The sequence below is a fragment of the Phocoena sinus genome, chromosome 18 (assembly GCF_008692025.1).
Source record: "Phocoena sinus isolate mPhoSin1 chromosome 18, mPhoSin1.pri, whole genome shotgun sequence".
Classification (NCBI taxonomy): domain Eukaryota; kingdom Metazoa; phylum Chordata; class Mammalia; order Artiodactyla; family Phocoenidae; genus Phocoena; species Phocoena sinus.
Window position 1 is genome coordinate 36,046,730 of NC_045780.1, and position 576,716 is coordinate 36,623,445.

General features: G+C 34.8%; 1 protein-coding gene and 1 pseudogene across 2 annotated transcripts; one reads left to right on the forward strand and one right to left on the reverse strand.

The window, feature by feature from the left end:
* The first annotated feature begins 41,761 nt into the window (after positions 1–41,761).
* KLHL1 (kelch like family member 1) lies at positions 41,762–434,067 on the forward strand. 2 transcript variants are annotated; one of them, XM_032611317.1, is made up of 11 exons: positions 41,803–43,067; positions 194,332–194,514; positions 206,928–207,064; positions 235,439–235,635; positions 288,103–288,315; positions 333,840–334,026; positions 362,340–362,564; positions 396,624–396,786; positions 412,762–412,974; positions 421,906–422,077; positions 432,929–434,060. In XM_032611317.1, exons 1-11 carry the CDS (start codon positions 42,565–42,567, stop codon positions 432,986–432,988), a joined length of 2,253 nt encoding a protein of 750 aa, XP_032467208.1. In that variant the 5' UTR covers positions 41,803–42,564; the 3' UTR covers positions 432,989–434,060. The 2 variants fall into 2 exon arrangements, with proteins under 2 accessions (XP_032467209.1, XP_032467208.1); XM_032611318.1 differs by lacking the exon at positions 194,332–194,514 and having other exon boundaries at positions 41,762–43,067; positions 432,929–434,067.
* Positions 434,068–554,222: 120,155 nt separating this feature from the next.
* LOC116743224 lies at positions 554,223–555,226 on the reverse strand (annotated as a pseudogene).
* Between the last annotated feature and the right edge of the window lie 21,490 nt (positions 555,227–576,716).

A 576,716-nucleotide genomic window follows, 5' to 3' on the forward strand; every position in this document is an offset into this window, starting at 1 on the left:
TTTAAATTCTCCCTAAAATTGTTGCAACCAAAATGATACGAAGGGAATGACCCACCCATCCAACTACATTATCTTCAATTTACTTCTTTAGATCAGAGAAAAGGACTTTATTTAAGATAGAAGTCAAAAGATTTTTAGATTCTAGATTTAGAGTCCTTTGTCTTTGGAATGTTTTTCTTTCCCTCTATGTACATAGTTTCATTTAGCCAAGGGGAGAAACCTTAAAAACAAAACAAAACAAAACAAAAAAAGTTCCTTTTGGGCTCTGAATATCAGCTTTCAATTTGGGCAAATGATCATAGAGCTACTTAAAAAAAAAAAATCATTTTAAATATCTTAGTTTTCAGCCAGGGCAAACAGTAAATCTTCCCGTCAGTATTGGAGAACCCCATGACACAAAAGATACCCCCAAATAGGGTGCAAATATACTCCCCTCCCAAAATTCATAACCACTTCCAAAGATTGTCAAAAAAAAGAAAGACTTAGACAATTTCCCTGAGAGCTGGCAATCATTGATAGGACCCTAGCTGCAAATGGAGCACAACACACATTTTTGTCTAGCCTTATCTAACCACAAATGGGATGCAACTCACATTTCTGTCAGCCACACTTTGGGACCTTCAATTGGACAGTAGTGCTGTCTGCATACACAAGAACTGACAATCCGCATGCTTCAGGCAGGAAGAAAGCAACGCTGAGTTCTCAAGACACAAAAGGACAAGACAAACAAGAAGACAATAGCTGTCCTTGGGAGAGAAAAAGATCAGCAACCAGTAAGCAGCAACATAAACTTTTACTTCCTCTCTTGACTGAGCACTGCAAAGATCCAGGAGAGCTGACTCTGAGAAGAATTCTCATCCTTTGCTGGAGTCTGCCAGTTTTCCTAAAATTCCATCTGCAGGCTTCAGAGCAAGTGGTGTTTAGAGAGTGTAGCTCTGGCATCTACCAACATTTTCCATTAATTTTAATTTTAGCTTTCCCTCGGCTGTTTAAGGGACCTGGTAGCAGTTTACCAGAGAATCCCTCAGAGCCCCGTCAACCTTAGGGACAAGGCTCTCCTTTGAGGGTGGATATGGGGACATTCCAGCTGGTGGGAAAGGATTTGACAAAACCTTTGAAAACAATCTTTTCCAGTGTCCTGGTTGATGGCAAATGAGACAACTGATTTGTGGACGAGTATTTTGATGATGGACTCCCTGGGAGGGTGGAACCAGGGAGGCTCATGTGTTGTCTTAAGTTTCTGGCTTTGGAGGCATTGCAGTTGTAAAGCCAATAACTTGGTGGACTTTTTAATGGTCTGTGGTCTCTTCAGAGTAGAAAGGCAATTCAGATACAGAATAAGTAGATGAGAGTAAAGTAAAGGAGGACAAAGGGGAGTAGTAAGAGTCAGTCTTAGAGTCTTTTGCTTTAGGTACCTCTTGTGTCTTTAATTTTTCATTAGCCTTTCGCAATGAATCTTTCAATAAAACTATATTGGAACCTCGAAGACTTTTGGAGTATTCTGCATACCAATTAAAATAAATAAGCTATTCTGTTTGTTTGATTTGGGAACCCTTGCTTTCAAGTGTATGTCTTAAATGGATGATCTTGTCTTATTAGAACATTCCCCATAATGGCCATTGTAATTCTAGTTTCTCTCACTAAGATTTTGCTATTTATGTAGATATCTACAACTTCCAGGACCAAGTTCTTAGACATAAAATAAGCAGGTGTGCCAAAATGTGGTGGACTTAATTCTTTGAAACCTGAGGATTCCATTTTTTTTTAGCTAAGCCTTGTGTGTCTCAGAGCAAAATTAATACCAAAGAGGGATATGCCTCCAGGTTAATGGTTTTGTGGTATTTTAGTGTACCTCATTGCATGAAAACTTTCTTGAGATTGGCAGGTGACCTAGTGTCAACCTAACACATGCTATAACCAATTTATTCTAACCTAGGAGTCTTAGAGTTAGGTAGCAAGCAATCTAACAGCCTTAAGTGCTCGACTCATACCCACCAATTTTTTGGCTTTGGCTTCTGAGATTCCCATTAACAATAGATCTATTAATCCTTTTAGGAGAAGATTTCTTTATAGTGGCAGACACCTAATGGTTTTTAATAGTCCCGTTTATGCCTGCTTAGATTTTGATGTGCCATTGATCAAAGCAGTATGAATTTCTTGTCTTAATTTAGTTTCCTAAATCACCCAGGAGTTTATGCTATAGATTTACATTCAGGCTTTGTGAGTCCCCCTAATGGCCACCACCCATTGTGAACTTCAATATAACTATCCCAGAACATTTGGGGACCCGAGAACATTTCCGTGAAAAAAAAAAAAAATATATATATATATATATATACATATATATATATATTTTTTTTAAATAAAGTTTCCTTGGATTGGAAAGCTGCATGCAAAGGAGTGGAGCTCAGATCTGAGAGTGACTTATTTACAGCCCTCGGTAATGAAAGAAGACGGAGCTCAAAGGATTAGCAGGTGCATTGCCTGCCCATCTTTTTGTCCTCCAGGCCATAGCAGTCAGCTTTGGTGATTCCTCATCACCAAAAACTTTTAAAAATGATTAAAGAGGACAGTTTAGGTGGTACAAACAAACTTTATTTAGCACTTCAAGAAGCAGATAATTTCTGTTTTCAGGGGTCCAGAGAACTGCAAAAAGGGGCAGAAGGCAGAAAGCTTTTACTGGGTAGAGAGTGAAAAAAAAGGAAGATAAAGAGAAAATATCTGATTGGCTAAGGCCATGTAGTCAACCTTGTTTGGGGTGAGAAGGAAGAAGAAAATAAGTGTAGATCCCAGAGCTGACTCCAGGTTTAGGAACTGGCTGACTGGATAGACTGTGTTTCTGGTCAAGCGAAACATTTACAAGGACAGAAAGTTATCTAAGTTTCAGATTGCTGATGTGGCATCCCCGGCAGGAGCAGCTCCATCTTGGGCCTAGGAAGTAATTTCAACAAATATGAACACACATGTGCTCACATAGCCTGCTTTTGAAAGAGGAATAAAAGAGTAAGTGAAGAGTTGAGTGTTAATTACAGTCAATAAGAAATATATTTTTTTATATTACATGGATCAAGCTATATATCAGGAAAATATAGAAAACCAAAGATTTGCTTTCTATGTATAAAGTTAGGAAAATCAATTCAATATTTTTAGTTAAAATATGACAATATGATCTGAAAGCATGTAACCTACATATTGCATGACAGGGATAATCAAACTCATATGACAAGCAGATATAGAGCAAGGCTCAAAACAGAATTTGAAATAACATATATAGGTATTTATGTAAGAGAAACAGGGAAATAGGGCACAGTGAAAACTGACAGGTGATTTTTTTTTCCTGGTAACACAATATACAACAGTTAAAATCAGATTTTTCTTTTCAATCTCAGTTTTGACTAATGCTCCAAAAGTCAAGGAAAATTTAATAAATTCAAAGTACCCTCAGATTCTAAACTAAAGTGGTGCTCCACCTACTAAAGGCATATTTAGTGGTGAAATGGGTTCTGCTGCCTCTGGTCTGCATATGAACTGAAAGTTGAAAAATCCATCTGGGAGAGAGGATTTCGGATTCCTGGCTTCAGTACTCTTTTCGGAATGGAGAAAGGTATTTCTCCCTTTTCTTAAAAAAATGTAGGAAAGTTTTAAGACATCACTTGACAGCTTGCTATGTGTTTCCTGAAGTTCAAGAGACACTAAGATACTATTTGACTCCTGACTGGAGAAGTCTTAGTATGAAAGTTGTATATGGGGTTGCCATTTTCTGGCAATGTAGGGAAGAAAAACAGTATGGGGAAGTTATGTCTGCATTCTATAACAAGTGTATTTCTTATGAACCATAGAGAATTGAGCAAGAGAATTTCTCTAGGATCAGTCTAAGGGAGATCTAAAGGACTGCCTAGAGGTTTAAAGAGGGAGAGATTTCTGGAAGTCTGAGGGCTGAGGAGAGAGCAGAAAGTTGCCAGCCACAGGGAACATTGTAATATCATGGAAAATGCAATTCTATCAGAAGTTGAAAAGCACAGCTACAACATTTGCTGTGAAGAGGGTACAAACACCAAAAGACATCTCCTGTCATTCAGATAAGAACTGTTTAGCCTCTTATTGTTCCTCCGTCTCCCTATCCCCATGTTTCAACCCAGAGGGGCCCAAAATAGCAAATGTAGAATAGGATAGGAAAATATGGAAAGAAGGAAAAAGAAACAGCTTTTCCCACATGTAAGCTTTCTGACCCGAAGCAGCACTGAATTGGAATTAGGAAGAAAATTTAAACTGAATTTTAAAATAAAGTTCTAATATTAGAATAAAAGGATTATTTAATAAGTTACTAAAATGAAATTCTACTTGTGATTGACATGAGCTAGAAAAGCAATGATACCTGATCAAAATTTTATTTAAGGGCCCAAGAGAAAAACGTCTAGAACATGGTTTTAAAAGATCTTTAAAAAGTAAAAATAAAATTACTCATGCTTAACTATGCCCCACTTATTCAATATGATTAAAAATGTAATACCCAGGATGTCACAGTGAGACCCTAGGGACATTCTGGGTATGACACTGAAGAAAGATAGGGGACAATTAGAAGAGCAATCCATGTAAATTGACAACACGTTATGTGAATTCCCATATTTTGAATAGAAATAGTCTTTAATATGAGTTCAAGTTTTATCTCACTCATGACAAGAAACAAGCTAAACATGCTAATACTTGCTGACTCCTTTGACTATCTAGTTATTCATTTCCTGTAGTCTTCTTCTCTCACTGGTGTATGAAACCACTTGAATATTACCAAAGAGTGTCCTACTCTCTCATCCCCCACTGCTATTCATATGCCTTCTAATATTCTCCCAAAGTATATATTTTTTTCTGATTCATTTACTAACTCTCCTTCCTTTCTTCTTCATGACATTTTCTTAGGACCCCCCATCTTACTTTATAAATGTGGGTATGAGTTAGCTTCTTCTTTTCACTCTTTAAATGATCTTAGTAATATAGTAATCACTTCAACTCCATATACAATGGGCTAACATTCTGGGAAAGATTACAGATAGATAAATAGATGATACATAGATAGATAGATAGATAGATAGATAGATAGATAGGTGCAATAGATAGGCTAATGAACCTCTGAATCTTTTTGACAACTTCATTGTAAATAATATTTCTTTTATGGAGACTAACCTGAGCATACTTGAAACAGAGAGATAATTTCTACTGCTAAATTAAAAGACGTTGGAGAGTTTCTCCATCTCATTAATTTATTAAAATGTATTATTGATTACTTTCTTTGTGCCAAATACTGCACTAGGCATAGGGGCTACATGTATGATACATTAAATGTATAAAACCCATTCATTAATGGTGTTATAGGAGGAAAAGGAGGCCCAAATAACCTCTATAAAACAACTAAACACACACACACTGCACCATAGTGATAACAGCTATAAATGAAACATCATGGTGCTATGGACAGGATACCCAGAAGACCCAGGAGAGTCTCCTTTGAGGAAGGATGGTTTCTGTTGAAACCTGAAGTATATATAAGAGTTAGACATGTCAATAGAAATAGGAACATTCCAAGAGAATTTATTGTATATGTGAAATCACTTAGAGAAAAGAACCAGAAACTTTAGAAAACTTATGAGGAAATTATTATGGACGAAGCAAGTGTAGAAGGGGTGGAGAAAGTAACACAAGATGATGGGAGATAAAAATGTAAGAAAGGGTCAAATCATTAAGGATTTTGTAGGTCAAGGTAAAGATTCTGAAATTTATGCTGAGTGCAGTGGATGACAACCATTGAAGGGTGCTGAGTGAAATGATCAATCAATGTCACATTTACTGATTTTAATTCAATAGTATCTCTCAGAGTTGTTCTATATTCTTGCTTCCCGTGGCCACTACTTCCATAGTTCTAATAAATCCACTAATCCCAGAACTTATTACTTCTCACCTGAACTATTATGGGAGACTTTTAAAAGACCTCTCAAATTTAGATTCTTGTTAAATTACAACTTTGATCATCTGTATTTCCTATTCAGTGACCCTTTATTAGCTAAAGGATATTTTACCCTATTCCTTAGCTTAGCATTCAAAGCTCTCTCTTTTTGTCTCCTCTTATTTTCCATCACAACTTAGTTAGCAATCGACTTGAACTCCTGCACATTTGCTGTACATTCTTGCAACTTTTGCTTCCTGTCCTTTTCCTCAAGCAGTTTCCTGTGCCCTTACTCTATTCTTCTTCGTTATTGGGTCAAATTCTCTCTATGCACAAAAATGTAACCCTAATACCCCTTCTAGTGTCCACAAAATTTTCTTTGACCCACTCAAGCCAGATGTTGTGTCCTTCCCTCTCCTTGTGTTACAACTTAATCAATTAATCAGACAAATATGCATACAGAGCTGTCATATGTAAAGCCTTCTGCTAGGCATTCCTTTTTTTTTTTTAAAGTAGAACAAATATAACAAGTTTTCTGGCACTGAGAAACAGAACTTTTCACGCAACTGAAATGTGTATCATGCAATGCAATTTGATAACCCCTGCAGTAGAATTTTGTACTATCAACATGAGTTCACAAAGCAAACACTAAGTACTTCCTAGAGGGGTCAGAAATGGCTTTACAAAGAAGGTATGCCTAGGCTTTGAAGAAGACAAGAGATTTTAGAACAAATAGGGTCCAGGGCATTCCAGAGAGGAGGAATGTCTGTTTATGCCTTAGCACTTGTGGGATATATACACCCAGACAGTGGAAGCTGGGTCTACCTCTTTATATATTCAGTTTCCCAGGGTTCTGCCTTGCACAGAGTAAACAGTAATATCTTTCCTGTCCAACTCCTTCAACTATAGGCACTGAAGACTGGAAAGCTCACAGAGCCTTCCCTGCCATGACCTATTACACAACCTTAGGCAATTCTCGCCATCATGGTTCAAAACAAGGTTCATCACTGTCCTCATACAACCACCCCAAACACACACCTTCCCCAAACAGACAAGATATTGGGGGAAACACTTCCTCTCCTCCTGATATTTTTCTCATGAGCAGGGCCACTCATTAACATTGAAGTTCTGGCCCCTGTCTGTCACCTCCTTTACTCACTTCATAGGAGGAGTAATTTACTAAAGCTGAGTTTGGGAAAAGAAATGAGGCAAGTATAACTTTGCCCTTTCATCTCTTCTTTTTCTTGGGAGCTTAGCTAAGCAGTGGAAGGGTTAATTCTTCTCTGTTCCTACATATCAGGGGAAGACAAATGATTAATGCTACAGCAGTCCTAGAAAGCTGCCTGTGAGTGGATGAGAAAGTCTATCTGATTCTGTAATTCTGTATTAAGAAGGATATTTCTTTCTTTCTCATTTCCTTTCTTCCTTCCTTCCTTCCTTCCTCCCTTCCTTCCTTCCTTCCTTCTTTCCTTCCTTCCTTCCACCCTCCCTCCCTTCCTCCCTTTCTTCCTTCCTTCCTTTTTTCTTTCTTTTTTTCACTGATGTAAGCAATATGCTCCAAAAGGCAAAAAAAGGTTTTTGTTTTTAACGAGTCCTAAACCCTCACCGATACATACAGTGATTGTTTTCATTGAAATAAATAACCATTTCCGTGTGCCAAATTTTAGTAAGATAATATCCCTTGGCCCCAGCAGCAGAAAGTTCCAGCCTTTTCCCCAGCGGCATGCTGTTGTGATCCCAGAATGCCTATGTATAATGCATTGTGGGTCATGACAATAGTGCTATTCAGTAAATATTTACGTGAATGTCTCCTGGCTGTAGGCTATATTTATGATAATTTTATAAAATCAATATTCTTATAGATATTGTCTTATTGTGTGTGTAAACAGAAGATGCCAGGAAACAATTTCTTTTGTGATCTTGCTCTATTAATTTTAGTGTTTATGTTTAAAATTAACTAAATATCAATGTCTAGCTAAACACAATTTAATTATGAACAATTTCACTAAATTTGTATTTAATGTAAAGAATATGTACATAATTTAATGTTACCACAATACCTATATTTTCATGTAAAATGTAATAATTTAAAAAATTTTAAAGTTGTTACAAAACAATTAATGTTAAATTCCTCTGAATTATTCACACAGTGCCATTGACATTAAGTGAAATGTCTCTATTTCAGATGTAGAAATAGTGTGAGGAATTTTTGAATTTTTGAAGAAAAGTATCTGATGAAAATGTATTCCTTTTTATTTTTTTATTAGTTGAGATGAACATTTTACATTTTATGTTGTGCTCCTGTCACAAACAAGATTCCAACCTGTGTGATTCTGAGACAGAAATTCTAGAACTGTACCCTACCACATCTTCAACAAAATCAGTTCTGCTTAACGTTAAATTTAACTTTTTTTAAGTTAAATTTAAAAAATCAATTTTAATACATCTTGAGAATTTAAACTGTGCAAAATTAAAGCATGATAAATGTTTCTAAAGTCTCATAAACAGTCCAACTTCTTTGGTGTAATAAAAGTTAATCATTTTAGATTTATCTTTTCTCTTTTTATAAATTTTCTACACATGTAGATAATACATATGTACCTGGTATTATTTACTTAAAGATACCCCCATGTTAATATATTTATATAGGCACTTGAGAAAATAATGTATTTTCTGTCACTTTTTTTTTTTTTTTTTTTTTGCGGTACGCGGGCCTCTCACCACTGTGGCCTCTCCCGTTGCGGAGCACAGGCTCTGGACACGCAGGCCCAGCGGCCATGGCTCATGGGGCCAGCCGCTCCGCGGCATGCGGGATCCTCCCAGACCGGGGCACGAACCCATGTCCCCCGCACCGGCAGGCGGACTCTCAACCACTGCGCCACCAGGGAAGCCCTCTGTCACTTTTTTAAATAATAAAAATAGGTACAAATTCTTGCTGGAGATTGAAACTACTTGTCTAATTCTCCTAAAATGTCAAATTTAACTTTCAAAATCTTGATTATAAAAATTTAAATTATAAAACAAAAGAAAAAAAATTAAAGCAAAAAAGAAAGAAGGAAAATAATCAGTCATTAATTTCACTGAAATGTAATACGTTCCTATATTTAAAATCAGGATCAGTGACATCTCTGTGTTTGAAACATAAGGAAGAATAAATAAGTGATTCAGTTTTATTCAGATATGTGGACACTGTATATACAGCTACTTCTTTTCTCCTGACTTGAAAGTCATTCAGCCCAATTTTGATCACTCCTGAGCTGTGAGACAGGAATGGCAAGAAGAAAACATTGGGGAAAGTGGCATACGTTCTGTCTATATCAGGAACACCAGCTAAGCCAGTAAATGGGGGACAATTATATTTTCCAACGGATTCAAAATCCCTCACACTTTACCCAGATGTAGAACTAGAAAAAAAATTTAAAAATCCAATTAGTCACAGTCATTTCAAATTATACTTCTTTTCTCTAACATTTTGGCATTTCTTAATTTCTTGTCACTTGGAGTTTAATTAGTAAACTCATATTAGTTTTAAAACACTGAATAATATTTTTTTCTAGACATAAAATTTTTTTGGAAAACAGGTATCAGTATAACCTCCACATTATTTTGATCCGTTCATTTTCACTCTCTTGGACTCCTTTTGTAGGTACAAAGTAATTCAATTTTATTTGGTAAATCACTGGAAAGACTATGTTTCAGAATTAATAAATATGTCTTACTAATATTAAGATAAATCATGTTTATTACTTTTTTTCACAAGGTGTGGCACTTTGACATAGAAAGAATTAGATTAGACAAAAACGTGTGCTTGTGGTTTTAATTTGTTTTGTTTTACAAATGTACCTAATAAGAAACAAAACAAAACAAAATATATATACTCTATAATAGACTGGCACATTGGTTTTGTGGTTTTTTTATTCTCCACAGTTTTTCAGAAAAACAAAAGGAAATTTGTAGGTTATACTAAGATTTACAATGTAATTCTTTATAAAATACAGTTATTTGAAGACTACATGATAATATAGTTATTCTAAGACTACATGATTAAAAATAAGTATACTTACTTTAAGGAAATGACACTAATTTTAATTCAGGAGAAATAGAAATATGTTTGAGATCACTTTGCAAAGACTGTCTAACCACCACCTTCCAAATGATTGTGTTGTACTTGGGTTACTTGTCATAATGCGTTATTTTCTTTGTAGACCAGAGAGTAATAATGCAATTTCCCACTAGTAGACATATTTCTTCCAAAATTGTTTTTGTATCTACTAAAGGAATTTCACTGAATATTAAGGATATATTTATTTGTATATATACAAAACAAATAATATTTTTGAAACTCATTGTTACATTTGGACCATTTGAAAATAAATGTAAAAATTCTAAGAAGTAATGTCAAATGTCCAGAAGTCAATAGTTAATGAAGACTTGGTTCTAAAGACACAATAATAAAAGGTTTCAGATACTATATAATTCAGAAAACTTACTCTTAACCATTTATTTCTCAAGGCCAGGCATTCTTCGGCACCAGCATATATTTTGTAATTCAGTATTTATATTTAAGTACATGAAATGAAAAAGAAGACGTTGCCTATTATATAATTGGAGTGGGATGGATGGGGCAAGAAAATTCATCTGTTTGTATGTAACTATAAAGTACTAAACAGAAAATACTTTCCCTCAGCCAGTCAACCAACTCATTTCATCCTCACATCAGCTTTATACATGAAGCTATTATTTATTATTATCATCATCATCATCATCATCATCTGTAATTTATGAATGAGAAAACAGATGAACAGTTTGCTGGGTAATTTGTTGTGGGTCACTAAGTACCTCCCAGGACTGAGACATGAATCCAGACTGTCTGAATCTATTGTCTATGGCCTTGACCATCACATTACATTGACTGTGAAGTTTCACTGAAAAACATTGAGCAGTTTGACAATAATCAAGTTTTAACTGAAGCATTTTTTTAAAGGAAACCCATTCTAATCAAATACTAAAAATAAGAAGTTGACATTTAATACTTGAATACATTATAAATCATGTCAGAGAGAGATCAAAAATTGTTTTAAGGTCATTTATCATTTCTGAGAACAGTCTCCTTTCAATTCCCTTACTTAGAAATATTTTTTTTTCAAATCTATATAAAATGTTTCATGTGTTACTTATACAATATATTGTATTTTAGGTGAAATATGCAGACACGAGAATGTGACTGCAAACAAGGGGTTAAGAAAGAATCTTAAATGTGGTATGAATATATATATATGGATATTTTCATAATTTGAATATCTTGAAGCATATCAGACTATACTGTCTGTCTAACCTTTGTTAAAGACGTTGAAGTCATATAAATTATACTTTCATTATCTGTAAATGTAGCTTCAGATATCTATGCATTTATTTGGGGTTTCTAACTAGGACCAACAGCCTCCCAGTTTACCCGAGACCCTCCTAATTTTAGCACTGAAAGACCTATTACCCAGTAACCTCTAATTCAGACAAACCAGAATAGTTGGTTATCCTTTTTGTTTGATAAAATTATAAAATAGAATTTGGAAAAAAATAATGCAGAACTCTAGTAGCTTTCCCATTTAAATCAAATCAGTTACCTCTACATCAACAATCACTTTGACTTTAATATGTGGAAAGATTCTAATTGTACACATGCTGCAACCATTGGTTTTCTTCAATAATTGCCCATTATGAGAACATTACATTTCAGACTCTACATCAGGTTATTGAGGATGAAAATAAGTATATATATTGAATCCTCTACTCAGGAGAGAAAAATAAGAAAAATGTTCAACTAGATTGTTATGACACAAAACACAAGCCTTACCTACAATGTTATAGAAGTTCACATACACAAAAAAAATGATGATATTCAGAGTCACATTAAGGACCACACAAAGAGAGTGGATTCCTCGGTGACCAATGGACATAAAATAGAATGTAGCCACTGGAAAAGAAACCAGATAGTGAAAATTGTACTTCCTAAAGAGTAGTATAAATGTAAGCCACTTTAACAATGGAAAGGGGAAAAGTGAACAGGATAATAAACCAAAGAAATATTTCTGGGTAATAAAAATATGAATACTAAATACTAACATTTACCAAGTTCTTATTTTTGCCAGGGACTGTATTATGTACTTCACCTGAAAAGCCCCATTTTATCTCCACAGTACCACTCTGGGCCTATTTTATTTCCTTATGAAAACCTGTGAAGGCATAGAATCAAATGACCTAATCTTTTAATTTACATCAAAATTTGCTATACATAAAGACAGAATTTGGGAACAAGAATTATTTTAATCTTTCAATATATCATTAAGTTTAAAAGGCAACTATTATGTATTCATGTCAACATACTATGTAAAGTAACTAATTTTAAGTACTATCAAATTTGATCAGAAGGCTTCTTATACCTAAACATATTTTTAGACATACCAAACAGTTAAAAATAATTTCTGCCATGAAGAATCTTCATAGAATCCCAGACATATATGTATGACATAGATTTACTGCAATACACATTCCAAAGCGTGTGTGCCTAGAAGAAAGAAGACAGATATGATGTACTGCAAAGCTCTACCCAAATTCTCTATGACTGGATGTATGTATACATTGGAACTGAGAGGAGGAAATGGGCCACACTTATCCACAAACTCAGTTTAAATTTTCAGGAAGCATACAGCATGAACATTGAAAAATAAAAATAATTCTTAATTTTCATTTGGCTTAAACACAGAACACTGAGATAAGAGAAAAAAGTTTACCATTATCAATTGAAATAAATTCACGACCTAAGCTGTTTCATTTTTATTGCTGATGATTCAAATTCGAAAAGAACATCAAGAGCAATAGGCAAAATCCTCTGGGTGATACCTGAGAGCTGCAACTATTCTAGAGAGAGGGAGAAAGAGGGAGGGAGAGAGAGTGAGAGAGAGAGGGATCATGTTAGAAACTTTAGATTAAGACAAGGAACATTAAAAACAAGCATGTAAATAGGAAACCAGCATTTAATCTTTCAAATATAAATTATTTTAATTATTTTTTCCCAAATTGGTAAATTATCTTTTAAGAGTTAATTAGATATAGTAACACGAAAAACACTCTACATACCCAAAATTACCATACAAATTTATTTGTATTGCAGTCTAGTATCTATTCATTTAGTATTTATTCCCTTTAAAAATGATATCACTCTCTTTTAAAAAGCATAAATTGGAGAGAAAATCTGGTCCAAAGTGTGAATGGACCTTTTCTCCTAAGAGCTTGCTATCTAATTAGTCAACAGAACTGCCTAATGATGATTACCATTACCATGCAAACATAAAGTCATGAAAGTACAAACAAGGTTTGAGGCACACTTTGCCGATTAACTCATGTAAAGTAATAAAAACACCTTTCCATGCAATGGCTAAAGCATGACTCTAATGAGGACATAACAAAGAAAATCTTCCAGATCCTTCTCCCTGAAGGACAGATTTTGAATTCAACAGTATAGAAAATTATGACCTTAACCTCCCCTTTAAAGATAAATAACACTGTTAAATGGAAATTTAATGATAAGAACTGTGTAAGAGAAGGTTTTAGCCCAAAGCCCAGTGGACACTCAGCCCCAAGTTATAAACAAATTAATTTACCATAAGATTTTGTCAGATTTCTCCTGCACACACACATACATACTATAAACACACAATCACCTATACTCTGTAGATGGTAAAATACATTTTAAAAAAAAGCAATAATACTGCCAAGGTTTTCACTATACGTACACTCTGAAATATTCTATTCGTATACAATGTAATATTTAATAACCAATATTTCCCATAAAAAGAAATCCTTTCCATGAGACTTCTTAACTCCAAGACTTCTGAGCTTCTCTAGTCTCAGTTTAGAGAGTATCTCCTGACAGCGAACTCCTGGAACTGCCCAATCCAAATTAAAAAAATTGGGAGTACTTCTTATCATAATAAGTAAGTGTAAAAAACAAGTGTAATTGTTTTTACACTTACCACACTGTGAAATTATTTTAACTTTTTCAAATTTTTTTTCTTCCACTAGATTATAATCTTCATGAGAGAGGAGTGTTTGCCTAATATTTTTATTACTGTATTTCCAACATCTACAGGAATCCTTGGAACATAATAGGATCTATTTTGGTGAATGAATGAATACATGATAACCACTTTTGTATTTGGGGTAGAGTGGGGCAGAGAATAGCAAAACAATATTAAAAGTTAAAAGAGCAATATATACATATGTATAATGATGTATATATATTATAATGTATATATTGTAACATATTATATATAAAGGTATACTATATAAATAAATATATATATATATATCTATATATATATATATAATTTTTTCCAGAATTGGTTAAGACACTATAGTTTTCTTTTTTTTTTTTTTAAGGAACATCACATCCTCTTGTATTTTGCAAAGAATAAGTTCTATACAGTTAAAATAATAGTGTTTCAAAAATAAATTTGAAAGATTAAAATATTTTGCAGTTAAAAATACTTTTCTTGGGCTTCCCTGGTGGCGCAGTGGTTGAGAGCCCGCCTGCCGATGCAGGGGACATGGGTTCGTGCCCCGGTCCGGGAAGATCCCACATGCCGCGGAGCGGCTAGGCCCTTGAGCCATGGCCGCTGAGCCTGCACGTCCGGAGCCTGTGCTCTGCAATGGGAGAGACCACAACAGTGAGAGGCCCGTGTACCGCAAAAAAAAAAAAAAACAAAAAATGTCCATTTAGCTTTGACAAACTAAAAGGACCCATATGAATGAAAAAAATATCTTTAAAAATATACCAGGGATTTCATAACAAATAATAGCATTGAGTACAATTAATGTACTGGAATAAGCTGAACTAATAAGAGATGTTTCATACAGACACACTGTGGCTTCTCATGCAATATCTAGTCATGATTGTGGCACTTGACCCTGGAAATACATAAGTATTAAGCTAGATATTAAAAATGCATCTGCTGAACATTTTAATTGCATTAGGAGAGATCCACTGAATTCCAAATATTTTTGATCAAATTTTTAAAGAAATTGGCCAGTGAATACTAAATATTAATGTTTTATACTGACTGACATTTGCTAGTTATTATGTGGGAAATGTTCTGAGTATTCTAAATTTATAAGAACTGCAAGTTTTTCTTGATGAATTCTTCAAGCTACGAGGAACTATGCATGATTGACAGTGGATTTGCAGATTAGCAGATCTCTCTAATATATTGTACCTTTTTTGACAATGACCACATCTCAAATGGGATCCTGCTTCTAGCTGACATCATTAATAGACGCTAAGATCCTCTTAGTGATATGGAACAACATCCTTGTCTTAATCAGAGCAAAATCTAGTCAAATAATCTTGTGGTTCTGATTTTTAAAATAGTTCTATTGCCCTCACAGACACATATTTGTACGTTGTTGTAAATTTAAATGATTCTATTTTGTTACCTTGACTTGAATAATTGGTTTGTTTTAGTTAAGCATAGTTTGAAACACTGCTTAACATTAAGGTTGGTTGCAAGTAAAAGAAACACTCAAAATAACTGTGGTTTGAGAAAAATAAAACTATCTCTTCCTGACAATAGAAGTCTATAGGTAGAAGGTCTAGGGCTGCAAGGACTCTTGTCTGTGGTCTTAATGATTCCTTAATATGAAGAGATTAGGGAAAAGAAAGAACTAGAATGATAACGTTTGTCTTAGGAAAATGAGTGGCATGAATGCTTTTAAGTGAAAGAGTAAAGAAATAATGGGTTGAAATTTGGATATGATGTGGTGAAGCTACAGATATAAAGAATTTAAAATTTGTATCTGGGTGCTGGAAGACTGTTTTTAAAAGAAATGTAATATTTGAGAGTCATCTGTTTATCCTTTGTAGTTTTGTTTGCTTTGTTTTGCTTTTCAGATAATTGATTCAATTTTGTCTTGTATTATATATCTAGGTAGTCACTGTAAATTTATTATAAAAATATAAGTGGCAGAAAAGTCTTAACAGTAGGACACCCATGAGAATAACCAAGATGATTTTGTCCTGGATTATGCATCACGTAATTTTTACATAGTAGTGCATATAAAAATCATGGTAATTAAAATATTGGTTGACACTGGGAATAGAGTTGTAGACATTATCACAATTTATCTGGAAATTAAGCCATGGGAATGAACAGTTTTATGCAAAAAGGGGGTGTAGAGTAAGAAGCTGAAATCACAAGGAGAGAACCATTTAAGTAAAAGACACAGTAATTAATGAGAAGAACATTAACCATATAGCCAGTAAGATAGGAAGAAGACTCTGGTGTCATAGAAACAAAATTAAGGGTTTATAAAAGAAGTAGGGAAATAGTATTGGCAAACCTGAAACAAAGACCTGATGTGTTACATAGGATCATGGAAAGGGAGTGCCAAGTGCTTCCCTCTGGACCCTTGCAACTTCTACTGAAGCACTGATTTATGTTGAATTTCCGAGTACTCAAAAGAGAATAAAGGAGAGATCAGACAAAGGAAAGGAGAATGCGCAAGAGTGGATTGTGTGGACCTGCAGCCTCTGTTTGTTCCCTAGTCTATGCTCCTTTCTATAAAGACCAGCTGTTGGCCACAAAGAGACGTGTGCCCAATTCTGTACCTGCCTGTGAGAGTCCGGACCTTCAAAGATCATCTTCCCTATGGGGCTGAGACATCAGTATTCCCTTCTTTGATCAGCTGGCTATCACTCCTGAACACACATATCTTTTTTTTTTTAATGTGTTACCCAGTTTTCCTCCACATAAGAAAAATATTGAGGTTGCTTTTCTTTTATGAAAGGTGAGAAAAAATGACATTTCTTAACTATACTTTGTTCAGTAATTTCAAATAGAACAAAGGTTTAAAAAGTAATTAAAGGGATTAGAAGTTCACTGGTTTCCTAAATGAACGAAGATTTAACACATGGTTTGTAAAGAAACCAGATTGCAATGCTTTGGGGAGTAAATTTTATTACTGAAAGTTACCTAACAAATGTGGAGTTTCGGAAGACATTAGGTACAAAAGTAAGGAAAAAATAGTACATTCACTTAAACAACAAGTAAAACTGAGGAGTATTATTTATTATTGAGATGATAAACAGAGGGAAAGAAAAGGCTATACTGGGAGAGATTGAAACAAGAGAAGGGAACACTACTAGAGTATTTTCTGTGAAGTAAGATGTGGAGTTGCCCTAATATAGTAAGGAAGACAGACTATGTGGCTATAAAGAAATAGTTACCATGAAGAGATTTTTCAATCCTTAATTTCTCCTTTGACCCCTAACTATATCTTCTACGTTTTACAGAATGCACATAGTCAGGTAATCTGGATAGCTGACAGCCACGAATTACTCATATGTTGCTCCTTTCTAATGTATAAGTTTTGTTATTAAATTGTACGCCCAGGGCTTCCCTGGTGGCGTAGTGGTTGAGAGTTCGCCTGCCGATGCAGGAGAGAGGGGTTCGTGCCCCGGTCCAGGAAGATCCCACATGCCGTGCCATGGCCGCGGAGCCTGCGCATCTGGAACCTGTGCTCCGCAACGGGAGAGGCCACAACAGTGAGAGGCCTGCGTACCGCAAAAAAAAAAAAAAAAAAAATTGTACTCCCAAATGGAAATAATTCTGGTACTTAGTTCATTCTCTTCTCTTTTTAAATGTCAGACAAAAGAAAAACGTTGTTGTTGCTATTCTGCAAATATCTAGAACAGTGAAAAAATCAGCCAGATTTACCCTGAGTCCAATGAATAAAATGTGATCTCACCTCAAACCCTAATTTGTTTTATTTTAAAAGAGATATTATTAACTTTCAACTTTGTTCTTTGCTTCTCTTTAACAAAAATCTCTATTAGGCCTGACATACAAAGCACCACAAACTGGGTGGCTTAAAAATGATAATTTTATTATCTTTTAGTTATGGAGGCTAGCCGCCCAGAATCAAAGTGTTAGCATGGCCATGCTTCTTCCTAAAACTCTAGGTGAGGAAACTTCCTTGCCTCTTCCAGCTTCTGATAGTTTAGATGTCCCTTGGTTTATGGCAGCATCACTTAAATCTCTGCCTCCATTTTCAGATGGCCATCTTCCCTCCCCGTATGTGTCTATCTTTCCATGGCTCTCTATCTTTCCATGGCTTTCTCTTTCTTGTGTCTCTGTTTTCTCTTCTCATAAGGTCACCAGTCATATTGGACTGGGACTTACCCTAATTCCATATGACATCACCTTAACTTGATTATCTGCAAAGACCCTATTTCCAAGTAATGTCACATTCCCAGGTACTGAGGGTTAGGACTTCAATGTATCTTTTTGGGAGACACAATTTAAACTATAACATCTATAACAAAATATCCAAGACTTACAATTTTGCAACTTATACTCCTTCCTCCTATTTCTAAAACGTCCTTAAACTACATATCCCATCTCTTTTGGAGTGAGGCACAGCTAGGCGACTGAGTGAGCCTCAGCTAGTTCAGTGGAATGATAGTCAAAGAGCTAAATACCAATCCCAGCCCTGGCTGTGGAGATTTTAGAGGTCATACTCTGAATATGTGGCTTCCACACAAGGGATTCCACTTGGGTTACTGAGTCACATTTAGGAGAGAGCTTCCACAAATCTCAACACTGGAATGTGCACACATAAGAAACAAACTTTTATTGTTAAGCAGATGATATGCAGAGAGACTACCTTAACTAATATGTACATATATATTAAGAAAACGTTCTACTTTCAAATGTTATTATTGAATCCTTTAATATTATGTCTAAAAATAAAGGACAAAAATATATAATGTGTGTTAAAACCTCTTAATCCACAATGTAATGTTTGTGTTATATTCATACAGTTAAATTTCTCTCAAGATTTAGTATACACTATCGATCTCATTGGACAATATTTTTAAGATGAAAAGACTCATGATTAATGATTATGCCCCAATTATTTTCAATGCACTATTAAAGTGACCTAATTTACAGATTTCTTAAGATGAATGATATTTAAATATCCAAAAAATAAAAACATTACAAGACATTGTTTCTGACAATGGTCAATTATCACTCTACATCTTATTAGTTAGGAACTCTTATGTATATACGTGTTGTAGAAACATGTTTAGACCAGTGTACCTGTATTCACTTGTTCATTCATTTATGCATTCACACAATGATTTGGTGCCTATGTTTAATACTCTCTGCTTGGAGTTAGGTGTAGCATAGTGAAGCAAATAGGCAGGTTTCAGCTTGCACTGGGTTTACAGAAGATGGGAGTGACAGGAAATAATAAATGATGATACAGTTGTATGATTACACACTGCCAAAGTATTATGGATGAAATGCAGAGGCAGATATAAAAACATAGAGTAAGGAATGTGATCTAGCCTGCATTGAGCTGAGAATGTGTCCATAAGAAAGTGATATTTTTCACTGAGCATCTAATGCTGAAAAAGAATTAACTGAACCAAGAGGTGACAGGTGGAAAGCGGTTTATGCAGAGAAAATAGGTAGTCCAAAAAAATAACAGGATTAATTCTAGGAGTATAGAGAGTTGGTGAAAAATGTGTGAAATGAGACTGAAGAAAAGTAGGACCAGAAGTGGCAGGAAGCTGCAGGCCATGTTAGGGATTTTGTTCTCTATACTAAAAAGGATAAATAATGTAGTCATATTTGCAATTTGAAAATATAATTCCGCCTGCAATTTGAAGAGGGAAAAATTGATCCAGGAAAATAATTTGGGAAATTACACTGTAATACTACTACTACACTGTAGTATTTCAGGTTAGAAATGTTTGTATCTTAGACTAAGGGGTTTGGAAAATGACAGAAGTAAATAACTTGAGAAACATTTAGGATGTGCAATATGCATACCATATGATATAGACATACAAAAACATTTCACTATTTCCTATACTATATATTGCCTTTCCTTAGAACACTATGCCTGCTTGTTGCATATCTATACCTGTGCAAACTTTTACACATGTATTGGGAGAGCAAGGAATGATACAGATGAGAGATAAGACAAAACTTGCCAATGACAAAAGTTTTTTGCCAATGACTAAACCTCCGTGTCACATCCAAATTATTTGGTGGATATTCAGTCAATTCAATGTTAAACGCCCAATAAATGCTATTTCTCCTCTGTCAGTATGCATTCTCTTCCCTTCCTCTCTCCATATTTGAAATGCAAAGTCTAGATCCACCCTCTCTGGTGGAGGAAGGACCATTTGTGCGCATTGCTGTCTTCTCTATGCCTTCAATTAAGTTGTCCTTCACTCTGCCCGGTCACTGAAATCCCAAGACTGTATGCTGAGGTGAAGTCTGTTCTACTATTGGGGAAGTAGAACACTTGCTGTCAGTAGTCTTAGGTTATCCCAGATCTATCTAGACCTTTTCCCTCCCTACACCCTCTGAGGTTTGGATTGCAAATAGGAAGCCAGAATTCTTATTCTTAAGCATTTTTGCTTCTATATATCAGTTGCCCATCTCTCCCCCAACTCACACCTATCCTCAGTATCTCAATAATCTTTCCTATTTTTTGTGAGAAGGGACTTTCCCTGCATCATACCATGCATTTCTATATTATACATCAATACTGCAAAAGGCTTTATCAGAATAAAGTTTATACTTTTTTCCTCCAAGAATACTTTATTCTCCCCAAGTCTTATTCTTGGTATGTAAATAAAAACTTTTGCTACTCAAAGGTCTTTGCTTATTTCTGTAAAATCTGGATTTCAACATTAACATTTCGACATACACACAAACTAAATTCTAATTTAAAAGTCAAAGTTGAGCAAAGACCTATTTGTTCCTGATTTTATCTGCCCCATATGGTATGTAATGACTCAAAGCTAGGAAAAGTGGGAGTCTATTATAGAGTTAGAATTACATGTGATAAAAAAAGGAAACATATTTAGTATCTTGGCATTCACATCTGGTTGTATCCTTTTCCCTTTAAGAATATCTTTGTCTTTCTTCACAAAATGGTATCTGGGTACTTAGTGAAGTTTAGATATCTTCAGGTAAACTGGGAGGAAATCCATGGTCCATACAGAGAACTTAAGTGCTTACTTATTTAAATGTACCCTTTCAACCTTCTAGATCTAATCACTGCTCATGAGTCAATGAATATGTGGTTAATCCATTGTATCTTCCTTTTTTTTTTTCATCAAGCAGGCACTAATGATCTTGCACCTTGCCATTATACATGAGCATGATATCTTGATGTTCTTACTTTGTTCCAAGCTTGATTCTGACCCACTCTATTCTCAGCACTTCAATATACAATATACACACTAGTGTGTATACAATATACACACTAGTCTGGGAATTTTGGCACTGATGGGTGGTTGCAAAAGTACCATGATTAAAGTGGAAATAAAGTTCCAGGAAAGACATAGAGGGACACATAGAAAATATTTTGTCAATCTAAATATATGGTTAAAGTAATTCTAATAATTAGAACATTCTAAATGTAGTATCAAACACCTTTAGATGCTATTAACTTATAAAATATTACATATAATTATAGATTTTCCTCAGGTAAAGGAATTTGAAAAAGTTAAATCCTATCAATTAAAAAATTATATTCCATTAATTTATATTAGATACACTTGGTAAAAGAAATTATCATCTTGGGTATATATATAGAGAGGAAATAGTATCAGAAAGAAAAATCCTACTGTACCCAAGAGAGAAACATTGGCAAGTTTCCTGGTTTAGTGAAAGTAAACTGCACACACACACACACACACACACAGCCGTTCATACGCACAGAGTAAATCACAAGCATTAATTTTATTTATTTATTTATTTAGGTTTTTTTTTTTTTTTTTTTTGCAGTACTCGGGCCTCTCACTGTTGTGGCCTCTCCTGTTGTGGAACACAGGCTCCAGACGCGCAGGCTCAGCGACCATGGCTCAGCTCTAATACATTTTAAATAAATAACTATAATACATGGCAATTATATTGGCATATCCATTACATTAGGCTTTCTAAAACATAATGTCCTGATTCAGGGAAAAGAATAATCTAAATATGTCTAAGAAGTGTTTTAGGGAGGAAAATCTACCATTTTAGAGCAATATTTCATACATAAATACCTTAGATATGTGAATATATATGTGTATATATATATATATATATATATAAACATAAGGACATAAAGGGCATTGGGAAAGAAAATCTTAATAGTACGGTGAAGGAACAATACTCACAAGAGTGACCTTTTGCGTCATGGAAAATTATATACCACTGGGTAACATTTGTTATATTGTATAAATATTAGCCCTTTGAGTTATAAATTACTATTGAATAAATAGCTCTGAAATTTATTACTAACATTCGTTTTTTTTTTAATATTCAAGTTAATACAGACTCAATGGGCCCAATAAATCTTAATGTTACTTCTAAAGTGAGTTGTTTCTCCTCCCTACAACTACCAGCTACACTATCCTCCTTAGTATAAACAGTCAGTATAAAGCTTAAGCCTTTTTATTCCTTCAACAGAGTCAAGTGAAAGAAGCAAGTGAATTACATCGTAAAAGACAGTTATGGAGCACTAATGTTCAGAGAAAACAGTGGGTGTGAACGCCGTGTAGCTTTCCAACTGCTAAAAAGAATCTTGATAAAGTGGACCCCAGCTGTGTTATTCCAGATGTCGGTGTTCACTTAATGACCATTAGAACAGGCAGCAAAGCAATTAATAGATCTATCTATTGAAAGAAAAACTGTCAGGTAAATCAACTTTTAAATATTGTGTTTGCTAGGTGATATAAATAAAAATAGGATAAAAGGCAATTTCTCAATTAATATAAATCTTATGTAAACATTTTTAATACAAACTTTCCTCTAGCATAATTTATATGAAATTTCATAAATTATAACCCTATAAAAGCAAAGTCTTAAAGCAGGAAGGGCTATTAATGATAACTACCATATATCTTCTTAAATCAAGAATTCTATCTACAATTACACAAAAACAGGTAACTATTTAGACTCCACTTGGATAATTCTAAAAACCAAAATTCACACAATAAAAAACATTTCCTTATTAAACTGAGTTTTATTTATTTTTTAAATTAAAAATATTTTATTGGAGTAAAGTTGCTTTACAATGTTGTGTTAGTTTCTGCTATACAGCAAAGTGAATCAGTTATACGTATACATATATCCCCTCTTTTTGGATTTCTTTCCCATTTAGGTCACTACAGAGCACTGAGTAGCGTACCCCATGCTTTACAGTAGATTCTCATTAGTTATCTATTTTATACATAGTAGTGTATATATGTCAATCCCAATCTCCCAGATCATCCCACCACCCCTGCCCTCCTTGATATCCATAAGTTTGTTCTCTACATCTGTGTCTTTCTTTCTCCTTTGCAAATAAGTTCATTTGTACCATTTTTCTAGATTCCACATATAAGTGATATTATACAATATTTGTTTTTCTCTTTCTGACTTACTTCACTCCGTATTGTTTTTTAATAAGTTCTTGTTATTAATGACTTGAGGTATGCACTCTTTAAACACTTCCACAAAAATTTAACTTACTCTTTGAGGCAGGGCAAAATTTACATTGATTTTTATATGGCAGGATTTAGATATTTAGTGCAAGCATGTGTTTGGGGGAGATGACATCAGAGCTTTCTCTTTTTCATCTGTTTGCTAATTCAATAATTTCAGTGTCTTTAAAGCATTCCTTTTATGAAATGATTATAGAAATCACGCTCATAAATCTTAATGTCCATATACTTCTGTTTGTAAGTTTATTTCCAGAATGCAAAGCTAATTTATTTTGAATATTTACACTCATAATTCTATGTACTTTTGTCCATTATATTTAATAATTAAGACTGGATTGAAGGATAATATCGATATTTTACCATGACCTGAAACTTTCACATTGAGTTTAGTTTTGACCTCACTTATTAAAGAGCAGCTAGCAATCCTCTCACTTAAATGACAAAGTTAATAGAATCTATATCTCCTACCTTGAACAATTTTTGTCTCATTAGATCATCACTATTTTAAGGGTTGATACATATCTAATTGATAGAAAGAATTAAATGATATAAAAGGAAGTAAATGATTAAATTATTATTCAATTTAAATTAATTTTTCTTTCTAATTTCAGTTTTGAATCTTAAACTTGCTTTCTCTATAGATATAGATTATAGATATTTAGATTATATAGATGTGTATTTATATATTTAGTGTAACAATACAGTTTAAGATTGGAAATATAAGAGCAATGTATTGAATTAACAGATCAGATTAAACACTCTGTCTACCTTTGGTCCTACCAAGAGTAGGAAGGAATGTATGTGTGTAGCCTTTCTCTTGTGCCATAAGAGAGTAATAAAAATTATCTATGTAGATAATATATAGATTTCTCTTGTGTCATAAGAAAATGATAGAAAATTATTTGTGTATATAGCTCTGAAACATGTCTCCATATCTATGTATGCATATCTATTACTGTGCTTACAAAGTATCGTGGACAGTAAATAAACTAGAAATTCTCAAAAAAAAAAAAAAAGAGGGAAGATGTTGAGCTTACAATGACCAGAGAAATTCAGATCTCAACACTTGTAGGAGTGTAGAGTTGTTGTCATAGGGGTACCTCTGGGCATTCTCTAAGAACAAATTCAAAGAAAAAAATAAAACCAAGGAAGTCTTTCAAGTAATTATCAAAATGACTGATTATGAACCTGCACTCATAGAACCAGGTGATTTGACCCTTCTTTCTTCCTTTTACACCACTTGTCCTCATGTTTAAAAAAGCAGCCATATCTATACCTCCTCTCCCTCCACCACCATACCCTCTCCCAAAAGTGGGATTTGGGAGCAGGAGAAGCAGGGAAAGAATCTCAGTTATGAGTAATGTCTAAGAGGAATGTGGAGACCTGAAATTCACAAGACAGATCACTTGCACACCGTGAAAACAGCACGCTCCACCTGATGCCACATCAGTGGAGGTATCTCTGGAGTCAATACCTGCAAGTGATTGACAGAGAGACAAACAGGGATTCTCACACCAAATATGAGCAGAGAACCAGACATCACCAAACATTTCAGAAAAATCAACACCACTTAAAAGAAAAAAATAATTCAACCAACGAACAATCTTTTCAGGAAACAGGATCAGAAAAAAGAGTAGTAAATAAAAGTATTTAATGTCCAACTCTTTTGTAAAATAAGGACTTTAGGAATTTGAAATATGAGCATAAATATTTAAAACTTAATATGGGGTTTCTCTGGTGGCGCAGTGGTTGAGAGTCCGCCTGCCGATGCAGGGGACACATGTTCGTGTCCCAGTCTGGGAAGATCCCACATGCCGCGGAGCAGCTGGGCCTGTGAGCCATGGCCGCTGAGCCTGGGCGTCCGGAGCCTGTGCTCCGCAACAGGAGAGGCCACAACAGTGAGAGGCCCGTGTACCAAAAAAAAAAAAAAAAAAAAAACAAAAACTTAATATGGTATGGATCTTACTTGAGTGTCAATTCAAACAAACAAACAAAATCTAGAGACGTATGAGTTGATTGGGGAAATTTGAATACTCATTGAAAACTTGCTGATATTGTGGAATTACCGTTTTGGTTTTTTTGCTTGATAATGGTATTGTGTTCACTTCTTAAATAAAATAGTCTTATTCTTTAGGTGTATGTTAATATATTTGTACATGAAATGATAAAATATCTGGGGTTTGCTTCAAAAAAATCCACAGGAGTAGGTGGATGATGTGGATGGAAGTGGAGATGAAAAAAGATTCATTAATTGGTCACGAAATTCGGGTGATAGGTACGTGAAACCTTAGTTTTGTATCTACTTTAATCAGAAGAAAAGCAGAGGACAATAAGTTAAGGAACAATTTAATGAGTTAGAAAGACAGTTTGAGAAAATTAGGGTAATTTGGCACTTTATCCCTAACAGTTTAGTTGTGAATGAAGCATCCATAATTTACGCCTTTCTCTAATTGATGTTCAAGCAGAAGGGAATAAAATATATGTGAAAACAAATATAGCACAGTGCTGAAGAAAAACTCAAAATTTCAGAACAGTTGAATGTAAATGTAAAATGAATGCAAAAAAAAAAAAGCCTGAAAAATCCAATTATTCCATTGTGGATGAATATTACATCGCAGAGCATAAATAAGAAAGTAAAAAATATTTTAAAGGAAATGAAATAGATTATCAGCTGTGAAAATAAAAATGTGTGTGTGTGTGTGTGTGTATAAATATATGAGCTTGTTTTATCATCAACCGCACTGCATGGTAAAAGCAGAGTAACACGAACTTAAGTCAACATTGTTTTAAAGTTCGACCATCATTAGCATAGGATGGTAAATGGCAACTATATAGTTTCAACCCAACAACGGTATTAAAGCCTGAATGAGATAGTGAGGCTTGGAGAGAGGTAAATTTAGGGGGAAAACAACAACAACAACAAAAACAAACAAACCAAAAACCAAGGACACTGAGTGTTGCTGAGATTTTCTATCACTTGGGGCAACAGTTAATTGAGTCATCAATTTAATTATTCTGCCCCATTTATTGTTGCTCTAACATGCCAAACATATGCTCCAGAGCCATTTCACTTTTTCTCTGTGCCAATGACTATTGTCCTGGTAACTGCAAGACTCCCTTTCACCCTCCCACTGCTTTATTCATGGCTCCTCTCAAATGTCATTTTATCAGAGAGACTTTCTCTAACCATATTATCTAAAATAATTGTTGTAGCTCCCTCAGAATTCTCTAGTTCTTCACTTGCTTCATTTTTTTACATGATAATTAAATCCCCAAGACATTATTTACGTATTTAATTTCTTGTTTGTCTTTTCCACTAGGATGTAAGCGCCACTGAAGCATCTAGAACAGAGTTTGACACTAGTATGAAACAAGAAACATTATTAATTATTTAATGTCTTGGAAAGGCAAGAGCTGAGACACCCCACCAACACTTCTTTGGGAAATGATGGTCACTTGCTAATGTGCAAAAGCAGAAAATCATACAAGAAAAATATGTTACTTATATCTTCTCTAAATGCTAAAGGAAGAATATGAACAAAAATGACATATGAAATTCAATAACAAAAGCTTTCCACTGGATTTAACATTGTGTCTCTAAATATAATTCTTATAAACTAAATTAACAAAATAAATTCCATTCTGTTTGTATTTTTATCAAAGGAAATCTCATTTTCAAAAAGCCTACATCTTGTCTTTAACATACTCAGATGATATTTCAGCAATTTAACCATAAATTATAAATAACACAAATTAAATATCCTTTATATATTATGATCTTAAATAAATACAAGAATTCAATAAAGTGACATCTTTGGTGACACCCTGAGGCACTGAGTAAATATTTATTGTGAGAAGGATTTTCTGAGTGCAAATAACTCCTTTCTCTGTCGGTTCCTTTTTTGATATATATTCCCCATTACTTAATGATAAATTCTTATTGGTTTAACATACTATATTTGAAATCTTTTCCATTACCCAGTGGTTGCCATTTGCTTCCTGATGACAGACCTTGGGGATAGTACCAATCAGTGACATCTTTAGACTTCCCCTAGTATGAGAAAGTGACATTCGTATGAGGCTTCACAATCAGGCCACTGCCTTCCCTGGGTGATTCTATATGGTCTGGTCATGTAAACGGAATATAAGGCTGCTTCATTAAAAATTGATAATATGTTTAATGGTAAATGGAACTTTGAATATTCCTCACAATCACTCTCAAGACTCACTCTGTTAGCTATGATCAGTGAATGAAAAATTTGATAACATAAATCTCGTCACACTTCACCATTAATCAATGTAATAATCTGAAATTGCTATCAAAGAACTTACTGTTGAAGTACATGGTTATCTTTTAAAGTCAACTTCAAAGAGTCATATTTTTTTCCTTTCCAATTTATGGGCATCAATGCATTATTTTAATATTTAAACATCAGTAATGTTTTCTACCTATAATATCTTATTTTCATAACATTTATTAACTAAAAGTTCCATAATTTGCATACTAATAGTGCATTTATCATAAACCATTTCAATTTAGAGACAGGATATAGAAAGACAGAGATCAGTATATGTTGAGTTGGGGCTTCCCTGGTGGCTCAGTGGTTAAGAATCTGCCTGCCAATGCAGGGAACACAGGTTCGAGCCCTGGTCCGGGAGGATCCCACATGCCACGGAGCAACTAAGCCTGTGTGCCACAACTACTGATCCTGCGTTCTAGAGCCCACGATCCACAACTACTGAGCCCACGTGCCACAGCTACTGAAGCCCATGCGCCTAGATCCCATGCTCCACAACAAGAGAAGCCACCGCAATAAGAAACCCACTCACCGCAACAAAGAGTAGCCCCGCTCACCGCAACTAGAGAAAGCCCACGCACAGCAACAAAGACCCAAAGCAGCTATAAATAAGTAAATAAATAAATATTATATATATATATATATTAACTTCTATATGCTGGCCCCTATGATGAAAGATATAATTAATTTATTTTCCTCAAAACCTTTTGAAACATTATTGCCTCTGTTTTATGGATTAGCAAACAAAGTCTCTGAGAAGTTTTGAAAATATTTCAAGTTAACACAGTTAATTACGAGAGCTAGAATTCAAAACCAAGTTGTAGTGCCAAGAGTAAGCCTTACCTATATCATTTTAAAATTTTGGTAGATTTTGATAATGCTCCTCTCATTTAGTCAAGATTGAAGACTCATCAATACAATTCTCCTCTTGATGCCTCTCCTTTCTTTTTTATTGTTTCAGTTTCTTCTTTCTGTACTTTCTACACAATTCTTTCTTTCAATTCTATTATTTTTTTCTATATATTATTTCTAAAGAATCTCAAATCATAGATACCACAGTTCTATAAAAATGTACAAGTATATTTTTTTCATTATGCACATTAAATATGTCATTTTTGACTTACAGACCATTTCTATTTCTTTATGAATTCTTTTTCTTTTAGATAATATTGAGGTAGATCCCTAAGAAAAGGAGTAGAGAGCAGATGACAATAGACGTTTTATTCAGTTAATTTTCAAGAATCCGTGGGTATTTACAATCATGTTTTACTCAGAACTAACTCTCTGAAGTTAAATCATAGAATAAAATGGACTACTAAGACTTCAGTGTTAGAAAAATTGAAACTGCACTCAGGAAGTTCAAATTGCAGGCTAAATGCAGAATACTAAATGATCAGAAGATAAGAAAATTGAGTTAATCTTTAAAGTAATTGGAGATAGACTGGAGGAAGACTAAAATTTAGAGATTATCCAGATGAAATTTCTGGGCTGTATGTCAATTGACAACATACATTGAAAATGCAGGTTAAAATATGCAAATTTACTTGGGATATGGTATTGTTGGTTATAAACATTTTACATCAATGTTTGCAGGAAGGGATCAGTGTGGTATGGTACTTACAGAAGATCTAGATCAATAATTCTGAAAATGCTGAAAAGTAATAAAAAATTTATATGGTTTACATCATTGTTTTGATCTTTAGGTTAATAATATAGAAAAGAATAATAACAACCTCTCCTGTTTTTCAAAATTATTTCTTCCCACAATATTCATTACACCAAGCTCTTTCCTGACCCAGGGTCTTTGCACATAACATTTCTTTTTTCTTCTTGCTTTTCCCATGGCTTGCTTCTCCTCATCCACCAGGATTCTGCTTTGCTATCAGTCTGCAGAGTCCTGATTTCCTCTTGAGAATCAAAACAATTTATAAAGCGAGATAACATATAGCAAAGTGCTTTAAAAAATACAAACTTAGCACTGTAATTTATACCCATTTACTAAATGTCAATTCTGATGTTAAATTCTTAAATTAAATTAAGATAACACCTCTATATGAAAGCAAGTATTAATACTACTCAGCTTATTTCTGAAACTTATTATGGAATGATCCTTGGCTATATTATCGAGTTTTCTGATGGAGAAAAAAATATTCCTGATGATGTATTTCTTTCTTTGGCCCTTGCAATTTTCCAATCTAATCAAGCTAACTTTTAAAAAAATCTTCACTGTTTCATTATTTCACTACTTAAACCTTTCACTAATTTTCCAATTTAGGTACAATTTTAAAAAAGAACTCTCTGGCTTCCCTGGTGATGCAGAGGCTAAGAATCTGCCTGCCAGTGCAGGGGATACAGGTTTGGGCCCTGGTCCAGGAAGATCCCACATGCCACGGAACAACTAAGCCCGTGTGCCACAAATTCTGAAGCCTGCGCACTACAACTACTGAAGTCTGTGCACCTAGAGCCCGGGCTCTGCAACAAGAGAAGCCACGCAATGAGAAGCCCGTGTGCCGTAACGAGGAGTAGCCCCACTCGGCGTAACTGGAGAAAGCTTGCGCACAGCAATGAAGAACGAACACAGCCAAAAATAAATACATTAATATAAATAAATTAAAAAAACAAACAAAAAACTCCGTACTGTGAATTATAGGGTAACGTCATCTCAGCCTTCTCCACCTTACGTGCTCAATAAGAGTGACTTTTATATTCTTCCAATGTCTTATGCTCTTGGCTAAGTGGCTTTCAGCTGCTATTCTCTCCCTGGTTTTCTCTTTCTCCTGCTCTTGTGTTGATTGGGTTTTCTATCTTTTGCATTTTATCTTTCTTCTGATCTCTTCATCCATTATATATATATATATATATTATATAAAATATAGGTATATATTATATATATATATATACACATATATATACACACACATATGTATATTTCTATCATTCAGATGGGTTCTAAGGTCAACTTTATAGCAACACTTCCCTAAGGATTCTACATAAAATAGAGAACTGTCTGTGCAATGTCTTTTGTTATTTTACCCTCTTGATCACTTCATAACACTTACCAAAATGTTTGGGTTTGTTTTTTTTTGTTTAGTTGTTTATAGCTTTTCTCTCCAAATAAAGTGTAAGTTCTGTGTGGACAACGAGAAGCCCCCTTCACTATGCACGTTATAGGCACATAACTAGTGCTCAATAGATATTTGTTCCCTGACTGAATGGATTCCAACAGTTTGATGACACTAAGTCCAATAGTTAATCATTTCTACCTAACAGCCTAAATTATTATTAGGAAGTTAGATATTTCAGTATTGGACAGTCTTTGTCTACCTGAATGGCAGATTAGTCAAGTCACTTATTTTATTGAAGATCATGAGTAGATCTTTCCTTATCGATAAATTCATTTTCTTAACTCTAATTCTCCTGGACCTTCTGACATCATTGAAACTGGCTGCCACCATCATCTTAAAATTTCCTTCTCCACTGTCTTCTCTTGGAATACCTTATTGAAAGGGGACATAGTAGAGGTTGCATGTGTCAATGACACACCCCAAAATGTCACACTCTCAGTAGCAATAATAAAACAATGACAATTAAATTATTACAGCTGTGCAGAATTCAGTACCTTCTGTGAACTGACTCCATTTAAAGTTTTGAAACAGTTTTTTTAATATCTAGCAAATGGTATCTACCCCATAAGCTGACCTAATCTCTGTCAAAAAGAAATAAATGTCAAATTATTTGTTTCTACTTTCATGTTGTTGGCTATATTGTTCTTTATGATTTGATTCCCTTTCAAACTTTGTGTGTGCACGCACCTATAAATTTACATATACACACATATGTATACAAATGTGTCTGAATAGAAAATAATAAATTCACACTGTGATAACTGCTTTACTCTATGGCTTTATTGGAGGACAATACCCCCAGCAAAGGAAAAGAGGCTTTCAAATGTATTATGAAACACAATCTTTTGTAAAGGAAGTAGACAATATTAGAAGTTACGTTCCATACGAAAATTAAAATTTTACAATTCTCGATTACCTATAAAATTCTCTTGTTAACCAAAGAAATAGACTCAGCAGTGGCTGATTAGAGTCTGTAGTACTTTGTGATTATTAATTTGGCTTCTCCATGCTTTATATTTGCATGTTTGGGAAACAGGCATGTGAAATAATTATGAAAAATAAGCTGCAAAACTGTATGTACATTATAAGAATTAGAAAACTATACGAAACATCATATGTTGTGAGTTAGTCATAATTTAAAATCTTTGTGTGTGTGTGTGTTTTCTACCAAAATGGGTCCCAATTTCCTTCATATCACAGGACTAAGGACACAGCCAATTCTCAATACTAATTGATTGATTTATTAAAATCTCCTGTGGTTTCAATTAGCTCTGCATGGCTAGACATTTTTGTGAGTCAGAAATCCATAGTCTGGGTTTTCAATGCTTATATGGAAGTATAGATTTGTAGCAGTAGGTCCAAAATGATGAATGAATCTTCTAGTAAGCTTGTTCTATTGGATGTAAGTGTCAATCTTAGATTCTCCAGTCAGTAATCTAGAAAGTCAGAAAATTTAAAGTCTATCCTGTGATATAAATTGTTGTAGTAGTCTATTATATTCACAAAAACAGCATTAGTAAATGAAGAAATATTCAATTGTTGAAAGTTTGTTTCTTCAAAGCAAATTAAATTTTTTAAGGAAATATAGCTAACATTCCTATGCAAAACCAGCAGTTTGACTAGCAAACACACTTGACTAAATTTTTACTACAAATAAAAACACAATGATGCCTTTTAATACATCATATCTGGTGGTTAATATACATAAATTCTGTTTCCTCAGTAAAATTGTTTCACTCACACTATTAGGAATTCATGTATTGCACCAGAATTCCCCTTAATTCATCACAGTCCAATGCCTATAATATTTTTGTAATCTCTAAATCACTTTATTCATTAACTTCTCACCATCTTTCCCACTCATGTGAGAGTAAAATTAACTTAAGTAATTTGTCAACTGAAACAAGTATTTTTAGTACATTTTTCCAACTTGATTTTAGATTATAACATTTATACAGACATTTATGATACTGGCTATTCTTACAATAAAATTATGTAAAAAAGAAAAAAGATTTTCAATTGCTGTCATTCACTTGCAAAACCCCTAGGTCACCGAGAAAAGCAATGTTGTGATTAATCAGGAATCCATATATTGTGAATACTCAAGTGTACAGTAAGTTCTATTTTTTACAAAATATTTGTGAATGTTACAAGACCAAATTATTGAAAGTTTTATTTCCAAAATTCTGTCTACACCAAGATGGTTTATTAAATTCACACATAACTTCAAAATAAATATAGATAGGTACAATTACCTAAGCACCAGCAAAGTTCTAGTTGGTTGGTAGGTTTCATTTTCTTTGATCCACATAAAAATCTAATGAGGTAGCCCTCCCTTAACATCCATTTTGCAGATGAGGAAGCTGAGACTCAAAGAAGTTAAGAGCGTTACTCAAAGCCATACAGCTAATAAGTAGCAGAGAAGCCTTTGGATCATAGTTTGATTTCAAACCTGTGAAGTTTCCAATCTGCAATTTCTTCTTAATCAAAATGCAAACAGGAGGAATAGTGCACATAGGATCATAGTTTGATTTCAAACCTGTGAAGTTTCCAATCTGCAATTTCTTCTTAATCAAAATGCAAACAGGAGGAATAGTGCACATAAACCTTTGCAAGTATTTTATAAAACTGTAATAAATTTCTTGCTAGATATCCTATTTTCTCAATCAATAATATACTTATGCTCCCATGGCATACTGCATATGGCTGTATTATGCTATTAATATTATTATTTATTATATTATTATTATTTTGTTATTGATTATTGTAATACTTAATGGTTTAGAAGCATTCTCTTACAATTCTATCTCTTTATTAGGCTATATGTATTCATATTTGTATCTTCATTACCTGCCACTGTACTGCCATTTTAACAGTGCTCAATAAGCATTTATCAATGGATGAAATATAGAATAACAAAACTGACTTTCAATTTTTTTAAAATTAAACTTCCTTTTCCTTTAGAATCTAAATAATAAACTCTTCAGAAACCATCCTTCAAAAGGGTATGGTGCAAAATTTAATATGTGTTAGTCCTATGCCCTTAGGATAAACTTAATCATATACACAATAACCTATGTGTAGTAACATTGGGTAACGTGGTGAAAGGGATTAAAAAAGTATAGAAAAGGACCCATTCACTCAGAAATAATCCATATTTTGTTCTGCCAACATACCTGTAATTTTCTAAATTACGTTCAACCTGAGAGTATGATAGTAGTTTAAAAAAAAAATTAACAGTAGAAGCTCTTCAGATATCTAAACTCATGCAGAACCCTATTTATAAAACAGATAAAAGCAAGATTGTCTTTATTTAAACTGCAGAGCCCACCCTAGGCTGTGACAGCTTGTGCTGCCCCTAATATTTCTAGCAATCCCTAAAGAATGATAAAGAATTTTGAGTATCTCTTGGGTCAAATTTTTAAAACCTGGGGAAAAGCATGGTTATTTACTAAATCTTGATGAAATACAAATTATTTTATCTGGTTGAAACTGCTCGTTAATACCTGAGGATGACCTTAGTTATGTGAGCATCCAACATCAATGAACAAGACCAGAAAAAATGGAGGAAGAGATTATCTTTGGGCAGCAAAAATAGGATTAGACATTATAAAACAGAATCTAGAAGAAAAAAAAAGGACTGTGAGCTTTTAGAAAACTCTATGTCCTAGAAATGCAAGACGTTCCAAGAACTCCTGGTGCACACTTCTATCCTCTCTTATCTCCTTTATTGCCATAGCATCCTAATGTCTCTTTTCCCTACTTTGCTTTCTTCTGTTTATTCTAAACATGGCTGCCAGGGTGTTCTTAGGAAATAAAAGCCAGATGCCATCACACCAATGCTCCACATCTTCCAATGGCTTCCCATCTCTTTCAGAATAAAAACGAACCTTCCTGGACTGGCCTGTAAGATCCTACAAGCAACCTGGTGCTTGCTGCCTCCATGAGCTCATCTCCAACTTGGTTCCCCTTTGCTGACTCAGCTCCAGGTTGTATGGTCCCTCAAATATTCCAAATGTACTGTATCTCAGGGCTCTGGCTTTTCTATTCCCTTTGCCTAGGGTACTGTCCAATGTACATGAACAACATCTGCTTTCACTTCCTTCTGGACACTGCTGAAGTGTTCACCCTCCAGTGGGGTTTGGCCTTTCAGACTACTTAAATTTCAACCCCCCTCACTTTAAAACTTATTACGTCCCTTGTGTGATACTATCTTCATAGATGTCTTCATCATCTGATATACTTATTTACTTATTGAATTTTAATTTATATCCCTCACTTCAAAAATTTAAGTTAACTGGCGGCACGGATTTTAGTTTACCTTTTTATTTTAGTTGTCACATCCCTATCACTTTGAATAGGGCCTGGCACATAGTAGATGCTCAATTTAAAAAAATATATATGTTTGTAAATGAAGCAATGCACGGGTGGATGATTTTTTTGTTTCTAATGTAACTAAAGTTTATAAATTTAAATGTAAAGACTTTTAAAATAAATTTTAATAATTACAATGAAAATTTGTCTAAATATATTGCACATTGCCCTGCCACTTTCTTAAAATGAATATGCAGAATATATGCTGAAATAGTTTAGTATTTTAGAAGCATTTAGTAATATGCCTGATATTCCAGAAAACACTCTTTTTTTTTTACTGTGGTACACGGGCCTCTCACTGTTGTGGCCTCTCCCGTTGTGGAGCACAGGCTCCGGACGCGCAGGCTCAGCGGCCATGGCTCACGGGCCCAGCTGCTCCGTGGCATGTGGGATCCTCCCAGACTGGGGCACGAACCCGTGTCCCCTGCATCTCTCCCCTGTTGAGAGGTGGACTCTCAACCACTGCACCACCAGGGAAGCCCCAGAAACCACTCTTATAATTCTATTTGCTCTTACATTAAATAACTCCAGACACAATTTTATAGTACCTTTGTTTAAATATGTTTTTTTCTCTCTCCTGCACTAGTGCTATTTTTTCCCCATTCCCCAAATTTGTCATTATTATTAATTCAAAAAGTGTATATTAATTTCCCATGCCATGATTGGCACTGTGTTAGGTACTGTGAATTCAATATTAAATAAGATATGTTCTCTGCACTCTAGAACCATTCTAGTCTAGTAAAATAATCTCTATTTTTCCAGAAATTATTGTCTCAAAGGAGACATTATTTTTGTTTTCCAGTCTAGACACACACACACATACACACTAGTATTAAAAAGTTCACCTTTGAGAATGCTAGAAATTTCTCTTTTATTAGAGCAGAGCAAATGTATAATTATGAACCTCCAAACTCTGAATCACACAATTCCTGAAAGGATATTGAGAATACCAACCCATAATGAGTGTATCCTTTTTTAAAATGTATTCTTGTACATAACAGGAAGAAGTATATATAGCTCTGGAAAAGTGTCTGAGATAGATAATAAAAGAAAATACCTGTGACAAGTAAAGTTTTAAATTTATTTTTCTTATATTAAGTCTTTTATAATGCCTACCTAATACGATTTTTATAAGGATTAAATGAAAAAGTTGTCTGGCATTTAATAAAATGTTACAAAATTACAGTTCTCATCTTAGTTTCCCAGATCATTATTTAAGAAGAAAATAATGATAACATTAAAAATTCTATATTTTTATCAATTTGAGAAAATATTCAATATTTAATCTGAGTCTATCTAGAATGAATAGATTTAAAGAATCTAGTATAATCTACAATTGTATCTTTTGTTTTCTCACTGTCATCTTTATAATTTTGTCCTAAAAGTATACACAAAAACTTAATTAGACTCTATGTAGTATTATGAGTTCCAGATTTATCTAACCTAATATTTTTCAGGCTTTACAGTATGCCTATATTCAACACATGTCATATTTCCCCCATTCTATAAGAAAGTGAGATTTTCCATCTTTCATGATGGCTAACAACCAGTGTAGCATAGGAAGAGAGAGGTCCCTGTAGACACAGGAGATAGATTCTAGGGCAGGGATCCCTTGGTTCGCTCCCTACAAGGTTGACAAGTAATGTTCTTTTGGACTGGGGACCAAAAGACATCTTGATTGGTAGTAAGAGTCATGAAAATATACCAAATATTTAGTGTTGTGATATTCAAATTAGAAACTTATTTACTCGTAGTTAATGTTCAGAAGGAATCTGATTTCTCAGAATAAACTTCTTGAATCTCTTTGAATATGTAATTTACTTGAAATAAAGTCACAGTATTATTTCTAAAACAGAGTTTGCATAAAATGTTGTTCTCAGCTGTTACACGTTCACATGTTACTCCTGGGAAAAGGAGCATTTGTAAACTATGTGTAATTTATGTTGTATACCTACTCAAAACTGTGATAAGGCATATGGAATCTCAGTTTCTTAAGCCATGCTTTTTTGACCCTAGATTTTTAAAAGATCTGGTAATAATGCAGATGAAAGCAAATATAAAAGTTTGGCAGATGTGTCTCCAGATAGAAAGAGAGACTGAAGTATAGACACCCGACATAAGAAAATCTTTTACAGTTTTCAAAAACCCATGTCCAAATGAGACATGAGACAATAAAATATCATCCACAAAGTTCATTCAGGATTGGCTTAAAAGAAGAGGGCATTTTCAGGTCTCCTAACCAGGAAAAAAATAATTGCAACTGTGTTGAAACTAATATTTAATTTTTTTGGTTATTTTATTCATTTTTACATGGACATGATAAAGTCTATAACTTTCAAGTTTGTATTGTATACACTATAGTCTTACTATTTTATTTTGTTCTTAATAGTTAAAACTTCAGAGGTCACTCAGACTACCTCACAATGATAATGGAAAATTTAAATAAAACATGCAAAATAATGAAATTACTTTATACTATGTAAATAACACTTTTGGAAATATAAAGTATTAGTTAAGCAGTTTTCTCTTTAAAAGATTTCAGTTTTATACAAAATGAGTATTATGATATCCCCAAATGTTTTTTACAGTAGAAAACATTCTTGAAAAATAATTACATGTATTAAACATTTCTATTTCTATATTAAATATACCTATCTTTACCTATATATTTATATTTATATAGTTGTAGAAATATTTCCATAAAAGAAGTAGACTTTCTTTAATCAAAGCATATTGCCCTGAGCAGTGCAATTAACCAGAGGACCTAGTTCAAATGTCAAAATAGTGAATTTTCACTTTTGATATTCTGCACACAATTTTGGGAATAAAAAGATACTTAAATGAAACCTGGGTCATCATTAATATGAATGCATCCTTTTAGTGCCATTTTGAATTCCAACATTCAAGCAATTAACTCAGAAATTTATGTATGAGAAGTTCTCAAGTATATACATTTAGTACCTGATTCAAATCAAAAGGTCAAATAAGCCAAAGAGGTAGAGTGGATTAAAATGGTCCCTGAGGATCAATTAACACCTACGAATGTTTAGTAAGCAGTCACTTAATTGCTACTGAACTAAACTATACACACAGTAATGAAGATTAATAGACTTTGAACAGGTTACGTTTATTTGCTTTAAGAAGTAGAAGTTCTTGATATTATACATTGATATTAGACATGAGCTCACTTAATATTAGTGCTATATGGTATTGTTTCATTCATTTTCAGAAAGAAAGTGTCATTAAAGAACTACCTTAATTTCCACATCCACAACCACTCATTTTAAATTTATTTATTTATCTATTTATTTTTGGCTACATTGGGTCTTTGTACGTGCTTTTCTCTCTAGTTGCAGCAGGGGCCACTCTTCGTTGCAGTGCTCGGGCTTCTCACCGTGGTGGCTTCTCCTGTTGCAGAGCACGGGCTCCAGGCGCACGGGCTCAGCAGTTGTGGCCCACGGGCCCAGCCGCTCCACGGCATGTGGGATCCTCCCGGACCGGGGCTCGAACCCGTGTCCCCTGCACTGGCAGGCAAGTTCCCAAACACTGTGCCACCAGGGAAGCCGCCCCACAACCACTCATTTTAAATAATATTTTCTAGTAATGTACATAGAAATGTTTCACTAAAATAGAACAAAGATGAACAAAAAGAATCAAAAATACAGGAGACTTTAAGGCCTGAACTTTCTAATTGGATAATACTTAGCCATTCGAATGTTTTTGTTGAGTATTATTATGTAGAGGCAACTTACTAGACATTGTAGAAGTACTGTCAAGATTTAGGAGGATCACAATTTACTTTACCTGGGGTAAACACACATCTAATTGAGTGTGTTTAGAAAATGATTGGTAAAAGAGAAAATTTTCCACCAAGAAAATGCTTGAATCCACATCCAATTTTGTTTATTGGTTAAATGCTTGAGTTGTAGGAACTTTCAGTTCCTACAGTTTCATATTTAACATTCATGTTGAATTTAATTATGTGAAGAGTTTTATCTATGTGTATAGTAGTAAATGTTTGAGCATCCTCTGGATTTTCAGGATCCTGATTAATCTTTTTTGATAAGATTTTGTCAGGAAACTATGGCAATTAGGGTCATTTGAAAGACCCTAATTGACTGAAATGACAGTTCAATTTAATTAAACAGGATTAGAAAAATTGAATTGATTTTGTCTTTAAAGGAAAGTGTAATGTGATTGTTAGAATACTTAAAAAGTGAAATTTATTTTGTCTATACCCTGTTCCTTATAATCTTGGTTATCTTAAATCATAATTTAATCGACTCAGAAGTAGATTACAAATTATAACTGGCTAAAATATCATCCTTTGTTAGCTCTTACAGCCAGCTGCAAGGAACCTAATTCTTCCATATTTGCTAATACTTGGCATTAGACCTAATGTGCTGTAAGTGCTAAGTTAAAATTTTTTAGTTTGAGTAGTGGATAAATAAATGAATGAGTGCAATATCTGACAAGGTATATTTTTTTCAAGGAGCTTTCTAACAATATGTAAATATTAGTCATGCTACCTTAGTAAATTATTTTTTCTTTTCCTTCCTTCCTCCTTCTCTCTCTCTCTTTCTTTCTCCTTCATTTTCCTTCCTTTCCTCCTTCCTTCCTTTATTACTTCATCTTTCCTTCCTTCCTTCCTTCCATCTCAATAATAGAATATAACACTAAAATTAAAAAATATATATATAATCAATATATAATCACCATCTGTTAAAAAATGACAATATTTTAATTCATGTTCCTTTATACTAAAACTCAATATTACATTTCTTTTGGGTCATAGAAGTTACTGACCTTTGAACAGATAACTTTTAAACTGTATGATAATAATATCAGAATTGCAAAGTAAAAGGGAATACAAAATGGAATTTTAGAATAACAACAAAAATGAATTTTATATTACAGTTTTTAAAGTTATAGGTACTAATTAAGGAAGAAACTATAGATATAACAGACATATCACTTATGCTATATTATATTATATTTATAAAATATAAATATATTTGTATTATACATTTTATATTACTTAAGTTAAATTACATCAATTTAGAAAATCCATGAAGCCTCAATTTCTACAAAAGTCAGTTAATTATATACACTTCATATTTCTATATTACCTCTGATGGAAAGTTTTCTCTGTCCTGCTTGTGATGTGTAATTTCATACACTGTTTTCTTCCCTAAGGGAAATACTTACTTGATTCAGTTCTTGGATAAAAATGATCTGTCACCATTGTTTGCTTTAAAGGGCTTTTTGCTTTTTTTTATTTAAACACTGAATACTGAAAGAAAAAAAACAAGGCACAGGGGATTGCAGTCCAGCTCTTGTGGCATAAATCAATATTTAAAATGCACAATAGTGATTTTTCTTCCTCTAAAGTAGGGATTTTGTGTGCTTAATTTCTTGTTTTATTAAAATGTCCAACTTTGTCTAGGAAGGACTTAAAATTTAGCTTCAGTTTCTGTTTAAATTTACTGCTCAACAATGGGGTAACAGAACAGGAATATAACTGCACTTTAGTCTTTGATTTCTGTCTTTCCGTGCCCTGTTGGGGGTTGCTGAAGCTTTGGATTTCATAAATTTCTGTGAATTTCATTTCATTAAACAACCATATTCCTTGTTGAGTTAAGGAAACTACTATTTCTTTGACCCCAGTTTAGCTTTAGCAAAAGTGCCTGGGTTCTATTTTAATTGCTCATTAAAGGAAAAGCTGAAAAATTTCTAAGTAGTCATAGCTAGAAAGGGATCATAATCCTCATCATTCTAAATATAAGGAAAAACACATCTTTCCTTCTTCAAACAAGAGATTTTTGCAGAATAGTAGCCTTTGGATATACTCATTTATTGCCTAAATTCTTCCATACATTTTATATCATGATTTATGTACTAGAAGGTTATGCCTTGAAAATTTATTACACTTCTTGGTTTACAGAACAGCTTTCATTCTAAGGCAACGCACCAAATACACTGATTTTGCAATAGTCGTCCCCTGCGCTAATATGCCCATCTTCAGATTTCTACTGCGTGCCTCTGGCCCCCAGGGTGAAGCACTGCCTGAGTGCATTAATGGCAGAATCACAATGTAATTGTCAGAATGGTGGCATCATCACACTTTGACGCCAACATCCTCCTTTCTTTCTTCTCACTACAGAGAAACTAAGGCTAAAGGTTAAAGCATGTGGCTTATTAAATAATTCAAGCCATTAACCTGCAACCTGAAAACCGATGGCAGCCTGTTAAGTTTACGCTGCCATGATTCATGTTTGGTGTCTACTGATGCTAAAGCATATTGCCTGTTTGCTTTACTTTTATTGCTACATAGTAATGTAGTGAGAAAAGAGAATGAACAAAGGTGACAGGACACACGCAAGGGGACAATAAGAGCAGCAGACACACTTGCATAAAGAAGATTGAAGCCTTCCCTCCCTCCCTCCATCTCTCCGTATAGGCCCCAGTGCACATCTGCGTCACTGACGCTGGAGGAGGAGGCGCTGAGGCAGAGAGAAAATTGTACTGTGAGGACCTTGACAGCTTTACCGGCGCGGGCTTTTCTTTTTGCCTTCCTATGTTTTCTGGAATAGATTTTTTTTTTCTCTTTTACAAACTGACTAGATAAAACCACCCCTTCTCGCCTTTCAGAAGGCATTTGACTTTCTCAGAGGTACCCGCAAGCTCTCAGAGCATCCTCCGAGAGACCAGTGACAGGAGAGCAGGTGCAACGAGAAGGCGGAGGGGAGGAGGGTGCGCTTCTTCGCGACTTGGGGATCTTTCTCTCTGCACTCCCCAGGAACTGAACTCTAAGCTGCAAGGATAGGGGAGCCGACAGCTTCTCCACTGAGGCTCTGCCACCGGTGCTTGCCAGGGAGGTGTATCCAGCTGTCGCTGCCTCCGAAGCTTCGGAGCGCGCAGACCTCTCTCCCTCGCCCATCTCCAGCATCAGGGTCGTACCTCCCCGCGCGGTAACCACGGGGACCCCGCAAGGAGATCGGGGATTCTCAGCCCTCTGCATCCAGCTCCTTCCTCTGCTCCCGGCCGTTGAGCTCACCACGCGCGGGTCCTGCGGACCTGACCGCCGCTGAGCCGCGCGGCTCTGCTGTCCGCGCTCCGCTCGTTGCCTGGCAGGGCGCGCAGCCGCCTGGTCCCGTCTGTTGCCAGGGTGCAGAGGGCGCCTCCCTCCCCCTCCTCCAACCCCAGGCTCCGTTGGCCTCCCCCACCCACTGACTCGTCTACTCCTGCATCCGCTGAAGCCCCTTTGCCTTCCTTGCGTCAAGCATGTCAGGCTCTGGGCGAAAAGATTTTGATGTGAAGCATATCCTGCGACTCCGCTGGAAACTCTTCAGCCACCCGTCGCAGTCCCCCGGCGCTCCGGCCGGGGGCAGCTGCCTGCAAGAAGACGGCAGCAGCAGCTTCGAGCACTGGGGACCCAGCCAGAGCCGCCCGCTCAAAAGCCAAGAGAAGGGCAGCGTGAGCACTTTCTGGAAGAAGCCTTCCTCTTCTTCCTCCTCTTCTTCTTCTGCCTCCCCGTCCTCTTCCTCCTCTTCCTTCAACCCACTGAATGGCACCCTACTGCCAGTGGCCACGAGGCTGCAGCAAGGGGCGCCCGGGCAGGGCACCCACCAGCCGGCCAGGACTCTCTTCTACGTGGAGTCCCTAGAAGAGGAGGAGGTGCCAGGCATGGACTTTCCTGGACCACACGAAAAAGGGCTTGTCTTGCAAGAGCTCAAAGTGGAACCGGCCAACTCGAGCCAGGCAACAGGTGAAGGATGTGGACACAGGTATAGTAAGTCCCCATGGGACATCCAAGCATTCCTCAATTTCCACTCGTTTCCCCCCACCCTGTGCGCTCTGGGTAGTTACTAAGTCTCAAACGTTCCAAGTTGAAAATTTTGGTTAAGAGATGCCAACCCGGTTTTTATTACTCAAGTTGCAACCTCATTAAAAGTTTCCTCCTTAGTTTCTATTGGCTCATGCATATTGCTTTTCTTTCCCCAAGTTTTCGGAGCTTAATCACATATTGAATATATATGCATTTTGATAACTCTCCATGTAGAGTGGTTCTCATATTTCTGAGGTTGTAGTATTCTTCTGTCATTAAATTACATACATCAGTCTCCCAGTTATTTGATATGAGGAGGAACTTCCTTTAAACACCATTCAAATACATCTCACATACTGGCCTAGAAACTGACTTGGCAGGTTACCTAGGATCCCTGTGGCTTGAATCTATATTCCAGGAGTAATGAGGTGGACAGTAGGCCACCAGACAGCAAGATTATCTTCTCTCTTTTTTTTCTCCATGAAGGACAGTGTTACTATTCTCTATCCTAACTTCCCTTTTTATCCTACTTTATGAACACCTTTGCTTTATTTAAAGTCTTAGAATTAAACTCTTGCTAATGCCCTTTGCACTTTTCTGTCCTGATTCATTGTCTCGGTATGGAACTGTGTATTCTTAGTGAGCAGGTCAACATTTATTTCTTGTTTATATCTAATATTACACTTCTTTGAGCACAGTTCTTCTACTTTCAAGACTTATAGAAAACCTTCGCACACATAACCTCCTTCTGAGTTTGACATTTTCAAAGAATTGATTCATTCTACACTAGATCATTACTACTTTTGGCGTATAGTGATGATACAAAAAGATTTGCATTTAAATTCATATATATCAGAATATATTATTGAAGAAGAAATACAGGAGAGATATAGGAAAATAATAATGAAATTTTAATAAAATTTACCTTTCAGTAAAAATAAAAATTAGAAACAGAAACAATGTTTTAAACTTTTGCTCGATTGAATCAACTTTTTATAAAGTTAAGTCACAAAAAGAACACATAAAACAAAATAATACCATAGGTGGTCTTCAATTATGTTGACAAATGTGAAGTTAAAGATACAAAAATTATCCTTAAAAAATTTCAATTATATGGATTATGTGGATTTGAATTTTAAGAGCCTTGAACATAATCTAATATGTGATGACAATATGTAACATTATGATTTTAAAGACAAAGAAATTTAATTTGCAATTTTCGAGTATGAGAAAGTTTTTTCCATATATAGGCGATTAAATATAAATTTATCTATTATTCAATCAATTAAGATAATTTACCAAAATGGTTATAATTTTGGGTACTATCAATACTATGAAGTTATTTGATTTATGTATTCACTAGTGACCTATAGTTTTAGATCATTTTTAAAAATAAAATATGTTGGGCTTTAACTCCTTTAGTTGAGGAAATGTAATTTTTTAGTTTTAGGAAATCATTCATAAACATTTAGCAATTCACCTTATACATTTAAAAGAAAACCAGTTAGGTTAAACATTTACTAATTACTATTTTATTGAAATTGATATTTTTGTGTCTCAGACAGTTCAGGGAATAAATAGATTTGTTTTTCAGTCTTGAGTCTTTTTTTTTCAGTTTCAGTTTTAGTTTCAGTTTTGAGTCTTTTTCTTTCAGTTTTGAGTCTTCAAATCAGCTCAAATATCTGACTTTCTGGGAATATTAATGTTTAATAATGTTTAATAATTTAAAATTTTTTCTTTATAAAAATACAGTTTTAAGTAAATAAGGCATACTTGGCATGAGTAATTTCAGAAGACTTTCATGTAAATTGGACAATTTGGACATAGAAAATATAATAAATTAAAAAATAAAACTAATAACTAATAACCTCAGTTAGGGATGAAACATCCATCAGATTTAACTTCCAATCCCTTACTTTTGAATATACATCAGTGTTTATACACACAAAGGGTTGTAAATGGAAAGAATTCTGAAAATAAGCCAAGTGCCACCCCAAATCATATTTACTTTTGGAATGAGGATTTCCAATGAGGGCTTACATGTGTAAAATATTGAAAATCAGGTCTAATTTTATTTTAAAATTCTTATTCATGCTTAAATCCTTTAGTTAAATTTTAATTTCTCACTGGACAAATCAGTCAACACTGATAGTATTCTCATGGACTTTATATGTTCCTAAACATTCATAGACTACTGGTTCTGTGCTCATGATTGATTGACAACATGCTACTAAACTAAGCAATAAGCTATTATCAATATATATTATTATAATACGCAGTAAGAATAATGTTCATTTCCCAGAAAGGACAGCATTTCCAAAGTTAAGTATGGAATGGAAAACAATATGTAAAATATTTCAGTAATGTGGATTTACTTTGGTTTCTATCATAATCCATGCAGGAAATCTACATATTGTTCATAATGACCAATGAACACATGAAGTATATAAACCTGCATGATCATTTTGATTACTTGGGTCATTACTCTATCACCATTCTGTGATATCACATTTGATATTTAACATTTTGTTTCATCAATTCTGACCATTATGCTAAATTAATCTTCACGTATAAAAAGGAGTTGGCTCTTTTTCTCTTCCTTCATTTTCTGATCTTCTCTTTATTCATTTGGTCTCATACTAGTTAAGAACATTGTTTTAGATAAGCATAAGTAGCTCAGTTGGTTTTATTTGTTGTTCAAACAGCAGCTGGAAGTTGCTCAGCAGAAAGCTGCTCTTAATCTCAGAATTCTGGAAAGGTCAAATTATCATGGAGTTGAAACATAAAGGTAGCAATAAGACAGTAGTAAACTGAATTACTGCTGAAACCCAGCCTTTATCTTATCCTACTCCACCAGACACACATAAACAAATCTCAGTATTCTACTACCTTAACCACGACACCATTAAGAATCCTAACTCTAACAGTAATAGGCTCTTGCCCTATGCTATTAATCATTTATTTTTTCTACTTTACTGTCTGAATGTAATTTTTGGAGAGTGTATCATTTCCTAGCCATTCAGATCACTATATATTTTTGATATGCATATTTTTTGTCTAAAATTCTATATGTAGTAAAATAAGAAACCAAAGAGAAATATTTCTATTCTTGCAGTTTATAGTGATGTGAGTAGGAGAAAAGATGTCGTGTTTAACTACTTGCTTTTTTAGTTTTCTCAGTTCTCACAGAGTGCAGGCATCTATTTCCATGGTTTCAGTTACCACCCATAAACTGTATTTTAGAGCTGCATCTCAAAACCTAGACTCTGCCTCCCCACACCCACAACCCCCTCTCCCCCCACCTCCCCCATGAACTCAGGTTTCACACATCCACTTGACCTTTCTGGTAGATATCACAGATACAATATAAATACAGCACACAAAAAATTGAGCTCATAATCTCCCTTCTCTCTTGCTCAATTTTCTTCTTCTCTACCTCAGAGAATAGCTCGCCATATATTAGGTTGTGCAAGCCAGAAATCCAGGATCATATTTACCAGAATTCTCTTTCCCCTGATTTTCAATATTCCACCAAGCCCTGTCACTTTTCCTTCAAAAATGTCCTCCCCTATGTCTGTCTCACATCTCTCCATATCCATTGTCCACACCTACTTTTAAAATACTGTCATCTTTCAACTCAACTTCTGCAACTGCCATCTGCATCCTCTTTCCTCATTGATTTTGCCACCTGTAATCCTTTCTCCACACCAGAGTCAATGAAAATTTATAAGATAAAAATCTAAAGTTTTCCCCCATATCCTGGCTCTCCTTTTATTTTTCAAAGCATTTCCACCACTCTGACCACACTCTATCTCCTGGTCAGTTAGGCCCTGAAAGAGCTGACCCTTGTCTGCCATCCAGGCCCTTCACTCATCACAACCCCACCATTCTCCCCTGTCTTCCACAGGCAACGTTCTTCTTTACCATTTTTCTCTGCCTTTGGGCCTCACAAAATTAATTCCTTTCCTTATTACATAGTGGTTCTCCTTCCCTCAATCCACCCTTTTCTGTATTCATTCTTATTCATTACTGAGATGTCTTGAATAAAAATTCTGTATCTTTCTTAAAGAAGTGTTCATTGATCCCCCAGGAAAAATCATTTAAAAAAATTAAAATTTATTTTATCCCCTTATTTTATGTTCTTAGAGTAAGTGTTCTCTGTCTTCAATTTCTTATTGAAGCCATATATTAATATCCATGCTTCCTTTTTTGTTTGTCTTTAACTACAATTGCCCAGTGGACAAGATGTTTCTGTTTTGCTCATCATTTTATCCCTATCATAGAGCATGTAGTTACTCAATAAATATCACTGAGTGAATACATATTTGTCATAATCATAATGAGTGACATTGATTAAGAGTTTGCTGTCTTCCAGATATCAAGCTGAATATTTATATTGTGGGATTTAATATTCAGAACAGCCCTATGATTCTGGTACAATTATGGATCCCTTTGTTAAAATGATTACATAATCATTTTATGATTATGAGAAAACTGAGATATAGACAGGTAATTAAGTTGTCCCAAACCACAGGACTGTAAGTAGTACAGCTAGATTTTTAATCCTTACACTCTGACTCCTGACACCATATTCCAGGTGATTTTGCCAACTCTTCTTTACCTCTGTTTAAAGAAACAAAACAGAAGAAAAGAGGCTCCAACCAAGATTATGCTGAAGCAGTTCTCTTGTTCCTCTGGTGGAAATTATGCTTGTGTCTGAATGTTTAAATACATTCTTTAAAATGATAGTGATGGACAATGCCTGAGAAGGATCAGTCAAGGAGGACTTGGCTCAAGTTAAAAAACATTCAGTTATATCCTGAATTATGGTTCATTCAGTGTATTTTAATTTTTAATTAAACAAAAGTATGAGGAAATAACCTAGATAGGGAAAAATTATTTAAATTTGGAATCCAAAAGAAAGCATAATGATAGAAACTCTCCTTCTGAAGTTCAGAACAATTGATAAAGAGAAGTGTCACAGACAGAGAGCATATACCATTAGAATCACATGGTCATATTTGTTTAGAATAAAAAGAAAGCAGCCTTGCTTCAGTCAAAAGAAAAATTTAAAAAATGGCAAAGGGCTATTTCTTCAGGAAAGTAGTTCTCAAACTATTCTTCTATGGACACTAAATTAAAATAATGTTCATATTTTCCCTATGACCTCAATTTCTTAGTGAAAAAGTGTATAGCATGATTTTACTCAATTTTATGTCTTCCTTACTAATTTATTCTAGGCTTGGGTATTATACAGCCTATTAGCATTTAAGTCAGAACTAGCAAAAGACAATAGCTTGTTTGGGGAAAGTTTTTTTTTTTTTTTTTTTTTTTACTTAATTTAGGATGGGTTTACCAATATTATATATTGTTTGCAAAGAGGTCCACAATTTCCAGGTGCCCTCCCCTCTGAGCAAATTTGCTTCAGGAAAACTAAGAAGATCATAAAAGAAAAGGTAATAAGATCACTAGGTTGGATTTTCAGGTACACAAAACTCCACAGCTATCTGAGATAAAGATGTGAGTATATTGGGTTAGCCAAGAAGTTCATTCTAGTTTTTCTGTAACATCTTGTGGAAAAACCCAAACAGACCTTTTGGCCAACCCAATAAATGCAAGATTAAATAAATAGAACTCTTAATTATAACAATAAAACCTCTACACTAATTGAAGAACCACATTCTGGCTTTCTTTGATAAATTGCTAATGAATACTTTGTAAACTATATCATTAACCACTTTAAGGTACTACTTTAAATAATTTAAAAATATTAAAGAAATCCTCCCTATCCAACATTTGGTTAATATAGAATATACTATTGATCAGATATTTATTTCATTGGTTTATTTTTCCTAAGTCTCAAAAGATCATTTGTGTATCTGGAGGATGATATGCTTCTAACAAGTACATGTTAATTCAAATTTCATTGTTTTTGACCAAGAGCTCTTATAAAATTTACAGAAAATTTAGACCTGCAGGGTATTTTAGAGTTATGTCAAGTTTCTGAACATGAAAATGACAACATTTTAAACAGAGTCTCATAGTAATGAGTCTCTTTTGATTTATTTTAACATCCAAAATAACTGTAGGTATTTTTGTAGTAGCTGTAAAAACAAATGCTCTGGAATTTACATATTAGTTTAGACCAGATAATAATTAATTTACCTTTCTGCATTTAAGATAAGGTTATTCAAAACTTTGAAGAAAACATCCTATATAGACACAGATAATCTGAGCAGAATTAAACTATTTCAAAATCTTATGTCAAGTATAGATTGAAAAAAGAAGGGCTTCCCTGGTGGTGCAGTGGATGAGAGTCCACCTGCTGATGCAGGGGACACGGGTTTGTGCCCCGGTCCAGGAAGATCACACATGTCGCAGAGCGCCGGTGAGCCATGGCTGCTGAGCCTGCATGTGCGGAGCCTGTGCTCCACAACGGGAGAGGCCACAACAGTGAGAGGCCCGCGTACAGCAAAAAAAAAGAAAAGAAAAGAAAATCTATTGAACAATATAGGTTTGATGCTAACTACCTTTGCTGACTTTTCTGGCCAGGACTTGAAAACAGATTGATCTAAGTACTTATGAAAGCATTACAAAGTTTAACTTGACTAGAGAAAATGTGTACTATGATTTTAGAATCCCAGGAAAATGTCATTTTGAATAGTAAGCAAATGAGACAGATCATTTTGGCTGAAGATCATGTCACAGAAATGGTACTTAAAAGTAATCTGAGAGTCATCAATAATAGTAAAGAGTGGAATCAGTTGATATTAATTCTAAATTCAGCTTTTCCCATCGCCTAGGCAGCCTTAGTCCAACTCTGATAATTTCTCATAGAAAATCATTCAGTTTAATTTCCTATCATACTTGTTTGTGACACTGTATCTTGGTAGATCATTTGGACTCCTTTTTTCTTACTGATATTGCTAGATGTTTACCCATGTAAATCAGCATTTTCATCTTGGCCGAAATATGATAGAAAAACTTTAAAAATAGGATCAGAAAATTGCGAGAGTTTATACTACAAAGGAAGGGAGAATACAATACAACTATTTTATAGTTCTTCAAGAGGTGAATGCCAAAATCGATTTGTATCTACAATAAAGTATGTGATTTGGTTTGGTTATTTCTTTAGTAGATTCTGATTATACTGAGCTCGGCCCACCAGAGCAACACCCAGCTCTACCCACCACCAATGCCTCCAATTAGGAAGCTTGCACAAGCCTCTTAGATAGCTTCAACCACCAGAGACCAGACAGCAGAAGCAAGAAAAACTACAATCCTGCAGCCTGTAGAATGAAAACCACATTCACAGAACGATAGATAAAATGAAAAGGCAAAGAACTATGTACCAGATGAAGGAACAAGATAAACCCCAGAAAAGCAATTAAATGAATTGGAGATAGGCAACCATCCAGAAAAAGAATTCAGAATAATGCTAGTGAAGATGATCCAGGACCTCAGAGAAAGAATGGAGACAAAGATCAAGAAGATGCAAGAAATGTTTAACAAAGACCTAGAAGAATTACAGAACAAAAAAACTGAGATGAACAATACAGTAACTGTAAAGAAAAATACTCTAGAAGGAATCAATAGCAGAATAACTGAGGCAGAAGGATGGATAACAGACCTGGAAAGCAGAAAGGTGGAATTCACTGCTGCAGAACAGAATAAAGAAAAAAAGAATGAAAACAAAGGAAGAGAGCTTAAGAGACCACTGGGACAACATTAAACACAACACCATTCACCTTATAGGGGTCCCAGAAGGAGAAGAGAGAGAGAAAGGACCTGAGAAAATATTTGAAGAGATTATAGTCAAAAACTTCCCTAACATGGGAAAGGAAATTGCTACCTAAGTCCAGGAAGTGCAGAGAGTCCCAGGCAGGATAAACCCAAGGATAAAAATGCTGAGACACATAGTAATCAAACTGACAAAAATTAAAGAAAAAATATTAAAAGCAACAAGGGAAAAATGACAAATAACATACAAGGTAACTCCCATAAGGTTAACAGCTGATTTCTCAGCAGAAACTCTACAAGCCAGAAGGGAGTGACATGATATATTTAACTTGATGAAAGGGAAGAACCTGTAACCAAGATTACTCTACCCAGCAAGGATCTCATTCAGATTAGATGGAGAAATCAACAGCTTTACAGACCAGGAAAAGCTAAGAGAATTCAGCACCACCAAACCAGCTCTACAACAAAGACGAAAGGAACTTCTCTAAGTGGAAAACACAAGAGAAGAAAAGGACCTACAAAAACAAACACAAAATAATATAAGAAAATTGTAATAGGAACATACATATTGATAATCACCTTAAATGTGAATGGATTAAATGCTCCAACCAAAAGACCCAGGCTCATTGAATGGATACAAAAACAAGACCCGTATATATGCTGTCTACAAGAAACCCACTTCAGACCTAGGGACACATACAGACTGAAAGTGAGGGGATGGAAAAAGTTATTCCATGCAAATTCAAATCAAAAGAAAGCTGGAGTAGCAATTCTCACATCAGATAATATAGACCTTAAAATAAAGATTATTACAGGAGACAAAGAGGACAGGGATTCTTCAATATGTACAAATCAATCAATGTGATACACCATATTAACAAACTGAAGGATAAAAACCATATGATAGTCTCAATAGATGCAGAAAAAGCTTTAGACAAAATTCTACATCCATTTTTGATGAAAACTCTCCAGAAAGTGGGCATAGAGGGAACCTACCTCAACATAATAAAGGCCATATACAACAAACCCAGAGCAAACATCATTCTCAATGGTGAAAAACTGAAACCATTTCCTCTAAGATCAGGAACAAGACAAGGATGTCCACTCTTGCCATTCTTATTCAACATGGTTCTGGAAGTCCTAGCCACTGGATTCAGAGAAGAAAAAGAAACAAAATGAATACAAATTGGAAAAGAAGAAGTAAAACTGTCACTGTTTGCAGATGACATGATACTATACAGAGAGAGTCCTAACGATGCCACCAGAAAATTACTAGAGCTAATCAATGAATTTGGTAAAGTTGCAGGATACAAAACTAATGCACAGAAATCTCTTGCATTCCTATACACTAACAATGAAAGATCAGAAGGAAAAATTAGTTAAACAATCCCATTCACCATTGCAACACAAAGAATAAAATACCTAGGAATAAACCTACCTAAGGAGGTAAAAGGCCTGTACTCAGAAAACTATAAAACTATAAAACACTGATGAAAGAAATCAAAGATGACACAAACAGATGGAGAGATATAGCATGGTCTTGGATTGGAAAAGTCAATATTGTGAAAATGACTATACTAGCCAAAGCAGTCTACAGATTCAATGCAATCCCTATCAAATTACCAATGGCATTTTTTGCAGAACTAGAACAAAAAAATCTTAAACTTTGTATGGAGACACAAAAGACCCCAGAAAGCCAAACAATCTTGATGGAAAAAAAAAAAAAAATGGAGCTGGAGGAATCAGCCCCCTGACTTTAGACTACAGTACAAAGCTACAGTAATCAAGAAAATATGGTACTGGCACAAAAACAGAAATATAGATCAATGGAACTGGATAGAAAGCCCAGAGATAAACCCATGCACGTATGGTCAACTAATATATGACAAAAGAGGCAAGGATATACATTGGAGAAAAGACAGTCTTTTCAATAAGTGGTGCTGGGAAAACTGGACAGCTACCTGTAAAAGAATGAAATTAGAACACTCCCTAACACCATACACAAAAATAAACTCAAATGGATTAAAGACCTAAAGCTATGACCACACACTATAAAACTCTTCGAGGAAAATATTGGAAGAACACCCTTTGACATAAATCACAGCAAGGTCTTTTTTGATCCACCTCCTAGAGTAATGGAAATAAAAACAAAAATAAACAAATGGGACCTATAGAAACTTAAAAGCTTTTGCACAGCAAAAGGAACTATAAACAAGATAAAAAGACAACACTCAGAGTGGGAGAAAATATTTGCAAATAAGTCAACAGACAAAGGGTTAATCTCCAAAATATATAAACCACTCATGCAGCTCAATATTAAAACAACAAGCAACCCAATCAAAAAATGGGCTGAAGACCTAAATAGACATTTCTCCAAAGAAGATATACAGATGACCAAGAGGCACATGAAAAGATGCTCAACATCACTAATATTAGAGAAATGCAAATCAAAACTACAATGAGGTATCATCTCATACCTGTTAGAATGGGCATCATCAGAAAATCTACAAACAACAAACGCTGGGGATGGTGTGGAGAAAAGGGAACCCTCTTGCACTGTTGGTGGGAATGTAAATTGATACAGTCACTATGGAGAACAGTATGGAGTTTCCTTAAGAAGCTAGAAATAGAATTACTATATTACCCAGCAATCTCGCTACTGGGCATATACCCAGAGAAAACCATAATTCAAAAAGACACATGCCCCCCAATGTTCACTGCAGCACTATTTACAATAGCCAGGTCATGGAGGCATCTAAATTCCCATCAACAGACGAATGGATAAAGAAGGTGTGGTATATATATTCAATGGAATATTTTTCAGCCATAAAAAGAAACGAAATTAGGTCATTTGTAGAGACGTGGATGGACCTAGAGACTGTCATGCAGAGTGGAGTAAGTCAGAAAGAGAAAACAAATATCGTATACTAACTCATATATGTGGAATCTAGAAAAATGGTACAGATGAACAAGTTTGCAGCGGAAATATAGACACAGAGGTAGAGAAAAAATATATGGACACCGAGGGGGGGAAGTGGGGGGAGGGGTGGTGGTGATGGGATGAATTGGGAGATTGGGATGGACATATATACACTCATATGTATAAAATAGATAACTGATAAGAACCTGCCATGTAAAAAATTAAATTAAATTAAAAAAGAAATAATGGCAGAAAGGTTTCAAATTTTATGAAAAGTATAAACCCATAGATTCAATAATCTTAATGAATTCTAAACACAAGAAACATGAAAACTACCATAAGTCACATTTTAATCAAATTCTCAAAATGAACGATAAATATAAAAAATATCAGTTTCCAGAGAAAACACATGTTATGCAGAGAGGGATAAAAATAAGAATAATGGATCATTTTTCATTGAAAAAGATGCAAGTGATAGGTGGAACAACATCTTTTTAGCACTATAAAAAAACACTGCCCATATGAAGTCCTATATATACCCAAAATGTTTTTCAAAGTGAGAGTGATATTACAATTTTTTTCTGGCATAGAATAGTTGCAACAATTCGTCAGCAGGAGACATGCTCTATAAGAAATTTTAAAGTCCTTCAGGCACAAGGAAAATGACACCAGTTGGCAGAAAGGAATGAAAACCACCTGAAATGGTAACTACATGTGTAAACATTTAAGGTTATTCTTGATTATATAACTCTGAAACATTTGGAAGACAAATGGTGGTTAAACAAACAAACAAAAAACACTATAATTTGAGGTTTTTATCACATGCATAAGATATACGCATGCCTCCTACAGCATTAAGACTCAAGGGAAGAAATGAAAGTATCGTTTTTCAAGGTTCTTATACTAAATGTGAAGTGGTATATCATTTGAAGGTAGTCTCAGAAGTATGTTAGAAATCCTAAAGCAACCACTAAATTAACAAAACAATGATAAGTAGCTAGTAATACAACAAAAATTAAATGCTATCATAAAAAATATTCAATTAATCTCAAAAAAAAGAAAACAGGAGCAAAGATGGGACAAATAGAAAACGCACAGCACAATTATAATCTGAAACCTTACTATATCAAGAATTATATTAAAGTAGAAGCTCTATACATCCATAATTTAAAGACAAAGATTATCAACTTGTATAAAAAGCCAGACCCAAGTATATTTTGCTTACAATAAATACTTTAAAAAATGGTTAAAAAGAAAAAGATGGAAAAGATACATAGCATGCTAAGACTAAACAAAAGAAAGCTGAATGGATGTATCAATATTAGATAAAGTATATCTCAGAGAAAAGAATATATATCTGATAAAGAGAACCTATAAAAAACCTAGAGCCAACATCATAATGTTGAAAGATTAAATGTGTTTCCTCTAAGATCTGGAACAAAATAAGGATGTCTTCTCTCACCACTTTTGTTCAACATGGTATTGGAGATGCCAGTCAGTTCAATAGAAGAAAACAAAAAGAAAAGGCATCTATATTGGAAAGGAAAAAGAAAAGTTTTCATTTGTACAGGAATTGATCATCTATATAGAAATAAACAATATGGTTTTTGTTTGCAGACAGAATTGTTTATTAGAAAAAAATTATGGAATCTATAAAAAAGATAGAGTTTTTCACAATGCAGGATATAGAATCAATATACAATATTCAATTGTATTTTTATATACCATCAAGGAACAATTAATAATTGAAATAAAAAAAATAATGTATTCATAGTAACATCAATAAAGTATGAAATACTTATGAATACCTATGACAAAAGATGTGAAAAACTCATAAGCTCAAAACAATAAAATCAGGCTGATGGTAATTAAAGAATTAAATAATGGAAAGACATATTATGTTCATGGGTCAGAAAACTTACTATTATTGAGATGTCAGTTCTTCCCAAATTGATCTATAGATAGTACACATCCTCCAAGAAAATATATGTATGCTTTTTTTTTGTACAAATTGACAGGCTCATTCTAAAATCCATTAAAAAATTCAAAGGAACTAGAAAGAGACAAAACAACTTTGAGAAAAGCTAAGAAATTTGAGTACTAACACTTACTGATTCCAGATGTATTATGAAGCTACTTTAATCAAAATAGTGTGCTATCAAGGTCACAATATATAGATTAATGGGAAATAGATAAAACATTTTTACAATAGCCATATTGAGTAATACTTTATGTCATAAAAAAGGAATAAACAACTGGTCATTGAATACTTATGACTGAATGAAAAAATATGTTATGATGAGTCAAAGAAACTCAACTGTATGGCATATTTCTTTTTAACATTTAAGTACTATAAGTCAGATAAACATCCATTTTGTTGATTATTCATATTTTGAATAGAAATTTGCTTCTAATTTGCCTTGAATCATGTATTGGAGTAACACACCTCTTGAATTTGATACGTGGTTCAAGGAATCATCTATTGATATTTGCCTTGCAGAACATGATAATGAAATATTCACATTAAGTTTTTTGCTGTCTTCTTCTTAGCAGCAGATGAGAAACCTGAATAATTTTTGTTTGTTTGTTTGCGGTACACGGGCCTCTCACTGTTGTGGCCTCTCCCGTTGCGGAGCACAGGCTCTGGATGCACAGGCTCAGCAGCCATGGCTCACGGGCCTAGCCGCTCCACGGCATGTGGGATCCTCCCTGACCGGGGCACAAACTCGCGTCCCCTGCATCGGCAGGCAGACTCTCAACCACTGTGCCACCAGGGAAGCCCAGAGAAACCTGAATAGTTTTATACAAGCGTTTCTGCAAAGAAAGCTCAGAAGTTCTTGCTGTGTGACCACAAGGACTTTTATCTTGAGACAGTGGGAACCATCTCCATTGTTAATACTAGAGGAGAAGCAGTACAATTCACAGCTTTACCTTAAGGACACAGAAAGGAAATGCTATGCTGTTCTCATCTCTGATTCTTCTTTGTATTTTACCAGATGGCTTGGAAGCACCACTAAACATATTCTCCCACAGAGAAAAGAGAGCTCATTCTTCACTTTATTTCTTGTCCTAACATACATAAAATATTTACCTGTAATTATTCTCCTTAATAATGGCCTGTGACTTTTAAATATATTTCTTATTAGAAGAATACTTTTTCAATTGTAAAATTAAATATGTATTATTAAAGAGCCTATCAAAGAGCACAACTTAAAATTATTTCTTTTTTTAAATTGAAGTGTAGTTGATTTACAATGTTGTGTCAACTTCTGCTCTACAGCAAAGTGATTCACTTATACACACACACATGCACACATACACACACATATATGTATATTCTTTTTTATATTTTTTATTATGATTTATCACAGGATATTGAATATAGTTCCCTGTGTTATAGAGTAGGACCTTGTTGTTTATCCATTCCATATATAGCAGTTTGCATGTGCTAACCCCAAACCCCCACTCAATCCCTCCCCTACCCATCTCCCCCTTGGCAACCGCAAGTCTGTTCTCTATGTCTGTGAGTCTGTTTCTGTTTCATAGATAGTTTCATTTGTGTCATATTTTAGATTCCACATATAAGTGGTATCATATGATATTTGTCTTTCTCTTTCTGACTTACTTCCCTTAGTATGATAATCTCTAGTTACATCCCATGCTGCTGCAAATGGCATTATTTCATTCTTTTTTATTGCTGAGTAATATTCCATTGTATATATCTACCACACCTTTATTGATTCCTCTCTCAATGGACATCTAGGTTGTTTCCATGTCTTGGCTATTGTGAATGGTGCTACTATGAACATAGAGGTGCATGTATCTTTTTGAATTATAAGTTTGTCTGGATATATGTCCAACAGTGTGATTGCTGGATCATATGGTAGCTCTATTTTTAGTTTTGTGGGGAACCTCCATACTGTTTTCCATAGTGGCTACACCAAATTACATTCCCACCAACAGTGTACAAGTGTTCCCTTTTCTCCACTCCCTCTCCAGCATTTGTTATTTGTATATTTTTAATCATAACCATTCTGACTGGCGTGAGGTGATACATCATTGTAATTGTGATTTGCATTTCTCTAATAATTAGTGATGTTAAACATATTTTTACATGTCTTTTGGCCATCTGTATTTCTTTTTTTGGAGAAATGTCTATTTAGATCTTCTGCCCATTATTCAATTGCACTGTTTTTTTGTTGTTGTTGTTGAGTTGTGTGTTTGTATATTTTGGAAATTAAGCCCTTGTCAGTTATATGGTTTGCAAATATTTTCTCCCAGTCTGTAGGTTGTCTTTTTGTTTCTTTTATGGTTTCCTTTGCTGTGTAAACACTTGTAATTTTGATTAAGTCCCATTTGTTTATTTTTATTTTTATTTCTATTGCCTTGGGACACTGACCTAATAAAACATTAGTACAATTTCAGAGAATATTTTGCCCATGATCTCTTCTGTGTTCTCTTCCATGTTTTCGTTTATGGTGTCATGTCTTATGTTTAAGTATTTAAGCTATTTCAAGTTTATTTTTATGTATAGTGTGAGGGTGTGTTCGAACTTCATTGATTTACTTGTGGCTGTGCAACTTTTCTGACACCACTTGATGAAGAGACTGTCTTTTCACCATTGTATATTCTTGCCTTCTTTTTCAAAGATTAATTGACCACAGGTGTGTGGGCTTATTTCTGGGCTTTCTATTCTGTACCATTGATTCATATGTCTGTTTTTGTGCCAATACCTTACCATATAGATTACTGTAGCTTTGTAGTAATGTCTGAAGTCTAGGAGGTTATGCCTTCTGCTTTGTTCTTTTTCCTCAGGATTGCTTTGGCAATTCTGGGTCTTTTATGGTTCCATATAAATTTTAGGATTATTTGTTCTAGTTCTGTGAAAAATGTCATGGGTAGTTTAAAATTTTTTCTGAATGTAATTTTTTCTTTCTTAAAATTGACACATCTGTTTGAAATCTTATCTAAAGTTGAAGACTCACTTGTATATGTTCTTACTCCTGTATTTTCACATTTTATTTGCCTCATACCAAATTTTCTCCAAGTATGGTAAACATTTGGATTCTTATTCATGAATGAACTCCAGAAAAAATTTTGGCCTTTATAATGCTACATACTGAAAATATGTATGATCTATAAATACTGATAATTTTGTACAGCATGTATTTCTCTAAATTAATATTGTTTGCCTTATTCTAATATGTTGACACCCACAGTTTCATGTTACAGTGGGAAGAAAACTGGATTCGGCATTTGAAAACTTAAGTTCTAGAGTAAACTACAGAAAAATGTCACCATTGTCACTTAAATTGCTGCTTATCTCATTTTTTCATTGGAATATGATTAGAGAGGGCAAGAAATACATTATATCTAAAGTCATCTAGCCTCTCTTCCATAAGACAACAGATCTTAACCTATAGTTGACTCAGCTTGACCCCAAGCAGCAATGTGAATTAGGCTTCCCTTAAGGTATAAATTAATCTCTATTTTGAACACTTAAGGTATATACTCTGAGCCAAATGTACCTTAAGAAGAAACTAAATAGTCTCTCACTCAATGAAGACTATTTTGAATTAGTTATTCTTTTCCAGAAGAGATGCCATCTTCTTGATACACAAAGATGTATAGAAAACTCCTTTTTTCCACAGAGTAAAAACTAGTAATAAAAAATTAACAGATAAGTAATTATAGAAATTTAACTAGTGCTATACTAAATATATATATTAAAAAGGATTTTTAAAGGTACAGAAAAAGAAAGCTTCAAAAGGGTTTTAATGTAAGTTCAGACCAGCATCAGTGTGTACAATTGTTAATTAGAAGAAAAAAATATCAAGTAAATTAGCATGACTATGCCTGAGTAGACTGGTCAGGTGATCTGGCCAGAGCTATAGACCATGACCAGACAGCCAAAATTCTTCTAGATTATATTAAAAACTTTGGATTTAACTTATGGTGACTTTGAAGCAATGAATCTAGCTGACAAGATTCAAACTTTAGAAAATTTTTCTGTTACAGTATGTAAGATAGATTAGAGAAAAGGTGGATGAAGCTAAAAATAGATAACCATCTTAAAAGGCTAAAACAATAGTTCTACTGAGGAACTATTACTAAGAAAAGGGGCAGAAGGAAAGAAAGCACATGGAAAATAAAATGTCAGAATTGTCCATTAATTGAAGTTTTTAATTGTAAAAGAGAGAGAGGCAAGAAGATTCCTACAATTCTGGGTGGGCAAATGAATGGATTTTTTTGTTGTTCTACAAAGTGGACAATGCAGGAGACTAGAGGGAAGAAAATAATTTTTGTTTTGAACAATCTGAGTCCAATAAGTAGCTGTCATAAATATTTTAATTATTTTTTAGTCCTTTTGGAAGAGTTGTAGTGAGGTAAAGGAATTATAAGAATTAAAATTTAGAAAATTTTAGTTGAAGAATATGTTGGGACTTCAGATTTCACATGAAGCATAGACCTGGATAGTGACAACATGAAATATGTGGCCATGAGAATAATTTAGTAACTTGGATGAAGATGTGGAATTCAAGGCAGGAGCTACATTGCTTGATGAATCATCTATGGAAGACTGAATATGTCCAGGAATAAAGTTGGATTTGAGGGATCTCAATGTTGTCAATGAATAGAGGGCATAAGAAAATCAGTATGAGGTATATTAATGGAAACAACTCACTCAAGTCTATATATATCAATAAATCATTTTTGGTGAAACATTAATATTGTAATTATTTAATTTATAGATAAATTTATGAGTATATACATTACATGTAAAATTTAGATATAAACTTTAATTTATAGATAAATTAACTAATTTATATATTTACATATAAATGTATATGTAATATGTATATAACTTAATATATATAAGATGTATATAAATTAACTAATTTATACATTTATATATAAATTAGTACATTTTTATATAAATACATATGGCCATATATAATATAAAATAAAATTTATAAGTAATCATATATAAATGGACAAATACTAAAATGTTTCTTTTTTAATTTATTAATTTAAGGTGGTAAATAACTTCTCCAAAGAGTACAATGCTTCTGAAATACCCAACACATTATTTCATTTGAGAGAAAAGCTATTGGAACCAAAGAGATAATACCAAATGCTTGGGTTTCCCGGAATTTAAAACAACTTCAAAAGTTTTTCAATATTCACACACATGCCTATAATTTTCTATGTTAAATTCAATGAATAAAAATTCTATTTCTCTGTTGAGTTTTTATGAATAAAAATAATTCCTACACTCTTTAGGAAAATGAAGTTATGAGCAGCTTTATATTTCACACAGCTTTATCCAATATTCTACAAGGTGGGAGAATTGCATTGGTCCAGGAATCAGCACAAAGAGACATGTACCAGAGTGAGCTGATGCAATATCAACAACCTATACACATAAGGATGTCAAAGTAATACAATCACTTCTGAAAAATCAGTAATTGCCACAATCTCAAGAAACATCCTTATTATTATTTCTTATTGACTAAAATTATCTTACAGTATGATGTTAAATATAACTCCTCTTTTTTAATATTATATTTTATTTAAAAGTGCAGATACATTTAATTTAGTGTATGAAAGTAAATTGGCAATTATTTTGGACTTTGCTTTCTTTAGATAGAGAAACTTTGACAGTTAAAAATTTAGAAAGAAGGAAGGATGCTGCACTTGAAATTAAAAATTACAATTCCTTGAAATTATAATTATGGAAACTTTATGATGAAATAGGTTAATCTTTTTCAAATAACAAATATATCTGAAGTAGAAATTATATTATAATTCTCAAGTCACTATTAAACAAGTAAATGGCTTAAATTTATATACTTGTGATATACAGGTTAGAAATAATCAGAAATATTTTATTGCTGGTGGGAATGTAATTTGCTGTATTTTTTGGGGGTGTAGAGAGCAATGGGACAATATTTATTGGTGACAAAAACATAAAAGCCTTTTTTTCAGTAATACAAATTTTGAGAATATATCCTTCAGAAATAAAAGCACTAGAAGTTAAGGAAGACCCATATCCCACACTTGCTCATTGATAGAAAAATGACAAGAAATAATTTTGTATCCTTCATGTAAAATATACCATATAAAATATATCATGTAAATATATGTCAAAATATGTCATTAAAATATATAGAATTTGAAAAAGAATAAATAAATTTAGAATGTCTTGGAAAACATGAGTATTTGGTGCACAGAGCAATTTGTAAAACTTTGTGTGAGATGTGTGTAAAAATAACATGTGAGATATGATCACATTATATTAAACCTAAAAACAAAACATCCCCACATGCATGTTTATATGTGTAAATGCCTTTGTAAGAGAGAATAGCATGGTAAGTCAAATGCCACATTTTTACATTTGTTTCCTGAAGATTATAAGATTCTTTTCTATGTTCTTGATGTGATACATTGAGCTTGATTACAATTATATTTTTAAATTAATAAGATAAGAAAGGTTGCAAAAAATTTAATTTATTAAATATTTACTTTAAGAATAACGCATATTATTATTGCATATTATAATACATATTATAATATGCATATTATTATTACCCAAGCAGTTAAAACTATAGATATATAATGTAGCTGATAAATAAGGACATTAAAATATTCTAAGATACCAAAACATTCACCAAAGGATTATTTTTTTCCTATTCATTATATTTAGTTTTCACTATACTATCAGGGTGGTACTGGCCTCATAGAATGAATTTGGGTGTGTTCTCTCCCCTTTATTTTTTGATGGTTTCTTTATCTTTGTTGGATTTCTCATTTTCTTCATACACTGCTTTACTAATTTAGTTTAGTTGTCTATTTATATGCTGTTACAGTTTACTGAACTCCTTTTAAAATAATTATTCTGATTTCTTTGTCAGACAGTTCAAAGATCTCCATTTCTTTAAGGCCAGTTATTGAAACTTTATTAGTTTCCTTTGGTGGTGTCACGTTTATCTGCTCCTTGTATCTTTGTGTTGGCATCTTCATTTGAGTAAATGATCTCCTCTTTCAGACTTTACACATTCCCTTTGGCAGAGAAAGACCATCACTAGTCCAACCAGCTTGGGCACTGAACCAATCAGCTGGTATTACTTGCAGACAGGCAGGGCTTACTATCAAGGATCTTAGTTGGGCAAGACCATTGCCAATGCTCTGAGGTTGGGAGTGAGGGGTCCCCAGCAGAGCTCCAAAATTGGGTTAGCCTAGTGGTTGGGATCTGCATTCAAGTGGAGCTGCTGGGAGGCCTCCTGGTTTGTTGGGGCTGCTGACTGTACTCAGTGGTCAAGTGGGGTCACTAGCTGGGCTCTGTAGTCACCTCTGGATGGGTGAGGTTGCAGGTTATGTTCACTGACAGATGAGGCTACTAATTAGGCTCTGCAATTACATAAGTCTGCAGGCTGGGATCCATAATTGCTCCTGATCAGGTGGCGGTGCCACTGGCTATGCCCTAAAATTGGGCAGGTCCACAGGCTGGGCTTGAAGATTGGGTAAGCCACTGGCTATGCTCCTCTGTTGTGTGAGGTCACCGTCTGGGCTCTCTGTTTGGCTAGGGCCTCCAGCTATTGGATGCACTTGTGTGGGACTGCTGACTGTGTCTCATGATGCGGCAGGGTCACTGTCTGTGCTCTGGGCTCCTGGCTGTGTGGGGCCGCAGTCTGTGTTCTACGATATAGTGGGGCCACTAGCTGGCTCCCTGCTTGGGCAAGGCCACTGTCTGTGTTCAACAATTGAACGGGGCCATAGGCTGGGCAGTGTTGCTGGGTGGGTTGTAGGCTAGGTGGCACTGTTGGCTGGGCTCTGAGGCTGCCCAGAGTCACTGTTCAGGCTCCCTGTCTATGCTCAAGAGTTGGGCTTCTGGCTTGTTTCCCTGCCCAAGCAGGTCTGTAGGGTGGCTCCAGGCCTGCCTGGATTCTCTGGCCAGGCTTCTTGATGGGGTGGGACTAGAGCCTATGTTCAGTAGTTGGCGGGACTGCAAATTTGTTCTTCTACCCTGGTGGGCTATGGAATGCTTTATCAATTAGGTAGAGCTTTGAGCTTGCTTACCTGTCCAGTGGGGCCATAAAATGGCTTTAAGTCCAGTATAGCCTGTTGGCTGGGGACTCAAATCTGCCAACTGAGCTCCCTGACCAGTGGGGCCACCGACTCAGCTCTGAAGATGGGCAGATCCATTGGCTGGATCCTTGTTTGGGAACTGCTGTAAGCAGGAACTCAGTCAGCCAAGATCTGATCACTGGTTGCTGGTAGCCCTGCCCCCTTCTCTATCTGATCCCCAGTGGTTGAACCTGCAGATTTCCCCTTGTGACCCTTGGGAAGGCAGATGTGGATATCTACCTTGGCCTTCCTTTTCCCACTGGAGAATCCATAATCCCAGGGGGGCCCTCCTGGTGAGCTGCTATGCCAGCCTTGGGGAGAAATGATGCTATCAAAGTGAAACTGCTCCCTTACCCATCTAAGGAGGTCCTTCTCAGTCCTTGTGATTCAGGAAGATGCATCAGCCTTACCCCCAGTTTCTGGGATTTTCACAATGGTGTCTTTCTATGGAAAGTTGATAGTTGGTCTTCTTGTTATGGGGACTAAATTTGGGAACAACATATGTCACCATCTTGATGAGCTCACTCTCCAACTTTTCAAATACTATCAAAATTTACTTAGATTTATTTTCCAAAATAATGGAAAGAGAATTAAGTGTGCCTACTTCATAAACTATAACAATTTCAACTATTTAATATTATATATAACATTAAAAGAGTATTATCTAAATTTCAGGTGAAATTTTCTATTTTAAAATGACAACACTTTCAAATCATACAAGCCAAATTTATGGAGTCTAGATTATTAGAATTAAAAAATAGCTGGCTACCCTAAGTCTCTGTCTTCCTGAGTTACATGAGGTTTCCACATCTGCCTTATCCACCTCACATGCATATTTATTGAGGAAATCACAGCCGAGCATCTAAAAGCACTTGGAGACTAACACATTACTTACATCATGGCGGTTGAGCTAGCAATGTCGGTAGTGGGGTCCATAGTACCAGAGTTAATGAAACTAGATTGAAAATACTTGCAGTGTGTCACTTTTTCCCATGAGACAGAGCTTTATCTAGGCTTTAATATTGTCATATGTAATTTGCTAGAGAATGTTTATATAGAACTTCATTAGTAAAGCATGTAACCTTGCACTAAATATTATATAATAACCTGACAATGTTGTCCACAATGATTCATTGGCTATTATTTTTTAAAAAGAGAGAAGGAAGGAAGGGAGGAAGGGAGGAAAAGAAAAACAACCCAAACAGCACACAAAGAGTAGTTCCTCTTTAATTCTGTGAATGTTTCTCCGAGTTTTTGAAATACATTATCAGGACAATGCTTCAGTCTTTCTCTTTCAGAGAAGCAACATGTTTGCAAGTCTAACTCTGGCTGTCTTTCAAAATGTCATCTTGTCCTGAAGCTAGTAATTACAACCAGTGTATTCTCATTTAGCTAACTGTTGCTTTAATAATTTGAATTGCAACTGATTCTCTTTATCCCACTTCCTTGAGAAGAGACTCTATCCTGGTAAGTCTACTCTGCTAATCACATCTGTCTCCTACCTGGAATGTGAGGTCAAGTTATATTACACAAAGCAAGGAACTTTTCTTCTGATTTGAAGTTTTGCTTCTGTTGTTTTGTTTTTGCTTTCAAGTCTATTCTCATAGCAATTACTTTTCAGGGCCCATATTTGGAAATATAAACCCTTGTTTCTATTTGTTAAATAGAAACCCTTACCAATTCCCCAAATGGAGTTGTTCTGAGGTCTTTTTGAATTTTCTCCTAAGGACACTGGTAGAAAGTTCTCAAAATTCCCATAATGTGTGTTAATTACACTAGAACTGAATCACCGCATTGGGAGTGTCTTTAAAGTTCCCACCTTGGGATTACAGAAGAGTATCCCTTCCCCCCTCCCCAATAAAAAGCATGGCATTGGAATCAGGGACTTTTTGTATACAGCATTAAGACAAATAACCATTTAAAATATTCCTGATAGAGCCAACTTCATGGCATGCAATCTTCCCAGTCTCACAAGGCTGTGCCTAGAAGGATCCCATGGTTGGTTTAATGCTCTGCTGTCTCTCTCTTGAAACTCCTAATAATTTTGTGTGAGGGACCCTACACCTTCATTTTGCATCGAGTTGCACAATTATGTCATTAGTTCTTGATAATCCTGAGAATGCAAGTAGAACAAGTCCTTCTCTTTCTTGGGTCCTACATACCTTTAACTTTCCACTGGACAAATCTGCCAATCACTGTAAAACTTTTTATTTTAAGATTATTGCAATAAGCTTTCTCAAAAAGAGTCCCAAAGTCCCAGGACTTTACCAAATTTCGCTTAGATCCTATCACTGATACCACTGATTATGTTGAGTAGATCAATGACTGAAGCAATACTTATTATTTGGAAGAAAAATTAGGTTTTTAATCACTCTCTGAACTGCCCATATCAATGCTATATCAAGGTCAGTGAAACAGAAGCTTGAAAAGCAAGATATCTAGGCCTAGACAAAAAGAGGAGACTATTTTTAGTAGCAGTGGGGATTAGGTAGAGGGCATGGTCCTTGAGATTTATTCAACTCTTCCCACATCTCTTATCATTAATTCTCTTGGCTGGGTCAGAATTCAAGGGAGATAAACACAGATATAATTCCTTACCTTGTTTATTTGGAGCAGTATGAGAGGAAACCAAGTAGGCAGGTAGAAAAAAGTTGGCAGTTGTGGGTTTGCAATGGAGAAAGCAGAGGAAGGAGTAATAGGGATCAAAAGGATGTCCTCAACTTACCTGCCCAACTAAGGAAGCCACTCAAGTTTCTATGTAAAAATGGCAATTCTCTAGTGATTTCCCAGATAAGTCAAAATACACTTGGAGTAAAATGGCCCCTTCTGCTTTAGACAGAGAACTGAAATATAGTGTCTTACAACTTAATTCTAAACCTTTCTAAACACAATCTACTCAAAAGTTTTCTGACATGAAAGAATGGGAATTTTCTATTTTAGTCTACATGAGTCTAATAATTGTACCAGGTGAACTTTTGCCTTTTTTCCAAGAAGCTCCATTTTCCCAAATTCAATCCAGTCAGCAATAATTAATATATTCTTACATTAAAAAATTTTAGAGGAATGCTTTATATTTTTTTTTACATAAATCTTAGAGAAGTTTCTAGATGCTCTTTGGCAACCTTTCAGCTTCCAGTAAGAGGGCTCATTTCCACAAAATATCTTGCTTAAAGAATCCAATTTTCTCATATTAAAAAGAACCATGGGTAATTTAAAATAAAATTAGTTCTAATGACTGGTACAATTGAATATAGCCTTTTACCATGTTTTAGTAAAATATATAATTCCATAATCAGATATGAATGTTAGACACAAATAATGTCACAAGAGAAATTCTGTTTATTTAGTTAATTACTCAAGCATATTAAATACCTTTATACATATAAATATGATCTTGATAAAATGTATATGTCAGTTTGCAGTATGAACTGCAGTTCTGATTGTCACTTAGCTTTTATAACTTAGCCTTCATGCTCCACTCTTTGATCGCCCAAATATGATCAATTCATTTGTGGCAAAGCTCTTTGTGTATGATATAATTGATTCAAAATTCCATGAGAAAACAAATACTTTGTCAAAATCAGACTAATGCCAAGTACAAACTTCAATTTGGAAATTAAAAAATTATTTTAAAATCTACCAAAGTAAATAATACCTTCCTACACACACTTTCTGTGTGAAAATATTTTTCTTACAATGAGGCAGATAGTTTGGGAGAAAAAATTAGAAAAGTAGGATATTGCTGCTCTATTTGGGGGGATACAACTATAGTGCTTAGGGATACCTAGATTCTACGCCTCCCCCATTTCATTATCTATCTGAAGGTAAGAGCCTTTGGTTATCAAATTGATTTAGGACTTCAGAGCCAGTCTACTTCACTTGCTCTTTGGAGATATGGTGGCAGAGGATGTGTTCAGTCTTGTGGATGAGCCTCTCTGAGGCTGACAGACAGAATTTATTTACTCCATCACAATTATGGGATCAGAAGTGTCCTCTGTTACTCCCTACCTCTTTCCCTTCCTTCATCTCTCCCTCGCTGCCTACTCTCTGTTGACTCTCTGTCTGTATTTCTTCCTCTCTATTTCCCCAATCTTATTTTCAACTCATCTAAGATATTCAATTCTAGATAATGATAAAATTCTTTAAAAGAAATATCATATAGTTTATTTTCATTTTATTCTACTATACAGCTTTCTTGGAGGCACATGCAACTTGATACAACTTTCTTAAGAAGTTCCTATGAGGAAAAACATTTATAGTGTTGTCCTATAAGGGGATTTTCCTAATTTTATCCAATGGCACTGAAAAATAAAATCATATTTCATGATTTCAAAATTATATTTAAAATGTATTAATGTATTTTGGGTATAAAGTCTCATAACTATTGTTCTACAGTATAGAACTTCCGTAATGATGAAACGGATGCACAGTCCAATACTACAGATGTACAGTCCAATACTATAGACACTATCTACATGTGATAACTGAGCACTTAAAATGTGGTTAGTCTAACTGAAAAACTGATTTAAAAAACTGATTAAAGTTATTTAATTTGAATTATTCTAAATATAAGCAATCACATATAGCTAGTTGCTACCGAATTGGACTAGTGCCGTCTTATAATGAACAATATGAGCAACTTCTCTATATTTTTAGTGTGCTACAATACCATGGTGGAATTAAGAAAGGGATAATTCAGCACATAAAAATAAAGTTGTTATTGTAAAGTTTTGTATTTATAATCCATTGGATGCTTTACATTCCACAAGTCATTATTTTAATTACTAATACTACTTTTCATTAATTAAAACTAAAATTATATAAGCTGTATGGTACAAAATATAAGCAAAATTGCTCATTATTTTATGAAATACATGCTTACAGTTTTGACTATTATGCATAAATAAAGATAAGAATGGGGCTTCCCTGGTGGCGCAGTGGTTGAGAGTCTACCTGTCGATGCAGGGGATGCGGGTTCGAGCACCGGTCTGGGAGGATCCCACATGCCGCGGGGCAGCTGGGCCCGTGAGCCATGGCCGCTGAGCCTGCGCCATCTGGGGCCTGTGCTCCTCAGTGGGAAAGGCCACAACAGTGAGAGGCCCGCGTACCGCAAAAAATAAATAAGTAAAATAAAGATAAGAATTGTTACTATTTCATCTTAAATAGGAAGTAAGGTTTTAGGCAAATATATGGTGGGTAAGCAAAGATTCTAAATACAGGAAACAATCTGAACTAAGTCATATAGGTAGAATTAAGTGTAGAAGTAATAAATGATAGTTGATCAGAAAAATAACAGATTTGGACTGAAGAATAAATTAGAAAGTTGCATTCATTTTTGATTTGTTTTTATTTCTTTGTAACCAGTTACCACAAAATTAGTGGCTTGAAACAACAAATAATTATTATCTCTATTTCCATGAATGAGGAGTGGGGGTATGACTTAGTTGTATCCTCCATTGAGCCTCATAAGCCTGAAATCAAAGTGCCAGCTGGGATTCATTCTCATCCAGAGGTTTGACTGGGGAAGACTGTTCCCAGGCTCACTCGGGTTATTGTCACAATTCTTTTTGTTGTGGCTGTATGACTGAGGGTCCTGGCTTCTTATTGGCTGTCAGCTGGAAGCTGCCCTCAGGTTCTCAAGGACACCCACTGTTCCCTACCACACTGCCTTCTCCATAGGCAGTTCACACATTGGCTATTGGCTTCTTCAAGGCCAGAAGAAAAGTTTATCTCTGCAGACTCATGCAATGGAGTCTCATATAATGTAAATTAAGATAGTTGCATCCTATCACCTAAGCCACATTCTACTGGTTAAAAGTAAATCACAGATTCCACCTGCACTGAAGGGAAGGAGATTATATTAGGATATGAGATCTCATTAAGGATCACCTTAGGTTGAGTCAAGAACAAAAAGCTATTTGGGATTTAATTGTGGAGTGTATAGATTTACCATTTGAACATCATACATTTTTGAGTAGATATACATTTAAAAGAAGTGCTTTGAAGGCTGAAGTTGCAGTGTACAATGGAGAATGACAAGTCATTTAGATAAAGTCTTCATTTACTTGAGGAAATAAAATCAGAGGTTTTTTTGTTTGTTTGTTTTGCTTTGTTTTGTTTTGTTTTGATAGAACTAAAGTCAAAGGATCAATTTTTTAAAACACCTTGCATTATTCTAGACAGTTATCAGGTAGTAAAGCCCTATATTTGAGTGGCAACTTCTGTAGTATAAGAAAGCCAATGCAGTAATTAAGGAAACTAAGGAGAATTAAGTGCTGATTCCATCTTCCCTAGAAGTGTGATCAGGAGCACAAGTGTCAGGCATGTCAACCACACATCTGTAACTGGAGAGAGAAAAGTAAATTTAACAAAGAAAACAGGAGTAACAAAGAAAATGAGGGCTTCCCTGGTGGCGCAGTTGTTGAGAGTCTGCCTGCCGATGCACGGGACATGGGTTTGTGCCCCGGTCAGGGAAGATCCCACATGCCGTGGAGTGGCTGGGCCCGTGAGCCGTGGCCGCTGAGCCTGCGCGTCTGGAGACTGTGCTCCGCAACAGGAGAGGCCATACCAGTGAGAGGCCCGCGTACCGCAAAAAAAAAAAAAAAAAAAAAATGAGAAGGAATGTATTCCCTGAGGTAATAGGTGAAAATACCTATGATGCAATATCCTTCAAGATTAAAATTTTTTTAAAGAGGAAATTTTATCAATAGTTCCAAGTGTCTAAAAGTAAGAAACAGAATAGTGATTACCTAGATCTGGGGGTTTGAGGAGAATGGGGAATGATTGCTAATGGGTACAGGGTTTCTTTTGAGGGTGATAAAAATTTTCAAAACCTGAATGTGGTGATATTTGAACAACTTTGAATACAAAGAAAAACACTTATTTTTACTCTTTAAGTAGGTAAATTGTATGGTATGTGATTTATATCTTAAACTATTGTGTAAAAATTAAGAAACTGTTTTTAATGAAAGATAATTGTTATTTGTAAAATCTTCTCATGTATAGATATTTTGAATATTCCTGAAATTTTAGGTATAAGGATGTTTGGACATAATGAAAGAATATATTGAAGCCTAGAATATATAATTACAAGTTTTTCAGTATAATAGTCAATTTATAGTAGTAGATGGAATAGGAGATAAAATTGTATTGATCCTGTATGTCCAATTCACAAGAGCAACTGTTTAAAACTACATAGGACAAAAACCAAGGAAAGACTGTAAAGCCATATTAAAATCAACAATAAAAAGTACTGTAGGCCAGGCCTGGGTATGTCCCACATGCACACATCCTGGGAAGGTGCCCCCTTAGCAGTCATTTTGCCTTATGGACTCTTCTGTAGAGGAGGTTTTTCTACCTGAGTGGTGGATGTAGAACTTGGCAGTTGTATTGCCAACATTTTCTTTGGCAGGTAGCAGGACAGGGAGTAGCAACCGCCCAAAGAAAATATCATAATTTCAACCATGCAATTGTTGTTTGAGTTAATGGGCTGGTACCAAAACCTGGCCCCAGAAAATAAGCACAACTATGTGCAGTAGGACCACAAGAGAATTTGTAAATATTTTCTCTGTAGTGTTTGACCTGTGGAATTGTGCACAAATACTCTTTCTGATCTTGCTGTAGGTGGAAGAGGAGATATAATTTCAGATGTCAACAAATTTTTGAAAGATAATAAGTGGATGGAGGAGTAGCAGTAAACTCAATGAACAAGTGAAACACCTGCTCTAAGAGCCTGCAGATGGGGATACTAAAGAGAATTGAGTGTTTGATGAGTAGAACTCAGGACAGGCTCAGGATTTGGAGGTGCCAGAAAGATACAGCTAGATTTCTTTTTCTTCCCAGACAGAAGACTTTTCTCTAGAGAAAATGATTTTCAGGGAAGTAATCTATAAGTACATGTGAGAAAAATTTATGATGAGAAGCCACAAAAATAGTATGAGTCCTCATTTTATGAAAGTTGGTTGTAAGAGATTTTTTTGCAATACTTACAGAGTTCTCTTGTAGAAGTGTCCTGTAGAATTAGATAAGGCCATATTTGTTTGGCCTTCTCTCAAAATCAGTGGTCCTCTGAAGCAACTGGTTCTATAGGCAAATTTTTTTAAAAAATTAAAAATTCATGTTCTAACAAAAATAATTGATGTACTCCCAGAGCAGATTGAATAATTAGGATCTGAAAACAAGGTAAAGGAATCCTAAGGAAATGTGAAATTATACAGTTAAAAGAAGAGAAGAGCTGCTTATATCTACAACATTGATGATTTAAATCTTTGCTGCCCAGTTTAAACAATTGGAAGTTTGTGAAGTGGGTGGAGCTCTTTTGATAGTAGAAGATGCTCAGTCTGGACAGATGACCATTTTGTGAGAAAACAACATACGGACTCTGAAAATATTAAATCTCTTGTGGATTTTTTTTAATGAATGAAAGAAAAGGAACTTAAGAGTCTGATCATAATGAGTGATTGAAAAGAGGGAAGCAAGAACAAGGAGAAAGAAAATGAATGGGTGAGAAAAAATAAAGAAAGAGTATAGAAAGGAAGATAAGAGGAAGAAAGAGAAAAATAAAGGGCTTGTGGTGGAGAAATAAGAAAGATAAGTTGCTTACAAAATATGCACACAAGCTGAACTTATGAATGAAGATACAGACGATCTCAGAATCACAAAAGTCATGAAGTGGAGGAGAATGAAAATGAAGCAGATAGTGGAAGAAGCAGCCACCAGGATAGTTGGGAAAAAATAAATATAGATCTTGTAGTCATGATTAAAGAAGATCAACAAGCCAATATAGTCATGTAAGCACAGAAGTAAAAGTTGGAACAGAAAGCAAGATATAAAGCCCAAGGATAAAGAAAAGAAGAGATCTGATGATTTAAAAAAAAAAAAGAAAAGAAAAGAAAACTAAATTAAACTGTGCATTTGGGATTCAATGAGTTGAAGGAAAGTGATACTAAGAATGAGGTCAATGGGACTAGTGAAGACATTAAATCTGAAGGTGACGCTCAATCCAGTGAAAACTAATATGGTAAGACCTCAGACCAAACTGAGGATTATTGTTTGAAGATTTTTAGAATACTACTGAAAATGGCATAAAATGAAGAATGACATTAAAATGAGATGAAAGAAAGCTATAGTGGAATAGAAAAAGTATAAAGCTCAGTTAATTAATTTTAGTTAGCAATTAATTCAGGACTGATGACACCTACCAGATTTCAGAAAATGTGTTAATAGCATATATGCCACTGATATCATTGGTCTTGTGTCAAATATTTTTTTTAGGTTTTTAAAGAAATATTACCTAAATATGTGGCTTGCTCTCTAATTGCAAGTTTTCTTTCTTGAACTTTGAGAGGAGAATTAAACATTAGTATTCATGTGAATAAGATTAAGTGGGATTCCATTTTTACAACTCTTCTATTCTTAACCTTTGGCTTTCTGTTATCAAGAAAAAAAGTAACTTTATATTGAATTCAATTGGTTTCACTAGTGGTGGAAGAAACCACATGGCCTATATTTTCCAATTTTTATATTTTTTAAATTTTGAATTGGAAGTAGGATATATTTGTACTAGTCAGTGTTCTTGCTCATATGCCCTGTTATAATTAGACATTACCAAAAATTATAACTCAATCACATATGGTCTGTAATAAAAATAGGTATAATATGTCAAATGCTCACCATATGCCAGACACTATACCAAGCATTTTATATGTATCATTTTATTTGATCCTCAACTAACCTCTATGGGAATAGATAATATTGTTATTTTCATTTTTCAGATGAGAAAATAGAGGGACAGCTATATCACAAAGCCTAATATTGGCACAGATAAGATTATAAATCATATATTCACATTAGTATATATATATATATATTTGTATAACTATTTAACTTAACAAATTTTTGCTTTCCACTTTATTATAACACAAGAGAATTTATATATCCAATCAATGATAACCTTTTGAATTTTGGCTTATTGAGAAAATAGCCCCAGTCACAATTTGGTGAGTGAAGAATGAATAGATAATCTATCTCCTTTAAATGCATCAGCAGTCTGAGCAATACATATTTCTAAGAAAAAAAGGAAAAGGGACCATCTGGGAAAGCTATTGAACTTACTGTATTTCTAAATTTCCCTCTCTAAGTAGGTCTTTCTATACTTGCTTATACTCGTTGACCAGGTAGAATGTAGCCACATGAGTAGCTCTTAGAGATTCTGAATTCTTTATGAATTATAGCAAGTATTGAATCTTACAGGACCTAACTGAAAACAGAATCAAAAGATCTGGGTTCCAATTCTGTCTTTATCATTCTATATAATTTAAATTAATCAGGATCAGGATGGCAGAGTAGAAAGGCCCAGAGCTCATCGCCTCCAACAGTAAAACCAAAATTACAACTACATATAGAAACATTCTCTTTGAGAAAGACCTAAAGACTACCACAATAGCTCCTCTGCAACTAAGTATATAAAGAAAAGCATATTCCATCAAGGTGGAATGGAGGGACAGAGATATGACCTAGTCAGGAACTACACCTCTGGAGGGCAAACCAAAAATGGAATGGTATATCACAAACTCCAAGGTCCTTGCAAAAGGGGCAAGGGGTTTGAGTCCTACATTAGGCACCCCAGCCCTGGATATTGGCACAAGGTAGTTGAACCCCCTTAATGGATTTAAAAACCAACAGGGCACAAGACCAGAAGTGCTGAAGGATTGTAGGAAACCAAGATTCCACTGTTAAAGGGCACATATACAAACTTACTCCCTTTGAGTTCCAGAGCAGAGCTAGCAAATTAAAATACTCCAGGCCCTTTAGCCAGACTGCCAAGACTGCCCCAACACACCACCTCAAGCCAGTGCCAGGCTCTGGCCTCAGACTCTCACTTGACCAAGGTGGTAACACTTGGCAAGCCCCAGGAGAAGCCAGGGGTGGGATTTGGCTACAGATCCACCCACCAAGGCAGTGGACCTCAGTCTATCCTGGGAGAAGCTGTGAGCTGCACCAGGCTGTGGCACCAGCCAGCCTTGCCAAGGCAGTGGTCCCTGGTCCACCCTGGCAAAAGCCCCAACCCAGGCCAACTTTGACTCCAGTCCTCCTGTCACAGCCACTAGGCACAGACAGCCTGATTTGCTTATATAAAAGGACACACTTTCAAGATTGGGAGAAGTAACTGTTTTGCCTAATTCATAGAGACCAACACAGAAAGTAAAACAACATAATATGACAGAGAAATATGGTCCAAATTAAAGAACAACATGAAACCCCAGGGAAAAAACTAATCAAATGGAGATAAGTAATTTATCCTATAAAGAATTCAAAGTAACAGTCATAAAATTCTCACTGAACTTGGGAAGAGAAGAGGAATAAAATGTGAACCTCAACAAAGAACTAGAAAGTGTACAAAAGAAATAGAGCTGAAGAATACAATGACTGAAATGAAGAATATACTCACTACAAGGATTCAATAGCAGATTAGGTGATACAGAAGAATGCATAAGTGACTTGAAAGACAGAATAGTGGAAATCACCCTATCAGAACAGCAAAACAAAAAGAATATTAAAATATGAACATAGTTATCATAAGATAATACTATGAACATCAACAAATTGGACAACCTGGAAGAAATGGGTAAATTCCTAGAAACATATAATTGTCCAAGACTGAATCAAGAATAAATGGAAAATCGGAACATAATAATTACTGGTAATGAAATTGAATCAGTAACAAAAAAGTCCCACAGATAAAAGCCCAAGACCATAAGGCTTCACAGGGGAGGTCTACCAAATATTTTTTTTAAATAGTTATTATCTATTCTTCTCAAACTATTCCAAGAATTTAAAGAAAAGGGACTGCTTCCAAACTCATTCTACAAGGCCAGCATTACTGTGATGCCAAAACCAGGCAAAGACAACACACACAAATAAAATTACAGGCCAATATCACTAATGAGCATAAATGCAAAAATCCTCAACAAAATACTAACAAACTGAATTCAATAATAAATTAAAGGGATCATATATCATGATGAAGTGGGATATATTCCAAGGATGCAAGGATGCTTCAATATCCACAAATCAATCAATGTGATACACTACATTAACAAAACAAAGTACAAAAAAATCACATGATCATATCAATAGATGCAGAAAAACATTTGACAAAATTCATCATTTATTTGTGATAACAATTCCCAACAAAGTGGATATGGAGGGAACATACCTAAAAAAAAATAAGGTCATTTATTTTTAAAAATAAGGACAAACCCACAGCTAACATCATACTTGATGGTGAATAACTGAAAGCTTTTCTTCTAAGATCAGGAATAAGAAAAGGATGACCGCTCTCACCACTTCTATTCAACATAGTATTGGAAATCCTAGAAAAACGTAATAAGACAAGAAAAAGAAATAAAATGAATCCAAATTAAAAAGCAAGAAGTAAAACAGTCACTATTTATAGATGACATGATACTATATATAGAAAACCCTAAAGACTACATCAGAAAACTTTTACAACTAATGAGTAAAGTTGTGGGATACAAAATTAATATATAGAAATTTGTTGTGTTTCTAAATACTAATAATGAATTATCAGAGAAATCAAGAAAAAAGTCCCATTTACAATTATAACAAAAAGAATAAAATATCCAGCATAAGTTTGACCAAGGAGGAGAAAGAGTATGCTCTTAAATCTATAACACATTCATGAAAGAAACTGAAGATGACACATAAAATGGAAAGATATACTGTGCTCATGGGGAGGATGAATAATATTTTTAAAATGTCTATATGCTACCTAAAGCAATCTACAGATTCAGTGCAATTCCTATTAAAATACACATGGCATTTTTCATATCACCAGAACAAATAATCCTCAAATATGTATGGAACCACAAAAGACCCTGAATAGCCAAAGCAATCTTGAGAAAAAAAGAACAAAGCTGAAGGTATCATGCTCTCTGACTTCAAATTATATTACAAAGCTATGGTAATCAGAATGGTATGGTACCTACACAAAAATAGATACACAGATCAGTGGAGCAGAATGGAGATCTCAGAGATAAACTCATGCACATACAGTCAATTAATCTACAACAAAGGAGAAAAGACTATAAAATGGGGGAAAAAACCACCTCTTCAACAAGTGCTATTGGGAAACTGGATAAGCTACATGTAAAAAATAAAACGACCATTTTCTCACACTATATACAAAAATAAACTCAAAGTGGATTAAAAACTTAAATGTAAGACCTGAAGCCATGAAAGTTGTAAAAGAAAAAATAGGCAGTATATTCTTTGATATTAGCAATATTTTTTGAATATTTCTTCAGGCAAAGGCAACAAAAGCGAAAATAAATAAATGGGACCAAATCAAACTAGAAACCGTTTTCATAGCCAAGGAAACTATCAACAAAACAAAACAGCAGACTATTGAATATGAGAGGATATTTGCAAATTATATCTCCAATAAGGGGTTAATATCCAAAGTATATGAAGAAATCCTACAACTCAATATCAATGCCAAATAAATAAATAAATAAATAAACAAAAAATTCAGTTAAAAATGGGCAGGAGGAGATGAAAGACATTTTTCCAAATAAGATAAATAGATGGCCAACAGGCACATGAAACAAAGTTCAACATCGCTAATCATCAGGGAAATTCAAATTGAAACAACAATGAGCTATCACCTCATACCTGTCAGAATGACTATCACCAAAAAGACAAGGAATAACAAGTGTTGGCAAGGATGTGAAGAAAAGGGAACTCTTGTAAACTTTTGAAGGAATGTAAATTGGTACAGCCAGTATGGAAAATAGTATTGAGGTTCTTCAAAAAATTAAAAATAAAAGTACCAGACGGTTCAGCAATTCCACTCTTGGATATTTATCTAAAGAAAATGAAAACACAAATTTGAAAAGGTATGTGAACCTCAATATTCATTGCAGAATTATTAGCAATAACCAAGATATGGAAGCTACCTGTCTATCAACAAGTGAATGGATAAGGAAGATGTGGTATGTATATACACACAGGTATGTATGTATGTATGTATGTGTGTGTGTGTGTATGTATGTATATATATATATATATATATATATATATGGAATATTACTCAGCCATAAAAAAGAATTAAATTTTGTCATTTGTGAAAACATGAATGGACCTAGAGAAGATTATGCTAAGTCAAATAAGGCAGGCAGAAAAAGACAAATACTGTATATTTTCACATATATGCAAGATCTAAAAAAAAAAATAAATGAACAAATATAACAAACAGAAATAGACTCATAGATACAGAGAACAAACTAGTGTTTGGCAGAGGGGAGGTGGTGAGAGGATGGACAAAATAGATGAAGGGAATTAAGAGGTGCAAACTATCAGTTATAAAATAAGTATGTCTCAGAGGCATAAAGTACAGCACATAAAATATTGTCAATAATATTATAATAATTTTGTATGGTACATAATCTATAAAAATATCAAGTTGCCATGGTATACACCTAAAACTCATATAATATTGTAAGCCAACTATACTTCAATTTAAAAAACCCAGAAATTTATGTTTTGGAAATCATGAGCTGAATCTGTAAATGTTCAATTTATGTGAACACTTTAGCATAATTGATAGAGCTATACACTTAGATTTTATATATGTATAAAATATATATTATAATGTATATTATATATGATTTTATATATTTTTATTCACTATATTTTATGAAGAATAAATAAAATGCAAATTTAACTTAGAACTGTTTTATCCAAGGAGGTCAAGCTATTTTAATAACCAGGAGGTATGTATTTTATGTCTTTGCCAATAAGATCAAAGTCAAATTGGATGGGTTGGTAGAGCAGTTAGTCAACATTATTTAAGTTTTATATTTCTCTTATAAACTTTTTCTCAGATATGTTTTCTTGTCTTAATATGCTGTGTGTTCTGTGAAGAACTTCTGGTGATACATTAAAAATAACAAAGCAATAACAAAAAGAAAACTACTGACAATAGCAACAGCAAAACCACTGTCACTTAAGTAGAGCATCCAGAATTAGTATTAGAATATGAGCATAGCTAAAATTCAAGAAGCAATTCTGGCCAAAAAGTTCAGGACAAACAGGGTGTAATAGCAGCAGGCAGGCAGGATTAAGGAGATAGACTACAGTATTGCCATAAACCAGTGATTCTTTTGTACTTTCCATTTTCTCCTTTTTTGAGCAGGAATGTATATAACTGCTCTCCTATGCTTGTCCCACTATTAAATGCAGGGAAATTTTGTGGCAGATATTTTGTCTCTACTTGCACAGATCCACAGATGAAAAGGAATACTGCAGTAGTAGCTGTACTTAATGGACTACACACTGGAGTCTCATATACACATGAACTTAATTTAAATGATGGTATTTTGGGACTTTGAAGTGACAGTATAACAGGTTGAGACTCTGGGGAATTTGGGGAGAGGAGTAAATGTATTTTGAATCGGAAGGGACACGAGTCACGGGGGTCAAAAGTTGGGCTGTTACAGATAGACCTTAGAACATGGCCATTGATGTCCACACCCTTTATAATATCCTTTGCTTGAGCGTGAATGAAGCATGTGACTTTCTTCTAACAGAATACGTCAAAGATGATGGTATTTCACCCCCATGATTAAGTTACTTTATACTTCAAAGGAAATAAGATGATAGTTCTTGATCTAGAGCTGACTATATCCGCAGCATACACAAAACTCTCAAGGGCTTCCCTGGTGGCGCAGTGGTTGAGAATCTGCCTGCCGATGCAGGGGAAAATGGGTTCGTGCCCCGGTCTGGGAAGATCCCACATGCCACGGAGCGGCTGGGCCCGTGAGCCATGGCCGCTGAGCCTGCGCATCCGGAGCCTGTGCTCCGCAACGGGAGAGGCCACAACAGTGAGAGGCCCGCGTACCGCAAAACAAACAAACGAAAAACTCTCAAGACTCTCTCCTTGCTGGCTTAGAGGAAGTGAGATGCTTTGTTGTGAAAGGACCTGTAGAGAAATCCACATGGCACGCATCTGCTGAAAGACTTTAGCAGTAAGGAGATGAATTCAGCCAACCGCTAGAATAAGTTTGGAAGCACATTCTTCACCAATCTTAGCCTCCAGCTGAAAAAGCAGCCCAGATAACACTTTGATTGCAGGCTGTGAGTTCTCCATCATGACCCAAGAAAATTGAGAGATAATAAATATGTGTATAGTTTTAAGCTGTTAAATATGTGGTGATATGTAACACAGCAATAGAAACTTAATATACCACTGTGGCAGTTACCCAGAACTGAAGTACTTCCCAGAATATGGGAATTTCAATTTTAAATCTGAGACGTCCTTGGGCAAACTGGGGTAAATTGGTTATCTTAAATATTCCTTCCTTTTTTGTTGGGTCTGGTGTGCATTTTAAAATATACTTGGTAATTTTTGCAAAATTTCTATACAAATAATTATTTTTTCATGATATGTACTTTGTGATATTTCTGGAAAAGGAAGCCCCTGGTTAAATTAAAATAAGTGTGCTATATTCCTAAAAATAATATTAAAACCAGGCAATAATCTTTTAGGATAGTTGAACATTTAAAAATTTAATGAAATCAATTTAAAAATCAATTGTATTTCCACATACTAGTAACAAGCAACTGGAAAGTGAAAATTTAAAACAATACAATTTACAATGGAATAATAAATCATCAAGTACTTAAGAGTAACCCTAATGAGATATGTGCAAGTCTTCCACAATGAAACATACAAAGCGTTGCTGAGAAAATTTCGTTAAGATCTAAAGAAATGGAGACATAACATTTTTATAAATTGGAAGACTTACCATTGTTAGTTTGTCCATTGTATTAGAATTTATCTACAGATTTAATCTACAGATTTAATACAATTGGAATCCAAACCCCAGATAGTTCTGTGGACAAAACTGACAAGCTGATTTTAAAATATGTGTGGAAGTGCAAAGGATCTAGAATAACCATAACAATTTTGAAAAATATGAATAGTTTTAGGATCTAAACTTTCTGATTTCAGGGCTTATCATAAAACTATAGTAATCAGAACATTATGGTGGTAGTGTACAAAATAGAGCAAATACACCAATAGAATAGAGAATCCAGAAATAAACTGTCACATGTTTATGATCAATCAGTAGCCAATCAAGATTCAAAGTCAATTCAATGAAGAAAGAAAAGATGTTTTTAACAAATTGTTCTTAGAGTAACCAAAACTTTGTACAGGGCAAATCAAACCTCAAATTCTACCACACTCTGTATACAAAAATTAATTTCACATGGATCACAGGCCTAAACATAAATACTAGAATCACAAATCTTTTAGAAGAAAATGTAGTAAAATATTTTGGTAACATTAATGCAGGCAAATATGTTTTTAGGCAGGAAGCAAAAAGCACTGAATTTGAAAGAAGAAAAGTGATAAATTAGAGTTAACCAAAACTTAAAATATCTGCTAATCAAAAGACACTATTAAGAAATGAAAATATAAGCCACAGAATGGAAAAATTATTTGTTAAAGGACTATTTTGGTTAATAGAAATGTTCTCTATTTCATATTGGGATATGAGTTATACTATATACAACTGTCAAAAGAAAAATAATCTACCAGTGGGAAATATATTAATTAAGACATGAAACTCAGAAGAAGATAGACATATTTGACTAAATGAAATATACACTTTAGTAGTCAAAAATATCTCATCAACATATTTAACTAAATGAAATATAAAACATTTTAGTGGCCAAAAATATCCCATCAAAAGGCAACTGAAAACAATGATCTGTAAAAATCATTTGAAATGATGATAATTGTAGAAAAACAGGCATGTAGTATACAGGTATATAATAATAACAGGTAAATTAAAATGGTGTTCAAGTAAGAATTTTGCTCAAACTTTGTAGCAATTTATGAAAACAAAAAGAAATCTCATTCACACCCATCAACCTGGCAAAAAAAGAGCTGTCACACAGATTAGGATTGGAACTTTGAAAAAAGTAACAAAAGGATTACTCTTTAATATTTTTGGCAGAATCATGAATGTTATATCATTGGGGGAATATTCTGAAGACAGCTATAAATATTAAAAATACAGATATTTTTTAAATGAGAGCTTCTCAGTCTTGGCACAGTTGATGTTCTGGCCAGACCTTTGTAAGAGAATGTGTCCTGTGCACTGTAGGATATTTACAGCATCCCTGGCCTGCACCCACCCTCCTCAGTGTGACAACTTAAATTGTCTCTGGATGTTGTTCAAGGTCCTCTGAAGGACAAAAATGCCTCTGATTAGAACCACAGTTTTAAGTTAACCTCTCAAAAGATTTTTGTTGCGTTGTTATAGTAGCAATTTTGATAAAGAATATGAAAGACCATCAAAAGCATAAATAGCCTGGTGACACTGTGGAATATTACAAGGCCACCGATATAATGAGTTAGCAATATATTGGTTGATTAGAGGGACTTCCATAAGATACTATTGAGTAGGAAGAAAAAAATGGAAACAACCTAGAGAAAAAGGTTGTTCCAAAATATAAAGAGTATTTATGATTTTCAAAGGATTCTATTCGTACATTTGAATTAAACTTGTGTCACTATGCACATAATAAAATAAATAAAATGGTTGAACATTAAAAAACTAAATTTTAACATGGTTGTGACAGTCTGTCAGCATATTTATAAAAATATGAGCAGATGTTCTAGTGAGAAGAGGAGATACAACAAGGTAAAGAAGTAATATTAGTCTCTAGGTTTATGTGGAAGATACAGAATGACTTTAACAATGTATTATAAATGATTTAATTTAAAAACCCTTTCATCCAATTATCATACCTCTTTCTGCATTTATGATTTCCTTTTGAGAAGTAAAAATGATTCTGTGGTCACTTAATTGTTGCAGTCTTGGAGCCCTTGCCAAGTGTTGATGGGTGTTTGAAATAAGAGCCAAGCTGTGTTGGCACACCCCTCAGATTCATTCCCTGGTCCAATCAGACAGCACTCAGACTAGCAGACACACAAAGGGAGTCTGAGACCCATGCCAACATGTGTCCTTTCAGACTATGCCAGACTTTGACCAGGCTGCATGTTGAGTAATGAACAGCCTACCATATTAGTGGCAGTATCTTGGTACCTGTCCACAAATCCCTTTTTTCACCTACTGAGCCAGAGATAGAATGATGAACTATCAAGAATTATGGAATACACCATCATGTCCTGCTGTGTACGTGCACTGGAGATCTGCTATGGAACCATTCTAAAAACATTCTAAAAGAGTAAAATAAAGTAACCATATAGGGTATAAATTAAGAGTTCAATATCCTGAGTTCAAATCCCAGTTCTAACACTTACCTAGAGGTGCAACCATGGACATATTACTTAGCTTCTCTAAGCCTTTTTTCTTCTCTAAACCATTTGTAAAATGAGAAATAATATTACCTACCCCATTGTGTTGTTATAAAGAGTTAATAATATTCTTAAAGCAGTTAGAACAGCACTTATATAATAATTATATAAATGGTTGTTATTACTATTATTCCACTGTTGAAAATATTGACACTATAAGGTATGTAAGTCATCATAAAATGTATTTCTCTGTTCTTACTGTGCTGATGAAACTAAAATAAGAGATTTTGTGCTGATCCTTGATTAGGTGGGATATTAACAAAGTGAAGTAATTTTTTAGACATGATGAAGTAAGAGTGAAATAGCACAGGTTACACAGACAACAGAAGAGAGTTAGAAAGCTATGGTCTTGGTACTTTACTGAGTATCTAACATAGCATATATGAAATGGACCGTAAACATCAGTGTACCTGGGAGTCTTTGAACAATAGACATTGTTAAGCTCCACCCATCCTGGGAGATTCTGATTCAGTGAATGTGGTATGGGTTCTGGTTATAGGAATAGTTAAGAAGATTATAAGTGGTTATTAAAGTCAACTGGCATGGATACCACAGATACAGAACAGATTTAGCGAAGTGATTGACCCTGCCTTGCCCCAGGTCTAGATTCTACGAAGCCTTGGAGAGCCTCTATCAACTGTAATATGTATGGCATGGTTAATAACTGCCAAGTTTGTATTTCTATCATATGCTCACGAGCATTCTGTCTTTAATTATTTGGGTTGAATATCAAAAAACTGTTCCATTTCCCTGCTGGCCATCAAACTGTGCATCTTGTCAAGTGGAAGAGCTGACATCTTGATGCTAATGAGAAAACCAATGTGCGTATTTTGAGATAGGTCATTTTAGAGAATTGATTGTTTAAATTGATTCATTTCCACATAAATGTGTTTCATGAGTTTGATATTTAATGAAGTATGTTATTTTGCATACATATGTATTTATTTTTATTTTTGGTGAAATCATCCTGGTTGAAATGCATTTATAATTTCAAAAAGCACATTTGTACCAATACACTGAATAGAGTGGTGAACTTAAAAGAACCATAGAACTGGCAGTGATCTTGATAAGCTGGACTCACATTCTCATTTTATAAATGAGAAGGCAAGGAGGCTAAGGCTCTCAAATATTAATTGACCTTTACAAGGTCTCAGATCTCATTAGTGGCTTTCCAAGTTCTAGAAGACTATTTGTCTGACTTCAAAGCCAATATCCTTCACTAAGCTTTCTGGCTTTCAAATCTGAGTTTACATTTTTGTTTTTGTCGTCACATTTTTATTAATATTTGGGGAGAAGATTTGGAAGTTATACAAATGAAACTTTTCTATGATTAATTTGTTATTAAAAACTTAATGGGGTATTTAAATAACTCTTCAAACGTCATTAATTTGCTAATCCCAAACACTTTTTTGTCTATGTATGAGGAGGCTATTTAATATAACCTTTTAAATATAAGCAGATGAAATTGAATCCTTTCCTCACTGTGAATGTGGTAGCAATAAGATGTTGGCTGGTGCTTAAGTGGTCTAAAAATCTTCTGTGATACTTTTTTCTCCTTTACCCAGATTGAGTTAATTCACTTCACTAGAGCATGCTCGGCAAACATACAGAGCTGAGCTGTGCCAGCTCTGTAAATCTTTCCCATCTCAGTTTAGACCAGGCAGAGCAGATGCAGACTCTGCTAGGTAAAGAATGGTCCCCTAGAAGGGCACCTGTAAAGAACAGATTAATAGAATCTTTTCCAGTACAGGATTTTTAAAAGAATAATAAATATGGGCTAAATTCTGCTTGACCTTTTATTTAATGAGAGGAAAGTCTTTGAAAAAAACACACAAAACCTATCAAGGTAAATATCACAGAAAGGGCACTGAACATGTGCAGAGGTTTTGCATGGCTTCTATTTCATTGGATACAATACTATTTTCCCTTAACATTTGATGCTTATAATGTAGTTCCTAATATTTTTAGCTTAATATAATTTTTAATTATTGAATTTATTTTAGAGCAGTTTAAGTTTTATAGGAAAATTGAGCATGAAGTACAGAGACTTCCCATAAACTTCCCTCTGCCTACCCGCCCCCCATTTTCCCTATTATTAACAGCTTGCGTCAGTGAGGAACATTTGATACAACTGATGAACAAACGTTGATACATTATTTTTAACAAAAGTCCATTGTTTACATTAGGATACACTCTTTTTGTTCTTTGGTTCTATGGATTTTGCCAAATGTATAAAGCTATACACGTACCCCATTCTAATACTGTACAAAATATTTTCACTACCCTGAAAATTCCCTGTCTTCCACATAGTTATTTCCACCAGTAAACCTTTAAAAATTAATTTTTTTAGTCTCTGTAGTTTTCACTTTTTCAGAATGTCATATAGCTGGAATCTTACAATGTGTAGCCTTTTCAGATTGGTTTCATTCACCTAGTAATGTGCATTTAAAGTTCTTCCATACCTTCCTGTAACTTGATAGTTGTTTTTTCTAATTGCTGAACAATATTTCATTTTATGGATGTACATGCCACTGTTTGTTTATCCATTCAACTATTGAAGGACATCTTGGTTGCTTCTATTTTTGGAAATTATGAATAAAGTTTCTATAAATATTCATGTGCAGGATATTGTGTGCACATAAGTTTTCAGTACATTTGGTTAAAGACCTAGGAGCACAATTGTTGTATTACATGGTAAGAATATGGTTAGCTTTTTAAAAAACTGCTGCACCATTTTGTACTCCAACCAACAATGAATGATGGTACCTGTTTCTCCACATCTCCACCAGTATTTTGTGTTGTCAGTATTTTGGATTTTGGCATTTCTAATAGGTGTGCAGTGGTATATCATTATTATTTTAATATGCAATTTCTTAATGACATGTTATTGACATCTTTTTCTATGTTTGTTTGACATATGTATATACATATATATATATATATATATATATATATATATATATATATATATATTTTAGGGAGGTGACGGTTCAAAGCTTTAGCCTGTTTTTTTTTTCTTATTTTTGAATTTTGAGTGTTCTTGTATATTTTGAATACTGTTTTTCTATTAGCTATGTGTTTTGCAAAATTTTCTCCCAGTCTCTGACTTGTGTTTTCATTCCCTTAAGAGAAAATTTTGCAGAGCAGAAGTGTTTAATTTTAATGAAGTTCAACTTATGAATTTTTTCTTTCATGGATCAGGCTTTTGGTGTTAGTCTAAAAAATCATTGTCAATCCTGAGGTCACATAGATTTTCTTCTCTGTTATCTTCTTAAAGTTTTATACTTTCATATTTTACTTTAGGTGTATGGTCCATTTTGGTTATTTTTTGTAGAAGTATAAGGTCAATATCTAAATATGTTGGGTTTTTATTTTGTATGTGGCAAGTTGTTCCAGCATCACTTTTTGAAAAGGCTATTCTGTCTCTATTGGATTGCCTTTGCCCCTCGTGAAAGATTGACTATATTCATGTGGGTCTATTTCTGACTTTATTATGTTTCATTGATCTATGTGCCTATTCTTTCACTAATATCACACTATCGTGATTACTGTAGCTTTATAACCAGTCTTGAAGTAGGTAGTGTCAGTCCTCTGATTTTGCTCTTCTTTAATATTACATTGGCTATTCTGGGTCTTTTGAATTTCTTTATAAACTTTAGAGTTTGTTTGCCAATTTCCACAAAGTAACTTGCTGAGATTTTTGGTTGGGATTGCATTGATTCTATAGATCAATTTGGGAAGAACTGACATTTTAACAATATTACATCTTCTTATCTATGAATATAGACTATCTCTGCCTTTATTTAGAGCTTTGATTTCTTTCATCAGGTTTTATAGTTTTCCTCATATAGACCTCATATACATTTTGTTAGATTTTTACCTAAGCATTTTTTGATGCTAATGTAAATGGTGTTGTGCTTTAAACTTCAGATTTCAATTGTTCATTGCTGGTATACAGGAAATGCATTGACCAGTGAAAACATCTGGACATTGTGCTTTCTGTTTTGGAATGTTATTTATTTGATTCAATATCTTTAAAGTTTATGCAGATTATCTGCTTCTCCTTGCATGAGTTTTGATAGATTGTGTCTTTCAACAAATTGATTCATTTCATCTGTTACCAAATTTGTGAGCATATAGTTGTTCATAATATTCCTCTTTTATTTTCAATATTAGTAATTTGTGTCTTCTCTCTTTTTTTCTTGGTTAGTCCAAGTAGGGGTTTATCAATCTTTTCAAAGAATCAGATTTTGATTTCTTAGATTTTCTCTATTTTTTTCTTCATTTTAATTATATTTATTTCTGTTCTGATTTTTATTATCTTTTTTCTTTTGCTTACTTTGGAATGAATTTGCTCTTATTTCTTAGTTTCTGAGGGCAGAAGCATAGATTATTAATTTTAGATCTCTTCTAATAAATGCTTTCAAAGCTATTTATTTCACTGTACTGTTTTTGATGCATCCCACATACATTGATAGGTTGTGGTTTCATTTTCATTTATTTTAAACTATTTTAAAATTTCTCTTGAAACCTATAATTGATCTACGTATTATTGAGAAGTCTCAAAATCTGAAAATATTTTGGAATTTTCCAGGTGTCCTTCTATTATTGATTTCTAGTTTAATTCCACTGTGGTCTAAGAGCATACTTTATATGATGTCTGTACTTTCAAATGTATTAAGGTGAGTTTTATGACCCAGAATGTCATGCACCTTGGTGAATGTACCATGTGAGCTTGAGAAGAATGTGTATTCTGCTGTTGTTTGATGAAGTATTCTATAAATGTGAATTAGATCCAGTTGACTGATTGTTCCGTTTAGTTCAGCCACATTCTTACTGATTTTCTGCCTCCTGTATGTGTCCACTACTGATAGAGGAGTGTTGAACTCTCCAAATGTAATAGTAGATTTATCTAGTTCTCTCTGCAATTCTATCAGTTTTGCCTCACATATTTTGACACTCTGTTATTAGGCACATAGATATTAAGGAATGTTATATCTTCTTGAAAAATTGATCCTTTTACCTTTATGTCATGCATCTTTTTATAATTCTTATTGCTCTGAAGTCGGCTCTGCCTGAAAGTAATATAGCTATTCCCATTTTCTTTTGAAGAATGTTAGTCTGACATATATTTCTCTGTCTTTATATTTAAAGTGGGTTTCTTCTAGACAACATATAGATGAGTCTTTTTCTTTTTTCTGCTCTGAGATTCTCTGTTTTTTAATTGTTTTATTTAGACTATTCACATTTAAAGTGATTATTAATAGTTGCTATTATATCTCCTATACTTTAACTGTTTTTCTATGTGTTGCCTTTGTTCTTTGTTTCTTTTTTATCTCCCACTCTTTCTACTTTCTTTGGTTTTGAGAAATTTATATGATTCAATATTCTTTCCTCTCTTAGCATATCAGTTATGTTTCTTTTAAGGTGCTTAGTGATTGCCTTTGAGTTTTAAATATATGAGTAATACGAATCCCCTTCTAAATAACACTACAGCTTTATAGGTACCTTATAAGAGTACCTTATAAACGTAACTTATAACAGAGTATTTTCAATTCCTCTCTCCACTTGCTTTTCATATGACTATCATTTATTTCAATTATCCACAAGCTATAACCACCAAATACATCATTGCTATTGTTTTGAACAAATTGTTAAATTAAGAAAAGAAAATTTTATATATTACCTTTGTTTATTCCATCCCCAATATTCTTCCTTTCTTTATGTAGATCCAAGTTTCTGACCTATATAGTTTTCCTTCTCTTCGAATAACTTCTTTAACCTTTCTTACAAGGTAAGCCTATTTGTGGTAAAGTCTATTTTTCTTGTCTGAGAGGGTCTTTATTTCTCCTTCATGTTTGAGGAGTAATTTCACTCTAAATAGAATTTTAGCTTGGTGTTTTCTTGCTTTTTTTCTTTCAACACTTTAAATATTTACTCCACTCTTCTTGCTTGCATAGAGGAAATATTTCAGAAGATAAGTTTGATGTAATTCTCATCTTGCTCCTCTATAGGCATGGTGTTTCCCTCTTCCCCCTGGATTATTTCAAGATTTTCTCTTTGCCTTTGATTTTCTTCAGTGTAAATATAATACACCTAAATAATTTTTGGTATTTATCCTGTTTAGTGTTATCTGAAAATTCTGGATCTGCAGTCTGGTGTCTGTCATTAGTTTTGGAAAATTCTCAGCCACTATTATTACCTCAATTATTTTCTCTGTTTCTTTTTCCCATTCTTCTCCTTCTGGTATGTCCATTACACATAAGACTACACATTTTGCAATTGACCTACAGTTCTTGGATATTCTGTTTCATAGTTTTTTTTTTTTCTCTTTGCATTTTAGTTTTGGAAGTTTTTATTGACATATCTTCAAACTCACTGATTATTTTCTCAACTGTGTGTGGTCTACTGATGAGCTCATCAAAGTCATTCATTTCTGTTAGAGTGTTTTTGAATTCTAGCATTTCCTTTTGCTTCTTTCTCAGAGTTTCTACATCTTTGCTTATATTTCTATCTGTTTTTGCATGTTGTCTACTTTTCCTATTAGAGCCTTTAACATGCTGTATTTAACATATTACTTTTCCCATTATAGTCCTTAGCAAAGTTATTTCAAATTCCCAATTTGAAAATTTCAAAATATATGCCATATCTGAGTCTGGTTCTGATGCTTGATCTGTTTCTTCAGACTATATATTTTACTCCTTTAGCAAGCCTTAAAATTTTTTTGTTGAAAGCCATACATGATGTATCAGGCAAAAAGAACCTGAGGCTTTATGGTTGTCTGGCTAGAAGTTAGACTTTGTTTATGTTTTGCTAAAGTTGTGATGTCAGAGGCTAAACTTTGCTCTGGTCTTCTTATTTGTGCCCCCTGTGTTTTATCTGGTTATCCCTAAACACTCTTTAAAAAGCATTGGAGTCTTTCAGTTCTTTTAGTATAATCCCCTTGTATTATACAGGAGAATTATTGATGTGATGGTAGAGGTGGGTTTGTGGAAGCACTGTATAGTGTCCTATGATTAGGTCACAGTCCTTTTTTTTAAAACTTTTTATTTTATATTGGAGTATAGCCAATTAACAATGTTGTGATAATTTCAGGTGCACAGCAGAGCAACTCAGTCATACATATACATGTATACTTTCTCCCCCAAGCTCCCCTCCTATCCAGGCTGCCACATAACATTAAGCAGAGATCCCTGTGCTATACAGCAGGTCGTTGTTTGTTACCCATTTGAAATATAGCAGTGTGTACATGTCACTCCCAAACTCCCTAACTATCCGTTTCCCCCACCCTTTCCCCCTCATAACCATAAGTTCATTCTATAAGTCTGTGAGTCTGTTTCTGTTTTGTAAATAAGTTCATTTGTATCATTTCTTTTTAGGTTCCACATATAAGGGATATCATACAATATTTCTCTTTCTCTGTCTGACTTACTTCACTCAGTATGACAATCTCTAGGTCCATCTATGTTGCTACAAATGGCATTATTTCATTCTTTTTAATGGCTGAGTAATATTCCATTGTATATATGTACCATATCTTCTTTATCCATTCCTCTGTCACAGGACATTTAGGTTGCTTCCATGTCTTGGCTAAACATTGGGAATATTTCCAGAGAAAAACATGGCCCAAAAGGATACATGCACCCCAATGGTCAGTCTTTTAGTGAGCCTGAGTTGGCTATTTCCTTTCTCTCAGATGGATTAAGTTTTGATAAAATTCCAATAGGTTACATTCTGGTATGACAGTGTAATAGATCCCTTGAGGTTAGGTGTTATTAAAGAGAACAGAGAACCCTGAGGGTATTTCAAAAGAATTTCATCTTTTTCCCTTCTCCTACTCGAAATAAGAAAGGATTTTTCTCAGATCTTCACATTAAGACTCTGGTAGAAGGCCGCTGGAATTAAAACTCACAAAAAACATGAACCTCTCTCCCCTAAAACTGGGCCTCTGGAACATTTAACTCTTGGACTAACTTCCTCATAGTTTTAACTGAATTTTAGTTATTTTTATAGGAAGAAAAAAACTGATATTACTAAAAATTAATCTATTCAACTATTTACATAAATTTATTATCAAACTTTTACATCAAAATTTACATTAAGCTATAACTATTTAGTTATTTCATAGGTGAGCAAATACATCTTCTTTATTTCTACTCACAAAATAGGCACATTTTTGTACACTACAGCATATGCATACCCACTGTATGTAATAACTTTAAATACAATATTGGAAGCTGCTTGTAAGTGAGGTGACATTTGTGAAACTTAACCTGGTGTCCAAAACACAGATATATATCCCTGTATAAAAGATAAAATATTTAAAAACAATTAGCAACATCCAATGCAATATACCTTGCTCTGGAAGACCTTAAAGTTCTTAATAAAATCATCATAATTTAATGATTTTATGTCAATGTAAAGAAAATGAAAAATAATGTTACTTTCATTTACACTTTTGATGGGTCTAATGGTCAAAACTTTAGTGAAGAACATATGGTTTACCATGACTAAAGAAAACTTTGAAAATTAACAGCATATTCTGTTGAAGGTATAGCTCTGTGACAGATATAGTTTGTCAATACAAAGTACATACAAAAGTTATTTATACTTTATGTGTTGTATTAACTTTAGAAAAATTGATACTCATTTCTGCTACTCTTAAAACAAATTCTAATGTTAATCAAAGTAATGTTAACTAAATAAATACTTAGAAACACATATTATTCTCATAAATAATAACTAACAAAGTATCAATGACGATATTTAACATAAGTAAAACAAGCCAGAGAGAGAAAGACAAACACTGCATAGTACCATTTAAATGCAGAATCTAAGAAAAAAAAATCAAACTCACAGAAACAGAGAGTAGAAAAGTGGTTGCTAAGGGCTAGATGGTGGGAGAAATAGGGAGGGGTAAAGATACAAACTTTCAGCTATAAGATGAATAAGGTCTGAGGATCTAATTTAAAATATGGTGACTATAGTTGATAGCACTATATTACAATAATTGAAATTTGATAATATAGTAGAACTTAAATGTTCTCACCAAAAAAAGAGATAAATATGTGGAATTTTTACTAACTAGATTTGGGGAATCCTTTCACAGTGTATACATATATCAAATCACCACAACATACAACTTAAATATGCTACAATTTTATTTGCTAATTATATCTTAATAAAGCTGAAAAATATTAAAAAGAGAAAAAAGAAATAACATGTAAAAGCCATGTGGAGTAAAATAAATTTGTATCTATATAAAAAAATTAAATTAAAATTAATTTTAAATTACCTTGGTTTTCATATGACAATTGGGTATCTTCACATATACCCAATTATCCTTAGGGAAACAAACCCAAGCATTTTTATTTACACTAAAAATAGTCTTTGGAGTTAACAGAGTAATTAAATCATCTCCCACTTCCCCAAAAAGGTCAATGGAGGGTGTTGATCAATGTGTCTGAGATGGTCTGAATATTCAAGAGGATTTGTATATTTGGAATAGTCACTATCAAGCTTGTCAGTCAGTATTTCTGCAGTTTTCTTTCTTACCAGATGTCTTGGGGTGGCAATTGTAGCTTTCTATTTCTTCTATACCACCTTCTAGTTTTGGAAAAAATTTTGCTCCACTGGTTGGTAGAACCATTACCTGAGGACAGCAATGGTTATGGCAGAGGTAATGATGAAGGATGGTGGGTCTCAGTGACTCATATGGCCATAGATTCCATGCTCCTTGAAAAGTCCCACTGTTTGCATATTTCAGCAACCAGAGCCTCCCCAAAAACATTTGTGCAGGACTCTGTCATTCCTATTGCCTGCACTAGCACTGTCCCTCCTTTTCAATCCTGTAAAAAGGAGTTCCATTTGAATGACTTGCCCATGTTGGACCACAGCCTGAGCAGCAGGTGGTCTGAATGGCAGTTTATCCCAAACAGTGTTTAAGTCCCTGGGTAACCACTTGGTGGCTGTGTGACATTGAGCAAGTCTGTCACCTTCTTAAAGTCATAATATTCTACCAAAAAGTAGAGAGTAAGTTAAAATAAACATAATGTAGGAATGGGAAAAAATGATACCTACCTCACAGGGTGTTTTGAAAATCAAATGAGATAATTCTATTACTTCAGTGTATTACAATATTACATTGTATTATTACAATGTTATAATAGAATAACATTGAAAAGAGGACACTTTTTACATACTACTTATTTCTTTCTAAAGTATAATATGAAAATGCTTAGGTATTACCAGGTTTGATTAGTGCATTTTTTTTTTTTTTTTGGCGGTACGCAGGCCTCTCACTGTTGTGGCCTCTCCCGTTGCGGAGCACAGGCTCCGGACGCACAGGCTCACAGGCCCAGCCACTCCGCGGCATGTGGGATCTTCCCGGACAGGGTCACGAACCCATGTCCCCTGCATCGGCAGGCGGACTCTCAACCACTGCGCCACCAGGGAAGCCCCTGATTAGTGTATTTTTTATGGAGATTTTGAGTACTTATTCAGTCACTGTTTGGAACATCATGCCATGACAGTTTCTCCAGTTGAGCCAAATTATAAAGCTGCATTGTGGAAACCAGGGTGTGAGAACTATGAAGGCAGAGACTTGGTTTCTTGTATTCTATATCCCCAGTGCTCTGTTTAGTGCCTAGAAAGTGATCAATAAATATTATTATATATATTAAATACTGAAAAGCATACTTTTGGAATGATAAAGAAACATGACTCTGAACAAGGAGAAATGTGCTTAGGTAGGTGGGTAGCTAGATTAGTATCTAAGAGCAACTATATAAAATAATTGTTTTTCATTCTGTTATAATGTAATCTTTCCACTTTCAGCAGAAGTATAATATGCACTGTGGTTACAAATAGGAATCTAAGAACTTAGCACAGACCATCATATGCCATGCAAATTATTCATTATAATTCCAGCCCTGACAGGGACAAGGACTCTTTTGCAGCTGAGTTGTGAGGCCTATCTCTAATGACAAAAAGAAGCAAATAAAACCTGCCCAGCATTATCAGGCTCTAGAATAAATTTTTCTCACTACCCAGGAAGGATTAGAAATCTGAGGCCAAAATCGAGGTAGTACATTAAGTTTCTTTTTCCCAAACCTATTTTTTTTTCCCAAACCTATTTTTAATGTAGCTCTAAAGAGGAATTTTGCTCATTTCCCTAATTTACTAAGTCATTAACCTGGAGTTAAATTTTCATCAAAATGTTTTTGGTAATGCTTCTATATTGTTTTATACTATTTACACCCTTAATGTCTTATTTAAGTCTATATCCTCATGCTTCACACAACTGTCATGGAGAGGGTGTCCAATAAAGGCTTGCTAATCTTGCTTCATAAAGATCTTTATAAAAAATAAATCTCTCATTTCCAGATGATTTAGACTGACTAAATTGACTGACTACCCTTACTTAATATGCTTCTAAAACATGCTTAAATTTTCTACCACCTCTTGAGAACACAAAGCTTGAGTATAAATTCACAGAACAGACAGTAAAAAGCACAGCTGGTAAACCACAATGCAAATTTGCAAACCCTTGTGTTGCTTGATTTAGTTCAGTTAATTACTGTTTATTTTGAATAATTATGCTATAGTCTGTAGTTTAAAAAACATTTTTGTCTGAGTAAATTGATAGAAATATTTGTCAATGTCTCTAGTTAATGCTTTAATTTCCCCCGGATAATCACTGTGGAATGCAAAATTTATCACACTGGTCTTCATAATAGGAGCTGATATATGCTTAGCCTTCTCTTTTAAATATTTTTTGCTTTATCTTGGTTTTGATGAAGTGATGAATATTAGTGGTAAACCTGGGAATTCAGACTACCATCTGTTTGATCCACCTGCTAAACCCTTACGTCAACTGATGCTTAGGTGCCATTGAATAAACAAAGGCATTGCTTCTGGCATTAATGTAAATCTAAAAAAAGTTCTGGTTATAATGGGTTTACATTACTTGCCTTTGCACAGTTTATTTCCCCCCAAACACATAGGTTTAAAGAATAAAATCCAAGGGAAAATGTTATGGTCTCTAAAACCTTCCACTGTTCTTAAAGTTTTATTTTAAACAGTAGTTGCTGCTGGAAAGTGTATTTGTTTCCCAGTGTTAATGAACAATAACTTAAATAAAAGATGTCTGCTTTCTTTTTACTGACTGTGGTAGGAATAGGCAAGCACCTCAGCATTCAGCCTTTCATTCTTAATCAGATACTTCCTACTTATTCCCAATCTATTATTCTCTCCTTAATATGGTTCAAGGTATAGGGAAAGTTGGCTAGCATGCCATAGTCTGGTGAGATTTGACCACAAAGCTGGTGCTGGCAATGGTCATCTCTTACAAGCAAAGTGCTTGGCCTGAATAACCCAAGGACGTGAAATCCTGCATAAAAGTACCAACGAATTTTAATAACTTGAGTGGTATTTAATTTGTCCTGGACTTATAGTCAATAAACAGCATTAAAGTATCAAGTCAACATCATTTGATCATGACTTAGGTGTTTGCCAAAATCACCCTCTCCATCCTTTTAAACCTTGATTCATTTTTCTAAAATGTAATTTTCCTAACTGTAATTAAATAAGAGCTGTGCTTTAGTTTTTAAATAATATCTATATTGTAGAACATAAATCTCTTACAGGTAAGAAACGTGAAGTCATAGAAAATCCTGTCTCAGATTTTTAGTACTTTTGAAACAATATTAAATAAGCTAATGATAATTTTAAAGAAATATCAGAAGTGAAGCAATAAAGAAATTGTAATCAATGCTTATTTTCTCCTTACTTTCCCTAATTTGCTTCCTTGTTCCCTCATAACATATTTGTGTTAAGGGAGTGTTTCTACTTTAGAATGAAGAACTGATATAGTGAGAATTGATGCTGGGCCAGGAATTGACAATTGAGCCGGTGAGCAGACAGTGCCCCAAGACAATTTGTGATGTGTTTTAGAACAAAAGAAGCAAACAGGGTCAACAGCTTTCATTTATTTGGGGCCAACTGTCTTTGAGAATAAAAATTATGAACTATTTTGCCCTATCTCCTTTGCATATAGGCACATACAGGAAAATTTTCAGAGATTCAGACATTAATGACAACATAAATTTGATAACTTGTGGTTAAAATTCAAAGGGATATAAACTAGAATCAGGAAACCAGCAAATTTATTCAAAATAGTTAAAATCTGGAAATAATCCAACAAGGAAATAAATATTTTTTTAAAAAATTAGGATATATTTATGCAATGGAATACTACTGAGCTATTAAAAAAGGTGAATCTCAATAAATTTCTGAGCATAAGAAGTTGGTTACAAAGAGTATGTACTTTATAATCCTATTCATGTGAAATCCTATGACAGGCCAAAGTTATCCATGGTGATAAAAATTAGATGTCTTGGCCTGATCAAAATGTTTGATGGGGATTTGACTGCCCAGGGTTATAATGAAACTTTCCTGAATGAGGGAAATAAAATGTAATTAAGATGGGATCGTGCTTTCATACATGTACATGTTGGTGAAAACCAAACAAACTGTATACTTCATATGTGTGCATTTTGTAGTACTGAAATTACATCTCAAAATTAATTAAAAGAAAATAGATAATCAAGGGACTTGAAGAGCTGAAAGCTCCAGGTAACAATGTTAAGGAGACCATGCATGGGAGTCAGTTTCTCTCACCCTGCTTTAGACTTAAGTCTAGGATAGTGGCACAAGTCTGTTGTGCACTAGCATTGGCAGGTGACCAGGTTATTTATTATATTTCTTCATTTCTTCCAGATATCTCAACTCATCAACACAGTATTAGGCACTACATATACAATGGTGGGCAATGGTCACTAACCTTGTAAGCTTACAGTTAAGAGAATATTAACCAAACAACTGAAAATATGAAACAAGACAGTCATGGCAAGGACTCTCACAACAGATGTGTGGACAAAGGCTGAGCATCAGCTTCTGAATGACAAGTTATAACACCCCCGTACATATTAACATGAAACACAGTATAGCATTCCTATGTATTTAATGTACATCTAGCAAATTTTGGGTGCCAACTGACCAAAGTAAATATTGCTGCTTTGTTCATTCTCTTTGCATGCTGATTAACTAGTTCTCATAAATAACTGTTGCTTTGTTCAGTATGTACTCATGTCCTTTAGTCTTCTACCTAGAGCTTGATAGTCAATCAGTTCTCAGGATAGGCATTTTTATAACCTGAGATTATCCAATTAATATTTTGATGGATATTTTCCTGAGGAAAACAACATTTCATAGTTGATGTTCTGGTAGATTTTTTTTTTGTTTGTTTGTTTTTTTTAATTAAGAATTATTTCTCTTTCTTTTTTTAAATTTATTTATTTCTGGCTCTTTTGGGTCTTTGTTTCTGTGCGAGGGCTTTCTCTAGTTGTGGCAAGTGGGGGCCACTCTTCATCGCAGTGCTCGGGTCTCTCACTATCGCAGCCTCTCTTGTTGCGGAGCACAGGCTCCAGATGCACAGGCTCAGTAACTGTGGCTCACGGGCCTAGTTGCTCCGTGGCACGTGGGATCTTCCCAGATCAGGGCTCGAACCCAGGTCCCCTGCATTGGCAGGCAGATTCTCAACCACTGTGCCACAAGGGAAGCCCAATGTTCTGGTAGTTTTGAGTTAACCCTGCTGAGTTTAAGAATTACTCAGACTCTAGGTAGAAAAAGAAACCATAGAGTTACATAAGCCCACCTATAAATAAAATCTAAGCCAAAACACAATATTTTCAAAATTTATTCTCCAAGGCAGAACATCTCATATACAAGAGAGCAAGGCATTCATACAAAACAGGCAATTGTAAGGTAGCTTGCCAGGCTGTGTTACTAGCAACAGAGAAGTGAATATTTTCATATTCTTTTTTTTTTCCAAAATTAAATGTATTCAAAAATATCTCAATAGTTGTCCTCTTTCTTATTTTGGATTTTTTTGGAGTGAAAAGATGAGGTTACATTTTTTAAAATAAGGAATTTTACAAAGCCCAAATCCTATTTTACTTACATTGAAGTTTCTGATTAAGTATGCTATTAAGTGGATGGAATATCATCATGCTTGTTAGGTTGTGATTTTGTGTTTTCTTTTCCTTTCACACTTATATTTTCTTTTTTAATTAAATTTTATCAATGGATAAATTTTTAATGACAAAATGGCACGGGGAAATGAGAGCATGAGTGAAAGTGACAATATAAACATTACTGTACATAACAGTTCATTAGTTATAAAGATAAAATCAGAAATCATTTCATGATGCCAGTGAAGTGTTACTAAATACATTACATGTTTAAATCCATAAAAGCTATGACTGTGGCTTTAAAAAAGACTGTATCCTTCTTAGATTTAAAACCTGTGCACTTATTATTAATGCTGTCTGTGGAGTGGCTGCTTCAAAAAATAAAACCTTGATTCTTAGAAAAATATAATATTGGAATAAAGAAGACACTTGTATCTCTCAAGGGCTTTATGTATCTCACTGACAAAAGTCTACATAAAGAAAAGCAACCAGAGATGGACCTGGATGCTTAGAGTTTTAGGTGAAAGCTTGGAATGAATGATGAATTACAACTGAGTTGTCTTCAGAGGCAACTGAATTGCCATTAAGAAAGATTAGAATCTGTGGCCTAATTTAACAATACTAAGTATGTCCAGGAAGCAACCATGATGTGATTGGGAACGCTAAAATGAAAAAGAAGTTTTAGAAGAGAAAATAAAATTCTTTATTAAGGTAAAAAGATCAAGGACAATATCACATACCTTTGAACAGAAGAAAAAATTGATAACTGAGAATGTACATTCATTTAATTTTTTTCAAATTCATTTTATTTTTTAAGTTCTTTTTTCTTTCTAGTAAACTTTGTGCTTGTATAACTAGATTATAATTCTGTTATGCAAATGTGAATGGGGATGAAATTACTGAACTAATAAGAATAGTATGTTTTTCACAAATGCAAGTTCAAAACATTAAAAAAATAAACTAAACAAATAAAAGTAACTATAAGACAAGCATGGATAGATGCTATATTCACTTACTCATCAATTAATTTACTTATACTCAATTTAATGAGTATTTTTATGTTGCACTGATTTAAGGTGAACTAATTCAGTTTTACTTAAACAGAATAGGGAAAAAAGTTATCTTACACTGAGAAGTTTTGATCTAGATTTCTATTTCAATATCTTCATGCACCCTAAATAATTAATTTAAGGTTCATGGAATACAAATATATTTAGAAAGCACGCCTTTTACTTTTACATCTAAATGATTCAAATGGTTTATATTGATAACTTTTGGTGAATAAATCTCAAATTTAAATTGTTCATTTGTACCTCAAAATTTCTCATCAGTTCAAATAGATAGTTTTATATGGATATGGATTTTCTGCTTCTCATATTTATTATATTTAAAAGAACACAAGGTTTATACTTCTGGCTGTGTCACAGACAACAATTAGATACTCCTGCTGAGAATTTTAAAAAGTGGATTAAAAATAAATAAACACACAAACAAAAACAGCAGGCAGCAAGGATTTGGGAATGCAAAATCTTGATATACAGAGAAGGGAATTGGGACAAACCCTGTATTTGCAGCTACTTTTACCTTCAAAACCCTTGCCAATTCACAGGGCAGGTTATGGACGCTATGCAAAAAGCCATGTAATATGTATTTCCAAAAATGAACCAACTTTAAAAAAAAATAACCAAATTTTTAAAAAAAGAAAACTTGAACTGGCCACTTTACAAAAGCAGGCACCCAAATGGGTACCATTACATTGTAAATTAAAAACACAGTGAAATGGAAGTAAGTACCAATCAGAAGGGCTAAGCTTTTTAAAAAGAAAAGAATATTCAATATCCACTCTTTTCAAAGAATCAGTACAAGTACTGGTGTGAGTGTAAATTTGTCAACTGGAATTGAAAAATGTTTGGCAATATAATGCTAAAAATGAACACACATATTTTATGAACCACTAATTCCACTCCTAAATATGCACACCTTCCATGTATAAACCCAAACATATGTAAACATATTTACAAATGTGAATATTACATTATTTGTAATAACTCAAACTGGAAACAACCAAATATCCATCAACAATACAGTTTATAAAATGTGGCATATTCATACATTGGACTATTTTATTTTTATTTTTTTAGTGAATACTACTTATTTTAATTGGAGTAAGATGCACATTAAATTTTACATTGGACTATTTTAAAGCAATAGAAATTGACCTATTGCAACATACCATAGTGTGAATCCCACAGACATAACTTTGAGAAAAATACAAAATAACACATATTGTACAACTGCATCATTAAAATTCAAAGCAAACATGGATTTAATTTGCAGAATTCTATTTTTATCAGTTAAAGTTGTACAATGATAGGTAAATTACTTTCCCTGACATGCTTTTTCTTCTACAAAAAAATGGAGAGATAATAATGTCTATCTCATTACTTTCTCACAGAAAGTGACATGATGTGTGTAGAGTACCTAGTACAGTTTGTGGCATATAGTAAATAAATGTCAATAAAAGCTTTTTCCCAACTCTTTCACTTGAACATGCTCAAAACCAGCCCATTTCCCAGGTATCTTGTATTTTAGAATAGAAACTTTAGAGGTATCTTTATTCAGTTCCCTTTTTCTGTCTTTCATACTAAATTAATCATTAATCCCTTTTATCCCTCAAATATGTCTCCACTTTTTTTCTTCTTTTCTCCATTGCATCTATTTTAAGTACACTTTCACAATAGTATCATAATTAATTTCCCTGTCTTTAACCTCTTTCCTGCTAATGTGCACCCTTCACAAAATTCTCTGAATTAAACTTCTAGAAAACGTATTGTCACTTTCTCACAGAGCTTTCTGTGTCTCCCATTGCTTATACCATAAAGAATAAAATTAGTGCTGAGTATAATGCACTCCCAAATCTGGCCCTCATCTAACTTTTACATCTTCTAGTACCCTTAGATATTTCAGTCACCACCATTCTAACTGTGACACCTCCGGGAAAAGTCTTGTAGTTAATTATCTGTCTATATTTTATTCATAGAACTTGCAATACTTTTTATCCTTTTGATTTCATATCGTAGTTTTTGAAATTCTATATTTTTCTTCAAGACTACAGTCAAATTTCATCGTTTACATATAGATTTTCTGTCTTCTCAATCTAACAGTCTATTTTTTTTGTGTACTCATAACAGTTTGTTTACTATATTTATTGCAATAATCACTTTCTGCCATTCTGCTCTGTATTTGTTTCTGTAAACTGTGTACTTTTGTTTTTATCACTCAAGCATATGTCCATGAAGATCAAGCAGCATGTGTAATTCATTGTTTTATTTCTCCATATTCAAGAACAGGACCTAACGCTCAACTTGTTCCTCCCCCCGACCCCAATGATTGAACTGAATTTAAGGTATGTGCATGGAAGAGAGAGGAGAGCCTGTTTCAGAGGAAACAGAAAAATGCAAGTTAGATTTTGTTTTTCTTTTTTAAAGGGAAATACAAAAATAAGTTTTTAATAACTCTTTTAATAGTTTATGTTACTCAATATTGGTACAAAATTAGTTATTAAAAAATATTGAAGAATAACATATCAAAATATGTTATGTCTAGGATGCTTATTTTTGGCAAAAATATTTTTATTAAATTCAAATTTTAAGTACTGGCTTCAAATATGGAAAAGCCTCTGTTAGATAATGCCTTCTAAATTTGGGAGGTAAAAGATATTAAGTTTTTTTTGTTTTTTTTTTACAGTTTAGCTACCATCACAGAAAAGATCTCTTTATTTAGAATATAGCTACATCAGAATATTTCTCACAATTACTAGAGAAGTGTGAGAAATAATGTAAACATTCTTCAGCACTGTTCCATACCTTTCTCACAAGTTCCCATAGAGCAAGGTACTGATTTTGTTTTTATGTCTCCTGGTTAATGGGATAATATGTAGCCTTAAAAGAGTGATACTAAATATACTACATTAAAAAAAGGCATAAATCCTATTTCTTTATGGCTTCATTAACTTTGAATTCCACTGCTGACTGAGCAAACACATTTTCTGTGCATCAAAATTTTTGCTACTTACTGGGAATTTGGATTGCAGTATGAACTGAATTGAATTCAATGCCCTATGCAGCTGCTAAGAAAGTAGAGATCAATGATAAATAATATAAAATCTGTGTCTGAAATGTTGGAAATATTTGTCATATTTAAGAATAAAAATTAATCTACAAAAATGTAGCTTAATAAAATTTGACAAATCAAAATAACTCTCGATAAAACCAAAACTAAAAAAAATACCTTTATTTACATTCTTTAAGTTAGGATTTTTATTTTGGAATCCACAAAAAAAACAGATGTAGATTTTCTTAGCAATTTATCTCCATCTCTGAAATGTTAGTAGAACTGGTGGATAATTAATAATGTTGGCAAGGGCAGATAGAATCATAAATCACAGGTGGAAAGGACCCATAAAAATCAGTGATATATCCCCTAATCTAGTCCAAGAAACTCTTTAACAATATCTTTATCAGGTGCCTCATTGCTGTACATTTAAATGTTGTCGGTGTTGGAATTTCTTCCATTTATTGAGTTAAATTTGATTCATGGAGTGTCTGCATAAAATACTTGCCTTTTAAAGGAAATGTCTATGTGTTCTTTCCAGTGACTGTCAAGTATCTGCTGCACTGGTTTTTCCCAAAGTAAACAGTAATGGCTAATTCTACATAGAAAGAACTCTAGGCTAATGTTAATATTTTATAACCAAAAGTAAAACCTGATGAGCTGAAGGCAACTATCAATAAAGGATGTAACCATCTGTTATTCATTTTCATTTGCTAAATAAGGGCAGAAGTCTTCAGATGCTCATCTTGTGAGATTTTGATTTTAGGAGCATGGTATTGCTAATTAAATAAATGCTATAAAATTTCTACATGACATAGTTATACAATATTAATAAAAACTTCTTAAGCCCAAGATTCTCACATGAGAAAATATCTTAATGATTATTTTATAGGACACCCTAACACACCATGCCACACATCTATTTTTAAAGAAATCTGTGACCTAGACCCGTCTAATATCTTTCCCAATAACATGTTATATTCCTACTAAACTTGAGAGTATAACGAACCTCCTTATACTAACCAGTATTGATTTCCATTTAAAATTCTATTCTAAGTATAATGTTAGACAAAGATTTATTTATCTGCTTTCACTAGCTATTGAAAATACAAGATTCCTTTTCCTAGGGATAATAATTATTACCACAAAACTAGTTAATGTATATAAAAACATTTTCAAAATGGTAAAATGACACAAAGATGTTGATGATAATATGTTGAAGATTATTATGAAATTGCTCTCATAAAAAAAGCTATGTTTAGGGCTTGATATTTATCAACTACCAGGTTAATGTTTGTGTTTTGTCATGATTAAATATTTTTATAATGTTCCATAGGCTGGAGAAATAGAAGTTTGTATCACCAACTAAATAAACTCAGAAGAAAAAATAAATTAGTAATTCAAATCAGTGTAGTAACTGGCCTGGTTAATATTTATTTTAACTGAGCCTTAGAATACAAGTTATGACACATAAAAGGGGAATCAATCAATCACCATTGTCCTTTAGGGAATTTCTGAAGTGCACTGCATTTCAGTTTCTATGCTCTTTATAAAGAAAAGATTAAGAGTTTAAAAAAAAAAAAGCCAAAGCTCACTTGCTTTAGCTGAATATATCAGAACCTCAACTTTCATTTTAATATTTTATAATCTTAAACCCTATGAAATTTTAACTCTCTAGATAAAAATTTAAGACAGAGGTAGAGGCTGGCTTCTGAAGAAGAATTTTATGGAAAGGTTTCATTTTTTTATATATATAAATTTACTTATTTATTTATTTATTTTTGGCTGCATTGGGTCTTCATTGCTGTGCGCGGCCTTTCTCTAGCTGTGGCGAGCAGGGACTACTCTTCATTGCAGTGTGCGGGCTTCTCATTGTGGTGGCTTCTCTTGTTGCAGAGCACAGGCTCTAGGCGCATGGGCTTCATTAGTTGTGACACGTGGGCTCGGTAGTTGTGGCTTGCAGGCTCTAGAGCGCAGCTTCAGTAGTTGTGGCCCACAGGTTTTGTTGCTCTGTGACATGTGGGATCTTCCCGGACCAGGGCTCAAACCCATGTTTCCTGCCCTGGTAGGCAGATTCTTAATCACTGTGCCACCAGGGAAGCCCTGGAAAGGTTTCTTAAGAAAGAAAAAGGCTCCAGAATCATGTGTGAATATTTCATGTAATGCAAGTCAGTTTGCATCAAAAGGCTTCCTTTTGATGACATACAGAGCATCAAAAAATGATTTTCAAACTTTAGATGGATTCTGTTACTAATACTAAAGTAATAAAATTACAATTTTTAATAATTTCACCTGATCCATCCATTTAAATGATCAATTAAAGGAAGCAGTATATTCACAGTAAAGAGTTAAGGCAGGAAATGATCATCTACAGTTTTATATTTCACACTCTGAAAAAGTATTTGTTAAACTGTCACTCTCAAAAAAATTATCTATTAGTCTGCTTTATTCTTAATTTTTTTCTCCCATTTTGATGTTTTGCAGTTTTAGACACTTTGATTTGTTGTCAGTATTAATGTTGTATCAGAAGACAACAGGTAAAATAATTTTGTTTTGTTCTGGGGTTAGCCAGAACAGATTTGAACAATACTAAATTTGTATTTCTAACTCTGTATTTTGGGAAAACATAATTTATCTTGGCCTCATTTTCCTTATATATAAAAATACCTTCTTTTCTCACTTTGAAGTTTGTTATGAAGTTAACATGAGATAATATACTGTATATAAAAGCACATTGTAAATCATAATATCCCATGTAAATAAACTATTAAACTATTAAAAGTTTACAGACCTTAAATTAGTGCCATTGGTGTGTAATAAATTACAAATGCTTATGTTGATGGCAACGGATGATGACACTCCAGCAGATGGTGAGAGCACAAGTGGAGAAGCTGCATTTCATTTGTGTGCTGATTTAGGAACTCATTAAGGTTTTCATTAGTAATTCAGACCAAGGTCAAGTAGTGATTGCTAGAAGAACTTTGAAATCTGATAAACTGTTGCCTAAGTATTTCAAAATGTAGATAGAGGAATTTTAAAAAGGAAAAATGTAGCTTTTTCAAGAACTAATAATATTTCTTCAACTTAGTTTTTTTTTTTTAAAGGAAACAGCATTTTTGTTTTTATTTGTTTGTTTGTTTTATTTTTTTGCCATGCTGCACTGCTTGTGGGATCTTAGTTCCCTGACCAGGGATTGAACCCAGGCCCCCTGCATTGGGAGTGTGGAGTCTTAGCCACTGGACCACCAGTGAAGTCCCTTCAACTTAGATTTAGAGACAAAAAGAAATAAAAGAATGGAATTCAGTTATAGATAGGAGAGTTGGTTTTGTCACTTAGCTCTACAACAGATCCTCATCTAAACTATTGAATATTTCGGCCTCTATTTTCCACATCTATAAACTGGGTTTTAGTATTCCCCTGCTGGAAAAAAATATTACAGAAAATATAAAATTAAATAATGAGTACTTCCTAAACTATAAATTGCTAATCAAACATTTATTAGTATTACCAAAGATATTGCATTCAATAAAACATGTCCAAGTGGTAACAAATGAATTTCTATTTAAGAGAAAGTGTATTTACCCCAAAAATATAGGCCAATTTTAAAATGAAAGTAGATAAAATGATTTTTATAACCTTACCTTTACACATGGATTTATTTTTTCAATGTTTTCCCCCTTTTAAATACCATCCTTAGGTTTCAAAATCTTTCTAGTTGGTTGCCTTGCCATATAAAGTTGATGTAATAATATCCACCTATAGTTATTTAATAACCTCCTTGCTTACCAAAGAATGTGAATTGAAGCAATCTGTCTTTTATCATTCAAATATAGTTAAAGATAAATCTAGATAATCACAAAATTAAAACTGAACCTTAAATTGTATTCTGAAATATACACAGAATTTAGGTAATTATTCATTCTAAGTAACAACATTTGCGATAGGAAGATAATCACACATCATGAAGTTCTGAGTTTTCGAAGTGCCTATTTCTTGTCAGGCCAGTCAGCCTTACTGAAACTCTCGGGAGTATATATTTTTCTAAATTCCTGGAAAATGTAATTGTGCAGTAGTCTCATTTTTCTTTTCCTAAGGTCTTCCTCGAGACAGTGTGCCAAATTGCGGAGCGATGTATGCCAGTGATAAAAGAGCTGAAGTGTCCCTGCATAAAGGAATGAAAACTTGTCTAAGACTCTAAAGAGAGCTCATCAATAATTTATTTGAGCACTTCCATTATGATCTTGTGGAGGGAGCTCTAGTCCAGAGATACAAAGGGCCGTGTCTAAGGTTTTAAAACTGGTCACTGAAACCACCAAGACTGGCTCCCAGCTTCACATTAGGTGTTTTTTCATGCTCCTTTTGAATATTGTTCTGCTTCTGCCTGGAAATCTAGAAGCAGCCGTAGAAGAAGTAGGATATAGTTATAAAACCCATGGGAGATGAAACCTTACATTTTGAAGATAAGAATTTAATTTTGTTTCTAATATATTTCAATTCATATATTTAGCTTTTTTTTTTTTTTTTTTTTTATCTTTTTCTTTTGCTGTACACGGGCCTCTCACTGCTGTGGCCTCTCACGTTGTGGAGCACAGGCTCTGGACGCGCAGGCTCAGCGGCCATGGCCCACGGGCCCAGCCGCTCCGCAGCATGTGGGATCCTCCCGGACCGGGGCACGACCCCGCATCCCCTGCATCAGCAGGCGGACTCTCAACCACTGTGCCACCAGGGGAGCCCTTTAGCTTTGTTTTTAAAGCAGTGTGTCCAGAATTTATTTTGCTAAATTGAAATCACTAAAACATGACATGCAGACTACTGCCTAGAGGTTAGAAGAATTTTCCTTTTCAATAGATCAGATTTTTATGTTTAATGAATGAATTCTCTGTATTATTATTCAGAAACAATGAATGGTGAAATAATCTGTCTCTAATGAACATGGCCTTCATAAACTCTACTACATGGAGGCAAATTAGTTCCTGTATGATTATATATACATTAGATACATATAATATATATACTATACTATATATGTACTATATATTATATATATATATACTAATTTCCTTTTTAAGCTAATTTGTGTAATATGGATATTTGTGCACAATGAACTAATCTCTAGATTGGAATATAATCTTCATTTTCTAAGTTAATCAAACCTTTGTCATCATTTTTTTCTTCTTTTAAAATCAAACTGGTCAATCTATGTGTTTTATTATTTTTTCTTATGTTTTATATCTATGATACTGCATTTTTTGAAAAGATTTACTGTTGCACAAGCATCTCAGATCCTGAGCTATTCCTGTTTTCTGCACTGGTCAGTCCACATAGATACTCTTGTGTACATGTTTAGATGGTTTGGTTGCAAGCTCCATAAGAAGATAAGTATTTACTGACTGAACTATTCATAATCTCTAACACAGGATAACTATTCGTTGAATGAGTTTATTAAAAGCAGTCAATGTAACCTAAGTTTGTAACTATGAAGGGAAAACCTAATGTTAATAATCTGTAGAAAAACAAATGCCTTAATACATTGGATGAGAGAAGATAAAGATAATCAAGAATTGTTGCTTCAATGCTTGCTGTGGTAAGCTAGAAAAACATGGACTGTGAAGACAGATGAACCTGGGTCCAAGTCTAGAAACTGTCACTCTATACCTGTGGGATCTTAGTGTGTGATTTATTTTCTCTGAGAGCCATGTTCTTTGTTTGTAAAATGGGGACAATTTTCCATACTTTCCAAAAGTTGCGCAAGGATTAAATGTAATAATTAATGTAAAACATCTCTCAAAGTCTGCCACTGTGTCCTCCTGACTGTGTTTCCCACCTTATTCTTTGTTACCTTTTCTCTCACACTCAAGCTCCCAGTGACAAAAACAAGAAATATTTTCAGTCCTTTGTATGTCTTTTCATTGGCTGTCTCCTCTGTCTAGAATCTTCCAGTCTGCTGGCTTGTTGGCCAAATCAAATCTTTCTATAGCACGCTTGCTCTGCTACCAAAAAGAGATTCAACATAGGTCACCTCTTCATCTTAAACAAAGAGAGCAGAAAAAGTACAAAAGGACAACTTAACTAGAAAATATTTCCTTAAAGAGGTCAGTTGAAGGTTTGATTGAACGAAAGAAAGCTTTACTGGGATGAGGCAGTTTTCAGAGAAAGGGTTTAAATTTGATTAAAAGTTTTGACAAAACTAGTATAGGAAAATCTCTCTGCTAATCTGGAAACTAAACATCAGCTCTTGTCCTTATGAATGAGTGCAGGTAGAGCAGCACCACCTGACTTGATAGAACTAACATGAAGCATTTTATTTTGCCAAATAAGGAGATATGTTATGGGCTGTCCAATTGTCATTTAGAGAAAATATTTTCTTTAACCCAGATCTGTATTTATAAGAGAAAATCCAAAAATATTTCAAAACATTTAAACATATATTGTGCTCAGTTACCTTTAGAAGTCTAAAGGGGATTTCTTGTGTTCTGTTTTTTGGTTTTTAACTTTTTAATGGAGTTCAAGTTATTATATTTCTTAATTAGCTCTTTTCCCCACTCTATTGCTTGCCAAGTATAAGACAGTCATGTATGTACACCCCCACTTCTTGCAATTTATCTAACAGATGGTAAATATTCCACAAATGTGTCATCAATTAAATGTGGTTTTGCTTTTAGAACACAATAAGAAAAAACACTATTTTTAGAGTATATTTGCTAAAGGTTAAGAGAATGCTTGCAATTGAGGAATTGTAACTGACAAAGCTAAGGATTTGAAAATAAAGATAAAGCATAAAAGGGCATTTGTGTGTTTGTTTTATTAGATTTATTTTGCTCCTGATTGCAATATATTTGATTTAATGATTTTAGAAAGTAATCCAAGTTTTCTTGTGGAAAGATCACCTTAGAGAAAGAACTCCCAGACTTTTAGATGATGGATTGAGGAATCAAGGCTTCATTCTTTGAGTTGTGTATTGACTTTGGGATTGTAGTTAAAATAGCAATTTGTGCTCTGTGTGTGTAAAAATCATCAAAATGATTTCAAATATGAATTGCTGTACATAACACTCATGAGAGTTAAGTGTTGCTGTTTCTTTTTTATACCAACAAAACCTGGTCTCAGAAGGTTATATGACTTTCTCAAGGTTCCTCAATGAGTCATAATCAAGACTGGAAATAGAGCCCAGGATGCCAGTTCAGTTCTGTGACTCCTGTATCCTGACTATTTGAAAATTGACAAATTGACTATGCTGTCTAGAGGCTCAGAGATTTAGTAACATTTCTTTCTAAATTATTAGAAAGGTAAAATGTCTACATTAGAGGTAAAGTGTCTACTCTTCCTTTAATCCTCAAATAAGATTCCAGATTGAGAATTAAGTGAAGTTTTATAATTTTTAAAATAATACCAACAATCTCATTTAAATTAGTGTATTGAAGGGACTTAGATATTTTTCCATGCAGACCAATCCAAAGATGATGATTTATACATTTGGAAATGTGAATGCTATTTGTTAAAAAGGAAAATAATGTAGCTTACACCTAGTCATATATCTTGCTACCAGGTATTTAAAAATAAATTTATATATATATATATATATATATATATATATATATATATATAATTATTTAAATTGATAGACAAATTCACAATAAAAAACATAAATCTAGATTTTACATATATATTTATATATTTACAAAGATCTAGATTTATGTTTTTTATTGTGAATTTGTCTATTTATTCAATATAAATAATTTAATTTAATTCAACTAATATTTATTTCAGACCTACTATTATATCATATATATATATATATATATATATATTTTTTTTTTTTTTTTTTTCAGTACGCAGGCCTCTCACTGCTGTGGTCTCTCCTGTCGCAGAGCACAGTCTCCAGACGTGCAGGCTCAGAGGCCATGGCTCACAGGCCCAGCCACTCTGCGGCATGTGGGATCTTCCCAGACCGGGGCACGAACCTGTGTCTTCTGCATCGGCAGGTGGACTCTCAACCACTGTGCCACCAGGGAAGTCCTATTATAACATTTTTATTTTAAAAAATTAAAGAAGGTAAAAAGGCAGGAAGTGACCAACATGATGGTAGTATTCTAGACAGACTGATAAGAAGCCTCTCCAGAACATTTCATCTGAGCACGATCTGAATGCAATGAGGGAATGAATGAACCCTCTCAACAACTGAGGTAGTTGTACTGTAGGGCAGAGAAGAGCAAGTGAAATGTTCTTAGGAGGGAGCAAATGTGGAATGTCCTAGGAATATAAACAGACTCCAAAATACCAATGAGTAACTGAGCCCTGGGGAAAAGTTGTAAGAGGAGAAATAAGTGGGGAAGAAGAGAGTATACTACACAGAGATTTATGGGTCATAGTAAGGAATTAGAATTTAGGTCTGAGTATAATGGGAAGCTGCTGGAGAGTGTTGCACAGATGATGTCAAGGACTTACTTTTTATAGATTGCTGCTGCTATAAGACAAGTACATATATGAGGGTGAGTAAGAATTGCAGAAAGATACCAACTAGCAAGCAGTTGCAGAAGTGCAGGTGAGAGATGATGGATCAGGGCGGAATTGGTAGAGGCACTGAGAAACTCATTGTATTTTAAGACTTTTGCTTTTAGGAAGATGGAGTAGACGGACTCTTCCCAATTCCTCTGGCTAAGTAAATGATATATATAAGTAAAAAATAGATATAAGTAAAAGAGATATAGATATGGATATCTTGGGATTTTCATTTACTTAGCCAGAGAAATGGGGTATATACATATATATATATATATATATATATATATATATATATATATATACACACACACACACACACACATACACACATGACATACATAAGAAGATAGAACGTATAGAGAAGAAGTCATACTGTTTAGGTACCCAAGGAATGACAGAGTGGTGAGTTCTTCTGGTTTTATTTTCATCTTATATAGCCCAGTTTGAATTATGGAGAAGTCAGCAACCTGGAAATACCAATAGAAAGAGAAAAAAGTCCTAAGAAAATCTGCTGTTTAGGCAAATACTAGGAATGGGAAGTCTAAAATGATAGAAGGTTTTAGACAGTAATCTTTTAGATAACATACTATCTACTTCAGCAAGATACAAGAAAAAAAAAAAAAAAACAAACTACAACTTCATCCTCACTCCCACCAGCGTATGCTGACTAGGGAACCCAGACATCCACCCTGGCCAGGGCATAAGGAGGGCCCACTGTAGTGATCTCAGAGAAGGTTCAACATGGAAATAATGAGGCAGTGCTCCCTGCACTCATCAGAGCAGTGTCAGAGAAGATGTGCTGAAGCACAAGATTTAAATACCATCCAGAGTCTGGTGTTTTATCCTCACATGGCAATAAAAAGGCCCTCTTCCCAACCCCTCTCTCCAACTGCATCAGTAGAGACCATATGGGGACCCTGGATTTCTAGCCCTACTAATTGGTTACAAGACACTTCTCCTCCCCACTAGGATGGTGTTAGAGGAGGGGAGGAGTACTAGTGAGGAGAGGAGTACTAGTAGACTCAGGGTTTTCACCATCACTCATTATCACCAAGGCCACTTCTCCACAGTGTCAGTGGAAACCAAGTGGGAAGCAGTAATAATGTGTTTCTACCCCTCCCAGTCAGGGTGATGTCAGTAGAAACCTAATGCGGAGCCTGACCTCCCACTTCACCCCTACACAGTAGTAACTGAGAGCATTTTGTAGCCCCAACCCACAGAAGCTAAGTAGAGAGCTTAGACTTAAATATCAACATGTAAGTGATGAGGCTGTGCCCCACTTCACTATCAGAGCAGTGTCAGAAAAGACATGCTAAAGCACAAGATTTAAATAAGACCCATAATACTATAATAGAAAATCCAAAATGTCCAGTTACAATTGACAATCTGTCATTATACTCCAATCAGGAGGATCCAAATAGAATGTAAAAAGGCAACAACAAAGGCCAACACTGAGATGACTCAGGGGTTAGGTTATTTCCCAAGGATTTTAAAGCAGCCAACATAAAAAATATTTCAAGGAGCATTATAATCATGCTGGGTACAAGTAAAAAATAGAAAGCTTCAGCAAATTCACAGAAGATATAATGAAGAACCAGGTGGAAATTACAGAACTAAAGAAATATAATGATTAAAATAAAACTCAATTGGTGACTTCCATAACAGAATGAAGAGGAAGTCAGAGGAAAGAATTTTTTAACTTGAGGATAGATTCATAGAAATTCCTCAAACTAAACAATGAGAAAAAAGACTGAAAAAAAAAAAAAAGAACATAGTTTCAGGGACATGTGAACTACAACAAAATATCAATTATTTGTGTCCTTAGAGTTCCATAAAGAAAGGAAAAGAGGGTGAGACTTAAATGTATTCACAGAAATAATGGCTGAAAACTCCCTGAATCTGACAGACAAAACAAAACAAAAAGTGACAATACCATATGTAAACTCACAGACTGGAGATGAATGAACCTAAAACAGAATGAACCCCCCCAAAATCCATATCACATCATAATGAAATTTTGAAAACTAAAGACAAATAAAAAATTTTGGAAACTGAGAAAAACAAAGCATTTCCTATAAGGGAAAAATAATTTGAATGACCGTGAATTGCTCATCAAGAATCATGGAGGTCAGAAGGAAGTGGTGCAGTATTTTTTAAGTGCTGAAAGAAAAGAACTGTCAACCAAGGACTCTATATTGAGTGAAAATATTCTTCAGAAATAAAGAGAAAACCAAGGCATTCTCAGATAAAGGAAAGTGAATTAGTCACCAGCAGACCCAGAGAAGTCAAGTGAATTAGACACTCTAAAATAAAACTAATTGGGGTTCTTTAAACATGTGAGAAATGATAAAAGAAGGAACTTTGAATATCAGGAAGAAAAAAAGAGAGCAAAAAGAGTAAAATTATTGGTAAATACAACAGGCATTCTTTTGACTCTTGAGTTTTCTAATTATGTTTGATAGTTAAGACAAAAATTATAACACTGTCCAATGTGTGTAGTAAATGCAGGAGGGTAAAGGAATATGAAGTGATGTTTTGACACTTTAATCCAACTGATAAAATTTTGCCACATATAGAATTTAAGTTATGTATATATAATGGAACATTTGGGCAACCGCTAAAAAAAAAGTATACAAAGAGATACTATAAAAACACTAAATAAAAATAAAAATAAAATTTTTTTAATTGTTTAAGAAACCCAAACAAAAGCAGTAAAAACAAAACAAAACAAAAAATCAGAGAAAAACATAAAAAATAAATAAAATGGCAACTAAAAACTTTTGCTTATAGACAGGTGTTATTAAAAAGATGAAAAATAAAACAAACCAAATGTGGGATAAAATCTTTATTAACAACATATCTGACAAAAGATTCATATCTAGAATATTTAAATAATTTCAAAACTCGATCATAAAAATACTCAAACAATCCAATTAGAAAACATGCAAAGAAATGAAGTAATATTTAACATAATATACTAATGGCAATCACATGAAAATATGTTCAACCTCACTATCCATTAGAGAAATAGAAATTAAGACCATAATGAGATATCACTACACATTATTAAAACAACCCACATTAACAAAAAAAGATAGTATTAAATAAACTAGCAAGGATGTAGAGAAACTAGATCTCTCCTACACTGCAGGTTTGTAAAATCGTACAACCACTATAGAAATTAATTTGGAAGTTTCACTAAAAAACAAAACAAACAGAAACCACAAAATCCAGTATGACACAAAAATTTTACTCTTGGGCATTTATTGAAGACAAATGAATATGCATTGCCTCACAAAAATCTATACAAGAGTTTTCATAGCCAGGTTGTTTGTAATAGCTAAAAACTGAGAAGAATCCAAATAGCTTTCAACAGATTAATGGTTATGCAAAGTGTGGAACATCCACACCATGGACTACTATTCAGCAGTAAAAAAGAAGAAACTATTGACATATGCACAATTTGGATGGATCTCAAGGGCATAAAAATGAAAAAAAAGTTACTGCATGATTAAATTTATCTAACATCCTCAAAAATAGCATAATTATAAAGATGGAAAACACATTAGTGTTTGTCATGGGTTAGTTATGGAGGGGAGGGGGAGAAAGGCAGGTGTGACTATAAATAGGTAGCACAAGGAAACTTTTTGTAATAAAATGGAGGTACAGTGAAATTAAACTCACATGACAGTTCTTAGAATGATCACATGAAATATATAAAATGTATGTTCAAAATATCTAAAGAAATAAAATGGGATTGTTAATACAATGAATAAGAGTCCATCAAAAAAGATCAAACATGTTGACAAAAACAAAATAGAATTATAAGAAGTGAAGAAAATAGTGAATGAATTTAGAAAACCCAATTACTGCGTTAAATAGCATTTAGTAATGAAGAGAAAACTCATGAACCGGAAATAGTTATAAATCTATTACATGGATCATAGCACGGGAAGACAGACAATATTAAAGAAACACTAAAGAAAGGTTAAGATAATGAGAAAGGAGGGATAAGTTCTAACTTTATATTGAATTGACATATCAGAAAGAAAAAGGAGAATAAGGGGATGATACAAAGATTTACATGTAAAGAATTATTTAGAAATAATAAAAGACACATTCTTAGCTTTTAGACACTAAATTACAAATAATATACATAAAAAGAAACCCAAACAAAGCATAGTTATATGGCAGAACACCAAAGACAGAGAAAATCCAAATTTATACAACAGAATTGCAACAGTGATACTGAATTCTCAAAAACAACAGTAAAATCCAAAACACTGTGGAGTTACATCTTCAAAGTGCTTGTTGGATAGAGAAATAAATACATCTAGGGGTATATCCAGTGATACTATCTTTCAAGAAAGATGATAAAAATAAAGCCCTTTTTATAAATTTCCTACATCCACCTAGATACAACTTGTATATTCACAGTCAGTTCAGTGCATTATTCCCAGATAAAGTAAAAATTATAAAACAAAATAAACGGCAACTGTAACTATTTTAGAAACATGACTAGTATTTCCGAATGTAAGAACCTTTGTAATCACTGGAATTATTCAATACATTGATATTCATTTTTGAAACATTTATGCTTTGAAGCATTATTAAATGATATTTTATTGCATAATTGCTAAAGCAGTAACATTATAAAATTAACTATTTCATGAATCTTTCTTCTTGACATATTTTTTCTCTGTGCTCTAATCTACAGACTATAACTGGTCCTAGTTAATATATTAGACACATTTATTCCTGTAGCATTATCCATCATTTAATTCCATACCAGACTTGATAAAGTTCTTATCACCTCACTTGATTCCCCTAAAATGATGATTTAACATCAGAGTTTTTGCCCTTCCTTCACTAAACTCAGGTTGCTCATGAGCTCCTGCTTTCTAGATTCCCAAAACTGTATCAACCTCCTTTTCCTAATTTTATAAATCTCCCATTTGATTTAGAGGGAAACAGTGGCTAGGCCTCAGTCTCCAAATCTTCATAAACAGACCTGCTTGTAAACAAAGGACTATTCTCTTAATATTTACCAAGACTGATTCTTTTTAATGACTTATTGATAAAGTGATTTTTTTCTTTGTATAATGTGTAATCTTAAATTAATATCACCAACAAATGTTATTTTACTTAGTTACTATGCTATTTTAAGGAAATACACCTATACATTATTTTTCTGGTAAAGACGACTGCAAAATTTTACTCTCATATGTTCCTGTTTCTGACAAGGGAACTTTTTTCTGTCCTGCTCCTGATCCCATACAAGCAGAGATGCATAGAAATGCAGTTTCCATGACAACTCTTCCACAAACTTAAGGCAAACCCATATCATACTATCTGCCAAGTCCCTGTTTAACAGACAGATGGAGATCCTAGGTTCATACCATTCATTTTTTCTGACTCTCCTGATCTGAAGAATCCGTTTTAGCACAGAGAACAGAGATTTTTTTCTTTTTAAACTCAAAGTCAGTAGTAGATTGCTTTCTCTATTCAACATTCTTTAGCCTCTTATGTGTGAAAGATTTTGTAATAAAGCATTTGTTCAAATGTTCAATAAGATAGCAACAATAACTCATTTAGAATCCATGTATATTCATGACAGAACATGTATATTCATTACTGACAGAACAGTAAAATTATGCATGATTTAAAAATTAACAATACATAAGTTCTAGAAAGTTTTCTAAAACAAGTTGCATATATTATTGGAGCACTTGAGGTGATTCTTAATTCTTAAATAACTAAAGCACTGTTATTTTTTGCCTGTCTTTTAAGGAAGTGCTATGGTTCTCAAAAATGCCCTAGGATGTATCTGAGTAAGGAGAAAATGAATGAGAGCAGAATTTCATCCCCAAAACATTTCTCTGTGGCATATAGATTATTTTAGGATGATTATTTTTAAAAGACAGTAAACATAAGAAAAGCTCTGAAAATCAAGTAGAAGTTATTCTTTTGTAAAAGAAATTTACATTTATAATGGAAATCTTCATTTCTAAGCATGTCTCCCTTGCTATATCAGGAAGATGAGGATGATTAAATCTCTAGAAACTCTTATCAAAGGAAAAGGCAGCAGGCTTAAATCTGCATAACAACCATCCCCTTTTTTGTGCTTTGCCTGATAACCTCCCATAACTTCCCCTCCTCCCCCATTATCTTTTGTCTTTAACTGGAGATGGTATTTAAGGTGAGAGCTTGGGCCATTTCAGGGAGTTACTCAGCTTTCCTGGGTCTCTCTCATGAGTACAGGAAATATATATGATATTAAACTTCTATTTTTCTCCCGTTAATCAGTCTTTTATTTTAGGGGGCTTTCAGCCACAAAACCTAGAAGGGTAGAGAAAAAATTATTTTCCTCCCCTATAAAAGTATACCTGAGCATTTGATATTTAGTCTGTATTAGGACTTAATGGTTGGGTTTTAATTAAGGAACATTCATTAGTAGTTTAAGAGCAGCCCCTATATGGGGTTTAAGAGTGGCTTTTCCCTCATCACTTACTTAGTTAAAGTGAGTAAAACTTTTTCTTCCAACACAGGTCAGTGGAAAACAGAGTGACTCAAGGAATGCAAAAAAATATGTAAACAATTAGTTCAAAAGGAAAATATTGGAGGAAAAATGAAGATAATTAAAATATAGTGAAGTATGCATTTTAATACATATCAGGTTACAAAATTACATTTGTAGATTCAGATTGAGAAGTACTAATAGAAAGCAACCTCATTGAACTCCAGAGGTAGTATCTATGCTGAAAAACTAAAAGCTACAAAAGATAATTAAGGAAATTAAAGGTTCTCATGGCATTTAATGATCATAAAAAAGAAATACTAGTTACCTGAAAAAAAAATCTAAAATTTAAATTATATTTGAAAAATGATACATTTTACTCAGTGTTGTTTTAGTGGAATTCACCTCAACATAGATTATTTTTTATATGCATGTTTGATGCATACCCAAATGCATATAAACAATATTTAAGAACTATTCTTAAACTCATTTAATCTTTTGAAGAATTTTTGAAAACTATGTTTTTAAAATGAAAAACACACTCAACTATTTAATGGTCATGGAGCTTTAAGATTTTTAAAAATTTAAGCTATATATAAGAACAAGGTATTGAAATTTCACAGGGCAATGTTATATAAGTTATTTGGCCCAGAAACATACAATTTTGCATGGCATTATACTTGCTTCATTTCTATGAAATTGGAGCCCACTATATTTATTTCTTTAAGTTCCTCTGTCATTGTATTTTCTACCATTTTTTACTGAAATAAGATATAATAAAATGTTATCAGATTCTATTAGTTAATACTTAAGCACATTGGATTCAATCTTTTTTCCTTTGGTAGTGAAGTAATCACTTATCCTACTCATGGTTTCACACTTTAGAAATCTTGTATATTTTGCAAGTCATTATGGCAATTACTACTTTCTCCCATCCATCCCTTTCTTACCTTCTTGCCCCACTCTGCCACTACATAATCATAGCATCTATTAGTATGCTACATCCTATGCATAGCACTAGACATGTGATTCATTGACAAATGTTTACAATAAACCTTTAGGTAAGCATACATAGCTACACTTTATAGACTGTGATATTGAATTTCACATGGATTAAATTCATTTTCCCAAAGTCTATATTATATGTTAGTGGTATAATCAGGATTCTAGCCTGGTCTTTCATATTCTAAATCTTGTCCTCTGCCTCTCTACCCCATATCTTTCTGTCCTTTGAAATTCTGTGGTACTTTTGACTCTTCTAGTTTCACTTAACATTTTCCATCTTATTGTTGTCATTCATATTTATTTGTGTTTCACTAACACATTCTAGATGGTACAGGAGAACATTCATATCTATTTATTTTTATTTTTTTCATTGCCTAGGGTCATACCTTTCCTGTACTATAGTATCCTAACACTCTAGAAAAACTGAAGAATATATAGCTTCTAGGTAAATAGTCTTGTATTCTTTCCTCTCTGGGAGGATGTGGGTGGTGGTTAGTATCTGCTATTCAGAGCAGCCAGTTCATATCTAGCTCAGGATCCTGATTGATCATCCACCATCAATTTGCAAAAAGTGCAGAGGACTACAACCTTTCTATAGCTGATATTCAGGAACCAGTATGTTCGATGTCATTTATTGTTTAACAGTGTCTTAGACCACGTCTAAGGGAAAGAGAAAAGAGTATTTTTTTCTAGGCACTTTGGTTATATATGAATTAACTTCTGCAACTAATTTTGAGTAACAGACAACCCCCAAATACCAGTTCCTTTCATACTTTTTTTTTTTTTTTCTCATCCAGAGACCCAGGCGCCTGGTAAAACTGGTTCTGTCCCAGGATGTAGGTTAGGTTCAGGTCAGCTCCATGTGTCTTCAGGTTCTGGATTCCAAGCTTAAAGAGCACATTCTACCTAACTTGCGATGTACTCCTGGTTGGAGGGCAACAGCTTAGGAGAGCTGGATCATATTTATAATGCTTCTTAAAGCTCTTTGCATAGAATTTCAACACTGTCACTTGTGCTTTCATTCTATAGGCAAAATAAATTTACTGGATAAACCCAACATCTAAAATTTCAAGTACTGGGCTTTATTCCATCAAATTGGGGTATAAAGTAGAGAGACAACATTTGCTGCTTAATAATATATTTCACTATGGTCTGATTTTTTGGTTACAGAAAGTCACTATTTATATCCCTTTCTTCTGCACACAGCATATATTCAGCCCTCCCCAAGGAAGACACCCTGAAATTCTCATCCCAACATGGTGTCAGGATCAAAACACAAGACCTCATGATAGTATCCAGATCAGTCCAGATTTGCGTTATCAGCAGCCCTCTTCTCTTACACATATTCAAACATAAAACATATAATAGTGACAGAAAGACAAAATAATGGCAGTAAACACTCCCATTCAAAAAGGGCAGGAATGGGTGATTCATACCATTGCTTATCATGGCAATCCTAAAATACTGTTCATCAAATATTGCAAGGACCCCCACCCAAGATGGCAGAGTTCCTTGATTAGGTCCATTATTGCTCCCAGGAAGTTGTTTCTTCAACTATGATTCTTGAAACCCGGTGGGACCCTGTGGGGCTGCTGGGCACAGAAGCCTTTCTGTGTCCGCAGTTTCTTGTTTGTAGGGAATAGACAACACCCTCCATGACCTTCCCTGAGTTCCAAAGGGCAGATTTGAATAGTTTCTAATCAGGGAAGGGAGGGGATGCAGAGACTACCTGAGGCCACATTAAAGGAACCACAGAAACTCAATCAGGAGACCACCTGAGGACACATTAAAGAAGTGCACACCCTGATCCTTATCAGCAATCCTGCCCTTGAACCATTGTAAAACTCCTCACCAAATCCCCAGAGTTGGGAGACACAGTTCTTGAGGCACTAGCCTGCTGTGTCCCCCTTTGCCTGGCAAAACTATAAAGCTATTCTTTTCTACTTTACGTAAAACTCTGTCTCAGATTTGATTTAACACCAGTGCACAGAGGCCAAATTTTCAGCATCATCTTTGCCCATCTTTAATTATAGAACTGGGAAATATGCATTTCTTTTCACCTGAACAGAGTGCTCAGACTGCTTCCTTCCCATAAAATGTTAAGAAACATTTTACATTTTGAATTGTCATTGTCTCCTTTAATTCAGATTTCCTCCCAAAAGGGAAAAAATGAAAAGTAAATAATCCAATCCAGTCAGTTCCATGTGCTCATAATCATACCATTTTTTTTCAAGAACTGTATTTCTATTTATAAGCTCAATCACAAGTACTTTGAGGTTATCAATCTTCCATGGACCTCATCCTTGTCCCTTTTTATTGAATTGTTTGGTCCAACTGAAAGGATTTGCTGGGCCCATTAATCCAATCAGGATTCTTAACAAATATCTTATGATGGTTTATGACTCAAAGTATATCTGAATTTTACCATTGACTGGTAAGATGGGCAATGGTTTCCTTTCATATCAGTCCAAATCCTGTATTCTTTCCTTCCCTTTTCACAAATTTCACTGGGATAATTTGTTTTTCTGACCTCACCTACTCTTTGTAGTACCTTATCCAATGCAGTTAATAAAACACAAGTCCTTCTAGTAACTTTCTTCTAGGAATTTCTTTGGCCAGAGACATAAATTCATTAAGTATATGTTCTGCCTCTCAAATATTCTTGGTCAGTAGGTTTACCAAATGTTTCACCACTATTATAACAGGTCACTATTCCAATCTCTATAAAAAGATTCCTCACTGTCTGCCACCTGACTCCAAAACCAATCCCAAATACTTTAATTATCTTTAGTCAGCTGTTGTAGTGATAAAGCTATTTAACAACATAAAAAACTTTTTATGTTGTGCACTTTGAAAATGTTCCCTCTTAGGCAACATTAAGGGGCCTTTGAGAGGGTAGTAACTGTCATGGTAGAATTGCAATATTGCTTTTTAGTATAGTTTCCCCCCTTCCTGCTCTATGAAATGCAATCACTTCAGACTGCTACAGTAGAGAACTTATATTTGTATTCATATCTTGCCTTGGTTTTGTAACTGCAAAGTTCTATCCTGAAGAAATGTGGGCTTTGTTGGGAGCCATGGAGGAAAAGAAAAGAGCAACATTTACTTTGAACTGATTCTAAGAGGGATTTATGCTCCATTATTCTCCTTAGGCTTTTTTATTTTTTTTGTCACTGAAGCAGTCCCTGTATCTCTGTGCCTTCTTACTTTGTCTCTGTTTTTCCAGATCAGATTTCAGGCATATAAGGTTTGTAAATGAGAAGTAATTTTATTTTTTATTTTACCTTTTAAAAACATTATATTTTTATAAATAGTCAAAATGCTACAGTAGTCTTTTTAAATGTAAACAAGCATCCTATGCCACGTGGTTCTCTTTCTCCATTTAATCTTTCATATTCACTCTTGTATTTGAGAATATTCTTTCATTACAATCACTCTAAGCTACCAGTTTTATTCACATTATGAGGTACTTGATACATGCACAACCAACAGCATGAACTCAATAATGATTGTTATTTAGATCTCTTTTAAGCATAAAATTGAAGGGGATAGCACATTTTATAATATTGATAAATTTAGTCCAAGTACATGATTTTCCAACAACGCCACATTCTAATTCTCCCATATCTTTATGTTTTCTTTTTAAATTTGTAGTTTACTTCCTTCTTTTTAATAACTAATCCCTCAATGCACAACTCACATGGTGTTTCATTCTCATCATTTGTGCTCTCTCTCTCTCTCTCTCTCTCTCTCACACACACACACACACACACACACTCTAAGTTCTTAAATGATAGCAACTCTTTTAAAATCATCTTTAAATTTCTATCAACTGCACAATTCTTGAGCTGTATTAGGTGCCTTATATATATGTGTTGTATTATTTTTATCCATGGAAAAAAAGGCACTCAACCTGGCTAAGTGACTTTTCAATATGATAGTCAACAATCAGCAATAGTAGGATAAGAATCCAAATACACTAACTCTCAATTTAATGTTCCTTTAAATGTAATATACATGAATAACTATAGTACATATTATATAAATTAGAACATTGTAAACTCTGTATTTCTGGATCCCTAAAACTGAATTTCTGAAAAAAATGCTCTACCTTTTAAAACTTAGCTATATGTAGTACAATTTTATTGTTCAAATAGTCATGTCTAGAAACAATCTATACAATTCTGTCAACTTTACATCATCCAGGGAGGGTTTTTTTTGTTGTTGTTGTTGTTTTAGTTTCAGCTATACATGTATCTCATAACATGTTCAAACAATAATGAGTTGTGTCTATCTTAAATTATGTGTAACTTCTTTTTGTGACTATCAAATATTCATTTATCTAGATTGTTTATTTATTTCTGATCCTGTTGTGCTTTAACAAAGGAGTTCTTTTAACATAAAAATAACAGCCAAAAGGATATCCTTTTTCCTCTAACTTCAGGATGTTCCTGCAGTGAGCAGGTCCTTTTTGGATGACTTCAAGAGGAAGGTCAATGTGAGGAGACTTCGCTGACTTTCTCTCTTTGCTGAACTTCCAAAATGTTTTACCTGAGTCAGTGCTTTTGAGACTGATACTTTATTAGCTTTAGAGCTTCTGCTGAGAATGTTCTGTCTCTGTTATTTTAACATACCTGGCAGTCTGTGGCTAGCATGAAGACGATCAGAGACAGTTTACATATGTAAGGCATTTAAGCACTCTAAAATACTTTGATTAAAAAAAGTAAAAAAAAATCTTTAAAATACTTTGGGAAGTGTACATGTTTATAATGGGGTTGTTGATCTGAATTCAAATGGCATCTTTCCAGTCTATGCTTTCTTAACATATACATATACAGGAGTTGGCTGTTCAGATATAGTGTGGGTAACTTTCTCAAGATACATAATCATTTACTACAGAGCCTACTACTTAAATATCCCATGCATGTTCTTTTCCAGATGTTCTGTTCGGTAGTAAGATCATTAAAAAATAAGAAACAAAAGAAGACTAAAGTCCACTACACAGCATGTACTAGAATTCTTAAAGATAAGAAATAAATGATATATCAACTTGAGCATATATATTGATGCATAAAATAATTCCACCTCACAATAAACTAAAGAAGGTAACCACTCAGAGTCATGATACATTCTTTGAATAAGTAAATAGTGGTCTAGATCCTCATTAGCACATCATACTCATAGATTATATTTAAAATATCAATGAAAACATCTTTGTTTACCATTGTATAATATTCTAGGCATTGTTTAGGAAAATAGTCAAAAGATCTTGACTATGATTTATGTGAGCGGCAGCTTAATTAGTGGAGATATGGAAATTTTGGTGCCACCTGGCCTGGTTAGTTTCCTGCAGGGTCACATGAAATTCAGGTGTATGCAAATATCAAATGCTACAGTAGAATATGTAGCTTTCTTCATGGGACTATCGTGAGGTTTATAAATAAAATATTGTAAGGGTCTGGCCAATATTAGGAACTTATAAACTATTACCTACTATAATATTATCCCTGTGATTGTCCTTTAGACTAGAGGTTTTCACACTGTAATATACATACTTTTAGGGGCACACAAAGACTCTTTCAGAACTAAAAGGGTTAGACTATGGTTAAGGAAATCAACTTGCATATCCTCAACTTTTATAAGCACCCCTTCCTAAACTCTATCCTTATAAGAGAACTGGAATAGCCAATGGTGTAAATCCCTGTCTGAGATGATATGTCCCAAATCAGCTGTGAGGCAGAGAAAATAGGCAGCTTCAGTCATTTGTTCTAGTCAGCTCTTCATCTGATTGGATAATGCTTACCCACGATAGTGAGATAGATTTACTTTTCTTAATCTAAGAGTTCAAATGCTAATCCCATCCAGAAACACCCTCACAACACGTAGAAATAATGACTAATCTTGGCACTCAATGGTCAGTCAAGTTTAAACAAACAAATTAAATATTTTGAAAGATTTCAACAATGTCTAAAGAGTTAGGTCATGTATTCTTTGCAACTAATTAAACTTATGAAAAACATTTTTGATTATCAAAATAAAAATGTGTGGCAGGTTAACTCCAGAGGGAAAATATGTACTTTTATAATGGTGGCATCTGGTAATCACATTCTAAGCAGTTATCAAACTCACTGTAACAAAGAACAGACAATGTGACATATTGTGGTATCTTATTGAGACAAGGCAACACCTATACTTGCCACAAATGTTTAACTTTTAAACCTAAATTTCCATTTACTGGCAACATAAAGGGTACATAAATAAGTTGGACAACACTATGAGAAAGCAATTAAACAAAGTCATATTGTGAGTTTCTCTATGGAGAATTGTTCTGGTTGCTTCAGCAAAGTTAATGTCATGAAAAGAAAAAAAAAAGAAAGAAAGAAATTTTGGAAGATATAAAGTAGCTCTAGGTTAAATGTTTGCAAACAAACACAACAAATGCAATCTGTGGACTTGACTGGATCCTAGATTAAAATAATAACACAGTGAAAGATATTTAGGGCAATTAAGGAAATATGAATATAAACTAAAATGATGTTATGGAATTATTGCTAATTTTCTAGGTCATGACATGGTATTAAATTTTTTACAGAATGCCTTTATTCTTATGAAATTCATACTTAAGTATTTTGGGGTGAAGTGTATTGATGTTCTCGATACACTATCAAATGTTTCAGGGAATTACAAGTGTGTGTGTGTGTGTGTGTGTGTGTGTGTGTGTGCGTGCGTGCGCACTGAGGGTGAGGGCACACAGCACATGTGTATAGGAGAGCTGTAGAGTGACAGCCTATGTGAAAGAATTTTAACAATAAATCTGATGAAGGGTATATGGGTATAACTTTTCAACTTTTTGATAGGCTTGATAGATCTGATAGGTTTGACAATTTCCTAAATAAAAAGGTGGCTAAAATGTTATATGTAACCCTTCTAACATTCTAAAGGTATAGTGAGCAAAGATATGTAAACAAAAATCATTGATGAGCACTCTTTAAACAAAGGGACCCTTTAAGAAGACATAGATGTATATCCATATGGAAAACATAATCCAAACTTCAACATAAACAAACCATCATGTAGTTCTGGGCTTTGTGATGTATTTTTATTCAGTATAGATTTTATCTTACTTGAGAACTCAATACAGTTACAGTTTGCCAGATTGCTTGCTTTGTAAACTATGCATCAAGGAAAGCATGAAAGTAAAGCATAAAAAGGCTTAAGCTTCAACATATGCTCAGAGAATAACTTCACATCTGTCCACTTCAGATGGTACCATATAAAATAACTAGATCTGTGTTTTTCTAAATTCATCTAACCTCACTGTCTAGTCCACTAATTTGCATACATAAAAATGAAGGATTTTTGCTTCTATTCATTACCTGTATTATACCCTAAAATCAGGTAAATACTAATTTTAAGATAAATATAAAAACTATTTTATAGTTTTTATATGAATTTTTTCATAATATGTCTGCTTTTCCATGATACTTTATTAGAGATAAATTCCTTTCCTTTTTTTTTTTTTGTGTGTGTGGGCCTCTCACTGTTGTGGCCTCTCCCTTTGCGGAGCACAGGCTCTGGATGCGCAGGCTCAGCAGCCATGGCTCACAGGCCCAGCTGCTCCGCGGCATGTGGGATCTTCCCGGACCGGGGCAGGAACCCATGTCCCCTGCATCGGCAGGCGGACTCTCAACCACTGCGCCACCAAGGAAGCCCCCTTTCATTTTTTTAACTTGAGTAATATTGGGGGTGCAATAAAGACAATGACACAGAATATTTTGATGTGTTTTGTGTATGAAACTACAGTTTTGACCCCATCCCAATAAGCAGGTGTCATTAGTCATAGTGGTGACAAGAAAAAAAAAAATATATATATATATATATAGGAATAAGATCAATAGAACAGAATAGAGGGCCCAAAAATAAACCTACATAAATATAGTCAGCTGATCTTTGAGAAAGCAGCAAAGACAGTCCAATGGGAAAAAGATAATATTTCAACAAATGATGCTGGAACAACTAGACAACCACATGTCAAAAGAATCAATCAAGACACAACTTTACCTTTCATGAAAATTAACTCAGATTGGATCACAAACCTAAATGTAAAATGCAAAACTATAAAACTCCTAGAAGAAAACCTAGGAGAAAAATCTAGGTGACCTTTGGTATGGAGATGACTTTTTAGATACAGCACTATAGGCATGGTCTTAAAAGAAAGAATTGATAAGCTGGACTTCATTAAAATCAAACATTCCTGTTCTGCTAATGATACTGCCAAGAAAATGAAAAGACAAGCCACACGTTGGGAGTATATACTTGCAAATGACATATCCAGTAAAGGACTATTATCTAAAATATATAGAGAACTTTTAAAACTCAACAATAAGGAAACAAACAACACAAGCTTAAAAAAAAAAGAAAAAAGGCCAAAGATACCTTAACAGATATCTTAACAGATACCTCACCAAAGAGAATACACAGATGGCAAATAAGCCTATGAAAAGATGCTCTACAACATACGTCATCATAGAAATGCAAATTTCCCCAGAGCACAGCAAGAGGCATCAGACCCAGGAGTTAGGACTTTCTGTGAAGGAGGCCTATTAGCTAATCATCATGACTGCAGCCTGAGATGCAGGCTTCTAATTAAACATGCATCTAAAGGCTGACTGTAATTCTTTCCAGAGACATCTGGGGCATTCTTCTTCTTCTGTGCTCCAGAACATGAGTGCCTTCTGGAGGGGAGCATTACAGGTGGCTGGTGTCCTGGTTTTTATACCTGGTGCTGCAGTTTTTGAAGCTGCCACCCAGATGATACCATTGATTACCTGACTCTTGTGGTGTGGAAGGCTCACATTCCTGGGTCCCATAGCACAGCAGCAATCAGGGAGACCATTCTTGGCAGGCTGCCACCAACAGGGCACTGTCCAGACAGCAGATTGAGGTACACTCCCAGTCTTCCTGTAAAGGAGGCCTCTTGCCTTATTCTGGAGCTTCAGACTAAGGGATAGGCTTCAGGTTTGGCACACATTGAGTGGACTATGAATTTGTTCTCAAAAAGGTAGGCTGTAGACACCATCTTGGGACTCCATCCCTCTGTCTTGTTCCAGCTTGCCAGTGTCTCCCATACAAGAGCTTATACACTTGTTTGGAGCTTTCATTTTTATGATTGCCACACAGGGAACACTACCAGATTACCTGGAGGGGTGGTGGTATGCTTGTAGTCCCAAGGATCAGTATATATTTGCATACATTTTTTTGAATTTTATTTTATTTATTTATTTTTATACAGCAGGTTCTTAGTAGTTTTCTATTTTATACATACGGGTGTATATATGTCAATCCCAATCTCCCAATTCATCCCACCATCACCACTCCCCACCCCTGACTTTCCCCCCTTGGTGTCCATACATCTGTTCTCTGCATCTGTGTCTCTATTTCTGCCTTGCAAACAGGTTCATCTGTACCATTTTTCTAGATTCCACATATATGCATTAATATATGATATTTGCATACTTTTAAAAGCTACTGCCTGAGGGTCTGGCTTCCAAACAGCCTGAATTTAGGTGCTGAGATACTCCTATGAGTGACACTGACCAGTCTTGGCACATCCTCAATTATTGGGAATCTGCCAAAAGTATAATAGGTTGCTTGGAAAGCAAAAATGTTTGAGAGATACCAGAGAGTTGGGGCCGGGTTGGACTACAAGTTTTATCTCTTAAACGAGGCCACTCCTTCAAGACTGGGAGAGGTGGTTATTTTATCTACTGTATAGATAAATCAACACAGAGAGTCAAGCAAAATGAAAACAAACAAACAAACAGAGGAATACATTACAAATGAAAGAACAAAGTAAAACCTTAGAGAAAAACCTTAATGAAATGGAGAGATGTAATTTACCTGATAAAGAGTCCAAAGTAATGGTCATAATCATGTTCATCAAGCTGGGATGAACACAGTGAGAACTTTAACAAAAAGATAGAAAATATAAGAAAGTACCAAATAAACATCGCAGAGCTGAAGAATTTAATAACTGAACTGAAAAAAATACATGAGAGGGGTTCAAAAATGTACTAGGTGAAGCAAGGAAAGGATCCATCAATTCAAAGACAAGGGAGTGGAACTCACCCTATCAGAGCAGCTAAAAGAAAAATGAATTAAAAAGAAAAGTGAAAAAAAGCTTAAGGGGCTTATAAGACAACATCGAATGAAGTAACATTCATTTATAGGGATTGCAGAAGGAGAAGAGGGAGAAAAGGAGGAAGAAATACTGTTTGAAGTAATGGCTGAAAATGTCTTTAACCTGGGGAAAGAAACAGACACCCAGAAACAGAAAGCCCAGAGAGTGGCAAATAAGATGAACACAAAGCAACTCACACTAAGATACATTGTAATTAAAATGTCAAAATTTAAAGACAAGGAGCAACAAGAGAAAAACAACTTGTTATGGACAAGGGAACTATCAGCATATGACTCTCAGCAGATTTTTCAGCAGGAAATTTGCAGGCCTGAAAGGAGTGGCACAATATGGTCAAAGTGCTGAAAGAAAAAAATTCAAACCAAGAATATTCTACCTGACAAAGTTATCATTTAGAATTGAAGAAGAGTTTAAAGAGGTTTCCAGACAAAGAAAAGCTAAAAGAGTTCATCACCACTAAACTAGCCTTATAAAGAAATATTAAAGGGACTTGTTTAAGCTGAAAAGAAAGGGTGCTAATTAGAAACAAGAAAACATGAGCGAATACATCTCACTGGAAAGGTAAATATATAGTAAAAGTATTGGATTAATCAGTTATAAAGCTAGTATGAAGGTTAAAAGACAAAAGTTAGTAAAAATAACTGTGATTGCAATATTTAGTTAAGGGACACACAAGTGAAGTGTGACATCAAAAATAAAATGTGAAGGGGGAAGACTAGAAGTGTTAAACTTTAGAATATGATTGCTTAAGTTGTTATCAACTTAAAATACACTCTTATAGATATAAGTTGTTATATATAAACCTCACTGAAATCAAAAAGCAAAAACCTATAGTAAATATACAAAAGATAAAGAATTCTAAGTGAAGAACTACAAAACAGCCAAAAAACAATTAACAAAATGGAACAAGTACATACCTATCATAATTTAAATGTAAATGAGCTAAGTCTCCAATCAAAAGACACAGAGTAGCTGAATGGATTAAAAAAAAAAAAAAAAAAGACTCATCTATCTGCTGCCTACAAAAGATCCACTTTAGATGTAGGGATACAGGCAAGTTACAAGTGAAAAAATGGAAAAAGGATATTCCATGCAAATGAAAAGCAAAAGAAAGCTGGAGTAGCTATACTTACATCTGACAAAATAGACTTTAAGACAAAGACTGTAATATGAGACAAAGATGGGTTTTACATAAATAAAAATAGGCCAATCCAAGGAGAGGATGTAAACATTGTAATTTTTATGCACCCAACATAGGACCACTTAATTATATAAAGCAAATGCTAACAGATGTAAAGGGAAAAATAGACAGAAATACAGTATTAGTAGGGAATTTTAATACCCCATCTACATCAATGGATAGAGCATCCAGAGAGAAAAATCAAAAAGGACACATTGGCCTTAAATATCAATTAGATCAAATGAACTTAAGAGGCATATACAGAATAATACATCAAAAAGCAAAAGAATACACGTTCCTGTCCTCAAATGCACAGCGACATTTTTGAGGCTAGACCATGTTAGGTCACAAAACAAGTCTCAATGAATTTAAGAGGACAGAAATCATATCAAGCATCTTTTTTGACCACAATGGTATAAAACTAGAAATTAATTACATGAAGTAAACTGGAAAATTCACAAATACTGGAGATTAAACCACATGTTATGAAACAACCAATGGGTCAAAGAAGAAATCAAAAGAGAAATTAAAAATTACATCAAAACAAATGAAAATGGAAATGTAACATACCAAAATTTGTGGGATGCAGCAAAATCAGTTATAAGAGGGAAGTTCATAGCCAAAATATCTACCTCAACAAACAAGAAAAGTCTCAAATAAATAACCTAACTTTACACCTCGAGGAACAAAAAAAGAATGCACAAAGCCCAAAATTAGTAGAAGGAAGGAAATAGCAAAGATTAGAGGAGAAATAAATGAAAAAGAGATTAAAAAGACAATAGAGAAGATCAATGAAATTAAGTGATTGTTTTTGAAAAGATAAACAAAATTAATAAGACTTTAGTTATATTCACCAAGGAAAAAAAAAGAGTGAGGTTTCAAATAAATAAAATTAGAAATAAAAAAGGAGATCTTACAATTGTACCCACAGAAATTAAAAGGACCATAAATGACTACTCTGAACAATTACACACCAAAAAACTGGACAAGCTAGAAGAAATGGATAAATTCCTAGAAACATACAACATACCAAGATTAAATCATGATGAAATAGAAAATATCAACAGAATGATTACTAGTAAGGAGATTGAATTAGTAGTCAAAAACTTCCAACAAATAAAAGGCCAGGACCAGACAGATTCACTGATAAATTCTACCAAACATTCAAGGAAGAATTAATACCAATCCTTTTCAAACTCTTCCAAGAAAATAGGGAAGGGTACCTTCAGAACTCATTTTATGTTGCCAAAATTATCCTGATATAAAAACCAGACAAAGATGCCAAAAGAAAAGAAAATTACAGGCCAATATCTCTGATAAATAAATATGCAAAAATCCTCAATAAAATATTACCAAGTAGAATGCAAAAATACATCAAAAGAATAATACACCATGATCAAGTGGAATTTACTCCAGGGATACCAGGCTGGTTCAACATCCACAAGTTTGTCAATGTGATACACCACATTAACAAATTGAACAGTAAAAATTATATGATCATCTCAATAGGTACAGAAAAAGCATTTGATAAAATTTAAAATCCATTTGGGATAAAAACCCTCAACAAAGTGGATATAGAGAAAATGTACCTCAAATTAATATAAGTCATATATGATAAACCCACTGCTAACATTATACTCAATGTGAAAAACTGAAAGCCTTTCCTCTAAGATCAGTAACAAAAAAAGAATGGCCAGGCTTGCCACTTCTATTCAAAATAGTATTAGAAGTCCTAGTCAGAGCAGTTAGGCAACAAATAGAAACAAAAGGAATCTAAACTGGAAAGGGAGAAGTAAAACTGTCACTATTTGCAGGTGAAATGATATATTATATAGAAAACCCTTAAGACTCCAGTGAAAACTGCTATAACTAATAAACAAATTCAGTAGAGTTACAGAATACAAAATCAATACACAAAGATATGTTACAAGGACAAAGTAAAAGAAGATAAATTAATAAAAATATTCATTTAAAATTGCATCTAAAATAATAAAATATCTAGAAATAAATTTAACCAAAGTGGTGAAAGATCTGTGTATAAAAACCTACAAGACATCAGTGAAAGAAATTGAAGCAGACATAATTAAATGGAAAGATATTCGGTTTTCATGGATTGGAAGAATGAATACTGTTAAAAGTGTTCATACTACCTAAAGCAATCTACAGATTCAATACAATTCCTATCAAACTTCTATCACATTTTTCAAAGAAATAGAACAAAAAATTTTAAAGTTTGTTTGGAACCACACACACACACAAAATAGCCAAAACAATCTTAAGAAAGAAGAACAAAGCTGGAGGCATCACAGTCCCTGGTTTCAAGCTATATTACAAAACTATAATAATTAAAACAGTGTGGCATTGACACTGAACACATTGATCAAAAAAACAGAACCCTCCCCCACCAAAACACACCTATATTGTCAATTCACTTATGACAAAGAAGCTAATGCAGAAAACTCAGTCTCTTCAATAAATGATGTTGGGAAAACTAGGCAGTCACATGCAAAAGAATGAAACTTGACCACTGTCTTTTACCATAGACAAAAATTAACTCAAAATGGACTAAAAACTTGATCATAAACCTGAAAACATAAAACTCCTAGAGGAAAACCAAGGAAAGAAGATCCTTGACATTGGTGTTGGTAATGATTTTTTTTTTAATATGACACCAAAAGCACAAACAATAAAACCAAAAATAAATAAGTGGAACTACATTATACTAAAAAGCTTCTGCACAGCAAAGAAAACTATCAACAAAATAAAAAAGCTACCTACCAAGTGGGAGAAAATATTTGCATATCATTTATTGGATAAGGGGTTCATATCCAAAATATATAAAGAGCTCATACAACTCAACAGCAAAAAAAAAAAAAAAAAAAAAAATTATATTAAAAAATGGGCAGGAGACCTGAATAGAGATTGTCCCAAAAAAGACATGGCCAATAGGTACATGAAAAGATTCTCAACTTCACTAATCAGCAAGAAATACAATTCAAAACCACAGTGAGATACCACCTCACACCTGTGAGAATAGCTGGTATCAAAAAGACAAGAAATAATGTGTCAGTGAGGATGCAGAGAAAGGGAATACCTAGTACACTGTTAGCAGAAATATAAATTGGTTGCAGCCTCTGTGAAAAAACAGTATGGAGGTTCCTAAAAAATTACATATAGAACTACCACATGATCCAGCTATTCCACTTTTGGAAATTTAACTGAAGAAAATAAAAACACTAACTTGAAAAGATATATGCACCCCTATGTTTGTTGCTGCATTATTTACAATAGCCAAGATATGAAACTACATGTGTCCATGGAAGGATGAGTGGATAAAAAAGTGACATATATATATATATATATATATATATATATATATATATAAAACGGAATATTATTCGCCCACACAAAAAGAATGAAATCTTGCCATTTACAGCAACATGTATGGATCTTGAGGGTATTATGTTAAGTGAAATAAGTCAGAGAAAGACAAATACCATATGATCTCTCTTATATGTGGAATCTAAAAATTAAACAAAAACAGAAACAAAACCAAGCCCATACATACAGAGAACAGATTTGTGGTTGCCAGAGACAGGGTGTAGGGGGTGGGAAAAGTGGTGAAGAGTGTATAAAAAGAAAAAAATAGAGAATAAATGGAAATTAAAACAGTAAGATACCACTACACATCTATTAGAATGGCCAAAAATAGGAACATTGACAACACCACATGCTGTTGGGAATATGGAGCATCAGGAACTCTGATTCATTGTTGATAGGCGTGAAAGATGATACAGTCACTTTGGAAGACAGTTGGCAGTTTCTTACAAAACTAAACATATTCTTAGATATGATCCAGCAATTATGCTACTTGGTATTTACCCAAAGGATTTCAACAAGGATGCCTGCTCAAAAACCTGCACACAGATGTTTATAGCAGTTTTATTCATAATTGCCAAAACTTGGAAGCAACTAAGAATACTTAGGAGGTGATGTTATTCAGCAGGTGAATAGATAAACAAACTGTGGTACATCCAGACAATGGAATATTATTCAGTATTAAAAAGAAATGAGCTTTCAAGCCAATAAGAGACCTGGAGGATACTTAAGTGCATATTACTAAGTGAAAGAAGCCAATATAAAAAGGCTATGTACTTATATGATTCCAAATATATGACATCCTGAAAAAGACCAAACTATGGAAAGAGTAAAAAGATCAGTGGTTGCCAGGAGCTGGGGAGAGGGAGGATTGAATAGGCAGAGCACAGAGGTGTTTTTTAGGTTAGTGAAACTACTCTGCATGTTACTGTAGTGGCGGATATATGTCATTATGCATTTATCCAAACACACAGAATGTACACCAGCAAGAGTGTACATTAATTAAGAGTCCTTAATGTAATTAAGAGTCCTTAATGTAAAGGATGGAATTTGAGTGATGATGATATATCAATGTAGATTTATCAGTTGACACAAATGTACCACTCTTGGTGGGGGATGTTGATAATGGAGGAGACTATGTATGTATGGGGGCAGGAGTATACAGGAAATCTTTGTACCTTCAGTTCAATTTTGCTGTGAACCTAAAACTGTTGTAAAAACAAAGTCAATTAATATACATATATAGATAGATGCACAGATAGATAGAGATGATAGATAGGTAGATATATGATAGATAAATAGATGATAGATATAGATGATAGACAGTAGATAGACAGGAAGATAGATGATAGATAGATAAATAGATGGTATATACATGATAGATAAATAGATGATAGATAGATAGATAGATGATAGAGACAGAGAGAGATGAATCACCTTAATCCATTATCATGATAAAACAATAACAAAATATAAAAATAAATGCTTTTAACTAATAGTCTGTTGATGTATCAATAACATCATTTTAGTATATATATATATATATATATATATATATATATATACTCCCACTTAATGCATTCAGCAGACTTGTGTCTTGTGTTGAGTGCCATTTTGTAACTTGATTAGTTCTGCACTAGAATCCATAGATAAAAGGTACAGCTCCTGCTCTCCAGGTAGTCTCAGGATAGAGTGGAAACAGTTAAGTCAGCCAAAGATGAGAACACAGGTAAGTATGATAAATACATCCATGGTTCTACACTAAGAAAAATGCTTAATCTTTAATTTAAGGGCAAGGCAAGCGGGATCACAAAAAAAGCAGTGTGGTTGTGTGAGTTTTGAAGGACTAAAGTGAAAACACTGAAGTAGAGGAAGAAAGGCAGAAAAAACTGGTGTTCCTTTAAGCCACCTCAGCTAGTGAAGCATTCTGGAGAAGTCACACCATTTTGCATATTGGTGCCATTACAGTTATTTGTCTTATACCTTAGTTTAGCTACTGATGGTGCTGAGAAATAATTTGTTTTCCTTAAACAGCTCTTTTTCTCCATTTAAATTATTAAAGAATTTTAATATTCAATAGACAGTATAATATAATAGTTGAAGACAGGAGGTCAAATTGCCCAGATTCACTCCAGCATCATATACAAACTGTTTATCTTTGGGCAAGTTATTTATCTCTCTGTCTCAATTCCATCATTTGTAAAACAGAAGTAATAATAGCACCTACTTCTGAAAATAGTTGTGAAATTTAAAAACATAATATTTGTAAAATATTTAGCACATCATATAACATGGAGTTAGTAGTCAATGTATTAATTTATTATTGTTCTTTCATCAAATCCAATGCCCCTCCACTAGTCCCTGCTCCTTGAACTTAACAGTACCTGTTACTTCACTGAGATAAGTGAAGCCAGCAGGTAAGGAAATTCTCTTCTTACATCCTAGGTGCTAAATGCCTGAGTTTGGATCCTTCTTTAACTCTCAATGGCATCCTTAATTCTGTGAACCTCTTTCCTTCAGGGTTCTGGATACCATGTCTTCCTTTGTGTTCCTGTCTCCAACCTTACTCCATTTTTTCTTTTTAGATTTTCAACATGTTCCTTTCCTACTGGTTCTCTTCTATGGACTTTTAAACACCTCTTGTTTCTTCTGTCTCAAAACACTAAAACGAATAACCTTCCCTGGATTTGATGCTTCTCTCTGGCTAGCCCTCAGGGCATTTCTTCATGGTTAAAGTTAAGCAGGAATTGTTCATTCTCAAATATCATTTTATGGAATCGGATTTCAGGTCATCACATTCCATTGACAAATTGCCTTTAATCTATTAATGACATAAAACATTCTAGTGAATATTTTATTTTCAAGTGTTCCATCAACTTTTATAGCATTTAACCAACTGTTATCTTCATTTTTTTATCTTTTGAAATTCTCTCACCCATTTGCTTTAGTAGCACCAATCTCTTCTGTTTCCCTCCTGTCTTTCTGGATTCAATGCTTTCTCATCCTTTTATTATTGGTGACCCCAAAGTCCTTCCTTTTTTTTCACTTTACAATATATCCTGACATGACCATATTCTAACTATTCATTTCAACTCCTAACTGTGTACTACTGAGTCTTAAGTATCTATTTTTCTATTCAGACCTCCCTTTAAATCATCAGAAACTTTATTCTGTTTGAATTACCTATATGTACCTCCAACTCCACAATTCAACAACTGAACTAAGTGTATTTTTCCAATCTGCTTCTTTTTCCTTTCTTCCAGTTTCATGAAATGGCACAGTCATCCCACAAGTCACCTAAGTTCCAAACTTCAAAATCACTTGAAAATTCTCTGTCACTCTCTAAAATTTGACACTAATCCCCATAGAGTTCACTTCTCCATCTGCTTAGATGAAGTCTTCATTACTTTTGGTTTGTACTGCTGCAGCAGCTACTTAATTAGTCTTGAGAAATAGGACATGTCACAGTCTCTATATCCCCACCGTCTGAGTTCAACTCTTGCCTCTTCCACTTTATAGCTGTGTGACATTGGCAATTTATTTATCTCCCATTCCTCAACCTCTGAATTTATAAAGTGGGGATAGTCATAACATCTATATCCTGGGGTTATTGTGATAATTATATTAACATGTGCAAACATGACATAAAGTAAATGCAGTATCAGGGTTAGTTGCTATGTTAGCTCCCCATAAAATGTTTACTCATAGCTTTCAAGACAAATTTTAAACGTTTAAAAAACTTTGCACATAAATAACTTTATGATTTCAGCCCCACCTTTAATTTATTACAGTTATCTCTTGCCCCTCCCCAGAAAGCACTCTGAGATTCAGCCACAATGTTATACTTCAACCTTACATAATGTTGTTTTTTATTTCCATACTTTTAATCCTGTTTACTTTGTTTTTTTAACATTAGGATTTAGTAGTCATAGGTGTGTGTGTGTGTGTGTGTGTGTGTGTGTGTGTGTGTGTGTGTTGTCATAGATGGCTAGAGTAATTTCAGAGGACTGTAAGAGATTTTTCTGGGGTGAAGTTGTACAGCACTTTTAGAAGACAGAGAAGTGTCAGTACTGACCTGCATTTTTTAGGGTGTTCTTACTTGTATAAAGGTCAGTGCATTTCCTTAGAAAAGTTTTGAGTTCTGAAACTAATATCTTCATCAAAACATGCAAGAAATCATTTAACATTTCTGTACCATATTTTTATTCATCTCTAAGATTAAAGCATTTAACACTTAAGGGTCTGCCAAACAGGGGTGACATAAAAGTGAAATGATGCCATGTGTGAGATAGAGTTTTTTCAAGGAATAAAAATATTTTCAAGAAGGTTATGGTAATATTATATTTCATTTCTATAATAAATATATAATATGTGTATATGTATATATGTTTGTATGCATATACCCTACTGCTTCCAGTTCAATGATGAATTTGGATCATGTTTGTGAATCACTTCTTATTAGTGTAATTAGTATAAATTACTTTAAACTAAATTTTTAAAAATATTTTTTGTTTTTCTTAATTGTTTATGAGTAATTCAGTATGTATTATAATACTGTGTATATTGCTCTAAAATTGTTTAAAATACTGTGAAACAACAATACATACTTCTAGAAAACTACTCCAAATAAAGGGGAAAATAAGCTAAAATGTCATGTTTACCAGCATATTTTTTCCCATGAAAATGAATGTTTTGACTATCTGTTCATTTTCTTTAGCCCTTCTATATTTTAGCCCTGCAAGCTAGCTGAAAATTCATAAATACCCAACATTATCATTATTCATACTACATTTTTGTAAGTCTTCATAATGTTTTAAACACACTGTTATTTATAAAGGTTCCATAGTAATTGGAATAACATTTTGAATCTTAGAGATTCTCATTATAAATGCATGAATGATGCTATAAAAACTATGAAAAACACCTAGACTTTATTTTACATTTCCTTCTCTGACTTTATTTTACATTTTCTTCTCTCTTTCACTAGCTTTCAATTTGACAGAACCAGCGATGATTTTCTTAGCTGTCATTCTCAAAATATAACATTTCTATACTTTTCCTCTTAACCATTTTTTTTTTTTTTTTTTTTTTTGCGGTACGCGGGCCTCTCACTGTTGTGGCCTCTCCCATTGTGGAGCACAGGCTCCGGATGCGCAGGCTCAGCGGCCATGGCTCACGGGCCCAGCCACTCTGCGGCATGTGGGCTCTTCCCGGAGCGGGGCACGAACCTGTGTCTCCTGCATCGGTAGGTGGACCCTCAACCACTGCGCCACCAGGGAAGCCCTCCTCTTAACCCTTTATCATCTAATAAATGCTATTAGAATTCTTATTAGGACTGCACCAGAGTATTCTGACATTCTTCAAACAAAAAACAATGAATATTAGGACTTCCCTGGTGGTGCAGTGGTTAAGAATCTGCCTGCCAATGCAGGGAACACAGGTTTGATCCCTGGTCCGCGAAGATCCCACATGCCGCAGAGCAACTAAGCCTGTGCACCACAACTACTGAGCTTGCACTCTAGAGCCCATAGGCTACAACTAATGAGCCAACGTACTACAACTACTGAAGCCTGCGTGCCTAGAGCCCATGCTCCCCAAGAAAGACAAACCACAGAAATGAGAAGCCTGCACACCTCAAGGAAGAGTATCCCCTGCTCACCACAGCTAGAGAAAGCCCGTGTGCAGTAACAAAGACCCAACACAGCCAAAAATAAATAAATACATTTATTTTTAAAAAAGACAATGAATATTACAGCAACATACAATGATCGATTTTTTATAAAGTTGCTCATTCATTTTAACTTCAGTATTCACTCTCCTTTTTCCTCATAGAGTTTTTTTATTAACTTTGATTATTATGAAACTGGATTATATCCTATTATTTAAACAGAAAATTAATATTAACACTAGAAATATCAATCCTTTTCAGCTCATTTTTTGTCTCAGTTCTTCAGGATAAAATCATTAATTTTTCTCATTCAAACATATGAATTCACATAAGCATCCGAAAAATGAAGGCATATTTTATTATTTGATATTCTTTACCAATACTTTTTATTAGCATTTTACTTTTGGAATATATATCCCTAGAGACAACCTAATATTTACTATATTTTCTCTCCTCAAATTTGATTTCTAGCTCTCCATATGTTAGCCACCAAGTAAATGCAAGCTATTATGCAGAGAATTGTTTTGTTGCAGTTATAAACCTTAGGTTATATACCATAAACTAATTTTAAATCACCACTTTTGGTGTCTATAACAAGTAGAGATAAAATGGCTTGTTTTATTAAATCTGGAATTTACCACATGCAGAAGCCTATATTTTACAGGTATGGAATTTATTTTATATTTATAGTGCAAACTGCATTATAGGCATCTGTGATATAGCAAGCTTCTACCCTACTAGTGCAAAATTAATACATCCTAGAAATTTGTTATTTACCAGTTTTCAAATATTTTATAATATTATAATGCAAATATGATACTGAATTCCTATAGGAAACTATGTAACATGATGCATTTTGTATACCAATTTGGAAGAAAACCCAAATTATTAGAGACCAAAAAACAGATATAAGCTTTTCAAATGCAGAGAGCAATGCTTCCAATCCGTGAGGTAACTTACACTCTGATAAAATAAAGATGAGAATACTGTGCTATTTTTACACTACCATCTGACCCTTTCCCCAAGTTACCAACAAGGAAAACCTTGTGGTGGGATACCAAAGCTTTATTATGCCCCAGACTAATTAAAAGACTTGTGAGAAACCTCTCTACAGTCAAGCAGAATAACAATGTAACATGTAATCACAAGTGGCATTTTTGATGGGTTCTCCAACTTCCTTTCTTCTCTTTTTGTCAAAAAATATTTTTAAAATGTTTAGAATTCTTTTCAGTGTTGTACATTGAAGTGATATTTTGTCTTTAAGGAAGTTTTTGACTATTTATATTTATTCTTCATTTACTTACAAATTAATAGGACACCAGATTTTGGTGTTCTTGATCTTCATTTCCTAATATTTTTAAGTGTTATGTTTCCATATCCAGTCTAAGAATCATCATAGAAGTGAATTATAAACAATATACCAGAATTTACATGCAAATAATATTTAAATGAGGAATAAAAAGGCAAACAGTAAGTTGTCATATGTCAAAAATATAAAAAGTATGGTATACAGAGGAATTTTAAAAATCTCTAGGAGTTTCTAGCACAATCACAGCTTTCATAATACCTACTACCATACAAATTATATCTTTGTGCCTACCTTTCTCCTTCCAAAGGCCACCAAACCAGCCCTCTGAAATGACATTCCTGGAATTTATGGGCAGGAGAATGTTCTTAAGCAAAATCTGCCTTGAGAACCAACAAACTTAAATTTCTGTCAATAAATTAAAGTAGAAATCCATCAATATGTTAATAAAATGGAGAGTGAAAGATGTAGGTAACTACAATTTCAAGACTCCACTCTAAAAGGTAGACATTAGAGGGTGAAAATAGTTAAGAGAATATGAACTTAAAGCAATAAAAATGGAAAATAATGAAAATACAAACTGTTGGGAAAGAAGACAAATGCTAAACAGAAGCAAACTTTTTGCTCCTAAATGGCAAAGGAAAATGTGGGGAATTATACAAAATAGGACAGCTAAACACAAAATAAAACAAAATGTGGAAGGCTTCATAACCATTAAATTTTTCTGGAAAATGGGCTAATTATGAAAATTTCAAGTTTAATAGAATTTTTAAAATATAATTCTGGACCCAGTATTAATAAATTCATAGTGACTCTACCAGTATTACACATAGTATATGATTATTGAGAGCAAATATTTTCTCTCTACATTTGGAAGAATATAGACAGCCTTCAAAGAATGCTATAGACAATTTGAATAATAAAAAGTAACAAAATTTAGTTAAATTTTGCCTGAATAGAGTAACAAATATTTGAAGGGGAAAGTGAGTTCTAAGCCTGAACTTTTTCAAGGGCTGGATTATCTTACCTAAAAAGATTTATGCAACATTATTTATCTGATTTTCTCTCTCAAGTGGGGATCTGCACTTGTAAAAATAATAATCAGAACAGTGATATTTACAGCAAAACTCTCAAGGTAGGGCTTGACCCATCTCTTGGAACCACCAGCCAATGTTAATGACTGATGGCAGAAACCTAACTCCTCGTTTCCTCTTTTTTTTTTTTTTTCCTTCTTCGCTGTCAGAAAAGATGCTTTTCAAGATGGAAAAGGCAGAAAAGCCATTGGCTAGGGCAAATAAAATAACAGCAAGGAAGGAAAGTGTATAAACACTCAAAATATGTTTAGTATCTGGTTTAGACATTTTATACTAAAATTCTAAGTATTCAAATGAGGTTGTCTCCGTTTTTTTTGAAGCATATTAACAATCAGGAAAGAATCCATAAGGCTAGAGAAAAACAAATATGCTGCTTTCCAAAAGGGGGGAAAATGTTTTCAGACTATATTACAATAAGCTTGACATTAATGATGGAAAAGTGGAATAAATAATTTTAAGGTTTTGTGAACTCTAGGAATCAGTGGTCATTATTCATGATTTGCTAGATTAATTTGGACCAAATAAATGTTATAGAGCATGTATCTTTATTTCATGAAGGTATTTTATTTTTCCACCGAGATAAAGTAAAACAATAAGTGCATATGAAAGAATATTTGTTATTAGTTGAATAATTTTATAAAAAACTGTTGAAGAAGAGAATGATGGGAGGTCTTAAACTGTTCTTTTCTTGGGTTTGATTATTCAATAGTTTTATCTATTAGTTTGCCAAAGTTTAGAACTCACACTCATCAAGTTTGTGTAATTGCAAACTGGAAAATATTGCAAAATTTTATGTGACATAATCCAAAAGAATGCTGGCAGGCTGTATTGATCAAGGGGATGTTTAGTAAACACGTAAACTCTGCACTGGCTCCAAAAATAAATGAATGAAGAATACATGAGTGGTGTCTTCGTAGGGCTGTATGTTGTGCACAATTCAGGGTTTTAGTTGACAGTGGCAGTCCTGCCCTCTTTTTTTTACTGTCATTATCCAGATTTAGTTGTGGGCCTATGACTTTAGGATGAAAAATAGACAAACATTAATTCATTCTATGAGGACTACAGTTAAAGATGGTATAGCCAAGATAACAATTAATCAATGAGTACTTATCTATTAATGGAAAAACAAAGAAAAACATGACCTCAAAGTGTATTGCCTAGTTCAATGCTATCGTTGAGATATGTCATGTGCAAAGTTAAGAAAAATCATTTGACTCTCAATAGACAAGAATTTTCACAAATCATCTATATTTTCACTGCATGTAAGCGTCATCTAAGATACCATTTCTACTAGTTTAATAAAAAAAAGATAAATTATTTGGCACTCCAAACACATTTTGACTTAAAAGATTTATACAAAATTAACTTTTAAGTTAAGCTATATTCTAGGTAACATTTGACTTTTTTGTATTTCTATGCATATAGAAAATGATAGCCTAAAATAAATGTTTTGGTTTAATTTTACACTAAATGTTCAATTAAATCATCAGTATAGAGTGATGGAAACAAAAATGAACTCTATTTTCCAGTTATCCCTCCCCATTTTCTTCAATGAGTACATCAAATTTGAAAATAACTCTAAGATAAGAAAACTTGTTGATTTTACATTCATATGCTGTATATTTCAGCTGGATCCTACAGGAAAATAAGATAGTCTTAATTTTTTGGAAGGAAATAAATAGAACATGGAAAATTAACAAAAAGTGAAGAATTTTTATTTATTTCCAAAATGAATTTCAAATATTTTGGTTCATAAATATTTTAAAAGCCTAGAAATTAATGATATTACAATGTCTACAATTGGGTTAATTTCTGTCTTTAACTTTGAATTTTTCTGCATACTTAGCATAAATAATCTGTAAGTCTTCATTTTCTTTTGTAAGGACTGCTTTGCAACTCTGTCTGTAATTCCATTATGAGGATTTCAGTTGTATTTTTGTTTGCACATTATGGAATGCAGACTAGCCAGTGAAGGGATTACGGCAGAATATCTTTCGACACTCAGACTCATAGACACATTGCTGAAAAAATTACAACTTAATGAATATTTAAGACACATTGTTTAGTTTTCATACCTGTTGCTGAAAGGACTATAAATTAATAATATGAGAAGTATTTAAAAGTGAAACATAAAAAGAATAATTTAGAAATTTTGAGAAAAAAGCTTTTAACATTAGAAATTACCTATTTTTTTTGTCAATGAAGATGTCTCTGGGGAGTCAGTGTAAAAAGTAATAGAGACAGTGAAAAGAAAATTTTGACTGGAACTCACTATTGGGCATTTGCCTGAAGGAGTTCATTTTATTTATTTGTTTATTTGATGCATACAATCCAAAAATATTGCCAGATTCCATGGTGATGTCTCCATCCTTATCTTAATGGATCTATCAAATGTATTTAATGAACTTCATTTTATCAAACTTTCTTTCTTTGGCCCTTTGAGGCACCAATATCTCACAGTTGTTTTTGTTTGTTTGTTTTGTTTCTGTCTTTAACTTTTCTCTGGCAAGTTCTTCTTAGCTTCATTTGCTGGTTCTTCTCAGGACTCCGTCCTTGGACATTTTACCTTTGCTACATGTGTTCTCTATCTATGTGATCTGCCCCAGTGGCATGGTTTTAAATACTGTCAATAAAAATTATGGTACCCAAGTATATTACTCAAACTCTTAACTCCTCCAGAATTCAAGAATGTATATCCAATAGCCTAACTGACATTGCCACTTGGCTATATTCTGACACTGAACTCTTGTTTATATTCATTTCTCCTGTCTTTTTTTCAACTAGGTATGGTTCAAAATCATTCCACAAGTTGCTAAGGTCAAAAACCTTTAAATAATCCTGTATTCCTTTTTTTACCCTCATACTTCACATCCAATCTAACCACATACTCTCTCAGTAGTACGTTTGGAAAATATCCCAAACACTTCTTTGATACCACCCAAATTCAAACTGCTATTCTTACTTGTAGTGGTCTCTTGTAACAGGCTTCTAATTGGTCACCTTGATTCCACCTTTGTCCAAGGAATCTCTTCTACACATAGCAGCTAGTGAACTTTCTAAAGCATGAACTTGTAATAGCTTTCCATCTTACCAAAAATCTTACTAGGCCTACAGAACTTATGGAATCAAGATTCTTGCTATCTTTATGATTTTATCTCCCACAACAATCTCCCTTGTTCTTCCACTCCAGCTACACAGGCTTCCTTTTTATTTCTAAACCATCAAGCATTCTCCTGACTCATTTTTTTCTCTTCTGGGAAACCACTCTTCCCAGATATATACATACTCTGCTTACTCTCTTCCTTAAGTTACACTTAAATCACCAGTTTACCAGAAAATGGTAACTTTCTTTCTCTTTTCCAGCTTTATTCTTCTACTTGATATTTTTCCCAACTTGGCTTGTCTCCCTTTCATCTCAAAGGTAAGCAACATGAGAACAGGAACTTTACTTCTTTTGTTTACTGCTGTAAATACGTAAAATCACATAATGTGCATTTTCTGAATAAATAAATGAGTATCTGAAAAAATAAACAGCAACAAAATATGCATATTGATTTCACAGTACAGATGAGAAAATTGAAGTTCAGATGAAGAGAGGTTTAATAGATGACAATTACACTGTAGTAAGATGCAGCATCCCTGTCTCACCTTAGTTACCCTTCTCCAATGCTGGCTTACTACTCAACAGCTAGAGGCAGTCCATAGCCAAGTTGTTGGAAGGTAGTAGAATTTAGGTCATTATTTCAGTATTTTGAGCCCTTCATCTCCTGCCTTTCTATCACAAAAGCCACTTTCTTTTTTTTTTTTTTTTAAACATCTTTATTGGGGTATAATTGCTTTACAATGGTGTGTTAGTTTCTGCTTTATAACAAAGTGAATCAGCTATACATATACATATGTTCCCATATGTCTTCCCTCTTGCGTCTCCCTCCCTCCCACTCTCCCCATCCCACCCCTCCAGGCTGTCACAAAGCACCGAGCTAATATCCCTGTGCCTTGCGGCTGCTTCCCCCTAGCTATCTACCTTACTACGTTTGTTAGTGTGTATATGTCCATGACTCTCTCTCGCCCTGTCAAAACTCACCCTTCCCCATCCCCATATCCTCAAGTCCGTTCTCCAGTAGGTCTGCGTCTTTATTCCTGTCTTACCCCTAGGTTCTTCATGACATTTTTTTCCTTAAATTCCATATATATGTGTTAGCATATGGTATTTGTCTTTTTCTTTCTGACTTACTTCACTCTGTATGACAGACTCTAGGTCTATCCATCTCATTACAAATAGCTCAATTTCATTTCTTTTTAAGGCTGAGTAATGTTCCATTGTGTATATGTGACACATCTTCTTTATCCATTCATCCTACGATGGGCGCTTAGGTTGTTTGCATCTCCGGGCTATTGTAAATAGAGCTGCAATGAACATTTTGGTACATGACTCTTTTTGAATTTTGGTTTTCTCAGGGTATATGCCCAGTAGTGGGATTGCTGGGTCATATGGTAATTCTATTTGTAGTATTTTAAAGAACCTCCATACTGTTCTCCATAGTGGCTGAACCAATTCACATTCCCACCAGCAGTGCAAGAGTGTCCCCTTTTCTCCACACCCTCTCCAGCATTTATAGTTTCTAGATTTTTTGATGATGGCCATTCTGGCTGGTGTGAGATGATATCTTATTGTAGTTTTGATTTGCATTTCTCTAATGATTAATGATGTTGAGCATTCTTTCATGTGTTTGTTGGCATTCTGTATATCTTCTTTGGAGAAATGTCTATTTAGGTCTTCTGCCCATTTTTGGATGGGGTTTTTTGTTTTTTTGTTATTGAGCTGCATGAGCTGCTTGTAAATTTTGGAGATTAATCCTTTGTCAGTTGCTTCATTTGCAAATGTTTTCTCCCATTCTGAGGGTTGTCTTTTGGTCTTGATTATGGTTTCCTTTGCTGTGCAAAAGCTTTGAAGTTTCATTAGGTCCCATTTGTTTATTTTTGTTTTTATTTCCATTACTCTAGGAGGTGGGTCAGAAAGGATCTTGCTGTGATTTATGTCATAGAGTGTTCTTCCTATGTTTTCCTCTAAGAGTTTGATAGTTTCTGGCCTTACATTTAGGTCTTTAATCCATTTTGAGCTTATTTTTGTGTATGGTGTTAGGGAGTGATCTAATCTCATACTTTTACATGTACCTGTCCAGTTTTCCCAGCACCATTTATTGAAGAGGCTGTCCTTTCTCCACTGTACATTCCTGCCACCTTTATCAAAGATAAGGTGTCCATATGTGCATGGGTTTATCTCTGGGCTTTCTATCCTGTTCCACTGATCTATCTTTCTGTTTTTGTGCCAGTACCATACTGTCTTGATTACTGTTGCTTTGTAGTATAGTCTGAAGTCAGGGAGCCTGATTCCTCCAGCTCCTTTTTTCGTTCTCAAGATTGCTTTGGCTATTCGGGGTCTTTTGTGTTTCCATACAAATTGCGAAATTTTTTGTTCTAGTTCTGTGAAAACTGCCAGTGGTAGTTTGATAGGGATTGCATTGAATCTGTAGATTGCTTTGGGTAGTAGAGTCATTTTCACAATGTTGATTCTTCCCATCCAAGAACATGGTATATCTCTCCATCTATTTGTATCATCTTTAATTTCTGTCATCAGGGTCTTATAATTTTCTGCATACAGGTCTTTCGTCTCCTTAGGTAGGTTTATTCCTAGATATTTTATTCTTTTTGTTGCAATGGTAAATGGGAGTGTTTTCTTGATTTCACTTTCAGATTTTTCATCATTAGTATATAGGAATGCCAGAGATTTCTGTGCATTAATTTTGTATCCTGTTACTTTACCAAATTCATTGATTAGATCTAGTAGTTTTCTGGCAGCATCTTTAGGATTCTCTATGTATAGTATCATGTCATCTGCAAACAGTGACAGCTTTACTTCTTCTTTTCGATTTGGATTCCTTTTATTTCCTTTTCTTCTCTGATTGCTGTGGCTAAAACTTCCAAAACTATGTTGAATAAGAGTGGTGAGAGTGGGCAACCTTGTCTTGTTCCTGATCTTAGTGGAAATGCTTTCAGTTTTTCACCATTGAGGATGATGTTTGCTGTGGGCTTGTCATATATGGCCTTTATTATGTTGAGGAAAGTTCCCTCTATGCCTACTTTCTGGAGGGTTTTTATCATAAATGGGTGTTGAATTTTGTCGAAAGCTTTCTCTGCATCTATTGAGATGATCATATGGTTTTTCTCCTTCAATTTGTTAATATGGTTTATCCCATTGATAGATTTGCCTATATTGAAGAATCCTTGCATTCCTGGAATAAACCCAACTTGATCATGGTGTATGACCCTTTTAATGTGCTGTTGGATTCTGTTTGCTAATATTTTGTTGAGGATTTTTGCATCTATGTTCATCAGTGATATTGGCCTGTAGTTTTCTTTCTTTGTGACATCCTTGTCTGGTTTTGGTATCAAGGTGATGGTGGCCTCGTAGAAGGAATTTGGGAGTGTTCCTCTCTCTGCTATATTTTGGAAGAGTTTGAGAAGGATAGGTGTTAGCTCTTCTCTAAACGTTTGATAGAATTCACCTGTGAAGCCATCTGGTCCTGGGTTTTTGTTTGTTGGAAGATTTTTAATCACAGTTTCAATTTCAGTGCTTGTGATTGGTCTGTTCATATTTTCTATTTCTTCCTGATTCCGTCTTGGCAGGGTGTGCATTTCTAAGAATTTGTCCATTTCTACCAGATTGTCCATTTCATTGGCATAGAGTTGCTTGTAGTAATCTCTCATGATTTTTTTTATTTCTTCAGTGTCAGTTGTTATTTCTCCTTTTTCATTTCTAATTCTATTGATTTGAGTCTTCTCCCTTTTTTTCTTGATGAGCCTGGCTAGTGGTTTATCTATTTTGTTTATCTTCTCAAAGAACCAGCTTTTAGTTTTATTGATCTTTGCTATTGTTTCCTTCATTTCTTTTTCATTTATTTCTGATCTGATTTTTATGATTTCTTTCCTTCTGCTAGCTTTGGGGTTTCTTTGTTCTTCTTTCTCTAATTGTTTGAGGTGCATGGTTAGGTTGTTTATTCGAGATGTTTCCTGCTTCTTAAGGTGGGATTGTATTGCTATAAACTTCCCCCTTAGAACTGCTTTTGCTGCATCCCATAGGTTTTGGGTCGTTGTGTCTCCATTGTCATTTGTTTCTAGGTATTTTTTTATTTCCTCTTTGATTTCTTCAGTGATCACTTCATTATTAAGTAGTGTATTGTTTAGCCTCCATGTGTTTGTATTTTTTACAGATCTTTTCCTGTAATTGATATCTAGTCTCATGGCGTTGTGGTCAGAAAAGATACTTGATACAATTTCAGTTTTCTTAAATTTACCAAGGCTTGATTTGTGACCCAAGATATGATCTATCCTGGAGAATGTTCCATGAGCACTTGAGAAAAATGTGTATTCTGTTGTTTTTGGATGGAGTGTCCTATAAATATCAAGTACATCTTGTTTAATGTATCATTTAAAGCTTGTGCTTCCTTATTTATTTTCATTTTGGATGATCTGTCCATGGGTGAAAGTTGGGTGTTAAAGTCCCCTACTATGAATGTGTTACTGTCGATCTCCCCTTTTATGGCTGTTAGTATTTGCCTTATGTATTGAGGTGCTCCTATGTTGGGTGCATAAATATTTACAATTGTTATATCTTCTTCTTGGATCAATCCCTTGATCATTATGTAGTGTCCTTCTTTGTCCCTTTTAATAGTCCTTATTTTAAAGTCTATTTTGTCTGATATGAGAATTGCTACTCCAGCTTTCTTTTGGTTTCCATTTGCATGGAATATCTTTTTCCATCCCCTTACTTTCAGTCTGTATGTGTCTCTAGGTCTGAAGTGGGTCTCTTGTAGACAGCATATATAAGGGTCTTGTTTTTGTATCCATTCAACCAATCTGTGTCTTTTGGTGGGAGCATTTAGTCCATTTACATTTAAGGTAATTATCGATATGTATGTTCCTATTCCCATTTTCTATACTGTTTTGGGTTCGTTATTATAGGTCGTTTCCTTCTCTTGTGTTTCTTGCCTAGAGAAGTTCCTTTAGCATTTGTTGTAAAGCTGGTTTGGTGGTGCTGAACTCTCTCAGCTTTTGCTTGTCTGTATAGATTTTAATTTCTCCATCAAATCTGAATGAGATCCTTGCTGGGTAGAGTAGTCTTGGTTGCAGGTTTTTCTCCTTCATCACTTTCAGTATGTCCTGCCACTCCCTTCTGGCTTGTAGGGTTTCCGCTGAGAGATCAGCTGTTAACCTTATGGGGATTCCCTTGTGTGTTATTTGTTGTTTTTCCCTTGCTGCTTTTAATATGCTTTCTTTGTATTTAATTTTTGACAGTTTGATTAATATGTGTCTTGGCGTATTTCTCCTTGTATTTATCCTGTATGGGACTCTCTGTGCTTCCTGGACTTGATTAACTATTTCCTTTCCCATATTAGGGAAGTTTTCAACTATAATCTCTTCAAATGTTTTCTCAGTCCCTTTCTTTTTTTCTTCTTCTTCTGGAACCCCTATAATTCGAATGTTGGTGCGTTTAATGTTGTCCCAGAGGTCTCTGAGACTGTCCTCAGTTCTTTTCATTCTTTTTTCTTTATTCTGCTCTGCAGTAGTCATTTCCACTACTTTATCTTCCAGGTCACTTATCCGTTCTTCTGCCTCAGTTATTCTGCTATTGATCCTATCTAGAGTACTTTTAATTTCATTTATTGCGTTGTTCTTCGTTGCTTGCTTCATCTTTATTTCTTGTAGATCCTTGTTAACTGTGTCTTGCATTTTGTCCATTCTACTTCCAAGATTTCGGATCATCCTTACTATCATTATTCTGAATTCTTTTTCAGGTAGATTGCCTATTTCCTCTTCATTTGTTAGGTCTGGTGGGTTTTTATCTTGCTCCTTCATCTGCTGTGTGTTTTTCTGTCTTCTCATTTTGCTTATCTTACTGTGTTTGGGGTCTCCTTTTTGCAGGCTGCACGTTCGTAGTTCCCGTTGTTTTTGATGTCTGTCTCCAGTGGCTAAGGTTGTTTCAGTGGGTTGTGTAGGCTTCCTGGTGGAGGGGACTAGTGCCTGTGTTGTGCTGGATGAGGCTGGATCTTGTCTCTCTAGTGGGCAGGTTCACGTCTGATGGTGTGTTTTGGGGTGTCTGTGGCCTTATTATGATTTTAGGCAGCCTCTCTGCTAATGGGTGGGGTTGTGTTCCTGTTTTGCTAGTTGTTTGGCATAGGTTGTCCAGCACTGTGGCTTGCTGGTCGTTGAGTGAAGCTGGGTGCTGGTGTTAAGATGGAGGTCTCTGGGAGATTTCCACCGTTTAATAATATGTGGAGCTGGGAGGTCTCTTGTTGACCAGTGTCCTGAAGTTGGCTCTCCTACCTCAGAGACAGAGCCCTGACTCCTGGGCTGGAGCACCAAGAGCCTTTCATCCACACGGCTCAGAATAAAAGGGAGAAAATGTAGTGAGAATTAGTAGAAGTATGAGGAAAGAAAGAAGGAAAGGAAGGAAGGAAGAAAGAAGCAAAGAAGGAAAGAAAGGAGGGAGGGAGGGAGGAAGGAAGGAAGGAAGGAGGGAAAGAAGGAAAAAAGACAGAAAGAAAGAAGATACAGTAAAAATAAAATAAAGTATAATATACTTATTGAATTAAAAAATATTTAGAAAAAAAAAAAGGGACGGATAGAACCTTAGGACAAATGTTGGAAGCAAAGCTATACAGAGAAAATCTTACACAGAAGCATACACATACACGTTCACAAAAAGAGGTAAAGAGGGAAAAATCATAAATCTTGCTCTCAGAGACCACCTCCTCAATTTGGGGTGATTCGTTGTCTAAAGGAGGGAAGGAAGGAAGGAAAGAAAGAAAGAATGAAGGTAAAGTATAATAAAGTTATTACAATTAAAATTACTTATTAAGAAAAAGAATTTTTTAAACCATGGACGGATAGAGCCCTAGGACAAATGGTGGAAGCAAGAGTATACAGATAAGATCTCACACAGAAGCATACACGTACACATTCACAAAAAGAGGAAAAGGGAAAAAAATCATAGATCTCTCTCCTAAATTCCACCTCTTCAATTTGGGATCATTCCTTGTCTATTCAGGTATTCCACAGATGCAGGGTATATCAAGTTGATTGTGGAGCTTTAATCCGCTGCTTCTGTGGCTGCTGGGAGAGATTTCCCTTTCTCTTCTTTGTTCTCACAGCTCACAGGAGCTCAGCTTTGGATTTGGCCCTTCCTCTGCGTGTAGGTCGCTGGAGGGCGTCTGTTTTTTGCTCAGACAGGACGGGATTAAAGGAGCTGCTGATTCGGGGGCTCCGGCTCACTCAGGCCGGGGGTTGGGGGATGGGGGAAGGAGGGGCACTGCGTGCGGGGCGGGCCTGCGGCGGCAGAGGCAGCGTGACGTTGCAGCAGAGGCCGGCGTGATGTTGCACCAACCTGAGGCCCGCCGTGCGTACTCCCGGGGAAGTTGTCCCTGGATCCCGGGAACCTGGCAGTGGCGGGCTGCACCGGCTCCGCGGAAGAGGGGTGTGGAGAGTGACCTGTGCTCGCACACAGGCCCCTTGGTGGCGGCAGCAGCAGCTTTAGCGTCTCCCGCCTGTCTCTGGGGTCCGCGGTTTTAGCCGCGGCTCGCGCCCGTCTCTGGGGTTCGCGTTTTTAGCCGCGGCTCGCGCCCGTCTCTGGGGTTTGCGCTTTCAGCCGCGACTCGCGCCCGTCTCTGGGGTTCGCGCTTTCAGCCGCGGCTCGCGCCCGTCTCTGGAGTTCCTTTAAGCAGCGCTCTTAAACCCCTCTCCTCGCGCACCAGGAAACAAAGAGGGAAGAAAAAGTCTCTTGCCTCTTCGGCAGGTGCAGGCTTTTCCCCGAACTCCCTCCCGGCTAGTCGTGGTGCACTAACCTCTTCAGGCTATGTTCAAGCCGCCAACCCCAGTCCTCTCCCTGCGCTCCGTCCAAAACCGAAACCCGAGCCTCAGCTCGCAGCCCCCTGCCCCGGCGGGTGAGCAGACAAGCCTCTCGGGCTGGTGAGTGCCGGTCGGCACCGATCCTCTGTGCGGGAATCTCCCCGCTTTGCCCTCTGCACCCGTCGCTGTGCACCACTCCGCGGTCCCGAAGCTCCCCCCTCCGCCTCCCGCAGTCTCCGCCCGCGGAGGGGCTTCCTAGTGTGTGGAAACTTTTCCTCCGTCACAGCTCCCTCCCACTGGTGCAGGTGCCATCCTTATTCTTTTGTCTCTGTTTTTTCTTTTGCCCTGCCCAGGTACGTGGGGAGTTTCTTGCCTTTTGGGAGGTCTGAGGTCTTCTGCCAGCCTTCAGTAGGTGTTCTGTAGGAGTTGTTCCACGTGTAGATGTATTTCTGGTGTATCCGTGGGGAGGAAGGCGATCTCCGCGTCTTACTCTTCCGCCATCTTCAAGGTCCCCCCCACAAAAGCCACTTTCTTAAGTCAAAGGAAAATAATTCAGGTTCCCCCAATATTTCATCTAACTTCTGAGCTTTTAAATGTGATTTTCTTGTTGAGAAGCCTATCACATCACTTCCCTACCCTTTACTTATGCAACTCTTAGTGATTTCTTAAAACACGATTTATGAATCTTCTCTTCCATGAACCCTTGATTGATATTCCCTAATCCTCACCCCCAGAGACTGAATCAAATTAGATTCCACCCTTCTGATGTCATGGCACATTGTATATTTGTCATTAAAAGCACTGTTGCCTTGGATTATTTGTCTTCCCACCAACTTCTTAATGGTAGAAGCTGTATCTTGAATATATTTTTTAATGTTTTTATTTTCAGTATCTAAAATTTCACATGCTTATGGAATAAATAGATAGGATTTTTCAAAATCCTGAAAATAGGGTAAATTTAAGAAAGACAGTGAATGTTATCTCACTTTTTTTAGATAAAGCATCATATAATCATGAAAATTAATGACAAATTAAAAATCTAAGAGAGAGAAGTACATTGTACTGCGAGTGATTGTTATAACATTGATCCACTTTTGAGGCTGCTTTCTATTATAGGTATACAATTTTTTAAATCAACGAGGACTAATTAATTTGATTACATCAAAATGACAGACATACTAATGAAAAATTAAATTTCTATCTCTTTTGGCATATATATTTAGTGCAATTCAAATACTTGATAGAGTTTTTTCTTCAAGCCACTAAAATGATAAATAATCAATCGTTATTATCAACGTCTGTGTAAGAGAAAAGAGGAAAGTAGCATGAGGAGAATAATTGTCAATGTAAATGAGAGCCATACAATTATGGGTGAGAGAACTCTGGAAGACACTGGGGAGGTATTAGGATAAATGATAAAATTTTCTGTCCTCAGTAGATTTTTAATGTATATGGTTATGTACATGCTTATTTAAGTGAATAGTCAGCTGTGCACATGAGTGTACCCAAATATGGGAGCCGTATCATCAGACACAGAAAATATACACATACTTATATGTCCACAAAAATTACAAAAATCTTTAAGGCTTTGTAAAGATAGGACCCTAGGTGTGAAAGCTAACTATGAAACACAAGTGCATGTTCTCAAGTGAATTAAACATCTTGATGTTTCTCATAACCTTTATTCCTAAAAGGATGAGGATTCCCTCTATGAGTCAAAGAAGCCCCAAAATATTTATTTTTGAATAAACATTCAAAATGAAACCTATGAAACGATCGTGACTACCTGCCTTTCAATGCAATAAATTGAGAATATGATTAAGCTGTGTAATAGGCACTTCAGAAAATGATACCTAAAATAAATACTTCTGAAGACTTTGAAGTTGGAAAATTTAAAGCTAGAACTCTTACAAGAAGAGTACACCATGATACTCAGGAAAACAGAATAACAAAGCCCCCATATCAGAATAAACCAATATATATTAATGCCACACTACATTCATTTTCAACATGGAGTCATAAACATCATAAATTTTATATGTCATCTGACACTTCAGAAAATGATACTCTAAAATAAATACTTCTGAAGATTTTGAAGTTGGAAATGTGACAAGAAATACAGGAATTAGACGTCATGCCTCATTAAAAAAATTTTCTATGGTTCATTAACATTTTGTTTTAATGAGTGAAGAAAGTTGCAACTTGTATAGGGATAGGTTTTAAACTTAACTAGTAATGTAAACATTAAAAACTGTACCATTAAAAATATTTCAACACCTTTGTTGTTGAGGCTGTTCTTTTTCAACATCAGATTTCTTACCTAATCTGTAGTTAGGAGTCAGGTGGCATAAAAATATGTATCTTAGCTTATGTAAAATATTCTCTCACTGAGAGAAACATTTGGAACCGAGACCATGAGAGGGACCAGGATGTTTATTCCTGCCAACTCCTGCTCAGAGCTCGAGCATGCACTCTCTGAGTGGAAATCTACAATTGCTTGTTTTATTCAACTTTATTCAAATGAATAAAATTCAAAATTTTTTAATTTTTCCATCTTTCACACTCTTTTCTCTTATTCAGCTCATTATTTGAATTGCCACATGTTCAGAGTATAAGCTTTCTTTTTCATAGCTAGAAATACATTGTTATAGTTTATAAGCAGCTGAATAAACTAATAAGATGTTGCACTATATACAATAATAAAAATAAAATTTTTAAGGGAAGCAAAGATCTCTTCACTATCCTCGTGGTGAGTGGATACGTCTGTATCTGTGTTCTTTTTCTTGTTCTGTGTTCTAATAAATGATTATGGTCTGTAAATATTTATTTTTTAAAATTACTTTAATGTGTAAAGTTAAGAAGTACTAAACAAGTTGAGATTCTTTGCTATTTAATGGCTCATCAACAAAGTTTAAATAAATTACAGGCAAAAGCCGATCCTATTTCCACACTCCTAGCTGAATTATAAAAAGATGCAAGTGCCTATTTTTGGTATTTCCCTTCGTATTATTCAAAAATACTTCAACTTAAGTTCCATCATCATCTATTCTAGGTTATACTGTTTTTAAAGTAGATATTTCCCATATATATGTCAGAAACTCAGAATGTAGGATTCACTTAAATAATGTGTACTTACATAGATATATATGTGCCTCTGTGTGTGATTTCCAGGAAAAGTTATTTTTTGAGCAGAATAGTATTAGAAGAAACATAATGAAGTCTAACTTCTATAATTTTATTGTGAATCTTAGAAGTAGATATTTTTCAAATCAAATGCACATGCTTATTTACCACAATATGACAAGTTTCAAATATATTTTTTCCCATTCTAATTAATATCAGGGTTTTTTGATAGATGCTTATATTATTTATAGATTAAATTATCAGCAGCAACACCTATGAAATCTGAGAAAACACTGGATTCGTAATTGCAATCAGGTAATTTTCCTAAAACTACATTTTAACAATAGTGTCGTAGCTCTTATGCTTATCATTCATAATGCTATCAATTTTTATTAACCATAATCAAATATGGTAATGTATTCTGATTTAAGAGTAATAAGAGGAATTTGGGCATATGTAAGATTAACTTGAAAATATCTTATGAATGTTCAGATCATTCTAATTAAGAAAATAAATACAATTTATCTTCAATCACTTCTTACTTATAGTTCTAAATTTCATGATTATAAAAGATATTTTCTTCTAACAAATCTTTTAAGAGAATAATTTATTATTTTCCATTCAGAATTTCTGTCAGAATTTCTTATTTTTCTTCTAATTAATAAGAAATATGATGATTCAAATTATTGCAGAATCCTATAATATGAGCCTTTTATACAATAAACTATGTGAAATTTGGCAATATATGATAAATATTAACATTTGACTACATGTCAACTTTATTTGCAGAAAAATTTGTAATTTAAGCTACCTTATTTAATAATTACTGTTCTTTTGTTATAAACATAAATGTATATCAAAATTAAAAAAGGGTACAAATTATGTTTTAAAAAATTTAAGTATAGTGACCCTTTCATGGAACACCTGTTATTTTTCTTTAAAATAAATATATAATTTTATAAGAAACACTAAATTGTAGCTAACACATTCTAGGCCTAAGCAGCCAGGATCTTCTAAAACCCAAGTGATACACTATTTGAAACTAGATATTTATGCATTTATGTACTATTAAGCTATAAAAGTATCAAATTAGTAAATAACTATAGTTTATTACTGGTTATTAATCTAATTATTAATGTAAATAATTAATGAAACATAGAATAAGAAACATTTCTTAGGCATGGAATCTAGATTTTTTATATCTAAATTATTTGAAAATAATTTTTTGCTCTAATTACATTTTAAATATGAGCTTGTCAGTGTCTCAACTCTAACAAACCATAAGTAAGCAAAATTTTCCCTGGTATGTAGTGTAAAAGATATGGGGTTTTGTGTAGGATATATCAAAAATAATTAACATCCTCTACAGTATTGCTATAGAAATAGTACAATCATTTTCCAAAATACTGCCATTTAGAGTATCTCTTAGTAAAAACTAATACTGTAAACTTAAAATTCAATTTAATAAAATAAATATTGAGTGGAATGAAATAAATTAATTGAAACAGAATTTCCTACATATACATTATTCAATTAAAATGTTGCCAGTAAAAATATTGATTTATTCAAAATATTAAGCACAAGCTACATATTGTTTTCTTTGAATAACTAATTGCTCAGTGTACTATGATGAGTAAAAGGCAAACCTTGACTCTCAAAGTTGAAAAAGTCAGATCTAAAACAAATAAGTAAAATAAAATGTTACATGGTATTATTTATATCAATAAATTGAGAATATGAAGTAGAACCATGTAAATGGAACAACAGAAAGTGAATGCAAAAACAAAACTCAAAGTATTTTGCGGTTTCTGTTTTCTACACTTATGGCTCTTGAGCTACATGCACTGCAGAATGGGCAACAGATCCAGGACTCAGAATCCACTCATTGTCACAGAGTTCTCAGATATTTAGGATGGTTTTAAAATGAAAGTTGAAAGAGTTAAATTCTGGAATGGCTCAGGTTCATCCACAGAATAAATACAGAAGCAAACTAAAATTTTTCATGATTTGAACCCTGCTTATCTCTCAGAACTTACCACTTGCTTCTGTTTCCCATCAGTTAATTACAATTTCTCCTGCAGAATTTCATGGTATTAATACATCCTTGCTCCTGCTTATGGGTATTCCTTTCCCTGAAATAGCCCATCTTCCCATCCCTTCTATCATATACATTTGCATATCTTTTGAGCCTTAGTTCAAGGCTAATCATTTTCTTGAAGACTCTCCTGAATCTCCAAAACATTGTAGACTATGTCTTAGGTGTTTCGCCTAGATTATGTACAAACATCTAATATTGAACTTCAGTTATTTTGTTCACACATTTTAAGAAAATACAAGTTTTCATATGTTTAACACTGATCTAATTCTGGTATAAATGATGTTAAATCAAAGCTGACTCTCAAATTTTATGTTATTATAGCAAACTATTCTGTTTTTCTAACTTTTAATGTAAGCAATATGTTTGTCTTAATATCTAATGGCTGATAGTTTTATAGAGATGTGAGGTTGCACAATTAGAATTACATTTGAGATTGGAAATTATCCACACTAATTTTTACATTGCCACAGAATTTTAATATAGAAAATTCAGTGGAGACCAATAAGTCTTGATAATTCACAAGAGTGAGTGGAAGAAGCCACTAAGAAAGTTATTACATGTGGATGTAATTGATTTAATTTGATTTAATGTTTAACCTTGGAGAATACTAATGCATAAATAAATTTTTATTTAGTCAAGTTAATACTGCGTTTAAAGTATAATGAAAGAAATGGACATCTTGTAGATACATAATGATTGAAGGAATATTTATGCCTGTTAAGTAACTGAAAACAAAATTTATTATAGCCATAAAATCAAAGATGCTTTAGGAATATGTGATAAAAAATAATTTATTCTAATGTACTTAAATTTAATCCTTATCCATGTCAACAGTTTTCCATTTTTGTTCTCATAAATTTTCTTCAAATAAGATAAATGCCCACAAAATATTACAAATATGTTTATTTTACTTCATGTTAACTGACACATTGAATTCATCAATAAATTTAAAATATTTATTTTATAGCTAGTACCCATAAAAATGTTTTATTGAGAAATTAAAAAAATGAACACTTTTTTGTTATGACCAAAGATTAATTCATTTTAACCAAGAAAATTACATTTAATCATTGAGGAAATATTTATCAATAAAATATATGATACTGAAATTGTGACATCCTTGTCTTCAGATGTTTCATATACCCCTTCTCCCTCTATCTTATTTCTTGGCCCATATCCACACCCCAATACTATGAATACATTTGTTTAGTGTCTGTTGCCTTCACCACACTGTAAGTTCTAAGAATGTTCTAAGTTCTAAGAATGTATGTTCTTCTATAACCACAGAACATTTTAATGTAATTTGAATAAATAAAAATTGATTAAATGACTGGTAAGAATTTTTTAACGAACAATAATAATTTCATACTCTGCTGTGTCTTAAATGAGGTAGAGAGAAGTGGATAACATGTGTTTAGATTGGTATACCAGGTATTTAGCCCAATGTCCTGAAGTCTGTAAGAACTCCAGAAATGTTTGAATTAACCCAACCTGAAGAATGTCACATGTTTGCTCTACTTAATCAGGGGACACTGACCCTAACTACATTCATTAGTTTTAATGAATACCTTTATTGCTTTACCTTTTAATACTTCTATATTTGTAACTCTCCTCTGGAGATAGTGACTTTAGCCAGTCTCTCTATCTACATCTGTTTCTTGAGGTAGATGCTTTCTTGTCCCTTATCTCACCCTAAATAAGCCCTCATTGCCTGTTGTTGTTGGGGAAAGGGACTCTTTCCCTTCCTGGGTCAATTATTTTCCTGGAGGCTGAGCTGAATAGTGCAAGTAATTTTAAAAAAAGAATAATTCTATTCAAGGTTTGTAGTAGTGAAACTAAACAATATATATGGAATGAGTAGGTTTGATTTAGTTGCTTTTGTTTTAACTTACACTTTATGAGTATATGAACCTTAATGCCAAAGAATCAGGTTTTCAACCCGTTCAAGTTTAATAGGCTGGATAACAGCGTCTCAAGTGAGTGCCCTCTCCTCTCTTCTTCTTCTTCCCTTTTCTCACAACGACCCCACAAAGGACCCTCTGTCTTTTCAAAAACGTTTTTTTCTCCTGAAGTCCCAATCCATCTTGTTTTCTTGTCCCCTTATTCTCCTTTCAAATTTTAGCAAGTGCAAGTCTCTTCCTGTATCTTATCATTATTATTGCCTTTATTGTCACTTATGAGTAAAGATATTCCTCTCCTGCTTTCTCTGCTTCTGAGAAGAGAAGAACTGAAGATTTGTTTCTTTGATTGAAGTACAGGAGGAATCGGAATCCCTATTTAGGGAGGGGGGGTTAGGTTTATTACTATTGTTTTTTGCTTCCTTCTTCTATCCCTAAGTCTGTTATTTCTTTATATAACTGAAGACAAACGGAGAAAAAGGATAACTATATTCTGAATTTGACAGTCACCCTAAGCTTTCTGCCCCACTTCCAGTTTTGAACAAAAATCTTCTGCTGCCTTTAGCCAGCACAAATGCATTATTCATAATGGGAAAATTGAGATTCTATTGTTTAAAAAGAGGAGTAAAGATTCTAGAAAAAATGCTGAAGCTAGATCTTGGTGACTAGAGGTCAGGGAGTTAAAAGGATGTGTCTGGAAGAAGTGAGAAGGTTCACTATACTAAAGATTAAAAAAAAAATTCAAGTGAGACCATTCTCAAAGATTAAAAAATGTCTATAAGTGGATGGGTTAAATCTTGTCTTAAAGGTTAGATTGTGAAGTTCCATCTTTTATGTATTTACTTTTTAATATAATGCAACTTGTTTGCTTACTAAAAGTCCAACTATGCTAAAGTCTTTAAAACTTCTCCCCTTTGTAAAATAAATTTGGATTTATTAAATTAATTCTCTAGAGAAGAGATTGAAACTACCACATGATCCTCAATGGTTTTGCATATTAGTGTTTTGTTTGGGCTGCTCAAAGTGGTAATGAGCATACACATAGAATAGTAGTGCCTTATTCACCCACCGATGACAGATAATATTGTCCAGTCATATAAGCATTACTTGAACGTCATCCACCTGAAGACGACAGTCAAGCTAAGGGAATAATAAAGTTGATAGGCTTGCCAAGCTTTCCCTTTTCCAACAAGAGGAGAAACAGACTCTATGTATCATAATGGTAGAATTTTGGTATCTACCTGGACTTGTTAAAATAAGCACAGCTGCCAATCAAAGTTAAAATTAAATCATCAGGAAGGAATAAAGCATAACTTTACAATAAACACTTCCTCAGCCAGCTGGTCCTGGTTGATATCAAGAATAATGCCATGTTTTTGGTATTTACCTTTGATTTTATGTAACTTTACCTCTGTGATCTTTCTCCCCAAACGGATAATCCTAGTCTATCCATGAGAAAAGAATCAAATTCCAATATATGGCATCTTACGAAATACTTGAGGAGCACTCCTCAAAACTGTCAAGGCTATCCAAAACAAGGAAAGTCTTAAACACTGTCAACCAGAAGTAGCCTAAAAAGAAGTATTGACTAAATATGATGGGGTATCATGGATAGGATCCTGGAGCAGAAGAAGAACATTAGTAAAAAACTAAGTATATCTGAATAAAGTATGGACTTATTAGTATAATGTATTACTACTGGTTCATTAATTGTAACTAATAAATCAAAATATTGAGAGATATTAACAACAGGGAAAACTGGGTGTGGGATATATGGGAACTATTAAAATTATCTTTACAACTTTTTTTTTTTCCTGTCAGTCATAGAAATGTTTGATTTTAAACTTGCTGTTCTAACATTCAAATATAACACATGTGTCAAAGAAAGAACAGCTAACACACATCTGTCACAATTCTTTTTTTTTTTAGCACAGGGAACTATACTCAATATTATATATTAATCTATAATGGAAAATAATATGTATATATATATATATATATAACTGTATCACTAGAACAAGAACAAAAAACAAACAAAAAACAGCAAAAATTATGTCTTTGAATACATTTTCTGTATTATGTTAGATGTTAAAATTTATTTATTAAGTTATGGTATTCTCAAAGACAGCAATTCAGTCCTTCTGCTTTGAAAACAGAACCATTAGTGTTCTGAAATTGATTAAAACAATGCATAGAAATGATCTTCCTCTTTTGTGCTTTCAGTCTTGATGAAGATTTCCCAAATCCTAAATTGTTGATGTTGTTTTATCAATTTTTTTAAGTAATTTTTTTTTCTTTAAATTTAACTCATCAAGACACTATGAGTACCTTTCTTTAGGTCTTCCAGTTACTAGTCATTAGTGCCTGAGTAATTAATGTGTAATCCTTTTATTTCCCAATTTTCTAATATATTAGTAAATACTGGCATATATTTATGGATTTCTATTATTTCTTACTAACATATGTCAATACTATGTTGATTTCATAGTATTGAGAGACTATTCTGATACCAATAAAGCAATACCCCCTTAATTATTATTCTTTTGTATAAATTTCCTTGCTACTCTCAGGTATTTTTTCATATAAAATGTAAAATACTTTGATCAAATTATAATAAGCAAAATATTTGTTTTTAATCACTAAAACATATAATTTGTTTAAATTTTACATATGATTAATAGTAGACTAATAAACTTTTATCTAAATATTTTAAAGATATGTTAATTTTAATAAATTTAACTTTAGTAAAATAATCTCTGTACTTTTTATTATTGCTCATGCAAAGTCTCTAATTCTCAAATTCTCTTTAGAATTTGTACTTCTAAAATTAACCAAATCGGGCTTCCCTGGTGGTGCAGTGGTTGAGAGTCTGCCTGCCGATGCAGGGGACATGTGTTCGTGCCCCTGTCTGGGAAGATCCCACGTGCTGTGGAGCGGCTGGGCCCGTGAGCCATGGCTGCTGAGCCTGCGCGTCCAGACCCTCTGCTCTGCAACAGAAGAGGCCACAACAGTGAGAGGCTCGCATACCGCAAAGAAAAAAATTTTTAATAATAAAATAAAATTGACCAAATCATTTTGGTTATTTATTTTGGAAATAAATATTTACTTTGCCCTAAGTCTGTTTAGGAACCATCTAATTTAAATTTATATACATATGTAGATATAGATATAGAGAATATCGTTTATTTTGCACTATCTGGAGAATAGACACATACATTTTTTAATAATATAGACATTAACAATTTTATTTGCCATGTCTGAAAAAAAATGAGCTCAGTTGAATTTCTAGCTTCAGTTACCTAGTAAATTTGTATGTAGAATATTTCTCTGGATTTATTTTCTCAAAAACATTGAAAATATACATAGGACACCATATGATATATTGATTTAGTAATTAATTTTTTTTTTTTTTTTTTTTTTTTTTTTGCTGTACACGGGCCTCTCACCGTTGTGGCCTCTCCCGTTGCGGAGCACAGGCTCCGGACGCGCAGGCTCAGCGGCCATGGCTCACGGGCCCAGCCGCTCTGCGGCATGTGGGATCTTCCCGGACCGGGGTACGAACCCGTGTCCCCTGAATCAGCAGGCGGACTCTCAACCACTGCGCCACCAGGGAAGCCCAGTAATTAATTTTATGACTTCTTAAGGAAGAGATATTGCAGATACATTAAGGCATAGATATGCCTCTTAATTTCAAAGGCTTTTGCAATCACATTATCATTCTAAAAACCTGCATAACAGGAAATTATTTTCTAAGTAAGACATTACATTAACTGTCCTTTCTTCCCTACTTGAAAATATTTGAAATATGTATTGATGCAAAAGTAATGAAATAAAATGTATTTGCAGCAATTTTAATTATAAATGTAAGTATCAAAGTGATTATCAAATTTAGTGTTTCTTAGTTAACAGTATTTTTAGCTAATATACTAACTTTGATTTTGTTTACCCCAGCATATCATTTTATTTCATATAATAAAATTATTTGAGAAATGAAAAGTGGAAAACAATTATAACATTTGAATAGAGACATTATCACTATAATTTTTTTTTCTTTAAAAACAATTGGACAGTTTTGAATATGCCTCATAACGTCTTGGTGCACACAGAAATGTTATGCTGAAATAGATAGATAATATTAAAGTTATTAATTACATTAAATCACCAGAAAAGAGAATAATAAAATAAAGAAAACATGAACTTGACAAGAAGGTTGAAAAGCTAAAAACTAGTAGTTTTAATATCCTCAAATGAGGACACAATTACATACAGCCATGATGTAACCCTCTAAAAGCTTTTCTATGACCAAAGAGAGGTCCAGGACAAAACTTAAAGCAACATAATTTTGGATGTCTACCATTTCATGGGTTAATCAAAAGTTTTCATGTTGCCATTTGTCATGTGAGTTTTTATTTTCTGGTCCTACGTTTTCCTATCTGTCAGCTCTACACAGTAATAGTTTCACCATTCCTGTACTTTGGCTCTATTTCCAGCTTCTAACTTCTGGAATCCCATTTCCATTAACCAATCATTGAGTAATAAATTTCTATTTAGAATAATGGTTTAAAACTTATACACCACATATTGGCCATTATTCAAGCTTAAAGGTGGATCCCAGGTCAAAGTTATAATAAGTATATATGAACTAGTATCCATGTATAAAAGCTATTGAATATTATTTAATACCTAAAAATGGGTTTTCCCAAATGCATGTATTGACCTTCAGGTTTTGTAGGAGTTTACTTCCATTATATCTCCTCAATCCATGCCCTTTCTCTTAACACTCCCTGTCTTAAATCTTATCTAGTCCAGGTCTGTATAACTTTTCCCCTTGATTACTACAATAGTCTCCCTGTCTGCAATCTCCCCTCTTTCTAACCTATATATATACAATTATCTCACTCCCCAGATTTTAAATGGCTAATTATTTGAAATAGCTCTTTCCAAAATGTTCTGTGGTGCTCAAGTTCCATAAAATATTAATATGGCTTAACCTTTGTGCCACTCTCCTTCTTGAAAAATAAACAAATATAACAAAAATTAAATATTATCTCAAAGATAAATGTATTTGGGAGAATAGGGCTAAAAAAATTAAGCTCATTTTATTTCTTTTCATATCCTTTCTTATTTTTAAGTGTAATATGAATCTCTAAAGGGAGGCAGTGAATGCAGCATTGTCTTCAAATTGATCACCTCTATTTTGATCTCATGATAAAAGTATTTCATGAAACACATCTCATTAGATGCAGCTTAAAAGATAGTTTCTAATCTCTTTAATATGTCATTTGAAAGATTTTCAGCCTCTACTCTCAACATACTTCCATAGACATCTAAGTGCACTGGATCGCTTCCTTCTATCTGAACATAGCATCCACTTTTCTCTGACTCTTTCAATTTTTCTCCTTGAAATTTTATTAGTCCCCTTATTCATCAAAAAATGCTCATATCATGCTTCCAGGCAAAGCTTACATATTACTTGATTTTCAATACTTTAAAATGTTTCCAGTACTATGTATAAAACATTTTATTATAATTTTGGTGTTGATAATTGCTATTTCTCTTAGAGTTTATTTTCACATATATTTTCTATTTGTGATTTTTTTCTCTCTTGAATTGAATAAAAATATGTTTTGCCTATTTTTCTTTTTTATTGTTTTTTTAAGAAGTGCTTTGAAAATTGGTTAGCATTCCTTTGTATGTTATACAAGTTAAATAATTTCTCCAAGTGTGTGGCTAGTACTTAAATATGTTTATGGACTTTTCCCTCATAAAGATCATTAAAATATTTCTGTTGTCCTTTTCCCTTTAAGACATCTGGAACTCATGGCTTGCTTAAGAATGCAACCCCTCAAACCATATAAAAGTATATATATAAGTACATATATAGAAGTCCTCCACTAATTTTTCTTGTTAATAGTTTTGCTTTCATGCTTAGCATTTTAACGTATCTGAATTTTATGACATCAGGTAGTGACCTGAGTTATTTTATTTTTTTTTATTTTTTAATTTTTCAATACTTTTTTAAAATTAAAAAAATATTGAAGTATAGTTTATTTACAATATTACATTAGTTTCAGGTGTATAGCATAGTAATCAGTACTTTTACAGATTATACTCCATTAAAAGTTATTATAAGATAATGGCTATAAATCATGTACTATACAATATACTGAGTTATTTTTAATGTAAAGCAAGTTGTTCCAAGATTATTTGTTGAATAATCTGAACTTTTGTCACTGATTTGATGTGCCTACTTGGGATTTATTTTATATTTATCCTGCTTGGGGTTCATTGAGATAATTTGGATCTCTAGATTAAGTATTTGTCAAATTTGGGAACATTTTAACCACTGTTTCTTTAATTAGTTTCTCTGTATCATTCTCTCTCACATTGTCTTCTGAGATTCCAATTTCAGTAAAGTAGATTACTTGATATTTTCCTACATGTTATTGAGGCTCTCTTTAATTTTTCAAAATTATTTTCCTTTCTGATTGTCACTGATGCTTTCTTTTGCCAACTCCAATCACCTGCCTCACTTATTTTAGATATTATGCTTTTTATTTCTAGAATTTTTTTTCTGTTAGATTCCATTTCTCAAATCTCTTCATGCATTGAGATTATAATTTACTTTAATTCCCTAAACATATTATAATAGCTTATTTAAAGTCATCCTCTCCTGTTCAAACATCTGGGTCACTTTATAGCCCTTTTCTACTGACTGCTTTTTTTCATGACTTCTTAGCCTATTTTTCTTCTTTGCATATTTACAAATACTTAAATGTATGATGGACATTGTATTTGTATAATAAGGAGTATACATTATGTTGCCTTCTTTTAAAGAGTGTTCTGTCAATCAGTTATTTTACTGGTAGCCTGTCTTGGTATCATTGGGCGTAGAGTATCTCTTACTCTATTGTGGTTCTTACTCCTAAGATGTGATCTTTCTGGTGCCTCAGAGGAATGCCAGTTACTACAATCAATCCTGCTCTGGCTGAACCAAAACTCCAGTGGCAGTGCTCCCAGTCCTATGTGACCACAAGAATCTCTGCTCTTAGCCCTGAGGCAGCCACTCTCTGCTAGGCCTCCTGAAGTCTCACCCTGCTCATGTGCAGCCCAAACTTGAGCCAAGGGTCTATAGAGAATCATCCCACATACTTCTCAACACAACACTTCCCACCCAAACCTCTGGATTAAGCCCTCCTTTCCAGTGCCCTAGCCCATAAATTTTACTATTTTACTAGCCCAAACTCCAGTTTATATCCCCTCAGCTTAATGGGGCCAAAGTGCTTAAGCTCTACCTTAAACTTCACAGTTGAAAAATTATCTTTAGGCAGAGAGCTAGAGCACAGCTCATCTTGTATGTTTTCCTTCCAAAAGAGATTGCAGTCCAGCACTGTCTATTCTCCACATCTGAAAATAGTTACCTTGAGCATTTGGTCTGATTTTATACCTGTTTAAGAGGTCAAGTCTGATAACATCTCCTTTGCCCTGACTACAGACTGTCACTGATTTGAACAGCCAACTTATTATGATTGGGTTCACTTGTATACATAACTCCATCATTTTCTTTCTATTCTAGCTTCTTGTCTGACTATGTCTGGGAATATTTTAATTACTTTACTCTCGCAGCATTTTATACATATATTGGTGTATGTATCACTTTATTCTTTTTCAAAATTACCTTGGCTAACTTCAGATGAACTGGAAAATCAGCTTAACTCTATAATAAAGTATGGTGGAATACTGAAATTGACACCAGTATACTGTTAAACTTTTTATTCAGGAAAATGGTGTAATTCTCTTTATATTCAGTTATTCTCATAATTGTGTGTGTTGTTTGTGTGTGTATTTAAATATACATTTTTATATTTTTTAAGTAGGCTAATTCCTAATTATTTTATATATTTGTAGTATTTTAAGACCGTATTAATTATATTTTATTTTACCTTAAGAATTTAATTTTTGAATGTTTTGAATTGTCCATAACGTTGTCTAGACCAGGAACATTTGTGGGAAATAGTTTTGGAGAAAATATCTCTATACCTATTATGTAAATTGGTTTTCTAGGGTTAGCATTATCAAATTATATCATCCTTGAAAATTGTTATTTTCATCCAAGTTATCAGATATGTTTACCTAGAGTTAGTTAAAATTTTAATTTATGAGTGTTTTGATTTTCTGTGATTCTGCCGTTATTTCTGGCTTGTTATTTCTCTCAGATAGCACACGCCTTTCCTTTGTTGCTGACTTTAACTGTATTTTCAGATGTTTTTAAAACTTAAGTATAATGCATGCTCTAGTTTTCTGGTAGATATTAATTAAACAAATTTAATGAGTAGTGCATTTTATCAAATAGTTTTTGTTTTCAGGATCTACTTAGGTGGTTTTGTGATACATGTTTGTTTTAAAAATCTACCAATGTGATCTGTTACATATACGGACTTCCTAATGATTAAACATTCATGCAATCTTGTCTTAATCCAAACTTAGCATGATATATTCTTTTCCAAATACAAAGTTGCATAAATGAGATTTAGCTTACACTTGCCTTCTCTTGTTCTGTCCTTTGTAGTTGGAATCCAATCACATTAAACTCAAAATGAAATACAAGGTTTTCCATGTTTTTTTTCCTGAAACAGAAAAATTTGTATAACGTTTGACCTCTATGGTCCTTAAATGTTTGCAGAATTCATAAGTTAAATTACCTAGGATTGGTATGTTCATATAAGGTAAATAAGAAAATTTTTTCTTTTATTCAATTATTTTTTGATTAATTGGGTGTCCTTTTAAGTAATATTTCCTGCATACTAATTTCTTAGATTATTAGCCATTTTTATTAAACTTTAAAATTTATCTGAATTATTTCATATCTTTCTCCAAAATAAATGGCTAAACAAATGATTAAATATGCCTCTTCCCACTGGTCTTCATATAACATTTATTCTTTTTTCTCTTTTATGTTTTCTACTGCTATCTTCTCTGATAATATTTTTTTTTTCTTCACCATACTTGCCAATTATTTTTCTGTTTTTATCCATCTTATTAAGATACTGGCTTCTATTTTTTATTTTTATTTATTTATTTTTTTTGCACTATGCGGGCCTCTCACTGTTGTGACCTCCTGTTGCAGAGCACAGGCTCCAGATGCGCAGGCTCAGCAGCCATGACTCATGGGCCCAGCGGCCCCGCGGCATGTGGAATCCTCCTGGACAGGGATGCGAACCTGTGTCCCCTGCATCGGCAGGCAGACTCTCAACCACTGTGCCACCAGGGAAGCCCTACTGATTTTTAAAATTTGTTTCTGTAAGCTGTTTTTATCTTTACTGATTTTTTTTTTCAATTTTATTTTGTTTTATTTTCTCATTCTTTTTCCAATTATTTAATATTAGAACTTAAAATTTGTTAAAATTCACGATTATCATCATCTTATTTTTAATAAATATATGCAAGACTACATTTACCTCAAATTTTAAAGGTACATTTTCATTTACCTTTAAAATGTGTGAGATTTTAAATTCCATATATAAGCATTCTAAATGCAATTTATTTGTATTTATTTTTAAATAATTTTTACTGTCATCTTTGATTTCTTCTTAGTTCAATAATTATTTAAACTATACCTTTAAATTTTTTAGAGGATGAACATTTTAGCTATATTTTCTTCTTAATTTCTAGTGTTTTCACACTGTGATCAGAGAATGTGCTTAGTGTCATTTATTTGTTATGTAATACAAAGCAGCTCTTAATGAAATTGTAAACTTGAGTGAGAAGACATAATTTTGGTTGGCCCAAAGTTCTTTATATATTTATTAAATCAATCTCACTAAAGATATGATGCAACTTGTCTATATATTCTTTTTTCTTCTTATTTTATTAGTTTTGGGAGAAATATTTTTAAACATCCCACTTTGTGGTCTTAATGTTTTTAAAATTCTAGAAATTTTGGTGTTATCCATTTTAAATTATTTTAGCTGTTTTCATGTTTATGATTTTCCTGGAGAGATTGTTTTTATTCCTCTTTTTCTTCATTAATGGTTCTTGCCATAAATTCTTTGCATCTGATAGTAGAGATACTAGCATCTCTTTATTTTGTTACTATTTGCCTCATAAATGCTTTTCCATTTCTCTAATTTCAACTTTTTAATGTCCTTTTGTTTTACATGTATCTCAGTAACTACATTAATCAACAATTGGCATAGCCATGTGTTTGTGTATGTGTAGATATTTGTCTAGGTATAGATGTAGGTTAAGTTTTGGGTGTAGTTGCAAGTGTATGTCTAGTTCTATTTTTAGGTCTATGTCTATACCCATATTTGTTCTAATTAACTCTGTTGAATATAATATTTTTAATCATTCTTGACATTCTATTTTGTGTTTTGTATTTACCATGACTTTTGTAATTTAAAATAAAAATTTTCCTGCCTTCTGTTGAATGGATAAAATTCCTTTGTTTTTTTTTTTTTTGGTGTGGAATGGGAGAAGGCTAAGTTCTTTACTTGTTAGGAAGCTATATATATCTATTCTAGTGATTTTAGATTTAAGTTTAGCATTTCACCACATATCTTTAACTTTTTATATCATTGTATGCATTTATAATTTTTTATATTTTCTACCAAGATATGATAGCAATATTTGACTAATTTCATTTTTATTGTCCAAATTCAATTTCTAAGCCTTCCAAGGGATTTTATGTGCTATTATTTATTGTAAAAGGTATACTATTATTTAATATTTATTTATGTTGTCACAATTTATCATTTTTACTGGCATTTTGATGATCATTTTGTATAATCTTTTATAATCTAGGTTATTTAAACTTCTACTTGAGTACATCCTAGAGAAATTCTTTCAGAATGGGTCTCTCATATAGTTTTTGAAAGCTTTCATGTCTAACTCCTTGTATAAGATACTTTAGTTCTCTTTGTAGTAGTTTTCAAACCTATAGGATGGGAATAAAACAGTTGTAGATCAAATATGTAGATCACTTTAAAAAATACCTGGTACATTAGATATGCTTAATATAGGTTAGCTGTTATTATTATTACTATTTTAAAATTTTAATGATTATTACAAATATAGTCAGAGCCTGATAACTGGAGGAAAATTTTGTTTGGAAACATTTACCATTTAGAAAAAGAAAAAATATATATTCTGGGCTGAAATATTATCAATGGCTTTTATATTTTAGGAATAATTTTTCCTAAAACCTGAATATTTAAAGCATACTGAATTACCATTAAAGATTTAACTGTTATTTAAACATAAATTTCTTTTTTCTAGAAGAAGTTTCTCTTTGGAATTTCATACCATCATAAATAACATTGATCAATACGATTATATTTAGCTTAGTTATATATGCATTTTGATGTTTGATAAGGGCCAAAACAGAATTTGTTTCCAATCATTAATGATAAAGTGTGAATATCTTCAATGGGATCAATGTCCTACCAAACCTGTGACATACCTCACCATTGTATCTTCACAATGTCCTTACAAGGAAAGTGAAAGAAGGTGAATTCTGTAGCTGGTAAATGACCTAGTTTATTAATCCTAACTTCTTGTGTCTCCCCATCCATTCCATATACATCTTATATTCTGAATACCAATTTTGTCAGAGTTATTTACCTGGTGGTGTAAGCCAAAGCTTTGTTGCTGAAGGTTTTGTGTCCTTACTGCTCCTGTATTGAATGGGTTGTCACAATTCTCCACTGATCTCTTTCCTGGGTATAAGATTGCTAAGTGGCACCTCAGTCAGTCTCTTTGTTTCCAGAAATAGTTCTCGTTAGCCACATTTTACAAGCAACCCAGTTTTTCCTTAGTAACTGGGACTAACCATCCTGACCAATAGAGTAACCTCTTGCCTTTGGATTCAGTGGCATTAGAAGCCTTAATTGTTCAGGGGAAAATTTACATTTGAAAATAAGATTTCCAAACTTTTATTGTCCAAAGTTTTAATAATTGTAAGCAAAAATTCCACATATTATTAGCGTAATAAATGCAGAGACCACACATGTCAAACTCATCCATAAAACAGATCTATGATTTTACCTTTCCTGGCCATAGGCTCCTCCTCATGAGGTCTGTGGCACATATAGACTGAGACAATCATCAATGATCCCTGCCTTCTGATAACTATACTCTTGTATATCATCCTCCCCTTGAGTATGGAAATGACTTATGACTTGATTCTAACCAATACAATATAGCAAAGATTATGCAGTAACATTCCAGTATTTATGTTATGTTATATAAGATGCCATCTTCCCATTCGAATGTAGAGTTCTTCTGTGGTGTCTTGATGAAGAAAGCAGCCATAGTGAGGAGGTCCGTGTGGGAAAGAACTGAAATGACCTATAAAACTTGTGGGTGGCCTTTAAGAGTTGATGGTGTTCTCTAAGACTTGAGGACCTGGGAGATGAGGGCATCATCCAGATGAAAGTTACCAAGAAGCCACAGTTCTACAAACACATGGAAGTGAATTTTGGCAACACCCTGAGTGGGCTTGAATGCAGATTCTTCCCTAGTTGAGACTTGAGACAATAAGGTAGCCTGACCAACACCTTGACTACAATTTTCTAAGGCCCTGATCAGAGGACCCAAGCCATATCTTGACTCCTGATACGTGGGAATTGGATTGTTTAAAGCTTATATATTTGTGGTTGTTACTAGCAAAAGAAAATTAATATAAGGTCCTAGGTACTAGTTGAGGTAGAAGTGATAAAACAGTAGAAATAGTTACCAGGGAGTGTGAGCCACATGTGTATGCAATTTCCTTCTGAAACTACTGATTCCCATTCTCATATATACCATTTCTATATAATAATAGAATGTTAATAAACACACCACCCATTATGATTTTGTAAATCATAATGGGCTAGTAAGATCATAGTTGTCTCCTAGTCAGCATTCAGTCTCTTCTATGACCCAATAGTAAACCAGGTGATGATTCTCAAATAGAGAATATTTCTTGGAAGAAGAATTATGTTTTTGCTCACAAAGTATTTCTGGGCTATAATTCTCTGATTGTGCTGGCCACAGGCTCCCTGTAGTATTCCTATCAGCCACAGACACTTCTACCACTATTGGATCTTCTGAGTAATATGATTCTCAGAGCAGAACAGCTTGTTCAACAGCTTGAACCAGCAGCAGACCTCTCTCTTGCCCTGGGTTTCATCCAAAGCTGGTAAACTTGTGAGATTATTAGCAAATTCATGGGTAAAGAGCACTTAACTTTTGTGTTATATCTCCAACAAAAGGGAAAATCAAACTTTGTGCCTTTTTCTTAGTGATAGGTGGTACAAGGTAAATCACTAAAGGTCTTTCACTTTAAAGGTAATTTCTTAACATGCTCCAACTACTGTACCCCCATAGAATTTCATCAATGTGACATGCCCCTTAAATTTTGCAGGATTTTTCTCCTATCCTCTGGCAAGTAAGACATCTAGCACACTTACTATTATCTACCCACCCGATCCAATGACCATAATACCCCAGATGTTGTGGAAATGTGCAATGTTTTATGGGATATCAAGGTGATCAAAGTTCTTACAAACTGAAGGGAAGAGAATTGTCATTTGTCTGTAGTAAGACATTGAGGTGATGTTGATGCTTCTGTTAGGAGAAGGTAAACAAGTTCCGTTTTCCCTAATGATGTTCATTGAGAAAAAATGTTATGCCAAATTGATAGCTGCATACTAAGTGTCAGGAGCTTTGTTGGTTCTCCTTCTGTAAAAATATCACAACTGGAATGTCAGGTACAATTATCATCATTACCTGATTGCGTTGGTGGTCATCTAGTTATTATTCAAGATCCATCTGGAATTTGTACCTATCAAATGAATTAATTTGGGATATAATAGAATCTTTATCCTTTCATATTTTAAGTTTTTAATGTGACATTAATATCTTCAAATTCTTTCTCAATACAGTACAACCTTAGCTTTACTAAAATGGCAGGTGGGTGGTGGTAGTCCAGTTGACACATTCTTCCTTATAGACCTGACTTTGTGGGTCAGGAAACCAGTAGGAAAATTGTGAATTGGGACAGTTTCTGAATACAGCTTTTTCAATTATTCTTTCTGGGACTGAGGAAAAAACTGCAGGTTGAATCCATCAGCCCATTAAACACACCAGGATAGGGACTATGGCAAGTACACAATTTATTATCTGGTTTTCAGAGGCTTCCTTTGTTTCTCGTGGATATGGTAGTTTTTAAGTGTTGTGAGGTGTTTGCTTAAATTCAGAAAGAACATTTAAAAACTACTTAAATGTTTTGATATTTTTTATTTTCTAGTGTTTAGGGCCTAATGTCTGGGGAAAACATGGATAAAAATTTCCATTTCAGATTTGTAGCAGTTTTTCAGGGTCATTTCTAAAAAAAAGTCTTATAATCAGTGAAAAAGCTCTGAATGTGAAAAAATTTAAATAAAGTAACTTCAGGAGAGAGCATAAAAATCCCACCATGATGATTAAACTCAAATTGCTCACAAAAGAAATCACTCTTTCTGATTAAATAGACCAAATAATAACTTAGTGGACTATCTAATTCACACCTTATAATAAACTTGTTTCTTCCAGAGATGTTTTTAGGTAACTAAAATCTACTGATCACTCCTCCATTCCCATGATCATAATAGGGACCAGCAAATTTTTTGTATAAAGAGCAAGATAGTAAACATTTTTTTGGCTCCAGGAGGCAAAATACTCGACTTTGCTGTGGTGGCAAGAAAGTAGCCATAGACATACATAATCTAACAGGTGTGGCTGTGTTCCAATAAAACCTTATTTTCCAAAACAAGTGGCAAGCTTGATTGGACAACTGTCAGTGGTATATGACAATAGAACCATATTGTCTTGGATTCTTAGGTACCATCATCTAGTACACTATTGCCATTGACTTCAAAGAGCTCAATTTTTGTCATCAGAACCTATAGTTTACTTATCAGAGAATTTTAAAAGTATGCTATTTGTCTCCTTGTCAGTAAATTTCTTGATGGTGAAAAGAATGTTCCCTAGGTCATCCAATAGTTATGGTTAAACAGGTTGGCCATGATAGATAGGCTGTATCATTCCATATAAGCATTTATATGAAATGATATAAATAATATGGAATGATATATTCATAAGCAATTTTCTTTCTTCTACAATATGACTGGGAAATATTGGCATTACAGATTCTAGGATTTCTATTAATTTAGACTTCCATTAGCACATAATAGATGTTACAGCCACTCCTCTGAATCCTCTGAAACCACATAAATTCATTTTACCCAGGTCAACCTTAATCTGACACCTTCTGAATATTTTGCTACTGTTTTATTTCCTGGTACCTGTCTATAAAAATTAGTACATTATTGTAATATTTTTGGCATGTGGTATATCTTCTCAAAGCAGAACTTGCATTATTTAATCATTAATATGTCAATTTCCAACTGAATTTCATATTAGAAGCACTTTCAGAATTTTATAGCATTTTGTACTGCATAAATCTTTCTCTCTAAGTTGCCTTTCTTCCCAGATTTTCTCTTTTTTTTTGTTTTGAGGATTTTCAGGATCTAAATGTGGTTCATTTGTCAACCATTATCATCAAGACCTCAAACACAATTTTTCTTATTCTGAATTTAATGTTTTTTTAAAATTTTACTTTTGTCATTTTAAACATTTAAAAAATACTTTTAATTTAAAATAGATATATGTATGGATTAGGCATGTAAAATTTTAACAGGAAAACCACAAATGTATTATTTGTTTTGTTTATATTTTATATATCTATCTATTATTTAAAGTAGGTATACTTTTTCAAGCAACATGTTGCACTGTACTGATATGCATCTAGTTCATAAAAGTTCTCTTTTTATTTCACAAATACAAATGGTTACATTTCCACATTTAGTAATTTTTTTTGGAAATTTACTTAAAAAGCAAATTTAAATGTATGTTTTATTTATTTCCACAAACCATATTATGAGAAACTTTATTAATTGTAATTCTGTTTTACAGGGAAATTAATTGAGATTCAGGATTCACTGATGGATGGAGTCTTGAATATATATACTTTTCCCTTGGCTCATAATTTATTTCTCTTTTTTTATTGTTCTGTCTTACCAATGTGTGTGTGTGTGTGTGTGTGTGTGTGTGTGTGTGTGTGTGTGTGTTTCAATACTTCTGATAAAAAGCCTTACTTAAAATTCCAGTTACCTTATAAAAGAAAATTGTACCCAGAAGCAACATTAATAACTATATTCATTTCTTTTGTTTCTAAATAGTAGCATGTGGTTCTTGAACTTTATCCATTATGTTTCCTGCATCTGAGCCTCTCTTTTGCAGATAATTGGAAGATTTGAAAATTAGTGTGTTTAAAATAACCAGACATTTATTTTGAACACTAGTTTACTCTTTCATACCAATATATGATGATGATGTTTCATTCTCTAGTGTTATAATAATACAAAGTTGATTTTTAAAATTAATTAATTTATTTAAATGTTTTCCCTTTTCTTTTCTTTCTTTCTTTTTTTTTAAAGTAATAAAACATTAACTGTGAGTGGAGGACTTTTGAGATTAAATACATATGTAATATTGTATTTTATTTTCTGAGAATTTTTGGTCAGTTTTTGATCTTTGATATTGTTTGTAATAATGAATTTATGGTTTTAAAATTGAAATAAATGTGCTTCATGTAAAATATTTAAGTAATGTGCAAAAGGAGGAAAATAACAAATTTTTAAATTTTCACTAAGAAATATTTTTAAAAGTTAAAATAAATATTTCACTAATGAAAACATAATATAAAGTGATATACATTTTCTGCAGTGTATACTAAATTTGGAGGGCTAAAACAGTTTTTTTTTTTTTTTTCCACTTAAATAAAAGCATCTTTCACTACTTTCAGGTCTTGCCCAAGAACTATGCATAGGTAATTATTTCATTTGATATTGTAGAAATGTTTTTAAAATTATTCTCTCAAAACAAAAGCTAACTCATCTCTCAAGAGAAACAAAACATTTCTTGCAAATATATCTTGCCATTTTAGTTCTACTCTTAGTCACTGACATTAAAGAAGTAATAATAATGCTGGGATCTAGTCTTAGCAACCCTTGCTTGAAATAAATGTATCAAAATATCTGTTTAAAGTATTTTTAAAGTATTTACTGCAGTATATTTAGTTTACTCTTTAGTATTTTCACAATGTACATAAATGCACTGTGAGAGAATGCCTGAGAGTATCTATTCTGGTTATAATAGTTATGTATGCTTTTTTTCTCCTGAGCTCTGGAAGCTATTCAAAATTCAACAATAGCAAATCACAAACATTTACCAACTACCTTTTGTGTGCCAGGCACTCTCTTAGGTTTTGAGATATAAATTCCTTTACTAAAAATATATTCTTGTGTTCTGTGAAAAAAATTAAATTAAATTAAATTAACTAATTTATTCCACAAATAGTTATTGGACTCCTAAAATATTCTGTATGCCAGAGATACATTTAAATCATACTAGGGAGTTAACATATCAGGGTAAACCACAACCCTCCAAGCTATGAAGAGTAAAAGACATATTACTCTTCTTTAAATATCACTCAGAAGTGATATTTAAACTGATCTCTGAAGGAGTAAAGTTGTTCAAGAGAATGTCAATGTGTTGTGAAAGTTTCAGGTAAAGAAAAAATATGTATGTGAAAGCGTAGAAGAAAGAAGTGTGATATATTGTAGGATGTGGAATTAATTGGTATGCCTAGAATTAAAGATTGAGTTGAAGGGTATTAAAAGTTGAAGAAAGTATCAGATTAGATAGGAACTTATAACACATGATATGTTATTTGAACCAGGGGGGCAGTGAAGCCTGGGGGCTGGTTGGCAATGTGCACAATTTATGATGTAATAGCTTTGGATTGGCACATAGATAGGCATCTTAAAGTGAAAACAGATGGGTAACTTGGGGGGTTTTAGGTTTTTTAAAGTTAATTCACAGTCTAATCTTCCAGAAGTAACTATGTCCTAGTCCACGAGCTGTTATTTCTGCCCAATCCCAATATTGTTTACCACAAAAATAGGAAAATATGCTTTGTTTCAGGTTGTTTGGAACAGGGAAAGTAAATGATGTTTAGGCCAGAATTGTTTAGCACAGGGATAGGAATGCATGTTGGTCACTTCTCTGCAATTAAAAAATGAAAATGAAAGCTAAATAAATCCATAAGAAAAGACACCAATGCCTTGGCAAAAGCAGTTTCGTTAGATGGGTGGTTGGAGAAGTAAAACTGCAATGGATTGAGGAGCATTCGGGGTCAGGGATTAAGATGAGTTCAGACAATACCTTCAAGACATATGGTTGTGAAAAGAAGTAGAGAGGAATAGCTATGGCTTTAGTAATTCATGAGATTTTTAACTGAAAGGACCACAAACTCTAAAGAAGTAAAAAGGCAATTTATTTGGGGTCTTAGAATTGCAAATCGAGAATCACAGATTCTGGAGGGAAACAGAATAATGTACCACCACGGAGCACATCACCTGGGGGCAGTATTCCAACCACAAATAAAGACATAGCCAGGTGGAGCATAGGGAAAGGAGGTGTCAAAGGTGAAATTAAATCATGGGTCTGTTTTATTTGAGTAGCCTAGAAGATGTCCTTGTTGGAATACAAAAGGCTTATCATAAGAATATGTTTTGCTGTTACATAGTGAGGTAAAGGTAGGTGTTTGGAAGCTGAATCCAATGTTTCCAGGTAATTGCAGGGTCACGTTGGAACAAATATTTCTAGAGAATTGTTGCAAGGGTGGGGGATGGGTGTGTTTCTGGTTCTATTGATCAAACAAGTAAAGGAGGCTGTGTATTCGAGTAAATTAACAGGGTATGTTGGGAGAGCAGATGAATTCTGAATAAGCCATAGTGGAGGTATGCCAGCAAGATTGCAGACAGCCAAGGATCCCAGTATTCAGTGAGTGATCTTGGGTACTGATGGGGTATCCAACCATCTCTTAGATTTCCTCCAGTGACTAGACTTCAGGAAATGCAGAAAAAGGCATTATTTTTCCCAGGCATACGGGGTCTGGATGGATATTAAGAGAGATAATAATAACATAACTCTAGTGAAAGAACTATCCTAAGGAAATTCAGCCATTTTAATATAAAGGGTAGTAAGGATGGCTCCTGCCCTTCGTTAGTGAAATAATTCCAAACTGAACAGATCAATTAAATGGCCAAGAATTGGAGCCAGGGACTTATTCACAGGAGAGTTAAGGCAATATCAATGGTTTTCATAGAATTACCACCAAAATAGGATACACCACTGTATGTCGTAGGGCAAGGAGCATCAATAAACCTGTAGCTACAAGGAGGAGTCCCAAAACTTCAATTATCCAGTCTCTCATAGGTAAAATCAAAGGACTAAAAGACCAGAGTCACTTCCTCTAAACTTTCGTTCCAGGCATAAATCCATTCACAAAAATTTTCACTCTTTGAAAATTTTGTCTATGAAAAAGAGTATAAGAAGGAGAGTGGCAAGTTGATGTATCATCAGTTATTATATAATGAAGAAGATATAGCAGTTCCATGATGACAGCAATTAGAACAAACGTTATGAGAGAGATTTAATCAGTGGGGATCATGCAGAGTACTGGCCTGGTCCAGAGTCTTGGAAGAGCTGTCTGCATCAGGTGCCATCTGCTTCACTTCTTGCTCAAATTCAGCTTTAAGTCTCTAGCTGTTTCAGAGGCCCACTCAGGTAGGGAAGCCTTTATTTTAATGGGAAATGTCTAAGATGCAATTCTTTTATGTTTAACAGCACAGAGGTTGGTTGAAAGTACCTGATAAGGTCTCTTCCATCTGGGCTGTAAGGAGTCCTTTACAAGATATCTTTTCCAATACACATAGTCCCCGGGTTGTAAATTGTGGTGTTTTATACGAAGGTCTCCTGGGACCCCACTGTGGAAAGATTTTTCAGCCAAGTGCTCATTTTTCTTTACAGCCTTAATGAGAATTTAACAATAAAGTAAAGATCTCCATTGACTAAAAGGAGCTCATTTAACCCTCAGTCAAAAATCATGGGTTTCTAGTAATTTTTTTAAAGGTGACAGTTTGTTTTCCAAAGTGTGTAGATCTTAAACTTAATAGAACTATGAGTAGCAATTTAGGCCAAGAATGACTGAAGGCCTCAGAGAATTTTGCTAATTGAGTTTTGATAATGACATTGGTTCTTTCCACTAGACCAGAAGATTGAGGCTGATAGGCACAGTGGAAATGTTGTAGAATAGGCCAGATTTCACAAACAGCATTTGAAATTTGTCCAGTGAAATGGATACCTTTAACATTATGTAACTCCAAGGGAATTCCCCAAGTAGGGATAATCCTTTCCAACCATATTTTGGTCACTGCAAGGGCAGTGGCTCATCTTCAAGGAAAGGATTCTGGGAATACATGCAAACCATCATCAGAACATATTTGTATCCTTGAAAGGAAGACAGCTGGATAAAATCCAGTTTCCAGATAGCAAAGGGACCTGGAAGCCAAGGAAAGTGGCCTTGAGGAGAATGAATAAGTTTTCCTGGGTTATACTTAGGTCAGATCTGACACTTCTGACATATTTTGGCCATTACTGTGGGAGAAGGTTTCCAAAAGTATAGTTTTCCCCAGCTATCATTTTATCAGTACCCTCAATATGGTTTCTTGAGTGACTGCAGAAAGAGCAGAATGGCTCTTTTGTCCCTATGAAAACCTAATATCTTACCTTGGTTTGAACAATTGGAGCTTATCCCTTGAAACTTTATGTCTATTGTGTGCTAGTAAGTGAGGAGGTGTAGGCTATCCCTGAGGCATAACAAAAGTTTGTCAACATATTGGAGTAAAGTAGAGCTGTGGGCAAAATTTACATTGGCCAAGTCTTGTTTCAATATCTGTGAAAAATAAGTGGGGCTTTCCATGTGACCCTGAGGCATAAAGTAAAGTGACATCCTACTCCCATAAAGGCAAACAAGCAAATACTGATTATATGGATGTATAGAAATGCTGAAGAAAGTACTACATAAATGTTTGACTGTAAAGGACTATGTGTTTCGAGGGATTAACTTGAAAATGGTGTGACAGTTGGGGATCACAGGGAGAGGTGGTATGACTATATTGTTTATGGTTCAAAAATCTTGAACAAAATGCCAAACTTGATCATGAAGCTTGTGTACGGGAAGGACTGATGTGTTACAGGGACTGGGTCATGGAATTATGAGGCCCTTTTGGAGGTGTGCCTTGGCAACAGGACAAATTTCTTCTAGGGCCTCAGGTCTGAGAAGTGAGGCAAAGGTTTATTAGGATTCACCTGGATCTTAATTGGTGGGACTGAATAAATGTGTCTTATGTCATTTGAAAAGGTGAACCATAAGTTAGGAGGAACTGAATCTAGGAAATCCTTGTGATTAGGAATTGACAAGACAGCAGCAAGGATGAGGATCTCAATATTAGGACTAGATTTAGAAGTAGACCTGGAGGGGCCAAGGACTTGTAAGTGTATTTCCCCTTTTGGGGAAAAGGAAATAGTAGCTTGTAATATTTGCAGGAGGTCTCAGCCCAAAAAGTACAGAAAGAAAAAGAAGGAACTGGTGAGTTCCCTGAAAAGACCCTATCTCAGAAAGCAAAGAAGCTTTTCTTACCTTCATATCTGTGTTGGAAACTCCCACCATTTGTATGTTTTCTATACTCTGAGGAAGGGGGGGTCTTGAAGCTGGTGGGGTTCAAGACAGACAAAGTTACTCCTGTGTCTACAAGAGCAGTAATAGCATTGAGTCCTATAAAAAAAGTCCTATTCTTCCCATGGTGTTAGTGGGAGTATTGGTAAGAGCCCAATACTTTCCTCAGAGCATCCCTATTCATGAGTATGTATGAAAGGGAGACACTTTTCAGTGTTTCAGTGTCAGACACTTTTCAGATATCCTAAAAAGGGTCAGAACAAGGGGCTTTGGGCTGATGATAAGGCCTTCTTTTTAACTTTGGTTAATTCCTCTTCCTGGCAGCTTATAATAGTGGCAGGGACTTGGATCCTGGAAGGGCCCCTTGAGAATTTCAGTCTTTCCATTTGCTGCAGCTGTAAATCAATATTAGTGGTCTTAAGTTTTTCTGTACATTTGATTGTTATAGATAGCTGATTACCCAAATTGACCAGATCAGGAGAGGCCATTGTTTTCCAATTTAATTGTGCCCATTTCGTCAGCAATCCAAATTTCTCATCTAATCCCCCAACAAAGATTGAATTAAAGAGGATTTGAGCATTGTTTTCCCTAGCAAGTAGCAGAGTTTTCCCAGAGTACTATCTCTAGGCATGAGTGATAAGCACGAACAGTTTCCTCAGGTGTTTGTGTAGAGTCTGAATTTTTCCTCAGTCAATGGGATGAGAAAAGCCCAAGGAATTTCTTCATGAAGGGCTCAAGCTAACTAAGAAGCTTGTCTTACTGCACTGATATTCTTTCTGTGGATATCATCTAAAGGGTGAAACCAGGCAGCAATAGTTTGCCAGTGTCTGGCTTGGTTTTCTCTGATTAAAATGCTCAGTAGGTGATACAAGCCAGAGAATCCTGGATCATAGGTTTGTATCACAAGGTTAAGTCCTTCTGAAAAGCAGAAGGGGTCCTCAGTGGCCTTGGGAAATTCCTTAACTATGGCCCATAATTCTGCAGGAGATCAAGGCCTATATTCTACCAGATAGCCGGTACCATCAGGGTTCTAAGTAGTGAAAAAGTGAAAGGTTTTTCTGGAAAGTATAAGGTAGGGAGATTTTGGAGGAGGAAGAGGAGAATAAGAAAGATAAAATGGCATTGGGAATTCCCTGGCGGTCCAGTGGCTAAGACTCTGTGCTTCCACTGCAGGGGGCACGGGTTTGATCCCTGGTTGGTGAACTAAGTTCACGCATGCCGATTGGCACGGTCAAAAGAAAAAGGATAAAAGAAACATAAAATGGTAGCTTAGCAAGTTCTGGGTAAGTAGGGGCCCAAGGAGAAGGAAGGGAGGAAGTGGCCTCTTGACCCATTCCCAGGGTATCTAGATGAGAGCATAGATCGTTATTTGTAGTAATAAGCTTAGAAACAGTATCCTGAAGTGAAGCAGTTTTATGTATTTAATTTATTTTTTTTCTCATCTTTATTGGTGTATAATTGCTTTACAATGTTATGTTACTTTCTGCTGTACAACAAAGTGAATCAGCTATATGTATACATATATCCCCATATCTCCTCCCTCTTGAGCCTCCCTCCCACTCTCCCTATCCCACCCCTCTAGGTGGTCACAAAGCACAGAGCTGATCTCCCTGTGCAATGCAGCAGCTTCACACTAGCTATCCATTTGACATTTGGTACTGTATATATGTCAGTGCTACTCTCTCACATCGTCCAAGCTTCCCCTTCCCACCCTGTGCCCTCAAGTCCGTTCTCTACATCTGTGTCTTTATTCTTGCCTGGCCACTAGGTTCATCAGTACCATTTTTTTTAGATTCCATATATATGCGCTAGCATATGGTATATGTTTTTCTCTTTCTGACTTACTTCACAATGTATGACAGACTCTAGGTCCAACCACCTCACTATAAATAACTCAATTGTGTTACTTTTTATGGCTGAGTAATATTCCAATGTATATATGTGCCACTTCTTTATTCATTCATCAGTCAATGGACATTTAGGTTGCTTCCATGTCCTGGCTATTGTAAATAGTGCTGCAATGAACATTGTGGTACATGTATCTTTTTGAATTATGGTTTTCTCAGGGTATATGCCCAGTAGTGGGATTGCTCAGTCATATAGTAGCTCTATTTTTAGTTTTTTAAGGAACCTCCATACTGTTCTCTATAGTGGCATTCCCACCAACAGTGCAGGAGTGTTCCCTTTTCTCCAAACACTCTCCAGCATTTACTGTTTCTAGATTTTTTCATGATGGCCATTTTAACTGGTGTGAGCTGATACCTCATTGTGGTTTTGATTTGCATATCTCTAATGATTAATGATGTTGAGCATTTTTTCATGGGTTTGTTGGCAATCTGTATGTCTTCTTTGGTGAAATGTCTGTTTAGGTCTTCCACCCATTTTTATATTCAGTTGTTTGCTTTTTTGATATTGAGCTGCATGATCTGGTTGTATATTTTGGAGATTAATCTTTTGTCAGTTGCTTCATTTGCAAATATTTTCTCCCATTGTCTTTTCATCTTATGTTTTCCTTTGCTGTGCAAAAGCTTTTGTTTCATTTGATTATTTTTATTTCCATTACTCTAGGAAGTAGGTCAAAAAAGATCTTGCTGTGATTTATGTTAAAGAGTGTTCTGCCTATATTTTCCTGTGAGAGATTTACAGTGTCTGTCCTTATATTTACATCTTCAATGCATTTTGAGCATTTTGAGCTTACTTTTGTGTGTGGTGTTAGGAAGTGTTCTAATTTCATTCTTTTACATGTAGTTGTCCAGTTTTCCCAGCACCACTTATTGAAGAGGCTGTCTTTTCTCCACTGTATATTCTTGCCTCCTTTGTCAAAGATAAGGTACCCATATGTGCATCAGTTTACCTCTGGACTTTCTACGCTGTTCCACTGATCTGTATTTCTGTTTTTGTGCCAGTACCATACTACCTTGATTACTGTAGCTTTGTAGTATAGTCTGAAGTCAGGGAGCCTGATTCCTGAGCTCCAATTTTCTTTCTCAAGATTGTTTTGGCTACTTGGGGTCTTTTGTGTTTCCATACAAATTGTGAAATTTTTTGTTCTAGTTCTGTGAAAAATGCCATTGGTAGTTTGATAGGGATTGCAATGAATCTGTAGATTGCTTTGGGTAGTATAGTTATTTTCACAATGTTGATTCTTCCAATCCAAGAACATGGCACATCTCTCCATCTATTTCTATCGTCTTCAGTGTCTCATAGTTTTCTGCATACAGGTATTTTGCCTCCTTAAGTATGTTTATTCTTATGTATTTTATTCTTTTTGTTGCAATGGTACATGGGAATGTTTCCCTAATTTGTCTTTCAGATTTTTCATCATTAGTGTATAGGAATGCAAGAGATTTCTGTGCATTGATTTTGTAACTTGCTACTTTACCAAATTCATTGATTAGCCCTAATAGTATTCTGATGACATCTTCAGTACAGTATCATGTCATCTGCAAACAGTAACAGTTTAACTTCTTTTCCAAGTTGTATTCCTGTTATTTCTTTTTCTTCCCTGAGTGCCACTGCTAAAAATTCCAAAACTATGTTGAATAGTAGAGGTGAGAGTGGGCACCCTTGTCTTCCTGATCATAGAGGAAATGCTTTCAGTTTTTCACCATTGAGAATGATGTTGGCTATGTTTTGTTATATATGGCTTCTATTATGTTGAAATAACTTCCCTCTATGCCCACTTTCTGGAGAGTTTTTATCATAAATGCGTGTTGAATTTTGTCAAAACTTTTTTCTGCATCTATTGAAATGATCACATGATTTTTATCCTTCAATTTGTTAATATGGTGTATCACATTGATTGATTTGCTCTATTGAAGAATCCTTGCATTACTGAGATAAACCCCACTTGATCATGGTGTATGATCCTTTTAATGTGCTCTTGGATTCTGTTTGCTTGTATTTTGTTGAGGATTTTTGCATCTATGTTCATCAGTGATATTGGCCTGTAATTTTCTTTTTTTGAGACATCCTTTTCTGGTTTTGGTATCAGTATGATGGTGGCCTCATAGAATGAGTTTGAGAATGTTCCTCCCTCTGCTATATTTTGGAAGAGTTTGAGAGCGATAGGTGTTAGCTCTTCTGTAAGTGTTTGATAGAATTCACCTGTGATGCTATCTGACCCTGGGCTTTTGTTGGTTGAAGGATTTTTAATCACAGTTTCAATTTCAGTGTTTGTGGTTGGTCTGTTCATATTTTCTATTGTGTCCTGGTTCAGTCTTGGAAGGTTGTACTTTTCTAAGAATTTGTCCATTTCCTCCAGGTTGTCCATTTTATTGGCATATAGTTGCTTGTAGTAGTCTCTCACGATCCTTTGTATTTCTGCAGTGTCCGTTGTTACTTCTCCTTTTTCATGTCTAATTCTGTAGATTTGAGTATTCTTCCTTATTTTCTTGATGAATCTTGAAAATGGTTTTTCAATTTTGTTTATCTTCTAAAGAACGAGCTTTCAATTTTATTGATCTTTGCTATTGTTTTCTTCATTTGTTTTTCATTTATTTCTGATCTGATCTTTATGATTTCTTTCTTTCTGCTAATTTTTTTTTAATTCTTCTTTCTTTAATTGCTTTAAGTGTAAAGTTAGGCTGTTTATTTGAGATTTTTCTTGTTTTTTGAGGTAGTGTTGTATTGCTATAAACTTCCCTCTTAGAACTGCTTTTGCTGCAGCCCATAGATTTTGGGTCACTGTGTTTTCATTGTCACTTATTTCTAGGTAGTTTTTGATTTCCTCAGGGGTCTCTTGGTTGTTTAGTAGCACCTTGTTTAGCCTCCATGTGTTTGTATTTTTGACAGTTTTTTTTTCCTGTAATTGATATGTAGTTTCATAGCATTGTGGTCAGAAAAAATTCTTGATACCATTTCAGTTTTCTTGAACTTACCAAAACTTGATTTGTGATCCAAGATGTGATTTATTTTGGAGAATGTTCCATGGGCACTAGAGAGGAAAGTGTATTCTGTTGTTTTTGCATGGAATGTCCTGCAAATATCAATTAAGTTCATCTGTTCTAATGTTTAATTTAAGGCTTTTGTTTCTTTATATATTTTCAGTTTGGAGACCTGTCCTTTGGTGTAAATGGGGTGTTAAAATTCCCCACTATTTTTGTGTTACTGTCGATTTCCACTTTTATGGATGTTGGCATTTGCTTTATGTATTGAGGTGCTCCTATGTTGTGTGCCTAGTTATTTATAATTGTTATATATTCCTCTTGGATTGATCCCTTGCTTGTTATGTAGTGTCCTTCCTTGTCTTTTGCAATAGTCTTTATTTTAAAGTCTCTTTTGTCTTATATGAGTATTGCTACTCCAGCTTTCTTTTGGTTTCCATTTGCTTGGAATATCTTTTTCCATCCCCTCACTTTCAGTCTGTATGTGTTCCTAAGTCTGATGTGGGTCTCTTGAAAACAGCATATATCCGGGTCTTGTTTCTGTGTCAACCATTCTGTGTCTTTTGGTTGGAGCATTTACATTTAGGGTAATTATTGGCATGTATGTTGCTATTAACATTTTCTTAATTATTTTGGGTTTGTTTTTGTAGGTCTTTTACTTCTCTTGTGCTTCCTGCCTAGAGAAGTTCCCTTATCATTTGTTGTAAAGCTGATTTGGTGGTGTTGAATTCTCTTAACTTTTGCTTGTGTGTAAAGCTTTTGATTTCTCCATTAAATCTGAATAAGATTCTTGCTGGGTACAGTAATCTTCGGTGTAGATTTTTCCCTTTCATCACTTTAAATTTTTCCTGCCATTCTCTTCTGGCCTGCAGTGTTTCAGCTGAAATATCAGCTCTTAACCTTATAGGGATACACTTGTATGTTATTTGTTGCTTTTCCCTTGCTGTTTTTAATATTTTTTCTTTGTGTCTAATTTTTGTTAGTTTGATTAATATGTGTCTCTGTGTGTTTCTCCTTGGGATGCCTATAATTTGATTGTTGGTGCACTTATGTTGTCCCAGAGGTCTCTGAGACTGTCCTCCCTTCTTTTCATTCTTTTTTCTTTATTCTGCTATGCAGCAGTTATTTCCACCATTCTATTGTCCAGCTCACTTATCCGTTCTTCTGTCTCAGTTATTCTGCTATTGATTCCTTCTAGACTAGTTTTAATTTCAGTTATTATGTTGTTCATTACTGTTTTTCTGTTCTTCTAGTCCCTCATTAAACATTTCTTGTACTTTCTCTATTCTATTTTCAAGATGTTGGATCACCTTTACTATCATTACTCTGAAATCTTTCAAGCAGTTTGCCTATTTCCTCTTCATTTATTTGGTCTTGTGCATTTGTTTCTTACTCTTTTGCCTGAAAGATATTTCTCTGTCTTCTCATTTTGACTTATTTACAGTATTTTAGCTCTTTTTTTCCCTAGGCTGCAGAGTCATAGTTCCTCTTGCTTTTGTTCTCTGCCCCTGGTGGTGTGGTTTATCCAATGTCTTGTGTAGGCTTCCTGATTGGAGGAACTGGTTTCTGCATTCTGATGGGTGGAGCTGAGTCATTTCCTTCTGATGAGCAGGGCCATGTCATGTTGTGTGTTTTGGGGTGTCTGTGACCTTAGTATGACTTTATGTCGTCTGTGTCTTCATGGGTGGGTTTGTGTTCCTGTCTTGTTTGTTGTTTTGTGTGAGGCATCCAGCACTGGGAGTTGCAGGCAGTTGGGTGGAACCAGGTCTTAGATTCAGGTAGAGACCTCTGTGAGAGTTCTTGGTGATTAATCTTCCCTGTGGCCAGGAATTCTCTAGTGGTCCAGCGTCCTGGACTCTGTGCTCCCACTCCAGAGCCTCAGGTCCAACTTCTTGTCAAGGAACTAAGGCCCTGTAAGTTTCTCGTCCTGGCAATAAAGGAAATTAAAAAAAAAAAAAAAAAAAAAACTAACAAAACCCCAGACAAATGTTAAAAATAAAATCAAACAAACAAAAACAGAAACAGGGAAACACACACACACACAAGAAACAAAAACAAAAGCAAATGAAACAAAAAGCAAGAGAACAACAGACAAACAAAAGAACCCAAGAACGAAATCAAAGAATTAAAAAGAAAACTAACAAAAACACAAAACCCATAGAAACAAACTAAAGCAGAGTGCCAGCTGAAGAATGAAGCAAAGAAACAAAACAGATTGACAAAAATGATAGAAAAAAGAAAAGGAGAAAGGGGAAAAAAGACAGAACAACATAAAAGGAAAGTAGAAATATAAATGAATAAATATATATATATATATACACTAAAGAAGGAAAAAAAAGACAAAACTCCAGAGAAATGGTAAAGACAATATCAAACAAACAGGGACTTCCCTGGTGATGCAGTGGTTAAGTATCTTCCTGCCAATTCAGGGGACACATGTTTGAGCCCTGGTCTGGGAAGATCCCACATGTCTCAGAGCAATTAAGCCCATGCACCACAGCTACTGAGCCTTTGCTCTAGATCCCGTGAGCCACAACTACTGAGCCCTCATGCCACAACAACTGAAGCCTGCATGCCTAGAGCATGCGCTCTGCAACAAGAGAAACCACCCTAATGAGAAGCACACCACAAAGAAGAGTAGCCCCCACTCGCCACAACTAGAGAGCTTGCATGCTGCAATGAAGACCCAATGCAATGAAAAATAAATAAATAAAATTGATTTGAAAAGAAAAATCAATCAAACAAAAAAAGAAACAAGGAAACATGCACATACAAAAGAAACAAAAACAGAACCAAATAAAACAAAAAGCAAGAGAACAACCAGACAAACAGAAGAACCCAAAAGTGAAATCAGACAACTAGAATCAGAACTAAGAAAAACAGAAAACCTAAAAACAAACCAAAGCAGTGTGCCAACTGAAGAATAAAGCAAGGAAACAGAACAAACTGATAAAAATGACTAAATTAAATGGGAAAAGAAACAGAGCAACAGAAAAGTAAAGTAGAAATAGAAATATTAAAAAAATTTAAAATATATTAACGAAAAAGAAGAAGAAAAAAGATAAAGGAAAATAACACAGAACAACAGAAAAGCAAAGTAAAAATATAAATTAAAAAATAAATATATTATAAAACATGAAGATCCCAAAAGACTAAATAAAAGAAAAACTACTAAAACAACAAAAACAACAAACAAAAAATGCCAGAACCAAAAACAGAATGAGACAAAACATAATCAAATTAATAGTAATAATTATGTTTCCCTGGGTTCTCAGCTATAAGAGTTCTTGCACATGCCATGAGCCACAGCCCACCTCCACCTCGGCAAGAGGCCCTCTTCTGCCTCTGGGCTGGTCTCTGGACCTGCTGAGGGCCCTGTGGGCCCCACTCAGAGTCCAGTCATGCCCAATTCCTGCCTGAGCTTGTCCCCAAAGTCCACGGCTGCCAGACCTAGACCATTTTCATTTGTAGGAACATTCATTGTCTACTCAGATATTCCATAGATGCAGAGTCTACTTAACTGATCATGGGGATTTAATCCATAGCTTGTACAACTGATGTAAAGATTTTTGATCTTCTTCCTTAGTCACCCCATTCCTGGAGTTCAGCTTTGGTTTTATCCCCACCTCTGTGTGTGGTCTACCCATAGGAGTCTTGTCCTGAGGCTGACTTGGAGCTCTTGGGTCTGCCCCAGTGAAGACAGGGCACAGAGGTGGTATGACTGCTTGGATCGCTGGAGCCCCAGTGGTGCCAAATGCAGTGAAACAATTTTAGATTCACAGACCTTTTGGGTTTCATGAGTTCATTGGGAGATTTCAGTATTCCAATTGTAATAGGTTTCCCACTCTATTTGTTTAGTTTCAGACCTTTAGCCTCTAATTATGCACACACAGAAAATACCAAGTTTTGAATTTCAAAAGTTCCCTATTGTAGCCAGTTCAATTTTGTGTCATCTCTGTTATACCATTGCCATTTACCTAGGTAAGCACAAGAGGCAGCCCCATACTTTTTGTACCTGTACCCAGCAGGAGTCCCAGATAGGAGATAATCCTCCCTCATAACAGCCTTAGACTGTAAACGTCCCATTATAGTGCACTCACCAAAAGAGAGCAATCCCTCATGTGATCAATCAAATAAAAGACACCAAGAATAATGATCTAAATCTCAACCAAGGAAGGAGGTTCTGGACCAAGGGGACTTATGACCCAGGTCCAGAGCAACAAAGGATGTGACAGAGCACAAAAGACTCACACAGGTACCTTGCTCAGATCTACATCAGCTTCAGAGATGGGGGGAAGAGCATTTTGCATCCCACTTCTGACACCAAAAATGTCAGCTGAAAGGACCACAAACTATAAAAAGGCAAAGAGGTAGTTTATATGGGGGTCTTAGAATTGCAATTCAAGGATCAAAGTTTCTGGAGAAAATCAGAATGGTGTCCCATCAGAAGAAAATGGGTAAGGGTTTTTAATAAGAAAAAGTGGGAAGTTAATGCAGGCTTACACAAGTTGTTCACCAAGAATTTGGATTGGAGGGAAAATCTTTCTTTACATATGATTGATTTATGGAATGCAGTTCATTTGTTACTAGGGAAAGTTATGTTTTGTTAGGCTAGACAAAGTCTAGTTCTCAGCAATTACTTATCAGCTTTAATTTACAGGGTTCAGCAGAAGCCCCACATGAGCAGCAAATGTGCAGGTTCTCAGGTCACATCTCAGTCATCCTGACATAGTTCTTTTCACAAGGTCAAGAAAAATTTTTCTTTGTTTTACTGCTTTACATATCTTAGGTTGGGGAAATCTTTAGTATCTTTAAATTCTGATGGGAAGAAGTCATATTGGACTTTTAAAACTGTCTTTATTAAAACTAGAAGCTTTATATTGTTGGGTCACAATAAGGATAAAAGTTACAATGTCAGGGCTTCTCTGGTGGTGCAGTGGTTGAGAGTCCACCTGCCGATGCAGGGGACAAGGGTTCGTGCCCCGGTCCGGGAAGATCCCACATGCCATGGAGCAGCTGGGCCTGTGAGTCATGACTGCTGAGCCTGCATGTCTGGAGCCTGTGCTCCACAACAGGAGAGGCCACAATGGTGAGAGGCCCACATACCGCAAAAAAAAAAAAAGTTACAATGTCAGACCGAAACATCTGAGAGACTCTCAGATTGGAAAGAGACTATAAAGTTTATTTAAGCTGAAGAAATAAAAGTTAGACAATAACAAAAATAATCCAATGTCAGGTTCTTTCTTAATACTTATAGGAAACATTGTAAAGATATGATCTCTATTTCCTAAAATTTTAAACATTTGTTAAAATAATAAGCCTAGATATATGATGGGTCTTAATTACACAATGAACTTTAACTTTAAAATCATACACATCCTGAAACGCCTTTTTAGATCCTGAACAAAAGTTCAAGAGCAACAAACCCTACTCAGTTCTGAGATCAGGAAATGATTTATAAGGAAACATGTAAGCACTGTGACAGTGACTTTATAAGGAGAAAATAGAGACAAACCAACATAACTATTACTCTGGCAGATTAACTAACTTTCAAGAGAAGTGAATTGCTTTCATATATAATATGGAGAAACAAAACATGAGAAATTTCAGGAACAAAATCTAGGCATGAGCATGAACTCTAAAAAGAATTATTTTTGAGGCTAGTTTCCAGCTCTCTGTTCTTTTAAGACTTATTCTCAAATTATTTTCAAATTCTTCAGAAAAAGACCATGTCTATGTCATAATCAGGATTTGTTAATGTACCTAGATTATGTAAAAGAAGGCTATCTTGACAGCAATTAGCTTTTTGACTTTGAATAAATCCTGTCAAATTCTATGCCCTGTTTCATCTGATGTCTATGGTCTCACCAAGCTCTAAAACTGAAAGTGAAAGATATTCTATTTTTCACTATTTGCTCTAATACTGCACCCATCATAACTTGAGTGACTTGAAAATAAAGTATACTAAATTTTTTCCCAATAAAATTTCCCAAGCTACAAAATTCTTAATAAGGTATTTGGTTACTAATATTTTGCCTATGATTTTTATAAATATATTTAGGAGAGAAAATGGCCATTAATTTTCCTTCCTTGTAACATCCATTTTAGGTTTTGTATCAATGTTATATTTGCCTCATTAAAAGAATTGGGAGAATGATCACTTTTTCTGTTCTCTGGTGGAAGTCTTTTTATTTTCTTTTTAGTTTTTCATTGACTTTACTGTGGTGTGTAGTTTTTTTTGTTTTATCATGGGGTGTATAGTGAATCTTGAATCTGTGTCTTGATGTCTTTAACACATTTTCAAAAACTCTTGGCCATTATTTCTTCAGATGACCTTTGCCCCATCATGTCTCTCCCCTGCTTTTTAGACTACAATTGCATGAATCTTATAATTTCTTACCATGTTTCATTTGTTTTCCAAACTATTGTTTTTTATCTTTTTATCTCAATATTTTAGTTTAAATGTTTTCTACTTATTTTTCAAATCACTATGTTCTTCATTTGCATTCAATCTACCAGCTCAGTGCATTTACCAAAATCATTAATTCAATTTCCTTATTTATTTCCATTTTATCTTTATAGAGCCTAATATTCTGTGAAATCCTCCAGCTTGTCACATATATTAAAACATATTAATGACAATTATTTTTACATCTACTGAATAACCAAATGTGGATCCATCCATTTAAAGATATCTGAAGCACCTGGGAGCATGTTTCTAATATCTGCTTTTCTCCCTACGTCTTCTTTCTTTATAGGCATGCTATTTTTTTCTTTAATGTCAAGTATTTATATATATATATATATGAATGAAATAATAGAGTCTGGATGAGGTTAACTCTTTCTAAAGAGGGTTTATTTTGACTGCTGGCATTTACATTAGATCACTTTAATGCAATTAGAGATCTCATTGATTTAAATCTAGGTTTCACCCTTTGTATTATCTTGTCTATTTCCACTTTCCCTGATCTCTAGGATATAGTTCTTCAGGGAGTTCAGTTGAAAGCCCATTTTTATACCACAGTCCCCTGTCTTTGCTGGTCCTTAAATTCAAATTTTTATCTTTCAAACTCTGTTTAACTTCTCAACCTCACCTAAACTATTTTCTGCTTGTCTAACACGTTTAGGAATAAGCAGATACCACTAGGGGAAAAGTGGCACAAAATAGCGGCCTTACTTGAACTTTCCTTCTTTATGTCCCCTCATTTGCCCTCAAGTTCTGACTATATTTGAGGCCTATAATTCCAATATCCATTCCTCCCCCAAGCCCCATGGTACCACCAGAAGTTCATCTTAGTTGCCACATTATTAGCTTCTGAGCTTCTCAGACTATGCTGCTTACAGTTGGTAGAAACCTTGAGGAGGAAAGAAAAAGCTGTGTAGAATTTTGAGCTGACTTCCATGAGTTTAGCTTATTTCTGGGATCTTGTTCTTTCAGGTCCTTAGTAGCTATAAGTATATTCCAATAGTTATTTTGATATTATATGTAATTTTTTCTGGTGTCCTTGGTGAGGGGTTTAGTCAGCAGTATGTTATTGCATTGTAATTGGAAGCAAAATTCTCCATGTTACTACTTATCTTGAAATAAGTCATTTACTTAATTATTACTGTTATGTACTTAATACATTTTCATTTGTAAGTTGTTTTAAGGATTTATTATCAGAGCACTTGATTGGGTCTGCTGAGCCTATCATGCATCTAAGTATATTGAGAGTCTTCTCCTTGATATGAAATATGGTATCTTAAAGTCTTCATTGTGAAACAGTCTATGATATTAATATATGTAGTAGCCAAACTTAAGTATCATGGACATTGTGAAATCCTAAAGTTTTTTACATATATATACATATGTATATATATATATATATATATATATATATATAGATTAAGTATATATTAATACTGAGCTAATACATTCTGTATGTTTTTGTTTAATCAGTTGGATACAGAATATGAAACAACTTACTTTAAAATTTTTGTCAATCTTTTTTACAAACCATGTTTTATAATTCCTCACAATGAAAATTGCCTACTTCTGTAAGGCAACATTTACTACAACCTCACGAGAATAGTAATTTAGAATAGTATAATTAGATGGTCTACCTCAATGTCAAATTGATTAAATTAACATTTTATTAGTAATAAATTTTAGAATAGGCATGTTTGTAATTTACCATTTCTGTGATTTTTTTCAAGTTTACTAAATTACTGTCTTAATAAATACAAATAACCTAACTTTTAAATCTCTTTAGGATGAGAAAAAAATTACAATTCATTTACTGCTTCTTAGAACAAATCATTTAACACTGAATTCATTTTTCTGATATATTAATAATGATGAACATAAGGAGAGATGCATTGATTTTTCCTATAAAATTCTAAAATTCTGTATGTAGTTCTGGACAGTTGGTGGCACTTTCTAAACCTCTTCTTTTTGTGTATGGTTTTCAGGCTCTCAGCAACTAGCCATTCTCTGACACCTCAAAGTGATGTGGACTCCAGTGGCTCTGAAGAATTCTATCAGGCTGTGCATCATGCTGAGCAAACCTTCAAAAAAATGGAAAGTTACTTGAAACAACAGCAACTCTGTGATGTTATCCTGATTGTTGGGAACCGAAAGATACCTGCACATAGGTATAGTAATCTGTCTTTTTTGGAAATATGCATTCATATGTTTAGAATGATTGCCTGTTATGTAGATTGCAAAATATTCTGCAACTAGAAAATTAAGAATCCACATTTCTAAGAAAGCTTGGGTATTTTTCTTTTATTCTGTTTATTTCCTTTTGTGGAGAGTTATAATGCCATTTTAAGTCAACTTTTTAAGAAGTAAAGCAAATACAAATAATTCAAAAATAAAACTTCTAATAAGGGTTGAAAAATACTTCATTTTATTGATTCACAATCATACTAATTGGAAATCAATTTTAACTTAGGAGGATGTACCTAAAGTCTGAAATGAGATATGCTTTTCTGTCAAAATTGAAAGGAAGGCAGGTAATCTTGGGTATACATTATTTATTTCAAATAGGAAAGTCAGCCCATTTCATAGTGACATCTTTATTTTACATTGATTAAAAATTCTTTAATTTGTGACATACTAATATTATTCATAAGGCCCAATATATTTAAAGGTTAATACACTTTCAAACATCCCTTATGTATTTATGATTGATAATTCTAAGATACATGAACTAGACATCTGATTATTTTGTATCATATTGATATGATATCAGTTTACTTCTGAAACTTCATTAAGCTTGATGTTGATTTTTTATTCAGCTTTTCTATTTAATTTTTGAAATTTTAGGTAAAAAAATTTTAATTTAATTTTTTGATACTTATTATTTTAAATAGTTGAACATATGGGCAAATTACTTTAGACTACCTTGTTGTATGCCATTTAATTAATTGTATAACAAATGTTTTCAATGTACCCATTTCCCCTATATTTTTTTTTTTTTTTTTTTTTTTTTTATGCGTTACGCGGGCCTCTCACTGTTGTGGCCTCTCCCGTTGCGGAGGACAGGCTCCGGACGCGCAGGCCCAGCGGCCATGGCTCGCGGGCCCAGCCGCTCCGCGGCACGTGGGATCTTCCCAGACCGGGGCACGAACCCGCGTCCCCTGCATCGGCAGGCGGACTCTCAACCACTGCGCCACCAGGGAAGCCCTCCCCTATATTTTTTAAATTAAATTATATCATCTAGATAATATATATGGACCTAAATGTGGATTCTAGAAAATAAGGATTCCAGAAAAATAAGGCTATATTTTTATTATGATAGCAATTTAAAATGTGGACATTAACTTTGAAGCAATACACTAGAAATGCATAGGAAAGAACATTTGACATTAACTAACTCATGTAGGTCATATGGGGTTCAATCTGTCAGCTAACTATGGCAAAAATTCTAATGATATAGTATTTGCTCTTATTTTTCAAGCACTTCTGTGAAATTGCATTATCATTAGCAAGAGAGCAGTTACATTGTCATTATTACGGAGACAGTCAATATTGTAATATATATGGCAAATATGCAAATTATTCTGAGCTATCATCAAAATAGCATCTAGATAAAAATTCTATAGTAAGAGATATTTTAATTTGAGAATGTAGCTAAGTTTATTTCATTTAAATTGCACATTAGTTAAATAATTATATTTTATTTAACTTATATATAATTATATATTTGTTTAAGAAGATAGAGGGACTCAACTCAAAAGTATGTTAACACATCAAATGCTCATTAATTTTTTTTTTAAAGAACAAAACTTTATATAATTTGTATAATCTTATTTTATTGGCTTTATTGGTAATAACTTAGTATTTCTCATTTGAATTCCCCCATATTAATTATATTCTACATTGTTTATTACTCTTATCTAGATTGTTAATATTATTTTGTAAATAATGTATTTAATTATGTATTTATTTTGCAATGACCCATATGACTAAGACATAAATTTGTTTCTTGGTTTAGATTACTCTAATATACCTGAGCAATGTATTATTTATATACATATTATTCTAAACACTTAAATATTTTGTATATTTAGCAGATATTAAATTAAATATCATCAATTAAATATTAATCATGTTTTTCTTAATATAAGAAAAATTGTACTCTCCACTAAATTTATTTAAATAAGGATTCATATTTTCTTACCCCATGGTTTAAAACTTAAGTACTATCTTTTTAAACAAGTAATTACATACTTTTGTTTCTAAGTTAAACATATTTTAACAAATATGTGAGAAAATATTTATGGGACACCTGAAAAAAGCAAGCACTGTTTTCAATAATTGGAAGTATGTTGCACTTCCTTATTTACACTTTTGCAAAATGAAATAACTGTAATTAATGCAAAATTAGATCTTTGTTTTAAACAAATAATCATCTTAGTAATAGTAACGAATGGATTTTTAAGTCATGCTGTTACATTTTGATTAACACAGTTGAGTATCGTCCTTGGGCAAAATATATATGATGTTGCACTCATTAGCAGTGAAAAATATAGGACTGTTAAAATAAGTCCAAATAATGAAAAAAGAAATAATTTGCATTAAGATCTCCTGCTCTTCCAGTAAATACATTGCAAGCTAATGTCATAAACAGTCATTCATAAAGATCATGTATATTTATTTTCATATTAATTATCTTGTCATTTGAAACTCTCAAATCAATTCCTATTTAATTTAACAGATTATGACCATTAAAGGGCTCTCCATAAAGCCTTTAGTTTATGTGATGGCTATATTGTATATATATTTTTAACCTGATGTAGGTCACAACTATCAATTTATTTATGAAATGCCATTTCTGTATAAGTACCTTAAGTTATTATTAGGCATATTTTTAAGTAGGTTAATTCTGAAAGGCTAACAATACTTAAGATGACACATTAATACATTTTCACCATGAAAAATAATGAAACTTTTGATTTTATCTATGTTTCAGTTTCTCAGAGAAATTCGAAAATAAATATAGACTTCTCATAAATGGCCCAGAATAACTGATTAACAATAAGTGAACCAAAACACTTGAATATAAAACCATGAATACTAAATACAGGAATTTTGATAGGTAGGCTGCCTGTAATAAAGGATGTCAGATGCTGAAAATTAGACTGGCAAGATCAATATTAATAATTTGGACAGTCAAATCTTCAATAGTAAAAAATTAAGGAGTTTTCATGGCTTACTCTCTCATAATGCACAGATATATAATGAAACATGGTTAAGCTATTGAAAGTTTTTTCTCCCTTTAGCCATTATTAAGAGTAAGTGCAGTGGATAGAAATAAAAGAGAAAATCTCAAATAGCTAACATCCTCTGAGTTGGAAATAATGTTACTTATAATTTTATGTGCATAGAAACAGTGTAGAAGCATATACAACCTACAGTCAATAAAGTTTTTTTTTTTTTCCTGGGAGCAGGGTTGCTGGGCAGGATAAAAGAGGTGTTGGAATTATTTTTAATGTATAAACATATAAAGTCTTTGAACTTCTTATTATGAACATTTCATGATCAAATAAATACTTAATGAAAATTAAAATGATATGTGATGGGGACAAAACAGATTGTCTCTTTAGACCAAAATACTGGGCATTTCAGGAGGCATCATATTCCGTTTTCATTTTTGTGCATGTTTGACAATGAATTTAATTATTTCAAAATACATTTATTATTTTAATGTTCTTTACTGAGCACAAGTATCAAGGAAATAGGTGAGTCTAAAAGTGGGAATTGATGTATTTAGAAACATATTTAATAGAGTAAAAAGAAATTACTTTAGAAGTAACTTAGATGTTAATACTCAGGAGTAGGCAAGTAGTAGTGTTTCTCTCTACTGGTGGAAAGTTTATTTATAGATATTCTTTGATGGGAGAGGAATAATTCATTTTTCTATTATATTAAATCCAACATCCACCTAAATCTCTCAATCAGCTTCATAGTTTATAACTGTACAAGTTTCAGGAAAAAAAAAAAAAAAACATGTCCCAGTGCCTGTTGGTTTCAGTAACTCCAGGCAACTCCCACAGCTCCAGGCATCACCCATGGCACCAGGCTCCAGAAGGGCTCCTATGGACACAGGATGCCAATCTGCCCCTCACCCCAGATTACAAGGGGGTTCCTTGAACCTAGGCTTCTGGCTGGGCCCAACCAAGCCAACTACTAGAGACCCAGCCTTTGATCCATTCTAGTGTCAGGCCAGGCCCCATATCTCCACTTTCTCATTTCACCCCAGTTCCACACCTGCCCCTGTGGATCCAAAGTCTTGGTTGGTTCCCATGGATCCAGACTCTTTGCTTTCTCAGCACCAGACTTGCCTTGTCAGAACAAACCCTCAGACTGGCCCTCAAGTTCCCAGTTTACAGGCTGACTCTGGTGGTCTCTGTTCCAGGCTTACCCTAGTGCCAAGCCAGCCACAAGAATAATCTAATACTGTAATGTGGTGGTGTGTTAATCACTTTAGTACAGAGGTTAGAGGACAAAAGTGTTAAAAATAACAATAACTATAGTAATTTGTTAATGGATACACAGTATAGCAATAGGTAAATTGTGACATCAAATCAAAATACTGGGAGGAGTGGAAGTAAAAGGTCAAAGTTTTTGTATGCAATTGAAATTGTTATCAGCATAAAATAGACTTATTTTTATAGGATGTTTTATGTAAGTCTCATGGTAACCACAAAAGGAAAAAAGAGGGAAATCAAAGCATAACACTATAGAAAATTATCTGCTCCCAAAGAAAGGTAGCAAAACTGGAAGAAAGGAACAAGGGACCTGCAAAACAGCCAGAAAACAATAAGATGACATCACAAGTCCTTACCTATCGATAACTACTCTAAATGTAATTAGAATAAATTCTTCAATCAAAAGACATAGCGATGGCTGAACAGCTTAAAAAATAAGACCCAACTATATTCTGCCTACAAGAGACTCACTTTGGCTTTAAGGACACACATCATATCAAAGTGGAGGGATGGAAAAAGTTATTCCAAGCGAATGGAAACAAAAAGAGAGCAGGGGTAACTATAGTTATCTGAGAAAAAGTAAACTTTAAGTTAAAAATGGTAACAAGAGACAAACATGGTCATTATATAATATAAAACAATCAATCCATCAATAGGATATAACAATCATAAAAATATTGCTGTAATCATTTCACTATATATGTGTATCAAATTCACATGTTATGTGTTAATAATACCTCAATAGGGCTTCCCTGGTGGCGCAGTGGTTGAGAGTCCGCCTGCCGATGCAGGGGACGCGGGTTCGTGCCCCGGTCCGGGAGGATCCCGCGTGCCGCGGAGCGGCTGGGCCCGTGAGCCATGGCCGCTGAGCCTGCGCGTCCGGAGCCTGTCCTCCGCGGCGGGAGAGGCCACAGCAGTGAGAGGCCCGCGTAACGCATAAAAAAAAAAAAAAAATAATAATAATACCTCAATAAAACTGGGCTGGGGAGGAGAAAAGAGAATCTGAAATATTTTGCTTTGCTTTTTTCCCCATCAATTTGACATCATTTTAATATCCTCTTTATACCCACTATGAATATTCAGCAGTCATGAAGCATCTTTCCTTGCATTAATTAAAATAAATGCTTATAAAGCATATTGTAGCATTGGTCTATGCTCTATTGGTGATGCAAGAGGATTATAATGCATGATAATTTTCCTCATGAAGCTTCCAATTATCTTGAGGAGGAAAAAAGAACCCATAGGACAATTATGGAAATTATTATACTTGTAAGTAACTATAACTGAAATTTATAGTTTCATTCCAAGTGCAAGAGATAATCAAACAAGGAAACAAATAATATATGACAGAGTATTTTGAAAATATTTTTAGAGAAATTGTGTTTGAGTTCAACCTAGTGAAAAAGAACAAGTATACTATTTTAGATAGTAAGAATTGTATGGGAAAGAGAGAAATAAAGAATTTTTGGCTGTGGAAATTATAAGGTACCAGCTTAGTGAAAGTAGAGCAATTTGTATTGAAAATACTAGGAAATTAAGCCATAAAAGTAGGACAAAATTGGTTATGATAGATAGTGGTTGAAATCCCGTAGAGAAGTTTGTATTTGAAATGATGTGTACAATTAAAAGTTCATGTAGGTTCTTGGAGAGAGGAGTAACATAATCAATTCAATAGTAATAATAAAAATAATAATAATAGTAATAATACTAGTTAACACTCACTATGTTGACTATGTGCCAAGCCATGTTTGAAGTGTTTTGTGTATATTGATCCATTTTGTCCTGAAAAGGAATAAAATTGTTTCCCCCACTTTTTTCTTATAGAATACAATATGGAGAAATTAAGGCATTCACCCAAATTATACATTTAATAAGTGGTGGAAATAAATTCAAACCCAGGCAGTCTGGCTACAGAAGTAATGCATTAACAACTATGATAGACTGCTTGTCATAATTTACAAAGACAGCTCTGAAAAATGGTACAGCTTTAAAATGTACAAAAGTTGGGCACAGCAAAAACTAGTTAATGATCTAAGAAGCTGTTATAGTTAACCCAGGCATGAAATGAGAACTATATAAACATAGAAAAAGAGATGAACTGAGAAATATTTTGAACAGTGACATAAATCAGGATCCCTGGACATAGAGCTGGAGACCAGAGTTCAGGTATGCAGGATTTATTTAAAGAGTGTTTTCTGAAGAAGAGCAGGATAGGGCAGAGGAAGGAGCAAATCAAAGATGTGGTCTCAGCAGCAGCCTTGTTTTATCTTGAACTCCTGAGATGCTCTGGAGCAAGACTTGTTTCAGAGTTAGTCATACCCTGAGGAAAAGGGACAGTATTTTATACCTTGGTTCTATTAGTCATCGTCATTGGGCCCACCCACAGGTTGAGAGTAGGGGGAGGTTGTGGAAGCTGGGGGATGAGATAAGAGGATCAGGAAGCACATGAAGTGAGCTCTTGTTGGAGCAAGTGCAATTCTACAGAGAAGGGGCAACAGGGAGCAGTTAGGTGCCAACATCACTGGTGGTGGGGCCATTGGTGTGCCTCATAAAAGGGGTCTGGCCACCAGAACCACAAAGTCCAATAGAAAAGGAAAGATGGATTTTTTGTCATATTTGATATAGGCAACAAAGCAGAAGACATAAGTGATGACAATATCTCCTGTGAAAATTCAATATGTTGGTGATGCATCAATTAGAATCGGGAAGTAAAAATAAAAGAGACCTCACAGGGAAGACTTTGAGTTTAGTTGAGGGTATACTGGTATGCTCCTGAGCTATCTGGTCAGCAGTTTCTATAAGCATTTGAGATAAGATGTTAGATTAAAACCACCATAAAATTATAATTAAGACCATGCTCAAAGATGATTCTGATAGTGAGTGTTAAGGCAAAAATTTAGAGGCTGAGAAAAAAACCTGGAGGCAATGAAAGGGTCAATAAGTAAGATTGTGAGAGTCAAAGAATCCGAGGAGAGCCTGGGTATAAGAAAGTCTGCACTGCCTTAACTAAAATGGGATTTAAAGAAGGTGTGGGGGGCTTCCCTGGTGGTGCAGTGGTTGACGGTCCGCCTGCCAATGCAGAGGACATGGGTTCGTGCTGGTCCGGGAGGATCCCACGTGCCACGGAGCAGCTGGGCCCATGAGCCATGGCAGCTGAGCCTGCGTGTCCGGAGCCTGTGCTCCACAACGGGAGAGGCACAGCAGTGAGAAGCCCACGCACCGCTAAAAAAAAAAAAAAAAAAAAAAGGTGTGGGAAGCCCACAGGGTCAAACTCCACAACAACCTGGAGTAGGACTTAGAAAAGTTTAATAACTTTGAAAGGAAATAACTTTGTAGTGACCTTAATAAGAGATTTTTCCAGAGAAGTTGCACGCATTCACTTATTTATGCAGTTTTCACTCCTGCTTCTCTTGCATTAATAGAAGTTATATATAGGTACCTATAAAGATATTACTTTCTGTTATGCATTGCATCCCTCTTTTAACATCTAATTCAAATGCTGTGTCACTAAATCTAAAAGCAGTATAAACTCTTCTGTACTTCTCTTATTGAGTTAGCAGTATTTTGTATTTTATAGCCGATGGAGAAGATTTAATGTAATTATTTAAGATTGAATTCTATAGGTCTCATAATACTTTCCTCTACATGGATGTAACCTGGTTCTAAATAAAGCCCTTATATGATTAAAATTAAACTGGTTAACTTTATGTCAATATATTATTTCTTATGCTCTAAAAAAGATACATGTGTATATATATATACATATATATATATCTGGTTTATGATAGTTTACTTTCATATCATACAATGTTATATTCAGTTCTTTTGATAAAACTGATTTGACACTGATTTATCTAGTCAAAGATAAATTAAAGATACCTGTATCAATTATTTTGTCAAACTTTGAGAATATAAAGAGTTAACATGTTTAGGTACTAATTGTCCATTTAAATGTGTAGCAAACAAGTAATTTTGAATATTTCTAACATGTTATCACCCTAGGCATTAATAGTTAAAATCATGAATCCCATTCTTAAATTCATGAAGTATATACTGAGGGTTTTTTTTTTTTCAGTTAAAAAAGGATTGTCTCTCTTGGCTGAAGTTAACATTGAGCATGCCCTCTACTTATGTAGAAATAAAATATATAGCAGATAAAATTGCAAAATAAAATATAAAAATATTGACTTGAAAATTATGAAAACCATGCCTTGTATTGACCTTTCCTCCTCTTCTTTGCCTTACATTTTTCTTAGAAAGAAAAGTGCATCCAAAGTTTACTATTAAGTTGTTTAGCTTACAGATGTAAGCATCGCATTATTTCTTTTAATGTGTCTCTGTTATTTGAACATTTCCTTAAATTCTGGAACAGAAGATGGTCTAGGCTCATCTTATACTTCCTCAGTTCCAGATCTGTGGTTTGTTCTTTTTCCAAGGAACCTTAAATATACATACACATATACATACATATGCATATGCACAAAAAACACAAGTATTTCTATTTTTAAAAATATGAATCATAAACTTATACTGATACTTCTAATTTGAATCCACTTTAAGTAGAAAGAAGTTTCAGGATTAATTCAAACAACTGTTTAAAACACACCTCTTAACTACAGTTCAGTTTTTTTTTTTTTTACAATTCTCTATGTATTTAGAATAAGAACATATTGTCAAGTATTTCACTCATTCATTTTAAAGCATATTTCCACCTAGGATTTTAAAGTATATAAAAATCTTCACTGTCATTGAAACAACAATAAATCATAGAAAATTGAAATGCTTACACTTTTTTAAAGCTATCAAATAGCTGTGGCATAAAAAATAAAAATAACCAAAAACTAGAGTAATGCTCCCTTCTTAGTTTCTACTTTTTTGGGTGGCAGGGGTGGGTACAATGTCCATTTCACAACTGAAATTTACAATACATGGGAGATAGGCAGGAGAGTGTAATCCATGGTCAAGAGAAAAATCAGTCAATGAAAATCAACCTGGAAACAAGGCCATTAAAGCAACTATGAAAAATAATTTAAAATATCTATAGAAAAAGATGAATATAATAAATAAAGCAAGGGAAAATTAAGAGAGATTTGGAAAAATTCAACTCACTAGAAATCATCTGCAATAAAACACAGAGTAAAAGAAAAATTGAGTATAAATTGAACTCACTCTACAACCTGTAAGGCGCTCTCAATTATTGAAATACATATGTATTTAGTGTCCAAGAAAGAGTTAGAGAGTGAATTGGATGAAAAAATGAGGAATTATTTGCAGATAATTTTCTAATTTGATGAAAAAATCCATCCACCTCTCCAGAAAGCTCAGAAAATGGTAAGAAGAGTAAATACTAAGTAACCACATTTATGTAACTTAAGGCGTAATAGTCTAACTGCTAAAATCCTAAAATAAAGAGAAAAAAATAAAATAATTAGAGATAAAGGACATAGTAAATCAGGGAAACAATTATAAGAATGAAAACTGATTTCTATAAGAAACAATGGAGTCTTGACCATAATAGAATATTAGTTTTCTAGTTCCAAAAGAAAAAAGTTATCTTAATCTAAAATTCTCTATCAAGTGAAACTAACTTTATATTATCAATGTAGCTAAATAAAGACATTTTCAGGTAAATGAAAGCTGGGAGAGTTTATTGCCATCAGACCTGCACTACAAAAAATACTAAAGAAGTTTCTTCCTCTTGAAGGGTATTGATACTAGATTGATGCCTGCTTCTATAGAAATAAATAAAGAGCCTCATAAATGGTGAAGAAAGAGGTATATATAAAATAACTTTTTACTTGGTATATATAAAATAATTTTTTACTTTCACATGTATATTCTTTAAAAAGATTCTTGACTGAGCAAGAAGGAGTAAAAGAAATTATGCTGCTGTAAGGTTCTTACAGTGTTCACAAAGTAGGATAATTTTACTTGATGGTAGACTGTTACTAGTTAAAAATTAATGTTGTAATCTCTGGACAGAATTAGCAAGCTTCAGTGCAGGGGCCACATCTGGCATGCAGGTAGGTTTCGTAGGGACCATGAGCTAAAATTCCTTTTCACATTTTCCATTGACTGAATTTTCTTAAAAAGAAAACGTGATAGAGAGGATATGTATGACTCTTAATACCTAGAATACTTAATATCTGGCTCTTTATAGAAAACATTCTGGTCCCTACTTAAGAGCAACCACCTTAAAAAATGCAAACATACATGTAAGAAAAAGAGGTAGTTAAAATATAAATGAATGAGATGAAATAAAGACAATAAAACCAAAAGAATAAATGGAGCAGATAAAAAATATATAAATGAGTAGAATGACAGAATTAAACCTAAACATAATTTTATTAATAATAAACATTTAAAAATTTCAGAACATGGATCAAATGGGTTAATTCTTGAGAAATGTGAAGTGTAAACATTGATGAAGAAAAAGAGTATATAAACAAGCCTTTTGGCTTATTCAAAAATTGAAATTGGATTGATATGTCACCTTTTCCCAAAATAGCCCAACTAAGATTTTCTTCAAGTAAGCTCTAGAACGTCTTTAAGGAAAAACTATTTACTTTCTTCTGTAAGTTGTTATACAAAATTATAAAGAGTTTAAGCTGCCAGCTCATTTTATGAGACTAGTATAATCTTGATTAAAGAGACAACTAAGAAAATACAAGAAAAGAAAATAGCAGGTTCATTTCTCTTATGATTTAAATAGAAAAATCCTAAAGATAATTTTGATTCAGAAGAAAGGCATTTTATGAATTTTATCATCCACATGTTTTAATCTGTTTAGCAAAGCTAAAAATTAAAGAGGTCTTCCTGACTTGGTAAATCTTATATACCAATACTTTCAGCAAGCATACTGCTGAAAGGAGACCCTAGATGTGACTCGTTTAGGGTAGAGAATAACACAAATTTTCTCCCCTGGCACAGCTGCCATTTAACATAACACTGAGGCCCTGGATGAAGTTTAAAGAAAAGCAAAAGAAAAGGAGTTATAGAGAATTAACAGGAATTGGTCAAAATGAGATTGTTTGCAGATGATATAATAATCTACCTAGAGGACAAAGCAGTTGAATCAAAAGGACTAATAAGATAATTCAGTACATGTGCTAGATGAAAGATGGATACATGAAAGTTCCAGCTAATGAATTCTAAACCAACAAAAATCAACAAGTAAGAATTTTTTAAAAAGTTACTGTACATAATACCAACAAAATTCTAAAGTGAGTAAGAATCAAAAAAGAATAAACAAGACAATTTTAGAAAAAAAAGTTAAAATTTGAATAAAAAGCAGACAATATATTCTGAATATGTGGAGAGATATTTTATATTTTTGTATTGGATGACTTTATATAATAAATATACCAACTATCCTCAATTAAATCAGAAATTCAGTGTATTTTTAATTAAAATTCTACTTAATTTATTTGAAGAGCTTACTTTAAATTTCATATGAAGAATAAAACTCCACTAATAATTAAATGAAAAAAATAAAAAGGGAGGATTTGTTTAATTGGTTATAGACTATTTAGAATCATAGTATTACAAAAGTACTGTGTTGGCACAAGAATAGGCAAATAAGCAAAAAAAAAAAAAAGTCAGCAACAGATCACTGTACATTGAGGACTCAAATTTGCAATATAGTTGGCTCTATTAATTCACTGGGACAAATCAAATTCTTTAGTAGTTTCATGAAATATGGATGAGTATGTAGAGAGAAATAAAATTGGAATCCTATCCAAAAGGATGAAAGATCTAGATGTGAAAGAAAAAAATGTATTAAAAATTATAGAAGAAAATGTAAGACAATGCTCTGTGACCAAAAGTTGGAGCAGAATTTCCTAAATCAGATTTTAAAAGTGCAATTCATAAGGTGATAAACAGATAGATGGATAGAGGATACATATACACATAATGGATGATAGATAGATAGGTAGTTAGATAGATAGATAGATAGATAGATAGATGATAGATTGATTGATAGATAGATAGATAGATAGAGTCCTCTGCACTGCATTCTTGTTGACACTTACATTCGTGGCCTAAATTAGATCCTGTGACTCTTTCAGGCTTGTTCTGAGCTCAGTCTCCGACTATTTTGCTGCCATGTTTACAAGTGATGTTTGCGAAGCCAAGCAAGAGGAGATCAAGATGGAAGGCATAGACCCAAATGCTCTCTGGGACCTTGTTCAATTTGCATATACAGGTACAGTAAAAGAATTATAGCTTCATGTTAATGTCTTGTGAATGTTAGAATTTGAACACAGGTTTTAAAGCTTAAAAAAAAGCTGTTGAGCATGTACCTTTCATTTCTTTTAGTTGAGAAAAATCAGACTATCTTTTCATTTGTCACTGAAATCATCAATGTACATATGTATACATATGCTCTACACTCTTCCACAAAGAATTTAAACTGGCTTATAATAATAGTCAATGGAATGAGCTTGGGAGAGGAGAAGAGAGGTTATTAATTATTAACTATGAATTTGTTTATGGTCAAACTTAGAGCATTAAGAAAGAAAATTTTAATTTTCTTTCTTTAAGGAAATGATGGGTTCAAATAACTATTCTTTTTTTCTTGCAATCTGTTTATTTCAATATTAAATTCTTCACAAAATGGATTTGGCAAACTTAGTTAAAAAGGAAAATGAAGATAACTAGAGTTGTGAAAATGGCTATTTTGGAAGCTTTTTCTCCTGATCTACTATGCTCTTCTTTCTATTGGTCTTTGCACCATATTAGCACAAATTAGCACAAATAATTTTGCCAATTTAGCAAACATTTGTTGAATGTTGCTCAATGTGCAAGTATTAGCTGTATCTCTGGAGAATAAACTAGTGAATAAACCATGTCTGCCCTCCAGAAGCTCACAGTCCAAGTGGAGAAAACAGTTAGACAAGGGATAAAAATGATAGAATATGAAATGTTAAGAGGAAGTTAGAAGGAATAAAACCTGCTATTTAGAGCATTATTATGGCTCACATTCATTTAAAACATTTTAATAACTTTCCAGATTAATAACAGAAGGGGACATATTATACTAAATTCTTGTGACAGAAGCAAAGGCAAATAGTATGGATTGAAGTAATATTTTTTAGAAGTGGTATATAGTTCATTTTGCCTGAAATGAGGAAAGAAAGAGAAGCTAGAGCCTGATTACCAAAGTAGCAGGACCCTAATTTAAGGAGCTGTGTTTTTGCAGCATTTCTGGTTATGGGGAAATGAGAGATGTCATTGTGAAGATCAGCCACTAGAACCAAAATTTGTGGAACTAGTGGGAATCTGTCCTCTTGGAGGATTTAGCTTCTCACAGAGAGGAGTTTGCTACACTAATGTTACACTTAGTAAATGAAACCTCTGGAAAGAAAAATGTACATGTACTGGATGCTTGAATCACAAAGCAGCAATGTAATGGAAAGACTTAGACATTTTCCAGCCTCAGTAATTTTTAAATTATAGTTTGTCAAAGCAAATATTGCATGGACAAAGTTAAACAGGTAAGCAAGTTTTTCTTCAAGTCTGTTGCAATAGAGGAGAGAGACCAGAACTCAGTCTTTACCTAATAATGCTGAAACAAAGGTTGGGGGGCGGGATTTTTAAGTGCTGGGGTAAAAGAGAGAACACAGGCCATTGCTGATTGGCTTTACCTAAAGGAAAAGTAAACTTTGTCCCATCTTTTTGAAAGAAGGTAGTTTTACAAATTGAAGCAAAGTGCCCACTCAAATTATGCTCCCAACCACCCCCTCCAAAAAAAACCCTGAGAGATAGGAGTGCTATTTCCCTTGAGGCTGGCATTTCAAAGAGATGGCTTCCAGGTCCTTGATGAAAACATTCCTGGGTTGTAAAACTGGCAAGAGGCCAGTTTTTTGTTTGTTTTTTAATTTTTTAAATAATTTATATCTCAAAGAGGTAGAGAAAGGTTTATAATTACAAGTTTTCTAAAGTAAATGCTCTAAGAAAAGGGAGATCAAAGGCCTATAGTCAGGAAGTAGACTGTCTAAATTTTAGTAAAGCTGAGGGGACTTTAAGACCACCTTGTTCAATTTCAATTTGCATGTAACCTGAAATAATAGTATAAAAGATCATTGGCCTCCCAGGCAAGAGATAGAAAACATAACCACATTACTGTTTCCTGGAAAGAGAAGAATCACAAAGCTAACACTTTAGGAATCCTTCTAGCAACATAAAAGCATAGATCCAACACTTACAGCCTCCATGGCCTGGCAGCCTTGCATTTTTCAAGTGCAAAACTAGGTCAAAAGACACTTATCATCGTGTAGCAAAAAGTTGGAAGGTGTTTCAAAGCTCCCTGTTGAATGTAATGACCCAGATTTTTCTCTGCTTTGTAGAGGGCAGACCAGATACAAAGCTGCTGTTAAGTTACCACTGCCACTCTGGTCTTTGCTCCCATAACCATTCCTCCCTGGTAGTTGATAAATTTCCAATTGTTAGTTTATAGAAATGTGCTTGATGAGCAAATCATTTACATCATAATATGGGGGGGCTAGCCACAATATAAAATGTGTACCTTGTCTTTTGCTATATGCAATGTAAGAAATTATAACAATAGAAGAGATCAAGTGAACAATGGTATAGCAAGGGAAAAATAGGAAGTATCTCTATGTGTCTATTTAGCTCACCTGCTAGCTGATCTCTAAGCTTTCCTTTGTAGAAAGCTAAAAATAGATGCATCACAGAAAAGGGGAAAGAATGAATGAACAGTGAGCTCCTTAAAGGGTCATCCAATTGGGAATATTTTCTTGAATTCTGAAGTTTGAGAGGCCTTGGAGAAACTAAGGAGGCTTAACTATGTCAAGAATTGACAGTTAACTACTAGCTGTAGAAGTACTGCACCCATAGAGATGGGTAAGAGACCTTGAAATGATTTAAACAGATAAAATTTTCCATGAGATCTGGAATGTCTTTTAGGTTTGAAAGAATCATATGTAGCTAATTTTTATCTCAGAAATTAAAGAAAATAATGAATGGGTAAAATAGCTTGGAATAACTTGCTAACAGAGGTAAGCTTCAATGATTATAGAGTTTAATAATCTTTGATTTGAAGAAAGAGAAAGCATTCTTTAAAGACTTCATATGGTAAAATTTGTACATGTAAGATGTGGGAGACATTCTCTCTATTTCCCTTTCTTTTTTCCTACTCCATCAAAATAGAATGAGAAAGGATGGGACTAGGGGCCTTGCAGAGCTTCAATAAGAACCAAAGCAAATTTTTAGAATTTTTTTTTTCTGGTAATTGGGAAGAATGACCTGGGTAAAAAGGGGTGACTGCTGGGTAATAGCTCAAACAAAATTAGAATTTTTTCTAAAGGAAAATATATATAATAATAAACAGGTTAATACTAGCAACATGTAAGGTAGAATAAAGAAAACCAACAAGGTCTTTGTGTTGACAACATTAAAGAAAACATTCTTGACAGTATGGAGTTTAAAGATACAATTATAAAAATGATGACTAATTATCACAGTATCAAAACTACTTAAAATAAAAGGTACTATAAGGTCAATTTTTTCACACACTATAATAACTCAGGAATGAAAAGCAAATGAACATTTCCACTGGTGTTAGAAAGAATTGTATGTCTAACAGGAGAGTTCATATCACTTTTCTAAATTCTTGATTAACTTTAATTTCTTCTTTTTAAAACTTTCCATTGGGCTTTCTTTATAGTTTATTTATTAGGAAATCTGAGTGAGATCTTAGTCATTTATATGAACAAAGGACTATTTAGCAACTGTGTATGTTATAAAATAGTGTCCTTTTACCATTGATGTCTTAAATTTAAAGTTTGAATACTTAGTTTTAATCCAGAGAATATGTAATTATAAGATAGTATATCAGTTTTTCAAAATCAAACCATAATTTAATTAAAAAAAATGTGAGCACTTGTTGGGTGTCACACTAGGGATTACAAAATAAAATATAAATTGAAACAGATTAAAATGACATAAACCTTTAAACAAATTTGGTAATGAATAGACTTATTGGAGTGAAATGGCTCTTTACTTTTGTTTTCAAAACTGGTAAGATCTATGTATCAATATCCACTTAATGGCATTCTCAACTGTATAGAGTCAAACATACTTAAAAACAGCTTTTTAAACATTTTCCTACATGCAACGGTGTTTCAATTCTGTAATTGTACTCATCTAGAATAAAGATCTGGAGTATTATTTGTTTAATCTACAATAAAGCCTTTGGATTGGGATAATGAAGTCAAGGTTGTTCTGGAATTATTCTACAGAACATCTTCAGAAGGATGGAATCAGAGAAGAAAAGAAAAAATATGTTTACATTTTCTCATCATTCAACTTCCAAATTACTTAAAATGTTAGAGATGTATAGAACTTTAGAAATTCTATCCTGAGCATTATAAATGTTACAAATGAACATTTTTCTCTGGCTAAGTATGTGACACAAAGCAGAGGCATCAAAACTACTTTTTATTGAGAATTACATATTTGCTATCTCAGATAAGCATTGACAAAATCATCATAGCATAAATCAAAACTTTGCTGGTCTCCTTTGAATTAATATGAAGGGACAGATTTCTTTTTCAATGCTTAAGAGACTCAAGTTCTTGATGCAACGCATTCAGTGAGCTAAAGTAACCTGACAAAGATCAGTAGTAAGATCTATTACTATTACTAGAGTAATCTATTACTAGAGTAAAATGTCAGAGCACAAATTGAATGGTATTATCTCTACTGAATCAATGTCCTTTTGTAGAGTATTAGTTACAATGGAGTTCCTTGGAGTGGCTTATGACTATCTTGCCCTCATAACACTTTGGGTAGCTTAAATTGACTCCCCTATTGCTAGATAGTGGCTCACTGCAGGTTTGATTCATACTTCCTCTCAGTCTAGTGCTTCTAGTGGTTCTCTGCAGGAGCCAGTGATACCTGACAACCTCAGCACATGAATGCCTGATAGTTCTTGCTGAGTGATTACACTGAATGCCTCTCAAGTTTTACTGCATGCCCACTATGTGCCGGGCCCTATGATGGGCTCTGGAAGACAATATGCTGAATTATACACATCCTCTGCCTTCAAGAGACTTTGCAATACAGGGTTTCAAATAGTTAATTTTTGCTATCTTCTTTTGGTATAAACATCCTTTTAGATATACACAGACTAGTGTTTCCTCATTAGAGAATGTTGTAAAGCCAATTTTGAAGGCTACTATATTGATTGTGTGAATATCAATTCTAGCCAAAAATTGATTATCACATTGTGAAAATGAAACAAGAAGTTTAATATATTTGAAAAGGATGCTCTGGGATTCACTGTATTTTAAAGTTGCTTCAGGCTGATAGAAATTTCCTTCCAGTTTATCTCTTACATAGTCCCTATTATCCTGACATACTTAAAAATACACTGTGTTCATTGATGCATAAGGAAATAGAGTTTGAACAAAGATGGAAGATGGGATTGCAGGGTTAGTAGCAAAGTGTCAGGTCCTGTAGGGAATTGATAAGGACAAGGTTTAAATAAAGGAAGCTGTCCATCTAGCAGTGGTATTAAAAAGAGGGGTAGAAAATTAAACTGCCAAGTGGCAAAAAAAATCATACTGAAGAGTTAACGTCTTTAAAAAAAAAACAAAAAGGTTTATGTGCCACTGAAGTAAATTAAAGTCTTAGTACATGCTAAGGAATGGTAAAATACTTTCTACTTACTGCCAAACTTTTGAACAAAATAAATACACACACACGTGGAGCTGAGATATTTAATGTTCTCCTTTAATATTGAAAATTATACATCAATATGTTCTGCCTGGATTGAATACTCTAAATTCCCTCATAATTTTTATTGTAATTAAAAGTAAATTATCGTTTTATTTTTATTACTGGTTTAATTCAAGTGGCATGAATATGCAAGCACATTAGCAGAATATTAGTTTTAAACTTAGGGCTTTTACTAGATGAGAAAATTCTGTTCTCCATTTAAGAAATTGAGCCTTTAAAGATTGGTTTTACACATTACTGTTACCAAATAATTAAAAACATTGACTTAATAATTTTCACAGGATGTTGAAATAACCTATATTAATGAACAAGAAAAATAAAAATAATAAAACAAAATAAAATAACTTAGTTGTATATTGCCATTATTTTACCAGGGAACCTTGTGTGTGTGTGTGTGTGTGTGTGTGTGTGTGTGTGTGTGCATGCACAGCACTGAATAATATAAAATTAATTGAGGGAACATTATTTTGTAAAATAATTTAAAATTATGTATATTTTGTGAATATTGTGTAATTTTTGTTGTTATTATTGAACTGCAGTTTTGCTTTTTGCTATGGGATTCCATAGACAGACTGAAAATGAAATAGCTGTGTGAAACTTAATATTTAGTCACTATAGAGAAAAGGTTTCATCTCTTCTGCACTGTAACTCACATTTACTTTCTGAGTCTCCAAGTAAAGAAAATATCTCAAGTTTTGTCTTGTAATCAACTTTTCTTTAAAAATCTGCTTTTATTTGATTTTACTGATGTTCTCAATCTTATAATTGTTTACATTTTCCTCTGCTTTGGATACTAGGAAGGCATGAACTGAATCATAGGTCACTATACCAACTGGGCGGGGTCGATGCTATGTATTCTTATGCCATTAACATTATATTGGATTAAATTTTCTCAGGATTAGTTTATTTTCACTCTAATCCCAAAATATCTGTACACTTGATTCTGTTGTATTTGAAGGGGCATACCTATGTATAGTGTAGTGTGTTGAATTTAACATTGGAAATATCTGAGAGTTTCTTTGGCCAGAAGTAATTCAACCAGAATTCATCATGATGTAGGCAGCCCTATGTTCATTCTGATTGTTGGGCATTTATTCTAATCAGCGCTACCTATTTGTTACTTCTCATTAAGAATTTTGATTATAGCCCTTGGCCTCCCCCATTTTACAGTTTGGGATATTAGTTAAATTACTTAGCTTTATGAAGTTTTAAAATTACTCAACTATGAGAAAGGAAAAATGATAATGGCTGAGAGGACTCTTTTAAGGAGTAAATGAACTAATAAAATTAAATGGGTTTACCATAATACTTAGCATATTGTAAGCACTCAATTATAATGATTATTCATGATAGGTATTTTTATAAGTCTTTTCAAGTCCTTTGTATAGTCTGTTATAAAAACTGAATATAAAGACTGAGAACTGGGGAGAGAATAATCACTTTGTTCAACAAACATAACTTTTGAATCCAATTTATTATATTCTTCAGTATTACAATATGATTTCACATTCATATGTATGATTTGTGTACATTTTTAGTGGTACATGTTTTGTTTAAACCACCGACTTATAATTTTGCTACCTTATATGTTTGAGGTGCATTTTTATCATGTATAACTTTTATTATTTTGTCTTATCTTATCTCAGCTGATCCACACAGCAACATTCTGAGATGGATAGTTAAATCTTATTGTCAGATACAGAAATGAAAACACCCTAACACAGAGGTCAGCAAAGTAACATAGATGTGAAACCACAGTCTAGTTTTCCCAGTGACATATCAAGGTTCTTTCTACTAGCTGTAAAGGTACTCAACATTATGTCTGATTAATATGAAAGGGAATGCTGCTTATATGTACTTATGCTATGCCACACTGTGTGACAAATTTGGCCTTACATTGACCTAGTATCAACTGTCATCAAATATAATTTTTCTTTTATAATTAATTTCCTTTTACATAAAATCCTGTATAACCTGAGGAAAGTATGTAGATGTTACCCAAATGGAGAGTTGTTTGTGATTGTTTATAGCATTATTTAAAAAGTCCTCAGTCTTGGACATTCACAATTTCAGAATTTTGCAATTTTGTTTTATTATTTTAATCTAAATAAGAAGTTATAAAAAGAAAATACTACACATGTTTAATATTTGTATTTTAGCACGTTTCACACACATCTCAGTTATGCCTCACAATATTCAGCTTTATCTTGCAATTAGGAAAACTGAAGCACCAAATTCATATGTTTCTAAGTAATATGTACCTTTTAAAATACTCCTTTAGTTGAATTTTAACTACTTCTCAATACTTTTCATTTAAAATTTGATAGAGCTGATACTTTTTGTAGATTGTATCTAAATTCAACTAAACACAACTAAAAACAATAAAGAAACAAAAACAAGGAAACAAAACAACCTCAGTCACTACACCCCTCTTAAGATTTCCATAAATTATCCTTTGCCTGGTTTGCCATCTTTAGTGAGGAGTTACTTCCTCTTCATGTTTGAGAAAAGAATTTATAATGAGAACCCCAAACACTTTAATTTTAAATGCTTTCTCTCCCTCAGATAAAAGATGGTAAGGGCTACCCAACAAGGAAAGCAAGTTTCAGCCAGAAGTAGATTTCATGCTCAAGATATCTTAAAGGAATATCCTATCCCTGACCCTTTAGACTGTGTGCTTGAACACTGTTAGGCACATTGTAGCTATGACTGCACTTCCCTCATATTCCTCAACCAGAGAAAACACTACTCAAATGGCATTCATGCCAGTCTGATGTCTGATGCATGTTTCCCACCCCATTTTTTCTTCTTTGGAGAAATGTTTATAAGTAGGTAGAGAAGGGGATAATGCAGAATAAAAAAATCAATAAAGAAAATCTAGACTAGTAATGGAAATTCACTCCTGTGAGAAGAATTGTAAAAGTCACTTAACATGTATTTAATACATAACATTTTTATTCCTGTTACATTCATGTCTACAAAATGTACCAATACTTTGAAATATATGTCATTAATTATTGTCAAGAGTTTTCCTGGGTTATATAGTCTACTTTATGACAAATGGACAATTTTTATATAATATGATGTGTTTTAAATTTTTTGACAGATTTTTTTATTTATCAAATTAAGTTAAAGTTCTGTATTTAGACCTGAAGTACAAACTTCATTCTACATATTTGTTTAATTTAAATTTGCCATTTTACAAAATGGCTTCAAAATAAAATACATAAGTGAGACCATCTGTATGTCTTCTTTGGAGAAATGTCTATTTAGATCTTCCACCCATTATCTGACTGGGTTGTTTGTTTTTTTCATATTGAGCTGCAGAAGCTGTTTGTATATTTTAGATTAATCCCCTGTTGGTTGCTTTGTTTGCAAAGATTTTCTCCTGTTGTGAAGGTTGTCTTTTGTTTGTTTATGGTTTCCTTTGCTGTGCAAAAGCTTTTAAGTTTAATTAGATCCCTTTTGTTTATTTTTGTTTTTATTTTCATTACTGTATGAGGTATATCATAAAAGATCTTGCTTTGATTTATGTCAAAGAGTGTTCTGCCTATGTTTTCCTCTAAGAGTTTTATGGTGTCTGGCCTTACATTTAGGTCTTTAACCCATTTTGAGTTTATTTTTGTATATGGTGTTAGGGAGTGTTCTAATCTCATTCTTTTACATGTAGCCGTCCAGTTTTCCCAGCACCACTTATTGAAGAGACTGTCTTTTTTTTTTTTTTTAACTTTTTATTTTATATTGGAGTATAGTTGATTAACAATGCTGTGATAGTTTCAGGTGTATAGCAAAGTGATTTAGTTATACATAGATATTTATCTATTCTTTTTCAAATTCTTTATCCATTTAGGTTGTTACATAATATTGCACAGAGTTCCCTGTGCTATACAGTAGGTCCTTGTTTATTATCCATTTTAAATATAGCAGTGTGTACATGTCAACCCCAAACTCTCTAACTATCCCGTTCCCTCACCTTTCCCCCCGGTTACCATAAATTCATTCTCTAAGTCTGTGACTCTGTTTCTGCTTTGTAAATAAGTGCATTTGTATCATTTATTGTTAGATTCTGCATATAAGCGATATCTTATGATATTTATCTTTCTCTGTCTGACTTACTTCATTCAGTATGACAGTCTCTAAGTCCATCCATGTTGCTGCAAATGACATTATTTTATTCTTTTTAATGGCTGAATAATATTCTATTGTATAAATGTACCACAACTTCTTTATCCATTCCTCTGTTGATGGACATTTAGGTTGCTTCCATGTGTTAGCTATTGTAAACAGTACTGCAATGAACATTGGGGTGTATTTATCCTTTCAGACCATGATTTTCTCTGAATATATGTCCAGGAATGGGATTGCAGGATCATATGGTAGCTCTTTTTTTTAGTTTTTTAAGGAACCTCCATACTGTTCTCCAGAGTGGCTGTACCAGTTTACATTCCCACCAACAGTATAGAAGGGTTCCCTTCTCTGCACACCCTCTCCAGAATTTACTGTTTGTGGATTTTCTGATGATAGCCATTTTGACTGGTGTGAGATGATATCTCATTGTAGTTTTGATTTGCATTTCTCTAATAATTAGTAAGGTTGAACAAATTTTCTTGTGCCTCTTGGCAATCTGTATGTCTTCTTAGGAGAAATGTCTATTTAGATATTCTACCCATTTTTTGATTGGGTTGTTCGTTTTGATGATATTAAGCTGCATGTGCTGCTTGTAAATTTTGGAGACTACTCCCTTGTTGGTCACATCATTTGTAAATACTTTCTCCCAATCTGTGGGTTGTCTTTTTGTTTTGTTTATGGTTTCCTTTGCTGTGCAAAAGCTTGTGAGTCTCATTAGGTCTCATTTGTTTATTTTGGTTTTTACTTTCATTACTTTAGGAGGTGGGTCAAAAAGGATCTTGCTGTGCTTTGTGGCAAAGAGTGTTCTGCCTATGTTTTCCTCTAAGAGTTTTATAGTGTCTGGTCTTACATTTAGGTCTTTAATCCATTTTGAGTTTATTTTTGTGTGTGGTCTTAGGGAGTGCTGTAATTTCTTTCTTTTACATGTAGCTGTCCAGTTTTCTCAACACCATTTACTGAAGAGACTGTCTTTTCTCCATTGTATATTCTTGCCTCCTTTGTCATAGATTAGTTGACCACAGGTGCATGGGTTTATCTCTGGGCTTTCTATCCTGCTTCATTTATCTATATTTCTGTTTTCGTTCCAGTACCATACTGTCTTAATTACTGTAGCTTTGTAGTATAGTCTGGAGTTAGGGAGCCTGATTCCTCCAGCATCATTTTTCTTTCTTAAGGTTCCTTTGGCTGTTTGCTGTTTCTTGTGTTTCCATACAAATTGTGAAATTTTTTGTTCTAATTCTATGAAAAATGCATTGGTAATTTCATAGGGATTACACTGAATCTGTAGATTGCATTGGGTAGTATAGTCATTTTGACAATATTGATTCTTCCAATCCAAGAACATGGTATATCTTTCCATTTGTTTGTGTAGTCTTTGATTTCTTTCATTAGTACCTTATAGTTTTCTGAGTACAGTGCTTTTGCCTGCTTAGGTAGGTTTATTCCTAGGTATTTTATTCTTTTTGTTGCAATGGTAAATGGGATTGTTTCTTTAATTTCTCTCTCTGATCTTTCATTGTTAGTGTATAGAAATGCAGAAGATTTCTGTGCATTAATTTTGTCTCCTGCAACTTTACCAAATTCATCGATTAGCTCTAGTACTTTTCTGGTGGCATCTTTCAGGATTTTCTATGTATAGTATCATGTCATTTGCAAACAGTGACAATTTAATTTCTTCTTTTCCAATTTGGATTCCTTTTATTTATTTTAATTCTCTGATTGCTGTAGTAGGACTTCCAAAACTATGTTGAATAAAAGTGGAGAGAGTGGGCATCCTTGTCTTGTTCCTAATCTTAGAGGAAATGCTTTCAGCTTTTCACTGTTGAGTATGATGCTAGCTATAAGTTTGTTATATATGACCTTTGTTATGTTGAGGTATGTTCCCTCTATGTCCACTTTCTAGAGAGTTATTTTCATAAATCTGTGTTGAATTTTGTCAAAAGCTTTTTCTGCATATATTAAGATGATCATATGGTTTTTATTCTTCAATTTGTTGATGTGGTGTATCACACTGATTGATTTCTGGATATTGAAAAATCCTTGCATCCCTGGGATAAATCCCACTTGATCATGGTGTATGATCTTTTTGATGTATTATTGAGTTCAGATTGCTAGTATTTTGTTGAAGATTTTTACGTCTATGCTCATCAGTTGTTATTGGCCTGTAATTTTCTTTTTTTGTGGTATCTTTGTCTGGTTTTGGTATCAGGATAATGGGGCCTTATAAAATGAGTTTGGGAGTTTTCCTTCCTCTGCAATTTTTTGGATCAGTTTCAGAATGATAGGTGTTAGCTTTTCTCTAAATGTTTGATCAAATTCCCCTGTGAAGCCATCTGGTCCTGGACTTCTGTTTCTTGGAAGATTTTTATTCACAATTTCAATTTCATTACTTGTGATTTTTCTGTTCATACTTTCAGTTTCTTCCTGGTTCAGTCTTGGGAGATTGTATCTCTCTAAGAATTTGTCCATTTCTTCCAGGTTGTCCATTTTGTTGGCATACAGTTTCTTGTAGTAGTCTCTTATGATCCTTTGTATTTGTATGGTGTAAGTTGTAACTTCTCCTTTTTCATTTCTAATTTTATTGCTTTGAGTCCTCTCCCATTTTTTTCTTGATGAGTCTGACTAAAATTTATGAATTTTGTTTATCCTTCCAAAGAATCAGGTTTTAATTTCATTGATCTTTGCTACTGTTTTCTTTGTCTCTATTTCATATATTTTCTGCTCTGATCTTTATAATTTCTTTCCTTCCACTAACTTTTGGTTTTGTTTGTTCTTCTTTCTCTAGTTGCTTTAGGTGTAAGGTTAGGTTGTTTATTTGAGATTTTTTGTTTCCCAATGTAAGATTTTATTGGTATAGACTTCCCTCTTAGAACTGTTTTGCTGCATCCCATAGGTTTTGGATCATTGTGCTTTCATTTTCGTTTGTCTCTAGGTAATTTTTGATTTACTCTTTGATTTCTTCAGTGATCCATTGCTTGCTTAGTAGCATATTGTTTCGCCTCCACGTGTTTGTGTTTTTTACAGTTCTTTACTTGTAGTTTATTTCTAATCTCACAGAAAAGATTAAATTTAATTAAAAGATTAAATTTACGGAGTCTTGCTTTTTGGCCCAGCTTTTGGTCGCTCCTGCAGAATGTTCCGTGTGTACTTGAGAAGAATGTGTACATTGCTGCTTTTGGATGGCATACTCTATAAATATCAATTAAGTCCATCTGCACTAATGTGTCATTTAAGGCCTGTGTTTCCTTATTGATTTTCTCTCTGGATGATTTGTCCTTTGAAGAAAATGGGTTGTTAAAGTTCCCCACTATTATTGTCTTATTGTTGATTTCTCCCTTTATGGCTGTTAGTATTTGCCTTATATACTGAGGTGCTCCTATGATGGGTGCATATATATTTCCAATTATTATATCTTCTTCATGGATTGAGCCCTTGATCATTTTGCAGTATCCTTCTTTGTCACTTATAAGAGTCTTTATTTTAACATCTATTTTGACTGATATGAGCATTGCTACTCCAGCTTTCTTTTGATTTCTATTTGCATGGAATATCTTTTCTGATCCTCTCACTTTCAGACTGTTTGTGTCCCTAGGTCTGATGTGGGTCTCCTGTAGACAGAATATACATTGTCTTGTTTTTGTAACCATTCAGCCAGTCTATGTCTATTGGTTGGAACATTGAATCTATTTATCAGTAAATTTAAGGTAATTATCAATATGTACATTCTTATTGACTTTTTCTTAATAGTTTTGGTTTTGTTTTTATAGGTCTTTTTTCTTCCCTTCCTCTTTTGTTCTCTTCTCTTGTGGTTTGATGACCATCTTTAGTGTTTGTGTTTGGGTTGCTTTTTCTTTTTTGTGTGTGTATCTATTGTAGATTTTCGGTTTGCTGGTCTGGCAAGGTTTTGATATAGCAATCTATTTAAGTACAAGTTTGTTTTAAGTTTCTGGTCTCTTTCCCGCCTAGAGAAGTTTCTTAAGCATTTGTTGAAAACCTGGTCTTGTGGTGCTGAATTCTTAGCTTTTGCTTGTCTGTAAAGCTTTTGATTTCTCTGTCAAATCTGAATGAATGCCTTTCTGGGTAGAGTATTCTTGGTTGTAGGTTCTTCTCTTTCATCCCTTGCAATATATCATGCCAATCCCTTCTGTTCTGCAGATTTGCTGCTGAGAAATCAACTGATAACTTTATGGGAGTTCCCTTGCATGTTATTTTCCCTTGGTGCTTTAAATTATTTTTCTTTGTCTTTAAATTTTGTCAGTTTGATTACTATGTGTCTCAGCATGTTCCTCCTTGGGTTTATCCTACCTGGGACTCTCTGCACTTCCTGGACTAGTGGGGCTAACTTTTCCCATGTTAGGGAAGTTTACAGCTATTATCTTTTCAAATATTTTCTCAGGTGCTTTCTCTCTCTTCTCCTTCTCGGACCCCTGTAATGTGACTGTTGGTGGGTTTAATGTTGTCCAAAAATACTGTCTTCATTTCTTTTCATTCCTTTTTTCTTTATTTTGTTCCATGGCAGCGATTTCCACCATTCACTCTTTCACAACACTCACCTGTTCTTCTGCCTCAGTTATTCTGCTATTGATTCCTTCTAGTGTATTTTTTCATTTCAGTTATCAACGGTTCATTTCAGCTTGCTTTTTTTTTAGTTCTTCTAGGTTTTGTTAAACATTTCTTTCATCTTCTCGAACTCCATTATTTATCTGACATCCTAGATCATCTTCACTATCATTATTCTGAATTCTTTTTCTGGAATGTTGCCTATCTCCACTTCACTTAAGTGTTTTTCTGGGGTTTTATCTTGTTCCTTCACCTGGGACATAATCCTCTGCCATTTCATTTTGTCTAACTTTCTGTGATTGTGGTTTTCATTCTGTAGACTGTGGTTCTTCATACGGCTTCTGTCTACCCTCTGGTGGATGAGGCTATCTAAGAGGCTTGTGCATGTTTCCTGATGGGAGGGACTGGTGGTGGGCAGGTCAGTCCTCAGTAAAACTTTTATCCACTTGTCTGCTGATGGGTGGTGCCATGTTCTCTCCTTGTTTGACCTGAAGGGGACCTAGCACTGGAGTCTACAGTCTGTTTGGTGGGGCTAATGGCAGTCTCTGGGAAGGCTCACACCAATAAGTACTTCCCAGAACTGCCGCTGCCAATGTCTTTGTACCCTCAGTGAGCCACAGCAGCCTCTCACCTCTGCAGGAGACCCTCCAATACTAGCAGGTATGTCTGGCCCAGTCTCTTATGGGGTCACTGCTTTTTTCCCCTGGGCCCTGGTTTGCACAAGACTTGTGTGTACCCCCCAAAGGCATAATTTCTGTTTCCCTCAGTCCTGTGGAGGTCCTGCAATCAAATCTGCTGACCTTCAAAGCCAGATTCTCTGGGGATGCCTCCTCCCATTACTGGACCCACAGTCTGGGAAGCCTGATGTGAGGCTCAGAACTTTCATTCCAGTGGGAGAACTTCTGTCATACACTATGTCCCCTACATATGAATGGGTTCTGTGCTGAGACCGTGTCCATAAGTTCAATTTATTCATACATCCAGCAAAGTTAGCCTAGGTACCAACTAACAATCGGCTATATAGTACTGTACTGTAATAGGTTTATAATACTTTTCACACAAATAATGCATAAAAAAGCAAACACAAAAATAAAGAAAACATTTTTAATCTTACAGTACAGTACCTTGAAAAGTACAGTAGTACAGTACAACAACTGGCATACAGGTGCTGGCATCGAGTGAACAGGCAAGAAGAGTTACTGACTAAAGGAGGGAGAGGAGCTGGGAGATGGTAGAACTGAAGGATCATAAGCAATAGGAGATGGAGGGCAAGCTGCAATTTCACTCATGCCTGACACTGATGGCATAGGTTCTGGTTCTTTGCTGGATTCAATTCTATCTACCCTCTTGAAAAAACAATCCAGTGATGTCTTGGAAGTAGCTCTTTTTTTTCTTGTCATAGATGACATAGTATCACTGGACTGCATTCTAAATGGCTGCTGCAACCTTTGTGTTCCATGCTACATTCGGGTCCCATGCCTCAAAAACTAACAGTACCTCCTCAAATAAAGAAAATCCCCTTGCCATTTCCTGTATTGTGAATCTCTTCCATTCTTCAGTTACTTCTTTTTCCTCTGTCTCTCTTCATCCTTTCTCTGGGTCTCCAATTCCTGACTCTTCTTATCAGTAGCAGCTACATCACTGCTGCTTTTATGCTTGCTTCTGGACATCCTGGCCTTGAAATAAAGATACTGCACTACTGTATTCTATGAAGTACTGTGCAGCAAAGTACACAAAAGCACAACCACTTGCAGAGGATGCATGAACGTGACAATGTACTCCAGACATGTGAACTAACTTATGTGACTAGACATGTTAATGCACGTTTGCATCTTTGAAAGTTTGCCTCCTGACCTTTCATATATAGGATACTTACTCTACGATTGCTTTCCAGTTTGTGGGCTATCCACCTGGCATACATGGGATTTGATTTTATTGTGATTGTGCCCCTCCTACCATCTCATTTTGGCTTCTCATTTGTCTTTGGATGCAGGATATCTTTTTTGGTAGGTTCCAAGGTTTTTTGTCAATGGTGGTTCAGCAGTTAGTTGTGATTATGTTGTTCTCATAAGAAGGGGTGGGTGCACGTCCTTCTACTCCGCCATTTTAAGCTAGTTCAAATGACTGTATTTTCTCCATTGTATATTCTTGTCTTCTTTGTCATGGATTAGGTGATCATAGGTGCGTGGGTTTCTCTCTAGACTTTCTATCCTGTTCCATTGATCTATATTTCTGTTTTAGTGTCAGTACCATAGTGTTTTGATTACTGTAGCCTTGTAGTATAATCTGAAGTCAGGGAGCCTGATTCCTCCAGCTCCGTTTTTATTTCTCAAGATTGCTTTTACTATTCAGGGTCTTTTGCATTTCCATACAAATTGTAAAATTTTTTGCTCTAATTCTGTGAAAAAGGGCATTGGTAATTTGATAAGGATTGCATTGAATCTGTAGATTTCTTTGGGTAGTATAGTCATTTTCATAAGGAAAACATACAGATGGCTAAAAAGAAAAGGAAAAGATGCTCAACATCACTAATTATTAGAGAAATGCAAATCAAAGTACAATGAGGTATCACCTCACACAGGTCAGAATGGCCATCATCAAAAATCTACAAATGATAAATACTGGAGAAGGTGTGGAGAAAAGGGAACCCTCCTACATTGTTGGTGGGAATGTAACTTGGCATAACCACTATAGAGAACTCTATGGAGGTTCCTTAAAAAACTAAAAATAGAACCATTATATGACCCAGCAATCCCACTCCTAAGCATATACCCAGAGAAAAGTATAATTCAAAAAGATACATGTGCCCCAATGTTCATTGCAACACTATTTACAATAGCCAGGACTTGGAAGCAACCTAAGTGTCCATCAGCAGAGGAATGGATAAAAAAAATGTGGTACATATATACAATGGAATATTACTCAGCCATAAAAAAGAACAAAATAATGTCATTTGCAGCAGTATCTATGAGCCTCTACATTGTCATATTGGGTGAAGTAAGTCACACAAAGACAAATATCATATGATATCACTTATATGTAGAATCTAAAAATGGGTAGAAATGAAGTTATTTACAAAACAGAAGTAGAGTCACAGATGTATAAAACAAACTTAAGGTTACCAGGGAATTATAGGGGGAGGGATAAATTGGGAGATTGGGATTGGCATATACATACTACTATATATAAAACAGATAACTAATTAGGACCTACGGTATAGCACAAGGGACTCTACTCAATACTCTGTAATGACCAATACATGAAAAGAATGTAAAAAAAGAGTGGATGTATGTATATGGATAACTGATTCACTTTGCTGTACACCTGAAACTAACACAACATGTTAAATCAACTGTACTTCAACAAAAATTTTTTAAAAAATACATAAGTGGGGGAAATTAACATGTTAGTAATATATGGTAATGCTTTGGGAAAGGATTTCATGCTTATTTGAGAATCAACTGTGTACTTGCTGAGGAACACTTTGTAGCTATTGCACTTTTCATTCATTGGGCTAAGAAATATTGATTATGACTATGGATTGTTAGATGTGATGATTTAAAGAAAAACATGAATGCTTATAGTCAGAAAATGAAAATAGTAATATCTGAAACTGATCTATACTGATAACAAAAAGGGAATTACATAATAACATATTAAGCATATTTTGAGAGCCAAGATAGAACTCCAAAGAAAATTGTATGTTAAACAAACAAACAGAAATAATCTGGCAACTCAGAAGCCCAGGAGTGCAGAGGAAGTGGGTAGGATGGCCTCATGCACAAACAGGATGGTAGAACTCCCAATCTGGGCAGATGGTCAGAGAATAAAATATCAAAACTGCAGACTTTTTAATTTCCACTACACAGCCATCCATGTGAGTGCTTAAAATATTTACTCACCCAAGATGAAGCAACTTTGTAGTTAACTTCAGTTCAACCTTGTTGTTTGAGAACATACTGTAGCAACTTGTAAGTACTGTTGCTGCAAAATCTGTCTAATGAGAAGTTATATTCTCTTATACTTATCCCTTTCAATCTCCCCTCTATTTTCTTGATTGAAGTAGAGCAATAAAGGAAGAAAACAATCCAAAAGTCATTTACAGAAGCCACAGGATTATAACTCTCATCACAGTTTCATTCCTAAGTATCCATGGTGTATGACTTTGAAGTTCAAATACAAAAGACCTTAAAAAAAAAGGCAATCAAACTCAAATATGCAACACCAAGGTATGATTTGCATCCTAAGTGTCTTTTATTTTTGTATTCATAGAAATTATATATCAATCTTTTGTTTTAGCTTCTCAGTCACCAAGGCAAAGAAAGAAGCCTAACAGTTATGCTATAAAATAGAAACTAATATTTTCTCAAGTTAAGTACAGTTTACTGATATTAACATTTGAGAGGAATATTTTTGAGTATTTGAATACTTGTAAGACACAATGATGTACTTCAGACATCCTCACTAATGTACCAAAAGTAGATATAATAATGAACCACAGAACTCTTTCTTCTGTTGGCTGATTCAAGTTCAAAAGATAATGTCCAAAAACATGTTATTAATAATTTCACGTATTAAACAATAGAATAATAAAATCCTTGGATCAAACTCTTTTGGGTTCAGTGTACATTTAATTTGAAGAGATTGTTATCTATGCTGAACTCAAGAGTATATGCTCCATGTAAAGTTGTTCTAAAGTATTAAATTCTGTAGTGGCCAAATGAACATATTTGTGATAGGTCTGATATACAGGTTGCCAAATTATGTTACCTAGAGTAGATGTTTGGATAACTTGTATAACTATGAGTTCTTTTTGATTTTTTTTTTCTCATAACCAAAATTTGCTTGAGTATTGAGTGACAGTCTGCTTTAGATTAAACTCTATAGCAAGTACTGGAAGTGGGAAAAAATTCTATGTAGTTGATTAGGGATGGAATTACAAACTATGATACACTGAAAATAAGGGGTGACACTCTATCTTTAAAGTCAAGGAATTTAAACACCTGTGCATGGATGTGGGTCAAGGGAATATTCAGAAAAATTCAAGATTTTTACTCAGCAAACAATTCCTTGTTCTTCCAAATGATGGATATGTAAGGACAGTAGATTTAAAACAATTTAAGTAAATGCGAACTATTGACATTTTTGGTTCTGGCCTGACTCCCAGTGGACTTTCCTAAAGAAAATGAAGTACAGATATAATGGGAAAATGATGGTCTTTGCTTTCACAACTATTTTCTTACTGACCCACAGATATTTCCTTAACTTTTCTGACAATGAGCCTAAGAACTCTGAGGTATGTTTAGTACTCTAAAAGCATAATCAGTGCTTTTCTTGTGGCTAGAATACATGTAAGACATTGTTTATTAATTAATAAGCTCTAAGATTATAGAATTTCCCAAGTATATATTATTTTTTTCTAAAATTGGTTTGCTATAATTTTCACATGACAATCAGGATTTCCTTACAGATGAGAGTGAGAGAGAAAAGAGAGAGACAGACAGAGAGAGAGAAGGAGGATACCAGAGTGCCGGTAATGTGGTACATATTAGATTAAGGAATAATTTGATAGCAGCAAAAGTCTAAATTACAGTAAAAATCAATTTCTTTTGGTAATTGTTAGAAAGATATGTAAATATATTAAATTTAATAAAATGATGTAAACCAAAATTTCCTTAACTCTCCTGCCTTTTGTGAAGCACTGAAAAAACCCTAGGAATGTATTTATATAAATAAATTATTGAGGAAATAAATAAATTCCAAATCATTTATGTAATTAATCTGCTCTCAAAGAGAGCATAACTCCCTGCTCCTTAAGTGTGGCTGTTCATAGGGCCTTCCTTCCAGAGAGCATGGTATGGAAAATTGGGTGAAAGAGTTATTTTATAGTCAGAAACCTGACAAAAAATACTTTTACCAAGTAATCAAAATTGACATAAACAGTGATGTCATGCTGATAATTTGCACCCTTGATATGATGTGACGAGACCAAAAGCCCTTATTCCCAGTGTAATCATAATTAGACAAATCCCAGCTGGGGGCAGTCTACAAAATACTTAACTAATACTTTCAAAACTGTCAAAGTCGTTAAAAACAAGAAAAGTCTGAGAAAATGTCACAGCCAAGTGTCGCCTAAGGAGATATAATGACTAAATGAAATGTTGTATTCTACATGGGATCTCGGAACAGAAAAAAGAATAATAGGTAAAAAAGTAAGGGTATATGAGTAAAGTTTGAACTTTGGTTAATAATAATATAACAATGTTGGTTCATTAATTTAACATGTGGATCATACATTGTTAACTAAATATGAAAAATCTCTTGGCTATCTTTGCAGGTTTTCTGTAAATCTAAAGTATTTTATTTCAATCTTTTTATGTGCATATATATAAAACAGATGTGTATAAATAAATAATATTTTATAAAATTTTGATCATATTACCTATGTTTTATCTTTTTTAATACAGTGTGAACACTTTTCAACTTGAGTCAGTATTCTTTGAAAACATTTTTTTTTTCATAGAAAGGCATTTTATTTTAAATATAGCAGTGTGTACTTGTCAATATAATATACCAATATTTTAATAGTAGTTATACTAGGTGGTGACATTATAGGTAATTTAATTTCTCTTTTATACTTGTACCTAGTACTAAGCTAAGTGCTAGGGATTTAGAGTTGATCAAAACTCAATACCTGCTCTCCAAGTGCTCATGGTAAGAAGCAGTGTAGTAAGATACAGGTTTTGAAGCTAACTTTAGATTTGAGTTCTATGCTATCATTTACCAGCTCTTTAATTCTACAAGGGTCTCATTTTCTGTAAAATGGAGATTTTACACATTTAATATCATTTCAATAAACTCAATGTCACCAAATAAAATATTTTAAGAAAAAGTTTATTTTTAAACCCCTACAAATTACTAAAATATCAGTTTTTTACTTTGTTTTAATTCTAATGTATCATATTATTTCTCTTTATTTCCATTAAAGATAGAGATAGATAGGTAGGTAGACATAAATATATAAAGAGAATATTTAATTTACTTTATGGGTTTTATGGGCAGTTCTTGCACTTATCTGGTAAAATGCATTATCTTTTCAGTATAACTGAATTTATACATAAAATATGGTTATACAGCATAGTTGTTAATAGAATACAACTTATCTATTAAAACATGAACAGCACAGATTTATATTCTTCTATAATCTTTGTGATTTTCTTCCAATTATATTTTACATATTTTCATTCTAATATAGTGTAAATTTAACTATATTCTCTTGAAGGAAATCAGAGTTTGAGTCCACTGATACGTGTTTGGAATGCTCAGTAGCTTTGTCATTTACTTAAGGTGAGACTGCAGATAATGTAGCACACATTAGAGGTACCATATTCAAAAGTCAGTCTCTTCTTATTCCCCCAGTTAACTTAAGGGAGAGTGACTCATTTCTATCAATGTAATTCGTGTAAGGTCAAAATCAGTTATTGGGGTTTTACCCCATTGCTAATTATTGGGTTAAGGCATGTTCATGTCATAAATTTTTTTGCCAAGGCAACATAAAGAAAGAGTTCTGGGGAACTTTTAGTAAAGATTTCTTCACTGATGCAACAGAAATGTATCAATGCATTAAGGAATACTCTCTCTTCTGATGGGTGTTTTCCTGTCTGAATTTGAAGCTTGAAACTATGGCAACCATGAAGGAAACAGCAAGGCTCTTGAAAGGATGGCTGTTTCCTAAAGATGTGTTGAGCCCTTCAATTAATCAGTTCTGGGGACAACAAGCCTCATCCTCTGGACTTGTCAAGAAACATTATAAATATTTTCTTATTATTTTAGAAAAATTTCTCAGGGTTTTCTTTTACTATAGTCATAGCTCCTTAGTTATCTAAAATATCATTGGATATTTTAAAGCCAATTTTCAATGTCACCTAAAGTAAAATCATAGATTTTCCCTCTCGGTAAGTCTAAAGCCATTTGTGAATATTAATGCCTTGAAAGTTAGCTTTGAGTGGATGTATAGAATTACTGTATTTTTTCCATTAACAGTAGTCATATCTTTTTTTAGGATTATTTTAAGTCAAATACTTAGCAGATTTTTGCCTTTTTACCATATAAATCTGCCAGAGAAATAACCAGGTTATAGATACAAAGAATATATCATGCATGAGGTAGCTCAATTTGTGTGTATTCAAGCTCAACACTAACTAATATTCCATTTGTGCCTTCTGGCTTTTTACAAATGGATCCTTTCATTGGATATATTCCAAGTTGAAAAAAATAGCACAAACAATGCTCATATCCTCCAAATTCACATCCCAAATTACCACTAAGTAACTTTTAAAAATTAGTCAATAGATAACCTGTGAAAATTTAGTTTTTCTCTCTCTCTCTCTCTCTCTCTCTCTCTCTCTCTTTTTTTTTTTAACAGGAAAGGATGGTGAGATGCCCTGCTGACATTTTATCTAAATTATTATAAAGTACAATATTAGATCCAGTATTTGAATTTGGACTGAATAATTATTTGTTCTTATATATCCTATAGCTTATTTCACTGCATAATATATATGAATCATAATATCTATGAACCATTGCATAATATCTATGAATCACTTTGATTGGGAAAGTAAATATACTAACGTACACACACACACACACACACACACACACACACACACCATTTTACATGTTAGGTTTACACTTATAAGATTATTTTTAAAATACTTCGGTCAAGTGTTTTAAATTGATAATAGTATATATGAAGTTTCCATGACTATAATAATGTGTTCTGTACATTGTAAACTTAAGACAAAATGTACACATAACCACAATTTCTCTAAATTATAATATTCTATCTTTGTGATTTTGTTAGTAAAGCTTGAATTAAAGCCCTCAGAAAATATTTACAGGTACTAGTCAATTCAAATCATCTTTGTTAACATTTGAGTATTTTTTAAAAGCTTCATTGATGAATATTTACATTCGATGAGCTATACATATATAAGGTATACAATTTGATGTTTTAACATGTGTATACATACATAAAATCATTACCATAGTCAGGATAATGAATATATCTGTCATCTCTTTTTATGATCCATCTTGTTGCGTCTCCTCACCCCTAACACATGCTCAGGTACTGATGATCTGATTTATGTCACTCACAATAGATAAGTTTGGATGTTTAAGAATTTTAATTAAATTGGATGGTAGAGTTATCTTCATCTGATTTCTTACATTCAGCATAATTTTACACTCAGCATAAGTAACCATGATGTTGCACATATCAATAGTTCTTTCTAATTTATTCCAGTAAATGGATAGGCTACAAGTTTTTCATCCATTCACTTGCTGATGAATGGCTGGGTTGTTTTCAGGGTTTTGGTCATTACAAAATAAATCTGCTATAAGCATTCATGTAGAAGGATTTATATTGACACATTCTTTTATTTCTCTTGGGTAAATACTTAGGAGTGAAATGGCTGAGTCATTTGAAAAATGAAATTGTAAAAATGTTTTCCAAAATGGTTATACCATTTCACATTTCCACCAGCTGTTCTAATGTATATGTAGTGGTATATCATTGTGCTTTTTATCTTGCATTCTCCTAAACAGTAATGTTGTTGAGCACTTTACATTCATGTATCTTCTTTTGTGGAATGTCTGCTTAGATCACTTGCTCATTAAATTATTTTATTATTGAGTTTGAGTGTTCTTTATGTATTTTGGATACAAGTACTTTATCAGATATATGATTTTGCACACATTTTTTCCCATTCATGGTTCATCTTTTTGTTCCTTTACTATTGTCACTTGTAGTGATTTTTATAAAGTCCAATTTACCATGTTTTCTTGTGGATTATGCTTTTTGATGTTTTATCTAAGGAATCATTAACTAACTTAAAGTCACAGTATTTCTCCCATGTTTTCTTAGAGAAGATTTGTAGTTTTAAATTTAGGACTATGATCAATTTTGAGTAAATTTTATATATTTTGTGGGGTACAGATTAAAACACAAGTTTTTGTACATGCCTACCTGCTCGTACCCATTATTGAAAGACTACCTTTTCTCAGTTGAATTTTTTTGAGCCTTTGAAAATCTTTCTAGAATCTATCCTTTTCCATTGATCTATTGTCTATATTTAGACAAATAGCAATCAATTTTAATTACCATATCTTTGTAAAAAGTCTTAAAATCTGGTAGTGACATTACTCCCACTTTGTTCTTTCTCAAAATTGTTTTGGTTTTTCTAGGTCATTGCATTTACATAGGAACTTTAGGTCAGTTTTGCAATTTCTACAAAAAGTCTGCTGGGATTTTTAAATATGATTATAATAAATCTATAGATTAATTTGGGGTCAGTTGAAATCTTAGCAATGTTGTATCTTCCAGCCCATGAGCACAGTATATCTCAAACATCACCCATCACCCCAACTATTCTAATTAGAATGCTGTGTTGAGACATCCCCAAGACTAACCCTCCAGGTTGGATGATTCATGAGAGGGTGGCTCACAAGTCTCAGCATACAGACAAACCAATGGCTCTGATTTGTTATATCAAAAGGGTTCAAAGCATAATGAGGAAAGGGAAATGGTACACAGGGCATAGTCCTTGGGAAACCAGGAGCAACTTTCCAAGGTCAGCATTCCAAGTGGAATAGCACAGGAGGCAGTTAATTTCTTTGCAAAGAGTTGTGACGAAACCTGTGAGTTGCTGCCAACAGGGAGATTCATTAGAGACTAGGAGTCCCAGGTTTTTGTTGAGGACTAATCACATAGGCAACCTCTGCTTAGTATATACCAAAATTCAAGACTCCCAGAAGGAAAGCAGTTGTTAAGCACAAACCATAATGCTTACACAAACAGTTTAGGCACAGTGAGCCATTTATATTACTTAATGGTGGGAACCCTCTTGAAATCTAAGTTTTCAGGCACTAGTCAAGGGCAAATCTTGCAAGCAGGCCTTTTCAAGGAGAGCAGTTCAGGCCTGCTGTGTTAATTCTTTTCTGCACAGATGCTATTGAGAATAACTAATCGATTAAAATTAAAGAAAATCACTCTCCCACTGTTCTGAAATCACAACAAAAATGGAATCTATAAAAACCATACTAATTGAAACCATATCCTTTTTAAACTGATTTTCATATAATCTATGCTAAAAAGCATACAAATATCTTCTTGATAATCTTACTGAAAACTTTTAGGTAAAATTCCTCCAAAGGTCTAATATATATTATATACATATATAATTGTTATGCTTATAATCAATTATAAATAATAACAGATTTTATAGTATTCATGTTAGCTCCTCTATATTTTATATTTTTTATTTTTATAAGTATAGGTATACATTTTGTAAATCAGCTAAAGTTTACATAAAATATAGTTTTCCATAATTTGTAGAATACTTTATTTTGATGTTTACTATAATATTCATAAACTTTAACATATATATCTATAATTGCACTAATATAATTAGTCTTAAAATCATTTAAACTGGTATGAATCCTTCAACTGCAGATGAAGATTTTGTTTGACATTATTATTGAATGAAAAAGTTATTGATAATGCGAAACATAAACACCTCAGATAATTTTATTACTATTGGCAAATGTCTCCTCTGTCAAATTGATCATGATACTCAATGTTCTACTAGTTGATAATATCTGAACAGGGTCCTTGTGCATTTTTTAGAATCTTGAAAGTTTAATAACTTTTATTATTGATAGTGTCTCTCTTTTATACCAAACTAAACTTTAGATAGCTAATTTAATTGGAAATTTATATGTAATAAAAAGTTTTAATTTCCTTTCAATTTATTGCATCCACTTTACCTTTCTTTTTTCTTCATCACATCCCTTGTGATAGTTTGAAATATTAGATTCCTTTGCTCTCTTATTCTTCAATGAAACTCATAAATAAAACATAATGCTCTTCATCTGTTAAACATGTTAAGTTATGGGTGAAATGTCATGTTTGAAAGCAAAGTTGTCCCTCACCCAACAGATTACTTATTAAGTATAAATGGAAGAGTTTCTTTAAAATGAAGATAACTGGCAGACAGTATTTTAAACAAGGTACCAAATTTAACACCATCAACAGTGGGATATACTGACATTATGGACCTCTCTATATATAAGCACTGAAAAGGGTACAACATCACCTGTACAGTCTTCCTGTCAAAAAGTTTTCAGTTAAATCTAATCATGGGGAAAAAATATGACTAACCTAAATTGAGGAATTCTACAAATCATCTGGTCTGAACCCTTCAGTAATGTAAATGTGAATGACAAAATAGTTGGGAAACTGTTCTAGATTAAAGAAAACTAAAGGGACATAACAAGTTAATGTAATGAGACTTAATTAGATTCTGAATTTAAAAATAAAATCTTTAAAGCATCTTATTTGAACATTTGGGGAAATTTGCATTATAGCAAATACTATTGTATCAATTTTGTGAGTGTAAAGAATTACATTCATGAGTGGCTATGTAGGAGAAAGCTCTGTTCTTAGAGACACACTGAAGTATTCAGGGGTGAAATACAGGTTGATTAGAAGTACCATCAAATTATTCAGCAACTACAGCATAAACACACACACATATAGTTAAATATAGCAAAATGTTAACATTTAGTGAAATTAAGTGAAAGGTTTTTAAGTGCTTATTGTATTATTCTTGCAAATTATTGTAAGTTTTAAAAAATCCAGAACAAAAACTTTGGTGTGGGAAACAATAAAGGCATTCTGTTTATGAGACTTTTCTTAATAAATATTCTGTCCTTGAAAGTTGAATTTTTGAAAGTAGACAACTTCTCTTACATGTCATAAAAATAACTACTAATGATGGAAAAAGGAGAGATCTAAGAAAAAATTACAGTAGCATTACAAAGTTAGAAAATATATTTCAGCTGGCAAGAATATCCTTCTAAATTAGATGATAACATATTAATAATAAAAGTTAATCAATTATTTTTCCCTATGGTTTTGCACTTGAGTTTCAAACTTAGACACTTGGGACTGCATTCAAGTACATACACAAGTATAAACTGGAGTATATTTGGGTAGTATTATTAGTTTAAACATTGCATATTGCTGTTTGAAGCTCATAGCGCTGGGCATGGATTCAGAGCTCAGGCTCCTTGCTCCCCATGTAGCCTCTATCCACTAGGGTTTGTATTCTGTCTTCAGTTAGCTGGTAGAAGAGCAAGAGTAGGGATGAAGCATACTCACATCATAAATGCCTCAGTGTGGTAGCAACACACATCCACTGACATGTGTCATGGCAGTATGTGGCCTGACCCTGTGTTCAGGAAAAATGAGTGGAGATATTTCTAGTGAAGAGTAGCCATCTGTGTCACAAAAATTAAAATGTAATCAACCATTTCTGAGAATGTATGACCTAGAAAACCTCACCCAATAGTGATAGAAAATCTGAATGGAACTATACCTGTTAAAGATGTGTTGAATTGCTAAATGAAATATAACCTAAATAGTTCAGCCTAGAAGTTTTCACAGATGAGATTTATAAACAGTCCAAGAATAGCTCCATTATTTAATAAGTTATTCCAGTAGTTAGAAAAAAAGGGAAATTCTAAAGAGCTTAATTTTTGAAGTTAACTGACCAAAAAGAAAGAAAAATTATAGGAAATTATAATCATAGGCACAATGAGTTAAATACAATATTAGCAACATACAACACAGGTACTTATAGATACATATACATATGTTCATTATCCATACATATGTATTTCATATTCTTATACACATATATTGTCAGAAGATGGTAGTGCATCTTTGCTCTCCTAAGCTTGTAGTCATGTGTTGTGAAATATTTCTATTTTTTTTCTTTCCTAATCCACAACCAAAGGAACAACCATAATTCCTATTCAATAGGATACAGATATTTTAGTTGAAGCTGCATTTGTATGTACTACATGATTCTGAACATTACACAAACTAAGAAATGCAAGATGTTGAAAACAATTGCTGGCTTTTCATAAGTTATATTTATTTTGATTATCAATTTAGATTCAGATCATTTCTAGAAGATTGGACTAATGTTTTGAGTAATAGAATGGTACATGTTATTTCATGTTTTGAACAGTTTCATAATTATTTTCACTTAATGTTTAGGTTGCTTGGAATTAAAGGAAGAAACCATTGAAAACCTTCTTGCTGCAGCTTCCCTTCTTCAGCTTCCTCAAGTAGTAGAAGTGTGCTGCCATTTCCTCATGAAGCTCTTGCATCCATCTAACTGTTTAGGAATCCGAGCATTTGCAGATGCTCAAGGATGTATTGAATTAATGAAGGTGGCCCACAGCTACACAATGGTAAGGAAATTTAATTTTTAAATAAAAGAGACATAGCTGTATTATCAGAGGTTAAAATAATTACTGTTGTTGTGTTGAAAATCTTTTTAAAGTTTAAAATTAGTTTTGCATCTTTGGCACATTTTTATCATGGGACACAATGTACCATATAATATTTAATAATCTCAAAGTAAAAAATGACATCACACAATGGACTTTATTATTGTTATAGTTTTATTTACATTTTATAGGCAATATAGATATAGATATTGATACTTGGGATTTTAAATAGTGCTTAAAAGATTTTTTTCTTAATTGCTCCTGGCATATCTATCTTTTTGCATCCACTTCCACAGCTGCCTTATTTTTTCCCTTTTCTTTCTAGTTAAGAGCTAGAAGTTTATGCCACAAAAGTTTTTCTTTTGAATTTTTCTAACAACCTCTCTGCCATGGACTGAGTTCTATCAACCAAAATTCAATGTTGAAGTCCTACTACAAATGTGATGTTATTTGGAGATGGGGACTTTGGAGGTAATTAGGTTTAGGTGAAGTCATCATGGTTGACCCCTCATGATGAGATTAGTGCCCTTATAAGAGGAGACACTGGAGAGTCTGCTTCCTTTCTTCCACTACCATGTGAGGACACAGTGAGAAGATAGCCATCTGCCAGTTAAGAATAGAGCCTTCACCAGGGAACCTAATCAGCCTATACCTTAAATGTTGTACTTCTCAGCCTTCAGCACTATGAGAAATAAACTCCTGTTGTCTAAGCCACCCAGTCTATGGTATTTTGTTATGGCAGCTCCAGCTATTTAATACACTTTTTATCATAGCATGATATGTTAGGTATGGATTTGCCTGTATGATTTGTGGAGAAAAAAAATCATATCTACACTGTACATTTAAAGTATTTATTGTTATAGTGAATATTGGATTTCAGAACTCCTGAGAACTAGTATACTAAGGGAAAATATTTAGATATATAGATCAACTGATCTATTTTTTTTTAATTTGACTTTCTGTACCATTTTCATAAAGAGTTTAAACTGACTGAATATCAGTCAGCTAATAGTCCTAAAATACTATAAGCTTATTTTGTATTTTTCTGTTTATTTTTTTGCTATATATACACAACTATGTATATGTGTAGGTATTTTAACAGCTTTATAAGAGATATTAAAAGTCATTTGAATTTTAGACTTTAAGTATGTGTACTTCGTAGTGTGTTTCTTTTAATGTTATCTCCATTCTAGAATTGAGTAATCAGTTACAACAATTTCACACCCATCATTTCATACCCTAGAAATAATCATTCTAAAATCATTTAATACAGTGCCTGGAATGTAGCAATCTCTATATAAAATGTTAGCCATTTTTGCTATTGTTATTATTATTAACATTATTAGTGATTTGATTTTTATTATTGAAACAACCAATTGTAAAGTATAGAAATTTCTCGTTTCACCTCAAGGGAAGAATTTATATGAAATAAATCTCATTAAGCTTTATAGTTGCTATTTATTTAAAAGTTCTTATTTTGAGCTTTAACACCTTTTCAAATCACTAACGACAGTCAGCCATTTAAAAGTCTTCTCATTGTTATTCTTAGATAGAATCTCAATATTATTTTAATTTTCTTCTTTAATCTGTTAAGTAGATTAGTAAATTAAATGAAAATGTAGAAATTAAAGGAAGGAGATATATGCTTTGTAATTCTATTTTCAAATTCTTCAAAATATTCCATGACGGGGCACAGTACTACTATTGAAATTATATGAACCGTATAAAATCAATGTAAACAAATACTTCATCAACCAAAATATCAAAGTCTAACTGCAGTCATTTAATTATGCACATTTCATTACTCTTAGGAGTTCCTGGCTTAGCTAAGCCAAAGAACAATATGCCTGAATATCCAGAGGGATAGTGGTTCCTTCTGGTCTAGTTCAAAATTATTAATTTAGTAATAAAAAAAATTATTAATTTAGTAATAAAAATTAATTTAGTAATAAAAATTAATTTAGTAATAAAAATTAATTTAGTAATAAAAAATTTATTTTTTTCTTCTTCTTAACTACTTCAGTAACAAATCATCTCAGATTTCCTACTACCTCTGGTACTAAGTTAATTTACTTATTGCATCTAAATATGCATTCTTTGCTTATTTCATAAGTAACATTCTTTTCTAATTTTCAATTTCCTTGTCAAAATATTTTAGATATGAACTTGATCTTCAACATCCAGATCTTAACTTGCTGTCTGTATGCCTTTGCTTTTTATATGCTTTGCTATGTTTCCTTTGGAAATTTCACTTATTTATTTGGCTTCAGCTGTTGATTTTGTGTGATGATTCCAAAATTGATTCAGGGGAGGTGACCCTGCTTGGCAGTGGTTCATGTGCAAAATACTGGAAAATTCTGATTGCAAGCTCAATATTGCAGAAGTGTGAAATATATTTTAAAACATTAATTTAAACTTTGGCTGTGTGAATATACAGATAGCAACAAAATAATTGAAAGAAATAGTTCTCTATTAGTCAGAGTTCATTATGAGACCTGTTCTTAGTTCTGGACATCACATTTTAAAAATATTAGAGAGTGACAAACAGAAATAGATGAGAATAACAAGAATAATAAACATTTTATAACCATGTCATATGAAGAAAAGTTGAAACAAATTTGGTTCATGTGGCTGAATAATATCAGGGCATGAAAATACGTATCTTCATGTATTTGATAGAATGAGCTTTCATTTAAAACAGTAGTATTTAAGTGTTTTTTCATTCTGTTTTTCATTTTAGTAGTACAAACTTCTACTTCAGTCTTTTGATTTTTCTTTCTATGCTGGTTTATCTATTTCTACTGATCATCAGCCTTACTTCCTTCCAAGGTCAGCTTTACCTTTAGAGGAGACTCCTGGATCTTCATTTTTTAAGAAATCCTCTCTCCATACAGTTCTGGGTTAGAGTTTGCCATAAGAGGCATTCAGGTAAGGTATAGAAGGTGGAAGAGAGAAAGCCATTATTTCTCCACACGCAGATTCAGGCAGATATGTGGACAAGGGAAACTTGAAGTAACTTCTAAGTGAGCCCTTAAAAGCAATTGGCTTCACTGCTGTAGACTGAGACAGTTGATGGGAGACTGTAGACAATTGATGGAAGGTTCTTGAGGAACTCAGTGCTTTTCAGAACGTTTCACATTGAACAGAAGGTTGAGATCATTAGCAGAAAGTTCCCTGACCTTCACTTCCACGGCCCTTTCAAAGGCCATTTAGGTCTCAATTTCCCTATCCAAAATCTGTCTTACTTAGAACACAGAGTGGCTTGCTTTCCTAATTCAACAATGTCTTAAACATATACCCACAAATAGCAGGTTTAAACTCCATATTTTGATAGGCATGTTTCTGCACACCTAACTTCTGAACAACTACCTGGGCATTTTTTCTAAAAATGCATTGAATTAATTTCATCTCTTCTAAATATGTGCTGTAAATTCCCTTGTACTTTACTCACAATAGTTCGCTTGTCAGGAATCTCTGGTATCTAATTCTAAATAACCCCTCAGTTTCCAGGTAAGTTCATCCATGCCTAAGAAATATTTAAAAACTTTTCATGACATTCTCTCCTTCATTTAAATTCTTAGTGTTCCTTTTCTTAGGATTATATGATGTCACCATAAATTTTCTTATGCAGTTAATTATCTTATATGTCTTTATGGCTGGTCTTCACTCCTATATTGAAACTTTTGTAACAGAGAACAATTCTTTCCACTGAGATTCATTTTGTCCCAACAAATTATCAGCACCTGTTAATTATCACACCTATCAGAAATTAATATATTAACTAATTTCTTCAGTTCTCATAGATATTTAGAATTGTGATTCTCAGTACTCCTGAATTCAGTCATTCAATGAGACTACCCATGGTCTTTTTCTAACTTTTTTTCCAATCATATTTCCTATTATTGTTTTCCCTGTTCACACAATTCCAGCCACACTGATCTTCTTGCTGTTTTGTGACTATAACAAGCATAATATCACCAGATAACCTTTGTGCTGTTCTTTCTTCCTTCTGCCGGAAACAGTCTTCTACCAAATATTTATATCCTTTCTCTGCCTCATTCAGCTTTCTGCTCAAACATCACTTCCATAGAGATCTCATATCTGAATATTCTACTGAAAGTGACCTGGCCTTCAAAACTCACACTGTTTTATATCCTGTAGAGTACTTTAATTCCCACCTTTATACCATATATTTGTTGTTAAGTGTTGTTATTACCTACTTCCACCATTAATGTGGTAGCATTTGTTTAACTTTCTATAACCTGGAAACCTAGACAGATGTCTGTACATAGCATTCATTGTTGAAGGGGGTAGTGATTGCTTATTGCTAGGAGCTGTACCAGGAGCTGTAGAAGGTGGCCTGGAGATACAATGGTGACCAAAATAGGCATAAGTTTCCCTTACAGTCAAGATGAATATGTTGGAGCAAAGAAATTATAACGATGAATGATAATTATATGTATGGTAAATACTACAAAGGAAAATTATAGGATGCTATAGGAGAGTGAAACAGGGAAAGCCTCTTTAAATATGTGATGCAAAAACTGAGTTGTAAAGGATGAAGCAGATATTAGTCAAATGAAGAGTTAAAGAATATTCATGACATAGGTAAGTGCATGTACCAATGATCTGAGGTGGGAAGGTGCTTTGTTCTGTTTAAGGAAATTCAAGTGTGATGGGATAGTGGGAAAGGCAAAGAAGAGGTGGAGACAATGAGCTCAAGATTTTGGCAGAACAAAATTTTGCAGGGTTAAGGAGACTTTGTTATAGATTTGTGTTTTTATTTTAAAATAACGGTATAACATTGAAAGTTTTTGAGCAAGTATGAGCCAAGATTTAATTTTGACTAATCACCAGATTGGCATTAGAAGAAATCAAGAAGAAAGAATAAGAATAATGTTAGTACTTCATTAGAGGTCTACATGGATATTTACACACACATACTGGGTGAGTGAGAAAGAAAAAGAGAAAATGAGGTAACTTTAGCTTCTGCCATTTTGTTTGATGTCAATGCTTAGCACTACTGGTGCTGGTGATGCACAAGTTAAGTATATAGTATATATCAGGCATTGCTCTACATGTTAAACACACTTTTGAAATTTAATCCTTTCACAACTCCTGCAAGGTATGTTACATCCATTCTAAAAATGGCAAAGCTAAGGCTTAGGAAGTTAAATAATCTACTCAGGAGTAATAGATTGAACATGCTAGAATGGGGATTTAAGCCTGGTACTATCTTACCACAGATTTCAAGCTCTATCTAATATGCTAATAAATTTACATTTTACCCAGTATATCAAATTAGATTTCTGATATCCAGGATATTTCAAAACATGGATTACTTGAGACAAACAGACACTATAAACCTGAAACATAGATGAGACCAAAGAATTCCGTGAATATTTTGTTCCTCAGTTTTTTCATTCCCCTGTTCACTTCACCTTCACTTTCTGCTCAGTGCTACCAGCATGACTTGGAACATTCCACAGTGTTTGTACTAGAGTCAGAAGCAGTGGCAATAAGACTAATTAGAGTTTGCTATATTCAATCAGTAGCTTTGAAAAGTAGGCATTTCTGAGCTGGAGAATAAAGCCTTCCAGACTCAGGATAAGAGCAGTGACCCTTCCAGAGTCCAGACTCTAAAATCTCCTGTATATGGTTCACCTGTCCTTCATAGCCCTTAAAGCAATGCCAGAGAAAATGGACAAACTTTATTTATGTGGTTTCCGTTTATGGTTTTGAAATACCTGACATTTCTCATGGTTTCTAGCCAGCAGCATGGTTTTTAAAAAATCTTTACCAATAACCCTTCTAATAAGTCATAAATTAGAGTTTGCTTTGGTAGAACAAATGAAATTTAAATGTCTTTGCTTTTCTACATCGTCAAAATAAAGTTTACTTCATCCATATATTACTCAGGACTACTATGTGATATAGTAGTACTAAAAATTGCTTTGAATATTCTTTTTTTCCTTTCATTCATTACTTTGTGTTAGTCCTTTGAGTATCTCATATACATACATGGTGTGAGTAATGATTTTAAGTCAGTATATAAATATGTCATGTTGAAAATTAGCCAAATTTGATTTTCAGAATTTTTTTGTAAATTGATAAGAAATGAAGGTTCTGGGTGAGTACAATGAGTGGCTCGGAGGCCAACTACCACCAATGCTTAATCCTCACAAGCAGTAAGGAAGTATGTGGAGGCCTGCATAGAAAGGAATTTCCTCTTGTCCTGTTTTTGTGTATGATTTTCTTTACTTGTTTTGTTGCTAAATTAGACTGACAACTCTTCAAAGGCAGTTTTCATTTGTGTTCTAACTCACAAATGGTAAAATTGTGAGTTTTTTTGTGAATTGGTAAAATTCTAGTCTATTGTCTAAGATTGGAAGTTGATTTGAGTGGAGGAGTTTTTAAAAATTGGCAATTTAAAAATTGCCTTTAAATTGTTTAGTGTTGTACACAAAGAGGATATTCAGATTACACCAGATAAACTGATAGAGATGTATAATAAATAGTGATATTATAACAAGTAATTATTCACTCATGTAACTGCAGTTTGACTATATAGAACTTTGTAATTGTTAGGATTCTAGAAAATAACCACAATGAAATGTGCATTTATGACAGTTTTGAAGACTAATTAAGCATAATCACAGAGGATCCAATGAAAATTATAAGCTTTTTAAGGGATCATTTTAGGCACAGTCCATTTCTTCTATTCAGATGTTCTTCAAATATGTTTCCATTTTAGGCTTTCATACTCAAATCAAAGACAGTCTATTTTAAGAAATGCATCCTTCTGCTTTGTTGTTGTTGATAATGGTGAAGAAGATAGTATTCATCTACTTGAAAAACATTCCATTCATTGTAAGAATTCTTTCATTTTCATACTCTAATTTTATTTTTATTTCTTCTGCTGAGCTACTTCTAAAACACAAAGATTCAGCACACAGCTGTATTATAAAGTCACACCACACACACACACATGTACACAAAATCTACTATTAAAATTATTAAAAAAGTATTAGTTATTTTTTATTGTAGCAGATTTAAATTTTTATAGAATTGCTATATGTCTTGAATTGATTCTGCAGCAACAATATAACTAACAAAATTCCAAGAAGGAACAATAGTGTTAAAAAATATCCTATAAACCCACATCTAAAGGATTTTCATAGTAACTCATAAGTGTTCCTTAGTGTTTATTTCAATCATTTAATGTAAAGAATTTCCTTCTGTGATAAATAATATTTCTACTTCACCACCAGGGAAGTCCCAATATTTCTACTTTATTAAAATAGTTCAAAAAGGGCTTCCTAGGTGATGTCAGAAGAAGGAAAAACCAGAAATTTTTGGCTACAGTGTCTTTTCATTTTGCAAATCACAGTTCTTCAACAATGAAATCAATAATTTGCTTTTGTTCTGATTTTTTAAACGCCTGTGAAAAAGTCTGATTTTGTAGGTATATGAAAGTGTCACTTTATTACAAAAATTTGCACATCATGAACTAATCTTATAAAGTATTCATACTTATTTGCTGAGGTAATGAATCACATACCATGGAACTAATTTTTTTTTTATGCTTCCCTTTTCAGTTTTTCTCTCAGTGTCATTTCTGTTAAGGACTATACTTGTGCTTAAAGATCTTTAATAGTATTTTTTTAAAAGAGGAATAAAAGGAAGAGGGATCGATTACTGTTCACAAGAAATATGCTAAAATCAATCCTTGCCTAAGGGGAAGCCCAGTTTGCCCTTTGTACACAGGGCTGTATAGAGATGCGGCAGATCATTTCCTTAAAATTTTTTTTTCAGAAATGTATTGTACAGCTAAACACAATTCAAGGGAAAAAGTAACTTCTAATAGAGTATCAGATGTTCCTCCCAGATCCCAAGTTACTCTAATGTATTAAATTTTCTGCACAGAGCTAGACTGCATGTTCCATAAGTTCCACAAACTTCATCTTACTTGTTCACTGCTATACTCTTAGTTCTTAGGATAGCACCTTACTCATTGTAGACACATGATAAATGATATTTGAAAGAAAGAGTAAATGAATAGTTTTACACATTAATAATTTGAAATACTGTCAAAACTTTACCAACTTAAATGAAATTTTTTGAATATTAATAATTTAAAGTGATGTATATTATCTCTATTCTGTGATAATTAAAAATATTTATATGGTGCCTAAATTTACTTTTCATGCCTCTTTATTAAAATGTATGTACAAATAAATAAATACATACAGGATGTACCATGATCTTTAGAGTTCATTAGCTTTTTTTATCATCTATTTCAAAACTTTTTAACAATTAACATTATTCCACCTACTGTGTATGTATATTTTTAAATTAAGTTTTCACTGGACCTATTTCATATTCAAGGTCTATATTTAATATTTTTAGTATTTCTAATAAAAGCTATTCATATTTAAATTTCATTTTCTTTGAAGGTCACTATGCTATCCAGGAATAAATATTAAACCTGGTGGTTTAACAGAAAAGGCACATACTACAAAGAATTAATAGTGGGCCAATGTATCCTATTGTTGTATATGATTTCAGATTATATAAAATAACACATCATCATTAAAAATTTCTGGATAATAGCACATTATTGACCGGAGATGTATTAATACTTCTTTTGTTACCCAAACGTTATTGACCAGAGATGTATCAATACGTTTTTAGAGAGTGATACAATTAACATCACCTTGTGAAGTTGTTAGAGCTTAAAATTGATCAAGCGTTCATTATACAACTTATGATTGTCATTATCATTCACAGTTTGCTTCGTTAAGTTTTTGTTCCAATCTTATGTGTATTATAAATGTAAGATTTTCAAAAATGACGTGTTGTGAAATTTTGAGTGAAGAAGAATTTTTCAGTGAATTTTATGCAGATACTCTCTCTGATTGTCTGAGCAACATATATACTAGTGTCTCAGAAGATGATAGTTCTTCAGAATATAGTTCTGATTCAGACGATGTTAATATTAGACCAACAAAAAGACAAAAATACTTAGTGATTGATTCTGATAGGGAAAGTGAAAATGAAACTCACGGTGCAGGAGAATGTTCTTTTGCTTCTATAGAAGAGTGGATTCAAGACAACATTTCACAAAAATTAGAAGACTGTACAGGTGTGTCAGGTGTAACTATTGAATGTAATGACCCGCAAAGTGTTAGTGAAATAACAGAATTAATTTTTTTGGCTGGCCAAAATAAAAATCGCCAGCCACAGGCATTAGTTTCTGGAAAAATCCCCTGGTCAATAATGATATTGTAAGCAGAAATTGGCAAAGGTTTGATAAACGAAATTCAGATCCTGAGCTAAGTAAATTCAATAAATGGTACACTTAGGTGGTGGACTTTATTCCAATAAGTATTTATAATTATTCGTATTGTATTTTTTTATATAAGACAATCTTTACTTGAACAACATAAAAAATATATTTTAGTTTTGTTAGAGCTATATAATTTATAATTAGTAAAAGACGTTCTGGAAAACAATGAAGATTAAACATATTTTAAACAAAATGGACTATTTCATCAATAATAAATCTAAGTAGATTTATTTAAGACTGATATTATTCAAGCCAGATATACTACTATAAGCATTTGTTAAAGAAAATTTTCATTTTAATTGGTTCTACAGTTAAAGGAACATGAAGAGATTTGCAAATATATGGATAGAGATGGAATTCAGTTTCTTCTCCAATTCTATTTGAAAGGAGAATAACCTAATTATCAATTTATTAAATAGTGTTTCTATTTTTACTTCTGGTATATGGATAAGAATAAATAAAGATAAACAAGTGATGAAGAGACAGGATAACAGGAAATGTAGAAAAAGTACATTCTTTTCAAAAAAATGTATTGCAGTTGAACTAGAAGAAAATTGACGAAGTTAAAATTAGAGTTTATTATATGTAGTCACTGATTAAGACATATATGCATACATTTACATATACAAGTAGACATCTTTATCAGCATTGACTGCATATATTAATCAGAAGAAAGACTGTATTTTAAGTAGCAAACTCTGTAATAACCCTAGTTTACGTGGTTTCAAAAATTGACATTTTCCACATATGTATATTATGTTCATCATTATCATATTAACTTTTATATCATAAAAATTTACAAATTTGACACAGAACTAGAAAAAGCATAAAGAAAATATAGAAAACATTTAAGATATCATCTTCATTAGTTAAGTTTGCCTTGTCACATCTGTTTGCTAACAGATGTCATTTGAGGATGCAATAATGTACTTTCTTTTTCTTTGGACTAAGAATGTGGCAAGTTGTATATTCTTAGCTTTTCAGAAAGATTATAGCAAAAGATGTCATTAAATATAAAAAAAATTTGAAAATTTCAAGTGTTGTCAAAGACTCTAAAGCTTGGTTCATAGGTGGCCAACGATGTGGTATACATTTGAACAACTTGCTTCAATAGGTGAAAAGCCTTTAGTGATTTGTGATGGTTTAGTTGTCGGTAGATTGAAACATCACTTGGCATAGGAAAGAATATTATTTTACTAGAGCATTTAGAATAAAATATGGACAGTTTGATGAACTCACTTGAAATCCATCATAGTAAATTGACACTTTTTTTTTTACTTTTAAAATCATAAAATGCCCTGCCTTATTTCATTTCAAGAAGGCGGAAATATGAGTAATGTATTCCAGCTTAGTACAAATAAAACTTGGCAATAACCATAACTTAAGCTAAACAACACCAAAATCTGTAAGCTTCCAATAGTAAATTCATCCTTTGGGGGCCAAGGCCATAGAGATGGGAATTAATGAAGCTTCAGGTTCCAGGCCAAAATAAAAGAAATTTTCTGAAAGATCAACAGATGAAACACTTACTAACCTCAAGATTCAGTTTGGGTGAACAGTATAATATAGGTTAACCATCAACTCTTCATTCAATGGTATTCCTCTATATCAAAGATTAGTAGAAAATAGATGTATCCTATTGACCAAAAAACCAAAAACCACTATAGTAATCTAGAGTTCCCTTTATTAACTTTAAAAAGCCAATATAACTTATATCAGAATTAGATTATGAAACATACATAATTCTCTGCAAATATTAGTTTCTGTTGTTTTAACTCAAAACTACGACTAAGATTTTGTAAAAATAGGATAATATATATATTATATTCTTAACATTAACCATTGTAACTTAAAATTTTAATTAATAATGTCTTACAATGTGTGACATTCCTTGAAGTTTATTTTTTAAACTATTTGTGAAAGGATAGATTGAGATGTCAGGAACAAAGTGGTCAAATTCTTGGCATGGACACTGTGGAAGTAACTCCAACCAGGTGGATAAACTAGATATTTTCTCAAACCCTTCTTTAAAACATGACCTGAAAGTCTAGGCTGCTTTAATTTTGGCCAACAATCCCATACTTTTAACTAGCTTCAAAATTTTCTGTGATCACCTGATTGCTGACATTTGAGACATTTGAGAGTTTCAATACCTCTAGGGCAAAAAAAGGAGGTAAAGTACAGGAAAAAATTGCATTAAAAATTATAAGACTTAGTTTAAACTATGTTTAATGAAACTGTGTCTTTGAACAATCCACTGGAGAGCTCTCTCATTCACTGTAAAATGATAAAGTTTGTTTGAGACCATACTGATCCCTTGTAGTCTTTTGCAGCCTTATGACTTTCCAGATACCTTGTTAAATCTGAAATTCCATGAAATGTAAATGAATATCTAGATAATATAGATAAGTGCCATTTTTTGTGTGTGTGTGGTACGTGGGCCTCTCACTGTTGTGGCCTCTCCCGTTGCGGAGCACAGGCTCCGGACGCGCAGGCTCAGCGGCCATGGCTCACGTGCCCAGCGCTTCGCGGCATGTGGGATCCTCCCAGACCGGGTCACGAACCCGTGTTCCCTGCATTGCAGGCGGGCCCTCAACCACTGAGCCACCAGGGAAGCCCCTATAAGTGCCATTTTTATCATTAAGTATTTAAACCTTAATGTATCCTCAAGTAGAACATTATTTGATAATAGTATGGGATTAGTAAATGATTGTGGAAGAATGAAAAACTATTTTACTTTCTTGTTTCCAAATGTTTTATGTTTTATACAAAGAGCATTATTAATATATGATTCACCTACTAAATGATTCACCAATTTTAAGTGTGAATTCAATTCAACACTTTCTTGTATATTCCCAGAATTGTGTATCCATCACCAGAATCAGTTTTAGAACATCTCCATCCCTTCAAAAAGAAACTCCATGCCTATTAACAGTCATTTTCCAACCCCCACGCCAAACTTCCGAGTCTTAAGCAGCCAATAATCTACTTTCTGTCTATATTGATTTTCAAGTTACGGACATTTCATAGGAATTAAATTAAACAATACATTGTCTTTTAAGAGTGGCTTCCTTCACTTCACATAATGTTTTCAAGAATTGTTTATGTTATAGCACATGCCAGTACTTCATTTATTTTTGTTGCCAAATAGTATTGAATTGTATGGATCTACCTCATTTTACTTATCCATTCAACAGTATATGGAAATTTTGGTTGTTTACACATTAAGACCATTAACAATAATACTGCTATGAACATTCAAATACAAGTTTCTGTGTGGACATAATATTTTTATTTCTTTTGGGTTTTTAAGGAATGAAATGGTTATATGATAATTCTATGTTAGAGATTCTGAGATCCTGCCAGATTGTTTTTCAGATTAGCTGTACCATTTCACATTCCCTACAGGAGTGTGTAAGGGTTCCATTTTTCTATATCCTTGCCAATGATTTTTTATTAACTTTCTTATTGACTATAGCCATCCTAGTGAGAAATGATGTCTTGTGGTTTTGATTTGCATTTCCATAATGCCTAATGAAACTGAGAATATTTTCATGTACTTCTTGAATATTTGCATATCTTCTTTGAAGAAATATCTGTTCAGCTCTTTTGCCCATTTTTTTTTTCTTTTGCCCATTTTTAATTGCTATTTTTCTTTTACTTTTTGAGCTGTAAAAGTTTTTTTATGTACTCTAGATACAGGTCCCTTATCAACTATAGGATTTGCAAATATTTACTACCATTCTGTGGGTTGACTTTTCAATTTCTTAATGGTATTCTTTGAGGACAAAAGTTTTTCATTTTGACAATGTCCAGCTTATCTATTTTTTTCTTTTGTTGTTTGTGATCTTTTATCGTCTTTTGAGTCAAATACAGCATAATAATTAGTCTCTTGACAGCAGTATATATATATATAATATTTTAATACACACATGTGTATACAAGATTTTTAACATGATGCATTCAATAAAATTAGACATTTTCTTTAATTATATGCTTAATTTATATTTCTAGTATTCAACATCTTCAGCTGTTAATCTACCATGGAGAAAGGAAGTATTAAAACAATTTCTGAAATGCCAAGGACCAAACACAGAATAATGCTAGCTAAAAGTTCTTGAGGACACTCCCTGGATTTGGCATAAATGGTTTTACATACATTAGCACAACATCCCTGTGAAATAAGTAAAATTATTGTTCTTATTTTACAGATGAGAAAACCAAGACACAACAAGATTAAATGTCTTGCCCAAAGTCACCCAGCTAATGAATTGTAGACCTTGAATTCTGAATCTAGAAAATAAGTATGAACCGCTTTGTATCACTGCTCTAGATTATACTTATAAGACTATGGTCATAATATTACTTTGTTGAAAAAATGTATTATCCAAAGCTGAAGGTAACTTTTCAAAAGTTATTTTTTTAAAAAGGAATGGAGAAAGCAGATATTTGGGCCTTAGTTTAAGGATAAATAATATGGAACGATGCAATAAACGTCAAATATGAACCAAATATGTGAAGTACAAGGCTAATGAAAAGCATTATTATATTTTTATCAACACACCTAAGTTTATTTCTAAACTTGGAAGAATAGGTGTCCCTTCTACTGGTCAAGACTAATTCTTCCACTTGTCTTTTTAATCTCAACCATCCTCCAGCATTATGATTATTTTTTCTATTAAATGTCTTTTGCCTAAATTGTCATGTCTTTCTTTGTATTGTCACATTCTAACCAACATGTTATTCTCTCTCTTCACTTCTCTGTCTCCATCCACTCTACAGCACACTTTTCAGGTCACTGTAATGATTAACAATGAGAAAAGGCTGAAAGGAGATGGCTCAGCTTAGTTGTCTGGGAAGCCTTTTAATAGTGACATGAAGATGAAGTTTTCTTGGAGATTAACTTCCAAAGGATTTGGGGGTAATCAAGAATTAAGTAATATTTGTTTATTCTCTACCCACTTGCTCCACATTCTTCCTCCTCACCATGCACTCACAACTTAAGACATACTGTTTAATGAAGAACAGGCAGTCCACAAAATAAGCCCAAAAAGAAATTGAGTAAGCTTGTTTGATCTGAGTCTCAGCTGATATCTTCATTCAAAAATATCCTACCTGGAGGGAGGAAGACAAGCCTGTGCGGAGTCCAAAACAAAACCTTTGCTGCATATCACCAGTACTAAACAATTTCATAGTGGTAGAATTCCTTTTGATCTAAACTGAAAAAATGAGAGATCTCAAATTTTTCAATAGGCATAAAGAGGGGAGTAGGCTGCAGAATGATGTTGAAGTTTAGGGCACAGTAAATCCCCTAGGCCTTCATATTCTGGAATAAAATATAGAAGCAATGATTCCCTGATGGTCAAAGGACAACTTGACTGCTCTTAAGAGATTAGGAAATAAGCTTCCCAAACGTTATAATAATATGTCCATATCCAGAAAAGGATTGCCTAATTTCCAACACTACTAAATTTGTTATTGAGATTTATTTTATATTTGCATTTTTGGGGGTTATTATTTTTGCTTATTACTACTATACAAGATGGGAAAGTGCCAAAAATGACTTATAAATAATTAGGTATACATTTTGAAAAAGTTAAAACATGGCTTTAATATAGACAAAATAAAAACCATGACTCTGATAAATATATACTGAGCAAATGACAAAAAATGTATTTATCTCATGAATGAGAACATAAGCAGGTTGGTAAAACTAGTTTAAGGATGACAAAATCACTAAGAAAAGGAACACTGGAATAAATTTGCAGTGTTAAAGACAAACCTGATTAATGTCATACAAGGCAATAAAATGTTAAGCATTAAGGTTTATCTTTTCCATAAGGCAGAAATAATTTGGTCTATCATTAGTCTTCAAGTTAATATGTAATTTCACAGAGTTTAAGCCCTAATCAACTTAGAAATGGTAAGTCAAATGAAGGTATATTCTCCTAGTAAATTAAATAATTCTTCAATGGTGACTATTATATAATGTTCTGATATGACATTAAAATGATATACAGATATACATGAAACTTATTTTACAAGTAAAGCATAATATTCCTTAGCAATATAGAAAACAGAAAAGAAGTGCAAGGAATTAAAATTTCTTCACAATTTCACAAAAATAATATTAACAATCAGACGACTATAAGCTAGACAATGCTCTAAGTATATAACATATATTAACTATTTTAATCCTAACAATGCTATAAGATAGGTAGTATCTTTACAAAGAAACTGAGGCAAAGAAAATTTCATTAACTCACTGTACCTCTCTCAGTGAGTGATGGAGCCAGAATTCAAATTAGGGAGGTTAGTTTCAAAGTCTGTAATTTTAACTATTGCACTGTACTGTCTCTCACTAACACCCTTCCCTATATCTTGATTCTTCCTCAACTGTTTTAGTGCCATATGAGTGTCTTCCTTTTCATCAGCAACTCTTAAAATCACCTCAAAGAGTAGTATAATAGTAATAATAATTCTGATTGGCATTTTAAAAAATAATAAAATGTAAATAAGAGCATCTCAAGCATGTAATTTTTGATTGACTTGAAATAGACACTTAAAATTTCTCTACAATCACAACATCAGTACAAGAAATCTAGCACCTGTCCAAATCAGATCACCATCCCCACAATGTGGGATTTCTTGAATCCCTATTGCAGTATGGCTTCCTCAAAATCCTTTCTACCTGTTGTTCCCTCAGTGGTCAACACTGTCCTTTGAGAACAACAAGCATGTTGTGTTTAATACATGTGCTCTTTATAACATATTTACCACATATGTACATATCCCCAAAATTTACATTATTTATTTTGCTTGTTCTTTTTTGTGTGAGAATAGTAATTATAATTGACATTTTCTAAAAGAAAAGGCATATGTAATAGTACATAGTGGGGTAACAATTTAACTCGTCTTTTCTTTTCTTTTTTTTTGCTTTTTACTCAAAGCATAAAGCAGAGATAGTACTTTATACCAGGTTAACATGCAACTTAAAAAAAAAGGTAATATACATATTAAACATGGAAATTCACCAGTAAAATCATGTTTGTCATTCTTGAGCCTTATAAGAATTGTAATACATCATAGTTTACAGTGGAGGTAAAAAAGCATTTTATTATTTACCTTTCTTAAGTTAGGTGGTTAATTTTCTTAAATCTAAATCTGATTAAATCTGTGCCCAGCTAGATTCCTTAGTGGTTTCCCACAAACTACATTAAGTATAAACTATTAGCATACAGTGTTTTTATAATCTGGTATCTAACTAGCCTCTCCCAAACTTTTTTATTATTCTTTCATGTAACTTTGTTCTTAGATCTATTGCAGAACTTATTACATTTTGTGTGTATTGTTTATTCCTAATTTCCATTAGACATTAATTTTTAAAAACTAGAGTCTATTGGCCTACTTCACCTAAAACTTAATGTTGTTTTGATTAAATGATTGAACAAATGAATGAATAATAGAGTGAAAACATGAATGAAGGAAAAGGGGAAATAAAATTCCCACCCAATATTGAGGAAAGGAGAGAATGGGGACAAGGTTAGGACTTGAAAGCTTGTCTTCAAATTGAGTTTGAAATGACCAAGTTTCAACAAATAGGGAGGAAAGAAATTTAAGACAGTTTTGTCACATGGATTTGGAACACTGTAAAATAGTTTCAGAAATAATTATAAACCTGGATTTGTTAAACTATGCCAACTCTCAGTCCATATGCAGCAGCATTTATATAGAAAATTCTCACTTGAGACACCTAAGACATTGCAGTGCACGACTGAGATTAGCTGACTAGAAGTGCATTATTGCTCTCTCTTTGAAGGACAGGGATTACATCTGTATCAATAGAAACATGTATTACAAATCGTCTTGCAGACAACACAGGTGACTTATCCTGCTATGTACCTTACATTATCAGATTTCTAGTAAGATGTTTGATAAGGTTTCTTTTTATTGAAGAAAGAGGTTTTTAGTTTCTTCCAAAGAAAATGTTATTGCAATTGCAACCCTGTTTTAGTTCTTTATTGGCAAGATTATCTTATGGAAAAGAAATATACGTCCCTTTTTATTTGGTCAGTAAGATCATTTACATTTTAACATACAGAAGCTTTCTAGTTATCTGCCAAGTTAGTGCTGAAACAGCATTAGTCATTGATTGTTATGCAGAAATAGACTTTATGAATATGCTAAAATGAGATAGGGGTTAACACTTATGACTTTTTACATATTTGTATTTTTAGTGTTTCTGTTCATTTCCTGTACAACCTTTACTTTATGAGTGCATAGAGAGGAGAATTAATATTTGTGAGGTGTTTTGTGTCAGAGATAATATGTGAACAAACAAGTGTTTGCTGACCTCTCTCTTTTTCTCTTAAGAATATTTGAGAATGAAAAATTTAAACGAACAAGAATCTTTTACATTTATTGTTACCTTTTTTCTGTGACTAATTTTAGTATGAAACGGCATATCTCTATACATCTCCATAATATAAAGAGCTCAAGGTTGTCATAAATTTATGTAAAATCTAATATTTTTTCCTGTTTTTTTTTTTTTTTTTTTTTTTTGCAGTACACGGGCCTCTCACTGTTGTGGCCTCTCCCGTTGTGGAGCACAGGCTCCAGACGCGCACGCTCAGCGGCCATGGCTCACGGGCCCAGCCGCTCCGTGGCATGTGGGATCCTCCCGGACCGGGGTGCGAACCCGTGTCCCCTGCATCGGCAGGCGGACTCTCAACCACTGCGCCACCAGGGAAGCCCAAAATCTAATATTTTTAAGGACATGTCCAGACAAGCACAAATAAATACCCAAGAAAGCCCATTTGTGTCTTACTATATTATTCATCAATTTAGACATCTTACTTTTTATCAATCCAATGATATTTTTACTCTAATTTTTACCCTCTTTTACCTTCTGATATGTGTGAAATAACATTGTATGTAGGATTCTACATGGTGACATTGATTTAGAAATCTCACTTTTATTATAATCGTTTTGTAGGTACTGCCTATCTGTTAAAAATAACACTGTGAACTACAAATAGACTAATGCTTTATAACTTTTAACATTTATTTAACTTTTCTAATTCTCTTTTAAAATGATGTTAACCTAGGAATCACATATTTTCTTCTAAAATTGGGCAGGTGACAATCTCACATATATTTTAAATGAATGGGAATTCTGATAAAGATGGTAAGCACTGTTTTCACAGCTCCTTTTATAAAACTTCAAAATGAATGGAAAAAGAACAGAAATAAAGAAGAAAATGTATCTACTTTTGAGTTAGAGAATTGTAACTCAATAATGTAAATTGTGAAGGATGAAAGCTGCCAAATAAGTAAATTTAGGCCAAATGTAAAAGGGAAGCACCAATTTGACATATATCTCCTTTCATTTGTATCATGATACAAGCAGGGGAATTATGTCAGAAGGTAGATTATACTCTGAAGACATGAAAAGACATTGCTGAATCATAAGAGAAATGAGGGTACTCCATTTATGCTCTATCAGCTAAACTGGAATAATGGAAGAAGCACAGCTGAAAGATACATACTCAACTTCTTTTTTTAGCCAATTATAACCTAAACATGAGGATGAGGCAAGACCAAATAGAGAACAGAAAGTCAAATAGACTAAGTAGATTGTCTTGGATGCTGCACTGTGATGGTTGTTTCAGGCTGCCTTGGCTTCTCACCCAGACACTGGGCAAGGTTGAAGTCTCAGGATACTCTCAACTTACTACTAGACCTCCCTGCAGGGCTGATCTTGCCTATGTGATAGGGGATTCCATCTGTTTCTAGAAAAAATCTGTGGCGTTAACATACCCAGCATACATTTTTCTACCACCTGCCTTATGTTTCTTTTCCACTCAAGAAAGTTTGCAGCCAAACAACAACAAAAAGAAAAAACAAAACGAACAAACACACATAAAAAACACAATTAACCATCTAAGCAACAAGTTTAAACTCTATGGAAAAAATTCACACTATGTCAGGTGGAAAAGACCATCCAGTTTTGGAAAATTTATAGCATCCATCCTGGGCACCTATGAGTCCCAGATACAAATGTTTCCATTTAATAGTAGACAACAAACTCATCATCATAATCTTTAACAATTAGCATATATTCTACAGATAAATTGAGGAAACACATATTGCATGTAAAATATGTAGATGCTTTGAAAGAATATCCTACTTATTATAGGAAGGGGAATATAATTTCTAGAGCTCTTCTCATTGAACAAAACATTTAAAGTAAAATAGCTAGCCCTCAAATAGTTGCTACTCCTGAGTCAAAATGCCAAATTAGTCCATGATGGTGCAAGACAAGCTTGTTCATGTCTTCAGATTTCACATACATGCTACTATGACTTGTAAGCTGTATTTCCAAAAATTCATAAGAGGTACAAAATATTGTTGAAATTGTGAATAGTTTATATGTTTGCTTGCAGGACATATGAGAAATAGTGTCTGAATAAATAGCTGGAAAAGTAGGACAAAATCAACTGTGAAGGGACTATTATCATAATAAATTATTTGGATTTTTTTTCTATAATTGAATGGGAATCTTGAAAAGCTTTTAGGTAGGAGAATGCCACAAACAGTGTTTTACAAAGATGTTGGAGAGGAGAATATAGTTAATTGATTAAAGAAAGGACACACCAGAAACCAGGAGAACTGCTATAGGCCATTGCAATAATCTCCTTTATGAGATGGCTGCACCTAGACTCAGAAAGGAGAAGGCTTTGGGAAAGGTTACAGAGGCAAAAACCACCTGATGAAGAATTGGAAACTAAATCCCATTGAGCCTGACCTTTAAGAGCAGTGTACTATTGTGGTTGACTTTAAACTATATTATGTTTGTGGTTTGATGAAGCATGGCCAGTTATCAAAAACATCTGCAATTGGCTCACATAAACTGACTCTATGAGATATCATTTCATGAAGTTCTAGCAAAGAACAGGAGGTAAACAAGGGTGGGAGAGAAATCATCCACTTTGTTTCTTTCTCATGCAACATTCAATTTCATGATCAGGCAAAAATAAACAGTGCATTTCTAAAAATACATGGATACGAGATAAAATGCAAGTGGCATTTCAGGAGAAAATGTTTAAAGCTTTTAATTAAAAAATACTCTTAATAATATAAGCCATATTTACAAATTATTTTTTAAAAATAAGTCAGCAAATTAAAAACATGGCAAAGCCATATTGAAAAACAAAACTAAATAAAGCGATAGATCTGGAGCACATTCTTGGCTCACCTTCCCTTCCTAAGGCACACCCTCCCTTCCCACCTGAGGCAGAGGGCTCCTCTATGTCCCCAGAGTTTCCCAGGGGAAACCCAACCCAGCCCCACACCCTCCCCAGGCCCTCAGGGTGCCCTGCATGCGGGTACTGATGGACTTGGAGAGTCCTCTACCCTTGCACCTGGAGAAGCACATTGGTTTCCTTACCCTTGAGCAATACTGAGCCCAGTCAGGGGACCTGGCTGAAAAAGTGGCTGTGTAAGAAGCACCAGGATTTTCCCAGATTTGGAGGACAACTTGGCGAGAGGGGAAGGGGAGATCTCAAAATCATGAAGAAGATAAAGAGCAACATGAATGTTGGTAAGGTCTTCATCTGAACCAGACCTTGGATGGAGTATAAAAGCTGTGTGATCCAGAAGTGCAGTAAGGTGAAGAAGCACCTGAGCTCCAGCTTGTAAGGTGCATTATCCCCATGCTGGAGTAGCTGCTGGTCTTAGGGGACCTGATCTCTGATGACAAGAACACTGAAGCCAAGAGGCCCCACACTTGGAGCACATCTTGTTCACCTGCTGCCACAATCAGCACTGGTCCTGTCCCCTACAAGGATAAGGCTGCTTCCTTGGAGAGATAACTGGAGGGAGATTATACAGCAAGTAGATAGCCTCATAACAGCACTGAAGGGGCTTGGAGTTCCTCCAGGAACAAGCCAGTGGGTAGCCACAGTGAATAGTAGCTGAAGGAAAGGAGAGCAGGAAGACAGGAGATCCTAGCAGACTCAGTGACTTAGCACTGTGGAGCAGGGAGATATGATATCCCTGTGCTTTCCCAGACCCAGCCATCTATTACTTTCCAAGATGGTGGCACCTGGTGCACGGCTGGCATGGAAATACCATGTGAAAATCAGTCAGGAAGCTTTTAACTTAAAAAAAAAAAAGTTTAAAAAAAACCCTGAAACTAACATTTCAAAGCTATATATCTCACTCATAGAAAAGTTGATGCCAGTCACATTATTTGCCAAGGAGTTTATAAAAACAACTTCAAATGTGTTGAGAGACAGTGAAATAACATCTCAGGGAAAAAGTGGAGCGAGATAGCAAAATTTCTATTCCAAAAGAAGCAGGTCATTCTTTCGTGACAAGAGAGAAATACCAAATTGAAAGTTCATTCACATAACTCAAAAGGCCAAGGGTGTGGGTGAGTGTTAGGCATGGCCAAATGTTGTATTCAGTAAATGAAATTAAGTTCTTTCATATTTGCATCCTTTGGGTTGACTCCAATCCCAAATTCTGCATGATTCACATTGCTGTTCTTCACTGATATCAAATCATTATTTTTCACCTACTCTTTTAAGTGTTATATTTCATTTTTATCTAAGTTGTTACATGGATCTTTTAATTTTTTTTAACTTAGAAAATTATTTATCTGTGGTGTATTGACCATTCACCACATGTTTTGCAAAAACACTGAAAAATTTCTGAACTGGTCTTAAATTTTGGAGGTCAGGGTGGTGCAATAAATATACTTTAATACCTTGTCATCCAGGCCCCTTGTTATAGATTGTGATACAATATTGAATATGACAATATTTATCTACTGCAAAAAGTTTTCAGTGCTGTGGAATTTGCCAGACTATTTGGGGCCCACAAAGGAAGGGACCTGTAACTCTGAGGAGCTTAAGGAAGACCACAGATGATTTCATGCCAGATCTGAGACTCGGGGAAGGGAAGGGAAGGGAAGAGAAGGAAAAGAAAAGGAAGATGAAAATAAGAACAATAGCAATGAATAAAGAATATAGTAAGATATTAATTACTGATAATTTCTAGGTTTAATATGTTGCTTTTACTAGCTTCATAATATGCCATTAATAAACTCAGAGTGTTTAAAAATATAGTTTTGTGAGTTATCCTCATCACTTAGCTGTATCCTAAACTGTAAAGATTTATCTTTCATTTAAAAAAATCTAAAAACTATTTCTGAGACCCAAAAAAGTCATTCATGCAGTGAACAGGATAATTTTATTGATACATATCATTGTTACTTGATCAACTAACTATTGAGAAAGTATTTTGGAGGCAATGAGAAAACATCTGGACATTAAGCTAAGATTTTCTTTTTGATTCTCTCCATCAGAAAAACAATAATGACTGCAAAGTCTGAATACATTTTGCTTTGGATTGCTCAATAGTGGTGTATTAATTTATTGATATTTTGTGGACTTTAGGTATTCACTGTTTTAGCCTCCCTTACACTGTAATTTTTAAAGAAAATTCTATGGAATAATATTATGTGAAATATTTTACAACAGGGTGATATTTTCACTCTAGAAACAGTATTTATGTGGATGTAGATTCATTTGGAATAAATTCTCTCTGCATGTAAAAGTATGCTTATTCTGCACAAGTTTCACCATAAAGCAGAGGCAGTTAATATTTCTTCTGGGCTAAAATATGACAAGTAAGCACCTAACTTGCAATTTTATTTCCTTTTCTTTTCTTTTCTTTCTCCCTCTATCTTGAACATCCACTGAATTTTCCCTTATTCTATTACATAATAGAATTATATATATATGTGTGTGTGTGTGTGTGTATACATATAATTCTATTATTTAATATAAGTAAATAATTAGAATTTGTCATAACTTAGATGAAGCCACATTCAGGAACTTAATACAGAATAAATATTTAAATAGAATAAATACTTTTAAATTAGCAATATGTATCATGTATAGTACATTAATACTGAAGATTATTTTTTAATATTTTTAATATATATGGAAAATACCATAGTGTAAAAAAGGGCAAGCACTCTATTTTAACACTGTAAAATGATAGGTAAAATTCTGTAATCAACTCTGTATCAGTTGATGAATTCAGAAGAAATATTGATAAATAAAAGTTCTTTTATTATACAGCTCAACCTTTATTTACCAAAGGAAACAAAAATAATATAAACCAACATCCCCTATAGCTTCAGAAATTGATGTCTAAATCAAGTAGTATAATGAATAAGTATTATTTTTAGTTCACATGTAATTGTACAAGTTATACATACTTCATTTTGTCAACAAAGGGATCTTTTATTTTAGTGAAAATATTTTTCATGATTTCCTCCTCAAATTCTTCACATCATAAATTTAGGGACTAAACAAACTGTGTAACTGTTATACTTCCCAGTATATAGATTGACTGTTTGAAATGCTGACTCAGATCTTAGGAAGAAAGGATAACTAGCCAAGGAACAAATTCTTATGTCCACTCTTCTCTCACACCATTCCCTCACCCTATTCAGACTTAAATTACAACACTAATAACTTATCTTTATACTTTCGTCTGCAGCTTCTAATTCTCCTTGCTCTTTGAAAATGTTTCTCTATGTACTTCCTTGGCTACTCTCTCTATCCTCCCACTCCTAAGTTTCTGGCCTTTCTCCTCTTCTCTTACTAATCTATACTCTCTCCCAGTATACCCATGGCCTATGGCTTCAATAATTATTCTTAAACTGAGACCTCACTTCTGAGCTCCAGAGCTTACTTCTCAATCTCTGCGTATAACTACTGATAGTTGGTATGTTCTAATTGAACTAATTGTGTTTTCTAACAAATTCTCTCCAACTCTTAGCATTTCATATAAAGGTTTCACCATCTGCAAGGTAACAGTTTAATAAGCTCATGGCAGAAATAGATTCCTCCCTCTTCCTAATTCCTACTGTTTAAATAATTTCCATGTATGAAAATTCTTATTCTGAAATGCCTTAAAAAGTTCTCCATCTCCATGTTGCTTCATTCTAATATATCCTGCATCCTACTAATAGAATCTTCTTTTATGTAGAAACCTTGTATTGTCTGAATTGATTTCCATTCTTTACAGTTTAAAGCTCCAAATCCTTACAAGGCCCCCAAAGCAGTCTTTAACAATGCTGTATTTCATTTAATTTCATTTTCTCTGGTTATATCTATGTCCTCCACCCTCTCCAATTTTTCCCACAGAATATGCTATCTAAATTGCAATTAACTATCTTGCTACATTGCTGGTCCTGCACAATGAAGAATTGCCCATTTCTACCCATGACTTTCAAATACCTAGCCAAGCATTCATGTAAGTAAAACAGATATTCAGAATTATCTGAAACTAACAGTAAAATTTATGTATAAACACAAAATGTTATTAATATTTTTATATGAATTAAACGTTTCTAGGAATTTTTCAAATGTGGCAATTACCATGTAAATAGAAGGAAGACTGTAAATATCTTCTGCTCAGAACATTGCCATAGATGTTTGCCATATTAGAAACTTGCAGTGCCCTTGTCAATGTTGCTCATGGTATTTTTGTCACCAATATAGTACAATATAGCTTTAGTAGCCAAGGTGAATCTATGTGTAATGTATACTTAATGTATACTTATTTACATGTTCAAATAAATGAATAGTTTTAAAATTGTGTTTTAGAGCTTTGCCCACAAATGTCAGCCACCAATGGACCAACTCTAAAAATCTATCAACTGTTGTTTTTTTTTTTTAATGAGGCAACGATTATGGCAGCACTTTGTGAAGAAATATGTGATAGAAATTGCAAAGATATTTTATCTTTCTGAGATTTAAAGGAAAGTTTGAAAATCATAGTATTATGAATGTGAAAATAAATATTTAAATCAGAACAATAAAAGCTAATTTCTTGCAAAATAGCACAGATGATATCAAAATATGGTAATACAGTAATATTTTTAACAATTGAGGAAGTTTGCTAGTATAACCTGAAATCCAAATGAAATATATTTTTTCCAGTCCCTTGAGAGTTAAACTGATTTAAGTAGACTTGATAACATGGAACAGAATGGTAGTAGTATGTGTAATAATTGCAGTCAAATGAACTTTCATTACAAATGAAGAAAGTGTCATGTATGAAAATGAGGATAGAAATTTTGGTATTAACATTCTATTCTAGTACTAAAGAATAAATGAATGAGAATTAAACCATATTTATAAAGGCTTTGTATCCAAGATAAAATAAAGATTAAAAAATATAATTCTGAGATTATAATTTTTTCTCATTATCAAAAAATGCTAATTTTCCAGGAAATTTGGAAAATCTAAAACCAAGAGAAAAGTATGAAAGAAAAACACTCAAAATATCACCACTACAAGACAACTTTAATATTAAAGTGTTTTGTTCCAGTCCTGTTTTCCTGCATATTAATTTACAAATACAGCCCATACCTTGATCAAGTGGGCCTTGAAGGGACAATAAAAACAGAGTTTTCTCACAAATGCCCCTGTAAACCTACTTTGTGAGTCCACTTTTCCTTAACCCATTGAATAAAATCAAAGACAGTCTCCATGACTCTTCTGATGGTTTTTAGCTAATGAAAGTTCTCTCAGGAATCTTTGAGTCACAGAAATAGCCTCATTACTGTAATTAAAATGTCCAGTCTTAGAAAGAGAAAAACAAATACCATATGCTAACACATATATATGGAATCTCAAAAAAAAAAAAGAAAAAAAATGGTCTGAAGAACCTAGGGGCAAGATGGGAATAAAGATGCAGACCTACTAGAGAATGGACTTGAGAATACGGGGAAGGGGAAGGGTAAGCTGGGACAAAGTTAGAGAGTGGCATGGACATATATACACTACCAAACATAAAATAGATAGCTAGTGGGAAGCAGCCACATAGCACAGGGAGATCAGCTTGGTGCTTTGTAACCATCTAGAGGGGTGGGATAGGGAGATGCAAGAGGGAAGAGATATGGGGACATATGTATATGTATAACTGATTCACTTTGTTATAAAGCAGAAACTAAACTAACACACAATTGTAAAGCAATTGTACTCCAATAAAGATGTTAAAAAAGAAAAAAAAATGTCCAGTCTTGTCAAACACTCATTAACTGAATCCTGTGAAACCTCAGTGACTGTTTAATAACTGACAATTCTCTTAGGATGTTAAGAAGGAAAGAAAACACGTAGAGTATTTACCTGCTAAAAATCCACTATGTGAGGCTACTTTGTTAATCAAGATTCTTATGCCAGTTATTTTAGTTCCTTGGGAAATTCGGTACACTGGGTTAATCTGGGGGCATCAATTGATTAGTGTGGCAATCTTGTTAAATAATTTCCTGGGGCACTGTGATGGTGTAAATTTCTAAAACTCAGGGATTATTTTGGCAAGAAAATAGTGTGACATGGGATTAAGACAGGATTTTGGAAGCAGAATGCTTGGATTTTTAATATGACCAATTTGGAAAGTTATTCAAGGCAAGAAACCTCATTGTGACTCCCTTTACTTATCTTTAAAAGGGCAAGATCATGCTATCTACCTTGCCAAGTTATGAGTATTAATATATTTATTAGTTTAGAAATTTAAAGGATGAAGTTAAAAGTTTATTATAGTTACAAACCATTTCAAATGATATGAAGTTGGCAGGAATCCAAGATTTTGTATAGGCTAGGCTAATTGAAGCCAAAGGCTTACTTCCTTTTTAATGTGCAGAATTTGATATATATGCTTGTCACAGAGTGGATAATCGATAAATGTTTTAAAATTGATGTAAAGGAGAAATCATCATGTCCACATTTCGATATTAATAGCTGTAAATGATATATAACCAGTCCCAGAATTTGGTCAATTTAGAACATAAAAAGGAAAGGTCAGTCCCAAGCTACAGTGCATAGTGTCCCCCTTCTCACATAATTTTAAAAATTGAGTTCAGAATTAAAAGGTAGTAGTTAAAATTTATCAAAGTCAAACAGCACTGTCATATCATCAGCATTGTTACTGCATGTAAACACATGATTTGCACACCACACTTGAGAAACCAACCTTTGATCATATTTACATTCTTTTGAATTAGTCAAGACCATTGCTTGGAGTCTTATGATGAACATAATCTATACACACTTGCAATTGAACCAATCTAGAAAGTGTTTCTATGTGTTCTATGTGGTTTAGAGGTAGGAAACAAATTGAATTTACTTGAAGTGGAAGGAAGGTAAGGAAAGCAGTTTTAATTGCCTTGTCAATTTATTTTTTCAGGATAGCCATGATATAGTCAGTTTTATTTTCTCTAGCTATTTCAGTAAGGCATTCCATTATTGTAGAAAGTACAGTTATGGGAACCAACACAAAGAACAGATTAACTACAAACCATTGGTTGTAAATCTTCCAAAAATTTCAAAAAATTCATATCATGATAATTAATCATGATCATATCAAGCCCAATATATTTCAGCAGCATTTTATTTAAGCCATAGTGAGAGACAATATAACTTAATGATTAGGCATAAATCCTGTAGCCAGAATTAAAATCCTCAGATGTTTTTCTCAACCACATACAAGCTGTGTAAACTTGGACTATTTGCTTAAACTCTCTCTCCAATGCTTGAGTTTTTTCAAATGGCAAACATGGATGGCCAAACAGGTTTCTACTTTTTAGAGCTATTGTGAGACTAACATGTGTAAATTATGAGTTGCTTAATTATTATATGGAGTTATGTCCTCAAATAGTACCAGAGCCAATGGAAATGAGATGCAAGAAGAATGATTTGAGTTGAGTATAAAGATTTTTTAATAGTGTCAGCTGGTAGAAAGTTCCCAATGATGGGAAGAATGACTATGTTGAAGATCTATAAGAATGTTGAAGAGAGGTTTGCACAACAGAAATCCAGCTGAAATACATGTACATTTCTTCTAAAATTCATATCCTATTATTCTCAAGGTGAGAATCTTCACAATGATAATTTCAGTTGTACCTAAAAATACCTGAGTTGAGACTCATAATTTTAAACAAAAATTGTCAAGAATTCTTCAACTTTCATATTTCTTGACTTCAGCAAAGTTTAAACCTCTAAACTTAATGCACTTTTCTCATGAAACGATGATGATAACAATTATTTTTCATAAATCTTTTTTAAGATCTTTTTTTAGTGTTCAATTTAAAAAATAAAAAAATCTCTCTGTTCTGTATATCAAAGTATAAAACTATATAGCATTACATTTCTTTTATTAAATCTAAACTAAAAATGGTATTTGCTGATAATTTTGAGTATTTCTCTTTAAATACATGGGCATGTAGTAAACATTCCTTTAAATGAACAAGAAAAACTAAAGACATAGTATCATGATCATTGATACAAGACCACTATGTTTTAGCAGCATGTTTTCATATGCTTTGTACTTTCTTTATACTGCGTTCCCTGGATTATAGCTGTTCTCTCAATTTTGTTTCTGTGTTGGTCTGTGTACTTTCATATTTCTTTATCCTCCATCCTTTGGAATTCTATATGTGTTCAGTAATAAATTCTCAGAACTAAAGTCCAGGGAACTGTTTTAAAATATTGACTACTTTTTTGAAGTTTTGGTTAAAGTTATCACTATTACTCTTTCTTGTGTAGGAAGCATTTTATTTTACAATCTCTCATTTGCTTCTGCCTTTTCCTTACCCCCATTTGAGTTCTTTTCTCATGATTGTATTCAGTTTCTCCTCAAAGGCTCTTCTGTTTGCTTTGCAAAAGGCTCAGAATATGCATTTATTCTAAGAAATATTTTGAGCACCTAAGTTGTTTCAGGCTTTGAGATAATTATTGAGGATTTAGTCAAGTAGATGGGCCTTATCTTTACAAAAAATAAATACCATTGTAAAACTGTGGTACTGAAATCTCTCTTTTAAGTGCTATAGTTCTCCAAAGTGTATTTTGCTTCTGCTAGCACTGTATTCACCATTCAGGCTCTCATTTCCTACAGTTAGGCTTTTATTAACACCAATTGACTGGAAATGCTCTTTAAGGATACTAATGGCAAATCTATGGGTTTTTCTGTTTTTATTCCCTTTGAACTTACAATAATCTGCAGTTTTGTTAATTAAACTCTCCTTAAAATTTTCTTTTGCTTGCCTTTTCTGTATCATGGATATCTCTTTTTCTTCTTTATCCTTAGATCAACAATGTTAGCCAAACCATAAAAGAATTCAACTCCCCAATTAAAATGGCTCCAGATCCTGTCTATCCAAGACTTAACTTTTCATGAACTTAGATTTCTAGCTTCCTGCCACATATTTCCCATATATTGTACCTTATCACTTCTATAGCAACAAGTGTTGTAAGAACTTGTGCTTTACCAGATGTTCTGCCAAAGGTATTATCAATATATTTGGCTACCAAACTGCAAACTAGTGTCAAAATTTATGTTGGCATTCAAAGTCACTTGTACCTTATCTCACTCTGCTTAGTCTACTTTGTTTTCTTTTGCTCTTCCAAAATATGTCATCTGTTTACCCCTGACCAGAATTGTCATTATCTCCCAAGCATACCATACACATTTCCATCTTTCCAATTTGCTGCAGCTCTTCTTTCATTATTATGTTTAATTCATTAGCCAACTCATTCATGGAAATTTGTCTACCTACCCTAGTCCTTGATAATTTAATGACATTCCAAGAAACAAAGTTAAGTGCAAAGAGGAATGGCTTAAAGCTATACAATTCTAGGTTTAAATTAGCTGCTTATCTAGATATGTGTCCTTGGATACATTTCCTAATCTCTATGAGCCTCATTACTTATGTGAATAAAGAAGATCAAATAAGAAAATATGAGTGAAGTGCCTGACTTAAGATAAATATTAATAGCACTTATTTTTATTACTTTAGACAATTTTTTAATGATGTATTTTTAAATTTATTTTCTTATGTCTTCACAATTAGGTATTCAAATATGTGAACAAAAACACCATAATATAAAGCAACTAAAGAAGCCTCCACATATAATTAATACTTTGTAAATGTTATTTCCGTTCTACTCACCTGCTTGCATGCACAGTATCTTACAAATGTAAATGTTCCATGAGTTTATTATTTGTTTTTATGGTCATAATGGGCCAAGGCTTTACTGGGATATGCAATCACAGGGTTACAAAATTGAGAAGAAAAGAAAAAGTAGGCTAGGAAGCAGGGAAAGACAATTCAAGGTAGTGCATTTCTAAGTTGTTAACAGACTAACAATAAAACACAGTTTATAGTTGAACTATGAGAATGTCTTCCAAACAATCACTGTGTCTCAGATCTGTTCATACAGGAGATAAAAGGAAAGGAATTATCTTCCAACGCATCTCGTCTTCTGTTTCTCAGAGGTCCGAGTTTGCACTAAAGTACATTATTTCTCTGTCACTCCAAAATTCTGTTAACCAATTCTGCTTGTCCTTTTAGTAACCCCAGACTCTAGTTCAGTGAAACTGTAACAACGTCTACTGGCAAAAGTGCCCCTCTACTAGAACCTAATATCTCTTGCTCAAGAAATCCTTTAGTTGTAGAGAAGTAAAGCACTCCTTCATAAGTGAGTAATGTTGAGAAAGCCTAATCCTAAATCTACCTTTTATTTCCTTAGCTCATGAATTCTAATAATTGGGGATGTGGGATTAAATACCAGCATTGATTCAATGTATATACTATACCTTGGAGGAACGTGCTCCACCATGCATGGTGCTGTGTCCAAAGCTGGTGCTTTATCTAAACCCATAACATGTTGTTTTACTATTCTTAAGGCCAGATGTTTACAGGTGATATTATAAGACCAATGAATCTCATATTCAAAAGCCCATTGTGATACTTGTCTTACCATAAAAGAGGTTCCTTTTACCAAGGAAATTTTTTCAGTCATAATTTTGTCAATCATACTATATCAATGGATTAGGAATTCCCTAGACCATTAGATGATATTGAAGGGCAAAGAAGGTAAACCTAAGTCCAGAGTATGTGTCTATTTCAGAAAAGATGAATTTCAGTCTCCTGCAACATAGAAGGGAACCTATGTAATCCACTCTCACCAGCTGGTTAGCTTGTCTTCCCCAATTAATTGTGCCATATTAGGAATTCACAATGATTTATCTAGATCAGCCTTATTGAGGGAGGGCTCATATTTTCAGCCTTGGGCATAGCTTTCTTCTTTGCTACCTTGGTGATCTCTTTGTGGGCCCATTGTAGGAACATTGGGATAGCTGTTGTCCATGGCACGAGTAACTCTGTCTACCTGATTGTTGACAGCCTCCTCTGTAATGGATGCTATCTGCTGAACATTCAAGAAAGATCCTTAGTTTATGATCACTCTAATGGCTCTATTGACATAAGATTACTCCAGATCTCTTTGCCACTGATCTTTCGCTATTGTTCCTTTTAGGCTTCTCCCCAGCCAGCAAAGCTATTTGCCTGTTCTCAGAAGTCCATGTATAATTTAGACCATCTCTGTCTTCATAAAAACTGAGCATCCAAGTGTTCTGTTCAAAGCTTTGCCTATGAGAAAGATTTTCTTGCATCACTATCTTGGTTAGCACCAGTGTACCATGCCAACCCTTTCCTAAACTGGGAATGAATTCTTTCTTTTTCATAAATTTATTGTGAGGAACCCCATTTGAGTTGAGGAATGTACTTACTAGTGCCTTTTAGACCTATTTGAGCCGGTTCTGAAGGCAGTGCTTCCTTTTAAAAATTGCGTTCTATGATAGCTGGGCGCTATGCCTACTTCACATTACTATCCAATGGATTTAATAACACCAAAACAGTTTTCAGTCTCTGGATGTTCCACGGTAATATCCTCAGTTACCATGTGAGCCCAATAGTGTTACAAGAGCTATTTTTTCAAACAGAGAGCAAATCTTATTTGCAGAAGGTAGTCTTGCTACAGAACTTTAGAAGTCTGAGCCATGGTTTAACAACTGAGACCTGCTAGTTCTCTTCTCCACATTCTTATCCACCATGGATACTCCCAGAACTAATTTTCAGTCATATGGCACAAATGGCAGGGAAACTTACCCAACAACTGGGACTTGCATACACTAACCCCATTAGAAACCAATAGCCTTATGAACCAACCAACAAATAGATTTGAATCATATTCTTATGTACCTTAAAAATCCAAAGGAACCTAATAAATTCTGTGCCTCATTTTCACTGGTTGGTTGTGTGAGGGGCAGTGACTTTCTCTCTATTTGGAGAAGTTCCCCCACTATACTCTAGACCATGAGATTATTGAAGTCTACAGATACAGCAGATCCTCGAAACCTCATAGGGATTTATTTCTCAGCTTCTGGCATACATGTGTTTTACTATGTTATCTAGAATACTCATCACTTCTTACTCACTGAATCCAGTTAGCATGATGATATATATTATCAATAGAATGGATAGCTTTGATGCCTTGTGGAATGTCAGGACAATCAAGGTTTTTGCAGACTATAGCAGGACAGAGAATATAGTTTAATTATAACTAGAACTCTGAGATTGTGAAAGTGTACTTCCACCTTTGTCATATAAAGAAAAACTCCTTTTGTTCTTTCTTGATAATTTCATGATAATGAGAATTGAGGAAAAAACATTTGTCAAGTCAATAGCTGGATATTAATGTCCCAAGCAACTGTAAGAGTCTTCCCATACCTGGGAGCACCACTTCAGGCTGGTTCCATGCCTGAGGGGATACAATCTTTCTCCTTCCAAACTTTCAAGCTTCTGTTTCTTCTGGCCAACTCTGGTCACCCTTCAGAGATGAACCACAAAATACAAATTGTGTACTTTCAGTGCTTCTGCATATGACTTAAACTCTCTGCTACTGACATTTAAAACTAACATTGCACAAAATAAAGATGAGTAAAATTCATGCTAGTAGTTTAAAGTTTTATTTTTTCTTTATTTAGAATGACTTTAAATAAAAAGCACCATGACAAATCAAAGTTCTGTGGAAGAAAATAGAAAGCTTCATGTGTACCTTTTACAGCCCTTTTTCCTGCTATTTGAGCAAGAGGCTCTGCATCTTCACTTTGCATTGTTCTTCACAAACTGTGTAGACAGCCTTGCCTCCAGGAGATTCTGATACATGCAACAATTTGAGAACCACTGTTCTAATACATTAAAGAATCAGAGAGAGCTTTGCCAGCTGTTAGTATATCTCAATTATATATTTATATTAGATAAATATAGATATTAATATATATAGTAATATATATATTACTATATAAATATATAAACACTGTATACAAAAATAAACTCAAAATGGATTAAAGAACTAAATTTAAGACCAGACACTATAAAATTCTTAGAAGAAAACTTAGGCATACCATTCTATGACATAAATCACTGCAAGATACTTTTCGACTCACCTCCTAAAGAAATGGAAATAAAAACCAAATTAAACAAATGGGACCTAATGAAACTTAAAAGATTTTGCACAGCAAAGGGAACCATTAACAAGACGAAAAGACAATCCTCAGAATGGGAGAAAGTATTTGCAAATGAAGTAACTGACAAAGGATTAAACTCCAAAATATAAAAGCAGCTCACGCAGCTCAATATTAAAAAAAACAAAAAATCCAATCCAGAAATGGGCAGAGGACCTAAATAGACATTTCTCCAAAGAAGGCATACAGATTGCCAACAAACACATGAAAGGATGCACAACATCACTAATCATTAGAGAAATGTAAATCAAAACTACAATGTGTTATCACCTCACAGCAGTCAGAATGGCAATCAAAAAAAAAGTACAAACAATAAATGCTGGAGAGGGTGTGGAGAAAAGGGAACCCTCTTGCACTGTTGGTGAGAATGTAAATTGATACAGCAAATATGGAGAACAGTATGGAGGTTCCTTAAAAACCTAAAAATAGAGCTACCATATGACCCAGCAATCCCACTGCTGGGCATATACCCTGAGAAAACCATAATTCAAAGAGTCTTGTACCACAATGTTCATTGCAGCTCTATTTACAATAACCAGGACAAGGAAGCAACCTAAGTGTCCATTGACAGATGAATGGATAAAGAAGATGTGGCACATATGTACAACGGAATATTACTCAACTTAAAAAGAAATGAAATTGAGTTATTTATAGTGAGGTGGATGTACCTAGAGTCTGTCATACAGAGTGAAGTAAGTCAGAAAGAGAAAAGCAAATACCGTATGCTAACATATATATATATGGAATAAAAAAAAAATGGTTCTGAAGAACCTAGGGGCAGGACAGGAATAAAGATGCAGGTACAGAATGGACTTGACACGGGGAGGGGGAAGGGTAAGATGGGACAAAGTGAGAGAGTGACATGGACATATATATACTACCAAATGTATATCCATCTCATTAGATAGCTAGTGGGAAGCAGCTGCATAGCACAGGGAGCTCAGCTCGATGCTTTGTGTCCACCTAGAGTTATGGGATAAGGAGGGTGGGAGGGAGACACAAGAGGGAGGGAATATGGGGATATATGTATAGGTATAGCTGACTCACTTTGTTATACAGCAGAAACTAACACAACATTGTAAAGCAATTATACTCCAATAAAGATGTTTAAAAAAAGAATTAATAAAACTGGCAACCATTCACTTTAGTCTGGCAGATTTGGATCTGAGAAGTCCTAAAGAAATTCAATTTTATGTCATTTCCTAAGCACTGATAACAAAATTGACAAGAAAAAGAAGAGTTGAATACACTGACAACTCTTTGAAAACATTTCTTTTCTTTTCTGAATTATATATATATATATATATATGTATATAAAATATGTTTATGAGTGTATACATGTTATATATACACACAGAGATAAATTGAATTATTGAAATGTGTTTTTAGACAGTGATTGCGTCATACTTGTTTTCCTGCCTTTAGAAAATGTCTTGGGAAAGATAAAAAGATGTATGTAAATAAGCAATATAGTCTGTGAAAAACATTTTTTAATTTGTTTTTATTTCTGAAGGAGTACAGAAAAGAAAGCAGGTAGTTCAGGGGAAATTCAGTGAAAATTGTACTTTCTACTTAACATTCTTTCCTGATTTTGAGGATTCAGATCCTTTAGATAGATTTAAGAGTAATGGTTCTGTAGCCTTTAAAAGACATAAGACAAAAAAAAAATCAATCTTCAAGTATTCATAAAGCCAATCAATAGAATATTAATAGTATATTTGCCCTGAATTAATATGAGAAAATTACAAGAAAGCCAATTTTACTTCAAAATGAGGATGGTGTTCTGACAGAGCTATTCAACAATGATATGAGCTTTCTTCTAGGGCAGTGGATTTCCCATCACTGAAAATATTCACTGGGTAAACATTACACAGAAGTACATACTGTGAACATTGAATTAAGTGACTTCAAACATTGTTTCCGATTTGAGATTATATGAAGTCGCAGAACTTCCCATTTTTAACCCTGCTAGATAATGATATGAGTATTAGACCAGATGACATCAACATTTCTTTAGTACTCTCCAAATCTATGATTCTATGAGAAACATTTCCTTGTCTTGGGAATTGTTATTCCAGAGAGAAAAAAGTGTGTATCTCCTAATTCAAACTCCTCTTTGGCCTCCTTTATTCTATTTGCATTTTCAACTATTGGATTCCATTAAATCTTTCATATTTTTCTCTCTTGCCATAAAAAGTATATATTTCTCTTTTAAAATCATATTGTCCTCCTTATTGGAAAACAAGTTTCTTAGAAGACAGAACTTTTCTTTTTCTTTTTTTTTTTGGCTCTGTATTCCTAGTATTAAGAACATACGAGGCATAGAAAAAGCACTCAATAAAAGTTTGTTGACTGAATAATCAGTAAAGAAAATAGAGGAGATAAAGAGACATGAACATGAATACAACTACCAATAAGAGCCTGAAAGGAAGGGAAATTCTGATGGAGAACAGTTAATGGCTAATGATTATATAATATTTGCTATGTGTCAGTTACTTTTCTAAGAACAGTAAATGTATTTAATCTTCACAGTTAATCCTCACAACAGTGCTTTAAGGTGAATACTATTTTTATCCACATTTACAGATAAGGAACCAAATTCCTAACACACAGCCAGTGGGCAGCAGTATCGGGATCTAAATCTTGGCCAACTCTCCAAGTCAATGGTAATCTATTGACTCTCTAATGTCACCAAGCCATATCATCAAACCCAGTTATACCAAGAAAGAATTGGCAATAAGATCTAAGTTAGCACTCAGGAATCAGTGTGCAAGCATGTTGCATAGATCAAAGTAAACCAGTAAGTCCAAACTATATGGGCAGAGGAGAACCAGAAGGGGAACTTAATGGAAGGATGGATAGCCCAGGTAATATAATAGGATGAAAGACTGAATTCCTACTCTCAGCCATATCTTGACTAATGGTATGACTATGTATGAGCCCCTCTGAGCCTCAGCATTCCTATCTGTAAAATAACAAGGTGTTATTATCTCTTAATGAATCCCTTCCTTTTGAACTCTCAGGTAGTGCTCAAGAGCTCAGGCAGCAACTTTGACACAGGCATTAAAAATTCACAGAAGCCAAATAACCAAAAGCCCAAGAAAATTGGTTTTAACCTGAAAGGGTCTTGACAGCAAAATCTGTGTAGCAACATTAAGGTAAGTGTTATTCTTAGCCATTGATAATTGGGAGAGGTGCCTCTCCCTGCCGTGTATTTTTAGAAAGTTTAAATCATAGAGGCAGTGGAAAAAGTATATATAAAGAGAAGTTGATCCTGAGGGTAGACCACTTTTTCCTGCCCCCGATGCTCCTTGGCTCATGGGAAACCTAATATTTCTTAAAGGAATCATTCTATAAAATAAAGAGCCTAGAATTGATCACTTTAAAGATTGGGAATAATTACCATGTTTTCTTAGGTTTATGTGAGAATTTTTAACATAACTATTTTAAATTTTCTCTTATGATATGTGTCATTTTCCTAGGGCTGCCATAAAAAGTACCCAAAACCGGGTAGCTTCTAACAATAGAAATTTACTCTCTTGCAGTTCTACAGGCTAAAAGTCTGAAGTCAAGATATTGGCAGGGCCAGGCTCTCTCTGAAGTTTAGGGAAGAATCTTTCCTTGGCTTTTTCAGCTCCTGGTGGTTCCTGGTCATCCTTGGCTTATGGCAGCATTACTTTTTTTTTCTTCTTCTCACTTTAAAAAATATTTATTAACATAATTTTATATGGTTGTATAAAGTTAAGTACAGTGGATATACCATAATTTGCATAAGCAATCACCAATTGTACAATTAGCCCATTTTCTATTGTTCACTGTTTTTTTTTTTTTTTCTGATAACTCTTTCTTTTTTTTTAACACCTTTACTGGAGTATACTTGTTTTACAATGTTGTGTTAGTTGCTTCTGTATAACAAAGTGAATCAGCTATGTGTATACATATATTCCCATATCTCCTCCCTCTTGTGTCTCCCTCAGACCCTCCTTATCCCATCCTTCTAGGTGGATAGAAAGCACCCAGCTGATCTCCCTGTGCTATACGACTGCTTCCCACTAGCTATCTATTTTACATTTGGTAGTGTATATTTGTCTGTGCCACTCTCTCTCTTCGTCCCAGTTTACCCTTCCCCCTCCTGTGTCCTTAAGTCCATTCTCTACACCTGCGTCTTTATCCTTGTCCTGCCCCTAGGTTCTTCAGAACATTTTTTTTTTTTTTTAGGTTCCATATATATATATTAGCATGCGGTATTTGTTTTTCTCTTTCTGACTTACTTTGTATGACAGAGCCTAGGTACATCCATCTCACTACAAATAACTCAGTTTCATTTCTTTTTATGGCTGAGTAATAGTCCATTGTGTATATGTGCCACATCTTCTTTATCCATTCATCTGTCAGTGAATACTTAGGTTGCTTCCATGTCCTGGCTATTGTAAATAGAACTACAATGAACATTGTGGTACATGACTCTTTTTGAATTATGGTTTACTCAGGGTATATGTACAGTAGAGGGATTGCTGGATCATATGGCAGTTCTATTTTTATTTTTTAAAGGAACACCCATACTGTTCTCCATATTTGCTGTATCAATTTACATTCCCACCAACAGTGCAAGAGGGTTCCCTTTTCTCCACACCCTCTCCAGCATTTATTGTTTGTACATTTTTTGATGACGGTCATTCTGACTGGTGTGCGGTGATACCTCATTGTAGTTTCGATTTTCATTTCTCTAATGATTAATGATGTTGAACATCCTGTCATGTGTTTGTTGGCAATCTGTATATCTTCTTTGGAGAAATGTCTATTTAGGTCTTCTGCTAATTTTTGGATTGGGTTGTTTGGGGGTTTTTTTGATATTGAGCTGTTTATATATTTTGGAGATTAATCCTTTGTCAGTTGCTTCATTTGCAAATATTTTCCCCCATTCTGAGGGTTGTCTTTTCGTCTTGTTTATGGTTTCCTTTGCTGTGCAAAAGTTTTTAACTTTCACTACATCCCATTTGTTTATTTTTGTTTTTATTTCCATTTCTCTAGGAGGTGGGTGAAAAAGGATCTTGATGTAATTTATGTCATAGAGTGTTCTGCTTCTTTTTTCCTCTAAGAGTTTTACAGTGTCTGGTCTTACATTTAGGTCTTTTATCCATTTTGAGTTTATTTTTGTGTATGGTGTTTGGGAATGTTCTAATTTCATTCTTTTACATGTACCTCTTCAGTTTTCCCAGCACCACTTATTGAAGAGGCTGTCTTTTCTCCATTGTATATTCTTGCCTCCTTTATCAAAGATAAGGTGACCATATGTGCATAGGTTTATCTATGGGCTTTCTATCCTGTTCCATTGATCTATATTTCTGTTTTTGTGCTAGTACCGTACTGTCTTTTTTTTTTTTTTTTTTTTTTTTTTGCGGTATGCAGGCCTCTCACTGTTGTGGCCTCTCTCGTTGCGGAGCACAGGGTCCGTACACACAGGCTCAGCGGCCATGGCTCACAGGCCTAGCCACTCTGTGGCATGTGGGATCTTCCCAGACTGGGGCACGAACCCATATCCCCTGCATTGGCAGGCGGACTCTCAACCACTGCGCCACCAGGGAAGCTCTTACCATACTGTCTTGATTACTGTAGCTTTGTAGTATAGTCTGAAGTCATGGAACCTGATTCCTTCAGCTCCATATTTCTTTCTTAAGATTGATTTTGCTATTCGGGGTCTTTTGCGTTTTCATACAAATTGTGAAATTTTTATTATACTTCTGTGAAATATTGTTCACTGTGTTATTTTATTTTTTACTCAATTTTTGGGAGGGGAAAATTTATTTATTAGCTTTTTATATTTTTACTATTTTAAGTAATGCTGTATTAATAATTGTGTATATATATATATATATATATATATATATATATCTTTTTCTTCATATATGTATGGAAAGATTCCTAGAACTGGAGTTCTTGGGTTAAATTTTCATGATGCACAATGACAATCACTTTTCAAAGGTAGCATATCAATTCATGCTTTCAGAAGTACTGTTCATAATTGTTTTGAAATCACTGCAACCTTAATAGGCTAAAGTGCTATATTATTTTCATTTTGATTTTCAGTTTTTGATTACTAATAAAACTTTTTCTACACTAGAAGTTTGTCCTTTAAAGAATTACTATGAAAATCTTATAGTAAAGTAGAAAAAGTGAACAAACAACTCCTATTTGGTCTGCCTTATGAAAATGAGTTTCCATTTGGCTTAATACATATATACAGGTAAAAGACCAGTTTCAGTCATCAAAGAGTTGATGGTACAGGTAGGAGGAAATGTAGCCACTATACAAGGGTTGCAATCTAGCTCTTTCTTGAAGAAGGATTTTATTCTAAACTTCACGTACAATAATGACATTGATATTCAACATAATTTGACTAGATTTTATGAAGAATCTCTGTCCAGGAAGACGATACCATGTGAGTTTGAGGAAGAGGAGGTAAAGCTCTCTTCATTATTTAGTCTGTGTCAGTATTACTTTTATCTTTGTCTCTCTAATTTCACATGGCCTTCTTCCCCCTGTGTCTCCTCTGTCTTCTCGTGGGGTTCTCCTCACTGTATGACTACATCTCTGCTAGTTTTTTCCTCTAAGCACCCCACCATTGGATTAGGGTCCACTCCAATCCAGTAAGACCTTATCTTAAATAATTACATCTGTAATGATTCCCCATTTCTGAATAAGGTTACATTCTGAGGTTCCAAGTGAACTTGAAGTTTTGGGAAACACTATTCAATCCAGTACATGTTGTAACAGAAAAGACACTGCTTCAGGAGTCAAGAGATGCATGTTTCAATCTTACTCCTGCCAATAGTAGAATCATACATGTATCAGAAACTCTCAAAGATTTGCTGGCATAGGATGCTGATGGAATTACAACTTTATAATCCTATAACTTTAGACCAAAAATTTACATTTTTCATACTTAGATAATATGCCTCAACCAGAAGATGTAACCAATTCCTAGGCTTGCCTTTCACTTTTCCATTTATTTGACAGTATGAGCTTCCTAAGTATTCATCTTCTTAACCAATAACTTTTTAAATGGCATTTAAATAAATTCCACACCCTCTGGTGATTTGAAATCAAGCCAGAGATTCTATACTCGTCTGTCAAAGGATTAACCTTCCCACCATAATGCTTAAAACAGTGATTGGGAGGTTCCTCTAACTGACCATTAGTTGCAAAGTGCAAGATGGTGAAACATAGGTTTTATCTCAGTAGACTTTCATAGCAGTGAGTTTTCCTTGAGTTAACCATAATAAGTAGATAATGTGTTGTGAACAACAATAAAGTTTATGTTAAACTTACTTGATCATTAATACATTTAATATCCATATTTTAAACTAAACCAATAACTAAAATGCGACAATTGAAGGAATTTACTTATATCTTCCTTGACTTGATGTTACCATTAATTGTTATCTAACTTTTTAAATGGTGTAAAAAAATGAATTTCTAATGGAATATCAAAAGAATTATTGCTATTTGATATATTAGCAACAATAAGATGAGGGAAAAACAATAATAGAATTAAGAGACAGAGGGGGGGGACCTTGAAGATGGCGGAAGAGTAAGACGCGGAGATCGCCTTCCTCCCCACGGATACACCAGAAATACATCCACACGTGGAACAACTCCTACAGAACTCCTACTGAAGGCTGGCAGAAGACCTCAGACCTCCCAAAAGGCAAGAAACTCCCCACGTAACTGGGTAGGGCAAAAGAAAAAACAGAGACAAAAGAATAAGGACGGCACCTGCACCAGTGGGAGGGAGCTGTGAAGGAGGAAAAGTTTCCACACACTAGGAAGCCCCTCCGCTGGCGGAGACTGCGGGAGGCGGAGGGGGGAGTTTCGGGACCGCGGAGTGGTGCACAGCGACGGGTGTGGAGGGCAAAGCGGGGAGATTCCTGCACAGACGATCGGTGCCGACCAGCACTCACCAACCCGAGAGGCTTGTCTGCTCACCCGCCGGGGTGGGCGGGGCTGCGAGCTGAGGCTCGGGTTTTGGTTTTGGAAGGAGCTCAGGGAGAGGACTGGGGTTGGCGGCTTGAACATAGCCTGAAGGGGTTAGTGCACCACGACTAGCCGGGAGGGAGTTCGGGGAAAAGCCTGCACCGGCCGAAGAGGCAAGAGACTTTTTCTTCCCTCTTTGTCTCCTGGTGCGCGAGGAGAGGGGTTTAAGAGCGCTGCTTAAAGGAACTCCAGAGACGGGCGCGAGCCGCGGCTAAAAGCGCGAACCCCAGAGACGGGCGCGAGCCGCGGCTGAGGGCGCGAGCCCCCGAGACGGGCGCGAGCCGCGGCTGAAAGCGCGAACCCCAGAGACGGGCGCGAGCCGCGGCTGAGGGCGCGAGCCCCCGAGACGGGCGCGAGCCGCGGCTGAAAGCGCAAACCCCAGAGACGGGCGCGAGCCGCGGCTATAACCGCGGACCCCAGAGACGGGCGGGAGACGCTAAGGCTGCTGCTGCCGCCACCAAGGGGCCTGTGTGCGAGCACAGGTCACTCTCCACACCCCTCTTCCGCGGAGCCTGTGCAGCCCGCCACTGCCAGGTTCCCGGGATCCAGGGACAACTTCCCCGGGACAGCGCACGGCGGGCCTCAGGCTGGTGCAACGTCACGCCGGCCTCTGCCGCAACTTCACGCTGCCTCTGCCGCCGCAGGCCGGCCCCGCACGCAGTGCCCCTCCTTCCCCCATCCCCCAACCCCCGGCCTGAGTGAGCCGGAGGCCCCGAATCAGCGGCTCCTTTAACCCCGTCCTGTCTGAGCGAAAAAACAGACGCCCTCCAGCGACCTACACGCAGAGGCAGGGCCAAATCCAAAGCTGAGCTCCTGTGAGCTGTGAAAACAAAGAAGAGAAAGGGAAATCTCTCCCAGCAGCCACAGAAGCAGTGGATTAAAGCTCCATAATCAACTTGATATACCCTGCATCTGTGGAATACCTGAATAGACAAGGAATGATCCCAAATTGAAGAGGTGGAATTTAGGAGCGAAATCTATGATTTTTTTTCCCTTTTCCTCTTTTTGTGAAGGTGTACTTGTATGCTCCTGTGTGACATCTAGTCTGTATACTCTAGCTTCCACCATTTGTCCTAGGGCTCTATCCGTCCATGACTTTTTTTAAAAAATTCTTTTTCTTAATAATTAAGCTTAATTGTAATAACTTTATTATACTTTACCTTCGTTCTTTCTTTCTTTCCTTCCTTCCCTCCCTCCTTTAGACAACGAATCACCCCAAATTGAGGAGGTGGTCTCAGGGAGCAGGATTTATGATTTTTTCCCCCTTTACCTCTTTTTGTGAAGGTGTATGTGTATGCTTCTGTGTAAGATTTTCTCTGTATAGCTTTGCTTCCAACATTTGTCCTAAGGTTCTATCCGTCCCTTTTTTTTTTCTAAATATTTTTAAATTCAATAACTATATTATACTTTATTTTATTTTTACTGTATCATCTTTCTTTCTGTCTTTTTTTCCTTCTTTCCCTCCTTCCTTCCTTCCTCCCTCCCTCCCTCCCTCCCTCCTTTCTTTCCTTCTTTGCTTCTTTCTTCCTTCCTTCCTTTCCTCCTTTCCTTCTTTCTTTACTCATACTTCTACTAATTCTCTCTACTTTTTCTCCCTTTTATTCTGAGCCGTGTGGATGAAAGGCTCTTGGTGCTCCAGCCAGGAGTCAGGGCTCTGCCTCTGAGGTAGGAGAGCCAACTTCAGGTCACTGGTCAACAAGAGACCTCCCAGCTCCACATAATATTAAACAGCGGAAATCTCCCAGAGACCTCCATCTTAACACCAGCACCCAGCTTCACTCAACGACCAGCAAGCCACAGTGCTGGACAACCTATGCCAAACAACTAGCAAAACAGGAACACAACCCCACCCATTAGCAGAGAGGCTGCCTAAAATCATAATAAGGCCACAGACACCCCAAAACACACCACCAGACGTGAACCTGCCCACTAGAGAGACAAGATCCAGCCTCATCCAGCACAACACAGGCACTAGTCCCCTCCACCAGGAAGCCTACACAACCCACTGAAACAACCTTAGCCACTGGAGACAGACATCAAAAACAACGGGAACTACGAACCTGCAGCCTGCAAAAAGGAGACCCCAAACACAGTAAGATAAGCAAAATGAGAAGACAGAAAAACACACAGCAGATGAAGGAGCAAGATAAAAACCCACCAGACCTAACAAATGAAGAGGAAATAGGCAATCTACCTGAAAAAGAATTCAGAATAATGATAGTAAGGATGATCCGAAATCTTGGAAGTAGAATGGACAAAATGCAAGAAACAGTTAACAAGGACCTACAAGAACTAAAGATGAAACAAGCAACGATGAACAATGCAATAAATGAAATTAAAATCACTCTAGATAGGATCAATAGCAGAATAACTGAGGCAGAAGAACGGATAAGTGACCTGGAAGATAAAGTAGTGGAAATAACTACTGCAGAGCAGAATAAAGAAAAAAGAATGAAAAGAACTGAGGACAGTCTCAGAGACCTCTGGGACAACATGAAACGCACCAACATTCGAATTATAGGGGTTCCAGAAGAAGAAGAAAGAAAGAAAGGGACTGAGAAAATATTTGAAGAGATTATAGTTGAAAACTTCCCTAATATGGGAAAGGAAATAGTTAATCAAGTCCAGGAAGCACAGAGGGTCCCATACAGGATAAATACAAGGAGAAACACGCCAAGACACATATTAATCAAACTGTCAAAAATTAAATACAAAGAAAGCATATTAAAAGCAGCAAGGGAAAAACAACAAATAACACACAAGGGAATCCCCATAAGGTTAACAGCGGATCTCTCAGCAGAAACCCTACAAGCCAGAAGGGAGTGGCAGGACATACTGAAAGTGATGAAGGAGAATAGCCTGAAACCAAGACTACTCTACCCAGCAAGGATCTCATTCACATTTGATGGAGAAATTAAAACCTTTACAGACAAGCAAAAGCTGAGAGAGTTCAGCACCACCAAACCAGCTTTACAACAAATGCTAAAGGAACTTCTCTAGACACGAAACACAAGAGAAGGAAATGACCTATAGTAGCGAACCCAAAACAATATATAAAATGGAAATAGGAACATACATATCAATAATTACCTTAAATGTAAATGGACTAAATGCTCCCACCAAAAGACACAGATTGGCTGAATGGATACAAAAACAAGACCCTTATATATGCTGTCTACAAGAGACCCACTTCAGAACTAGAGACACATACAGACTGAAAGTAAGGGGATGGAAAAAGATATTCCATGCAAATGGAAACCAAAAGAAAGCTGGAGTAGCAATTCTCATATCAGACAAAATAGACTTTAAAATAAGGACTATTAAAAGGGACAAAGAAGGACACTACATAATGATCAAGGGATCGATCCAAGAAGAAGATATAACAATTGTAAATATTTATGCACCCAACATAGGAGCACCTCAATACATAAGGCAAATACTAACAACCATAAAAGGGGAGATCAACAGTAACACATTCATAGTAGGGGACTTTAACACCCCACTTTCACCCATGGACAGATCATCCAAAATGAAAATAAATAAGGAAACACAAGCTTTAAATGATACATTAAACAAGATGGACTTAATTGATATTTATAGGACACTCCATCCAAAAACAACAGAATACACATTTTTCTCAAGTGCTCATGGAACATTCTCCAGGATAGATCATATCTTGGGTCACAAATCAAGCCTTGGTAAATTTAAGAAAACTGAAATTGTATCAAGTATCTTTTCCGACCACAACGCCATGAGACTAGATATCAATTACAGGAAAAGATCTGTAAAAAATACAAACACATGGAGGCTAAACAATACACTACTTAATAATGAAGTGATCACTGAAGAAATCAAAGAGGAAATAAAAAAATACCTAGAAACAAATGACAATGGAGACACAACGACCCAAAACCTATGGGATGCAGCAAAAGCAGTTCTAAGGGGGAAGTTTATAGCAATACAAGCCCACCTTAAGAAGCAGGAAACATCTCGAATAAACAGCCTAACCTTGCACCTCAAGCAATTAGAGAAAGAAGAACAAAAAAACCCCAAAGCTAGCAGAAGGAAAGAAATCATAAAAATCAGATCAGAAATAAATGAAAAAGAAATGAAGGAAACAATAGCAAAGATCAATAAAACTAAAAGCTGGTTCTTTGAGAAGATAAACAAAATAGATAAACCACTAGCCAGACTCATCAAGAAAAAAAGGGAGAAGACTCAAATCAATAGAATTAGAAATGAAAAAGGAGAAGTAACAATTGACACTGCAGAAATAAAAAAAATCATGAGAGATGACTACAAGCAACTCTATGCCAATAAAATGGACAATCTGGAAGAAATGGACAAATTCTTAGAAATGCACAACCTGCCAAGACTGAATCAGGAAGAAATAGAAAATATGAACAGACCAATCACAAGCACTGAAATTGAAACTGTGATTAAAAACCTTCCAACAAACAAAAGCCCAGGACCAGATGGCTTCACAGGTGAATTCTATCAAACGTTTAGAGAAGAGCTAACACCTATCCTTCTCAAACTCTTCCAAAATATAGCAGAGGGAGGAACACTCCCAAATTCCTTCTACGAAGCCACCATCACCTTGATACCAAAACCAGACAAGGATGTCACAAAGAAAGAAAACTACAGGCCAATATCACTGATGAACATAGATGCAAAAATCCTCAACAAAATACTAGCAAACAGAATCCAACAGCATATTAAAAGGGTCATACACCATGATCAAGTGGGGTTTATTCCAGGAATGCAAGGATTCTTCAATATACGCAAATCTATCAATGTGATAAACTATATTAACAAATTGAAGGAGAAAAACCATATGATCATCTCAATAGATGCAGAGAAAGCTTTCGACAAAATTCAACACCCATTTATGATAAAAACCCTCCAGAAAGTAGGCATAGAGGGAACTTTCCTAAACATAATAAAAGCCATATATGACAAGCCCACAGCAAACATCATCCTCAATGGTGAAAAACTGAAAGCATTTCCACTAAAATCAGGAACAAGACAAGGTTGCCCACTCTCACCACTCTTATTCAACATAGTTTTGGAAGTTTTAGCCACAGCAATCAGAGAAGAAAAGGAAATAAAAGGAATCCAAATCGGAAAAGAAGAAGTAAAGCTGTCACTGTTTGCAGATGACATGATACTATACATAGAGAATCCTAAAGATGCTACCAGAAAACTACTAGAGCTAATCAATGAATTTGGTAAAGTAGCAGGATACAAAATTAATGCACAGAAATCTCTGGCATTCCTATATACTAATGATGAAAAATCTGAAAGTGAAATCAAGAAAACACTCCCATTTACCATTGCAACAAAAAGAATAAAATATCTAGGAATAAACCTACCTAAGGAGACGAAAGACCTGTATGCAGAAAATTATAAGACACTGATGAAAGAAATTAAAGATGATACAAATAGATGGAGAGATATACCATGTTCTTGGATGGGAAGAATCAACATTGTGAAAATGACTCTACTACCCAAAGCAATCTACAGATTCAATGCAATCCCTATCAAACTACCACTGGCATTTTTCACAGAACTAGAACAAAAAATTTCGCAATTTGTATGGAAACACAAAAGACCCCGAATAGCCAAAGCAATCTTTAGAATGAAAAAAGGAGCTGGAGGAATAAGGCTCCCTGACTTCAGACTATATTACAAAGCAACAGTAATCAAGACAGTATGGTACTGGCACAAAAACAGAAAGATAGATCAGTGGAACAGGATAGAAAGCCCAGAGATAAACCCACGCACATATGGACACCTTATCTTTGATAAAGGAGGCAGGAATGTACAGTGGAGAAAGGACAGCCTCTTCAATAAATGGTGCTGGGAAAACTGGACAGGTACATGTAAAAGTATGAGATTAGATCACTCCCTAACACCATACACAAAAATAAGCTCAAAATGGATTAAAGACCTAAATGTAAGGCCAGAAACTATCAAACTCTTAGAAGAAAACATAGGAAGAACACTCTATGACATAAATCACAGCAAGATCCTTTCTGACCCACCTCCTAGAGTAATGGAAATAAAAACAAAAATAAACAAATGGGACCTAATGAAACTTCAAAGCTTTTGCACAGCAAAGGAAACCATAACCAAGACCAAAAGACAACCCTCAGAATGGGAGAAAACATTTGCAAATGAAGCAACTGACAAAGGATTAATCTCCAAAATTTACAAGCAGCTCATGCAGCTCAATAACAAAAATACAAACAACCCCATCCAAAAATGGGCAGAAGACCTAAATAGACATTTCTCCAAAGAAGATATACAGAATGCCAACAAACACATGAAAGAATGCTCAACATCATTAATCATTAGAGAAATGCAAATCAAAACTACAATGAGATATCATCTCACACCAGTCAGAATGGCCATCATCAAAAAATCAAGAAACAATAAATGCTGGAGAGGGTGTGGAGAAAAGGGGACACTCTTGCACTGCTGGTGGGAATGTGAATTGGTTCAGCCACTGTGGAGAACAGTATGGAGGTTCCTTAAAAAACTACAAATAGAATTACCATATGACCCAGCAATCCCACTACTTGGCATATACCCTGAGAAAACCAAAATTCAAAGAGAGTCATGTACCAAAATGTTCATTGCAGCTCTATTTACAATAGCCAGGACATGGAAACAACCTAAGCGCCCATCATCGGATGAATGGATAAAGAAGATGTGGCACATATACACAATGGAATATTACTCAGCCTTAAAAAGAAATGAAATTGAGCTATTTGTAATGAGATGGATAGACCTAGAATCTGTCATACAGAGTGAAGTAAGTCAGAAAGAAAAAGACAAATACCGTATGCTAACACATATATATGGAATTTAAGGGAAAAAAATGTCATGAAGAACCTAGGGGTAAGATAGGAATAAAGACGCAGACCTACTGGAGAACGGACTTAAGGATATGGGGAGGGGGAAGGGTGAGTTTTGACAGGGCGAGAGAGAGTCATGGACATATACACACTAACAAACGTAGTAAGGTAGATAGCTGGGGGGAAGCAGCCGCAAGGCACAGGGATATTAGCTCGGTGCTTTGTGACAGCCTGGAAGGGTGGGATGGGGAGAGTGGGAGGGAGGGAGACGCAAGAGGGAAGACATATGGGAACATATGTATATGTATAGCTGATTCACTTTGTTGTAAATCAGAAACTAACACACCATTGTAAAGCAATTATACCCCAATAAAGATGTTTAAAAAATAAATAAATAAATAAATAAACAAAAAAAAAAAAAAAAAAGAGACAGAGGGAAATGAATATTAGAAAATACATTTATGTCAAATTCAGGAAATAATAATTAAAAATGGTAATATCTGTCTACTTAGAATAAAACAAAACTATGAATTTTTATAGCTAGAAAAATTATTTAAAATATTATGAAGTAGCAAAAATAGTATACTTTAGTCTTTATTTATGTAATTAATATGGATTATTGTCTTATGTTGTGTCTTATGCAGTGGCAACTTAAATTTGGTGGTAAAATCTTCAAAATTAATATTTCAAGCTATATGTAAAAGATGTATGTACACAGATATTCCCATTTAATGGAGAGACTGTTAAAGTTTTACAATAAACTTATTCCATTATATGGTCTAAATTACACTTTCAATATTAATTTCTGCGACTTTTTCTGTGTTCATTGTCAATCAAGTTGACATACCCAACATGGCACTTCATACCATATTATGTGCCTTTGTTCATATGGTCTCCCCTGGTCAGAATACATTTCTTTCTGTTTCTTATTTTCTAATTTATACTCCTACCTAATATTCTAGGTCCATTTGAAAAACAAGCTTTTACAGACTTGATGACAGTCATTTTCTAGGCTTTACACATTGTCTAGGTGTCCCATGTGTGGTAAGATTTTTGATGCACATCCATTTTGTTCTCCTCACTACAGTTATACAGGACCAAATATTAGGTGTTCAATAAGTCTGTGTAGAATGAATGATTGAATAAACTTAAAATAAAGGTATTGTACAAAAAGTAAACAGGCCAAAGAGTTTTGATGCTTCTCATTACTTGATCTTCTCAGACAACAAGGAATTAGCTATGGTATAAGGAAACTAGTGTGAATTGGTATTTTTTATTCTTCAGTGAATAAAAGATAATGAAAATAAAATAGTTTCCAGAAGCTAGATTGCAAATAACACAGGAATATTAGGCAAGATATCATTCAAAGGAGACTTGATGGAGAAAAAAAGAAAAAAGAGCTAAGGAAGGCTATAGCCTTCCTATCAGCTAGATTTCAATTTGACTCTAAGTTTTCTAGAGGCCAAATAAAAAGAGAACTCTGATCAATTTCATAATTTACAACATCCATGATAAAAGCAAACCAATTTACTCAGGAGAAGTGCAATTATTCCTGCTACTAAAACCTAAAAGAAATTTCTCCCAAGGGTCATCACAAAGAGAACACTGTAAAATATAATGAAATATGCCTCGAACAATATCTTTATGATAGACACTGTTGACAGTTTCATAGAGCTGCTTTTTTATGGTACCCCTCACTATATACTGATGGTCTAGCTATATAATTCTGTGTGTAGTTTAATAGACACATAGATTTTTGAATAACTGGAAAAATAGATGGACAAAAAGTCCTTTAAAGATTCTTCAAAAACTTCTTTATATTATTGTAGCTCTTTAGAGAAATTTGGTGGCACTAAATCTCAGGGCACACAGTTCATTCATTAAGTAAATAGCTATTGGACATCTATAATTTACACAGCACTGTATTAGACACAGAAGAAACACAGGGGGGTGAAAAAAAATTCATGAAATCAGCTATTATGTGATGTCATTTAAAGGTAAAGAAAATAACCAATGACCTAAAAGTAAAGTTGACTGCTTTTGTGAAAGCTGAAGGCACTTCAAGCCTTGGATTCATTTCTAAGGATACAGTCATAACATAGGTCAAGTGTCTCTTCAGAAAACAGGTTTGAATCTGCTCTGACATACAGATTAACGGGCACTTGCTGACTCTTCTGCTATGTTTTAGCATAGTCACAATGCCCTTTGGGGAAGAGATCTAGTCCCACTCTACTTCAGGTTTACCCTAAAATAACCATCCTATTGAGATTTCTGCCACAACTGTGGCTTTAAAGCTACCATCTGAAAAGCCTTATTTATATATTCCTTGGAATTGTCTCAGGAGACATAAAGGAAGGTGGAACACAAGTGAAGGCCAACAGTCAAATCTCTGTCTTCTCTAACCATTTATCAGACACAGAAGACTTTGTGATGAAATGTGAGAAGATTTTTGACAAGTAGTTTTTAAAAAGTGTTTGAAAAACACTGCACTGCTCTGTACTATTTCCAAAATCTATTCTTCTCTACAAGGATCAATATATCTATTCAACAAGTAAGTACTGTTCACCTGCTATGTCCAGAATCTAGCTATGAAAGGTTAAATGTCAAAGTCTTTGTCTCAAGGAGCTTAAAGCTTGTGATAAGATTCCTAAGTGCACCAAAGATTAGGTAGCAGTTTGGTAACTGTTGTGTCATAGATGTAAACAGCATGCACTGTGCATGCACAGAAGGTGAGGCAGCCAAATCAAATGGGAGTGAACAGAGAGCACCAGATATATATATATATATATATATATATATATATATATATATATATATATGTATATATGTATATCCTATCCATATTTAATTTTTGAATTGAATCTTGAAAAGTGACACAAATTAGGAAAACAAGGTGGCTAATAGTCATTTTAAGCAATGGAGTGAAGATAAGGCAAAATGAAGGTAGAGTAATTTTGTGGCTGGTGTGCCAATAAGTTTGGAGATGAAGTGTTAGAATAAGGAAGAGGTCAGATCGTGAAGAACTGGTGTGTTTAACCAAAAGATTTGAACCAAAAAAAAAGCAAGATGAAACAAAAACTTTAGAGTAGTGCCATGAGCACATTGAAGTAGAGAAGCTAAGGGTAGAATCAGGCAGAGTAACTAGGCGAGTATGGCAGCAATCTGCAAGAAAACAAATGGGACTCTGAATTAAGCCAGAAAAACTGTCATGCGAGGAGGGAGGTTTGAGAGATAATAAAAGGGTGAAACATATGGGATTTTGTGATACCTATGGCCTACCTCTTCTATTTTTCCCTTTCTGAATAAACAATCATGCATCTTACAGTGTTACTTCTGTGTAATTTTATTCCCACTTTCTGATTGATGTATATGTAGTCAAGTTTTTTTAAACTTTGAAATTCTATTCTTTTAATATTCACCAAATTTTACCTAGCAGTCCTCTTGAAACTTGAACGTTTAATCACTTTATATTCTGCCTGCAAAACAAAGCTCAACATTATAATCCTCCAGTTATTACAAGATCTGTGCTGTCTTGGATACATTTACACTTCAATTACAATTACAATGCTTTCATCTTAACAGCTTTTAGTTTCTGAAGGATTAAGTCTCAAGGATTATGGTATAATGAGAACAAAGGTTGATGACTACTTTTCTCATTTCTTTCTGAGGTGCTGTGCTAGCTAAATAAAACCGAGGTCGAATTTATGCCAAGCTCTTTTCTCCCTGTAGGAAAACATAATGGAAGTTATGAGAAATCAAGAGTTTTTACTGCTTCCAGCTGAGGAGCTCCATAAACTCCTGGCCAGTGATGATGTCAATGTCCCTGATGAAGAAACCATCTTCCATGCATTAATGATGTGGGTCAAATATGACATGCAGAGGAGATGCAATGACTTGAGTATGCTTCTGGCCTTTATAAGACTGCCCCTGCTTCCACCTCAGGTAATTACATGGGATGCTGTTTTCGTACCTACGAATGACTGAAAAATTCTGTGTTAAAATTAAACATTACAACCCATGTTTTATTACTTATTCACATTTTTGTTTGTTTGTTTTAATCAAACACTCTTTTTAAGGTAAATTTGCTGGTGGAAAATGCTGAGTCATGGGTCTGAATTCCATTTCCACCACTTACTGAGTCATGGTTATATGACTATAAGAATGTCAATTTCTCTGAAATTAAATTTCTTCATCTATCAAATCAAATTGTACTACCACGCAAAATTTTATGAGGATCAAATTAGATAATATATATAAAATACTTAATCTTAATAGAATATTTAAAAGATTTTTTGGGCTTCCCTGGTGGCGCAGTGGTTGAGAGTCCGCCGGCTGATGCAGGGGACACTGGTTCGTGCCCCGGTCCGGGAAGATCCCACAAGCCGCGGAGTGGCTGGGCCCAGGAGCCATGGCCGCTGAGCCTGCACGTCCGGAGCCTGTGCTCTGCAACGGGAGAGGCCACAACAGTGAGAGGCCCGCATACCGCAAAAAAAAAAAAGATTTTTAGAACATTGCAATTATTAATTCACTGCTTCCCTGTTTTGATGATTGATCTATCTACATATCTGTCTATCTATCTACCTAATTAGCTAGCTAGCTAGCCAGCTAGTTATCTATCAAGCTATCATCTATCTGACCTAAGATAAAATAATATGATCATTCTCTGATGAATATACATATTCCGTGGCCATCCCTACGGTATTCTTAAAAGCTCAAAGCATGGAATTTCAAATGTCTATAGAAGGATAAGATATATTACTGAATAGTACAGAGTTATGAATTAATACCATTTAGCAATTGGAATTATGGAACCTTTAATAATTGGAGCTAAGGAGAATACACACACCAAGTGAAAAAATCACCTCATTTTACTGATGAGGTATGTAGGACACAGGTGAGTTGATAAAACACCAAGTTCTCAACTTAGCAGAAGAAGAGTAATTAATTTTCCCTGATTCAGAGTCTTGTGTCTTTAAAATAACTTGTAATGTTGCAAAATTATCCATGCACAACATTGTTAACCCAGGGCATCTGGTATCTCAGGGTATCCAAACATAAGCTTGAAGGTGGCTCTGACCTCTGAAGTGATAGAAAAAATTGTGTATGTGTACATTTCTTATGAGAGATATTAAGAGCCTGTTCGTTTGAATTAAAATCACTATCAACATTTTCAATAATCCACATATTACTAAGAATGTAAGATAGAGAATTAGGAAATCGGGAAACAACAATAGGCAAGTATAACACGTTAGTAACAAGAGAAGAGAGAGGGAGCTGGGTCATATGTTAAGATTGGAAAGTTAAAAAAAAACAACACTTTGCCAAATTTGGGAAACAAATGAAGTTTTATGAATAAATTAAGAATTGTGTTTCATTTGGCTACTAAAATAAATAAAGAAGTAAAAGTAAAAAAATTATGGAAATCTTGCCTAAACAAATTATATTCAATAAAAGTTTATCCTAACACCAGGCTCTTATAAAAGGAAGGGAAACATCTATTTTGGTAATGGGACAAAGAATGAATTGGAAAGCCATGCACTGGATTTTTCTGAATCTTCCAACATAGGTTGTGATACCACATATTCTCAGAGCTTTGGCATCCTCTCTCAAGATGGAAATAGCCAATGATCACTATTAGCCAATAATAGGTAGATAGCCATTAACCAATGATAGATGATGTGGCAATTGGTTCCTTTGATCCTGCCCACCCATTTCACCTGTCTGCTGAAATGTTGGGAGTTTGGAGTTAAATTGGTACTGAAAAATCATCATATATAATATGACCCATATGAGAGGAGGCCAAGAATGTGCCCAGGGCTCCATTTTTTTCATGATACGCCTTTTCTTCATACCCTCCTTGCCCACTCTTTTGTCAACAAAAATGGGAGCTGCTCCTACATGTGTATCTCATCTAAACTATTACATCAGAATAGAGATGTACATTCTATTGACTTATTTGTTCCTAAGGCTACACGTTACACATAGGGTTTTAATTCTGATTGGTAAAAGTGCTTTATCTTGATTAGTGAAACAATATTTATTAACATTAGAAAATAAATTATTATTATGTTTTGGTGAAACTAACTAGTAAAAGACTTTTAAGTTTAACTCATCACAGTGCCCAATAGGCATAAACACAGCATATATTTATTTTCCATTTCTCATCTCTTAAGCTGGGTACATTACAAACATAACTTTATATACACTTTCAAGCAACATCTGTGCAGGGGGAAAAATAAAGCACATTTTCTTTTCATAAAAATGTCTTTAGATATAGGAGGGGCTATTGCTTCCATAACTATTATTAAGGAATTACATGTCATTATAAGCACTTTTCATACAGTATTTCTAATCTTAAAAAATACAATTGAAAGGTAGGGGTTATTAATTATATTATGCAGAGGGATAAACAGGTTCAAAGAAGTTAAGTGATTTTTCAAAGGTCATAGAGCTAGTGAAAAATCCAGTTTTCCTGCAAATCTAGGCTAGCCAGATACGAACATACACAGGGATATTACTACTGTGAATGTATGTTGTTTCCTTATTTGCTGTCTAAACTTGAAGATCATTAAAATGTTCTGAATACAGCAATTCTCAAGATTCCTATTAAAAGCCTGAGAAAGGAAGAAGAGTGGCAGAATTGGAATTAACATGCATTTATTTCTTTCTTCAGTCACCAAACATATATTTTATCTCATTTAATTTCTATAATATCCTTATGCAATAAATATCATTATTATTTTTTGACAAATGAATAAATTGAGAATCAACATGATAATCATTTTTCTAGTGAACTGTAGAGCTCAGACTACTCTAATTGTGTTTGATACTGTGTTTCCTCTCCTACTGATGAGAAATAAGTGCAAAGTTTATTTCTACAGATGGTTTCCTATTTACCTCAATATCCAGCCAGAGTTTTAAAAAGTTTAATTAAATCTAGAATTTTCCAGCCTTTACATGAATTTTCAAAGCTACTAAACATCTCAAGGTTCTTAAGAAAAGTCGTATGATGACCAGAAAACACTTTTTTCTTGGGTTTGGGAGCCAGTAAATATGGGTTTTGTCCTTAATTCTGAGAGTGCTTAATGTGTAGTTCTTTTTTTTTTTAACTTTCAAGTGATTTGTGTGTATATACTGTGTGTCTTATTACATTACCTATGTAATTATATTACATATTATATATATTATATACATATTTACATATAATATATAATTACAAATGTTTTTGTTATGTAACAAAACAATATTATATTTTAAAATGCTAGCAGTATTTAAATGAAGAAGAACCTACATTTTTATAGTGTGGTAGGGGTTTATTTTCAAAAAGAAATAGTCCTTGAACTAATTTTTGAAGGAGACTTGAGAGAATAATTTGGCTTATCTTTTTACAAGGTAATTGTTATAGATGTGAATGATATGTTTCAGGTGAGTGACAGAACAATATTTGGAAGACCAGCTATGAACTTCTTATGTGTATTGTTAAGCAAAACATAGTAAATTACTGACCAAGGAGAGAGTGGAAAGGCAAAAAAATTTAGAGATGTTTAAAACAAACACACAAAATAAGGAGAAAATGAAAGCTTCTAGGATTAAGTTAAACTAAATAACTTACAAGTTTTTATACAGCTAGGAGTTTCTGTTTCTATTTAGTGAGTACATGAAAAAATTTCTAGAGTAAAAAAAGTGAAAATAAAGACAATAACAGAAACTTTAGCAACAAAGAAAACATGTTAAAGGATTGATTAGAGCCAAAGAATAAATGTAGATTATAGTGAGAGTCTGCTCTTATAATCATGAGGCAACTAACCCACTTCACTTAAGCAGATTTCCATTCCTTCATGTCCCACAATCTGCATTCTCATGTTTTTTGTTACTAAGCCCATTATGTTATAGAAGTTATTTCTTAAGTTCTGATATTCTTTATTATTCAAAAATCAATGTATGTTATTATGAAGTATAAATTATGTTAATTTGGTATAGAAAAACAAAGTGAAGATGTAAATTTTAGTAGAGAATATGGATTTTATTTGAGAACACTAGTAGACAAAATGAGCTTCAGAAAAGAATGAAAGAAAAGACATTTAAAAAACTCAGAAGCAATAATACCTATTTTATTTGCTATTGAAATAGAATAGCTAATACTGAAATAAATTCAATTGACTTTGCAATAGAAAGGACCAGAGGAAAAAGCAAAATCAAAGAAATACATAATTGAGATATACTCTAAGAAGTGGTGAATGATTTCTATTATCTTTTAAAATAAGTAAGGAACAGAATTTTGCATAATAGTTTTCATGTTTTTCTTGGATACCAAGGGGGTTTATAATTTCAAAAGAATTAGAAAAAATATGGAAATTTCATTTAAAAGAATGGGTGATTATGTATACAAATATACATATCACAAGGAGGCTACTCAATTTGATTCACTTATTTTTCTATATTTCCTTTTTCAAAGATGCAACAAAAGAACATGTCGCTATGCAATAAACAACACATTTTAACATTTTGTAACTATTGCTTCCACTGGTTTTAACTCATTTCATAAAATGGATCTTTGTAATAGGTACATATATATTTATTTGTTATATACATATTTTAAAAGTATACATAAGTATCCATTTTGTTGTGCACTTTTCTAATGAGTGATTTAGAGAGTAGAAGCATGGTGCTCTCAAAAAGTACAGTTCCATGTATGATCAAGTCAAAAGTCTTCAGGGAAATTCAGTTTTATCACAGTCAGAAATTATTTAAAAGGTTGGAGATATACAGATAAACTTTGCTTCATGTCTTAGAACTGGTGTTGTTTATCTCTTTAGAGACAACAAGGAGAACCCTTTCTCACAACTTTCTAATAAGTATACCTACTGACTCTTAAGATAAATAAATAGTAGTGTCTGTTTATGTGTATAAACATTTACTTTTATTTTCTGTAGCAAAATGTGAAAGGAAAAAATAAGTTGCAATGGATAATAAAATATTGCCTGGGTTTAGAGGAATATTATTTATAATCAAATAATAAAAAAAATTAAAAAATAACAAGGAGACTAAAGAGTTTAAATTAAGGAAACACATGCTACCTCTATCTTACAGGAATTAATTATTTTTATGCAAATCTGTAATAAATTTATTCCAAAAGATTCTTTATGGCAGTTACAGCAATTCAAGAGGGGAGAGGTCTTCAATCATTTACTCCATTGGGAATGTGACAGTTGATTAGATACCAGAGACATAAAAACTCTGTTGCCTATAAAAATTACAGCCACAACTAAAAAACCTAATGAAAAGCAAGCAAAATGACAAAGAGCGAATAAATAGAAAAAGAGCAGTCATAAATCACAGCATAAGTTATACAAAATAGATTATACTTCTGAGTAATTTATGTTTTATTTGATTTTACTTCCCCAAAGCAAGCATAGATAAACTACTCCTTGGTAAATCCAATAGTTCTCTACCTTTGTCAGTATAACATCCACTGTTTAGCATATTATATATCTTATCTTTAAAAAGGAAAAACTCTTAACTTCTTTAAAAAGGAAAAACTCTTAACTCTTACAAATGAGTAATGCAAAAAGAATCAATCAAACACATTAACGTAATCCATTACCAGTCTTTGTTACTTTTTCATTTTTTTTTTCTTTTTTTTTCTCTCTGATCTGCTCGCTGTCTGATTTGTTAATTATTATACCAGGCCATCATCAAAGAAATAGTCTCCTCCATAAAATTAGAGTATAAGAGGTTTAAAAAATTGTGGAATAATGTTATTCTTCTCCAAAAGAGACCTTGAAAACTGTGTCTTTAAAACAGAAACACAGACAATGTATACTTCTAAAATCTTATATATTTTTCTTAAATACTATTTAGATTCATGATCTTTTAACCCACTATGACATTCACAGTTCAAGTTACAACATTAAGAAAGTACAAAAACTTTTCATTTCAGTAAGTTTTAAGTCAACAGATTGTTAATGTAAAAAACGATTTGCACACGCATAAACTCATACATTCACGTTACACACTTTGGTCAAGTAAAGCGAGTGGAGGAGAGTTATAACCTATTCTGAAAGCCTTTATTTTTGCTACAGTGTATCAAGTGTTTCCGCCTTTATCAAGGGCTGATCACACTGTTTCTGGTTTTTATCCCATCTTTCTTCATACTGAAATTTCTCTATTGCTATGACTCCTTCTGTATTTTCTATTATGAATTTTACTCTATATTGGATCATTCCAAGTAACTTACAAAGATGTGTTGCTTCAGACATATTAAAACAAAACAAAATTTCTCATATTCCTTTCCACCAACTACTCCAATTCCCTGTTCCCTTTTCCAGCAAAATATGTAGTTATCGTTTATAGTTATTAAGTCTACTTACTTGTAATCATCATTTTTCTCTTCAATTCACTATAACAGTTCTTTGAACTAGTCAAGATCACCCAAAACCTCCATGCTGTCATTTTTCCCACATCTCACTTGTTTTCATCTTACTTGGCTTCTCAGCAGCCTTTGACACAAGCAATCTGGCCATTCTTACTCAATGATAATTGTTAATTCTTTCTGATGTCTGATGTTGCAATGACCTAGGACACCATATTTTCTGTCAAGAATAGCATTTACTTCCGTACTTTTAAATACTATCTGGGAGTCAATTATAAATTCTGATCATATATTTCTAGCTCTAAACTTTCCCTGAAAGATAGATTCAAATACCCAATTAACTACTTGATATCTCTCATTGGATATCCAACAGCTATTCAAATCTTCACATGTCCAAAATGGAAGATTTCAAAGTCCCAAGACTCCATCCACCCCCACTTTCTCAGTAAATATCATTACCAAACATTTAGTTGCTCAGACCTAAATCCTAGAATCATTTTTAATTATCTACTTTGCATTGCATTTAGCATTCATTTCCTTAGGAAGTCCTTTTGACTGCACTCCTCCAAACCATATCCTGAATCCTGAATCTGTTCTGTTTTTTTTTTTTCTACATCTCTACAACCACATGCTAAAACAAGACACCAGTATCTTTCTCCTGTACAGTTGAAATAGCCTGCTATTTATTATTCTAACTTTTATGCTTAACCACTGCCATAACTTTCATTTAACAAGCAAACAGAATTTTTGCAGTATGAATCAATTCATCTCAAACTTAAGCTTTAGACACTTAGAACAAAATTCTAATATCCCTTTCCTACAAGGCCCTACATCAACAGTCCCATGACCACTCCTCTGGCCTCATTTCCTACCAGTTCTCTAGACCCTACAGGCACACTGATATTCTTTCTGTTTCTTGAAAAAGTCAGGTTTATTTCTTCTCTAGTACATTTGTACCAGCTGATTCTGGGGACTAGAAACCCTGGCGCCCAAGAGAAGAGAGTGGTGGTGATACAGTTTTCTAAGGGGTAACCAATGAAAAGGGAGACATGGTCTAGAGATAATTAAAGACAGCAACAAAACTGACTAAACATTGGTGAGCTTTTATCACTACCATACCTTGGCAATTCTAAACAATGCCAGAGATAACACATTCCTACCTGCTGGGTAGAATGGCTCATCACACCCCTTTTCTGGTCCCTCCCTGCCAAAAGGTGTTCACCCCATCATGGCATGACTGACTCTTTCTTATTAAATACATCTCACCTTAAATGTGTCTTCTTAGCACTTTCATCTACTGTTTTCTTGCTTAGTCATAGTTTGTTTTCATCTCTTTCCTTATAACTATATTTTTCAGAAAATCAAACTTGAAGTTCTTGTTCACAAAGTTCCTGGCATAGTTGATACTCAATAAGTATTTGTTGAATCAACAAATGGAAAGTTTATGCTAAGTCTTAGGAATTTTAGCTTCAATTATTCTCTCTGTTGATGTATGATTTGTCTGTAATGTGAGAGAAAGCTCTGCATTTGTGTGTTATCATGGAGCTAACAGTGGATACTAGGAACATGGTCATAAAGAGGGATCATAGCACATTGATTTAGACTTTACTAAAAATCCATTATTCGATGGACAATGGAAGGTCAATCTTGAATAAGATATAACCTCTAATCTCTTTGTTCTATTAGACATATTAAATAAAATAAATTTATCAGAATGACATAAATAAGTCAGTGGTGTATTTAAAGATAAAATGGCTATAAGAAAACTTGGTTTCATTTTCACATCTAGCATAATAAACCAGAAAGTGAAAGTCCAGTTAATGAGGAAAGGAAAACTGAACTTAAAAATTATACTAGCTCATAAGCATTTTAAATAATATAAGCATATTAAATAATATACATAAAATTTATCGAGGCCACACAGTGCAAGAACAATTATTTTTCTCAATTAAACATTAAAAAGAGAATTTCATTTCTTGTTCATGCTTATTGTATAAGAATGATAAAATTTAAATGGAATATATTAATTTGTAAGAGGACTAAGAAAAATTGTGGAACATTTGTAATAAGGCAAAAGCCATTTAAATCATTCAGATTTTGCAGTGATTTTAATTTAGGATTTAGGAAAATTTTAATGAACTATTAAAGCCATTTTAATATTTTAGTAAGTGGAGTTTATAGAGATGAAATCTGGAGATTAAAATCAGATCTTTAGACTTATGAACACTGAGTCTTTTGGCAAATCTCAAGGCTAAAGCCTCAGAAGAGAAAATTTACATTGATCCAATTATATAATTATTCTTTTATTTTGTTAAGTGATTTGTTTGAAATATACAAAAAATACATACGTTCCTGCATCTTCTTGTCCACATTGCTATTTTTAGAAAATATTTTTGCTTGTTACTCTTTGAGGAACAATAAGGTAGCTTTTGGGACTGAAGCAGAGTGATGCAAGGGATGAGTTGCTAGAATTCAGAGAAGGTGAAAAAGCAAATCATTAAATGTTTAGGAAACTATTCTAAGAACTTTGGCATTTCCTTGGAGTGTAATGGAAGCTGTTGCAGGGTTTTGAGTAGAGGCGAGTCTGATCTAATGTATACAAGTCAATGAACTCTCGTTGCTGTGTTGAGCGTATACTGGAGGAAAACAAGAGTGGAAAATGGAAATCAGTTAATAGGTGATAGCAATTTAGAAGTGAGAGGCTTTTGAAGTGGTCAGATGATGGTAATAAGTTACTAGCAATGAAGATAGTGAGAAGTGTTTTCATCCTAGATATATTTTAAAGTAGAGCTGGTTAGATAGGGGAATGAGAAAGAGAGGAATCAGAGAGATTCCAGGGTTTTTTGACTTGAGCCCCAATGAGGAAGGATGTACTTTTAAGATTTCTATGAGAACCCTAAGTGGATGTGTTGAGTAGGCATTGAATGCATCATTCAGGAGTTGTGGAGAAATGGCCAGGAGATATAAACTAGGAAACTGTTGGCAAATACAAAGACATGATGTGGGGTGGTCTCACCATAGAAGTGAGTATAGATAAATAAGAGAAGAGGACTAAGAATGATGTTCTAGGACATCAAAACATTACAAAACTAGAGATAAAAAGAAGAAAGAACCTAGTGACTGAAATGGAGTAACTAATCAAATAGAATAAAAACCAAGGGAGCTTAATGTCCTGGAATTTCAGGTAATAAACCAACATAAAGGAGTGTGGATGCTGCTGAGAGGTCAAATAGACTGATGCCCAATACTCGATTTTTGAACTTAATAAATTGAAGGCCATTGATGACTTTGACAAGATATGTTTCTGTGGAATAGAGCTAAGCAAACATGTGAAAACTGGAATTTAAAAGAGTAACTACATAGAATCTTTAAAACTGCAAAACTGAACTGAAAAATTAGCTTAAAGGTGGCTGGTTTTGTCAGCCTGGATCCACTGGTGAGAAACAAACATTGAAATTTCAGCATGAAAAATTTAAATAAAGAATCATTAATTCTTATATTTAGAGTAAGGAAGGATTGGAAAGTAAGAAATTAAGAGAACTCTAAATAATACAGAAATGTCAGATGTAAAGAGTAGCTACTACCTATAAGGCTAATACCAACTCCCAGAGCTGAGATCTGGACCTCCTTGAAGAGGGAACAATCATGGCTTCCTGGATGGAAGAGGAGACACTGTGGTATAGCAAATGGCAAGACTTGATAGAAACCTGTTCTCCAGAACTTACTAGAAATCTTCCCCCTACATGTCTCAAAAGAGACACCCTACTGTACTGGGGAACTTGCAGATAAGTGGGCTCATACCAGGAAACAAAATCTTTCCTCCTGCTATATCTCTTCAGCGTCCTCTACTGATAATGCTTACCATAGTGCCAGTTGGCAAAGAAAAATTATTTAAAGGACCCATTTTCACAAAACAACCTAAAAGGATGATTTTGGAACTGAGAGTTAATAAACTGACAAATGTGAAGCTGGGAGAGTGGAGCCAAGCATTTTTGTATACTTACAGGTGTGATTCAGAAGAGAGGGAAATTTGATGATGTAAGAGAGAGGGAAGAATTGTTAGAAAATTTTCTTTGAATGTACTAGAGTAGGTAGGATTTCATGCACGAATGGAGAGATTGGCTTTAGAAAAGACAATTGGAAAATTATCTATGTCAACAAGTGAAAAAGATATCTGTGTGCAGATGTGTGTAGGTGAGCAGATGCAATGGTGGATCCTACATTTGACTCTGACATTAATTCAGTGTTTGATCATGGAAAGTATATCTCATTTAATTAGACCTTGGTTTCCACATCAGGGCAAGGAGAAGATGGAAATATCTCTTCTGAGAGTAACATTGTACGATTGAAAATAGGTTTTAATTTCCTAAGAATTGATGCCTGCTGAAAATTCTGTGACATAGATAATTTTATAGAGAATTAGGATATTCATGCCTCCCTATGTGAAAAAAAATCATAATGTTTCAAAGCTCTCATGAACTTTTAATTTTTTCAAAATATACTAATGTAAAGCAAAAAACAACATGAAGAATTCCTTTTGCTCACCAAATAAATGGTCTTTCATGAAATATAGATTCCTTCCATCGTAGTAATTTTTTCCTAACTCATCATTTACAACTTTTAAATGCCAAAGAAAAAAAAAACTTAAAAAAAAAAAAACTGTTGAGATTACTTTGCAAACTTCTATAATTTAAAGTATTCCTAAGAGGAAAGGAAGCAAACTATAAGCTATGGGAAGAAAACACAAGTGAACTGAATTTTATCAAATGTGTACTGAAATAACTACTACTGTGATTTCAATTTACAAGAGTATCAGACAAATTAAACAGTTTATTATTTTAATGATTATGAAAATGGAAAAAAAATACCCCCTAGAGAAGAGCAATTCAACATTGATGACTACCCAGAGAATTAGGCACATATACTTTTTTCCATTCTAATTAAATGGAAAATGCCCATAGGTCACCCAAAATAAAAGCTGTTCTTTAATAATACTTAAAAAAATAACAGTATCTGCTAATGTTAAAAAGTGATAATACTTGTATATTATTTTGCATAAATATTAAAAATTTATTTATCCAAATATTTATTATGAAATTTCAATATTCTAACCATTAAGCAAATGGCACACATGTTAATTTAATATTTCCTAAATATACATCAAATTTTCCAATTCAAATCCTGAAAAATTGGAGGAAATTTTATTTACTTTCTATATGATCAATTTTTTTTTTTTTTTTTTAAACATCTTTATTGGGGTATAATTGCTTTACAATGGTGTGTTAGTTTCTGCTTTATAACAAAGTGAATCAGCTATACATATACATATGTTCCCATATGTCTTCCCTCTTGCGTCTCCCTCCCTCCCACTCTCCCCATCCCACACTTCCAGGCTGTCACAAAGCACCGAGCTAATATCCCTGTGCCTTGCGGCTGCTTCCCCCCAGCTATCTACCTTACTACGTTTGTTAGTGTGTATATGTCCATGACTCTCTCTCGCCCTGTCAAAACTCACCCTTCCCCCTCCCCATATCCTCAAGTCCGTTCTCCAGTAGGTCTGCGTCTTTATTCCTATCTTACCCCTAGGTTCTTCATGACATTTTTTTCCCTTAAATTCCATATATATGTGTTAGCATACGGTATTTGTCTTTTTCTTTCTGACTTACTTCACTCTGTATGACAGACTCTAGGTCTATCCATCTCATTACAAATAGCTCAATTTCATTTCTTTTTAAGGCTGAGTAATATTCCATTGTGTATATGTGCCACATCTTCTTTATCCATTCATCCGATGATGGGCGCTTAGGTTGTTTCCATGTCCTGGCTATTGTAAATAGAGCTGCAATGAACATTTTGGTACATGACTCTTTTTGAATTTTGGTTTTCTCAGGGTATATGCCAAGTAGTGGGATTGCTGGGTCATATGGTAATTCTATTTGTAGTTTTTTAAGGAACCTCCATACTGTTCTCCACAGTGGCTGAACCAATTCACATTCCCACCAGCAGTGCAAGAGTGTCCCCTTTTCTCCACACCCTCTCCAGCATTTATTGTTTCTAGATTTTTTGATGATGGCCATTCTGACTGGTGTGAGATGATATCTCATTGTAGTTTTGATTTGCATTTCTCTAATGATTAATGATGTTGAGCATTCTTTCATGTGTTTGTTGGCATTCTGTATATCTTCTTTGGAGAAATGTCTATTTAGGTCTTCTGCCCATTTTTGGATGGGGTTGTTTGTTTTTTTGTTATTGAGCTGCATGAGCTGCTTGTAAATTTTGGAGATTAATCCTTTGTCAGTTGCTTCATTTGCAAATGTTTTCTCCCATTCTGAGGGTTGTCTTTTGGTCTTGGTTATGGTTTCCTTTGCTGTGCAAAAGCTTTGAAGTTTCATTAGGTCCCATTTGTTTATTTTTGTTTTTATTTCCATTACTCTAGGAGGTGGGTCAGAAAGGATCTTGCTGTGATTTATGTCATAGAGTGTTCTTCCTATGTTTTCTTCTAAGAGTTTGATAGTTTCTGGCCTTACATTTAGGTCTTTAATCCATTTTGAGCTTATTTTTGTGTATGGTGTTAGGGAGTGATCTAATCTCATACTTTTACATGTACCTGTCCAGTTTTCCCAGCACCATTTATTGAAGAGGCTGTCCTTTCTCCACTGTACATTCCTGCCTCCTTTATCAAAGCTAAGGTGTCCATATGTGCGTGGGTTTATCTCTGGGCTTTCTATCCTGTTCCACTGATCTATCTTTCTGTTTTTGTGCCAGTACCATACTGTCTTGATTACTGTTGCTCTGTAATATAGTCTAAAGTCAGGGAGCCTTATTCCTCCAGCTCCTTTTTTCGTTCTCAAGATTGCTTTGGCTATTCGGGGTCCTTTGTGTTTCCATACAAATTGCGAAATTTTTTGTTCTAGTTCTGTGAAAAATGCCAGTGGTAGTTTGATAGGGATTGCATTGAATCTGTAGATTGCTTTGGGTAGTAGAGTCATTTTCACAATGTTGATTCTTCCCATCCAAGAACATGGTATATCTCTCCATCTATTTGTATCATCTTTAATTTCTTTCATCAGTGTCTTATAATTTTCTGCATACAGGTCTTTCGTCTCCTTAGGTAGGTTTATTCCTAGATATTTTATTCTTTTTGTTGCAATGGTAAATGGGAGTGTTTTCTTGATTTCACTTTCAGATTTTTCATCATTAGTATATAGGAATGCCAGAGATTTCTGTGCATTAATTTTGTATCCTGCTACTTTACCAAATTCATTGATTAGCTCTAGTAGTTTTCTGGTAGCATCCTTAGGATTCTCTATGTATAGTATCATGTCATCTGCAAACAGTGACAGCTTTACTTCTTCTTTTCCGATTTGGATTCCTTTTATTTCCTTTTCTTCTCTGATTGCTGTGGCTAAAACTTCCAAAACTATGTTGAATAAGAGTGGTGAGAGTGGGCAACCTTGTCTTGTTCCTGATCTTAGTGGAAATGCTTTCAGTTTTTCACCATTGAGGATGATGTTTGCTGTGGGCTTGTCATATATGGCTTTTATTATGTTTAGGAAAGTTCCCTCTATGCCTACTTTCTGGAGGGTTTTTATCATAAATGGGTGTTGAATTTTGTCGAAAGCTTTCTCTGCATCTATTGAGATGATCATATGGTTTTTCTCCTTCAATTTGTTAATATGGTTTATCACATTGATAGATTTGCGTATATTGAAGAATCCTTGCATTCCTGGAATAAACCCCACTTGATCATGGTGTATGATCCTTTTAATGTGCTTTTGGATTCTGTTTGCTAGTATTTTGTTGAGGATTTTTGCATCTATATTCATCAGTGATATTGGCCTGTAGTTTTCTTTCTTTGTGACATCCTTGTCCGGTTTTGGTATCAAGGTGATGGTGGCTTCGTAGAAGGAATTTGGGAGTGTTCCTCCCTCTGCTATATTTTGGAAGAGTTTGAGAAGGATAGGTGTTAGCTCTTCTCTAAACGTTTGATAGAATTCACCTGTGAAGCCATCTGGTCCTGGGCTTTTGTTTGTTGGAAGGTTTTTAATCACAGTTTCAATTTCAGTGCTTGTGATTGGTCTGTTCATATTTTCTATTTCTTCCTGATTCAGTCTTGGCAGGTTGTGCATTTCTAAGAATTTGTCCATTTCTTCCAGATTGTCCATTTTATTGGCATAGAGTTGCTTGTAGTCATCTCTCATGATTTTTTTTATTTCTGCAGTGTCAATTGTTACTTCTCCTTTTTCATTTCTAATTCTATTGATTTGAGTCTTCTCCCTTTTTTTCTTGATGAGTCTGGCTAGTGGTTTATCTATTTTGTTTATCTTCTCAAAGAACCAGCTTTTAGTTTTATTGATCTTTGCTATTGTTTCCTTCATTTCTTTTTCATTTATTTCTGATCTGATTTTTATGATTTCTTTCCTTCTGCTAGCTTTGGGGTTTTTTTGTTCTTCTTTCTCTAATTGCTTGAGGTGCAAGGTTAGGCTGTTTATTCGAGATGTTTCCTGCTTCTTAAGGTGGGCTTGTATTGCTATAAACTTCCCCCTTAGAACTGCTTTTGCTGCATCCCATAGGTTTTGGGTCGTTGTGTCTCCATTGTCATTTGTTTCTAGGTATTTTTTTATTTCCTCTTTGATTTCTTCAGTGATCACTTCATTATTAAGTAGTGTATTGTTTAGCCTCCATGTGTTTGTATTTTTTACAGATCTTTTCCTGTAATTGATATCTAGTCTCAAGGCGTTGTGGTCGGAAAAGATACTTGATACAATTTCAGTTTTCTTAAATTTACCAAGGCTTGATTTGTGACCCAAGATATGATCTATCCAGGAGAATGTTCCATGAGCACTTGAGAAAAATGTGTATTCTGTTGTTTTTGGATGGAGTGTCCTATAAATATCAATTAAGTCCATCTTGTTTAATGTATCATTTAAAGCTTGTGTTTCCTTATTTATTTTCATTTTGGATGATCTGTCCATGGGTGAAAGTGGGGTGTTAAAGTCCCCTACTATGAATGTGTTACTGTTGATCTCCCCTTTTATGGTTGTTAGTATTTGCCTTATGTATTGAGGTGCTCCTATGTTGGGTGCATAAATATTTACAATTGTTATATCTTCTTCTTGGATCGATCCCTTGATCATTATGTAGTGTCCTTCTTTGTCCCTTTTAATAGTCCTTATTTTAAAGTCTATTTTGTCTGATATGAGAATTGCTACTCCAGCTTTCTTTTGGTTTCCATTTGCATGGAATATCTTTTTCCATCCCCTTACTTTCAGTCTGTATGTGTCTCTAGTTCTGAAGTGGGTCTCTTGTAGACAGCATATATAAGGGTCTTGTTTTTGTATCCATTCAGCCAATCTGTGTCTTTTGGTGGGAGCATTTAGTCCATTTACATTTAAGGTAATTATCGATATGTATGTTCCTATTTCCATTTTATATATTGTTTTGGGTTCGCTACTATAGGTCATTTCCTTCTCTTGTGTTTCGTGTCTAGAGAAGTTCCTTTAGCATTCGTTGTAAAGCTGGTTTGGTGGTGCTGAACTCTCTCAGCTTTTGCTTGTCTGTAAAGGTTTTAATTTCTCCATCAAATGTGAATGAGATCCTTGCTGGGTAGAGTAGTCTTGGTTGCAGGCTATTCTCCTTCATCACTTTCAGTATGTCCTGCCACTCCCTTCTGGCTTGTAGGGTTTCTGCTGAGAGATCCGCTGTTAACCTTATGGGGATTCCCTTGTGTGTTATTTGTTGTTTTTCCCTTGCTGCTTTTAATATGCTTTCTTTGTATTTAATTTTTGACAGTTTGATTAATATGTGTCTTGGCGTGTTTCTCCTTGTATTTATGCTGTATGGGACCCTCTGTGCTTCCTGGACTTGATTAACTATTTCCTTTCCCATATTAGGGAAGTTTTCAACTATAATCTCTTCAAATATTTTCTCAGTCCCTTTCTTTCTTTCTTCTTCTTCTGGAACCCCTATAATTCGAATGTTGGTGCGTTTCATGTTGTCCCAGAGGTCTCTGAGACTGTCCTCAGTTCTTTTCATTCTTTTTTCTTTATTCTGCTCTGCAGTAGTTATTTCCACTACTTTATCTTCCAGGTCACTTATCCGTTCTTCTGCCTCAGTTATTCTGCTATTGATCCTATCTAGAGTGGTTTTAATTTCATTTATTGCATTGTTCATCGTTGCTTGTTTCATCTTTAGTTCTTGTAGGTCCTTGTTAACTGTTTCTTGCATTTTGTCCATTCTACTTCCAAGATTTCGGATCATCCTTACTATCATTATTCTGAATTCTTTTTCAGGTAGATTGCCTATTTCCTCTTCATTTGTTAGGTCTGGTGGGTTTTTATCTTGCTCCTTCATCTGCTGTGTGTTTTTCTGTCTTCTCATTTTGCTTATCTTACTGTGTTTGGGGTCTCCTTTTTGCAGGCTGCACTTTCGTAGTTCCCGTTGTTTTTGATGTCTGTCTCCAGTGGCTAAGGTTGTTTCAGTGGGTTGTGTAGGCTTCCTGGTGGAGGGGACTAGTGCCTGTGTTGTGCTGGATGAGGCTGGATCTTGTCTCTCTAGTGGGCAGGTTCACGTCTGGTGGTGTGTTTTGGGGTGTCTGTGGCCTTATTATGATTTTAGGCAGCCTCTCTGCTAATGGGTGGGGTTGTGTTCCTGTTTTGCTAGTTGTTTGGCATAGGTTGTCCAGCACTGTGGCTTGCTGGTCGTTGAGTGAAGCTGGGTGCTGGTGTTAAGATGGAGGTCTCTGGGATATTTCCACCGTTTAATATTATGTGGAGCTGGGAGGTCTCTTGTTGACCAGTGTCCTGAAGTTGGCTCTCCTACCTCAGAGGCAGAGCCCTGACTCCTGGCTGGAGCACCAAGAGCCTTTCATCCACACAGCTCAGAATAAAAGGGAGAAAAAGTAGGGAGAATTAGTAGAAGTATGAGTAAAGAAAGAAGGAAAGGAGGAAAGGAAGGAAGGAAGAAAGAAGCAAAGAAGGAAAGAAAGGAGGGAGGGAGGGAGGGAGGGAGGAAGGAAGGAAGGAGGGAAAGAAGGAAAAAAGACAGAAAGAAAGGTGATACAGTAAAAATAAAATAAAGTATAATATAGTTATTGAATTAAAAAATATTTAGAAAAAAAAAAAAAAGGGACAGATAGAACCTTAGGACAAATGTTGGAAGCAAAGCTATACAGAGAAAATCTTACACAGAAGCATACACATACACCTTCACAAAAAGAGGTAAAAGGGGAAAAATCACAAATCCTGCTCCCTGAGACCACCTCCTCAATTTGGGGTGATTCGTTGTCTAAAGGAGGGAAGGAAGGAAGGAAAGAAAGAACGAAGGTAAAGTATAATAAAGTTATTACAATTAAACTTAATTATTAAGAAAAAGAATTTTTAAAAAAAAGTCATGGACGGATAGAGCCCTAGGACAAATGGTGGAAGCAAGAGTATACAGACAAGATCTCACACAGAAGCATACACGTACACATTCACAAAAAGAGGAAAAGGGAAAAAAATCATAGATCTCGCTCCTAAAGTCCACCTCTTCAATTTGGGATCATTCCTTGTCTATTCAGGTATTCCACAGATGCAGGGTATATCAAGTTGATTGTGGAGCTTTAATCCGCTGCTTCTGTGGCTGCTGGGAGAGATTTCCCTTTCTCTTCTTTGTTCTCACAGCTCACAGGAGCTCAGCTTTGGATTTGGCCCTGCCTCTGCGTGTAGGTCGCTGGAGGGCGTCTGTTTTTTCGCTCAGACAGGACGGGGTTAAAGGAGCCGCTGATTCGGGGCCTCCGGCTCACTCAGGCCGGGGGTTGGGGGATGGGGGAAGGAGGGGCACTGCGTGCGGGGCGGGCCTGCGGCGGCAGAGGCAGCGTGACGTTGCGGCAGAGGCCGGCGTGACGTTGCACCAGCCTGAGGCCCGCCATGCGTTGTCCTGGGGAAGTTGTCCCTGGATCCCGGGAACCTGGCAGTGGCGGGCTGCACAGGCTCCGCGGAAGAGGGGTGTGGAGAGTGACCTGTGCTCGCACACAGGCCCCTTGGTGGCGGCAGCAGCAGCCTTAGCGTCTCCCGCCCGGCTCTTGGGTCCGCGGTTTTAGCCGCGGCTCGCGCCCGTCTCTGGGGTTCGCGTTTTTAGCCGCGGCTCGCGCCCGTCTCTGGAGTTCCTTTAAGCAGCGCTCTTAAACCCCTCTCCTCGCGCACCAGGAAACAAAGAGGGAAGAAAAAGTCTCTTGCCTCTTCGGCCGGTGCAGGCTTTTCCCCGAACTCCCTCCCGGCTAGTCGTGGTGCACTAACCCCTTCAGGCTATGTTCAAGCCGCCAACCCCAGTCCTCTCCCTGAGCTCCGTCCAAAACCAAAACCCGAGCCTCAGCTCGCAGCCCCGCCCGCCCCGGCGGGTGAGCAGACAAGCCTCTCGGGTTGGTGAGTGCTGGTCGGCCCCGATCGTCTGTGCAGGAATCTCCCCGCTTTGCCCTCCGCACCCGTCGCTGTGCACTACTCCGCGGTCCCGAAACTCCCCCCTCTGCCTCCCGCAGTCTCCGCCCGCGGAGGGGCTTCCTTGTGTGTGGAAACTTTTCCTCCTTCACAGCTCCCTCCCACTGGTGCAGGTGCCGTCCTTATTCTTTTGTCTCTGTTTTTTCTTTTGCCCTACCCAGTTACGTGGGGAATTTCTTGCCTTTTGGGAGGTCTGAGGTCTTCTGCCAGCCTTCAGTAGGAGTTCTGTAGGAGTTGTTCCACGTGTGGATGTATTTCTGGTGTATCCGTGGGGAGGAAGGCGATCTCCGCGTCTTACTCTTCCGCCATCTTCAAGGTCCCCCCGCAGACTCCGATCAATTTAAATTAACGAAAACAATTCAGAAATTGCTATTATCAGAATTATTTGTTAGTCTTTTGTCACTTAACCTCATCAAGTGGAATTCATCAGGTGGGTACATTACTTTCTGTCTTTTTTGAACCAAACAATAGTTTATGAAATATTAGTGTGTTTTTTATAACCTTTGTTAATTTGAAGTTGTGTTTACTCTAACATTTTCTACCCACTGTTAGCTTCCTTATCAGACCAATACAAATCAACTTAGAATTATTTTTTTCACAATTTCCAAAGATGATAGTGAATGATCACATGATGCAATACTAAAATGTGTATGTACCTTGCTTTCTCAGATTTGTATTGCCTAAAAGACTTTCAAGACCAGCACTCTAATATTTTGCCTGTGGAATCTGAGGTTCAGAGAATTAAAGAAGACTATTTTATGTAATATTTTTATTTTAATAACTTATAGATACATTTAAAATGGAATTTAGGAATCTTAACTCTCAAATAATATTTTTTCCATCTATGAGAACAAGCTTTCCAACAAAAAAATTACCTTTTGACTCTCATTTAGCACAAGTTGAAATATAAACTGTCATCATGACACCAGAGCAGAAATGACAACACAGATACTGAATATGTCAATTTTTTTGTGTTATAGCTCAAGTGTAAAGCTAGATAATTTAAACCACAAAGACTAGTTTTATTGTAATTCAAAGAAAAAGTTTTCCTGACCAATTAAGTAATATTTTATTATCTATAAATGTTTTCCTTGAAATTTATGATCATATAATTATTTACTGAGTTTCTCAATGTTCATTACAACCATCTTAATAAATATATTCATATAATTTACTTCTGTATATAAATACTGTCTTTAAATGTATTTTATTGCATAATTAATGAAATTAATATAATCATGTTTATATTTTTAAACTACCAATTGTACTTTTTAAATATATAATCTGTGTATGTCTATATTGATTAACATTTTCAGTAGTCATGATGTCTATTTTATGATTTATTTAGTAGTAAGATACGCTGGTATAACACTAAATGCTTTAGGCATATTATCTCCTTAAATGTTTTACTACATACATATTGTTATACTGTAGATATTTAGTTTATACATGAGGAAATTGAAACTTAGTTAAATTACCCAAAGTCAAGTATAGTAGAAAAGGTATGAAATAGAATACTACATGTAAAATATTTAATAAATTTTTCAAAATGCATTTAAATTTTGGTCATTAAAATTCTAAGTCTTCTTATCATTGTTTCACATACTCTTTTTTTCTTTGGTCATAAATTAATTAAAGAACAGTATTCTGAGAATGTTATTGTGATATTTTAAATATTTCAGGTATACTTCTGAGGACTCATTTTTTCACTAAAAACCTACCTTTATTTAGCATGGAATAATAAATTGATAAATAGATGTTTAAATAATCAAATTTAATTATTAATTTTAAAGCAAAATATTTCTTTTTTTTCTAAAGAACTTAAAAAAATAAATAAATATAATGACACCTGACTGAAAAACAGCTTTTAAAAATAAATACCATATACATCTTAGTCTATCACTAAAGTCTTCTGGTGCGGTTTCAAGGACATAGCTACATATATGTTTCCCATTTCCCTGGTGTAATTAGGTGTTGAAATTACACGTAATTTCAACACCTGTGGCGGGGGGGTGTGGTTGGGGAGAGTTGATCAGTGACAAACAAAAAGTGAAAATAGAAGAGAAGATAGATTAAAAGTTAATATTTTCATTATTTATTTTAAAATTGTCATATATTGTACTATAGAATTCCTGACCAGTACATCTACATTTAAAGGTATATCTATTTCCTTAAAATATTTTAAATATTATTTCACATAAAAGTTATTTGATAGACTATGTTAAGGAGATCTTCAATTGTTTGTTTTTTATTTCCACCTGGCTATTAATAAAATACAGTTCCTGAGGTTATACATTACTATTGTGGTAGTTTTGAAAAAAATCAAATCCTTCACAATTCCATGGTTAACACTTCTATTTTTCTTCTAGTACTTCAGGCAGCCTAGAGTTATATATTATTCAATACTTAGGCAGATTAAATACACATTAAACATATGTAAAAGGATGAAACGTGATCTTGAAGACTAAAATATCCCATATTTCCCACAGGATAAAGTGGCAAATGTTGAGGCTGAAATTATAAAATTATTAAAACAACAACAAAAACATGGTGTGTTTTCTATGATTAAGCCTTCTTATTACCTCTACATTTGGTTTCTGAAATATTTTCAAAGATTTGCTCTAGACTAGCATTTCCCAGCATTTTGTCCTGGATAGTATTAATAGTATTTAAAGGTATTTATCACAAAAGTGTTTCATGTTAAAAAAAAATATAAACCCATCTTACCTTTTCCCCCTTTTAAAATTTTGCAATGCAGATTATCACAGTAATTTCTTAATAAAGAAATTCACTTAATTCTAACTCATGAAATCACTGATTTTTCTGAAGAGCACTTATCTCAAGTAAAGGCTATTGATGTCTCATGGAAAGAATAGTCTACTGAACACAGTAGGGAAGCACTGTTCTGGGTGGTTTTATTTTCTAAAGTTTTGGAATTCTTAATGGTAAAGGTTAATAAACACTGGATTTTCATTTAGAGTAAATTATCCTAAATTAAGGGTGTTCTAAGGTGTGCTTATATTTAAAGAAATTGGCTTTCTTCCACTTCTATGAGTCTGTCTACCACAAAGTAGCCTGAAAAACTGGCTTTGCTGAACTGGAAAAGCAGCATATTCAGTGAATTCAATAAGTTGACTTATAAAGACCTGGAAATAGAGTCATAAGTAATAATGAGTATGTTATTCTCGACTCAGTCAGCAGTGGGGATTTTTCAAACCATTAAACAACTTCCCAATTTGCTACAAATTCAGCATAAGTGCTGGACTGTTTTCAAAAGGAGACTAAGAATAAAAGATGGCAAATATATGGTAAGAATTTAAGGAGTGATGAATATTTAATCACAATGAACACCTGATATCTGGTTTCAGGGAGTAGTCACTCATAATATTCATCTATTATAACAGTAAAAGTTGTAACTTGATTCTGACCATGAGTTTTCACCTCATGCTAATATACATTCATGTTAATGTTTGTCATCGCAGAATATCCCAAATATATATATATATAAAATTAGTCAGATAAATAGGTTATGTCTGAAATATAAAGATCTGTTTAAATGATAAATGTCCATTTAATCTGATTGATCAATTTTTTAGGAGAATGGAATGGCATTTTGTTCTGATCCCATGTCCAGAAATGAAGCCTAAACATGGCTTTTCTTTTTAAATAACGTCTCAACCGCTATTGCCTTCTTACTTCATGTGTCCCCAAGCTTTTTTTTTTTTTTGTAAATATACATTTTCTTTAAAAAGTTCTCAGTCTCCTTTCCCTGTTTATTATCACTGTCTTTAGATTATGCCATATCATTTTTTGAAAGGACTCTATGTTAATTACATAACTCCAGTGACATCTTTCCCCACCTGTATCTATTCCTCACAATGCTTTCAGAGTGAATTTTTTTAAACACAAATTTAGTTATAATGTTCGTTGGCTTTGGAACACACACATCAGATACTTATACACCATACAATATTCATAACATTACATTCTTTGTTACAATCTTCTTTCCTATAGTTATTAATCTACTTGTAGAAAGCAATGGGATTTTTAAAAATTGTTTTCTGGTTTAGCACATGACAAGACTTCTAACCTCTACATCCATAACCTGAACTTCATACTCAGACATGCATGTGTTTGACTAACTACCTGCTTTACCATTAAAAAGTCAACTTGGGGTTGACTCTCCTATGAGGCACTTCCTTGACCACTTCTATCCATTTTCAGAGATGGGTGCTCTACTTATTTTTCTTTGTTTTGTTTTGTTTTTAAAGGAGAGCACTCAGGCTTTATTTTTTTAATAAATTTATTTATTTATTGGCTGTGTTGGGTCTTTTTTACTGCCACAGGCTTTTTCTAGTTGTGGTGAGTGGGGGCTATTCTTCGTTGCAGTGCGTGGGCTACTAATTGCAGTGGTTTCTCGTTGCAGAGCACGGGTTCTAGGCACGTGGCTTCAGTAGCTGTGGAACGTGGGCTGAATAGTTGTGGCTCACGGGCTCTAGAGTGCAGGATCAGTAGTTGTTGTGCATTGGCTTAGTTGCTCTGTGGCATGTGGGATCCTCCCAGACCAGGGCTGGAACCCATGTTCCCTGGACAGAATGGCAGGCAGATTCTTAACCACTGTGCCACCAGGGAAGTCCCTATAGTACCCTGTTTTAACTCCATTCCTAGCACTGGTAAAATTTTATTTTATTTTATTTTTTAAAATATTTATTTAATTTATTTTTTTGGCTGCATTGGATCTTAGTTGCAGCATGTGGGATCTTTCATTGTGGTGCATGAGCTTCTCTCTAGTTGTGGTGTACAGATTTTCTCTCTCTAGTTGTGGCATGAGGGCTCCAGGGTGCATGGGCTCAGTAGTTGTGGCATGCGGGCTTGCCCTGCAGCATGTGGGATCTTAGTTTCCCGACCAGTGATGGAACCCACGTCCCTTGGATTGAAAGGCAGATTCTTTACCACTGGACCACCAGGGAAGTCCTGGTAAAATTTTATTCAGATTATTTAGAGGTATGTGTTTACATGGCCTAATCTACGATAAGTTCCTTAATATCTTATCCTCAATATTTGACACACGTTGGGTACCTAATAACTGTCTTTTGCAATGTAAAGGATTTAAAAAAAATAGTTGTTCATCAATGTCTATTATAGTCAAATTTTAAACAGACTACTCAGAGCTTTACTAGTCTTTATCTTCTGGGTGTGACATTTTTCTTGAAACAATAAATTTATCTGAAAAATTAAACTCAAACTTTTATGTTAAACTGTGATAAAATATTGGAAAACATACAAAACACAAATGAAGTATGACAATTCACCATGATGAATGCTAAAGTCAACTAAAATTTTGTCAGTTTGAAATTATTTTGGTATATTGTGCAGGAATTTCAGTTTTTATTTTTTATTTTTTTGTGTGTATATATATGTATATGTATACATTTATGTACAAATATATATAAATCAATGCATATATTCATATATTTACATATGAAAAGAACATATATATTTAATATTTTTCTTATTAATCTAACATTTTCTTTTAGAGTATTTTGTCAGTTGAGTACTTTAATAGCACAGCATATCATGCTCTATGATTCCTCTTAGAAGAATAGAAGTGAAGCCTTTTTCTCCTTGCTGTGACTGGACAGTTTTCACATACTCAACAAGGCTATGTTCTTTGCATGTGTAAAGTCCCCAGAGTAACAAAAAAATGTCAGAAAAAGAATGCTATTGTTTCAGAAAAAGAATGCTTTTTAAAAAAATAACATTGACTCAAGATGAAACTTGGGTGTTTCATGACTCTGTCCTTTGACTGAAACAAATATAAATGTAAATAACTGTATTGTTCATTAAGTCGTTTTGACTATTAAGTTGAGGTGAATGCAAAATATTCAAATAAAGATGTCCTGAGAGGAATCGACATGGAAAGGCAATTCCAATGCTGTAAGAACAAATGAATGTGGGTGTTTGTTTGCATCATTCAACAGATATGGAATGTGGGTATTTGCATTGTCTAAATGATGGCTGAAACAAAATCAGATAAATCATTCATTCAGGACTTCCTCAGTGATAAAGATTATTTTATTTAGGAATCATGAAATGTGATAAACATCATAACTTCAAATATAAAAGCAGTCTTGCAAGTTGAAGTAGTTTTTTTACCAAGATAAAAAATGCAAAATTTGTTACCTCTTAGGGCTTTTTCATGAACTTTGTTTATAGAATTCATTCAAACCCAAATTCTCACAACAGAGAATAATGAGGTAATGAAATATGTCTTCAGTACTTAACATTTTGCTTACATCTGTCTATCCTTCTTCTAATACTCTCTTCTTCCTCTATTCTGCAGCACCCAGCGTTCCTCATATTTATAGTTTTCTACCCTTCTGTTCGCTTTCTAGGCTGAGCCTTGGGTTTGGATTTTTCCTAAAGTTTTGTTTTCCCTAGTTAAATGTAATCACAAAATGTCCCATTCTTTCAGTTTTTCTGAGGATTGGTTGGAATATATGACAGAAAAATAAAACACAAATAAAAAGAAAAATTACAGTATGAAGAAAATTGCAACACAATTGCATAAGAGCAATTAATAACTGCCATGTACCTGATAACAAGTTCTTAAGAAATTTCACAATAATACAATAAAACATTTTATCAATTAAATTGCAAAACTGGAAATAATCTTTAAAGGTAGCTGACAATATATATAGAATAAAACAAGTAAAATATGACAATAATTTGCTTAGATTTTTGTTATCCAAGTACATTAGTTGGCTTGGTCTGCCATAACAAAATACTGTAGACTATGTGGCTTAAAAAGCAGTAATTTATTTTCTCACAGTTCTGGAAGCTATAAATACAAGATCAAGGTACCAGAAAATGTAATTCCTGGTGATCTCTCTTCCTGGCTTGCAGACAGTCAGTCTTCTTCCTGCTGTGTTCCCCCATGGCCTTTTCTCTGCAGGGAGGTGGTGGGGTGGAGGGAGGGTGCATGTGCTCTGCTCTGGTGTATCTTCCTCTCTTATATGGACATAAGGACAACAGATATCTCTGGTTAGGGCCCCAACCTTATGACTTCTTTTAACCTTAATTATCTTCTTAAAGGCCCTGCCTTCAACTGCAGTCATTTAGAGGTTTAGGGCTTCAACATATGAATTTCGATAAGACACAATTTATTCCATAACACCAAGTATAAAAACTCACTCTGTATTGAGTTTATGCTTATACTTACCTTAGTGAGTTGTGATAACCTGATGGTCATAAGGAATATTTAATGACAACAAAATTAACTTTAACACATACCAACTCAACTGTCAAAATAGCAACTGTTAAAAGATTAACTCATTTGTGAAAATCTACATTTGAATGAAAGGACCTTGAAGCATTTTTTACATATCTTAAGTGTAGGCATTAAAGAATATGCTAATGATGCCCTGAGCATTTTGGAACCTTGGAATCCCAAATTCAAGATTTTATTCTTGGGTCTACCTCTTTTCTAATATTTGGCTTCCTTTTTTGTGAAAACATTGAAATTTTATATACATATATATTATATAATTCATATATATAAATACCGAATTTCCTCTGTCCACCTCAATTTTTCCCCTCCAGTCACAACTTGTATGTAATTTGTTTCTCTATCAAGTTACCTAGAAATATTTATTATCTTCTTACATGATATATGTTCAAAGATTATGTATGGGACTTCCCTGGTGGCGCAGTGGTTGAGAGTCCGCCTGCCGATGCAGGGGACACTGGTTCGTGCCCCGGTCCGGGAAGATCCCACATGCCGCGTAACGGCTGGGCCCGCGAGCCACGGCCGCCGAGCCTGCGCGTCCGGAGCCCGTGCTCCGCAACGGGAGAGATCACAACAGTGAGAGGCCCGCCCACCGCAAAACAAAACAAAAAAAAAAAAACAAAAAAAAAAAAAACAAAATAAAAAAAAAAAAAAAAAAAAAAAAAAAAAAAAAAAAAAAAAAAAAAAGATTATGTATGGCCCTGTAGGAGAGCAAACTTTGCCACCCCAGTGAGGTTTCTCTTTGGCATGAAGATTAATGTAGGCTGATTTTTTTTTTTTTTTTTTTTTTTGCGGTATGTGGTCCTCTCACTGCTGTGGCCTCTCTTTTTGCAGAGCACAGGCTCCGGACATGCAGGCTCAGCAGCCATGGCTCATGGGCCTAGCTTCTCCACGGCATGAGGGATCTTCCCCGACTGGGACACGAACCCGTGTCCCCTGCATCAGCAGGCGGACACTCAACCACTGCGCCACCAGGGAAGCCCCTAGACTGATTATTTTTAAGGTCCAAAAGAAGAATCTTTGACCTTCCTGCTAACTGCCTAAAGAATGTACTAGAAAGAGGACCTGTTCCAGGAAGGGAGTCACCACCACATATAACTATAGTATGAACTAGGTGTGTAGACAGGGAAGCACCTAGTAAAGACTGATTGTTAAAATTTCTCTCTGTGTCCCATAGTCTCTGCATAGCCCAGAAAACATTTATTTACCAAACATTTGCTTTTCTATCTCTATGTGAATTGCCTGCCTCCTCTTTGAAACACCAAACTACAACCTCAAACATCCTCTTCTTTCTTTAGCTGAAGATGCTGTTTAAGGTGAGAGCTTCAGCCATTTTGGTGAGCTAGTTTTCCTGGGTTTCTCCCATGTATGTATGTTACTAAACTTTTGTTTGACTTTCTCCTGTTAATCTAAGTTTAATTCTTAGATCAGCCAGAAGAACCTAGTAGGGTAGAGGAAAATTTCTTCTTCCCCAATAGCTCCTTCTTTTGAATCAAATATGTGATAGTTTGTGTGACAAAATAATAATATTCATTGCTTACTCCTTCAATTATTTTCTCTCTTCTTTATCTTCTCTTTTAAGGCAAGATAAGAGGTTATATTGACCAAATATGAAATCATAAACTTCTTTGTAACATGCTGAATAGATATGTATTAGGAGAAAACCATTGAAGTTATTTTCAAACTGATAAAATTTATCAACAGATAAATTGAAACATTAGCAAAATGTGGGTATATATAAAAAGTATTCATCTATAAGAATTTAGAAACAATACCATAAGAAGGTAGAGAGATTAAAGCAGGGAAACTTAAACTTCCCTAGAAGATAATCCGGACACTAAAACTTGAAAGCAATTTATTCCATCTTGGCTCATGAAGTAATTTCACTTATTTGGCAAGATACAATAAAGCAATGTAGAGAGTAGTACATAGAATAATATTTAATGGCTTGTATTACTTGAGACCTTTCAGAAATAGTTTAGAACTGCTATTAAGAAACATCTTTTCTCTCCCCGGAATTTTAGTATTCTCTGTGTATTTTTATTAGAATTCTCTATATGGATGAGATTACCCACAAGGTTTAAGAAACTGATTAGAATTTATAAACTATGCACCCCCCATGAATATCATAGAAGAAAAGCTAGCTTATACTTTGCTAAATTTCACTACTTCCTTTCAATTAAGAATTCTATTAGTAAGTTTTTTTCAAACGATGTAATTCTGAATGACAATATAATTCTGAAACAATGTAAGTATCCAATTAGAATCATATAGGAATTAATATATGTCAAAAATCTGATAAAAATGAATTTGTTTTACATTATATATCTTGTTTTAGATTCTCCCTAAATTTTAAAATTAGCAAAACTTGAACAATAATTTTAAATAATGTTATGTGATTTAAATATATATGAAATACTTTCACATACTTGATCACATATAATGCTTTGTGGAATGTAAAAAAGGCATTATCCACATTTTATATATGAAGGATTAAAATTCATGAAATTTTGCTCATTTTTCACCCTTGGCAATGAGGTATCTATTTTTATCAATTCAGTTTAAGGAAGAATTACTATTGTAAATATTTCTTACAATAGTAATCACATCTTCCTGTTTCCTAGAGCACTTTGTTTATGTATTTATTAGTAACACTTTACTAATAGTAGAAGAGTTTTAGTTATATTCTTACAGCTACATCTCTTTTTCTTTGTAATTTATGATGTCTTGCAGCTCAGAAAAGAATTCTATTTATGATTATGTTCCTAAGACAGTGCCTCTAAAACAGTATGAACATGATGAGTGTTTATTGCATCAGTTAATTAATTGTATTCTCCTGGAGGTCAGAAGTAATCATTTTAACTCATATTTCTACAAAGAAAGAAGTTATTTAATTTTTATAACTGATGTCTTCTTGTTTTTAAGCTTCTATCCCTCCTGATGGCAGAATAATTTATACTTAATAGTTAGAAAAAATAGAAAGAAAAAAATTTTATGGTTCACAACTATGACTTTCAGGTGATTGCTCAGTAAATTCAGAATCCAAAGTCCTTATTAGGGTTGTCTCTTCCCTCTCAAGGGTCTCACCCAAATCTTCCTCCTCCCTTAGATGGTGCATTTTGAAGGAGGACACTCAAATGTGTTTACAATGACGGAGATGCTTCTCTTCCCCACACTGTCATCTGGGTCCTGAGATTCTCAACTTTCAAATATACAGTACAGGATTAACTACAGTCACCATGCTGTACATTACATCCCCAGGACTTACTTATTTCATAACTGGAAGTTTGTAGCTTTGACCACCTTCATCCATTTCTCCCACCTCCCCCGCTTGCCTCTGGCAACCACCGATGTGTTATGTGGATCTACGTGTTCATTTTTTGTTTGTTTTTTGGGTTATTTTATATCCCACATATAAGTGAGATCATAGAGTATTTCTCTTTTTTCTCTGTCTGATTTATTTCTCTTAACATAATGCTCTCAAGGTCTGTCCATGTTGTCACAAACAGCAGGGATTTTTTCTTTTGTAAGGCTGAATCATATATATATATATATATATATATATATATATATATATATATATTCATTCAAGTTAGTGCTTTCACTTCCTTTGGACAAATGCCCAGAAGTGGAATTTCTCTGAATCTGGTGAATATCACTTTAAACAACTCTCTTCCAGTATGTATCTATACATTAAATTGATTAATGTAACTTCTTGCAATGACTTGCTACTGTTATGCAAGTCCAAGAGGGTTATCTGTAAAGAACAGAAGAGTAAGTAGTTTAATGATTCCTGTTTTGAAAAAGTTAACCAACTGAAAACTGGACTGTTGGATAAAAATCTATCAGTCTTCTCAACACAGCTTAATACACTTCTGCTTAACTGTAAGTACTAGAAAATACTGTAATGACCATATGCTCCATTCTATTATACGTTCTATTATAAATTATATTATAGGTTACTCCATTCTAATACAAATTCTGTTATAAATTATTTAAGTTAGGAATTGATGTATTACTTTCTACATACCCTAAAATGTCTGGCATTGGGTTTGACACATTTCAATTATTTTAATGCCTTTAGTACTAAGATTAATAAGCTTCTATTTTCCCTTGTCCCTGAAGTTTGTTCAGTCAGGATGTTTGAACAACTCATTTCATACCCAAACTTTAGAAATTCTACAGAGTGTATGCCCAGTGGAATTAGCTTTACTTGGGAGAATTATTTTAATCCCTTATTGACTGACTTGCAAGATGCATCCACCTTGATGTTTTCACAGGAACTTATTTCACTGATGATGATCAAAGGACGTATGTTGGGCTTTGATCAGAGTAAGTCTAAAGAAACCTGGAAATCTGCAAATATGCGGTGATTAAAATTCTCTCTCTGTCTTCTCTTAGTGAAATGAGGAAAGTAAAATGCTGACTGATATCTTATAATTAGTGTGAGAGAAAAGAGAATGTTTTAATTTAAAGGTAATTGAGATAGGGCTAAACAAAAATTTAATACCAGGTTCACATTATTATTGAAATTGGGAAAGCCAGTTTTCCAAATAATAAATGAATGCAGTCTCTTCAGTTACTTAAGGTATTTACCTCTTCTGGATATAGTGTCTGGCCACTTGCAGATATACCTCTCTCAAGGAAGGTGTACTTGAGAATGACCCTTATACTTAGTGCATTGCACTTCTTATTCCTGGTTAGTCTGGGGGTGTTGTGTTACCTCTTAACTCAGAGAAATTTCTTATAAGAGAGCTTACAGAAATACAGGATAACACTGGATATCACAATTAATTTTATTCTTTCAGTAGCATTTTACTTATCACAGAATTGTTTGAATTGATATTATGATTTGAGAACCCCACTTGGCTATAATACAGTTCACCAAATTCAGAAAATAATAGCTAGTATTGAAATGTAATTAATGTTATATTAGTAAAACTATCCAACTATTAACAATTAAATATTTAAAGATTATTTTTTCTTTAGGAGATTGATCTTTTTAGTCTTGGTATTGATCTTTTTAGTCCTGGTAACTAACAGATACATGAGTTTTGCAAGAAAAGGTGATCGACAAATTTCATGTAAATTATTACTTGGGAGATTGTCCACACCAGGGAAGGTTTATAATAGAGACTAGGCACATAGGAGCATGCTAGACATCTTTAGAAAGGAAGGGGGAGTTTAGAAAAAGGAAGCATCAAGACAAATGGAAATATCTATTATGATTTTATTCTAAGAAAATATAAATATTATTGGTGTATCAAAATATTTATTAAACACTTTGATAATGTTCTCAGATATAATATCTCTGAAAATAAATGCTGGGGCCTATGCATCTCTCTGTCATGAAGGCTATAACACACATAGCCTAATACATATTTAACATGTTGAAAGTTATTACTACATGCAGCTCAAAGATTAAGAATGCCTTCAGTTAATCCAGTGCTACACTTTCATAGGTGTCATGGTGTCCTCAAAAATCACAAATGTACAATTTCTATTCTTCTCAATATGAGTTTGATTCCTCACTGAGATGGCTTACCAATTACTGTGATCTGTGTTTCTCAGTCAGAAATACTTTTGTGGAAAATCTAAAAGAGGCATAAATACAAACAATGGCTTCCCATGATGAATCTGCACACATTTGAACACATTCATTTTTAATTATCCTCCTGCAAAATAAGATGGCAAATAACAGAATTTTATAAAGATATATTCCTACTAATTTCACCTTTAAAATTCAAATAAATACAGTTAATATTTTACAATGAGATACATATGAAACCATACAAGCAAGATAAAAGCAGTATATTTTTTCTACTGGTGACTACAAAGTGTAAACAATACAGTACTAAAACATGAATTAAGGAAATTAGAGATCAAGTTTAAGTCCTAAGGATATTGATTTATATATAAAAAGACATAAACTTTTTACACAGGGTGAAGCAACTATTCTCACCTAAGAGTCAGATAGTACAAAGATTTAAAATCACATTAAAGATGCAATAAAGAAATTGTTCACACGGGGGATAGTAAATAGAATAGCCTTCTCAAAGTAGAAAATTGGTCTGGAGGTACAAAGAGAAATGAGCCTCAACTAGGTGCTTAAAGTTACATTAGGAAATACTTTCAATTGTAATGCAAGACATTAAAACAAGATAGCAAGGCAGTAAATTTTGAATGTATATGTTTCAGGACAGTATGTGGGAGTAGTATTAATTCTGTATGTGATTGCTTTTACCACATATAAGAATTCAAATTATGAATCTTTCTCAAAAACTCAGAAAAGAGCTAATAAGGCTGTCAACCAGAGAAGTGACTTTTGGAAAGGAAAGGGAATAGTGGAATGGAAGAGTCTTAGGCAATATTATAATAATAATATTTGTTGACGCTTTGGATGTAGAGTTGACTGAAAAGATAAGAAACTTTGCTAAATAGAATTTTCAATGGATCAGTATTTCAGAAAGGAAGACAAATTTGAGGAATAATTATTTATTGATACCATATTTTCCAAAATATTTTGAATCAGCTTAAACAGAAATATCTTATAATAGAAGTACAGGTAAAGAAATACCTTAAACAACCAATAAAAAGTAGAAGGCTTAAGCCAATACAGAAAGGAGAGTGATAATGGGAAAGTTCAGATTTAAATATGTGAATTTGAATTGTCAGTGGAACATTCAAGTTTAATGCTTCTTAGTTAAGAGTCAAAATCACCTTACCATAATGTCCAAGATCCCAAATTATCTGTGTAATGGAATTTTGCTATTGACCATGACTAAAAATTAGCAAACCATCAGCTGGGCCTGAGATAAATCATTTAGAAATACAGATATTTGGTTGGTTGTTAAGCAAAGATAATTTTGAAGCACCATAAATATTTGTGAATATTTTTAATTTATATAAGTTGGGATGTGATATTGAATATATTTCTGCCTATACATTGTATATTTTCAAATTTCAATACTGAATATATTATTTAAAATAAATTAATAGATATTCTAATCATAGTAAATGATCAATAACTTAAATAGTTATTAAACAATTCCTAGGAGACCCTCTTAGTTGTTTTCAAGAAGTGCCAGACATGTTCCCTGATTTCCTATAAGTTTATGACTTAGCATGACTATGAATCCCTTAAGTGACTATACAGATGGTAATTGATTAAAGTCTGATATGACCAATAAAAACAAATTATGCCAACTGTGGCCTGAGTAATAGGTAAGTCCTCCTGGAAGTATTGATAATAGGACTTAAACTGGACTCTGAAGACTGGGTCATATTTTAATTGAAGCCCCAGAGGGAAAGGCATTTTGAATATCACTTTCTTTAAAGGCATAATCTGTTCAGATGAGAGGAAAGAGATCAGAAGAGCTAAATTATGAAATACAGAGTAATGTGCACTAAGGTATTGGGGAAAGTGACTGAATAGCTAAAATGAAGTTATAGAATTTATGGCGTGCTAGTCTGAGGCTGTTGAATAATGTCATGCAAACAATAAGGAAATAATGCATGGTTTTGAATATAACCTAGACAAAGTAAATTAATGAAGGTGTTCTAAGAGGTGGAGAGGAGGGTGGGTTTGAGTAGAATACATTAGTGGTAAGAGAGATTGCAGGTATCCAGGATCTATTATAGCACCCAGTACAAAATAGGTGCTAACTAAATATTTGCTAAATGAATCCATGCATGCATGCAAGGTCCAGAGCCTACTTAGGATGCAATAAAATTTGTCAGGTTGGAGGTGATGTTCATGCAGGGCACAGGATCACTTATTTCAGTATTAGAAATTCTGAGCTTTCAAACCACCTACAGAACTCCAAACCCATATTAAATAAATATAAGTTAATCATAAATTATAAATTCATGAAACCCATTTCACTTATCGGTAATAAGAACTGTCATTTGAGTTAATATTATGAGCTCTACTTGTTTTGATTATGTCATTATTCTTCTCTATTTGTACCGTCAGCTTAACCAATTATTTTTCTTCTTAAGGCAGTCAAATATTTCTGTATTCAGAATAAAATTAATGAACCTGCCTCTCACTTCATAGATGGTTTCTTCCAAATAAGTGGAGAAGGAATCTTTCTGCTGTATCATTCATATGTATCAGATGTAAGCTTTATCATGTCAGTAATTTGTGTTTCCCTTTTGACATGATAGGGCTGAAAGAGAACATAAAAAGCTCTGTTTGTCTACTTTTCTCATGTATTTAAAAATAAAAATAATATCCTCACACACTTTAGCCAGAATCGTCATTATGCCAGCAAAAACAACAAGAAGATATTTCAGTTTCTTAAAATTTCATGATTCTATTCTTTGTCAAAATTCTTTTCAACTGATGTTAATGGGATTTTAGGGGTAAGATGCAGGTCTATCTATTCATATAGATGAGTATTTTTCAGGCTGCAGACAGATGTTCTGGCCACGGTTGAGCTACTTAATGTTGCATAAGCTTAGACCATTCCAGTTGCAAGCAGATACTGAAATAATAACTGATGAAGGACTACAAAAAATCGGTGAACCAACTAACTTACATGGCAAACTTTTGAGCATAATTGTCCAATTCCCTCTCTATAGTCTTTGAAAGTCTATCAGAAAAGGTGGAAATATATAGAAAACCTCCCTAGGCATAAGACAACTTATGTTTTCCCTTGAGAAGTGGGACAGCCCTACCTATGAGTTTATTTATTGTGTTGCCACAAAGTTCTGTCATAACTGAACTCTCTCCTTTGACCAGCACCTCCACTGACTGTTAAATAGGCTCAAGTTTCAAGGTCACCCTCAGTGTGACTAAGTCATTGTTTCCCTGTAGAATGTCTTAGAAACTGCTTAATAAAAACAACTGAAAATATTTTATTTGTATCCCCTATTTATAAGACATTGAAGTAGAAAATCACTTTTCCTGGTGTTTACAGTATATGATAATATTCATCTTATTTATTTTTTCAAGCAGAAAACTTGAAAGTCTATGTATGAAACTGTCACTTCTTTTCTAAGGACTGTCACTTCTAATAGTAAACAATTTTGTTTTATAGATTCAAATTCTGTGAGTCGATTATTTTAGCACAACAGCCAATAGCAAAATAACAGTTTCAAATATTATGAAATAATATGAGGTATATGAAATTTTGTCACTCTCTTATGAATGTGAGAATGTTTTCATAACTTTGATTGCCCAAGGATATAGTCTTAGAAGACTCAATACATTCTTTGGTCCATAATAAGTTTACACAACTTTCTTTAACTGTTTATTCAATATTGCATTCCATTTTCCAATGGACACTTTAACCAGATTAAAGGTACAGAAAGATGTGTTTGCAATGCTTTGTACAGATCTGTTAGTTACCATGCCTTTCAGATTATGTCTTCATTCAGGCAATATTACTCTTACTTAAGGAATACCTTAGAATATAGTTTATTTTCTTCTCAGCCACTAACATTATATATAATGTAGATATTTTTTGACTCTTACTGCAAAATTAGAGTTGTGTGCCCTCTTTGTAATAAGAGTAGGTTGTGCAGGACAAATTTGTGCATTTGTTTTTGTTTACTTATAAGAGAAATGTTACAGTGTTACAATTTAAGGTAGTATTTATACATCCAAGTTGCTGCAGAGAATCATGACAGATTCTAGCCAAGAGGGTATTGTCTTTGACACATTAAGGTAATTATAGAGAAAGGAGACAATTATTTGAATGTTTTCTTATTTGGAGGTTGGAAAACCAATGCAAAATCTGGATACTTGAATAGTACATTTTATTTTAATGAAGCAATATTTTCAGAATCATAATTTCCAATTTATAGCAAGCATTTGAAATAAATTCATATAAATATTCTTGGAAAATGAAGTTTGAGTAGTGTCTAGGTGTAAGCACACAGGATTAAAAAAACATTAAATATATTTTTAACATCTTTATTGGAGTATAATTTCTTTACAATGGTGTGTTAGTTTCTGCTTTATAACAAAGTGAATCAACTATACATATACATATATCCCCATATCCCCTCCCTCTTGTATCTCCCTCCCACCCTCCCTATCCCACCCCTCTAGGTGGTCACAAAGCTCCGAGTTGATTTCCCTGTGCTATGTGGCTGCTTCCCACTACCTATCTACTTTATATTTCGTAGTGTATATATGTTCATGCCACTCTCTCACTTCATCGCAACTTAAATTTCCCCCTCCCCGCATCAAGTCCATTCTCTACATCTGTGTCTTTATTCCTGTTCTGCCCATAGGTTCTTCAGAACCATTTTTTTTCTAGGTTCCATATATATGTGTTAGCATACAGTATTTGTTTTTCTCTTTCTGACTTACTTCACTCTGTATGACAGACTCCAGGACCATCCACCTTACTACAAATATCTCCATTTCATTTCTTTTTATGGTAATGTAATATTCTATTGTATATATGTGCCACATCTTCTTAATCCATTCACCTGTCGATGGACATTTAGGTTGCTTCCTTGTCCTGGTTATTGTAAATAGAGCTTCCATGAACATTGTGGTACATGACCCTTTGAATTATGGTTTTCTCAGGGTATATGCCCAGTAGTGGAATAGCTGGGTCATAAGGTGGTTCTATTTTTAGTTTTTTAAGAAACTTTCATATTGTTCTCCATAGTGGCTGTATCAATTTACATTCCCACCAAAGGTGCAAGAGGGTTCCCTTTTCTCCACACCCTCTCCAACATTTATTGTTTGTAGATTTTCCATGATGGCCATTCTCCAGTGTGAGGTGATACCCCATTGTAGTTTTGATTTGCATTTCTCTAATGATTAGTGATGTTGAGCATCCTTTCAAGTGTTTGTTGGCAATCTGTGAATCTTCTTGGGAAAAATGTCTATTTAGGTCTTCTGCCAATTTTTGGATTGGTTGTTTGTTATTTTGATATTGAGCTGCATGAGCTGCTTGTATATTTTGGAGATTAATCGTTTGTCATTTGCTTCATTTGCAAATATTTTCTCCCAATCTGAGGGTTGTCTTTTCACCTTGTTAATGGTTTCCGTTGCTGTGCAAAAGACTTGAAGTTTCATTAGGTCTCATTTTTCATTTTTTTTTTTTTTTAATTTCCATTTCTCTAGGAGGTGGGTCAAAAAGGATCTTGTTGTGATGTAGGTCATAGAGTGTTCTGCCTATGTTTTCCTCTAAGAGTTTTATAGAGTCTGGTCTTACATTTAGGTCTTTAATCCATTTTGAGTTAATATTTGTGCCTGGTCATAGGGAGTGGAGTGTTCTAATTTCATTCTTTTACATGTAGCTGTCCAGTTTTCCCAGCACCACTTATTGAAGGGGCTGTCTTTTCTCCACTGTATATTCTTGCCTCCTTTATCAAAGATAAGGTGACTATATGTGCATGGGTTTATCTCTGTGCTTTCTATCCTGTTCCATTGATCTATATTTCTGTTTTTGTGCCACTACCATACTGTCTTGATTACTATAGCTTTGTAGTATAATCTGAAGTCAGGGTGTCTGATTCCTCCAGCTCCATTTTTCTTTCTCAAGACTGCTTTGGCTATTCAGGGTCTTTTGTGTGTCCATAGATATTGTGAAATATTTAGTTCTGGTTCTGTGAAAAATGTCATTGGTAGTTTGAAAGGGATTGAATTGAATCTGTAGATAGTTTTGGGTAGTATAGTCATTTCCAAAATGCTTATTCTTCCAACCCAAGAACATGGTATATCTCTCTCTCTCTGTTTGTATCATCTTTAATTCCTTCCTCAGTGTTTTATAGTTTTCTGCATTCAGGTCTTTTGTCTCCTTAGGTAGGTTTATTCCTAGGTATGTTATTCTTTTTGTTGCAGTGGTAAATAGGAGTGTTTCCTTAATTTCTCTTTCAGATTTTTCATTATTAATGTATAGGAATGCAACAGATTTCTGTGCATTAATTTTGTATCCTGCTACTCTACGAAATTCATTGATTAGCTCTAGCAGTTTTCTGGTAACATCTTTAGGATTCTCTATATATAGTATCATGTCATCTGCAAACAGTGACAGTTTTAATTCTTCTTTTCTGATTTGGATTCCTTTTATTTCTTTTTCTCCTCTGATTACTGTGGCTATAACATCCAAAACTATGCTGAATAATAGTCGTAAGAGTGGGCAACCTTGTTTTGTTCCTGATCTTAGTGGGAATGGTTTCAGTTTCTCACCACTGAGAATGATGTTGGCTGTGCGTTTGACATATGTGGCCTTTATTATGTTGAGGTTAGTTCTCTCTATGCCTACTTTCTGGAGAGTTCTTTTCATAAATGGGTGCTGAATTTTGTCAAAAGCTTTTTCTGCATCTATTGAGATTATCATCTGGTTTTTACCATTCAATTTGTTAATATAAAGTATCACATTGATTGATTTGAGTATATTGAAGAATCCTTGCACTCCTGGGATAAACCCCATTTGATCATGGTATATGAGCCTTTTAATGTGCTGTTGGATTCTGTTTGCCAGTATTTTTTTTTTTTTTTTTTTTTTTTTATGCGTTACGCGGGCCTCTCACTGTTGTGGCCTCTCCCGTTGCGGAGGACAGGCTCCGGACGCGCAGGCTCAGCGGCCATGGCTCACGGGCCCAGCCGCTCCGCGGCATGTGGGATCTTCCCGGACCGGGGCACGAACCCGTGTCCCCTGCATCGGCAGGCGGACTCTCAACCACTGCGCCACCAGGGAAGCCCTGTTTGCCAGTATTTTGTTGAGGATATTTCCATCTATGTTCATCTGTGATGTTGGCCGGTAGCTTTCTTTGTTTTTGACATCTTTGTCTGGTGTTGGTATCAGGGTGATGGTGGCCTTGTAGAATGAATATGGGAGTGTTCCTTCCTCTGCTATATTTTGGAATCGTTTGAGAAGGATAAGTATTACTTCTTCTCTAAATGATAGAATTCTCCTGTGAAGCCATCTGGTCCTGGGGTTTTGTTTGTCGGAGGAGTTTTAATCACAGTTTCAATTTTGTTCCTTGTGATTGGTCTGTTCTAATTTTCTATTTCTTCCTGGTTCAGTCTTGGAAGGTTGCGCTTTTCTAAGAATTTGTCCATTTCTTCCAGGTTGTCCATTTTTTTGGCATATAGTTGCTTATAGTAATCTCTCATGATCCTTTGTATTTTTGCATGTCAGTTGTTACTTCTCTTTTTTCATTTCTATTTCTATTGATTTGAGTCTTCTTCCTTTTTTTCTTGATGAGTGTGACTAATGGTTTAGCAATTTTGTTTATCTTCTCACAGAACCAACTTTTAGTTTTATTGATCTGTGCTATCGTTTCCTTCATTTCTTTTTCATTTATTTCTGATCTGATCTTTATGATTTCTTTTCATCTGGTAACTTTGAGGGTTTTTTTGTTCTTCTTTCTCTGACTGCCTTAGGTATAGAGTTAGGGTTTTTATTTGAGATTATTCTTATTTCTTGAGGTAGGATTGTATTGCTATAAACTTCCCTCTTAGAATTGTTTTTGCTGCATCTCATAGGTTTTAGGTCATCGTGTTTTCACTGTCATTTGTTTCTAGATATTCTTTGATTTCCTCTTTAATTTCTTCAACAATCTCTTGGCTATTTAGTAGTATATTGTTTAGACTCCATGTGTTTGTATTTTTTTATAGATTTTTCCCTGTTACTGTTATCTTGTCTCATAGCACTGTGGTCAGAAAAGATACTTGATACAATTTCAATTTTCTTAAATTAACCAAGGTTTAATTTGTGGCCCAAGGTATGATGTTTCCTGGAGAACATTCCATGAGCACTAGAGAAGAATGTGTGTTCTGTTGTTTTTGAATGGAATGTCCTATAAATTTCAATTAAGTCCATCTTGCTTAATGTATCGTTTAAAGCTTATGTATTTTCATTTTGGATGATCTGTCCATTGGTGAAAGTGGGGTGTTAAACTCCCCTACTGTGATTGTGTTACTGTCGATTTCCCCTTTTATGGCTGTTAGCATTTGCCTTATGTATTGAGATGCTGCTATGTTGGGTGCATAAATATTTACAATTGTTATATCTTCTTCTTGGATTGATCCCTTGATCATTATGTAGTGCCCTTCTTTGTCTCTTGTAATGATCTTTATTTTAAAGTCTATTTTGTCTACAGTTCACAGTTGCTCCCAAAGTCCACCACCTCAATTTTAGGATGATTCATTGTCTATTCAGGTATTCCACAGATTCGGGTACATCAAGTTGATTTTGGAGATTTAATCCACTGCTCCTGAGGCTGCTGGGCGTAAGTTCCCTTTCTCTTCTTTGTTCACACAGATCCTGGAGTTCAGCTTTGGATTTGGCTCTCTTCTAAATGTGGGTTGCCCTCTGGCATCTATTCTTTGCCCAGACAGGAGGAGGGTTAAAGGAGCAGCTGATTAGGGGGCTCTGGCTCACTCAGGCCAGGGTGCGGGAGTGGTATGGAATGTGGGGTAAGCCTGCGCAGCAGAGACCGGCATGATGTTACACCAGCCTGAGGTGTGCCATGTGTCCTCCTGGGGATATTGTCCATACATCACAGGACCCTGGCAGTGGTGGGCTGCACAGGCTCCTGGGTGGGGCGGTGTGGATGGTGACCTGTACTTGCACACAGGCTTCTTGGTGGCTGCAACAGCAGCCTTAGCGTTTCATGCCTGTCTCTGGTGTCCATGCTGATAGCCGTGGCTTGCACCCATCTCTGGAGCTCGTTTAGGCAGTGCTCTGAATCTCCTCTCCTCGTGCACCCTGAAACAATGGTCTCTTGCCTCTTAGGCAGTTCCAGACTTTTTCCCAGACTCCCTCCCGGCTAGCTGTGGCCCACTAGCCCCCTTCAGACTGTCTTCACGCAGCCAACACTAGTCCTCTCCCTTGGATCTGACCTCCAAATCCTGAGCCTCAGCTCCCAGCCCCCACCCACTCCAGCAGGTGAGCAGACAAACTTCTCAGGATGGTGAGTTCTGGTTGGCACTGATCCTCTTTGTGGGACTCTCTCCACTTTGTCCTCTGCATCCCTGTTGCCGCACTCTCCGTCAGTCCGAAGCACCGCCCCCTGCCCAAACCCCCATCTCCACCAGTGAAGGGGCTTCCTGGTGTGTGGAAAATTTTCCTCCTTCACAGCTCCCTCTCAGAGATGCAGGTACCATCCCTATTCTTTTTTCTCTGTTTTTTCTTTTCCCCTACCCAGGTATGTGAGGAGTTTCTTGCCTTTTGGGAAGTCTGAGGTCTTTTGCCAGCGTTTAGTAGGTGTTCTGTAGGAATTGTTCCACATAAAGATGCATTTTTAATATATTTGTGGTGAGGAATTTGATCTCCATATCTTACTGCTCTGCCATCTTGAAGGTCCTCCACATTAAGTGTTTTTATTTTGCTAATATGTGGTTCAACTCCTCAAACCATTAACAATCAAAATTATTTGTATTTTAATAACAAATGTAATGGTTATTTGAAAGAAATATTGTTTAAGTAATTGTATTTCTTTTCATTTTTTCCTAATTAAAGTGAAGTTAGTGATAAAGCCAGTAAAGTTTAAGAAGAATGTACAAAAATAAAGTAATAATGTTTAACATAAACAATTTCAAAGAACATCTTTATTCTAATTAAAAATTTATAACATTTCTGGCAACTGGAACTAAAAAAGTTACTATTGAGTATTCTAGCTATTAAGGGATATATTATTCTAGTTTTTTATGTTAGTCATTTCTGAATATCATACACAAGATTTGCATATATGTTTATTGACCCAGTTCTCTTCTGCCACTATAGGTTTACCCTACAACTTGATGGTCATTATTTACTCACAAAGATAAACTACCAATGTTTTAGAGAGATGGATCATATTTGCAAAGTGACTGCTGATCCTCGGATGGATCAACTTCCTAGAATTTTACAGTCTTAATCGTTAACACACCCTATGCTGTCCTTCATATTAAGTCTAAGGATATTCTTATTTCTGACATATTTTCTACATGACAAAATATTCTGAAACATTATTTTGCACATAGTGAGATCTTTTCTTGAGGTTTAATGCACAATTAACTCATAGGGACATAGTCAATTTTTATCCCAAGCGTAAGAACATATCTAACAGTGAAGATATTGACAAACTTCCAAGGACATTTTTCTTGTAAACTAAGCTGTACTATAATTATCTTTGACTGGAAAGGGTATTGGTATATAATATCCTAAGAATAAAATCTGATTTATAGATAATTACTGTACAAATTCTTGTACATAAACATGACTATGTTTCAAAGTAGTATACAATTATTAAAACATATTGATATTTTTTCTAAGTGGAACAAGCAGAGGAACTGTTGCAGTAGTTTAATTTTATTCAAAAATTTAAGAATGTAAAAAATAAAACTAACTTCCATTGTATAGTGAGGAGAAAAATTTTCTGTTAATCTTGGATCATTGCAGAAAATCTAAAGATAGTCCAAGTTTAAAGGACAGCTTAACCATCTTATTATTCCAAACTTGTGCCTGAATTTGGGATGGAATAATCCTAAAAAGTGTCAGAGGAGATGAAATACAGACACAAGTCATATAGTACTCATAAGTGAGAAATAGTTACAAGTAATAGTTTGAAAACACACAGTAATAAGTACAGAGATTATGAAGAATTCAATTTTTTTCAAAATAAATAACTTTTTCAAATGATTGGGTACACTAAAGTTAAGAAATTTTACAAAATTATTTGTTAATAAAATGGAAAATATCATTTAAGTACAGAATATCTGTCATTTTACAGAAATAAAGTACAAGTTTTAATTTTATATCTTCCAGATCTTTTTTTTTTTTTTTTTTTTTTTTTGGCTTGCTATGAGCTGATTTTTATGGGGAGAAACAAGAAAAACAGGGCCACTGTCTTCAGAAGGCTTGAGTTAAATAAACCATGTGTTTCCTGAGTAAGGCATTCTCACATTTAGAAACTGTTTATCAGATTAGACAGTTGACATTTGGGGATGGCGGAAGGGAGATACTAAACAGGGAGAAGTTGGTGGGTGTGGTTCCTGCCAGAGAAAACTTGGCAGCCTCCTGAAGGGATGAAGGGGCCCAGGGGAGGAGTGCCAGCCCACCTTACTCATAAGCCCCAGGAAGTGTGGTTTGGATAGTTGGAGAGAGAATGAAGCAGAGATGCTTTATACTCATTCAAAACCAACTTCACTGTCCTTCTAATGGTTGATCCTTCTGCTGACCTCTCTATGTAAAAGTTTGTGATCTGTTGGCTTCTTCTTTGTTTCTTAACAATTTATAATACGTGCAGACATGTGAGGCCCAGGTGGGCTTTGAAGAGGCCTGGAGAGCAGGTGTTTGCCCATAAATGGAGAGTTTGAAACTTAAGACAAGCCTTACTCAAGACCAAGTGGACTGCCACACATGCAGTGAGGTCTAGGGAGTCTGAGATCTAACTTCTAGGTCTAAGGAGTTCTTTTTCTTTTTTCTTTTTTTGAATTTGCATCTTTTTTAAATTTTTATTTTAAATTGGAGTATAACTGATTAGCAATGTTGTGTTAGTTTCAGGTATACAGCAAAGTGATTCAGTTATAAATATATATGTATGTATTCTTTTTCAAGTTCTAGGATATACTTTAAAATAAATAATATGTAATATATTTTTATGCATACATCTATCAACATTGAGAAATTCATTTCCTTTTAGAAATTATTACTTGAAAGTATTTTAAACCTAGGCACTCAGAGTTGACTCTGCTCTGATACTTTATTTTTACAGGATTCCATACATTTCTTTATAATTGTATATTATCCGTAAACATTTTGAAATAGTCCTTATATACATTGTATGAGTGTTTAGAAATCTATAAATATTTAGCTATTCAAAAAGATGATAAAATCAATGTTTTTAGCTTCAGCTTTATCATCAATGTATATATCATCTTACTGGATTTTAAAAACTATAATAGTTCCCTTAAGCAAACGAATGAGTTCGTTCCTGGCTTTTCATGGGTTGAGTCTTTGCCATGAAAGAAGGGGAGTCTTTCTTCTTTTTGTTGGGCTCTACTATTGTCTCAGAGTATGAGAGCTTTCCCTCTGAGGCCCCAACTCTATTTCATTAAGGTTTCTATTCATTAATATCTTACAAGTAAAATAGTAGTCCCTTAAAAAAGAAAGAAATGGGTAGGAAGGCAACTAAAGTTTTAATATATAAGAAGAGAAGCATAAGCAAGACTTTAACTAAACATCTTCCCTTCTATATTCCAAAGTATCTGGTAATTCTGTTACACTCCTTATTCAGCCTCAGAGCCATTCTGTTATCTTTCCCACCTCTTATATATATGAGTATCTTATGTGTTTTTATATTCTTTCTGACATCTCCACCAATAATTTATGTATTACAATGGTTAAATAACTTTATTTAATTAAGATTCAAATTATAGTGTTAAAATCAATTAATTATATGCTGCTCTCATTTATTAATTTATTCACTCAATAAATTTGTGTACCAATGTGGTACAGTGTCTTATCAATGTAGAAGGAAAGGTCAGTGAGTCAATGTTAGATTTTCTACTTATTAATTTTGTAAATCCATATGACAGATTTAACTCACTTGAAGTAAAACAGGATTCATAAACAAAAGAAGAGAATGTGATACTGAAACAGTCAAGGAGAAAGAAAATCTAAAGAGGGACAGAGAAAGAGAAAAATTAAAGATACTTTGATTACATTCAAAGAAATGTACAGAAAATAATTTATGGAGATGATAACCTTCTGTAGTAAAAGGAAGACATAATAGAACTTAAAACTCTGGTCTCACTCTATTATTCCCTCAGGTGCTGCATTTTTGGTAATTTTTTTTTTTTTTTAGTTTCATGGCTGGAAGCTATTACTTTGCCTGATATACAGCTTTTCAACTGCTTGCATAATTAAAAAGATGTTACGAGCATAAATTTTTATTTTTATTGAGATTTTTTTCAGTTTGAAAGGGATTTAAACTATACTTGGAACATCTTAAAGTAAATATGTGAATATTTATGATAGGCTTATTAGGACTTAATTTGTTGAACTTTAGTTTTTAATTTACTTCACCAGACATGTTTATGGCCAAATAGGCAACTATATTTGACTTGTGAACAGCTTTCTTAAAAAGGAAAGGGAATTGAAAATGTGAACTTTAGAAGTACATTTATACTCTGTGTGGCAAAATTATAATAAATAATATGGAATCAAAAATAATATCCATTCTGTTTCTCTTGGAAGCCATGCATTTTACTCATATTTATTTGTCAGTGTAATTAATTCTTATTATATTTTGCATCCCTCTGAATATAGGGGTAATATCATAAGTACTAATCTTCTACTTTTCATTTGATAGCTTATGCTCATCTCTATAAAAATCATTATTAACAGTGATTGTGCATTATTCACAGATATTGGCTGACCTAGAAAACCATACATTATTTAAGAATGATCTGGAATGTCAAAAGCTGATTCTAGAAGCAATGAAATACCATCTATTGCCAGAAAGAAGAACTTTAATGCAAAGTCCAAGAACTAAACCTAGAAAATCTACAGTTGGAACTCTGTATGCAGTGGGAGGAATGGATAACAACAAAGGTATTTAGTTCTAGATCTTTAGTGATACACACACTGTATCACACCATGATGTGATTTTACGGTTGTAACCTGTGTAATACCAACAAACTTCACAGAATCACAGGTTTATTCATTAAGATTTAAGATTTAGGGAAAAGTTAAAACACCTCTCAGTTTTTCATTCTTTCAATCTGTAGTTGCTGCTTCTGCTTCTTACTCATCTTTAAATGATTTATCTCATGCATTATGTACAAGACTTCATATGAAATGAAAAAAAAGATTAAAAGTACCTAGGAAACACGGGCCAAATAATTTGTTGGATATATTGAAACATGTATTTCTATTCCAAGTAAAGGAAATGTAATCTACCAGCCACATGCTTGCTGAGAGTAATATTATGAAGAAGCGAGTCTCTGCTTTTGAGGGGTTTAGAATCTCATAGAGAAGCCAGACAAAGAAGTAGACAATTATAAATGGGTGTACTGACTATGACAGGTATCATTTACAAATTTAACTTTTTTTTTTTTTTTACCAATTTTACTCTTACAAGGAAGTGAATGATTTGTTTAAGACCAAATACATATATTCGAAGGTTTTGTTCTTACTTTTCTATAATTAGTGGGAAAATCTCCATGAATGTTTTGTTCTCTTTAGCCTTTTTTATGTGTCTTAATTTTCCTGAACAAGTACACAAGACAAATAATGTAAGTGTCCTATGTTTGTGTCTAATAGGTGACATAATTATCCATAATACATTTATTATACATGTACAAAATACAGTTGGCAAACATAGAGTATGACCACATAATTCAAGCTCTGTTAAAGGAACTCTGTTGTTAAAGGATCAGGAGGAAGCAACAGAACTTACCTCAACTACTGTGAAGTGAGATCCCAAAATAGGAGGCAAAGGGAAACAATTAGGTAATAGAGAACAACACACATTTCCCATTTTTTATTTGCCAAGAAGATATCTGTGGCTATAAAATGATTTTCACTAGTTTAATTTTTTGAAGTTTTACTCCTATTCGCTGGGCTATGGATTTCTAGTGATTATCACACTAAACGAGCATTAAAATATTAACATATATATTCAAGAGCTTAACTATTAGTTAAAAAGGGTAAATGACTTGACACTTTAAAAACTAAGGAAATGGCATCAATCTCCCTCCTTCCCTGTCTCTCTCCACTTCTAGCTCCTTCTTTAATGTTATTATTTAAGAGACCAAGTCAAAAATTTCCCCCCCAAATGATATAGTGCTTAACACCCTCTTGTATAAAGTGGTGAAACAAAATATCTTAGATACAAATCTCTCTCAAAAATAGCCAGAAATTATATTGAAATGTCCCCAAAAATGTTTTTCAAGCTTAGAAAACAAATCTATTAACCTGTATCCATGTAGTCCTTATGAGAGTAATAAATACTAAATAACACACAGCACGTGATATAATTTGCCATCTCTTGGAGCAGAAGCATGCAAACTTTATTGTAACATTTTTGCGGTACGTGGGCCTCTCACTGTTGCGGCCTCTCCCGTTGCGGAGCACAGGCGCCAGACGCTCAGGTCCAGCGGCCATGGCTCACAGGCCCAGCCGCTCCATGGCATGTGGGATCCTCCGGGACTGGGGCACGAACCCGTGTCCCCTGAATCGGCGGGCAGACTCTCAACCACTGCACCACCAGGGAAGCCCTATTGTAACATCTTAATAAGTTCCTTTTACCTATAAAAGTAAATATCAATAAAAGGACAATGATGCTATATATGTTTATCAAATTTTAAGGTCTAATGAATGACATTTACTTTTCAAGAACACTGCATTATACAGAATGAATGCCTGTATAAGATAAATTCCATTTGTAAATATGCACATATCATTGAAAAAGTAAAGAAAGAACATTGATGAAATCAGGCCAGCCAGTAACTAGGGCTGAGCAATAAACAATAAATTAACATTAGTATAAAAATCACTATGCTATGAAGAGCCAAAAGACATGACTAATTTAAATTTTTAAATTTAACGACTTTAAATACAATTACCATAGCATAAAGGAATACGAGTATGGGGGGGTTAAGCTCTTTGTCAGCATTTGAATTTGTCTAATTTTACACAGCAGTCTTTTGAGACTGAAGAAATTCTTAAGAAATTGAACTTTCTTAGGGATTCTGAATCTTTCATTTTATAATTGAACACTACTAATTATTTAGCTATTGTTCCACTTATCCAGTAGTCCAGAAGATTAAAAGCGTGTGACAAAACAAGGGATTTAAAAAGATATTCCTGATTAAATCAGCAATAAAATAGAAAAAAAATTGAAGGAAATTTTAGGAATTCTTACCATATCCTCAGCCCTCTAGGAATTGGACATTAAATATATCCCATAACTTAGATAAAAATCTGACATTACCAAACCTCAGAGAACTTACTTTTCCTGCTGCAGCAGAAACTTTACCAGTTTCAAGAGATTTAAAGAACAACTAGGACATTTTCAAGTTAATCCCTTGTATTTGCATTGTGCTTTTACTGCTTAAAAGCTGTTTTCTACACCTTATTAACTTGTGCTATCTCTAAATAGGCATTAAGATTCTATCTTAAAATTGTGTTTTCTTTTCTTTAAAGGTAATGAGGAAAATTAAAATGTAAAAAGAGGCAGGGAAATCAAAAGAAAAAATATAGCAAAACATTGGAATTTACTTTGCATGACTAATTTGAAAAATAATGCAATACAATATAATACAGTATGTTACAATACAATACAATGATATGCAATATTTAGTGTGCTTTTTGGAATTATTTACATATTCATATTGTGCCTCATAAGGCTATATAAACATTTTATTGAATTCCTCTTCAGCTCCACAGTTACTGGGATTCGTATGATATTTTATGGGATTGATAAACTATGAGTACAACTCTTGCAGATTTTCTGTAAATATTAAGAAAATTCAGAGCATTTTTCTCTCCTTTCCCCTCCTTTCTTCTTATATCCACACATACGTGCATCCTATAATGATGCACTTTTTGCACATCTATTTTGTGCCGGCTCTGTGTTAAGAACTTGTGAACATTATGAATATTACTCCTACCTCAGAAAGCTTCCAAGTTACTCTAGGAAAGCAAATAGTAAACAAAATATTTGTGAATAAAATGAGTGTTACAGGAATGGACTTGCGAGTGCAATCAGTATAATGCTTGGGAACCAACCTAGTCTAGTCTAGAAGAGTAGAGAAGTACAGAGAAAGTGTTTGTTGTTGTTGCTGCTTTTAGTTGAAATCTAAAGAATTATTAGGCATTAGTTTAGCATATTACTGGAGCAGCAGAGTAGATGTGGTGGTGAATTCCAGACTAGAGCTAAATAAAATGTGAGGGTTTACAGCTAAAGAAGTGTGACATCTTTAAAAATGGAGATAAATCCTTTATGGCTGAAATATAGCCAGTGAAGAAATGAAAGCCACATGGTAGTGGAGGAAAGACACAGCAGATTTCAGGGAAAGGATAAGCATGATAGATTCTGAATTGAAATCTAGACATCATAGAAAGCAGGTGATGTTCCGAGTGAAGAAAGTAGTCTTTGCGATCAGAGAGATGCCTGTTCAAATCCACGAATGTCACTTAAAATCTCTAGTCTAATTTATCTTTTCTCAATACTGTATTGTGTTTCTGTAACAATTACAGTGATTAAATGTAAAGAGGCTAAACTAATACACAGCACTCCAACATGTTTGTTCAGTGCCAAAGAGACAATCAGAGAACTCAGCAGCAACCTGGGCTGACTTTCCTTATCACATTATGGACTAAGACCAAGCCATCTAGGAACTTTGGAGGTATGGACTATAGTGGTTCTATGACATAATAGTAATGTGACATAGGGAAGAAGATAGGACAACAAGATATTCATATCAGTGGCATTTATATGATTAGCATTATATAGAGTAAATGCCTTTTATACCAATACAAACAACATTCAAGAGTTGGGAATCACGTGAATTGTATGAGAGAAAAGAATCAAGTCATAAATGAAGTTAGCAGTATCTCTTAGAAAGTATGATTTAATTTGCTGCCATACTGGAAAATACTGAAAAATAAGTTTTTAACAATGTAGTAATTTATAGCATATTTAAGGCCAATTAAAATGATTAATATATTTATTAATGTTCTACTATGAATGAAAAATAAGGGGACATAAAATTAAATATGGAAAAAGTCAATGAATTTTTAAAAACTATTTTTATTAGGAGAACAAATTTTTTAAATGTTTTCAACTGAAATCAAATGCAGATTTAAAACAATGCAGTAAATTGTACCAATAAATATGATTTCATTTTGGTAAGAATTTTATTACAAATCACATAGGAATCATCATAAATCCTTTAGAAGTTGAGTTAAAAGTAAAACACTAATTGCTTATTCTCAAGTGCTTGAAATGTCTCACACTAATGTATGATTCATGTAAGCTATGAAATAAAATTTGGTGCTATTGGTTACTGGAAAATATTTGTATCAAAAAGTCTCTATTGAATTTATTTTCTGATGTTGGTTGATTATTAGAAAATTCCATGCAAATAAAAATAATTTGGTTTTGTACTCATAGAAATTGTATTTTTTGAAGATTCATTTTATTTCATTCTAATTATGAACATATATTGAAAACCTTGTAAATATACAGTAGTATAGATAAGAAAAGGAAAACCAACTGTGAGCTTATAACTTAAATATAATCATTGTTACCATTGTTAACAGAGTGGCATATTTTCTTTTCCAAATTTCTCTGTAAATGTGCATGTGTGTGTGTGTGTGTGTGTGTGTGTGTGTGTGTGTGTGTGTATACATGTTTGTATACAGACATAACTCTATATCTACATTTATACAGAGATTACCTATTTGCAATTGTCTTCATCACTCTCACTCTGGTATCTAAATATAGGCATATTTAGATTTATTAACATACCTAAGAATTATTATTTTGTTGCTTTTATTTATTAATTATATTATATGTGTAAATTTATATTTCATTAAATTTTTTAAATACATCATTTCAAGTACCTTACTAATTCTTATTCACATGAAAAATGCCACAGTTTACTTGAGCTTAATCCTATTATCAAACACTTTGGTGGAATAATCCATTTTATTTTCTATAAATAACACCATCACTAGTATCTGCATATGTTAAGAGTTTTTCCTAAGCTTTGAGTATTTATACAGATAACTGGCTGAAAAATTACTGGATGGGAAGGTAAAGCTTTTGTGACATATGAACTGATTTCTTTCTTGAAAGTTTTTAAGAATTTATAGTAGCACTAAATTATGGAAACAGTGCCATTTTTAGGGCCTTATCAACAAATTTTCTGTCTAAAAAACCTTTTTATTATTAAAAAATTTTAGCATAATAGTAGAAAAAATAATATAATGAACCCCATGTTCTTGTCATTATATTTATATTTCTCCTTTTAGTAATGAAATTGAATATTTTTGTAATTTCAATTTTTATGTATTTAATCATAAAATATACCGCTGAAGAGTGACATATTAGTTTGCTATTTTTCTAATTATTACATATTTTATTTCAGTTTTTTGAACTAATTGCCTACAGTATTTGGCATAAAGTTCAATAGAAATAGCTTCTGAGGTGTTTTTCTCATTTTGTCTATTTTATAAGGAATAATTTAAATATTTTACAAGTTTGCTGTAAACATCTAGTATGCAGCATAGCATACCTGGCAATTTTGGAGAGAATGATGAATACTGTGTATGAGAATATATAGAGGCTATGGACAACCTTAAATTCTCTCAGAAATAACTTTCCTTTTGACAGACACTTAAGTAAGAGCAAAACACCTTCTTCAAAACAAGCATTAGATAATTTGAGGCTAAGATGTAGTATCTGTGAGGGTCGCCGTACTTCTTGTTTGCTTTCTGTATGTATACCAAGGCCATTGATCTTTACTGGGCCCTGAATGCCATTTTATTTTCACCTCAGAAGAACCAGTTCTAATTTTTTAGCATCTTAGCTTCCATTTTCTGCCTGGATTTCTGTCTCTCCTTGTATACGTTTTACAAATTAGCAAGTGCCCAGAAGACAAGCAATAATGCCTTGTCATTCTTTTTTCTGAGTCTAAACTCCTGACTACCTTGGTCGCCCTGAACTACAGTTAGTGTCTCCCCAGCTGCATAAGGCTACCAACAAGCCTGGGCCAACAAGTACTTCAAGGACTCTCAGCCTAGTGCTGCCTGTGAATCAGCCATTTCCCAAGGGGAAAATGGCAAAGGATGTTGGCCTCATTTCAATTCTCATCCCTTCTATCTGGGATTTGTCCTCCTAAGTGTTTGATATCTTTTTTTTTTAATCTCTAATGTCTTTAAACAGCTAAATTTTGTATTCTAAGACTATCACTTTATAGTTATTCTTATGGAGATAGCTTATTTGATACAAGCTAATCCACATTTAACAGCAGAGGCCTCTGCAAATTTGCAATTTTAACGTTGTCCACTTATGAAACTTCTCTTCAAATTTTTTTGAGATATATATGATAATGTTATTGATGTTCTCATCTTACATGCTTTTTGAAAAATTTAATCTATTATTTCTTTAAATATTTCACAGGTTTATTTTATATTCTGTAGCTAATAACTCCAACATCTAAAAGCTTGAGAGTCTAAGTCTATTGTTTGTTGTTTCTGACACCAGAAATTGAGTTGGTTCTGGAATAGCAGAGGAATTGCAATTCTGGAGATGCAATCTCTAGCAAGCTACGGGCTGGTCCACTGAGGGCTTGGGGCAGGCTGTATTTATGGGCAAGGAATGCAAAGAGGGCAGACTACAGCCAGAGTCCAAGAAGTTAGTTTATTGACTTGAGGATGGGGAGAGATTCTTGGCAGATGGTCATTGGTAAATTTTGGTCTTTAAATCAGGTATTTGTGGGAAATCAGTCTCTCGGTTCTTGTGTTATCTCCCTCAGAGAGCATGCATGAGATTATCTATTTCATATTTTTGGGTTCTATTTTACATTAAAATCTTTTCACACTTTCCTCTAGCAAGCATAAGTCAGCTTTAACAAAGAACCAGGGCCACCAGTGACATACAGCTTTATCAGCCCTCTTCAATGCTCCAGGCTTAATGCAAAGTCTCTGGATCATTCTCCCACCTCATGTTAGGCCCAAAGTAGATGCTCTAGATCTTACCGTAGGTGTAGACATCCACTCCAAGGAAATGCTGTCTTTTGTACTCGGGTAGCAAACTCTATCCCAGGTTTCACCTCACTCTTCTTCAGCTATTTGGCTGAAGTTTTTTTCTTGGAGTTTTTTCTTACTTTCAAGTCCAGCAATGCAAAAAATTAATGTTATTGCTGCAATTTGCCCAGATTTACTGGTATTTTAATTACAGGGCACTTTGGAGTGTCTTCCGTTCTCTATCAAGCAGAAGCCTCCTTTTTCTTTTGTATCCTGATTTTTTCCTCCATAGATTATTTTACTTGTTTTATGCCCTATACTTTTTGGAGAGTATGGATTTTGTTTAGAATTAAACTATTAGCAAACTTGATATTTCCCCACTTTTTACATATTTATAAAGTATATCATTGATGTTTCCATGGTTTGACAGTGTTTGAATATTCACAAATTTGGTAATACTCTATTCACATGTAACTTCCACATCTCTAAAATGAAGATAATAATTCTACCTCAAAGTATTATATTATATCATGTAATAAGTTAGAGCAGTTCTGATTACAATGTAGATGATGACTCACTAACAATTTGATTGAATCCTTACATATTCTTCCCATAGCAAATACAATTCAAATTCATGCCTGAGCTTAAATAGAAATCAATACATATCTTGGATCTGAGGCATGGTTAACAAATATTCAGAACTACAAGTATAAATTCATGAGCATATTTGTTCTAATATAATAGATTAATTCCCTTTTCTAAATTATAAGCAACTTGGAGACAGGAACTTTACATTCTTAACATCAGAAAGCATTGTTATTTAGAGTAGGCTTTCAGTAAATATCTGCCATACTTAAATTACAACCTATTTAGCTAATTTTAGTAAATATCCAAAATGAAAAATCACATGTATGTGTGTGTATATACTATTTATCAATATAAACTTTGTATAACTATGAAGTTCTCCTTTATTTATAATCTTTGGAAGATTTTAAAGGGAAACTGTAAACAAAAGATTGCCATTACCTGAATAATTTTCCCAGAAGTACCCCTCAAGAAAAAAGAATTATTGTGAATCCGTTATTTATCCTTAGTAACTGATCATTTGGGAATGATACAATTATTTCATCAATGATTTATATACATATTTTGATTGAAGTATAGTTGACGTACAATATTATATTAATTTCAGGTGTACAACATAGTGATTTCACATTTAAACACATTATGAAATGATGACAGCAGTTAACTCTAGTAACCATATATAACCATACAATATTATTCTAGTATTATTGACTAAATTCCTTATATAGTATATTACATCCCTGTGATGTTTATTTTACCTTGAAGTTTTTTCCTTTTAATTCTTCTCATCTATGTTGCCCAACCCTCCACTTCCCTCCCCTCTGGCAACCAGCTATTTGTTCTCTGTATCTATGAGCCTGTTTTTGTTTTGTTTGTTCATTTGATTTTTTCCTTAGAGTAAACATATAAGTGAATATTTGTCTTTCTCTGTCTGACTTACTTCACTTAGCATGTTATCCTCTAGATTCATCAATGCTTTTGAAATGGCAAGGTTTCATTTTTTTATGGATGAGTATTATTTGGTTGTATATGTATACCACATTTTCTTTAGTCATTCATCTACCTGTGGACACTTAAGTTGTTTCCATATCTTGGCTATTGTAAATAATGCTGCAATGAACATAGGGATGCATATATCTTTTTGATTTCGTGTTTTTATTTTCCTCAGGTAAATACCAAGAAGTGAAATTGCCGAGTAATATGGAAGTTCTATTTTTAATTTTTTGAGGAAACTCCATATTGTTTTTCATAGTAGCTGCACCAATTTACATTCCTCAACCCAGTATACAAGGGTTCCCTTTTCTCCACATCCTCACCAATATGTGTTACTTGTTGTATTTTAGATGATAGCCATTCTGACAGGTGTAAGATCTCAAAATCTCATGAGTTTCATTTGCATTTCCCTGATGATTAGTGATATTGAGCATTGTTTTCTGGTCATTCATATGTTTTCTTTGGAAAAACGTCTGTTCAGGTCCTCCGCACATTATTTAATCAGGCTGTGTGGTTTTTTTTGTTTGTTTGTTTTTTGCAGTACGTGGGCCTCTTACTGTTGTGGCCTCTCCTGTTGGGGAGCACTGGCTCCGGACGTGCAGGCTCAGCAGCCATGGCTCATGGGCCCAGCCGCTCCATGGCTTGTGGGATCTTCCCAGACTGGGGCACGAACCCTTGTCCCCTGCAACGGCAGGCAAACTCTCAATCACTGCGTCACGAGGGAAGCCCAGGCTGTGTTTTGATATTGAATTCTATGATTTGGATTCATGTAGTTTGGATTTTAACTCCTTATTGAATATATCATTTTCAAGTATCATCTCTCATTCAGTAGGTTGTCTTTCTGTTTTGTTGATAGATTCCTTCCCTGTGCAAAAGCTTTTCACTTTGACGTGGTCCTTTTTGTTTATTTTTACTGTTGTTTCCCTTGCCTGAGGAGACATAAAAAAAAAAAAATATTGCTAAGATTGATGTCAAAAAGCATACTGCTCACATTTTCTTCTAGGATTTTATGGTTTCAGGTTTCACACTTCAGTCTGTAATACATTTTGAGTTTATTTTTGTATATGGTGTAAGAAAATGATCCAGTTTGATTCTTTTGCATATGGCTGCCCAGTTTCCCAAGACATTTATTGAAGAAGCTGTCTTTTCCCCATGGTATATTCTTGTTTACTTTGTCATAGACTAATTGAGCATATAAGTGTAGGTTTATATCTGAGCTGTCTATCCAGTTCCATTGATCTATATTTCTGTTTTTATGCCACTGCCATGTTGTTTTGATGACTATAACTTTGTAGTATACTTTGAAATCAGGGAGCATAATACCTCCAGTCTTTTTCTTCTTTCTCAGGATTATTTTGGCTATTTGGGTCTTTTGTGATTCCCTACAAACTTTAGGATTATTTGTTCTAGTTCTGTGAAAAAATGCCATTGGTATTTTGGTAAGGATTTCGTTGAATCCATAGATTGCTTTGGGTAGTATGGACATTTTAACAATATTAATTATTCCAATTCATGAGCACATTATATCTTTCAATTTTTTTGTATTGTCTTCAATTTCATGAGTGTCTTATAGATTTCATAGTACAGATCTTTCACCTTTTAGCTTAAATTTTTCTAGGTATTTTATTCTTTTGATTCTGTTGTAATGACATTGTTTTCTTCATTTACCTTTCTGATAGAACATTATTAGTGTATGAAAACACTACATATCTCTGTACTTTAATTTTATATCTTGCTACTTCACTGAATTCATTAGCTCTAATATTTTTGGTGGAGTCTTTAGGATTTTCTAAATATAGTACCATGTCATCTGTAAACAGTGACAGTTTTACTTCCTTTCAATTTGAATGCCTTTTATTTCTTTTTTCTTGTGTGACTGTTTTGGCTAGGACTTTCAATAATATTTTGAATAGAACTGGAAAGAGTGGGCATCCTTATCTTGTTCCTGATCTTAGAGGAAATACTTTCGGCTTTTCACCATTGAGTATGATGCTTCTGTGGGATTGTCATATATAACTTTTATTATGTTGAGGTATGTTCCCTTTACACTCACTTTGTTGAGAGTATTTGTATCTTAAATGAATGTTGAATTTTGTCAAACGCTTTTTCTGCATCTATTGAGATGATTATGTAATTTTGTCATGGTATAGGTTCATCTGTGGGACTTTCTGTGCTTCCTGGACTTGGATGTCTGTTTCTTGCACCAGTTTAGGGATGTTTTCACCATTATTTCTTCTAATAGTTTTTCTGTCCCTTTTTCTCTCTCTTCTTCTGGGAAGCTTATAATGCTAATGTTAGTATGCTTGGTGTTGTCTCAGAGTTCCCTTAAACGATCCTCATCTTTTGGTTTCTTTTTTCTTTTTACTATTCTGATTGGGTCTTTTACACTAGCCTGTCTTTCAGATCACTGATCCATTCTTCTGCAACATCTAATCTGCTGTTGACTCCCTCTAGTATAGTTTTTTTTTAATATTTTTATCTCTTTATTGAAGTTCTCACTGTGTTCCTTCATCTTTTCCTGAGCTCAGTGAACATTTTTATGACCATTATTTTGAACCCTTTTTCCTGGAAGATTGTTTATCTCCATTTTATTTAGCTATTTTTTCTTTCTGAGGCTTTGCCTTGTTTTTTCATTTGCAACATATTCCTTTGTCTCATTTTTCCTAACTCTTTATGTTTGTTCTTATGCATTAGGTAGATCAGCTATATTTCTTGGTCTTGAAAGAAAGGCTTTGAGTAGAGATGTCCTATCAGACCCAGTAGCACTGTCCTGCCTGGTTGCCAGAACCAGGTGACCCAGGATTTTCTCCTGTGTGGGCTGCATGTGCCCTCATGTTGTGGTTGGGCTGTGATTGCTGTGGATATACCTAGTGTGTGGGACTGGCCTGCCATGCATCTGGCTGAAAGGCCTAGCCACAAATGTTGCATGCACTCTGTTGTGTGTGACTGGCTCCTGGTGTGAGATCACCTTCAGAGGAATATCAGTGCTGGTCAAGAGCATCTGCCAAGTCTGTCAGGGTGGAGAGCCAACTTGGATAGGCTGTACTGCCAATCAAGTGTGCCTGCCAGGACTGGTGGTGAAAGGAGCTGCTTTGGATGGTCTCTGCTGCCAGCTGAAAGTGGTTGTTGGGTCTGGTAGGTGGCCACTTTGGAGAAGCACTGCTTTTGTCAGGTCCACAGGTGAGCCTGGGGTGGGTTGAATTGTGCAAGTAAGTCACGTGGGGAGAGTCAGAAATGACACTACCAGCACAGGGTCAGCTAGGTAGAGGATGATGGAAAAACAAACAAACAAAAATGACTGGCCCTTGCCAGTTCCTCTATACCCAGAGAAAGTTCTAACAGCTCCCAGTCCCTCAGAAACACACTTTAAAATTAATCAATAAATCTCCTCAGTATGACTTAGGTGCTTTTTTCTGTGTTGGGTCTCAGAGCAAGTGAGTTTTGCATGCACCTTTAAGAGCAAATTTTGGTTTCCTATATCCCTCTGCCTCTCCTGGACATAAGCTTGCTTGTTTTCAAAATCTAACATTGTGGGAACTTGTCTTCCCAGTGCAAGTCCCCAGGGTTCAGGAGATTCATGTAGGGTTTCGAGCCTTTGTTTCTCAGGGAGGACCACCACAAATGTGATATCATTCCTGCCCCTGGTTTCCAGGGTTGGGGGCGTGGGTCCCAGGCAGACTGCATCTGCACCCTTCCTGACCATCTCAATGTGGCTTCCTCTTTTTACCTTTAGTTGTGGAAAATCTTTTCTGATAGTTTTCAGGTCATTCTCAGAAATAGTTGCTGTATGTGTTGTTGTAATTTTGGTGTGTCTGTGGAAGGAGGGGAGTCCAGGATCTTCCCATTCTGCCATCTTGTCCCCCACCCCCAATAACATGTACTTTACTAACTTCCAAGCCCATTATATACAAAATTTCATTTACATTTTACAGCAAATTTAGGTTGAGAGTATATTCTTGATCATTCTGATTTTGACAGAGGTTAAGAAACTTATTTTTACCTTTTAGTAAGTAGTTAAAATTAAGGTAGACTTTAAATCTAGGGATCTGTGTAATTCCAAAATTGGTGTTCTTTCTTCTACGCTTTTTTCTCACCTTTAACCTATTAATGATGAGATGTGCTCAAAGTGACTTTTTTAAATATCAGCATAAAATTCCGACATACTTTTAATTCTTAATATGTGATTTTTATTTATAATTTTACTGAAGTTTGGAACTAGTTCTCTAGTGTACAGGATAAAGAAAAAATCTCAGGACAGGTAAATAAACCTTATTTTATTATTTTAAGAAATACAAAAGAAAGTAATTGAAAAAATTAAATATGCTCTAAAATACTCATTTTTTAAAATTTAACTTTTATGTGTATATTATTTCCTCAAAGAAAAATTATCCATATGAAAAAAGCAACTTTTAGATATGAAATATAAAAATCTTATTTTTCTGGGATTAAATATTTCTAGGCTGAAATACATGGTATACTTATTAAATAAAAAGTTCTATAATTCAACACAGGTAATTATATTTCCTACTATAAAAAAAAAACCTGTTAATATCTAGACTATACCCTACTATTAGTACTTCCATCTAACTTGGCTTCAAACTTTAGTTGTCAGAATTACTCTGCTCTCTATAGTTAATCAGTTATCAGGAACTGTCTGATTTACATCAGCATTTATACTACTTTAGTTGAAGCTTTGTCATCTTATGCCTGCAAACCTGGGGTATTTCATGTATTTATCAAATGGACCATTTTTCCTGACAACACATTACTAAACTACATAATGATCTCCCTACCTCCAGTCTCTCTCCAACCCTACTCATCCAGCTCATTATTTCCAAAGTAACTTATCACAGCTTTTAGCATGATCATTAAAACACAAAAATATAAATAAAATAAAAACCTTCATTATGCCCCCTTCCCCCAGGTAGAGCCCAATATTCTTTACCAGTGCAACATCTATCCTTCCCCAGCTATCATTACAAATTTAACCAGCAGTTTTTTTCCTATTTTTCTCTCCACCATAAATGTCTTGAAGGATACTTTTAATCTTTACCAAATTTCACAACTCACTTCCTCAGATATGAAGCACCACACTGGTTGCAGTACTACCCACACATATATATATTATCTGATGCTTCAGTGCCTTTTTCCTTTTATCCCTCTTTCTTTGCTTGTCTAACCCTATTGTAATATTCTCTCACCCATGGCTTCTCAGTTAGCCTTATTTATCCCTCATCTATAATATCTTAGCATTGTGTTCTTGCCACTTTTATTATACCAATCCAGTTATATTAAATACATCTGTTTTCATTTTCCCAAAATAATACAAAATTTTTGAACATATATAAAACTTAAAAGAATCATTCAGTTAACTTCCACATACTCAGCTAGATTTTACAGTTAAAATTATGCTACATTTGCTTTAACACATATTTATCCAATTATTATTCCTCTATTCATCTATCATATTTTTAATACATTTCAAGGTTGTAGACATAAGTACACTTCATACTGGACACATCATCATATTATTAACTAGATTTCAATATTATTTTAGAGCTTTTGGACAATATTAACATACAATGAAATGCACAAATCTTAAGTGTACTTTTAAATGAATTTTGACGAATACATATATTTATGTAATTCAAAGGCCTTACAAGATAGAAAACATTGCCATTACCTCAGCAAGCTCCCTCATATCCCTTCCTAGTTAGTCCCCAGCTTCCACATCTCCAAGACAACCACTTCTCTGAATTTCTTTCTCCTTAAAATAGTTTGGTCTATTCTTAAACTTCATATGAATGCAATCACACATTTCATATGCCTTTATCTAAACTTTCTGTCAACTAGCATACTTTGGTGGCTCTACCATGGTGTTATGTGTATCAATAATTTATTCTTTCCTTTGAATTCCTTAATAGTAATCTGGTTATCCAGTTTCCTGCTGATGAAGACCTGGGATATTTCCAGTTTTAGCTATTATAGGTAAAACTGCTGTGAGCAGTCATGTACAAGTAACATTTTGTGACCACTGCACTTTCATGAATAAGAGATACATTAACCAATGTTATAGACATTATAAAATGACTTGCAAAAAATATGCGTGGAAAAGAAATCATGAAAAAAATCTTCTTGCTTCTTGAAAACTATACAAATATATGAGTAAATAAATCACAAAAATATGCTGTTTTCTCTATGGCTATTCATTACTAAACCTATTTGCTTTTTCATGGTTTTTGTTCTACTAGTAATAACATTTCACATGTTGGATAACAACCTGGGCTTTTGGGAATTTTTTAATGCATATAAAATATTCTTTGATATACTGGAATTATTAGATGTATTTTTATTTAATGTCAAAGCTTTTGAAGAATTTTATGTTATTTCTGTTTCACACTCAGGTAGTCTTGATGCCTGACCTTAAAAATTTCCTTTTAAGATCATACAGCACTAATGTGGTTCAGAAATGCTCATGTAGACTTGTAGATAATGATCTATACACATAATGATATACCCATCAAGAGATGATTTAATACCAAGAGCAAAATTCATGAATAAATATCACAGGGAATAAGCACATTTAATTTACTCTGTTACACTTGAGTCATATTAACTATATATATTACTCAAGGAATATAACCATACCTGCTGAGAGAGATAGAGATAATCATTTCAATGATGAGGTGTGATGTCAACCTCAATTTCTCTGGAGTAAGCAAGAGATGGGAGAAGTGAAAATGCTGATGCCTCAGAAAGTTCCAGTATCTGTGTTGTGCTGGAAGTACCATTATGCATTTAATTACTTACTTTTAATTTTATATAAGAACAAACTATACAAAAGAAAACTAGGTATTTTATTTTGTATCAACAACAAAGAAATACCCAACAAAAAATGTTTCCATACTAAATTTAAACTTTTCAAAGTACAGCTATATATCTGTGTGTATATTTGTCTAAGTCCATATTAATGTGCATTTAGTAGAAATGTAAGGGATTTTAATGAAAACAATTTTAGTTATTTTAGGACTTTTGGCTGGTGTACAGACTTTAAAGCCTAATTCCTCACTAACAACCCCAAATACCACTTGATGAGTGATGTTTACTTATTTTAGTAAAATTATAACAGAGCTGTGTGAGCCTTGTATTCTTTAGCAACATAATTAAGTATTCCATATGTTGGTGTTCCTCATATATATAACGAGAATAATATCACATACCTCTTTGAGATACCATGACAAATATCAAGACAAGGACACATGTAAAAAACTTAACTGAATGCTGACTCAATAAATAATGGTGGAGGTAATCTTTTGAAATGTTACATATTATTCAGTGCTGGCAAATTTTTTCACATTTAAAACTCTAGTTTTCAGGGTTAAGACTTTTACAGTTCACAGAACAAATCCAGCCAAGAAAGGTCTCATTAGTAAGCTTTTGACTTTTAGACAGATTTCCTTTTGAAAGGAAGTTAATGAACAACATGTGTATACCTATAAAAAATATAGTTATGATTTTGCACATCTGATTTGCACATATATATTTTAACCCTATATATTAGCCATTGTTTTCTACATTTTATATGTATCAAAATTTCAATGTCAGTATCAATTTAATATTTATCAGATTAAAGGAATTTTAAAACAGCTATTATTCTTTACTATAATCAAATAAATATGTTTTATACCAATTATACAAATAGATTATGTTCACATATTATACTATTCTTAATCTTTACTTGATCTATTGTCATTACATTCTAGTCAGAGGTATTTTTTGTTGTACATAATTACAATTTCCTCTTAAGTGGTTTCTTTACAGGAATCTGTAAGGGTGACCATTGCCTAGGTCTACCTTTAAAGCATGGGCATGAATAATAATGGTTTCATATGTTTGGCAGTCTAATTATAATTCTATTAAATTAAACTAATTTTTATAGGTACTCACGTGTTGAACAGAAAATGTGACTTTCTGATTGTTCTGTTAATATTACTTTTTTTCCCAAAATTAGGAAAATAAAATAGATTTTGTTGATTTTTTAAATCTCTGCCCCCCAAATTGGAAAGTACTAATTATGAAATTGGGTTACAATTGTATCCATTCTATTGCCAGTTCCCCAGCATTTCTTGGGTTCCCAGGTTATTAATTCATCCTTTTTGGATTATCTAATTCTGCTACAAATATTCACTGAATACCTACTAATCTCCAGTCACTGTTCTCAGTTCTGGTAAACCAAACAGCAGAAGTCCCTGGTCTGTTGTAGTTTAAATTATATTCAGCAGATTAAGAACAAATATACAAGTTAGTTTAGTTTATGCAATGACTAGTTATCAAGAAATATAACTAAAAGTAAAAAAATGGGAAGAACAGGAGAAGGGAACAGTGCTGCTATTTTTATGAAGGTTGGCTGAGAAAGGCCACCCTGATTAGTTAAATCTTATATACAAATTGCTATATGAAAATTTAATAAATGTTTTTCTAAAAGGAAGAGTTCTTTGATTTATTATGACCAATAAACTTTTGTTGGATATCTTTTTCTCCAAATATTTATATTTTATTGGTATTTTAAGAGTAAGGACTGGCAAACAATGGACTAAAAGCCAAAGCTAACCCACCTGTTGTTCTGTATGGCTTTGGTTTATACATTATAAGAGTTGAAAATAATCAAACAAAGAATAATACTTCATGATGAATTTAGTGAATATTAGCATTTTGTGAAATTCAAATTTCAATGCCCATAAAATTTAATTGTGACTCATTGTTTGTCTATTGCCTACAGTTGCTTTCACTCTATAATGCCCATATGGTTGCAACAAAGAGACCCATAGGGAAACCCACAAAGACTGTTTTTTACTATCTGGCCCTTCATGGAAAAAAAAAATTTCCAACCTCTGTTACTGCAGAAAATAAATCTCCATATCATATTTCTAGGAAACTTGTGGTGCCAAATGTATATTCCCTTGACCCAACTCTAATTTATTGGCAGCTGGAGTGGACACTTTCTGTACATGTTTACAATGTCCCACCATAAGCAGCCTTCTGGTCTACCTGTTTATCCTCTTAGGAGCATTCTTTGAGGTGCTGGGAGCAAGCTCAGACTGCATGACCCTTACACAGGAAACCCAGCTGTGCAAACAAAGCTCCAGGAGCCATCCTCAACCAACTGGGTATGGAAGTATGTGTATCTACTGTAATATCACTTTCAGTGTTCTCACCTTTTTCTTTATATGCTCCACTTAACTTCTTTGTTGGCAAATACTTTCTTCAATTATCTTTTTTTATTTTTAAATGACAGTGAGTTTATCATAGGAGACAAAAAAGCAACACAAGGGTCTGTGCATGAACTCAGCAACAGAAGTGCAATGACCAATCACCTGCAGACTTTGGAAAAAGTGAGGTGATTCGTTGCTGATCATGAGGTACATCTGTTGTTTAAGTAGTGATTTGTGGACTGAAGAGCCAGTAGCAAAGTTTGTATTTTATGCAGTTATTCACAGTTAATATGTTGTGGTAACTAAAATTGGGAGGGGCTGTTTTATTTAACAAAGCCATGGTGAATGAAATTTATTCACACCAGAACCATGCAAAGCTAGGACCGTCTATATTTGAGGAGATATTGTACAATCATACTTCAGAGAAAGAGGACTAGAATGTTAGGGTAGCAGACTGACAGGCACAAGTGTATGAATAAGAAGCCCTCCTTTGCTTTGGTTAAAGGGGAATCAAGATTCTGAGAGGCACTGATCTCTTCTTGATACAAGGCAGTCCCACTGTGCTGTCCTGCATCCAGCATGGCAGCAGGCAAGCAGGGGTGCCTCAAGCTTAGACTAAGGCATTTATAAGAGACTATTTAGTTCCAAAGAAAGAGTCAACAAAGAGTTAAAAGGTGAGAATCTTTCAAATTGATATATTTTAGAGGTAAAAGAGGGAAAAAAATAAGAAAACTGTATCATTACATTGTTCTGTTTATCTTATGCGTGCTAGCTGTGAACACCAATTGGAGCCTAGTTAAAGATATATATCAAGCATGCTGATGGCATGTCAAGACCACAATAGCAGTGACTCTTCCCTTAGATTGTGATTGACTGAGTGGACAGGAGAAAGAATTAAAACCATCCTTTATTCTACATGTTTGCATTGCCTCCTTGTTAACGGCTTTCTTGCAGCCACAGGTCAGTTACTGATTTTCATTAACAACCAGGTGTCAGATCAGACAGCTCTACATCTTTCATGTGAACTCAAAGCAAATTTTAATATAGCTAACAATAATAGGAACCTTGGTGAAAAAAAATGTAAAAGGAGAGAAAGCATTAATTCTTAACTATGAAGTAAAAATTTCCTTGAAATTATTTTATTGAATCATTTTATTATTGAGCATATATTATGGTGTTTGACTATTTAGTGGGTACCTTGTATTTTCATAAATGTAAAATTTTTAAATTATCTAACTGTAAGGATGAACTGATATTTCTCTCTTTCTATTCAAAGGACTTGGCCAGATCATTTTATCCTGAATTTGTCTCATCACACTTTCCATCATTGCCTGTATTGTTGAAAGGCAAAAATGGAAATTGAAATAGATAGGTGGAATTAACCATCTTGACCTGATTTTTACTCCTTGGCTTGAACTGAACAAACTGCACTATCAAGAACTTTTAAAAAACAGCTTTTCATACTGCAGTTCTACAACTGGATAATTTCTAAAGCATTTAGCTCAGTAGTGATCATCATATGGCTTTAATAAAATGATTCACTTACGATACTGTGCCAGAGAAATCTAAGCATTTGCAGTTAGGTGGGGGAAATAACTTTAAAATACTGTATGACTTTTTCTGAAGAAGAGCAATATAATAAAAGAAAACTTATTCTTTCATATTTGCCCTTTTGAGGACTACTATTTAATGTCTGCCTCAGTAACTCCATTCAGTCACTTCAGTTCCACTTCAGTACGTTTTCATTGAACTTGAAATATATCATTGGAGATTACCATTTCAAGGTCATCAGTTTGCACCAAGCTGTAGAAGCAACTCAAAATTACGAATAACATCATGTCAGCCTAAACCCAGTTTGTTTTACAGACACAAAGAGTTTTCTTCTGGAATAGGTGTTGACTTATCAGGCTGCTAAGAGATATTTTGGGGAAGAACAATACTTCTTCCCCAAGGGTCTCAGGGGAAGAACAAAGTAAAGTCAAGGCAACTGCTTCCTTGACAGTCTTTAGAATCAGGAAAGATGCTCATGTGTTAAATTAAATTCTGGTTGTTTACATTTTTCTCAATGAGTCTGCAGACAAAGGACTTTCAGCTCCTAGAAGCTATGTTTTGTAATAAAGAGTGAAGGAAGGTTCTCTCAGTTAAAAATTGAATCGCTTGTCAGTGAAGTTTTCTTTCATGGGCTCATCTTCACTAGAAACACACAAAGCTTAGTGACTATCTTGGCTGTAACCATTTCCAGTGTCTCTTTTGAGGATGGATCAGGGTTAAAATTATAAGTTAAATTTTTCAAAATTTAGTCTAGTAAAAACTTTATGGGCTTCCCTGGTGGCACAGTGGTTGAGAGTCCGCCTGCCGATGCAAGGGACACGGGTTCGTGCCCTGGTCCGGGAAGATCCCACATGCCGCAGAGCGGCTGGGCCCGTGAGCCACGGCTGCTGAGCCTGCGCGTCCGGAGCCTGTGCTCCTTAACGGGAGAGGCCACAACAGTGAGAGGCTCCGCGTACCGGTTAAAAAAAACCAAAAAACAAAAACAAAACTTTATTTTGCCTTTTAGTGGTCAGAGGATTTGCACCACTTAACTGTACATTGTGTACATCTTCCAATGAATGCGGATTGAGTAATAAATTAGTGTATTATGATAAAATGCCATCATAATTATAAATTCTTTTTAGTGAGTACATTCTTTCTGATCAATCCCCCAGTGAATGTTCAATACATAAGTACATCCTTTTTCTAAATCAAGTCTCCTTTTACAGACCCACAGGGAAAAAAGCCTGTGTGTGTTTATGCATGTTTCATAAGTACTAGATCTTAATCGTCCAATGCGTGGTTCTTCTCTGTCAAAGAAAGAGAGAGTTCGCAGGGCTACCTCAGCTTACTTCCATGATAGAAACTCACAGAGAAGGAGAAGTAAAAGATTTAGACATGGGCTTCCCTGGTGGTGCAGTGGTTGAGAGTCCGCCTCCCGATGCAGGGGACACAGGTTCGTGCCCCGGTCCGGGAAGATCCCACATGCCGCAGAGCGGCTGGGCACGTGAGCCATGGCGGCTGAGCCTGCGTGTCCGGAGCCTGTGCTCCGCAGCGGGAGAGGCCACAACAGTGAGAGGCCCAAGTAGCGCAAAAACAAACAAACAAACAAAATATTTAGACATAAGTAGAAGTCACTGCATTTTCACCTGATGTGGTACTAATATAAACCCTCAATTTGAATAAACATTAGTAGGTCATAGAGAGCCTTCAATTAATATATCTTTGTAAGGGTGGGTGCTCATTTATGAAAAAGACAAAAATGTACTTTCCAAGAGTTTATAGTTTAGGTGGAGATCAATGAGCTCTCATGTTTTTTTACTATACTGATGAAAAGGCATTTGAGTGACTTTTGTTTGTGTCATACAGTCAGCAATACTACAACTAGAACTCAGTTGTCATAATAGTCATTTTTCCTTTCATTCACAAGTGCTGACATTTTCTTTCATTCAAAAAGGGTAGAAAAATTCTAATAAATATTATATGGAAAGTGTTTTGAGAAGTTTTTAAACTTTTCAAAAGGTTTTTAAGAAGTATCTTAAAAAATATTTTAATAATAATATAAATAACAAGGGCTTGGTTTAATTTATGTAAATGTTAGTTATAAAGATAAATATTTAATTGGAAAATTTCAAGTAGTATGAGTTTATGTTCAGTGAACATTTATTAAGAAAATGAAAAAATAAAGTATACTTGTAATAATGTTTTAATATGTGTTCTTTTGCTATAAAGTTATTTTAATACATGAGCTTTTTACTGTAAAAAAGGTGGCTTAGTAATAATGATAGAAATAATAACTACAAGCTTTGAGTTACTTTTTTAAAGTCTCTTTCCTATGACATCTTTAGCAACACCAAAAACTGCTTTTAAAAATAATGAATTAGTATTTTAATAACAGAACTAAGATGTATTTATGGCAAACTCTTTAAAATAGGAAGTTACAAATCAAAAATTCAACTCCCTCCATTTCCTAAATGCTCCATGTATTTTATTACACACACACACACACACACTTCACACCTCCCATAATAGTTGCATTGATTTAATATCAACCAGTTGGTTTTGATGTGAATATCAAAATTATACATTTTCTAAATTTTTTGCAAATTTAATGATTATTAAGATTATTAATAAATCATTAAGATTATTTAATAAAATTATTATTTAATTTTAGGAAAGCTTAAGTAAATCTTTCAACATTTACATGGTATTGATATTGATTTTCTATTAATTACCTGCTAATTTCATTAGTGTATTCCTATTTTAATGTTTCTAATTTACTTCTTGATTTATACAAGCTTTTTACATATCAAGAAAATTCACTCCTTGTTATATTTATAAAACACTTTTGTTGTTAATGCTCTCAGTCTTTGGGTTTTTTAAATTGGTTTATTTTTGATGTAACTATATTTTATATTGAGGTGATTAGTGATCATATATATATATATTTACTTTAAAATTTCTGGGTCTCATGCCTTCCCTCATGGACTTTTGATCTTAGGCCCACCTAGAAGTTAAAGTTCATCAACTACATTTTCATCTTCTAGGATGTTTACAGTTGTAGTAGAGTGTGACCGAAGGCAGGTTACTTAAAATCCCTGTCCCTGTTAATGCATGTGGAGCCCTGAGAAAAGAACCACACATATGCTAGTTCTGTGGCACTGTGTGCTGTGCTCTAGCCCTTTCTCACCTAAACCTCATTCTGGTGTAACAAGTAAGGCAGGACTCTAAGTTATTTATTTTTCTCCAGAGGACAACTGGTTATCTTAACACTATTTATTTGAATAATAAAATGTTTTTTCACTGATTTGAACAGCCATTTTTACTATATTATACTCACATGTATTAGAGTTATTTCTGGCTTTCGTTTCATATTTATTAATATAGCCATTTTCATTCATAATAAAGCCACCTTTTTAAAATCTCTAGTTACACAATACTTTTTAATATCTGGTAGGCCATTTTTTCCTCAAGATTCCTTTGTATTGGAGATTGTCTGGCTTTTAAAAATGTATATCCTAATATTTGACTTTCAAATTTCCAGAGAAACACAAGTATAATTTTATAAATACCTTGTACAAATATTATTATATAAATTGTGATTATAAGATAATAATTATCATTTGCACAATAACAAACCATCTCATTCAAAATTAGTATGATTCTTTGTATTCATTCAAACTGACATTATTCAACAGAGTTTTACTTTTTTTCTTTATCTAGATTTGTAACCTATTTTGCTGATTTTATTTTTAGATAATTTACTTTTAGTGGTGCTATTTAAATAGGTTCTTCTGTTCTGTACACAATCTGGTTATTTTCATTTTTAAAAATTGCATGGATTTTTGTATTTTACTTATTTGCCAACTTCCAGAAATTTTATTTTTTTTCTAAGATTTTAAAGATAATAATTTTTAATTATTAAGGTGGACTGTTACATGAAATACAAATAATTAAAATGATATTCCATACTTTCCCTTGGTTATGAGCCAAGAAGGTGGCATCCTTTTGTATTTCTTGATTTTAGTGAAATTAGTATAAACTAAACAAAATGCTTGGTTTTTGAGATGTATATACGTACTTCAAAATCTAGCATTAAGCTTAATGATATATATACATTTATATCTCTATACAAATCTTCAACTTATGATGGAATTACATGTTGATAACCCCATTGTAAGTTTAAAGTATAGTAAGTTGAAAATTCATTTAATACACCTAACTTACAGAACATCAGAGCTTAGCCAAGCCCACCGTAAACATTCTCAGAACACTTATATGAGCCTACAGTTGGGCAGAATCATCTAACACAAAGCCTATTTTATAGTATAGTGTTGGAAATCTTATGTAGTTTTTTGAATACTGTCTGAAAGTGAAAAACAGAATGGCTGTAAGGGTTATCAGTTGTTTACTCTCGTGATCACATGGCTGACTGGGAGCTGCGGCTCACTGTCCTGCCCACCTTCACAAGAGAGTATTGTACTGCATATTGCTGGCCCGGGAAAAGACTAAAATTCGAAATTCGACTTACAATTTCAATCAAATACATATCACTTCCACACTATCGTAAGTCAGAGAATTCATAAGTCAAACCATTGAAAGTCGGGGACTGTCTGTACATAGCTATTTATTAGTTTATTATCATTTTACAAAATATTTATACTGGGGGGATGTAGAATTTCATTGGTTGTTTATCTGGTGCACACGAAAGTATTTTGATGATTATGAAATGTTACAATGCCATCCTAATAAAATATAGCTAATTATCTAAAAAGTAAAGACTTTTATTTGTGCTTGAAAAATATTTTCTCTGCAATAATACTTTTTTATATAAGTGTAAGAATGTTATCTCGAAGTTATATTTTTCATAAGTATGTAGATACATGAAAGACAATGAAAATTTTATTCTATGAAAAATTCAAGAAATAAGTAATTTTTATAATAATACCTTCTTTAAAGCTTGATGTCTTATTTTAAGTATCATGAAACATATCTTTTGCTTTAAAAAATTTTCAGAATCCTTCTCAATATTCACTGTTTTTTTAAAAAGAATACATCTGACTAATTTAACCTTTTCCAAATGATTTGATGGCACCGGGATCACCATTATTATTGGGCCAAAATGTTCTTTAGTCATTATATAATGTGTTTTTTTAATAGCTATAAATAATTGTTCTATTTGAGTTAAAACAATATTTCTTTTTTCTGGTTACTCCTTCACTATCAGCTATTGCTACTTTCAACTCCCCCAGATCATTTTGACTTGTAGGTTTGTAAAAAGTCTTGAAAATCAAGTAACTAAGCTTATTAACATTGTATTAAAATTATAGTAAAAAGGCTCTGTGAGAATACCTGAGGTTCTTTCTGTTGAGTTGAAGAAGAGCTTTACCTTCTTTATTGGATATTTTTGTGACATCTGTTTTGTCTGTTCAGAAAACTCCTATCATTTTATTCTGTGTTGTGTTCAAGATAAGTAAGATTGTTAATTATTTGAATTATAGATATGGAATAAGTCCTACTGTCTGTAATGCCAAAATAGAATGTGCAAGTATTAATTCCTATTTTTCTTCTCCAAATAATCACATTTGGCTCTATGAATGAACAACTCCAAAGAGACCCAGAACCACACTTTAATAACATCTTGACCACTTATTCTCCGTTTTATATTTTGAGAAAGGAGCCTGCTATTTGTTTTGTCATGAGGAAATCATTTTTGTTGTCATATTGTATCTAATACCTTCTAGTTATGTTATTGAACTTGGAAAACAGATACTTTATAAATTTTTAAAATGCAAATTAAAGTAAACTCTATTGCTGCTGTAACACATTGCCATAAAGACCTTTTTAAAACAAGTGCCATCTTTTAGCTCACAGTAGGTCAGAAGTCCAGGAAAGCACATCTGGATTCTCTGCTCAAGATCTCAAAAGGATGAAAACAAGGGGTTGGCGAGGCTGTGTTCTCATCTGCAGCTGGAGGCCATTTTCCAAGGTCATTCAGATTACTGACAGAGAGTTTATGAAAGCAGTCTGGATGCTATTGTGCCTGCAGTCACACATTTTAGAGTTGTGCCTCTGCTTTGCAGGCATTTGAGATAACTAGAGATGGTTTCATGAACCCGAGAGTAACTATGTCTTAAAATAAACTTTCCTTTTTTATTTCTTTCAACTGTATTACTTACCAGCACAGTAGCCCACTCTTGTTCATATTCTGTTTTTCATTTATGTAATGACAAATATTGCCTTTACTTTAAGGAGCAGCTCAGAGTAACATTGCTCAGAGAGAATGGCTTTGTCCTTCTTCCTCTAACTCAGGAAACCACCAAGGTGATACATACACTCTTATAAGCAAAAGAAAACAGCAGAACTCACAAACAAACTGATACATTTTTAAAAGTATAATACAGTTGGGAAGTTTATACAGACAACTAATGAAGTATGCTGGTGAGAAAATACCTTAAAGAATATTATCACTAATAACTTGCATTAGAAAAAGAGCAAGCATATTTTTAAGTTTGTGATCATTAAAAACAAGACAAAACATTTATATTACAGTCTGAATAAGAAAATAATCAACTTATTGATTACTATAAGTAAGCTCTACAAATCAAGAAATCTTTGTTTTGTATTATGAAACTCTTTTTGACTAAGCAAAATTGAAGAGTGGAGTGAAAATAGATCTTCTCTAGAGCCTCCTGAAAGAAAAAAAAGCCCTGCCAACACCCTGATTTTAGCACAAAACGTAATTTGAACTTCTGACCTCCAGAACTGTAAGATAATAAATACATGTTTGTTAAACTGCTAAATTTGAGATAATTTTTCTCAGCAGCCGTAGTAAATTAACACAGCTTCTAAATTTAAAAAAAAAAAAAAGGAAAACAGGAATGCACTCCTATTTCTGATGTAGCAACTTTAGGATAAAATGTATAGTTCACCTCTGAAAACTGCAGCTAGAGGAAAAACACTGTAAAAGTAAAAAATCCTGCCATGTGTTGAGGTTGAAGACACATCTAGCTTGTTTCAATGAAACTTTGAAACTCAAATCAAGTCCTCACTTTCCCCTTTGAATACCAACACCTTTTATTGCTCAGAGGCCCTTAACCTCACACATTCTCAATGATTTTCTGAGAAGGATGAATGTACCTTAAACACCATGCAAAGAATTTGACCAAGGTTTTGGAGAAGAAAGTAGTGGAAGATATTTATTTCCAGACCTGCAAATACGTGTCTCTTGGGATTGTGTTAATTAGGATTAGGTTACACTATTTCTTCTGCCATGATTTGTCAAGAGTTAGTCATAAGAGAGAGGTATTTGCATACAACTCTTAACTTTTAGTTAGGCATTCATGGAATCCCAATGCTATCAAGCTTTGAGAATTCACATGACTTTGAAATTATTTAACACTTTAGTTCCCCTTGGAATTTCAATTTGTACATATTTGAATAAAACATTTAACATATCAATAAAACATAATAAATACATTTAAGCATAAAAGAAGCACTTTTGTTTAAATAATTTATCTTATGTTACTAAACAGTATCAAATGACTTTTATGAATATTCCAGTTTATTTTTACTCTAAAAATAATAATAGTCTTATAATACTTAATGTTTAGTTGTATGAAAATTAGCTCATATATTTAATAACTTCAAAAACACAGATTTAATTCATCCTAACTCAGCATTTATATTATTACAGCTTTGTCACTTTTGAATAAAAATTGAGCATAAATTATACCATTTTACTTCAATTAGCAAAACTTTTCCTGCCAAGTTGTTTATATTTATTTAGTTCATTGCTGGTTATGTTCTACAGAGTAAATGAGTCCCCTGAGGAATGTCTTCCCTAGTTTGCAAACTTGTAATACATTACAAGTAAAATGATCTTTAGTGCATAAGTGAAAGTACCCAAGAATGTTGACTTGTAAATGTCGGGATATTTAATCACTGAAAATGAAACATAACTGAATGTGAGTGTAAGCATTAAGATCAAACACTGAAGCAAGATCAGTGTTTGCTGGTTTATATTTTATCATATAAACAGTTGTGACCTAGTTCAAGGTAAATGTTTTTAATGTGAAATGTTTAACTGAATCCCTTAAAACACACCTCATCAGCAATTTAGCTTATTCTTTCGATTTCTATTTTATTAGTCAGATTTACTACATTTCTCAAATTTATACATAAGAATCTTTTAGGAAAGATAAGCTATTTTGTTTAGAGATTCTAAGAGTTGATAAGGATAGAAGATCATTTTGTCTCTAAATTCTATTGCTATTCCCCGAATGCATTTTTTTAAAAACAATGTTTAAAAAAAAGCACAGCTGACATTTGTTTATATATCTTAAAATTGACTTTTAAACCCTTCTGCTATTTAAGGCATAAGACAAATTTAAAGAGAAATTTGGTAAAGAATTTATGAACTTCTCTTCACTTTAAGAAATTATACAGATAACATACATAGCTTAGCTATTTAAAAGAGCTTTAATAAATGTCTTTTCAAGCTAGGATTATGTTGCATTTTTTATAGCAAACGGTGATAAAGGGAAGTTATAAAATCTACTCACAGAACTATGTCATGCCCAACAATGATTCTATTGTATCAATAGTTTAGCATGAGACCGTTATGTAATTCAAACAAGCTGAACATATGTGTCTACTTTAATCATTAGTGTCTGCCAAGAAGAGAAAATAAAGTACTTATATTACTTCTTTTATCTGTCATTTTTTTTCTTCAAGAAAAATGAACATGACAAGAATGTTTTTGCATCATAATTTGTACAGTGTCTTGGGAAGATTCTTTGTTGGATTAGTAGTAAATGGTGACAATGTGATTTTATGTTTTATCAGGAGCTACAACCATAGAGAAATATGACCTCAGAACAAATTTGTGGATCCAGGCAGGGATGATGAATGGCAGGAGACTGCAGTTTGGTGTGGCTGTTATTGATGACAAACTCTTTGTAATTGGAGGTCGAGATGGTTTAAAGACATTGAACAGTGTTGAATGTTACAACCCCAAAACCAAGACTTGGACTGTCTTACCACCAATGTCAACACATAGGCATGGTCTAGGTAAGATTCTTACTTTATTGATATTATTTTTAGAAAATATTTTATGGATAGTAAAAGTGTATGCTAAAATATATTATTACTGTCATCAATTATCATTAACTTTAGGTAAATTGTGGGCTTATTTGGAGCATATATATGTTTTTAATTCTTGATATTTTCCTGTGTTGACCAATATGCAATAAACTGTTGAGAGTGATGTTAAATATACCAAGATGAGTAGATATCAAGTTATTCTCAAAGTTTTCACAGTCTGATATTCATACAACATGTATGAAGAAAAAAATGCAGAACTATCATGGAGAGACCAGAGTAATGCAGCCTAGAGGAAGAAACAGTTAATGTGAATTGAGGAAAACTTAATTAAGATGGCTCGCTCCCACATTACTGGACAGACAAATCTAGCTATATCTTTGCACTTAATTGATTCCACCTTGAAAGGTCCATGGAGAGTGGGCAACACAGGTTTAGAAAAAGAGTGACACATCAATAGGCACCAGGGGTCAATATGATAGGATTCAATCGACCTCTATTATGGAGTAACTTGGAGATGGGGAGAACTATATTTGGATTCAGAAGTTCTGGGTGTGAGTTTTGAATCTACCATTTGATATTGTCATGATTGGGCCCAGCAGTTAAACTATGAGCCTCTGTTTCCTGATTTGCCACCATTTCCCAATGATGATAATGAATACAAAATCACTTGTAACTTGTAAAGTCCTATACAAATATTTGAAAAAAATAGTAATTTAATAAAGATAGTTCCTGAATTTGTACTTCTTGTTATATGGATTGTAAGAAGTGCTAATTAGTTTCTTTGAAGACCTGAAACAGGCCAGATAGTTGACTAAGTACCTTTCATATATGTAGAAATACACATTAGAAAGATATTGAAGTTTAATTACAAATGTACTGATTTAGACATTCATAGGTAAGCAAAATCATAGAGCATTTCAAAAACAAATATTGACACTTCAACTTTGAGCTCTTCAGCACTGCATTTCTTATTCTTGTCTGCTATCATCTAAGAAAACTTTTAAAATGAAAATAAAATAGCTCTGAACTAAAGCAACTTACCTTTTTGTTCTTCTGGTTTACCTCCTCTTTCTTCAGTTTGCTCATTAGCAAAATTAAGGAATAGTAATAAATATTTGGGAACTTTTTCAAGCTCTAAAATTTGTGTTTTAAATAAAAATTGTATAAATAATTTAAATCGTATAGCCCCCAATTATAATATGGAAAATATGAACAGCAAATCATTTTTCCCAGGTAATATTATATAAAATTTTCTTATATATTTTTTTCAAAGTTTGGCTTTTGTGTCCATGTAAAAGATCTATGTATTGCTTTTATTAGCAAGCTATCTAACTACCTATGTTCCTGTTTGGGGGAAATATAGAGAATAAACACACTGGATTGGAATTTTTGGAATTTAATGTTTTTCTTCATTTTTTAGACAATTCAGTTCCTTTCTATTAAGGAATTCTAAAGTTCAATTACGTAGGATATTTGTATATCAAGAGAACATACTTGAAAACATTTCACCAAAAATACACCTTAAGTGGTATAATTTTAGATGTTTAAAGTATATAAGGTTATGGTTTGCCTCAAATCCTATCACATAGGCTGCTGACCCTTTAGGAACCAGTGCTGAGCAAGATGGTAATCTTAGATACTGTCTTTTAGTCTGTCTGATTTGGTAAAGAATCCATTGTGGAAGTAAGGATGTATAGAAAATTATATGACCCAAGTATCAAACACATCTGATATATAATACAGCATTTCTCACAAATTTTAGTGACCCAATACCAACTCTAGTAGTCCACTATTTTCATGCTTAAGCCTCTCTTGTTTATCTTCTGCTTCAGTTCCATTATCAAATAGCTCACCTCTTCTCCATATCTCATGCCATTGACTTCCTCTGTGATTTACTTCCTAATGGTTATTGCTTCCTGTCAGTATTTTTTAAATTCTCTACTACAGTACTCCCCAAGATCATACCTGATTGAGTTAATAGGTAAAATTATGGCATAGGGCATCATTTCTTGGGACAATTCTCATCTCAAAGTGCCTCATAGATTGCTAGCAATGTCCAGTACATAGAAAACTGCCTTTGACTTGGATGCCAATCCAAGGTCAAATTAGTTGAAGCCAGACTGACAGCAAAGTCTTGTTATCAACAAATTATGGCAAGATCTGCATGGACACAGCTGATTCACTGCCTGGCAGTATGCAAGATACAATAGCTCTTTCGAAGAGAACAATATGGCATACGAAAAAGAACACAAATCAAAATTTCCTCCAAGTTATTCCCCCAAGGCAGTGCCATGAATTTTTGTCTCACTCAGGAAGTAACAACTGACTCTGCTTCTCTAATCACTATACGATGACTCTTCCTTCAGTGTAATAACCAATATTGGGTTTGAGTGTAAACCAACAGCCATCGGTACTAGTCTTTTATTTATTCAGAAACTAGAATGTTCCTTTTTATTTGCCATAGTTAAAAAATACCTACCTTGTGGTATGCAGTGAGATTGCAATATTGTCTATGTATCCCATATTATACATTCGAGTGACAAGAGCTAGACTCAAAAGTAAAATTTTAAAATATAAAATAAAAACTCAAAATAATTTATTTGACCTATATAGCTTTCCCCCAACTTGATTTCTTTGAAAAAAAAAAATCCTGGGCTTCCCTGGTGGCACAGTGGTTGAGAGTCCGCCTGCCGTTTCAGGGGACACGGGTTCGTGCCCTGGTCCGGGAAGATCCCACATGCCGCGGAGCGGCTGGGCCCGTGAGCCATGGCCGCTGAGCCTGTGCGTCCAGAGCCTGTGCTCCACAATGGGAGAGGCCACAACAGTGAGAGGCCCTCATATCGCAAAAAAATAATAATAATAATAAAAAATCTTTACGTGATTATGTGAGAAAGCCACGTGAGTTCTTCTGTTGCTAAGGTTGAATATGTGGCCAAAAATTTTTCATAGCAACCAGTAAATGAAGAACACTTCTTGTGCTGGATAAAATAACATATAAAATTGTATTCATGTTAAGTCTGTGATATCAGGGAGTAATGCATTTATCTAGAGAATGAATAATTAAGACTACATTTGTCTCAATATGCTGAGTTTTTATTTTAACATTATGTCTTTGGAACACATACTTCTATATATCATGTCTTCTTTCCCACCACACTTTATAGTGTATAAAATTGAAAAAGGCATTACTACAATCCACTGTTTGCAATTGTCATTTTAAGACAAATTGATAAAACAGTTATATAGCTAGTATATATTATGGGTTTTCTGTATGCCATGCTCCATGTTGTATGATAAATATATGGTAGGGGTTGTTTTACTTTTGTTTGTTTAATTTTTAATTGAGATAAAATTAAGTGTTAAAGTATAGAATTGAGTACTTTTGAGTCTATTCACAGAATTGTGCAGCCATCACCACTATCAAACTCCAAAACATTTTTATCATCCTGAAAAACAACCTTGTAACCAATAGTAGTCGTTTGTCATTGCCCCATCTCCTTACACCCCTTAGCAAAAATTAATTTATTTTCTGTCTCTATGGAATTGTCAATTTTGGACATTTTATATAAACAGAATCATATTTTGTGGCTTTTTGTGTATGGTTTCTCTCACATAACGTAAGGTTTTTCAAGGTTCATCAGTTTCATATCTTGTATCAGTACTTCATTATTTTTCTGATTGAATAATATTCCACTGTAAGGATTTGCCACATTTTTTTTAAACATCTTTATTGGAGTATAATTGCTTTAAAATGGTGTGTTAATTTCTGCTTTATAACAAAGTAATTCAACTATATATATACATATATCTCCATATCTCCTCCCTCTTGCACCAGCCTCTCACCTTCCCTATCTCACCCCTTTAGGTAGTCACAAAGCACCGAGCTGATCTACCTGTGCTATGCAGCTGCTTCCCACTAGCTATCTATTTTACATTTGGTAGTATATATAAGTCCATGCCACTCTTTCACTTTGTCCCAGTTTACACTTCCTCCTCTCTGTGTACTCAAGCCCATTATATATATCTGCATATTTATTCCTGTCCTGCCCCTAGGTTCTTCAGAACCTTTTTTTTTTTAAGATACCATATATTTGTGTTAGCATGCAATATTTGTTTTTCTCTTTCTGATTTACTTCACTCTGTATGACAGACTCTAGGTCCATCCACCTCACTACAAATAACTCAATATCGTTTCTTTTTATGGCTGAGTAATATTCCATTGTTTATATGTGCCACATCTTCTTTATTCATTTGTCTGTCAACGGACACTTAGGTTACTTCCATGTCCTGGCTATTGTAAATAGAGCTGCAATGAACATTGTGGTACATGGCTCTTTTTGAATTATGGTTTTCTCAGGGTATATGCCAAGTAGTGGGGTTGTTGGGTTATATGGTAGTTCTATTTTTAGGTTTTTAAGGAATCTCTATACTGTTCTCCAGAGTGGTGGTATCAATTTACATTCCCACCAACAGTGCAAGAGGGTTCCCTTTTCTCCACACCCTCTCCGGCATTTATTGTTTGTAGATGTTTTGGTGGTGGCCATTCTGACTGGTGTGAGGTGATACCTCATTGTAGTTTTGATTTTCATTTCTCTAATGATTAATGATGTTGAACATCCTGTCATGTGTTTGTTGGCAATCTGTATATCTTCTTTGAAGAAATGTCTATTTAAGTCTTCTGCTCATTTTTGGATTGGGTTGTTTGTTTTTTGGATATTGAGCTGCATGTGTTACTTGTATATTTTGGAGATTAATCCTTTGTCAGTTACTTCATTTGCAAATATTTTCTCCCATTCTGAGGGTTGTCTTTTCATCTTGTTTATGGTTTCCTTTGCTGTGCAAAAGCTTTTAACTTTCACTACATCCCATTTGTTTATTTTTGTTTTTATTTCCATTTCTCTAGGAGGTGGGTCATAAAGGATCTTGCTGTGATTTATGTCATAGAGTGTTCTGCTTCTTTTTTCCTCTAAGAGTTTTACAGTGGTCTTACATTTAGGTCTTTTATCCATTTTGAGTTTATTTTTATGTATGATGTTAGAGAGTGTTCTAATTTCATTCTTTTACATGTAGCTGTCCAGTTTTCCCAGCATCACTTATTGAAGAGGTTGTCTTTTCTCCATTGTATATTCTTGCCTCCTTTATCAAAAATAAGGTGACCATATGTGCATGAGTTTGACTCTGGGCTTTCTATCCTGTTCCATTGATCTATATTTCTGTAATGGGCCAGTACCATGCTGTCTTGATTACTGTAGTTTGTAGTATAGTCTGAAGTCAGGGAGCCTGACTTCTCCAGCATCACTTTCCTTTCTCAAGATTGCTTTGGCTATTCGGGGTCTTTTGAGATTCCATACAAATTTTGAAAGTTTTTGTTCTAGTTCTGTGAAAAATGCCATTTGTAGTTTGACAGGGCTTGCATTGAATCTGTAGATACTTTTGAGTAGTATAGTCATTTTCACAATGTTGATTTTTTCAATCCAAGAACATGGTATATCTGCCCAGCTCTTTGTATCATCTTTAATTTTTTCATCAGTGTCTTATAGTTTTCTGCATACAAGTCTTTTGTCGCCTTAGATAGATTTGTTCCTAGGTATTTTATTCTTTTTGTTGCAATGGTAAATGGGAGTGTTTTCTTAATTCCTCTTTCAGATTTTTCATTATTAGTGTATAGGAATGCAAGAGATTTCTGTGCATTAATTCTGCATCCTGCTACTTTACCAAATTTATTGATTAGCTCAAGTAGTTTTCTGGTACCATATTCAGGATTCTCTATGTGTAGTATCATGGCATCTGCAAACAGTGACAGCTTTACTTCTTCTTTTCTGATTTGGATTCCTTTTATTTCTTTTTCTCCTCTGATTGCTGTGGCTATAACTTCCAAACTATGTTGAATAATAGTGGTGAGAGTGGGCAACCTGGTCTTGTTACTGATATCAGTAAAAATGGTTTCAGTTTTTCACCTTTGAGAATGAGTTTGGCTGTGGGTTTCTTATATATGGCCTTTATTATGTTGAGGACAGTTCCCTCTATGCCTACTTTCTGGAGGGTTTTTATCATAAATCGATGTTTAATTCTGTCAAAAACTTTTTCTGCACCTATTGAGATGATCATATGGTTTTCATCTTTCAATTTGTTAATATGATGTATCACATTGATTGATTTGAGTATATTGAAGGATCCTTGCATTCCTGGGATAAACCCCAGTTGATCATGGGGTATGATCCTTTTAATGTGCTGTTGGATTCTGTTTGCTAGTATTATGTTGAGGATTTTTGCATGTATGTTCATCAGTGATATTGGCCTATAGTTTTCTTTCTTTGGGACATCTTTGTCTGGTTTTGGTATCAGGGTGATGGTGACCTCGTAGAATGAGTTTGGGAGTGTTTCTCCTTATGCTCAATTTTGGAAGAGTTTGAGAAAGGTAGGTATTAGCTCTTTGCTAAATGTTTGACAGAATTCGCCTGGGAAGCCATCTTGTCCTGGGCATTTGATTGTTGGAAGATTTTTAAACACAGTCTCAATTTCAGTGTTTGTGAACGGTCTGTTTATATTTTCTATTTCTTCCTGGTTCAGTCTCGGAAGGTTGTGCTCTTCTAAGAATGTGTCCATTTCTTCCAGTTTGTCCATTTTATCAGCATATAGTTGCTTGTAGTAATCGCTCATGATCCTTTGTATTTCTGCAGTGTCAGTTGTTACTTCTCCTTTTTCAGTTCTAAATCTGTTGATTTGAGTCTTCTTTTTTTCTTGATGAGTCTGACTAATGGTTTATCAATTTTGTTTATCTTCTTAAAGAACCATCTTTTAGTTTTATTGATCTTTGCTATTGTTTCCTTCACTTTTTTTTCTCATTTATTTCTGATCTGATCTTTATGATTTCTTTCCTTCTGCCAAGTTTGGGATATTTTTGTTCTTTTTTCTCTAATTCTTTTAGGTGTAAGGTTGGGTTATTTATTTGAGATGTTTCTTCTTTCTTGAGGTAGGATTGTATTGCTATAAACTTCCCTCTTAGAACTGCTCTTGCTGAATCCCATAGGCTTTGGGTCATCATGTTTTCATTGCCAGTTTTTTCTAGGTAGTTTTTGATTTCCTCTTTGATTTCTTCAGTGATCTCTTGATTATTAAGTAGTATATTGTTTTGCCTCCATGTGTTTGTATTTCTTACAAATATTTTCCCATAATTGATATCTAGTCTCATAGCATTTTGGTCAGAAAAAATACTTGATAAAATTTCAGCTTTCTTAAGTTTACCAAGGCTTGATTTGTGACCCAAGATATGATCTGTCCTAGAGGATGTCCCATGAGCCCTTGAGAAGAAAGTGTATTCTGTTGTTTTTGGATGGAATGTCCTATAAATATCAATTAAGTACATCTTGTTTAATGTATCATTTAAAGCTTGTGTTTCCTTATTTATTTTTATTTTGGATGATCTGCCCATTGATGAAACTGGAGTGTTAACATCCCCTACTCTGAATGTGTTACTGTTGATTTCCCCTTTTATGGCTGTTAGCATTTGCCTTATGTATTGAGGTGCTCCTATGTTGGGTATATAAATATTTACAATTGTTATATGTTCTTCTTGGATTGATCCCTTTATCTTTATGTAGTGTCCTTCTTTGTCTCTTGTAGTAGTCTTTATTTTAAAGTCTATTTTTTCTGATATGAGAATTGCTACTCCAGCTTTCTTTTGATTTCCATTTGCATGGAATATATTTTCCATCCCCTCACTTTCAGTCTTTATGTGTTCCTATGTCTGAAGTGGGTCTCTTGTAGACAGCATATATATGGGTCTTGGTTTTTTATCCATTCAGTCAGTCTATGTCTTTTGGTTGGAGCATTAATCCATTTACATGTGAGGTAAATGGTATTATTGATATGTATGTTCCTATTACCATTTTCTTAATTGTTTTGGATTTTTTATTGTAGGTCTTTTCCTTTTCTTGTGTTTCCTGCCTAGAGAAGTTCCTTTAGAATTTGTTGTAAAGCTGGTTTAGTTGTGCTGAATTCTCTTAGCTTTTGCTTGTCTGTAAAGGTTTTAATTTCTCCATCAAATCTGAATGAGATCTTCGCTGGGTAGAGTAAACTTGTTGTAGGTTTTTCCCTATCATCATTTTAAATATGTCCTGCCACTCCCTTCTGGCTTGCACAATTTCTGCTGAAAGATCAGTTGTTAACCTCATGGGGATTCTCTTTTATGTTATTTGTTGTTTTTTTCCTTGCTGCTTTTAATATTTTTTCTTTGCATTTAATATGTGATAGTTTCATTAATATCTGTCTTGGCATGTATCTCCTTGGATTTATCCTGTATGGGACTTCTGCACTTACTTGACTTGACTAATTATTTCCTTTCCCAAATTAGGGAAGTTTTCAACTAAAACCTCTTGAAATATTTTCTCAGTCCCTTTCTTTTTCTCTTTCTCTTCTGTGACCCCTATAATTCAAATGTTGTTGCATTTAATGTCCCAGAAGTATCTGAGATGGTCCTCAATTATTTTCATTCTTTTTTCTTTATTCTGCTCTGCAGTAGTTATTTCTACTATTTTATCTTACAGGTCACTTATCCATTCTTCTGCCTCAGTTTTTCTGCTATTGAGTCCTCTAGAGAATCCTTAATTTCATTTATTGTGTTGTTCATCATTATTTGTTTGCTGTTTAGTTCTTCCCAGTCCTTGTTAAAAGTTTGTTTTATTTTCTCCATTCTATTTCCAATATTTTGTAACATCTTTACTATTATTACTCTGAATCCTTTTTCAGGTAGACTGCCTATTTCCTCTTTGTTTGTTTGGTCTATTGGATTTTTACCTTGCTGCTTCGTCTGCTCTGTGCTTCTCTGTCTTCTCATTTTGCTTAACTTACTGGTTTTATGGTCTCCTTTTTGCAGGCTGCAGGTTTGCAGTTCCTGTTGTTTTAAGGGTCTGCCAGAGTGGCTAAGGTTCTTTCAGTGAGCTGTGTAGGCTTTCTTGTGGAGGGGACCAGTGCTTGCTTTCTGGTGGATGAGGTTGGATCTTGTCTTTCTGGTGGGCAAGTCTGTGTCTGGTGGTTTGTTTTGAGGTGTCTGTGACCTTATTATGATTTTAGGCAGCCATCTGCTAATGGGTGGGGTTGTGTTCCTGTCTTGCTAGTTGTTTGGCATAGGGTGTCGAGTGCTGTAGCTTGCTGGTCGCTGAGTGGAGTGGGGTCTTAGTGTTGAGATGGATATCTCTGGGAGAGCTTTCACCATTTGATATTACGTGAACCTGGGACATCCCTGGTGGACTCATGTCCTGAACTCAGCTCTCCCACCTCAGAGGCACAGGCCTGACACCCACCTGGAGCACCAAGACTGTCAGCCACAGTGCTCAGAAGTAAAGGGAGAAAAATCGAAGAAAGAAAGAAAAAAGAAAATAAAAGTTATTAAAATAAAAATAATTATTAATTTTTTTTAAAAAATTAAAAATTAACAAAAACAAAGAAAAAAAAAGTAAGAATGAAAGAAGAGAGCAACTAAACCAAAAGGCAAATCCACCAATTATAATAAGCACTAAAATGTACACTAAAAATAAAAAAAACCTGACAGACAGAACCCTAGGACAATTGGTAAAAGCAAAGCTATACAGACAAAATAACACAGAGAAGCATACACATACACACTCACAAAAAGAGAAGAAGGAAAAAACAAATGTATATCATTGCTCCCAATGTCCACTGCCTCAATTTTGGTATGATTCGTTGTCTATTCAGGTATTCCACAGATGCAGGGTACATCAAGCTGCTTGTGGAGATTTAATCCAGTGCTCCTGAGGTTGCTGGGAGAGATTTCCCTTTCTTTTCTTTTTTCACAGAGCTTCTGGTGTTCAGCTTTGGATTTGGCCCTGTGTCTCTGTGTAGGTCGCCTGAGGGCATCTGTTCTTCGCTCAGACAGGATAGGGTTAAAGTAGCAGCTGAGTAGGGGCCCTTGTTCACTCAGGCCAGGGGGAGGAAGGGGTATGGATGTGGAGCAAGCCTGCGGTGGCAGAGGCCAGTGTGACATTGCAGCAGCCTGAGGCTCCGTGGGGAAGTTGTCCCTGGGGAAGTTGTCCCTGCATCACGGGACCCTGGCAGTGGTGGGCTGCACAGGCTCCCGGGAGGGGAGGTGTGGATAGTGACCTGTACTTGCACACTGGCTTCTTGGTGGTTGCAGCGGCGGCCTTAGCATCTCGTGCCTGTCTCTGGTGGCTGCACTGATAGCCATGGTTCGCGTCTGTCTCTGGAGCTCGTTTAGGCAGTGCTCTGAATCCCCTCTCTTCGTGCCATAACCCAAAACAATGGTCTCTTGCCTTTTAGGCAGGTCCAGACTTTGTCCAAGACTACCTCTCAGCCAGCTGTGGCACATTAGCCCCCTTCAGGCTGTGTTCACGCAGACAACCCCAGTCCTCTCCCTGGGATCTGACCTCTGAAGCCGGAGGTTCAATTCCCAGCCCCCACTCACCCAGGAAGGTGAGCAATCAAGCCTCTCAGGCTGGTGAGTGCTGGTCGGCACTGATCCTTTGTGTGGGGATCTCTCTGCTTTGCCCTCCTCACCCCTGTTGCTGTGCTCTGCTCCGTGGCTCCAAAGCTTCCCCCCAGCCACCCCCTGTCTCTGCCAGTGAAGGGGATTCCTAGTGTGTGGAAACTTTTCCTCCTTCACAGCTCCCTCCCACTGGTGCAGGTCCCGTTCCTATTCTTTTGTCTCTGTTTTCTTCTTTTTTCTTTTGCCCTACCCAGATATGTGGGGGAGTTTCTTACCTTTTGGGAAGTCTGAGGTCTTCTGCCAGCATTCAGGAGGTGTTCTGTAGTAGTTGTTGCACATGTGGATGTAGTTCTGATGTATTTGTGGGAAGGAAGTTGATCTCCACGTCTTACTCTTCTGCCATCTTGAAGGTCTCCCTGCCACATTTTATTTATACATCATCAATAGAAGGACATTTTGGTTGTTTCCACTTTGGAGTTATTATGAATAAAACTGCTCTGAACATTCACATATGTATTTTTTGTGTGAATATATATCTTCAATTCTCTTGGATATATACATATGAGTAAAATTGTTGAATTATATGGTAGCTCCAACTTTAACTTTTGGAAGAATTGCCAAACATTTTCCAGAATGGCTGCTCCATTTTCTATCTCCTCAGCAATTATGAAGGTGCCGATTTTTCCACATCCTTGACACATGTTACTATTTATTCTTCTTTTATTATAATGATTCTAGTGTACATGAAGTGGTGTTTCATGGTTTTATAGACATTTCTCTAATGAATAATTTTGAGAAATGTGCTTATTGGCCATTTGTATCTTTGGATAAATTTTTATTCAAATATTTTAGCTAGTCTTTGTTTAGATTATTTTTTATTTTATTGTTGATTTGTAATTGTTCATTTTATATTCTATATATGTGTCCTCCGTCAGACATAACATCTGCAAAAACTTTATGCCATTCTATGGGTTCTAATTTAACTTTCTTGATAGTGTCCTTTGATAGCTACTGATGGACAAAAGTTTTCAACTTATGTCTAGTCAAACTATTACTCAAGTATGAAGGGAGAAAAGATAGGTATCTTCAGACATTTTGGTTCTGTTGATTTCAGCAAGGATGTGAACCTCAAAATCTATTCTCACAAACTTGAGAGTGAAAAAAGAAAGGAGTGTCTTAAGGAAAATTAATATTCTAATGTTAGTATTCGAAGATCTCCTTCACTGTCAGGAAAGGTAGAGAATAAACTGTTGTACACTCACAGAGTTCTTGACCTCATGGGAAAAAATAAGTAATTAGATTGTCTCTTTGCAAACAGCAAACACAGGACTGTTTCCCACATACAAAGATTTGGGCAGTCCGTATATGGTACTGGATTGTCCTCTTTCTTGTTTCTAAGAAGTTCAATTCCACTTCTGGCTTGTTATACTTGACTAAAGGAAAATTACTAAAGCAATCTGAGGATACTTCAGTCAGAACTGAGGATGGGGTGGGAGGTGGCAGGGGAAATCTGTTTATATGCATCCAGAAATGCTCACCTGCCAGGGAAACAAAAAAAAATGAGGTTCATAAACCAGCCAGGAGAAATATGATGTTAAAATTAAAATATTAAGGAACATTTTCAAAACAATATCAAGCATTTAACTTAATAAAATTCTTGAATGTATGTATGAAGAAAGAGAACCCAAAGTGACATTTATTATCAGTCTTTTCCTTGGCTTTTAGGAATTATACTTATAACAACAAGTAATGAATGGACTGAAGAAAATATCAGCCAAATAAAACCTTCCACTTATTTGTGATATAACCCATTAGACTAGAAAATCTCATTTGAAACTGTCAGCTTTCATTGTCTTAGAAGGAACACTTGCTTCAACTTAACCTCTGTTTCTTTAATTATATCAGTATGTTTGTCTTCTTCATGTCTCTTTTACTTAAAAAAATAGCTTTCATCACAAGACCAGAAAGGCTTAGGTTTCTTTAAAAGTTATACAATATTCACAGGTCGACAAAATTCAAAACTGCCCATTCAGTTTTATGTATCAGATTTAAAAAAAGGCATTGTGAGAGGAAAAAATATAATGGAGTAAGTTGGGGATACAAATAAAATATTTAACTCTTTTGATAATATATACTCACATACACAAATATATACATAGACCCACAATTTTAAATACTTTTGCATGTCTGATTGAAAAAATAGGGAAATTCTGAACAAGATATAGGACATACCAAGAAGTTTTTAGAGCAGATAGCTACCATATTCATTTGAAAGTTTAATATTTGAGTAAACAGAAAGTCATAAGGACAACTTTCTTATTACTTAGGCACATATGATATAGACATGTGTATACAGTTTTAAAGAATATTTTAGAACTTTTATTCCTTTACTTTCATTTTATCAGTTCCTCTTGGAAATATCAATACAAAACATTAGTAATGTCAGCAAAAAAGAAAGAAAGGAAGGGGGAAAAGAAGGAAGGAAAGATGAAGGAAGAGAAAAGAAACAACAAATTCTAAGACCTGTCTCAACAGAATATGACCCTATGTATTGTGATTTATGAACTCTAAATATCAGTGAAATATCCTCATTATACATTTAGTCTTCTATGGTCCTATCACTTGTTGAATTCTAAGCTTATATATCCCCTGGTGTCTTTCCAATGAAATATGTTTCTGTTTGAATAAACACTTACTGAAGACTTTTTAGTGCTAAGAATCCCATTTGTGCTGAGGAAAAAGAGATGAGTAAGAAAGAAGACCTACCTTCAGTAGTATACATACAAGTTATATTAATAGTTGCAGATGTTCTCTTACAAATAAAAATTACCTATCCAATCACAGTGATTCTGTGCTTTGTTTGTTAGGTAATAATCTTTTACTTTATTACTCATTTCTGAAAGTAAAATTTTATATCACAAAATGTGTGGCTGATCTTCAACATGGCTCCTCTGTTATTTGTGGATATCCTGTCTCTTAGATAGTCAAGAATCATAGATTATCCTTCTACGTGGTATTGTATTTGGCAATGGTGTCAAAATTTGCTGATTGAGTAGCAAGAATTTCCTTTACTACACTGTACTTTGATAAATGCTAAAGGCTAATAGAAGATCTTCTAGAACACTGATCCTTGAAACTAGAATCTGAATACTAAGTTTCCTCTTTATTGGGAAACCTTGAAAAATATACCTGTTTGATTTGAGTCACAGTATTAATTTTCTCTTTCTGAGCAATTGGTCAGTTTTTATCCCAAGAATATTGTAGATAATGTAACTAGGTTTTCCTCTGTGAATTAAATGTTATAAAGTCTAGAATTAAATTTGCAGTCTAATATAACAAACATGTATGCACTTTTTGTAGCAATCTCACATTTGCCTCTATTTTATCTTTCTTTGCTTGTTTTGCTATCTTTTTTGGCACCTAGTTTTAGTAAAATATCTCCCTCTATTTCATATAATTTTGGAATCACCTTAATTTTTCAATAGTAAGTTGAGGTATTAAGTTAAATATAAGGCTATCAGAATTAGTCTAGTTAAATACAAGAAGAGTTTTGTGACAATGTTCATTGGTTAAATTATTCCATCATTCAAGGAGCATTAAAATTGTACTACTACATACTACAATACTCATGTTAGAATAAAAAGATGAATGAGATATTGTACTGAAGGATCCTACATCTCAGTAGGGAGACCAAAAAAGTTAAAAAACAATTAAAAAGAAGTGTTATAAGTACAATAAGTAAGAGTGTTATGATCAAACTCTCTTAAGTCCAAACGCTTAGTGAGGAAAGGATTCTAAAGAGAGATGATGTCAAAACTGAACCATAGGGCTTCCCTGGTGGTGGAGTGGTTGAGAGTCCGCCTGCCGATGCAGGGGACACAGGTTCGTGCCACGGTCCGGGAAGATTCCATTTGCCACGGAGCAGCTGGGCCCGTGAGCCCTGGCCGCTGAGCCTGCGTGTCCTGAGCCTGTGCTCCGCAACGGGAGAGGCCACAACAGTGAGAGGCCCGTGTAACGCAAAAAAAAAAAAAAAAAAAAAAAAAAAAAAACCTGAACCATAATTAATAGTCAAACTGAAGAAGAAAAAATACATTTCAGGCAACAAGGTAAAATATGTAAAAACACAAATGTGAAAAGGAAGCATAGAATATTTGAGTAGCAAACCACAAAATTATTTGAAAACAAATTGGTTTCAATGATGTTGGATTATCTCATGGATATATTTTAAAATATAACAAATATCCTTTAAGTTTAAGCTGAAGTATAAGAGATGCAGGAGAATACATTATATGACCTCTACAATCCCACACTGTAATGATGTTTTAATTGGAATTTTAAATGTAATAATGAAATATTAATTTTGAGTAATTTCTCATTCATGATTGGCCTGGTATATTTGAATTTAGCTCAACTTTCAAATAATAAAGGTATAAATTCACCTTATATCTTTTTCATATTGAATAGAAAATTAATAAGATCGGACTTTTAGAGAGGGCAATTTGGTCACTCAGGTGAATCACACAGAAAGAGCTAATAACTGAGAAGGAAAAATATTAAATCAACTACAGAAAATGTACCACTTCAATTCCTATTATTTTGGTTATGACTGCTAATTTATTGCTTGCTTTTTCTTTTGTAGGTTTGTCTGGAGAGGTTATTTTACTTTATGTTTTATCTTTCTTTATATATGTCTTCAACCTGAATGATCACACTAATCTTCCATGTTTCAATTTAAAACTCACTTTAAAATCACATTTAATAGAAAATACCTTCAGTTTTAATAATTTCCATCTCAATGTGCTGGTGGTAATGGGACACTAAAGCAATCAAAACAAAAAACTATATAGACTAATAGATATTTAAACCTACAGAGTAGTTAAGAGACTCCAGAATCTTAATTTTACAAATGAGAAAACCAAGGACCAGAAAGATTAAGTAGCTTGCTGAAGTTTATTCAACTTACTAGTAGCAAAGGTTGCTTTGGAATTCTCCACAGATTTGGGGTTTGTTTTGTTTTGTTTTGCTTTTTGCACTGATTTTCTACCCCATTCTGATTATTTGTGTATTACTATTTCTAGAATAAATCAACTTTATTTTTCACAGTAAGTATGATGAGTCTCGGGGTGAACCAGGTTTTGTGGGGCTTAAAGATGAGACTTTCCTTAAGAAAGAAAAATTTAATCACCACCTGAATACATTGTTAGAACCCCTTCCTGGACCACAGAAGGAAGGACCCTGAGCCTTAAGCTTCAACAGCCTCACTGGAATTCCTTTCTCAATGAGAATTATCAACATTTACTCTAAGGTCATATTTTGCTTTAGTAAACAAATGATGTAAATTGATTTTTTATGGTAATTACTAATGGGATTATATTACATATAAATTCAATTCACATTCAAGAGTGTATACAGATTATAATTTTATAAAAATTGTTTTCTTTTTTCATGTAATGTAGAAAAGACTATACATTGTAGCCATAAATTTACTAAGGCTTAAAATATTTTAAATGAACACATAAGTATCCAACTGAAATTCTGTGGATATGCATGCTTATGATATTTGTTAGATGATTTAATAGAATATTCCTAAATCATTAGAACCATTGTTCATATAAGTCCAGAGATTGTGAATTATTTGCTGCTACTCTAAGACCAAATATTTATTTAAAAAATGTTATATTGCCAATGTTTTGACACTAAGAACATGCTCTTATTTGTTATTTTATTAAGGGGACATTTTGAGTTTTTGGCCTGTAATCTTTAGGTATCCAGAAAAATATATTGCATTTAAATGACCTTTTTTTATGGCAATTGACCAACAGTGTAGACTCATTCTGCCTCTTTTGATGTCATTTGTGTAATACACCAAACATTTTAAGACACCAAATACTAAGGCTTGAGTGCATTAGCAATGCCAAGTACAAGGAGCTACTTGTGCCCTTAGTATTGAATTATCTATTAGTTTCATGAGATTATTTCATCATTCAGCACTACCAGGAAAACATTTAAATACAAATCCTTTGTGTATTTTTTTTTCTTTGCTTAAGACAGAGAATAGATTGTCAGATTTAATACAGAAAAAAGTGCGTTCCAAAAACATTTTACCTTTTCACAGGACATGAAACCACTGCTCAAAGAAACAATAAAGATGAAAAATGATGTCCCAGCAACTTTCTCTTCCTTGATTGTTTCAGCTAAAAGGTAGTTTTAAATGTAGAAATTCAAATAGTGTTTGGAAGTGACTTTAATGCTAAGATGGTTTTTACAATGAAAGATAATTCAATGGTCCTCAGTTAAATGATTCCTGAGAGATAGCAGGTTCAAAAGTTAATATGTGACAAAATATTATAGCATTAATATGTTACAATCGAATGGAATGAGTTAGGCTAGTATATATATTTTTAATCAGTTAGAGTCACATTGTACTTTAAACTTTGGGATAAAAGAAGGGGCAATGCAGAAAATAACTCATACTACATTTTATGCTTGGAAGAAGGGAGAAAATAAGGCAAAAATTATTTCCATTATTTTGCCAGATTGAGCTATTTAGCACTGTGTGGCTTGTGGGATCTTAGTTCCCCCACCAGGGACTGAACCCGGGCCCTCAGTAGTGAGTGCAGGGAGTTCTAACCACTGGACCGCCAGGGAATCCCCCCTATTTAACATTCTTAAAGAATGACAAAAATACAAAATAATTAACAGTTTAATGTGCTACTCAAAAAACACAATATCTTGAATTTTAAGAAGGTGGATCACTATATATATATATATATATATATATCTGTAAGTATATATTAACGGATTAAGATATCTCCGTAAGTATACTTGTGTAACTGTATATTTGTACTCTCATGTCAAAATTTGATTAAAGGTCTCTTAATTAGACACTTTGATACATCTTGCAACCATATATATCTAAAAGTTTTATATATTTTTACCAAAAAATAGTACATTATGATTAATTCTTTTTTTTTTTTTTTAAACACCTTTATTGGGGTATAATTGCTTTACAATGGTGTGTTAGTTTCTGCTTTATAACAAAGTGAATCAGCTATACATATACATATGTTCCCATATGTCTTCCCTCTTGCGTCTCCCTCCCTCCCACTCTCCCCATCCCACCCTTCCAGGCTGTCACAAAGCACCGAGCTAATATCCCTGTGCCTTGCGGCTACTTCCCCCCAACTATCTACCTTACTACGTTTGTTAGTGTGTATATGTCCATGACTCTCTCTCGCCCTGTCAAAACTCACCCTTCCCCCTCCCCATATCCTCAAGTCCGTTCTCCAGTAGGTCTGCGTCTTTATTCCTGTCAACCCCTAGGTTCTTCATGACATTTTTTTCCCTTAAATTCCATATATATGTGTTAGCATACGGTATTTGTCTTTTTCTTTCTGACTTACTTCACTCTGTATGACAGACTCTAGGTCTATCCATCTCATTACAAATAGCTCAATTTCATTTCTTTTTAAGGCTGAGTAATATTCCATTGTGTATATGTGCCACATCTTCTTTATCCATTCATCCGATGATGGGCGCTTAGGTTGTTTCCATCTCCGGGCTATTGTAAATAGAGCTGCAATGAACATTTTGGTACATGACTCTTTTTGAATTTTGGTTTTCTCAGGGTATATGCCCAGTAGTGGGATTGCTGGGTCATATGGTAATTCTATTTGTAGTTTTTTAAGGAACCTCCATACTGTTCTCCATAGTGGCTGAACCATTTCACATTCCCACCAGCAGTGCAAGAGTGTCCCCTTTTCTCCACACCCTCTCCAGCATTTATTGTTTCTAGATTTTTTGATGATGGCCATTCTGACTGGTGTGAGATGATATCTCATTGTAGTTTTGATTTGCATTTCTCTAATGATTAATGATGTTGAGCATTCTTTCATGTGTTTGTTGGCATTCTGTATATCTTCTTTGGAGAAATGTCTATTTAGGTCTTCTGCCCATTTTTGGATGGGGTTGTTTGTTTTTTTGTTATTGAGCTGCATGAGCTGCTTGTAAATTTTGGAGATTAATCCTTTGTCAGTTGCTTCATTTGCAAATGTTTTCTCCCATTCTGAGGGTTGTCTTTTGGTCTTGGTTATGGTTTCCTTTGCTGTGCAAAAGCTTTGAAGTTTCATTAGGTCCCATTTGTTTATTTTTGTTTTTATTTCCATTACTCTAGGAGGTGGGTCAGAAAGGATCTTGCTGTGATTTATGTCATAGAGTGTTCTTCCTATGTTTTCTTCTAAGAGTTTGATAGTTTCTGGCCTTACATTTAGGTCTTTAATCCATTTTGAGCTTATTTTTGTGTATGGTGTTAGGGAGTGATCTAATCTCATACTTTTACATGTACCTGTCCAGTTTTCCCAGCACCATTTATTGAAGAGGCTGTCCTTTCTCCACTGTACATTCCTGCCTCCTTTATCAAAGATAAGGTGTCCATATGTGCGTGGGTTTATTTCTGGGCTTTCTATCCTGTTCCACTGATCTATCTTTCTGTTTTTGTGCCAGTACCATACATTATGATTAATTCTTATCCTTAGCCTGAAGGGTCCTAATTATTAGGACTCCAAGTATCTAAAAAGAATAATGCTGCATTGTTACTATTCTTTTGAGTGCTCAACAAGCTTTTCCTTTATTTGATAGAGACTCCTTTATGAAAGTTAACATTTTTATTATTTTTGCAATAGAAATATTTGCCTCACTTGTACTTTTGGAAAACCATTAGCTATTAATATTGAGTCTATTACATCATTTACAGATAAATTAAGTTCAATTTGATGTTTTATTATATTAGATGTAAACTTTCAGACTAAATTTTATTCATTCAACAAATGTACTCCCAAAGACTTTCTTGAGTGCCAGAGAGAAAATTGTGAAGAAACACTATCCTGCTTTCGTATTGCTTTGGGTTTAGCAAGGTAACAGAAAACCATTTATCTAGTAGTTGTTGACCTTTGATTCTAGGACAATTTCTCTTTGAGTTTGCTTAAATAAGGGAAATACTATATTTATAAATAAAATGTGTGCATTATTATTATAGGTACACCACACTATTGAGGTTTTTAAAACTTTTCTATAAAAAATATACTTATTTTTATGCTATCGAATTTAAAAAGAAGTAACAAATTTACTATAAAAACCGTGTCACATAATATGTATGTTTGCCCATAGCACAAAATGATGTCTGTCTCTAGGGGAATACAAATTAATTTATATATAAATGGTTTCTATAAGTATCCTAACTTTAGAATATAAATATTGGAGTTTCTTTAGTAGCTTTCTGTAGGCTTCAGTAATTGTAGGTAGCTGTAGAATGTAATTTTTGTCACCACAGACTTTCTGTGTCAATAGAAAAACAACGTGTTAAATCAAATTCTTACAAATCTGGCAGAAACAAACAAACACACACCACTTAACAAAAACACACCACTTAATTTATAAGCTAAGCAAAGTACAGCTCTTTGTAGTGGAATACAGCTAAAACTGGTTTAAACTAAACGATCAAATCCCCATATTTGGCTATACTTGAAAAAGCCTTTGACCTTGAACAGGCTACTGAACAATGTATTATAATTACAATTTATAACCTTCTATAATCATATAACATGTTGACATGAGGGCGGAAGTATTTGAAAGTATTTCTTCTTAGTCCACATATCTTAAAGGCCACTCATTTTACTAAGTGACAGAAAATTTCTATTATCAATTATGTGAAAAAATAGTATAAGATTAAAATAGATGATGTGCTTATAATAGTCCACACCTGAATCTGAACTTCTGATCAGAGTTGTTTAAATGCTAACTAATCACTCTTCTTTGCCGCCCCTTCTCCAACCCTTATTTTAGATAAGAATAATTCAAATATTAACTAGTGGGTCTCAATAAAGATTGAAGCAAAACCATATGAAAAATACATTTATTCAATATGTTGACATATTCTACAATAGGGACAATATAATTAGAACTTTTATATTTTTATGAATAAAACTTTACATTGTTGCTAATACATTATCTCATGTTAAATGTATAGATTCTCTCACTGTCAATAAAAAGACAAATGCTTTGATCTATAACTTTGGTTTTATTCTTCAAGGTTTTTATCTTTATTTAAACAATAGTAGCCATTATTTTTTCCCTAAAATACAGCCTTTTTGTTTTATCTATATGATAAAATTTTTATGTTTCATTAAGACTGTTAATTATATACAGTACAATCAAAATAAATATTGAGATCAATTTTCCTATTTTGTTTGTGACAAATATAAATAGTTGCATATTCCATAAATCAGTATGAATAAAAACATAGTGACTATTCAACATCTTAAAGCACTAACTTGATGTTGAATCGAAATAATTGCTAAACATTAGAAATAAGTGTAAAATATCAATATTTTAGGCAGAATTTATAACTAAGAATAATAAAGGGAGAACTATCAGAAAAATGGTGTAAAAAGCGATTGGACTGATACGAATCCAGACCATGTCTATGTTTGTTCTTAGACAAAGTTTTGACCTTGATCCTGTTTTTTGATCCTCGGTACATGAAATCACATTAAACTAAAAGTTACTTTTTATTTTTAAAAAAAGTGCTAATAACTCTCCCAAGAATTTTAAGTACATTTTCTCGTTTAACTCCCACAACAGCTCCTTGAGATGAGTAGTATTATTACCACTATTTTTACAGATTAGAAAACAAGAGCTCAAAGAGATGAAGCAATTGACTTACTCTTACAAAGATACTCAAAACTTTTTGCATCTAATTCCATGCCCTAACAGTGACTTTTTATTAATATTGTGCTCAGGTTATGGCTTGGAAATCACCTTCGTGTCAGTCACCTACAGTGGACCCTCCATATCCACAGGTTCTGCATCAGCAGATTCAACCAACCAAGGATTGAAAAATATGTGAAAAAAATTCTAGAACGTTCCAAAGAGCAAAACTTGAATTTGTGTGAACAGGCAACTATTTACACAGCATTTACATCGTATTTACAGCTATTTACATAGTATTTACATTGTATTAGGTATTAGAAGCAATCTAGAGATGGTTTAAAGTATATGGGATGATGTACATAGGTTATTGCAAATACTATGCCATTTTATATAAGGAACTTGAGCATCCTCTGATTTTGGTATGAGAAGGGGCAGTCCTGGAACCAATCCCTTGCAAATACGCAGGAGAACTGTTTTCCCAGGCAATGGGTAAATTCCTAAGACTTTTTTTTTTTTTTTTTTGCGGTACGCAGGCCTCTCACTGTTGTGGCCTCTCCCGTTGCGGAGCACAGGCTCCAGACGCGCAGGCTCAGCGTCCATGGCTCACAGGCCCAGCAAGTCTGCGGCATGTGGGATCTTCCCGGACTGGGGCACGAACCCGTGTCCCCTACATCAGCAGGCAGACTCTCAACCACTGAGCCACCAGGGAAGCCCCAAGAAATAATATATATTTTAAGCTTAAGTGATTTTGTAGGATTGCATGAAAAATATTCCTAGTAACTTATTCCATTTTGTTCTACCTGTGGTCAACATTTTAAAAACATATTTGTATTAATCCATTTATATTTTACATCATAATTATATATATAGATTCCTATAGAAGGTATTGTATATATTGTATACTATATACATTTATAATATTGGGGAAATTTCCACAAGGTCTTTCTCCTCTTTCTCTCTCTCTATATATATAGAAAGAGAGAGTGAAAGAGAGAGAGAGAGAGAGAAAGATGTATTTAATATACATCTCTCTATATATATATGTGATTTTGTAGGATTGCAAAAATCTACATATATATGTGTATATATATAGAGAGAGAGAGAAGGAAAGAGAGAGAGATGTATTTAATATCTTTGGGAAAATTTTATGGAGTAATGTGTATAAAACATATATAATTTTACTTATCTATTTCCCCATTCCCATTATGAAAGTTATTTTTGCTTACTTCTTTGCACAGAACAACTGTAAAATATTCATTTTTATGAACTATTACTTGGTGATTCATTGCTTCTGAAGTAAAACTATTTGATGGCAGTGGAAATGTCATCCTAATAATTAGTTATAAATATTTACTAGGTGCTACTATTTCCTTGATGATGACTTTAATAAATGATTTAAGAAAGAAAATCAAAAATAAGTTATGTCCAGAAGGTCATATGCATATTGTGAAGCCATTGATGATTTAGATATATTTTGTGACTTCCATAACATAATAATTAACAATATTATAGTAATTTATTCAACATAATGATTAAGTCAAAAGAAATTTAAATGCATTACTATTCATTTAAAACTAAATATTCTCCACCTAGGCAAAAGGAAATCTGATATTTCACAGGCTTGTGCTTCTTAAATTATGTAATTAATGGTAAATATGTAAACAGTAAAGCAATACTAAAAATTAGTTCCATGATTTCATTATTTTGCATAATTACAACATGTATTCTCTATAAATAGGAAGGACTGAGAGTTTAGAATAAATTTAGCAATATTTTGAATGGATAATATTAATGAGGATAGAGAAAAAGGATAATTTCTTTCTCAGGAGAACAAATTAAGATTCTGATTATATTAATACAGAAATAATAAAACAAATATTTTGGGGTAAATTATGTAAGCAATAAGTTTTTCTTTTAAGTAAAAATATTTGGGGGAATGAGCTGTACAAATGACCATTCCCAAGATTACTCTCTATATTCAAAGGTCTTAATGTCCATCGTATTTATTTGTGCTCTAAAACCCACATGGATAATGTTCAGCTTTAACTGTGCTATCTTACTTGAAAATTAAGAATGGTTTTCTACTTTCATTGAACTATCTTAAAGAAAAATTACATAAAAATTCTAATATTTTACTGCAGAATTTTCAAAAGGAATAAATGTGCAAGAGCTAGATTTTAACATATATAAATTATTATATGTATGGAAAAGAACATTTTGGTAACAGTAAACATCAAAAAGATATTTAAAATTTTTTATTAGAAGTAATCATGCAATTATTTGGCTTGAGACACAAAAAATAACATTAAATATTTCCATTGCTTCTATTAGATTATTATTTTCTTAATGCAGGTTTAATATTGTTACTGAAAAATATTTTTGCATTGTTAATCTTGTTTTACTGTATTTGCAAAGATATTTTTAGAAAGCATGAAGAAATTGAAAGTATCATTTTGAAATTATTCTGGCCTAATTATTCACTCTGTTTAATAGGATCCTTCTGCAAGGGAAAAATCACACAATCCTGGGTATACAGTACTTGCTCAACTGTTAAGTTATAAGTAGAGATGTTTGGGATATGAATTTAAGTTTTGAGGCTGATGATACACCTTACAACTACTCCGTCATCCCGCTTGCAGTTCTTAATGTCTCAGCTTTAATGACTTATACTAAGGGAGACCATAGTGTCCATTCTATTTATATAACAACTAAAATTATTAAGAGCTTGTTATTTGCTGAGCACCGCAAATAGTTGAGGTATGTACTCCTGGGGAATGAGGGTACTGAGATACAAGAAATTTAAGGTATTTTTTTCCCAGTATCACATAGCTGGTAGAAATAGACTGAGATTTGAGTCCAGGCAATTACACTCCAATGGCAGAGCTGCCAACACTCTTCTGCCTTTTTTACTGCCCCGGCCCTGATATTCTCATCCAAAATACCTTGATTACTTAAAGAATATTAATATATAAAATCGTTCAATTATGTCTGTGTTCCTATTTTCTATATTCCATATTAGAATGTAAGCTCTATTTTATCTCCAGCAGCAGATATGGATACATTCTAATATTTTTTTATAGAAAGTTAATAGATTAATTGCTTATCTAAATCTTTCTTTACTTATTGTAAGAAATATTTACTAGTTCTTATACCTCAATGACTATATTTTGTTTTCTCTCATAATCACAATTTTTAATTATAAAATATTTCAAATTTTTGTAAAGGATAGATCATAATACTTTCACTAAGTATTGTTAAATTTCCCTCCAAAGTGGTATTCCTAAATGACAATTTCATGATAAAAATATAAGTTCCCAATATTCTTAACAGTGTTTGATATTGAAACACTTTTAAATTAAAAAATAATTAAAGTATGGTTGTCAAAAACTTTCTCTCAAACATGTTTTATTTTTATATCCTGATTATTCTGATTACCACTTATATCAAACATATATGCTTACAGGACTTTTATATATCCTTTTCTATAAGTTTCCTTTTATATCTCCTAAGACTTGAATATGAGGGTAATAATAGCAATTACAATAGCTTACAAAAGTTGAATGGCAATAATGTATCAGATTCTGTTCTAAGTGCTTTATATACATTAATGCATATAATCCTTACCACAACACAATAAAATCATTATTATAACTATTCTCACTTTAGAGATGAGAAAATTGCAATATAGAGAGATTAAGAAATTTACCTATGTAAGTGGGAGAGCTTGAAGAAAATCTTAAAAACACATGTATAAACCAAGGCCAAAATATTAATGACAGATTAATATATTTGATTATATTATTTTATTAAATTTGTGCACTAAAAATAAAGTTAGACGTCTTAAACATACACATTGAATTTCTGGCCTTGAAAGAGTATCTAGTGTCTGTGTAAGCTTTCTAGCCATGTACAACTGTGAATGATGAATAAAATACATATATCAAATTCTTGAAGACATCAGAGATAAACCAAGGCAGCCAGGACTTGAGAAGCAGATATCAAAACTAGAGACAATACTAATTTCTATCAGAAATGAAATGGACCTATAAAAGTTGCTTATTCATACAATGTAATGGTATATGCAACGGAAAATAATAAATGATTGCCTCACCTAACAACCTGAATCAATGTCATAGACATAACTTGAAAGGAGGAAGACACAATGTCTAAGTTTGAGCTGCTATAACAGAATGCCATAGACTGAGCATAAACAACAGAAATTTATTTCTCACAGTCTGGAGGTTGGGAAATCCAAGATCAAGGTGCTGGCAGATTCTGTGTTTGGTGAGAGCCTGCTCTTGGTTCACAGACAGCCATCTCACATGGCAAAAGGAGTGAGGGAGCTCTCGGGGGTCTCTTTCAGAAGGGTACTAATTCCATTCATGAGGGCCTCTCCCTCATGATCTCATCACCCTTACCAAAGGGCCCACCTCTTAATACCTCACATTAGAAGTTAGGATTTCAGCATGTGAATTTTGAGGGGACATGAACTTTCAGTCTTTGACACACAAAAAAGAATATATTAAATGTGTTAATTTGTAAATTTAAAATAGGGGGAAAAAACTTACTATAGGTGGAAAGAAATCAGAAAAATTATTACCTTTTAATGGAGGTTAGTGACTGGAAGTTGGTATTCTGGTATGGAAACAATGTAGATGATGAGTGTGTGTTGTTGTTCGTGTGAAAAAATATCTTATAAATTTTGTATTTTGTATATGTTATACTTTATGAGTAAATGATTTTTATGAAATCAAATAACCTCAAAAAAATTTTAAAATAAGTCACAAATCAAATATATTTTAGAGTTATGACTGAATAAGTAGTTACCAGAATGGATTAAAACTTGTACAGTACTGGTCCAGAACCTACTTTCAAAGTCAGCAGTAACTTTTGTCTCTCCAGATCCAATAGAAATTTGTAGTTGGCCAGAAATATGCAGGTAAATAATTGACCCATCTTCCTGGAATCACTCTTCTTGCTTAGTTTCCAGATACCAAAAGTTTCTGGAAAACCCTCCAACCTATCTGACCATTTCCTTTCTGTCTCCTTTGTTCTTTCTTCTTGTATTGATTTGGAATTGATATTGGAAACACTCTAAGTAAGGTCTTTTGTGAGTAATGTACTTAATCCATTTTAGCTAAATATTCATTGACGAATATATATAAGCTCAGTGAGGGTAAGGACTTTGTCTTGTTCACCTATGTGTTCTTGGCATTGTGTCTTTGGTGGTAAGAAAAATTCCTGACACATAATAGACATTCAATAAATAGCAGTTAAATGAATGAATGAATTAATTAAAAAGCATCATTTTACTTTCACATCAGTGTTGAGACATAATTCTCCATGGATCTTTCATATTTCTGCACAGCTTTTGAACAAAGCAGTGACCGCCTCTCCCCCAAATTATTAACAGAAATACTAGGAAGATAAAGATAGTTCCTATCTCCAAAGAGAAAGTCAGGCATACTTAAAAGCATGAAGATAATGTCTCCTTCCGGAGTAATGGGCATGTAAGTTTATTGCCCATTATAAATTAACTTACTTTCAACTTACAACTTTCAACTTTACTTACAACCCATTGCATGTACAGGTTTCACCTGATGCTTTTCAAAGCAAAAATTTTATTAGACAAACTTAAACAGACAAGAAAGACTTTATTCAAGGTTATTGCAAGAAGGAAGAAAGGTCAGAATTGAGGCTAAGTTCACCTCTAGTAAAACAAAGGTGGGAGAGCTTTTGAGACCTGGAGTGAGTGGGGGAATCATAGGCAATCTATGTTTGCTAATTGACCTTACCTGAAGGTAAAGTAAACTTTCTACATTCCAGACAAGAGGTAGACTTACAACTTGAAGCAAGGTGACAGATGAAGTTAAGCCCTTACTCTCCCACAGAAACTGGGAGATAAGGATGCTATCTTTCTTGAAGATTATATTCCCAGGTCCTTGAGAAAAAGCATCTGTGGCTGTAACACTGGCAAGAGGTTTTTTAAAAAGATTTACATCTCAAAGGGACAGAGAACTTATAATTTTCAATTACAAGTTGTTCAAAGTAAATTCTCTAAGGAAAGTGAGGTCAGGACTCTAGAGGCAGGAGAATCCTGTCTAAAGTTTGGTCAAGCTGAAGGAAATGTTAAAGCCCTCTTGGCATCACCCTGTGGGAATTGGGGCTTGAAGAACCAGTCAAAAAATTGGTGATTCTCTGACTATTGCTGTTGCGATGAGTAATAACTACCTTTTCTCTTTGACTCAGGAGTCATGTGTCTTCTCTCAATATACATACATTTGTGGCAGTTTACCTTGTCAGCTAGCAAATAGGATAAGATCACAGATGCTTCAGAGTTCTTAACAATCTGACATTAGATTTTGAACTTTGGGGAAAATTCACCAGAATTTCCCTACACTGAATGAGACTGAATGAGATCACTTCAATCAATATTAACATAATATGTAAATACTTAGCAACTGTTTAAGATCTAAGAAAACCCATCTAATGAAGAAGTGAATTGACTGGAAAAACAGTATATAAAAGTTGTATATATTGTACCATTGATGACTCATAATTAATTTAATTGCTAGTTTTTAATGATTTCAGTTTATAAGAGGCATCATATTTTCTAAGCTTTAGATAAGTTTATTATGAAGTGATGGGGAGACAAAACACAGAGAACCCTAACCTCAAATTCAAACTGATAATGTTACATTGTTTAATGCAGCATTGCTTAAAGCAATAAAGTACTTTAAACAACAGTGTAGAAATAATCTTCAAAATGTGAGGCACAAGATGCATCACCTCTGATTTTTAGATTTTGCTACTTCACATGGTCATAAATAAGGAAATGTATTATATTTCATAAAGCATTTAGGTCATAATATTTAGTTGGATTCCATTTTTTTCACTTGAATGAAAAAATTCAATTAATAGTGAAGAGTTTCTACCTCATTGCAATTGGTTTTTTTTTTAATTTTATTTTATTTATTCTTTTTATACAGCAGGTTCTTATTAGTTATCTATTTTATACATATTAGTATATATGTGTCAATTCCAATCTCCTAGTTCATCCCAACACCAACACCAATTCCCCCTCCCCCCCTTGGTATCCGTACATTTGTTCTCTACAACTGCCTTTCTATTTCTGCCTTGCAAACCAGTTCATCTGTACCATTTTTCTAGATTTCACATATATGCTTTAATATACAATATTTATTTTCCTCTTTCTGACTTACTTAACTCTGTATGACAGTCTCTAGGGCCAACCACATCTCTGCAAATGACCCAATTTCATTTCTTTTTATGGCTGAGTAATATCCTATTCTATATATGTACCTCATCTTCTTTACCCATTTGTATGTCGATGGGCATTTAGGGTGTTTCATGGCTTGGCTATTGTAAATAGTGTTGAAATGAACATTGGGGTGCATGTGTCTCTTTGAATTATGGCTTTCTCTGGATATATGTCCAGTAGTGGGATTGCTGGGTCATATGATAATTCTATTTTTAGTATTTTAAGGAACGTGCACACTATTCTCCACAGTGGCTGTATCAATACACATTCCCACCAACAGTGCAAGAGGGTTCCCTTTTCTCCACACCCTCTCCAACATTTGTTGTTTATAGATTTTCTGATGATGCCCATTCTGAACGGTGTGATATAATACCTCATTGTACTTTTGATTTGCATTTCTCTATAATTAGTGATGTTGAGCAGATTTTCATGTTCCTCTTGGCCATCTGTATGTCTTCCTTGGAGCAATGTCTATTTAGTTCTGCCCATTTTTTGATTGGGTTGTTTATTTTTTTAATATTGAGCTGCATGAGCTGTTTATATATTTTGGAGATTAACCCTTTGTCCATTGATTTGTTTGCAAATATTTTCTCCCATTCTGAGGGTTGTCATTTTGTTTTGTTTATATTTTCCTTTGCTGTGCAAAAGCTTTTAAATTTTATTTCCATTACTCTAGGAGGTGGGTCAAAAAAGATCTTGCTGTGATTTTTGTCAAAGAGTGTTCTTCCTGTGTTTTCCTCTAAGAGTTTTATAGTGTCCACTCTTACATTTAGGTTGTTAATCCATTTTGAGTTTATTTTTGTGTATGGTGTTAGGGAGTGTTCTAATTTCTTTCTTTTACATGTAGCTGTCCAGTTTTCCCAGCAACACTTATTGAAGAGACTGTCTTTTCTCCATTGGATATCCTTGCCTCCTTTGTCATAGATTAGTTAACCAGAAGTGCATGGGTTTATCTCTGGGCTTTCTATCATTTTCCATTGATCTATATTTCTCTTTTTGGGCCAGTACCATATTGTCTTGATTACTGTAGCTTTGTAGTGTAGTCTGAAGTTAGGGAGTGTGATTCCTCCAGCTCCTAATTTTTTCCCTTAAGATTGCCTTGGCTATTTGGGGTCTTTTGTGCCTCCATACAAATTTTAAGATATTTTGCACTTGTTCTGTAAAAAATGTCATTGGTAATTTGATAGGAATTGCATTGAATCTGTAGATTGCTTTGGATAGTATAGTCATTTTCACAAAATTGATTCTTCCAATCCAAGAACATGGTATATCTCTCCATCCATTTGTGTCATCTTTGATTTCTTTCATCAGTGTCTTATAGATTTCTGAGTACAGGTCTTTTACCTCCTTAGGTAGGTTTATTCCTAGGTATTTTATTCTTTGTGTTGCAAGGGTGAATGGGATTGTTTCCTTAATTTCTTTTTGATCTTTAGCTGTTAGTGTATAGGAATGCGAAAGATTTCTGTGCATTAATTTTGTATCCTGCTACATTACCAAATTCATTGATTAGCTCTAGTAGCTTTCTGGTGGCATCTTTAGGATTATCTATGTATAGTATCATGTCATCTGCAAACAGTGAGAGTTTTACTTCCTTTCCAATTTGTATTCCTTTAATTTTTTTGTCTTCTCTAATTGCCGTGACTAGAACTTTCAAAACTATGTTGAATAAGAGTGGCGAGAGCGGATATCCTTGTCTTCTTCCTCATCTTTGAGGAAATGTTTTTGGTTTTTCACCATTGAGAATGATGTTTGCTGTGGGTTTGTTTTATATGACTTTTATTCTGTTGAAGTATTTTCTTTCTTTGCCCATTTCTGGGGAGTTTTTATCATAAGTGGTGTTCAATTTTGTCAAAAGCTTTTTCTGCATCTATTGAGGTGATCATATGGATTTTATTCTTTAATTTGTTAACATAGTGTATCACATTGATTGATTTGTGTATATTGAAGAATCCTTGCATCCCTGTGATAAATCCCACTTGATCATGGTGTATGATCCTTTTAATGTGCTGTTGGAGTCTGTCTGCTATTATTTTGTTGAGGATTTTTGCAGCTATATTCATCAGAGATATTGGTCTGTAATTTTCTTTTTGTAGTATCTTTGTCTGATGTTGGTATCAGTGTGATGGTGGCCTTGTAGAATGAGCTTGGGAGTGTTCTTTCCTCTGCAATATTTTGGAAGAGTTTGAGAAGCATGGGTGTTAGCTCTCCTCTAAATATTTTATAGAATTCACTTGTGAAGCCATCTGGTCCTGAACTTTTTTTGTTGGAAGATTTTTAATCGCAGTTTCAATTTCATTACTTGTGATTGGTATGCTCATATTTTCTACTTCTTCCTGGTCCAGTCTTGGAAAGTTATACCTTTCTAAGAATTTGTCCATTTCTTCCAGGTTGTCCATTTTATTGGCATAGAGTTGCTTTTAGTAGTCTCTTAGGATGCTTTGTATTTCTGCAGTGTCCATTGTAACCTTCTCCTTTTTCATTTCTAATTTTATTGATTTGAGTCCTCTCCCTCTTTTTCTTGATGAGTTTGGCTAAAAGTTTATCAATTTTGTTTATCTTCTCAAAGAACCAGGTTTTAGTTTTATTGATATTTGCTATTGTTTTTTAAATTTCTATTTCATTTATTTATGCTCCGATCTTTATGATTTCTTTCCTTGTACTAACTTTGGGTTTTGCTTGTTCTTTCTCTAGTTCCTTTAGATGTAATGTTAGATTGTTAATTTGAGATTATTCTTGTTTCTTGAGGTAGGATTATATTGTTGTAAACATCCCTCTTAAACTGCCTTTGCTGCATCCCATAGGTTTTGGGTAGTCATATTCTCATTGTCATTTGTTTCTAGGTATTTTTTTTTATTTTATTTTTGATTTCTACAGTGATTTCTTGGTTATTTAGTAACATATTGTTTAGCCTCCATGTATTTGTGTTTTTTCCTTTTTTTCCCCTGTAATTTATTTCTAATCTCATAACATTGTGGTTGCAAATGATGCTTGATATGATTTCAATTTTCTTAAATTTACTGAGGCTTGATTTATGACCCAAGATGTCATTGTTCCATGTGCACTTGAGAAGAAAGTGTAATCTGCTGTTTTCAAATGGAATGTCCTATAAATATCAATTAAATCTATTTGGTCTATTGTGTCATTTAAAGCTTGTGTTTCCTTGTTAATTTTCTGACTGGTTGATCTGTCCATTGGTGAAAGGAAGGTTTTAAAGTCCCACACGATTACTGTGTTACTGTCAATTTCCTCTTTTAGAGCTGTTAGCATTTGCCTTATACATTGACCTTCTCCTATGTTGGGTGCATACATATTTATAGTTATTATATCTTCTTCAGTTGATCCCTGGATCATTATGTAGTGTCCTTCCTTGTCTTTGGTAACATTCTTTATTTTAAAGTCTATTTTATCTGATATGTGTAGTGCTATTCAAGCTTTATTTTGATTTCCATTTGCATAGAATATCTTTTTTCATCCCCTCACTTTCAGTCTGTATGTGTCCCTAGGTCTGAAGTGGGTCTCTTGTAGACAGCATATATATGGGTTTTGTTTTTGTATCCATTCAACAAGCCTGTTTCTTTTGGTTGGAGCATTTAATTCATTCACGTCATTCACATTTGAGGTAATTATTGATATATATGTTCCCATTACCATTTTCTTAATTGTTTTGGGTTTGTTTTTGTAGGTCCTTTTCTTCCCTTGTGTTTCCCACTTGGAAAAATTCCTTCATCATTTGTTGTAGAGCTGGTCTGGTGGTGCTGAATTCTCTTAGTTTTTCCTTGTCTTAAAGCTTTTGATTTCTCCGTCAAATCTGAATGAGGTCCTTGCTGGGTAGAGTAATCTTGGTTGTAGGTTCTTCCCTTTCATCACTTTAAATATTTTATGCCACTCCCTTCTGGCTTATAGAGTTTTTTCTGAGAAGTCACCTGTTATGAGAGTTCCCTTGTATGTTATTTGTCATTTTTCCCTTGTTAGTTTTAATAATTTTTCTTTGTCTTTAATTTTTGTCAATTTGATTACTATGTGTCTTAGCGTGTTTCTCCTTGGGTTTATCCTGCCTGGACTTTTGTGGCTCTTTCCTTCCCTATGTTAGGGAAGTTTTCAACTCTAATCTCTTCAAATACTTCCTTTGACCCTTTCTCTTTCTCTTCTCCTTCTGGGACCCCTATAATGCAAATATTGGTGCATTTAATGTTGTCTCAGAGGTCTCTTAGGCTGTCTTCATTGGTTTTCATTCTTTTTTCTTCATTCTGTTACACAGCAGTGAATTCCACCATTCTGTCTTCCAGATCACTTACCCATTCTTCTGCCTCAGTTATTCTGCTATTGATTCCTTCTAGTGTATTTTTCATTTCAGTTATTGTATTGTTTATCTCTGTTTGTTTGCTCTTTAACTCTTCTAGGTCTTTGTTAAACATTGCTTGCATCTTCTTGATCTTTTCCTCCATTTTTTTTTTTCTGGGGTCCTGGATCATCTTCACTATCATTATTCTGAATTCTTTTTCTGAAAGGTTGCCTATCTCCACTTCATTTATTTGTTTTTTGGGGTTTTATCTTGTTGCTTCATCTTGTACCTAGTCCTCTGCCTTTTCATTTTGTCTTTCTGTGAATGTGGTTTTTGTTCCACAGGCTGCAGGTTTGTAGCTCTTCTTGCTTCTGCTGTTTGCCCTCTGGTGGATGAGGTTATCTAAGAGGCTTGTGCAAGCTTCCTGATAGGAGAGACTGGTGGTGGGTAGAGTTGGGTGTTGCTCTGGTGGGCAGAGCTCAGTAAAACTTTAATCCACTTGTCTGCTGATGGGTGGGGCTGAGTTCCCTCCATGTTGTTTTTTTGGCCTGAGGCCACCCAGCACTGGTGCCTACAGGCTTTTTGGCAGGGTTAGTGGTTGACTCCAGTAGAGCTCACACCAAAGAATACTTCCCAGAACTTCTGTTGCCAGTGTCCTAGTCCCCACGGTGAGCCACAGCCACCCCCTGACTCTGCAGGAGACCCTCTAACACTAGGAGGTAGATCTGTTTCAGTCTCCTATGGGGTCACTGCCCCTTCCTCTTGGGTCCTGATGTGCACACTACTTTGTGTGTGCCCTCCAAGAGTGGAGTCTCTGTTTCCCCCAGTACTGTTGAAGCCCTGCAGTCAAATCCTGCTAGCTTTCAAAATCTGACTCTCTGTGAATTCCTCCTCCTGTTGCCAGATTCCCAAGTTGGGAAGCCTGACATGTGCCTCAGAACCTTCACTACAGTGTGTGGACTTCTGTGGTATAATTGTTCTCCAGTTTGTGAGTCACCAACCCAGGAATTTTGAGATTTGATTTTATTGTGATTGCACCCCTCCTTCTGTCTCAGTGTGGCTTTTCCTTTGTCTTTGGATGTAGGGTATCTTTTTTGGTGAGTTCCAGTGACTTCCTGTCAATGATTGTTCAGCAGTTAGCTGTGATTCCGGTGCTCTCACAAGAGGGAGTTGCAAATGTTTCTTAACTGCTAGAACCTATTCTGAATGGCATCATAATTTTTACTATTAATTTGATTTTAGAACCTCACTGTGGAATAAATCCATTTGGTTTTCATTTCTCCCATGTTTCAGGTGTGACGGTACTAGAAGGCCCTATCTATGCCGTGGGAGGCCATGATGGCTGGAGCTATCTGAACACAGTGGAGAGGTGGGATCCTCAGAGTCAGCAGTGGACATTTGTAGCTAGTATGTCAATTGCCCGAAGCACAGTTGGTGTGGCAGCATTGAATGGCAAGTGAGTAGACTTTCCTTTTTTATTTGAAAAAGAAACTTTTTGAGTGAATATTGTTTTAAAAATAACATTTAGTAAACTGTTTTGATAAAATATTTAAATCTTTGGTTTTTGATTTTTTTTTAAGTTTAGTCTTCATGGATCATTGATAGATCAAGACTGCATATTTTTCTGATTGTCCCTTCTTATAAAATAAAAACCAAAACTTCTTTACAATAACTGTTTTTTTTAAGTATCACATATATTTCATGAGAATTATGTGAACTAAAGATCTGTATATTTATATCTTTTCTGGTAAAATAGTCTGATGAGCCTGCAAAAGACTACTAAAAATTTGGTACTTAATATATTTTTTTGCATGATTGTATGTCTCTTCACTTTTCTCCTTTTCCATTCCTATCACCCTAAATGGAGAATTTTCAAACACAATACTGTTGATATTTTGAGTCAGATAAATCTTTGTTTGGTGCAGGGCTCTGTCCTGTGCATTGTACAGTGTTTAGCAGCAGACTGGCTTTTATCTACTAGATACCAACTGCAACACCCTGCCCAAGGTGGTAATCAAAAAAGTCTCCAGACATTGCCTAATATACCCTCTGGGATGGCAAAATACACTCCCTCTCACTGCCATGAGAAACTCTGCCCTAAAAAAGCTAATAACACCCCTGGTTTGAACAACAGCAAAAGCTTCCAATCTGTTTACTTCTCTTTCCCCTAAAGTCCATTTGCTAAAGCTGCCACGGCTGCTTAACAAATGCAAGTAATATTTCAGTCCTCTTCAAGAACTTCTCTTTACAATTAGAACACAATGCCTATCTTTACCTAAAGGGACCTACTGGATCTTATTTCTGCCTATTCTACATTTTTTCTCTGTACGTCAGCCAAATTGCCCTTTTATCTTTGCTTCAAATATAGCAGCTCTAACCAAACTCAGTCCCTTTGAATGTGCTCTTTTCTTTGTCTGAGATGCTGTTCCTACCCACCACCACGTGCTTGGGTTTTTCTCATTTTTCAGATTTCATCTCAAAATTTGTCCACAAAGAAAGTTATCTACTATTAATCCTATTAAATTAAACCACTCTGCACACTATCCCAAACTGCTTACTGTTCTTAAAATTACATACATTACTGTTTTCTCTTTTCACTAGATATACATGTTTAATGAATGTTGGGCTTCAATTTTCATTTAGGTTTATTTGATGCCAAAAATTATATTCTTAGTGTCATGTATACTTCCTGAGAATTCACTTAGGATTTTTCCTGGAAATAAATGTTTACATATTAATTAGGGAAAATGTTAGATCTATACATTTGAAATCTTTTCATCTGAAAATGTGATCTTACTTTTATCTCTTAAAATTAGTCGCTATGTATTTTAGTGGTTTTAATTTAGGTATAGGTTTAGTATTTTCTTTCTGAGTTTTATTCACACTTATTTGTATTTTTGAACACTTTAGATATTATATTTTGGTTTATATATTTGTATGTATTAATAATTATGCATTTATAGTACAATGGAGAAGAAAGTTTAAGTATCTATATTTATGATAACCATTTTACTAAATGCATGTATCAGGGTTTTTTTTTTTTTTTTTTTTTTTTGTGGTATGTGGGCCTCTCACTGCTGTGGCCTCTCCCGTTGTGGAGCACAGGCTCTGGACGCACAGGTCTAGCAGCCATGGCTCACCGGCCCAGCCGCTCCGTGGCATGCGAGGTCATCCCGGACCGGGGCACGAACCTGCGTCCCCTGCATCGGCAGGCAGACTCCCAACCACTGCGTCACCAGGGAAGCCCCATGTATCAGTTTTTTTGATTTATAATAATAGATTTTCTAGGAAGATAAATATGGTAAACTAATAACGAAACTTTGTCTCTTCCTTCTTAATGTTTATGTTTATTTCTTTTTTATTGTATTGCTTTTATTTTTAGAATAGTGACATAAATAGTAGTGATATTGGGTGACCTCGTTTATGTCTTTTAATTGGAAAGACTTTAATGCTTTATAGTCTGTGTGATATTAGTTGTTATTTGAGATACTTATACCATGTGGTGTCAAGGGCAAGACCTTGTCATTACCTGTAGTTTCACTAATGGATATTTTATTTTAAAAAATCAACCTTGGTATAATGTTTTATTAAATTCTTTCTAAAAATGTATAAAATTATATTTTTCTTATTTGATCTATTAATATGGTGATTTACATAAATATTATAATTGTAAATCATTATTGCATACTTAAAATAAAACCAACTTATCCATGTTGCATTATTCATTTAGTAATTTGTTGCATTCTATAGTCTATGATTTTTCATCTATGTTTGATCTACGTATCTTTTGAAAAACATTTCATAATATTTTCCATTATGATATGAAGCTTTTCTTATCATAATAAAATCATAACATGAATTGAGAAGATTTCTACAATTTATCTGCTATAAGTATCTACAAACATGGGAAGTATATATTCTTGAACATGACAAATGATAGAAAAAATTATATGTATATTATCATATATATTCCCTTTAAAAGTTATATTTTGCTGAGATTTTAAAATTTAGCAGAAGACAGTTGTACCTTACTTCTAACCCTATGACTATTAATAATAATCTATCTTGTTATATCTTCTTTTGTACTGTTATTAACCTCCTAATTTGTTATTTTTAGGTGTTAGAGTTATTACTAATTTTGCCTTCTCTTAGGTTTTGTCAGTATCATTGTTTGGTTTTGTTTTTATCTTTAATCAAATGTGTGCATAGAGTGAAGTTATACTTGTTTTCCCTCTTCTTTTCTTATTCATTAATTTATACTTGGCTCAGTTTTATTTAATATGTCTTGAAATTCAGAATTTAACAAAATATAGTATTAATAATTGTCTTTGCAGTTTATTCTTCTTTAATATATCAAAATTATCATTTTAATTGTTTCCATTTCTTGCTTATTAAGAATAGTTTGGCTGTGAACATCCTCACTTATATATGTCCTTTGTGAACATGTGTACAAATTTTAGCTGAGTGTAGACCTGGAACTGCAATTGCTAGGCTGTACGGTATTCTTGTGCTCAGCCTTAAGGGATAATTCCCAGAAGATTTTGAAAGTGTTTTCCTAATTTATGTACATATTCACACTGTACTAGAGTTCTAGATACTATGCATCTACTGATTTGGTAACGCCAGTTTTTATCTTTTATGGTTTTATCTATTCTGGTGGATAATGCTATCACATTCAGTTAATGACTGAGATTGTGCACCTTTTATATACTTATTAACAATTTTATATCTTCTGGCTGAAGTATATATTAAAGTCTTTTTCCTGTTTCCATTTGGGTTTCCGTCTTTTTCATTTTGCCTCGTAGAGTTCTTCTTATGTTCTAGAAATTATTTCTAGGTAAATGTATCTCACTTTATTAGTAGTAGTATATTACTATTACTATTATTTTCCAAGAAGGATATGTTGATTATATAATTTATGAAACTTTATGTCTAAAAGGAATTTTCCTATGTTTTCACACATTTATTGTAAATTGGCTTGAGTAATTTGTCACAGCCTTGTATCATTATAGTTAAGTAGATATTATACACTTACTTATCTTCTGTCTTTTCTTAGGGAGATGTGTGGTAAGTCCAGTAGTTTTTCATCTTTAATATGTTTTTATAACTCATTCTTATAGATGTTTGGACTATATTTCTATCAGTTAGGGTACAGTCAAGAGACAGAAACCACTCCAGCTATTTATCAGTGATTCTATATAAAGATAATCTAATATAAAGATTTGTTCAGTAGATATAAAAATTAACTAGTTAACCAAAAAGTCAGCAAGAGAACACTATATCATAAATATATCAACTAAAGGAAAGAGCTACCACCCCTAGTGTTGGAAAACAAAAGAAAGGATTGTAGTTATTAAGATTTAGAAAATCAGAGGAGAGCCCCTATGCAGATGAAATCCAGACATTTGTGATTGGACCTCTTCTTAGTCAGAGCTGGCATGTCTGACATGAAAGAAGGGCCCCTTGGCCTGGGACCCGAAGCTCTGAGGAAGTGGTGCCAGTCTGCTAGTGTTGATGGCTCTGAGTGGTCTCAATAAGGCCAATTTTGCAAGTTCTGTAAAATGGCAATTGGATGCAACTGAATGCAGGAAAAAAAGATGGGGTGACACAGGAACAGGAAATGAGCAGAAAGGAGCAAGACCCTTCCTCGTCTAGTCTTTCAGTCTCCCTCTAGCATCCATTAACATCACGTCCTAAAAGAAAGAACCAGGTGGCAAAGCAGAAACGTGGTTTTCAGAGTTCCAGCCCCCATATCAAAAATCAGAGTACATGAGAGAGAATGTGGGGCTGCGAGATAAGAGCTTAACTACTGGCATGTTCTTCTCCAATTTCAAAATGTTTACCAGGGTATAACCTGATGGCTGCTTTTCATTCTTTTAACTTATTATTTGGAGATTCATTTGAACAATCTCAATCATGTCTTTATTTTACTAAGGAAAGTTTTTATCTACTGAGGATTGGTTTTTGTTTGATTCCTTTTCCATTATTCTAGTTCTTTGGTTTTGGGATATATATTTTAGTATGTATTTATGTTAATGATTGTGTGTGTCTTTGAGCACTGATTTCTTTCCCATAAACAGTTTTTCTCCTCAGTAATTTTATTTCTTTTCCATTTAACTTGGGAAATTTTTTCTATATTTTATTGTTAATCATTGCCGTTTTGCTTATGAATTTTACTGTTTCCAGTGAAGACATAATCTTTATTTTAATTTTCCATATATGATATACTTATTTGACAGCTCTCTTTCCTATCTGCCTCATATTCATCTTATTTCAATTGAGGATACTTCCTTATTGTTTTACCTTAAAAATCTCTTGTATCACTAAATGTATATTTTCTTAAATTGCTTTTGAGAGTACATTTAGTGACTTTTGCCCACCACTTACACTGATGCTAATATATAGATTCATCTCTTATATCCTTTAGGAAATGGGTATCTCATTGACATAGCAAATTTGCTCAACAAAGATGAGAAATATCTTTACCTTTTCCTTATATTATTCATTTGTTACATTATTCTGTAATGAGAAGGCATACATACACACACAACACACACAACACACCCAAGACACACACACTTATTTTACAGTTTTAATATATTACTTATCTTATTCTAGATTTTTAATAATTACTTTGCATTATATTTTTGTGACCCTTCCCTAATATTTTACTGTGAAATATCTTTATATATATATATATATATATATATATACATATACATATATATATATGTGTGTGTGTGTGTGTGTGTGTGTGTGTTTTGTTACAAATCTCCAAACTTAATCAGAAATAAATGGGATAAAAATTTAATAAATATAATATTTAATGGATAGTCTTGTAGCAAATTTTCACATGTTATTATAACTGAATTTTTAAATCCAGTTTCTTCCCTTTTAAATTAGCTTTATATGGAATTCATCATTTGTATCATTTTGTGGTCCTTGTATCTTTTTGGTCAGCTAGGATATTTAATATCCTAAGAAATCGTGTTTTACTCTAACAACATTCTTCATACCAAATATCAGATTGTGAGAGTATTTAAAGTTTCTGTTCTTAAAATTGTTTACATTTTAATTAAGTACATTTTCCCAAATTTTAACCCCATTTTATGAAAATGTTTGGAATTATTTCATTTTTACTTCAAATAATCTTTCTCCTTTAAATCAGAATAGTATAGACCTCATTTGGGTTATTTTTTAATTCCCTTGAGTGTGATTTAATGGCCTCTAAATTCTGTGGTTTAATGACTTTCTCTTAATGTCTGGTTGCTTTTCCTGTTTTACTCAGAGAAAAACATAATCACTAGAAAGTGACCTTTCACTTCAGACCCACATCAGAAAATTGTTTCAACATTCAATAAACAGTTGTTTATTTTTCTCTCACCTGTACTGACATGACTTTATTTACCTCTACTGACATGACTTTTTTTTACCACTTGTTTAATTTTCACATCTCACTAATGTGTCATTCTAACCTGACTGTTGCTTCTCTGAATATTATTTTGAATAATTTTCCCAATTAAGGCTAATAAAAGCCAGTGAACAGCCTTCTTGAGTTTAGATCATTCATGATACCTTTGTTGTGGAAAAACAAGGCATTGGTTCATGGCTTAAAATTAATGAGTGTATTCTGATGTATTCAAGAGCAAAATTATATCAATTTTATGAAACATTTTGGTCAGTCATCCAATGAGACAGATTACCCTAAGTCGTAGATATATCATCTTAGGCCAGCACAGCCACAGACTTACTTGATGCATAAAGGGAATACAACAAAACAGTAAATAGACATTCTGGTGTGGAGAGTGACCATATAAAACCTCAGACTCCCCAAATAATATCTATGCTAGTAACTATTTTTTTTTCTTATTTGCTCTGTGCCTTAGCTTTGTTCTTTCAAGCTTTACTTTGTAACTAAAAGGTCTTTCTGGTTTGTTTCCCTTTATTACCTGAGTAAGCTCAAAAAGCAGTTACTCATACCGCCTGAGCACATCCATAAATAGTCCTGAATTTTAATAAATGTATGTTCTGGTCCTTGGAGAATCTGCAAAACAGATTTAAAAAACTGTGTTTGTTTCATGATTCATCATGGCAAAACTGATTTACTCAGTCATTCAAAACCTCATGTTAATAATACACATGAAGAAGCTGCTATTTCTGTGCAGTCTGAAGTTTATACAGTTTGAAATATCATGAGAACAGGCGTCATGTCTGTTGTTTTCTCCAGTACATCCCAATATCTAGCACTGTATCTTATTATGCCTCAAGCTCTGCCACTTACGTGGTGCTCTCTAAGACCATTTCTATTTTTGTATCCAAACTTTGACATTCTTTTTCTTAAAAATGAACCCAAAATTGTAAAAGATTTCCTATGATAAACATGTCACCAAATGCAAGTTCATGTGCCTGATGCAGTGAGGCCAAACAAACCAAAACATCAGAGTTAAGAGCAGAGAAACGTTTATTGCAGGGCTATGCAAGGAGATGGGTAGTTAATGCCCCCCCAAACCCCAAAATCCCTGAAGGATATCAGCAATGCATTTTTAAAGGCAAGGTGAGGAAGGGGCATGGTTGGTTGTTACACACTTCTTGGTAGGGGAATCCTTTGTTCTTGCAGTTTTCCACATAGGTCAGGCCAAGATGTTCCTTTAAACCACCAGCAAGACAAATGTTAATCTCTGTTCTGCAACATTTTATCTCTATATGAATGGAAAAGTGTCATACCCTTAAAGGTCAGAGCTTTGAAAATGGGCCAATTCGTATATTTCAAGCTATAGGCAACATTCTTAACTCAAGCAAAAGCAATAGAATACAAAGGTTAAAGTAATAGAAACAGATTTAATATGGAGTCAGATTTGTTCTTCCTTATTACAAGCAGTTTGTATTAAAATTGTATTATTTTAGATTCACACAATTAAAAAAAATCACTTGTTTTCTGAGTCTCACTGAGAGCTGTTAATAGGCTTAGGAGATTTGTGATTTGCCTTCTGGAAGAAATGATTTCTAAGCTGGAACTTGATTGATTTACTAGATTTGCAGAAAGTGAGGAAGAGCTGCAATGAGAAGGAACAAGCTGTGTTCAGTTCCTGAGTGTGAATTGCAAACAAAAGGTGGAAAAGTTGAGTTTAGCTGAAATATAATGAGGAATAGTGGCCCCAATAGATTGGATAGAAAGCCAGCCTCTAGGTCATAGCAACTTGGCTAAGGTAAAAATATTATAAAAGGTTTAAAAAAGGGCAGCAACATGGTTGTATTTCAATTTTGTAAAAATCACTCTGGCTGAAGAATAATTTATAATTGCTCAAGGAAACTAAAAAATTATTAGAATCTCATCACAAAGGTAGACTGGCTGAGATGCATTCCAGTGGTTCATAGGGATTACTTGATAAATCATGCCTCAGAATTAAAATGTATAGCAACAGAATGTTACTGACCAGGGTTCTTGGCCCCCTCAATCAATAGAAATTGATAAGAGGCCAGGCAAGAAATTCAGGCAAGGCTTTATTGGGGTTCTTGCTGTAGCAGGAGGGAGTGAAAACAAGTAACAATTTTCCTTGCTTTCTCCATGAGGCAGGGCAAGCTGCTTCTTTATATGGGATATGGGTGGGTCAAGGATTGGGCCGGAGAGGTGGCTTGGGTGGTCTTCCCACCCCCATGGTGGTGCTGTGTGCAAGGTGCATATGCAGTACCCTGCTTTTTCTCCCAACACCCTGTTTTTTTTTGGTTTTTTGTATCTTCTTCTTCATAATTTGCCCCAACTGTACATGTATGCAGCTATTTTTAGTCCCTTATACTTTCTTTGTATTTTGCTGCTAGAGGAGACATTTGTCCAGGTGCAAGCACTGCAGCAATGGTCTCAAGACCCAGCCTATCTCAAGAAGACAATTCATTTTGGCTCCCTACTTGAGCATAACTACTGCCAAACTCCTTAATTTAGAATTCAGTGGTTTTATGAAACAGACCTCTCTTTCCTTCTCCAGTCTTCTCTCTTAACCACCTGCCTTACAGCCACCCTATATCCCAAACATAAAGAACGGCTTGATGTTCACACTCTTCTGCATTTTTACATACTCATCTCTCTCCCCAGATTTCCCTTCCATTTTTCTCTTAATAACTTGTGACTGTCCACTGTCCATTTAGTTTCTCTCCCCAGATTTTCATCTGGTCTTTGGATACATTTGAAAACTCTCTAGAGTGACAGCCTAACACAACTCTAGATCTCTATGTGTGTTAAATTCCATGTGGCAAGATTGGTACAAACAGAATTCAGTTTATTGTACTTGAGAACAATAGTGTAAAAGAGCATTAAAAATATATTAATATGTGCCTTTAAATAAAACCTAAATGAAATTATTTGTAATATCTCCATCACCCAAAGCCTAGTTTAATCTGTACCTTTTCTATTAACCCTTTTAAAATTCACCAATTTAAAAATAATCGTTCCATCTTTTGCGTTCCCAAGACACAGGATTGATACTTTTCTCTGCAATATGTCAATATCTTATTTCAGCGGAACTTAAACAGGTGCCTTTTCTTTGACAACTTCCATTCATACATCATTCTTTTTCAAGAATTGGATATGAGTGCTTGCTTCATTCATTTTTAAAAAATTTACAAATAGGTACTTGCTATGATGATATATCAGAGAAAATAAATCAAATCTGCCCTCAGAGAGCTTACATTATATTAATAAGGGAAATAAGAAACATCAAAAGAAAGAAATTCAGAATTGTAATAGGTGTAGAGTGGGAGTTGGCAAGGAAACATGGAGGGATTAAAATTGAAGTGACCATTTCTACCAGGTTTTAGGTTAGTAAATCCTACTAAGTTGTGTGGGATACAATTCATTAACCTAAATTAATTTCTGTATTTATAATTGTCAGAGATTTCTTAGGAAATATAGGCACATTCTAATAAATAAAGGTGAGTGGGTTCTGTTAACCATATGCTATAATGACAGCAAGTCTGTTTTGTTTGGGGCAGCAAATTATGCTCAGGGACTGAGATTGTCTTTGCCAGTAGTTTAAACACAGCTTCACTGTAGGAATTTCACAAACCAATAGCATACAGGGTCATGTCTCTTAATAAGCTAATAAAGAAATAACACACCCATGATAGATTAAATACACTATTGTTCCAGGCAAGAGGAGAAGATAGAAATAAAGTCCAAATTTACTTGAATTGTACTCTTTCTATGAGTTTTGGTTCCTGGAAGAGGCGGTTTGGTTTTGCCAACCAAGAGCTGATGTGCAGCTGCCAGTGGAAAATTAAAAGTCCCTCAGTTGCTAGAGCATGTTGCTAGGGAACGATGGCAGTGGTGTTGACAGACAGGCTGATAATCCTGGGGATCACCACTGGCTGATAAAGAAGTCTCCTTTATCATAGCAGAAACTAATACCCGAGATCTTCCGAGAGCTAAATTAGCAAAGGGTAGCTTTGTCCAGACTGAAACTCTGGGATAGCCTTCGCGAACTCTCTGTATTTATAGTCTAAATGTTCCCTTTGCCAGAGTTGCTTCTCCACAAGTTTTTATTGAAAAGCCCCCAGCTGGGCCCCTCAGCAGCTGAGCTACTAAGTGCTTATTAATCAAGGGCAGATGAGATGATGACATCCAGACACAAGTTACTTCATTCTTATATCAAAACACCTTTACTTCTAAAAACAACTTCATTTTTTTTGTCATAAATAAGTGAATTTGAAATCATAGCAAACCAATACACAATAACAGAGTCTCAGACTGAGTTTGCTACATGTACCAACATTTCTTAGTAAGTGGGAACAAAAGCAGCCTGATGTGTAAGCTTACTGAAATTCCACTCACTGTACTCTCAGGCACTCAACTAGTACCTCTCATGGAAATTATTCACTGAAAGGTACATGCAGGAGTATTTTGATAGCAGGAATGACAAGCCTTATCATGGGATCAGATGAAAGAGTTCTCCATCAATTAGGAAACAACGGATCAAACAAAGTTCTGGATCTAGAGATTTGCATCAAAGGTGTTATACAGCACTTTCTATAGCCATTCCTGAAGTTATGTACCAATGATAAGATATGCCACATATTAAATAAATTTCCCTAGTGTACTGATTATAAATAACATTAAATTTCTGGGGAAAAGAAAAAGTGGGATCAAAAAGACTTTCTAGTGGAGACATACCTGAATTGATTAATGAGCGATGAATGAGCAGTAACCCACCCTATATAGTAACAAGGTACTTAGGACAGAATGCACAATGGCACACAGGGCTGGAAAAGATCTAGTGCTGTGGCAGAAGGTTATAATTGGCTCTTAATAGTCATTCATTCCATTTTATATGAGAGTATGCACAGCACTGTTAGCTAGGCAAGTGGCCACCTAACATAAAGATAACATTTCCCAGCACCTGATCAGTTGGGTATTGTCATGTAACTAAATTCTGGCCAACTGGATGTAAAAAGTGAGTAGTGAAACTTAAAAGATTGATTCTTAAAGGGAGAGGATGCGATCCTTCTTCCACTTTTCCTTCATCCTTCTGTTTGAACTGTGACTGTGATAGCTAGGACTCCACCTTCAGGACCAGAGGGTTTGTAGACAATTCTCCATAGACTTTTAACATTCCTGCACATTTTTCAAGCAAAAATATTGGCAACTTTTTTCACCATCTTTTCAAGGATATTTGTAAATCGAACAGCTTTGGAAGGTAGAGATAGTGTCTTTCTTTTGGGCAGAGAGCAGGTTTGTTCCTTGAGAGAGCAGGAACACAATAATAAAGATAATATCTACCTTCAGAGCAATGATTGGACAGGTTTGCTGGCAGCCCCTTTAAGGATTAGCAGTTCCTAAACTCCAGATGTGAGAAAAGTCCTCTATGTAAATAAGCATTCACATGAATCTCTCTGTATCACCCTGGTGGGATTTGGAGGGACAGGGGAAACCCATGTGAACATAGAGCTCATTCTATCTGTTGTGCATGAGAAACAAAGTCATTTCTTTCTGATCCCAGAATCTTGTGTCTTTTACCAGCATCTATGAAACTGTGGTAGGCTAATTGGTTAGCTTTCAGGTCTGGTAAAATTTCACTCTTCACAGTTCTTGATAAAGTGCCTTATCCTACAGATGATAGGTTGAAAGTTGGAAGCAGCCTGGGTCTCAGCTCCTACCTGTAAAGCCACTTTACATACATTTGAACCCATATCTTAACTAATACAGAATTTATTTCTTCCTACTGCCATATTGTACGGACAGGCAACTCCAAAGACATTGAAGGTTTGATTCCAGGCCACCACAGTAAAGTATATATTGCAATAAAGGGAGTCACATGGAGTTTTTGGTTTCCCAGTACATATAAAAGTTATGTTTACACCATATCATAGTTTATTGTGTGCAATAGCATTATGTTTTTAAAAACAATCTGCATACCTTAATTTAAAAAATACTTTATTGCCAAAAAGTGCTAACCATCATCTGACAATGCAGAATTACCACAAAACTTCGATTTGTTAAAAAAAGAAAAAGGCAATACCTGCAAAACTCAACAAGGTGAAGCACAATCAAATTCACTAAATGCATACATCATGCATAAATAAAATAAAGTATACTTGTACTAGAATATAAAATACATGGTGCTGAGATGGGCACCTGGCAACTAGATCTCAAAACAGGAAGACCTTGTTGCTAAACTTTATATAAAACTTTTCTGTAGGCTGAATAAACACATAAGTTAATGAAAGGGGTAGGGAAGACTCATTCATTCTCAGCAAAATTCTAGAAGAGTTTACTTAAGTCAGGGGTATTTCTGACCTCCTGCCAATTTTTGGCATGCAAGGAGGGATATACAGGTCAATGTTCACAGCAACCTGACCTATGATAGTGATGTCTCCTAAGAATGTTGTTTTTCTGCCCTTTTCTCTTTGCCTCTGAATGAAATTCCAGCTCCATAGCATGGCATACAATCCCCTTCATTCTCAGTCTAACCTTTTCATCCTACCAGCCATATCTCTTCTTCCCTTCCTTTACTACCACCTGTTCCACCAATATGACATACTTGCCACTCTATTTATCACCGGCTATGACCTTTCATGTCCCTTGTCTTTACACATAATGCTTTCCCTGTATGTAATGCTTTCCCCTATTTCTTCATCTTACAAATTTCTACTCATCTTTCAACTCTAAGTTAAAATATCATGGCTCCTTTCTTGCCATGAAACTGTCAGCTGTCACTTCTTATGTTGTCAGTGCATTTACTTCTAGTATCAGATCCTTCTCTGCTCTTCATATTCTCAACATCAAATTTGTCATTGTAGTAAAACAAAACAGGGAATCAGTCTAAACTATGATTAAATAGATATTAAGAAGAGATCTGAGAAGATAACCTTGGATAATTGTCCGTGAATTTTTGTGTGTACATTGCAACATTTATTCTAGCTGCAAAATATTTTCAAGTATTGAAATGCATCTGTTGGTTTTAATAATTACTCCATAAAGCAGCCCCAAAGGACACTATTATCTATTCTATACAATTACAATTTTCTCATTTCTTTTGCAAAGATTTTTTTGAGGAAAAAATTGTAGCGTATTTATTATTTTCAACCAATTTTGCTCTAGTATTAATAATTTATATTACATTATCAAAATTACAATAATTTCATTGTTAATCTGTAGACTATATAATAGGAAGAACATTAAAAGGGACATTTACCAAATGAAATAAAACCCTGATAACCTAGCTTAGGCTTTAGTAAATAATTTATAAAATAACAGCTATGATGTATCAAACATTTATTTTACAAAAAAACTGTCAGATATTATATCATTTTTATAGAGGTGTTACATAAATTTCTTTTGTATAAACCCATGTGTTACTGAGTTTTATTAGGAGAGGGTTCACACAAAAGGCAGAGAGATTGAATAAATAGTGGTTTATAATATATATATATATAATTATATTAAAAAGTCAATGATGTTGTAACTTGTGAAATTTAAGTTACATTTTCTTTTCAAATATAAGGCTATGCTAATAGGCTCGACATTTGACTTCTATAATGTGAGCAATATGTTTAATTAATTATCATTATTTTAATACACATTTAGCTATATATTTGTATATGTAATGATTCTTTAATAATTTCAAAAAAGTGTTATAAAGTATTGTATAGAATTATTTTAGTATCAGCAATGCTGGGTTCAGATAAAGCAACAGTATAATTTGTCACTATAATGTGTATGAATAAACACAGTAGCTTGAAGTCAACCATTCCATTAAAACAATAGAAAATAAAAAGGGGACTACCTTTCTTATATGTAACCTATGTACCAGGGACTGTGCTAGGTACTCTTCATGAAGATACTTAACCAATAAATAAAATCTCTGCAAAAAGTTATTTTGCTAAGTTTTAATAACAATATCTCAATATTATAGCATACTTCTTTTGAGTTAGATCTTCAATTTAAATGAAACACAAATAAAGTTCAGATTTCATGAAGCATGAAAAAGTTTTTAGGATGATAAAAACTTCCGAGTGAATAATCATTTTACTTCTGGGTGACTTTGCAAGCTAAATTGTCCAATACTTGTCCTTTAAATTGCTCCTATTGGTTAATTTCAGCATATTGCAAGACTGAGAGCCAGCAGACAACTTGTGAGTGATCAAGCAAAGAGGCATTACATCCATAATGGGAACACTTGGGCAATCAAAAGTATTTTTTCATGGCAGGCATTGAGAGAAACATAAACATCTTAAAAATATCTCCAGGATTTGAAGTCAGTTTAAACATCATATTTTAGACTTACTAAAGAATATTAGAGGAGGAATTTTTAAATCTAAGGCCTAAACTATTTTATATACTAAGTAATAATGTCTTCCTATGCATTTACTTAGTTAGAATTAAGTCTGTTTACCAATATATTAAGCATAATGTCCACTAGTAAAGCAAAAATTTCATGACATCTAATCTTATTAAACCATAAACAAGTTATAACATTCCTCTACTCAAAATCCTCCCATGGCTTCCTGTTTCACTTAGGGAAAATGTCTACATTTGCTTTAGACATTAGACAAACATCTAAACACCTGTGTGAGGCCTACCCTTTACCCCCACCCATCATCTCCTCTGCTACCCCGTCCACTATCTCTGCTCTTGCTGTTCTGGCTTCCTTGCTGCCCCTGGAACTTTGCACTAACCTGTTCAATCGACCTCAAATCAGAGAAATTCCTGAACTTTGCACTAACCTGTTCAATCGACCTCAAATCAGAGAAATTCCTGAACTCACCTCCAAACACTACCATCTTCTTCAAGTTTTGGGGCAAACATCACCTTCTCAATGAGACCTTTTTTGATCATATATTTAAATTTGTAACTACACCTCCCACTCCCACCATTTGCACTCCTGACCCCACTTCCCTGCTCTGTGACTACAGCCCTTAGTAGTTTATAATACATGTGTTTACTGTGTGTATTATGTCTATATCGCTCCTAGTAGAATTGAGTGCAAGGAATTGTTTAATGTTTTGTTCATGGATATATTCACAAAATTTGGGATGGTGTGTGACATATACTAGGCATTCAAAGTTATGTGTTGAATAAATGAGTAAATAAATAAATTCAACTCTGTACCTTTCTGTGATACAATCTTCATGGCTATTATTAAATAAGCAAGAATGTTTTTACTAGAAATAGATAATGTATTTCTGCTTTTGTATTCTATGAATGTATTTTAAGTACCATGTGTGCTGTAATATTTCTTTTCCTGGGTTCCTATCATACTTCTCAGTAATGAAATAGCAAAATAAGTGTATCAAGTAAGTTTCAGCAATATTCAGTCAGGCTAATATCATTGTACTATTGTTTCCTATAAAGTTTTGTCTATCCAGATAACACATTAACTATAGTATAGGCGCTGATTAAGAAAGCTAGTGTTATGACAGTATGTGTTTAAATTATTCTATTTATTTAGTGTTCTAAACTGTGAATACAGAACACAAGAAATAGGCATGATTTACCTACTGGCAAAATCAATAGCAAAATCAATTGCTGAACAACAAGTAAGATAATCGATTTTCTTCTGATTATGCTCATTTTCAAGAAAAATTGAAGATAAATATATCTTATTTTAAAATAGGCATTCCTCGATATTTATTAAAACAATGTATTAGATGATTTAATTATTTACACAAAAATAGTTTTAATCTAACATTCTAGAAATAAAGAGGTTAGAAAATTATCATTTTAATTTCATCTAGTATATAGCTTATTAAAGTCATGGGATTCAGGTATACTTAATTAGTTATAATGTTCCTTTAACAAAAACTTCCATGTGAAGTAATATATTTTTAACACATTTGAGGATCATGCTGTGATTGAAAATTTATTTGTAAAGGACTTTTCCTTTCCTTCATTTGGTCATACAGACTGTAATACTAAATCATGTTTGCCTAATTGTGTTTTTAGGTTGTACTCAGTTGGAGGTCGTGATGGAAGTTCCTGTTTGAGTTCAATGGAATATTATGATCCTCACACAAATAAGTGGAACATGTGTGCTCCAATGTGTAAACGAAGAGGGGGTGTTGGAGTGGCCACATGTGATGGTTTTCTTTATGCAGTAGGAGGTCATGATGCTCCTGCTTCAAACCACTGTTCTCGGCTGCTAGATTACGTAGAAAGGTAAGACCCCAAGGCACGGTTATAGTGAAAGAAAGAATGCGAATTACATTGATACCTAATGCAAGCGATTGTAAAATCTGCATAATTTAGGAAAGTAAATTCAACACCTAGAGCTGCTTTATTAGTCTCTCTCTTTCTCTCGCTAGTGCGCGTGCCCACGTGCATGCGCGCACACACACACACACACACCTCTTTATGCCTTACCTTATTTTTTCTTTCCTTATCCTCCCTCCCTCCTTCCTTCTTTCTTTTTTTCCGTTCTTTTCAACTAATATTTTTTAAAACCCTACCATTTATTTTCACATAATTCTAAAGTTATGGTTAAACTTCCCATTAGTATGTTTTAAAAGGTCGATTAAAATACAGTTTTAAATAATTTTTAAAATGAATGAATGTCTGATAATTCTTTTTTTTAAAAATTGGATATTTTATTTATCTGTTCTATTCATCCTGTCTTATTTGTTCTACTACTCTCTTCAAATTCGTAAAGGTGAATTATGAACTTTGTTTTATGCCATACCTTTCTTAATGTAAGACAGGCTTATTAGAACTATATTGCCTATTATCCTGGTGTATAGAAGAAATATAGATCCTCTTTTAATTCCTTCCTAAAAATGGCAGGTGCACAGAGGCTGGAGCGATAATTTACCTTGGCTTCAGTCTTGGTCCAACTATCCACACACTTCCTGGCATGGTTATGGCTGAATTCTCTTTAGTGGTTGTGGATCTCTTAGCACTTTTATGTCATGTGAATTAAGGATTAGAGAGTTAGAGAAACTTATAGTGATATTTTCTATTACATAAGGAAACATGCTGATACATGAGGAAGTGAGATTAGGAAATATTGAGGATAATTTTTTTTATCACCTGGGATAGGATAAGTAATTCTACCTTAATGAATAACTTCAAAAGTTTTAGTGACTTAATACTATAATGCTCTTTTTTCTCATGCTGTGTGTCCATGTGATATTATTACTCTAGTACCCAAAAGGACATATAAGCTAAAATATGGACATCGCTGGTCTCCATGTCAGAAGGGAAAAGCCAGAAAATAGTACTACATTGTTTATGCATTCTTAAAGATTCAATCTTCAAGTAATATAATTCTCCTTTGTTGATACTTTGATGACAACTCAGTCACATGGACACAGAAAACTTCAGAGTGTGGAAAGACAGTATCTGACCTGGTACCTGGGAGAGGAACAGATGTCTGGAGGATCACACTGATGACCACAGCAATTTTCCTCTTAATATCAAGAAACCAAATCCTTTATATCCATGCTTGATAGTGGAAGAGTCATTGGAAGAAAGGGGCTCTCTCTCATTTATGATAATTTATTCTTAGGATACGTGAACATTTTTACTGAGAATAAGGCCATTGACAAGAGATAGCTTTTAGTGAACAGGCTCTGTTCAAACTTAAGCCACTTCTAAGATAAAATACAGAAATGTTTAACAATATTGCTACTCTGTGAAATGGACTGTAGATTTATGGCTATATATACATAGAGGATGGCATTAAGCTCACCACAGTTGCAATTCAATGTTCTCTTGTCCATTGAAATTAGGAACTATGGGTGCTATATTGAGGACAGTGGTCAGAGTCCAAATTAATAAGTGTATACTTTTATAAACACAAACATGCAACCGTTTATTTAAAAAATACTGCTAATAGAATGGCAGGTTATTCACATTTTCCTTTGCTAAATTCTTGGGAAAAAATGACAAAGAAAATGAATATTATGAGGCTGCTACTTTTATGGCAAATATATAAATGACACTAATAAAATGATATTTCATACACATTATTTTCTAAGTTTACTCTCTAATGCATTAAAATGTTGTTTGTGAACAGAGGCATAAAGAATTCAGTCTAGGAATACACTTATGGTGCAAAATTGTATTTAATTAAGCATAACTATTTTAAGTTATAGGAGTGCAGTGGGGATGAACAACTTAGGTAATGCAGAAGCACAGCATCATCATGATTCTTATCTGAGCTCATACCATGTGTCAGATAACAGCATTTTTTACAATTTCTATAAGATATATTCTATATTGATGATTTTACATAATGGTACCCCTGTAGAATTACCTTGCATGTGTAATGTAAGGAATGTTTCTTAGTATATAATCATAGGCAAACAAATCATTAGGAATAGCAGGTAGTGTACAATGTTATGTTTTATAGACAGATAAATAAGTAGATAGACAAATGTTGTTATATGACAATGATTTCTTATAGAAGTATAAAGGTATTATAAAGTGGCAAAGTACAGTTATATAGCACCTATCAAAAATTGTAAAGTCAGGCTTTCTTTTTTTTTTTTTTTTTTTTTTTTCCTGTGGTATGAGGGCCTCTCACTGCTGTGGCCTCTCCCGTTGCGGAGCACAGGCTCCGGACGCGCAGGCTCAGCGGCCATGGCTCACGGGCCCAGGCGCTCCGCGGCATGTGGGATCCTCCCGGACCGGGGCACGAACCCGCGTCCCCTGCATCGGCAGGCGGACTCTCAACCACTGCGCCACCAGGGAAGCCCCAGGCTTTCTTAAATGCAAGAAACATTGGTACTTCATATCAGAACAGATAAGAAAGCTGAGACTGAGTAAGAACATGAAGTTTAGAATAGTTGCTGGAACAGTAAAAGCTAATTTTGTAGCCAAGCCTCACCCTAGTGAGAGCATCTTAGTGGACAAAAGCAGTGTGCAAAAATGCAGTAAGTTCTAGCAGAATTTAGACCCAGAAGGTGCAATTCATTAGAAAAAGCACATTCATCTATTCATTTACTCAATAAATACTGTTTTGTGTGTGCTTTCACCGTACTAAATAGAGCTTAAAATGTATTAGAAAAAAAGAGATAAAGAAATAAATAATTAGAACTTTGAGATCACAAAGCTGGAAATCATGCAATGGATCAGAAAATATGCTCAAAGCCATCAGTACCACTGCTGGCTAATAAGAGATCAGGATCACCTTTGCCCTTGAATCTACATCCCAGTAATGAGACCTGATAGGAAAGGGGTGTCAACATTAAAGGAAACTCCTAAACCTGCCTTTGTAATATCCACTCTTGCTTCCTCCAATCTCTTCCCCTTAGAGTAGCCTGAGGAAACTTTTCATAATACAGATTTAACCTGAAAGTGCAATGGAGTTTTCCTTTGTACGAATTATCAACATAATGAAAAAATTATTTGTTTTACATCAATTTTTCCACTAAACTAGATTCTATGTGCTGGCCAAGATTGTCTTATCTATGCCTATACTCCTCCACTTGGCTCAATTCCTGGCACTGAGTAAGCACTTAACAAGCATTTATTAAATCAGTCAGACACCAAGAAAAAGAGGTGTCAAATTTCTCACAAGGAAAACATATGAGGTATACTGTAAATAGGTAGGTAGGTAGATAAATAGATAGATAGATAGATAGATAGATAGATAGATAGATAGATAGATAGATAGAGATTTTAAGAGGGATGATAGAGGGATGGATGAATGTTCAGATGGATTGAAGGAAAGATAGGTTTTAAAAGGGATAAATGGAGGGATGGATGGATGTTTGGATGGACTGATGGAAAGATATGTAGATAGATATTGATTTATTACTTCTCTATTTGCATGTGAACACCCATTTCCATCATCATTGGCTGAGGATTCATGATTTACATATACTTTAGGCATATCTTCAGTAGACAGAAAATTTTTGATTGAGACTAAAATATTAAGCAATTAATCATATATTTGTTGAAAATTATATCATCATATCTTATCAACGAAACACTATTAGCAATAATCACAATTTTGATATATAACTTATAATAAATATACAACTTTTGTTCAAAGTCTACCAAAATATACTCCAGTCATAACAGAAAAGGTCATCTAAAATAACAGTATTTAACTTATTACTGTCAAGATATGACTCTATTTTTATCATCTTTAGATCTTTGTTAAAAATGAAATAATTTAAGATATGCTGTCTGACATACAGGGATAACTACATTATCTACTTTAATAATTCTTTTCAGATTACCATAAACATTAATATATAGAGCAAGTATGGAATTTTGGATTCTTTCATTTCTCTTAATTTCTCATTTCATCCTTTTGGTTTAGACATAATCCAAGAATTTCTGAACACTGAAGACAGATGATAAAGGAGAGACTTACTTTTTATTTAAATTATGGATGTTATCCTAGGCCTTAAGTAGCACATTAATATATTAATTCACATTTTTTGATACGTGAGATCCTAAATTTTCTACAAAAATGTAATTGCTTGAATTGTTTAAAGTTAAAATGTTAGGTAGGCACTATTTTACTTTATAATAAATATTTCTTTTTATTCTTCTTAAGATCTTACTGTTTGAACCAGCCAAATGAGTGCAGCATGAAAATATTTTTTTTTGCCTTTGTTTTTCTATTATTGTGCATGCATAATCTTTGCTACTTCTTTGATAACAAATTATGTTCAAATTTCTGGTAGAAATATATACAACAGGTGGAGATCCTATGACAGTCTACGTATATAAAGCCCTTGTTTTATAAGTAGATGCAAAAATTATTAACCTATACCATAGCCATACTAATTTATATTTGTGATTAATATTTGCCTCAGTAGCTTATGAGGCAAGTGTTATCTTTGAAGTGGTCAGCTGGACACAGGGAGTGACAGAGTAATCTGTTGTCCTGGGATATTCTGCCTGGAATGCTGACATCATGGCAATTTATCTGCAAATTTTGGAGGAAGGAGAACAATTCTGTGGAAGGTAGATGTACATGAAAAGATGAAACATGTGATGTCGTATATAGATGGAAGGTTATCAATGCTGATATCAAACTCTGAAATTCATTTTCACATTGAGAAAGGTATTTAAAAATACATAATTTGGGCTCACAGCACTAGTAAATTTTTCTATTATATGAGTAGAGAAAATAATTACATAAAGAATCTATTTCTCCTTAGTTTGGAACTGTTAAAGATATATATTTTAAAAGTGAGTTTTTACTAGCATTAAGATCTTCTGTGTATGCTCCATGTTCTGTTGATTGACAATAGCTTAAATAATTTTTAAAACTTTAATGAGAAAGCTACACCTGAGAGGAGTCGGAGTTGCTTAGCGGGTCCTTGCTTTCTCCGGTTCTGTCACCAGCTCATCTCTCCTCCCCTCAGCCTTGAAGAGTAGATGTAATGGAATATGACCTAATCAAAATAGAGTTTTTCATACACCTTCATAGAAAAGTTGAAATCAAATTAACTTTTAAAAATATGTTTGTATAAAAATAAGCAAAAACTGTTGAAAGGGGGAGCAGACATCTAGTTATATTGTCCATTAAACATAAGATAAATTTTTATCTTCTAATTGTGGAAATAACAATACTTGGAAAAGTAATGGTACCTCAAAAATTTCAAGGGAGAGTTTCAATGGGAAACTAACTTTTGTTCTGTGGTTGTCATGTGCCTTTGGCAAGTTTTCATTTTACAGCCAATTTTAGCCACTATATACGGATGCATCTCTTTCCTGAGGGCTGGAAACTTTAATAGAGTCCCTGATGCAGAGCTCACATTCTGACCATGAAGGCCAAGGTGAGATGTAGGAAAGGCAGACAGCCTAAATGCAAAAAGACAGCAGCCACCCCACACCTGCTTTTTCTTTTCTTTCTTTCTTTTTATAAACAGGCAACCTGAGGCAAAAAAGAATGTTTAGAACAAATTTTTTTCAAAAACATGAACAGATAATGATAAAGTTCGCTGTTAGTAATTGTTTGGAAAGAGCTTATACATCTGTGGATCTTTCCCTAAGCTAAAAAATGCTGTTTATTTCATTTGGGAGGTAACAATTATGTGTATCCCCAGGCTGAGAGGTAAATCCATGGAGTTCTAAATACAGAAAAATCAATTTAAATTCATTAATGTGAGAACAAGGATAACTATTACTGGGTAATTTTGAATTAGTGTGATTACTTCATAAATATCTGAGAGACAGAGAGAGAGAGAAGAAAAAAGTGTGAGTATGTGTGTAGGAGGGGGTAGTTTGGACTCAGTTTTTCTTTTGGTTTGGTTTGATTTTCTAGCAATATATATGCTTAAATATCATCATCATTGCCAGATATAAATTAAAATATTGCTATTAAACACATGAAATATGTTACCTACCACTGAAAACAGATATATTTAATTCAAAGATTTGGATCTTCTAGGAGAATGCACTAAATTTTTTAACTTTTCTTCAGGAATTTTGTAAAATATGAAAAGAATGATATCTATTTCGAAGTGTAGGATATTATTTTAAATGTGTACCTAGATATAGGACATACTAGTGTTTTCTTAATTTTCCCTGACGTATGAGTATATGAGAATATCTTCATTATATGAGCTTCACTTAAAATTTCAGAAGCCTTCAGAAATGCATTTATTATTCTTTAGTGCTGTTACTGTTAGCTTTTTACTCAGTTCTTCTGTCTTTTTGCAAAGTGATAAAATCTGCTATGTAGACAATAGTTGAAAAAAATCCTATACAGCTGAATAATAATTACATGGGGACTAAAATAGGACTTCAGGAAAAGCTATTTAAGTGACGTGATTGTGACAAAAGGCAGACTAGCTTCTATTGGAAAATGAATAAAATATAAAGAACGTTCATGTTTCACTGAAATTAGGAGTATTATACATTCTTCCTTTTAAAGTTATTTTTGTGACAAAAATTTCCTGACAGAAAAGTAAACAACTCCCCATATTCATTACCCAGATTCAACAACCATCACCAAATTGCTTCATCCATTCACCTTTACAGTATTTTTTTTCCTGAAGTGTTTTAAAGTAATTCTTTACTTTAGCTCAAAACCTTTATGAATTCATCCCAGAAACAAACAATGGAAAATGATCAGAACTTTACATTTTTAGCATAATCACAACGTCATTATCACAACTAATAAAAATTTAAATAATCTCTTATTTTAGTCTGATACCCAGAATTAAAATTTCCAAAATGCCTTAAACATCTTTTAATAGTTGGTCTATAAATTGGGATCCAAGTAAGTTTCATTCACTTTATTTTGTTACATTTTAAAGTCACATTTAATTTAGAACAGCTACTTCTTCTTAGTAATTCATTTTATTACTGGGCTTTTTTTACCTGAAAAATTCAGTCAGGTATCTTATAAAATGTTCCACTTTGTGGATTGTACAATATGATTCCTTGTGGTGTCTTCTCTCATCTTTCCTTCTTTTTGTCCTCTGTTTTTATGTTTATATATTTCAAAATATTCATTGTAGAAGTTTAAATATCTTAAAGATTTGATAGCATAGATTGCATATTTGCATTTGTGTCTATGTGTGCCTGTGTCTATTTGTGATGTTTTACACTTATTAACTATAGCATATAAAATTACTTTTTTATTTGCCTGACAGCCTGTGCTTTAAGGTGGTCCTGACTTTCAGGCATTCAACCAATCTCTCATCTCACATATATCATCTTGACTGTCACAATTCCTCCAGACATGGTGTGTAAATGCATGTAATGTCCTGGGAGAAATATTCTCTCCAAAATATAAATTCCATATCCTTGGGGTCCTTCCAGTCATTTTTTTTGTAACAACCTTCTTTATTTTCAATAAACTGTATGTGGGTTTTTTGGCTTGTTTGTGTTTGTTTCTTTTTTTCGTTAAAATGTCATAACAAGATTGGAGTAGAAAAACAAACTAAGAATAAATTTGCTGTCATCTAGTCTTCTTTTTTATTTCCTCTACTGGGCTCTTACTAGATGTTTTTGTATTTGAACCTGCAGTTACAGGTTAAAGGCAAAGAGGTGGCTTAATCATTCCTTCTTAGCTGAAGTAAAGTACACTCACCAAGGAATTCTTTGGTGTCTTACCACCCAACACATAAAATATCTGTATGTAATGTATGGTAATCAGACTCTCTGGAAATTTAATTATTTTTGGTTAAAATTCAATAATAATACTTGGACCCTCTGCTTCAATCTATTGATTTACCAATCTCTCCCTTCCAGCGAATCCTGAGTAATAGTCACTAAAAGATAGCTCTGTTCATGTTGTACCTATTTCCTCAAGTTTCAGTGGTTCCCTGTTGAGTAAGCACAAAATACTTTCTTACTCTGGGAATCAAGCAATTCATGAGCTGATTAAAAACCACCTTTTTTTTTTGCGGTACACGGGCCTCTCACCGCTGTGACCTCTCCCGTTGCAGAGCACAGCCTCCGGACGCGCAGGGTCAGCAGCCATGGCTCATGGGCCCAGCCGCTCCGCGGCATGTGGGATCTTCCCAGACCGGGGCACGAACCCATGTCCCCTGCATCGGCAGGCGGAATCTCAACCACTCCGCCACCAGGGAAGCCCAAAAACCACCTTTTTAAGCACTGCTTCTTCTCATACCCTTGAACCTGGCCACACTGCACACCTACTTTCCACAAAGCTGGCCATGCAGTTTTATTAACACTTGTGTTCCTTTGTAAAAATATCTCTTTCTTTCTAGCAAATTTAGGATAGATTTTCAGATCTCATTTAAAGGAGACTTCAAATGTGAAGTATTTCATAATTGTCCCAGATTTTTAACCATTACTTCTGTTTCATGACCATAACACTTTCTTGTACCTGTTTTAAAGAACCTCATTCTACTGTGGAACAGTAGTTATTTACATATCTGACTTCCTTGTGGAAAGAAATCATGATATTCATTTTTGTAAGATGACTCAGCATCCATCCAATTAAGAGTCTAGGTATGTTTTTAAAATACCTTAAACTATACAAAGCCAGACAATGTGGATATTGGTTCCTGAAAACCTGCTCAAATATTGAGTTTTTAGAAAAAAAAAGTTGTTTTTTTTTCCCCATAGCTTGTTTTGAAAGGGCATCATTAATATAGTAAAAGTTCGATGTGACTAGAATATGTTATGTCCTTTATCCTTACATTTTAGATATGATCCTAAAACAGATACATGGACCATGGTGGCTCCTTTGAGTATGCCCAGAGATGCTGTTGGTGTCTGTCTCCTTGGTGACAGACTATATGCTGTTGGTGGCTATGATGGGCAGACTTACCTCAACACTATGGAATCCTATGATCCACAAACCAATGAATGGACCCAGGTAAGATTGTTGCCAGCATAAGTTACTTCGCATATAAGAACTTATTTCACTTACTTCCTTTGGAGGAGAGGGGTACATACAGCAATGTATCTAGTCAAATTACTCTGAATTCAAAATGATTGATTTTGTCCATTTTCATTTTGTAAAAAGTTTATTAAATCATATGTTTTTGTGTACTTTTCTCTTGTGTATTCTATACTTCAATAAAATTTATATTAGAAAGTTACATTCATGCTTCAGTGAGATTTCCACTTTATTATGTCATAACAAGAGACAGGAACTGAATTTTAATTAGCTGAAGCAAAAAATGAAAGTGGAATATATTGGTTCACAAAAACTCATCTTTAAAATATTTGGTTTTAGAGATAACAAAAATAAGAGAATGGAAACCTGCAGAAATCAACTTTCTGCCTCCCGTTTTTGCTTGACTATCTTTGTTAGGTTGATTGTTACTCACTGCAGAGAGAATTTTCCATGGGGTGGTGCTGCTGGAAACTCCAAGTGGGAATCCTCACAGCCATAATCAGAAAATAAAAGAATTCTTTGTTCAAAAGAAACCCAAAAACAAACAGCAAAGAGCTCTGAATGATCTGTCGTATAAAGCACTCATTCCTGGACAAACACTTGGGCCAAGAAGATGGAGTGAAATAATTGGCTGATCTTAGGTTAGCCTTTGAACATACGCTGTAGTTAGAGATTTAGTATCATGCTCAGAGAAGCTCCCAATCTGGTCGAAGATCTGGACTATTTGTGTTGGTGTGTGTGTGAGTGGTGGGGAAAGATGAGAGGAGAACAACTTAATTATGGTGGAAAATAACTTATGCTGTACAGTTACTATAGCCTTGCTTGTAATGAAGAGAATGGGTATATTTTCAGACTTTTGTTGTTATATTCAATTTCTCCTTTCTTTCTTTCTTTTCCAAATCTTTCAATATTTCTTATTTCACTCCTTTATCAGAAACTTAAAAATGAGAAACAATTTAAACAAACAGACCAATTTTCCATCAATGGATTCAGTTAAATTCCAAAGTCTTACTTAGTTGAAGCAGGATAATAACCTCATCTCCTCTTATTCCTTAATGTATAGAAGGCTTTATTTTTGGTCATAGAAATTGACTAAAATTTGATTGGAGTAAATTTCTTTGAAAAAAATGTTTACTTTTAAAGACACATAACTTCCTTGATTGTGCCAGTTTTGATGATATGTGTTCAACTACAATATTAAATAGGCTGACTTTGAAGTACAAAACTAGACTCCACGTGATCAGACTAAGGTATCTGCCTTATGAACCTTACTCTTCCCCAAGGGAAAATCCTTTGATTCCAATGAAGAGGCATTTGGCTAAGAAGGAAGAAAAAAGGTGGAATGGAGGAACAAACAGGAAGAATTTGGAGAACTAGGTCCTGTGATATTCTATGTTTTACTTTAATTGTGAGAAAGAAGCATTCCTTATCCAGCGAGCAGCAAATATAAAATAAGCTGTAATTATTGCACTGAGATTTTAGAAGATATATTTTAATTCCTTACCTTCCTAGGTCCCTAGTGTTTACAAAAGGAGCACTGCTATGACTGTTGACTTGCTAAGGAAATGTACCAGTTCAGTGGTATATATTTTAAATGTGCTACTTTTACAAATGAACATTAAATAAATGAAGTTTATGGGCATATAAATGATACACTATCTTTATTACATATTTATAGAAATGAGCCATTATGCTTATAATTCCTCTAAAATTGAAAGTAAAATAATGAATGTAATAGTAATGGGTAAAAGCATCCTAAAGGCCATTTTCCCTCATCTGTATTTTATTACACACTTTTGGATCATAAAGTATCTTACAAAGAGCAAAGTGGTATTTAAAATGTTTTATAACTTTCACCCACCAGAGGGCAGACAGCAGAAGCAAGAAGAAATACAATCCTGCAGCCTGTGGAACAAAAATCCACATTCACAGAAACATAGAAAAGATGAAAAGGCAGAGGGGTATGTACCAGATGAAGGAACAAGATAAAATGTCAGATAAACAACTAAATGAAGTGGAGATAGGCAACCTTCCAGAAAAAGAATTCAGAATAATGATAGTGAAGATGATCCAGGACCTCGGAAAAACAATGGATGCAAAGATGGAGAAGAGGCAAGAAATGTTTAACAAAGACCTAGAAGAATTAAAGAACAAACAAACAGAGATGAACAATATAATAACTGAAATGAAAACTACACAAAAAGGAATCAATAGCAGAATAACTGAGGCAGAAGAACAGATAAGTGACCTGGAAGACAGAATGGTGGAATTCACTGCTGTGGAACAGAATGAAGAAAAAAGAATGAAAAGAAATGGAGACAAACTAAGAGACCTCTGGGACAACATTAAACACAACAACATTTGCATTATAGGGGTCCCAGAAGGAGAAGAGAGAGAGAAAAGACTGAGAAAATATTTGAAGAGACTACAGTTGAAAACTTCCCTAACATGGGAAAGGAAATAGCCACCCAATTCCAGGAAGGGCAGCGAGTCCCAGGCAGGATAAACCCAAGGAGAAACACGCCGAGACACATAGTAATCAAATTGGCAAAAATTAAAGACAAAGAAAAATTATTGAAAGCAGCAAGGGAAAAATGACAAATAACATACAAGAGAACTCCCATAAGGTTAACAGCTGATTTCTCAGCAGAAACTCTACAAGCCAGAAGGGAGTGTCATGACACATTAAAAGTGATGAAAGGGAAGAAACTACAACCAAGATTACTCTACCCAGCAAAGACCTCATTCAGATTTGATGGAGAAATCAAAAGCTTAACAGACAAGCAAAAGCTAAGAGAATTCAGCACTACCAAACCAGCTCTACAGCAAATACTAAAGGAACTTCTCTAAGTGCAAAACACAAGAGAAGAAAAGGACCTAGAGAAACAAACCCAAAACAATTAAGAAAATGGTCATAGGAACATACATATCAATAATTACCTTAAATGTGAATGGATAAAATGCTCCAATCAAAAGACACAGGCTTGCTGAATGGATACAAAAACAAGACCCATATAGATGCTGTCTACAAGAGACCCACTTCAGACCTAATGACACATACAGACTGAAAGTGAGGGGACGGAAAAATATATTCCATGCAAATAGAAATCAAAAGAAAGCTGGAGTAGGAATACTCATATCAGATAAAATAGACTTTAAAATAAAGAATGTTACAAGAGACAAGGAAGGACACTACATAATGATCAAGGGATCGATCCAAGAAGATACAACAATTATAAATATATATGCACCCAACATAGAAGCACCTCAATACATAAGGCAACTGATAACAGCAATAAAAGAGGAAATCGACAGTAACACAATCATAGTGGGGGACTTTAACACCTCACTTACACCAATGGACAGATCACCCAAAATAAAAATAAATAAGAAACAGAAGCTTTAAATGACACAATAGACCACATAGATTTAACTGATATTTATAGGACATTCCATCCAAAAAGAGCAGATTACACTTTCTTCTCAAGTGTGCATGGAAGATTCTCCAGGATAGATCACACCTTGGGTCACAAATCAAGCCTCAGTAAATTTAAGAAAATTGAAATCATATCAAGCATCTTTTCTGACCACAATGCTATGAGATTAGAAATGAATTACAGGGGAAAAAAATGTAAAAAACACAAACACATGGAAGCTAAACAATACCTTACTAAATAACCAAGAGATCACTGAAGAAATCAAAGACGAAATAAAGAAACACCTAGAGACAAATGACAATGAAAACACAATGATCCATAACCTATGGGATGTAGCAAAAGCAGTTCTAAGAGGGAAGTTTATAGCTATACAAGCCTACCTCAAGAAACAAGAAAAATCTCAAATAAACAATTTAACCTTACACCTAAAGAAACTAGAGAAAGAAGAACAAACAAAACCCAAAGTTAGCAAAAGGAAATAAATCATAAAGATCAGAGCAGCAATAAATGAGATAGAAGTTAACAAAACAATAGCAAACATCAATAAAACTAAAAGCTGATTCTTTGAGGAGATAAACAAAATTGATAAACCTTTAGCCAGACTCATCAAGAAAAAGAGGGATAGGACTCAAATCAATAAAATTAGAAATGAAAAAGGAGAAGTTACAATGGACACTGCAGAAATGCAAAGCATCCTAAGAGACTACTACAGGCAACTCTATGCCAGAAAAATGGATAACCTAGGAGAAATGGACAAGTTCTTAGAAAGGCATAACATTCCAAGACTGAACCAGGAAGAAATAGAAAATATGAACATACTAATAACAAGTAATGAAATTGAAGCTGTGATTAAAAATCTTCCAACAAACAAAAGTCCAGGACCAGATGGTTTCACAGGTGAATTGTATCAAACATTTAGAGAAGAGCTAACACCCATCCTCAAATTCTTCCAAAAAATTTCAGGGGAAGGAACACTCCCAAACTCATTCTATCAGACCACCATCACCCTGATAACAAAACCAGAAAAAGATACTAAAAAAAAAGAAAATTACAGACCAGAATCACTGATGAATATAGATGCAAAAATCCTCAACCAAATACTAGCAAACAGACTCCAACAGCACATTAAAGGATCATATACCATGATCAAGTGTGATTTATCCCAGGGATCCAAGGATTCTTCATTATATGCAAATCAATTAATGTGATACGCCATATTAACAAATTGAAGAATAAAAACCATATGATCATCTCAATAGATGCAGAAAAAGCTTTTGACAAAATTCAACACCCATTTATGACAAAAACTCTCCAGAAAGCGGACATAGAGGGAATCTACCTCAACATAATAAAGGCCATATATGACAAACCCACAGCAAACATCATTCTCAATGGTGAAAAAGTGAAAGCATTTCCTCTAAGATCAGGAACAAGACAAGGATGTCCACTCTCACCATTATTATTCAACATAGTTTTGGAAGTCCTAGCCATGGCAATCAGAGAAGAAAAAGAAATAAAAGGAATACAAATTGGAAAAGAAGAAGTAAAACTGTCACTGTTTTCAGATGACATAATACTATACATAGAGAATGCTAAAAATGGCACCAGAAAACTACTAGAGCTAATCAATGAATTTGGTAGAGTTGCAGGATACAAACTTAATGCACAGAAATCTCTTGAATTCCTATACACTAATGATGAAATATCTAAAAGAGAAATTAAGGAAACACTCCCATTTACCACTGCAACAAAAAGAATAAAATACCTAGGAATAAACCTATCTAGGGAGACAAAAGATCTGTATGCAGAAAATTATAAGACACTGAAGAAAGAAATTAAAGATCATTCCAACAGATGGAGAGATATACCACGTTCTTGGCTTGGAAGAATCAATATTGTGAAAATGACTATACCACCCAAAGCAATCTACAGATTCAATGCAATCCCTATCAAATTACCAATGTCATTTTTTGTGGAACTAGAACAAAAATCTTAAAATTTGTATGGAGACACAAAAGACCCCGAATAGCCAAAGCAGTCTTGAGGGGAAAAAAAACGGAGCAGGAGGAATCAGACTCCCTGAATTCAGACTATACTACAAAGCTACACTAATCAAGACAGTATGGTACTGGCACAAAAACAGAAATATTGATCAATGGAACAAGATAGAAAGCCCAGAGATAAACCCACACACCTATGGTCAACTAATCCCTGACACAGGAGGCAAGAATATACAATGGAGAAAAGACAGTCTCTTCAATAAGTGGTTTTGGGAAAACTGGACTGCTACATGTAAAAAAATGAAATTAAAACACTCCCTAACACCATACACAAAAATAAACTGAAAATAGATTAGAGACCTAAAGTAAGACCAGACACTATAAAACTCTTAGAGGAAAACATAGGAAGAACACTCTTTGACATAAATCACAGCAAGATCTTTTTTGATCCACCTCCTTGAGTATTGGAAATAAAAACAAAAATAAACAAATGGGACCTAATGAAATTTCAAAGCTTTTGCACAGCAAAGGAAACCATAACCAAGATGAAGAGACAACCCTTAGAATGGGAGAAAATATTTGCAAATGAATCAACGGACAAAGGATTAATCTCCAAAATATATAAACAGCTCATGCAGCTCAATATTAAAGAAACAATCAACCCAATACAAAAATGGTCAGAAGACCTAAATAGACATTTCTCCAAAGAAGACATACTGATGGCCAAGAAGCACATGAAAAGCTGCTCAACATCACTAATTATTAGAGAAATGCAAATCAAAATTACAATGAGGTATCACCTCACACCAGTTAGAATGAGCACTATCAGAAAATCTACAAACAGCAAATGCTGGAGAGGGTGTGGAGAAAGGGGAACCCTCTTACACTGTTGGTGGGAATGTAAATTGATACAGCCACTATGGAGAACAGTATGGACATTCCTTAAAATACTAAAAATAGAATTACCATATGATCCAGCAATCCCACTACTGGGTATATACCCAGAGAACACCATAATTCAAAAAGACACATGCACCCCAATGTTCATTGCAGCACTATTTGCAATAGCCAAGTCATGGAAGCAAACTAAATGCCCATCAACAGATGAATGGATAAAGAAGTTGTGGTACATATATACAATGCGATATTACTCAACCATAAAAAGGAACGAAATTGGGTCATTTGTTGAGATCTGGATGGATCTATGACTGTCATACAGAGTGAAGTAAGTCAGAAAGAGGAAAACAAATATCGTATGTTAACGCATGTATATTGAACCTACAAAAATGGAACAGATGAACCAGTTTGCAGGGCAGAAGTTGAGACACAGATGTAGAGAACAAAAGTATGGACACCAAGGGGAGAAAGCTGCGGGGTGGTGGGAATGGTGGTGTGATGAACTGGGCAATTGGAATTGACATGTATACACTGATGTATATAAAATTGATGACTAATAGTAACCTGCTGTATTTAAAAATAAAAAAAAAATTAAAAATATATAAAATGTTTTATAACAACTTTATTTTAGTACAATAAACATTAATTTTAAAGCTCTTAATTACTTTAAGATTTTACATCCATATCTTATCATTATTTATATTTTTAAGACTCTCAAGGGACCATCAGCACACCCACACAAAATCCCTTTGAAATTCCAGGCTACTAGAGAAAGTTCTGCCATTTGCTGGATAATGCCTGTCACCTTCCCTTCACATACCCCATAAATGGACAATATCATCTGGTTATTTCATTTACTACTGGCGCCATAAAATGGCCAAGCATTAGAATGAATAAGCAAATATATTAAAATATATAATAATGTATGTTTGGAAAATTTCCCAAGCTAGCTAGAATTGGAAATAATGTAAATAGATTAGAAAATATTTGCCAGATACATGTCTTAATAGTTACACAGAGAACAAACCCATGTATGCTTGCAGGTGTGTGTTTGTTTGTGTTTTAAATAAATTTGACTTTGTCATTTAACATTGTTATTTTGTGTTTTTGCATTTGATTTGAAAAAAGAATATGTGTGCTTCAAGACATAGAAAGAAAAATTTACTTCCATTTCCCCTAGCCTGGCTAAAATCACCCTTTCATGTCTTCCTTGGTACAATGTTGTAGTGCTGTCTTGCTGCATCTACCTGCAGCTGTAAAGAAACAGCAATAGTGTGTCATTTACTGTCATATCTCCAAAAACTGACATAGTTGCTGGCATGGGGTGAGAGATATGTGAATGTTTCTTAAATAAATTTATTGTGAATTATTTTTGCAATTCAGTTTACTCTGTTGTGTGTGGGTTTAGTTTATTTGCATATAATAGATATATAAGATGCTTAGAATGGGTTTCAGGGAAGCCTGGTGAGATATTTAAATTTTCAGTTGCTGTTTAATAATTGGCTTCATGCCAACCTTTTTAGGTTATCATACTAAGGCTGAAAGGTATAACCCTGGAGAGAGAACAGGACAGATTGTTTAAAATATGTATTAAATAAGATAAAACTGGACCAAGGGGGAAAAGGGGAAGAGGTCTCAAATATTTAAAAAATATTTTTGTAGAATATATCAAATGCTTAAAATAGAATGATAAATGCTGGGGTAAGGGGAATACTTAACACTATGATAGAACTTAAGTGTGTTGGGTAGAGAAATCTTTCAGAAAATGATATGTAGAGTGAAGCATAGAAAATGAGTAATAGTTAAACAGATAAAAATATAGGGAGTGGTTTGGTTTAAGGAAGAGAATTTTTAAAGAGCCGCAGGAAGGAGAACACATAGCATGTTTCATTTGGCAATAAATAAAGCGGTGAGCAGTAAGTTTGGAGAGATAAATTGAGTCTATATAATATAGGACCAGAAACCATGTTATAGAATCTTGACTTTACCATAAACCTAAAGGAGAGCTAATGAAGGATTTTAGACAGGGAAAGTAAGTCATCAGAATTGTGCTTTAAAATGATTGCACTTGATGAGAAGTGAAAAACGATTAGGAGAAAGCAAGATCAGAGTCAGAAATTTATTAGGACATATTTTACTAATCCACTGTAGGGGTGGAAAATTTTTCCTTCTTGTTTCTTCAGCTAATGAAATAATTAAATTGACATAAAACAAATTAACGGGAGAAAAACAAATTTAATTTTGTACATATGGAAACCCCATAAATACATGAGACTCAAAGAAGTGACCAAAGCAGGAAGCTTTGATACTTTTTAGACAAAGAAACAATAAATTCATGAAGAACTGAGTAGACAAAGTGGTTTGGGATTGAGGTAGGAAATTGGTGAAGAAGTTACAAGGTTTGTTTACACAGCCTTCTTGGCCCTAAATTCCCTATGTCTGGTGATAAATATGCCTCTACCCTCCTGGTAGATGAGGGTACCATTTCACATGGGAGATTTATCTCCTACTTTAAGGGACCAAAGGAGGGTCAGAGTGTCCCTCCTGTGTCCGGCATCTCTCAAGTACCTTTAGTTCAAAATAATCAATATGCCAAAGTGGCATACCCTAGTCTGGCATATTCTGTTCCCCTTCACACTCAGGGTGAAACTGTAACCTGAACTAGGTTGAATACAGTACGAATGGGTATAATTAAGTTGGTTGGAGAGATACTTATAGGACTTGATGGTTATTTACCTGCAAGGTTGAGGGAGGTTAAATTAAGGGTCATGGATGTGCTCTAGGTTCCTGTCTTGAGCAACTGGGTAGAAAGTGGTGGCATTCACTGGTAAAAGAAATACAGGAGGAATAGTAAACTCAGGGGAAAAAAGCAGACATTCATTTTTACATACACATATAAGCATGTATAGAAATTATAGATGCAAATGTAGATACAGACATAAAATGAAAGTATGTACATTGTACTTCACCTAGAAACTATGCATAGTAGTTTTCAGTACTGAATGAGCATCAAAGAGTATTTGGGAAACTTCAAAAATACATCTACCCAATACTCATCCCATTCCTATTGAATGGTGGGCCTTGAGTACTTATACTTTGTAAAAGTCCCTTAGATGACTCTGATGTGAAACAATGCTTCAAAATCATTGGAAACTAAAAGAGAGACAATGGAAACTGTGTGCATTTTGGAGTCAGAAATATTTCAGATTGTAGACATTGATGTTACCAGGTTTACATATTGTCTCTTGACACTCCATTCACATGCCTGTCATACAGAGATGACAACATATGATGGGACTATAAAGGTGACAGTGATATATAAAAATTATTCTTAACACATAATATGTTATCAATATATCACATGCCCCTTTTCACTACTCATTTTGAGAAAATATCTATGAAAAAGACGAGATGTTATATTAGCTTTTTAAAAGATAAGGTATTAAATGAAAGGAATAAAAAAAAGTCATATGGGAAGGTTTTTTGGTTTTGTCTCTGTTTTTATTTTTAACCTGCAAGGGGGATGGCAGGTAACAATAAGCACAGTTAAAAGAACTAACAGATAATTAGATAATGATGGTAATTTTCATATTTAGAGAGTGAGACCATGTCCTTTCTCAATCAATAAGATAATGTATGTGATCTGAGGTTATTTTGCTCATAACTATTTTATTTGTTACATTTTATTCCTTTCTCTTTGAAATAATATCCTGTAATTTCTCATCTACCTAATATTTTTATGTGCATAAATTATTCTCAGAAAACTAATAAAAATCATTGATATGAAAAAGTTCAAATTACTAAAATCTTAGTTTACCTCTATGGAATAAATTTTCATTACAAACTTTGTAAAAATTATTGTTTTAATATATTTCTAATTAATTTCATATTCAGGATTATTTTAAAAATCTCAGTTCTTATTTCAATGACAAGCATAATGTAGACTTTTAAAAAAATAGAACCTGTAGCAATTGTAATTATGGCCTATTAATAACAAAATATTGAAGCTATATCACTGTATGTCTCTGTTTAGAATGAATGAATAACACATTTAATTCAGTATAATATCTTGGGAAATAACTTCACAATGACTTCAATAGTGAAATAGCTATTTCATCTAAAATATACTCCAAGCTGTCACTATGAAATATCATCACAAATGTGTCCATGCAAACTCTAGAATAAATCTTTGCTGGAAACATTTCTTAAACAGCTTCATTTCACTAAAAATCATTAAATAATTTATTAGTTTCATTAAAAATTCTGTAAATGATTGCAGGTTTAAAATTTTTCAATATACATATTACTCTTTTATGTAAATGTCATTTTCATTGTTTCCATTTATATTGTACTACTTGTGGATAAATTGGGAAAAGATAAGCACATTTATTAATGATTTTCATGCATATGAATGAGTGGTTTAAATACATTATAATATGTACATTTTAAGACAGTAAAATTTGTCTTAAATTGTGTTTCATCTTTTTCAACAGATGGCTTCCTTGAATATTGGGAGAGCAGGTGCCTGTGTAGTAGTCATCAAGCAACCTTGACTTATTTTTATTTGGATATATTTTAATTGCTGGAGTGGTTATTTTTATATCAGAGGGCAAGAATGAGAACTTCCTGAGAGGAAAATTCTTCAAGAACAAAGATTTTGGTAGATTTACCTACTGATGTCAAAAGAAATAGAAGATCAAACAGAATTATGGGAAACAAGAAAACAAACTGCCCTGGGAACACTATCTGGTCATGTATTAGTTCAGGAATGGTTATTGGTAATTTGTTTTGTATTGTAGCATACAGTAACTAGAGTTACCAAAGGATTGTTTTTCTTGAGCAATTAAAAGGAGAAACCGAGATTTGTGACATGGATAATTTCATGACCACAGTTCATTCAATTGTTTTATAATCTGTGGAGATACCAAGAGGTTGCCAAGAGTAGAAGACATGATATTTCATCTGACAGAATTTGATCAATTTACTATTTTCCTACTCAGATGTGATCATACCAGGAGGTGGAATGATGTTTATTAAAACAAACATGCTTCTTCCTAATTTTCCTAAACTATGAACTAGAGAAACAGATTCATGCTTGTCTCTTGCATTCAGAAAACAAATCAGAGCTGCATATATAATCTGAGACGATGGTTGGATTTTATTGCAACTGTATTAGCAATTTGAAGCTGGAAAACACAAAGGATCTTTTTCATTAAGCTTACCACATTGCTTTGCTTTTTGAACACACTGAGCCAAAGAATTAGTACAATTATAGGCTTTTGCCTTATGATGAGTTCAGTGTAAGCATGGAAGTTAGTTATTCTGAATGTTATATATATATATATATCCATTGCATGTTGAAGTCCTTTAGAATTTTGTTCATAAAGAATCTTAGAAATTTGAGAGAGAAATCTATGATCCATTCATTTGGAGTGTTAATCATCATTGTGAGAAGGAAGGCAGACTTCAGATTCTCATTCCCCACTTTTCAAACTTGTTACATTGATATGCACGTTATTTTATGCCAATGTTTGTAATTGTTTAAAGCATATAGTAGAAACATTACACAATGTCCTTAATAGTCCATGTAAATTTTAAATATAATTAATAAATAATAGAAAATTTACTTTTATCAGTGTATTTTTTTCAATAAATTTTAATTCAGAACTGAGTAAAAAATTGACAAGAAATAGTTGTTTTATTGCTCGACTTTTCAAAAATCAAGAAGTATATATTTTCATCAAAACACAAGTTTATTTCTTCCTAAATACTATGCTGACAGCAAACGCAATCTTTTTTTTTTTTTTTTTTCGGTACGTGGGTCTCTCACTGTTGTGGCCTCTCCCGTTGCGGAGCACAGGCTCCGGATGCGCAGACTCAGCGGTCATGGCTCACGGGCCCAGCCGCTCCACGGAATGTGGGATTTTTCCGGACCGGGGCACGAACCCGTGTCCACTGCATCGGCAGACGGACTCTCAACCATTGCGCCCCCAGGGAAGCCCGCAAATGCGATCTTTAATTATTCTTTTCTTTTGTAGTCACTCACTTGAGACAGCTAACAATAGTGCTTAGAAAATGCCCATCCCATAATGAAAGTGCTGATAATCATGCAGGGGCTAGAAAAGTCAAGAAAATCCCTCTTTTTGAGTCAATGTAAAACATGAAATTGAGTTTTATTACTGAGTAGTGGAAAAATATTTGAAATTAATAGCCATGGAAAATATTGATAGTTTATATCAAGGAAATATTAGGAAATCTAAAATTTCCCAACATGTATACGTGATCAAATTTATTAGTCACATTTCAGAAAAATGATATAAGATATTAAGGAAGTATCAGTGATTTTTTAATCATAGTTAAAAGATGAATAGCATGAAATTTATCATTTTAGCCATTTCTAATTGTACAGTTTAGAATTGTTAAGTATATTCAACTTCTTTGCCCACATATTTACTTCAATGCATAGAACATATGGATAATATTAGCTAACTGAGGTGGACAATTTATTTCTGAAATGTTAAATAGAGGGAAAGATAAAATGGTGTATATCTATTTTTTAATCAGTAAAGCTTTGTGGTGGTCATACTTAAAACTTGGTTAATAAATTTATCAATGTTTTTACAAACTTTTTCTTTCCTTAGAAGGAATTTTCCCCAAATTTGCTGCATTCAACCAACTATTTTCTATATGTTTATCATATTAGCCTGCTGCCTCTTATATTTCATACCATGAGTGTACACACCCAATTTACCATACAAGGACATTGAAAAGCAGTTTGGGCAATAAACTCTAAGCTTATATGAGATAGGAAGAAGGAATATTACCGTGCCATTTACTGAAAAGTATACTGTCCACCAAGTTCACATGAGTTCCAGGACTTACCATTTACCCTGTCATGACTCCAATCCAGGATTCTTGAAACTTTATCAACTGCTAAGGTGTTAAGGAAGTATCAGTGATTTTTTAAATGTAGTTAAAAGATTCATAGCATGAAATTTATGCAGGTCCTTATTCAGCTATGCTAAAGACTGCCCTTTGGGGTAAAATTTCTGCTAAAGACAGGATTTACTATTTGGCTGTTTAATTAATAAGGCATACTTAAATAAAAGACATATAGAAAATACCATCAATGAGGATAGTTTTTCTAAGTTACTGTTCAGGTTTTTTACTGCATTGATATCTCTAGAATATAACTTATTTTTATAAATACCTCTATATAATCTTAAAATAATCTGTAAATATTTTCAATGTTAAAGATGACTATTAATGATAATAGGAATATATAATATACAATTGCCCCTCCATATCCATGGGGATTTGGTTCCAGGACCTGCCCTGGATACCAGTCTGTAGATGTTCAAGTCCCATAGTCAGTGCTTCACATCTGTGTGTGCCACCAACCTCAGATTGTGTAGTACTGTATTTATTGAAATGATAGTGAACCAGTAGTATTGCAGTAGATGGGTGACAATGTTGGGAAAATAAATTAAAAACAAACAAAAAAACTTCTACAGTCCAGAAAACCTCTCCACAAAAGTACTAGAAAATACTTTTTTTTATTATTGAATAAGCATGAAACCAGAATGTAATACACATCACAGGCAACATGCTAAGAGATTGCAAAGATAGAGAGAAATCTCACCCTTTCATGCATCCAAGCAGATACAACTCATTAGACATATTTTTTCCAGGTAATCAATATCTACTTCTTAAGTAAGAGGACTGAACAGCACTATTTGTCACACAAGTTCATCCTTACTTTACCCAGTAGTTGGCGTGACCATCTGAGTTAACTAATTAGCTTTATCCAGAGGGGGGAGAAAGCACACTTCTCAAAACTTTGTGACAGTAGGTAATTTTGCAACTTGGATTAAGGTCCCACTAGATAGACTCCTCCCCTCCCACAGGAGCTGTGCAATAGGGGTGCTGTCTTCCTTGAGGATTACATTTCAAAGAAATGGCTTCCAGGCCCTTGAGAAAGACATCCTTAAGTCATAAAGCTGACAAGAGTCCTATCTAGTTTTTAAGAGGATTTATAAACATTTCAAAGAGAGGAGAAAGTACTCAGAATTACAAGTTTTCTAAAGTAAATGCTCTGAGAAAAAGAAAGGGAAGAAAATCTCTTCCCTTATTTCAACAGGGAGAATTAAGCTTCTTAGTTTTCATTGTATTTGTCCTAATTATTGATATCAGTGTATTTTCCCTCCAGTTGTTTTTCTATCTAACATTAGGAGACATAGTATATTTCCCGGATAAGCAACTTTACTATCGCTTAGGAGTTTGTTAGAAAAGCTAAATCTGAAACCCATCCGGAGCTGCTAAATGAGATCCTGTTTTTTAACAAAATACCTAATGTGACTTGTTAAACCTTGAGAAACACCAACTTCAGTCACTATTTCTCTGCAAACTCTATTTCCCTCTCTGGTTTTCTCAATGAGGGCACCAACTAGGGAGTTAGCAATCCTATCTAGTTCTCATATTTAATCCATGTACTCCAGGATAAATTTTATCAGGAATAGAAGTAATGTTTTAGTTCTCACCTGCTTTCACTTTGTCTAATTTTTTAATGGGTTCAGAAACTAGATGAGGAGGCAGGTGCTACTCATTCGATTCCCTCCAAGCCCCAGCAGAAAAACAGTTAGCTAGGTGAAATGCATATATGATAAGCAGAAAGTTCCAATTACGAAGACCTACAATTTTTAAAAAGGAAGATGCAAGAGAAAGTATATGTTCATACTATGCCCATTATTTTGTAATCTGTTTCAGTCTTACTGAGACTGGAGAGGACAGAAGTAATTCCTGGTCTCAAGTAGCAGCCAAATTTCTGGCTTACAATCAATCAGTGATTCTTATTCACCTCAATTCTCTTGAGATGATAAATTCAAGTTTGCCTGGGAAGTAACCCCCAGCTAGCTTGCCCTCAGAATGGGAGAAAATATTTGTAAGTGAAGCAACTGACAAAGGATTAATCTCCAAAATTTATAAGCAGCTCATGCAGCTTAATAACAAATAAAACAAACAACCCAATCCAAAAATGGGCAGAAGACCTAAATAGACATTTCTCCAAAGAAGATATACAGACTGCCAACAAACACATGAAAGAATGCTCAACATCATTAATCATTAGAGAAATGTAAATCAAAACTACAATGAGATATCATCTCACACCAGTCAGAATGACCATCATCAAAACATTTAGAAACAATAACTGCTGGAGAGGGTGTGGAGAAAAGGGAGCTCTCTTGCACTGTTGGTGGGAATGCAAATTGATACAGCCACTGTGGAGAACAGTATGGAGGTTCCTTAAAAAACTACAAATAGAACTACCATATGACCCAGCAATCCCACTACTGGACATATACCCTGAGAAAACCATAATTCAAAAAGAATCATGTACCAAAATGTTCATTGCAGCTCTATTTACAATAGCCCGGAGATGGAAACAACCTAAGTGTCCATCATCGGATGAATGGATAAAGAAGATGTGACCCATATATACAATGGAATATTACTCAGCCATAAAAAGAAACGAAATTGAGCTATGTGTAATGAGGTGGATAGACATAGTCTGTCATACAGAATGAAGTAAGTCAGAAAGAGAAAGACAAATACCATATACTAACACATATATATGGAATTTAAGAAAAAACAAATGTCATAGAGAACCTAGGGGTAAGAGAGGAATAAAGACACAGACCTACTAGATAATGGACTTGAGGATATGGGGACAGGGAAGGGTGAGCTGTGACAGAGCGAGAGAGTGGCATGGACATATGTACACTACCAAACGTAAAATAGATAGCTGGTGGGAAGGAGCCACATAGCACAGGGAGATCAACTCGGTGCCTTGTGACCACCTAGAGGGGTGGGATAGGGAGGGTGGGAGGGAGGGAGATGCAAGAGGGAACAGATATGGGAACATATGTATATATATAACTGATTCACTTTGTTATGAAGCAGAAACTAACACACCATTGTAAAGCAATTATACTCCAATAAAAATGTTAAAAAAAATACAAAGTAAATTTTTAAAAAAATTAAAGAAAAAAATAAATAAATAAACAGCATTGCTCTAGTAACATCTTCCCTGAAAACAAAACAAAACAAAACAAAGCAAAACAAAGTCAACCTAGTAAATTTGAAGATCTAATTGACTTTATTCAATGATTCATGAATTGGGCAGCACCCCATTTATCAACTAGAGGGGAGCTCAGAAGGGGTTTCTACAAAATGGAAGGGCTTTATAGGAAGAAGGCAGGGCAAGGCAAATATTAACAAAAGAAGGGAAATAATTATTTTTAATCCAGGATGTCTTCTTTTTTGGGGGAAGGGAACAGCACAGGTTTTATCATGCAGATTGCCTCTTCTTTCCCTGGGAGATGATGTAAAGGCTTACCTGACAGATTACCTCATTTGTGATGACCAGAAAATTCCAAACTGTTTGATTAAAATTACATTTCTGAAGAAGGTGAATATGACAATTAGGTTAGATATTAAATCTAGGTTTTGTATCATGGGCTTTAGCACAAGTGATGCCATTTTGGGCCTATGGTTTTCTTTTTAACACTTAGAAGGCCAAACCTCTTCCCCTGCTTACTGAGAAACTTGAATTTTCAAAATGAGTTAGATTTAGAATTGGTATATAAATGATAGAGAAAATCAAACCCACAGCATCAACACCTTTTGTATTAAACTGAGGGATACAATTAAAATGTTTGTGTAGTTAACAGATAAATTGAGGCATAATAAAAATTTTAAGAGATTATTTCAGCAAAAATTGATTCCAAGCAAGCAGGCCCAAACTGGAAGTAGTTAGGAGTGCTCAGCCAATAGGAGCTAGGAGAAAGACATATAGAGGAGGTGCGGAAGCAAAGAAAGGGAATTATTTGATTGGCTATAGCTTAAAGCTTAGTTGGCTATGATTGCTTGTTTTGAGCGGTTTGATTTTGTACCTTTGAGGCATTTACTGGTTTAGATTTTTGTTTGCTTTCATAGGCTACACTTGCATTAGAGCCACCTCAGTCTAACGGCCTCTTTGTTTAATTAATTTAACAGCATTAATATATTTTGATATGTTAGAAGCTCAATCATAACTGACTTATTCTAAAGCAGTAATATTAATTTTAGATTTTAAAAAATGTTATGTGGAAGAGTAAGAGAAAGTTACAACGTTTGAATATTAAAAACTTTTACCATTGAATTTATAATTTTAATGCTATATTTGTTAGTGTTGACTAATGTTTTGAAAAGTTTTCTTAGGATAAGTACTACACAAGCTTAGAACACAAGCATATTATATTTATGAGTGTAGATTAAAATGTGGGAGGAAGTTTATATAAGCTATAAGTGAGACTGATTGTTTAAGAAAATTTAATGTCCTTAAATTCATATGAGTACATATTAATCAAGGGGCCCTTTAAAAGGATTATTAATATTTCATAGATTTATAACTAAAATCCCAAGACTCTGAAAGTTCCATTTAGAAACTTAAGGAAAATATGGTTTGTTTATATAATTAGTTTTAAAAGTTGATTTTATTGTATGAAGAAAACAACTACTAATAGTCTTCCTCCTACATAAAATGTACTCACTCAAAAACAAAAATATTAATATTTATAAAGTACTTCCCTACCTATTATTAATTCATCATTACCTCCAATTCAAACTAACAGCTTCTTCAGAGCTATACTCTATCCATCATAGAATGAAAAATAGAATTTTATGGTATAGATCTGACAATCCATTTTATTAAATATGCTAAATTAAATATAAATTTATGAGAAAATGTTTCATATTGCCTCAAAAATTAAACAAACTTATGGATATTAGATTACCATAAGATTTTTTATTGTATTTAGATAATGTTTTAGTCATTATATCTTGATATTTGTACCTAATATAAGTGTATTTGTATTCTACCTCATTTTTTCCTCACCTGAGGACAGATCATCTCTGTTAGATATTTGAAGATAATTTTAAATAAGTCTATTTCTGCTTAGTAATAATTCAGAAAGATGAGATATATCTGTTTGGAAATGCATAATTGTTATATCCCTTACCCCTCATGCCCACTCACAAAAATGTTGAAATTCTTTTAAAAATAATATGTATTTGAATGCCTATGTTTTTCTAATCCAAAACCTCTTCCTTTCCATCACTTCTATTGCCAGAAATAAATGAGGTGCAATAATTTGCTAATACAAATAACATTTAGATATTAACTGGTATCAAAGATGCTTACAGGGAATTTATTTTTATTTTAAATCTTTGAAAAGGAAAATTAGATTAAAGGTAATTTGATATCAGTTAAAAAATTAAAAGACTTCCTAAAGGAGTCTAGGAAACAGACCATGAAGTGTACACATTAGGGAGAATAGCTAAATTGCATGTCCAAGCACTAACTTGATTGATTTTTATTCTGATCCTTTCACCAAATTACATTTGCAAAAGTAACCATGGAGACTAAAAGCTTGACTACGGGAATTGAAGTAGCAAAGTAATATCAAAGAATATAGTAAAAGAAAGACTAAGGTGATTTCACAGTCAAATAAGTATCTTATTTTTACATATAAATATTCTACATTGAGTTTTCTAAATCCTAACAAATCAACAGCCCCTACCTACTATCAGAAAGAGTAGAAACAGGATAGTAGATTAACCAGTGAACAGAATGTTTGTTTTGATGGCTAATCTCAATTTTCTATGTGTTTGTTGATTATCAAGTGGTTTAGTACACATAAAATATTCTTTAATAATAATGTCACATTCTTAGATGTACATTCTCAACTGGAATAAATCAGCTCTATGGTCATAAAAAACACTATTTTAGTGACATTATATTTTGGACTAATTCTATTATTCACATATTATGCTATCATTTTGAACTGAATAAAAATTCAGGAACTTGCAGAAAAATCTCAATTCTTCAGTTGGCTTCAAATTATGTAAGCATATACAAATTACAGATCCATAACAAAATAATAAATAATATCTATAATTTATATGACAAAGATAAATTAAATGTAATATATTCATAATGCAACATATGTCAAATATTAACTGAAAACCTTCTATAATGCTAGGAATCAAAATTGGTGTTGGAGGCATAATTTTAAGCAACAAGTTAGTTATTTATTTCCAGAACACTGAGAAGAACACACTTATAAGCAAATAATTCCTGTACGCTGAATAAACTTTGGGGTAGATTTAAGTGCCAGAGGTAAAAGAAGTTGATGAGGTAATATCAAGTTGAAACCGAATCTGGCCTGTGTACCTCAACACTGAATTAATTCTCAGAGACAGAGTTTTGGGTGAAGTAGAAAAGAATAGCTTTATTGCTTTGCCAGGCAAAGGGGGCCACAGCAGGCTAATGCCCTCAAAACTGTGTGTCTCACCCTGCAGGGGATAGTGTGTCCCACCCTGCAGGGGATAGTGAGGAGTTTTATAGTAATGGTTTAGATAGGGCATTATCAGCTCTTGGACAATCTTCTGATTGGTTGGTTGTGAGGTAAGTGGGAGTCAGCATCATCAACCTTCTGGTTTCAAGCAGTCTGGGGTCTAAGTGCTTGTGGGCAGCACACGGTTAACTTCTCCCACCTGGTGGGATTTCAGTATCTGCCAAACAGCTCAAAGGTACTGTTATATATATCCCTTGAGGGGGAACCAGGACCCTGCCCCAAGACTACATTATTATTTCTTTTGACTATTCCTCCCTTGTCTCCATATCCCCTCCCTTCCTTAATCAGCAACTGTTTGAATCTGCTCGTTGGAACTCAGGGAAGGTCATGGAGGCTGAATGAAACCTATTTCCTGTAATCAAGAAATGGGGGACACAGAAAGGCTTTTGTGCCCAGGAGCCCCATAGAATCCTGCTTGATATCAAAATTGTTTGGGGAGAAGATGGATTTAACAAAGAAGCTCTTATTTCTAAGGATAGAAAAATCTGGAGAAGGGTCTTGATCTTGGGTGGCCTCGGCCTGCAGCAGCTTGAAGCAGGATTTTGGTTCCCTGGCCAGAGATTGAAGTCAGACCATGGAAGTGACAGCGCTGAATCCTACCCACTAGACCAGGGGCCAGTGACAAGGCCCTGGACTGTCAGCTTTGTAGAAAGGAATTTTCACAAAGAGATGGAAAGTAGTGAAACAAGTAAAGTGTTTATTTGGAGGAAAAAGGATACGTGTGGATAGACACATGGGAAGGCTCAGAGAAAGAGTTGAACTCTCATGGTAGTTTGAATCACTTACATGGGGCATTTCTTGTGGGTTTCCTCTGGCCAATCAGCTTGCTTTGCCTGGCTCTGAGTCTGTATTTGGTTTATCTTAGCCAAGATGGATTCTAGTGAAGAGGCCTATGGGTAGGTTGACATCACCTACTATGGGGTGGTGCCCCCTCCCTTTTTGACCCCTGAAGAGCATTTTTTCACAGGTGTAGTCAGGAAGGTCTCCTTGACATGAAGAATGAGAAATATGTGGTCTCTATCTTTTATCTGGGCAGGGCCTAGCTTCTGACTCCTGCTATTATCTTCATCTTGGAATATCTGTCCGCAGGGGACAAACTCCAGCTACTCAGCCCCATCTATCTCCTACCTCTTCTGAAGTAGACTTGAAGATGTAGAAAAAATTATGTCATTCTTTCTCTAACCACATTTTACTCATCCCCCACATAACTACCACTGCTAAATCTTGGCAGGAGGAAAGTATTTTTGCTAGGCCCTTTCTTTATAGGCTCAGAAATAATTCTCAAATGGTTTAATGATGAATCCTTAGGTAATGCAGACCAATTAATATTTGTGAATTCTTATGTTAAAAGTGCTAAGTAGCTCTGATTTGGAAAACTGTAGCGTGCCTTTTTCTCTTCTGTAAGGCCTCCAGAAAAAGAAACATTATATGCATTTAGTAATCTACTTTTCTTCAACTATAAATTATGGATAAGGATCCAAGTGGCAAGAAGTACTGAATGAACTTTCATTTCACCATTTTACTTCAGGTATATATTTTTTATGTGACATTTATAGCAAGTTTGATAATATGTGTTACTGATTCCCAATGGGTTGGTCACCCCTCAGTGGGTCCTATGACCAGAGTCGCAAATGCCAATCCAAGGAAACCAGGTTCAGTATAGCAGAGCAGAAACTATTCATTGATCGAGGAATGGAGATGGGAGAGCTAAGAAATAAATTAAGGCAAGAATCCTTTAGCCCTCAGGGGCTGGTTTAGGTGACAAAATATAGAATAGTTCTTTATACATTCAGGAAGTATTCTTAGGTGTTAAGAGGTTATAATTTTGTTTCAGATCACACATTATTGTATCTGGGTTATATACATTTTTCCAGATATGTGACTAAGGCAAATTACTTAACCTCTTTATTTCTGAGTTTCCTCACTCTAAGTTTATTGGGAGGATTAAATGTGAAAAGTATTTAAGCCACTTAGAACAGTGCCTATCCTTGAGAAAATCCTTGATAAGTGCGAATAAAGTAAACAAAACAGTCTTCTTGAACTATGATAACAGCTATGCATGGTGATTTTTCATACAGAAATGCAAAAAGTGTCACAGTTTAAGAAATTGTTTACTACTAGGCCATCATTTTTAGAGAAGCAATTGTACAAATACTTTTTTCATGAAGTTTATTTTTCTGAGAAACATATGCCTATTAACAGAACCAAGGTTAGTATTAGCACTAGGACCGATACAGAAAAAAAAAAAAAATTAATATAAACTAAGCAAATACCTAGATCAAGTAATTTCATAAGTTATGAAAACAATTTTGTTTGTAGCAGAGTCAGGGAAAATTTAATGATGGCAAAAGCTCAGCTTCTCTGTACACTGGTGCCGATTCAAATCTCAGAGACAGAGTTTTGGGTGAAGTAGAAAAGGATAGTTTTGTTGCTTTGACAGGCAAAGGGGACACAGCAGCCTCCTGCCCTTGAAAACTGTGTCCCAACCAGGGAGAATTTGATGAGTTTTATAGCATTAGTCCAAGGGTAGGGTTGCTGACAAGATTAGGGTGTGTGCAGGGTCTCAGGTGGTTGGTCTCCTAATCTTGATGAACTTCTCTGGTCCCTTTAATCTTGCCTTAGGTGGTTTCTTGGCTGCTTCTCCCATAATTAACAACTGTTAAGATCTGTCCTTTGGAACTCAGGGAAGGTAATGGAGTCTGGAGTCTTGCCTACAAGAAACAGGGGATAAAAAAACTCTGTGCCCAGGAGCCCCACAGGGCTCCACTCGGTTTCATTAATGATTGACAGTTGAAAAAAAGAAAAATTTCCTAACACAAAAGAGTAAAAGTGTTAGACCCAAGCGGTCTACGAGGGATTCCAACTCGCCCAAGAACCGCCAAGAGTCGAGAGCCGTTGCAACACGCAAGAGGTTTATTAGGAGCCGATGCACCGGGGTTCCCTGAACCTCACGCAGGAGGCCGATGGGGAACCCCTAAAAGCGGAATCACATACTTTTTATAGGTTTATTTATTCATAGGGCGGGTATATTCTCACAATGATTGGGTAAATGTGGTGACTTTTGAATTCATTGGCTTAGGAACTTTTGTCCCACCTTCTGGCCGTTATAGTTGTCTGTTCATTGTGGCGGTTAGGGCGTATACCTGTTACGGGCAACTGGAAAATTACCCGCTGTCTGGCAAGTCCCCGTCAACTGAAAAACTCCAAGAATTGGTTTCGATAGGGAGAAGGAGTGGCGCACGATAGGGAGAAGAATTGGTTTCGATAGGGAGAAGGAGTGGCGCACGATAGGGAGAAGAATTGGTTTACGGGAACAAGTGAGGGGGTGGAAAGTCCCTAAAGGCCCCACATTCCCCCCCTTTTTTTTTTTTTTTGTAACTAATTCCAATCATGGAGTTTCAGTTTCTTTTTGCGAGTTTTGGTATTGTTGCCTTAGCATTAAAACTTGTACCGTACTAATGCGTTCTCTAATAAAGGCTATCAGGCGATTCAGAATGCATGGTCCAAAAGTTAAAAGCAACAATAAAATAATGAGGGGCCCTAACAAGGTGGAAACTAAAGTAGTAAGCCAGGGAGATTTATCAAACCATGATTGAAACCATCCTTTTTGATTTTCCCTTTCCTGTTGTCTTTTGTCCAGGCGCTCCCTAAGTTTGTCCATTGTTTTGGTAATAGCCCCAGAATGATCAATATAAAAACAGCATTCTTCTTTTAGTGCAGCACATAGTCCGCCCTCCTTAAGGAACAGCAGATCTAATCCCCTCCTGTTTTGCATTACCACCTCTGAAAGCGAGGTGAGGGATTCTTTTAACTGAGTTATGGAACTTTCTAATGCCCGGAGGTCAACATCTACAGCTTGCCTTAAGGCATAATAATAGTGGGGTTGTTGGATGAGGGCTGTTGTACCCGTTCCTACCCCGGCTGCCATTCCTAGTCCTAGGAGTACAGCCAGGGTGAGTGTTATGGGTTCCCTCTTAAACCTTCCTCTGCCCTCATATTCATCTAGAAAGGATGAATCTGAATGATAAATGAGTCTGGGGACCAGCTGAACTAACACACAAAAATCGGTTGAAGCTTTAAGGACCTCTAAAGAAATGCAGGGGGTCAATCCTGTGTTACATGCCCACCATCCATCCGGAGGAGGGAGGAGATACCCTGAGCCCTGTGGGAGGCTTAAATTGGCACAAAGATGTCGGTGGGACGAGGGGGGCGTTCCTACACATGTACCGTTTCCTAATACTGAGGCCAGGGTCAATTTACTATTTCCTTCTTGTTTCCATCGACATTGATCTGGAGTGTTAACATTATTATAATTAGAATTATATCCTATAGCATCATAATAAGGGGGAGGAGCAGCATAGCAAAGCCAACATGATTTGGTAGCCTCCGGGTTTGTGGCATTTAAAACCTCAAAAGCCGCCTGGACCAATGAGAGCATTCGGTCCCGGGGGGTCTTGGGCTTGATTGTTATTCCTTTTGGCTCAGAAGTTTGGTTTCTTATCTCTGGTAACGCTGTGGGAGGGACCAAAGGTAGCAAAGAGTGCCCTATCTCAGGGTTGGGGCTTATAGGAACTGGAGTAGGGGTTTCAATTTTTAGTTTGATGGTCATTAGTAATCCATCATTATATCCTTCTTTATAAAACCTGATTCCCCATGAATGGCCATTTATCCAGTTTTTATCCTTTTTTCCTGGTTTACTAAAAGAGATCTTAAGGGGATGGCACCATTTAGTACATTCAGGCCTATAAGTTAAGGGGTTGGTTGGGTGTGTATAATTGGCTGTCACCTTAATAAAGTCCCAGCCAGAGGTGGGCTTCCAATAGGTGTCTCCTGTGGTTTCACACCCCCAGCTTTTACAATAAAAATGTTCCTTTCCCCCACATTGATAATTTAGGGACCTATGGCGATGAAATCCCGGGCATACATAAAAGGTAGGGTTGCTAAGTTTCTGTCGCGTACCCGAGTTTTGGCAGCCGTATTGGCCGGCCCGACCGGGTATGGATGGGGCATTTTGACGATCATGGGAGTGTGCTGTGTCCCAATTGGGAGCTCCTATGGCTAATTTACAAACATCGGGGAAAAGGTCTGGCCACCAGGTCCAAGGAGCAGCAGTATGGCTAACAGACCATATTACATCTCCAGTTTGGGAAATTACCTGCCAGGTTAAATGCTGGGGCAGGTGAGGACTAAAATTACTCACAGTCAGTAGGGGTAACAGAGTTAAAGTTATAAATCTGATGATCGCAGAAGCTTGAGCTTGAGCGGGTTGCTGGTCTTTTGGGCTCGCCATTCCGATGTTGCAGATGCTGGTGCGGCCTTCACGTGTGAAGCGTGGATCCACGCAGCGATGCCGTCTACCTTTATAGCCGTGGGGGTGGTGAGCAGGACGATGTATGGTCCTTTCCACCGAGGCTCTAGAGTCTGGGTTCGGTGCCGACGGACGTACACGGAATCTCTGACTTGGAAGGGATGAGCCTCTGCTGGTGTTCCTGGTCGGTAAGCCTCTGCCAGCTGGGACCACACCTCCTTTTGGACCAACTGGAGTCCCAACAGCCTAGCACATAAGTCAGTGTTATTCTGGCAGTCAGGACTTAATTTCTCCCTTAGCGTAAAAAGAGGAGGTGGGGCCCCGTATAGTATTTCAAATGGAGTAAGATAATAGCGGGAGGGGGTATTTCTAGCCCGGAACAGGGCTAAGGGAAGGAGCACCGTCCAATCTGTACCGCCAGTCTCTATGGACAATTTAGTTAGGGTCTCTTTTAGAGTTCTATTCATTCTCTCTACCTGTCCTGAACTCTGGGGTCTATAGGCACAATGTAATTTCCAATCAGTCCCCAGGTATTTGGCCACACCCTGACTTACCTGGGCGACGAAGGCGGGACCATTATCTGATCCTATTACCTTTGGTGCCCCGAACCGGGGGAAAATTTCTTCTAAGATCTTTTTGGCCACCACAGTAGCTGTCTCCTTCTTCGTCGGGAAAGCTTCTACCCATCCTGAGAAGGTATCTATAAAAACTAGAAGATACCTGTTACCGTACCTTCCAGGGCATATTTCAGTGAAGTCGACCTCCCAATAGGCTCCTGGGCGGTCTCCTCTGAGCCTTTTTCCGACCTCAAGTTTTCCTTTATGGGAGTTTACCTGTTGGCATGGAATGCACTCTCGTGCAATCTGCTCAGCTATTTTGGTTAATCCAGAGGTATCATAACCTGTCTTATGTAATAGGGATACCATCTTCTTGGTTCCCAAGTGTGTCCATCTGTGAATCTGTTGTAGCATGGATTTTGCTTGTTGAGGAGATAATGTTCCTTTAGTTATGGCTGGGGTAATTGTTCCCCTATCATTTGGTTTCCCAGGACTCTCATCTGATAGTTCTAGTATGATTTCCCGTAGAGCCACTTCTCGTGCCACCCTATCTGCCATGTTGTTGCCTCTTGTCACCGGGGTATTGTCCTTCTGGTGTCCGGGGCAATGAATGATGCTGACTTTAGTGGGGAGCATGAGGGCAGCTAGCAGTGCCACTATTTCTTCTTTGTTTTTAATTTCTTTGCCCGCCGAGGTGAGCAACCCTCTTTGTTGGTAAATGGCCCCATGGACATGGGCGGTAGCAAATGCGTACCTACTGTCCGTATAGATGTTTACCTTTTTGTTTTCTGCTAGTTCCAATGCTCTAGTCATGGCGATTAGTTCAGCCCGTTGGGCCGATGTCCCTTGTGGTAATGCGGCTGCCCAGATGACCTCTTTCCCGTCTACCACGGCAGCTCCCGCCCGACGCTTACCTTCCTCTAGGAAACTGCTTCCGTCAGTAAACCAGGTAACGTCGGCGTTGGGGAGGGGCTGATCCATCAAGTCTGGTCTGCTACGGTGTGCTGCAGCCAGTACTTCCTGACAATCATGGATGACGGTAGTGCTTTCCAGGTCAGGGTCGGGTAGCAAGGTGGCCGGGTTGAGTCCTGTGGCTGAGGTAAACTTAATACGATCTGAGTTTAACAGCAGGGCTTGGTAATGAGTCATCCTGGCATTTGTTAGCCATCTGTCGGGTGGCTGGCGAATTACATTTTCTAATGCATGGGGGGCTGTTATCGTTAGGTTCTGCCCCAAAGTCAGTTTGTCAGCATCTTTGACCAAAGCGGCCACCGCGGCGATTATTTTTAAACAGGCGGGCCATCCTGCTGCCACAGGATCCAATTTCTTTGATAGGTACGCAACCGGGCGATTCCAGGGGCCCAGTTTCTGAGTTAGTACTCCCTTTGCGATGCCTTTATTCTCGGCCACGTACAGATGAAAAGGCTTAGTAACATCTGGTAGCCCCAGAGCCGGGGCTGATAGTAGGGCTCGTTTAATTCGGTCAAAAGCCCGTTGTTCTTTATCACCCCAAGCAAAAGGGATGCCATTTTTGGTCAGGGGATATAAAGGGGCTGCTAATTCAGCAAACCCCGGAATCCATAGCCTACAAAATCCGGCCGTCCCCAAAAATTCCCTAACTTGTTTGGGACTCTTGGGGGCCGGTATCCGGGCAACAGTGTCTTTCCTGCTTTCCGAAAGCCATCTCTGTCCTCCTTTTAACAAGTACCCCAGGTAACTAACCTGTCGTTGACATATTTGTGCTTTCTTTGCTGAAGCCCGATATCCCAATGTTCCCAGTTCTGTTAACAGCCTCTCGGTTCCCTTGATGCAGTCTTCTTGGGTTTCAGCAGCTAAAAGAATATCATCGACATATTGAAGTAGAGTTACCTGGGGATTGGATTCTCTATAAGATGCCAAATCCTGGTGGAGAGCCTCATCAAAAATGGTGGGGGAGTTCTTGAATCCTTGTGGCAGGCGAGTCCATGTCAGCTGGCCTGACATCCCAGAGGCTGGATCCTTCCACTCGAAGGCAAAGTAAGGCTGACTGAGAGAAGAAAGTCTCAGGCAGAAGAAAGCATCTTTAAGATCCAAAACAGTGTACCAAGTGTGCTGAGGTGGAAGAGTACTTAAGAGATTGTAGGGGTTGGGTACCGTGGGGTGGAGGTCCATCACCCGCTTATTTACCTCTCGTAGGTCTTGTACCGGTCGGTAATTATTAGTTCCTGGCTTTTTAACTGGCAAAAGAGGGGTATTCCATGCAGATTGGCACCTTACCAGGATCCCTAATTCCAGTAACCTTTGTATTTGAGGACGGATGCCATCTCGGGCTTCTTTACTCATGGGGTATTGGCGGACCGTTACTGGGGTGGCGGTTGTTTTAAGTTCTACCACCACAGGGGGCCGATATTTTGCCATTCCCATACCGGCAGTTTCTGCCCAAGCCTGTGGAAACCTAGTCATCCAATCCTGCATGTCAGCTTGTGGAGGCGAGGGTGTTTCATATATCCTGTGTTCATCTTCCAGTTTCATGGTCAAGATTTGGAGTAATCTCCCTTGGTTGTCAGTTATGGTGGGCCCTTCTGGTTGAAAGTGGATTTGGGCCCCCACCTTAGAGAGTAAGTCTCTACCTAGCAGAGGGTATGGGCACTCAGGTATGACCAAGAATGAGTGGGTTACTCGTCCCACCCCAAGATCTACTGTCCTTCGGGTGGTCCATGAGTACTGCTTATTTCCAGTGGCCCCCTGGACCCATGACCTTTTAGTTGAAAGGGGGCCCTTTGAATGAAGGAGGACTGAGTGCTGGGCTCCGGTGTCCACCAAGAACTGGACGGGTTCCCCCTCCACTTTAAGAGTTACCCTGGGCTCGGGGAGAGGGTCCGAGCCCTGACTTCCCTAATCTTCCTCTTCCAATGTTAAGATTTTATCTCTGGTTGGCCTTCCCCCGTTCCTTTTTTTAGGGCATTCTCTTGCCCAATGACCTTTTTCTTTACAGTAGGCACATTGGTCCTTGTCTAATGGCCGCCTTCTATCCGTTGTTCACCCTTCCTGTCTATTTCTGTCTCTACTGTTTCCTCCTCTGACTACAGTGGCCAGTATCTTACTCAAATGTCTTTCTTGCCTCTTATCTCGTCTTACCTCACGAGCCTCTTGTTCCTTCTGCTTTCTTTCTTCCCTTTCTTCCTCTGTCTCCCTCTTATTATATACCTTATCTGCCTCTTTTACTAAGTCCTGAAGGGAGAAACCTTGTAGGCCATCCAGCCTTTGTAACTTCTTTCTAATATCAGGGGCCGCCTGGTCAATAAAGGCCATTGCTATGGTGGCCTTATGTTCCTCAGAGGTTGGATCATAAGGAGTGAATCGTCTAAAAGCCTCCATTAAGCATTCTAGGAACACGGTTGGCGACTCCTGGGGCCCCTGAGTTACCTCTCTTACCTTAGCCAAATTCGTGGGGCGCCTGGCCGCTCCATGGAGACCCGCCACCAGAGCCTGGCGATACATTTTCAGGTGCTCCTTACCTTCCAGGGTATTAAAGTCCCAATTCGGCCTGACGAGTGGAAAACCGGCATCAATCTCATTAGGCAACTGGGTAGGTTGTCCATTGGCGCCTAACACATTCTTTCTAGCCTCCAGGAGAACCCGTTGCCTCTCCTCAGTTGTGAGGAGAGTCTGGAGGAGCTGTTGACAATCATCCCAGGTGGGTTGGTGGGAGAAGACAAGAGACTCTATTAGAGCAGTAAGAGCCTGTGGGTTTTCAGAGAAAGTAGGGTTATGCATCTTCCAATTATAAAGATCTGCGGAGGAAAAGGGCCAGTATTGAAGGGGCCTATTCCCGTGGTTATCGGGGGGGCCATATTCTCTAAGGGGTAAAGCAGTAGAATCCGGGGAAACAGCCCTCCGGCTTCTGGTGCCCGCCGAGGGACCCCCCCTTCCCGCCATAACAGGTGGCCCTACTGGTGTGGAGGGTTGTGAAGCTGGGGGTCCTAGGGGCGACATGGGATTTAGGGCCGGAGGATAAGGAGGTGGGGAATCTAGAAGAAGCAAATCAGACTGCAGGTCAGGATATATCGCCTTTGGCGGGTCCGGGGCAGCAGATGACTTTTCCGTGTCTGGGGTTTTCTTCAGGGCCAATATCTCCGATTGTGCTGGAGCGCATGCAGACGTGCCTGTTGAGGAAACAAAGGGCCGGACCCACGGAGGCGGGGAGAGAACTAGATCTTCCCAGACCAAGATATATGGTATCTGGTCTGGGTGTCCGTGGGGTCCTGTGTTAAAGACCCTAGACTTGACTAGCCCAACCTTATCTAACAAAAAAGATCCTTCGGGTGGCCACCCTGTCTGAAATGTAGGCCACTCAGAGGTACACAGCGTTTGCCATTTTCCTTTCCTTACTTCTACCGAAAGGTTGTGGGCCCTAGCCCTAACTTCGGTCCAGTGGCTTAGGGTAAGAGAAAGAGGAGTCGTCATAGTTTGTCCCATTGTCGTCCGTCAAAAGAAAGATAATAGTACAGAAAAACAATAAAATTTCAAAAGACACACATTGATATTGCCGCCGCGAACTTAAACCCGAAACCAACTCAAATTCAGATGGCAGCTTATATAACCTGCCAGAACCAGCCGCCGCGAACTTAAACCCGAAACCAACTCAAATTCAGATGGCAGCTTATATAACCTGCCAGAACCAGATGAAGGGGAGACAAAATTTGTTTCTCCTTCCAGATGGACCACCAGGGCGTCCCCCGGGGCCCGTGGACACCAGCTTTCGGCACGTCTGCCTAGCCAGGAGTCCAATACAGATTCCACAGCAAGCCGGTTCACACGGCTTTTTCCTAATGGCAGCTAGCAACAAACAAACGACAAACAAACAGACAATTGGGCTCGAGCCTACCTGATACCTCCGACTCCCGATGTTCTTGTGACCCGGGGGCGAGTGGGGATCCCAGACGAGCCCCCAAATGTTAGACCCAAGCGGTCTACGAGGGATTCCAACTCGCCCAAGAACCGCCAAGAGTCGAGAGCCGTTGCAACACGCAAGAGGTTTATTAGGAGCCGATGCACCGGGGTTCCCTGAACCTCACGCAGGAGGCCGATGGGGAACCCCTAAAAGCGGAATCACATACTTTTTATAGGTTTATTTATTCATAGGGTGGGTATATTCTCACAATGATTGGGTAAATGTGGTGACTTTTGAATTCATTGGCTTAGGAACTTTTGTCCCACCTTCTGGCCGTTATAGTTGTCTGTTCATTGTGGCGGTTAGGGCGTATACCTGTTACGGGCAACTGGAAAATTACCCGCTGTCTGGCAAGTCCCCGTCAACTGAAAAACTCCAAGAATTGGTTTCGATAGGGAGAAGGAGTGGCGCACGATAGGGAGAAGAATTGGTTTCGATAGGGAGAAGGAGTGGCGCACGATAGGGAGAAGAATTGGTTTACGGGAACAAGTGAGGGGGTGGAAAGTCCCTAAAGGCCCCACAAAAGTAAATTGGCAACAATTAAAATCGTTATAAATATATAAAAATTATCTCTTGTCATACTCAAACACTACCTGATGTCTGACCATTTACCAAATTCTATTCACTTTATTAATAAACAAGTTTTGTAAAATACAAAATTCACTGAACAGTTACAAAGATGACTTTATTCAGGCTATTGTAATAGGGGAAACTTTCATTAACGATGTTGTAAGACTAGGGGGGAAAAGTAAGGTTCACAGAGTCAGGCAAACAAGGGAGTCATGAAGGATGAGCGAGAGTCATATTTGAAGGATGGAGGTGCTTAGGTCCTGGTAGAGGCAAGGATGATACAATTCTCAGAACACAAGAGGGGAGGGGAGTGTTTCTCAAACTGCTTTCCAGGAAGATCAGACTCAGATAAACTCAACATCATTAGTCCTGAGTTTGCTCAAGATTAATATCATTCAATGCTGAACAATCCAAAACCTCCTTGAGTAGAGTGAATCAGAGTGAATCAGGATCTAAGAAATGGTTTTATGAAGATTCTTGTTGACCTAGCTCCAGTAAAACCAATTGAACCCTCTGTGCATAGTTGGTGGTATAGGTCGGTTATTTTAGGGTCCTCTATGTCAGACATCTTAAAAGAGGAATGCCTAAAAAGAATGTGTGTGGGGGCTTCCCTGGTGGCGCAGTGGTTGAGAATCTGCCTGCCGATGCAGGGGACACAGGTTAGTGCCCCGGTCCAGGAAGATCCCACATGCCACGGAGCGGCTGGGCCCGTGAGCCATGGCCGCTGAGCCTGCGCGTCCAGAGCCTGTGCTCCACAAGGGGAGAGGACATAACAGTGAGAGGCCCGCATAGCGCAACAAAAAAAAGAATGTGTGTGTGTGTGTATGCATGTGTGTACGTGTGTACTTAAACTCTTGAACACTAAGCAATTAAGCCCCAAGCATCACCAATCCTGTGGATTCTAAGAGGTTGTTATAGGAAAATCTTAAACTGGAGGAGTCAGAACAATTGTAGATATTCTGTGAGTTTTTTCATTGGCATTTCAAATTTGATTGTTGACCACAGAGATGTCAGAGAGGTTTCAGGAAACAAATCTACAGCAGTTGTTTCTGACCCTTTCTGAAGGCCAGGATCAACTGGTTGTTTAGCAAAGTCTTTCAAGTTTCTTGAAGCTCTAGAGCTAGAATGTTGATGCTCTTGCACAGTCATTGTTACCTCTTGTACAAGGGCATGAATATAGGACCCAAACATTTTGTCAGTCTTCCTTAGTCACCCAACAGAGACTTATCCTGGGATAAATTTGGCCTAGGCAAGGGCTGCTGTAAATGGTGAATCTTAAGAGGGTTTTATCAGGTTGTCAGGGTTTAGCTCACAGGATTTTATATATTATTATAGGGATGTGAAAACAGGTTTTAGTTCTTAGTGACACTGAGTCAAGTGGGAAGGAGAAAACTGCAAAAAATAATTTGGATGGTTTTAGACAGATATTGAAGGAAACTTAGAATAACTAAAAGTTTGAGCAAGTTAACAAGATCCACTCAAATTTTCAAATAGATACTCAAACTGGATTTTTACAGGGTGAAATCAAATCTTTGTAAACCCATTAGTTATCTGAAATTTACAAAGTGGTACAAAATAGCTTAAGGCAGTGAACTGACAGAGTCTGACAACCTGGAAGGATTTTTTTCCATTGAAACATAAAAATTTCCTCTACTATCTCCCCTCTATCTTTTGATAAAAAGTAATTTTAAAGAAAGGTTATTCTTGATTATAAAATAAGGCTGATGTCATTAGGTTTGGCCTGATTACTTTCATAGGTACCGTAACTATGATAATTTACCATATGGCCTTTTAAATTTTGCTCTGCTGGAATCTCACATAGGAGATTCTCAGTTTGGATTTATAAAATCCTTGTGAGCGTAGAAACTCAAAGTCAGACCAAGAACTTGACATCAGATTTGTTGTAGTACCTATTAATTTGGTTGAATTCCTCTCTTTTCAAGACTGCCAAAATATCTTCATGTTCCTGGGCCTATTTTCTTAATAGCATGTAAGAGTAGGAACACTGTAACACAGATACCAAACCAGTTTTTCCAAGAGAACTTTGTAAGCATTGGATCTATAAAGTCAGTTTTAGTTTCTTAAAAGTATCTGGTCATAGCTGAATCAGTGAGCATTTTGCTCAAATATGATGAAACCAAGCAATGGGCTTGTGTGCCTGAAGCACAGAAAGCCAAACTCTGACCACAAGTGTTTGCAGCAAAGTAGGGTTTATTGCAGGGTACCAAGCAAGGGAGTGGGATACAAACCTCAGGTCCACTCCAACTGGTGTTTGAATTAGGGGGTTTTTACAAGTCTCTGGTCTGGTGGTCCATGACCCAGGGGGTCTGTTGGCTCATCTTATTCTGGAGAAACAACCTGAGTCTGTGCCTTAACAATGTTGTCAACAATAGCAATTTTAGTACACTAATGATGTTATAGACAACAGCAATCTTAGTCATCTGACTCATTGATTATTGCTCAGTTGGCACAGGATTGAGGCCAGAGGGGACAAGAAAGAGAATAAAGCTTTGAATAGAAAGGTTGATCATAAACTTGGCAAGGGGTAGTCAGCTTTACGGGGACTCAGTTTTGATGACATTCCAGGCAAGGTCTTGGTTACATACCAGTGCTTCTAATAACCTGATAAAATGGAGAACAGATTCTTATTGTACCTGTCATAAATGAAGACCATCCATACAAGAGTGAGAAAAGCCTATTTATTTAGAGTTTGCTAAAACAATGGAGTCAACCACGGTCACTTGAGTTTGGAAGAACTCAAATATAAGCAGGGGAGTGGGAAATCTTTATCGTTAAAGAAAAGTGTTGAGGTATGCTGTGATTGGAGTTTGTGGACATGGGGTAAGATGGAAGTGGGCTAACTAGAAGTGATACATCTCATGTTTGGAAAGCATATTTTTCTTCCTCTAGTTAGTCCTGAATTGTAAGAGGCAGGAATAAAAATAATAAAATATGACAAGGCCAGTTCTCATATATTTCGATGCTGCATTTATACTTAGCTATGTTCTCGTGGTTTTCTAGTTAAAACTGTAAATCGAAAAACAAGTAAAAGATTTAAATTGGAATCCTGGGAGCTACCCTATGTCAACTTGATGATGCATAATACTTAGGAGATTTTTTTGGGTAGATAATGATAGCCAAATAAAAATTTGAGTTAGGTGAATATTGATTAGTCAGCCATAATTTTGCATTATTCTGTTAAAAAAGAAGGAAATTTCAAAATGAATTCTTCCATACCCTACACATTTCTTAAGGAAACATTGACATCTACACAGATGCAAAACAATTCACCCAACAATCCATGCAGTGTTAAAAGATAACTGAGGAATGTTAAAATATTTAAAGAGTTTATCTGAGCAAAAATCAATTGAATTGGGCAGTTTTCAATCTAGCAGATATAAAGGAGCTCCCAGGAGCTGTACAAAATGAAAGACTTTTACAGGCAGAAAGGAGTGGGCAGAGAAAGTTACACTAGGCAAGAAAGTGGGTAGTTTATTGCAACATAACTTTCCTTTAGGGGATGGTATGGGTCTGTCAGACAGATTATCTAACTAGTGCTGATCAGGTGATTTCCTATTGACCAGTTTAAGAGTGCATTCCTGGAAGAGCCAGGAATGTATTGTAATTAAACTTAAACTGTAATTAAGCCTCGTTTTGATGATGGGGGCTTAACACAAGTGACTCCACTTGGGGCCAGTTGTCTTGGTTTTTTTAACAGTAAGCTCAATGAAGTCCAGTGACCTGATCTGCCCTTTCAGTGAGTGCAACCACCCCCTTGAATGAAAACTGGAACAGATAAAAGACAAGCTTCTGGAGGCAGAAATGCAGTACATTTATAGTTAGTATTGGAAAAGCAGAACTATTTCTCTAGCAATGGATAAACACAAGATCATAAAAATCGAACCACAGTTAGTGTCTTTACCGTACAGTCTCTAGGTCTTGGCAGATTCTTTACTATTTCTTTTGCAAGTGTAGGCATTGTTTCTAAAATATTTTGGCTAATCCACTGTGGTTTTGCAAATTGGCCCCCTTACACATAGAGCAGGGACAGAGCAAAGAAAGGGGCAGGCCACTCCAGATTGGTAAGTGGCAATTTTAATAAGTGAGGAAACTTAATTATGAGGCTTGTCTTGGGCAAAAACAAGTTGAGTAGGCCTCCATACCCACCAACCAAATCTTAAAACTGTATATAGAGGACTTAACTGGGTTTGGTCAACTATTTAGTCCAGATGGCCTCAACATCTTACACTCTCAAGATTATGTCCTTGGAACAGCTCCCACTGTGGGAAAGGTAGGCAGAGTATACATTCCAGAGACAGAGGAGGAGGAGAGGAGCCTCCATTGCCTGGGTCCAGCTCAAGGGGCAACAGGAGGTGATGTCCTGTCCTCTAGGTCTGTGGTCCCCAGCCATTTTGTCACCAGGGACCAGTTTCATGGAAGACAACTTTTCCACGGACTGGGGAGGGTGGATGTTTCAGGCAGTAATATGAGCAATGGGGAACCATGGCGAGTGGGAGATGAAGCTTTTCTTGCTCACTGGCCACTCACCTGCTGTGAAGCCGGGTTCCTAATAGTAGCGGTCCAAGGCCTGGGGGTTTGGGACCCACCCCTTCCCCTCCCCCCTCTAGATTACTTCCTCCAACATCCACAAAATTTAAACATGTTGAATTTGGCCAGTGAAAGCCCATTTCCAACATTCACTTGTTAATTACTGCTAATTAACAAACAAATTAAATTATTTCCTTTGCGGTGTTTCTTCCATTATTAAACTCACAATAAAATTTCTTCTATTCAAATCTTCTTTTTAATACAGTAGAGGTAAAAGAGAAGAAACAGTCAAGATCATTGTCCAAAATTATTAAGGCATTAAACATGATCTTATATTTTAAACTCCAATAGCAGTCTTATGGAAATAGCTATAATATTTACAGGCTGGATATAATAGTATTTTCCAAATTTTCTTTTTTTAATACCATAGATTTTCCAAGTTCTTTTCTTACTTCCAATTTTGTCATGATGTTTCTGAAAGGTCATCTTTAAAAGGAATAGCAAGCTTGATATCCTTGTTACAACTGCGATGCTGGCATTTAAGGAGATGTATTAACATTTTCAGTTCTCTAAAATATAAATTAGTGGTATAATGTTTATTTGGAACTCTGATAATCCTTTCAAATCCCTAGTTTTTTTATTAGTTTTGTTTTTTATAAAAAGGTATAGTAATTGCTGGAAGAGTAATTGAAGTTTCAGTGCCTGCCAACATTATAGCTGCATTTCAGTTAAAAAAAAAATCTCCCTGTTACATTTCCCAGTATTCAATATCTACTTAACACTAGGAAAAAACATAGTTTTCGAAAGGGTTCAAGGCACATTCGCCTAAGATATGGCACCTTGGCATATTGAATATTTTATGCTCAAGGAGTTTGAGAAAAGAGCAGAAAGAGGAAGATTACTCTGACCTCCTCTTCCAGCCCCTCACCATTCTTTCCTGAAACAGGCTATAAAATCTTCAAGTGAGAGGTGCTTTCCCTATACCCAGAGGAAAGGAGTATCCTTATCTCTGAAAGCAAAGGGAGGTCAGGAAGAGCCCTAACAAACAGGCCTTGGTAAGTTTCTCCCAGTTTACTACAATTACCTTGTACTCCTTACCTTATCGTATTCCTCCACAACTGTCCACTCTTCATCAAACCTAAGCTAAAAATACATAGGTCTGTTTCTTTGCGTCTTCATTTCCTTGTAAGAGTTCCTGTGTCACATAAAACTTATATTAAATCAATTAGTATGTTTTTCCCCTGTTAATGTCTTTGCCAGTTTAAGTTTCATATCTAACCAGGGACCCTAAGAGAGTTGAGAAAAATCTTTTCTCCCCTACATTTTCATTTCTGGCTCCTTCAAATGTTTTTCTTGTTATTGTTGCTTTTGTTATTATTTTTTTATAATTTGTTCTATTTCCTTTCCTTTTTTTCATCTTCTAACATAAACTTGTTTACTTGAAAGCTATATAAAATAGATGCAAGCACTCCTATCTGTAAAATGAGATTATTACCTGATTAATATATTATTTATACTTTAATATATTACCTGGAACAAAGTATATAATAAAGAATAGTCTTTACCTGTATTAGATCTATTCAGTAGGCACAATAAATATATTATTTAATTTCTAATTACATTTGATTTACTTTTACTCCTAAAAATATCTCAGCTACACATCACTGCTGTTTCAATACGTCTATTTTGTATATAAGAGAAACATCACTGTTTTGTTTGAGAACTGGAATTTAATTATGTTTATACCTTTTTCTTAGTTAACTGTTATTTACCCTCAAGCATTACATTCTCTCCATATCTGATTGGAAAAGACATCCAATTCCCCCTAATAACAGAGCCATTGTTTATCTTTAAGTGGCAGTAAGTAATAACAAAGCTCTTTCTCTCTTTCTCTCTTTTTTTCCTGCATTGTTCAGGGTCGGCAGTAAAAAGAGGGGCTGGAGTACTCAATAAGTTGTATATTTGATAGACTTTATAAAGCAATCTTCAATAGCAATAAAAAAGAAGCAAAATTGAGCAATGAATAAAGCAACAAAATTGAAATGAATTGCATGTTGCTTGGAAAATCATAAAGGCAAGGGAGAAGAAAATTCTGTTCCTTGTGAAGCATGCATCACTTGCTTTTCTTTTTGTTTTTTAAAGGCTATTTGGGAGAAATAATATCTATATATATTTTTGTAGAAGAACAATGATTATCATTTTCAAGTTTTATTTACCTTTTTGCTAAAGTGTGATGCAAAAATTTAATAAATTAACCATTGCCCTGTTGAAACTTCTTCCTGTGTGACACCCAGGACACCCAACAGGTACAGAAATGGTAGGAAACAACAAATTTCCTGCCCTCTTCCCTTCTTTTTTTCCCTCCCTCCTTCAATTCCTCCTAATGAAAAAGTGAAAGCATTGAAAGCATCCTCCTCTCTCTACTCTTCAGCAATGGCACTCAACTTATTCTAGAAAAATGTTTTACCTTTAACCCATCCAGTTCTGGGTTATTCCAGAACTGTCATTTGATTGATCTTTTTCTTGGCCAATTTAACTCATTCAGTTGTAGGTTTTTCTCATAGTTGGGCCTATCATTATATACTCACATCCTGAACTTGGATGATCCTAGGACCACGGTTTCAGCATAGAGATACTCTCAACATCTCTTTTAGAGTCTAAAGACTCACATAGTTGCTTAGCCCTCTTCTCATATCTGGGTTTTGGAATATATTTGGGGCAAGACATATAATTCCAAGAGTAGCTAATGTGGGTTCCTGATTATCTTTCAGGGCTATTAAACACTCAGAGCTGACACAGAATGATTTCATATCTGTTTAACAATTTTAGGCTCTCTCCAGGTAAAGTCTGTACTTTACCAGACATTCATTCATAAATGGAAATAATGATCACACACACACACATGTACACAGTACATGTTGCCTAAACAGTTTCAAATTATCTGTAATAAGGAGCCTTATTAAATCTTTTTCAGTCTATTCCAGATGAGTATCTTTGCAAAATACCATAAAGGCATCATGTCACTAAAGTTTCTAAATGTTTATTTTAGTTTCTATACTTATTTTGTCAAAGACCTGTGACAAAAAATGTATAGCATATTGCACTGACCTGAATATCTTTATTCCCATGAAAATGACACTATATCTATTGGGATTAGATTTTGTAGGGGCACCAATATCAAAGTGTCATAAATAAAAGATGATAAAAGTATATTTCTGTTTCATATAAAGTCTGAAGGTATGCAGGCCAGGGCTGGTATGGCAACTCTCCTTTTTGGAGTCCCCAGATCCCTAAGATTTTTCCATTTCATTTTTGATGTACTTAGACACTGTTGGTTTTCCCTTTAGGGCATATAAAGGCACCAGCCCTTGTCATCACATTTGTATAAAGGTAGCAGGAGCCAGGAAAGAACAAATAAAAATAGTAAAACACTCATGTCAACTGTCTATTGAAGAAATTCCAAGCATCTGACATATAGCACTTCTGTTTTTATCCTATTAGCCAAAATTTAGATACATGGCTATACTTAACTACATGAGAATGTTTGAAATGAAATCTTTATCCTGGGGAGTTTGATTGATTCAAAAAAGGGAAAGAGGAAATTGCAAGCCATACCTGCTACATTATTGCATATATGCAATTTATTGTTTAAAAGAGTTCCCAGCAATTATGCACTTGTTCATTACTTTAAAAATTCTATGTCAAGTTTATTTGACTTTCAAAACTTATTGAGAAGTAACTATTTTTTCCCCCAAAATTGGAATTACCTGAGTTTCTGCTCTTATTTTGTCTATTTCAAAAAAAAAAAAAAATGAATGTAGATTTAATTTTAATACAATTAAATGACTTCCTATTAGATATGAGTGAGAAAGTTCATTTCACTGCCTCAGTAACTTTGACATAACTGGACAATCATTCCTCAATAATGCCATTTATTGAAGAGACAAAAAGAGGATACACTGTTATTATTTTAACTTGACAAAAGTATATGACTTCTGGGAGGGATTAAGTACTGCTATGGCAAATTTCATGGTCACCTTTTATATTTCAGATTGAACTTTGATAACATATGCCCTTTGAAAAACTAATATAAAAGGATATTGCTTAAACACACCTGGAGAACTTTTTTTCCTAATAAAATTTATGAGGTTGCCGTGGCCTAAAGTCATTATCAATGGAATTTACTAATCCAAATGGGCCACTGTGAAGAAGAGAGTACTCACATTAATTTTAAAACATGTGAAAATTAAAAGTATTGTAAAAGAGAGGTTTAAACTTTTGGGACTTTTGCTAAGAAATCACACAGTCATTTCTGCTTCCCTCCTAAAACTTCTCTTTCTTCCCCAGTGACCAGATCAAGGACAAAAAAAGAAAGAATGAAAGAATCACAGCTTGGCTTAGGATATGTTAGAGAACACTATTTAGATTACATTTTTGAGGATTAAACTTTGGAGATATAAAAATGCTTATACTAAAAGAAATGAGTCTTTATACCCTGATTATTTTTCTGAGATTGGCATTAGTGCTCTAAATATGTATTAATATTTTCTCACATTGTGATCTTAATGTCTAAGTCACATTTAGAATTCAGATAGAAGTAATTTTGTAGCCTAGGTAAGAGATGATTATTTCTTGTGTAAGGTTAGTGATGGTGAAGATGAACAGGTATGAATGAATTAGGGTTATTTTTTGAGCATTCATTAAAAGGGCTCAGTGATGGATGCTATACATAGTGGAGAGGTAAAAAGAATGATGCCTGGGTATCTAAGCTGGTGAACTGAATAGATATCGTTGTCACTCATTGAAAATAGAAAGAACTGAAAGTTAACCATATTTTGAAATCAGTGTTGTACACAATTTCAGAATGGATGCAATACACAGCATTATTATGTCCCCAAATCACAAAATAATGTGTTCTTAAGAGTAGAAAAATACTTTAGAATTTATCTAATCTACCATCCTACTGATGATAGCTATACTGTTTCTCCTTAGATGTTTCAAGTGTTGATATTTTCTCAGATTTATAAATGCAGAATAATACTTTTTAAAATAGGCATCATTATTTTAGTATTCTTCTTATGCTAGGATGACCCCTGTTTCTTTACAGAAGATAATAACAGCTTTGGAAGTAAGGACAGAACTGTCCTATAGGACTTGCTCTATCTTTTCAAGAAGATCTTGACATTTCTTAATGAAACATTTATTAAACGTAGACTACTAAATATATTTATCCTACATGCTTATTTTTTATTAGTAATATACATAGTATAGTAAAAAATTTGGTTGGCCTTTTTCCTCAGTTCCTGGAAGCTCTTCTCTAAATCCTTGACATTTCCCACATGATATGACTATCTCTGCTGTTCATGGTGAACCTTTCAGACAATTTTGCTAATGATATGTGACTCATGGTGGCCCTTACATAGTTAATGATAACCAGATAACTCAGGAAGAAGGTCATTTCAGAAAGATCAGTCAAGTAATGAGAGGGTCTATTTGATCTTTTAGGAAGGGAGATGGCTGGAGATTGAGTTCAATCCCTTGGTCAATGATTTAGTTAATTTTGCCTGCTTAATGAAGTCCCCATAAAAACTCTGAACACTGAAGCTTGGATGTGCTTTCCTAGTTGGGAATACTCTACATGTTGTCACATATCAATGTGCTGAGTGGATAATTTGGCACTGTTGCAAGCTTTCCATCTGGTTTCCTCCCAGTCCTCTCCCAGGGAATCTCTCCTTTTGGCTGCTTGTGACTTGTACCCTTTTGCTAAAGTAAAACTGAAGTTGTAAGTATATAATTTTCCTAAATTCTGTGAGCCATTCCAGAAAAGTATCTCACCTGAGGGGTTAGTGAATACTCCTAAATTTGTAGTCAGCTGGTCATTATTGAAGGTAACCTGATTCCCCAGATTTGTGGCAGAAGTCATTGCATATACACATAATTATTATATACATGTCATATTTTAAGCTCTTTCAAGTTAGTTGCATTTTGTGATTTTTACACCAGCCACAGATGATTGCTGGTTTTTTAGATAGTAGCATGAACTAAAAGCCATGGACTCCAAGATCTTAGAAAAAAAGAAAAAATACTTATCTAAACACTCTGTATATTTTTCAGAGTGATGATATAAATTCTGTTTTGGTACAGGTACTTCTTGTTTGTTTCTGTAGAATATTTTATGTAATATATGTTAAATCAGAAATTGTGGATGAAAATATTTTATGTAGTATATATTAAGTCATAAAAAAGTCTAAGACTTTTCCATACTTGAAAGTTAAGTTAGTCTATACAGTTTCATATATATTTTGACAGAAATATCAGATTGCTGGATCTGAGAAACAGAACAGGTATTACATCAAAAACACCAAAGTAGCATCTTAATGCCAGTTCCTTGACCCCCACACCTCATTGGGTGACACACTGACTTGGTCTGTTCAGGCTACTATAACAAAATATCATAGACTGGGTGGCTTATAAAAAATAAAAATTTATTTCTCACACTTCTGGAGGCTAGGAAGTCCAAGATCAAGGCGATAGCAGATTAGGTGTCTTTTAAGAGCCTACTTCCTGGTTCACAGACAACTGTCTCCTTGCTGTGTCTTCACACAGGGAGGAAGCTCTCCACAGTTTCTTTTTCTTTTGAATTTTATTTTATTTATTTACTTTATACAGCAGGTTCCTATTAGTCATCAGTTTTATACACATCAGTGTATACATGTCAATCCCAATAGCCCAATTCATCACAACCACCCACCACACCCAGCTGCTTTCACCCCTTGGTGTCCATACATTTATTCTCTACATCTGTGTCTCAATTTCTGCTGCCCAAACTGGTTCATCTGTACCATTTTTCTAGATTCCACATATATGCGTTCATATACGATATTTGTTTTTTTCTTTCTGACTTACTTCACTCTGTATGACAGTCTCTAGATCCTTCCACGTCTCAACAAATGACCCAATTTTGTTCCTTTTTATGCCTGAGCAATATTCCACTGTATATATGTACCACATCTTCTTTATCCCTTTGTCTGTCGATGGGCATTTAGGTTGCTTCCCTGACCTGGCTATTGTAAATAGTGCTGCAATGAATATGTGGGTACATGTGTCTTTTTTTTTTTTTTTTTTTTTGCGGTACGTGGGCCTCTCACTGTTGTGCCTTCTCCCATTGTGGAGCACAGGCTCTGGACACGCAGACTCAGTGGCCATGGCTCACAGGCCTAGCCACTCTTTAGCATGTGGGATATTCCCGAACCAGGGCATGAACCGTGTCCCCTGCATCAGCAGGCGGACTCTCAACCACTGCGCCACCAGGGAAGCCCGCATTTGTCTTTTTGAATTATGGTTTTCTCTGGGTATATATCCAGTAGTTGGATTGCTGGATCATATAGTAATTCTATATTTAGTTTTTTAAGGAACGTCCATACTGTTCTCCATAGTGGCTGTATCAATTTACATTCCCACCAACAGTGCAAGAGGGTTCCCTTTTCTCCACACCCTCTCCAGCATTTGTTGTTTGTAGATTTTCTGATGATGCCCATTCTAACTGGTGTGAGGTGATACCTCATTATAGTTTTGATTTGCATTTCTCTAATAATTAGTGATGTTGAGCAGCTTTTCATGTGCTTCTTGGCCATTTGTATGTCTTCTTTGGAGAAATGTCTATTTAGGTGTTCTGCCCATTTTTGGATTGGGTTCTTTGTTTCTTTAATATTGAGCTGCATGAGCTGTTTGTATATTTTGGAGATTAATCCTTTGTCCATTGATTCATTTGCAAATATTTTTTCCCATTCTGAGGGTTGTCTTTTCATCCAGTTTATGGTTTCCTTTGCTGTGCAAAAGTTTGAAGTTTCATTAGGACCCATTTGTTTATTTTTGTTTTTGTTTCCATTACTCTAGGAGGTAGATCAAAACAGATCTTGCTGTGATTTATTTCAAAGAGTGTTCTTCCTATGTTTTCCTCTAAGAGTTTTATAGTGTCTGGTCTTACATTTAGGTGGCTAATCCATTTTCAGTTTATTTTTGTGTATGGTGTTAGGGAGTGTTCTAATTTCATTCTTTTACATGTAGCAGTCCAGTTTTCCCAACACTATTTATTGAAGAGACTGTCATTTCTCCATTGTATATCCTTGCCTCCTTTGTCATAGATTAGCTGACCATAGGTGCATGGGTTTATCTCTGTGTTTTTATCTTGTTCCAATTATCTATATTTCTGTTTTTGTGCCACTACCATATTGTCTTGATAACTGTAGCTTTGTAGTATAATCTGAAGTCAGGGAGTCTGATTCTTCCAGCTCTGCTTTATTTCCCTTAAGAATGCCTTGGCTATTCGGGGTCTTTTGTGTCTCCATACAAATTTTAAGATTTTTGTTCTAGTTCTGTAAAAACTGTCATTGGTGATTTGATAGGGATTGCATTGAATCTGTAGATTGCTTTGGGTAGTAGAGTCATTTTCACAATATTGATTCTTCCAAGCCAAGAACATGGTATATCTCTCCATCTGTTGGTATCATCTTTAATTTCTTTCTTCAGTGTCTTATAATTTTCTGCATACACGTCTTTTGTCTCCCTAGGTAGGTTTATTCCTAGGTATTTTATTCTTTTTGTTGCAGTGGTAAATGGGAGTGTTTCCTTAATTTCTCTTTCAGATTTTTCATCATTAGTGTATAGGAATGCAAGAGATTTCTGTGCATTAATTTTGTATCCTGCAACTTTACCTAATTCACTGGTTAGCTCTAGTAGTTTTCTGGTGGCATCTTTTGGATTCTCCATGTATAGTGTCATGTCATCTGCAAATAGTGACAGCTTTACTTCTTCTTTCCCAATTTGTATTTCTTTTATTTATTTTTGTTCTCTTTTTGCCCTGATTAGGACTTCCAAACTATGTTGAATAATAGTGGTGAGAGTGGACATCCTTGTTTTGTTCCTGACCTTAGAGGAGATTCTTTCACTTTTTCGCCATTGAGAATGATGTTTGCTGTGGGTTTGTCATATATGGCCTTTATTATGTTGAGGTAGGTTCCCTCTATGCCCACTTTCTGGAGAGTTTTTGTCATAAATGGGTGTTGAAGCTTGTCAAAAGCTTTTTCTGCATCTATTGAGATGATCATATGGTTTTTATTCTTCAATTTGTTAATATGGTGTATCACATTGATTGATTTGTGTATATTGAGGAATCCTTGGTACCTTGGGATAAATCCCACTTTATCATGGTGTATGATCCTTTTAATGTGTTGTTGGATTCTGTTTGTTAGTACTTTGTTGAAGATTTTTGCATCTATATTCATCAGTGATATTGGTCTGTAATTTTCTTTTTTTGTAGTATCTATGTCTGGTTTTGATATCAGGGTGATGGTGGCCTGATAGAATGAGATTAGGAGTGTTCCTTCCTCTGAAATTATTTGGAAGAGTTTGACAAGGATTGGTGTTAGCTCTTCTCTAAATGGTTGATAGAATTTACCTGTGAAGCCATCTGGTCCTGGACCTTTGTTTGCTGGAAGATTTAATCACAGTTTCAATTTCATTCCTTGTGATTGGTGTTCATATTTTCTATCTCTTCCTGGTTCAGTCTTGGGAGGTTATATCTTTCTAAGAATTTGTCCATTTCTTCCATGTTGTCCATTTTATTGGCATAGAGTTTCTTGTAGTAGTCTCAGGATGCTTTGTATTTCTGCGGTGTCTGTTTAAATTTCTCCTTTTTCATTTCTAATTTTATTGATTTGTGTCCTATCCCTCTTTTTCTTGATTAGTCTTCCTAATGGTTTATCAATTTTTTTAAACTTCTAAAAGAGGCAGCCTTTAGTTTTATTGATCCTTGCTATTGTTTGCTTTGTTTCTGTTTCATTTATTTCTGCTCTGATCTTTATGATTTCTTTCCTTCTGTTAACTTTGGGTTTTGTTTGTTCTTCTTTCTCTAGTTTCTTTAGGTGTAAGGTTAAATTGTTTATTTGAGATTTTTCTTGTTTCTTGAGGTAGGCTTTTATAGCTATAAACTTCCCTCTTAGAATTGCTTTTCCTGCATCCCACAGGTTTTGGATCATTGTGTTTTCATTGTCATTTGTCTCTAGGTATTTTTTGATTTCCTCTTTGATTTCTTCAGTGAGCTGTTGGTTATTTAGTAACGTATTGTTTCCCTCCATGTGTTTGTGTTTTTTATGTTTTTTCCCTGTAATTCATTTCCCTGTAATATCATAGTGTTGTGGTCAGAAAAGATGCTTGATATGATTTCAATTTTCTTAAATGTAAATAGGCTTGATTTGTGACCCAAGATGTGATCTATCCTGGAGGATGTTCCGTGAGTACTTGAGAAGAAAGTGGAATCTGCTGTTTTTGGATGGAATGTCCTATAAATATCAGTTAAATTTATGTGGTCTATTGTGTCATTTAAAGCTTCTGTTTCTTATTTATTTTCATTTTGGGTGATCTGTCCATTGGTGTAAGTGAGGTGTTAAAGTCCCCCACTATGATTGTGTTACTGTTGATTTCCTCTTTTATTGCTGTTAGCAGTTGCCTGTGTATTGAGGTGCTCCTATGTTGGGTGAATATATATTTATAATTGTTATATCTTCTGCTTGGATTGATCATTATGTAGTGTCCTTCCTTGTCTCTTGTAACATTCTTTATTTTAATGTCTATTTTATCTGATATGAATATTGCTACTCCAGCTTTGTTTTGATTTCCATTTGCATGGAATATTTTTTTCCTTTTTCTCACTTTCAGTCTGTATGTGTCCCTAGGTCTGAAGTGGGTCTCTTGTAGACAGCATATTTATGGGTCTTGTTTTTGTATCCATTCAGCAATCCTGTGTCTTTTGGCTGGAGCATTTAATCCATTCACATTTAAGGTAATTATCATTACGTATGTTCCTATGACCATTTTCTTAATTGTTTTAGGTTTGTTTTTGTATGTCCTTTTCTTGTCTTGTGTTTCCTACTTAGAGAAGTTCCTTTAACATTTGTTGTAGAGCTGGTTTGGTGGTGCTGAATTCTCTTAGCTTTTGCTTGTTTGTAAAGCTTTTGATTTCTCCATCGAATCTGAATGAGATCCTTGCCGGGTAGAGTAATCTTGGTTGTAGGTTCTTCCTGTTCATCATTTTAAGTATATCATGCCACTCTCTTCTGGCTTGTAGAGTCTCTGATGAGAAATCAGCTGTTAACCTTACAGCTTAACAAGGGAATGGGGATTCCCTTATATGTTATTTGTCATTTTTCCCTTGCTGCTTTCAATAATTTTTCTTTTTCTTTAATTTTTGCCAATTTGACTATTATGTGTCTCAGCATGTTTCTCCTTTGGTTTATCCTCTAGGGGACTCTCTGCACTTCCTGGATTTGGGTGGCTATTTCTTTTCCCATGTTAGGGAAATTTTCATCTATAATCTCTTCAAATATTTTCTCGGGTCCTTTCTCCTTTTGGAACCCCTATAATGCAAATGTTGTTGTGTTTAATGTTGTCCCAGAGGTCTCTTAAGCTGTCTTCATTTCTTTTCATTATTTTTTCTTCATTCTGTTCCACAGCAGTGAATTCCACCATTCTGTCTTCCAGGTCACTTATCCATTCTTCTGCCTCAGTTATTCTGCTATTGATTCCTTCTAGTGTACTTTTCATTTCAGTTATTGTATTGTTCATCTCTGTTTGTTTGTTCTTTACTTCTTCCAGTTCTTTGTTAAACATTTCTTTCATCTTCTCCATCTTTACCTCCATTCTTTTTCCAAGATCCTGGATCATCTTCATTGTCATTATTCTGAATTCTTTTTCTGGAAGGTTGTCTATCTCCATTTCATTTAGTTGTTTTTCTGGGGTGTTATCTTGTTTCTTCATCTGGTACATAGCCCTCTGCCTTTCCATCTTGTCTATCTTTCTGTGAATGTGTTTTTTGTTCCACAGGCTGCAGGATTGTAGTTCTTCTTGCCTCTGTTATGGCTTCTTTTTTAAGAGCACTAATCCCATTCATGAGGGTTCCACCCTCATGATCTAATCACCTCCCAGAGACCCCACCTCCTAATAGTGTTACATTGGGGTTAAGAGTTTAACATGAATTTAAGGGGGATACAAAAATTCTTTCCATTGCACACAGTATATGTTATTAAGTCATCATGCAGTGGGTTCACATCACAAGAGTGGAAACCCAAAATTAAAACTCTTAGTGCTTATATAGAGCAGCTCGTATATCTACCCAATTTTCCTGCTAGAAAAAGAAAGACTTCATTCTTAATCTGAAATATAAAAGAATCTCTTCATATAAGGATTGGAAAGTCTTCATGTTTATTACCCTGAAATTTAATCAAATGTCTCTCAGAAGAAGGAGTGTCTAAGTTTATTATTACTGTGGGACACAGCAAATCTTCAGGAAGAGGAGGGAATTTTTACTATCTTGAAATGTGTCCAGTGAATGATATGCTCTCTACATTTATTATAGCTTATAATTCTTTTCCTACAGAAGGCCTGAAATGTGCAGAAAAACAGAAATCCAGGGAGAATTATCTCTTGGCATTATCTTTATACTGTAATTAATTAAGAAATATTTAAAATTAGACCTGACTGCCAATATAAATGTGTCTCCCAGTATGAATTCAAGCAAAGTATAGCCCACAATAAAGTAAAAAGCAGGTTGCAGACTTCATCTGTAACTAGTATTTCATGACCTATAATATCACATGAATATTATGATGGGCAGAATTCTAAGATGGCCTTAAGATGCCTGCCTGATCCTACTGTGGGGCTCTGTAGTATACTCTTCTCTTGGAGTAAGGAATAATTTGTGAATATGATGGGGTATGATTCCCCTGATTAATTACTAGTTAGTTGATTTAAAAGGAAATTGTTGAGATGGGCATCTACTAATCAAGTGTGCCTTTCAAAGGGTCTGTGTGCTCCTGAAGTCAGGGAGATTTTAATGTGAGAGAACAATGGAGGGGCCACATATTGTGGACCTGAGAGTGCCACCTGGGAAATGAGAACAGCCCTGGTTTGACAGCCAGTGGGAAAGTGGGGCTGCAGTCATACAAGTTACTAAATTCTTCCAATACCCTGAGTGAGTTTGGGAGAAAACTCAAGTTCACAAGATCATCTCAGTGCCAGCCAGTACATTAATTTCAGCCTGGTGAGAACTGTATATAGTTATTCTGTGCTCAGATTCTTGACTCATGAAAACAGTAAGATAATTCATGGGTGATGTTGAAAGCACCTAAATTTTGGATAACATGTTATTTAATGGTAGAAAACTGTATGCGTGTGTCATACACGCATTTAAAGACTTTTTCTTGAATTGCTCTTAAAAAGCCATTATTCCTGTGTCACTGAATTCCTAACTTTGTTACTAAATTAGGATAAGATTTTAGTCAAAGCTTTGATGAAAATGGTCAGCCATAGCTAAACAAAAATGCACTGATATGAAACTGTAATTGCTCATGAGTCATTAATATTAATTTTGGAAATATGACAGAATTAAATTTAAAAAATTGTTGAGGATACTTTCCAATCAGGTGGATTTGAACAGGCTCAAACACATAGTTTGAATTGGGGGTGGATGCAGTTGTTCAGTCATAGGTTAAATTAATGTTCTCATCACAGTATCATCCTCTGTATATTAATCTCAGGTCAGTACAGCACATGACACCTCACCTGAATGGTTTCTAAGCAGTTTTACATATTTTCTAAGCTGAAATTAAGTGGCTTAAAAACTCTAGATCTAATATATTAAAACACAGAGAAATCTTGGTGCTTGACAATTAAATTAGTCTGCATGGTCAATCATTTTGTTACCAATTGTATTCTGAATCTAATATGCAATATAACTTTTTATCAGATGTCTGTAAGCTTTACTTAAATTTTTAAATATCAAAATGAAGTTTTAATTATTGAATATAGAATATAAAATATAATTTTGATATTTAAATAAATGTTATTTATTTTACAAGCTTGTAGAAGAGAAAAATGGTTAACTATATTATATATGTATAAAAACATTCATATGTTTATATTATAATTAGTAAAACCAACTAGTAAAAAGCTATTTCCCCAGTGATTTCTGAATATATATATATATATATATATATATATATATATACACACACTCAGCTGAACAATTCATGTGTTTGATAAACCTGTATGTATATATACATATGTGTGTATAGATCTATGAAAACTTATATATATATAAACCTTTGTGTGTATATATATGTACATTCATATATATCCATATATATCTGTGTATATAGACACCTGTGTGTGTAAGTGTATATGTGTATATATGTACCTGTATATATATAGGCTCACATTTATACACACCTACATTCACATAAGTGAATGAATAAGAATTCATTTATTTATGAATAGGACTATATATATGTATAATTGGAAAATCTCTATATGCACACACATATACATGTACATATATATGCAAAACATTTTAATCCCTTTCATCTACCCACAAGATTGAGAATAGTGTACATTTAGTGTACAACAAATATTAGTTGACTGAATGAAATAATATATTTATGAATACTATATAATTGATACCTATATGTCTCTTTATAGTTAAATGTATTTGTTACATTCCATATAAATATTAATATTATTTCAGAAGGAAATATTATTTTTATTATTTTTAATAGTATTAAAATTTTTACTATTCCTCTCAGAGGAAGAAAAATGTCTCCAGCTCAATCTTTTCAGTTTTTGTAAAAAGTAAGTTGGAAGCTTTCTCATTGATGAAGAAAGCAATAACATTTGCTCCCTTTTGAGTGACACACTAGACAAATACAGAACATTTTGTTACTACATTGTACAGGGAGATGCATTTCCCAAAGATGTCAAAAGCTTGATAATTATATGTTAATGATTATGTCTGTCCTTTGATGAACTATAGCACAAAAACAATCCATGAAAGATAAGTATGAAGCAAGATGAGCCAAAATATTATACTCTTTTGAAATTATAATTTCTAATCATTATAATTACCCAATATTTTAACGTATTTCAAAATATGTTATTCAACTTTCAGTGGTTTAATTAGCAATAGCTTCACACTAATTGAAAGATGTTGAATTAAAAATATGAAGTACAAAGAAAGGAGGTTTCTAAAAATGAGGTGTTGATATATCTATATAAGGAAAGGGGGAATCCCTCATTGCTGTTTTTAATAAGAAATCAAGTAAAAGGAAAACAAACGCAGAGAATAGAATAAAGGAGGCATTACTTACTTAATTTGTCAATGTACAAATCTTTTTATACAGTAAAGTGCTTACAAAGTAGTTGTTCAATATTGTCTTCTTTCAGAATAAAATGAAGGATTGACTGACAACCAATACAACTTTAATTTTTTAAGTGAATTGGATTTTCTGAGTCCTAGATGTTTTGTCCCTGTAGGATCAATGAATTCACTTCTTTTTCTAGATGGAAACAGTTGCATTGGAGATTGTGCCTCCCTTTTGCTGTCCATTATAAAGCCTAACAGATTAGCCAGACAATGTCAATTTGTGTGTTACATTTCCAGTTTGGTTCCCAGGAATCAGAAAAAAAGAACAGCAGGGCTTCCCTGGTGACGCAGTGGTTGAGCGTCCACCTGCCGATGCAGGGGACACGGGTTCGTGCCCGGTCCGGGAGGATCCCACGTGCCGTGGGGTGGCTGGGCCCGTGAACCATGGCTGCTGGGCCTGCGCGTCCGGAGCCTGTGCTCCACAGCGGGAGAGGCCACAACGGTGAGAGGCCCGCATACAGCAAAAAAAAAAGAACAAAAAAAAAAAGAACAGCAATGGGAACCAGGAGCCTGGTCCTGCTCTTTAAATGATGTTTCAAAAGAAAAGATTCATGTGCCTGTTACTAGCTCTTCTGAGGATGCTAAGCAGACAAGAAGCCCTATCAATGACAAGAAGTCCTATTAATGACTCTTTTTGTGAAAATGGAAACAGCATTTCTTGAAAAGGAAACAACCAAGAAACTAATTCTGGATAAGTAAGTTGGGATCAGAAAGGAAGACATTCAGACTAGCTTGTTAGTTTAAAGTAAGGATGACAGGAAAGCAGTCAGGGAGAAACAAATCATCTCATCCATCTAAAATATTGATTTTTCAGGATGATAAACTATCACTATTGAATTTATCTATATTAAGATTGAAATTTGGCATTCTAAATGACAAAAAAAAATTAATAGTATATTTAAAAAATCAATTTTAGTCAATTTGATGACCTTATGTAAATTGAATTGTGTAAACAATTTGGTTTTCCAAAATATACTCATTAGGACTTATATTCCAATTGAATTTTACAGGTGTTGAAAGGGTTCTGTAGGAAATTGAGTATAAAAGTTTATATAAACTGTTTTATGTGATACAAAATCCCTCATAGCCTTTAATATATTAAAATGCACTGTGAATCTCTAAGATTAGAATAGTTTTCAGTATTTCCTCAGCAATTTCCCATTTTTTCTCATTCATTCATTCATTTACTCACTCACTCAGTAAAATTTTTTTCAGTATCTTCCAAATAAAAGGCACTGTAGAACAGCCTAGAAGGCCCTAGCAATATACCAATGAACGAAAGAGACAAAACTTCCTACCTTCATAGAATTTGCATTCTAATTGAGCATCTTGTGGGTCTAATGTTCTCTGTAGCAGTCTTTGAAAACTACTGACCAGATATATACACACTGTCTCTGTATTTAAATCGGGTAATAGGTAACCCTTGTCTGAAGTGGGATAGTACGGTGTCTTTGGATATTTTGTTAGCAGAGATCTTGAGACTATTTATTTGATGCCACTTTGAGAATATGTATTCCAGTAATAATGCCATTCAATATAAAAAGTTGATAAATTAGAAGATAAAAGGACAACAATCATAAATATCATTTGAGAAGTCAGACACATAAGCTAAACAGTAGTTAGAAAATCATACAATTTCATAGTAAGTGTTGTAAATATAAATTAAAAGAAATAATTCACTGAAAATTTCAAAATTTTAAGGCACAAGTGGCAGGATTTTGATTATTCTCTAACAGAATACAGTCTAAATGCAAAGTGATATTCTTTTCAATTTAGCCAGAGACAACCACACAGCTTTTGGTAGCCTGAGGATCCCCATAATTGGCATTACTAGCTGAAAAATTATTTATGAAAAGTGAAGCAATTGTTCTGTGGTGTCATTTCAAGTAGTGGTCAAGCCAACCTAATGCAGTGATACACACTGGAAGCAACAAGGATGTCCCCCAAGTGTGACAGTTGTCTGAACATGAGGCTATTGACGTTCGATTACCAGTGGCTGTGCCCAGATGTTATCAAAGGGAATCTCATGAACACGTGAGACAGGACATATACACTTTTTAGGAATATTGCATGTGGCTCATGTTCTGCACTGAAATGAGATAAGAACCACTGAAGGTGGATCTTCACATAAATTGATCACTTGAAATCTCAATCACCAAAAATTTTTTGTTAATACTCACAATGATTTACAACTATTACTTATTATTTAGCTATAGTAAGCTGCCATCTGTTGAGTTCTATAATGTACCTGCACATTTCATATCATTTCACTTAGCCCTTTCAGTCCAGCAAATTAGTTACAATCATCTTAATGTTGCAGAAGAAGAAACAGAGACACATCAAAGTTAAATAACAGAGTTCACACAGTGGCCCTGATATTTAAAATTTGATCTATGAGAGGCCAAGGATAGCACTGGTTCCACCATTCTCCATTTTTTTACTCAAACTCGAAATACTTTTATAAGACAATGATAAACATAAGGTCCTCAACATGTTAGAACAGTGGTTAGCACATAGGGAGTACTCAAAAAATATTTGTAGGTAAAATTAGCAATATAAATATAATTAAAAGTTTTTACTCTCATTTACAAATGAATAAATTCCATAGTAAGATTGAACATAAAGGTGATCATTATCTAGCATGAGGAAGTGACTGTTCTTTGTTTCATTACCATCCAAAATTATGTTTAAAATTTGCTTTCTATTTTGAGATACCACTTTTCAAGCATATTTTTCCCACTCTACTCCTCTAAACTCATTTGAATATATAAATTGACTCTTGGGTATTCAAATATACATCACAATTTGAATTAAATTAAATTCCATATAAAATAAGACCAGTAGTTAAATTGGTTTCTTTTTATTGTATGTTTACTTTATTTTTGCTAGCAGAATGTATTACTTAAAGGAAGACAGTTTTGGTGTTTACAAATGTGTCCTAGTGTGCAAGCTCGGAAAAAATTGCAACCAACTCAGTTCTATTAGTCAATACTTATTGACCACAATCAGAGTTAGTTTTTCAGGTATAGTGATCATAAATTATAGCAATAACATTCATTTTTATAATATTAAATTATAACTTTAATTAGAAACTCTCTCATGTGATGTTTTCCACTTGTGATAACCTCTTTATTGGTATTTAGAGTGCTCATATACAATAAATACTCTATTAAGGCTTCAAGCTAATAGTTTGTAAGAATCAAAAATTCAAAAGCTGACCTCAATGAAAAAATTGTTATCATTATTATCATGTTGTTTAATATTTATTGTGGACCACATTTCTTCACTGAGTTTTGACATTATTTTTATTGGTTTTAAAGGTCTCAGTAAAATACCTATAAAAAATGAAAACAATTTTCTGTTTGCCAAACTTGAATGGCTATTATTTTAAACTTGAGATTACCTATATTTCAAATTAACTAAAATTTTATTTGAGGAAAGGAGACCAGAAAAGTTGAGCTAAATAACTTCAAGGATGTCTAAAATATGAAAAATGTTCTTACATCCTTTTTTACATTTTACTTTGATATTATTCCAAATCATTCAATAATCAAACCAATTAGCAGTAGATATTGTTTTCCATTCTCCCATGCTAAGTTCTATATTTTGGTTTCACTTTTTAGAACGATATGTTGCAAAGACAATCCCATATTCACAAACCTCTGCATTCTCTAATATAGTACCCACACACACACAAAAAGAAATACTAGAAATTCTGCTCAATTTTGAAATATAGATGTTATTAAAAGAGATAATCATTCAAGAAAATATTACTTGAGAGTAAGTTTTGTGGTAGTTACCATGTTATTCTTTAAGAGGTGCACAAAATATAAGATATAGCTTTGAATTAAGTTGGGAACGTAAAATATCTGCATATAAAATATAATAAATTAAAATAGAGGGTAAACAAATGTAGGAATGTTGAGGTAAAAAGCATTTATTTGTGTTGGTGAAGGTGAGAGAAGTTATTTTGGAATCTGTTAGAATTCATTGCAATTCAACAACCAAGTAGTAAAAGTTAGGATCATGTTCAGCTGAGAGTAAGAGAGATCAAAATTCCCCAGTGGTTTAAACACTCAGAGTATATAGAGGTGTGCATCTATGGTTGATGCAGAATCTCTGCTCCATCACAAAGCGCTCACAGACTCAGAATCTCTTCAATCCATTGTTGTGCTATCCCTAAAGTATCGTCCATATCTGCAGAGTCCAAAGAACAGCTTACATTTCAGATATTAGCATGGAGAAAGGAATGAATAAGGGGCAAAAGTCACATATAATTTTTGTGCCTATTAAAGGATAACCAAGACTGCCTTAAAGTTCTTCTCAGCTTGACCAAAATTTCTAGAGGTTTCTTCCTAACTATAGGTCCCTGATCTCTCTTTTGTTAAAACATTTAATTTAGAAAACTTGTAATTTTTTAATTACAAGTTTTCTACCCTCCTTTTTTAATGTGAGGTTGTTATGGTTTTTCTGGGGGGTCATATATGGACCTTTATTCTGCAACTTTGCTAAATTCACTTATTAGCTCTTGTAAATACTTCTATAGACTCCTTAAGATTTTCTACAGGTACACAATCATGTCACCTATGAATAAAAGCAGTTTACTTCTTGCTTTCCAATTTTTACACTATTAATTTCTTTTACCTGCCTAATTGCACCAGTTAGGACCCCAAGTAATATGTGGAATAGACATGGAAAGAGCAGATATCCTCACCATGTGCCCATTCATAGGGGGGAAAGCATTTAGTCTTTCATCATGAAGTATGATGTTGGCTGTAGGTTCTTTTTTTGTTTTTGTTTCTTTCAAACCCACATATGCAGAGCTCTGTTCTTTATTGTACAGATGTTTGTGTGTTTGTGTGTGTGTGTCTTTTAATAAGGTAACAGATGAAATCTTTCTGCTATCTATGATGATATAGATAAGAAGTAAGTGTCCTTTCTCCGTATATTCTTCCCTCTACCACTGGCTTCATGTAAAGGATTTTAAGACCCTAAGAGTTGATGGCGTCACAGACTGGAAGAGTCTGGTCCCCAAATTACCATATAGAGGAAAGTCATCTGCCCGTCCACCAGGAATAAACACAGTGTTCAGCAACTAAACTTTTGTAGTTTATTTGTTGCAGCAACTTTTACTCTAACAAATACAAAAGTTAAATTCCTAATGTAAATACACACAATTACAAATCTTTCCCTAATGTAGCTACAATTTAGAACAAAATGTAAGGTAATGGTACTCAAGGAAGAATGTTGTTTGAAAGGCAGGTATATTGAATAATATCCCCCAAAATTGAGAAAGAACTTTGAGACCAAAAAACAAAGCAGGCAACTCCATAAAGTACAATTGTGAAGTTTATTGCAGGTAACTTACAGGCAGGTAGACGGTGATCCAGAAGCATTTGTAGCTACACTCTGCACCCCTGAGAGGGGCATAGGGGAATTTAATGGGCTCAAAGCTAAATGTAGAATCTGACTATTAAGGAAGAAGTATACCCAAGCAAATGGGAACCAAGGGTTTTTCCTCCCCTGGTGGTCTCATGTCCATCATTCCTCATGGACCATTAAACGTCTGCATAAGCAAAGGCATTCTTCCACTTTTCATAACAGATGAAGGCAAGGGTAGGAAACTTATCTGACTTGGGCGCATTCCTTGTGAGTAGGCTAGAGTGCAGCCATGCAGAAAGGGGAGGGGTTAGGACTGGGAACCTAAAATGGAGCTGACAAAATGGAGTCAGTGTTGTCCAGCCACACAAATGTTAAGACATTCCTGAGCCAGCATCATATATGATTATTATGATCTGCTGACCCCAATATTGTGATTTTCTTTACCTTTTAACCCCCTTCACCTATTTATTCAATCCCTCACCCCGCTTCTTACAACCATCAACCTGTTCTCTGTATCTTGTTTGTTTATTTTGTTCTGTTTAGATTCTACATACAAGGGACTCTGAAAATAATATTGCATATTGAAAGACTTGCCAAAATTATGGTAACATTCAAGTCTCATTATTTTGGCACTTGGAGAATTAGTTACTAAATAGTGGCATGGGAATATTATTAGTTGCCTCCAAATGTTGGTTATCATTTTCTTTCATAAAAGTAGAACTTTTTACTCAACATATGGCTGCTCAGAAGAAAGACTACATTTCCCAGTGGCCTTGCAACAAAATTCTGTTCAAGCTTATTGGGTGGAAGTTAATATGATTAATAAAGAATATATCTCTCATATCTGTCATTAAATAATTACTACACAAAATCCCACCATTCCAAAGTAGTCACTGTCAAAAATATTTTTCCATTTGTTTTCCCAAGCCAGATTAGCATTCAGTAAACAAAATTAACATTGCACTCAGGATTAGGCATACATTGATAAACTACATTGTTTCCTCTCTCAAAAAGATCACAATTTAGCTGTATATGCTTGGAAAACATTCAAACTAATGTTAAAGGGGTTTATTTTGTATTCTTGTATTTGAAATGCAGAGGTAAAACAGAGAAACTGTCCTTAGCACAAATTAAAACACTTTATTAAAGCTTGAATATTCTAGAAGTGCAGTTCAGTTGTAAATAACTAGAGAGATGTCAAAGGAACAAATAAAGAATACTAAAACAGACTTTAACATTAACAGCCAGTTTCAAATGGAAGAAATAATAACAGTAATGAAGAAATTAACTCTTAAAGACAAATCTCCAGTAAAATCCCTTTCAACATGATAAATTATTTTTTATGGTAAACAATTACATCATGCTTGTTTAAAAATGACTCTAGATCAGAATAAACTTGACTAAATACTATACTACTCAAGGAGCACGGACTTGTTAAACTACTGTAAATGATATGAATGCTCTTTTGAGCAAATAATAATAGCCAAAAATCTAAGCTAATTAGTCAAGGCCTAAAAGCACTTACAAAATTAGAGTGTGTCAGCTTCTCTGACCCTCCATCTTTTTTTTTTTTTTTTTTTACATTTTTAATCTAGTAGTTTTATTTATTTATTTATTTTTTTAAACATCTTTATTGGGGTATAATTGCTTTACAATGGTGTGTTAGTTTCTGCTTTATAACAAAGTGAATCAGCTATACATATACATATGTTCCCATATGTCTTCCCTCTTGCGTCTCCCTCCCTCCCACTCTCCCCATCCCACCCTTCCAGGCTGTCACAAAGCACCGAGCTAATATCCCTGTGCCTTGCGGCTGCTTCCCCCCAGCTATCTACCTTACTACGTTTGTCAGTGTGTATACGTCCATGACTCTCTCTCGCCCTGTCAAAACTCACCCTTCCCCCTCCCCATATCCTCAAGTCCGTTCTCCAGTAGGTCTGCGTCTTTATTCCTGTCTTACCCCTAGGTTCTTCATGACATTTTTTTCCCTTAAATTCCATATATATGTGTTAGCATACGGTATTTGTCTTTTTCTTTCTGACTTACTTCACTCTGTATGACAGACTCTAGGTCTATCCGTCTCATTACAAATAGCTCAATTTCATTTCTTTTTAAGGCTGAGTAATAGTCCATTGTGTATATGTGCCACATCTTCTTTATCCATTCATCCGATGATGGGCGCTTAGGTTCTTTCCATCTCCGGGCTATTGTAAATAGAGCTGCAATGAACATTTTGGTACATGACTCTTTTTGAATTTTGGTTTTCTCAGGGTATATGCCCAGTAGTGGGATTGCTGGGTCATATGGTAATTCTATTTGTAGTTTTTTAAGGAACCTCCATACTGTTCTCCACAGTGGCTGAACCAATTCACATTCCCACCAGCAGTGCAAGAGTGTCCCCTTTTCTCCACACCCTCTCCAGCATTTATTGTTTCTAGATTTTTTGATGATGGCCATTCTGACTGGTGTGAGATGATATCTCATTGTAGTTTTGATTTGCATTTCTCTAATGATTAATGATGTTGAGCATTCTTTCATGTGTTTGTTGGCATTCTGTATATCTTCTTTGGAGAAATGTCTATTTAGGTCTTCTGCCCATTTTTGGATGGGGTTGTTTGTTTTTTTGTTATTGAGCTGCATGAGCTGCTTGTAAATTTTGGAGATTAATCCTTTGTCAGTTGCTTCATTTGCAAATGTTTTCTCCCATTCTGAGGGTTGTCTTTTGGTCTTGGTTATGGTTTCCTTTGCTGTGCAAAAGCTTTGAAGTTTCATTAGGTCCCATTTGTTTATTTTTGTTTTTATTTCCATTACTCTAGGAGGTGGGTCAGAAAGGATCTTGCTGTGATTTATGTCATAGAGTGTTCTTCCTATGTTTTCTTCTAAGAGTTTGATAGTTTCTGGCCTTACATTTAGGTCTTTAATCCATTTTGAGCTTATTTTTGTGTATGGTGTTAGGGAGTGATCTAATCTCATACTTTTACATGTACCTGTCCAGTTTTCCCAGCACCATTTATTGAAGAGGCTGTCCTTTCTCCACTGTACATTCCTGCCTCCTTTATCAAAGCTAAGGTGTCCATATGTGCGTGGGTTTATCTCTGGGCTTTCTATCCTGTTCCACTGATCTATCTTTCTGTTTTTGTGCCAGTACCATACTGTCTTGATTACTGTTGCTTTGTAATATACTCTGAAGTCAGGGAGCCTTATTCCTCCAGCTCCTTTTTTCGTTCTCAAGATTGCTTTGGCTATTCGGGGTCTTTTGTGTTTCCATACAAATTACGAAATTTTTTGTTCTAGTTCTGTGAAAAATGCCAGTGGTAGTTTGATAGGGATTGCATTGAATCTGTAGATTGCTTTGGGTAGTAGAGTCATTTTCACAATGTTGATTCTTCCCATCCAAGAACATGGTATATCTCTCCATCTATTTGTATCATCTTTAATTTCTTTCATCAGTGTCTTATAATTTTCTGCATACCGGTCTTTCGTATCCTTAGGTAGGTTTATTCCTAGATATTTTATTCTTTTTGTTGCAATGGTAATTGGGAGTGTTTTCTTGATTTCACTTTCAGATTTTTCATCATTAGTATATAGGAATGCCAGAGATTTCTGTGCATTAATTTTGTATCCTGCTACTTTACCAAATTCATTGATTAGCTCTAGTAGTTTTCTGGTAGCATCTTTAGGATTCTCTATGTATAGTATCATGTCATCTGCAAACAGTGACAGCTTTACTTCTTCTTTTCCGATTTGGATTCCTTTTATTTCCTTTTCTTCTCTGATTGCTGTGGCTAAAACTTCCAAAACTATGTTGAATAAGAGTGGTGAGAGTGGGCAACCTTGTCTGGTTCCTGATCTTAGTGGAAATGCTTTCAGTTTTTCACCATTGAGGATGATGTTGGCTGTGGGCTTGTCATATATGGCCTTTATTAGTTTGAGGACAGTTCCCTCTATGCCTACTTTCTGGAGGGTTTTTATCATAAATGGGTGTTGAATTTTGTCGAAAGCTTTCTCTGCATCTATTGAGATGATCATATGGTTTTTCTCCTTCAATTTGTTAATTGGCTTATCACATTGATAGATTTGCGTATATTGAAGAATCCTTGCATTCCTGGAATAAACCCCACTTGATCATGGTGTATGATCCTTTTAATGTGCTGTTGGATTCTGTTTGCTAGTCTTTTGTTGAGGATTTTTGCATCTATGTTCATCAGTGATATTGGCCTGTAGTTTTCTTTCTTTGTGACATCCTTGTCTGGTTTTGGTATCAAGGTGATGGTGGCTTCCTAGAAGGAATTTGGGAGTGTTCCTCCCTCTGCTATATTTTGGAAGAGTTTGAGAAGGATAGGTGTTAGCTCTTCTCTAAACGTTTGATAGAATTCACCTGTGAAGCCATCTGGTCCTGGGCTTTTGTTTGTTGGAATGTTTTTAATCACAGTTTCAATTTCAGTGCTTGTGATTGGTCTGTTCATATTTTCTATTTCTTCCTGATTCAGTCTTGGCAGGTTGTGCATTTCTAAGAATTTGTCCATTTCTTCCAGATTGTCCATTTTATTGGCATAGAGTTGCTTGTAGTAATCTCTCATGATTTTTTTTATTTCTGCAGTGTCAGTTGTTACTTCTCCTTTTTCATTTCTAATTCTATTGATTTGAGTCTTCTCCCTTTTTTTCTTGATGAGTCTGGCTAGTGGTTTATCTATTTTGTTTATCTTCTCAAAGAACCAGCTTTTAGTTGTATTGATCTTTGCTATCGTTTCCTTCATTTCTTTTTCATTTATTTCTGATCTGATTTTTATGATTTCTTTCCTTCTGCTAGCTTTGGGGTTTTTTTGTTCTTCTTTCTCTAATTGCTTGAGGTGCAAGGTTAGGTTGTTTATTCGAGATGTTTCCTGCTTCTTAAGGTGGACTTGTATTGCTATAAACTTCCCCCTTAGAACTGCTTTTGCTGCATCCCATAGGTTTTGGTTCGTTGTGTCTCCATTGTCATTTGTTTCTAGGTATTTTTTTATTTCCTCTTTGATTTCTTCAGTGATCACTTCATTATTAAGTAGTGTATTGTTTAGCCTCCATGTGTTTGTATTTTTTACAGATCTTTTCCTGTAATTGATATCTAATCTCATGGCGTTGTGGTCAGAAAAGATACTTGATACAATTTCAGTTTTCTTAAATTTACCAAGGCTTGATTTGTGACCCAAGATATGATCTATCCTGGAGAATGTTCCATGAGCACTTGAGAAAAATGTGTATTCTGTTGTTTTTGGATGGAGTGTCCTATAAATATCAATTAAGTCCATCTTGTTTAATGTATCATTTAAAGCTTGTGTTTCCTTATTTATTTTCATTTTGGATGATCTGTCCATGGGTGAAAGTGGGGTCCCCTACTATGAATGTGTTACTGTTGATCTCCCCTTTTATGGTTGTTAGTATTTGCCTTATGTATTGAGGTGCTCCTATGTTGGGTGCATAAATATTTACAATTGTTATATCTTCTTCTTGGATCGATCCCTTGATCATTGTGTAGTGTCCTTCTTTGTCCCTTTTAATAGTCCTTATTTTAAAGTCTATTTTGTCTGATATGAGAATTGCTACTCCAGCTTTCTTTTGGTTTCCATTTGCATGGAATATCTTTTTCCATCCCCTTACTTTCAGTCTGTATGTGTCTCTAGGTCTGAAGTGGGTCTCTTGTAGACAGCATATATAAGGGTCTTGTTTTTGTATCCATTCAGCCAATCTGTGTCTTTTGGTGGGAGCATTTAGTCCATTTACATTTAAGGTAATTATCGATATGTATGTTCCTATTTCCATTTTCTATATTGTTTTGGGTTCGCTACTATAGGTCGTTTCCTTCTCTTGTGTTTCGTGTCTAGAGAAGTTCCTTTAGCATTTGTTGTAAAGCTGGTTTGGTGGTGATGAACTCTCTCAGCTTTTGCTTGTCTATAAAGGTTTTAATTTCTCCATCAAATGTGAATGAGATCCTTGCTGGGTAGAGTAGTCTTGGTTGCAGGCTTTTCTCCTTCATCACTTTCAGTATGTCCTGCCACTCCCTTCTGGCTTGTAGGGTTTCTGCTGAGAGATCAGCTGTTAACCTTATGGGGATTCCCTTGTGTGTTATTTGTTGTTTTTCCCTTGCTGCTTTTAATATGCTTTCTTTGTATTTAATTTTTGACAGTTTGATTAATATGTGTCTTGGCGTGTTTCTCCTTGTATTTATGCTGTATGGGACTCTCTGTGCTTCCTGGACTTGATTAACTATTTCCTTTCCCATATTAGGGAAGTTTTCAACTATAATCTCTTCAAATATTTTCTCAGTCCCTTTCTTTCTTTCTTCTTCTTCTGGAACCCCTATAATTCGAATGTTGGTGCATTTCATGTTGTCCCAGAGGTCTCTGAGACTGTCCTCAGTTCTTTTCATTCTTTTTTCTTTATTCTGCTCTGCAGTAGTTATTTCCACTACTTTATCTTCCAGGTCACTTATCCGTTCTTCTGCCTCAGTTATTCTGCTATTGATCCTATCTAGAGTGATTTTAATTTCATTTATTGCATTGTTCATCGTTGCTTGTTTCATCTTTAGTTCTTGTAGGTCCTTGTTAACTGTTTCTTGCATTTTGTCCATTCTACTTCCAAGATTTCGGATCATCCTTACTATCATTATTCTGAATTCTTTTTCAGGTAGATTGCCTATTTCCTCTTCATTTGTTAGGTCTGGTGGGTTTTTATCTTGCTCCTTCATCTGCTGTGTGTTTTTCTGTCTTCTCATTTTGCTTATCTTACTGTGTTTGGGGTCTCCTTTTTGCAGGCTGCACTTTCGTAGTTCCCGTTGTTTTTGATGTCTGTCTCCAGTGGCTAAGTTTGTTTCAGTGGGTTGTGTAGGCTTCCTGGTGGAGGGGACTAGTGCCTGTGTTGTGCTGGATGAGGCTGGATCTTGTCTCTCTAGTGGGCAGGTTCACGTCTGGTGGTGTGTTTTGGGGTGTCTGTGGCCTTATTATGATTTTAGGCAGCCTCTCTGCTAATGGGTGGAGTTGTGTTCCTGTTTTGCTAGTTGTTTGGCATAGGTTGTCCAGCACTGTGGCTTGCTGGTCGTTGAGTAAAGCTGGGTGCTGGTGTTAAGATGGAGGTCTCTGGGAGATTTCCACCGTTTAATATTATGTGGAGCTGGGAGGTCTCTTGTTGACCAGTGTCCTGAAGTTGGCTCTCCTACCTCAGAGGCAGAGCCCTGACTCCTGGCTGGAGCACCAAGAGCCTTTCATCCACACAGCTCAGAATAAAAGGGAGAAAAAGTAGAGAGAATTAGTAGAAGTATGAGTAAAGAAAGAAGGAAAGGAGGAAAGGAAGGAAGGAAGAAAGAAGCAAAGAAGGAAAGAGAGGAGGGAGGGAGGAAGGGAGGGAGGGAGGAAGGAAGGAAGGAGGGAAAGAAGGAAAAAAGACAGAAAGAAAGATGATACAATAAAAATAAAATAAAGTATAATATAGTTATTGAATTAAAAAATATTTAGAAAAAAAATAAAAAAGGGACGGATAGAACCTTAGGACAAATGTTGGAAGCAAAGCTATACAGAGAAAATCTTACACAGAAGCATACACATACACCTTCACAAAAAGAGGTAAAGGGGGAAAAATCATAAATCCTGCTCCCAGAGACCACCTCCTCAATTTGGGGTGATTCGTTGTCTAAAGGAGGGAAGGAAGGAAGGAAAGAAAGAAAGAACGAAGGTAAAGTATAATAAAGTTATTACAATTAAACTTAAGTATTAAGAAAAAGAATTTTTTAAAAAAAATCATGGACGGATAGAGCCCTAGGACAAATGGTGGAAGCAAGAGTATACAGACAAGATCTCACACAGAAGCATACATGTACACATTCACAAAAAGAGGAAAAGGGAAAAAAATCATAGATCTCGCTCCTAAAGTCCACCTCTTCAATTTGGGATCATTCCTTGTCTATTCAGGTATTCCACAGATGCAGGGTATATCAAGTTGATTGTGGAGCTTTAATCCGCTGCTTCTGTGGCTGCTGGGAGAGATTTCCCTTTCTCTTCTTTGTTCTCACAGCTCACAGGAGCTCAGCTTTGGATTTGGCCCTGCCTCTGCGTGTAGGTCGCTGGAGGGCGTCTGTTTTTTCGCTCAGACAGGACGGGGTTAAAGGAGCCGCTGATTCGGGGCCTCCGGCTCACTCAGGCCGGGGGTTGGAGGATGGGGGAAGGAGGGGCACTGCGTGCGGGGCGGGCCTGCGGCGGCAGAGGTAGCGTGACGTTGCGGCAGAGGCCGGCGTGACGTTGCACCAGCCTGAGGCCCGCCGTGCGTTGTCCCGGGGAAGTTGTCCCTGGATCCCGGGAACCTGGCAGTGGCGGGCTGCACAGGCTCCGCGGAAGAGGGGTGTGGAGAGTGACCTGTGCTCGCACACAGGCCCCTTGGTGGCAGCAGCAGCAGCCTTAGCGTCTCCCGCCCGTCTCTGGGGTCCGCAGTTTTAGCCGCGGCTCGCGCCCGTCTCTGGGGTTTGCGCTTTCAGCCGCGACTCGCGCCCGTCTCTGGGGTTCGCGCTTTTAGCCGCGGCTCGCACCCGTCTCTGGAGATCCTTTAAGCAGCGCTCTTAAACCCCTCTCCTCGCACACCAGGAAACAAAGAGGGAAGAAAAAGTCTCTTGCCTCTTCGGCAGGTGCAGGCTTTTCCCCGAACTCCCTCCTGGCTAGTCGTGGTGCACTAACCCCTTCAGGCTATGTTCAAGCCGCCAACCCCAGTCCTCTCCCTGAGCTCCGTCCAAAACCAAAACCCGAGCCTCAGCTCGCAGCCCCGCCCGCCCCGGCGGGTGAGCAGACAAGCCTCTCGGGTTGGTGAGTGCTGGTCGGCACCTATCGTCTGTGCAGGAATCTCCCCGCTTTGCCCTCCGCACCCGTCGCTGTGCACTACTCCGCGGTCCCAAAACTCCCCCCTCCGCCTCCCGCAGTCTCCGCCCGCGGAAGGGCTTCCTAGTGTGTGGAAACTTTTCCTCCTTCACAGATCCCTCCCACTGGTGCAGGTGCCGTCCTTATTCTTTTGTCTCTGTTTTTTCTTTTTTTCTTTTGCCCTACCCAGGTACGTGGGGAGTTTCTTGCCTTTTGGGAGGGCTGAGGTCTTCTGCCAGCCTTCAGTAGGAGTTCTGTAGGAGTTGTTCCACGTGTGGATGTATTTCTGGTGTATCCGTGGGGAGGAAGGCGATCTCCGCGTCTTACTCTTCCGCCATCTTCAAGGTCCCCCTGCTCTAGTGACCCTCCATCTTGAGAGTCTTTACACTTAACATGTCTACAGAGCTTTACAATTTAATTTTTATCCCACAATGTATTTCTTGTCCTACAATGCTGGCTTACATGTTACTGCTTCGAAATAGATTATAATCTTGGTGTTATATTTTTTGGTAGCTTTTAAAATTTTTCATTTCTTCTCCTACATACTTATCAACACATTACCTTAACTTTCTCTCTTGGTCTCACTCATACACTGCTACTTTCCTAGTTTTGCTTATTTGTTTGTTTATGTCTCTAGTCTGTCCTAGAGTCTATCTTAACACACTACAAAATGTGTATAAAACAGCTGAAGGAATATAAATAAAAAACAATGAATATAATTAAAACTTTGCCTCATATCAAGAATAGGAAGGACCCTAGAGGGGAAGAGAATGCATAGAAAACTAATGAAGAAATCAGAAGCTATCATTTAGTGAAGAATAACCAAATGAAAACAACAAAAAGGAATGAAGGATGAGTAAAAGGAATTAATGGGATCTAAATGTTGATTAGAAGTTCTATTTGATTCAGTTATAGGCCATCCTTTTAACTCCCCAAACAAAATGTACTACACGGTTTATTCAGTTAACAAATAACATATTTATTCTTTGAACAAATACATTGCAAATGCCCAATCAACATACTATTTGATAGAAAGCTTTTTTCTCTCTTTTCCTATTTATCTTCCTTTCTTTTCTCTTTTTTTTCTTTCTCTCTTTTCCTATTTATTTTCTTTTCTTTTCCTTTCTCTTTCTTTTCTTTCTGTTCTTTTCCTTTTTTAAGAAGAGACCTATTCAAGAACAATATGAGCTATACTACCTAATAGTTAAAAACTCAGTAACACTTGACAGTCACTTAATCTATGGGTGTTCTTGGACAAATTTCTATACTTTAAACAACTATGCAATTCATTAATAGGATTATTAAGAGGATTTAATGAGATAATATCTATTGTTTTTTAACTTCACTTTTCTTAATAGCCTGCTATTAACTTTGTGGCTGAGGACATGTCTCTGACATACAAATCATCATCACTTCACATATAGCCAAATCAAGCAGTATCTTTTGATGGCTCCTTCTACTCTTCCTCACATACTAATATTGCACTGTCCCAGAATACCTTTTCTATCTACTCTCACTCTCTAGTTAATTACATCCAGTCATATGTCTTTAAATACTATCAACATATTGAAAACATCTTCATTTATATCTTCAGCTCATTATTGCCAACTTTCTCCACAATGCTTCTAATTGAATGACAAATCAATATCTTAAACTTGAAAACCTATAATCAAACTCCTGGAACTGCTCAAAATCTTCTCCAGCTTCAGCCTGTCATAACGTAGTTGATGACAGCCCAAGCTTCTAATTTCTCAGGCCAAATATCTCAGTGCTAATCTTGAATTCTCCCCTTCTCCCTCTGCTCACATTCAGTATATCTGAAAATTTTGTCAGTACTTTTAAAATATATGCAAAAGTTAAACACCTTTCATCATCCTTATGCACTCTGTCCAAAGCCATCACTAAAATTTCTCTTGTGGTAATCCAGCCTCCAAAATGGAAATGTGGCTTCCACACTTGTCCTTCTTCAGTTTATTCTCTGAAGAGTTACTGGAATATTTCTCTCAAAATACAACTCATAACCTGTCACTCCTCTGCTCAAACTCAGAGTAAAAGCCAATTATCATTATCTCACTGATCTCATCCCTTGCTACACTCCACTGGGTTGATGCACTTTCAAAATACCTTACTTACTCTACTTTATAGCATTTATCATATTCTGAAATATTTAACGATTTATAATTATATAATTATTTATAATTATATATATATATGTGTGTGTGTGTGTGTGTGTGTGTGTGTGTGTGTGTGTATTATTTATTTTATCCCCTCTCCCCCAACTAGGGAAGAGAGGGAAAACTCCTCAAGGGAGGGATCTGTGACTGATTTCTTCACTGGTGTGTACTAGGAGCCTAAGATTGTGCCTGGCATGCAGAGGGGCACAACCAATATTAGTCAAATAAGTAATTTCTACTCAGTGTCTCAGTTGTACGTGACAGGATTAACTACTCCCTTCTTACAAAACTTTCCTCTCTGGTTTCTGTTTCATGAAGCATTCTTGCTTTATATCCTGTCTCTCTTTCACTCCTCTACCTCCACCTCTTATCCCCATGTTGACATTCATTCCTGATCTTTCTTTTTTTCTCTCTGTGCTGTTTTTGTAGATACTATCAACCAATACATGAGTTTCAATGCCAAATATATGGTGACACATTTATACAAGTTTCTCCATCAAAAACCTAAATATTTTGTGCCAGACACATGAATCCAACTTTCTACTTGACATATTGATTTGGTTAGCTCACCATCATTTCCAGCTGAACAGAATGTGCCAATCATCATATTTCTCCTAAAAACCTATTCATACTGACTTCAACAAATTTGCATCATTTGCAAATTAAAGTTAGAAACTCAGAATTCTATTAAATATATTTACTTCTATTTTATTAAATTATAATTGTGTTTTCATATACTATATGTGTTTACCTCTTTATTATTAATTTTCTCTCAGTTTACTAAACTCCATGAGACCAAGGAAAATGTCTAGTTTTATCACCACTGTAAATATAATTTGTGTTGTTTGTGTGTGCATTTATATTGCTGTTTGATAAATATTCTGAATGAACTATTATTATTTTGATGACATCTATATTTATTATTATAAAACATGATTATTGATTCTTCTAAGACGATTACTACACAGTTAAGAAAAAAATAATGCACAACAATAATAATTTTTAATGTCATAGCATTTTAGTTGTTGAGAGGAACTCTGGGGAAATTAAATTAGCTTTCTCCTTTCACAGATAATTTAAAGCCCTTAGAAGTTAGACAAATTAACAGTGGTTATACATAAGCAGTGACAGAATACAATCTAGAGCCCAATTATTCCTTTTAGACTTTTCATTATCACTTTTTTAATACTTTTGATTCAGTCACATTATTATGAGTATATATCATTATATTCTAGTAGTTACATTTTATTTGTCCAACTAGCCTACTGTTACAATATAAGAAACATGAATGCAGGGAATATATTTACCTTATTAAATATGGTCTAGTACAATCTAGTACAATGTCAATCTCATTAGAGCATTCAATAAATGTTTTTGGATGACTATGAAAATGTCGAGTCCTTGAAACAACAATATTGTCTCTTCATGAATAAAGCAAACAAATTAAAAATTTCAGGCTTTAGAATAATGTAATGTATAATAACAATTTAATACACCCATAAGCTTAATATTTTGAAACTCTGGGTGCTCTTTGTATTATTTGAAAATAAAATAATGTGAGAGTGCCTATATTTTTGCCCTTAATTTCAGATGCTTAATCATTTTTTTGCATTTAATATATGAATAAATCATCTTTTTATTCTATTACATATAGCAGCATTTTCATGAGTTAAAAAATATATAAAATACAATTTTGTACTTTTCTAAAGGTGATTCTCTTTTCCACGTAGTATTTTAGGCATTGCAAGATATATTATTACTATAATGAAGGAAGCTTTAGTATTACTAAGAATATTATAGTATTTCAGGGGCTTTCCTGGTGGCGCAGTGGTTGAGAATCTGCCTGCAAATGCAGGGGACACGGGTTTGAGCCCTGGTCTGGGAAGATCAGACATGCCGCGGAGCAACTGGGCCCATGAGCCACAACTACTGAGCCTGCGCATCTGGAGCTTGTGCTCCACAAGAAGAGAGGCCACAACAGTGAGAGGCCCATGCACTGCAATGAAGAGTGACCACAGCTTGCCACAACTAGAGAAAGCCCTCACACAGAAGTGAAGACCCAACAGAGCCAAAAATAAATAAATTAATTAATTTAAAATATATATATACTACAGTGTTTCAAACACAAATTAAAGTGTATCAGCATTACTTTTTACTTTAATGATTCTGGATTTTTCATTTCATAACCCTGTTTATTCTTTCAGTATTTTTATACAGAATAAACAGAATTTTCTTTTAAAAATATTTCTATTAAAAATCAGAGTTACCGAAGAGACAGGAGAAGATGGCAGAAGAATAGGACGTGGAGATCAACTTCCTCCCAACAGATACATCAGAAATACATCTACACATGGAACTGCTCCTATAGAACACCCACTGAATGCTGGCAGAAGACCTCAGACCTCCCAAAAGGCAAGAAACTCCCCACGGACCTGGGTAGGGCAAAAGGAAAAAGAAAAACCAGAAACAAAAGAATAGGGACGGGACCCGCACCAGTGGGAGGGAGCTGTGAAGGAGGAAAGGTTTCTACACTCTAGGAAGCCCCTTCATGGGCGGAGACTGCGGGTGGCAGAGGGGGGAAGATTCAGAGCCATGGAGGAGAGCGCAGCAACAGGGGTGCGGAGGGCAAAGCGGAGAGATTCTCGCATGGATGATCATTGCCGACCAGCACTCACCATCCCGAGAGGCTTGTCAGCTCACCCGCTGGGAGGGGCGGGAGCTGGGAGCTGAGGCTTGGGCTTTAGAGCTTAGATCCCAGGGAGAGGAGGACTGGGGTTGGTGGTGTGAACACAGCCTGAAGGGATTAGTGCACCACGGCTAGGCTGGAGGGAGTCCGGGAAAAGTCTGGAGCTGTAGAAGAGACAAGAGACTTTTTCTTGCCTCTTTGTTTCCTGGTGCACAAGGAGAGGGGATTAAGAGTTCAGCTTAAAGGAGCTCCAGAGACGGGTGCAAGCCACGGCTATCAGCCCGGACCCCAGAGACAGGCATGAGATGCTAAGGCTGCTGCTTCCGCCACCAAGAAGCCTGTGTGCAAGAACAGGTCACTATCCCCAACTCCACTCCCAGGAGCCTGTGCAGCCTGCCACTGCCAGGGTCCTGTGACCCAGAGACAACTTCCCTGGGAGAACGCACAGTACGCCTCAGGATGGTGCAACGTCACGCCAGCCTCTGGCGCCAGAGGCTCGCCCCACGTCTGTACCCCTCCCTCACCCCGGCCTCAGTGAGCCAGAGCACCCAAAGCAGATGCTCCTTTAACCCCGTCCTGTCTGAGCGAAAAACAGACACTCTCAAGTGACCTACATGCAGAGGCAGGGCCAAATCCAAAGCTGAACACCGGGAGCTGTGCAAACAAAGAAGAGAAAGGGAAATCTTTCCCAGCAACCTCAGGAGCAGCAGATTAAATCTCCACAATCAACTTGATGTATCGTGCATCCGTGGAATACCTGAATAGACAACAAATCATCCCAAATTAAGGAGGAGGACTTTGGGAGCAAGATAGAATATTTTTTCCCCTTTTCCTCTTTTTGTGAGTGTGTATGTATATGCTTCTGTGTGAGATTTTGTCTGTATAGCTTTGCTTTCACCATTTGTCCTAGGATTCTGTCTATACTTTTTTATTTTTTTCTTTACTTTTTAATTTTTTTTCTTAATGATTATTTTTTATTAAAATAAATTTATTTTATTTTATCTTTATTTTATCCTCTTTTTTGTTTGTTTGTTTCTTTCTTTCTTTCTATTTTTTCTCCCTTTAAATCTGAGCCATGTGAAGGACAGTCTCTTGGTGATCTGGTCAGGCATCAGGGCTGTGCCACTGAGGTAGGAGAGGCAAATTCAGGACACTGGTCCACAAGAGACCTCCCAGCTCACGTAATATCAAATGGTGAAAATTTCCAAGAGATCTCCATCTCAACACCAACACCCAGCTTCACTCAATGATAAGCAAGCTATAGTGCTGGACACCCTATGCCAAACAACTAACAAGACAGGAACACAGCCCCATCCATTAACAGAGAGGCTGCCTAAAATCATAATAAGGCCACAGACACCCAAAACACACCACCAGATGTGGACCTGCCCACCAGAAAGATAAGATCAATCCACCAGAACACAGGCACTAGTCCCCTCAACCAGAAAACATACACAACCCACTGAACCAACCTTAGCCACTGGGAACAGACACCAAAAACAACAGGAAATACGAACCTGCAACCTGCAAAAAGGAGACCCCAAACACAGTAAGATAAGCAAAATGAGAAGACAGAAAAAAAACACAGCAGATGTAGGAGCAAGGTAAAAACCCAACAGACCTAACAAATGAAGAGGAAATAGGCAGTCTACCTGAAAAAGAATTCATAATAATGATAGGAAAGATGATCCAAAATCTTGGAAAGACAACAGACAAAATGCAAGAAACATTTAACAAGGACCTAGAAGAACTAAGGAGGAAATAAGCAATGATGAACAACACAATAAATGAAATTAAAAATACTCTAGAAGAGATCAATAGCAGAAGAGGCAGAAGAACGGATAAGTGACCTCCAACATAAAATAGTGGAAATAACTACTGCAGAACAGAATAAAGAATAATAATGAAAAGAACTGAGGACAGTCTCAGAGACCTCTGTGACAACATGAAATGCAGCAATCTTCGAATTATAGGGATCCCAGAAGAAGAAGACAAAAAGAAAGGGACTGAGAAAATATTTGAAGAGATTATAGTTGAAAACTTCCCTAATATGAGAAAGGAAATAGTTATTCAAGTCCAGGAAGCACAGAGAGTCCCATACAGGATAAATGCAAGGAGAAAAATGCCAGGACACGTATTAATCAAACTGTCAAAAATTAAATACAAAGAAAACATATTAAAACAGCAAGGGAAAAACAACAAATAACACAGAAGGGAATCCCCAAAAGGTTAACAGCCGATCTTTCAGCAGAAACTCTGCAAGCCAGAAGGGACTGGCAGGACATATTTAAAGTGATGAAGGAGAAAAACCTACAACCAAGATTACTCTACACAGCAAGGATCTCATTCAGATTTGATGGAGAATTAAAACCTTAACAGACAAGCAAAAGCTGAGAGAGTTCAGCACCATCAAACCAGCTTTACAACAAATGCTAAAGGAACTTCTCTAGGCAAGAAACATAAGAGAAGGAAAAGACCTACAATAACAAACCCAAAACAATTAAGAAAATGAGAATAGGAACATACATATTGAAAATTACCTTTAATGTAAGTGGATTAAATGCTCCCACCAAAAGTCACAGACTGGCTGAATGGATACAAAAACACGATCTGTATATATGCTGTCTACAAGAGACCCACTTCAGACCTAGAGACACATACAGACTGAAAGTAAGGGGATGGAAAAAGATATTCCATGCAAATGGAAACCAAAAGAAAGCTGGAGTAGCAATTCTCATATCAGACAAAATAGACTTTAAAATAAAGACTATTACAAGAGACAAAGAAGGACACTACATAATGATCAAGGGATCGATCCAAGAAGAAGAAATAACAATTGTAAATATTTATGCACCCAACATAGAAGCACCTTAATTCATAAGGCAAATAATAAGAGCCATAATATCGACAGAAATCGATAGAAACACAATCATAATAGGGAACTTTAACACCCCACTTTCACCAATGGACAGATCACCGAAAATGAAAATAAATAAGGAAACACAAGCTTTAAATAATACATTAAACAAGATGGACTTAATTGATATTTATAGGACATTCCATCCATAAACAACAGAATACACATTTTTCCCAAGCGCTCATGGAACATTCTCCAGGATAGATCGTATCTTGGGTCACAAATCAAGCCTTGGTAAATTTAAGAAAATTGAAATTGTATCAAGTATCTTTTCCAACCACAATGATATGAGACTAGATATAAATTACAGGAAAAGATCTGTAAAAACTACAAACACATGGAGGCTAAAGAATACACTACTTAATAACGAAGTGATCACTGAAGAGATCAAAGAGGAAATCAAAAAATACCTAGAAACAAATGACAATGGAGATACGATAAACCAAAACCAATGGGATGCAGCAAAAGCAGTTCTAAGAGGGAAGTTTACAGCAATACAATCCTACCTTAAGAAACAGGAAACATCTCAAAAAAACAACCTAATCTTGCACCTAAAACAATTAGAGAATGAAGAGTGCACCCCCTCCAAAGTTACAAGAAGGAAGGAAATCATAAAAATCAGATCAGAAATAAATGAAAAAGAAATGAAGGGAACTGTAGCAAAGATCAATAAAACTAAAAGCTGATTCTTTGAGATAAAAAAATGGATAAACCATTAGCCAGACTCCTGAAGAAAAAATGGGAGAAGCCTGAAATCAATAGAATTAGAAATGAAAAAGGAGAAGTAACAACTGACACTGCAGAAATACAAAGGATCATGAGAGATTACCAGAAGCAACTCTATGCCAATAAAATTGAATACCTGGAGGAAGTGGAAAATTCTTAGAAATGCACAACCTGCCGAGACTAAACCAGGAAGAAATAGAACATATAAACAGACCAATCGCAAACACTGAAATTGAAACTGTGATTAAAAATCTTCCAACAAACAAAAGCCCAGGACCAGATGGCTTCACAGGAGAATTCGGTCAAACACTGAGAGAAGAGCTAACACCTATCTTTCTCAAACTCTTCCAAAATGTAGCAGAGGGAGGAACACTCCCAAACTCATTATACAAGGCCGCCATCACCCTGATACCAAAACCAGACAAAGATGTCACAAAGAAAGAAAACTACAGGCCAATATCACTGATGAACATAGATGCAAAAGTCCTCAACAAAATACTAGCAAACAGAATCCAACAGCACATTAAAAGGATCATACACCATGATCAAGTGGGGTTTATTCCAGGAATGCAAGGATTCTTCAATATATGCAAATCTATCAATGTGATACACCATATTAAAAAATTGAAGGAGAAAAACCATATGATCATCTCAATAGATGCAGAGAAAGCTTTTGACAAAATTCAACACCCATTTATGATAAAAACCCTGAAGAAAGTAGTCATAGAGGGAACTGTCCTCAAACTAATAAAGGCCATATATGACAAACCCACAGCCAACATCATCCTCAATGGTGAACAACTGAAACCATTTCCTCTAAGATGAGGAGCAGGACAAAGTTGCCCACTCTCACCACTCTTATTCAATATAGTTTTGTATGTTTTAGCTGCAGCAATCAGAGAAGAAACAGAAATAAAAGGAATCCAAATCGGAAAAGAAGAAGTAAAGCTGTCCCTATTTGCAGATGACATGATACTATACATAGAGAATCCTAAAGATGCTACCAGAAAACTACTAGAGCTAAACATTGAATTTGTTAAAGTAGCAGGATACAAATTTAATGCACAGAAATCTCTGGCATTCTTATACACTAGTGATGTAGAATCTTATAGTGAAATTAAGAAAACACTCTCATTTACCATTGCAACAAAAAGAATAAAATATCTAGGAATAAACCTACCTAAGGAGACTAAAGACCTGTATGCAGAATATTATAAGACACTTATGAAAGCAATTAAAGGTTATACAAAAAGATAGAGAGATATACCATGTTCTTTGATTGGAAGAATCAACATTGTGAAAATGATTCTACTACCCAAAGCAATCTACAGATTCAATGCAATCCCTATCAAACTGCCACTGGCATTTTTCACAGAACTAGGGCAAAAAATTTCACAATTTGTATGGAAACACAAAAGACCCCGAATAGAGAAAGCAATCTTGAGAACAAAAAATGGAGCTGGAGGAATAAGGCTCCCTGATTTCAGACTATACTACAAAGCTATAGTAATCAAGACAGTATGGTACTGACACCAAAACAGAAATATAGATCAATGGAACAGGACAGAAAGCCCAGAGATAAACCCACACACATATGGTCACCTTATCTTTGATAAAGGAGGCCAGAATACACAGGGAGAAAAAACAGCCTCTTCAATAAGTGATGCTGGGAAAACTGGACAAGTACATGTAAAAGTATGAAATTAGAGCACTCCCTAACCCCATACAGAAAAATAAACTCAAAATGGATTAAAGACCTAAATGTACAGCCAGACACTATCAAACTCTTAGAGGAAAACATAGGCAGAACACTCTATGGCATAAATCACAGCAAGATCCCTTTTGTCCCTCCTCCTAGAGAAATGGAAATAAAAACAAAAATAAACAAATGGGACCTAATGAAACTTCAAAGCTTTTGCACAGCAAAGGAAACCATAAACAAGACCAAAAGACAACCCTCAGAATGGGAGAAAATATTTGCAAATGAAGCAACTGACAAGGGATTAATCTCCAAAATTCATAAGCAACTCATACAGCTCAATAACAAAACAACAAACAATCCAATCCAAAAATGGGCAGAAGACTTAAATAGACATTTCTCCAAAGAAGATTGCAAACAAACACATGAAAGAAAGCTCAACATCATTAATTGTTAGATAAATGCAAATCAAAACTACAATGAAATATCATTTCACACCTGTTAGAATGGTCATCATAAAAAATCTAGAAACAATAAATGCTGAGGGGGTGTGGAGAAAAGGGAACACTCTTGCACTGTTGGTGGGAATGTAAATTCATACAGCCACTATGTAGAACAGTTTGGAGGTTACTTAAAACACTACAAATAGAGCTACCATGTGACCTAGCAATCCCACTACTGAGCATATACCCTGAGAAAACCATAATTCAAAAAGAGTCATGTACCAAAATGTTCATTGCAACACTGTTTACAATAGCCCAGATATGGATGCAACTTAAGTGTCCATCATTGGATGAACAGATAAAGAAGATGTGGCACATATATACAATGGAATATTGCTCAGCCATAAAAAGAAACGAAATTGAGTTATTTGTAGTGAGGTGGATGGACCTAGAGTCTGTCATACAGAGTGAAGTAAGTCAGAAAGAGAAAGACAAATACCGTATGCTAACACATATATATGTAATCTAAGAAAAAATAAAGGTCATGTATAACCTAGGGGTAACACGGGAATAAAGACACAGACCTACTAGAGCATGGACTTGAGGATATGGGGAGGGGGAAGGGTAAGCTGTGACAAAGTGAGAGAGTGCATGCACATATATACACTACCAAACGTAAAATAGATAGCTAGTGGGAAGTAGCCGCATAGCACAGGGAGATCAGCTAGGTTGTTAGTGACCACCTAGAGGGGTGGGATAGGGAGTGTGGGAGGGAGGGAGACACAAGAGGGAAGAGATATGGGAACATATTTATATGTATAACTGATTCACTTTGTTATAAAGCAGAAACTAACATGCCATTGTAAAGCAATTATACTCCAATAAAGATGTTAAAAAAAAATCAGAGTTATCTGTAATGTATTTGCAACATTAGGTTTTAATTTAGTAGAAGTGTCTAATTCTGTTCAGGCTGCTATAACAGAATAGTACAGACTAGGTACCTTATATGCAGCAGAAATTTTTTGCTCACAATTCTGGAGGCTGGAAATCCTAAATTAGGGATCAGCATGATAGGGTGAGGGCATTCTTCTGAGTCACAGATGTGTCATTGTAACCTCACAGGGAAAGGGGAGGGATTTCTTTTGTCAGAGCACCAATTCCATTCATGAGGGCTCCATCATCACGACCTAATCACTTCTCAAAGGCCCTATCTTCTAATACCATCAACTTTGGAGGTTAGGATTTCAATATACAAATTTGGGGGATGAGGCACACACATACAGATCTTAGCAAGAGATGTTTTTATTCTTTTCTGTCTACTGCTAAATACGTGTTATGTAGTCCTGATCAATGGTGAAAAACTGCAAGTTGTCCCTCCTCCACATTATATATATTCATTCCTCCACTTCTTCATGAACAGCCAGTTACATCATGACAACTTCCAAAAAAGTGGAGATGCATACTAGTAGTTCAGGTGGTTACATGAAAGAAAAATACATTATATTATTCAAGAATTTGCATTAAGTAATTGAAGGCTAAACTGACAGACATGTTCACATCACTGGAAATTTTGGGATCTCCCTAGGGTTCATGTTGAACTCACCTCTAAATTTCCAGGAATAATGACCTCTCTTGGTGAACATAATTTGATTTCAATTTCACTGTTCTCTCTTGAAGCTGAATACAAACAAGAAAATACTTGTTTTCTTTTTTTTTTCTTTTTATCCTTTTTTTTTAAAAAAATATTGGGGTATGATTGATTTACAATGTTGTGTTAGTTTCAGGTGTACAGCAAAGAGAATCAATTATACATATATCCACTTTTTTTAGATTGTTTACCCATATAGGCCATTACAGAGTATTGCGTAGAGTTCCCGGTGCTACACAGTAGATCCTTATTAGTTATCCATTTTATATATAGAAGTGTATGTATTTCAATCCCAATCTTCCAATGTATGCCTACCCCTTTACCACCCAGGAATAATAAGTTTATTTTCTTCATCTTTAATTCTATTTCTGTTTTGTAGATAAGTTGATTTGTAACCTTTTTTAGATTCCACAAATAACTGATATCAAATGATATTTGTCATTCTCTATTGGCTTATTTCACTCAGTATGAGAACCTCTAGGTCCATCCATGTTGCTGCAAATGGCATTATTTTGTTCTTTTTCAGACCATGTAATATTCCATTGTATATATGTACCATATCTTCTTCATTCCTCTATTGATGGACATTTAGGTTGCTTCCATGTCATGGCTATTGTAAATAGTGCTGCAGTGAACACTGGGGTGCATATATATTTTTTGAACTATTATTTTCTCTGGATATATGCCTATGAGTGGGATTGCTATATCATATGGTAGATCCGTTTTCAGTGTTTTAAGGAACCTCCATAATGTTCTCCATAGTGGCTGTACCAGTTTGCATTCCCACCAACAGTGTAGGAGGGTTCCCTTCTCTCCACACCCTCTCCAGCATTTACTGTTTGTAGATTTTTTGATGATGGTCATTCTGACTGGAGTAAGGTGATACTACATTGTATTTTTGACTTGCATATCTCTAATAATTAGTGATGTTGAGCATCTTTTCATGCGTTTGTAGGCCATCTGTATGTCTTCTTTAGAAAAATGTTTTGTTTGTATAATTTGGAGATTAATCCCTTATCAGTTTCTTCATTTGCAAATATTTTCTACCATTCTCAGTATTGTCTTTTCTGAGTATTTTGTTTATAGTTTCTTTTGCTGTACAAAACTTTTAAGTTTAATTAGGTCCCATTTGTTTATTTTTGTTTTTATTTTCATTACTCTAGAAGGTGGATCGAAAAAAATCTTGTTGCAATTTATGTCAGAGACTGTCCTCCCAATGTTTTCCTCTAAAATTTTTATAATATTCGACCTTACATTTAGGTCTTTAATCAATATGAAGTTTATTTTTGTGTATGGTATTAGAGTGTTTTCTAATTTCATTCTTTTACATGTAACTGTCCAGTTTTCCTAGCACTTATTGAAGAGACTGTCTTTTCTCCATTGTATATTCTTGTTTCCTTTGTCATAGATTAGATTACCATAAGGGTTTATCTCTGGATTCTACCCTGTTCCATTGATGTATATTTCTGTTTTGGTGTCAGTACTATAATGTTTTGATGACTATAACTTTGTAGTATAGTCTGACGTCAGGGAGTCTGATCCTTCCAGCTCCGTTTTTCTTTCTCAAGATTGCTTTGGCTATTCATGGTCTTTTCGGTTTTCATACAAATTGTAAAATTTTTTGTGCTAATTCTGTGAAAAATGCCATTGGTAATTTGATAGAGATCGCATTGAATCTGGTGATTGCTTTGACTAATATAGTCATTTTCACAAAGTTAATTCTTCCAATCCAAGAACATGGTATATCTCTTCATCTATATGAGTCATCTTTTATTTCTTTCATAAGTATCTTAAAATTTTCTGAGTACAGGTTTTTTGCCTCATTAGGTAGGTTTTTTTCCTAGGTATTTTACTCTTTTTGATGCAGTGGTAATTGAGATTGTTTACTTAATCTCTCTTTCTGATCTTTCTTTGGTAGTGTATAGGAATGAAAGAGATGTCTGTGTATTAACTTTGTATCCTGCAACTTTACCACATTCACTGATGAGCTCTAGTACTTTTCTGGTAGCATCTTTAGGATTCTCTATGTATAGTACTACGTCATCTGCAAACAGTGACAGTTTTACTTCTTCTTTTCCAATTTGGATTCATTTTATTCCTTTTTATTATCTGATCGCTGTGGCTAGGATTTCCAAAACAATGTTGAATAAAAGTGGTGAGAGTGGACATCCATGTCTTGTTCCTGATCTTAGAGGAAATTACTTCAGCTTTTCTCCACTGAGAATAATATTTGTCTGTTTTTGGTCTCATAGAATGAGCTTGTGAGTGTTCTTTCCTCTGTAAATTTTTGGAAGAATTTCAGAAGGGTTGGTGTTAAGTCTTCTCTAAATGTTTCATGGAGTTCGTCTTTGAAGCCGTCTGGTCCTGGACTTTGGTTTGTTGGAAGATTTTAAAACACAGTTTCCATTTCAGTACTTATGATTGGTCTGTTCATATTTTCTATTTCTTCCTTGTTCAGTCTTGGAAGATTGTTTCTTTCTAAGAATTTGTCCATTTCTTCTAGATTGTCCATTTTATTGGCATATAGTTGTTTGTAGTAATCTCATATGATCCTTTGTATTTCTGTGGTGTACATTGTAACATCTTTTTCATTTCTAATTGTATTCATTTGAATATTCTCCCTCTTTTTTCTTGATGAGTCTGGCTGAAGTTTATCAACTTTGTTTATCTTCTCAATGAACCAGGTTTTAGTTTCATTAACCTTTGCTATTGTTTTCTTCATCTCTGTTTCATTTTTTTCTGCTCTGATCTTTATGACTTCTTTCCTTCTACTAACTGAGTTTTGTTTGTTCTTCTTTCTCTAGTAGCTTTAGGTGTAAGGATAAGTTGCTTATTTCAGATTTTTTTTTTTTTTTCTTGAGATAAGATTGTATTGCTATAAAATTTCCTCTTAGAACTGCTTTTGGGCATCTCATAGGTTTTGGACCTGCTTTCATTTTCATATTTCTCTAGGTTTTTCGTGACTTCTGCTTGATTTCTTTAGTGATTCATACGTTTAGTAGCATGTTATTTTATTTATTTTTTTATTTCACATCTTTATTGGAGTATAATTGCTTTACAATGGGGTGTTAGTTTCTGCTTTATAACAAAGTGAATCAGTTATACATATACATATGTTCCCATATCTCTTCCCTGTTGCATCTCCCTCCCTCTCACCCTCCCTATCCCACCCCTCTAGGTGGTCACAAACCACCTAGCTGATCTCCATGTGTTATGCAACTGCCTCCCAGTAGCTATCTATTTTAAGTTTGGTAGTGTATATATGTCCATACCACTCTCTCACTTTGTCACAGCTTACTCTTCCCCCTCCCCATATCCTCAAGTCCATGCTCTAGTAGGTCTGTGTCTTTATTCCTATCTTACCCCTTGGTTATTCATGAAATTATTTTTCTTAAATTCCATATATATGTGATAGCATACGGTATTTGTCTTTCTCTTTCTGACTTACTTCACTCTGTAAGACAGACTCTAGGTCCATCCACCTCACTACAAATAACTCAATTTCCTTTCTTTTTATGGCAGAGTAATATTACATTGTATATATGTGCCACATCTTCTTTATCCATTCATCTCTTGTTGGACATTTAGGTTGTTTCCATATCCTGGTGAATGTAAATAGAGTTGCAATGAACACTGTGATACATGACTCTTTTTGAATTATGGTTTTCTCAGGGTATATACCCAGCAGTGGGATTGCAGGGTTGTATAGTAGTTCTATTTTTAGTTTTGTAAGGAGCCTCCATACTGATCTTCATAGTGGCTGTACCAATTTACATTCCCACCAACAGTGCAAGAGTGCTCCCTTTTCTCCACACCCTCTCCAGCATTTATTGTTTCTAGATTTTTTGATGATGGCCATTCTAACCAGTGTGAGATGATATCTCATTGTAGTTTTGATTTGCATTTATCTAATGATTAATGATGTTGAGCATTCCTTCATGTGTTTGTTGGCAATCTGTATATCTTCTTTGGAGAAATGTCTATTTAAGTCTTCTGCCCATTTTTAGATTGGATTGTTTGTTGTTTTGTTATTGAGCTGCATGAGCTGCTTGTAAATTTTGGAGATCAATCCCTTGTCAGTTGCTTCATTTGCAAATATTTTCTCCCATTCTGAGGGTTGTCTTTTGGTCTTGTTTATGGTTTCCTTTGCTGTGCAAAAGCTTTGAAGTTTCATTAGGTCCCATTTGTTTATTTTTGTTTTTATTTCCATTTCTCTAGGAGGTGGGTCAAAAAGGATCTTGCTGTGATTTATGTCATAGAGTGTTCTGCCTATGTTTTCCTCTATGATTTGGATAGTGTCTGCTGTACATTCAGGTCTTTAATCCATTTTGAGTTTATTTTTCTGTATGGTGTTAGGGAGTGTTCTAATCTCATTCTTTTACATGTACCTGTCCAGTTTTCCCAGCACCACTTATTGAAGAGGCTGTCTTTTCTCCACTGTATATTCTGGCCTCCTTTATCAAAGATAAGGTGACCATATGTGTGTGGGTTTATCTCTGGGCTTTCTGTCCTGTTCCATTGATCTATATTTCTGTTTTGGTGTCAGTACCATACTGTCTTGATTACTATAGCTTTGTAGTATACTCTGAAGTCAGGGAGCCTGATTCCTCCAGCTCCATTTTTCGTTCTCAAGATTGCTTTCTCTATTTGGGATCTTTGGTGTTACCATATAAATTGTGAATTTTTTTGTTCTAGTTCTGTAAAAAATGGCAGTGGCAGTTTGATAGGGATTGCATTGAATCTGTAGATTGCTTTGGGTAGTAGAGTCATTTTCACAATGTTGATTCTTCCAATCCAAGAACATGGTATATCTCTCCATCTACTTGTATCATCTTTAATTTCTTTCATCAGTGTCTTATAATTTTCTGCATACAGGTCTTTTGTCTCCTTAGGTAGGTTTATTCCTAGATATTTTATTCTTTTTGTTGCAATGGTAAATGGGAGTGTTTTCTTTGAATTCACTTTCAGATTTTTCATCATTAGTGCATAGGAATGTCAGAGATTTCTGTGCATTAATATTGTATCCTGCTACTTTAACAAATTCATTGATTAGCTCTAGTAGTTTTCTGGTAGCATCATTAGGATTCTCTATGTATAGAGTCATGTCATCTGCAAACAGTGACAGCTTTACTCCTTCGTTTCTGATTTGGATTCTTTAATGTATTTTTCTTCTCTGATTGCTATGGCTAAAACTTCCAAAGCTATGTTGAACAAGAGTGGTGAGAGTGGGCAACCTTGTCTTGTTCCTGATCTTAGTGGAAATGCTTTCAGTTTTTCACCATTGAGGACAATGTTGGCTGTGGGTTTGTCATTTATGGCCTTTATTATGTTGAGGACAGTTCCCGCTATGCCTAGTTTCTGCAGGGTTTTTATCATAAATGGGTGTTGAATTTTGTCAAAAGCTTTCTCAGCATCTATTGAGATGATCATATGTTTTTTTTTCTTCAATTTGTTAATATCGTGTCTCACATTGATTGATTTGTGTATATTGAAGAATCCTTGCATTCCTGGAATAAATCCCACTTGATCATGGTGTATGATCCTTTTAATGTGCTGTTGGATTCTGTTTGCTAGTATTTTGTTGAGGACTTTTGCATCTATTTTCATCAGTGATATTGGCCTGTATGATTTTTTTTTCTTTGTGACATCCTTGTCTGGTTTTGGTATCAAGGTGATGTTGGCCTCATAGACTTAGTTTAGGAGTGTTCCTTCCTCTGATATATTTTGGAAGAATTTGAGAAGGATAGGTGTTAGCTCTTCTCTCAGTGTTTGACAGAATTCTCCTGTGAAGCCATCTGGTCCTGGGCTTTTGTTTGTTGGAAGATTTTTCATCACAGTTTCAATTTCAGTGCTTGTAATTTGTCTGTTCATATTTTCTATTTCTTCCTGATTCAGTCTTGGCAAGTTGTGCATTTCTAATAATTTGTCCATTTCTTCCAGGTTGTCCATTTTATTGGCATACAGTTGTTTGTAGTAATCTCTCATGACCTTTTGTATTTCTGCAGTGTCAGTTGTTACTTCTCCTTTTTCATTTCTAATTCTATTCATCTGAGTCTTCTCCCTTTCTTTCCTGATGAGTCTGGGTAATGGTTTATCAATTTTCTTTATCTTCTCAAAGAACCAGCTATTAGTTTTATGGATCTTTGCTATTGTTTCCTTCATATCTTTTTCATTTATTTCTGATCTGATTTTTATGATTTCTTTCCTTCTGCTAACTTTGGGATTTTTTGTTCTTCTTTCTCTAATTGCTTTACATGCAATGTTAGGTTGTTTATTCGAGATGTTTCCTGTTTCTTAAGGTAGGATTGTCTTGCTATAAACTTACCTCTTACAACTGCTTTTGCTGCATCCCTTAGGATTTGTCTCATCGTGTCTCCATTGTCATTTGTTTCTAGGTATTTTTTGATTTCCTCTTTGATTTCTTCAGTGATCCCTTCACTATTAAGTAGTGCATTGTTTAGCCTCCATGTGTTTGTATTTTTCACAGATCTTTTCCTGTAATTGATATCTAGATTCATATTGTTGTGGTTGGAAACGGTACTTGATAAAATTTCAATATCCTTAAATTTACCGAGGCTTGATTTGTGACCCAAGATACGATCTATCCTAGAGAATGTTCCATGAGCACTTGAGAAAAATGTGTGTTCTGTTGTTTTCCGACGGAATGTCCTATAAATATCAATTAAGTCCTTCTTGTTTAATGTATCATTTAAAGTTTGTGTTTCCTTATTTATTTTCATTTTGGATGATCTGTACTTTGGGGAAAGTGGGGTGTTAAAGTCCCCTAGTTTGAATATGTTACTGATGATTTCCCCTTTTATGGCTGTTAGAATTTGTCTTGTGTCTTGGGGTGTTTCTATGTTGGGTGCATAAATATTTACAATTGGTATATCTTCTCCTTGAATTGATCCCTTGATCATTATGTAGTGTCCTTCTTTGTCTCTTGTAATAGTCTTTATTTTAAAGTCTATTTTTTCTGATATAAGATTTGCTACTCTTGCTTTACTTGATTTCCATTTGCATGGAATATCTTTTTCCATCCCCTTACTTTCAGTCTGTATGTGTCTCTAGGTCTGAAGTGGGTCTCTTGTAGACAACATATATATGGGTCTTGTTTTTGTATCCATTCAGCCAATCTATGACTTTTAGTGGGAGCATTTAGTCCATGAACATTTAAGGTAATTATATTTATGTTCCTATTCACATTTTCTTAATTGTTTTGGGTTCGTTATTGTAGGTCTTTTCTTTCTCTTGTGTTTCTTCCCTAGGGAAGTTCCTTTAGCGTTTGTGTAAAGCTGGTTTGGTGATGCTGAACTCTCTCAGCTTTTGCTTGTCTTTTAGGGTTTTAATTCTCCATCAAATCTGAATGAGATCCTTGCTGGGTAGAATAATCATGTTCACAGGTTTTTCTCCTTCATCACTTTTAATATGTCCTGCTACTCCCTTCTGGCTTGCAGAGTTTCTGCTGAAAGATGAGCTGTTAACCTTATGGGGATTCCCTTGTGTGTTATTTGTTGTTTTTCCCTTGTTGCTTTTAATATGTTTTGTTTGTACTTAATTTTTGACAGTTTGATTAATATGTGTCTTGGCATATTTCTCCTTGATTTATCCTGTATGAGACTCTCTGCTCCTCCTGGACTTAATTAACTATTTCCTTTCCCATATTAGGGAAGTTTTCAACTATAATCTCTTCAAATATTTTCTCAGTCCCTTTCTTTTTCTCTTATTCTTTTGGAACCCCTTTAATTCGAATGTCAGTGAGTTACATGTTGTCCCAGAGATCTCTGAGACTGTCCTCAGTTCTTTACATTCTTTTTTCTTTATTCTGCTCTGCAGTAGTTATTTCCACTCTTTTATCTTCCAGGTCATTTATGCATTCTTCTGCCTCAGTTTTTCTGCTCTTGATCCCATCTAGAGTATTTTTAATATCATTTATTGTGTTGTTCATCATTGCTTGTTTCATTTTTAGTTCTTCTAAGTCCTTGTTAAATGTTTCTTGCATTTTCTCTATTCTATTTCCAAGATTTTGGATCATCTTCCCAATCATTATTCTGAATTATTTTTCAGGTAGACTTCCTATTTCCTCTTCATTTGTTAGGTCTGGTGGGTTTTTTTTCTTGCTCCTTCATCTGCTGTGTGCCTTTCTGTCTTCTTATTTGGCTTATCTTACTGTGTTTGGGGTCTCCTTTTTGCAGGCTGCAAGTTTGTAGTTCCCGTTGTTTTTCGTGTCTGTCCCCAGTGGTTAAAGTTGGTTCCGTGGGTTGTGTAAGCTTCCTAGTGGAGGGGACTAGTGGCTGTGTTCTGGTGGATGAGGCTGGATCTTTTCTTTTTGGTGGGCAGTTCCACGTCTGGTGGTGTGTTTTGGGGTGTCTGTGGACTTATTATGATTTAGGCAGCCTCTCAGCTAATGGGTGGGGTTGTGTTCCTGTCTTGCTTCTTGTTTGTCATAGGGTGTCCAGCACTGTAGCTTGCTGGTCATTGAGTGAAGCTTGGTGCTGGTGTTGAGATGGAGATCTCTGGGAGATTTTCACTATTTGCTATTATGTGGAGCTGGGAGGTCTCTTGTGGACCAGTGACCTGAAGTTTGCTCTCCCACCTCAGAGGCACAGCACTGACTCCTGGCTGCAGCACCAAGAGTCTTTCATCCACAGAGCTCAGAATAAAAGGGAGAAGAAGTAGAAAGAAATTAAGAAAGAAAGAAAGAAAGAAAGAAAGAACAAAAGAAAGAAAGCAAGCAAGAAAGAGAGAAAGAAAGAAAGAAAGAAAGTAGGGAGGGAAGGAGGGAGGGAAGGAGGGATGAAGGGAAGAAAGAATGAAGGATGGAAAGCAGGAAGGAAGGAAAGAAAGAAAGTAAGAAGGTAAAATAAAATTAAGATAAAATAAAATAAATGTATTAAAATAAATATTAAGAAAAAAAATTTTTTAAAACAGGAAAAAAAAAAACCAGACAGATAGAACTGTAGGACAAATGGTGGAAGCAAAGCTATACAGACAAAATCTCACACAGAAGCATACACACTCACAAAAAGAGGAAAAGTGGAAAAATATCATAAATCTTTCTCTCAAAGTCCACCTCCTCAATTTGGGATGATTTTTTGTCTATTCATGTATTCCACATATGCAGGGTACATCAAGTTGATTGTGTAGGTTTAATCTGCTGCTTCTGAGGCTGCTGGGAGGGATTTCCCTTTCTCTTCTTTCTTCTCACAGCTCACAGGGGCTCAGCTTTGGACTTGGCCCCGCCTCTGTGTGTAGGTCGCTGGAGGGTGTCTGTTCTTCACACAGACAGGATAGGGTTAAAGGAGCAGCTGCTTCGGGGACTCTGGCTCACTCAGGCCGGGGGTAGGGAGCGGTACGGAGTTCAGGACGAACCTTCAGCAGCAGAGGCTGGCGTGATGTTGCACCAGCCTGAGGCACTCTGTGCCTTCTCCCGGGGAAGTTTTCCCTGTATCCTGGGACCCTGGCTGTGGCGGGCTGCACAGCCTCCCCGGAAGGGGGCTGTGGATAGTGATCTGTGCTCACACACAGGATTCTTGGTGGCAGCAGCAGCAGCCTTAGTGTCTCATGCCCGTCTCTGTGTTCTGCGCTTTTAGCCACAGCTCATGCCTGTCTTTGGAGCTCCTTTAAGCAGTGCTCTTAATCCCCCCTCCTTGCGCACCAGGAAACAAAGAGAGGAGAAAAAGTCTCTTGCCTCTTTGGCATGTCCAGACTTTTCCCCAGACTCCCTCCCGGCTAGCTGTGGTGCACTAACCCCCTGTAGGCTGTGTTCATGTCACTAACCCCAGTCCTCTCCCTGTGCTCCGACAGAAGCCCCAAGCCTCAGCTCCCAGGCCCTCCCCTCCCTGCAGGTAAGCAGACAAGCCTCTTGGGTTGGTGAGTGCTGGTCGGCACCGATCTTCTGTGCGGGAATGTCTCCACTTTGCCCTCCACACCCCTGTTGCTGTGCTCTCCTCTGGGGCCCGATGCTTTCCCCCTCCGCCACCCACAGTCTCTGCCCACAAAGGGGCTTCCTAGTGTGTGGAAACCTTTCCTCCTTCACAGCTCCCTCCCACTGGTACAGGTCCCATCCCTATCCTTTTGTCTCTGTTTATTCTTTTTTCTTTTGCCCTACCCAGATACGTGGGAACTTTCTTGCCTTTTGGGAGGTCTGAGGTCTTCTGCCACTGTTCAGTAGGTGTTGTTCCACATGTAGATATATTTTTGGTGTATCTGTGGGGAGGAAGGTTATCTCCATGTCTTACTCTTCCGCCATCTTCCCTTTGTCCTCAGTAGCATATTGTTTAACCTCCATGTGTCTGTGATTTTTATAGTTTTTTTTTCCTGTAATTGATCTCTAATCTCATAGCATTGTGGTGGGCAAAGATGTTTGGTATGATTTCAGTTTTCTTAAATTTATTAAAGCTTGATTTGTGGCCCAAGAAGTTATCCATCCTGGAGAATGTTCCATGTGCACTTGAGAAGAAAGTGTATTCTGCTGCTTTCAGATGGAATGCCCTATAAATGTCAATTAAGATGATTTGGTCTAATGTTCATTTAAGGCTTGTGTTTCCTTAATTAATTTTTCTGTCTGGATGATTTTTCCAATTGTGTATGTGGCATGTTAAAGTCCTCCAATATTATTGTGTTACTGTCATTTTCCCCTTTTATGGCTGTTAGCATTTTCCTTATATATTGAGGTGCTTCTACGTTGGGTGCATCTATATTTGCAACTGTTATATCTTCTTCTTGGACTGATCCCTTGATCATTATGTAGTGTCCTTCCTTGTCTCTTGTAATAGGGTTTATTTTAAAGTGTATTTTGTCTGATATGAGTATTGTTACTCCAGGTTTTTTTTTGATTTCCCTTTGCATTGAATATCTTTTTCTATCCCCTCATTTTCAGTCTGTATGTGTCCCTAGGTCTCATGTGGGTCTCTTGTAGACAACATATATCTTGTGTTTGTATCCATTCAGCCTGTCTGTGTCTTTTGGTTGGAACGTTTAATCTGTTCACAATTTAGGCAATTATAGATATGTATGTTCCTACTGACATTTTCTTAATTGTTTTGAGTTTGTTTTTGTAGGTCTTTTTCTTCTCTTGTGTTTCCCACCTAAAAAAGTTCCTTTAGCATTTGTTGTAAAGCTGGTTCAGTGATGCTCAATTCTTTTAGCTTTTGCTTGTCTGCAAAGCTTTTAATTTCTCTGTCGAATCTATATGAGAGCCTTGCTGTGTAGGGTATTCCTGGTTGTAGGTTTTTCCCTTTCATCACTTGAAATATATCCTGCCACTTCCTTCTGGCCTGAAGAGTTTCTGCTGAAAAATCCGCTCATAAACTTATGGGGATCCCCTTGTATGTTATTTGTTGCTTTTCCCTTGCTGCTTTTAATATTTTTTTCTTTGCATTTAATTTTTGATAGTTTGATTAATATGTGTTTTGGGATGTTTCTCCTGGGATTTATCTTCTATGGGACTCTCTGTGCTTCCAGGAATTTGGAGACTATTTCTTTTCCCATTTAGGGAAGTTTTTGACTATAATCTCTTCAAATATTTCTTCCAACCCTTTCTCTTTCTCTTCTTCTTCTTCTGGGACCCCTATAATTTGAATGTCAGTGCATTCAATGTTGTCCCAGAGGGCTTTGAGACTGTCTTTAAATTTTTTCATTCTTCTTCCTTTATTCTGTTCCATGAGAGTGATTTCCACCATTCTATCTTACAGCTCATTTATCCATTCTTCTGCCTCAGTTATTCTGCTATTGATTCCTTCTACTGTATTTTTTATTTCAGTTATTGTATCATTCATTGCTGTTTGTTCTTTAGTTATTCAAGTGCCTTGTTAAACATTTCTTGTATCTTCTTGTTCCATGCCTCCATTCTATTTCAGGATCTGAATCATCTTTATTATCATTCCTCTGAGTTATTTTCAGGTAGATTGCCTATTTCCTCTTCATTTATTTGGTCTTGTAGGTTTTTATCTTACACTTCTGTTTGCATCATATTTCTCTGTAGTCTCACTTTGTCGAATTTACTGTGTTTGTGGTCTCCTCTCTGTAGGTTGCAGGGTCGTAGTTCCTCTTGCTTCTGGTGTCTGTCCCCTGGTGGGTGAGTTTGGCCCAGGTGATTGTGTAGGCTTCCTGGTGGGAGGGATTTGTGCTTTGCACTCTGGTGGGTGAAACTGGGTCTTGTCCCTCTGATGGACAGGGCCATGTCAAGGGGTGTGTTTTGAGGTGAGCTTAGTATGACTTTAGATAACCTGTCTGCTGTTGGAAGAGACTGTGTTCCTGTCTTGCTGGTTGTTTGGCCTGAGGAGTCCAGTGCTGGAGATTGCAAGATGTTGGGTGGAGCTAGGTCTTGGTCCCAAGATGGAGACCTCTGGGAGAGCTCATGCTGATCAATATTCCTTAGGGCCAGAGGATTCTCTGGCAGTCAAGTGGTCAGGATGCGGCCCTTCCACCATGGGGACTCAGGTTCAACCCCTGGCTGGGAAACCAAGTTCCCACAAGCCCAAGCCACAGCCATAAAGAAGATAAACAGAAACCAAGACAACCAATAAAAACAAAACCAATCAAAAAACAAAACAAAGAAAACAACCATCCAAAAAAATCCCAAACCAAAATAAACAATAAAACAAAACTAACAAAAACAAAAAACACCAAATGAAAACAAAAACAACAGAAAAACAAAGCAAAGGAAAAAAGACAATAAAACAAGAAGAGAAAAACAAAAAAATAAAAAACAAACAAAAAATAAAAAATACATTACAAATGTAAAAGATAAGTAAAAAATAAAACTACAACAAAACAAAACAAACAAACAATAAAATTCCCTGGGACCTCCACTATCAGTGTCCTTGTCCCCACAGTGAACCACAGCTAAACCCTACCTCCCCAGGAGGCCCTCTAAGACCTCTAGTTAGGTCTCTGGACCTGCTGTGGACACTGTGGGGGCAGCTTACTCTGAACTGGCCCAACTCCTGTGTGTATGTTCCCCCAAAGTCCACAGCTGCTAGACCCATCTCATCTTGGGAAGTACTCATCAGTTCAGAGGTCCTGCAGTTGCTGGGTTTACTAAGCTGGTCACAGGGCTTTAATCCATGGCTTGTGCAACTGCACAGAAAGATTTCAGTTCCTCTTCCATAACCACCCAGCCCCTGCGGCTCAGCTTTAGTTTTGGACCCACCCCTGCATGTGAGACCCTCTCAGGCCTCTGCTCCCCACCCAGGCCAGAAGGGGCAAAGGCAGCAACTGACTGGAGCACACTTGCTCCGTTAGGTGAGAGGGGCAAGAGGTGGCAACTGACCTGTGCATGTGTGCTCACTCAGGTGGGAGAGGGATAAGGTGGCAACAAATGGTGCACACATGCTCCAATGGGATCCCCTTCTAGTGTCCATGGAGGCAGGGGGCGGCAGGAGGTGGCAACAGACTGTGGCTCATGTACACTCTCTCTGGTTGGAATCCCTCCCAGTGCTCACAGATTCAGGGGTTGGTGTGTGGGGACAGAGGTTGTGATGGCAGCCCCACCACTTGCACACTACTCAACAATGGCTCCTCACTTCCAAGGCAGTCCACTCTTCCTCCAGGAGCATTCCTGGGTTCAGAGATCCTCACTCCTGTCCCTCAGGCTGTCTCCAAACAGCTGAGCTCTTCACTTTTATCCCTTCAGGCCATCTCCACACAGCCAACAGCAGTCTTCTCCCCAGGTCTGCTCTCCTAACCCCATGCTTCAGCACTCAGCCCCTGCCAGCATTGATGGACACTTGTCTCAGGCAGGGGTGCACAGGGCTGTGGCACAGGCCATCTGTTCAAGTCTCTCTATCCTGCCTGTCACAGACCCGCAACTGCACTTTCTTCTGCTAGGCCCCAAAGCCCCCCCTCTGTTTCAGTGTATTTTGCCATCCTTCAGGGGGGCTCCCCAGGTGTGGTAATCTCTCCTCTCCCTCAGCTCCCCTCCAGGGATGTGGGTCCCATCCCATTTCCTCTTTTCTTTTTCTTCCCTTTCTCTCTTTTGTCCTACCTTGCTACACAGGATTCTTTTCTTGTCCTTTTAGGTTTCTGAGGTCTTCTGCTAGTGTTCAGCAGGTGCTCTGTGTGAATTGTTCCACTTGTAGATGCATTCTTGATGTACTTGTGGGGAGAAGTGAACCCTAGTTCCTCATCTTTCTCCATTTTGATCTCACTACTCCTTATCTTTTTGATGATGACCATTTTAACTGGTGTGAGGTCATATCTTATTGTGGTTTTAATTTTCATTTCCCTGATGATTCCTGATGTCCAGCATCTTTTCAGGTACCTGTTGGCCATTGGATAGCTTCCTTAAAAAATGTCTATTCATTTCTTCTGTCCATGTTTTAATTGTATTATTTTGTGTTATTGAGTTGTTTGAATTCTTAATACATTTTTGATATTACCCCCTTATCTGATATATGGTCACAAATATTTTCTCCCATTTTAGAGGTTGCATTTTCATTTTGTTGTTTGTTTCTTTCACTGTGCAGAAGCTTTTTTGTTTGATGTAGTCCTACTTGTTGATTTTTGCTTTTGTTGCTTGTGCTTTTGGGTCATATCCAAAAAAATCATTGCCAAGACAAATGTCAAGGTGCTTCTCTCCTATGTTTTCTTCTAGGAGTTTTAAGGTACCAGGTCTTATGTTTAAGTTTTTTCTTCATTTCAAGTTAACTTTTGTGAGTGGTATTAGATAGGGGTTTGATTTTATTTTTCTCTGTGTGGTTATCCAGCTTTCCAAAACCATTTATTGAAGGAAATATCTGTTCTACATTAACTATTCTTGGCTCCCTTGTCAAACACTAGTTAACCATATATGTGTGGGTTATTTTGGGACTCTCTATCCTGTTCCATTGGCTTATTTGTGTTTTTTATGCCAGTACCACACTGTTTTAATTACTATAGCTATGTAGTATAGTTTGAAATCAGGAAGAGTGGTGCCTCAATTTCATTTCTCTTTCTCAGTATTGCTTTGACTATTCAGGGTCCTATACAACAAACCAACAATAGATATCATATACTCAACAGTGAAAGGTTGAAAGCTTTTCTTCTAACATCAGGAACAAGACAAGGAAAAATGTGCTCACTCTCACTACTCTTATTCAGCATAGTACTGGAAGTATCATTTAGAGGAATTAAGCAAGATAAATAAATAAAAGACATCCAAATTGGAAGGGAAGAAGTAAAATTGTCATGTTTTTCAGTTGTTATAATCTTATATATAAAAATTCGTAAAGACTCAACCATATAACTGTTGAAACTAATCAAAGATTTCGGTAAAGATTCAGGATATAAAATCAACATACAGATTCAGTTGCATTTCTAAATGCCAACAACAAAATATCTGAAAAAGAAATAAAGAAAACTATCCCACTGACAATAGCATCAAAAATAATATAATATATAGTAATAAATTTAACCAAGGGAGTGAAAGGTCCATACAAAAAAATCCTAAAAATTTTGATGAAAGAAATTAAAGAAGACAAGCAAATGGAAAGATACCCTGTGTTCATGGACTGGAAGAATTAATGTTGTTAAAATGTCCATATTACCCAAAACCATCTATACATTCAACACAATCCTTTTCTAAATTCCAATGGTATTTTTTCACATTAAAAAAATATCCTAAACTTTTTATGCATGCACAAAAGACTCCAAATAGGCAACATTCTCCTAATTTTTAACAAATATTAACAAATGAAATGAAATATAGGAAAAAATTGTCAAATCATGAAATTTAAAGTAAATTAAGTAAAAATGTTCCTGATTGTTAGAGATATAATAATCATGTAGGTAACAGGGGTATAGAGGGATAATTTGGTTTTCAATATAGGCAAAAACTAAGGCGACCAAAATTTTGTAATAATCCCTAGTATTGCTGAAGTTAAGTAAGATATATATTTTCAGCAATCCCCAAATATCTACTCCACATATGTTGAATTTTCATTTGGAGAAGAAGATGAAATGATGTGTGAATTCCCAGTTTCAGTGGAGAATGAAAAGTTGTAAACACAAAACTAAAGATTACAATGTAGATAAAATATTAAGAACAACTGGTACATAATACAGATTTTATTTTAGCCACATTTTTCATTCAACTTTTTAATAATACATTTTATACCATAAGGGGCAATTAGTGAGAAAATATTTAGATATACATAAATTTTATTCTGCCTGAGTAATTTTCCTAATGACTTTGTTCCTCTACCTTTTTTGGTAATAGAAGTAAAATAAATATAAGAAAATAAGAAATCTGAACTGGTTACATAGAAGTGGGACTAATAAATATGTTAGTATTTGACAATGGTGAATATAGTGTATATTATTTTTATTTCATGGAAAAATATTTTAAGTGTTAAGATAAAGATATGTGGCTGGTAAAATAGAATATGAGGATATAAGGGTATTATAAAAACATTAATAAACACTAATTAATTTGAGATTTTCCTAATAAACTTCTGAGGCTTATACATAAACCTTACAGGTGTTAGACAACATGATAAATTCTGAAATTCTGACAGATATCAATGATAATACCTACTTGACAGTGATAAGTATAAAATGTTAGCAGAGAAAATCACTTCAAGTAGATTATTCCTGTCAATCCTCAGCTGGCTGTAACTAAGAGTGAATATAAGAGTTGCTTTGAAGTCCCCTAGGGTATGCTCTGGGAGAAAATGTGGGTAGCTGGTGGAAATTTTTCCTCTAATTTCTATGAAATCTGTGTTCTGTGCTAAAAAGAAAATTGAGGACAACATAATACATTACTACATTCCATTATTTTGAAATAACATAGAGACTGTTAGTGTCTTATACTTTTCTTGACACTAGCAGCTCCACAAAATAAGTTCTTCTATGTATCCCTCAACGTGAAAGTTTGCTTAATTTTCAAATATTTACTATTCTCATCTTCAAGGTACTAGAAAAAGATAATCATTGTACTAATATTATACTTTTCAGTCTGTAATTACATTGAAAAAAATAGTCAAATATTTGAGAAAACCTCAACTAATACAATGCTGTTTGTCAAATATATATCAATACAACCGGAAGAAAATAATTTTGAGGAAGGCTTGTCCAGCACATTAAATGAATATATATATTTTTTTCTAAAAGGATTGTTTTCCATACTCCTTCTTTCTCCTGCAGAAAGTAGCTGTTTTAAACTCAGTTTTATACTAAGATATGTTTTAGGAAGTTAATAGTTGGAATTAGATTGTTGTCCAAATTGTTGGCAAAGAGAGCAAGTAAAATGCTAAAAATAAAATAGTATACTATCATTCTTCAATTCCAATATACTTTAAAATATCATAAAGAGAAAAAAATGTAACTTGTCTAGACTCAATTATTATTTTCATTGTCCAAATCATAGGGAACAAAAGTGTCACTCAATAGTTTTGCCAATAATATCTAAAGTCTTTAAGCAATTGCTTTTTTTCTTATATATCTTAATAGAGCTCTTAAATACCATTTGTTTAGAAGAACAATTCTCCACCACCCAGTATAGAAGGTCTCAGTTTTATTTTTTCCTACTTTTACATTCTTGTGGATAGATTTTGCAATTTTATAGATATTAAAACAACAGACAACACAGTGAGGACCATAAAAACTTGGCAAGTTTCACTCTTTGGCAGTAATTCTCATTTTTTCCATCAGAGCAAAGCAATATAAACCCAGAGAAAATTCTTAGTAGAATATATGGCAACTTCTAGCCCTGAAGGCTGAGTTTTTATCTTTTCTATAAACTGAACCTGCAATTACTATATTCTTCTGAGTGGTAAAGCCTCGTGTGTGTGTGTGTGTGTGTGTGTGTGTGTGTGTGTGTGTGTGTGTGTGTGTATGAAGGAGTGAGAGAGATTCATAGACCTCCAAGATCCTCAGTAAAGTTTTGGCTTTCTTTTATAAAATATTTCTTATATAAAATAACTACAAAATAATCCCTTGATTAAGATACTTAATGTACAGGGCTTCCCTGGTGGCACAGCGGTTGAGAGTCTGCCTGCCGATGCAGGGGACACGGGTTCGTGCCCCGGTCCAGGAAGATCCCACATGCCGCGGAGCGGCTGGGCCCGTGAGCCGTGGCCGCTGAGCCTGCGCATCCGGAGCCTGTGCTCCGCAACGGGAGAGGCCACAGCAGTGAGAGGCTCGCGTGCCGCAAAAAAAAAAAAAAAAAAAAAAAGATACTTAATGTACAATAAAGAGACTATGGGATCGAGATTAGTGTGTAGTTAAATATTGCATTTATAGCGCAAGAGTAGATCTCTTAGATCTACTCTCTTAGATTTATTTAGTACATGAAATATTCAAAACTTACTGAGAAAATAAAAACCTCAGGTTTATAAAGTGAAATCTGAATGCAATAAAAAATATTACTCAGGGCTTACATTGGATAAAATATTTTAGCATTTAGAAATCACTATTAAAAAAGCAAACCCGTGGAATATTCCTTCAAGGATTTTGTTTAGACTCCCTCTTCAGCTTTCCTATTTATAGTTTTTACCCACCTCATCTAGTAAAGTGATGTCTAGCTGGTCTTAAGATTTATCCTATGGTATTCTTGGTGGCTCTGTGTTTGGAGCAGTGGGTCCTCTAAAGGAGAGGAACTTTGTAGACCTCTGTTTTTTGAGCACTCTCTTCTACTTCCTGTGGATCCACAGAAAAGCAGTTGTAACTGGGCTTTATGCTTTGTTTCTTTTCATACTCAAAACCAAGCATCCATTGTTCAAAAAATATGAACAACAAGATACTTTCTATTTATCATTATCAAATACTCCTGTGTTCATTATAGCTTTTCAGGTTTTATTAATTACCATTTCAAATACATTACTAGTATTACTATTATTTTATACGTCCATCTATACAGCTTCTCTGATTGACCATTTATAGGTCTCCACAATCTACCAGCAATGGAATTAAATTCTTCGTATGTTAGTTTAGAAAAATCATTGATAACTCATAATAATTAATTTAATTTTTTATTAATACATGTATTACATACAATGTGCTTGCTATAAAACATAATAAAATGAATACTCCTAATCCAACCACCTAATCTAACAACTAAGACCTTGCCAATAACTTTACTGTGCAATCTTCCCCATCTCTTCTCTTTTCTTCTCCCCAGAGGTCACCACTATTGGGAATTTTGGCTCTGTTGTGCTTTTCTGGAACTTTATATTAAAGGTTTGTGTGTATTATTCTACAATTTACTTTTTCACACAATATTATATTTCTACAAGTAACCCATGTAGTTCCCTCAAGTTCTCGTACACATCTTGTAAAATTGAATATTATATATATATATATATATATAAAACCTATGTCCCAGTAATTTTATTCTTAGATATATGCCAAAAAAACAAACTTGTTCATTTTCACTAGTAGACATGTACAGAATTCTTTATTGCAGCATTGGACACAACAGCAAAAGGCAAACCAACAAACTAGAAGTAAGTCAAATGCCTATAAAATTGAGAAAATTTGGATTTAGATAAACTGTGGTATCTTCACACCTAACATATCATGCAGCAGTACTTTATTTTTGAAATACAGAAATAATTAGTCTTAAAAATGTCTTTTTAGCTAGAATAATTTTCTATCTGATAAATACAGAGCTGTATTCAGGGAATTCTGAAGGTATCATTTAGAAATTAACAATCTTCGATTGGAACTACCATTCTTTTTTAAACCTGCTTTGTTAAAATCAGCCTTTCTCTAGTCTCTTCTCTCCCTTTCCTTTGTTAACATGGTTAGAGATCTGAATGAGCCTACTTTGATCCGGAGCTTCTTTTCCCTAGGTACTTCTATTTGCAGACAAAAATCTTTCACAGTGTCCATATGGCACTATCAATTATTGATATAATATAGATCCTATAGCTGCTCTGCTTTTATAAGTGCTCTAAACCAACAACAATGAAAATGATATAAATAAATAAATACCTACCAGGAATTTTGCTGGTTGAAGAATATGCTGAAGAAAGGAAGTCTAAAATTTTTTTTTTGGCAGTTGAATTACTTCTCCTTGAGTCAGAGATTGTTCCCTATGAGGTGTGTGAATGAACTGTGGAACAGGCCAGAGTTTTGCAGAAAAAGAATATTGTCTATGATAGCAGAAAATAGTCTCTTATGATTATAAAGTAGATCCACAATAAGAAAGAAATACACAAGCATTAAGATGAGGTTTTCAAGATGATCATCTTGAAAATGAAAAGATTAAATGTTATGAGCAGTGGTTTCTTTCTATTGAAATTAATTTAAGACTGTTGAACAGAATGCTTATAATATAATACTTCTACTGCCATCTTGGAAATCTGGCAACAGTCAGAGACTTGGCTAAATGGATGGAGGGGAAAGAATAGAAGGACACAGGCATATGGGATGCCTTGGAGAATTAGACTTTCTTTGTTTTTTCTCCTTTTATTGATGCTAAATTTCTCAGTATAACCCATCAATTCAGGGGACAATAGTTCATTTTGCTTACTGAATAAATAGTTACTGTGTTTAGTACTGCAGTGGACATTAAAATTATAGTGGTGAAGAAAAGAGAAGGTACCATCCCTCATGAAGTATATATGCTGCTATTTTCTATATTTTCCTATCCTTTGAATGACTAAAGACAAATGTTAGTAAATGGTTAAAGATGTTGGTCTTAGTGATTATAGAGTTGAAAATTAAATTATAATTTCAGTTTGACTATTTTGGCTATACTTATTGTAAAACATAACAAAGAAACTGGTCAAAGTCTAAATATGAATCAAAAGAATGGTGGAATTGCAAAGAATAAACTTCCAGTAAGAAAGAAAATCTACCTATTTATTGGTCAATCTACCTCTCTACACACATGCACATGCACACACATGGCACATACAAATAGATATATATACACATATCTACTTACATTTATATATACATCTATACATATTGTATTACTGAAAGTTTCAACCTGATTCCTCAGAGCTTTATCAAGTCATTTAAGTAATTATCTTTGCTTAAATTCAGTTTTTCAGGGAAATAAGTGTGAGAATGCAGAACAAATAAATAGAAGTGACTGGAGAATACATTTCCTATTACTTGAATTTAGATTCATTGAATAAACCCCTCTAGAGTGTAATTTGACTTGGCAAGGCAAGAAATCAGAACAACAACAACAACAAAAAAATTGTGCTAAGAAGACAGTGGTAACACCAATAAAATGTGACTTATTCTTTGTTCATTTTTTGGATGTACTTATATGCTATATCAGAAAATATGAGAAATAAAAATAGTTGTGACTGTCTTTTGTTGAATATTCTACAATAAAGAAGAAAAACTGCATTATAATCTGGACATGGGAATAAATCCCCATGAAAACACCATAACTATGGAATGGAATACATATTGTGAATGAAGTAGATTCAGTATACTATGGTGAACTCACTAGTGGCACATAGAATCAATGACACATAATATCTTCAGAAAACATGACTATGATACAACATGGTAAGTCTGAGGCAAAATGTAAAGACATTGTACATTATTATATCTTTCAGGCAGAATTGATTAAGTAGATTTGATTTTAACTTGATTTTCTGATTACATTTAAAATTTTACTGTTTACATTAATAATTTACATTTGGAAAGGATGATCAACAAGAAGATATCATTGCCATGCCACACTAAAAACATACTGAATCACTCTAAACTTATGTATTCTCACCAAATATAAATTATAAAATACTAATTTTTATTCTTAAAATTTCATAATATTCACAGATTTTGTGATTTTCCACATCAGTGCTTACTATAGACAACTCTAATAGTTTATTCAACTAAATAGCTAGCTGAACTTTTTCTTAATTTGAAAGTTGTATTACATTCCTTAATCTTCTTCACAGTAGAAATATGACCTGAATCAAAGGATATGAATAGACAATCCCGTAAAAAATAAAATGCTTAGAGATAGTAACAGATGAAAAAAAAAAGTTCTACCAACTTTAGAAGTCCAATAAATTAAATTATAACTACAGGGGTAATAAGAGTTGACATACCCCCAAAATTAGCTAAATTAAAAACAAAAATATGTAATAATCAATATTTGTAATGCTCTTGTATATTAAAATATGGTAGAGATACAAATTGGTAAAATATTTTTAGGAATCATTTTGGGAATTATATCAATCTTAAAATTGTTTATACCTTTGACTATGACATTTTATTTATTAGAATATATCAGGTATAATCTGAAAACTAAATAAACATTTATCCATTTTGATAAAATTCAGAAAAAAATAATTTCATTATTATTAAAAAATACTTAACACAATGCCATATAAAGTAGAGATATTTAAATTCAATAAATATTTTTTGCATCCTTTCTTTTTTTCCAAGCTCCATGTGGCAAAGATGGACAAACACAGCATTTATTTTCAATGAACTTAAGGGGGTGTGTGTATCTCCTCATTTACTCCTAACTCTTTGCTCATGAATTTTTCTCCTTTATTATTTTTTCTTCAGCCTGTAGTTTAAATTTAGTGTTCCTTAATGCTCAGTGGGTATTCTCTTTATATAGATTCTTTTTGGCATATATAATTTGTTGGTTTGAAATCTCCTCGGGAGCTTCCCAGGTATAATCTGAAAAAAGCCCCTTATGCAGAGGGCAGGGAGAAATGGAAGAAAGAGGCAAACCACTACAAATTGGTAGGTGGCAGGTTTAATAAGCAAGGGAACTTACTTACAAGATTTGTCTTGGGTGGCCACAAGATGATGGGTAGTTTTCCACACTCACCACCCTAATCTTAAAAATTTATCTAGAGGATTTAACTGGATTCAGTCACACATAACATCCAGATAGTCTCAATACCACATATCTATCTCAAGGCTGTATCCTTGGAACAACTTCTGGTGATGGGAAAGGCAAGTGTGGAATGCACATTCCAAAGATAAGGGAGGGGATGTGGAGTCTCCAACTGCCTGGGTTCAGCTTTCAGTTCAACTAGTGGTCACATCTGCAGGGTGACCTACCTAAACTTCACTGAATAACCTCCTGATATGATAATAACTTCAACATTATGTTTCTATCTCAGACCTTTTGCCTGAGCTCTGAACTTACATTTCCATTCCAAATCAGCTATCTAAATGTCTTCCAGGAAACACAAGGTTAACACCTCTAAATCAATTTTTATCATTTCTCTGAAAACTCTTTCCCCTCTTGATATCTCTTTGGTAAATTGCTCCACATCTTTACAGTAGCAAAGAGGCACCACATCCTCCTGCAACATCTTATCCAGTCATCTTGAATTTCTGTATAATATTACTCTTCATTAACACCATAATCCAATTCTGTGTCCAAGAGGACCCATTTTTTAAAAAGTGACATATCTTCATCGGTTAGACTAGTAACTAGTATAGCATTGTATTAGATCAATAAATGTTTGCTGAAGTGAGAGTGGCATGGACATATATACACTACCAAATGTAAAATAGATAGCTAGTGGGAAGCAGCCACATAGCACAGGAAGATCAGCTCGGTGCTTTGTGACCACCTAGAGGAGTGGGATAGGGAGGGTGGGAGGGAGACTCAAGAGGTAGGGGATATGTGGATATATGTATACATATAGCTGATTCACTTTCTTATACAGCAGAAACTACCACAACTTTGTAAAGCAATTATACTCCAATAAAGATGTTTAAAAATAAATAAATAATAAAATAAATAAATAAAACTAGAGTTCCCAGTCATAAGTCTTAGGTCTAATGGCTGGTTGATAAGTAATAGTAACAATAATTTTAATTAATTTAAATACAAAATTTTTCTATTTTCAAAAATAATGTTTGCTGAAGATTTGTTGAATGAATGAATGAAATACTTTGGAAATATCTTTAGAGATATTTCTATTTAGGTTAGGTTAATTAGTGTTTTGGGATGATTTAAGTTCTACCAGAAGAATGTTACGGCTAAAAATTGACATACAAAGTGCAGTGGACTCCTACTTAGATAGCTATTGATGAAAATTGATTTTGTTTCCACAGCTATACCTTCTTTTTAAAACAAAAATATCTTTCTTTCTCAAAATGGAATGACACATCATAAAGGTTTCTTTATATTCTGGTTATTACAATGTCCATCACTTACTTAAACTGTTGACAAAATAACGTGGAAATACAAGCCATTCTGAGTATATTACATTTTGGAAAAATTAAGTCTATTGCTAATAAAGTTAATATGGATGCCTGTGTTTTTCACTGAAACTCTAGTTCACAAAGATTGTCTTAGATCTATAAGGATTGAATTATAAAGAAAAAAGGAAAAAAAAATAAAGTAATTTTGAAGTACATAGGAAAATTCCAATACAGGAAATTCATTCATTTACTAATTTTTTACTTCAATTAATACTTATTGAGAACTAATCATATGCCAAATATTGTTCTTGTCACTAGGATACATTAGTGAGCAATAGCGATAAAGTTTTCTGCATACAAAAGGCTTACATTTTAGTGATAGGCAACAAATACACCATAAATAATACATTATTTTCTTATAGTAACTAAATTATATTTTACATTACAAATAAGATGAAATAAAAAAGAAAGTGAAACAGAATTGACAGAATCTTGAAACTGGAGAGATTGTAATTTAAGTTATGAGATTAAGTTAGACATTATTAGGAAGGTAAAATATGAAAAACATTTTTTTTTCATTTGTATAGATGAAGAACTTTCTTGATGATATAGATCACTGGTGCCAAAACTCTAAATTGGGAGAGGAAATGGAGTGTTAGAAAAAAATCAAAAGGGAAGGAAACATATGTGTTATAGCAGAGTAAGTGATGGGAAGAAAATAAATATGAAGTCATAATGATAACAGAGAGGCAGGTACTTTTAGAATATAAAAAGATGCTGGCATTTCTTTGGGTAAATCTGGGAGATAATTCAGGTTTTATCTGAATTATGGGTGGATGATTGACATGATCTGGCCAAAATTTCAAAAGTTTCTTTGGTTACTTTCAATATATATGTAACAAAAATAAAAATAAGATAAAAATAAAAATAACTCTCTATTTAAAAGATCTAGCATGGTTTCTGGTTCGTTGACTAGATCTTGTCTGATCATGGTGAATTAGGTAAAGAAATGCTTCTGAGCACTGAAGGGATAGAGTTTTCATCAATAGAGATAGGAAAGTCCATGAGTAGAGTAGGATGAAAATTAACTGGGCATAATAATTTATCTATATGTAAAAGTTGAAATATTTTAGTGGACAGTTTGAAAAAAATAATTGATCAGTGGGAAGAGAGTTCACAATTAGATAGATTAATTGAGAGCTAATGACATAGAGAATTCGAGTAGAAATTGCTAATCATCTAACAAAATTTTTTCTTCTTCCATTATAATAAAAATTTGCTTAGACAAGGCTATTTAACTACCTATTGTCAAACCTTCTCATCACTAGTGAGTTAAGTTCTGATCAACATTGGACTCTGAGCAGAAATAATGTATGCTAATTAGGGATCTAGGACTTAAGACATAAGACATGCTTCCTCGAAGCAATTTTTCTTTTCCCCAGTGACTGGAACCCAGGTATGGGTTTGAACCATAGAGACAACAAAAGCATTATAGGGGACTCTGAAGTAATTACTTGGATGACATTTTTGTCCCTGAGGAACAAAGATGAATCATTGACTCCAAAACTGTAATGTGAGGAGATATTAAATTTTATCTTGTGTAAACCACTGTATCTCAGGGTCTGTTTGACATAGCAACTCTGTTTGACCCTAAAATATATAGGCATTAAAGCCACAAAAGTGTGACAAAATTATTTCTATTTTTTTTAAAGTTCTGGGTTAAGCGTATTTCAAAGAGCTGTAAAAACATGCAGATGTGAACACAGGGAAACTGTCAGTTATTTTCTGGAAACTGAAAAATAACTTTCATTAGAGTCTTGGAAGTAAACAATCATTATCCTTCCTTTTATTAACACTTCCTTTAAATTTTTGGCCAATTTTGTCTAGAGTTTTCCTCTACTAAAATTAGCAAACATTGCATTAGCAAACATTGAGACTTCATCTGCTTTTGAACACTAAAGTAAATTTAGTTGAATAAGCAAAAAGCTTTTAGTGATTATGATCTTAGAACATAGAATAATATAAAATGCATTTGCAGATTTCAACTTTAATTCTCTCCTTTTCTTTTTATTTCTTTTAAAAAAATTTCTCATTATCTGCCATTGAAATATAGGCATTGAAGTCCATAAGTACTTTCTCATGTAAGTTAATTTCTCTACTTTTGTTCTCTTTTAAATTTTACATCATTATAATAGTATTGGGGGAAAAAATCGTTGACTAGATTTATCTACATGTTGACTTATTCTCTTCCCCAATCATATTAAATTAAAACAAACCAAAAAAAGACTTTTAATTATTTTAAGAATTTTGTTGACAAATATAATCACAACATTCATCAATGCCCATAACTACATTTAGTACATCAAAATTAGGGTGGTCTTAATAATGGTCTGAACTCTATGTTCTCTGAAAATACATTGTGAATCCTTGATTTGATGTTAAACATCCCCTATAAATCAGAAGATATGGATAGCAGTCACTGAATTGCAAACATGAGAAGGCTACCCATCATCTCCTAGACATATATTTCAAAAAGGAAGTACTAAGTCAAGGGTTTTCAATCACATCAAGAAGGTAAATTCTGTTTTCAGCCACAAAGAGGTAACACAGGATAGGTTTACCCTCTTGAGTCAAGCAGATAAAGAACTAGAAAATATATGAAGCAGCAGTATTCAGATACTAGACAAAAGACAACAGAGGACAATGATTCCTAAGGAAAGAGAGGCTCCATTCTTCAGCACAGGGAGGGGAAATACAAAAAGAGCTAGCCTCATAGTCAGTTGAGTTGAAGGAACAGTGGTTAGAACCTGGGGAGATCATAGCAGCTAGAACTCACAGGGAAGAGTTCCAGAGACAGAGAGAGAGTTCCAGATATATGCAGAGAGATATGATTGAGTCTTACATATCTTGGATGTGTTTTTTTAATACTTCAGATCCTTGAGTTCTCTTCCCTAGCAATAAAGGCTAATTGGGTGTTCTTTACGAACAATACATTCTTCCATATCTTCATCAAAAAGAAGGAAAAATATCAGATGAGAATTCTAGGAAAGTAAATTGTTGGGTATATTTATAGCCAAATATGCCTTAGGCTTCAAATTATATCTATGTATAGCCAATTGAACTATCAATAAACTGACCTTGAAAATAAGTGTAACTTTTTAAGTATAAAATTACTATGTCATAATCAAGATGGTGTAGTGTTGAAGTTGCTAGAACTGTTGTGGAGCTTTGAAAAAGAAAAGCCAGTTGTTGCTAAAGAGCTTTGTTAAATCAATATGTGATTCAATAAGTGAAATTCCAAAACCTTATGCTAATTTCCCTTTGAATAAATATATCCAGTGGAAAACTTGCACATCAATAGAAATTCATTGTATATTGAACTATATACTATGAAATCAAAATACAGTCATCACAGAGTTATTCATTGAATGAATTTATAACTTTGAAAATGAAATTTTTAAAGTTACTATTGAAAACAATTAAATTACAGTCAGTCATGGCTAAGAAGAAGATATAAGTTAAGAAATTTAACTACCTTCCTTTTCTTTGATATATTTGTTTTAATGGAAAATTCTCTTCTAATGGCAACTTCTAACACTTAATTTATATTTATTAACATCAATCTGAGCCCTAGGTAAAAAGAAATTGCCATGTGCTGTATACATCTCCTAAATATGATAAATGTATTTATGCCAAGTTTTTAGATAAGAAATAAAGTATGTATTCATTTAACACCAATCCAATCGTCCTAATTGCAGTTCTATAATTATTGAATCACATTTCCCACAATGCTGGAGTAACTTTCTGGTATGGAATTCAGAAATGAGAAAACTCATTCATCTTTCCTAATCAACGTGGACCATATAGTGTTCTATCACTACATTGGCCTTGCACAGCCAGAGTGCACCAAGCTGTATCTACTGAGTCAAAACTCAAGTTGAACTCAGAAGAAAAATAACCATAAACAATGATACTTCCCAATTAAAATGTTTGGTCTCTCCCTTGGACAATTGCCATAGGCTCCAAACTCTGCCCCCCACTTTCTCATATGCTTTCTTCAATGCACTGTGAACAAGACAGAGGGTTCCTAAAACATAAACTGTGTCATGTTATCTACTTGCTTACACTTATAATCCTTACCTATAAGGCGCTGCAACTTCTAGATCCTGTAGGCCACTCTAACCTGATCTCTAGTACAATGGTTACTTTTAGATTCATGGTTATTCCAAGCTCCCTGCAATATGAGTCTTTGCACAACATTATCTTTCTGCCTGAAACTCTTTCCTTCCTGCCGTTTCATCCTTCTATTCCATCAGATCTATGAAGAAATGTAATTTCTAAAAGGTCCTCCCTGAACTATTCCTCTAGGATTGGTTGGCTTTGAATATCTCTAGTCTATTTGAATATCTATCATCTGAATCACTGGAATTTCTTCCTTTTTTGGTGGCACTTGTCATACGGTTAATTATTTCATTGTTGGCTAATTGTATTTCTCTCTTCCCTTCCTTCCTGTCAACTCCATAATGACAAAGGCTGTACTTGTTTTTCTTTATCTATCCAACACTCAGCAGAATGTTGATGCAAAATAGGTAAACAGTAAATGTTTTAGCAAATAAATCATCTATACCAAACATCTGGATGATTATATTTTTTTACATCTTCTACTTACTGTAAACTTGATATTTTATTGGTAGGAAAAAATGTCACCTTGTTTCTCTAATAGCTTTGGTGAATATGAAAGCAGTCTCCCTCATGCCCTATCTCTCGTGTGACTAAGAGCACTCACTATCAATTTGGCTTTTAAGACTTATGAGCACATTTGGAGTTGATATAATAACCAAATTTATGCCATTAATATAATTCCTCCTAATAGCCCTTGGTAAGAAGATCTAGAATGCCACTGTGGAGGGATAGACAAATTTGTGCAAACCCAAGGGACTTCCTAAGAGCAAAGGAATAGAAATTATTCCTCTCTTTAAGTATTAATGTCATTAGGACATGCATGATGAAAAAATTGAGACATTGGAACTGTATAATGGAGATGACCATGAGAGAGCAGGGACTCTGAGCAGGTACTCCAGCTCAGCACCAGGGTCAAAGGGAAATTAGAGAAGGCTGGCTCTGGCACAATATGTGGCTGTTCTGGAACACTCTGATGAGACCATTGCCCTGGCATAGAGGGAACATTTGGTCAATATGGTTGTTCAAAAAGTGTAAACTAAACAGCCACCATCTGTTTGGAGGAGACTGTCTGTATATAACCTAGGAGGTATGATATTGTCTTCTATTGAAAGACCACTGAGGTCTGTGAGAAAATCAAAAGAATATTGAGCAAGGATCTCTTTAATTGTAGAGGATTAGTTTTCTAGAAGGCACATAACAAAAGCAACTGCAGTCAAAAGTCTGGCCTACTAAAGGATTACCCAGAGTGCACCAACTGAGCTCAGAAGTCCTGGGAAGTTTGGTGACAAAAAATCTACATGTGGATGGTCCATGTAGTTTGAATGTTAATAAAAAACATGGGTTTATTTTAATATCTCTAGGAGACACTTAGTGTCTTATCTATATCCCACTGATCCTTACCATTTCCACACACATAGGCTCTAATTCCAACTACCAGTCTTTGTGTCTTCTTGACTGAGTACTCTGACCCTCAGAGCCTGCTCTGCTCAAGTGCTTAGTTGGTCAGAAGTGTTGTAAAATGAAAGAAACCCTCTGAAAATAGCACTCAACCAATGGGAATTGGTGGCTAATTACTCCAACTCCTGTCCCCCTTAAGAGGAATAACTGAGGAATGCATTCTATACTGGTACTCAGATTTCCTCGGTGGAATTTAGTTCCAGTGACTCAGAGCTTGATAACATATCCTTTCTTGGCTTCCTTCCTTTCCCTGATTATATCATTTCCTAGGGTTACTGTAACAAACAAAGGAACTGAATGACTTAAAACAACAGAAATTTATTCTCTCACAGTTATAGATACTAAAAATCTGAAGTCAAGGAGTAGGCAGAGCTCTGTTTTCTCTGAAGGCTCTAGAGAAGAATCCTTCTTTGATTCTTCCTTGCTTCTGATGGTTGCCAGAAATCCTTGGTGTCCTTTGTCTTACAGTTCCATCGCTCAAATCTCTGTTTCCATTATCACATGGCCTTCTCCCCAGTGTTCCTTTTGTATCAATATCTCTATATCTAATTCTCCCTTCCTTTCTCTTATAAAGATACCAGTTATTGAATTGAGGGCTCACTTTAATCCAGTATGACCTCATCTTAATTAAATATGCAAAGGTCCAATTTCCAAAGATGGAAATTCCTGGTGGACATGAATTTTGGAATACCCTAATTGTGTTAATGGTGGCAAGGCTTATATGACACACATGACCTCTAGGGATATGGCTAACTATGTCCTTAAGACCTTGCTTAAAACTATGGTCTTAAGGTAGCTGAGCAGCCATTGGGTGTATTTCTCGACTCTTATAATAAATAAATTTAAAGAGTGGGGAAACAGAAGACTGATGACAATTCTCACAATACAAATAACAATTCTTAATCTAGTTTCCGGACCTGAGCCATTCCTCAGAACAAAGACCCTTTGATTGAAGGAGAGGCACGGGCTCCTTGAGAAATAAAGATTTAATGCTATAGTGTGTGCATAGTAATAATTACTCTACTATATCTCAAAGAAAGCTATGGCCATTCACCAGAGTAATTGTACACTGAAGAAAGAGGAATACATAAATATCTCAAGGATTGCTGAATATACTTTGGGCTGCCATTGATACTAGGAACCCCTAGTTAGAGTAGAAGTTTCAAATTCCAGATGATAAGTGAAGTACTACTCCAAGTCCATCTCACAGTGTGTAAAATGAGTCATAGTACCATATTCTACATCACTAGTAAAACAGCTAATCTTAAGGAACTTTGGAATACACACTTAAAGGCATAGTTAATGACTCAGATATGATATCCTTTGTCATCTGGGCAATGTTCTTTGAAATGAAAACTGTACTAGGGATCAAAAACCAGTACATGCTGATTTATCCTATTATGTAGAATAAAAGGGTTTGGGTATCCAAGGGTTGGAAGTAGAAGGAACATTTTACAATCATTCTTGGAAATTCTGCTTCTTCTTTCAGTAAATGTATACTCTGCTTGACTTTATGTCCTGATCCCTGATAGACACTTTTCTCCAAGGGGACACAGTAAGCTAAAGCTGTAGCTAAGGCCTTGTCACTTTGAGATCCTTATGCCAGAAAACCAGAGTACAAAGTGTCACTATACTAGCAGAAGGAATTGATCATTCTGCTATATAAAATATAGAGAAAACAATGTCTAGAACTCATTTGGGATTTGTGTTCTCATGCCTCATGACAACTGCAAATTAATAATTATATCAGTTATGGCCTGACTTGGGAAGAGGTTCCAATCCTATGATGGAAGTAACTGAGACCAGCAAAACTGCTTGTTGTGGATAGGAGGAGTCTAGGAAGAGTGTGATGGATATTGCTGCCTTTGGACCAAGTTAAGCAGTGGGTATTGTGGACATCCCAGTAACCCTCTTATAAGTGTTCTGTTTTGTTTTGTTTTAAGAAATGTGACCAGTAAAAACTTTGAAGAATTGTAGGAAGAGAGAGTAAACTTAGCTTGGTATACAAATAGATATGGGTGATGCATTTCTCATTTATTTTATTTGTGCATTTCCTAAGGTATGAAATTACTGCTAATGTGATGTAAAGAGGGAAAACTCACTATAACTTTGCCATTATCTACTAGAGTTTGGCAACATATGGAGATACAGAAACTTGTGCTAAATCTTTGAATATTTCTGAAAGCAGAAGGCATGCTAGTGAAGCTTGCAAACACACAATGAGTAGAGACTACAGAATGGTGTATTCTAGGGAAAAAAAAAGGATCACAGAATATGCTCCCAAGTTCCCACAGTTGTCAGAGTCTTCAAAAAAATGGACTTCTCTAAGAATACCAGCAGCAATGGAGGCTTGATGAGGTCAAAATTGACCTGCATCTCTTCAGAATACCATTTCAGAGGTAGTGATGAGTGACAAAGACAGCCAGAAAAAATCAAACCTATACCCAGGCCATTCAGCCACTGATATGGCCTAGTTTTTCAGAAGACCTTTGTCATGCCCTTTTCTCCTTGCCAGCTCACAACAGAGGAAGTAGACCCAGAAGAGGGAGAGAGAAGAACAGAAACACCCCAAAAGACATAGCTCCAAAGCACTCATCTCCATTGTAAAGAGATGAAAGAGTGAAAGAACAGATCCTGCCTCCTCTCTACTCCAAATTACTGAGACTGAAACAATCATTCAGATGTTGGTTGTAGAAAGCTGATATATGACAAATTGAATTTTAATTGGAGGTTTAAACACAGGGCTATCTGGAGATGAATAATATAAAGCTCATAGAAGGTGTCATATAATCTTATAATTAAGGAATTTACTAATCATTATAAAAGAGAGATTATACATTATCCAGTTGAGGCTAAATGAAAAAATGAAGAAAGAAAAAAGTAAATCATGTTCAAACTTACTCATATTTATACCCACTGAATTTACATTGTTCAATCAGCCAGTCACATATCTGAAAACCAAAAGAAAGTAAAACAGATCACAGAAGACACTATATCCATATTTTTAGAAGTAAAAATAGTAAGATGTATTTACCCAACCAGTATAACCTGCATCACTGGTTAAAGGTTGTCATTGTTAGGATTCTCTCAAGACAATACAGTTGGCCTTCCCTATCCCAGGTTACACATTTGTGGATTCAGCCAAGCATAGGTGGGAATATATTTTAAAAAGAACAATTTCCAGAAAGTTTCAAAGTGCAAAACTTGAATTTGTCATTATTTGCATAGAATTTACACTAAATTTACAACTATTTGCATAGCATATACATTGTATTAGGCATTATAAGAAACCTAGAGATGGTTTAAAATATATGAGACAATGTGTGTAGGCTATATGAATATACTACATCATTTTATATAAAGACTTGAGCCTCCTCATATTTGGGTATCCCCATGAGTCCTGGAACCAATCACCCACAGATACTGAGGGAAAACTGTAGTTTAAATGCAAGTAAGTTATTGAGGGTTAATCCTGTAACACTTGTAGAGGAGTTGAGCCATGAGACATAAAAGGGAAAGAAACATATTCTTCTACCTTATCCTCCAACCTTTACTTAACACCCAGAGAATTATGGTCAGTTATTTACAACTCTGAGAGCACATTTTCCCTAGCCTTTTTTTTTTTCTCCAAATACAGAGAAGAGAGGTGCTAGAGTTATGGTAGGGGTAGCAGAGTCAGACTACCTCTTAACATGCAGTTCTGGTTTTGTATTATTGGTAACAGTACATCCCCCCAAATTATTGGTTTACAACAAGAAGAGTCATTTTTTTTTGCTCACGCATCTGAAATTTGATCAGGGTTATGTGGGGAATTCTGTCTCTGTTCTATGTCTCATCAGCTAGAGTGCCTGGGCTGGGGCTGGAAGATCCACTTCCAAAGAGGCTCAATCAACACAGCTAGAAGGTTGGTGCTGGTCACTAGCTAGGTGTTCCACTGAAGCATTGGCACGAGTTCCCTGGCACAAGACTTTCCATGTACCTGCCTGGTTTCCTCACATCATGGCAGCTTAGGCTGGCACAACATCACTTCCTTCATATTCCACTGGTCAAAATATTAACATAGTTCTGGGATATTCCGGAAGAAGGGACATAGAACTTCCTTTTTTTATAGAAGGAGTGAGAGAGACTCTTGATACTGCAATAAGCCCTGGGGTAAATGCCCAGTTTTTTGTGCTCTTTTTAAAATGAAGGGTGGGAGCCTAATCTCCCTTAGTCCTCAGTGGTGTGACATATCAGAAGCCCTAACCAACACTTGGTTTTCAACCATTTAAATGTATTTGCCCTAGTTTAAAGAAGACAGATCCATTTCATGAGCAGTGTTGAGAATACTTTCAATTTTATTTGTATGTTTTACCCTTTATGAATCCTTTTTGCCTACATTAGATTCATTGTTTTAAGAAATCAATAATCCTCAGAATCCTATTATGTATAGGAAAAATAAAAGAAATGGAAATATCTTTAAGCTAAGTTCTCAATATACCACTTTAACCAATCAAAATAGTGCTTCCCGATGCAGCTATCAGCTAAATCAGGCCTATCACTTTGAATTTCTCCATGCCTTGTTCTTTTTCCCTTGCTTGCCCTGTCTTATTGTGTTTTCAAATCATGACTGATCTCTTCCCCCTTGCTGACAGTTTTCTTTGTCACTAGTAAAGCTTGAATCTGACATTGAACATAGATATGACCAGGGGGACACTCAGTTGGCAAGAAAATCACCCTAAATAGGAATGTTCTTGTCTGTGTGCTTAAATATCTGTTTCATGAGATGGTTTTGCCTCAACAAACCTGTTTTCTTCCAAGGGAGAGAAATGGCTTTGTGGAGGCAAGTCTCTGTGCATGAATAAAAACAGAATTAGCTATAGGGGAAATCATTCGTGTGCTGAAATGAATTCTTCAACATGGCTTCATTTTGAGCTCTATTACCAATATTCTTCACAAATACAAAATTGAACAACCAAATTTCATATCATTTTGATGAAATAAATAAACTCTGCGGGGACTACCACTGGTGCTGAGGGTCTCCAAGATGGGAAAACTTGTGCTTATTTTGAAGAGTTATCAGATAAGAACAAAACACAATATAAGCTCCAAACAGGCAACCTGATATCATGCTGGCCTCAGGCAAACCAAATGTTCACTGTTGATTTACTGTTGAATTGTGAAAGCAAAGGCTATAAAAGCAAAAACAATCTTTGTTTTTCTTTTTTTTTTCTCCATCGTGGTTTCTTGATACTCTAAAGTAAATATGATTTGCTATGGATGATGTGAAGGAGAGTTGGTTATACTTATGGTTCTGGAAACTTTCAACCATTTTAACATTGTGAACACAAGTGTTAAAAAAATCAAACAATTTCTGTGACAAAGGTTAGAAATATTATTACAAAGACAGGGGAATTGAGTTTCAGTGACCTCTTTACACTTTAGTGTCATTGTAAAAGCTGCAAAATTGAGGTAAAACAATAACCACACAACATGTTAGTACTGGTGCCCTGACATTTCTTTAGAAGGGCATAGCTTTATGAAACATTAGCTATAATGACCAGAGAAGTCAATAATGTTCAAACGCTACTTCTTATGTAAACAAGAGTCTTTGTTGTTGAAAAAATCTTGCTGAGCATGAAGCATCTTTTCTCATTTGAGTGAAATATACTAGTCAGTTAACATAAATTATGACAAATGAAAACTTTAAAGTAGCATGTTTTCCTCTCAACATGAAAATAAAGGTGTTTACTTTCCCAACTTTATTTTTAAAAATGAAGAGAAAAATCGTAATACATTTATAGGAATTTTACTATATTGCAATAGGGAAGAACACATTTGACTCCATTTTACATCTGTTTCTTTTACTTTAATCTTTGTATTCTATTGCTCTTGCTTCAAGTTAAGAATGTTGCCTGTAGCCTGAGATATACAGGTTAACCCATTCTCATGGCTCTGATATTTAAAGGTAACATAATACTTTTCCATTCATATAGAAATAAGTAGCTGCAGAACAGAGAATAACATGTGTCTTGTTGGAAGTATACAGGAGCATCGTGACCTGGCCTACTAGGACAGCTGCAAGAGCAAAGGATTCCTGCACCAAGAAGTTTGCAACAACCAACCAATGCCGCTCCCCTTTCAATATAAAAGAAGGTTGAATTCTGACTGGGGTCAGCATTCTCTAGGATATTAGTCCTCCATCTTCTCGGACTCCTGGCTTTCCGAATAAAGTTGTTATTCCTTGTCCCATCAGCTCCTCTCCCAATTTATTGCCCTGTCATGCAAGCAAGCAGAATGAGGTTGGACTCAGTAACAATATGATTTATCCTATCAACAATATCATGAGTCAGATGAGGGACTGGAAACACAGAAAGATTTACCTAAATGAGCAGAAGAAAAAGAAAAGACCAAATATAGATTCAGATTCAGATTCAAAATCTGATGCATTCTTTACATATTATAGCTCCTACTGTTTCTAAAACAATCAGAATCATTTACTTGATGTTCCCCTCATGAGGAGAAAGTTTTAGAATATATTCTTCTGATTAGGTAAAAAGAAGAAATTCTAAATAATTTTTACGTTATGTTAAACATGTAATACCTACATATTCAAGTAAATAATATAAAAAAAAACAGATTCTTTGTTGTATCAGATTTAATAGCAATAGCCATGGAAATTTCTGGAATTTTCATATGTCCAGTGTTACATATTATAATCGTTTCCAGGGCTGCTATAATAGCTACCACAAATTTGGTGTCTAAAAACAACAGAAATGTACTGTTTCACAGTTCTAGAGGATAGAAATCTGAAATCAAGAGATTGGCAGTGTTGCTTCTTTCTAAGAGCTCTGATGGAAAATCTGTCCCCTGACTTCTTTCTAGCATCTGGTGACAGCTGGCAATCCTTGCCATTCCCTGGTTTACAGATGCATCACTCTAGTGTCTGCCTCAATATTCACATGGTGTTTTCCCCGTGTGTCTCTTCTCCAACACTTATGAGGATACTGGTTGTATTGGATTAAAGGTTCACTCAATCCCTGTATAAACTCATTTTAATTACATCTGCAGAGATCTTATCTCCAAATAAAGTCACATACACAAGTATCAGGGATTAGGACTTCCTCATATCATTAGGGTGGAGAGAACACAATTCAACCCACAATATGTAGAAATCATGCAGCAGAGATCAGCTAAAAACGATCAAGCAGAAAACTATAAAGCCTGAAAGAGCTCAGTAGTTGTGGGAATATAGATATCTATGTGCATATGTATATGTGTATGTTTGTGTATGTGCTTATGCATTCAAATTTTCAGGTCGTGTCACAGTTCATGCACTGCTTTTAGATTAATCGATCCTCCATATCTAAGCCTTCTCAATCCACAGTTTTAACTGACTGTGAATTGAAAATATTTTTTTAAAATTGCAGAAAGTTCCAAAAAATAAAACTTGAGTTTGCCACAAGCTAGCAAATATTTATATTGTACTTATAACAATTTACATAGCATTTACATTATAAAGGTATTGTATGTAATGTATAGATGATTTAAAATATACAGAAGGATGTACATAAGTTTCATTTAAATACTACACCATTTTATATGACAGACTTGAGCATCTTCAGGTTTGGTATCTGAGGGGGATCCTGGAACCAGTCCCCTGCAGATACTGAAGGATGACCATGGTTCCTATTTTGGGTAAGGGTATTGTGGAGGAGCAGAATTTGCTACCCCCAAATATGTCTCTTTGGCATATTAATAATCTTAAACTGGTTATTTTCTAAAAAACAACAGACATGGGAAAAACTGAAAACCAAGTAGGAATTATTCTTTTTTAAGAAACATTTGCAGTTATAAGGGAAATCTCCATTTGTAAGTGTGTCTCTCTGGATGTACTGGGAAGAGGAGAGTGATCAAATCTCTAGAAACTCTTATCAGTGGAGAAGGCAATGACTTAAATCTGTATAACAACCTTACCCTGGTTTACTGTGTTTTCCTGGTAATTCCCATATCTGATTCTCCCAACATCTCCTTTTGTCTTCAGCTGAAATGATATTTAAGGTAAATTACTCAATTTTCCTCGGTCTCTCCCAGGTATACATATCATAAAATTTGTGTTTGTTTTTCTCCTGTTAATCTTTCTTGTGCCAATTTAATTTTCAGATCAGCCAGAAGAACCTAGAAGGGTAAAAGAAAGTTTCTTTCTCCCTGAGAATATAAAGCTGTAGAAAGCTAGGGATTTTAACAGACTGTTTCAATGATCTGGTATTCATTTCCTTCCTCTTCTCTGTCCACAAATAATTTACCAACTTTTTTTTTTTTTTTTTTTTTTTTTTTTGCGGTACGCGGGCCTCTCACTGCTGTGGCCTCTCCCGTTGCAGAGCACAGGCTCCGGACGCGCAGGCTCAGCGGCCATGGCTCACGGGCCCAGCCGCTCTGTGGCATGTGGGATCTTCCCAGACCGGGGCACGAACCCGTGTCCCCTGCATCGGCAGGCGGACTCTCAACCACTGCGCCACCAGGGAAGCCCATTTACCAACTTTAAGATTTCTTAGCTGGAGATTTATCTCCAAGAAATCTTTCTAGACCTTGCCTTTGGGACTTTACTCTCCAAGAAGTTTCTAAGAATGTTCCAATATTTTAATTAAAAAAAATTGTTTTGGGAACTTGTAAATTTGTTATCTTTTTCATACAAGTAGGAGTTTATCAATAATTTCTCGAGGAATTTTTATCATGAATAGTCATTATACTCATGGTCCTATATTTTAATTTTCTAGTATTTAGATAGTTTTTGTAAATATTTTCCCAATAGCTAAAATTAAACTCTTGTAATTATGAGGGTATAGTTAATATAGAGTATAGAATGTACAATATGAATCTGAAAGCAGCTCCATAGAACACTAAAGACCCTTATTTTACAGTTTTTTTGGCACAGAGAGTTAAGAAGCAATTCATCTGGAAAGCTGGAATATGATTCTTTAAGTCAATAGTAATTCAATTTTTTAAAAAGTGAAACATGTCCCTCATATTTTACAAAGACCCTTTGCCTAATATGCACAAATCAGCAGTCCATTTGGAGCCTAACATATTGGTTAAACTGTTTAGAATTCAAGTCTTCCTGTTTTGTGTAGGCGTTTTTATTTGTGTATCCCTGTTCACTTTCTATGGGTCTGATATACACTTGCCTATAGAGTTTAAAAGCAATTTTGAAACCTGATAGAGTTATTTTATTTTAATTATATAGTTTTTTCTGTAATGACATTCTTATAATCCACTAATGCTCATAAGTCTTAAAAATGTGTTATTTGCTTTCCGTTTAGAAACTAAATTAGAGTAGTAAAAAGTACCCATGGTATCTGTCTCTCTTACTTTGGTGTGCTGCCTCTGGCTTTCATGTGACACAGATTCCAAGGCAAGCATGGAGGTAGACAACAATTATTAATTTTTATTTTCCCCTTCTTTCTCAGAAGGTAGTAAGCTAAATGCAATACTAAATTTGGAGAAAATAATATTACCTCTGTGACCCATATTCTTCCTCTAATCTCCTGAAGTATGCTTAGTGCCCAATGAACTAGTGAACACAACCATGTGAAAGCAGCCATGGAGCACACATCATGAACATGTTATCAAATCAGATCCCACTGCTTGCGGCTTACAAAATCAATACTCACAACTGTTGGTAGAAAGGAACAGTGCCTTTAATCAGGATGCTGGCAATCTGGGGAGATAGTGGACTCAGCATCCCGAAAAACCACCTCCGAAGATTCTGCCTGGACATGAAAGCTTTTAAAGGGAAACAGGGAAGTAATCTCAATTAATCATTGAGATAGGGGTTCAGAGTCATTCCCATCCCCCACTGTGTGCAGGCTTGTGGACTCCTCATGATCTTTCTTGTTCACACAGCTTGATTGCAAGATTATTTGAGGGGAAGCTAAGAAAGAGATTGGCTCATTAATTAATTACTTATTCTTCATCTATACTTCTTCAATCTATGGAAAAAACCAACATGCTAGGCAAAGTATTGTGTGATCAAAAGATTTGAAAGGTGTCCCAAGGCTGGAGATGAGTAGAACATGTGGGTACCTGGTTTAAGGTCAGTGACAAGACCAAAGTGTGCCATCTACAAAGGGTTCTTTCCTACAAAGAGCTTTTTCCTGCCAAAAGCTGCTTACAAACATTGTAATGAAAGGTGGAAACAGGAGTCATCCAGTTCTTCTCCAAACCCAGATTCTGGCTTGTGAAGTCGTGTTTGGAAGATGTAATTAACTTTCGGGTGCATGCAATTCATAAAGAGTGACATATGGAGGGACGTTTACAACCAAATTCTAAAGTATAGTCCATAGTTAAGAGCTCTGTGAGATGTTACTGGGTGATACAAAGGGGAAAAATGTATTTCAGGAACAAATAATTTTGGGAAATTGTGAGTTAAACAGAATAAAATAGGTTTACCTAGTTCAGAATATCTTAGATCCCTGAACATGAAAATGTGCATTGTAAACCACTAAAATTTGGGATATACTGTGTAGTTAATTGGTTCTGTCCCTAATTCCTATGTGAGGGTGTGGGACTTTTCTCCACACCTACCTGGATATAGCATCAGATTCAAAGGTAAAGGGCTCAATCTCAAAAGACTGCCCTCCATTTCAGATGCCAATCACAAGCCTAGGTTACCTGTACTTCTAACACACTAGCTACAGGTTGGAGGTTCCAACAACCCCCTCCAACTCAGGATGCCAATCACAAGTCCAGGTTGTTAGCTGTACTCCTGATAACTGGCTGTAAATCAGAGGTGCCCATTGAAAAGGAGGTAACTCAGCAGCAGCCAGATGGAAGAGATGAATAGTTAAGGTGTGTGGAAAACTTTCATTCTCCCTGAGAATGCCACTCTCCCCAAATCCCTACATGTTCATGAACCTAGAAGCTCTGGGAACCCCCTCTTTTTGAGATTTTATGGAGGCTTTATTATTACATAAGCATGATTGATTAATTAGCCGAACAATGGGCTTGTGTGCTTGAGGCACACAAAGTCAAATTCTGAGAGTGAGTGTTAGGAACAAAGTAAGGGTTTATTACAGGGCTCCAAGCAAGCTAGTGGAAAACAAGCCTCAGATCCACTCCAACTTGGTCTGTGGGTTGGGGGTATTTTTAAAGAGGAAGATCAAAGGAGCTGAAATTAATCATTGCTTTGTGACTTTTTTTTTTTTTTAGGTAAGAAGTAGATTTATTTTGAGAGATACACATTCCATAGGCTGAATGTCCATCTCAGAAAGTGAGAGCTGCTTGTAACATTTCTTAATTGTAGTTTCTGGAGTCAGGATGTCTACTTTACAAATCTCTGGTCTGATGGTCCATGACCTCGGGGTCTGTTAACTCATCTTGCCCTGGAGAAACAACCCAAGTCTGTACATTAATGATATTATCAACAACAGCAATGTTAGCACATTAATGATGTTTTTGACTACAGCAATTTTAGTCATCTGGCTCTGGTTGATTACTGTGTTCAGTTAACACAGAGGACAAGAAATGGAATAAAGTTTTTGATAGAGTAGTTGATTATAAACTCAGGAGGGGAAATTGGTTTTATGGGGGCTTGGTTTCACTAGTAGGCTATCTTCTCTGTTAGCCCCAATTTTGCCAGATGGGGTGAAGGCACATCTTGCCCTATCAGGACCTTAGAAAGTATGACATAAAAGTTAAAAACACAGTTCCTTGATTAAGAATCATCACACCGCTTCCAGCCCTGGTAGTTGCAGCCCTGATCCTATGACCACCTTATCAATTAGGGGGAAAAAATGCTGAGGTGATGTGTGAAAGAAAGAGCACCACCATCCTTCCCCACCACTCTTCCCCACATCTGCCAAAAAAACAGAGAAAGCTATCCAGTGGGGACATCACTTCACCCCACTCATGCTTATTTTGAATGTGAGCACATATTTGTGAAGGCATGTAAGCCAGCCCTTCATGTTCTAATCTCCCCCTTTTAGACAACCAATGTTTTCATTGTCCATTCTAATTTTCTGTTAAAACTATTACTTTGAGAAGGATATCTCTCTTTCCATTGTTGGACACTAGGGGCTGTAAAATGTGTTCCTTCATCTGAATAAATGACTGTGAGCCATTCAAATTGGTGCAATATCTTCTCTTCCAGTTCTTCCATAACACTGTGAGTATTTGTATCTACCATTGGGTAAGCAAGGCCCAGTCCAGAGTCGGTGTCTATTCTTGTCAAAACCCACTGATGAACTTATTTACAAAACAGAAATAGACTCACAGACATAGAACACAAATTTATGGTTACCAAAAGGGAAGGGGGGAGAGATAAATTAGGAGATTGGGATTATCAGATATACACTACTATATATAAAATAGATAAACAACAAGGTTCTACTATATAGCACAGGGAAATATATTCAATTACCTTGTAATAACTTGTAAGGAAAAGAATCTGTAAAATAACATACGTGTGTGAGTGTGTGTGTGTGTGTGCGTGTGTGTGTGCTGAATCACTTTACTGTATACCTGAAACTAACATAACACTGTAAATCAACTATACTTCAGTTTTTTTAAAAAAGACCCATTGGCAGCTCCCAAGCATTAGTCTCACTTGCCAGCTGTGATCAAGGCCTTCCCATCAGGGAATCTGCCACATAGCCATTTACAGTCTTTGTCTCTCTTGTTAGACAAAACAGTCATTGGCATTTTGTGCATCAGAGAGTACAAGGGGGTTCTGTTTAGATTCATCCCACCTCTGCATCACTACAGTACCACCATATCCACTCATTTCATGGACACCATAAATGAGCACACAGAGATATCTGCTTGTAAATTCTAATCACCTTCTGAACCTGAAAAGGTTTCTTCTGATGAGTATCAACCTTTTCTACTTTAATGCAACCCTCAGATTCCCATAGTCATTTCCACAGGGCTGTGCCCCATATGGACATCTCTTTAGTAGGCTACGTTTCCATTGCCCTCCTGCCTGAACATTTGACCAGGGCAATGGCCACCATCCGTAAGTCAGTAAAAACTGAAACATAGGAGATTTTTACTGCTGTTCATTTTTTCCATAACTGCTAAGAAAGTAACATGTGATTCAGCTCACTGAGCTGATTTGTTTTTACCTTCTTCAGTCAGAGCAGTGGCCTCACAAATAGGATATTGTCCATTCATCTTGGAACTGCCATACAAAAACCAAGCAGCTTCTTTTGGTCAGTAAAGAGCTGTTTATAGGACACTGCTCATGTGACAATAGAAGCTGTTCCTCACACAGTTCCAGAGTCAGTCTTAGAGGAAAAAATCTCTCTGCTTGTAAGTACCTCTTCATGGCAGTCTCCAGACAACATGATCTTGTATAAACCTTTTGCATTTTATTATGAAACTCTTCTGGGCACTGCCATCCCCATTAGAGTGTTTCTCTGGCATCATCCTAGACATTATAACTGTTTCATATTTTATGATCATTTTATGTCCTGCAGTCATAGGGGTAGCTTCAATTAAGAATGTCCAACAGCAAGATAGGAAATGCCCCTCAAATGGAAATTTTCTAGTCCAAAGTCCTAGTAGTCGTTGCTGGGAAGTGATCACAGGTTTTTGCCATAAGCTGCAGTCTGTGCTCCACATAGGTCTATCACACAAAGAATTTGTTCCTTCCCCCACTCCAGTTTCTATTTTATACTGTGTGGGTTCAGGGAACCTTGCTGGTTTCAGTTTAGAATGTCCAATTAACATTGCCTAAAGGACAGATTTACACGCCTTCTGTTTACAGTATAGTCAGCACTCCTTATCTTTGGTTTTTACATCTGCAGATTCAACCAACTTCAGATCAAAAATATTAAAGAAAAAAAGTTCCAGGAAGTTACAAAAAACAAAACTTGAATTTGTCACACTGGCAACTATTACACAGCATTTACATTGCACTAGGTATCATAAATAATCTAGAGATGATTTAAAGTGTATGGGAAGATAGAGACCAGCCTCACCTACCAGCAGGAAGACACCAGAAGCAAGAAAACTATAATCCTTCAACCTGCAGAACTGAGTCTGTAGGCACAGGTTGGGACCTACCCTGGGGCCAGCTAGCTGGTCCCTGGACCTTGGGTGATAAAAGGGGAGTGCACTGCTGGGACACATAGGACATCCCCTACAGAGGACCACTTATCCAAGGTAGACAAACATAAGTAACATTCCACATACATAAAAATACAAATAGGTATTTAGACAAAATGAGATGGCAGAGGAATATGTTCCAGATGAAGGAGCATAATAAAACCCCATAAGAACAACTAAGTGAAGTGGAGATAGGTCAGATAGATCCTGCTCCTGATTTCAAGGAGTTTATATGCTAGATGGATACAGAAGACACTAAGTGGCATGTTTACATAATTATATATTTGATTATAATTTTAGTAAGGGCCAAGAGTAGAAATACAGAAAGATAAAATGATATGGCACAAGTGTCCCAGGCTTGACTCCAAGGACCAACCGAGAAGAGCTTTCTTAATCAATGGTAGAGGATCAAATTGCCCCTCCCTCCAATTATCTTCTAAAACGTTAGAGATTAGTCATGATTCCAGGAAGGGTTTGAAGGGTTTGAAACCCAATGACTGTAATTGAATTCCTGTCATTTTGGCAGAATGAGGCATAAAAGTAGATATCATTTTGGCTTATTAGAAAATAAAGTTACATTTCTTACATACAAGAGGTTTTGGACTCTGATTTACACCTACTATACTTGCATACACTAAGGTGTTGAAAATGATTATGTCAGATACATTTATTTCCTTTGTAGAAATATGTGTGCTTTTACAGGGAATTAGCCATCTGAAAACAACTGAAGAAACTGCTTGAAAACTCTGGCTTTTGTTTCTGCAAAACACAGGTCACACTCTTTTGTAGAGTCATTAAAAATACTTTTCATAATTTTCCCACAAACCTGTCTTTCTCTACTTTCCTAGGACTATCGAACATTTCTCTTGACACCCTTGGTGTTTTCAACTTGCCAAGTTTCTTTTCTATATGAAACCTATTTTCATAGTTTCATTTCTCCATTCATATGTTTTAGCCAACTTGAATTGATTGTTTGCTTTCTCTTACTTGTATGTTCATTATATATTCCAAGGCTAAATATGATCTTTGTGAGGCTTTTCCCATCCAACCCATCTCAAATAAATGCTATCAATTTCCTACTTTACTGTTACAATGTAGCACTTTTTCCTATCACTAATTTAGTATTCTGAAGTATTTGGAGACAAAAAGCATACACTTTAGTTGTCTTCATTAACAACATTGATTATATGATTGTTCAAATTTCTACTTGACTTTTCTTTTATCTATATATAACTATTATGAAACTAATTTATCTTGAAACAGTATAATGCTTCATACAACTAAAGTGTGGTCTCAAAGATATAATTATTTCAATTATATTTGCAATTTTAGAAAACCATTTACTTCGAGCAGTTATAAGCAGCAATTTGTAGTGGTTAAGAGACAAGACTCTAAACCAGACTATCTCACCTTGACTTTTGGTTCTGCTACTTACTACCTGTATGACCATGAGCAAATGATTTCAACATTTTGTACCTTCAGTTCCTGTTCTGTTAAATGGGGACATTCATAGTACCTGACAGACTCTTGTAATGAGATATAAATGGATGTAATGAGGTTAGAACAATGTCTGGCACATGGTAATCTCTTAGCACATTTTACCTATTAATATTGTAAATATTAATATTAATATTTACATTGTAAATATTAATATTGTAAATATTAATGTGTTGCTTATTTCTTCCATCAAGGAGTTGTAGTCTACTTAGGGGACAAAAACACAAGCAGATCAATGCACACCAATGTGTTTGGTGCCACAATAGAGGAAGGCACATAGGAGATTGGAAACATTCTCAGAGACACACTAGAGAAGAGGAACCATTTTGGGTGAGTTATGGAGTTCTACTAGATGTTAGCAACAAAGAAATGGAGAAGCAGTGTCCCAGGTACATACAGGCACACATGAATGCAGGGGGCCCTGGGACACAAGGGCACATTGAACCTCTGTCTGTAATGTATCAGTGGTAGTCTATACTGTGGTCAACAGAGGAAAATACATTTTAGATTGTGAAAGGGTTTATGTTCCACGGGAAGATGTTTGGATTTTACATAGAATACTCTGGAAAAAAATTAACCATTATAATTTTCTTATTGGGTAATTAGTCTAAAGCTATTACTTGACATGAGTATGGACAATGGGTTAGGAGGCAATGAGGTAGGAGTAGGTAAGAAAACTAGAAAGTTACTGCACTAATTCAGCAATAACCAGCAAAGCCCTGGATAGAACTAGGAGCAGTATATAGAGTACAGAGTTATCCTTTGAATAATATCAAGAGGGCTGAGAAGAGTAGAGAATCTAGAGGTGGAAATGGGAGATTATGAGGTTTGGGAATGTCTGCATAAATACCATGTTAAGGGGAAGTTTAACTTGAGAAAAGATAAGAGAAAATATATAGCTGGCTACATGATTCTAAAAGTTAAATATTTTCTGGCTTAAAGTAGTTTTTGTTAGTCTAACAGTGTCCTGAATTTGGAGACTACACTAAATGAATAAACTTAGAGCTAAATAATTATTTGTTACTGAAACTATGAGGATACTGAGGATACAACTTATAATATATTACAACTTACATAACATATTTTGGGAAACAAAATAGAAAGTAAACAAATGAGTAAACTCATTATGCCCCTGGAATCATGCTGATTATTTTACATTACAACACAAAAAACAATCCTATGGAATGCATATTAATATCCCACTTAAATATGAAGAATATGACATTAAAGCCATTTAAATCATTTGTTTAAGGTCTTATAACTAAGAAGTATCACAGCCAGGATTCAAATTCTAATCAAACTCCACATATTTTATTCTTAAACAAACACATTTCACTCCTGATAAAGTAAAACAACATTAAAAAACATGCAGCAACTACAGTTTGTAAAGGAAAGTCACATTTCTTCTCCCCTATGAGAAGAAGAGAGGCTACTTTAGTATTAACACATTAATTAATATTGTACTCCTAATAATGTGCTGATGCTTGATAGAGGTCCAACTTTAAAATATGGAAAGTATTGCCTTTGCATGTAAGAAACATATAAACTTTTGGACTTTGACCTCAAAGGACATTTAGAAAATGCAACTAAAATTAGAAGGCAGAAAATAAAGCTAAAATGGCAACACAATAATTAATCAAGAGTACAATTTTGTGGCTGATGTCCAAGATGGCAGAGGAGGAAGACCCTGAGCTCACCTCCTCCCATGAACACACAAAAATTAAAAATATTTTCAAAGGAACTATCTATGAGAACTACCTGGAGACTAGCAGAAAAGATTTTCCACAAAAGAATACATAATAAAGGAACCATAACACAAAACATAAGAGGGGCGGAGAGGCAGTATAGCTAGGACCCACACACCAGAGTTAGCAACTTGCAATTGGGAGGAATATCACAACTGTAAAGGTCCTCCTTAAAGAGTGAGAGCTCCAAGCCCCACATTAGAGTCCCCAGCCTGGAAATCCTGCACTGAGAAGATGAGCCAGCAGAATATCTGCTTTCAAAACCAGCTGGAATTATGTTTGGGAGAGCCACAGGATTATGGAAGCCAAGACTCTGGTCTCAAAGGGTGCACCCAAAATCTATCACACTCCAAGTCCCAGCACAGAGGCTGTAATTTGAAAGAAGCCTGGTTCAGACCCACTTGATGATCTTAGAGAACCTCCTAAAGAGACAGGAGGCAACTGAGATTTTCCCTGAGGATGGAGATGCTAGTGCTATCCATTTTGGTGAGCTAGCTCTACCGCAATAACACTGACATTGGCAAGCACCATTTTGGAATGCCCCCTCTGTGCTATTAGCACTGGGGACATGGTCTACAAACCAGCAAACTGGCATCAACCCCAAACCTCCCTCCACCCACCAAGACACACAGACAGCTACATGGGGATCTGTATCCACTGTGCACTGGGCCAACACGAGGCCCATGCCACAAACTGCTGGGCCTCACATCCAACTGCATGGGAAGAGTTCAAGGTAATGATCATAAAGATACTATCTGAACTCAGGAGAAGAATGAATGAATGCAATGAAAATTACAACAAAGAGTTAGAAAATATAAAGGAGATTCAAACAGAACTGAAGAATACAATAACTAAAATGAATAACACATTAGAAGGAATCAAGAGTAGATTAGATGATACAGAGAAACAGATCAGCAATCTGGAAGAGAGAGTAGTGGAAATCATCTAAGCTGAACAGAAAAGAGAAAAAAAATATTTAATGATAGTTTAAGAGACCTCTGGAACAATATCAAGCATAATAACATTTACATTATAGGAACCCCAGAAGGAAAAGAGAGAGAGAAAGGGCAAAGAAGTTATTTGAAAAATAATAGCTGAAAAATTCCCTAATCTGAGAAAGGAAACACACATTCAGGTCCAGGAAGCACAGTGAGTCTCAAACAAGATGAACCTAAAGAGGCCCACAGTAAGGCACATTATAATTAAAATGTCAAAAATTAAAGAAAAATAAAGAAACTTAAAGCAGTAATAAAAGCAACTAGTTACACAGAAGGGAACCCCATGAAACCATCAGCTGACTTTTCAACAGAAACTTTGCAGGCAAGAGAGGTGACACAATGTATTCAAAGTGATGAAAGGAAAAAAGCCTACAACCAAGAGTACTCTCCCTTGTAAGGCTATCATTCACGTTTGAAGGAGAGAGAAAAAATTACAGACAGTAAAAGCTAAGAGTTCACTACTAATCTGGTAGTGAAAACATTTAACAAACATTTAACAAAAAATGTTAAAGGGACTTCTTTAAGCAGAAAATAAAAGGTCACAACTAGAAATATGAAACTTAAGAAAAGAAAAATATCATGGGTAAAGGCAAACATACAGTAAATATAGTAATCAACCTCTTATTAAGCTAGTAGAAAGCTTAAAATACAAAAGTAGTAAAATCATCTATTTCCATAATAAGCAGTTCGGGGATACACAAAATCAAAAAATGTAAAATATGACATCAAAAATATAAATATTTGGGGTAAGGAAGTAAAAATGTAGGGTCATTAGAATGAATTCAAACTTAGAACATCAACATAAAACATCATATATATGTATACATATTGTTATTTGTGAACTTCACAGTAAACACAAACCAAAAATCTATAAAAGAAACACAAACACAAAAAGTGAGGGGAATCCAAATGTAACACTAAAGATAGTTATCAGATCACAAGGGAAGAGAGCAAAAGAAAAAAAAAGGAAGAAAAAAGAACTACAAAACAACAGAAAATAATGAATAAAATGGCAATAATCATATACCTATCAATAATTACATGTAAGTGGACTAAATCCTCCAATCAAAAGACATAGAGTGGCTGAACAGACAATAAAACAAGACCCTAGTATATACTGCTTACAGGAGACTCACTTCAGATCTAAAGACACTTACAGACTGAAAGTGAGGGGATGGGAAGTGAGTGGATGGAAAAATGTATTCCATTAAAATGGCAACAAAAAGAAAGCTGGGGTAGCTTATAAAAGACTAAATAGGGCTTCCCTGGTGGCGCAGTGGTTGAGAGTCCGCCTGCCGATGCAGGGGACACGGGTTCGTGCCCCGGTCTGGGAGGATCCCACATGCCGCGGAGCGGCTGGGCCCATGGCCGCTGAGCCTGCGCGTCCGGAGCCTGTCCTCCGCGACGGGAGAGGCCACAACAGTGAGAGGCCCGCGTAACGCATAAAAAAAAAAAAAAAAAAAAAAAAAAAGACTAAATAGACATTAAAACAAAGACTGTGACAAGAGACATAGAAGGACATTACATAAAGATAAAGGGATCAATCCAAGAAGATATAAAAATTATAAATACATATGCTCACAACATAGGAGCATATAAATACATAAAGCAAATATTGTCAAACATGAAGAGAGAAATTGGCAGTAATGCAATAATAGTAGAACTTTTAACATCCAATTTACATTAATGGACAAATCATCCAGACTGAAAATCAGTAAGGAAACACTTGCTTTAAATGACATATTAATCAGCTAGATCTAATAAATATATACAGTACATTCCTTCCAAAAACAGCACAATGCACATTCTTTTCACACGGACATGGACAATTCTTCAGAATAGATTACACTCTAGGCCACCCTAGGCCACAAAACAAGTATCAGTAAATTTAAGAAGGTTGAAATCATGCCAAGCATCTTATCCAACCACAATGCTATGAGACTAGAAATCAACTACAAGAAAGCAACTGCAAAAAATACAAACATGGGGACTTCCCTGGTGGCACAGTGGTTGAGAGTCTGCCTGCTGATGCACAGGACACAGGTTCGTGCCCCAGTCTGGGAAGATCCCACATGCCGTGGAGCGACTGGGCCCATGAGCCATGGCCCCTGAGCCTGTGCATCCAGAGCCTGTGCTCCGCAACTAGAGGCTACAACAGCGAGAGGCCCGCGTACCACAAAAAAACATATAAAAACAAACAAACATGTGGAGGCCAAACAACATGCTACTGAACAACAAATGGGTCACCGAATAAATTAAAGAGGACATTAAAAAATACCTGGTGACAACAGAAAACAAAAATACAATAATCCAAATCTATGGGATGCAGTAAAAGCAGTTCTAAGAGCAAAGTTTATAGCAATACAAGCCTACCTTATGAAATAAGAATAATCTAAAACAATCGAATTTTACACCTAAATGAACTAGAGAAAGAAGGACAAACAAAACCAAAAATTAGTAGAAGAAAATAAATCATAAAGATCAGAGCAGAAATGCATGAAATAGATACTAAAATAAATTAGGAAAAATCAATGAAAAAAGAGCTACTTCTTTAAAAGGATAAATAAGACTGATAAACTTTTAGCAAGACTCACCAAGAAAAAAAGAGAAGGCCCAAATAAATAAAATCAGAAATGAAAGAAGACAAGTTACAACCCACACTACAGAACTACTAAGGATCATAAAAGATTACTACAAACAATTATACACCAATAAAATAGACAACCTAAGAAATTCCTAGAAGTATGCAATCTCTCACAACTGAATTAGGAAAAAATATAACATATGCATAGATCAATTACCAGTAATAAAATTGAATTGATAATAAAAAACTCCAAAAAAAATCAGGATCAGTTTCACAGATGAATTCTACCAAACATTTAAAGAAGAATTAACTACTCCAAAAAATTGCAGAGGGTAGAATGTTTCCAAATTCATTCTATGAGACCAACATCACCCTGATACCAAAACAGAAAATATCACAAAAAAAAAGCAAATTCCAGGTCAATATCACTAATGAACATAGTTGAAAAAAATCTTCAACAAAATATTAGTAAACTGAATTCAACAATACATTAAAAGGATTATACAGCATGATCAAGTGGGATTTATCTCAGGGATGCAAGGATAGATTAATATTCAAAAATCAGTCAATGTGATAAACTACATAACAAATTTAGAATAAGAATCATATGATCATCTCAATAGATGTAGAAAAAGCTTTTGACAAAATTCAACATTCATTTATGGTATAAACTCTTAACAAAGTATAGAGGGAATACAAATCAACATAATAAAGGCCATGTATGATAAACCTACAGCCAACATCATACTCAATGGTGAAAAGCTTAAAGCATTTCCTCTAAGATCAGGAACAAAACAAGGATGTCCAACTTCACTACTTTTATTCAATATAAGTATTAGAAGCCCTCACCACAGCAATAAGACAAGATATGGAAATAAAAAGAATCCAAATTGGAAAGGAAGAAGTAAAACTGTCACTGCTTTCAGATGCAATAATACTATAAGTAGAAAATCTTAAAGATGCCATCAAAAACTATTTGGGCTAATAAATGAATTCAGTAAAGTTGCTGGATACAAAATTAACACACAGAAATCTGTCATATTTCTATACAATAACAACAAACTTTCAGCAAAGAAATGAAGAAAAATATCCCATTTACAACTGCATCAAAAAAGAATAAAATCCTTCAGAAAAAAATGTAACTAAGGAGATAAAAAGCCTGTACGCAGAAAATTATAAGACACTGATAAAAGAAATTGAAGACAACACAAACAAATGGAAAGATATACCATACTCATGGATTAGAAGAATTAATTGTTAAAATGACCATACTAACCTAAACAATCTCCAGATTTAATACAATCCCTATCAAAATAACAATGGCACTTTTCACAGAAATAGAACAGATAATTTAAAATGTGTATGGAAACACAAAAGACCCTGAATAGCCAAAACAATGTTGAGAAAAAAGAACAAACCTGGGAGTATTACACTTTCTGATTTCAAACTACACTACATAACCACTGTAATCCAAACAGTATGGTTCTGGCACAAAAACAGACACATAGATCAGTAGAAGAATAGAGAGCACAGAAATGAATGCACACTTCTATGGTCAAATATCTATGACAAAGTGGCAAGAATATAAAATGGGGAGAAAAAGCCTCTTAAATAAATGGTGTAAGGAAAAATGGACAGCTACATGCAAAAGAATCAAATGCCTACATTCTCACACCATATACAAAAAAAAAAAAAAAAACTAAAAAAGATGTAAATATAAAACCTGCAATCATAAACTTCCTAGAAGAAAACCTAGGCAACAGAGTCTTTAACATAGACCTTAGCAACATTTTTTGGATCTGTCTCCTCAGGCAAGGGAACCAAATGCAAAAATAAACAAATGGGACCACATTAAACTAAAAAGCTTTTGAACAGTGAAGGAAACTATCAACAAAAAGAAAAGGCAGCCTACTGAATGGGAGAAGATATTTGCAAATGATATATTTCATAAAGGTTTATTATCCATAACATACAAAAATCTCACACAAAAAAAGCAAACAATCCAGTTACAAAGTGGGCAAGGAACCTGAATTGACATTTTTCCAAAGAAGGCATAAAGATGGTCAGCAGACACATGAAAAGTTGCTCAACATCACTTATCATCAAGGAAATGCAATTCAAAACCACAAAGGTATATGCTCTCACATCTGTCATAATGGCTATCATCAAAAAGAAAACAAATAACAAGTGCTGGTGAGGATGTGAAGAAAAGCAAACCTATTGGTGGGATTGTAAACTGGTACAGCCAATATGGAAAACAGTATGCAGATTCATCAAAAATTAAAAATAGAGCTACCATACTATCCAGGAATTCCACTTCTATATATTTTTCCAAAGGGGGAAAAAAGTAATTCAAAAAGATATTTGCACTCCTATGCTCATTGTACCGTTACTCACTCACAATATCTAAGATATGGAAGCAACCTAAGTGTCCATCAATAGATGAATGGATAAAGAAATTTTGGTATTTATACATACAATGGTATATTACTTAGTCATAAGAAGAATGAAATCTTTCCATTTGCGACAACATGGATGGACCTAGGGTATTATGCTAAGTGAAATAAGTCAGAAAGAGAAAGACAAATATAGTATAACCTCACTTATATGTGGAATCTAAAAAACAAAAACAAAATTTATACATACAATGGTACATTACTTAGTCATAAGAAGAATGAAATCTTTCCATTTGCGACAACATGGATGGACCTAGAGGGTATTATGCTAAGTGAAATAAGTCAGAAATAGAAAGACAAATACAGTATAACCTCACTTATATGTGGAATCTAAAAAACAAAACAAACAAAGAAAACAGACTCGTAGATAAGAACAAACTAGTGTTTGCAAGAACCGGGGGTGGGGGGAGTTGGGGGCAAAATAGGTGAAGGGTATTAAAAGGTATTAATCTCCAGTTACAAAAAAAAATAGCCATGTGGATATAATATGCAGTACAAGGAATATCTTCAACAATATTATAATAATTTTGTATGAGGACAGATGGTTATGAGACTTACTGTGGTGATCATTTCTTAATTTATGCAAATGGAAACTCACTATGTAATACCCCTGAAACTAACATAATACTGTATCTCAAACATATTTTAATTTACAAAGGCACAATTTTGCCATAGTCTGAACTTATTTTCACCTGTATAAGGATAAATAGAATGTATCTAAGGTTTCATCTTTGGAAGATTTAGAGTATTATGAAGAAATCAAAGAGATCTTAATGGCTTTCCCACCTGATATCTATTAGTTAAAAAACTTTGTGCTTTTCTTTTCATATCAGAGAAAAGGAAATAAAATCAAACATTTCCTGTACCCCACCCCTTAAACATGGAATGAAAGAGGGACTGGTCCCAGTCTCCCATTAAATCCACCCTTCACCCAACTCTCCCTTCCCTCAAAGCTGCAAGGTTAGAAAAATTTATGTTGTTTCTCCCTTGGCAGTAGTCCCAGACCCCTTTGCAGCCAAGAAGGAAGGGGAGGGGCAGATGAGGGAGAAGGAGTTCTCTCCCACACAGAAGCCCCACTCCCAGGCAGAGAAGCTACCCTGGCAGGCTGCTGGAGGGGTGGAGGTAGGTTTTGTGGCAGGGGTTAGATAAGAACCCTGAAATCTTTTCTTTAAACCTGATATATGTATGTATTTATAGTTATAAAGGGAGGGAGGAGTTTGGGGTAACATTAGTCCCTGAAAAGCAGGAAATGAAAGTCATATAACACCCCTGTCTTAGTCACATTTTCCTAACTCTTAGCTCCTAAAACCTTTGGTGGGAAAAGGGGAAACAGGAAGTGGGGAATGGAGGAAGAAAGGGAATGTTTGAGGATCTCAACCCACAGCTCACTCTGAAAGAAGGTGAGACAGCAGCGGCGGGGCTACTGGGTACCCCCATGAAAACAGCCCTCAGAAAGACATATGAGAAGCAGCCACTCATACCCTGTCTCTCCACCACTCCCCACATTATCACCCAGCCAGGCAGGGGCTCTTCCTAACCCATCTTCTCCAGCATACTTCAGGGCTTCTCATCCTCCTCCTGCAGCTGGTCATCCACCTGCAGTCTTCATCACACTCTTCTTGGAGCTGTCCTGGACATCACCCTTCATCAAAAATGCATCTGAGATGAAGCAGGCCTTCTCAAAGTTGAAGATGATGTCCAGCTTGAAGTATTTGTCCAGGAGGTCCACATATTGGTCAGTCAGTTCCAGAGTTGAAACTGTGTACAAACCCCTGTGTCCATGTCTTCTGAAATAAAAGGCTGAACCAAGAGTTGATGATGGGGAAATGTGAAGATTGTGGAACAAACAATAGCTGTTGGGCTGGGGAACTGGTAACAATTTAGACTATAAATCTGCCACATAGCAGTTCCCTGAAAGATATAGATAAAGGCTTGACACACATTCCTAAGTAGTTTGTACAGGAAGCAGACCCCCACCAGATGAAAACTGCTGACTGCAAGAACATAGAACCTAGACTGGTTGGAACCAGAAGGTTGATGATGCTGACTCCCCATTACCTCATTACCAAGCAATCAGAAGAATGGACACAAGCTGATCACACCCTGCTCCTTGAACCATTACTATAAGACTCCTCACTACCCCCTCCAGGACAGGACACACAGTCTTGAGGGAAATAGCCTGCTGTGGCCCCCTTTGCCTGGTAAATCAATAAAGCTATTCTTCTCTGCTTTACCCAAAACTCTGTCTCTGAGATTCAATTTGGTGCCGGTGTAGAGAGGGCAGGTCTCAGCAACAGTGTGACGGGCTCATTGTCTTGACCCTTGATGGCACAATAGAAATAGAGGCTGTCATGTTTCTTATAGATGACTTTGAGGTTTCTTCACTCTAGGAAGTTGCATATCCTGAGCTTGCAAGCTAGAATAACCACACATGCTCCTGAACCATCTTCTTTTGCTTCATGTCTGACATGGCCAGATACCATTTTTTGCAGCCACAGCTTTCCCAGCAGGCTGAACATCAGCTTAAATCACATCATTTCACAGCTTCCAGGTCTGCACGTCCCTCTTAACACCGTAGATGCCAGCTCCACTCCCTTACTTAACCTTTACTTATCTTGTTTTCTTCCTCTCACTTGAAGCCAAGCCTGCTCTGGAACCTTCTAAAAAGTCTAACTCAAAGTAATAAAAGGTCAGAAGCGTATCTCCTTATTATGAGTGCCTTAGGGGGCAACAGTCTTTTGACAAGGCTAACTGCTCTCCTGATGCCTTTAACTGGAACCCACATGTCAGACTTGCTTGGGGCTTTCACATTCAGGAATCAGCTCCTACTGCCACAGCTGACATTTCTGTTTTGTCCATGAGCTTGGGAAATAATTTTTATTTTACAGTAAAGTATATATAAGGAAATTTCAGAGCAGCCAGTCTTATGATGTAGATGTCTTATGAATAAGCAAATATATCTTTTATCCAGTTTTCCAAAACATTTTTAGAGCTGACTTAAATTAATAGTAATTTAACTTGATTTTGAAAGCAATACAAAGTCATTCTTTTCTCATGATTGCTTGATTCTAGATTTCAAATTTGTCTTTGTGTATAATTATAATCTCTCGAGTTTCCTTCACAAATGAAATAGCAGATGGATTCTGTAAAGCTTGTGTTATATACAGATGAATAATTTACACTATCAAGTATCTATTTCTCCAGCTAATCAAGGTTTTAAATAGTGAACAAAACTAATATTTCAATGGTAAAATAAAACCTTGTGTTATTGCTACAAGAATGGAAACCATGTAATAATGTTCAGCATGTGACTTTTGGTACTAGAATGCTTGGGTTTTATCATGCTAAGTGAAATAAGCCAGATAGAGAAAGACAAATATCATATGATATCAGTTTTATGTGAAATCTAAAATAAAAAAGATACAAATGAACTTATATACCAAACAGAAATAGACCCACAGACATAGAAAACAAACTTATGGTTACCAAAAGGGAAAGAGAGGGGAAGGGATAAATTAGGAGTTTGGGATTAACATATATCCAATACTATATATAAAATGGATAATCAACAAGTACCTACTGTTTAGAACAGGGGACTATACTCAATATTTTGTAATAACCTATGAGGGAAAATAATCTGGAAAAAGTAGATATATATGTATGTATAAGTGAATCACTTTACTGTACACCTGAAAACTAACACAACATTGTAAATAAACTATACTTCAATTTAAAAAAAGGCAAAAAATAAACTGGAAAACAAAACAACAAAAGACAAAAGTAAAAATACTTGCTCCACAATTTACTAGGTGTGGGGCTATGAGAAAGCATTTCATTTAATTGTACTTCAGTTTCTTCATCAAAATGTACTTTATGTTGCATCTGAAGCAGTTAGCATATTACTTGGCATGTAGTGTGTATTCATTAAACATTATTATTTACTTATTCCATTCCCACAGAGAGGTTTGGAGAGGGGTTAGGCTAAATAATTTGTGAGTTGCCTAGCTTTATTTTTCCTGTTACCAAAAATAAAATGATAGGTCCAGTAGGGTACTGAGTTGACTTCTACTGGGAAAATTGATTGTGAAATTTTCAGGAGTATGGGGAGTTGGTTGGTGTTATGTTGGTAGCTTAAAATTGGATATGATAAGAGTATTTAACCAATCATTCCCAAAAGGCAGTTGCTAAACATTTACCAGGATGATATTGAAGTTAGCTTTGTTATCCAAATCAGTAGTTTTCTCCTGCTCTAATCTAAAAGCTCTTTAGACTGGTTATAGAAAATATTACATTCATTTAACAAAAAAGAAGAATTTGGAAATTTGTCAGTTTTCTTCAGTTTATAGAAACAATTTTCTATACTGTTAAATGTTTGTTTATAACAGGACTCAGACATTTACTCCAAGTTATTCATCCAAGAGAAATGAAGGCATCTGTACACAAAAAGAATTGTTCAAGAATTCCCTAGCAACATTATTCATTATGGCCCAAAACAGAGTTCTTTTAAAAGGAGAATATATTAAAAAATTGTTTTATACTCATACAAATGAATACTACACAATAATAAAAAGAAATGAATCACTGTTCTTAAAGCAAAGTGAAAGAATCTAACAGAATTAGAGTTGATTGAAAGAAGCCAGACAAAAAAATGTGTAGCATATGACTTTATTTATATAAAGTTTAAGACAAGACAAAAGTAATCTATAATGAGAGAAATTAAAACTGTTGTTGCTTTTGGTGGGTTGGAGTGGTGGTGGTAGTGATTGAGCAGGAGAATGATAGAAATTTCTGGGATGATAAAAACATTCTATATCTTAAAATGGTTGTTGGCTACATGGCTACACACATTTATCATATGTTATCAAATGTACACTAAAGATCTGTATATCTGTACATTTTATTCTATATAAATTTTATCTCAATAAAGAAAAATAAAGCAATATATTTCAATAGAAACACTGATTAACAATAGAAATGGGTGATGACCAAATTTGACAATTATAAAATAAAGTTTGGAGGAATATATAACACATATATAGAAAAAAGAAAGAACAAGATAACAATTAAGTGTACAATTTATCTAATCCTTCTTTCAGTCACTGTAAGTTTTTAAATTGTGTGATCTTGGGTAACTTACTTAACCTTATAAATATTCTGGTTTCTAATCTTCTAAAATTGGTTTAAATATAATATTTACCTCATAAGGTAGTTTGCTGGTAAATGAAATAATTCATCAAAATAATTTAAGGTGCTTGTTTTTTAGTAAATGCTTAATAAATTATTTTATAGCTGTTTTTATTATTAAGATATAATTATAAAACTCAAAGAAAATATGTCCTGAATTTCCAGCTCCATCTCATGAAAATGCCAGAAAGAATGGAGCAGGTAAAATGAACTAATAGATTAAATTTCCCTTGAGATGAATACTTGTAATCTTCTGATTAAAACAATCCAGGAAGTTTCAAATAAGAAAGAGGAAGAAAGCCTAATCAATCTTGCTGCAGTTTTAATTTTCAATTAAAAAGAGAAAATATTATGCAAAAAAAAAAAAAAAGGGAGAGTGATATGGTAGCTTTCGAATGGGTGAGAGCCAGATTGTCATCTTCCTTCTAACCAGCAATAATGTATATTCTAGAAAACAATGGATCAGTGCCTTCTAATGCGCATGGAAAATAATTTTAAAGCTTGACTTCAATGTAGGAATAGAATAAAAATTTACAGTCATGCAAGTATTCAGAAATTTACTTCTGACATATTTTCCTTTTCTAGGAAAAAAAAGTTACCATTTTATACTGAGCATTAGTAGTAAACAATGAAGATGAGATGGGGGTTAATTTATTTCACTGTATATTTCTCTATACTTCTAAAAGAAAACTTTTTTACTATGGTTACATATTACTTCTATAATTACAAATAGATATTTAGAATGGTTAAATGTAGGTATCATATATTATTAAATATCATCTCTTTTCATCTGTTTTCCTAAATTAAGTATGTAGTCTAATTTATCCCTTGTGCCTTGAGGAACATGAATTATGATGGATGCTGCCACTATATTTTACATTCATATTTTTATAGAGGTAAAGTTAACATATTGATAAATTGCATTGTTCTTAGATGGTCAGTTTTATATGTACTGACTGTTGTATACAACCCTGTAGCTATCACATTCAATAAGATATAGAAAATTTCTATCACCCTCCAAAACTCCTTAATGGTTCCAATATCCTACCCCTCCATACCTCACTCCCTGCAGCCCCTGATCTGACTTCTATCACTAAAGACGACTTTTGTCTGTTACTTGAATTTCAAATATCTTACACGTTTGACTCTTGAACAAAGGGAGGGTGTTAGGGAAGCCAAAACACCAGGAGGTCGAAAATCTGCATATAACTTTACAGTCGGCCCTCCATATCCACCACCCCCTGTTCTGCATCTGTGAATTCAACCAACTGTGGATCCTGTAGTACAGAAATACATAGTTATTGGAAAAATTCCGTGTATAAGTGGACCCATGCAGTTAAAACCCCTGTTGTTCAAAGTTCAACTATATATAATATTTATTCCTTTGTGTCTGATTTCTTAGGCTGTATTTTTGATAAAATACTTGTCCATGTTGTTTTGAGTACCTGTAGTTTATTCTTTTTTATGGCTAAGTAGTAATCCATAATTTGAGTGTATCACAAGTTGTTATCCAATTTGTCCATTTCTCTGTTAATGAGCATTAGGGTTGTTTCAAGTTTTTGTCTATTATGAATAAGAAATGTCTAAAAATGCTTGTGTGAGTATTTTTGAGAACATATGCTTTCATTGCTTTTTGGGTAAATGTGTAATAGTGGATTTCTGGTTCATAAGATATATATACATCTCTGACTCGTAAGATACATATTTATGTACATATGTATATGTGTATATATATATGTATTTTATAAGCCATATATAGATAGAAAACTGTATGTTTATGTAACAGCATATGTTATTTTGTTATACTGTTAAGAAATGCCAAACAATTCTTCAAAATGTTTGTACCACTTATCACTCCCACCAGCAGTGTGTGAGTTCCAGTTGCTCCACAGCTTCACCAACCCTTTGTTAGACTTTTTAACTCTATGCATTCTAGTGGGTGGAAAATGGTAGTTCATTGTGATTTCAATTAGCATTATCCTGATGATCAAAGATGTTGAGCACTTTTTCATGAATTTATCAGTCATTTGTATGTCTTGCTTGGTGGTGTTTCAGTTCAAGTTTTTGCCCATATTTATTGCATATTTTTGCTGTTGATTTGTAAGAGTCTTTTATATATTATGGATATATATTCAGAATATGAGACATTTGTCAAACATATGTAAGGAAAATTGTTTCTATTTTTCTTTTCTGTGGCTTGTATCCTCCTTTCCTTAGCAGTATTTTTTAATTAACTGAAATTTTAGTTTGGGTGAAGTTCAATTCTTATTTTTTTTTATATCAGTCTTTTTTGTGACTTGTCTAATAAATCTTCATCTACCTAGCAAAGATGTATTTCTTAAACTTCTGGATTTCAGGTGGAAATATTTTACCATCCTAATAACTTTTCACTTCTCAATGATTGTCCACACCCACCTTTTCATTCAAAGAATGGGATACAGCAAATTGAAATAATCAATGACAGCACCTTTCTACTAGAAGTTGCTAAATAAGTGTGGTTTCTCCAAAAGATTATTAAAATTCCAAAGCACCTTCACAATGTTTTAGTAGGTTACGTTTTTGTGGAGGACATTATATTTGAAATATTTCTCTCAGAAAAGGAGAGAAGAAATATTACATTTTAAGGCAAATTTTATACAAAGCATTTTATGTGGATATAAAACCCTAAATACATTTGGTTGGCTGGGAAACTCTTTCAACTTCACAGGCTAATGATGTAATTAAAAGTTACAAAAATCTTAATCTGTAAAATATTTTAAGACTATGATTATACAAATGCAAACTCATGTCTATTTTGCAGAATACATAGAGTAGCTACAGATGGATTTAAATTCATACTAAAATAGGAAAGCACAAACCTTCTTGGCAATGCTGTTTTTTTTTCCCTAAGAACCAAAGAGATTTGTTTCTGTATAGTCAAAAGCAATTTTATAAGACAACATCCCACAATTTCAAAGTGGCACTTAATTGTGTAACACAAGTAAAACAACATTTGAATTCCTAATTGGAAGTGGCATTGCTTTTTAGCACATCTTAATACTTTCATCTGCTGGCCAGATGATGCAAAAAATTTTTAAAAAGTAATCGGTGCCCCCAAACCAAAAAAAAATCTTTGTCCAAATGCTTATCTTTCCTGAAATTCAAAACTCTGAAAGCAAAATATCATTCTTTTACTCTTTTATCATATGTATTTTTAGTATATATAAACCCACACACTGTATATAAGCTTACTATATTTTAAAGTATATATGAATAAACAGAACACTGATGGATGATCATGCTTTATTGTTCTGCCCCTGATTTCTGAAAAACAACCAAGGAATTTGTCATCTCAAGGTCAGGATTATTAAACTACTATTTTTTTTCCAAAATGAACTAAAATCTGTAATGATTGATGTGCCTGAAGTTGTCTCATAAGGCTCCCAAGTGGGATGTGTGATCCTTGGTTTCTGTTTTTATTTGATCCTGAAATTCAGAATCTTAATTTTTTTCTTTTCACTTTACCTGTAATAATTGGTTTTTACAGTTACTTATTAAAAATTTCTAAGTGTAGGTATTTAGAAATCTAAGCAGATTCAAGATCTTATATGTGTTCAGTAAACCATTTCAGGCTTTCCAAAGCTTGGATTATTAATAGTGATAGTCCTTGATCAAGGACTTCTATGTGAAGTCCAATAAGAGTAGAGAAAGCAAAGGCAGTTGCTGAAATGACATTTTTGTTTGTGAGCTGGTTGAAATCATTAAGTTTTTTAATCTCTTATATTGTACCCAGAATGTTCATATTCTGAGATATGGCCCAGATATACCACATAACCTTGTATAATTTACTCTTGGCTCTGGAAGTATCAGTATTTATATCTTTTACCCTTTGAGTATGAAATGCTCAAATTTTAAAAGTATTTTCAAAAGCACCATATTTAACCAGTTTTGCACATCCCAGAGCAAGAGAGAATGTCAGTAACCACCTTAATTTTGAGGAGGATATATCATGTAGCCTAGTGTATAAATTACTTGGTTAGAATGTTGTCATAGTTACACTAGAAATAAGAATTTGTACCAGAAACATAGACCAATTATTAACTTTATATTATCAAATAATACAATAGTAAAGATGATATGGCAAGATTTAATTTTATTTGCCAGGTTCAAAAAAATATTCCACATATCTTGATTTTAGTTACTTATTTTGCCACATCTCATTCTTTTTCATCTCCTAGAGCATAACGGGGAAATAGGAGGCACTATATAAAGTGAACACACATGCAAGGAAAAAGCAAAGAGTGCCTAGGGAAATTAGGGAAGACTTCTGAGAACCCTGGGCTGTGACCAGGACAATAGGCTTTTTCCAGGTGGACAATGCAGTTATAATTATTCTTTATACTCTCCCCATCCAGCTGTTTGTTTGTGAGTTTTGTTTAATGTGTTGATTCTTATACTTGTAATATATTTTCCTCCCTGTATATTGCACATTGGGGAAAATTGTTACTGCAACAATTCCACACTGGTTACTTCAGATGCCCAAAGGGTGTAAGGGTGAAGAATTTGTGGAGGCTTTTCTTCCATGACACAGGAAAGTTTATTCCTATAAACTTTCTCAAATCCCAATTTTCAAAACATCTCTTTCTCTCTTACAGTTGTTAAATCTCTAGCGAGCATTTATTATACATGAATCGGTGTAAAGAAATAATCATCTTTCATGTGCTTTCTTGTAAGCAAGTTGTTCTAATTAATCTTATGTCTAAAATATAGCTTCTTATATTCTTTCTACAACTACAAACATATAGAAAAAAATTCCTGGAAATATCAACTCAAGAATTTTCCTGAGGCATATTAGTAAGTATCATCATCCCATCACTTATTATTTTGCACTTACTCAGCTTTTAGTGTAATCTGATTTAATTCTTCTTCAGACTTAATTATCATCCCTTTTTTCAATGGTTAAGTTATGTATCCCTTTTTTCAATGGTTAAGTTATGTATTAAGATTTGTGAAATTCTAATGAACTGCACAGAAAGAGAACTGTTATATATTTCACATTAAGACTACAAAAATAATAACATTTCCTGAATCTAATATGGAGAAAAAGTGATATGAAATATTTGTTTTAATTGTATTTTAAATATCACCTTTCCATAAGATGTGACTCAATTTCAGCAAATCGTGTTCATGGAAAAAGCAATGTGAGATTTAAAAGATGAAATTAGACTTAAATTGTAATAATTTATTTGTTATATTTCATGTGCTTTTTTGTAAGCAAGTTGAATCACAGAGCATATAAAATTATTTTTAACCAACTGACAAAGAATCTAGAATTTAAAGTAGAAGAAAGAATTTTTACTTAATGAATTTGCTATTAAGATCGTTGTGCTTCCTAAGGAAGGCATTATACCTAATCATCTGATTTACATGCTAATTTGGCAGACAAGATGCATATTTTTGCAAATTGTTTGTAGAACAACAACTAAGAAAAGCTTTAAACTGAAAAAAATTTCCATTTTGAAACTTATGGTAAGTATTTAATATAATAATTACTTGATTGCATGGAATGCAATTCACCTTCTGAAATATATGACTTGATTTGAGCATCCAATGACTAAGGGTTTAGTTAAGAGTACAGATGAACTTATTTTTTAATGTATTAGTTGACTCTCCATTTCTGTTCGTTTAGCTTTCCCCTGATAATGTTGAACTTTATCTGAGCCAAATGTTCCTGGAAAATAGCAACAGTTAAGAAACACTCTTCCACAGCCCCTACCTATCTTGTGTTCTAGGAAATGGCTTACTGCAAAAAAATACCCCAATGTGACTTAGATAAGGTTCATGGGTGACTCTCCTGTTTACATATGACAAGGCTAGACACAGACCATTCAAATGCCTATTCTTTGGCATTTGTAGCTAAATGAGTAGCTACACTCTCACTGACCAATATGGACAAAAATGCCAGGTAAACTGAATTGACCGAAATTTTGTCAGTTTTCCCCAAGCCTCTGAACTTTGATCCCTCCTCTGTGATTCCCTCCTGAGAATCAGCTGACTTCGAAAACACTTTGCTGATCAACTGTCTGACCACAACACTTGCTTGTCTCATGCCCCCACAATGGGTTATTTCTAGTCTTGTTTACTCATCCCTATAAGTAAACTTCATTTCTGCCTGATCTTTAACAGGCTTATAGATCTCAAAATTTCAGAGTGTTTCTATTGTCATAGTCCCCCTTCCCCTTTTAGTCGGGACTAAATAGTCTTTTTTTCCTTACCTAAGTCTGGATTTGGTTTTAATTGATAATCCCCTTCTTAAATTGTGATCGTGTTTTGACTTAACATTAAGAAAAATGGTTACAGACAATAATTCATGCAAATCCATCTGCATAAATTAGAAATAGAATTAGAATCACTCTGAAATTTTGAAAGTTTAATCTATGTATTTTTAGGAAGAAGGATAATCAGAATAATATAATCTTCATTTTAATTCTGACCTAGGTTTCAAAACACTAAATTATATCTAATTTGCTATTATAATTATATGAAAAAGTGATCAGTATCATAAAATTGAAGTAGAAAAGGAAGCAAACTCTTTATTTTGCATGTTAGGGTAGAGTTCTGGTTTAAATGTGTGTATTGGGAAAGCTAACCTGCCTTTGAGGGGAAAGCTTTAACTGTAATCAGAGGCCGTTCTGTGTATAGGGTGTGACAAGTCAGGAAAGAAGTCAGGAAGCCATCAAGTATACAGTTTATTATATTATATCCCAAGTACCTAGCCCAAAACACGGCACATAGTGTATACTAATTCAATATTTACAGAATAAATTTGTAATATCTCTTTGATACAAGCATACTTTATTATTTTATTTCACTCAAAAACATTATGTCAGTTCTTAGGATAAGATCGACAAAAGGGAAAACATGCATATTTATTTACTGAAGAAAGGAAAAGGGATGTTAGAGAAATGGGAAAATCACAGGTATGTCTATATCACTCATTTTCAAGTCCAATAAACAACTCTAAATTTTATGTTTGGTCATCTTGAGATGAAGTCTTACATGACATTATGTATTTTTATGGTTATTTATATTTTTATTTTGAATTTACAAACTGAAATTATTGCATAATTTAATGAATGAATAAGTTGATGTTAGGACAGTGTTTTGTGAATTAGTAAATAATTAAACAGTTCAATCCAATATGAGTAACAATTTCAAAATTAGAGTCAAAACCAATTTGTTGAGAACCACAACCTGGACCCTTAAAACATTCCCCCAAAATGTAGGATGACAAGTTTATTGTCATCTGTAGCACTGGCCACTGTTGGTGTCCTCTCCATCTCAAAGTGTACCCTTTGTTTGCACTTCCAAATTATAAAAAGTAGGCAACTTTTATGATATTGTTTATTTATGGAAATTTATTATGAATGTTATGCACATACTTATCCTACAAAAGACCTGTCCCTCTAACCCTCTTCTTATTCCCTCCCACACTGTACTGTGTTGATAGCATTGCCTCAAAATTCATTTCCATTGGGAACCTCAGAATGTTAGGAAATAGGGTCTTTGCATAAGTAATCAAGTTCCATGAGATCATACTGAATTAGGGTGAGCCCTAAATTTAATGTGACTGGTGTCTTTATAAGAACAGAGACATTTGGATATAGAAACACAGACATGCATCAGGAAAAGGAAGGGTTGCCAGCAACCACCAGAAGCTAGAACAGACAAGAAGGATTATTTTCTTGAGATTTAGGAGGGAACATGACACCTTGATCTGGAGTTCTAGTCTCCAGAACTGCTAGGGAATAAATATCTGTTATTTTAAGCCACCCAGTTTGTCGTACTTTGCAATGGCAGCCATTGGAAACTAACATAACCCATACAGAAAAGAATCCTTATGTAGGGTGTTTAGGAAAGGGATTTTGTAAAGATGAGTAAAACAAGAGAATTCTAGGAACTCTCATCACTCACAGAGTGTCATATGCTTCTAAGGGCTGACAGTGAGTGTTTTTGGTCTGTGAAGGATGGCCTTCTGTTGATTGATTCCTTCTGTTAAAAGGGAATAGAACTACTGTATCACCCAGCAATTCCACTCTTGGGAGTGTTTTGTTACCTATTTGAAGGTAACAAAAACAGTAATTTGAAAAGATACATACATCCCAATGTTCATAACTGCATTATTTACAGTAGCCAAGATATGGAAACAACCTAAGTGGGAGAGAGGGGGAAGATGGCAGAAGAGTAAGATGTAGAGATCACCTTCCTCTCCACAGATACATCAGAAATACATCTACACGTGGAACAACTATAGAACACCTACTGAGCGCTGGCAGAAGACCTCAGACCTCACAAAAGGTAAGAAACTCCCCACGTACCTGGGTAGGGCAAAAGAAAAAAAAAATAAACAGAGACAAAAGAATAGGGATGGGACCTGCACCAGTGGGAGGGAGCTGTGAAGGAGGAAAGGTTTCCACAAACTAGGAAGCCCCTTTATGGGTGGAGACTGCAGGTGGTGGAGGGGAAAGCTTCGGAGCCAAGGAGGAGAGTGCAGCCACAGGGTTGCAGAGGGCAAAGCAGAGAGATTCCCGCTCAGAGGATCGGTGCCGACCGGCACTCACCAGTCCAAGAGACTTGTCTGCTCACCCGCCGGGGCGGGCAGAGCTGGGAGCTGAGGATGTGGCTTCCATCAGATCGCAGGGAGAGGACTGGAGTTGGTGGCGTGAACACAACCTGAAAGGATTAGTGCTCCACGGAGAGCCGAGAGGGAGTCCGGGGAAAAGTCTGGACTTGCTGAAGAGGCAAGAGACTTTTTCTTCCCTCTTTGTTTCCTGGTACGTGAGGAGAGGGGATTAAGAACACCGCTTAAAGGAGCTCCAGAGACAGGCGCGAGCACTGGCTAACAGCGAGGACCCCAGAGACGGGCATGAGACGCTAAGGCTGCGGCTGCCACCACCAAGAAGCCTGTGTGAGAGCACAGGTCACTCTCCACACTTCCCCTTCCAGATTTCTGTGCAGCCCACCACTGTCAGGGTCCCGTGATCCAGGGACAACATCACTGGGAGAACGCATGGAGCGCCTCAGGCTGGTGCAACGTTGCACTGGCCTCTGCCGCTGCAGGCTCGCCCCGCATCTGCACCCCTCCCTCCCCCCGGCCTCAGTGAGCCAGAGCCCCCGAGTTAGCTGCTCCTTTAACCCCATCCTGTCTGAGCGAAGAACAGATGCCCTCAGACAACCTACATGCAGAGGCAGGGACAAATCCAAAACTGAGCCCCGGGAGCTGTGTAAACAAAGAAGAGAAAGGGAAATCTCTCCCAGCATCCTCAGGAGCAGCGGATTAAATCTCCACAATCAACTTGAAGTACCCTGCACCTGTGGAATAACTGAATAGAAAACGAATCATCCCAAATTGAGGAGGTGGACTCTGAGAGCAAGATTTATTATTCTTTCCCCTTTCCTCTTTTTGTGAGTGTGTATGCTTCTCTGTGGGATTTTGTCTGTATAGCTTTGCTTTCACCAGTTGCCCTAGGATTCTATCTGTTTGCATTTTTGGGTGGGTGTTTTTTTTTTACTTAAAAAAAATATTTTCTTAATAATTATTTTTATTTTAATAACTTTATTTTGTCTTACTTTATTTTATTTTCTCCTTTCTTTCTTTTCCTTTCTTTCTTTCTTTCTTTCTTTCTTTCTTTCTTTCTTTCTTTCTTTCTTTCTTTCTTTCTTTCTTTCTTTCTTTCTTTCCTTCTTTTTCTCCCTTTTATTCTGATGCATGTGGATGAAAGGCTCTTGGTGCTCCAGCCAGGAGTCAGTGCTGTGCCTCTGCCGTGTGACAGCCAACTTCAGGACACTGGTCCACAAGAGAACTCCCAGGTCCATGTAATATCAAATGGTGAAAATCTCCCAGAGATCTCGATCTCAACACCAACACCCAGCTTCACTCAACGACCAGCAAGAAACAGTGCTGGACACCTTATGCCAAACAACTAGCAAAACAGGAACAGAGCCCCACCCATTAGCAGAGAGGCTACCTAAAATCATAATAAGTCCACAGACACCCCAAAACACACCACCAGAAAAGGACCTGCCCACCAGAAAGACAAGATCCGGCCTCATCCACCAGAACACAGGCACTAGTCCCCTCAACCACTGAACCAACCTTAGCCACTGGGGACAGACATCAAAAACAACGGGAACTATGAACCTGCAGTCTGCAAAAAGGAGACCCCAAACACACTAAGGCAAGCAAAATGAGAAGCAGAAAAACACACAGCAGATGAAGAAGCAAGAAGAAACCCCACCAGACCTAACAAATGAAGAGGAAATAGGCAGTCTACCTGAAAAATAATTCAGAATAATGATAGTAAAGATGATGCAAAATCTTGGAAATAGAATAGACAAAATGCAGGAAACATTTAACAAGGACCTAGAAGAAACAAAGATGAAACAAGCAATGATGAAAAACACAATAAATGAAATTAAAAATACTCTAGAAGGGTTCAATAGCAGAAGAAAAGAGGCAGAAGAACAGATAAGTTACCTGGAAGATAAAGTAGTGGAAACAACTACTGCAGAGAAGAATAAAGAAAAAAGAATGAAAAGAACTGAGAACAGTCTCAGAGACATCTGGGACAACATTAAATGCACCAACATTCGAATTATAGGGGTCACAGAAGATGAAGAGATAAAGAAAGGGACTGAGAAAATATTTGAAGAGATTATAGTTGAAAACTTCCCTAATATGGGAAAAGAAATAGTTAATCAAGTCCAGGAAGCACAGAGAGTCCCATACACGATAAATCCAAGGAGAAATATGCCAAGACACATATTAATCAAACTGTCAAAAATTAAATACAAAGAAAGCATATTAAAAGCAGAAAGGGAAAAACAACAAATAACACACAAGGGAATCCCCAAAAGGTTAACAGCTGATCTTTCAGCAGAAACTCTGCAAGCCAGAAGGGACTGGCAGGACATATTTAAAGTGATGAAGGAGAAAAACCTACAACCAAGATTACTCTGCCCAGCAAGGATCTCATTCAGATTTGATGGAGAAATTAAAACCTTTACAGACAAGCAAAAGCTGAGAGAGTTCAGCACCAAAAAACCAGCTTTATAAAAAATGCTAAAGGAACTTCTCTAGGCAAGAAACACAAGAGAAGGAAAAGACCTACAACAACAAGCCCAAAACAATTAAGAAAATGGCAATAGGAACATACATATCGATAATTACCTTAAATGTAAATAGTTAAATGCTCCCAGCAAAAGACACAGACTGGCTGAATGGATACAAAAACAACACCCATATATATGCTGTCCACAAGAGACCCACTTCAGACATAGAGACACATACAGACTGAAAGTGAGGGGATGGAAAAAGATATTCCATACAAATGGAAACCAAAAGAAAGCTGGAGTAGCAATTCTCATATCAGACAAAATAGACTTTAAAATAAAGACTATTAGAAGAGACAAAGAAGGATGGTACATAATGATCAAGGGATCAATCCAAGAAAAATATAACAATTGTAAATATTTATGCACCCAACATAGGAGCATATCAATACATAAGGCAAATACTAACAGCCATAAAAGGGGAAATCGACAGTAACACATTCATAGTAGGGGACTTTAACACCCCACTTTCACCAATGGACAGATCATCCAAAATGAAAATAAATAAGGAAAACCAGTTTTAAATGATACATTAAACAAGATGGACTTAATTAATATTTATAGGACATTTCACCCAAAAACAACAGAATACACATTTTTCTCAAGTGCTCATGGAACACTCTCCAGGATAGATCATATCTTGGGTCACAAATCAAGCCTTGGTAAATTTAAGAAAATTGAAATTGTATAGAGTATCTTTTCCAACCACAACACTCTGAGACTAGATATCAGTTACAGGAAAATATCTGTAAAAAATACAAACATATGGAGGCTAAACAATACACTACTTACTAAAGAAGTGATCACTGAAGAGATCAAAGAGGAAATCAAAAAATACCTAGAAATAAATGACAACGGGGACACGATGACCCAAAACCAATGGGATGCAGCAAAAGCAGTTTTAAGAGGGAAGTTTATAGCAATACAATCCTACCTTAAAAAACAGGAAACATCTTGAATAAACAACCTAACCTTGCACCTAAAGCAATTAGAGAAAGAAGAAGAACAACAACAAAAAAACAAAGTTAGCAGAAGGAAAGAAATCATAAAGATCAGATCAGAAATAAATGAAAGAGAAATGAAGGAAAAGATAGCAAAGATCCACAAAACTAAAAGCTGGTTCTTTGAGAAGATAAACAAAATTGATAAACCATTAGCCAGACTCATCAAGAAAAATAGGGAGAAGACTCAAATCAATAGAATTAGAAATGAAAAAGGAGAAGTAACAACTGACACTGTAGAAATACAAAAGATCATGAGAGATTACTACAAGCAACTCTATGCCAATAAAATGGACAAATTCTTAGAAATGCACAACCTGCCGAGCCTGCACCAGGAAGAAATAGAAAATATGAACAGACCAATCACAAGCACTGAAGTTGAAACTGTGATTATAATCTTCCAGCAAACAAATGCCCAGGGCCAGATGGCTTCACAGGAGAAGAATTCTCCTGTGAAGAATTCTCTCTTCACAGGAGAATTCTATCAAACATTTAGAGAAGAACTAACACGTATTCTTCTCAAAACCTTCCAATACAGAGCAGAGGGAGGAACACTCCCAAACTCATTCTACGAGGCCACCATCACCCTGATACCAAAACCAGACAAGGATATCACAAAGAAAGAAAACAGCAGGCCAATATCACTGATGAACATAGATGCAAAAATCCTCAACAAAAGACTAGCAAACAGAATCCAACAGCACATTAAAAGGATCATACACCATGATCAAGTGAGGTTTATTCCAGGAATGCAAGGATTCTTCAATATATACAAATCAATCAAGGTGATACACCATATTAACAAATTGAAGGAGAAAAACCATATGATCATCTCAATAGATGCAGAGAAAGCTTTCGACAAAATTCAATACCCATTTATGATAAAAACCCTCCAGAAAGTAGGCATACAGGGAACTTTCCCAAACATAATAAAGGCCATATATGACAAACCCACAGCCAACATCATCCTCAATGGTGAAAAACTGAAAGCATTTCCACTAAGATCAGGAACAAGACAAGGTTGTCCACTCTCACCACTCTTCCTATTCAACACAGTTTTGTAAGTTTTAGCCACAACAATCAGAGAAGAAAAGGAAATAAAAGGAATCCAAATTGGAAAAGAAGAAGTAAAGCAGTCACTGTTTGCCAATGACATGATACTATACATAGAGAATCCTAATGACGCTACCAGAAAACTAGTAGAGCTAATCAATGAATTTGGTAAAGTAGCAGGATACAAAATTAATGCACAGAAATCTCTGGCATTCCTATACACTAATGATGAAAAATCTGAAAGTGAAATCAAAAAATCACTCCCATTTACCATTGCAACAAAAAGAATAAAATATCTAGGAATAAACCTACCTAAGGAGACAAAAGACCTGTATGCAGAAAATTATAAGACACTGATGAAAGAAATTAAAGATGATACAAGTAGATGGAGAGATATACCATGTTCTTGGATTGGAAGAATCAACATTGTGAAAATGACTCTACTACACAAAGCAATCTACAGATTCAATGCAATCCCTATCAAACTACCACTGCCATTTTTTACAGAACTAGAACAAAAAATTTCACAACTTGTATGGAAACACAAAAGACCCCGAATAGCCAAAGCAATCTTGAGAACAAAAAACGGAGCTGGAGGAATCAGGCTCCCTGACTTCAGACTATACTGCAGAGCTACAGTAATCAAGACAGTATGGTACTGGCACAAAAATAGAAAGATAGATCAATGGAGCAGGATAGAAGGCACAGAGATAAACCCATACACATATGGTCAACTTATCTTTGATAAAGGAGGACAGAATATACAGTGGAGAAAAGACAGCCTCTTCAATAAGTGGTGCTGGGAAAACTGGACCGGTACATGTAAAAGTATGCAATTAGAGCACTTCTTAACCCCATACACAAAAATAAACTCAAAGCGGGTTAAAGACCTAAATGTAAGGCCAGAAACTATCAAACTCTTAGAGGAAAACATAGGCAGAACACTATATGACATAAATCTCAGCAAGATCCTTTTTGATCCACATCCTAGAGTAATGGAAATAAAAACAAAAATAAACAAATTGGACCTAATGAAACTTCAAAGCTTTTGCACAGCAAAGGAAACCATAAACAAGACCAAAAGACAACCCTCAGGAATGGAGTAAATATTTGCAAAGGAAGCAACTGATAAAGGATTAATCTCCAAAATTTACAAGCAGCTCATGCAGCTCAATAACAAAAAAACAAACAACTCAATCCAAAAATGAGCAGAAGACCTAAATAGACATTTCTGCAAAGAAGATATACAGATTGCCAACAAACACATGAAAGAATGCTCAACATCATTAATCATTAGAGAAATTCAAATCAAAACTACAATGAGATATCATCTCACACCTGTCAGAATGGTCATCATCAAAACATCTAGAAACAATAAGTGCTCTAGAGGGTGTAGGGAAAAAGGAACACTCTTGCACTGCTGGTGGGAATGTGAATTGGTACAGCCACTATGGGAACAGTATGGAGGTTCCTTTAAAGTCTACAAATATAACTACCCTATGACCCAGCAATCCCACTACTGGGCATATATTCTGCAAAAACTATAATTCAAAAAGATTCATGTACCAAAATGTTCATTGCAGCTCTATTTACAATAGCCAGGAGATGGAAATAACCTAAGTGTCCATCATCAGATGAATGGATAAAGGAGATGTGGCACATAGGTACAATGGAATATTGCTCAACCATAAAAAGAAACAAAATTGAGGTATTTGTAGTGAGATGGATGGACCTAGAGTCTGTCATGTAGAGTGAAGTAAGTCAGAAAGAGAAAGATAAATACCATATACTAACACATATATATGGAATCTAAGAAAAAGAATGTCATGAAGAACCTAGGGGTAAGACCGGAATAAAGAGAGAGACCTACTAGAGAATGGACTTGGGGATATGGGGAGGGGAAGTGGTGAGCTGTGACAGGGTGAGAGAGTGGCATGGACATGTATACACTACCAAACGTAAAATAGATAGCTAGTGGGAATCAGCCGCATAGCACAAGGAGATCAGCTTGGTGCTTTGTGACCACCTAGAAGGGTGGGATGACGAGGGTGGGAGGGAGGGAGATACAAGAGGGATGAGATATGGGAACATATGAATATGTATAACTGATTCACTTTTTTATAAAGCAGAAACTAATGCACCATTGTAAAGCAATTATACTCCAATAAAGGTGTAAAAAAAAAAAACAAAAAACCTGTGTCCATCAACAGTTGAATGGATAAGGAAGATGTGAGATATATATATATATGTATATACATATATATATATATATATATATATATATATATATATACACATATACATAGAATGGAATACTACTCAGTCATAAAAAAGAACAAAATTTTGCTATTTGTAGCACCATGGATGCACTTTGAGGGCATTATGCTAGATGAAATAAGTCAAACAGAGAAAGACAAATGCTTCATGATATCAATTATATGGTGGAAACTAAAAAATACAATAAACTAGTGAATATAACAAAAAAGAAGTAGACTCACAGATATACAGAAGAAACTAATGAGTACCAGTGGGGAGAGTGGCAATAAAGGAGTGCATGGAGTGAGAGGTACAAAGTATTGGGTGTAAGACAGGTTCAAGGATGCCTTGTACAACACAGGGAATACAACCAATATTTTGCAATAACTGTAAATGGAAAGTAACCTTTCAAAATTGTATAAAAATGAAAAAAAATAAATAAAATGAAAAAAGGGAACAGGCTTTCCTGTTGTTTAATAAAGTCTGATTTATATAAGGTAAAAATAGTTGCTGTAACATATCCAATGATATGTTATAATGACTTAAATATTATGAAAACCATAGTTCTTTCTGTCACTGTTCAAAGCAGTTGGTCCTAACTGGAAGTCAATTATCCTCCAAACCCAGGGTCCTTCTCTTGTTTTGTTCCATCTTCATCAACACATAGCTTCAAAATCACCATGGAAGTGGAAAGAATGATTTTGTGGGAAGTTTTTAGCAGGTCAGATCTGAAAGTGATATACATCTTTAGTAACTATATTCCATAGCCAGATCTCAGATTGTATTGCTACATCTGGGGATCTAGTAAGGGCCCTGGAGACTTTTAGTCCATATCTTATAACCAGGAAGTAAAGAAAGTAGGTTTGGTGAAAGATTAGCTATCTCTGCCACAGGGTCAAATCATTTCAGTAAACAATCGCTGAGTAATTATGATCAGCCAGGAAACTGTGTGGTCAGTCTATAACTGAGGAGCTCTTAGGGAATTGTCTGTAATTCATAATAATTTAAGAAAAGTTTAAATGAATCATTACATTAAATATTAAACATAAGATTGATATTATATTACATTTTCTATTAGTGTTTTATTTTAAAATTATAATTTATTTCATTGGCATATCTTGATATTTAGTTATTCCATTTTTATTTATTTCTAAATGTTTTTCTATTCTCTACACATAAACTTTCTGAAATTTTAAAAATAAAAATCACCCTAGTACAGATACAGGAGAAAGGTTAAACAATATTTAAATGTATACTCCTGACTCATAATCACACCAGTCATATTAAACTGTGATAAAAATTGGAAAGCAGAAGTAAAGGGAATAGGGGATTTCGAACCTCTGAGAGAGCTAAATGAAAGAACCTCAATGTCAGCTGTGACGTTGAAAGCATTGTTTTTAAAAGTTACTCTAGATACTATTAAAGAAAGCATGCTTCTGCAGTATCTGGTGATTTTAGCATAGGATTGAATAGTCTTGAACATCAGAAGTATCTTTTTTTCTTTTTTGGTTGGGGAGGAATGCTTTTTGTCCTAATGATGGGATGGGATGATGGACATAGTATTTGTGGACTGAATCATCTCTTGGTTTATGAAAGTTAAAGGTATTGACAATGTTCTCAGTAATTCATACTCTTCTATTTTAGCTTATAGGGCTTTGGAGAGGTGTGCTTCCCTCTTCAGCTGAGCCAGGACAAACACATGTTGAGAAGGGAGCACCAGCAATATTTGGACATAAAATTAGGAGAAAGAACTGCACTCATCTGTGTACCAATACAGAGTGACACTATTATCATTTCAATCTCTTATACTTAAATTGAATTTAATATAGAGACTATAGAGTTTATTTTCAGCGTTTTGATCAATGGACTTATTTTTGGCTGTCCTGGTACAAAAATGCCTAGAACAAAATATGTGTGTGTGTGTGTGTGTGTGTGTGTGTGTGTGTGTGTGTGTGTGCCCTTCTCTCTCTGGAAATTGTCTTTCCACCCCTTTTTGTTCAAAAAGTTATATTTTATAAGAAAGTGAAAAGCTGAAGCCTTTATTGTTGCATATTATTATGATACTTACAATAGAAAGTAAAACATCTTTTAATAAAGCTATAATTGAAGGCTGAGTTAAATTTGTGATTAAAAATGAAACCACCCTGAAGTAAATGATAGTTATACACACAAAAAGTTAAAAAAAATAAAACAACAGTATGTCTAAGAAATAGGTAGTATGGTGGTTAAGAAAATGTTTTCACCATCCTATTTTAGGCTAATTATTAGCTGTCAAAGCCTATCGTAACTGATACTGAAATTTGGTATCATGATGTGAACATACAAGTGGCAGAGTCTAAAACTGAAATTGCCCAAGTAGAAGTAGTTTGAGAGACAATGGGAATCACAATAATCCTAAGTAGGGAAGTTCCATTCTTGTTATTTGTTATCAAACAGATGGACAAAATGTTCTTTGTTGTACTTTACAATATAAATTTACATGATTGTACATTTTGAAATCTGAGAGAGAAAATTCAGGTTGTTAGAGTGGGTTGTTAGCTTTTTCCCTTCTTATAATTTCAGTAATATCCTGTAATAAAGATACAGACTGGTCTTGAAACTGACTCATCAGAAAGAAAAGGCATACTTATTGTCTCTGACCAGTCTCTAAGGATGGCTGAGAGTGTAATAACCTGGAGGCTTGTTGGGATGAAAAAGCTAAACTATTTAACAAAAAGCTTATTATTGTTAGCAGAGTTAAGGAATCCAGATCTAAAATTGGCAATAAGATTGAGATATGAGAGAAGTCTGATTCCCACAGGCCCTTTCCATGAATCTCCTGTTATAAAATACCAGGCAGACATAGGAGACAGTTATTTTTATGGTATAAATGCAGATAGCATGGACAAGTGCTGACTAACTACACCTTCCCATTCATTGTCTCAAATTGTTCCAAAGCAGCTGCCTCAGTGGAAGCCATTAGACTGAGGGCTAAGGAAGTGAGAATATAACTGAGAATTGTTGCTATGAAACAGATACTCCAAGGTCCAGCTCAAGGAATGTGGCTCAACATGCTATCTGGTTTCCAGGTAGTTACCTTCTAGTGTCTGGGATTAAGAGATTATGATTGGTTTCCCATTTAGCAATTCCAACACCACTTTCACATTTGCTATCCTCACACACAATGAAGACACATGTAAACAAACCTGCAGGAAGTAAGATGATAAAGAGAGTCAGCACCCAGAATATACATCCTTTCTAATTCCCATCTCAGATGTGGGCATGGATACCACTGAATAAGGGACTCCTTTCAGAAGCCAGAACCAAGAGGCATGGGTAGTGAGGTAGAAGTAATGGGTGAAGGAGCTCCTTCCAGAAAAACAAAACAAAGCAAACAAAAAAA

Coding starts and splice junctions, on each gene's coding strand:
- KLHL1 (XM_032611317.1), top strand. CDS start 42,565: ATGTCAGGCTCTGGGCGAAAAGATTTTGATGTGAAGCATATCCTGCGA. Junction 194,515..206,927: donor CGAAAGATACCTGCACATAG/GTATAGTAATCT, acceptor TGACTCTTTCAG/GCTTGTTCTGAGCTCAGTCT. Junction 362,565..396,623: donor AACACATAGGCATGGTCTAG/GTAAGATTCTTA, acceptor CCCATGTTTCAG/GTGTGACGGTACTAGAAGGC.